Consider the following 463,883-nt stretch of genomic DNA (forward strand, 5'->3'; position numbering starts at 1 on the left):
TTCCACTTACGTGAAGTTCAAGAATAGGCAAAACTAATCCATGGTGTTAGTGGTCAGAATCGTGGTTTCCTTTGTGGGTGAAAGGGAGCCCACCAGGGGCTGGAAGTGAGTGGTCTGCATCCGGACTGGGGTGGTGGTTACACAGGTGTAGACAATTGTGAAAATTCATGGAGCTGTATTCCTAAAATGTGTGCATTTAATAGGTTACATTTTTAAAAATTGGAGTAGAGTTGCTTTACAACGTTGTGTTAGTTTCTGCTGTACAGCAAAGTGAATCAGCTATACGTATACATATATCCCCTCTTTTTTAGATTTCCTTCCCATTTAGGTCACAGATCACTGAGTAGAGTTCCCAGTGCTATACAGCAGGTTCTCATTAGTTACCTGTTTTATACATAGTGGTGTATATATGTCAATCCCCATCTCCCAATTCGTCCCATGCCCCCAATACATGTTACAATTTAATTAAACAGAGAACACAGGGACTTCCCTGGTGGCGCAGTGGTTAAGAATCCGCCTGCCAATGCAGGGAACATGGGTTCAAGCCCTGGACCGGCAAGATCCCACATGCTGCGCAGCAACTAAGCCCGTGCGCCCCAACTACTGAGCCTCCGCTCTAGAGCCCACGAGCCACAATTACTGAGCCCGCGTGCCACAACTACTGAAGCCCGCACGCCTAGAGCCCGTGCTCCGCAGCAAGAGAAGCCACCACAATGAGAAGCCCACGCATCGCAATGAAGAGTAGCCCCCGCTCGCCGCCACTAGAAAAAGCCTGCGGACAGCAATGAAGACCCGACGCGGCCAAAAATAAATTAATTAATTTTTAAAACAATGAACACAAAAGGAAACAATAACAGCAAAAATGCCTGACATCACCATCTACAAACACGGTCGAGAAATTTCTGAATACCTGCAATGAAGAGAAAAATGCCAAAAGCCCCCAAGAAGAGACAGAAAAGAAACAACCTGTAAAAGAACACAAGTCAGCCTGGCCACAGACTCCTCAGCAACGCTGTGCACAGGAAGCCCTGGAGCCGGCTGCCAGGTCCACCCCTCCTGCCTCTCTCCCACCTTGGCGCCCCCAGCCCGCCCAGTACGCCCAGACCAGGCCAGCTCTGCCCTCGTAGCTAAGTCTGAGCAGCTTCTCCAGCTGCACCCCACAATGCCCCCACCCCCTCCCTGTGTCCCCAAATCTCTTACCTCGCACGCCTTCCCCATCTCTCTCCAAATCCTTCATGCCCAGCCCAAGTGCCACCTCCTCCAGAAGCGTCCCAGACCTGTGAGCCTGAACGAGACGCTCATCTCTCCTCCACCCTCTCCCCGCAGCACTGGTCGCTATATAGTACGGAAGAACCTTTGTATTCTATTACAAGTTAATCACTAAAGGGATGTTGCCTATAAACCTCAATTATACACAATGGCCCGTCTCTGGGGACCCTGCCTCCCAGGTAATGAGTGTTAAGCTAAAATACTTTTGTTTAGCTCATAGGAAACCTCCTGACCGGGTCCATCTGTGAACGGCTGCGGGAAGGAAGAAAGTAACACATCCCCTCCAGAGGCTGGAGGAAACAGGACTTTACCCTGTCCCCTTTCAGTGTAAAAGCAGCCTGAATTCTAGCTCAGGGAAGATGGTTCTTTGGGACGTCTAGTCCACCACCTTCTCAGTGTGCTGGCTTTCTGAAGAAAGTCGCTGTTTCTTGCCCCAGCACCTTGTCTCTCCATTTATTGGCCTGTCCTACAGCAAAGCAGTAACATCTGTGTGATCTCTGTCTTCCCAGTTCTGCCCAAGGGGCAGTACAGCCTCTGGACACAGATAGACCCAACTGGGATGGCAGCTCTGCCTCTCACCTGCCAGGTGACCTTGGGCAAGCTTCACATCCCAGCCTCGGTTTTCCCACCTGTAAAGTGGGGATAGCTACTCCACTTCCCAGGGTGGTTGGATGTAAGTGGAAGCCTGTGTAGGAAGCACCCAAGACCTCGCCTGGCACCTCGTAGGCCCTCAAATGAAGGCAGTTATCCCCTGGGAGAACCAGCTGATCACGGGATTGATGGACGCCTCCTCCGTGGGGCCCTTGGCACTCCGGGCGGGGAGCCAGGCCCTGAGCACTCTTGTTGAGATTTAATTCATGACCTTCTTTGATTAAGTCATTTCAAACATGTGGCTTAAGGATAAAATTAAAACCAGTTGGAGAAGTCCGCCCTGATTTGGCGGGGGGAGGGTTCCAACCACAGACAAACGAACCCAGTCAGGTGTGGATGGATGTTTGGGGCATGGGATGCGGTGCCAGTCCCACGGGCCCGAAGTCAGGCCCTGCCCCAGGCCACGCCAGCGCCTCCCCTGGGCCAACGGTAAACTGGGCCCTCCCCCTCCCGTGTGACTGTGGCGGAAACAGGTTCAGCAGAGAAGGGAGCTTCTGCCCAGGACTGCCTGGCTTGTGCGTGTTCCGCGGAGCTGAGGCTTCCAACTCAAAGCTCTGAAAGGTGCTTGGTCTCCAGGGCCAGATCCCCAGCCCAGGCCCAGGTGTGACAGTGTGACAGCCAGGCGCAGGGGCAGCCCAGGGCTGGCACACTGCACACTCAGTCCTCTCCTGCCTCCGTCCACGCCTGTCTGTGGATCCTGTCAAGGCGTCTCCACAGGGCCAACTCCTGGACCTGGCAGCCTGCTGAGAAGCGTTCTGAAGCTCAGATCTTATTCAGGGTGTGAGGCCTCTAGGTGCCTTTGAAGCAGGAGGGGGGCGGACAGGGCACAACCTCTGAAAGAATGACACAGCCCTCAAGGACAGGACATAAACTGGTTAGAACCAACTAGCTCCAAGAGAGCGGAAGATTCAACTTCCAGTGGACCCTGAGCCTCATTATACGCTCATTGTACTACATTAGCATAAGCTAAGTGACACACCCACCAGCAGCATGACAGTCCCCAGGCCGACCATAAAAGGCCAAAAAGTGGGCGGTGGCCCAATGCCTGGAAATCTCGGCCCTTTCTCCAAAATAGTTGGAATAATCCTCCCATTCATTACCCAGCTCATAAAAACTAACCACCCCATATTTAGGGGCCTCTCGCCTCTGAGACAGCCCAAAACCTGTCTGTGGAGTGTGTTTCTCCCAAGGCCGGTCTTGCCTTTTGAGATGGACCGCATTCTGTCTATAATGTGTATCTCTCTAAATAGATCCACTTCTTACCTATCACTTAGTCTCTCACTGAATTCTTTCTGTGATGAGACATAAAGAACCTGAGCTTCGGACTTCCCTTGTGGCGCAGTGTTTAAGAATCCTCCAGCCATGGGCTTCCCTGGTGGTGCAGTGGTTAAGAATCTGCCTGCCAGTGCAGGGGACACGGGTTCAATCCCTGGTCCAGGAAGATCCCACATGCCGTGGAGCAACTAAGTCCGTGCGCCACAACTACTGAGCCTGCGCTCTAGAGCCCATGAGCCACAACTACTGAAGCCCGCGCGCCAAGATCCCGCGCTCTGCAACAAGAGAAGCCACCGCAATGAGTAGCCCCCGCTCGCCACAACTAGAGAAAGCCCACACGCAGCAACGAAGACCCGACCCAGCCAAAAATAAATAAATTAAATAAATAAAAGAACCTGAGCTTCATTAAGTCCTGAGACCAGGTGTGTGATTTTAATTAAAAGACAGTGGGTTCAGGGCTTCCCTGGTGGCGCAGTGGTTGAGGGTCCGCCTGCCGATGCAGGGGACACGGGTTCGTGCCCCGGTCTGGGAGGATCCCACGTGCCGCGGACCGGCTGGGCCCGTGGGCCATGGCCGCTGAGCCTGCGCGTCCGGGGTCTGTGCTCCGCGGCAGGAGAGGCCACAACAGTGAGAGGCCCGTGTACCGCCAAAAAAAAAAAAAAAAGACAGTGGGTTCAAGTCCCAGTCTGGGTTTCGGCTGCATTCAAATCCCATCTGAGCTGTGCGGCTTCACCTTCACTGCCGGCGCCACCCAGTGGGACCACCTTCTGAGCTGGGCCTGGAGTTGGGGGTTGAAATGCTTCCTCCCCACACCCAACACACACACCCACAGACTGTAGAAGACAGTGTCAACCAGTCAGGCCCCCTGGGGGCTCTGCTGGGGCTAGGATCACCTGGGCCATAGTGGCTTTCAAGAGAACTCCCCAGAATTCACCAGAGTGGGGGTAATGGTGGCATTGCAGGCAGAGTGACTGGGCCCCCACGTGTTCAGGTAGACCAAAAGCCCCGGGTGTGGGAGGGCCCTCTCCTTAAGGGTCTCTCCGGGGTCTGCTTTCAGCTCAACATGGCTGCATTTCCAGGGGATAATCAGTGTTTGCGGCCCACACGAATCCAAAGAGCCCCCAAGGCCTCAGACATGTCCCTTGAGAGGGTCAAGTGGTGGCCCCAGGCCAGCCATTGGCCTCTGACTTCTCCCCTCCTTGGCTTTGCCCTCACTCTCAGGGCATCTTCCTGAATCCCAAGGGGTAGGCAATACCCCATGCCCACACCCAGGGCCCCCCATCACCACCACCCAAGCAACCCCGGCAATGTGTCATCAGCCGTGAAGAGTTTAGACATGGGCCACCTTGCACCTAGCAGCTGGGCTCACCCACAGTGCGGAAGATGGGATGGAAATGTGAAATGCCTGTTGGTGTGGCAGCAGGAAAGCCGGAAAAGGAGGCGAGGTTTTTATGCAAAACCTGTAAAAATAAAATGTATGTAGATTCATCACCAGAGATGTGTCTGCCTAAATACACCCACACCACAGAGTATTCTGACCAACCTATTTATGTGCTACAAGTGTTCTCATGTATCGGCGTGTCCCTGTGTGGCTGGGTGAGTGCATCTGGGAGCCTGGCACCTTGCTGTGTGTGTGTGTGTGTGTGTGTGTGTGTGTGTGTGTGTGTGTGTGTGTGTGTCCTTGCACACGTGAATGCTCTGGAGGAGGCCTGGAAGGATGCTCCCCAAGAGGGGACGACAGGGCAGGGATTACTTCCGAGAGGAGGGGCTGTGGGACCAGGGCTGTTATTTTAATGCTTCTGTCCTGTTTGAGTTTTATAAGCTTAGATCATTAAAAGAATAAAAAATATCTACATGGACCAAAAAACGTTGCCTGCCATCAAGCCAGCAGCCACTGCAGCCGCCTCCTACGGTGCGCCCTGAGGGGAATTCAGGATGGAGAAAAACGGGATACTGACCCTAAGTGGTTAAGATGCATATATAAGGAATGATTTCAATGAGCCCAGACTCTTGCATCTTTTTTTTTTTTGCATTGGGTCTTCTTTGCTGCACTTTCTCTAGTTGTGGCTCGCGGGCTCTAGAGCACAGGTTCAGTAGTTGTGGCCCATGGGCTTACTTGCTCTGCGCCATGTGGGATCTTTCTAGACCAGGGCTCGAACCCATGTCCCCTACATTGGCAGGCAGATTCTTAACCACTGGACCACCGGGGAAGTCCCCAGACTCTTGCCTCTTTCCATACATAGAAAGGCACTAGAATCATTAACTTGAGATGCCTGGTTTTTGTGATTAGCAGTAATCTTTTGATGTTCTACTACTTCTTTTTTTTCCAGCAAAAACTCCTATATACCCTGGCTCCTCACTTACCTCTTTGGAGCAGTTCCTCAAAGCTATCTGAGAGGCACTGAGCTCTCAAGTTACAGTCCTCGGTAAGGCCACCAAATAAAACATAATTCTCAATTTTTAGGTTTTGCATTTCTTTTTCAGTTGCCATCTAATTTAATGTTTTAAAATTAACAGACCTCTCTGGTCCAGCGTCGTTCAGTCTCGCCCTCCTCCACCCCCAAGGCCAACCCGCGCCCCCTGCTGGCTGGAAGGTACACACGCGTCCCTAGCCCTCACTGGGTCACCCGGCCTGTGGCCTTTGCTGTTTTGCCTCTGAGAGTCCCACCCTCCCACCCCGAATCCCGGCCCACCGAGGCAGCCCAGCCCAGCCCCTGCCTTGAACTGCCCCCGCCCCGCTCCGCCCCGTCCCCACCCCGGGGCTCCCCGGCGTGCAGCCGGTGGGAACCGGGGCACTGGTGTCCCGACGGCCCCCCATCCCACCCTCCCGCGAACAAGCGCCAGAGGTAAGAAGGCCCCAGAGGGGAGACTCGCAGGTCTAGCAGAGAGCTTGGTAGCGGGGAGGGGGGGCCGCAAGGAAGGGAGAAATTCGCTTTTGGAATCCTTCTTTTAACCCCTTTTCTGCCGGCCCATCTGTCTCCTATCTCGGGGAGGGGCACAACAGGCCCCTCCCTGGGCCACGCTCAGGGCTCTCAGCTCTCCGGGCGCCAGCCACGCCCATGCGGGGGCGGGGGGGGGCGGGAGCGGGGAGGGGACAGCCACCCAGATGCCACAACCTTGGTGAGGGTGGGAAGCCCTGAAGCTGCGGGTTCGGGCCTCCAAGGAGAGGGAAGAGAGGGTTCCTGACCAGAGGGAGAAGAGGGAAGAGACTCCCAGCGGAGGGCACCGCTGGGGAGAGGCCTGGCATTGGGAAGGAGCCCGCGGGCTGCGGCTGGAGAGGGCGATCACAGGGGCCTCGGGAGGGGCTCCAGCCGTTGCGGGGGAGAAGGGGCAGATGACAGGCGGCCACGAGAGAGACCATTAGAAGTCCTGTAAAACGGGGGCTCCCCCCACAGTCCCGTGGTTAAGACTTCCACTGCAGGAGGCGCCGGTTCATACCTAGTAAGGGAAGTTCCGCATGAAGCCAAAAAGAAAAGGAAGGGATGGAGGGAGGGAGGGAGGGCGGGAGGAAGAAAGAAAGGAAAGAAAGAGTGAATCCTCCTTCAACATTTCTTCCTGGGCCCCTGCTCCTGGGGCCACCTCCATGGGGTCTGGATCAGGGACACCTCCACTTCTGCAAAGAGCAAAGGGGACTGTACCTGAGACCTTGAAGGAGACAAATGCAACCAGCAAGTCAGTCAGTGGCTGAACCAGGGGAGGTGGCCAAGCCTCCTGTTGGCCCTGCCAGAGAAGCTGAGTGTGCCCCCCATCGGTGGAGTGCAGGAATGGCCTGCTCCAGGAGGTGAGAGTAGAGAGCATGCCTAATAGAGCCAAGACTAATCCTTGTGCTGATTTCATCACCTGTGGGCCTAGGGCCCTGGCTCATTCAACCCCACCTGCCTCCCTGGCATGGACTGCAGCTTTCAAACCCCATTCACTGATTCACTACACCCCACCCTCCATTCATCTATCTGCCACAGGGAGAGATTTGGAGAGATTTACCCAGGGGCCAACATAGGGTCACACAGAGGGTGAAAGGAAAGCCTAGAGCTCAGGTCCTGCACCTGCTCCAAAGGGAGTCTCCAAGGTTCACCAACACCACCCCAAGGAGGGTCTTGGACCAGCTTCAACAAGCCTTTCTCCTGGGGAATTCCCTGGCAGTCCAGTGGTTAGGACTCTGTGCTTCCACTGCAGGGGACCTGGGTTCGATCCCTGGTCAGGGAACTGAGGTCCCACAAGTCTCGGTGCAGGGAAAAAAAAAACAAAGGAAATAAAAAACAAAACAAAAAAACAAGCCTCTCTCCTGAACACTTCTCTCAGCCAGCAGCCCATTGCTGGCCCCAGATCACTCTCCCACTGCTAAGCCTTTGTTCCAGCGGTTCCCTCTGCCTGGAATAACCTCACTTAGGCCTGACCAAAGTCCCTGAGGCTTCAAAGGCCAACTGCCTGGTGAAGCTTCCCCAGACCCCTCCCCGGAGCACGGCTCTCCTTGGCCTGGACAGGTTGGCTTATCTCTGGGTCTTCAGTGCCTACTCAGGGTACACAGTAGTCGCCTAATAGGTGCTGGCTGAGTGCTCATCCACTCCCTGAATAAACACTCAGCCTGCACTTGGAGCTTCAGTTTCCCATCTGTGTGAGGGAAGCTAGGAAGAGCAGACATGGCCTGTCCCTCCGGGAGGGACTTCAGAACCAACGAGAACCCACCCCCTAGGAGCCCCTGGATTAAGGCACCAGTCCAGAGATTTCAACCTGGGGGCTCTGGAGCAGGATGACGGAATGTTTTCTCCCCTCCAGACCAAGGCCAAGGCTTGCATGTCTCACCTCCTGGGTATCTACACACAGAGGAGGACAGCAGAGTCCTAGACACCAAGGCTAGACAAGAGCAGGCGCTTGACCTGGGTAGACCAGGGCGGGGCGGAGGGGTAGGGCCCAGTGACCCCAAGGGGATGACAGAAGCCACCAGCTTGAGGTAACCTCAGGACGCTGCCAGGGCATTTATAAACAGCAAAGCCAAACCACAGATACCAACGACCAGTAAAGTGAACTCCCTGGCGTTCTCTGCTGCCCTGATTTCCACCTTCAGAACAGTTTTCAACAATGGAGTCGACTCAGGTCACGTTCTCGTACCAAAAAAAAAAAAAAAAAAAAGCTGAAAGGGTCAAGTTCCCTCAACCAAGCCTCACTATTAACTAATCACTTGCCATGTGCCAGGCCCCAGGGGGAGGGGGATACAATTATTATTATTGTCGTTATTAGAATAATAACATATAGACGGATAACATAATAATGTTGAGCGAAAGATGTCAGGCCCAAGAGAGCACATACTGTGTGATCCCACTGATGTAAGGTACAAAAGTCAGGCCAAATTCACCGATGGTGGTTAAAGGCAAGGTAGCAGTTGCCCCTGGTGCGGAATTTTGGGGGCCAAAATGCGGTTTGTTTTTTTATTTTTTATTTTTGTCTGCACTGGGTCTTCCTTGTGGTGCATGGGCTTCTCTAGTTGCTGACTGGGTGGGCTCAGGAGTTGTGGTGTGTGGGCTTAGTTGCCCCGCGGCATGTGGGATCTCAGTTCCCCCACCAGGGATCGACCCCGCGTCCCCTGCATTGGGAGGCGGATTCTTAACCACTGTGCCACCGGGGAAGTCCCTGAAATGTGCTATAACTTGATCTGCATGGAGTCACAGTGTAGACATAGGGAAGAATTCATCTGGCTGCTCACATAAGATTTTACACTTTAATGTAAATAAACCAGTAAAGCTAATATAATAATACTATGCCAAAATACTAATGATTGCCCCCCCCCCATTTTTGAGCCCCACTGGCAGGAAGGGCTGTCTCCAACCGCCGTGTCCTCACGGCCACGCACAGGGCAGCCACTTGGCCGCAACTGCTCTATTCAACCTCACAACTTTTACAACCATGGAAACCGCGGTTTGGTGGAAGTGGGTCTTGTCTGACTCCAGTGCCTTTCCCGGGAAGTTCTGTGGCCACTGCAGCTCTGGGAATGAAGGCAGAGACGTGAGTCCGAGGATGGAGCCAGGGCTTCCAGCGGCCCGGTGGCCAGCTACCCCCGGCCAGGCCGTGAGGGGCCAGAAGAGGGAGGGTCTAATGCTTCCAGCAGGAGGTGATGTTCAGGCTGAGGGTTTAGACCAGTGGGTGAGGTTTAGACCAGCAAAAACTGGAGGGAGGACGGCAGCCCAGGTGGAAGAAACAGCAGAAGCAAAGGGCTGGAGGGAGGCAAGTACAAGGTGTGGGCGGGATAGGGTGCCCTGGTCAGGCTGACACACAGGAGCTAGAGGAGGCTCAGCGGAGCAGGTGGGACTGGCACAGCCATGGGTTGGCACCAGGCAATGCTGGGTTCTGCTGAGAACTCTGGGGTCCTGAGAAACTTCCAGAAGGCTTTAATAAGATGTTATTAAACAGGAGTTGTTTGGGGGACTTCCCTGGCGGTCCAGTGGTTAAGACTCTGCAATCCCAATGCAGGGGGCACGAGTTTGATCCCTGGTCGGGGAACTAAGATCCCACATGCCGTACAATGTGGCCAAAAACAAAAATAAAAACAAAAAAAACAGGAGTTGTATTTGAGCTAATGTCAGCCATGCCCAGATTCACAAGAGAGGCTGGAGAAAGAGGACCGTCAAGGCAGGGCGGATGTGACATCACCGCCCCCCCACCCATCCCCCCCTCCTCCCCCCACTCCCACCACCCCCACCCCACCCCCGACACAGAGCTTCGTGTGCCTGGAATCCAGGGAGACACAACCAGAGCCCCTCCACCCAGGTGGCTCCTGCTGAGACACTCACAGCTGTGATCACTGGCAAGGACGCTGGACACCTCCCCCAAATGGCCCTAAGGAGGACAGGAACTCTGTTGGCAGCCCAGTCGGGGACACAGGGTTCAGAGACAAGACGATCAAGAGGCCCCTGAATTCCATCTCGGGCATGACCACTGTTAGCCCTCTGCAGGGACTGTGGGATGGGAAAGAGTTTTGTTTTTGTTCAAGAAGCTGTTACTACGTCCGTGGAGCACCTTAAAATCAATGACATCTTAGACACAAGGACATATTTTATATATATGTGATATAAATGGATATATTTAACCTGATGTTTCTTTCATTTAAAATTATATTGTGAAAAGGATGGTGGAGAAAAGGAAGGAGAAAGGAAAGACATAATAGTGTCATCATTACTCATAGCTGGGAGTCAGTAGATAAAGGACTAAGGGTGTTATATAAACTTACAGAGGTAACCACAAGTACACAGCTACAAAATTTCCAAAATATCAGAAGAAATCTTGCACCTAAATTAAGCCAATAGTTTATAAACTACAAAAATAGAAAGCGTAAAATAAGATGACTTCACTGAGTCTAAGATAGATTTGTCACATCGATATATGCAAACTCATCTGTAAAGGGACCTGCCCGTCAGATGGCTCACGTTCAACTTTAAGCTGGAGGCAAAAGACACTCCCCAATCCAGAGGACTCAGAAAGAATGAAAATAAAAGCATGGTGCAAGGGATAACAGGCAAATGCAAACAAGCAGAAAGCAGGGGTCAAGTTCAAGGCAAAACATTAGGTGGGGCCAAGAGGTGCACTTTATAATGAGAATGAGTGCAGGTCACAGTGAAGGTATCACATATCTAATGCACCAAACTGCATTCATTTGCTCTTCGGTGCCAACCCTGCATCAAATAACACAGTATCCACATTCATACAATGAAAGAAATACAGGGAGAAAGTGAAAAGCACATCGGTAGTAGGAAATTTCAATTCATCTCTCGCAGATACGTGTATTAAGAAAATTAAGAAAAATTAAGATTAGAGAAGACAATAATATAATTATTGACATAGATTTAATTAATTTTTTAAAAGATCTTTGCTTTATTTATTTATTTATTTTTAAAAAGTTAGCCTTTTGGGCTTCGCTGGTGGCGCAGTGGTTGAGAGTCCGCCTGCCGATGCAGGGGACACGGGTTCGTGCCCTGGTCCGGGAAGATCCCACATGCCGCGGAGCGGCTGGGCCCGTGAGCCATGGCCGCTGAGCCTGCGCGTCCGGAGCCTGTGCTCCGCAACGGGAGAGGCCACAACAGTGAGAGGCCCGCGTACCGCAAAAAAAAAAAAATTGTAAAATGGTTTAGAAGAGAAAAAACAGTAGAACTAATTCAAATAAAATAAATCCAGTAGAAATAATTTTTTAAAAATTGAAAATAGCAGGAATTCCCTGGCAGTCCAGTGGTTAGGACTCAGCTCTCACTGCCCAGGGCCTGGGTTCAATCTCTAGTGGGAGAACTAAGATCCCACACGCCCCACAGTGCAGCTAAAAATAAAAGAAAAAAGAAAGATTGAAAACAGCTAAATCAGTAGTTGATCTAGTCAAGGAAAGAAAGGAATAAAATACAAATACACTACAGATGACGACAGTGGTGGTAAATTTTTCACTGCACACCCTCTGATGCCTTTAGAGCTTACCTTTTGCAGGGAGGGAGGCCATAGCGAGATAAATCAGTAAGGTTGTTTTGTGTTTTGGCAAAGTCCTTGCTCCCACGGGGGTGAGTGGCCTCTGCAGCAGGACCTGACGCCTGCTAGGAGTGCCTGTTTACCCGAAGCTTTGCCCTGCGCTTTCCGTATTTTTTTTTTAATACATTTATTTTTCTTTATTTATTTTTGGCTGTGTTGGGTCTTTGTTGCTGCGCATGGCCTTTCTCTAGTTGCTGAGAGCGGGGGCTACTCTTTGTTGCGGTGCGCGGGCCTCTTACTGTGGTGGCCTCTCTCGTCGTGGAGTACGGGCTCTAGGCACGCGGGGAGCACGGGCTCTAGGCACGCGGGCCTCAGTAGCTGCAGCATGTGGGCTCAGTAGTTGTGGCTCGCGGGCTTAGTAGTTGTGGCTCACGGGCTCTAGAGCGCAGGCCCAGTAGTTGTAGCACACGGGGCCCAGCCGCTCTGCAGCATGTGGGATCTTCTCAGACCAGGGCTTGAACTCGTGTCTCCTGCATTGGCAGGCGGACTCTCAACCACTGCGCCACCAGGGAAGCCCGCTTCCCATAGTTTTGATGCAGTTACACGCCGTTTTCACAGCTTGAATACTGGGTGCAAACGGTCCTTCCTTGGATGCTTTCTAAGGCGCATCTCCCTTACCCTCGGGCCGTCTGAGGGGTCGAGGCCGGGTCATTGGTCCCCATCTGGACTGGTACAGGTGGGGGTTCCGGGGCCAGAGGACACTTCCGGCTTCCCAGGCCTCACAAGTCACGACCGGCCTTGGCGGAAGAAGCCTCCCTGTCTGCATCTCCTCCGGGTCAGTTGCGGGTGGGCCAACTTCAGCCCTTTACTTTGCCTTGATGGACCCCCCAACGAGCCTGGGGCCCTGCCTGGGGAGAGGGCCCCTGCCCTCCGGGATAAACATCCCCATATAACGATGCTTCCGGATGGAGAGAAAAGCCCAGAGCCCTGGGAAGCCCCAGGGAGTCCAGCCGCTGGGGCCTCCAGGGAAGGCTTCTTGGACGAGGCGGCGTGCACGCTGAGACTTGTAAGTCTGGGCCTCACAAAGGGGGAAAGTGAGTGTTGGGGGGAGGAGAGCAGACTTGTAACTCCACGGCCCCCCCAGACCCCCTCACTCCTGCCCTCAGAGGCTTGGAACTCTGGCTTAGCAGAGCAGGGTGGGATAGAGACAACGAGAAATGATCACTTTCCAGCGGACGCCGGACGACCTCGGCCAACACACACGTCATCGTCAGTTCATAGAAATTGGTCTTTTGGCCAAGTGGACGTCCGGGGAATTGCTAATCTGCAAACTGCTGCCGGCCCCCATTCGTGAGCCCCAGCAGCCCGAGCCGCCCTTTGCCGCCCCCTGCCAGCTGGTCTGTAAGCGCCTCGCGGCGCGGCAGAGCTCGGGGCCCGGGGCCCTGCCAGCGCGAGGATTGGCCGCTCTGAGTCAGGTGCCCCCGCCCCGGGCCAACCAGAGAGGGGGAGGCGGAGTCACCGGCGTGTCTCCTGCCGGGCGGGGCTGTGGGCGGGACGGCTGGGCTGTTCGCTCCGCCCCGAGCGCCCGGCGGGGGACTGGGTGCGCCCCTCCCGGCCCCCTGGGACTTCAGGACGCGGCGCCCTGGAGCTGCAGCTCCCGCCTCCTTTCCCCACTGCCTCCCATCCCCACTTAGTGGCGGGGCAAGGTTTTCAAACCCCGAAGTGGCTTTTTTGGGATAAAGACACAAATCCTTGCTAGGCCGCGAGGCCCTGCGGATCGGAGCCTTGCGGCCTCTCAGCCTCCACTCGGGCCTCGTCCTTGCCGTTGGCTCCTCAGCTCCAGCCACAGCTCCCTCCTGACCTGGGCTTTCACCCAGTCTGTGCCCTGTGCATAGTCAGCCCTTACCCCCTCCGGTCCCCTCCCCCTCCAGCCCCCATCTCTCCTCAACTGCAGCCTCCCTCCCCCCATTCTCCAGTTACGCTGACCCGTGCCAGACTCCCAGATCAAGGCCCCTGGGACTTTGCGCACGCCGCCGCCTCCGGGGTTCACCCAACCCCACCCCCATCACGTGGTCAAGAACAGTCCCTACTTTCCAGAGCCCAGTGCCTCTGCTCTGGCCCCACCAGTTCCCTGAGGACCCACAGTTGCAGAGACTTGAGTTCAAACCCAGCCCTCTGCCTGACACATTTGTGGCCGCCCTGGGAGAATGGCTCATCGGTGTTCTTGCAAAACACTGCAGCCAACTTAGGGAGAACTCTGCTGATCTGCCGTCACTGAGCAGGGGCTTGGTGGACATTGAACCTCCACAGCCCAGCCTGCAAGGTCAGACATGTGGAAAGGGCCTTTCAGGTTCATAAACAGCTTTTTAACATTAACTCTCAGGTTCTAACTTCAGCAACATCTGACAGTGAAAATAGCCTGTCCTCAACATGAGTCTGGTCCCTCTGGCCAGATGGCCTTCTGTGCACCTCCAGCATCAGGTCCAGCGGGGCTGTAGGGCCCACCTCCGTCTCAAGTCTGAACTCTGGCTCAGCTCTGAATCCTGTGTGACCTTGGGCAAGTTCCTTCACCTCTCTGATCCTCTGTTTTCTTTCTCTCTTCTTTTTTTACTCTTTTATTTTCAATAAAATTAGTAACAGGTACACATCTTTAAAGGACAAATAGAATTACAAGGCTTAAAATGAAAAAATGGCAGTTTCCCGACCTTCTCCCCCTCCCTCAGCCCCACCCCGAGTCCTCCCCTCAGAGGCAGCCATTTGTGGTCTTACAAATTTCTTCTGGCTTTCACTTTTTTTTTTGCGGTACGTGGGCCTCTCACTGTTGCGGCCTCTCCTGTTGCGGAGCACAGGCTCCAGACGCGCAGGCTCAGCGGCCATGGCTCACGGGCCCAGCCACTCCGCGGCATGTGGGATCTTCCTGGACCCGGGCACGAACCCGTGTCCCCTGCATCAGCAGGTGGACTCTCAACCACCAGGGAAGCCTTTCACTTTTATATGTGTAAGCGACAGGCTTATACTGACAATTACTGATTTTTCACTTTTTTTTTTTTTTTTTTGGCCGCACAGCACAGCATGTGGGATCTTAGTTCCCCAACCAGGGATCGAACCCGCACCCCCTAAAGTGGAATCGTGGAGTCTTAACCACTGGACCGCCGGGGAAGTCCCTGATTTCTCTTTTTTTTTTTTTTTTTGTTTTTTAAGATACGATCCAATGGCTGCCTGCTGCTGAAAGATGAGGATTTAGCTCCGTTAAACCCTGGTACCTCCACACTTGTCCCTCGCCCTCTCCTCCCAACGTTACCACACGCCTCTAGGTCTCTCACCTGTAACAGGTGCTGGCTCCTCAGGCCTGGTGTGAGGATAAAATGACCTCCTGGATCCTAGGAACACTTCACACAGTGCTTGGCACACAGCAGGCGCTCAATAAATGCAGCTATTCAGTGATAAATATCTGCTGATTGGTTCAGGTATATTTTAAATTTTTTATTATAAACAGTTTCAAACATACATAAAAGTAGAGAGAAGTTAACAGTCTGATGAACGTCCAAGGACCCATCACCAGCTACAGCTACATCAACCCACAAGCCTAAGGGCAACCACTTTATATTATGGGTTTTCCTCCCATCATTTCTAACATAAATAAAAATGTAGCTATTTGTGTCCCCCTAACCTTTTTAGATAGATGATGACATGATATATACAAGAATCAAGTGGGTTTTTTTAAAACACCTTTTCATTTATTTATTTATTCTCTTTTTGGCCACGCAGCATGAGCGATCCTAGTTCCCTGACCAGGGATTGAACCCGTGCCCCCTGCAGTGGAAGCACGGAGTCTTAACCACTGGACCGCCAGGGAAGTCCAGGAATCAAGTGTTTTTTCTTTTTTTTTTTTTTTCTGTTTTTTTAACATTTATTTATTTATGGCTGTGTTGGGTCTTAGTTGCGGCACGCAGGATCTTTCGTTGCGACACATGGGCTCTTCGTTGCGGTGCGCGGGCTTTTCTCTACTTGTGGCAGAGGCTCCAGAGTGCATCGGCTCTCTAGTTGTGGCGCCCAGGCTCAGTAGCTGTGGCGTACAGGCTCAGTAACTGCGGCATGTGGGCTTAGTTGCCCTGCAGCATGTGGGATCTTAGTTCCCTGACCAGGGATCGAACCCACGTACCCTGCATTGGAAGGCAGATTCTTAACCACTGGACCACCAGGGAAGTCCCAAGAATCAAGTGTTTTTAAGTAAACTTTTTAAAACTACTGATTACAGGGCTTCCCTGGTGGCGCAGTGGTTGGGAGTCCGCCTGCCGATGCAGGCGACACAGGTTCATGCCCCGGTCCGGGAAGATCCCACATGGCGCGGAGCGGCTGGGCCCGTGAGCCATGGCCGCTGAGCCTGCGCGTCCGGAGCCTGTGCTCTGCAACGGGAGAGGCCACAACAGTGAGAGGCCTGCGTACCGCAAAAAAACAAAACAAAACAAAACAAAAAACTACTGATTACAAATGTAACACAAGTTTATTATGTGTGTTTATCTCACACAATAATCTCACTGCCCAGCTCTGTGCGGGGACCACATTGCAGGAACGTGTGGAAATTGACAGAAATGTAGGTATTTGCCTACACACTTTTTAATAACACATTTATTGAGATACAATTCTCATGGCCTAAAATTCACCCATTGAAGCGGTTTTCAGTATATTCACAGAGTTTTGCAACCATCACCACTGTCTAATTTTAGAGCATTTTCAACACCCCAACAAGAAACCCTGTACCCAGTAGCAGTCGTGCCCCATTCCCCAGCCCCAACTAATCTACTTTCTGTCTCTTTGGATTTGCCAGTTCTGGACATTCCATATAAATTGGATCTTATGATGTGTGGCCTTTTGTGGCCGGCTTCTTTCACTTAGTATATTTTCAAGATTCATCCATATTGTAGCATGTGTCAGTACTTCATTCCTTTTTAAGGCCATATAATATTCCACTGTAGTTAAAACATTGTTTTTAACCTGCTTTAAAAAATAACAACTTAAAGAAAACCCCGCATATTAGGAAAGTAACACACATCATTGCAGGCGGTCTCCTCTGAAACATGAGCCATGCAAGAAGCTTAGAGATCATGGCAGGGAACAACTTTGTCATTCACTCATTCACTCTTTCATTTATTCATTCAACAAACACCTGCTGAGCCCTGACGTTGAGTTGGGCCCTGGAGACCCAGAGGTGGAGCAGCCCTGGCCGAGACCTTGCCTGGGTCAGTCCAGCAGGATAGCCCAGCCTGAATACAAACACTTGAGATCAATGCAGATGCTCTGAGGAGAGATGGGAACAGCAGGAAACTAGAGTAAGGGGGGACCTTGTGCTGGGGCTGAAGCAGGTGAGGTGGCAGATGGGGCAAGGGCATGGGATGGAAAGGCCTAGCAGCGGGAACAGCATGTGCAAAGGCCCAGAGGCATAAAAATCAGCCCTATGCTTCCCTTTCAAGCAGACCCACCCAGTCAGGAAGGCTTGCCTCTCTCTGCACACACCCTCCCCCGCTCCTCTCCTAGTCCCTCTTTCACAAGCCTATTACCAGAGCAGGTCTCTTAACCAGGCTTCACAGAGAGAACCGCAGGGAGGGGAGACCGGAGGCTAGAGAAGCCAGGGGTTTCTGAAACTGGACACAAAAATTTTACATCCTCATCTCCACACACCTCTGACGGATATTTACTTTCTCATCAGTTAGGAATGGGGGCAACAAACTTCAGTGGTGTCAGCTGCACCTGTGACTTTGTCACCAACAGAAACCCAGATATTTTCAAATCACATTTCAACTGAAGAAAAATCTTTAAATGTCATTTACACTCACTGCTACTTTAAAATGATGAATTTTAATTTTATTTTTATTTATTTAATTTTGGCTGCCTTGGGTCTTTGTTGCTGCACTAGGGCTTCCTCTAGTTGCGGCGAGCGGGGGCTATTCTTTGTTGCGGTGCGCGGGCTTCTCATTGTGGTGGCTTCTCTTGCTGCAGAGCACGGGCTCTAGGCGCGCGGGCTTCAGTAGTTGTGGCCCACGGGCCCCGCCGCTCCGCGGCATGTGGGATCCTCCCGGACCAGGGCTCGAACCCGTGTCTCCTGCATTGGCAGGCGGATTCTTAACCACTGCGCCACCGGGGAAGTCCTAAAATGATGAATTTTGGACTTGCAGCTTTGGTCTTTTTATTTAATGTGCTAATAAATAAAATACACTACTACATTGCACACGTGTTTAAAATTTTTTATTAATTGCTTTTCTATATGATTGGTTTCCTCCATCTACTCATTTTAAAATACTGTTTAGAGAAGTCCATAGGTTTCCCCCAGACTGCCTCTGGGGTCCGTGGCATGCAAAGTTCAAAGGTGCCTGGTCGAGAAAGAGGAAAGTTCTCAGGGGTGGCGGTGGAGGCCCCAGGGGAGGAGCAGGGGCAAGAGGCCAGGGCCCGGACCGTGGGGAGAGCCCGTAAAGGGCCTGCCACCCGGCCTACGGAGGGCGCAGACGGGACTGGTCCTTGCGGGGAGGGAGGAAGCCACTCCGGCCCCTAACCCGGTTAATCTAACCGGACCCCAAAGCCCGACTTGTGAGGATGGTCAAGGTTGCCGCATTTGACAGCCTACAGCGTGCCAGGAGCTCCAAGCGCATCCCGTGTTACTTTCGCACCTTCCGATGACACAGGCCGGGAAGGCGAGGCGGAGGTCCCCAGGGCAGCCTGTGGTTCCCTGACGCCGCAAGTCACCCCCACGCTCCGCCAGCGCAGCCTCCAGACCCTGCCTGCCTGTCCCGCCCACCCTGAGCGCAGGTGCCACGGGGCGAGGGGGCACAGCGTCCGGAGCCATCGCCCTCTTGGGACGCTTGCTGGTGCCGATTCCCCCTGGCCTGGGGGAGCGACTTTCCCAGCTGCTGCCATGGGCCTTCGGACCCGAACGCGACGGGGCGCACCGGCCATGCCGGTGCGGGTAGGTGGGCCCCATGGGCCCAGATGCGCCGCGGCGCGCAGCCTTGGACAGCCCAGCACTCGGCAGAGATCCCGGGACTGCCACCCGCTCAACAGAGAGGGCTCCTCAAGGCCGGCCTGTAGTGTGACAGAATCCCATCTCCTTTTTTACAGGTGGAGAAACTGAGGCTTAGAGAGGCTGCGTGACTAGCTCGAGGTCACACAGTGAGTTGGTGGCAGGGCGAGAAGAACCCAAGCCCCTGAACTCCCCGGGCGGGGCCTCTCCCCACGACAGTCTGAGAAGGCAGCAGGTAGAGCCCATGAGGTGTGATACTAAGGTAGGGGCCAGCTGCACATTTCGGTGTTCCCAAGGTAAGATGTGTGTCGTAAGAGAAGTGAAAAATTTGGGCCCCCAAACAGGGACACACAGTTTGACCCATTATATTTTTTAAAAGGCCGGTGGTGTGGGGTGGGAACTCAGAGTCAGGCTACCTGAGTTAAAACCCTGCCCTCCGTCTTCCCTGTGACCTTTAATTTAAGAGCTCTGTGCCTCAGGTTCCTTATCTGTAATAGACATACCTATTCAGGTAGGTTATTAATGCATTTCTAAAGCTGGGAAGAAATGCACCAATAGTTAACAGTGAGATTTGGGGTGATTTAATTTTGCTTTATTTATACTCATACCTGTACAGTGCAAGCTGTTTTAATTCCTGCTCACTGGAAAGTTTCGCAACACTTGGAACCTGTCTGTCTTAGTTACTGACGTATCCCAGCACTGAGCATGGTGCCTGGTGCACTGGACATGTTTGTTGACTGAATAAGTAAACTATCAAAAACAATGCCCGCCCTCTTGGAACACTCATTTGAGTAAAGAATAATTCTACCCAAAGCAATTTTGATAATATGCAGAAATAGAGAAAGAATATGAAGAAGAATGTATGTATATGTATAACTGAATCACTTTGTTGTACAGTAGAAATTAACACAACATTGTAAATCAACTGTACTTAAATAAAATAAATTTTTAAAAAATGAGAGCAGCACAGAAAAAGAAAAGAAAAGAAATAGAGAGCCACAGGAGGGAGGGGACCCATAGCTAAAGGGAAGGGGCAGGCTTCCTGGAAGAGGTGATGTTAGTGGCAAAAGGGGTACGGACGTGACAGCCTTTGGTAGTGTGTCCGCACGGACAGAAGCCAGGTGTGCCACAAGCTCCGCAGGGCACAGCACTAGGGAAGGGTGGACAGGTGGTCCAGCCACAGTTGAGGGCCATGAGCATCTTGCTATAAGTCTGGATTTTGCCTGGGGGCAGTGGGGACCCATGCATGCTCTGGAGCAGGAGAGAGCTAGGATGGAGATGGAGCTTCGGGAAGACTAGCTGGGGAGGCCCAGGGCAGTACCCCTTAGGGTGCCACAATGGTCCATTTGTGAGGTGGTCTGGTCTGGGAGGAGGAGAAGAAAGGGATGACATTTCTGAGAAAGTTGATCAGGAGTCGAACTTCCCACAGAGCAAATGGCCAGCCCAGATGGCTTCACCTGTGACTCTCACATGCATTTAAGGAACAAAGAGTTCCACTCTTACACAAACTCAGAATGTAGAAAAAGAGGGAAATGCCCCAGTCCTTCTGTGAGGCAGTCATAGCCTTGACACCAAAACCTGATAAGGGAAATGGGAAAAAGAAAAAGTACAGGGCAATCTCATGCATGAAATACAGGCAAAAATTCAACGTGAGTAATAAACGGAATCCAGCAATACATGAAAAGGGTAACAACACAGCCAAGGTGGGTTAATCCCAAGAGTGCAAGCAGATTGGTTCAACATTGGTAAACTCAGCATAATCTATTGCTTTAACAGAAAAAAAATGAGAAGTCATACCATCCTCTCTATGGTTGCAGATGAAATTCAAGCTCCATTCATGAGAAAAACTGTTAGCGAACTAGGAATGGAAGGGACTTCCTTGCCCTGATAAAGGGCAGCTACAAAACCCTATAACAAGCATCACATACAGTGCTGAAGCACTGAAAGCTTTCCCTGTGAGACTGAAAACACGACAAAGATGTCCATTGTCCACTTCCAGTATGGTTCAAACTGTCCTGAAGGTCCTGGCTAGAGCAGTAAGGCAAGGAGAAAAAGGGTATAAAGATTCAAAACGAAGAAGCAAAATTGTCCTTATTTAGAGAGGATAGAAAAGTCACAGAACCAACACATAAGTTACTAGGACACAAAGGTTTTAGCAAGGACACAAAGGTTTTAGCAAGGTTGCTGGATATAAAAATCAATGTGCAAACCCCGCCCCCCCCCAAACCCACCAGTGTTAAAAAAATTCTAGCTAAGACAATTAGAAAATGAAGTAAGAACAACCATTTACAATAACATCAAATATAAGCCTCTTAAAACATGTACAAGACCTCTTTGGAGAAAATCATAAGACTTGATAATGAGATAAAGAGGCCTCAGTAAATGGTGAGATATACCATGTCCATGGATTGGAAGACTTAACATTATAAAGAGAGCCACTCTCCCCACATGATACATACGTTCAATGCCATCCCAGGTAAAATCCCAATGGGCTGCATCACAAGGCTCTGCACTGGGCTTACCTGCAGGGAGGAGGGAGGATCATGGTCAGGACAGGGCAATGTCTCTGGGGTTCAGCAGTGTTTTTATGGGGGGGGGAACATTTTCAGGCGAAACTGGTCCATTGCTGTTGGCCTTGTAAACTGATGCATCCCTTTGGGGGCAAAATTTGATAATTATATATATCAAGATCTATGAAAATGCTGGAATGCTTTGACCCTGTCATTGCTCTCCTGAGAATAATCCAAAAAAAAAAAAAAGTAATTTATTCCTTGCCAACGTTATTTTAATCCTGAAAACCGGGAGGAAAAAGCCCCTCAATGTCCAGCAACGTGGCTTGAATTCTGGCCACCTACTAGCTGCTTGACGTCAGGAAAGTCCCCTCTTCTCTGGGTTCGTTTCCTCCTGTGTGGAATGGAGGGAATGGTGTCCAGCCCTCGGAGTGACTGCAAGGCACCTGGCACCCAGCCAACAGCTCCCTGAAGCCTTTCTGGAGTAAGCATGCCCCATGCTTCCGGGGGGTGACTCCCCTGAGGTTGATGCAGCCAGCTAGGCTCCGCTACCAGCCCAGGTGCACTGGAGACAACGTCCCCATGGCTGCAAAGCCCCACCATTCTGCTCTGCTCAGCGCTCCCCGACCACCCCCGCTTCCTGCACCCCAGTGCTGTTCTACCAGCCGCTTCAGCTTCCCAAGCACCCACCTCCACACCCCATCCAGAGGCGCCCCGGCCAGGGCCAGCTGCTGCAGCTCACCAGAGTGGATAGCAGCACCTGGCTACAGCACAGCACCTGCTCACACACCTGCTGGCCCTGGGCTAGACCCGGCTTCAGCGCAGCTGCCCGCCTGCCCACCGTCACTCCCGTCTGTCTGGATCAACTGCCATTTCCTGCATTTCCTGTGCTCTGACCGACTTGGCAAAGGCACAGGGCGAAAGGGAGGTGGCCCCCGGCCTCCGGGCTCCCGAGCTCCCGGGTAAGTTAACGACAAGCCTCCAGGCTTGTGGCTGTCTTCCATGAGGATGGCCTCCACAACCAGCTGATCCCACCACAGAGGCCCCATCTAGGAGCCCCCGCCCTGGTCCTGCTGAGGAGTGCTCCTTGGTCTGCAGTCTCCCCACCCTGGGTCCTGAGCCCCTGGATGCTACTGCAAGTTACAGATCAAAGGCCATGTAGAAACTAGCGAAATGGGCCACGTTGTGACTTTTTTGGGGTATTTTTCACAGATATCACAAAATAAGTCCATTTCAACCCAGAGGGGACTTACTTACCCAAGGTCACATGGAGTTAGCAGAGACAAACAGAATCCAGGTCTCTGATTGTGGGCTAGGGCCCGCCCCCTCCCCCCCCCCCCCACCCCCCCGCCCCGCGCCAAGCTAAGGTGGCTTTACATACAGAACCTTACCTCATTCTTACAAGTGCCCTGAAAGCCAGGCCTGTTTCCCCACTGTGGCTCAGAGAGGTTAGGTCACCTGTCCAAGGTCACACAGCTAGTAAAGAAGCAAGGGGGGCCCTGTTCTTCCTAGTCAGTGTCCAGCTTGGGTTGCATTTAGGACGCAGCCACAGAAGCAAAGAATTGTCAAGCTGGAGCAGGCAGGCACTGGAGAAGTCCAGCTCATCCATGGTCAAAGCCCAGCAGGACACAGCAGTGAGCGGGAATCTGTTTGGAGGCGTAGACAAGTTCCTCCGTGCCATGTGGGGACAACAACGGACACCCAGAAGGATGTGCAACCCCCAAAGCAGCAGATGATGATACATATCTGTGGAGAATGTCCCACAGAAAATGAAATAAAATCCAGGGATCCAATCTGACGCAGAGAATGCAGATACAGAATAATGCACAAGGACTAAAAGACTGGTGGTTTCTGACGCTCGATGAAACGTGGAATTCAGAGGAATATCTCCATTTGGATTTGGATTTGGATTTGCTGTTAATGTTGTATAGCTTTTGATTAGTGTACTTTATGAATACAATGCTATACACATGATTTCATTTGAAAAACCATATTGTATTTGGGTATCTATTAATAGTTTATATTGGGCCCGGGTTTGATCCCTGGTCGGGGAACTAAGATCCCGCCAGCCGCAAGGCACGGACAAAAAAAAAAAAAAAAAAAAGAAGAAAAAGTTTATACTGTATAGAGAGATTATTTTTTAGTTCAATTTAAAAAAAAGAAAAGCACAGCAGATGCGGGGCGCTTCCCACGGCTCACACTTAGTGGCTCCTGTGGCGTTTCCCTCCCCAACCATAAGGTAAGGCGGGGTCAGGCTCCCGTTGCAGGAACCCAGGAGCCCACACAAGCACGCGCTGCTCAGCCTGCTCTCCCCTTGCCTTCACACCCTTTTGTCCCAGTTAACTCGGAAAGCTTTAAGGTCGTTTGGAAGCCCGACAGTGCAGATTCCCACTGGAAGGGACGGCCGGCCTACTGTAGCTCCAGGAAGGCGCCTCCGTCCTGTGTGCCCCACTTGCCTCTCCTGCAAATCCAGGCGGCTTCCTCACCTCACCTGGATCCCGAGGCAGTTGTTCCACTCCAGAAATAGCTCGTATTTGTTTTACAACTTTTGAGCTGATACAGATTCCAGCCTCATTTAAGGCAGAGGAGTTTCTTTGTCCCTGAGGTAGGCCAGAACCTGCCCTGAGGACAGAGCCACACCCATGACCCAGGTCCTGCTAGAATTCCTTGATGGGCTTTGGAATCAGAGCTTTGTTAAAACCAACCAGCAACTAGGTTTAAGGGCAGGGGGCCCGGCCAGGTGTTAAACCACCCCCAGGTATATGCAGTGTGTAAAGGATAGGCTGAGTTTAAAGCAGGAAGTGACAGCTAGTTAGTTCTACCCCTTCCCTGACCCATTTTGCATTGGGAATTAGAAAGACGGAGGCTCTGGGAAGTCACTTTAGTCCAGATTCCATATTAAGCACCTCTCTGTACAAGCCCTGGGAAACTAGCTGCTTGCTAACAATGGAAGGAGGAGAGAGAAACAACAGGTACCCAAGGCAGTACAGAACTACACGCCATGATGCTGCAGGGGAAGGGAGAAGGAATGATGGGGAGGGGTTGCTGCCCAGTGCGGATGGTGAGAGACGGCTCTGTCTGGCCAGGCCGCTGTAACACAGTGCCATAGGCTGGGTGGCTTATAGACAACAGATATTTATTTCCCACAGTTCTGGAGGCTGGAAGCCTGAGGTCAGGGTGCCAGCACGGTCGGGTCCCGGTGAGAGGTCTCCTCCTGGCTGCAGATGCCCGTTTTCTCACTGTATCCTCACAGGGCAGAAGGAGCAGAGGAGCTCTCTGGGGTCCATTAGGGCACTAATCCCATTCACAAGGGCTCCACTCTCATGACCTAATCACCTCCCAAAAGTCCCACCTCTTAATTAATACCATCACATTGGAGACTGGATTTCAACACATGAATTTTGCTCGGGGAAACATTTAGTCCTTAGCAGGCTCTCTCTCTGCAGTGGTTATATTTCTTATTTTATTCATTTATTTATAAAATAAATTTATTTATTTTTGGCTGCGTTGGGTCTTTGTTGCTGCATGTGGGCTTTCTCTAGTTGCGGTGAGCGGGGGCTACTCTTCACTGCAGTGCGGGGGTTTCTCTTGTTGCAGAGCATGGGCTCTAGGTGCGCGGGCTTCAGTAGTAGTTGTGGCTTGTGGGCTCTAGAACGCAGGCTCAGTAGTTGTGGCACACAGGCTTAGTTGCTCCGCGGCATGTGGGATCTTCCTGGACCAGGGCTCGAAATCGTGTCCCCCGCATCGGCAGGCGGATTCTTAACCACTGCACCACCAGGGAACCCCTGCATTGGTTATATTTTAAACCGACAGGGGTTAACACAGGGAATTAATTTACAAAATCACTGGATGGGCTGAAAACAATGGGCCAGAGATCCAGGGATGGCTGAACCACGAACAAGGGCCGAGACCAGGAAGGCCACCACCGGGATTGCCGAATTCAAAGGTGTGCAGCAGGGAATTGACCCAGGGATCAGAAGGCAGGGTGACGGCTGGAGGTACAGCCGTGGATGTGCTGGTGTCTCTGTGATCTTTCTCGCCAGAAAACCAAGTACTGGGAAGCCTTGCACGGAGGGGTGCTCAATATGGGAACTGGACTGGAAGTGATTTCCCTCCAGAGCCTCTGTCTTTCTAATTCCCAACGCAAAACAGCCCTCAGCGTCAGAGAGGGGGTAGAACCAATGAACAAACGAATGAAGGAACGAACTAACTGCACTGCCACCTCCTGCTTTAAATTCAGCCTGTCATTTACACACTGCATATGCCTGTACACGGCAAAGCTGACACTTTATTTCAGCCTTCCAAAATTGAGTATCTGATTGAAGAAACCCAATTTTCACCCAGAACCCCAGCGACCAGGGAGTCTGGGAAGCAGAGCAGGGAAGAAGGTGCCCAGCCCATCCTCCTTCCCAGGAGGCAGAGGGAGAAAAGCTCCCCACAGGCCCGACGCTGCTGGTGCCAGGGACTGGATGGGGAGGGAGAAGGCCTGTTCCCAGGTTTTGGTCGGTGCAGTGGGTGGGCGGCGGGGAAAGCGTGGAGCTGGGGGGCCGGAGAGGGCCAGAGTTCAGCTCCCACAGAGCTGAGTCTCTGGGCCTCTTTCCCAGGCCTGTATTTCACAGGGCAGTGGGGAGCTTTTCTGTAGAAGATCATTGATCAGGGGAGAAAAATCAATTAAAGCCCACTGACTGGAAAAGTCACTTGGGCTGGAATTCTTCTAGGGGAAAAGCAGCTCCAAACCATAACTTATCTACTGCTCTATTAATAACACACGAAGCCACAGCCGATAAGCAGAACAAGCGTGAAGCGTATACATTAACTTTATACTGAAGAGGGAGGAGCCAGCGAAGCCGGGGAGGGAAGGATGACGTATGGGGACAGGAAAAGGGAAAGCAACAGAGGAGGAGAGGAAAGCCCGGGAAGAAGCCAGGGAGACAAGGTGCAGAAAGGAGAGAATCAAGAGGAGGGAGAGCTGGGTGCAGAGGGGGAAGCGTTGGGCGACAGGGCCGCAGCCCCACATAGGCAGCGAGAGGCCCGGGTGATGAGAGGCTGACTGTGCCTGTTCTCCCATAAATAAGAACTCTATTTAGTTCACCAGGAATATAAAAATACGCCATGCTTCTGGAAGCAGGCTCCAGCTCCTCTGCCCCGAGTCGCTGACGTAACCCATAACCAGCAGGAAGAGCCGTGATGCGATCCTCAGCCTGCTTCCTAGTGACCCAGATGTGCGCTGCCTGCCTCCTTCCAGCTTATTTCCCGCACTTGCTCAGGGCTCAGTAGATAAGCTTGTTTTCAATTCTTTACATTCTCCCTTGCCTCGCCTAAAGTGACCGTTACTAACTAAAGAGTGGGTACATTCCCGTTCCTTTCTTCGTGCTCATATAACATAAAGATTATCTGTATATCTATATCTGGGGGGGGGGGGTGGGGAGAGGATGGGGACGACAGAGGGGAGAGAGGAGCCGACAACATATACACACAAGCACAACCGCAAGCCTGCTGCCACACGGAACATAAACGGCGCACCGATCAGAGAACAGAGGTGGATCCAACAGGGAGGGCTTCTGCCCTGCCCGGCTGGAGTGCTGAGGAGGTGGCCTTTGAGGTGGAAGTTGAAGGATCCAGCGGGCAGAGGTGGAGCCTGGGGAGGAAGACATTCCAGAAGGAAGGAAAGGCAGGGAGGGACAAAGGCACACCCAGTGTGACCGCAGAGTGACATCTTGCAAAGGAGGAAGGAGTAGGGCTGACAGGAGGCTTGTAAGAGGAGGTAAGGGCCAAAGAGCTGACTTGGGTCTGCCTGGATGGTCAGAGCTCACAGACGATGGCCATCAACCAGGATGAGCGCGGGAAAGGCCCTTTCAGCTGAACCTACAGCCTGAATGCCTCGCCTAAGTGTCTCACGTGGCTGGACGAAATCAGGTCTAGGGGCTCTGGACTCAAATTCTTTTTTTTTTTTTTGGCCACGCTGCGCAGCTTCCAGGATCTCAGTTCCCCAACCAGGGACTGAACCCAGGCCACGGCAGTGAAAAACATCAAATCCTAACCACTAGGCCACCAGGAAACTCCCCTCTGGGCTCAAATTCCACGACGCCCACCAAGTTAGTGGATTCTAACACTGCCTCTTCCACCTGAAGCAACAGGTTCCCTGAAGGCCGTCTGGTACCCGGTGGGCCTGTTCTTCGCTGACCCCTGGGTGCCTAGCGGGGTGGCTGCCACGTGGGAGCACCTAATCTAGTGACTTGAACTTGCTGCTCTCTCGCTTTCTGTGCGGTTCGCTGGGGAAACTGATGACGCCACTACACCTTCTGAGTGCTGCAGGAACACCCAGGGCTGTGGGCACAGTGAGCGGCTCTCCAGGGACGGTCTCAGAGGCGGGGGGCCGACAGGTACTAGGGGAGCATTCTCAGGTGGTAAGAAGTCAAATAACCTGCTCTTTAACTACGAGGGAAGGGGGGAGATAGGTAGAACGCTTGAAAATGGTTAACCACTTCACTACTCTTAGTTTTTTTTGTGTGTGTGTGGTACGTGGGCCTCTCACTGCTGTGGCCTCTCCCGTTGCGGAGCACGGGCTCCGGACACGCAGGCTCAGCGGCCATGGCTCACGGGCCCAGCCGCTCCGCGGCATGTGGGATCTTCCCGGACCGGGGCACGAACCCGTGTCCCCTGCATCGGCAGGAAGACTCCCAACCACTGTGCCACCAGGGAAGCCCTACTCTTAGGTTTTTAAATGGGGAGAAAGCTCCCAGCCACCATTCTTCCTTCTGATAGGGAAATGGTACAGTTAGTTGTCTAAAGTATCCAAAAGATCTGATACAAAATGGGAAATGATGGGAAAAAAGCACAAATTTAATATGGATAATTTGGCTTCCACAAGCTTTTCTTCATTTGCTACTTTAAAAAAAATTATAAAATACTTATTTGTACACCCATGTTCACAGCAGCATTACTCACAACACCTAAAATGTGGAAACAACCCAAGTGTCCGCTGAGGGATGAGTGGATTAGCAAAATGTGATATATACATACGAAGGACCATATCTGGCCTTAACAAGGAAGGAAATTCTGACATACCTCATGACATGGATGAGTACTGGGGATACTTTGTTAAGTGAAATAAGCCAGACAATAAAAGGACAAACACTGCGTGACTCACTTACATGCGTGAGGCACCTAGAAGTCAAATTTACAGAGACGGAGAGTGAATGGTGCGTGTCAGGGGCTGCAGCGAGTGGCAAGTGGGGAGTTACTATTCGACAGGAACAGAGTTTCAGTCTGACAAGATGAAAAGGGTTCTGGGGATGGACGGTGGTGAGGGACGCACAACAATACAAACATACTTAACACCAACGAACTGCGCACTTAAACAGGCCTATGATGGTAAATTCTATGTCTTTTACCACAATAAAAAAATCTAAAAGTAAAAATACATGTGTGATAACTGCACACAAATATAAACAAACAAACAAACAAAAACCTACCACATAAACCCCAACTGCTCAAAATCCTAGTTCCCGGAAGCAGACGACACTGTTTTGACATGTTTACTTTCCACTTCTCCTATACCTTTCCCTCAAGAGTTGGGATTATAATATATACATAAATGTGCTACATTTTTGCTTATTATTGTATCGTAGCATTTTTTCATATTAAAAACGTTTACAAAATTAAAAATCATTACATATAAAATCTATCCCGTGGATTCCATATGGACGGACCATAAAATTACCAAGAGACAACCCTTTAGACACGCAGAACGGTAACACCCCCTTCAATGTCCCTTCCCCTCCATCCCATTCCCTGGTCTCTCGTTCCCCAAGGGAACAACTTACAGTCTCCCCTGTGGCAGTAGGTCAAGAATGGGCCCCTGCAAATTCCTCGCACCCCAGGACAAGGGTTTACGTGAGAAGCCCAGTGGGAGCAGTGGGTTCACGGCTCCACAGGGCCTGACCCCTGACTCTGCAATTCCCGTCTCCTTTCCACACAGTCCCAAGATAACGCCACAGTCCTCGTTATCACGCCAGTTTCTGGGCAGGAAGGAAGAGGGGCCGTCTTCTCTTGGGGCTTTATCTTCTTATTAGGGAAGGGAAGCCTCTAATGTAACATATGTTTTCCTTAATATTTCACTGGCCAGAACTGGGTCACGTTCTCCCCGACTCCTTTTCACATCCATCACTGGCTAAAGGAAGTAAGACTGCCTTGGGGGGAAAAGAAAGGGACTTCCTGGCGGTCCAGCAGTTAGGACACTGTGCTTCCACTGCTGGGGACCTGGGTTTGATCCCTGCTCGGGGAACGCAGATCCCGCAAGCCATGTGGCGCGGCCCAAAAATAAATTTAAAAAAAAAAATTTTTTTTAAAAAAGGACTGCCTTCGCTGTTTAGCCAATCATGATTTATCCCGCGAGCTAAGATAGTTCCACCCTCTTCCCGAAGGAGCAGATTTCTACCTGCTACCCGAAGAAAAAACTGGGGCTCTGTAAGGAGGGAGCATTGGATGCTGGGAGAAGAGTGGTCGCTGGCCAGACACCAGAGTGGATGCCACAGGGACCTGATGTATTCTGCTAAACAAATGCACACACGTACATCCGCGTGACATACAGTAACGTGTTCAACCACTCCTCGAGGCTATTTCTAGAAGGGATGTCTGATGTACGACCCCAGCTTACATAAAGGCTATGTGAGAGTCAGCAGCTAACATCGAGCTGGTGGAATAACGTGATGGACGACAGTCAAGACGCCTCCCGTCTCCACAGGCTCCTATGACAGACACAGCCAATAAGATGAAGATCCACATATTACATCTCGTATGTAACAGGTAAGTCACTAAATTTGGATCCAAAGAAAAGCAACGGTTTGAATAGAGGATGGGGAAAGGCGATTTAAAAGCTACATACATGTGAAAGCAAGCAGTGGCTGGTTTGCAGCTCTGAACACTGAAAGGGATGAGTTCCAGTGAACCTTGACACCATGAAGTCACAGCTGAACATGGCCAGGCCCGCTACAGGTGGAAGCCAGAAGCGGACAGACTGTAGTCTTTCATCGAGTAGGCTTTGCATCTAGAATTCAGTGGTTTGGGGAAAAAAAAAAAAAAAAAAAGGGATGAGTAAGCGTCCAAGGGAAACTACCACTTCATGGCTGGAGAGATGTGTGTGAGCAGATCTATAAAACACCTCTACCTGCCTGTAACACAAGCAGCATTGTTACCTGCTTACCACCGGATTAATACATGAATCAAGGCATTTACTTCGGCAGGAAGTGGTCTTTCTATGTGGACTCCCTCTTTGTTGTGGCAGTTGCACTGGGGGTTTGCTTGTAGTAAAACGTTTGCTTTGAGAGGGCTGGAGCAAAGACTGTGTGGGCTTTGTGCAGGTCAAAATAAGACCGTTTTTCCAAAGCACAGTCTCCTTAAAGGGTCTCGTTTTGGAGACACTTCTGAGAAATAATCAGAAACACACACTCCCGCGCAGTTCGCGGTGAGCGATATTCTTTACCTGTTTCACATTATAAAGCAGTTCTCACTGTTTGAATTTCCTAGAATCATGTCTAATTTCCAGACACTTATTTGCGCGCAAACGTGGAAATTCCTACTACTCAAAAAATCTTAAGGACGAGTAAGCTAAATTCAGGGTTCCCAGAGTCTGATTACTTTAAGACTCTGCCACGCTGCTTAGCCCATGAAGCAGCATTTTCCTGTCCCCACCAACCCCCATCAAAGTACACCACCATTCATTTAACACTTTGGGCGTTCCAGGCCCTGAGTAACTCAGGTGCATGAACAGCTACGAGAAAGCAGAAGAAACATCCCTACCTTCCGGAAGCTTCCGACTCAGGAACTATCTACAAGTAATTAAAGTAAAAGACAGCTAACTGCTTAGCAAGTTGGGAATTTTCCATGCTGCGGGGAAACGGAAGACCAGGGAGGGCGTTATTTGCAACTGGAGGGTCTAGGACGCCTTGAGGCAGGCTCGGAACTGAGCGTGAGGAAGGCATTCCTTCAAGAACGGGAGTATGAACAAAGGCGGAAAACGAAGGGGCAGATTCACCAACAATGACGCTTCTGTGAGGCGGAACTGCGGGGGTGGGGTGGTGCCGGGAAGCAGCAGGAGGGAGAGTGAAAACCAGGAAGAGGTGAGGGAATTTATTTCGCACCTATTACATGCCAGGAGCATTGTGCGTATTATTTAGATCAAACGTTACAACAATCTTGAATAGTAATATTCTGATTTTACAGATCAAGAAACTGGCCCAGAGGGGGTCTCCTGGTGGCCTAGTGGTAAGGATTCCCGGCTTTCACTGCCGGGGCCCAGGGTCAGTCCCTGGTCGAGGAACTGAGATCCCACCAGCCATGTGGCCCGGCCAAAAAAAAAAGAGTGAGAAATGCGAGTAGAGGGAGGAAAGAGAAGAGGACCGAAAATTGGGGCATTATTCCAAGGTGAGGTTGCCAGACAAAACGCAGGACAGCCAGTTAAATCTGAATTTCAAATAAACAAGGCAGACTTGTTTATCTGAAAAACCAAAAAACAGAAAGAAACTGGCCCAGAGAGTTCAACAAACTCACCTGAGATCACTTAGCTTATAAATAGTGGAGCAAATATTCAAAACCGGGTCTGTCTGATCAGAACTCCTATTTTTTTTCCTGCTATGCCATGCTTCCTTTGAGCCCAGCCAAGGATTCGGGACTTTATTCCACGTGCAGCAGGGCTGGAGGACACAGAAGGAGCATCGACGGGCACTTCTGCTCTGACAGGGCGGACGCAGGTCCGGCATTGGGCAGACGAGAAACTCCCTGCCCTCAAAGCATGTGCAGTTTTGTGGATGAGCAGAAACATTAACAGCCGTTTTCATTATAATGTGAGGACAGTGAGAGCAATTTGGTCAGAATGCTATGGAAATTCCCCCCCAAGGAAGGCTTCCTAGAGAGGTCATCTGAGCTGTTTCGGAAGAGGAATAAGGTCGAAGGAGGTGAGAAAGGATCTCCTAGGCAGAGAAAAACAGTCTGAAAACAAAGGTGTGAGCTCTTGTGGTGCATGTATCTGGGAGTAGCGGGAAGGACAGAAAACGAGGCCGGCAGGTTTAGGGATGCCTGGCTGAGGAGCAGCTCCATCCTGAGTTTGCACTGGAGTAACGTGGTCCCATCTGCATGTTAGAAAAACCCAGGAGAGCCTTGGGAACAGAGAGAGCTGGAGGCAGGTAGAGTGGCTGGTCGCCAAAGCTTTAGGTGAGAGAGCGCCAAGGCCTGCACCAAGACAGTAAGAGCAGGAATGGAGAAAAGTTGGTTTGAAAAATATTTAGGAGGACTTGGTGGCTACACACGGGGATTACGGAGCCAGAGGAGTAGATGATTTCCAGATTTCGGCCCCGGGCAACTGGGTGTGACTGGTGAGAGGGTAGGTGCCCGAGAGGAAGAGGGCAAGAAGGTTGTTAGGGAGACCCCGTGGGACACTGAGTGGGGACAGTGGATGTACGTCTAGAGCTCTGTGGAGAATCCAGACTAGAGACAGAAGCTAAGACTGCTCAGCACGCAGGTGGCTGTTAAGGCCACAGGGATGGATGAGGTGACGCAGGACAGCATACAGAAGAGGGCCAAAAGGAGGAAAAGTCAGAAGCGAGAAGATGGACAGCAGAGCTAAGGAAGGAATCCGGGGACCGAGCAGCCGGCCACATGAAGTGCAAGAAAGGATGAGAAAACGAGGTCAGAAAAGCCTCACCTGGGCAGGGCACCACAGCAGGTGAGGACACAGTACCTGCGGCTCAACAGATGGAGCAGAGACTCTCAACACAGACCTGGTCTCAGGAGGCTTCGCTGGGAATGGAAGGAGATGGGCAATGGTTACAAGGAGACACAGGGTCAAGAGACAGCCTTGTTTCTGAAGACCAGGAGAGGGATTTCCCTGGTGGTGCAGTGGTTAAGAATCCACCTGCCAAGGCAGGGGATGAGCCCTGGTCCGGGAGGATCCCACATGCCGCGGAGCAAACTAAGCCTGTGTGCTACAACTATTGAGTCCACGTGCCACAACTACTGAAGCCCGCGCACCCAGAGTCTGTGCTCTGCAACAAGAGAAGCCACCGCAATGAGAAGCCAGCGCACTGCAACAAAGAGTAGCCCCCGCTCGCTGCAACTAGAGAAAGCCCACGTGCAGCAACGAAGACCCAATACAGCCAAAAATAAATATATTAAATAATAATAAAGACCAGGAGAGACTTAATCCAAAGAAAAAGAGCCAGGGACAAGAAAAGAGCCAGGGACAGACAAGAGATGACAAGTGATGGCACAGAGCCCGAGAGGAAGAGGAGGAGGGAACACAGGTAGAGACAGGACACAGGCTCATCCAGGAGCGGCCACAAAGGGAGAGCTGGTGTCTGAGGGAATGAATTCTGACCCTTCCAACTTTCTTGAAGTAGGAGGCATTGGAAGTGGGCTACTGCAGTGGGGACGGAGAGAAGGACACAAGCAGATTTCTTATGAACTTTGAGGCAAGTAATTTAAAGAATCTGCTGAGCAAAATGGTGGAGGGGGGCTGAGTCGGGACAAGTAAAAAGAAATGTCAAGTGACATCACTTAGGTGATGCCGGGGACCATCAGTCACTGCAGAACTCTACATACACAAGTGGCGTTTCTTCCAGTAGATGCCAGGATCTCAGAAGTATACAGACAAAAGTGATACAGACAAAAGGGTGACGTTTTATCAGCCATAAGCAGTGCGGGAAGCTGAGGATGCTGGTAATCGATTGTGGAGTTCTGGTCTGGGAAGGAAAGAGAGATTAGAAAATTGAAGGTTTGAGGCTGAAATAAAGGGATAACAGGAAAGACGGTGTGAGAGCTGGAGAGGATAGGAGATTGGGAGTTTAATGTTCCAAATGTGGGACTTCCCTGGCGGTCCAGTGGTTAAGACTCTGTGCTCCCAATGCAGGGGGCAGGGGCTCGATCCCTGGTCAGGGAACTAAGATCCCGCATGCTGCACAGCGCAGCCAAAAACAAACAAAAAGAGATTCCAAATATGGCACTGCTCCTAGGAGTGACAAGGACCAGGATATGGCAGCCAAAGAGGTGGGAATGAAGGTAGCTGGAGTTTTGGAAGCCAACATAAAGAGGCTGCAGTGACTCAGACGACTCAGGGGCTGGTATGGCCTAGGTTTGAGAGAAAGATATTACGTAAGTTTAAGCGCCAGGTCTTCGATGAGCACGGGAGACAGTGAGGTGATGATAGAGAGGGGCATTGTGGGGTGATGGCTTTAGCCTCCAACCATGTCAGTCGGCACTGCCTTTGGTATGATTTGGTCAGTCACTAGGAAAAGATCCAGGCGATCCACGATCGCATTCTCGCTGCAATGACACCGCTGTTTACTCAAAACAGTGCAAGGACACTCCCAATCCACCCCTCGGGGAATAAGGGGATGGCATGGTTTAGAATATGATAGTTCTTCCTTTGCATCCACCCTTTAAATCCCCCAATTAAAACTGTACACAAGCGCTAAGGAAGTTTGTTGGCAACCCTGTACTGGGACGTGGAGAGAGGAGACCGATGCTCATCCTCTTCTGTCTGCCACCTCTGGACCGCTGTTTCCCTGAGTGGCAGCTGTTGACCCCTCCGTGACGACGATACCCTTGCCAAGTCTTCCTGGGTCTACCCTTTCCAAAGCACCTCTGTGTCACAAGGGGAAAAGTGACCAGTAAGACACGAGCAGCTGGATCCCAATGTCGACCCACTTCCAAAAAGAGCTCCAGTGTTGAGAAGTTGAGTTCTGATTGACACAGAAAACACAAAAGCAGTTGCTTAGCCTACTTTTAGTAGACAGTAATCCACCTAGCTCGGGGAGATTCAAAACTTATCCCTGATATGACAAATCTCTTTAAGAAAAGTCTGGCTAGCAAATGAATTCTTATCTGCTCTAAGAAACCAAGTAAGCACTGGGTCCAGCCTATAAGGATGAGCCCTGAAACCAGCACAGAAACTGAGAGGTGAGTGGCAGAGGCTAGCTCACCTGGAGCGAGATGGTAAGAAGGAAATATAATCAGTCCTGGGGAGCATCAAGCCTTCACACGGTTTACTTACCGCCACGGCAGATTCCTATAAGCCTGAAGACTGGCACCGTTAGGCCCGTTTTGAAGCCGAGGAAATGAAGACCCGAGAGACTACAAGACCTTGTGGATGTCACCTGGATGACAAAGGGCACAGCCAGGCCCCGACCTGTTTGGACGGCACTGCTCTGCTGCTGCCACTCATCAGTTTTGCCTCCCTAAGTACCTTTGTAGCTGGTCTACCTTCCAAGGCCTGGAACTCCAAGACCATTTCCATTATTAATCCCCAAGTTCAAGTGGGACTCTGAACAAGGAATGGCTCATAAAAAACGAAAACGAAAAAAAAAAAAAAAAAAAAGGACATGATGTCAGCAACCAACTACTGAGAAAACCTCAGGCATCTCAGTAGCAGTTTTGGTGGATTAATTTGCTCATTTGATGAGTTTCTGAGGCAAAAATAGCCCTTTTACACTGAGTGTTGTGGGCTTATCGCAAATATTTACAAATTTATCACTTAATTTATTTTATCTACTTTCTTTTCACATAGAAATTAACATTTCAGGAAAAAAAAAAAAAGCTGGTTTGCAGCCAAGCACTGGCCTTGGCACTTGGTGGTTTATTTAACTCTCAAGTCCCAGGTGAAATGTCCCCTCCTCAGGAAGGCCTTTATCTGACTAGCTTGGCCTAGGTCCACTTGTCCCCAGACTCTCCACTTCTTGTCAGGACTGCCAAGTGGAAGTGAGACCGGTATCTCTGAGCTCTCTGGTCATAGCCTGTCTCCCGTCTGGGCGCATTGTTTGGTTAACGGCAGTATTCTCCAGCCTCAAAGAGCAGGTGCTTGACAAACAGGGATGAACAGCTGGGCTCACCTAATCCGCCCGTCACTCCTCTTTAGCAAACGGAGAAAATCCCTAACAGAGGCTGCGTGTCCAGCCCACTCGCACAGAGCTCCAGCACTGACCTGCCTCACACACCGATGCAGGAGTGGCTCGGCTTCCTGTATTTCTGCGCTGCAGTAAGTATGCCGTGAAACAAGGTACCGCGGATTGAGACAGAACTTGCCATTCATTCTGTTCCATCACACGGGTGACATTCATTTGGGTGGCAGGTGGCAGGAGCAACTGCAGCGCAAAGCAGCTAATTTAGCTTCTACTTTGGAGGGGCACACAACGAGCGAAGCAGAGAAAAGCAAGGCGAATTTATCACTAGAGATTTCAACTTTCCTTAGACTTACGGGCAATGACCAGATTCATCTACTGTACTAAACCACTTAGCCTCAGAAAAAGAGTCTAAGACCCTATAAAAGCGAAGGACATAAAACGTTGCAGAAATGGTGCTAGCTTTACAGACTTGTATGGTTAAGGTATTTCACCACAATTTAAGCTCCAAATCTAATGTATGCATTGATTTGGGGGGAAGGGAGGAGTATCCCCTGAATAGCCCAGGTTTCAAAAATTCCACAATCAAGAAATAGTTTAGATGATTAGGAAAATGTGTACACACCTATGGTCAATTAACTTGTATTGATCCAAACCAGGGGTAACTAATTTAGATGCAGAAACACAAATTTTCATCCTGATTTTTCTACATGTTTTATTGGAAACTCGGCATGGATCTGGAACAGGGTCCGACCAGCAAATGTAAAAAGACTTCTAGCCTAACAAAAGGCAAAGCTCTAGCTGCAGCCCCATCACTACGCTGCAATGTGACCTTCAGCAGCTCCTCTCTCAGCTGGTTTCCTTAACTGCAAAATAGAGACTGGGCTAATATTCTCCATACAGTAACCGATGCACAGCACCAACTACCTGCTAGAAGTAACTCCAAAAGAACTAGACATTAGAACTAACCAAAAAGCAATTTCATGAGACAGCCAAACTAGTTTGCGGTAAGGGAAATTACTTAGCATGAGTTCACTGCCTGAATCGTTTCCGATCTGTTAGAAATAAAAATAAGGTAGAATCAGATTTCATCGCTAGCCTCCCTATAATTAATAAATGAGAAGATACTCTGAAAAAAGGAGAGAAAGAGATACTAGGTGTCTCTCAATTCACATCCTTTATTCTTCCACCCACTCCCACCCTCTCCCCTCCTCTCCACGCATGTCCCTTCCTAAACCACGTGGTCTTAAAGCTGAGTTGGAAATTTAATGGAGGTTTCCGGAAAGGAACCATTAGGAATGAGGGAGGAGAGAAGCCATCCAAAGAGCTGTGGGTAACAGTCCACACCTTTGTCCTGTGCTGTCCTGTCAAGGGACACACTCCTTGCAGGATATGTGTCACGTCTCCTCAGCCATTAGTGAGCTGTGACTTCTCAAAGATTCTAGAAACTTTACACAACTCAGGATTCTTCCAACCTTCTACTTTCTTTTATAGTTGTTGACATTCATTTCCAAGGTGGACTGGAAGTCGTTGGAGCTTTTTTTTTTTTTCTTTTTTTGCGGTACGTGGGCCTCTCACCGTTGTGGCCTCTCCCGTTGCGGAACAACAGGCTCCGGACGCGCAGGCTCAGCGGCCATGGCTCACGGGCGCAGCCGCTTCGCGGCATGTGGGATCTTCCCGGACCGGGGCACGAACCCGTGTCCCCTGCATCGGCAGGCGGACTCTCAACCACTGCGCCACCAGGGAAGCCCTCGTTGGAGCTTTTGAGACACCTAAAATGGCCGAGTACTTTCACACAGAAGTCCTCTCTGTCATGGTGCCTTCATTTTTTGATGAACCAACCAACCAACCATCATTCCATGTACAAGGCATTAGGCTGTAGACGGACCCAGCCGTGGTCTTTGCCCTCAGTTGGAAGGATGAAAGCACGCAAACATGGCTGTAAAATACCCAGTTTAATTAAGTGGGGTCAGTCAATTTTCTTGCTGCCAAGACAAAAGGACTCTAGAAGTTCCGAGGGAAGGTTCATTGGCCCAGTTTACTCTGCCCAAACAGAACAGGATAAAAGCAGTGAAATTATCCCTACCTTTAGAGGCCCATGGCTCTGGAACTGCACTTTAACCTGTCCTTTTAAATGGATTTTCACCTTTAGCAGCAAACGCAAGCAAGCTAGAGCAAATACAGCACCGTGTCTTTGCATGCCTATTCATAAGGTACTCCACAGCTAAAGAACACAAGACGAGAATCTCTCCCACCATGGAAAACTCAAGACCTAACTAACAGGTCACCTGCTCTGGGGCAATTTTTAAAAGCTCTTCATGCAGCAGGTGAATAGCTGGACCGTCTCAGTGCTTTCTCCCACCTACTACCCTTCCTGACAGATAAACCCTTTTCAGCTTTCTCCACTTGACTGTGAAGTCTGTAGACCTATGACTCAGGAGCTAGGCTGCCTAACTGAGTACTTCCCCCATTTCTCTTGTATCTATGGGGAAGCATCAACTACTTGCAAAGACATCCTCCCATCAATTACTAGAGAGTGGGGAAAGTGAAATTAATTAAGCCACACAAAAATTCTCCCACAATTCGTTTTCATTTGTGAAATATTTATGCAGAATTTATAAGCTACGAAGCCAGAAATGACTTATTTCAACAGACTTGACTTTGTCAAACTGTGTGGGTGTAGCACTCCAATGGGAATTACTCAGAATTTAAAACTCAAAGAGACAATGATCTAATTTTTCACTCCCTATACCAACATCCTCAAATATCAAGTCCAATGCCGTTGAAAAATAAGCACGGACTAAACGAGATTGACAAAGTCACTTTTTAATCAGAACACACAAACCTCTTTCTCTAAAGGTTCTCAAGAAAGACACCTGCTTGCTTTAATAAGTTGGATCTAAGATTAATGTATATATTACAGTTCAGAATAATCACGGTGTTCACCTGCAAGAACACTGTTCCAAAAGACAAGGCTAAACGTTGTGAATATACACGTTTGAGAAATGCACTCAGCCGTTAAATTGGCCAAACGGGTACAACAAAGACACACCTTCCCAGCTTCTCACTTTCACATGATTTTCTTTCTTAAAAACCAGTTTTTATTTCTGTTGCTTCAAACTCAAAGTCAGGTCGACCAAAACAATGAATAAGGGCAAAACCACTTCACCGCAGCTATTCAGGAAGGGTTAATTGCTGCTAATTCGTGCCAGAAAAAATATAGGCTCTGCTGCAGGTATTAAGGAGAACAGTGCGGGAAAATTGTGGAATTTTCAACGAGGAAACAAATGCAAAGCCTGGTGGGCATTAGGAGGAGCGTCTATGCAAGTGAGAAAAAGGTGAAGACGGTGGTCGAGGGAAACAATGATTGGCTGGAGAGCGAAGAAAGGGAAGCTCAGAAGGAAATTTTCGAAAGCCACAGAAAGCCAAGCTACCGGACCAGCGGCCGGGACCCTGCTGTTCTTAAGACCTATGGGGAAGCAGGCACCCAACGGCTTCGTCTCAGGTTTCCGCGGGTCACAAAAGGATAACGGACATCCTCCCAACGGTGGACCTGGGGGCTCCGCGCGCCGCTTCCGCCCGCCCCGCCCCGCGTGCAGCCCACCTGCGCTCAGCCCCGGACCCAGCGGGGACGGGGCGCTCGCGGCGATATGTGCCGACCCGCGGCCGCCGGCGGACGTTTCCCTCCGCTGCCCGCCCGCCCACCCTCCTTTGTTCGCCTGGCCCTCCTCCCTCACTCGGCCGCCATCGCCCGCCCGAAGCTAGGCGTCAAGAGCGAGCGCCGCCCGACATGAAAAAGGAGGCACAAGCGTTTCTCGTCAAAGCAGACTTTATTGGGGCGCCGGGACCGCCCCGCGCGCGCCGCCCGCTCCCCCTCGCGGCCCCCGGGCCGCCCACCGGCCGGGACCCTGCGCTCGGCCGGCCCCGCCCTGCCCCGCAGGCCCCCTCCCCCGCGGCGCCGGGGGCCGCGCGGACGGCTCACCGGCTCCAAGGCGGCAGCTGCAGCGTCGACGCCCCGCTCCCGAGTGCGGCCCGGGCCCGGGGCGGCGGGCTCCGCAGCTGTGGCACCGCGAAGGGCGGGGGCCGCGCGACTCGCGGCGGCGGCGGTGGCGGCGGCGCGCTGACGTCACGCGCAGCGGCCAGCCAGCGCGCGCGGAGGCCGTCCCGGCGGCCCCAATCCGGGAGGAGCCCGGGTTGAGTGGGCTGGGCCGCGGCGGCGAACGGGCAGATCGATTGGCAGAGGAGGAGGAGCGAGAGGGCGAGCAGGCAAGTAGGAGCGAGGCGGGGCGGGCCGAGGCTGCACGGAAGTCTCGCGAGGCCGAGCTTGAGCGGAGTGTGGCGGCGGCGGCGGCGGCGAGATCTGGGCTCGGGGTGAGGAGTTGGTATTTGTGTGGAAGGAGGCGGAGGCGCAGGAGGAAGGGGAAAGCGGAGCGCCAGCCCGGAGGGCGGGAGGAGGCGCGGCCAAAGCGGGCGGCCGAGGCGCGGCGGGGCGCCGGGGCGAGCAGCGGCCGAGCGAGCGCGGGGCGCACCGAGGCGAGGAGGCGGGGAAGCCCGCCGCCGCCGCCGCCGCGCCCGCCCCTTCCCCCCGCCGCCCGCCCCCTCTCCCCCCGCCCGCCCGCCGCCTTCCTCCCTCTGCCTTCCTTCCCCACGGCCGGCTGCCTCCTCGCCCGCCTGCCCGCAGCCCCGGAGCTGAGGCCGCCGCGGCCGTGGCGGCCGAGCCCTCAGTCATGGCCTCGGGCGACACCCTCTACATCGCCACGGACGGCTCGGAGATGCCGGCCGAGATCGTGGAGCTGCACGAGATCGAGGTGGAGACCATCCCGGTGGAGACCATCGAGACCACGGTGGTGGGCGAGGAGGAGGAGGAGGATGACGACGACGAGGACGGCGGCGGCGGCGACCACGGCGGCGGGGGCGGCCACGGGCACGCGGGCGGCCACCACCACCACCACCACCACCATCACCACCCGCCCATGATCGCGCTGCAGCCGCTCGTCACCGACGACCCGACCCAGGTGCACCACCACCAGGAGGTGATCCTGGTGCAGACGCGCGAGGAGGTGGTGGGCGGCGACGACTCGGACGGGCTGCGCGCCGAGGACGGCTTCGAGGACCAGATCCTCATCCCGGTGCCCGCGCCTGCCGGCGGCGACGACGACTACATTGAGCAGACGCTGGTCACCGTGGCGGCGGCGGGCAAGAGCGGCGGCGGCGGCTCGTCGTCGTCGGGCGGCGGCCGCGTCAAGAAGGGCGGCGGCAAGAAGAGCGGCAAGAAGGGCTACCTCGGCGGCGGGGCCGGGGCGGCGGGCGGCGCGGACGCGGGCAACAAGAAGTGGGAGCAGAAGCAGGTGCAGATCAAGACCCTGGAGGGCGAGTTCTCGGTCACCATGTGGTCCTCAGGTGAGCGCCGGCGCGCGCCGGCCCCCGGGATGTTTTTGTTTTGAAGGGAAGCCATGTTTTATGTGTGTGATGGGCGCCGCCATCTTCTTCGCGGGGCAAGTATGGCGGCCCCAAAAGATGGCGGGCCGCGGCGGGGGCGGCGGGCGGCGGCGCGGCGAAGATGGCGGCGGAGGCGCGGCGCCGCCCGCTAGGCCGCAATGGCGTAGTTTGCTCGGGCGGGGCGGGGCGGGGCGGGGCGTGCTCGGCCAACAGCCGGCCCAGGGCCCGTTGTTCGCGGCCCCCGCCCGGCCGGCCGCGAGGCCGTCTCCCCGCGAGGCCCGGGGGTGCGGGAGGGCGTTGGCGGGGTTGCGCGGCCTGGACCTCGCGCCCGGGCTGGGCCGCCGCCTTTCCCCGGCCTTCCTCTGGGGGGCGTCGCTGTCCCGGCTCCGCCCCCGCCCCTACCCGGAGCCTCAACTGATCCCGGGAGGCGCCTTCCGAGGGGGGCGGGGGCGCCCGCCCGGCCCTCCTCTCGCCCGCCCCGCGTGCAGGCCGGATCCTGCCCGCGGCCGCGCTCGCCTTGCCCGCCTCGGCGGGGCGGGACTTGGGCGGCACGTCGAGCTCGCGTGTGTGCGGGCTCGGCGTCGGCGGGGCCTGTCACCGCGCTGCGGCGAGGGCCTTGCCTCTGCTCCCCCCGCGGCGCCTAGCGAGAGGGGCCGCGGGTTTTTGCAGATTGTTCTCAGTCCTGGGCGTTTGGGGGAGTTTTCTTTCCCTTCTTAAGTATTTGGCTCTTTGCAGGAAGGCTGGTTAGTTACACAGCTAGGAACGTTTGCCACTAAATTGATCAAATCGAGTAAAGCTGCCAGATGCTTTTTACTTGACAGAAAACTCCTTATTTTTCCCGTGAAAAGAAGGATTCTGGAAAGGGTCTTTCTACTGTTTTAGTACTGCTTTGAAGGAGGGCCAGAAAAAATATCTGGGGCCGAAAAGCCTTATCTGCATATGTAAATTTTCTTGTTTTTACTTCGTAACTGGTGTTTTCAAGTCCTTATCCTATTATTTTATCCACAGGCTATCTTGTTAAATTGTTGGAATAGTAAATAGACTGAGAATAATCCTACCATAACTAGTTAACCTAGTACCTGTGATAATTAGATTTAAGTGGTAGAATCCTTTACGCCATAGTTACTCCAGCGCTGTCTTAATAAATTCTCACAGTTGGATGGAGCCTCAAAATGCGGTGAACGTTGAGTATTGAAGCGTTGTTAACATTCTCAGGAACGAATGAAATAGGCGAAAAGTCTGGACTGAGAAGCTGGTCTGGTTGTATCGTATCTATCTATCTACCCCAGGCGGAGGTAACTAAAGCTGGATGGATCTGTGACTCAGGACTGAGCGAAGGAGCGGAGGTTCTGTCAAAATGTAATAGCAAGTGCTAACAGCGCTGCTGTTCTGGATTTCGGAGGGCCTGGTAGAACTGTCAGTACTTTGAGTTTAGCGGGGGCTATAGGTTTCAATGAAACATATATTTGAGTACTTAAAAGGTTATCAAAAGATCTTTTCTGTATGCATTCTGGTAGCGCAGAATGATTGCACAGTGATCATGTTGGAACTAAAAGCCATGTTTTCCCATTATTAATCGGAATGGAATAAGAGAGGGGGTGTTGGTTATTGATGAGTTTGCTGAATTCGGGATATCGTTTGAAATTTTTTAATTTTTTAATTTTTAATTTTTTTTGCGGTACGCGGGTCTCTTACTGTTGTGGCCTCTCCCGTTGCGGAGCACAGGCTCCGGACGCGCAGGCTCAGCGGCCATGGCTCACGGGCCCAGCCGCTCCGCGGCATGTGGGATCTTCCCGGACCGGGGCACGAACCCGTGTCCCCTGCATCGGCAGGCGGACTCTCAACCACTGCGCCACCAGGGAAGCCCAGGGTATTTTATATATTCTGCATTTGATCTTATCAAATTGTTAATCCACTTCTCCATATTCAGAAAACTTGGTGATGTAGGCTTTACTTGAAGTGGTACATATCAGGTTAGCTTAAAAGTCATTATTTTCTCTGTGCAGGTGGTTGCTGCAGGGTTGTACAGTTTAGGGGTATTGTAATGTCCATTTCTTTAAATTGTTATCTTGGCATGTATGGTTGGTATCTTTTGAATGGAACAGCAGAAAGGGAATCTAGTAGTTCTGTAGTAGAGTAGTTATAGATCTGAAAGAGTGCCTAGAGATCCGCTTTTTTTCTTTTCTTTTTATTGACATAATCCCCACGTGCACAGTTCGGTGGTTTTTAGTGTATTCACCAGTTTGTGCAATCATCACCACTATCTAATTCCAGAACATTTTTATCATCCCAGAAAGAAACCCCATAACTGTTATTCCCCACCCCCACCCCCAGCCCTTGGCAACCACTATCTCACTTTTTCCCTGGATTTGCCTATTCTGGACATTTCGTTTGCATGGAATCATATAATATGTTGCCTTTTGTGTCTGGCTTAGTCTGTTTTCAAGATTTCATCCAAGTTGTAGAATGTGCTTCATTCCTTTTTACGGCTGAGTAATACGCCATTGTAGAGAGAAAACAGCAGGAGCTGCTTATTTTTGCAGATGAGAAAAGTAAGGTCTAGTTAAGGCTGAATATGTTTTAATATTTAATCACGGTTTAACTGTGTTTTGAATAGTTTTAATCCTTTGCTTTAAGGCTCGTGTTTGTTTTTGCTTTTTTTCCCTGGCATGTAATTAATGAACATTTCATTGTTGCCAGATTTAGGGCATAGTATTATGTATTTTTTTTCCCCTAGATGTTCATCACTATAGTTTGGGAGCGACATCCTCTTTTGTAGAACTTACTAAAAACTAAACCACTTAACTAAATCACTGGGTCGAGTAGGAAAGCTAACAATAAGAGCTGAGTATTTAAAACATTTAGTTTTGAGAGAACCCTAAGAAGCCTTTCAAATCTTGAGGTTTCAGGTAGTTAGAATTCGTGATCTTCACTCTAGGCTGTTGGTATTTTAACTATCTTCGGTTAGACCACATATAGAAGTGCTTTGTGCTAGATCGAGTAAAACATCTCAGAGCAGAAAGCCATTGCCATCAGAATCAGCAAATTGAAAGAAAGTCAAAAAGTATTAAATTTTTTCTCACTTTCATATATTCAGAAGGTTCAGGTTTGCCAAAAATTACTAATCCTGACCATTCCATTCACTATTTTTTCCTTTTTTACCATGCTCTTTAACACTAAGGAGAGATGCCATAAATGTAAATTCCCATGGAGCCAAGCCCAAGAAACCCTCCAAAGTAATCATGTCAACCCCATGACCTACATAGGGCAGCCTAAGTCATAGAGCCCAATGCCTAACCTGGTAGCTCTGGAAGCCTGGCTTACTGATAGGCCTCGGTGCTGTCAGATTGCATCTCCCGGTTATTAACCCTCCCTCCCCACCACCCCCAGTCAACAGCTGTCTCCCCCAGTAGGAAAAGAAAAATCCGTGTCGGAAGAGGCCCCAGCTCCTGACCTACCTACAACTAGCATTTTAGGCTTTTGGAAGAGAATGAATAATAATTTTTTAAAGTATGCCAGACTCCTGGGTTGATATTTACAAAAAGCTTTTCTATTTGTTTTGATGCCTGCTTTAGTAAGATCAGTTTTATTTATTTATTTATTTATCTAAAAAATTAATTTTGGCTGCGTTGGGTCTTCGTTGCTGCGCGCAGGCTTTCTCTAGTTGCAGTGAGCGCGGGCTTCTCATTGTGGTGGCTTCTCATTGCGGAGCACGGGCTCTAGGCGCTCGGGCTTCAGTAGTTGTGGCACGCGGGCTCAGTAGTTGTGGCGCACGGGCCTAGTTGCTCCACGGCATGTGGGATCTTCCCTGACCTGGGATTGAACCTATGTCCCCTGCATTGGCAGGCAGATTCTAAACCACTGCGCCACTGGGGAAGTCCGATCAGTTTGTTTTGAGGCTGGGAAATTCAGGGCCCACAACAGGTTATTAGCAAAAACAATTATCAAGAACGAACATTTCCTAAGATCTACATTCTTTTGTCATCTCATGACCTTCTCTTTCTAGGTGACCAATTTATAAACTGCTCTCACTACTTCCCATGGGAAGAGTGAATAAAAGTGAAAACTTTTTATAATTTTTAAATCTGAACATTTACCAGTGAGTTGTGTCCTATCGTATTATTGGATAAACACGCAAACATTGTATTTTCAAAATTTGGCATCAGAAACACTACCTGGATGTTGAAGAAAACATTCATGTCATTACTGTTAGCAGACTATTAGGAAGATGTGGGCAGGTCTTGGAAGTTAGTCGACTCTGTTGTGTAAGGTTGTGCCTTCCTATTTATGGTGGACTTCACAGGTCAGGAGAGGAGCCATTTTCTAGTCCTAGGTGTCTTGTGTTAGTAGGTCCCATTCTCTTTAACTTTATGATTAATTATCAGTAACAGCAAGCCCAGTGGTTCCTGGGAATCTTATAGTAGCAGCATCAAATTTCCCTTTAGAGGGCACTGACCAGAGGTCTGACCTTGGCATATCTTAACTTCTGACCTTGGGATCTTTGTAAAATGACTTGCTTGAGTAGGAGGACCCCAAAAGGCATTTTTCATTTCCTTTACAGCAAAGAAATTCTACTCCTTTATGAATTCTTATGTGACAAAAGGAAGCAGTAAACTCAATTTCTTAAAGAAAACTACCCAATTTTAACATGATCTGGTGAGATAATAGGAACTCTCTTGAGTAAAATTCATAGTAACTATTCAGTTACTTTAGTCTTACAGTGTGGTTTCAGATATGAATAAACATTAATGTAAATGATTGTGATGGGCTCTTTTCTTTCTTGTGTAAGTTATTCCCCTCAAATATAAGAGCTGAGGGGCAGGGAAAGAGGCACTGTTGTGCTGGAGGCTGTTCTGTGGTGTCTGGACCCTGTCTCCTCTCCTAGGAGAGCCATAAACTTCAGGTAGAATTTCTAGCGTCTCACAGTATCACACTCTTAAAAACACTCCAAAGTGTCTTTCTCCTTTTACAGTTCTCAACTCTGCCCCCTTCTTTCCCCTTTTTGTCTTCTAGATTTTAAGCACCCCAAAAAAATAGAAGCTGCTGCCATGACTCCAAATTGAGAGTTGGTTTTTAATTTTTTATTTTGTTGATAACTCACTTGTAATTTGCAATAATATATATGGTTATTGTACTAACTACTGTTTTATAGATTCTTGACAAGGATTGAATACAAACTGCTGGATTTTACTTCTGGGGATCTGACTGGATCACACACACACTATTCCTTTCTGAATTAGATTCTAAGGCTTAAATTATGTGAATTCACTCCCTTGCATAAAAATCCCTCAAGCACAACAGTGAGGATATACTTGATACCACTGAACTGTAAATTTAAAAATGTTATCAGAATGGTAAATTTTATGTTTTATATCTGCACACACACACATCATCATCATCATCATCATCATCATCATCCCAGAGACATATCATTGCATTCAGTAGAATCCAGGCTTCTCATAAGCCACCAGCCACACGTGATGTGGCCCTGCTTCCTCCCTGACTTCCTTCCTTGTCCCTATGCTCCCATTATGCTCCAGCCTTCCCGGCCTTCTTTGGGTTTCTTGAACTTGTTTCTTTGGACTTATTCTTACCTCTGCTTCCAATGCTCTGACCTCAGATGTTCACCTTCTTAGTGCCATCTGTTTTTCAAGTCTCAGCTCTAAGAGGCCTACGCTTTCATCCTTTCAAATTAGCACCCCCCTCGCCATCGTTCTCTCTCAACCCTGTTTTTCTTTGTAGCACCGTCTGAAATTGTCTTGCTTTTATCTTCTAACTTGCTGCTTGTCTGTCTACTTCCTCTAGAGTATAAGTCCTGGGCTGTAACCCTGCAGCCTTACGATGGTACAAGGCACATAGAAGATTCTCAGTAAATAACTTAGTGAATGAGTGCATGGAATTGTGCTATAAGGCAGAATCCTAGTCTAGAGTCCAAAATACCACTCTTACCTGTTACTACTTTCAGAAAAGGAGTAGTGAGTGTGGGGGAGAGGGTGGAGAAGCATTCCTTTTTTAGAAAAAGCATGGACTTTAGTCAGTTCTAGATTCAAATCCTGGATCTACCACTTTGCCTCTTTAGATACACTACTTGGCATTTCTCCCCTGCCCCGGCCGCGCCATGCAGCATGTGGGATCTTAGTTCCCCGACCAGAGGTCGAACCCTCACCCCCTGCATTGGAAGCGTGGAGTCTTAACCACTGGACCACCAGGGAAGTCCCACTACTTGGCATTTCTGAGGCTTGATTTCTTCAACCAAAAACTTGAGGTTAATACCATAAAAGTTTTGTTTGAATTGAGGAATGTGACAGTTGCTGGCATGAAACAGGTACTCAGTAAATGATAGTATCCTTTCCTAAGGTCTCTGTTAGTGGGGAAAAGTGGAAACAGCCTATGTCTGATTTTTGTCTGTTGCTTAACAATGAATCTCAAGTATTAGCTCCCCCCCATTTCGGTGAAGGTTTGGCTTCATGGCGGTGGTGAGTATATAATGTCATTTTGGTCAAAAGTTACCTAGAATGGTCAGACCAAAGTTAATGGCCTAAGATGGAAGGTGTGGAGAAACAAAATCTAGCCAACCCACAAATAAATAAATAGGGAAGTAGATAAAAAAAATATGTAAATTGGTGAAAATCAGGATCACAGAAAAAAAGGAAGCATTAGGGTCAACCCTAATGAGCTTCCTGGCAATCAAGATAAACAAGGAAATTATACTACTGTTAGCTGATTCTAAGATAGAAAAGCTTCTAAGGGAATCAAACTTTTCTTAGGACTGAATTCTAAAATAAACTGTTTTCTATATAAGGGGCCCACTGAGTGATAGCAATGCACAGATTCCAGCTAGTATAGTGTCAGATTTCATGTAGTGTCTTGGAGCAGCCAAAAGACTTAAATGTAACCTAATTGAAGGTGATTCTTTACTTGGCTTACTATAGTTTTTAAAAGTTCAACATTCTTTAAAAACCATAAGCATAGGACCTACTCTTCCCCTTAGGCCCAGGAGGGAGGGCAAAGTGGAATAAAGGTTTTTTGTTTGTTTATTTTTTGGAATAAAGGTGTTTTTGCACACCTCTTTTCCTGACACCATGGTTCCCATTTAATGTGTTACCTTGTTTCAGCCTTATATATGATAGGTGGTCTACCCTTTAATAAGTAAGGAGACCAAAGAAGGTCAGTGATAGCAATGAGAGGCCTCTTGAAGGAAAGAGATCTTGATCTGGGCTTTGGAAAGCCCAGGTGGGGGATGAGAGGTGGGCAGGAAGGGAAGGAGCGTTGTGTTTATTCACATACCTTTTATCAGACATTGAATAACATTGCAAGCAAACCAGTTTGGTGGGAGCATGGAGGGCATGTGAAGCTCCACTTATGAACCTGTTTTCTAGGCCTGTAGAGTGCTCCCAGCCTTTACATTTAGTTTAGTTCCTTAGTCATTTCTTTTTGACTGTAAATGTTTTGAGTCTCTTTGCTTTGCCTCTCAAATGACTGAGAGCTTTGGTAACTTAGAAACTGAATAGCTAAGAGACAGGGACTTATTTATGTACCTTTTTAACCTTTTGAATAGTTCCATGTACAGAAAAAAGAATGTTTTTAAAATGTAAATGAATAGATTGTCCTGCTGAAACAACTCAAAGTGTGCCACCCCATTGCTGGATGGTATTGGCTAGAGTTTGTTTTTCCAACACCTTCCATCTTAGGCCTGGTTGTTGTAGGTCATTTGCCTCTAGCCATAGTATTAGTGAGCACGGGAATCATCTAATCCACACTTTTGACTAGAAGTTTTCTCAATATTACGTTTTTCCTACCACCCTACTTCTTTGAATCAATGACTTGTTTTCTCAGTTTTTTCCAAACAGGAATTCTGATATTTGGTTTTCATTTGCACTGCCCAGTTGTGTTGTATAATCACAATTATAAGTTTAAGTCACACTGATTATAGAAACTGATTTTTTTGTTTGTTTTGGAGTATAGTTGATTTACTGTGTTACGTTAGTTTCAAGACTATAGAAACTGATTTTGGTGACACTTCTAATATGGATTAACCCTGTCCCCTTGAAACAATGAGATAATTAACTAAGTCCTACCCTCAAGGAAAACTCCAGAGAATAATATACAAAACAGATTTTAAAGCAAATTTAGATACTTTGCTTCATGAACATGCTTTACTTTGATGTGTATTTGTTTGTTTTTAATTTATTTTATTTTATTTATTTTTGGCTGCGTGGGTCTTCATTGCTGTGCACGGGCTTTCTCTAGTTGCGGCTAGTGGGGGCTACTCTTGGTTGCAGTGTGTGGGCTTCTCATTGCGGTGGCTTCTCTTGTTGCAGAGCACGGGCTCTAGGCGCTTGGCCTTCAGTAGTTGTGGCGCTTGGGCTTAGTTGCTCCACAGCATGTGGGATCTTCCCAGACCAGGGCTTGAACCCGTGTCCCCTGCATTGGCAGGCGGATTCTTAACCACTGTGCCACCAGGGAAGTCCCTTGATGTGTATTTGATAATTACTCTGTTGCCAGTCACTAGAACTCAGTAACACATATAAGAAACTTGATAATCAGAGCTGATCAGTGAACACCTTCATCCTCTTCTATACAGTGAATCTATTTCAGTAGTCATTCTGAAATGGAAGGAATATAATAATGGCCACTGCAGGCAGTGAAAATCTGTATTTGAATACATATTATAATAGTAAAACATTTTAAAATAAAATTGTACAAAAAGAAAAAATGAATTAATACTTCTCACTTAGGTGTTTTGAACAAAGAGGGAAGCTTATGTACATATGGTCTGTAAATGCCGTTATTTGTCTTTCAGTGCATCATAAATTTCTCTTCTATTTGGCAAAAACTTCTGAAGATTTTCTTTGCAAAAATCAGATAAAATGGACAAATTATAGCAAACAGTGACATAATTTGATCTGTTGCTTTAATATGTGTCCAGTTCTTGGTGAAAATGAGGCAGACATCTTTGATTTCTTCTGGCAATAGATCCTAGCATCTTTTGTCATTTCTCTAGCAGTCTTCTTTGAAATGTGATTTTTTCCCCCTATATAAATAGTTTATTTTCTTAAATTTTGCTGTTGAATAGTTAACAACCGTCTGTTTTACAGTTTCTGTGCACTGGTCTTCAAGGAGTTCTCCAAATTAACTTCCATGAAATACAATGTTTGTTAAGGAATAAGTAAGAAATATGTGATGATAATTTGAAGTTTTAAGTATATATTATGAAAGCGTACAGTAACCACAGCAATTATTTAGAACTTAGGCCAACAAAAGTTTTTTAAATTTTTTTTTTTAAGGAAAGAATATTGTATCACTGACATTGTTTTCAAAGTGCAGGTATATAGTGATAATCAAAAGCAGACTGATTTTTAATCAGTTTAGTTGCGGTTTTTAAAATGATGTACAGATCATGCACTTATTGTGTGTACTTCAGGACAGATTGCTTTCACTGTGTGCCACTTTCAATTGGTGTGTCACTGATTAAGATTCTCATTGGACAAAGGTAGTTTTCTGTCTATCTGAACACATCTCTTTAGTCTCCTTTGCAAAGTCCTCCTCATTCTCTCAGTATTGGAATTACACAGCTTTTGGTTCTGAGCCTTTTCTCTTCCTATATTTTTTTTATAGATAAGATATATTTCTGCAGCTTTAAATGCAGTTTGTATGCCAGTGATTCCCATTATATTTCTCTCCAACCTAGATTTCTTTTTATCCCCAGTACGTAGCTATTTCTTACCTCCTTGAGGTCTGTCCACTAGGTGTCGCACAGTTAGCCAGTGGAGCCAAACCAAAGTGGGATTCCAGATCCTCTACTGCAGGTTGTCTCTTCCCCCATTTTCCATCTTAGCTAATGACACCACTGTCCTCCAGGAAACACAAACAAGAAACTGAGATGGCATACTTGACATCCCTCTTCCACCCCCCCCCGTCTGATTCATCACCCAGCCATGTTCATTCCTTTTCCACAATAAAACTTGAATCTAACCTGTTTTGTTTTTTTAAATAAATTTATTTATTTATTTTTGGCTGCATTGGGTCTTCATTGCTGCACGTGGGCTTTCTCTAGTTACAGCGAGTGGGGGCTACTCTTCAGTGCGGTGCGTGGGCTTCTCATCGCGGTGCTTCTCTTGTCGCAGAGCACGGGCTCTAGGCGCACTGGCTTCTGTAGTTGTGGCACGTGGGCTTATTTGCTCTGTGGCATGTGGGATCTTCCTGGACCAGGGCTTGAACCCTTGTCCCCTGCATTGGCAGGCTGATTCTTAACCACTGTGCTACCAGGGAAGTCCCATGTATTCTGATTCTTAATCATTTGATTGTTTTCTGGGTATTTTATATTCTTGAATGTTGGAACTAAGAACTGATCCTCAAGAAGTATTTCCTCATTCGACTTCAGTTTGTGTCACCCCAGAATTCATACGTTGAAGCCCTAATCCCTGATGCAGTGGCATTTGGAGGGTGGAGCCTTTGGAAAGTTATTAGGTTATAAAGCCCTCATGGATGGGGTTAGTGCTTTTATAATAAGAGACAGAAGCTATGTAATGTGATGAGAAATGGTGTGTATGTAAGGATACAACAAGAAGACATCTGATGTGTGGGAACCAGGAAGAAGGGATTCAATGGGCTGGCACCTTGATCTCCAGAACTCTAAGGAATACATTTCTGTTTAAGCCACCCAGTCTAGAGTATTTTTGCTGTAGCAGCCTGAAACAACTGAGACCACTTCCCTCGCCAGAATGTAAGTCCCATGAGGGCAGAGACCTGGTTTTGTTTCTGCTGCCTAGATCAGTGCCAGGCTCACAGGAGGCCCTCAGTTATTACGTGTTGAACTAATACAAGGAATGGTTGAGCCTGTGATTCCTTTATGCCAAGAGTTCAGCTTTGTTTCTGCCCCAGCACACTTGAGACGTAATCCTTATCAGTGGCTTGCTCAGAGCAGCAGTGATTCTCAACCTTGCCATCATTCTTATATTTATTAGAAAGATACCAACAAGAATGTGTCTTCACTGTGAGAAGAAAAATAGTTTCAGTGAAGAAAAATAGCCTCCCTAACCACCAGTTTATTTCGATACCACTAGAAAGTTGATGTGGTAGTAGTTGTGCCTAGGCTGGAGCGATCAGAGGGTAAAGGAATTATCACAGCCCTGAGAAAAGAAATGAAAGAATCTGGTTACAGTGCGGAATCCCAGCTTTGTAACTTGTGATCAGTAGCCACATTTCCTCTTCTTTTTTATTAATGCATCCAGCGAGATTTTCTTAGGCTTCTTCATATGTAAACGGGTAACCTGGGTTATATTATCAGATTCTTTCTAGTTCCAAACAAGAGGCGGCTGAGCCTAACAGTAAAGTGCTCAGGTCTTAGAGTTCACCCGTCAGTTACTAACTGGTTAACCCTGAGCAAGTTACTTAACCTCTCTGTGTCTCAGCTTTCTCTTCTGTGAAATGAACTTGCTAATTTGCCCACCTCATAGGGTAATATGTGCAGTGATTAAAATAGTGCCTTCCCAGAAACATTCAATAACATGTCAGCTGCTATTATATTCTGTGGTTCCTTGTAATGACCTATAATGTTCCCTGAAGTGAAGAGCAGTGGGAAAGGAGAAGCATTTAAAGTTTAAAACTGTTGTATTCTGTGCTTTTCATTGTGAAGCAATTTGATGGAGAAGCAGAAATTTTCAGTTAGCATCGAGAGTTTTGAAGCATTCTATTTTCTGCTTTAGTCACCAAAGTAGTAGAAGACTGGTTTTGGTCTCTGGGCGCTTCACTCTAGTTTGAGAGACAAGGCCAACAAAAGTTCAAAACAGCGTGATTTAGAGTTCATCAATGTTATTATTCAGAAATAATCCAGGAATTCAAAGGTAAGGATCTGAGGTTGGAGCGATGGAATCAGCCAGCCCTTAGAGAATTTGAGCTAGACTCCAGAGGGTAGGCTGGGTTTGGAGAGAGGTGATGAGAAAGAGCAAAGGCAGAAACTCCTTATTCTTATTGAATATTTCCTTCCAAGCACTTCTGAATTAACCTGTGTGAAAAACAGACTGGTTGGAATATAGAGGGCATGTGCAAAGGAGAAATAAAATACTAGATATGGTAAAATGAGACCAGACAGCATAGGACCCAGAATGGTCAATAGTATTTGGTGTCTAGAATATAGGAGACTCATTGTGGGGGTCAGTATTCCTTTTCTTTTTTTTTTTTAACCTGTTGGATTTGTGATGGTAGTAGAGCTCTCCTACATTCTTTGAACACATATTTTATTTATTTATTTATTTATTTTTCTTCATTTCTTTGGTTGCGTCGGGTCTCAGTTGTGGCACGTGGGGTCTTTGTTGAGGCATGTGGGATCTTCTGCCGCCGCGCGGGGGCTTCTCTCTAGTTGTGGCGTGCGGATTTTCCCTCTCTAGTTGTGGCACACGGGCTTTCTCATTGAGGCACACAAGGTCAGTAGTTGAGAGGTCTGTGGGCTTAGTTGCCCCGAGGCATGTGGGATCTTAGTTCCCCAACCAGGGATCGAACCCATGTCCCTTGCATTCGAAAGTGGATTCTTTACCACTGGATCACCAGGGAAGTCCCTGAACACATATTTATTGAGGACCAACGTACATGCCGACTCAGAGCAAGGCTCTAGGGATACGGGATACATGGGGATCAAAACGGACAAATATCCCTGTTTTCGTGGAGTTTACAGTCTAGTGGGAGTGGGTGACGGAAATCACACAGCTCTGAGTACGCGTCGTAGTCAATAAAAATTGCACGGGTAAAGGCCATGAGGTTAGGGTGGATGGGCCATGGTACCTTGGAGGAACTTAAAAGGCCAATATAGCTGGAGCTAAGAGTGAGCGGAGAAGAGTGAAGAATGAGGAGGCTGGAGCGGTAGGCAAGAGGCTAGCTAAGAGGTGAAGCCTAGAAAATCAGATCTGAGTCAGCGTTGCAGAGTTGCTGGTTAACAGGAAGTGTGTGTGGTGTACAGAAAGCAGAACTCTGAGAAGTGGTAGGAGGAGAAGCAAGGAAGCCGAAAATAAGCCGCCAGTTAGAGAAGTGGGCGTAGAACCGGGAAACGTGGACGCTGAGGACAGTGATGGCCAACGCTTCCCACTAGGCTAAGAAGGAGCAGTGAGGGAAAGGTTGTTGACTTTGGCATTGAGGATTTTGGTGACCTTCAAGCAGAAACAGGGTTTTAAGAGATTGAGGAGAAAGACTGGGTGGTTAAGAGGTAATGGCTATAAATCACCCATTTAAGAAGCTGCTAAGGAAAGCATTTTTTATGGTTTTAAAAATGTGTTTGCTTACATATACTTCTTTACTCAGCTAAGACGATCCATCTTATGATGTTTTTCAGATGAAAAAAAAGATATTGACCATGAGACGGTGGTTGAAGAACAGATCATTGGAGAGAACTCACCTCCCGATTATTCAGAGTATATGACAGGAAAGAAACTTCCTCCTGGAGGGATACCTGGCATTGATCTCTCAGATCCCAAACAACTAGCAGAATTTGCTAGGTAAGTTATAAGAACTTTTCCTTTCTTTTAGTTAAAGAAAGTACTTGAGTGTTGCCAGCTGTGTTTTTTGGTGCCTAAGTTACAATAGTGGTTTGTATTCTTGCTCTAGGGAAGCTTCTGAAAACAAAAGCAGTTGGTTTTTATTTTCAGTGGTAACTATGCTATGAATGTAACTGGCACCATTTTAGATTTGAATAAGATGAAGCAAATACCTACTCTTTAATTCTGTAATTGATGTTGCTTGTGAATAAATAAAATTGCACTTAATTTGTTTGGAAATGGATCTTTACACTGCCTCCTGGCCTCTTTGTATACATTTTAAATTTGCGTGTATTGTCCTGGTCTGAAGCTGCTGGAGGCCTGGGTCTGTACTGGATTTGTACAGCTGACCGCTGGAAAGGACTTCATCAGTTCCAATTTCAGCAGGTCATCAGTTAGGCTCCCGGTGTTTTGTTGATTTAAGCTGGCATGACAGGAAGAGATCAAATATTTAGGGCCAGGACCCTGTGCCTGACTATCCAAGGTGAGGAGCAGGAAGGAAGGTCTGAACCCAATGGTTGTTTATTTGTTTTGCCTGAAACCAGCCAGATTCCTATAGAAACCTTGGCCCCTTTTTACATTATTTTCTAGTATAGTTTGGCAGTTTTTATAAGGACGTGAAAAAACCCACACAGATGTAAAATTCTGAATAAAATGAAATGAACTAATAAAATCTAGAGTAGGAAGTATACTCCTTTTCCCTACTTGAGGTTGAATGGAACCTGGAACAGCCCAGGAAATTGAAGCAAAGACAGAATCAGTAAGAAAGAAATCTTTGTGCTCTCCTGTCCTGTCTAACAGAGTGGAGCACCTTTTCTTTCCGCCCCCCTCTCTTGAGAGCAGAGTAGGGAAGAGCTGGAGACCCTGGGGTGTACTGGTTCCTCCCAGCCTGCCAACAACAAGCTGGGCGGCCTCTGGCCATTTGGAGCCTCAGTTTCTCCACATGTCACGTGGGTATAAGAATACCATTGTGCTTTGATAAAAGGGTCTGTACCCTTTTCTCCTTTCCAGTGAAACTGTAGTTATAGGGAATATAAACATTAATTTATTTCTGATTTATCATGGCTTTAAAAAACTTAAGGCCCTATCCTTTTGTTAATGACACCGTGTTCCAGCTTTTTTTGCTGTTTGTATTTTAAATACAGATATGTGAATTGAATATTAACTGCCCTGCTCCCCTCCCCACCAGAAGTACAAATAAAAATGGAATCTGTAGGGTACATAGTTAGCAGTGAGGTCGAGAGTTTTTGGACAGATTGAGCCAAATATCATACCTGTGTTTAATGTTGTCATGTGTTCCTAAAGTTAGTCACATCTTCCTTATGGTACTCGGATTTATTAGGGTATATGGGCTGCTATCCCAGCGATAGAGAGCTGGGACGCGGGAATCAAGGAGGGCTTTGTGGAGGGGCCAGCATTTGATTTGGGCCTTGAAGAACATAGAGTTCTGACGGGTGGATGGGGCTTTCATGGTGGGGCCTCCATGCCAGAACAACATGAACACAGAATACGCATTCGCTGTCCAGTATATATTCAGAAAACAGAAGTAGTCAAGTTTGGCTGTGAATTAGGGTGCTTACAGGGAAATGACTGGGTTTAGGTAAACATAAACCAGATCATTAGAGCCTGTGAATACTGGGCCAAGATACGGGCTCTTTAGTATGTAGTAGACAGCGGGTGAAGGTTTTTGAGCAGTAGAGAAGGGGTTGTATGATCAGAGATTTAATCTGAGAGAATTACTTTTCAGCTGTATCCAGGCTGGATGGGTGCAGGGACACCCAGGAAGCGGGAGAAACCAGTTGAACAAGAGCTCATGAAGGCCTGAGCCAGAATTGTGGTGGGTGGCGGTCAGACTATGTAAATGTGAGTAAATGTGACAGAGATGACAGGAGACAGTGGAAGACAGAGACAGTTTGGCTGTATGTCTAGAGGGAGGGGCAAATGCACATTAATTTTTTTAAAATGCACATTAAAAGCTTTGCTCCATAGGTGACAGGGAAATTGGGAGAGGGTGCTGTTGTGGGGTTCAGAGTATGCAGTGTTTGGTTTTACATGCTGAAGAGACATCCGTGCTGGACTTGAGATGGATTCAGGAAGTAAGTTAGGGCTAGAGCCGTCTGATGGGGGCCAGCTAAGAGCATGAGAGTGTTCTGTAAATAAGCTCTTGGCGGGGGGCAGTAGGAGGTTTTGGAGAGAAAAGAATAAAGTCTTGGGAAGGCCCTTGTATTCAGAACCAGTGACAGAGCCAAAGGATCATTCAGACTCAAGAAAATAAGTACAGCAGACTTCCCCTGGCAGTGTAGTGGTTAAGACTCCATGCTTCCACCTCAGGGGGCACAGGTTCCACTGCACCTCCCTGGTTAGGGAGCTAATAAGATCCCACATGCTGTGGGGTGCGGCCAAAAAAGAAAAGAGAAAAGAAAAAGGTAAGTACAGCATTCCAAGAGCCAGTAGAGTTTCCAGAAGGGCCAAGAGAGGGAAGAATAAATATTTCTCTAAATAATATATTGTGAAGTAATTCTGGTGGAGGAGCGGAGGGCTGAGGCAAGATTTTGCAGAGAGGTGGGGCCCATGGGTAGTGAGCAGTAGAAGTAATTAGGTGTTGGTGACCCTTAGCCTTGTTCCCCTTGCTGGAGAATTGGGGCAGCAATCTTAAAGCTTGTCCCCAGTTTTCTGAACAGAAACTCCAGGATGTTTCAGCTCTAAACTCAGGCACATGTCGCTAAAAGCTTCCAGGGAGAAAAGATAGGTCTACAAAAGGATGGTAATTAAACCTGAATGAGAATTTTCTTCAACAGCAATAGATAATTAGAAGACAAAGGAGCAATGTTCTGAGATTTCTGAGGAAAATTATTGTAAACAGAATTCTTGATCCAGCAAAGCTATCAGTCCAACACAAGGGCAAAACAATGACAGTTTTAGACACCTAAGGATTTGTTTTATGTTGCATGCATCCTTTCTGAAGAGGTTACTTGAGGGTGTGCTCCAGTATAATGAGGATGAACATCAAAGGGAAGACTTCCTAAAGAATACAGTGAACAGAAAATCAAGAAGACTGCTGTGCAACAGGCTGGAAAACTTGTTCAGTTTAGAATAGGAAGTCAGTGGGTTGTAAGAATTTCTTTAAGAAAAGTCCATTTCATTCAGTAGTGGATAGAATGAGCAAGGAGCTAGAAGATCTTGGTAGTATGGGAAAGAGTCTTCTAAAGAAGAGAAGATAGAAAGTCCATGACAAGCATGGCAGGGTTAAGAAAACCATGGCCTGAAAATGGGGCATAATCTTGACCATATTTAAAGAGAGAACACTCATTTGACTCGACTCTAGGAAAGTTCTCTCCTTGGTAACTGAAGCTCTACTGTATTGGACTTGCAGAGCATGAAATATGATCCTAGCACACAGTTAAATTCTTTAATAAGCATTACTTATGTAATTACCTGAATATAGTGTGTGTTTATTATCTTTTATAATCAGCCTGTTAAAGATTCCATTTTGTATACAGAATAGAATGTAATCTTGCTCCCCTTGACAACATGTACAAAGTAAAGGTACAGGATTTGGGCAGTTGTGAGGTTGGGCTCATTCTCCTCCCCATTTTCCATAGTATCTCTTGAAAAGATGAGTAAAACCAAATAAACCTCTCTAATTGGGCAGTGGTGGTGAGAAATAGTTGAGCCTGGAATGCCCTATTCTGTTAGGGCTTCACATTTTGACAATGTAACAGCTGTGAATAGGACTTTCCAGAGACCCCAGAATGGTGACTGGGTCTCAAAGCTGTTGACAAAGAAGCGCCAAGTTTCAAACTGTTGGGGGCCATATCTTATCTTCTTGGCTCATAAAAATGCACAGAAGGGCTTCCCTGGTGGCGCAGTGGTTGAGAGTCCGCCTGCCGATGCAGGGGACACGGGTTTGTGCCCCGGTCCGGGAGGATCCCACATGCCGCAGAGCGGCTGGGCCCGGGAGCCATGGCCGCTGAGCCTGCGCGTCTGGAGCCTGTGCTCCACAACGGGAGAGGCCACAACAGTGAGAGGGCCGCGTACCGCAAAAAAAAAAAAAAAAAAATGCACAGAACTTGTTCTCCTGGCCTCCTCTTTTCATCCACCTCCACCCTGTGACTCAGTTCTCGGCTTAAGGTGGCATGTTAGTTGCTTTCCCCTCCCCTCCATGTACTGGCATGGTAGGATTCTAGACTGGACTTGGAACTGACCAAAGAATGTTCAGGTTCCTGCTGCACTGAGCCTAGACCGCTTAGTAAATCACTTAGTGTGTGTGAACAGGTATAAGAAATAATGACTTATTTGAAAGTCATGGTATCGCGGAGGTGGGACTATGGTGATTTTGTTCTTTCTTGAAATGTGTTTTTAGTAAATACTTCAAAAATTGGTCAGTGGGTGGGACCTAGAGAATTTTGTTCCCTGATTAAATTTTGTGCATTTTTCATTAACTAAACTTAGCCCTTTGGAAACCTTCTGAGCAGGAAGATCAGAATAACAAGTGGTTCGATCAGTCCCGAGTGGGTGGTGGTTTGTTGTTGTGGTTCACTACCCACCCTGAGGCTTTTTCACTGGTTTGATATAAAGATGAAGTGTGATGGTGGAGCTGAAATGCCATAAAACCCCTCAATATCACATGAACGTACACTAAGAGAGAACCCCTTGAACAAACTTTGGCTCGTTTGCCTTAGGCAACACAAAGAAGGGAGGTGAACGGTGCTTGCAGATGGCAGCGCTGTTACACAGGGCCTTCTGTCCCGTCAGCACAGCTGGTTCCAGTCTGGAGTCAGCTAAGCTGCTTATTTTCATTCAGGAATCACTTCTTCAGAAATGTTTCATCTTGGCTTCTGGGACATTTACAGATTTAACTTAGTCAGAACTTCTGGTTTACATAACGCCCTGCTGAAAATTGTCCAGGAAATTCCTGCAGTTAGTGGTACTGGTGTCCAGCCTTCATAATGTATGCAGAATGGCAGAGTGTAAAATCAGCAGTCACGTCATAGGGCACGTAGTCTCTATTTTTAATTGAATGGGAAACTTCTGTTGCCTACCTGGCTCCTCCGTATCATTTCTAATACATGGAGGGGCCTTTCCACGTTACCTGTGCAGTTCTTTCTCAGTCTCTCAGTCCTTTATTTGACAATGGTGGTTTGGAGCCACCAGTACCTTCTGGGTTGTTAAATACAACTGGCATTTTTTTAAGGAATGAACTCAGTTTTGCCTCGGCCCATTTAGCACAGGTTGGCGGTAATAAAAGCCGTCATTTCTCAAGAGCTTAACGTACATCATCTCTTAATTTCCACAGCTTTAAGTAGGTAGCATTAATACCTTTTTACAGAATAAGAAACTGAGGCTGAGAAGTTAAGTGATTTGCTCAAGGTCGTGCAGCTGGTTGAAGCCGGCACCCAGTCACACATCCCATTCCACCTCGCTCACGATGCTAATGCTCTTGTCATCGTCTCCGGGTCCAAGAGCTTTGTAAGCTTCTCAGTCAATGAGAAACTCGTATCTTGGTTACTTGTGACTGACTAGTTTGGGTGGGTCAAGAAGGTATTCTAAGTAGTAGTATATAATTTTAGTCTTTTTAAAAAATTACTCTCTTTTTTAGGATTTCAAATATATATATATTTTTTTATTTTGTAGGTTTATGTACCAATTGTTGCCACAAAGATTTTAATTTTAGTCTTTACTCACAAAACAGAACACTTTCAATCTAGGCACGCTTGTTTGGAAAATGCCCTTTTTAGTGTTTGCATTCGAATATAATGTAAAAGGTACCTGCGTATACTGCCACTCTGAAGTGAACAAGACTGATTTGCTCAGGAGCTTAAGAGTGGCTGCAATTAAATACCTCCACTTCCTCCTTGAGTCCAAGGGTGTTTGCCCAGATGCGTTTTAAACTCTAGTTCTAAAATTAAGTATATTGCTAAATATTAGCACACATTTTAAAAATGACATTTTAAGAAGAAATGCCACTTAATAACATTCAAAAAATGAATCAAGAGTTGGGTGAATGGCACATAGGACTGTTCTCTTTACTTTTGTGTATATTTGAAATTTTCCATGATAAAACAAAATTAAGTTCCTAGGAATGAATTTAAGAAAATTTGTGAGGTCTGGGGACACTCGTAGGTAACTGGGCCACACCTATCCTACGGTCATAGGCATTTGACTGCCACTGTCCCCACGTTCAAGCCCTAAGGCGGGTGGAAGAGGGGAAAGGTTGTCAGTACGACGTATTTGTCAACCCAGTGAATGTGTTTTTAAAGTCAGAGTTTTTTGTTTTTGAGATAATTTGCATACAGTAAAATTCACCTATTTTAGGTTAGTACCATTCTGTGAATTTGGACAATCATGTAGTTATCTTCACAGCCAAGACAGCATTTGAGTGGAATCATCAAAGAGTAAACATCTTAATTGGGAAGATTAAAGCTTGGTTCTTAATATACAGTTCTTATTATTAACATTTGATTGGTGTAGAACCCTGTCGTATGAATCACTATTATTTTTCAGACTCTGTTATTATAACCTCCAGGTGGCGCAGTGGCACCAAATTTTTGTGTACCTGGTTTTGTGAACTCAGACCCAAACTCTATTTAAGGTAACATAGGCTAGTTCAGAGCCCTGTACACAGCAGGCACTTAGAAGATGTTTGCTAACTGATGTGGTAATCTTCCAAGTACAAGAAAGAACAAGTATCTACACGGTTGGACTGGGGAGGATACCAGACTGAAAACGTTCTCTTAGAATTCCAAGTAGGAAATTTGTACTGTCTTGAACAAACTCCTTTAGAGATAAGTTATAGGTACCAGATGAATTGTTTCACCTCTGCTCATCCAGGATGTGGAAAGTTTAAAGAGGTGATTTCATGAGTTCAGGTTTTAATAAAGTAAGGAGCCTCAGGGAATCCTTTTCTCAGATCAAGAGTGAAGAAGGATGATACTGTTAGGGCCTTTGCTCCCTTCAAGATGACAGCAGCAGTCTTTCATAGTAAAAGAGGGGTGGTAAGTGAGCCTGCTCTCAGGGAGCATCAGCTTAGTTGTGTATTAAATATGCATCCTCACACAGGAGTGTGAGATGGCAAAGCTAGGGACAAGAACATCGGTTTCAGAGATTTTAAATCTTTTTTTCTAGTTTTTCTAGGAACTCTTAATTTCTCACCCTCTACCACACACAGATCTTTAGTGAGTTTTGGAGAGAAAGTTTTGACAAAAGACCAAAGGTTGGTTCAGTGAAAATAGCAGGTAGGTAAGTTACCAAATAAGCAAGCTCTGGGTAGTAACTCCACAAGCAGGACTCTCCCTGACTGCCCAAGTGGTCGAAACTATAATCTCCCTCCCATCACCACCAACACCAAAACTAATAGTATGATAAAAATTAAACAGTGTGAAAAGGTTTGGGGGTTTTCCCGCCAGTCCCTAGGGGCTCCTCCGCAGAGTAACCATTACTCACAGTTTGTTGTGTTTCCTTCTAGAGCTATTATACGTATATGTATATAAATAATTCTCTGTTTAAAAGGACTTTTCTGTACCCTTTTTAAAAAAGAGTCTATTATAAAGATCATTTCTGTCAGTATGAGATGGACAACCCCCCCTTTTTTAAGCAGTTGTATAGGATATATAGTTTTAAGACCCCCCTCCCATATCTTCCTTTTTTAAAGCACCCTTATTATCACAGCAGCTGCTTTTGGATACCTCACTTTGCTTACCTCACTTTGCTCCCACTAGGAGTTTCATCTGTGGTTTTGGGGCTGTTGGTCTTTTTTATTTTTTAAAGAGTTTGGGGAAAAGAGCAGATACTTAAATCATGCAGCTCACAGTGCCATCCTAAGCTGCACCAGCTTATCAGCTATGAGACCATAGGCAGCCACTCAGTCCTGTTTGTGCTTGAGAATACTTACCTGTAGGTTGGAAGAGTGCTTCTTCACAGTCGCAGGTCCTCGGAGAATGTGAGTTTTCTCATCCCTTCCCCTTCACGGAAGCATGTTGTAATCTTAGTTTTTGTACCTATAGGGAAAGCATTTTAGGGACTATACGATTTATGCCAGATGAGTCTACCCATTCCTACAAACCTCTCTCTCTTTTTTTTCCCCCCCTTTGGTAAGAATGAAGCCAAGAAAAATTAAAGAAGATGATGCTCCAAGAACAATAGCTTGCCCTCATAAAGTAAGTAACGCTAGGGGGAAGGTGTGCATTACTGTGGATGAAGTTAGAGAGCCTGTAAGAAATCGCACTTTCTGTTTCCATCTTCATAGTTGAGATTCAGTGAGGAACTATAATCTGGTTTCTAAATTCAAGAGACTGTATCTTGTGATGTAAGTATTGTTGTTCCATAAAGCCACTTAAATTTAAGTACCATTAAATGGGGTTACTGTAGGGTGCCAGTGTTTTTATTATCACTGTACTGAATATACTCTGTTAGGATTTTATTCTTTTTGGATTGTTCAACAAGTCAGTCTTAAGGCGCTGGGTTGTGCCTCACCCATGGACCTTTATGGGACTGTGCGCTCCTTATGGAAATTTGGAAATCTTTTTGGATGTGGCTGAAGTGACCCTAATAAGACTTCATCATTTCCTTCGCAATTTTAATTTACCCTGTTAATTGTGTGTTGCTAGGGAGTACTTAATTGTTTTCAAATGTGGCTGTTTATTAGTCTTTAATGACAGCCTAAAAAGTACTTTGAGATATTGATTGGGTCTGTTTTAAACGTAATTGGAGGTGAAAATAAAGTATCAAGTAGGTGGTACAGAAAAACAGGAGGGGAGAGATTTTGAATGGAGTAAAAAATTTAAAAAGACAACAACAATTGGAGAAGGATAAATTTACTTTCGTGGTCTCATCTCTGATGGCTGTGCACCCATAAGTTCTTTTTGTCTCTTTTTTTAATGTTCTTGCTGTGGAAATTTTGATATGTAAAAGCATTTCTGTTGAGGCCAAATACTAATAAGCTTTTGAAAACAGTTATGCCTTAAGTGCTCGTCTTCTCTCTAGCTTCTCTCTGTACTTCTTTTCCAGAAAGATTTTTTTTTTTTCCAATTCCATTTTCTGGATGGAAACTCAGCCTAGGGGTCAAGGTGAAAAATCTGTGGTGCCCCGCCCCCTCCCCCCCGCCCCCCTTGCCTGTGAAGCTGTGCAGTGTTGACTCGTGCTGTCCTTCTGTCCTGCTGTCTGATCATTTCCCCATTCACTCCATTATTGGGCAACAACTGCAGAAGAAATGGTGCAGGACATGCTTCTCCCGAGCATCGCCTACCCATCTACCTCCCGCCCCCGCTCTGGTATCAGTTTACCTGCTTCTTTTCCTAGTGTCTCACAAAATAAATTTCTTCTGTAGTTGCCATTCCTTGGAGACCCTCTTGCTTCTTTCTCTGTCAAGAAGGGGAAAGAGGCAAAGAGAGAAGAGGGAACAGTAGGCGATGGAGAATGACAGCCCATTCTTGCAGCACAGAATACGGGGCCCACCAAAGGTAGTGGTGGACTGCCGTCATCTTAACTCCGTTTCTCTCAGTGCTTCTGTTACTTCATCTGGGGGCATAGCCGGGTGAGGCGGCCGTGGTGTAGCCGGCAGCCAGGGTGTCTGGGTTCTACTCCCAGCCTGGCTCCTACTACTAGCGTGACCTTGGGCAAGTCTACTTAAAGACATCTCTAAGCCTCAGTTTCCTCACTGTAAAACAGAAGTTTGCATTTCATGTTAAGGCCTTTTTCAGCTGTTTTTTGGGGTTTTTTTTTGTCGTAAATAATATTTCTACTGTAATATGAAGTAAAATGTATGTGGGGAGGTTGGGAGGGTCATTGTATTGTGTCAGTGAAGGCTGTCAGGCGGTAGAATCGTTTGTAACAGTTTGCAGTGTGAACCACTAAGCTTCTCTCTCTGTTCAAAGGGCTGCACAAAGATGTTCAGGGATAACTCTGCCATGAGAAAACATCTGCACACCCACGGCCCCAGAGTCCACGTCTGTGCAGAGTGTGGCAAAGCTTTTGTTGAGAGCTCAAAACTAAAACGACACCAACTGGTTCATACTGGAGAGAAGCCCTTTCAGGTAGAGCCAGCCCTCCTCCCCTCCGCTGTCCCCACAGGTGTAGGCAGGGCGGCAGCCTGCTGGAGAGACGCCGCCCAGAGAGGCCACAGTGGGGTCCTGGTGACTCACTCGGGGGGCTGCCCCAGCTCTCGCCTCCGCTGCGTGTGATCTGTATGGTACCAGAGACGGGATGTATCGAGGTGTTTCTGGAGTGTACTTGGCGTCAGGAGAAACACGGGATTGCTCGAGAGCAAGCCTAAAACAGAAGTTCTCATGTGTTCACTGCGGGATTAAAGCAATTTACTTGCTGTAGTTAACTTATTTTTTAGAGTATATTGAACTGCTAATTGACAGGGAACTTCTAAAATTTTTGCTGTAAGAGAGTAACTTTGAAAATAGTGTTTATTGCCTTGTTTTTAGAAGCCCATGGACAAGTGAGCGAATTAGCAGTGCAGCTGGTAAATCTCACATGGTTCTTTTTGATACTTGACACCAGGAACCTTCCTAACCGTTTGCCTCTTATTATTTGAAATATTTACACAAATGTTAGGACCCTAACATAAGATTTAGGAAGATTCTTGCTGTTTTGCTGAATGTTTCTTTTACGTTGTGGTTAAACAATTCATGAGGGCTACGCATGGGTCCTAAGAGTTGTCTGGGCAGAGTTACAGCTCCCTGCCCCCTAATTTAGACTATATCTCAAAAGCTTCCCCCCAGGGCAGGGCAGGGCAAGGAGGGGCAGGGAGGAGCGAGTGAGGTAGAAGAGGTAGGCTGCTCTCCCCCCAGCAGTGAGCTGCCCCCTCCCGGGCCTAGTCGGAGTCTGAGCGGGTTGTCTCTGGTCTCTCCTCGACAGTGCACGTTCGAAGGCTGCGGGAAACGCTTTTCACTGGACTTCAATTTGCGCACACATGTGCGAATCCATACCGGAGACAGGCCCTATGTGTGCCCCTTCGACGGTTGTAATAAGAAGTTTGCTCAGTCGACTAACCTGAAATCTCACATCTTAACACATGCTAAGGCCAAAAACAACCAGTGAGAAGAAGAGAGAGAAGACCCTTCTCAGCCTCGGGAAGCATCTTCCAGGAGTGTGATTGGGAATAAATATGCCTCTCCTTTGTATATTGTTTCTAGAAAAGAATTTTAAAAATGAATCCTACATACCCAAGGGACATGTTTTGATAAAGTAGTAAAAATTAAAAAAAAAACTTTAATAAGATGACATTGCTAAGATGCTCTATCTTGCTCTGTAATCTCGTTTCAAAAACACGGTGTTTTTGTAAAGTGTGGTCCCAACAGGAGGACAATTCATGAACTTCGCATCAAAAGACAATTCTTTATACAACAGTGCTAAAAATGGGACTTCTTTTCACACTCTTATAAATATGGAGCTCACCTGTTGCTTACAATTTTTTAATTTTGTATTTTCCAAGTGTGCATATTGTACACTTTTTGGGGATATGCTTAGTAATGCTATGTGTGATTTTTCTGGAGGTTGATAACTTTGCTTGCAGTAGATTTTCTTTAAAAGAATGGGCAGTTACATGCATACTTCAAAAGTATTTTCCTGTAAAAAAAAAAGTTATATAGGTTTTGTTTGCTATCTTAATTTTGGTTGTATTCTTTGATGTTAACACATTTTGTATAATTGTATCGTATAGCTGTATTGAATCATGTAGTATCAAAATATTAGATGTGATTTAATAGTGTTAATCAATTTAAACCCATTTTAGTCACTTTTTTTTTTCCGAAAAATACTGCCAGATGCTGATGTTCAGTGTAATTTCTTTGCCTGTTCAGTTACAGAAAGTGGTGCTCAGTCGTAGAATGTATTGTACCTTTTAACACCTGATGTGTACATGCCGTGTAACAGAAAGGGCAACAATAAAATAGCAATCCTACAGAAAGAATATGGCAGAAAAAGATCTGTAAGCACAGTCTTATTTCCTTTTGTTGTCCAGAATAATTATAATTCTTGAGCCTCCCAGAAATTGGAAGTTAAATAAAGCAACTCAAGTTTCCTTTATTTTGCACTCAATTCCAGTGACTTGTGATTAAAGCGATGCATGGCTATTTTAATACTTCCCATGTGTACTGAATTCTGAGAGAGTAGGTAACAGGCATCCCGAGTTAAGGAACTACCTCAGAGTACCCCACGCCAGGCCCGTTGGTAATAGGATTTTGATTTTAGCTCCCCCAGCAAACGTGTGACCGAAGCAGTTTGTGCTACCCTGGCCTGTGTGTGTTCTCAAGGTAAGGTGTGACCTGGCAGGGGACACGAGCAGAGGGGAGACCAGGCATTTCCATTGCTCAGGCCGCCTTCAGGGCAACTCCCGCAGGTCCTGGCTTGTCTAACAGGAAACGCTTATGGTTATTGGCTATTTGGTTTGAGAGCCTTGGTTCCTCCATCTAGTGGAATCTTGCAGCGCTAGCACATTGTAGCAGTTGAGCGCCAGTAGCTTACTTTTGTGCTTCTAAACAAATGGATACTGAGTGCAGATTGGCAAGGTGATTCGGTTATTAAGAAAACTGTACTCAATGAGTACTTTACCTCTCACATTGTGACCTCTTAAATGTACGATTATAATTTTTGGATTTTACTTAGAGTCAAATATCAAACTCATGAGACTGTTTTATAAACTGCCATGATACAGCAAAATCCCATTTATTCAAAATGCAAACATACTGTGTGTCTTTGTGCTGTATGCTTGACTCTGCAAAGTAATTGACGGACTAGCTAATACCAGAGATTCAGGTACAAGACGTCCAGGACATCATCAGGTCAAAAACAGAGCCCTGTCTCTTACAGCTTCTCCATTGGTCCTATACAGGAGGATTGGTGGCCTAATGACAGTGGCCCTGTGGCCCTCCGGAATTTTGAAGTGCCTTCTGAATCATAGATGAAAAATTTAACGAGACACTTTTTTCTATTTGTTCAGAATCTGTTATCCATTGAGTAGTTTGATGGAACTGAGTTAATCAGAAGACCCCAGCTGTTCTCTGGGTAAGCCAGGCTTTGCTGTATCTGGCAGTCAGGAGAGAGGTAAGCCCATGGCGGAGGTCCCCTTCAAAGCTGAGCGTCCCAGTGCGAACCTGTGGTTCTTTGACTAGACCTGGGGCAGAGGCCTCCACCGCCGCCCGTGGTGTCAGTGCCCGTGCTTCCCTCCCCACCCCACCATCGGGTGAGCAGTCCCCGGCTGGCTGCGTTAGGCATCTGGAGCTGCGTCACCCTCACCCAGTGTTGTGCCACACTGGAGCCTGGTCCTGGCACCGTCCTCAGGACTCCTGCCCAAGGGCCCACGGCAAGACAGACTTGGGCTGTGGGGAAGTCTCCCCGGCAGCCCCGAGAGCCATGTCATGACCTACAGAAGCCAGGCTCCTGAGTTGGAGGGAGGTCCCTCTTCCTCTGTGCCTTGACCCCTTGGGGGATACCTTTGGTCATCTCTTCTGTCCCTTTCTGTCTCTGAGTGGAATAGCCATCGCTCCCCTTGACTCTTTTCTCTGTTCACATGTTTGCTCTCAATCTGCAGTTAATTTGTGAAAGGCATTTCATTGGGCGTTTGAGGAAAATGTAATGCCCAAGCTCCTCATTGACAAAGCACTCTGAACTTAACACCGGTAGTGTAGGAAACTGATAAATGAGCAGCAGCTTACAGAGTAGGGGTAGTTCTCCTTGGGTATAACATACCCATTTTGCTCGTGGTTGGAATTTATAATTTTGGTAAAGATGTAATTTACTAAAATTTAAAATCATGTTCTCACAGTGAGTCAATTGTTTTGAGGATTAATCTGATTTATAAGTAATACTGATAGACATATTTTCTTACATCTGAGCTGAAATAAATGCATGTTTCTAGCATATATAAAAACTCCAGAGGATAAGTTTACATTTAACAAGATGTTGTTTTCTATTTTTGGATTTCTTATTATTTTCCCCTTTTTTTGGTGGTAGGGGTTTAGGGGGAAGCATAATATTTGTATAAAGAACTGTCACCCCAGAGTGACATTTATTTTCCAAGGTGACATTGAGCTCTCTGTTGGTTTCATATGGTGTTTGTGTGCTGTGCGCCTAGGTTCAAGGCCTGCGGATTTGAGGAAAATCAAAGTTGTTCTTGTGGGTTTTTTTTATTTGGTTTTTACGTACATTCTTTTAAATGTCGACTATTTTGCTAAATTTGAGTAAAGCGAGACCCGTTGGATAGTACCCTGGACGCCTGATGGTGTTGCTGAGTTCTGGTTTGTTTCTTCATGATCTATGAGACCCTTCATTCAGAAGGGCGCCTGTAGAGACCGGCGGCTCTGCCTGAGCAGCTGTTGAAGCTCTTTAAGGAGGTTTACTGCTGCCGGCGCTGCTTAGCCAGACTTACCTACTGTACCTTAACCTCAGGATCGGTGTCTGTGGCGCAGGAAGCCCTGGTCTCTCTACGTTTTTGAGTTGGAACCCTGATAATCCACCCGCACAACAACTACAGGAAGGGAACACGGATCACTTCTTGTGTCTGGTTCTTCTGGTTTGGGATCAGCATGCTTAGTAAGGCCACGTTACTAATCCTCAGTTCCTTCTATATTCTTGACATCTGACCACCAGCAAAAGCAAGGACCCCAGAGGGCAGAGCAGTGGCGAGAGCTGAAGCGGTTCGTGGGCGTCCACTGGACGCCGGGGCCGCACCGCGAGGCTCCCTCTCCCTGCCCCACCCCACCCCCCCGCCCGCCCCGTGACTGCCACTGGATGGCCTTGACCGTGGCCTCCCGGGCACCTGACTGCAGAGCCCCTTGCCCTGGCTCCCGTTGGCAGCGGTGCAAGTGCAGCACATCGTCAGAGCTCAGACCCGGCAGGTCCAGGCAGGTGTGTTCCACCCTAACTTTGACCCCAAGAGGTTGAGGAGGAGGCGCGACCCCCCAAGCTGTGCTTCCTCGCAGCCGAGGTCGCGCGCTCCACAGTCTGCTCCTCTACTTAACAGAGGGTGGCCTCGGGGTCCCTCGCGCCTGCGCAGAAGCACTTGACTGCGTGGCTGGCTAGGTCTCCTGCACCGCAGCTTCCTGCCCTTTATGGGCCTTGACTGTCACTGCCCGGACTGTGCGGACTGTGCTCGGGTTCCCTGGTTGCCTGAAGGCCTGTAAGTGCGGGCCCTTCAGAGCCACGGCAGCAGGCAGGAGGGGCGGGCCCTCCACGAGTGGGCGTGTCCTGCCAAAGGCTTCCGGTGTCTGTCCTCATGACCGAATGGTCTCCGGAGGGCCGGAGAGGATGTTTGCTGGAGCTGGGGCTGGATGGAGACCTGATGGGAGGGGCGGGCGGCGTGCGGTTGGCACACTTCATGCGCTCCCATTGGAAAAACCGGAAGTGATAGAACGTTGGCGTTAGGTCAGCAGGCAAATCAAAATTCCCACAGGTTGGTCACCCGGGCCCCCAGGTCTTCAGCCAGCATTCGGGGAGTCCGCAGAGGAAGGTGGGTGTGGTGGCATCACATTCATCTAAAGCGCGATGATTGGTTTTCCACAAAGTGGCAGGTTTGATCAAATTGACTGCTTTTCGTTCAAGGCACTCAGACGCCGTAAGAAACAGCCTTGGGATGTCATAGGGAGGGGGCCAGTCGCTGTGCTGTATTCTGTTTGCTGCTCTATCAGGGGGCTGCACGATGTCTGCATACAGTATGGAGGGGGAAAGGGCATCAGTACCAAACAATAACCTTTTTTCTACAACATCCAAAACTGGTATGAGGCTCTGTTATCTACAGAGGGTGATTGGTTAAACTATTTTCATAGAACAATTCTGTTTTTATTCACTTTCTGGTAACTTCTGTAGGCCCTGGTTCAAGGACTTAGCACTGCGTCTCATGTACATCTTTTTCTTAAATGCTCTTTGCCATTTCTGGAGTTGTCCTTGGTTTTTCCTTAGCCCATAGGTCATAGGTGCAGAAATATTAATAGTATTTAAGGCATCCGCATCAAATGGCTTTGCATCCAGAAAAACATTTAACAATAACTCAGTTTGAAGCACCAAGCATGTGTAACATGGCTCTATAAACTATAATAAACGCATAATATTGTTAAGCTTTTTAACGCCTGTGCTTCTTGTTTGTTCCGCAATCTCTAAGCCACCTCTTTTCCTGAGTTTCATCACACAGTACAACTGGCCGTAAGCTCCCGCTTGGTCTGCCGGCTGCCTCAGCTGCCCGGGGCAGATCCTTGTGGGTTTCCTTCTGGCACAGGAATGGGAACTCCTAGGATTCAATCTTTCTTGTGTTAAGAAATGCTTTCATAACATAACCTCAACTCCAAGATGGACTAATGGGCCAGAAGGAGTTTAAATGAGAACCTCACCCGCTTTTTTTTTTTTTTTTTTTTAAGAATTCAGAACCTTTAAGACCCAGAGCATGGTTTCTGGCCGTAGTAAACAGCAACATTATTATAATTAGTTGTTTTTCGTTTTGGGGTTTTTTTTTGGCCATGCGGCATGTGGGATCCTAGTTCCCAGACCAGGGGTCGAACCTGTGCCCCGTGCAGTGGAAGCGTGGAGTCTTAACCACTGGACCGCCAGGGAAGTCCCTTCACCTACTTTTTTTTTTTTTTGCGGTACGCGGGCCTCTCACTGTTGTGGCTTCTCCCGTTGCGGAGCACAGGCTCCGGACGCGCAGGCTCAGCGGCCATGGCTCACGGGCCCAGCCTCTCCGCGGCATGTGGGATCTTCCCGGACCGGGGCACGAATCCGTGTCCCCTGCATCGGCAGGCGGACTCTCAAGCACTGCGCCACCAGGGAAGCCCTCACCTACTTTTTAGAGGGCACAGCCAAATGAAATTCTCATGCACTTGGGTCCATGACCCTCACTGTTAGTTCTGGAAGCTTCTGTGGCAAAAAGAAAAGCTTACTAAAACCGAGATAGACTCTTTAACACTTGGTAAATATACTGAGAACTAGATAGGATTTAGGGACTGGGGAACGAAATACTCCCCCACCCTCACCCAGCTAGGCTCCTGCGACTGATGTACTGCAGATCAAGGTTTATTATTACCCCCTAATTCATGTGACTTTACCTCCTCTTTGCTAATGATGGAGGGGCTGCTGACAGAATGTGGCTGAGGGGGCACGTCCACGTGAGGCCCAGACTGCTGAGTGAAGGGCCAAGGTCGAGCTGAGCCGAGGAGCAGCCATGGTGAAAAACTGCGCATCTTCAGGCGTGAGATGGGAAGGACCTCGGATTGTGAGGGCTTTGGCGTTGCTTTCTGTGGGCACCCCCAGATAGCAGCGAGACCAGTGTCCCTCCTTTGCACGTGCCTGTACCTCCACCCGGCGAAAATACCATTTGTTGAGAGCTGTGCCCAGGACCGTGCCCGGCATTGTGAACACCCTTTCAGTCATTCCTCCAAACTGCCCTTGGAGGAATTCCACAGATCACCCCATGCCATGGATGAGGGGCACTGGTGAAGGTTCGGGCAGCCGCAAGTCAAAACCCAGGCTACCTGGCTCCCAGCGGCACTCTGTTTGCCCCAGAACCCTCAGCCTGAGTTCATCTCCAACCCCCTTTCAAAGAAGCCCTGGTCCCTGTCTGTGGTGGACGCCACGGCCTCTGGGCTCCCAGCTAGGCAGCCTCTCTGGCTCTTAGAAGAGGGCATCTCCTGGTCTTGGATCTGGCTCTCCAGGCACTCCCACTGCCAGCAGTTTTTCAGCTCCTAGATCTGGCCCCTGCGGCCTGCCGTCACTGCCGTGCCAGGTTCCAGCGTGGGAGCTGTCACCGCACCGGAATCTCCAGTGGCTCCCTGCTTGTACCCGGTAAAACCCTAAGCCCCAGCCCCGACCTACTTTTCCAGCCTCTTGCCTCCCTCTTGGAGGTTTTCATTTCCAAAGCTTCCCTGTCCTTGAATTGCCAGGTTTATTCATACCGCTGAGCACCAATGATGTGTCACGCCCCGTTTCAGGTGCTGATGGGACCGCACTAACTAAGGGTACTAGGATTACATCTAGTAGAGGAGATGGCAAGAGACGATAAAAGATAAGTATGGGGGGTGCTGTGAAAGAAAAGAGAGGAAGGGGCTGGGGAGGGAGGGCAGCCTCAGGGCAGGAGGCCCCAAGGAAGGGTGTGCTTGCCTGGCTGGAAGCGACCTGCCTTCTGCAACGTGTTGCTTATGTACTGGATCCCCGGAGTGTCCCCGGAGCTGGTGGCCAGAGACCCGCTCCAGCTCTGCCCACCACTCCCCCGCACCCCAGGCTCTGCCATGGCGAGTTCAGGCTCTGGTCCCAGGTCCCACGCTGCCTCGCACCTCCGGCTTTGGAGCAGCTCGGCCGTGGGGGGACCGCGGGTGGGGCGGGGGGTTGTGTCCGGGCTGGTGGGGACAGGTGCCCGCGTGCGCGGCGTCAAGGTGCCGGGACCCCGAAAGCCAGCTCCCCTGGAGACGCCTGGCCATTTCGGGAGCCCGAGTGCCATGGGAAGCTTAGGGGCCCTCCGCCTCGGCACCCCATGGCCCCCATGCCCGCCGCGGGCCAGGGGGAGGGGACACGGTGGTTGGAAAGGCCTTGGCATTCGACCAACACGAAGGGCACATGACCTTGGGCCTGTTGACCTTGGGCCTCAGGAGCTTCCTCTTCCTGGATGGAAGATGGGAGGCCTGCTCCACCGTGAGGGGCCGGCAGGGGGACCAGGGGCCAGCCTCGGAGTCCAGGAAGAGGAGGCACCCGCCCTCCAGGGACCAAAGGCAGGAGGGGAGTGGGCGCTCGGCTGGCCCCCAGGAGAGGCCGGGAGGGCGGTCGGGGGGGCGTCGGGGGGTCATCTGAGCGGGCCTGGGGCTGGGAGGGCTCCTGGCACACGCCCAGACCAGGGAGAGGGCGGTGCCTGCCCGTGGAGGGTGGGGCAGGGGGAGCAGCGGCCCCAGGAGGCCTGGCCATCTCGGCTGAAGTCAGGACCTGTATCGGGAGGGTGGGAGACGCTGAGGCTTCAGTGAGGGGGGCGTGGGAGCCCCCCAGGCCAGCGCTGCTTTGTCTCCGTCACCCTCCTTCCGTGGGCCAGGGGCTGGGCTGCTCATCTTCCCTCCCCCACAGCCCCGCTCTGCTGCAGTCACCCCCTTCTAGTGCCAGGCCTCGGGCTCCCCACCACCCCTGGTGACCTCAGCATCTGTCCTAGGATGGCCCACCCCCGTCTGGCCTGTCTGTTCCTTGGCTTCTTCCTCCTGATGACCCCACCCCTGAATGCACTGCCATGGCTGCCCCCAAATTGCCTTGTCTTCACTGACACCCGCCCCCTCCAGTCTGTCCCTGGGCGTCCTGCTCTCTGATTGCCACTCCTGCCTCAGCCTGCAGGCTGCCAGCAGATCGCCCGTCGCCATTCGGCTACTCAACCCCATGTCCCGGCTTCACTCTCCTGCATCCTTGCCTTCCCTCCCTCTGCGTAGGCTCAGCTCCCAGCAGCCGTAGCTAGTGGCCCTGGTCACGGTGGACACTGCCTCCCCCACGGAGCCCGGGTGGGTGCCAAGAGGTCAGGGTCTGGGTACCAACGCAGCAGGGGAGTTGGGACCAAGGCTCGCACAGAGTGGGCGCTGGCCTGTCCCAGGCTCCTCTGCTGCTTGAACTGCCACTCCAACCGCAGAACTTGACGAGTCGGCCGCCAGGAGTCGGTGGGGCGGGTAGGGTGGGAGCCCAGGCTGATCCTGGTTCTTGTGAAGCTCCCGCCGGTGGGTGGAGGACGGCCGGTCGCCGTGAGGGCTGTGGGCGCACAGGGCCTGGGGCTCTGGCCTTGTGACCCTGGACAGGGCCCCCCGCCCCCCGCCGGTGTCCTCCGTTGGGCTCTTGGGAGTATTAAAGTGTGTGTGTGTGCAAAGGGCTGATCCGTTGTTCCTGCAGTCACAGGAGCCCGCCCCCCATGGGGGAGCCATGAAGGCCCCAGCTCTGTGTGGGGCGAGGGGCTTTTGACCAGGAGAATTGATTACATCAGTGAAGGCGGGCCAGGTCGGGTCAGTGAGGACGGTGTCAGGAGGAGGGGCATGCTTTGTTCACTCCCTGTGCCTGGGGCCCAAAGGGATAAAAAAGGAAAAGGAGAGAGGCGTGAAAGGGCACGGGGAAGAGGACGCATTTCCCCACGGCCGGCCTCCCGTGCTGCAGAAATCGGGGAAAACGGTTGGTGGGTTGACTTGGGGTTTCCCTCAAACTGCATGGGGGCTTCACCTGTCTCCCTTCATTCCCCAGTGGCCCCGCCCACCTGCCACTGGCACTCTCCCTTCCCAGCCTGGAACTGCCCTTTGGCTCAGATGCCCCCACCCAGGCTTGCCTCCTCTTGCCCAGTGTAGCCCACTCACCTCACAGCCTCCTGGGGGGGTCTTTAAGGCATGACCCCACCCCGGGCAAAACCTGCCAGCTCCTTACCGGGTCGTGATGCATTTGGCTACAAATGACAGAGAAACCAAGGAAGAGTGTGTGACTGGCCTTCCCCAGGCCAGGCTGGTTCAGTGGCCCACCAAGGCCACGGGGCCAGCTCTATCCCCACTGCACCTGCAGGCATCCCGTCCCCATTTCATCAGTAAAAGGGGGCAGGGTCAGAGGGCAAGGGATGTGTCACAGCTGCGTGTGTCCCTTTCACAAAGCTTTCTCAGAAGCCCCAGCCACAGCTTTCATCTCACTGGCAGGATCTGGGACCCATGGCCACCTCTAGCTGCAAGGGAGTCTGGAAAGGTGTTTTTTTATTTTTCTGGACACACTGAAGCACAGAACAAACTGGGATTCTAGGCACCTGGGAGCGTCTGCCACGCCACCCTTCCTTCCCGTCCTCCCTCCCAGGCCTTGGCTAAATCTGCCCCCTCAGCTCCAGCCTCACTGTCCCTCTGTGGCCTGGTCAGCTGTTGCCCTTCCTCCAAGACTGTTCAGCTGTCCCCATCCAGTTACTGTCCCAAGCGTAGCTGAAAGAATAAAGTAAGGAATGCTCACCCGATGAAAGGCCATGCAACTGTTCACAAAAGCATGGCCACCTGGAACACACTGATAAGGAAACGTGTCTGTTGTGGGTTGAATTGAGTCCCCTCAGACGTGTTGAGGTTCTTAACCCAGGTGCCTGTGAATGTGACCTTATTTGGAAACGGTCTTTGCAGGTGTTATTAGTTAGGTCATCCAGGAGTAGGTGGGCCCTTAAGCCAACGCCTGGTGTCCTTATAAAAAGAGAAGACAGGGAATTCCCTGGCTGTCCAGTGGTTAGGATGCCCGCTTTCACTGCCGGGGGCCCGGGTTCAATCCCTGGTTGGGGAACTAAGATCCTGCAGGCCGCATGGTTCCGGGTTGGGGCTGGGGAGAGAAGACGGAGACCCACAGGGGAAAAGGGCACATGAAGATGGAGGCAGACACTGGAGGAGCGATGTGCTTACAAGCCAAGGACTGCTGGTCACCAGGTGCTGGAAGAGGCCAGGAGAGATTCTCCCTCAGAACCTCCAGAAGGAACCAACACTGCTGACACCTGAATTTCACACTTCTGGCCTCCAGAACTTAAGAGGATAAATGTCTGTTGTTTTAGCCACACAATCTGTGGGCTGTTGTTATGGCAGCCCTGGGAAACTGCTACAATCTCCAAAATAATTGTCAACTGAAAAAAGCAAAGAACAGAACGGTCAGTACCTGGGCCGTGCTTTGCGGCAGCGTGGATGTTCCCACGTGCTGGGACTCGCCTGGGACATGCCGGGAGGGGTGCACGGCTGGGAGGCAGGGACCCGGTCTCTTCGCAGCATAGCCTGGGTTCCGTTTGCATTTTTTACTTTGTAATGTTAATATAGTATTCATTGCAAATAAAACAAGTAAAAATTCAAATCAGGGAGAAAATAAAATGTCAAAAAATCCACACAAACCCTACACCTCTTCCAACCCCTCCTCCCGCCTGAGTTTTTGGTAACGTTTAACCATCGCAGCATGGATGGGAGTGGGGGACCCTGGGCTTTAGCAACTGCCTGGTTTCTTTCAGAGGGAAGAGAAGTGAGAGGGAGGCCAGAGGAACCTCACGGGGGAAGGAGCTGCTGCCTGGGACCCGGGGGTCGGGGGAACACCGCTGGGTTAACAGAGCCTGTGACGTGTCTGAGGACACCCTGCCCGGGGTCACCCGCCAGCCCCTTCCCACCCTCCTGTCCCCGGAAGCTGCAGACAAGCCTGACGTCACAGGCTGATGCTGGGGATTCAACGGGGTGTGAAGGCCCAGGAGAGCTGGCCCCTCCTGCAGCGGAAGCTGGGCCCTCTCTCCTGCCTTCCTCTGCAGGCGGGCGGTGCCTTCTGGCTCAGCAGTTGGAAGGAGCGTCCAGGCTGGTAGCTGTGGAGACTCAGCGTGTCCAGGATTGACTGCAGGAGGCTGGGCAGAAGTGGGGGTGGGCAGACATGAAGACACTCCTTTGGCAAGCGAGGCTTCCTCCAGGAAGCCCTCTCGGACCACTTAGTTTGGGCTAGGTCTAACCTCAGAGGGACAGGTCCATTCGCCCTTCAGAGCTCCACTCAGACCTCCCCTCCTCCAGGAGGCCGAGTCTGGCCTCAGCTCGTGTCCCCTGAGCCCTCCCACCTCAGTACTTGCAGAGAGCTCCTAGCACAGGTCGCCTGCCCTGCCCAGCGGGAGGATGGGCGGGGCCCAGGCCTCCCATCACCCGGTCACAACAGTCACGGAGAAGCGCTTGCTGCCCAGCTGAGGCTGTGCTCAGCATGTTTGTGAGCCGTACTCCCTTAATCCTCACGCCTCCCTTAGCCCCATTTTGTAGATGAGGAAACCGAGGGTCTGGAGGTACCCCGTAGCTGGCCCAGGTCAGGCAGACCACCACCATGCTGGCCCCTCTGACTCCAGTGTCGGGGTGGGACTGAGACCTCTTCCTCTATGATACACAAAGCCCCGCTGTCTTAAAAAAACAAAGAACACTTTATTCCCTTGGTGGTTTCTGTACAACAATGATGCCACGTGTACAAGGTGGGAGTCCTGTCCTTCCTTGAGCACAGCCTGCCTCCTGGGAGAGCTTATCACTTTGCCCAAGACGCTGAGCGCCACTCGGGGCAAAGGAGGCCACAGTCACCTCCATCTTGTGCAGAAGCATCCTCCTCCCCGCCTATTCTCACGGCCATGATGCACTGGATGCGCCCGGGCTGCCCTGAGCTCACACCACAGCCCCGCTTCTAGTGACAGCCCCTGGAGCGTGGGCTCAGATGCCCTTCGGCCTGGAGGGGCCCAAACTGGCGGTACCTGTGCCCACTTACAGGCCCTGCGATGATTCACAGGGACACGAAGCATTGAGGTTGCCTGGGAAAGACACCATTTCCTGGGGAACCCTGGTGTTGGTTCCTGGCCGTTGGTAGTGGGCCAGAGCCCCAGATATCCGCTGACCCACGTCCCCATTTTACAGATGGGCAGCCTGAAAGCCCAGAGGGTGAAAAGACTTCTCCTTGCCATGGCTGTATTTACCTGTTGAGATCTCCCCTCCCACTGACCTGTGCCCGCTCCCCCACCCCGGCCCCTAGGCCAATACGGAGCTTCCAGAAGGTCTCATGGCTTCTTAGTGGTCCCCCAGATTACCCTCCAGTGGGAGCGTCAGGGGTAGGGGTATTCCCAGCCTTGCCACATGGAGAAGCTGGAGTGCACTGGCAGAGGATTCAGTTCTATGACACCAGGAGCCCCTGAGCTGCCTCTCTGTCCCTAACACAGACTGGACAGGTGGCCGAGAAGTGTCCCGAGAGCTCCGCCAGGTGGAGGATTTGCAGCACTAGCGAGTCGCTGGCAAGTTCATGGGTGGGTCATCAGAGACCCCATGGTGGTGTGGCTGGAATCCCAGGAAAGGGCTGGCGTGTTGGCTGGGTTTCTGGAAGACTCCAAGTAACAGTGCCAGGCTGGGCGCCGCAGGGGCATCATCTCTGAGCTTCCTGACTGTACAACGTGGGCATGAGGATCCCCATTTCACAGAGGAGAAAACCGAGGATGTCAAATTTGTGGCCAGGGTCACCCAGCTCGGGCGTGGAATTCAACCCAGGTCTGATGGAGTCCACAGCCCACGGGGTCTGGGAGTCCGGTGCAGGGCGGTTGGCGCCAGGGGCCCAATTTATGTCTAGGCTGCGTTTTGGAAAAGCGGCCCCGGGAGAGGTCGGGCCCTCGGGTGCCGGGGGCCCCGGGTGTCACAGGCTGGAGGGCTGGGCCAAGGCGGGCCCCGCCGGGGCGGCGGGCACGGCATCGCCCTCGGGCCGGGCCTCCTCGCCGCGCGCGTAGCTGAGCACCACGGTGACGGTGGCGAAGGTGGCGGCGTTGACGGGGAAGGCGCGCAGCAGCGTGGAGGCCAGCCCGCGCGTGAAGACGCGCCAGCCCTCGGCGCGGTAGCTCTGGCGCACGCAGTCGAGGATGCCCCGGTAGCGTGGGGCGCCCCGCAGCCCGTCAGCCTGCAGCCGCGACTTGACCACGTCCAAGGGGTAGGTGGAGAGCCAGGACGCGATGCCCGACGTGCCGCCCGCCAGCAGCAGCTTGGGCACCAGCAGGCGGTCGCCCGGCTCGCAGCCCAGCGCGCGTGTCAGCGTGTCGTAGGTGAGGAAGTAGACGCCGAAGCTGGGGGTCTCGCGCAGCAGCGTGGACACCATGCCCCGGTTGACACCGCGCAGGCCCTCCCGCCGGTAGACCTGCGCCAGGCAGTCCAGGGGCCCGCGGTAGGTGCGGGCCGGCCCCGCCTCCTGCAGCTGCAGCCGCGTCTTGGCCAGCTCCATGGGGCAGCAGATGACACACTGGATGGCGCCCGCCGCCGCGCCCGCCAGGAACTGGTTCAGCGGCGAGTCCCGGCCCAGGGCCCGGAGGGTGTTGCCCTGCACTCCGAACACCAGCGCGTTGATGAAGGTGAGCCCCAGGAGGGGCGAGCCCAGGCCGCGGTACAGGCCCAGCACCTGCGGGGCGCACAGAGACGCGTCAGGGGCGTTCCCGCTTGGAGTCCGGGGTTGCCCAAGCCCACCTCTCCAGGGACCCTCCATGCAGCTGGCGGCTGCCCCGGCCCACCCTAGCGGTACACGAGGATCAAGCAGAATTTTAGTAGAACCGAAGCCCTCAATCTGAGAGGCCTGGGCACTTGCACCCTGCCATTCGCAAAGCCCGGATTTGCCCGACGGTTGGCCCGACGCCTCTTCTTCCAGCTCTGTGGTCTGCGGACGGCAGCATCCCAGAGGCTGGTTCCCCGCCACACCCCCACCGGCCCCAGGCCACTCACGCCTTCCTGCTTGATGATGGCTTGGAAGCAGTGCAAGGTCCCTCGGTACTGGGGCTTCTCCACGCTCTGGACCTGGAGCCGCACCTGGAAGGAGGGCCCGGTGAAAGGCGGGCTAGTGGAGCCAGGACGCCCAGCTCCCCGGGGCCAGCACTCAGGACACCCGGGGAGGCGCTCTCCAGGAGGCCCGAGGCCAGACCCAGAAGGCAGGGAGCCAGGGAGCTTTCTGTGGCTTTAGGAGTTCCGGGGGTGGGGGGCAGGGCTGGGTGTCTGTGCCTCTTCAGGGAAGGCTATCAGCGGGCAGTCACAGGGACAGCCAGCTGCAGAGGGGCAGGGGTCCTCGAGACCCCTGCTTCACTATCTCTGCACCGTGTAGTGACAGTGGGGCATGAGACATCTCTCGAGACCTCCCCACCCTCCCGGTAGCAAATCGTGGCCGACGCCAAAGGGGCTCAGGATCTAACATCCCACCACGCACTCCCTTCATCAGGGGCTGGCAGCGCGCAATGGGCACTGAAAGTGAGGAGCCTCGGGCCTCGTGGGCCTTCTGCTTGGTTTCTGCCAGTGCCCCCCGGTGAGGGCAGTGGTCATGAGTTAGTAAAGCGGTGACAGGAGAGCAGCTGGCAGCCTCCTTGGGGACCGTGTCAGCAACTCTGGGGCCTGGGGGATCAGGCTGCGCTGCCCTTGGAGCCCAGCGGGCCAGAACCTCACTGTGAAAGCGTTCTTTGTTGACCGAGAGCTTATCTCTGTCCTTGATACGCAGGCCCCACAGTGCAGAGCAGAAGCACATTTCCTGAACTCCGAATCCGTGTCACGCGGGTCGGGGTGAGCTAGGTTAGGTCCCATTCCGGGAGCTGGTCTCCGGCTCTGACTCAGAGATTATCACCATTACAGGCATAATCACTGGCTGAAGTGGGTTCGGTCACTCCCATTTCAAAGGTGGGAAGACAGGCTCAGAGATGTTTTGCAGCTCGGTCAGGCTGTCCACTCCAGGGACCTGAGTGGCTGTGTTGGTCGGGGCCAGGGTGGGGTAGGGGTGCTGGCGAGTGCACTTACAGGAACTGTTTTGTAAGGAAGAAAAGAATATACCATCTCGGCACACGAGGACCTCAGCCAACAGCTGGCAGACACTGCTCTGAGAGGCAGCTGACCACCGAGGGCACCCTGCGACGTTCACCCCAGCACCCCTCCCTGCCCTGGCTGCCAGCTCAGAGGAGAGAAGCACAACCACTCGATGAACTTGGAGAACATATTAACACCATGAGCTCTGTCTCAGGTTGTTTTCTGTGATGGGAGGCTCTTCATTTTCCCTTCAATGTTCTGGGGTCTCTGGGGGACTCTCTCTTCCTCCTGTGGTCCCCCGACACTGACACCAAGAGGGCTGTGTCAGCAGACATGACCTGAAACGGAGCTGTTCCCTCCGAGGCTGGACTTTCAGATGCCTCGGGGGAGTCTTTTAAGTCTTGACAGGATGTCATTTGAGGACTGAGGGACCCACCCCTGGAAAAGTGGTCATTCGCACACAAGCCCCGGAGGCTCCCAGCTCCCCGACGGGGCTGGGAGACCCCACGTGAAGACTCCCTGATCCAGAGGGGGCTGATTTTTCTCAGCCAGCCCCCAGGGCTCCCACCCCAGGATCTGGGCTGGGCCCAAGCTCACCTCACACCCTCCCTGTCCCTAGCTGGGGAGAGATCTCTGGGGCATGGGGGGTGGGGAGGGGCGTGGCATGGCGGGGTCCAGGCCCAGGGTCTGATTGGGGGGGGCGGGGAGGGGGGAACGACAGAGAAGAGAAGCGTTGGGTTCACCTGGTCTGTACTTACTAGCGCTCTCCGGGGTGAGGCTTAACGCTCATCTACAACAAAGTTACATTTTGCTATGGATGGAGACAGCCCCTAGCTCAGAAAGTAAAGGCGGTTAAAGCAACACAAAATTTCAACATCACATCCAGGCAGGGACCCCGGAGGCCAGCCCCCAGCCTCCCCGCCCCCTCCCCTGCCCGGGCCAGCTGTTCCCTGGTGAAAGAGGGCTCAGACACGGTGTCCCTGGTCACTGTCACATCCAGTGACACAGGACAGAAAATGGCCTTCCCAAAGAAACATGTGCAAAGGCGGTGTGTCTGCGGACAGCGGCTGTGGTTCTGGGTGCAACAGAGGAAAACCAAACTTTGGACTCAGATTTTAGCCCCAAAGACCTGGAGGAACAAGCTGCCAATGTTGCAGCCATAAGACAGCGTGGATGGCCATGGAGCACGGGTGTCCCTGCGCGCATAAGACAGCGTGGATGGCCATGGAGCACGGGTGTCCCTGCGCGCATAAGACAGCGTGGATGGGCATGGAGCACGGGTGTCCCTGCGCGCATAAGGCAGCGTGGATGGCCATGGAGCACGGGTGTCCCTGCGCGCATAAGGCAGCGTGGATGGCCATGGAGCACGGGTGTCCCTGCGCGCATTCCGGAGCCCAGGTCCGAGTTCATAAGGTTCAAGAGGTAAAACAGACCACAGATGAGAATTAGGATGGTGGCCGCCTGGAAAAGGGGAGGGCGGAGGTGTCAGGAGGGGAGGGGGGCTTCGGAGGGACCGGCCTTGTTTCTTCTCCCAGGTGTGTGCTTCACGGTGATTCATAGATTCGTACACGGAGCGCGTGTGCACATTTCTCTGTGTGTGACACTTCAATTAAAACCACCACCGTAGAGCTATGAAGTAAATCCCACCTTTGCCCAAAGCAAGCAATATATATGGGCCTGTGTACATGTCTGTTTTTTGGTAGAAATCATTAACAAGGTTTGGGCGAAAGGTTACATAAAGGACTGTTGTCTTTTTGTTTTCTTTTTAGTTTATATGTCTCTGTTACGGTGAACATTTTTTATGACCTACATTACTTTTGTAATAGAAAGTCAACGAAAAAAATGTGTATGTACCCGATGATTAAAAAAGCCATCAAAAAAAAAAATCACGTTTCCCAATTTTCTTTGAGAATGCTTAACTTTTATAATGGAAAACAGTAAAAAAAAAAAAAAAAAAAAAAAAAGGCCATTGGTGATAGAGCATTAAATCAAACCAAATGAGCGTCTCTAGAATGAGCACAATTTAATGGTACCTGAGCCCATGCGTGGGACAAGAGCGTCGGTGGTGACTGCTGGGGGTGGGTTTTCTCCCCCTTCCGAATAAAAAGCTTGGCTTTTTTTTTTTTTTTAAGAAGGAAACAATGTAAATATTTTAATAAAAACAATCCCACAGCATTTATTGTCATCTGGTAATAACATAAAGGTGAGCAAAACAATACGAATAAATGCTTTAGAACTACACTTCTAACAAAGGACACCTAAAAACACTGTATTGCCTTCTCAACAATTTCTCACTTCACTGATCATCTCTAGTTGGAGACACTCTGGAGCACAGTAATGTTATCTCCTTTCAGCGTGATCCGACTCAGCTGTTTTCTTGACTTTGTTTTAGCATGAATCTCTTCTGCATCATCTAATACGGAGTTCATATACTCATCAAAACCAGTGATACAGCCCTGTATCTGCATATTCACTTGCTCATAAAGCCACACCTGAATCCCAGATTTTGCAAGCATCGGACGATAAGATCGATGGGAGGCACCTGCACCTTCTGCACCTTCCGGCCCCGGCCCCGGTACGCCATGGTGGAAGTTCACAAAGACCACACTACCCCGCACACCAAGAGCTTGGCTTTTTAAAGACAGCTTTGCCCAGATGGGATGCTGGTGGGCCACGGTGGCAAAAACACAGTTCCAAACGGATCTCCTCAAAGCCCACCCTCCAGGTGCCAGGTAAGGTGGGGGGAGAGGGGTGTCCCGGGGGCAGGAACCCAGTGGGGCAGAGGCTCCTGTGCTCAAATTACTGCCGGGGGTGCTGGTCATGGTTCAGAAGGTCCGAGGGAGCTAGAGACGCCAGAGCAAAGTGCCCCCCAGCCTGGCGGGCCTGACTGAGGGGCCGGGGGCGGGGAGCTGCAGAAGGCCTGGCCAGGCCTGGCTGAGTCCTAGCTCAGAGAGGCCTCTGCAAAGCTGGGCTGAAGAAGTGAATCGGAGACACTTCCTGGCTGGATGCAGCTCTGAGAGGCATTCACAACACATGAACACGCGACAGAAACACGGCATGACGTGGACCCTGCTTGGCTGTCCTGGGCTGCTCTGGCCCGTGGGCAGGCCCCGGGGGGTGGCCAGCTGGGCAGACACCGGCAGCCGTGCGGACAGGCTGCCCCAGGACCTCACTCTCACAGGCCCATATGGGGGCTCAGGGGCTGCTGAGTGGCCAGAAAGCCTGGCCTTTCCAACTCCTCCCCAAATGCGCTGAGTGGCTTGGAAGGAATAAGGAATTCCACGACCTTCGGAACCAGCACTTCACCCGGCACAAACTGCACTGTTGAGCACCGGGCCCAAAGGCCTCAGTAATCTTGCCAACCCCTCACTGTGCAGGTCAGAACAGTTGGCCCAGAGGTAAAGTGACTGGCCCACAGTCCCATGACAGATCAGCCGGGCAGGGGGCCCGGAGCTGCACAGGCCCAGGGACAGACTTTTTTTTTTGGGGGGGGGGGGGGCGCGGGGGAGACTTTGCTGAGTGGCTTGAGGGATCTGAGTTCCCCGACCAGGGATTGAACCTGGACCCTCAGCAGTGAAAGCGGGGAGTCCTAACTACTGGACCACCGGGGAATTCCCGGGACAGACCTTTTTAAAGTCAGAGCCAGTGCATAAGGCAGGGCCCTCACACCTGTGCTGGAGAAAATCCCTGCCCTAGTTCACAAGACTTGTTCTCAGCCCAGGAACACCTGGGTTCCTGAAGAAAGAGGAGACAGGGAGTCCTCTCAAACCCACCTAGGGATAACGTCCTCGCCTGCGCTCTGCCCTCGCCCCCCTGGGAAGAGATGCCAAGTTCAGTGTTCACAGCGGGACGCCAGGTCTGGCCTAGTGCCTGCTGCTGGCAGCTCACCGGGCTCCCAGGGGAAGCCCGCAAGGAAGGGTCCTGACGTGGCTACAGCTGAAGGACCAAAAAGCCCCAGAAACGGGGGAATCTTATTTGGGAATTTCCAACTGGGTATGCGGACTTCCTTGGTTTCCGTTGAGGTGCCGGAGAACCTGGGGCCCGACGACGTGCCAAGGTGTGGGCTCGCGGAGGGGAACTGGGCGCCGGCCCCGGGGCCATGCTCAGGAGCCACCAGCACCCTACAGGTGCACACCAGCCCTCGGGAAGCGACTGCTCAGTTTCTCAGCCCTGATCACCACCGCTCTGTGAAGAGCACGGTCACGGGAAAGGCTGACAAGGTTTGATTTCTCTGCATTTTCTCCTGAACTTTCTTTTTCAGGAAGCTGTCTGGAGTTCTGCGTAAAGACGGGGGGGGGTGCCCCTTGCTCTGGGTGGGAGGAAACCTGTCCTTCGGCCCCTCAGTCCCAGCTGGCCAAGCCCCAGAATGGACCTCCAAGTTCAGCCCCAGCTGGGAGACTGCAGGGACAAACCTGGGAGGAAAGGCCGACTTGGCCCGGTGGACAAGCTGCCTCTCACCTGGGCAGCAGGGAGAAGAACCCTGACTCTACCTTCATTCTAGAACCTGTGGGAGGACCTTGGAAGGGCTCCCAAGGTGGTGCCCGGAAAGGGGGGTCCAGCCACCAGGACGCTGCAGGCCGCCCTCCAATGTCTGTGCCTCCACGAGGGCCTGAGAATAAAACCTCGACGAAAGACTCACCTTGACCGTGTCAAACGGGTGTCCCACCAGCACACCTGCCACACCTGGAGGGAGAAGGGAGGACGTGTGACCCAGATGCCTCGGAAACCACAGCGTGGGGCACGGTTCTGGCAAGGGCGTGCCTGGCAAATCCCGGGAGCCCCTTAACCCTCCGCGTGAGGGTAAGTGAGGGTGACCGCCCCGAGGTCAGGCCAGCACCTGGCCAGCTCAAAGCTGGTGACCCTCCCTCCGCCCTGCTGCTCACTGCAGGTGACAACAGAAGTTCCCCCTTGGGAGGCTGCACGTGCCATTTCTAAGATGCTCACATCACTCCAAATACCTGGCACGGCTGGGGGCTCCAGGGCTCTGGACTTGGGGCCGGCCCCTCGCCCAGATGTGAACTTTCTCTCTGTCATTTACCAGCTGGTCGAGCTCACAGAGAACTCGGTGTCCGAGCATCACTCTCCACCTGTACAGGTGTGAAGATCAACCTCCCCAGGGCTACTCCTGGCCCCGAAGTGCTGACCCAGGACCCGAGGCGTTCATGCCTGGTTATGTACCAGTCCAGGACCTGTCCGAATCCAGCCCCCCTCAGAGGACAAAGGCTCCCCCTCCAAATGGCCCCCAAGCACCTGTCAGAGTCCTGCGTGCTGTGTGGGTTACAAACATCCCTGTGAATCAGGCAGTCTTGTTACTCTGCTTCATGGAAGAAGTGAGGCTCAGTGAGGTTGGGTAACTGCTGCGCTGACTCCCATGCTTTCCTCCCTAGAATTTCATGTGTGTACATCTTACAGTTCTTCTTCTTTTTTTTTTTGCTATATTTAAATGTATAATTAAATATAGCAATTAAACAGGCTAACATTTGTTGAGTAACAAACAGTAACGTTTCTACCTTCTGGTTACCGTTCTTAGTTTTGTCCGTGTACCAACTCTCTTTCTTATGTATGTAAAGAAAGGACCATTAGCCCGTTTTACAGATGAGGAAACTGAGGCATAGAAAAGTAATATGTCCATGCCACACAGCTAGGTAAGCGGTGGAGCCGAGATCTGGACCCAAACCTTCTGGCCCTGGAGCCGCCCTCCTTAACCACTCAGAGCTAGCCCCCTGTCAGAGCTGGTTAGCATGTTCGTGGATGCCCAGAGTCAACGGGAGTTACTACGCTTCTACATAAATTGAATTTTTAAAAATTTATTTATTACTATTATTATTATTACTTTTTGGCCGCACCGCACAGCATGTGGGATCTTAGTTCCCCGACCAGGGATTGAACCCGTGCTCCCTGCACCGGAAGCGTGGAGTCTTAACCACTGGACTGCCAGGGAATTCCCCCATAAATTGTAGTTTTAATCCTTGTATAATGTCCTCTTCATCTTAATGCTTCGGACCTTAAAATCCACTTTGTTTGATATTAGCTTTGCCAATCCTGCTTTGTTTTTGGTCACGTGTGTCTGGTATAGTTTTGTCCAGTTCCTAATTTTCAACCTTGTCTTACTGCTTTGTTTTAGTTGTTCCACAATCTACAGCTGGGTTTTGGTTTCTACTCTGGCCTGCAGCAGTCTCAGATTTTGCCAAGACAAGAGCTCTGACATGATTCCGTCTTATTTTATGGGCATGATCTATGTACTTCCTTTCCTTTCCACATTTTTGCTGGTTCAGGCAAACTACTATTTATCCCCTTTCTGCTTGCTAATTTCTAACTTCAGCTAAGAGTTACTTCTGCTTTTGAACACTCATAACCCTTATGAGAACCGTCCCTGCCATGGGGCGAGAGTAGGAGGCTCTCTCTGCCCTCTACTGCCCCACCCTACCCCCAAGGGGGTTCCCACCCTGCCAGCTTCCACTGATCTACAAACCCCACGGGGCTCGGGGCTATCCCATCTCCTCTTCACCTCTCCCGCCATCTCGGGGTCTCTACTCTGATCGTTGGAGCCTTTCTTGACTATGGCCCTCAGTTGTAACACATGGGAGACATGCCCTCTGAATTCCTGCTCATCTGCAAAATCTGCTTCTTTAACGCCATTAGGGAAAACAGTCCTGTGCTCTGGTGAGAATTCCGGGCCCAGGCCATTAAGGGCGGCAACGTCCCAGAATCTTCTGGTTTCCAGTGCAGATGAGAAATCTGTTGTCAGCGTGTCTGTTCTCCTTTATCAATAACTTATTTATTCTATGAAGAAGCCACTGAGATTTTATCTGTAGATTTCGGGAATGTCACCAGGAGATACCAAGGGTGTTGTCTTTTTCCTTTAAAAGAACCCAGCCTGGAACTCTCCCAGCGCAGACTAGCCTTTTCCTGATCAGAGAAAATTTCCTCTATTATCTATTCATCATCTCCAGACCTTTTTCTCCCTCTGGGACCCCTAACATTCAAGGTGGGTGAAAAGACACCCCAAGCCTGTCTTTCCCCTCGAGACTTCCACCTCTGTGTTTCTGATCTTCGAGAAACACTTTGTTTTTATCGCTTGAGATCTACCTTCTTTTTCATTTCATGTTTCGAATTTTCTGAATTTGAAAATCCTAATTCTAGGACCTCCTCTCGTGGGCTGTAACTGGATCTCCTCGGGTTCTGGAAACCTAACACTGCCTGGGGTGCGTTGCCTGGCCTTCCTTCTCTCTCCAGCCGTGCCCCCTGCAGCCAGGCCCAGCTGGGGTGGGGGTCCCCTTCCTGTGGGTGGATGCCCCCGCCTCTGGTCCCAGACTTGCCCAGGTGCCAGTAACAGCCTTCATCAGCCTGTGGGGTGGGAGAGGCGCCCCTCAATCCCACCAAGGGCTCCGAGAGCAGGCAGCTGCATTCCTATTTTCTCCCTTGATCTGAGGGCCCTCAGGCAAAGGGCTGGCCCCCCTCACCCTAAACATCTCCATCCACAGAAACAAGAGTCGGCTACGGGCCTGCCTCCATCAGGGCCTCCAGTCCCCCAAATCCTTACCCTTTTAACCTCCCAGTCACCTTGAGAGCCAGGAAGCCTGAGGGCCGTCTCCCTGAGAGGGGCCTACAGTCACAGCAGCCAAAGTGGACCGTGTCTCCCAACTCCAAAGCCGGTGCCCACTGCCTTACATAAGCTGGGCTTTGAGGGGCAACCCGCATCCCATGACCCTCAAGGGCAGGAGGTGGGACCACTGTCCTGGAGGCGCCTGGCAGAAGAAGTGGTGGGAAGGGACACCAGGATGACTGACCTGTCCCCCATATGCAGGGTCCCACTGCCTACGGTTGAATTTCTCTCCTCCCATCCATGCCTGTGGCAAGGGGACCCCCATTCAGAGCCCAAGGTCAGACCAGGAACTGACCCGTGGTGGGGGAGTGCAGGCAGGCATTGGGACCCTTCCATCCCGGGAGACCTCGGGGAAGCTGGCAGTCAAGGTCCCACCCGCACCTCCCCAGAAGGCGAGGTTGAACACGTGGCCCACACCCAGCCAATCAGAGGTGACGTACTGTCCTTCCTCCGGGCAATCTGAATCAAGAGGCACCCCAGCTGCGGAAAGGCAGCCTTCATCTGCCCTGAGCCTCCAGGCCTTGAGGAGCTCAAACCCCAAGGAGCCAGGCAGCCTCTGGGGGCCAGGCCCCAAGGCAGGGGCGCCACCTGCGCAAGGTTCCTGGACGGCCCCTCTGCTCCAGCCAGGCCGTGCCAGGGGCCCGGAAGGCAGGCCTGGGACACAATCCGGTCACTGTCCTGTGGGCCAGCCCCTAGCACCCGTGAGGCTGGGGGCAGGGAAGAGCTTGGCAGCCTCTCTCCACTTCTGAGGGCCTAGGTTTCTCCTGGGTCAAATATACCAGGAGAGGGTCTCTCCTACCCTTTCCCGTCACCGCTCACACAGTGCGGGAGAAGGTGGGCACCACCAGCCCCAGGCTTCCACCTGGATCCAGGTAGGGCAGTGGGTTTGGGGGCTGTGGAGTACCTACAGCTCTCCCGGGTGCTGGACCCTGGCCTTGCCCCAACCCTGGGGCCTGGACAGGATCTCTCCCAGGTGGGCTTGGCGAGGATGGGCAGAAGGCATTCCAGGCAGGGTCCTGGGTAAGCAAGAGCGCAGAGTGACTTAACAAGTGTGTCTGGGGGGATGGGCCTGGCCTTAGGATGAGTGTTCCCAGCCCAATCCCCGTGGATCCCAGGACGCCTGCGTGAATACAGAAGGAATCCTGCGCCTCTGGGGAAAGAACCCACACTCTGCCTAGCGGAAAGGGGTTGGAAGGGGTGTTGGCCCTGGGGCTGAGCCACCACTGGGGGTGGGTAGAGAAGGGTCTGGGGCCCAGGAGAAGCTGGCAGCCTGGTGGCAGGACACTCAGGGAGGTCCCTCAAGGGGGACAGGAAGAGCAGAGAGTGGAATGGGGATGGGGGGGATTGAGAGCTGGGTCTACAGAGGCCAACCCCTCCTGTCTCCTCTGGCACCCTGGGCTTGGGAGAAATGCTCCCCAAATTACTGAAAGCTCTGGGGCCTGGAGGCCTGATTGGGTGACCGTCTGGGACACTTCCTGGGCACACCCCCTTCTCCACCAGCCCTCCTCTGGTGCAGAACAGGAAGCTAGCAACGCACTGGTTTAAATGCTAGATGCTCTCCTCTTCCTCCAGGGTGCCCACGGCTGGCAGGCAGCTGAGAGCTTTATTAAAGACAACAGGGGCAGGTGCCGGAGAAGAGAAGCACCTGATGTCAGAGACTGGATGGGGCCTGGGGACACCCAGCCAGCAGCCCTCTCCCCGTGAGGCAGAGCCCTGCCACTTCTGTCCACTCTGCTGAATTCCTGAGGGCTAAACCTGGCTCCCAGTGAATACCTGTTGAATAAATTAACTCTACAAGTAAAAGCAGAGAAACTAAAGGCCAGAGAGGCCAGTGCAGAGCCCGACGCCCAACGGTCAGGCCACAGCAGAGCCCGTACAACACACTGACTCAGGTCCTCCCGGGGACACAGGACCCCAGCGCCACGCCCCGGCTCCGGTGACACGCACGCGTGAGACCAAGGCCTAGCTCGCGCGGCGTGTCAGGCCCACTCTGCCAGCCGGGTGGAGTCTAACCACCAGCAGAACCACGTAGGAAGGGGGCGGGGCGCCAAAGCGTGGCTCGGTGCCTGGGGTCGTGCCGGCGCCTTTTACGCCATCTCCCTAGGGCATCGTCCAGTGGCCCCGGCCCCAGCCCCACCCAGACGGCTACGGGAGAGGGGGTAGAGCCAGCTTCAAACTTTTTGGGTCGAGGGAGGGGACCCTGCTCCAGGTGGGCGCGGGCTGGGGTAGGGGGAGAGGGAAATGGGCTCGGGGCCTCGCCGTCCGCTGGCCTCGGGCGAGGAGGGCTGTGGGGCATCCTTCTGGCAGTCCCCTGGCAGCCACGGTACTGTCCCGGAGCGCCAGACCTCTCGTCCGAACGTGCCCTGAAGGACTTAGAAGACACCTGCCCTCGCGGACAGCGTGCTAGGCACCCTCCCGGCTTGTCGTCAATTCACGCCCACGAGAATCCCGTGAGACAAGAGCACTGTTAACCCATTTTACAGACGAGGAATCCCCAGCCTCAGGGTAAGCCACTGGGCCGAGAGCTCGCAGGTGAGCTGGCCTCCCAGCCCGGATGCCTCGCCCCGGCGTCCCGGCGTTCCCGGCCCCCGCACGCGCCCGGGCAGGACCCGCCCGCCTCCTTACCCCCAGCGCATCCAGCCAGAAAGTCGAGCGCCATTGCCGGGTCCTCGGTGAGGCCGCCCTTCCTCCTTGTCCTCTTTCTCTAGCCCCTCGCCGGGCTGGTCGCCGTCGAGGGCTCCCCCTGCCCTGCTGGGCCGGGACTCGGCCTGGCCGCCTCCAGGCACAGAGCACCGCGCAGGCTGGGGTCTGGCGGCGGCGAAGGCGGCGAAGGCGGCTCAGCGCGCGACTCCTCGCCGGGCGCACGTCCTTCGCTGGCCGGCTCGCCGGCCCTTGCTGTCGCCAGCGCACCACCCGTGGTCCCTCACCTCGGTCGGCGTGTCCGGCCCCTCGGACCTGCCGGCCGGGCTCGGGCGGGGCGCAGAGCTCAGCCAACGGGCGGGCGAGGCTCGGACAACACCCCAGGCCCTGCGCGCCGCCGCCGCGCTTCATTGGCTGGGCGGACCTGGGGCGGGCGGGGCGGGAGGCACGTAACAGGCAGGCGGGCGGGCGGGGGAGCTGCCGAGGCGCTGCAGACAAAGAATGTGCTTCGTGCGCCCGCCCGCGCCGCCCCGGGCGGGAGAGGAAGCCGGGTGTGTGCTGCTGCGGGAAGGTGGGGCCCGGCCCGGCCGGGGAGCCAACGGCCTGCGCGGCCCAGGAGCTTCCCGGCGTGCGCGATGCGGGTCAGCGGGGCGGGAGGTGGCGTGCGCTCGCTCCGGATTGGGCCTGGGATCCTGGGGCCTGGGTTTAGATCCCGACTCCGCCGCCCAGCCTCAGGGTCCTCGCCTGTATAATGGGGACACGCCGCGGTAACGAACGTGGACGCACCAGGACCCTCCAAGGCCTGCAGGCTCGGACACTAATTGTCACACTCCTCGAGCGGCGAAACACCCCCTCGGGGAGTCTTCGCCCCTCCCGTCTGTGCGCCCTCCTGGCGGTGGGCCTGCGGCTTCCGGCCGCCTGGCTCACCTCGGGAGGGGCGAGGAGCGTGGTCAGGCCCTCGCGGGCCCGCACCTGAGCGCGAACTGCGGGAGCCGCGGAAGGTTGTGAGGCGGGGGAGTTTCCTGGACTGGTCCGAGAGCCGCGAGGCGGGAGAGGCCAGATGGCGGCGCGTCCATATCGAAGGCCAGGCGCTGTGTGGCCGGAGGGGACGGTCCTCGAGCCGCGGCTCTGGGAGGCCTGCGGGCCTGGAGGGCCAGGCGGAGGGGAGGGAGGGTGCGAAGGCGAAGTGGGAGGGCGCTGGGCTCCTGTCTACGCGGGTGGCTGGGCGGCGGGGGGTCGGGGGGGTTAAGTAGGAGCCGAATCCGACGCCGCTCCCCGCCCCTCCCCCCCAGTCCCCGAGATTGGCAGTGGCAAGGGACCCCCTCCCTGCTCCCTGAGGAGGGTCCGGGTCAGAGACTTCCCCCTGCCCTCCTTCCCCAGCGCCTCACGAAGTCCTGATTGGCCGGTTGGGACCGGGCTTGGCTGGACGCTTCCTCACAATGGGAGCCAGGTGACACCTTCAGGCCTTCAGGCCCGCGCCCAACTTCCTTCTTCGTGCTCCTGTGGTCAGGACCGCACCTTGCGGTGTGGCAGATCACACAGTTCTTTTATTTGCATTTTACTGTTTCTGAGATCGACACGGGGGTTGCCGTGGAGACGTATCTCATGGACAGGTTTTAAAGATTATATATACTTGGTGCTAGGGGGTATATGTCAGGAGTATGGACAATAAGTAGTGAACCCTGGTGGTACAGAGGCCACTAGGAATCCAACGGGCCATACAGAGGCCACTAGGAATCCAACGATTATGTGCGGTTTCCTTTTCTTCTTCTTAGAATCTAAATAGAACTTTCCGTAAGCAGAGACCCAAACCCAGGTCTGCTGACTCCTAGTCCAGTGCTTGTGATGGCTGGTGGGCCCTGAGCTAGGGGTCTGGAGGCCTGGGTTTGAATATCGCCAGCCTCTGACCCAGCTCAGGCCTCAACAAGGCCCATGAGCCAGAAAAGCATGTGGGCCCCAGGAGCAGCCCAGACTCAAAACAGGGGCCGGAGTTGGCTGGAGACCTCTGAGGCCGTGGCGATTAAACTGGACAACCTACATCCAGGTGACTCACCTCTAGGAACAGGGGGTCCCTGGGTGACTGAGGCCTCAGGAGGTAAAGCACAAATGCCTGCAGCATCCGTCCCTGTTTTTGGAGGTTTGAGAGGAGAGTCAAGTGCCTTAACAGGGCAGTGAGTCAGAAGGTTATTATGGACCAATTCATAAGGAGACAAAGAGGACCCGCTTTGTTTTGTTTTTAAGAGAACACAAGTGCCTTTAAGTTAATGCCATGCTTGGGGCAGGTGGCATGAGCTCTGACTCCTTGGGGGGGGGTCCTTGGGAAGGGGCCCAGCAGCCTGGTGCACTGTAGGCACTCAATATTTGAGCTTCAGAAAGCTCCTTGGAGGGAAGCCCTGTTCGGGCCGACCCTACAGGGATCCAGGTGGGGGCGCTGGTAGCTGTAGGGTGGGATCCTACAGGCCAGGGAGGAGGGGTGAGGTGTGAGGCCTCTAGCTGTGCATCCTGCAGGGAGGGCTTGGAAGTGGGGCTGGGCTGCGGGGGAGCCAGTGTTCAGGCTGAGGCTTGTCGGGTCTGGGGACAAAGGTCCAGTATGTGGTGGGCAGTAGAGGGGTGGGCTCTGGGGCAGGTCTGCCCACAGCGGCGTGTTGGAGAGGCCTAGGCTGTGGGTGCTGGGCAGTGGCCTCCAGCTGGGAGCACCCCAAGGGCAAGTCCAGGGTCTGTCCCGTTCATCCCAGGGTGTGCTTGAAGCAGCATTTTCAAGGCCGTGAGGAAGGAGTAAAAGCAGGCACTGCGAGGGGCTGGGGTCACTCGGGTGCGCCGCTGGCTTACTAAACCCTACGAGCACCTTGCTCCTGAAGCCGCCTCTCCCTGAGAATCACGCATGTCCCCGCTGCCCGGGAATCCCTCCCCCAGCTGGTGCTCTGGGCCTGGAGCAGACCCTGGACCACATACAGTGTCACTCTAGGAACTGGACGAAAGCAGGGCATGGGGATGGGGTGGGGGGAGACCCTCCTCCCTGACCTCCTGGGCCTTCCATGACAGCTGGGGAGAGACCCAGAAGCGAAGAAGTCGTGGCCAAGTAAATGAGTACGTCCAGACAGGCCTGCGTTATTACATCAGCCGCTGGGGCCCATGTCTGTTCTTCTTCATTTCCTGAGGATAAAATTACAGCACAGAATGTGCTCTTTCAAACTTCTCACGTTCCACGGGGCCCCAGGACACTTCCCCCTCCCAGGGGAGGCCAGCTTGCGGGGCTCAGACCCCAGCCTTTAAGAGGTGGGAGGGGCCCAAGGCCAGAGCAGTATGAGGACAGCTGGGAGGGGAGAAGTGGCACAGGGGACCAGGGGTCAAGCCAGGTCACTGAATGCACGGTAGAGTTTTTATTTTGCACAGCTTTTATAACTTCTTACACAAGACAGTTTGGGTTTGGAAAATTTAGAAACACCAGCAGGTAAAAAAAAAAAATGGGTCGTAAATGTTCTCACCTTGGAATCTCACGAATTCAGTGACGGAGGCTATTTGGACCCCGGGTGGGGTGGGGAGCGAGGTTGGAGCTCAAGGTGTCACAGGGTGAGTGGGGTGAGGGTGGGCCGAGGCACCTGCTGTGTAGAACTTCTGGGGTGTTAGGCCATGCCGGAGGGTGCGCAGGGCGAGGCTGGGGGCCAGGGCAGGCGTGATTCTAGGATGGAAGCCACCGGGACAGGTTCCAAAGCTCCTGGGCAAAGGCTGGTGGGGAGGACAGGGCTGTCAACTGGCCCCCCTCTCACTTGGAATAAAACCCAAGCTCAGTGCCTCAGAGCCCAAGGTGACGTGGCTGCACCCTCACAACTCCAAGCTCATTCCCACCTCAGGGCCTTTGCACTGACTGCTTCCCCTGGGTGGGAGCTCCTCCTCCCAGCCTGGCACAGGTCATCTCCAGAACTCAGTTCCCTGCTCAACTCTCAGCTCCTCAAAAGGGGCTTGGCTGGGGGCCCCCCCACCCCATCCCCATGCCCTGCTTTCGTCCAGTTCCTAGAGTGACACTGTATGTTCCTCTATGTGTTTATCACGTCCCTTCCTCAGGCATGTTAGCTCCCCCAGGGCCGGGACTTTGCCCCTCTTTACTAACACTAAACTGGGCCTGGCACACAGCAGGGGGTGAGCAGGCAGCCGAGACGCCTGCCCTGGGTGAGTGAGTCTGGGCTCTGGGCTGTCCTGCCCTGTGGCCACGGGTCTCCCACCCCAAACCTCTAGGATCGGAGTCTCCCAGAGAGACCGCTAAAATGCAGATTCTAGGGCCCCACCTGGGCCCTCGGAGCAGGCAGAGGCAAAACCTGCATTGAAACTGACCTCTTCAGGGGCTGAGACCGTCTCCAAGGACAGGTTCGGGAAGCTCTGGCTCAGTTTTGCTTTTCAGTCTCAACTTGGACCCCTCCTGGCTGTGTGGCCCTGTGAGCCGTCTTTGTCTCAGGTTCGTCATCTGTCAGATGGCTTCAGGAGGATTCTAGGGGCCAGAGCAAGTGAAGGAGGCCACGCAGAGTGGGCACAGAGCAGGCGCAGACCCGGCCTTGCTGTCGTTCCTCCAGAGCAAAGTGCCCGGCTCTCTGCCTTTATCCATTGACACCTTTGCAGGAAACATGGAAGATCAGAATTAATTAATCAGCTGAGGTACTGAAGGGTTTCCTAAGGGCCTCTTTTTTTTTTTCCTAAGGTCTTCTTAAACCCTGACCTCACAGCTGGGCTCCAGGCCCTGGCTCAGGAGGGCCCTCTAATGGCTGCTGAAGATGCTGCAGTGAACAGGCGTGGTGGCTTTGTGCCGGTGCCGATGAAGGGGCTCTGCCCAAGGGGCGTCTTTCTCCCGGTGGATAAACGTCTGCCGTCTGCGTGACCCTCTGGCCTCTGGTCCAGTCTGCACTGGGAGTGACTCAGCCACCCCAGTGAGGGTGTCTGCGCTGGGCCTCAGAGGGTGGAGGGCCTGGGACCCCTTAGGGACAGTCAGCCAGTGTCCTGGCGGCCCCTCCCGAGTCCACGGCGCCCAGAGTTCTGTTGGGTAGATTTTGCGGAATTCACATCTCAGTTGAATTTAGTCACCCCCAAAGCGGCCACCGCGCTGTGTGTGTGGGTTTCTTGCATCTTCCTTCAGCTGCAAACAGTCACAGTTTTCCCCAGGGCCACCTCTCCAAGTGAGCTGTGGCCTCCGCCGTGCTCCGCACCCACTTGGCCTTGGAGTGAGTGGACCGAGAGGCAGGATCGAGGGAGGCTCTGGCCAGAGTATGAGATGACCAGAAACTCAAGATGGGGAGTGATATAAATAGACACGGCAAGTGCTCCTGGTGTAAAAATAGAGCTAAGGGGAAGTGCCTGGGGCGCCCTGGACCCAGAAGGCCAGTAGGGGTGGACCCCGGCTTGGGTTGGGCTAACTGGCCGGCACAGAGGGGCTGGGCTGGGGGGAGCTCGGCCAAGCGTGGACACGTGTGCTTGCTGCCCACGGGCCTCCTGGGGCCAGGCCTGATCGGTGCCCTCTGGGGGCTCCACTGTCATGGTGGGGGCAGCTGGGTGAGCAGACCGTCCCCGGCTGACGGGCAGTGTGAGCAGGCACCCAGCGCAGTGGCCAGAGGAGGGCCGTGTGACCCCACCCAGGCGGAGTCGGTGGGAGGGTGGGGCCCCGGGCAGGGGTACTGGGTACTGAGCCCAGGGGCGTGTCCGGACGGCAGGGTGGCAGGCAGGCTCCTCGCCAGCGCCGGAGACCACGGAGAAAGGGGCTGAGAGAAAGACCTCGGCACCCTGGAACCCAGGAGCCCTGCTGTGGTTGTTGGACCCAGAGTCCAAGCTCCCCTTTTCCAGAACCTGTCCGGGTGGGAGGGGCCTTTGTCAGCGCTGTGTCCCTCCTCCCTCCTGTGGCTTCCTCTGTCCTGCCTGCCCAGCCTGGGGCAGTCACCCAGCCAGACGTGAGCCAGCGCCCGACTGGGGCAACCGAGCAGGGAGACCGGTCCCCTCCGCCCGAGCCAGAATCCCCCCTCTGCCACCTGCCCCGCTGCTTTGGGCTCTGCCCTCTGGAGCCCCTGCCGCGGGCCCGGCCTTGGGCCCCTTGGGTGCCTGACACTTGGCTCCTGTGCCACTCAGCCAGGGGCCAGGCTCACCTCCCAGGTGAACCCCTCTCGGGACCTTGCTGTCCAAATGGAGGGTGGCGGGCCGGCTTCTGTCATCCGCCTTTGAGCATCTGTTGTGCCAGCGGGGGTCCAGGTGAGCCTGCCCTCAGGGGCTTCCTGTCAGAGTGTGCCTCTCTCTCCTTCGCAGCTGGCTCAGGCGTCTCCTCCGCCCTGACACTTTGTCCCAGCCTCCCCTCCTTCACTGGCCACTGCCCCCCCAGGCCCGCCGCTTCCCCTGGATGTGCCCGTGCCCACAACCAATGAGATGTGTCCACATGCTCCAGCCAGGGTGGTCCAAGCCCCTCCCAGTCCTGGCCTGCCTTCGGCCTTCCCCCACCGCGCTCCCTGCCGGTCTCATCCAGGTCTCATGTGCTGAGGACGCCCGTCCAGGCAAGCGCTCCTCTTGCTGCCTGTGAGCAATTTGTCTTTTTTTTTTTTTTTTTGGCTGCACGACGTGGCCTGCGGAACTTCCCCGGCCGGGGATCAAACCCAAGCACCCTGCAGTGGAAGTGCGGAGTCTTAACCGCTGGACCACCAGGCAGGTCCCCCTGTTGCTGCCTGTGCAGAAACCACCCCCTTCAAGAGGGCCACGACTGCATAAAGGCCTTGTGGCCGGACCCTGGCTGTGTGGGAAGCTAGGCGCCGTGTTTTGAGCCTGCTCAGGCGGTCCTGTGGAGCAGGTCCATTTGGCCAGGAACTGAGGCCCCCAGCCGACAGCCGTGTGAGCGAGTCAGCCTGGAACACGGTCCTCCGGCCCCCGGCAGGCGTCCAATGGCGCAGCCCTGGCTGACAGCTTGACTGCAGCCTCACGAGAGACCGTGAGCCAGAGCCCCGAAACTGAGCTGTTACCGGATCCCTGACCCTCAGAAACGGCGAGATAATAAACATTTGGTATCATAAGCTTCTGAGGAATTTGGGGATAATTTCTCATGCAGTAATAGATAACGAATACACTCCCCAGCCAGGCCGGGGCTGCCGGGCAGCATCTGAGTCATTTTTGCATCCCAGCACCCAATGTGAGGCCTGCACAAGAAGGTGTGCGCTGGAATGAATGAATGACTGACAGACGTCAATAGCTTGCTCTCCCCACATCATCGGATATGCTAGGCCTCAGGCCCTGCTTGGGACAGAGCCTCATTCCTCAATCCACGCCCCTGGGTCTTAGGTCTGGGTGGTGTCAGAGGTCATCTTGTCCAGGCGAGAAGCCTGAGGCCCAGGGGGTATGATCCTCTCAGCCCTTCCAGCCAGTGGACCCCAGGGTTGAAGATGCCTCCTGGGCAGGTCGTGAAGGGGTCACAGGGGACTGGAAACAGGAGATGCTGCAAGAAGTGACCGGAGGGTTTTGGCTATGGCCTGGGTGCTGGGGAACTGGGGAGACAAGGCCGGCGTGTGGGTGGAGGCAGGGCAGGACTGGAGGAGCCTGACCGCAGGCCCAGGAGCAAGCCAGCAGCGGAGCCGGGCCTGAGGCTGCTGGCTGGCCCTTCGAGGGTCTCTTCTGCTCCGTCTGACAGCCGGTGCCTGGAGCCTTCAAAGTCCTTACTGGCATTGGGACTTCCCTGGCCGTCCAGTGGTTAAGACTCCGCGCTTCCACTGCAGGGGCTGTGGGTTCGACCCCTGGTCGGGGAGCTAAGATCCCACATGCTGTGTGGTGAGGCCAACAAAATAAGAAAAAAAGAATTTTAAAAGTCCTTATCTGCATTAACCCTGCCCTAGGTAGCTGTCGTCCCTGTTCGCAGATAGGGAAACTGAGTCATGGGGTCCAGTTCATCGGTGTCACCGGTGGCACAGCGGGGCTTAAATTCCAGGTCTTCCCCTAATTGTCACTGGCCCACGGTGTCCTCATCTGTAACACAGGGGTGGCTCCAGGGGGCCTGGCGCTCTGAGCTGAGCTCAGACGTAAAGGCAGCACCATCTGGCACCCCCAGTGGGAGCAGTGGGAGCTGGGGGCAGCCCTTCCTGTTCACCCCGTTGCCAGGGTGGAGGTGAGGGCACGGGAGACAGCAGGGGATGCCCTGTCATATGCTTTGCAACCGAGGCCCTGGGAGCCAGGGCCCTAACCCCTCAGGATATCAGAGGGGGGCTAGGGTGTCTGGGAGAACTGAGGTGGGGACTCTTCCACCCCCTTTCCCCCGAACCAGTCACACCCTAGAGATACCCCCCCCCACCAAAGGTGGGTGCAGCCTTGCCTCCTGCCCGTGGCCGTGTGGTCTGCAGCACCCAGCTGGGCATGGTGCGATCGCGCAGAGCACGGCAGGGGTCGAGCCAGAGTGTACAGGCTTCTCTCCTGTCCCATTTTACAGATGAAGAAACTGAGGCTCGGAGAGTCACAGGGTGAGCCAGGAGAGCACCCGGGCCCTCCTGACCTTGTCCAGTCTTGCCAAGGAGCCCCATTTTCTGGAAATGCCAATCTCCAGAGCCAGCCCAGTCCTCCAGTGCCCATTCTGGACTCATTGCCTGGAAATCCCACTGTCCCCCTCACCCCCGCCCCTCTAAATCCTGCCAAAAATGGCAACGTATGTGACAGATAAAAATAGTTCAGGTATCCTTGACCCAACAGACTCCTCTCTGAGAACGTGCCCACTGAAACGCCAAAGACTCCAAAGCGTGATTATTGGAGCATTTTCTGTAATAGACCGGAGTATCAAGTACAGTCCAAAGGACATCACTAGCTCCAAGGACACCACTAGCAAGTTGAATCATAAGGGTGATATTCAGAGCTCCTGGCTGAAGGCATGGCTCCAGGAGCCTCGTGGCTGCTGACGCTTTAGCTCTCTCAAAGCCATATGGTGGGAAGCAACAGAACTGCTCTCTTACAAAGACACTGAGGCCCCAGCGGATCACACAGTGAGAAGCGCAGGGTGAAGGCCACGCCCGGGCAGCCTGGCTCAGCCTCCTGTCCACCCAGGCCCCGCGGCCACCCCACGGGCACTGTGTTCATGCAGGAGAAGGAAGTGAGTCCCCAGGTGCCACGGTGGCAAGGCGTCCCAGATGTATTGATAAGGAAAGGAAGCAAGTCGCGAAACGATGGTAAAAGAGAACTTGTATCTGCCTGCGTCGTGCTGGGAGGCGGGACCCGCGCCTGGGTGGCGGGGCTCTCACTTCTGTGCCGGCTGCATCTCTTTGGTCTGGACTTTTTGTTAGTAACGTGCAGTCATTCCTTTTGCTATGAAGTGTAAGAACGCGTTTTAGGATGTGTCAAGCTCCTCCATGGCGCCTCGGCCAGCAAACAGCCCCGCCATGCCCAGGGGGGTCTCGCTCCCCCGAGCCCTTTGCATTGGCGGGGCCACGGTTGTCTGTGCCATGTCTGTCTCCCCCTAGAGGGCGGTTCGGAACTCCTCGCTCGGGCTTTGTAGGGCCACACGTGGTGGGGCTCTGCCGTTGGTGGAGGAGGCCTACAGCCGACCTTGCTGCTAGTGATAGTAACCCTTGCCACTGGGAGGCGTGGCCCCAGCAGCTGCCCATGGGCTCTGTCTCCTGCCATCCATGCAAGACTCAGAGAGGTCACACCACTGTCCGAGTTCACACAGCTGGGAGAGGTGGAGCCAGGAGCCAAGTCTAGGCTGGGGTCTCCCCCAAACCATGTGGGGTTCTCCTGAGCCAAAACCCCTGCCCACCCTGCCACCAGACGGCCTCTTTGCCAACTCCTGTGTCAGGGGTGAGCACATGACCCTGCCCTGGGTTCATCCATCTGTCCATCCACTATCCATCCATCCAACCATCCCTCATCTATCTACCCATCCCCCACCTTCCCATCTCTCTGTCTGTCCTTCCATCTATCAGTCCTTCTCTTCTTCCATCTATCCATCCATCCATCTCTCCATCTATCCGCCCTTCCATTCACTGACTCATTTTTTTCACGCATTTACTCATCCAGTCTCGCCAGGGTGCTCTCCCTGGGCTGGGCGCTGTGGGCTCAGGGACAAGTCCAGTACGACCCTGCCTGCAGAAGCTCACAGCTGGCTGGGGAAACGCGTAGACCGGCACAAAGCAGCCTGAACAGTGAGGTGGCATGTTTTCTGTTTCTGCTGTGGAGAAGGCTAAAGTTTGGGCATGTTTGTTCAGGAGACAAAGGGCAGGTGAAACTTGGCTGCAGTGACCAAGAAAACACGCCTGTCTCAAATGCCACCTCTTGGGGTGCCCTTTCTAGCACTGTCCCCGCCCCCCACCAACACCCCCTGTCCCCTCCCTACTCTGACTCTCACTGGCACTTATCGCCCTCTGGCAGACTCTTTATTTTGGTTATTTATTGTGTTGGTTTTCTGTCTCCTCCCCTGGAACGTAAGAGCCAGGAAAGGACCTTTGCCTGTGTTTACCGCAGTGGCCCAGTGCCTAGAATGTGGCATGTAGCAGGCATGCAGCGTGTGTTGCCCAGGTTGGGGGCATGGGTGGGGTGGGCTGTTGTCCAGGGGTGGAGACCATGCAGCTGGGGGCTGTGCACGTGGGTAGCGGGAGTGGATCCCAACGTGAACTTCAGAGGGTTGACCTCAGGACTGGGTGCCTCACAGGATGTGGGGTGCAGGGGGAAGGGTGGCCAGGGCAATTCCTGGGCTCTGGCTCAGGTGCCTGGGGCTGGGTGGCACTTAACTACATTAGACACTGCAGGAAACATGAGACTAGACAGTTCCCTGTTCTTTCAGTTAGACAACACGCCTCAAGCTCCCTCATCATCCAAGGTTCCGGCCCCTCAAGTGTAACATCTGCAGTTGAACCCATGTCCCAAATGGATTTGCCCTGCTCAGAACTGTCCTGTCGTCACCTCCCTCCTTCTAGAACCTATGCTCCTACTAATGCAGCCTTAGTGTCTGGCTGGCCACTCCCGCAGGGACACACGCGGGGTTTGCCCTGAGTGCTCACAGACGAGAGGCAGGCACTGTCCTCATTTCATGGGTGCAGAAACGGAGGTTCAGAGAGGTCAAGGGCTTGCGCAAGGTCTCAGAGCTGGGATTTGAAGGCAGACAGCCTGGCTCCTAACCAGATGCTAGCCTGAACCTCTCTAAAGGCCAGGATGGATATCAGGACTGGCCTTGGAAAGGCTGCCTTTTGCCCTTTGTCCTCTGTCGTGGCAGCGGCCACTGCCAACCTGTGTCCCCCCACCTTGCTCCACAAACAGCTGGGCAGGTGGAGGCAGGGCTCCCCCTCTGTCAGCACCAGTCAGTTCAAGGCCAGCCTGCAGATCCTTCTGTCAGAGGACAGGAAATGGGCGGACACATGGCCCCTGCCCCAGGGCCGCCTGGACAGGGCTGCCCAGACACTGCCCTGTCAACACCTCTCCCCACCGGGGGTGACCCTGGGCAAGTGCACAGCCTCCCTGAGCCTCAGTGACCTCGAAGGGCTGTGTGGGGTCACGTGGGGGCGTGTTGAGCACACCACTGGGTCGATGGCCATGAGCGCAGGGCTCACGGGCGTCAGGGCCTGGCCCTCGGCAGCAGAGAGGGGCTGGTTGTGCAAGTATCCAGCGATCAACTCTGGCCCTGCCGCTTGCATGGCCCTGGACGAGTGCCTTTTCCGGGCCTCAGCGGCTCCATCTGTAAAATGAGACCATCAGCCCTGCCTCCCTCCCGGGGCTGTGACGGGGACCCCCTGAGCTGGTGAAGGAGGGCTTGGTTAACTAAAGCGGGCTGCAACTGCCGGGGGGTGCGTCACCATTCTTTACAGTGGTTTCCAGTGCCCAGCAGACAGAAGTGGCCTCTTATTGGAGCGGCTTCCCCTCCAGGAGTGCCCTGGTTTGGTTAGAGGCCAAATCAGCAGCCCCTGCCCCCGTCCTTTTGTTCAGTGAGCCCTGTTCAGAGCTGGGTCCGTGTTGGGCGCTAGGGACTCAGAACAGAGGCAGACCTGGCTGGGGCCCTGGGCGCAGGGAGAGAGGTATGCAAGCGGCAGGGGAAGTGTGGGCCCAGGGTGGTGTGAAGGGCGTGGAGTAGAGGGTGGGCTGCCCGTGACCTCTGTTGGGGCTGCTCACAGAAGGGCTCTGGCCAGCCTCCTGGATGCTTAGTCGTCGGTGGCCTGTCGCCCCCAACTCCCTCCCTGCTAACTGGAGCTCCTTGGGGACAGGGCCGGGGTCTTATTTGCTTCAGTGCAGCCTCAACTCAGATAGTGTTTGTTGAATGAATCAGCGATGGAGCTTTGAGGGTTCCCTGGGCAGGAACAATTCCAGGGGAGTCGAGGAGGCCCCAGGACACGGATGAAGTCTGAGCTTGGGCTGGGAGGGATGGGGGCATCACAGCCTCCCAGGAGCTGACTGGACGTGGCCTGGGGCCAGGCCTGCAGGCGGTGCAGGCGGTGCAGACGGTGATCCTGCTTCCCGGGCTTAAGCCTCCCGTGGTCTCCCACACACTTCCCGACACCTGGGTTCTGAGCACACTGGAACAAGGGTCCTTTGGGGTAGTGGGGAGGGAGTCCAGGTGGGCACTGACCTGCCTGCTGCCCAGCACGGCCTCTGCCTTCGGGGCCACTGGTCAGCAGGCTCCGCCCCCCACCGCAGGTATAAGGTCTGAGAGGAGCCCGCGGGGAGCTGTTGAGGCCACCCTGGTGGTGGCAACGTACCTCCCTCAGGCACGCTGACCGCAGGGCCTTCCCTACCAGCCACGCTGTCCATGGAGTTTGCTGCTGGAGCCATCGGAGGTAACAGTGGGGACAGAGGGGTCTCGGGGGGGAACGCTGCTCCTGGGGCCAGCAGGAGGGGCTGGAGGCGGTGCTCTGCCCGGGCAGCAGTGGGGTTTGAAGCCCCCCGGAAGTGGCCGGCACCTGGCGTGGGCCACAGGTGCTGGGAGGACAGAGCAGTCTTCCCGGAGGCTCGGGGCAGGCGACACAGGGCCCAGGAGGAGCTTTTGGGGGGCCGGCGGGGGGGAGTCTGCACTGGCCTGGGGGGGCTCAGCCTGGGAGGCTGAGGGGCTGCTGGGTGGGAGCAGAGGGTGGTCTCTGCGTGGCCAGGGGGAGCCTGGGAGCTGTAAGCATGGAGTGGGATGGCGGAGTCATGGGAGGGGAGGGGAGGCTCCAGGAGAGGGTGGACAGTCAGGACAGATGGGGCCTGGGGCCTGCCACACTGACTGCAAGGGTGGGCGCGGAAAGGGAGGGTCCCAGCCGAGCCCAGCACCCCCGTCCGCTGGCTGTGTGCACACACAGGGCCAATCCCGGCCTTGCTGACCCCCGGACCGTTTTCACTTTCGGGGAAAGGGCTATTGTGAGCGCCCGATGCAGAGACAGCCGGCCCACGGGGAACGGGCTCCTACCGGCATCGATCACACACACACAGGCTATTTTGGGCGAGGCGCCCTTGGCCTTGCTCCTCTTGTGAAACAGCAGCGGCTGCCCGTCAATACTTCTGGGAACGGTGTGGGGTGTTTTCAGAAGGGGAGGGCGGTGCCGAGCCAGGAGAGACCAGGGCCCTGGCCTCATCAGTGGGTTTCCTGAGGTCCCGCTGTGGGCCGGGCCTGAGGCCAGCTGCTTCCCTGGACATTAGCCCCCTAAGGAGGAGGCTCAGAGAAGGGGCTTGACTTGCCCAAGATCACATGGCAGGAAGGGCTCCCGAGTCCTGCATCTTTTCTCCAGAGCCCAGGGAAACCCTAGGTGGCAAGGGCTCCTGCTCTGTGCCTGGCTCCGGGTCATGGGGATCAGACCTGGGCCTCTTCCTTGAGGAACTCTAGTTCTGGAGTCAGAGACGGCAGGCGGTGGGACAGCAGCAAAGCCATATGACAGGGGCTGTGACTAACGTGTTTTCTGGCACAGAGGCAGCCCGGAGTATAGGGGTCAGGGAGGGATCCTGAGAGGAGGTGATGCTATGGCAGGCCTTTGATGGATGAGTAGGAGTTTGGTGAGGTATATGTAAGGGTCAAGGAGGGGTAATTCTACCCAAGTCAGTCAGTCAGTCTTTTGCTTCACTCTTTGTTCCTTCACTCATTCATTCAGTTTATTCTTTCATTCATGCGTATTTCGCGAGTCCTGGGATACACAGTAAATAGGGCACAGCCCCCACATGCCTTACTGTCCTCAGATGGCCCTCACCGCCCCCCACAACCAGGGATGAAATCCCAGGGACCTGCCCACTAGCTCTCTGTCTTTCTCATGGCAGTGCTGGGGGCTTGGACGTTGAGACCCTGGTGTCAAGACAGGAGAAAGAGATAGGCGGGTGGCACCTGGCCCTCTTTGCAGGAGGCAGAGGGCCCTGGTCCAGGAAGCCTTGAGTCCTACTCTGTCCCATGCAAACTTGTGCTTCCAGGCAGTTCCTCACAGAGGCCTGGGGTGACCCGGACTTTCCCAGCCCCCAGCCTCTGCTTAGGCTGTGTCCCCCCGCCATCACCCCCAGAGCTGTGAGGCGCAGCTGCCTCCTGGCTTGCAGACAAACCCTCCACAGACTGAGACTTGAGGGCGAGCTCGGCCTGGCTTGGAGACAGGGCCCAGCAAATTTTGGACCAAGTCTCCCAAAACACACCGCCAGAGGGGAGGCCAAGGAGTGTCCCTGGCTTTCAGAATGAGGCCCCAGTGGGCCAAGACTCGGGAAGGAGAAACCACTAGCAGCCTGGCAGACATCAGTTTACCTCTCTGAGCCTCAGTTTCCTCATCTGTAAAATGGGGGTCACGCTCCCTCACTGATGAGACACGGTGTGGAAGAGAAGAGCCAGGTGTGGCCTTTCTCAGCAGAAGCACCATCAGGGTTCACCCGCCCCCTCTCCCTGGGACGGCTCAGGCTCCCGCTCCTCTCACCGGTTCCTCTGGTTTCCTTCCAGGCGTCTGCGGTGTTGCTGTGGGCTACCCCCTGGACACGGTGAAGGTGCGGTCATCACCAGGCCCCTGCTACCCACCCCAAGGCCCCTGCCTGGGCTTAAGCCCCCCATTCATGGCCAGAAGACCTTTCTAGCCTGCTATTCAGAGCCAGTCGCCCCAGGCTCCTCGGGACTGTAGTGCCCCTTTCTCCCCCTGTGCCTCAAATTTCTCATCTTAAATGGGGCTCACTGTCCCTGCTCTGCCCACAGTCGGCAAGGCTGCGACAATCAGGTGTTGGCTCTTCCCCTCCCCCAGGGCCTGCCAACCTTGCCCCTGGCCCGGAGCCACCCCTTCCTGAAGCCCACTTCTCCCACAGGTCAGGATCCAGACAGAGCCCAAGTACACGGGCATCTGGCACTGCATCCGGGACACGTATCGCCGAGAGCGGGTAGGCCTGGGGAGAGGGTCACGGCAGCAGGATGTTGGGGCCTCGGACCCCAGGGCTGCCACTCACCAACCAGCCTGGCAATACTGAGCTCCTCTCTGAGCCTCAGTTCTCTCACCTTCCAAATGGGAAAAGTTGTACCAACCTCCTGGATTCCTCCGAGAACAAGAGCCAGGGTGTCTGGCACACAGGAGGTGCTCAGAATGAGGTCCTGCCTCCAGAAGAGGGTCTAGAGGGGACATCTGGGGACTTGGAAGGTCTGGGGAGGAACCTGTTTGCATTTCTGTCCCCTCCAGCCTGGGCACCCCTTGAAAGAATGCTGGGTGGAGTCATCAGGGGTCCCAGGGTCCAGCTCGGAGCCCCGTCCAGAGGAGGGTCTCAGGGACACTTACCAAAGTGAACTTGGGAATCAGTGCCGACCAGGGGTGAGCAAAAGAGAAACAGCAACGACCAAGCTGCTAGTTCAATGTCATTGTCATCAAACAGCTGCCCTAGGTCAGGCCTGGCCCCCCGCCCTTCAATCCCTCAGCACAACCTCACGAGTCGGGGGTTACAATCCCCATTTTACAGCCAAGGAAACTGAGGCCTGAGGCAGTCTACATGACTTGCCTGAGGGAGGACAGGGCAGGGGCTCAGGACCCCCTCGGGCAGCCACTCCCCCCAGCTGGGCCTCTGGCCTGACTCGAGCCCTCGGGCCCCCTCCACCTGCCGCCAGGTGTGGGGCTTCTACAGGGGCCTCTCGCTGCCCGTGTGCACCGTGTCCCTGGTGTCGTCCGTGTCTTTCGGCACCTATCGCCACTGCCTTGCACACGTCTGCCGGTTCCGCTATGGCAGCGCCGACGCCAAGCCTGCCAAGACGGACATCACGCTCTCTGGATTCGCCTCCGGCCTCGTCCGCGTGAGTGGGGCGGGGTGACGGGGTCCCGGGACCGCAGGGGTGGGGAGACGCTGGATGGATCCTGGGGGACTGTGGCTGAGTACACAGCTGACTCGGTAACTGAGGGCAGGCTAGGGAGCCTCTCTGAGCTTCTGTCTCTTCATCTGTAAGAGGGGTGGTGAGGTCACGCACGTGAAGCCCCCAGCACGGGGTCTGACAGGTATGAGCGAGCACGACATGTAGCCAATGTTATTAGTAAAATTATCCTCTATGTTATCTATTAACTTTATCAATGCTTACATTAAGTGTTACATTATTCTTACACTAAATACTTACATTAATTAAATAATACATTAATATGTCATTAATAGATTAATGATGAGATTAAGCGCTTTCGTGAACTGGAGTCACATTTACCCGACACCTACTGTGTGTCAGGCCACTCTGCCAGCAGAGAACGTGTAGCTAAAGGAAGCAGTGGCTCCGGCTGGGTGGGCGCAGCCGCCTTTGAACCCCACTCCACCATGGCCCGTGGGCCAGCCCGGAGCTTCCTGGGGCCCAGGCTCCCTGGCGGTCACCACGGGCCACAGGGGCGGAGGGAGGCCAGGGGCAGGGAGTGCGGGCAGCGGGCAGCGCTGCATCCTCGTCCCTGTCGGCCCCGCCCCTGCTCCAGGTGTTCCTGACCTCGCCCACCGAGGTGGCCAAGGTCCGCCTGCAGACGCAGACGCACACGCAGATGCAGACGCAGCAGCGGCGCCCCTCGGCCTCGGGGCCCTCGGCTGTGCCCCCCACGTGCCCTGCGCCCGCTGTGGGTCGGGCGCCAGGGCCCAAGTACTGCGGGCCGCTGCACTGCCTGGCCTCGGTGGCCCGGGAGGAGGGGCTGCGCGGCCTCTACAAGGGCAGCTCGGCCCTGCTTTTCCGGGACGGTCACTCCTTTGCCACCTACTTCCTCTCGTACGCCGTCCTCTGTGAGCAGCTGACTCCCGCTGGCCGCAGCCGGCCAGGTGAGCGGGGGCCAGGGCCTGGGGCGGTGCTGGTGGCGAGGCTCAGCCTGGCGGGAGTTGACGTGGGGGGAGGAGACGGGCTGAGGTCACACTGGCACCCAGTGCCTCCCAGGTGGGAAGCTCATTGCCCTCAACAGGAGTCAGGACAGGCCTGCTCTGGGTGGCCCTGGACAGGTCATGTCAGTGGCGAGAGCCCAGGGCTCCCTCATGGCCAGGCCCCGCCCTGGGTGCCCACCAGCTCTCCTCGGGGGCCCCAGTGCGGCTTCCAACCAACGTGCCCGTGGGGCCCTCCCCGCAGACGTCTTGGGCGTGCTGGTGGCCGGTGGCTGTGCAGGGGTGCTGGCCTGGGCCGTGGCCACCCCTATGGACGTGATCAAGTCGCGCCTGCAGGCGGATGGGCAGGGCCAGCGCCGCTACCGGGGCCTCCTGCACTGCGTGGTGACCAGCGTTCGGGAGGAGGGGCCGAGGGTGCTCTTCAAGGGGCTGTCGCTCAACTGCTGCCGCGCCTTCCCCGTCAACATGGTGGTCTTTGTCACCTACGAGGCCGTGCTGAGGCTCATGCAGGGCCTGCTCTCATAGCTGGCGCCCATCCCCCGGGGCCAACCCGCCAGCAGCTTCCAGAGGCCGCAGGGGCTGGAGGGGTCGGAGGGGAGTGTCGGGGTCTGGGCCCCAGGGGGCCATCCCCCCGACTGACCACGAGGAGGTCAAGGGGCCCAGGGCTGGCCTGAGGGTCACAGGAGCCAGGGAAAAGCGGGCCTCTGGGATGAGGATGCGGCCGCCTGCAGCCGTCTTTGCGTGTGGTCAGTGGCTCGTACCGGCTCCCCTCCCACCTCGTCCCGCCACCCCCTCGGCTCCCCATCCTTCTCTCCCCGCTCAGCTCTCCCTGCTGGGCAGCGTGCTCTTCATTCCTGGTCCTCAGACACAGCCAACTGGTCTCCCCACCAGCCGGAACCCGGGTGCAGCCGCCTGGCACCCGGCGCGCTTGGTCCCCACACCAGGATGCTCAGGGAGGTGTCGCCCGAGCCCGGTCACCCCGCCTCACTCCGCCTGTGGACCCGAGACTCAGCGGCGAGCTGTTGCCAATAAAACGTTTCTCGGGCAGTTCGGTGGTGTTGCTCCGTGGTCTGTGGGGCTGGTGACTGGGTCCCCATCTCCAGCTTGTCCTCAGAGGCCAAGCCCTCCAAACCTGTGTGACCAGGGCTCCCACTGCACTGACGGCACGCTGAGGCCCCGCCAGCTCTCCGGCTGGCCCCGCTCCCTCGGCCTTTGGGGCCGGGGGCCACGCCTGTGCGCTGAACCTGCCCCAGGGGGCCGTTCAGCATGATGCCTGCTCTCCTCACCACCTCCATCCCAAACCCACCCCCTTTCTGAGTGAAACTGATCTCCAGCCAGTTCCAGACACCAGGATGTGAGCTGCCTTTCCATGGGGCCTGGAGGAGGGAGGCTCCGTGTGTCCTCAACACCGCTGGGTCCGTACACAGGTTATCACAATGGCTCAGAGAGGACCGGCCTACCCAAGGCCACCCAGCAGGGAGAATGGGGGTCTCACACCTGCACTTCTGAGGCCCCAGCCCTCTCTCTGGCATCACATGGCTTCCGGTGACGGTCCAACACGAACCTTCCGGGTGCCCACCACAGCAGCCCTCTGGTAAAGCCAGACAGCACCTGCCTTGATGCTCAGACACTAGCCTTGACCGTGACTTTGGACTGAAGTCCAGTGTTCACTGGTCCACCTCCAGTGTTCTGGCTGAACACAACTTTCCTGTTCCCAGAACACGTGGGTGGACCCTCTCCTCCGGCCTCTGCTGTCGTACGGACCCAAGCATTTGCTTACACCCTGCGCTCCCTGCCAGGGACGCCCTTCCCTCCGCTCTGCCTGGCTAACTCCACGCATCACTAATCCCAGACATCACTTTCTCCAGGAAGCTCAGCTGCTTTGAGGTGTCTCCTGCTCTGCTCCGTGGGGCCTGGTTTGTGGTCTGGTCACTTACCCACCTCCTGCACCCCCCCGCCCCCGCCGCCCCGAGACGGTAAGCCGCGCACGGGCTGCACATGCCTGATGTCAGGGCCCGGCACGCAGCAGGTGCTCAGGGAGTGTGGAGTGCATGAATGCATGAGGGAGTGAACGAAGGCCCGCAGTGGATTCCTGGAAGTTCATCAGGCTGCGGTTAAAGACACTGGGATGCTTTGGCCAGGTGCGGGGAAAAGGGCGTCTCCTAACAAAAGGTTTCAATATTCGTCAAACCCTGTGTCCACTTTTGGCAAGAAGACGACTAGTGTGTCCTCCTGCTTTGGCCCTGGAAGGAGAGTTACTCCTTCCTCATGGGGAGGGTGGGGACCGTCGGTCACGGAGCACCAGCTCTGCTGTGCTGGGGAAGTGGCTCTGCAGGAAGGCCCGGGCCTTGCTCCGGCTGCATCCTCTGGGAAGCAGGGCCCTTTGGAGAGCGGATGTGAAGGGACAGGGAAGAGAAGGGCTGGGCCCAGTGTCAGCGGGCCAGAGCTGGGCTCTCCTACTGAACGGGGCCACCCTAACCACGTCCGGGCTGCACCTGAAGTTTCAAATGGGAGATAAAGGGTGGTCACCCAAGGGCTCCCAGAGCCTGTGCTGACTAGGGGTCATGGGGCCTCCGAGCCCCATCTGCCGCAGTCTGCGCAGGGCCTGGCCCAGCTCTCCACTGCCGTCAGCGGGCTCCTCAGTGCCCCTCAGATGCAGCTCCACTGGGCTCCCCCAGACTGGGGACAGAGGCGGAGCAAGGTCTGAGGGGTGGATATTAACAGTCACGGGGGCTGGGGACCGACCTCCCACTTCAGCCCCCAAACACTGCCGGGCCGCACACCTGCCCATCCTCATCCAGGGCATCTCTCGGGGAACTTTAAGAATCTACTGGTTTGCAGCAAAATGTGGCGGGTGGGAGGGTCTGTGGCCCTTACCAGCAGTGACCTTGGGCAAGTCACCTGACCTCTGGCCCAGGGCCTGGCTGACCCAAACATGAGGTGTCAGTGCTCTTGTTTTACGGGCAACGGGGGGTCCCGCCCAAAGTCACTGGCCTGTGTGGGGCCTCAGCCCTGCCCTTCTGTGGCCCCAGGATGACACCCGCTCCTTCTGGAGGCTCTGGCTGGGTGAAGGGGCGGCTCTGCCACCCCGGGGACTTTGTTGTGGTCCCTCCTGTGACGTGGACACAATGGAGCAGAGAGAGGTTGTCTCAGCTGCCCAGGCCACACAGCCTTGCCATCTTCTGGGCTCACCTCCACGGGCCACATCCGGTCCAGCGGGAGCTGAGGCCGGGAGAGGAGACGGGATGAGCTCGTGCCGCACACGGCACCCGGCCACCCAGGTGGAAACCTCAGGGCCCTCACGTGTAAAACAGCCTGTGCGAGGAGACAGCACACGAGACAGGATGGGCATGTTTGGTCACAACTCACTGTGTGGCCTCGGACAAGTCACATTCCTCTCCTGAGCCTCAGTTTGCCCACGTGCAGTACAGGGTGGGCGGGCAGAGCGAGCCCAGGGCTCCATTCCGGCTGGGCCCCTGGCCTGGGCCCTGTCACTACATGGCGCTGCTCTGACGCTCCCGTGCTGTCTGCGAAACAAGGACATCTGCTTGCATTCTCCAGCAGCTGCTGGGAACCTCCAGGAGGGTGGAAACCAGCACGGGGAGACCGCTGAGCGCCAGGAAGGCGCCGCTTCCAGCCTATTCCCGAAGCCTGCACCTCCACACCGTGGGGCTCCTGGGACCACGCTTCCATCCCACACCATCCCGGTATGACCCGTGCAGGAGCTAGGGCATCCACGGAGGGTCAGGCGCAGCACGGCCCTGGGCTGGAGCGAGGCCTCTGCTCACCCCTCAAACCCCAGACGGAGCACAGTGACACAGGCGGGACCAAAGGAAGTTTATCTGCCACGAGCGAGACCAGAGCGGGGCACCCAGGAGTGGACCCTGCACCTCCAGCCAGGGCAGGCTCTTGGACCCAGGGCTTCCCCGAGACAGGCCATTGCTTTTCTGAAACTACACAGGGCGCTTGGTTAAACAGGCCTCCCATAGACACACAGCTGAGGGCCTCGAGGGCTGCTGCACGCTGCCTAGCTGTGCCCACCCATCTGGGGCACAGGCAGGGCACTGCTCTGTGCAGACAGACTTCCACGCCAGTCAAGTGTCAAAACAAAAGCACCTGCAAAGGCAACAGACTCCCCTCAGCGACTGGCACCATCAGAGTAAAGCAGCCATCAGTTCTCAGGATGGAGTGTCTAGGATTACTTGGTGCAAACAAAATATTAGTACGTTCAGGGAAAACAGCATGATTTCTGGAGTACGGTACATGCACGGTCTGGAGTCTGGCACGCAAACTGGGAAGTTTCACCCACAGAAGACTCAATTTAGTAAAAACCGGCCCACTCTGGCCAATATTCAGAAAAGTTCAAGGCCGCTTCCAAGCCGAGAGGTCTCTTGGTTAAACACTTAGCAAAGCTCTTGGCCAGCACTTCTTTTTTGATTTTGGGGGCATTGCTGAAATGCCTCTTGTGCCCATTAAGCTTCCCCACAACAATTTTTCGAAGCACTTCTTTTTGGTTTTATGATAATAACATCTTGATTCCAGGTATGCATACACAGACTACATATTCTTTGATAGAGCACGTTTAAGAGTATGTTTGGATGTAGGATGCTTTCAAACAGGAGCTGTCCTGTGGACCAGAACAGGCTGGCCAGTGGACATCCAGCCCAAGGCTGCACATCCTTGGGGCTGCTTTGTGGGAGAGACTCCAGCTGGACTTGTCTGTGTGACCACTCAGTGTTACCCGGCACCCAATCACCCCACAGGGTTATGCTCACAGGAGACAGGGAATGACATTCAGCAGAAGAAACAGCATTGATACACACAGAGGGCTTATAGACACCAGACCAGTAATTACCGTGTGACACAGCCTAAGGGAAGTGGTGATTCGACTGGGCTGGGATTCTTGGTAAATTACATCTCAGTAAATGTATAGAAAGTGAGCGTTACTCAAAGTCGTAGGACAGCTTCCGGGGAGTCATGAACTCTTTCACTATCTCGTCTGTGACCTCCTTGCGCCGGGCCTGGTGCTCGGCGATCAAGGGCTGCAGAACTTCTATGAGCTCCTTCTTGAGCTCGCCGGTGAGCATGGCCCCGCTGGTATAATCCTGCCCGGGAGGAGACAGGCCATGTGAGAAACGGCTGCGCACGCCCTGGGTACCTCCCTTGCCCGGGCACCACCCATGCAGAGCCTGGCACACGGGCGGCACAGAAAAACGAGAACCTTAAGCCATGCCTTTCTTAAAATGCCTCTGGGCCCTGGTGAGCAGCCGCGACTCAGGCTGGCACAGCGAGGGGAACAACGGGGTCCGCCCCCCACCTCGCCCACCCTCCTGCGGGGTCGGGGGACTCCACGCCCTGAGCCCGGGGCTGCCCCCTTCAGCCTTACTGGCTTCTCTAAAATCTCTGCCGAATCTTTTTTCATTTTCTGATTGTGATGGTAACATGTACTTACTGAACAAACTTAACAAGGTACCGAAACCACAAAGCAGCAGCAAAGTAAAGATAAAAACCCCCTGCGAAGCCAGTGCCCAGAGGCTAAGGGCCACTGCTACTATCCTGGCATGTCTCCTTTTAGACTTTTTCTGGTGCGTTGTATTTAAACATAGTGGATCTCACTGCACGTCCAATGTGGTGTCCTTTTATCACTGTCACTGGCGTACTCCCCCGTGTGATCATAAACCTCACACCTGCGTGATAATCCCTCCTGACGATTCTCAGTTAAGGTTTCCTCTGTTGTACAGAGTCTCTCCTGAACTTTTTGCTACTATCATTTTTACCGTCTTTGCATAGAGAGCTCTTTCTTATTCAGGATTAGTTTCTTGGAAAAGATGCCAAGAATTGGAAAACCTGAAGCAGGAGCTATGAACATTCTTCGGGCTCTCTGGCTTGCTGAGAGGCACGCAGGGAACGCTCGACTCACCCGGGTGAGCCCCAAAGCGTCTGGATTACAATCAGTGCAAATACGGCACAAACCCGCTAAATGGGTAGTGGAATTGTTTCAACATTGAAGGCGTCTTGATTTCACTTCTGTTTCTCGATGACTAGTGGGATTAAACTCTCTGTGTGGCTACTCACTAGCGGTTTGTATTTTCTCTTTTGGGAACTATCAGTTCATGAGGTTTCTGGGCACGTGGTCAGAACACGACCGACCTAACTCAACTCTAATCTGGTCTCAGCTGAGCGCCTGCCCCTCAGGCACCAGGGACACCGGCTGCCCCCAGCGTGGCTGCCAGGCCTTCCAGGTCCCGTGTGGGCACTGGGCCCCCGCCTCACCTTCCTGATCTGCTCCAGCCTGTCGTCATCCTCCAGGAAGAAGGTCAGGTACATGAAGGACACGTCCACGTCGCAGTTGCCCCCAAACTGCCGGTGCTCCTCCGTGGTGTCTCTGCCTCCGGAGAACGCGTGCTTGTTGACCTGCGCCAGCGAGAGGACACACATGCTCGTCGGGCCGCCGCCCTGCGCATGCAAGCCGGCCCGAGCAGTGGGGGGAGGCCTCGGGCTGCTCCTTCCCACCGAGCCCGGGACGGGCCACCGCGGGGCTCGCTGCGGAGAAGGGGGGACCGGAGGGGGGATGAGCTCTGACCCCCCCACTCCCCAGAGACACAGAATAGAATCGGGAAAGCCAAAGCACCACCTGTGCTGAAATTTGGGGAAAATGTCCTAAAGTGTCCTCGGATTCAGTAAGAGGACAGATACGAGCCATCTTCAGAGCAAAAGGGACGAGCAGGGAAGGGCGGCTGCTGCCTGGGAGGGTGCGCTCTTGGCGGAGGACAGGAGAGCAGAGCACCCCCCCACCAGCCCCCCACCGTGGACGGGAGGACGCGAGGCACAGGACCGGGCTCCTGGGAGGGCAGAACCCGTGAGGAGCGCCGAGGTGGACAGGGCCCGCAGGCGGTGCCCACCTAAAGACAGGCACTTCGAGAAGCTGAAGAAAGAAAGACTCAGAAACTAACAAAATGGTTTGTAGGATTGAAGATAATCTTAGAGAAATCAGGGTCAAGAGGTAAGAGAAGAAAAGCCAAAAAGGGGAGACAAAGTTCCTCCAGTGTTCTTTCAACGACTATTTGAGAAACTATCACGTACAAACGTCACCCTCATTTTCTTCCGGAAAAGGGTGTGTCAGCAGTCTCAGTGGAGACGTTTGGTAAGCCTCCCAGCAGGACTCCAGAGCAGATTCCTAACCGGATCATCCAGAATCGCAGACTAACGTCGGGGGGCAGAGGCTGGCGGCCACGAGTGAGGCCAGAGAAAGCTGGACTTTCTGGTGGGAGTGCCAGCGGCTCTGAGGGACAGCAGAAGCTCCGACCTGTCCCTGGGCGTGACGGCCCAGGGAGGCGGGAGGCACGTTTTGGCCCGCATGACAAAGGAGCGGTCCAACGATCCACATTTGAACTGAAATCTTAAATTTGGGTGGTACTCTACAGTTTGCAACCACTTTATATGTGATCTCATGGAAGCCTTGCCCCTAGTCTGCAGTTTTGTACAGCTGCTCCCACTTGACAGTGACACCTGGACAGCCATGGTCACCCACCAATGGCAGGTAAGTGGCGGGGCCCAGACAACCCAGGGCTCCCGCCTCCTGGCCACCCGAGGGCCCAAGCTGTGCGGGACCTGGGTTATGGCCCTGCCCCACTGCTTCCCAGCTGTGTGAAAGTAGGGAAGCTGCCGGACCCCTCTGAGCCCTACGTCCTTGCTTCTGAAATGGACGCAGCCCCCGGGGTGGCTGTCAGGACTCAGTGAGCTCGCACAGGTGAGCACATGGCAGGTGATCACGCAGCCAAGCTGCCGTGTCCGCAGCACTCTACTGTTGTTATTCGTGGGAGGGGCCTGGAGCAGATGCCCCCTCTCCTGGCTGGCGTGGAGATTCTGCTTCTGGAGTTGAAGGTGGGCTTGGGGATTGGGAACAAGGGTCTGGCCTGACCCTGTCCTGCCCCACAGGGTGCTCGTGACCCTGGCAGCCTGGGTGGCTCCCGACCCTCCACTCACTGCTCACCCAGCCCTCGGGTCTTTGCTCGTCCTGAGTGAATGAAAAATGTCCCAGAGCCAAAATGACTTATTTAAAACAACTTCCAAAAACAAAACAAAATGACTTCTCTGCTACAGGGAACAGGAGCTTCTCGTCCCCTCTAATGCACTCCGTGCTCTGGAATTTTCGGCCAGAAGTGAAAGAGAAAGGAAAGCCCTGCCGAGGCTGGGAAAGCTGGTGGCTACCACTTCCTGGAAGACAGTTCTGATACTAAGGTTCCCCATTGTCAACCAGAATCTGGGACTTTCCAGAAGGCGTAGGGGCCCGGTGGTCACTCAGATGGGTGCACTACATGCCTCAAATCCAGTTTCTGTCACTCCTGTTGTGATCGTCCAACCCGCAAACGTGCACTTGGTTCCAAATGAAATGTCAACAGCTTTGTGGAACAGAGAGGGGACTGAACACATACTGGCAGTTCAGAACTGAGCAACAGAAGTGCGGCCCTGAAAAGTAAGGAAGTTCAAACTAATTCTGATTTCCAGTTTCTCTGGTGACCCGGAAAGTATTTACTGAGCTCCTGCTGCACGCCGGGCCGGGCATAGCACTCCCAGGCGGGACCCGACTGTGGAAGGAGGCTTATCAGTCTTGAGTCTCAGTGAGAACGCTCTGGAGAAAACCAGCCCCTACCAGCTTGGTAACGGCAGCTCGTGGGCCGTGGGTTCCGGTGGAAACCTGGTCAAGCTGGTCATCCTCTCCGGGCCTCATCCTTCTTGTCTTTAAAGGGAACACACCACTATCTCCCAGTGAGGATTAAAACCTAGAAACATAAAGAAAGCACCTGGCCCAGCTCCTGGAATACGGCTGATGCCCAGAAATACACTACATTTTTTCTATTGTTTAACTGTAACTAAAGAAAATTGCCGTGATTTTGCTTCCCAAACAGTGTTGGTGAGGAAATCAGAGAAGAAAAAAAAGAAAAAAATTCCAAAGCCTTGCCCACATGAAAAGACACAAATAAGAAAATCCCCCTGTCATCTGGGAACGGGGACAGGCTGCCTGGACCCTGGAATTCAGGGCCCCCGTGGCAGCGGAGGCCAAAGGGCAGAGCAGCACCACGCGTGCGTGTCTCCCCGTGGTGTGGCCCTGCGCAGGGGCCGCCCGCGCCCCAGCTGCCGCTCACCTTGGTCTTGATCTGCTTGGCCGTGTCTGTGAGGAAGATGGAGGAGTTGGGGTCGCTGGCGCTCATCTTGGTCTGGGCCCCCTGCAGGGCGGGGAAGAAGGTCGAGTGCAGCAGGGCTGGCTTAGGGTAGCCGATCCTGGGGGCCACGTCTCTGGTCATCCTGAAGTATGGGTCCTGTGGGGAGGGAGGGGACGGTGGGAGAAGTGGGCCAGCTGCTAGCCCATGAGCAACCCCTGAGCGGGCCTCACAGCAACCCCCAAGCTTCCGGTGAGTGCAAAGAATCAGCTCCACCCCGCAACACCTTTTAGACCCTCCTTTCCCACCGAAGAGGGCAAAGAACCTCCTGCAACACCCAGGATGACACAACCCTGGCCCTGCCTCCTGACCTGGTCAATGGCACACGGGATGAGGCACTGGACATCTGTCCGGTCTCGGAAGATCTGGGGGAACGAGTTGCTGAAGGAGGGAGCGGCCTGGATGGCAGGAAAACTGATCTTCCCTGGAAAGGAGGACAAAACATCTTTATACACGAGACCGCTTCCTGCTGGAACTGTAAAAGGGGTGAACAAAAATCGGCTTTCTCCCCACTGGAAAAGTAACAGTCATTAAAGAAAACCTGAAAACTACAGAAGAGTAGAAGGAAGAAAAAACCCCCTATAGTCCCGGTTTGTGTCTCTTTTCACCCATTTCCTCTCCCTTTCACTCTGCATTTCAGTTGTGATTCTCCTCCGGTCTGTTTTTACAGGCTCCACTTTGTACCCACACTCTACCCCATACACGTGCCCTGGAGAGTCAGCGGTTCTCCACCCCCTGGGCGTCTGGGTCGTTCCTCGGCTTTAATTATGATACATTATGACCTCCTGGTGCATAGAACATTCTCAATATTTTGGATGCTGCTGTTGTTAACACTGCTACTGCTATTTGCTTAGACCTGCAGAAGCGGAACTCTGGGGTCAAAGGGCATGGATCTTGGTGTGACCCTTGATAAGTGGAGCTGGGCCAGTCTGCCCCTCTGCGCTGCTCAGGCATTTCCCAGGTAGCCCACGTGGCTCCAGCCCTGAAACGCTGTCTCTGTGATGCTCTTTCCCGGCAGCTGTTCTCTCCCCTCTGCAGAAAGACACGCCTCATTTCTGGGCTCCTTTCTGCCTCTGGGTGTCCGCGTGGCAGCTGCCACTGGCACCAGCACCCCCTTTACAGCACTGAGCAGCCCCGGCTCTGGCTCAGGGCCTTCCCTGGGCTCGTCTACGCCCCACGACTCTATGGAGAAGGTGTCACTGTCGTCCCCATTTTATGCACGTGGACACCAGGCTCAGACTGCCTCTGTGGTTTCCCAGGACTAGTGTGCAGTCAGTGAGTGGCTGAGCCAGGGTTCGAGCCCAGGTCTCCTGGCAGCAAAGTGTGTGCAGCTCCTCGTCGCGCCTGCTGTCTCCCTACTCACTTGGGCAGCCTTCAGGGAGACACCTCTCCACTCCATGCCGGGATTCCCAGGGTTAAAAAACCCTTTCAAAAGCACCGGGTTTATGCCCCAGTTGTCAGGAATGATCTGACCGAAACATCGAAGGGTTCTGCTTATGTGAAAAGCCTCCCAATAAGGCCTCTGCGCATTTCTCTCTGCACTCTTCCTTACAGGGCCCTCACGGTGGGCCCTGGAATGTGCTCCGTCCCAGCAGGCACACCCGGCACAGAGCGCCTGCAGGCACATCCTGGGAGCTGCCTGGGGCCGTGCACCCAAAATAAAGGGGAGGGGGTCCGGAGACCCAGCCGCTAGTCTCAGGATTGATTCTCTGCCCAAGGAGCTAAGGGTCTCAAAGGAGAGAAAGCCAACGCATCTGAAGGGGGTGTGGAGGGAGACACAGGGAGAGGGGCGTAAACGTGGGCAAAGGGGCCTATCTGCTGCGGACAAGCCTGGAAGGAGAGCGAGGGAGGGCAGGCAGGGTGGGCTTCCCTGGGCCTCCAGTCAGGACCCTCCTTTTGCAGGTGGGGAAGCTGAGCTCCAGGGAGACAAAGATGGCAGGTTCCGGCCATAGAGCAGGCCCTCCTGCAGCCCCTGGGCCCCCACCAAGGCCTCCCACGCGGACTGGCGTCCCAGGAGCAGGCGGAGGACAGAAGTCATCCATACCCTTCTCTTCTTTCTAAACCTTAAAACGAACGGATAACTAAGGAGAGGGACAGAGGGTGTCCCGAGGGATAGCTCCACATGGCCCAGAAAAGGGGCCAAAGGCATCACACCAGCTCTTGATGTTCCAGGGAAAACCCACCTATTTAAAGAGACAAACTGCAAATGCTACCACCTCAGAGAGAGCTCAGCCCCGGGCAGGCACCAAGCGCGTCAACCTGCCTCCTGCTGAGCTTGGCTCCTGTCTGAGGGCAGCTGGGCGGGGACCGCGGGCAGCAGCGGCTCCTTACCGATGCAGTCGCTGTCAGTGAAGCCGAAAATGCCTTTCACCTGGTTGAAGGTGACGTGCTTCTGTATCTTCACCACGTTCTTGTAGAAGCCTGGGCTCATCCTGCAAAGACAGTCAGAATCAAACCCCGGACCCAGAGGGTGGCGTCCACTGAGGGCAAAGCAGCAGATGGTACAACATGGCAGGCCAGACACAGGCCGGAACACACTGGGGAGGAAGGCGCTGTGACGCCCCCTGGACGCAAAGATGCCTGCGGCAGGCGAGGCGAACACACCTCTACCTGTGGAAGGAAATCAACATGAAGCTGATAAGCAACTAAGGCAAGAACACACGGGATTCAGTGGTTGACTCAGCAGCTAACATGAGATATTGAGATTCTGCCAGGGTCACTGCTGAGCATACGGGGCTGTAAGTTTGGGGGCCCCAGTGCAGCTTTTCTGTTGAGACGGACTGTGTGCTTTCTCGTGGGAGATTACCGTTGACCCTGGAACAACGCGGGTCCACTTACACGTGGTACTTTTCAGTAGTTAACACTGCAGTGCTACATGGTCCTGGCTTGTTGAATCCACGATGTGGGGAACTTAGGCTGTGGAGGGCCGACTGTGAGTTATACGTGGATTAACCTCCTCATTGTTCAAGGGTATTTGCAACCTGTTGCTGGATGTAGTGTCCGGATAGCAACTGACGGGCCCAGGAAGGAGGGTCTGTCTCAGTGCAGCTGGTCCTCCCTGCATCCGGCCACCACTGTCCCCTCCACCGTGGGGCAGCCAGGCTGTCTGGACAGGGCGAACTCTCCTGGGTGGTGAGGGGTGTGAATACAAGGCCTGGATCTGTGGCAGCCATTCTGCTATTAGAAGGAACTAGGCTGAAGGGGCAAAACCCAGAGGGGCTTCTTACACTGCATCTTTCGACTAACATATTCAGTAGCTCTTCCTCCAGGCCCTATTATGTGTCAGGCACCATAAAGATAAAAGGAAAAGGCGGGAAAGCTGCCGTTTACTATCGGGGGCAGGAGCTGTGCTGAGTGCGGGAGACACACTGCCACTGCCCCGCTCCCCTGTGAGGCGGCAGCTTTGCCTCCACTTTCACAGAGGCTCAGAGAGGTTATGGTCATAGACCTAGTGAATCTAGGACCTGGGATCCAAACCTAGGCTCGTCTGGCCCCAAGGCCTGTGCTTTTCTCACCACATCTCACAGCGTTTGAAGAGTTTAAGGCTTCTGGCCCGACGGAGGGCCACCGAATGCCTCTGGACAGGCACGGGGCGCGCGTCAGAAGCGCAGGGATGCCGGCTGCCTGCGTCTAGGGCAGCCACAAGGCAGGGAGGCCAGTAAAGGCCAAGGCCACCGCGGCAGGGTCTGTTCGAGTTGAGCAGAGTCCCACTCAGACAGGGAGCAAGGGCGGGGGAGGGATGGTGGCTTCCACTTCAGCCCTGGGGGCACCGGCCAGGGTGGGAACAGTGCTGCGAGGACGCGCCAGGAGCAATGGCAGCAAGCAAAGCGCTCCCAGCACAGGTCACCCCCCCCGACACCCCCCGACATACACTGAACACACCAGAGAGCAGAGCGGGATAGCCACCTGCAGAGATGCCCGCTCGTTCATCCTGCCGGAACAGGAGCGACCTCCATGCCAGGGGTCTCCTGGGGGGAAGCAGCAGGCCTCGTGCTGCCTACGCCTGGCGAGGACCAGCGCTGTCCGCCACCAGGGGGGGATGGGCAAGAACTCCGTGCATCCTGGGGTTGAGGCGACCGTCAATGCTAGTCCCCTGAGCAGATCAGCCGGTAGGCCCATCCTCTTGTGTCTGGGGTCGTGCTGCATAAGATGGCCTCCAAGCCCCACAAGGAGGGAAAGTCTACAGCAGCCCTAGTATCAGAAGCAGTGCTTCTGAAGAAGACCGCCTTGACCGTTCTTGGAGGCCGGGTCGCTCTCTGGCTGCACCGAGAGCATGGCCACCCCCCGCCACCCCCCCAGGGATGTCTGTCCCCCGGGCTTGCCCCTGTGCCGATGCAGCGTGACGCACCCCGAGGCTTCGCCTTGGGGACCAGAACAGACCCAGCTGCATCCTGTAAATGAGGGCTGGGTACCAGTTTGTCCCCCGAGAACACCTGCCCCTCACACTCACATAGCTTGGAGAACATGGCCTGGATTTCCTCACACAGGCAGGCAAATGAGCGACAGGGTTCTAAGTTGGAAGAGATTTTCAAGAGTGACACTGGGCACTCACCAGGGCCAGGCTCTGCTGGAAGCGCTCCACATGCAGCAGTTCAGTGGTCAGTCCTCATGAAGCTGCAGCGTAGGTGCTCCCGTCCACTGAGCTAACCACCCTGTCCTTTCTGTTCTTCCTTTGTCCTCACAACACTCATTCTCACCTGGTTTACTACCTGTTAAGTCCCGTTAGAGAGAACCTGACGGAGCGGCTGGATAACTGTCTTGGCTGCTGACCCCCAGCATCAGTCTGACATGTAGCAGATGCTCAATAAACACCTGTCCAACACTCACTGCCCGAGTCACACAGGAGGTGGCGGTCAGGATGCGAGCCCAGGCGGGCACTCTGAACCCCCCAGCTAGACCACCCCTAACTAGTAGTAACCCCCCACTGCATAGGAAAACGGGAGCTCAGAGAACTGAAGGACTTGCCCACAGGAACCAAACCAAGCCCGGCACAGAGCTGGGTCTGGACCACTGGCTTTCAGCGTCCCGGAGCAGTGTCCTTCCACCCCTCGGGGGTCCTGTCAGGAAGGCCCCTCTGGGCCCCAACGTGTGGGGGGACAGGGTGGCGGGAAGCCTCAGCCCCAGCACCGACTCCTTCCCCCATGGAGCCCCCCGAGGGGGTGGAGGAGGCTTTGTTGTGTTTCTTGTTCGTAAGGAAGATTGGCTTGGGAAGGAGCTTCATGAAGTCAGAGATTTAGATTTTGAGTTAAACTTCAAGAAAAAAAGTAAAATGCTTGAGTGTTTAGAAGAAACTCTTAAAGGGAAAAAGACACTTGAAAACAGACTTTAACATTTAAATGTCCCTCCTAACTTTAGGTTCAACATAAAATACCTAAGAAGAGCTAGGACAGGCCCTTTGTCTGGGCTTTCATCTTTACCCCACGTTCATAAAGAAAAAGGGAGTTCTTAGGGAGCAAAGGTGGCAGAATTGAAGCTGCAGGTACCAGAAAGACAGGGTGGAAACCAGTCGCCACAGACGCCACATTCTCTCAGAACGAGCTGAAAGCACGTTGAGCCATGGTGGTCTTCTCACGCGGACTGTTCAGAAGTTCACGCCCCCGCCCCGACATTCTCACGGACTCGTCAGAGGCGTTTGTTTCTGTCCCATCAACATCTCAGCACCACAACAGGGGACTTTGTTTTACTCAGTGCTGTGTTCTCGGGGCCTCGGGGGGCACCTGCCACAGCGAGCACCCCGTGACGGCTGCTTTACTGGTCTAGTGTGAGAGGACAACCCCTCACACTGCACCAGAGGGGGGGCCCGGGGCGCAGGGGGACCAGAGACGGGTACCTAAATCTGGCTGCAGGAGGGACAGCTCCCAGGAGAAGGTGGTGCTTGACCACGTGTTTGGAAGGCAGCATAGGAATCTGCGGAGCTGGGAGTCCTGGGGTCAAGGCAGAGAAGAGCAGGGACAAAGGCGAGGGTGTGGAACAGCAAATTGTTCTGTATAGCTGCAGGGGGCGGTGACCAGAGAGGAACACAGGTCAAATCACAAGGGGCTGGTGTGCAAAGGAGAAAGCGAGAACTTTATCCTGATGATGATGGAGAATCAGGAAAGCTGTGAGCAGGGGACTGAGCCACACGTGACTTTTAGAAAGATCGCTGGCTGGTGGGGGACCAGAGGCTGAGAGGGGCCACGGTGGGTGGGAAGAGGCTGCACAAAAGGATGCCAGTGACTGTGTGATGCCAGCACTGCCTTGTCCTAAAAAGAGCAGCAGAACCCATGGTGTGCCTATGGGTTCAAGCAGTTGAATCAGGTCCTTTTAAGGAACAGGGGGAGAGAAATAAAACTAAGTGTCATGAAAATGATAATAACGGTGACAGCTAAGGTCTCATCTAACCTATTTCATGGACCAGACTTGCTGACTCACAGACCCTGAACAGAGGAGACCTGGGACTCGAACCCAGGTCTATTTTCCTCCCTTGGAAGGTCATGTTTCTTCATGGACCCCACAATACCTCTGTGCCCACAAGAGAGTGTAAAAAAATGTAATAGGTAAAATTAGAAAATTCATTCATTTACTGGCTGCTAGAAAGGTCAGATTTCATACCAAGGCGTGTATTCCGGTCAATGGCTATAAAGCTTCCCCTCAGATCTCAGTAGTTACAGAAGGGACCCTTCTGGGCAGTGTTAATCACAAGCTCCTCTGCACCTACTGCTCACGCAGCCTTTGGTGTTTCCGCTACACCCTGTCTGGGCCTCTAACGAATCTCCTAACAGGGGCCACACTCCACCAGCAAGGTGGGCCCTCAAGCACTGTCCCCCACGGGCGGCCAGACCCGTGCAGGGAGCGCCATATCTTAGGGGCTCATGCAATACTTGGTGACCTGAAGAGCATTCTTCTTGGGACGGTGGACAGAGTCTTACTTTTCTAACACACTTCTTGGTAGTCGTCTGGAATGAAGTTCAAAACCGCAGAAGTTACAGTTTGAGGACTTCCAGAAGGAAATCTTTTGGACTATTAAGTGTCTGGTTTAACTAGACTGCGAGGGAACTGTGTCACCAGTGAGTCTTTTCTCTGTAGGGAAAAAGGTACACTGAGAAAGAGAAAGACACCCAAATTGGCACAACTGACCATCCGTGGAGAGAAACTACGACACAGATGCACATCTGTCACAAGCTGAGGATGGAAATCGTATTTGTCAATAAACCAGACCATAACATTTAATAAGGGAAGAAAAACATCTTCCAGACCTCGAGATGCTTCAGGTGTTTCAGCTGCAGCCGTGGCCATGATAACTTGTCTACAATCTGCATCTACTTATTTAAAAGGCAGGCAGGCGTTCTCTCCTTACCCCATGTAGTCAAGGTCAGAGAAGATGAAAGTCTTCTTGATGTCAAAGCCGCAGGCGATAATGTCCTTGGCGTTCTCCACAGCGTAGCCATAGGCCTGGTCCAGGGTCAGGTCCTTCCACAGGTACTTCTCGTCATCGGTCATCTGGATGACCAAGGGCACATTGAACACATCCTGCAGCCACCTAAGAGAGGGGGGGAAGAAGGCCATCATCTCATTTCCCTGCAGAAAAACGCCACTGTGCCTCTGAAAACACGGTTCCTGCTAACAATGTATGTCAAAACGTCCCTGCCCACAAAGTCACACGCTCTGATCACACTGTGAATTTGACTCCTGTTAACAAGGGCTACAACTGTTTATTACCATGTCAGCTCTGTGCTGGTTTCCCTGCACACTTTATTTTGAAGCCTTACGAGAACTGTAGGTGGTAGGTATTATTACTCCCTCTGGCAGATGTGGAAACTAAGGCCCAGAGAAGTAACTCTTCTATGGTCACATGGACAGGGGAAGAGGAGGACACAGGTCCACTGACTCCAAAGCAGTGCTCTCTCTACCACCCACATCCCGCTAAAGCGACACCAGGAACAGGGTGAAGAGAAGCCACAAAGGCAGCAACTCCCCAAGACCTTGGTTGTTAAAGCAGATGTGAACTAGTACTGTCTTGTCAGTTCTAGACAAGGTTTGTGACTAACATTTCTTTTTTTTTTTTTTTTTGGCAAAATAATACATATATTATCTATGATTGTCAGATATACTGCTGATTTAGTCTCTCCATGGTTCAAAAGAATTTCAAAATAACAAAATAATTTTATACACCATACTCGATCAGTAATGTGACTAACATTTCTGATTCACTAATACAAGTGAGAACAGTCATACGACGCAATACTTACTTTGTGAAGATAAACGGGATGAGATGACCTACGTGCATTGCTTCAGAAGAGGGGCCCCTGCCCGTATACAGGTAAAATGGTTTCTTATTTTCATAGGCATCAAGAATTTGATGCATGTCTCTAAAGGAAAAAGGAGAAAAGAAAATAGTGTGATGTTCTGAGAAAAAAATCGCGGTGTGAATGCTCATTTGGAAATGATAAACAGACAAAACAACCCGGATAATCACTAGAGCTTGTTATCCTTGGCGCTTATGCTGTAAAAACAACAGGAAACTTCTTCTGAACTGGTTCTCCTGTGATTGTTTTAAAAGTGGAAGACATGCAGATTGGGAATAATATATTTAAATGTTGGTCAGACACTGGATCTCTCTTGGAATTCCTCCAAGTATCGATGTTGACATACTGCCTGCTTCACACACTTTCCTGGGAGTGACACCAGGCCAACACCACCCAGTCCTTGTTGAGAACCACACAGCGCCAACACTCTGCTGGCCCAGACAGGGGAAATCACAGGGCTCCCACAGTCCTGACTTAGGGAGGGAAGTGAGGGATGCCCCCAGGTGGAGATCTGCTTTGGGCTCCCTCAGCTACACTGGGACCAGGTGTCTTCATTTGGGAGTTATTCTGGAATCATCCACCCTCCCCAAGGACTGGGGTCCACTAACAGCGCACACGAAGAGGCCTCCTCCCTGGCGGTGCATCAGAATCACCTGGCTGGCTGTTTCCACACCACATCTGCCTGAGCTGTGCCTCCACAGACTCTGGTCCAGTGGGTCTGGGGTGACGCCTGGGAATCTGTATTTTTAAAACCCTGCCGGTTCAGAATGGCCATCATCAAAAAATCTACAAACAATAAATGCTGGAGAGGGTGTGGAGAAAAGGGAACCCTCTTGCACTGTTGGTGGGAATATAAATTGATACAGCCACTATGGAGAACAGTATGGAGGTTCCTCAAAAAACTAAAAACAGAACTACCATGTGACCCAGCAATCCCACTACTGGGCATATACCCAGAGAAAACCATAATTCAAAAAGGGTCATGTACCACAATGTTCACTGCAGCTCTATTTACAATAGCCAGGACATGGAAGCAACCTAAGTGTCCATCAACAGATGAATGGATAAAGAAGATGTGGCACATATGTACAATGGAATATTACTCAGCCATTAAAAAAAACGAAATTGAGTTATTTGTAGTGAGGTGGATGGACCTAGAGACTGTCATACAGAGTGAAGTAAGTCAGAAAGAGAAAAACAAATACCGTATGCTAAAGCACATGTATGGAATCTAAAGAAATGGTACTGATGAACCTAGTGGCAGGGCAGGAATAAAGATGCAGATGTAGAGAATGGACTTGAGGACACGGGGAGGGGGAAGGGTAAGCTGGGACGAAGTGAGAGAGAGGCATGGACATATACACACTACCAAATGTAAAACAGCTAGCTAGTGGGAAGCAGCCGCATAGCACAGGGAGATCAGCTCGGTGCTTTGTGACCACCTAGAGGGGTGGGATAGGAGGGTGGGAGGGAGATGCAAGAAGGAGGAGATATGGGAACATATGTATATGTATAGCTGATTCACTTTGTTATACAGCAGAAACTAACACACCATTGTAAAGCAATTATACTCCAATCAAGACGTTAAAAAAACCCCACAAAACAAAACAAAACAGAACAAACCCTGCCAGTGACTGCAACGTTTGGCAGGGTATGAAACCACCCTTCCAGGGTGTGAATGTTCTTTGTTTCTGGGCAAAGTATGCCCAAATAAAAGAGGAATAGCTGCCTTTTCCAGAGGTCTGGGTAGGAGAACCCAGACAAGAGTATTCTGAAAGTGACTTCTTATGCCCCAGACCAGGGGCTAACAGTGCTTATCTCTGGGCTGACAGGATTGGGGGGATTCTGGTTTTCGTGCATAGTTTTGATTTTTCCCCAAGGAATGATCACCCAGTGCTTCTGAGATAAGGAAAGAATGAAACACTTGATTTTGGAAGAAAAGGAGTCCTTCTTTGGTTCTCACGAGTAACCAAATCAAACTTTTATCAGCTTATAGAAAAGAAAAAGAGCACAGCCGTCCCATGAGCTGCTCTTTTTATTTTTTGCCGCACCGTGTGGCATGTGGGATCTTAGCTCCCCGACCAGGGACGGAACCTGTGCCACCTGCAGTGGGAGCACGGAGACCAGGTCCCGGCTGCGCTGCTCCAGATGGCTTTGCAGGAAGTCTCTGAGCACTCACGACGTGCTGTCCCGAGGGGTGCTGTCCCGAGGGCAGGGCGCCGACGAGGCTCCCGTGCTGGGCTCAGCTTTGTGAGGATGGCTTCCCGCAGGGCCCCCTCGGCTGCAGAGGGAGACAGCGCGTGGCAGATCTCATCAAACGCCTACTTCACAGATCTGAGAGGCGTTCTTAAATCTGAGCATGGCCAAAGCTTCAAGTCCTATGCCTCCCTAAACCAAGAGCCTACAGCATTATTATACTGAAGTGAATACGTCACAGGGCAGTGAGAACTGTAAAATGCTAAGATAAAAAATTTGATTTAAGATCAACAAAATTGATAAAGCTTGAGCTAAAAAAACAAAAGACTCAAATTACCAAAATCAACAGTACTAAACACTTTACAGGAGTAAAAAGGATTATAAGGGAATAATACTAGGAACAGCTGCATGCCAGCAAGTTAGACAACCTTGATGTAATAGACAAATTTACCAAAACTGACTCAAGAAGAAATACAAAATCTGAACAGATCTATAGCAAGCAAAGAAATTGAACTAGGAATAAAAAAAAGTCACACGAAGAAAAGCCTCGGGCCAGATGGCTTCACTAGTGAATTCTCTCAAATTTTCAAGAGAATTAACAACAATCCTTCACAAACTTCCAGAAAAATGGAAGAGGGAATACGTCTCAACTCATGCTATGAAGCCAGTATTATTCTGATACCCAAAGCAAAGACATCAAAAGAAAACTACAGACCAATGTCCCTTATGAATACAGATGAAAAAATCTTCAGCAACTCACAAACCAAATCCAGCAACATATAAAAAGGATTACACACCATAATCAACTGGAATTTGTTCCGGGAATGCAAACTTGGTTCAACATACAAAAATCCATCAATGTGATACACGGTATTAATAGAAAACATGACAAAAGCCACATGATCATCTCAACAGAGGAAGAAAAAGGATTTGATAAACCCAATATTCTTTCATTATAAAAATACTCAACAAACTCAGAATAGAAGGGAACTTCCTTAAAATGAAGGGCATTTATGGAAAACTCACAGCTACTCAATGGTGAAAGACTGAAAGATTTCCCCCTAAGATCAGGAATCAGACAAGGATGCTCACTTTCACAAGGACTGTACTAGAATTTCTAGCCAGAGCAATTAGGCAAGAAAAAGAAATCCAAATTGGAAAGGAAGAAGTAAAATTATCCTTACTCGCAGGTGAAGTAATGCTATATAACAAAAATGCTCCAGAATCCACAAAAAAAGAAAAAAAAAAGAGAGAATGTTAAAAAGAAAACCACAGGCCCAAATGGTATCACGTTAAAGCCCATGACACTAAACCTAGACTTAATATCTGATCTAACTGCACTTTCCACCTTCCCCAGAAATGTAATCTTAATCAACCAGTCTGGAATTTTCTGCTCAGCACCTATGAGGTAAACTGTCTCCTGCCCTACACCTTCGATCCCTCAAGAATCAATCTGCGTGGTAAAACCCTTGCCATTCCCTTCCACAAAAAGATGTCCTGGCCTAAAAATAATCCTTTTTTTCCTTTTGCTAATTCCTCCCTTGCCCCACCCTCCTCCCTGTAAAAAGCTTCCATTTTGTAAAACCCCTTGGAGCGCCTTTCTAGTTGCTAGATGGGAGGCTGCCTGATTTATGAATCACTGGATAAAGATAATTAGATCTTCAAATTTATGTGGCTGAATTTTGTTTTTTTAATAAGAACTAATAAATGAACTCAGCAAAGTTGCAGCACGTAAGATCAACAAACAAAAATCAGTTGTGGTATATCTATACAGTAGTGCAATATTGTGATTGATTATAAGAAATATACATTTGGTCTTCGTTCTATCCTGTTTCAAGCACAGAACTCCTTTAACCATTGTGGGAATTTCCTAAGTGAAAAGAATGATAAAGATAGGAGTGTTATTCATATAATAAGCTCCTTTCAACCACACCAAAATTTATGTTACTTAAGTGACTTTTGGAAAGCCCGTAGATAACCTAAGGAGGCGGGCTGGTTCCCAGGGGAGCTAACTCTGATTAGAGGATTGGAACTTTCAGTCCCCCCTGCCTTCGCCCCACTTTCTGGGGAGGGCGGAGGGGCTGGATATTGAGTTTAATTACCAGTGGCCAGTGATTTAAATAATCACGTCTATGTAGTGAAGGCTCTATAAAAACCCAAAGGACAGCTTCAGAGAGTTTCCGGGTTGGTGAACACATGGAGAAGTGGGGACAGAGGTGCCCAGGGAGACCATGGAAGCGCTGTGCTCCCACACACCCTGCCTTGTGCACCTCTTCCATCTGGCTGTTCTTGAATGATACCCTTTTATAATAAACTGGTAATCTAGTAAGTAAAATGTTTTCCTGACTTATGTGAGATGCTCTGGCAAATTCACTCCACGAAGCAGTCATGGGACCCTCTGATTTATGGCACGGGTAACAGTCCAGACCCGTGATTCCTGTCTGAAGTAGGGAGGTGGGGGGCAGTCTTCTGGGACTGAGCCCTTAACCTGTGGGATCAGACGCTATCTCCAGGTAGACAGTGTCAGAATTGGGTTAAATTGTAAGACACCAGCTTGTGCTGCAGAACCTCCTGATGTGTGGAAACCCCACACATCCGGTATCAGAAGTGAAGCAGAGCTGCAGTGAGCACTGAGCTAGAGGAAACACACAGGAGTGTGCTTTCCCTTCAGAAACAGCAATGAACAATCCAAAAAAGAAATGAAGAAAACGTTATCTTCAACAGCATCAAAACAAACAAAACCTTAGGAATAAATCTAACAAAAGAAGTGCAAGGCTTGGGGCTTCCCTGGTGGCACAGTGGTTAAGAATCTGCCTGCCAATGTCGGGGACACGGGTTTGAGCCCTGGTCTGGGAAGATCCCACATGCCACGGAGCAACTAAGCCCGTGTGCCACAACTACTGAGGCTGCGCTCTAGAGCCCACGTGGCACAACTACTGAAGCCCACGCTCCACAACAAGAGAAGCCACCACAGTGAGAAGCCCGCGCGCAGCAACAAAGACCCAATGCAGCCAAAAATAAATACATAAATAAATAAATAAATTTATTAAAAAAAAGGAAGTGCAAGACTTGTACACTGAAAACTACAAAACACTGCTGGAAGAAACTAAAGACCTGGTGAATGGAAAGACGTCTATGTGCATGGATAGGAAGACTTGATATTTTAAGATGGCAACACTCCCCAAATTGATCTATAGATTCAGTGCAAAATCTCTACCAAAATCCTAGCTGCCTTTTTTTACAGAAATTAGCAAGTCGATCCTAAAATTCACTTGGAAATGCAAGGGACCTAGAACAGCCAAAATAATCTTGAGAAGAACAACGTTGGAGGACTCACACTTTCCAGTGTCAAAACTTACTACAAAGCTACAGTAATCAAGACTATGTAGTATATTTAATAAACCCTTAAATATATGGTCAATTGATTTTCAACAAGAGTGTCAAGAAAATTCAACAACAGTCTTCAAAAATTGGCGCTGGGACAACTGGATATTCACATGCAAAAGAATGAAGTTGAATCCTCCCTCACATATATACAAAAATTAACTCAAAATGGATCAGAGACCTAAATGTAAGGGCTAAAAGAATAAAACTCTTAGAAGAAAAAACAGGTGTAAATATTCATGACCTTGAATTAGGCAATGGTTTCTTAGATATGACACCAAGCAACGAAAAACAAACAGAAGAAAACTGGATTTCATCAAAATTAAAAACTTGTGCTTCTAAGGACACTGTAAATTAAGAGCTAATATTTGAAAATCAAGTATTTGATAAGAAACTAGTATCCAGAATATATAAAGAACTATTATAACTCAATAATGAAAAGATAAATAACCCAATTAAAAAGTTGGCAAAGGATCAGAAGAGACAGTTCTCTAAAGAATACATAAAAACAGTCAATAAGCATATGAAAAGGTGCTCAACATCATTAGTCATTATGGAAATACAAATCAAAATCACAGTGAAATACCACCTCACACTTACTAGTATGGTTATGGAAAAACACAAAATGGAAAATAATAAATGTTGGCGAGGATGTGGAGAAACTGGGACCTTTGTTTGCACTTTGCTGGTGGGAATGCAAAATGATGCAGTCACTGTGGAAAACAGTTTGGAAGTTCCTCAAAAAGTTAAATGGTTAACTGATGACCCAGCAGTTCCACTCCCACGTACACACTCAAGAGAACTTAAAATATATGTCCACATAAAAGCCTGTATACAGGACTTCCCTGGTGGCGCAGTGGTTAAGAATCCTCCTGCCAATGCAGGGGACACGGGTTCGAGCCCTGGTCTGGGAAGATCCCACATGCTGTGGAGCAACTAAGCCCGTGCACCACAACTACTGAGCCCGTGCGCCACAACTACTGAAGCCCGAGTGCCTAGAGCCTGTGCTCCGCAACAAGAGAAGCCACTGCAGTGAGAAGTCCGCCCACCGCAACGAAGAGAAGCCTCCGCTCGCCGCAACTAGAGAAAGCCCACAGACAGCGATGAAGACCCAACACAGACAAAAATAAATAAATAAAATAAATAAATTTATTAAAAAAAAAAAAGCCTGTATGCAAGTGTTCAGAGCAGCATTATTGATAACCCAAAAGTGAAAATACCCTAAATGTCCATCAACTGTTGAATGGGGGGGGGTAATGTCCATTCAATAACATATTTTTCAGGTATGAAAAGGAATGAAGTACTGACATATGATACATCACGGAGGAACTTTGAAAACATGATGCTAAGTGAATGAAGCCAGACACAAAAGGCCACATGTGGTATGATTCTATTTATATGAAATGTTCAGAACAGGCAAATCCACGGACACAGGAAGTAGGTTAGTGGTTGCCAGTGGTGCTGGTGGGGAGGGAGGAATGGGGAGTGACTGCTAATGGGTAGAGGGTTATTTTTTGGGGTGAGGAAAATGTTCTGGAATTAGACAGTGGTGATGGTTGCACAACCTTGTGAATACACCAAAAAAACCACTGAATTATGTACTTTCAGAAGGTGAATTTTATGTCATGTGAATTAAATCTCAATGAAGGAAAAAGCTTTGATTGCATTCTGCCCAGAAAGAGGGCTGAGCGGGGCTTGGAGTTCTCTGCCTGTAGAATTTAAAGTGTTCGGCAGACTGCCGAGTTCTGTCCTGCACGTGCTCTCCGTAACCCTGATGTGCGGGCAGAACAGAACAACCCTACCTTGGACTATAAACTCCACGAACATGGCCTTGAAACCAACCCGAGGTGATGTGTGGGGTGGGAGAGGCAAGACCTCACTCAGAAGCCGCCTGTTCTCTGATGTTATCTGCATGGAATTTATGATCTCAGGTAGGGATATTCTGTGCATGTTCGCTCTATTAGTTTCTCTCTCTTTTTTTAAATTTTTTTTAACTTTTAATTTTGTATTGGTGTATAGCTGATGAACAACGCTGTGATAGTTTCAGGTGCACAGCAAAGCGACTCTTTGGCTATTATTCATGAGTAGGCCAGAACAATAGGAGGAAGAAGTATGTAATTTCAGGAAGCCTCCTGCTTATCTCATGGGAAATGCTGAACTTGGACACGTTGATCTCTTTTGTTTTGTGACATTTTATAGTTTATAGCACGTAACCTGGCATGAATCTCATCTGCTGTGTACTTGACCTTCACCTTGTGAGGTGGGCAGCTTACAGGTGAATAAGCTAAGGGCCAGAGGTGAAGGGACGGGCACCATCCCACGGCCGGTCACTGCCAGCACAGGAGGTGGAACCGGCCTTCTGCCAACTGGCAACCACTCGCCGCAAGGGCCTGGAGGTCTGAGGGAACAGCACCCTGATAGTTTTCTTCATTAGAAGAAGAGGAGGGGTGGGGGGCCCTGCAGTGAGAAGACCCTGACCTGTGTGAGAAGAAGATTCCCCTGCGCAGGAAGCGGTGCGGCCTCTGACCCGTGGCTCTCTCTATTCGGTTTATCAGCTCCTTGTCAATTTTACTGCTTCCGAACCGAACTGGAAAAAAAAAGAAGAGATGCCGATCTTAGGTGGTGGGAGGTTTGGTGATATTGCTGAGACGAGAGGGAAAGCCTTGTGATCCACGCACAGTCTCCACAGACCCAGGCCTCTTTAGGCCTGAGGCTCTGGTCCCTTCCACCAGCCCAGAGTGGAGGTCACAGCCAGCAGAACAGAAAATAAATTACAGAACAAAATGCTCTTTTGTCTGGGATGGGATTCTGACAGGAAACAGATCCAGAATGCAGTTTAGCTAGCAACTCCAGGCAACCACACACACACACACACACACACACACACACACACGCCCCCGCTGCTTACTGCTCATTAAGCTATAATTTATATTCACTCACAACCATAAATTTAAATAAGTCTTTAACCGAATTAACGGCTGTCTTCAAGAGAATTTTCCCTCATTGATAGTCTATACATAAATCATGGAAAATGGCTTAGACTTAGGTAAGAACATTTTAGTTCTGTTTCTTTTTTGACAGCCATCAATGTTCTCAGAGTAAGGATTTTCCTGAGCAGGAAGCCCTCCAGTGAAGGGCTTGGCAGTGAGGACCTGCCCCCTGTGAGGAGTCATCTTTCTTAAGCTGACTTCCAGCTGTTTAGCTCCACACTCAGTATCACACTGGAGGAGAAACCTTAAGTAATCTATGACTGACTTGTACCCACTAAGTTAGAGACAACTTAAGTGACTGTAAAGATGCCCAGTTCCATGGACCTTCCCCAAGTTCTGAATTGCTCAAAAAAAGGAAAAAGCTTCTACTAAGCTATCTACTATAAATCATTATTTTGAGATTTATTTTATATTGTTATGTTAATTAAAAATAATCCTCTGGGAATATAGTGCACCACAAAAGATTTTAGGATCTATTTTCTCCTTGGCATTGAAGCTTGACTGGATGTATGATTAATTCAAATTAGAAAACATCAGTGGAATCAACTCAATGGAATCACTCCTAAAAGCTGGGGCTTTTCCCATAACGTACCGATGAGCTTGTCATAGTCAATGCCTTTTGCACTGCTTGTCTGTACTGTCCATGGGTCCACAAAATCCTCGCCTGCTTCTGTGGCATCCAGGCCACCATCACTCCCAAGTGCCGGGTCCCTTGGAGGGTAGTCAGCCTTGTAATCCTCCCCCGTGGCAGCTTTGTAGCTCATTTTCAAGGATAACAACATCTCCACTGCGGAATCAATTTCATTCTGCACAAAGGAGCAAGGGTGAAGGCTGAGTGTATTAACAACGACTAACATTTGCCGAATGTTACTGCTGTGTGGCAGGTGTTGTGCTAACTGCTTTCACACACATTACCTCCTTTAGCCTTACAATGACCCTACGAGGAAGGCATCATTGTCACTGTCCTTTTCCAGTTGAAGAACGTGAGACTCAGAGAGGTGAAGGAGCTTGCCCATGGACACACAGCAAGTCATGGGCCTGAACTTATTTTAATTTATGATTTAAAAAAAATCTATTTATTTTATTTATTTATTCGTGGCTGCGTTGGGTCTTCGTTGCTGCGCGTGGGCTCTCTCTAGTTGCGGAGCACGGGCTTCTCATTGCGGTGGCTTCTCTTGTTGCGGAGCACAGGCTCTAGGTGTGCGAGCCTCAGTAGTTGTGGCTCATGGGCTCTAGAGCACAGGCTCAGTAGTTGTGGTGCACAGGCTTAGTTGCTCCGCGGCATATGGGATCTCCCCAGACCAGGGCTCGAACCCGTGTCCCCTGCATTGGCAGGCGGATTCTTAACCACTGCACCACCAGGGAAGCCCCTTTGTTTTTTTTATCTGTTGGTCTAGTGCTACGGATTACTACCACAAACACTATAGGATACGTGTAGCGACACAATTTACACCGTTGTTTATGACAGAGTTAATGTGCTAAATGTTACTTAAACACCACCAATGCCAGCGAACATATGGGACAAGCTCCACTAATCAATTACACTGAGCTCTGCACTGGAACTTGTTTTTACAATCCACACAGGTTGAGATGAATATTTATGGAAACTTAAACAACGATTCCACCAAGGACAGCAACAGCAACTCAAGTAGACATTGTGAAAACAGATAAAGGCAAGGAAAAAATACAGACTTTCAGGTCATAAATTAAGGAGGGATTCACTGGGAAACAGTTATACTACAGCATTTTGGAGTCTTATCAAGCTGTCCAAAGTGTTTGCACATTTAGTGTTTTAAAATAAGCATAAGAAAAACAAATGTAAAATATATCCTTGGGTAAGCTGGAAACCTCTTAAAGACCTCCTCTCTTCCAGGAGCCCACACCAGCCACCCCTGGAAGCCTGGCATTTAAAAAAGCAAACCTAATTAAGCAGATCAGTCATGCTATGCCCTAAAGCTCTACTCCCACAATTGGCCTTGCTGGATTAGATCACAAAGAATATACACAGTCCAATTTGCTTGCCAAGGGAAATACAAACACTTCCATTTAGAGTTTATACATAATGTGCTATAAACTGGGCTTCCCAGTGGAGAAACATCACAGCACCAAACTCCATTCAGAGAGAGCTCCTCTGTCAGGTACGGCACCTGGGCCACAGAGGACTGTTACTGTAGGGTGATTTCGCAAGCACAGATTTGTGTTTCAAACTCCGAAACCATCTGGAATTCATCGTTTAAACGAGTCAGAGTTGTGGCATCAATAGCCCCATGGATAGACCTCATGCAAGAGACAGGATGTTGGCCTACCTTAGACAGGCAAGCATGTTTTCCTCACCTCATTACGGTAGTGCCTAGGCTGTACTTGCAGCAGAATAAAGGCTTAGCAAGCATGATCTATCAAGTTATCTATGGGAGAATTACCTTGCTTTGAAGTGCCCTGAAGTCACTACCCTTTAATCACCAGCTGTGTGACATTCATACTCTATGTGGCCTAACTCAGCTTCCAACCAGGTGGCTCTTTGAAAGTCAAACATCTAACCAGGGTCCCAGTTCAAGGACCACCTGTTAACTGGAATGGGACCGAAACAGACAAGCAGGCTCGTCTTGTCCGTTTTCTTGTTCTCAATCTAACATGGACCAGGACATTGAAACAGATTTTAAAAGCTGATGTTCTGAAAAAAGCCAGACATGAAAGACTCTATATACACTACCTGATTAAATAAAGTTCCAACACAGAAGGAACTATCCACGGTGGGGGAGGCAGGGTGGAGGCCTCTCTTGGGAGAGTAGAGGCAGGGCCTGAAGCGGCCCGAGGGTGGCTTCTGTGCCATTTCTCCAACTGGATGCTGGTTACACAGGTTTGGTCATTTTGTGAAAATTCAGTGAGCTGCCTGTTTGTGATCTCCATATTTTTCTGAACGAATGATGTATTTCAATTTAAAAAGTTTACTTAAACTAAAAGAAGAAGAAAAAAGGCTCTGTTCTCTACCTTAACCCCTACGATCCAGTGTCATTTCTTGAATCCTGCTCTAACTGTCTCCCGTTAGAGCCCCCAGATTCCGACCTACCCGCCAGGAGAAGCTTTGTGAGCTACTGCTTCTGAAAGCAGTGGGTGTTATTCTCTTGGTACACGAAGGAGAAAGAACGCCGAGGGCCATGACCTGGACAGACGGCAGAGAGAGTGGAGGAAGAGCCTGCGGCACCCTCACTGGACCAGAGATCCCCGAGTAGCTCAGCTATTTCACTTAAAGTGAATTTCCAAAACATCAGGTGCTTCTAGTATGATACATTTCAGGGTCAGATACAAACTTACTCCATTTAACTCTGGTTTCATCATGTAACCTCTGATCTCTCTTGTTGTGTGTCAGCTGACTATGCATTAGTCAAAGACCACCCTCGAAAGAGTTATTCTAAACTGTGTTAACAATGTTCATTGCAGCACTACTTATAATAGCCAGGACATGGAAGCAACCTAAGTGTCCATCAACAGATGAATGGATAAAGAAGATGTGGTACATACATACAAGGGAATATTACTCAGACACAAAAAGGAATGAAATTGAGTTATTTGTGATGAGGTGGATGGACCTAGAGTCTGTCACACAGAGTGAAGTAAGTCAGAAAGAGAAAAACAAATACCGTATGCTAAAGCACATGTATGGAATCTAAAGAAATGGTACTGATGAACCTAGGGGCAGGGCAGGAATAAAGATGCAGATGTAGAGAATGGACTTGAGGACACGGGGAGGGGGAAGGGTAAGCTGGGACGAAGTGAGAGAGAGGCATGGACTTATATACACTACCAAATGTAAAACAGCTAGCTAGTGGGAAGCAGCTGCTTAGCACAGGGAGATCAGCTCAGTGCTTTGTGACCACCTAGAGGGGTGGGATAGGGAGGGTGGGAGGGAGATGCAAGAGGGAGGAGATATGGGGATATATGTATATGTAGAACTGATTCACTTTGTTATACAGCAGAAACTAACACACCATTGTAAAGCAATTATACTCCAATCAAGATGTTAAAAAAAAAACCATGTTAAGTATTGTTTGCTAAAATGCTGAACATAACTGGAGTCACTAAGAGTTACTAACTAAAAGCATTTATTAACATTATTCGAATTTAATGTTAAATGACCAAAATATCACCGTCAGGTTCCTAAAATGGGTTTATAGAGTAAATGATCAACATTTCGGTCCTTTATTTATTTTAGGTTTTCAGATTTTTTTTTTTTTAAAACAACTTAGCCTCATCTATTGAGCCCTGCCTGGTGTTGTAAACCCCTTTCTGTGAATAATCAACTCCTGTTTTTGGATATCACTGTTTCTTTCTTTTAAAATGTAATGGATTATTTAGGGTCCAAATAGTCAAAGTAAACTACTGGAGTGACTGTGATATGGTTGATACCATCTGGTGAGAACCTAGGAAGAGATTTTTGAAAAGACGACGACAGGGATTGGAAGTGACAGACGAGGAAGTCATGGACATGAAGAAGCTGGGTGACCGAGAGTGAAAGAAAGTGCTTAGGTGATGGTTACAGACGCAGACTGAATGGGTTACACTTCTAAAACCCACTGCAGCAACAGCAAAGAGATCTTTAAAAAAGGCATAACCCACGAGGACCAAGGGAACAGGAAGAGGATGACAGCAACAAGATTCAGAAGCTGGAAAGCAGAGGGATGAGTGGTACCTGACCGAACACGGGAGAAGAACAAATGCTAAGACAACACAGGGAACCTGGGCAGCGACTGGACTTACATTGCTGTGGAATCCCTGAGAGGTCTGGGCATTGGCGGCCCTAGATACTCAAAGAAGTGAGGGTGAAAGCGGGCTATAAAACTAGGAGCACTTTGAAAGTCTGTCTAAGAAGCAGTTATTGAGATCTCCCCCCTACCCGGTACATCCCCCCTCCCCTATCCAGAGGTTTAGTGTCTCATCAAGGAGAGTAAAAAGTGTCCAGACTGGAGGCGCTTTGCCCAGCGGGGGCGGGGGCAGCGCACAGAGAACGGGGGCTTCAGCGAGCGCTCACACAGCCCAGCTCCTCTGCCCCACTCAGCTCACAAGGCTGGCGGCCGGACCCGCACCCTCTGGACAGCAGACTGGAGGAGTCCTCTCTGGGGACTCTACAAGCCTCAAAGAAGAGCTCTAAAGACCCTGACACTGAAGCCTTCCCAAGGCCAGAGAGCAGCGTGGCTGCTGTCCAGGGAAGGGAAAGCCACAGGACAAGCCCCTCCCAGCTCTGAGCGCTCCCGCTAAAGTGCCACTACACGGCTGAGCGTCACCAAACACCAGACGACGGCATCTAATGCAAAAGGCAGAAGGAACAAAAAGCTAACTTGGAAGAAACCGAGTTTATAAAGTGGGTAGAGAACACTGGGAAAACTATCACCAAGATCTCAGAGACAGAAGGACAGTGCACCCATGAAATAGGAGCAGAGAGCTATGAGGAAAGGCATGTTCAGAGGTCAAATGAGCTCTTGGAAGTCAAAAATGACAGAATAAGTGAAAAACCATAGGAGGGTTAGAAGTTGACGAAACATACCTAAAAGAAGAACAAAAAGAAAAATAAATGAGGAAAATAAGTCAAAAAATAAAAAATTCAGAGGACCAGTCTTTGAATTAAAAAAATACACAAAGAAACAGAAACCAAAACAAAAAACCCAGGATAAATCAAAGAAATGATATAATTTCTGAGAATTAAAGGTCATGAATTTCTGGTTTGAAAGGAACAAACTAAAAGATCCTGTACGCTGCAACTAGATCCCACGTGCTGCGACTAAGACCTGGCGGGCGCAGCCAAATTAAAAAGGAAAAAGAAAAGCCAAGCAGGGGAGTTCCCAAGCGGTCTAGTGTTTAGGATTCTGGGCTTTCGCTGCCGCGGCCTGGGTTCAGTCCCTGGTTGGGGAACTGAGATCCTGCAGGCCGCAAGGTGCGGCCAAAAAACCCCAAAATGAAACAAAGACAAGCCAAGCAAAAAGCAATTAAGACAACTATCAACTCTGGAGAAAACAAAAGTTGGGCAGGAAAGGAGAAGCACTTATGCTATACCCAGTGGGTCAGCAGCGTTTACATGGAGACTGGGGGGATGGGAAGTGCTTACGAAAGTGCTAATTCCTTGTCGTCCACAGTGAAAGCCCCAAACCCGAACACCTATCAGGAGCAATATAATGTGTGGGTTTTTTTTTGTTTTTTTTTTTTAATGTGTGGTTTTGAGAGACGTAGGGGTTACATAGCCAAAGAATCAGCTAAAAGAATTGAAAATCGTTGTTTCTGGGAGCAGGAAACAGAGAGAGGCGGGGTGGACGCCTGCTGTGTTTCCCAGCAGCTTCCCTTTAGACTACACGCATCGACGCTGATAAAGGAGAAAATACATTTAAATTGAGAGCCAAAACACCTCAGGTGGTGAGGGAACGGAATCCTGGTAACATGACCCTACAGACACGGCTTGGATGTGTGTGTGTGTGTGTGTGTGTGTAGGACCCAGCTAAATGACATACCTTCGCCGCGTTTCTGGCTTTGAGGGCCCTCACGAGCTCCCCTTGAGCAGCAATGTTCTTGAACAGCTCCAGTGGAGACCCACAGCCCTGCTCACCGTTGGGCACATCTGCCATTTTCCAGGACCTGCGTTCACAGCCGGCTAGGGTGTTGGCAGATTTGCTCAGTGGTCCAGACAAAACTGTGGGGGGAGGAGAGAGAGAGATTAACAAACCATCGCAGCTGTTTTTCCTTTACCGTAGCTAGTTCTTCTTTCCAAAAGGTTGGAGATGAGTTATAAGAAAGGGCATAGATAATATAACATTAATACAAATATAAGCAGAAATTTGGAGCCATGAAACAGGGGAAAAGAGGAAGAACAAATGCTAATGATGAGGTCGAAAGGAATCGCTGTGATATACAGACTTAGGGCAAAGAAAGACCCCTCCTAACCAAGGGCAAGTGTGCATCTGCCGAGGTGCCCCTGTGCCTCGGCCAGTGCCCAGGACACAGGAAGGACTCGTGTCTGCTCAGGTAGCAAACACCAAAGTGCTTTAGTAACCCTAAGTTCACCACAGCTAGAAACATTTGGCAAATGGCTATTTACTCTTTATCTTAATTGCTTTCGGGATGAATTCCCAGGCCTTTGCAGTCATAACCAACATACTGCTGAACAAATGGCTTCCTTTGCTGGCCAGCTGTTCCGTTCTCAGACGAAGGGAAGTCTGGGTGGAGGCAGGGCCTTATCCCTTTTGGGTTCCAAATGAGGTAAGAATCATATACAGCCTGTCCACTCCACATGCTGCCTTATTTAACCGCAAACCTCTGAAGAAGGTGTCCCTGCACCTCCTATTGGTCATTATTTACTAGTAACCTTAAGAAAGGTGGGGCACACGGCAGGCTACCTGAGGCCGCCTTGGGGCCCCTTTTGGGTTGGTCACTTCCCTTTTCTGAGTGTCAGCTTCCTCAGCTATAAAGCAGCAGCCTCGGGAACTCTGTCACCTACCTCAAGGGCTGTTATGAGAAGAAATGAGAAAAAACGACATGGTGGCATTTTACAAAATGTAAAGCAAGGCACAAACCCATTGCAAGCATTATTTGTTAGGGCTCCAGAGCTTGGCTGAGCTCCAGTTCCATCTGTAACTTGCTGTTACACCTTGGACGAGGAGGATGACCGTGACAGTGCGGCTACACCAGAGCAGCTAACCTCCAGCTCTTAAGTGCCTGGTACTCTTCTAAGCACCTTATACATAGTAATTCACTTAAACCTACAGCAATCCTATGGGACAGATTTGTTATCTCTGTTTCGTAGATGAGCAAACTGAGAGGCTGTAACACTTGCCCAAGATAACGCAGTTAGTGAGTGGTCGAGATGAGATACAAACTCAAACAGTTTGACCCCAGAACCTATGCTCTCAAACATTATCCTATGGGCTACTTAACTGTCATACGCCTCAGTTTCTCAACTGTAAAATGGGAATAACAATAACAACACTAACTTGCAGGACTGGTCACGGAATAAGTGCGATAATGTGGGTAAGTAAATAGTCTAGCACAGCATCAGCCACAGAGGAGAGGTTTAACGAATGACTATTTTGTGTCTTTAATCATTAAAATTTTTTTTTTCTAGCAGCTCTATGAACAAAACACAAATTTGAGGGGGTAATTTATTTTTATTCATCCATTTGTTAAATATCTGTTTAAAAAATACGTAAAATTTAAACCAATCTTTATATAAGTCAATGAAACCGTAATACTGAAACCAGGATGGGACAGCAGCCAGTTTCTTTCCCCTCCTTGCTGAGAATTGCCTCAATTCCTGGAAAGGGAGGCCCGTAAAAAAGAGAAGGAATGTGGAAGAAGCTTCTGACTAGCGCTGGAGAGGAGAAACACTCAGGCCCATATCAAACAACAACCAAAGTGATGAAAATTACTTCTAGCCACCAATGCTCAAACATCACGCCCAAATGCTTTACCCATGATCCCCAATTCTCCCAACTTTCAAAGCTGGGTGGTACAGTATCTGCTCTGCATTAGCGACCAGAGGCGGACGGCTCAGGGAAGTTAGAACCGTCCTCTGAGGTTCCATGCCAGAGTAGCCGAACCGGGATCTGATGCCAAAGCCCCCCTCGAGCACGTGCTCTCTCAAATTCCAGCTGCTCCCCCTGCCCGGAATGTCTCATACCCTCCTCTGCCCGCTGTCTTACTAATTCAAACCTCGGCTCCTCTTTGCGGCCTTTCCTGACCCCTGCACCCAAGGGGCCAAGCTGGTTGCTCTGTCCTTGGTGATCCCTGAGCGCTCGTGAGTGAGGTTATTAGAGCACTCACACTGCATGTAGTTATTTATGAAAATCCGTCACACAGAGAATGCAAGTACTGGGTTTTATTCTTTCATGTGCTTCTAGCACCTGGTACAGAGTAGCTCATCAACAGACGTTTACGGAATGAATGTCTCACAAATCATCTAGTTTACTTTTCCCCTTCTGGTTTATATCCTCTTATAATACCTCTGCAGTATTCCAGTTTAAGGTAGATTTCTCCTACCTGGACTTTAGAAGTCCTCTTAGAACGTCCTGACACTGCACTGAGCCTTCCGAGACTTGAGAAGAGCCAGGTTAATCCCACGTACCCAGTCTTGTTTCCTCACCCATTGCGAACATCTGCCCACTATCCTGGTCATTCTTTTTGGAATTCCCTTCGGTTTACCCTTGTCCTTCCAAAAATGTGGTGTCCTGCACGGAAGGCAAGAAGTGGCTTTTGAAGTCTGCGAGTAGGACCCAAATCAAGCACAGATTAAAATTACCCTTAAAAATTCCTAGGGAAAGCGCCAGGTAGAATGACTTGGTGAGCCCCAGACGGCTAATCTACCCCTGCGAAGGAGCAGATAACTGCAGAGGATCAGCTAGATGAACTGAGCCTGCATTTAGGGTCCCTGTTGTAGGGAAAAACATGTATCTTTAACTATCAGAATCCCATTTAAGTAAGAAGAGGCACACGGGAATGAAACTTGACTGAGGAAACAGCAGGTGAGGTCTCCCTGCTCTCAGGATCATGAGGCATGTACTCACTGTGTGGGAATCACCCACACTGTAATCTCGTGTGTGTGTGCATGATGCAACTTCCTGAGTGATTACAGTGCTTCGGCAGTGATCAGAGACAAAGAGAATAGAACTATCACTTCCCTCATGTCAGGCATCCATTCATTAGCCCATTTATGGGCACATACTCTCCTTTTGTCCTCCTATCTAGTCAACATTCTCCTTTATTTCTTTGTTAACTAACTTTTAGAATTTAATTTAGCTTCAGAGATTTTTAACCCAGAGTTCAGAACCTCTGAAATGACGTCAACGGTTTGCCTGCACGTTTGCGGTTCTAAGCAGAGTATCCAGGTTTTACTACTTTCTCAAAGTGGTCCGAGATGCCAAGAGACTAAGAACCACTGCCTTCAGTGTTTACTGTGTAAACTGCAAATAGGGCTTTGAATTTTTGTCAAGGAAAACTGCTTTATCTATTTCACAAATACTACAATCTAAAACAAAGAAATGAAGCTATATCTGTGAAGTAATGTATCATCTCCTCTAAAAAAGGACTGGGAGTGAAAAGAGCAAAACTGCAGAGTCCACAGCAGGTCAGCACACAGCTAAGGAGGAAACGACAAGACTCTTCAAAATGAACTCTCCGTCCCTCTTTTTAAGGAACTTGAAACTTGTGCTCATTTTGAAAGGTTCCACTGTTCCCAAGGAGCATAACAGGCACCTGAAGAAACTGGGCACAGTTTTGGGATGAGGAATGGAAAGAGGAATTACAGAACTGTTTAACAACGGCAGGACAATCCCTTGGGCCACAATGAAACCATCTCACAGATAAGATCAGAATACACTGATTCTGCAATTTGGGGGAAGGGTGGCATTACGCACTACAGCCAATTCTGGAGCAGCTGAGAAGAGCGGGGTACCCAGAAGTTCCTGGATGCCTGGAATATTACCAGGAGGTGGGAGACCATCTTCCACATCCTGACCCCTGAGTGTGGATGACAATGGCCTTGGACTGTCAAGTTTCCAGAGGACAAGAAAATGACGTCTTACCAGCTAGGAGTCCTTTAACGCTTCAAACCTTGGAACAGATTGAGGTCACTTTTTCTTTTTTAAACACTGAGAGGAAAGCTTACTTTCCCCTCCAAATAATAAAATGAACATCATCTTAAAAGGCAAAGAGGACATTAATTTATATGAAGCCAGGCATAAGCTACTTATGAGTATCACAATGAGATACCATGGATGGATATCGACTATTTAAGGAGGCCTCATCAGTGAAAAATAGGATAGCCAACATCAAAGTGCTGAAAGTCAAGCTACGAATCCAAATAGGCAGCTACTCTTCCAGTATCTCCACTCCCTACAGAAGCTGTGAGCCACCTGAACTTTGGGACAATGAGATGAAATAAAATGCACAACACCCTGGTCCTAAGAGATGCTACTCCTCATGCCCTAAGCCAAGGTTTCCAGTACTTTGGGAAAAGGCTGGTAGAAATACTAATAAACTCTAAGCCTAGCACAGACGGCAATACATACCCAGGTTGCAGGAGGTGCTGCAGAGGTGGCCACTGGTCACGCTGGGCAGTTGAGAAGCTGAGACTGCCCAGTGCAGCTCGAGCTCGTCTTTAATAGTCTTTCCCTTTTTCTTTCAGTTTCCTTTCTAGAAAAGACTCTTCTCTCTTTTTTTTTCCTGTTTACCCACCCTTTACTACTTGCATGTAGGAGCTTCTTGTAAATCACCCAATTTCTCGGAAACACTTGAGCCTCTCGACCAACCTCTTCGATGAGACTGTCCAATCAGGGGTGGGCGGAGGGGGGGATGCGGGTGGAGACCAGGGAAACTCTCTCGGGAAGCAAGACATTAGCTGGTCATTGCATCAGCCACCCCGTATCCCAGGTTGGCCTCCATATAACCTCCCCACCCTCTTCCCGTTCCCTATTCTCAGGATCAGTATGAATAACTGTGTTTGTGTATAGTCTTGGGGCGGGGAGGGAGGGGGTTGGGGGGGAAGGCGGATGGTAAATTCCTCGCCGCTGCTGTTCACGGAGGCGGCACAGGGCAGTGGAGAGATCATGAGTTCTGGGGTCAGACCCGGATTTCAAACCCAGTTTGGGAGTCTTCTTGTTACAAGACCTTGCGCAAGTCACATTCCCTCTCCGCTTCATCCTGCGTTTCCTCATTTGTGAAATGGGCATAAAGAAGCCTCGTAACTTTATCGTGGAGGGGACTAAGTGCGATACTACCGGCAAAGCCCCTGTCACATGGCAGGCACTCGTTAAAAGTGAGGGCCTCTCCCCTTGGCGAACGCGAAGAGGACGGAGACGATGAAAGGTCGGTGCCGGTGGCAGTGGGCGACGGGCCAGGTCGGCGGCGCTGGGAGGACGGGGGCGATGGGCGCCGTGGCAGCCTCCGCGCACCCCGTGGTGCCAGAACCCGGCGAGCAGCGAGCCGGGCTCTGAGGAGGATACTCCGGGCCTTGGCGTGCAGGCGGCTCCGGGAGGGCCAGGTCATCTGGCACCGCCCCGGCCTCCCTCCCTCTTTCATCCCCTCACTTACCCGCCCAGCCGGGGCCGTCAGCGCTGCCGGCTCAGCCACGGGTGGCCTCCTGGGCGTCCGTGGAAACGCCTTCCGGCCGGAACAACTTCCGGCCTGGCTGCGCCATCATTGGCTGTTCGCGTCGCGGGGCCGGACGGAGGCCGCCGCTGATTGGCTGGCGGCCCCGGCGCCGGCAGAACGCGACTGGGTTGCGGGGTACAGGCAGGACAGCCTCCGGGAGGACCGAGAGCTTCCGGTGCGTGTGGTGAGCGGAGGGCCGGGGGCGGTAGGGGACTGGGATCTGGCGGTGGGCCGAGCGCTCCACGCCACTCCGCGCGGGCAGTTCACTGCCGCTCGCCTGTCCTGTGTCTCCGGTTACTTCCGAACGCGCAGTGCTCTGGACGATCCTCACCTCTCACTCTTGACAGCCCGGCTAACTCCTTTGCATTCTTCAAAACCCATCTCTGGTCGTATCTTGTTTGTTGCCTTCATTAGTCTGTGGCCTCCGGCGCAGGATCCGTGTTTTGTGCTTAATCTCTGTCCATAAGACCTAACATAAGGCTTGGCACAGAGTAGGTAATCAGGAAATATTTGTTGAATGAGAATATCCTATTCCTTTTACTTTCTCTGTGCCCCCCCACCCCCCAGGTTGCATTTCACAAATATTTCTAGATGCTGGCGATCAACCAGTGAACAGAACACAAAAAGTCCTGCCCTGGTGGAGCAGACATGCTGATGACTGCCAATGCCACTCCCCCCTTTTGTAGCCTTATTTCTCCAAAGACGACTTTTTCTTCTGGCTGTTCTTGGTTTAATCGCTCCCTCTTTCCATGAAAAAGTTTCCTTTTCTTCCCCCTTTGCCTTAGAAACATAAAAGGCAGCAAACACTTTCCCCCTAAAGTTTACATTGTCCCCAGTGGCTCACAGTCTTCTCCATTTTTGCCTGTTTTTCTTGAGTCATCCTTGCCTCCTTCTCTCTCACCCCATTTGATCAGTTTTGTTGGTCCGGTCTTCAGTGTTTTTTTATCACCTCTGCTCCCTCACCTGCAGAGCATCACCTTCTGCCTTAGGCCTGCCTCGGCCTCCCAATGTTAAACTGCATCCCAGGCCCACTACCACGCCTCCTTTTCTTTTCTGTTTTACTTTTCTCCTTAGGATTTCTCACCTCCGGACATGCTCTGTTTCGCTTGGTTCTGGTCTGTCTCTCCCCACTGGCATGTGAGCATGGCGAGCACAGGGCATCGTCGACCGTCTCATTTGCCCTGGTGTTCCTGGTGCCTTGTGTGGGGCTTGGCTAGTAGCCCATGCTCCGTCAGTGTTTGTTGAATGACTGAATGAAATGTACATGAAGCAGATGGGGAGCCCTATCATCCACCTGCCTGCATTCATTCAGTCCTTGCTGCCTTGCCTTGTAGGAAGTGGGGCTCATGGGCCCCAAGCCCACTACTCTCTGATCTTTTGCTGTAGACTTCATCTTTAGTTCTGGTCATTGGCGTCTCCTATGATTCGACAACTGTGGACAACTGGGTGGGTAGGAATCCATCCCAGTGGCTGCAGACAGGAGCCTTTGTGGTGGGAACCTGGTGGGTTCCCTCTGGCAGGACGGAATGCTGTGGTGGGCGGTCCTGTGCATAGGAATTGAGACAGATGAAGTGTCTGATCAGGATGCAGGACCAGACTAAGTAGTGAGAGAAAAGAAATGCCAAATCCTTCACAGTGCACGCTTCCCTTTGTTTATAATTCGTCCATTATATTATATTAGTTCCATTTGAGATGGGCTGGCTTGTTGTGGAAGTTTTATTTAGATAATGGCTGTGTGTGTGGAAGGTGTTACCTGCCTGGATTGGGCTACAGGTGGGGGTGGGATTTTTGGAGGAGGCAGGCAACAGACATTTTTTGAATGATGACAACTTGTTTGGTACCCTTTATGGGAAAGGCATGGAAGGGGTGGGATGGTTGATTCCAGGGGACATGAAACCCACTGCCCAGGGGAAGACGTGGGTGATAGACAGGCTGTCTGGAATGGCGTAACCGAGGACCCCCAGGGAGTCTTCAGGCCTCACCTGACCCCACGTGTGGGAAGAGGAGCTCAGGATGGTTGATTAAGGTAGGGGACGCAGGCTTTCCCGGAAGTGGCCTGTTGCCTGAGCTTTCAGGGCTGCTCCACCGCGCCCTCTGCTGTCCTGGATGTGTGCAGCAGCGTTGTTTTCCTCTTGATTACTTGCTTCATGTTAACTGCACAGAATTGAATTCCAGGAGGAAGTACTTCTTTTAGAAACTAGTTGGCTACAACTGATTCTGTAGGATGTTTCAGAATTCCAGGAAGAGTTTTTTAGAAAGGGGAAATTGTTGTGTGAGCCTGTGTTTGGAGTGAAACCGGCAGATTTGGATCACACCCTTGGAATGGGGTGGACCCATGCCTCAGGCACCTCTCCGCCCTGTGTTGCCGGTCTATCTCTCCGACTGGCTTGTAGTTGAGATGGGATATCTGGGGAAGAGCGTTCTAGGCAGAGAGAATAAAAGGAAGGACTGGAGCATAAAGGGAGGACAAAGGTGAGGGCAGCTGCTTTTAGCACATGGTGGGTCCTGGTCATCTTTGCATTTCAGTATTTTCAGAACTAACCTCACTCGCGTTCATGAGTGTATGCTCTTCTTGTCTGTTGCTCATAAACAGTGCTGCAGGCTCTCTGTACACCTATCTTTGCAAACACGTGCTAGTATTTGTGTAGGACAGAGTTCCAAAGTGGGTTGTGGCAGTAAAAGCTATGTATGTTTAAATTTACAATAGATCCTGCCCAAAGCGCCCTTCTAAAACGTCTCTTTAAAACCATGAGTCTTTCTGTCCAGGCACCCTGTCTCCATTTAGTCAGGTCCTCTTTTATATCTTTCAGTACATTTTTAGTTTTCTTTGTGTAGGTCTTACTATTTTCTTGTTGTTAAATTTTTTTTTTTTTTTTTTTGGCCGTGCGGCACAGCATGTGGGGGGATCCCCGACCAGGGGTCGAACCCGCGCGTGGAAGCACGGAGTCTTAACCACTGGACCCCCAGGGAAGTCCCAAGGCCTCATTTTTAATGTGTTTATTCTTATGGGTTTTTCAGTCTTGGATTTGCTCTGTGGCACGTTTGCTTTCGGCACGTGGTAGGAAACATCCTGCCATGCACATCTTCTGACACTTTGTTTGACCTTAGGTAGTTTGCCCTTGACGGACAAGGAGAAACTGTGTCTTCAATGGCTTCGCTGGTGGCTTATGACGACTCGGACTCAGAGCCTGAGACTGAGCCTGGGGGCAGTTTTAATCCTGCCGGCCAGATGAAAGATGCTTCAGATGCCATCAGACCTCCTGGGCGGGATTTTGCCTCGGAAGTCCTGGATGCGAAGGACGGGGGCGCACTGCCCACAAAGCATGGTTCTTGTGAAGATGCAGCCAGCTGTCGTCTCCCTCTGGCTCGGCTCTGGAGCAGTGACTCAGGATCTTGCCCCAACCAGAGGCTGCAGTGGCCCAGGACAGAGCCTGAGGTCACCTTCCCCACCAGCCAGCCTGCTCGTCCTTCCCTGTGGACCAGCCATGCTCCAGCTGGCCACGTGCCCCTGGCAGCTGCCCGCTTAAAGCAGGTGAAACTCTCCTGGGGAACTTCTGGCTCCCCTGAGCCATCTTTCTGTGCCCGAACTGGATCTGAAACCCCAGGTAAAAATGGCAGCTCTCTTCAGAGGCAGTGGTGTGAGGACTGTGTTGTACCCTATACCCCGAAAAGACTAAGACAGTTGCAAGCATTAAGCACGGAAACAGGCAAGAGTAAAGACATGGAGCCCCAGGGTCCCTGTGCAGGGCGTGCCCCAGCCCCTCTCTGTGTGGCGCCCCAAGTGTCCGAGTTTATTCAGCCGTATTTGGACAGTCAGTATAAGGAAACCAAGATTCCCAGGAAGGTACTCTTCCATCTGAGAGGCCACCGGGGCCCAGTCAACAACATTCAGTGGTGTCCAGTCTCTTCCAAGAGCCACATGCTTCTCTCAACGTCTATGGATAAAACCTTCAAGGTAAGACTTGAGTGAAATTGCTCTTTTCAGCTGCTCTTAGGAATAAACTGCTGGGCTGTTTTCTTCTTCAAAACGGTGAGGTGGGGCCTGGTTACAGGTTTCTTTTTGGGCATTTCTGGAGTTCTCTTTGTTGCCTTTGGGAGAGGGTTTTCAATGGCCCACCTGGACGGCTGGTGCGTCCTGTCCCATCGCCGCCCCCCTCCCCCGAGGCGGCCTTGCCCAGGCCACCAGAGGATGCTAGCCCTGCCCCCTGCTGGGGGCGCCAGGGGCGCCCAGACACACTCACGCCCCCGGAGGATGAGGTCGCTGAGTGAGAGGGAGCAGAGGGGGAAGAAAGGCCCAGGCCAGGCCCCAGGACCTTGGGGACATCCACTGCGACCCCCACTGAGTGCTGAACAACAGTTAGCTCTGTACCAGGTGCTGTGCCGGATACAGGGGATGTAAAGGTCGCTGAGCTGACCCTGGCTTCCAGGCCGGCACAGTGGACTAGGGGCCACGGACTAGCGGAGAGGTGCTCACAAGCCTGCGTCGGGGCCGTGAGGATGGGGCCCCAGGGGGTTCCATGGGGGCTGAGGGCATCCGGGGGAGGGCAGCAGCTCAGCTGGAAAGGGCTTGGTGAAGGCTTCCAGGAGGGAAGTTTCACTTGGTGAAGGGAGTGGGCTTGGCTCTAAGCATGGGCGGCTATGAGGCCCATGATGGGGTGAGGGGCCCGAGGCTGGGGAAGAGGGCAGGGTCAGAGCAGGGAGGGCTCTGGATGCCCCGCCGGGGACTTCCGGTTTACGCAGAAACTCTTTTTTGGTTGTTATTTATTTATTTTAAAAGCTCCCGAGGTAAGGCAGACTTGTAGTAAGCAGTGCCCATGTGGACAGGTAGGTAGTGTGACAGGTGTGTCACACCTGCCTGGAACCTGCCCTCCAGGCCCCTCGCCTGCCCCCCCCCGCCCCAGACTGTCCTCTGTCCGCCTCCTCACTTTCCTCGGCCCCTAGCAAAGCCCAGTACATAGTTGGTGCCAAATACACGTGAGCCAAGCAAAAGCTTCCTGGAAAGAAAGTAGCTTTGGAGTTGCAGGGACGGGGCTTCGGGTGCAGCTTTGCTGTGAGTGGCTGGCCAGCTGCCCAAGCCGCCCCCTCTGAGTCTGGAGGCTCATCTGTGAAGGGCCTGGTTGTACCTGGGTCATGGGACTGTGTGATGAAAACGCTTCCAAAGCCCCTGGCGCAGAGGCAGGAGCCCCATAGGTGCTCAATAGATGTCAGCTTCCCCGCCTGTTTTCCTCACGGTTCTGGATCCTGCCTGCCGAGGACACTGTATTTGCATGTTTCATTTTGAGCTTTTTTTCTCAGGAGGCATTTTTGGAAGCTAAGAAAGGAAGCCCAAGTACAGTGAAGTCTTGGAAACGACCTCTGTCGATGAGTGTCATTTTAGGTGGCACGTTTGAGTCCTGGAATGACGTGTCTGTGTTCTTGTCTGCGAGGCTGATGGAGTTCTGTGGGGACAGTGTCGTGTCCCGTCTGCAGCCTGGAGCCCCAGGGTTTACATGCATATTTTTGTTGCTTTTCCTGCGAGTTCGGGGGCCCTGTGGTCCGCTCAGGAGGCTCCTCACGTCCCTGGTGTGCGTTGTCACGTGCTTGGACCCATCCCCCAGTCCTGGGGCTTCTTGGCCCTTCCTCCCGCGAGCCTGCACCTGTCCCTCTGGTCAGGAGCCTGTCTGGAGGGTTCCTGGTGGGCAGTGTCTGGCTGGCCCCTGGAGTTAGAATGATCTGGGCTCAAGGGCTGGCTCCATCCCCAAAGCTTCGTGATCTTGGGCAAGGCACTTGACCTCTCTGAGCCTCTTTCCTCGATGAGACAATCTTGTGAGACCTACGGCCGGGGCTTCTCAGGTGGGACACATGCCCAGGTGCTGTGTGTAAAGCCCCCAGTCTGATGCCGGGCCCGTGGTGTGGTGGAGTTCTGTGGAGAGTGGCATGGTTACAGGTGGGCCACCTGAAGGGCGTGGGCAGCCCCTTCCTAGGACCCCAGGGGGTGGGGCCAGTCTGCCAGACATGTGCAGCCCAGGCTTTTGTGTGTGTGTATATGTGTGTATAGTATGTGGCGTGATGTGTGTGTGTGCACGAACATGCAGGTATTTAAATTTTTTCCTTTTTTCTTCCTATTTTTTTTATTTTTTTATTTTATTTTTTTATACAGCAGGTTCTTATTAGTCATCCATTTTATACACATCCGTGTGTACATGTCAATCCCAATCTCCCAATTCATCACACCACCCCCACCCCGCTGCTTTCCCCCCTTGGTGTCCATACGTTTGTTCTCTGCATCTGTGTCTCCATTTCTGCCCTGCAGGCCGGTTCACCTGTACCATTTTTCTAGGCTCCACATACATGCGTTAATATACGACACTTGTTGAGGAGGCGGCAAGCTTGCCGGGGGCCTCAGAGGACAGGCTGGGTCGCTGTGGGCAGAGCTGGGTGGAGGGATGTGTCTGCCCACCCGCCCTCGGGGCTGTGTCTCCTGGTGGGGAAGGGCAGGCCTGGAGCCCTGTGGGGACCGGTCTGCACCCGGCCTCAGTCAGGTGCTCTGCGGGCCCTGCTCCGGTCACTTTTGCCCAGAAAGTTTAGATTTGCTGAGCAGGGGCATCCCATGATAGTTTTGGAACACAGAGCGTCTGAGTGACGCCGCTGACTCGGGGCGTGGTGTTTGTTCGGCCGTGTAGCGGGTGTTCGCGCAGAGATGAGCCTGCGGGCTGTGTGCTGGGGAGGCGGGGAGGCCCCGCGGAGGGGACCTGGGAGCAGCCAACCCGCTGTGACAGCTCATGACCAGAAGAGGGCGCAGTTGGTCCACCTTGGGACGGCTGCTCAGGCAGAGGGACTATCTGTTACAGGAAAGCAAGCCCTGCTTGGGGCAATTCCCTGAGGCCTCCCCTGGCCGTGGGGCTGCCCTGGGCGGGGCCTGGCACCAATGCGTCGCCCATCTGTCCCGAGGACGGTGGTGTGTGCTGCAGGCAATGACGCGGGCACTGGCTCCTTGCTTGGCCTGGCACCCTCCAGGGAGCCCTGCCCCCGGCGCTGTCCGTCTCTCATGGTGGGGCTGCAGAGTGGCGTTGGGGGTGGCCCCAGGGGCAGAGTGTGGCTGCCGTCATGGCTGCTGCGGTCCGCATCTCCTGACCATTTTCTTACCGTGGGTGTCTCGAAAATCAGGGCCTCTACAAGCCATAGATGCAAATAGTCTGGCCAGGGTCCTCTCTGCTTTATGATGTTTGACAGTTTTCAGTGACAGAATTATTTGGCAAATCGACCTTAAGCAACTTTTCAGTGTGAAGACCTTGAGGCAGGGCTGGAGGAGCCAGGATGGGAAGATGGATGGAGAGCAGCTGGGGGCGGGGGGCTGGAAGCCCGGGAGGGAAGTCCCGGCTGGGGCCTTGGAAGCGCTGGGCCCTCAGGGTTGTGTGTGTACCGGTGGGCAGCTGGCAGCTTTTCCCTCCCCGGTGTCGGAAGGTGGGCCACGTGGGGGTCCTTGTGGTCGGGTAGGAGCTGGAGGGGTGCTTGGGAGGCACTGCGTGGATGCTTCATCTGAGGTGGGGACAGGATCGTGGGCGCAGGCAGGAGTCCTGGCTTGCTGCAGCCCAGTCCTGGGCGGAGAGCAGATGCTGGGTGAGTAGGGAATGAGCTAGAAGAGGTGGGTGCGACAGGGCACGCCCCCCCTCCCCCCCTTTCGCCACTCTGCACTCTCTTTGGAGGGTACCTTCCCCTTGTCTTTCAGTTAAAGTCTACCAGAGTGCCTTCTTACCGGCCCCCCCGCCTTGGTCAGGAAGGAGGGGAGAGCTTGGGGGCTGGGGTCCTAGGACTTCAATTTGAATCCTCCCTCTGCTGCTGACTGGCTGTGTGATATCAGGCAAGTTACTTCACTTCTCTGAGCCTCAACCTGTGTTATGTAAAGTAGAGGTAGTTATGCATAGCTTGCTGGGTTTTCATGAAAAATAAATGCTATTAGTTATGAATTACCTGGTGCGGCTCCTGGCACATAGGAGGCACTTACTGCGTGCTCCCTCTCTTGCTCTCCCTGGGAATTTTCACCCTTCCTTAACCATGGGGTGGTATCTCTTTCTACCTGCATTGCCATGGAACCGTGTCTGCTTGTAGATTTTAAACTTCTTGAGCATGGGAACTGTACCAAATCCACTTTTATATTCCCCAGAGCACCTGGCACAAAGTTTTGTACATGTTAAGTGATCAATAAAGATTAAAAAATTATTTTGGATTTTACTTCCAGCCTTTGGGAAAGGATTCTCTTTGACGTGCATAAATGCTCTTTGCCACTAGGGGGCACAGTAAGACAGTATAAGCTGCTCACCCAAGCTTCTAGAACGTGGAAGAATCCTTGATTCAAGGTAACATTTACAGAAATACGATTTCTTTTCTGATCAGGAGAAAAACAGCACAATCCATGTGATTGATCTAAAGAACGTGGCGCGCCAGTTCCTTCATTGCCTTAAAATGCAGCTTTGGAATTCATAAAGTTCAACTGGGCACATTACAGCAGAAAGATACTTATTTTAATATGTTCTAAATGTTCTGTGAGCGGTAAATTATGGTTATATTAGTTTTGAAAAATTTACAGCTGGAGAAATTAAGTAAAACAAAACAATGACTCATAATTCCTCATCGATGCTCCGTTTTCTTTCCCGCCCGTCCCTCCCTGGCCCTGTCGGTACTGTGCGTCTGTTCCCGTAGTTGTAATCCCAGCACGAATACCCTGCTGTACACTCTTTTCATTTCCCCCCTGTCTTCACTTGGCTCAACATGCTTGAATACCCATTCCACGTAAAGGTAGACTTCAGACTTTGAGGCCCTTTTTTTTTTTTTTTTTTTTTTTTTTTGCGGTACGCGGGCCTCCCACTGCTGTGGCCCCTCCCGCTGCAGAGCACAGGCTCCGGACGCGCAGGCTCAGCGGCCACGGCTCACGGGCCCAGCCGCTCCTTGGCACGCGGGATCCTCCCAGACCGGGGCACGAACCCGCGTCCCCTGCATCGGCAGGCGGACCCTCAACCACTGCGCCACCAGGGAAGCCCTGAGGCCCTTTTTGAAGGAAAAAGCACAAACGGAATGTATCCTGCTTTGGCCAAACACGGGCAGCCCTGATGGTCAGCCCCGATGGTCAGCCCCGTGTGCAGAGCCCTCTGCCAGGCACCGAGAAGACTCCCAGAGGCATACGGCATGTTTCTTGCTGCCAGGGACCGACTTTGAAAATGCAGAAAACTCGAAGAATGAAGCAGAAAACAGAAATCACTGACAATCCTCACCCCAGCCTGCAGCTCATTAACACAGGGAGCTCCCCTGGTCAGGACAGCGCATCCCTCTGCGTTTACAGAATCGGTCTGGCGCTGCAGAGCGTGTGTGGTTTTGACTGTGCGCTTCCCCACCCGCATCTTTTTTTTTTTTTTTTTTTTGCGGTACGTGGGCCTCTCACTGTTGTGGCCTCTCCCGTTGCGGAGCACAGGCTCCGGACGCGCAGGCTCAGCGGCCATGGCTCACGGGCCCAGCCGCTCCGCGGCATGTGGGATCTTCCCGGACCAGGGCACGAACCTGTGTCCCCTGCATCGGCAGGCGGACTCTCAACCACTGCGCCACCAGGGAAGGCCCCCACCCGCATCTTTTGTACTGTTTGTAAGGGGCATTTTTCTACCTCATTCAAAACTTTCCCCAAACATATTTTTCTCACTCTCTCAGATTCCAAACTTTGCTTGGTCATTTCCATGTTGTGTCCTATTGTTTCCTGCTTTTGTTTTTCAAATAGTCAGTACGGCAGTGAACATGGCTATACATAAATGTCTTTTTGCTGTTTTAATGCAGTTAAGGAGGGCTTTGATTTGAACGCAAGCTTTAGCTAAAACCTTTCTGTGTGGTGAGTAGAACCTGATTAGATTGGCCAACCTCCATCAGTGCCATTGTTATTCGAGACTCCTGGGTTGCCATTTCGTATCTGCTGCTTGGTAGCTTTGTGACTTTGGGAAAACCACCTAGCCTCTCTGATCCCACATTTTTCTTACTGGTAAAATGGGGATAATGGCTACCTGTTAGGGTTGTTGCTGTGGAAGAGAAATGAGAAGATGCAGCCCAGTGCCTAGCAGTGGGAGGGGCTGAAGAAACAGGTTCCCGACTCCCCTGCATCTGGATCTATTAATTAAAAACAACTGGATGAGAGACAAGTCACCCAGAATCCTCCGACTTCATGTAACTCTTGTTCTTGTGAATCTCTTCATAATCTGTCTATAGCTATATAGTTTTCAAGAGTTTCAATATTACTTCCTGAGATGGCTACTTTTAAAATTTAGAAAGTTTTTGAGATTGTCTGTAGCAAGCCATTTACCCGCTCTGTTTTCATGCACCGTGCGCTTGGAAGTTTATATTGGAGGGCTGGGTCCACGTCTCCAAACTGATCGCGTTCAAGTGTGATGGAGGAGCATGGACCCAGCGACATTCGCCAGTTTGCAGAGTGTTTCTGTGTCTGGGCCTCTGGCAGTGCTGGGGGCAGCGATTTCCCACCCGAAGAGACCCAGGAGAGTGAGTGCCCGGTAGGGTAGGTGTGCCGCCAGGTGGGCCTCGGGTCCCCTTCTTATGTACGTTGTTCTGGAGGCTGCGACCTCTGCCTGTGATACAGATGAGAGGATGGGGAGAGCCAACCATCCTGGAGCGCCCACCACCTGCTAGGCACACCCCTAAAACACCCCATCTCGTCTTCATAACAGGCGTACAAGGCAAGCGCTGTTATTATTCCCATTTTACAGGTGAGGAAGTCGAGGCACAGAGGGTTAAGGGATTTGTCCACGGTGACACAGCTGGTAAACGGTAGAGGCAACTGGCTGTCAGGCTCCAGAGCCTGAGCAACAAAAGCTAGAAGACCCATTCTGCTCCTCTGCCTCTGAGAATAAAGGATGGAAAAGCGTATCCCCTCGCCTCGGGGGTGCCCAAGCACTGCCCAGCTTCAAAGCCTTGTGGTTCTTGTCAGGGGCATCAGGAGACGAGGTGATTTCCGTGGTGGTTTGGATTTGCATTTTTATGTATTACAGGATCCCGTTGATTTGTCATTGTTAGCGTATCAGATTATGTTAGGGTATCTTAGATGTGCTTTGTAGCAAGTAGTATATCTCAGATTCAAAGACAAGGAATTTATGGATTCAAGTGCCAGAGTGAGGGTTTATTTCAGTTTTGAAAGAATTATTCTTGACGGATTTTACAAAATGAGATTGAGAAAGGACGTGGTGTGTACAGTGAGGAGTCGTGGAACATTATGCAGATGACTGGCAATGTATTCCAAGCACGAGGCAGATCTATTGGAAATGAGAGCCGCACAGCTGGGGAGGAGGGCTGGGTTGTGGTGGTGGGCGTTTGGTATTTGGGGAGTGAATGATTAACAGTGCATCGAGGGTAATTAGGTGAAGGCGAGGAGAGAATGGGTGGTGTGTGCGCGCGCGCGTGTGTGTGCACGCAGAGATCATCTGGTTCCATCTGCATTTGACAGAAGCCCAGAGAGGGGAAGACACTTGCCCGAGGGCACGCAGGGAGGTCAGGTGTAGGAAGTGTTCGGCTGCTTCCCTCTCTGTACCCTACGTTTGCTCCTCTCTGTTCCCATCTTTTAAGGGTTTTCCTTCCAGGGAAAGTTCACGACCATCTGAATTGTAACAGACCGGGGAGTGAGGGCTTTAGGCTGGTCGACAGCAGGGCTGCCGAGCCTCCGGGAGGAGCTGTGAGATCCTGGGTTGGAACCTTCTCCTCGTGGGAAGTGAAGTTTTGACACTCCTCTCCCCCATATGAAAGCTGCGACGTTTCTGAGGCCAACAAATGAGATATTTCCCACTTCTCCCTTGCCTGCCAGAAGGGCCTTGTAAGCTTGTGACTTGCAGGAAAAACCCTGGGTTGAAAGAGGGATAAGAGAGGAAAGTGTGGCAGAACCCAAGCTGTGTTTTCTTTATGTCTTTTGAAAACTTCATTCGGTTTAACTTAAACAGTTCAGTGTCCCCAGTGCCAGAGGCTGATGGGGAGAAAACAGTGCCGTGTGAAGGTGCAGACTCTGTTCTCCGGGAACCGGCCTCATCCAGTCTCATCCTGTGTCATTAAGGGAAGAATAGAGCAATTTGGGAAAATGCTTTTAATGTAATTGAAAAATGCTGATTGCAAAATTGGCACACTTAGGAGTTGAGACAATCTAGTAAATTATTTCTTGCTGCTTTTAAAACTTGGACACCGAAGACTCTTAAAGGCCCCTATCTAGTGCCCAGTGATGGCTTTGTCCTCCTTTTTTTTAAGAAAAAAGGCAGAAAATTAAAGATGTAACCATAGACCCTCCACTCAAACATATGGACTATGAACATCGGGCAGGGAGTGTTTCCCTCCAGTCTTTTTCCCCATGTGCATCAGCTGATTTTAATCATAGCCTAGGTACTTTATTTGTGTAACCAGCATTAAAAACTGTCATGGTGGTCATTTCCTCTCCCAACTGCTAGGATTTTTATCCCTTAAAAGGAGTGGATGAGTCTCTCCAACTTCTCAGCCTTTTCTCCCGGCTTCCGCAGTTTGTAGTTTCGTGTCTCTCCCAGATGAACACGGCTCTAGCAAAGACCCCACGAACTGGGGGAGTAGAGCGGGTTGCAGGGGCCAGAGCCCTTGAGTGAGGCTGCGGTGTCAGCCCAGCATCCCTGGAAGCCTGCCTTCACATAGCTTCCCTTTGGCAAGCTTCCTGAAGTTTCTTTACTCGACAAGAAAAAAGAGAGCATGCTTCAGCCCCCTCACAAGATACTGTGACCCAGCATGAAACGGAGGAGGGGCAGGAGGGCTTTGGAAACCTAGCACCGGGGAGGGTGTAGCTCTGCTTTGCCAGGGGTCTTGGAGCTGGTCCAGGGCTGTCTTTCCTCACGAGGAGTGAGGTGTGGGGACCTCAGGCCCTCGCAGGGAAGGGGGGCCACGGGGAGATGGGCGACACCCCCCGTCTATTGCCGGTCAAGGGCGTTGACTCTGGGACTCTGATTAGTTAGATGATCTGCGTGTCCCTGGATTGCGCTTCTAATTTTTCTTATCTAGTTTTCTGTTGCTTTGCCTTTCTGTTTTATTTTTCTGGGGAATTTCCTCCTTTATCTTTCAATCCTTTTTTTCCTGGGATTTTGTTATTTCTGATGTCCTATGCTTAAACTTTTCTACTGAAGTATAACATATATTCAGAGAAGTATTCGGTTCTATCATATTTTTACATTCCAAGAGCTGTTTATTTTCTGAATGTTCCTTTTAAAAGATATTTATAGGGTATTATTTTTTATTGCATGTTTAGAAGGTCTTTTCTTAGCTCTCTGAGTTCTTTGAAAGTTTTCCCATGTTTTCTGAAATGTTTCTGTCTTTTTTCAGCTCCTTTTGTCTTTTTTTTTTTTTTTTTTTTTTTGCGGTACGCGGGCCTCTCACTGCTGTGGCCTCTCCCGTTGCGGAGCACAGGCTCCGGACGCGCAGGCTCAGCGGCCATGGCTCACGGGCCCAGCCGCTCCGCGGCACGTGGGATCTTCCCAGACCCGGGCACGAACCCATGTTCCCTGCATCGGCAGGCGGACCCCCAACCACTGCACCACCAGGGAAGCCCTGTCTTTTTGTTTTGGTGTCTGTGTTTCACATTAGAGATTTTCTGCTGCTCATTCTGATTCAGGAGGGAGACCCAAAAAAGCTGATGTGACCATAGGCTCTGTGTGTGCGTGTGTGCGTGTGTGTGTGGCTTGTCCACAGTGACGTTGTTACAGAGTGATGAGGTAAGCTGGACCCCCAAATGTGAACATCTCTGATGATTTTCTCTCAGCCTAGTCAGCTTCCCAGAGAGGAACCTTCCACTCCCTGGGGTGCGCTCAGCCCTGCTACCTGCATTCTGGCATCTGAGTGGGAAAGAGGACTGGGGCCTTTGTTTAGCATGCAGACTGCCCTCTCCGTGCTGTCCTCCAGCTGGATTTTTCACTCACGTGTGCTGCACATCTTTCCCTCTCAGTGCCCAGATCTACTTCCTTCTTTCTTTCTTTTTTTTCTTTTAATTGGCGTATAGTTGCTTTACAATATTGTATTAGTTTCTGCTGTACAATGAAGTGAATCAGCTATATGTATACATATATCCCCTCCCTCTTGGACCTCCCTCCCCCCGCCCCCAATCCCACCCATCTAGGTCCCCGCAGAGCACCGAGCTGAGCTCCCTGCGCTATACGGCAGGTTCCCACTAGCTATCTGTTTTACACATGGTAGCGTATATATGTCATTCCCAATCTCCCAATTCTGTTTATGGCACACAGCATCATTTACGAATGTGATCATGTCTCCTCATCCGCGACAGCGCTAGAATTATGACATTTTTAAACGCTTGCTAATCTAGTGGTATCTTGTTTGAGAACCAAATGAGTTCATTTATGTGCAGCTCTTTCAGAACTGAGCCTGGCACCTCGTTAAGGCTGAAGGAGTGTTTGTGGTGGTGGTTCTTGCCCATTAATCTGCTGTAGTCTTGGTGTTTCTCTTACCAGAGCAATTTACATACTAATGCTATTGACCTGTCAAAATAATCGCCCCTCCCCACCCCCTGCCATGTGGTGTTTGACTTTGGTATTTCATCGTTTTATTTTATTTTTTGCAGAGAAAACCTAACATTTTTTGTGGTCAAGTCTGTGGACCTTCCCCTTTGTAACTGTCCTCTGGCTTTAGAGCATGTCCTCTCCCATCCAGGTGCTGATAAATAGTCACCTATATTTGACCTTCATCTAGAAGTGATTGGCTGGGGCCCGCTTCAATTCTCGTCATCTCTCCCCGGCTCTCCGTGGGTCTGGACAGGCCGTGCGTGCTGTGATGGATGTGGTCCGGGTACCAGCGATCGATGGGTATACCAGGAGCAGCCGCGCTTGGTGACGCTCCCCACACGGATGCTGGCTACCAATGATTTAAAATGACCTTCTTCCCATCGGCTGCTTCCACAGGGCACGGATACACCGCGGCTACCCAAGCCATTCCTCCAAAAAGAAATGTTGTTTTTGACCATAAAAGAAATACACATACACTATGGAAAAAACAGGAAGGCATAAAGAAAGAAATTGCCCAGCGTCTTTCCACCCAGAGGCAATGACTGCAGACTTTTTAGTGTATTTCCATCCACTCTTCAAAAAAATTCCACGTTGTTGAGTTCCAGCTATACATATAATTTTAAATCGCCCCCTCCCCATTACAGCAGCAGTTTTCAATGCTGTAGTTTATTGCAGTGGTTTTCAGTGTGTCTGCAAACCCCTAGGGGTCCTCGAGACCCTCTCTTGGGGGTCTGTGGGGTGAAAATTATTTTCATAATAATACCTAGAAGTTCCTTGCCTTTTCACTCTCATTCTCTCATGAGTGTACGTGGAGTTTTCCAGAGGCTATGGGATGTGTGCTGTTGCCATTGATTAAATGCAGAAGCAGCTATGAGAACGCAGCTGTCTTGTATTAAGCCAGCCATTAAAGAGATGGCAAAAATGTAAACAGTGCTTTCTCACTCTTTTTTTTTTGCCTTGGAAAACAGTTATTTTTCATAAGAGATACGTTATTTATGTTAACGTGTAATGAGTTTATTATTGTTACTTTTACATAAATTAGTAAATATTTTAAAATGTCCTCGGTTTTAATTTTTAATATGCTAAAGGTGGAGGGATTAAAACTCACATAAACAGCAGCTCTTTGGAGTCCTCCCTCGCTTTAGAGAGTGTCAACGGGACCAGAGGGTTTGAGAACTGCGGTTTTATCCTCATCTGTAATTCCATCTGGGGGCATGTTTGTAGTGTTCACAACGGTGTCACATCCCCGCTCCGGCGCGTGTGTGCAGGTCAGCCCCAGCTCTGCCACTGCCGCCTCCTGTTTGGTTGGATTTCCAAACTGTGTGACCGAAACACGACCCTGCAGGGTCCAAGCCTCCCTCGGTCCCCCTGCCTCTCCTCCCTGCCCTCCATTTTGCCCTTTACAAAGATGATTTAACAGCATTACAAAATGATGGGGGAAGATCGCCCAATTCCAACGTACACTAAAATTATGATTATCCTTTTAACACCCTCCCATCAATTTCTGGTCCATATGGGCTTGTGTTTCTCACAGGGTGCACGCACAATTTTGCAGCCTGCTTTTCCCACTTAACATTCTCTCCCAGCCTCTCCTGCCACAGCGCTACCGGCTGCCTCTGAGTCGTTGGAGGGCCGTCAATTTCCACTGGTTCCATGATACTCTATCGAGTTGATTAACTGTAATTTACTTAGCTGTCCTTGGACACTTAGGTGGTTGCTAATTTTTGCTATTATAGATAATGCTGAAGTGGTTATCTTCATGCATGAAACCTTTTCTGTTGGATTATTTCTTTCAGATTGATTCCCAGAAGTGGGACTGCTGGGTCAAAGGGTTGTACATTTTCATGGGTCCAGATACATCTCCTGTCAGATTGCTTTCCAAAAGGATTATACCAATTTGCACTGCCACCACAAAGCCTGCGTAATAACCAACTATTTTGCTTAACTATCATGCCTAGAATTTTCCCTTGGAGCCCCGAGGGGGCAAAGGCTCTTATCTAAGTGAATGTGACCTATAATTATTTAGACTAACACCCAAATTGCTTTCAGAACATTTTTAACCTGCTGAGTTTAGGATTCTAATTCACATACGTGCCAGCATTAAAAGTTTCACAAGTAGCAATTTCTCTCTCTCCGCTCACAGTGTGCTTACACAAGCCCTGGCAACTGGAGGAAAACTCAAGGGCTTTTATAAACAGAAGTGGTTTCTTTCTAAACTAGCTGAAGTGTTATTTTGAAAGGTACAAAAACACAAATTAAAACTCATTTTCATTGTAACCTTTGGTTAGAGAAGTTGTTTGTTCTCATCCTGGTTTCTTTTCATGTTCTTTTGCTCTCACCCAAGTGTGTTCTGAAATGTCCTGGCTCCTCAGGGTCTCGTTGTGATGCTCTTAGCCAGGTGGTGGGGGGGACGAGTGGGGAGCACGTGGCTGTCCCCAGGTGCTGGCAGGGCCTTGGTGGGGAAGAGGAACGAGACGCACTCTGATTTGCTCCTAGGGCAGGAGCAGGACTAAAGGTGGAAATTGCAGGGGACAGAGTCAGCACAGGGGAGGGAGAACCTTCCAGCACTCAAGAACTGGTCACCATGGCAAGCGGATTCCTCTCAAAAGGGCTGAGGATGGAAGGGTTCAGGGCAGGCTGGAGCCCACGTTGCCAGTGGGCAGGGAGGTGGGTGCGGGTGTGTGTCGAGGCTCCAAGGCCCCTTCTGGAACAGTGGCTCTGCTGCCCACGGCCAGCCCCAAGCTTGATCTTGACACGCGGCAGCCCTGGCCTGCACGTGTTCAGAATAAGGTCGCGAGTCCTCCCCTGATTTGTCTGGGCTTCCGTGTTCTCATCTGTGAAATAATTACCTCGCAGGGCTGTAAGGATCAGATGAGGTTAGATGTGTGAAACCACTTTGTAAACTCTAAACCCTTACAAATGGAAGGTGTTATCAAGAAACTTCAAGCCAGGGTTTCTTCTGTAATTGCCTACTAAGCCTCGTTCCTAAGCACACGGGGCTGGTGGTCCAGTTTGCCTCCAGTTGCCTCGATTTGTTGAACGAATAACCTGGCGGGCGCCCACTGACGCCAGCAGCCTCTCCAGGCACCTGGGCTGCGCTGCCTATTTTCCAGCTCAGCAGCATGACGTCGGCCGCTGGTCATTGGGGTGTAGACTTGGGACGTGCAAGCCAGGCCTTCTGGACTCTCTGTTGTACGGCCAGTGAGTTGCTCGGACCTTGTTTTAGGCTCTGTCTGTGGTGTGAGCGGCGAGGGCCCCAGAGGGGCACCAGGTGCCAGAGTGCATGGGTTGCCCCTCCGAGTCTGTATCAGGAGACCTGCTTCCCCTAGCACTTCCTTTGATTGAGCATCCGTTGGTCCAGCCATTGATTAAATGCTGGCTCTGGACAGGCTCGGAGGGGATCAGACCCCCTTGCTGGCACGAAAGCTAATGGGGGACAGGCATCAAAACAGACTGACAGTGTGACAGGCCCTCCAGGGGCCCCCTGTGCTGGGGACGGGAAGACAAGGGCAGTGGGGTGGCTCTCTTGGGGACAGGGGCTGAGGACCAGCCAGACTTCAGGGAAGGGGAAGGTTGAGCCGGGTCTTAGAGGACGAGACGGTGGGCAGCTGGCTGGGTGACAGGGATGGCCCTGCGCTGTGCTGACTGCCACGCTGTAGGGGGGCCAGGGAGGGTGGGCCTAGGCAGTGCTGGGGCCCACCGAGGGGAGCCAGGCGGGGGTTCTTGTGGGCTCTAGGCCTGGACAGTCGGTGGCATGAGGCCAGCGGCTGTTTCCTGTGTTGGGTCAGCCTCCATACGGGCTTTTTCATCTCATTTACCCCCAGCTGCGGCACAGGGCAGTCAGCAGAGCTGGAGTCTCACTGTGGAGGGTGAGGGTGTGTGCTCAACCCTGGCCCCCGCACTTTCTAACTGTGTAGCTTTGAGTAAGTTACATAACTCTTGGGACCTCAGCTTCTCCATCAGTACAGCAGGGGTAATCACAGCATCCATCTCAGTCATCTGACAATTAAGCAAGAAAACTCGTGGAAAACTCTTTGGCGAGCATACAGCAGGCGCTTCCTAATGTAAGCTGGCACCGTCATTAGCAGCATCCTTATGTCCATTTTACAGATGAGGAAACTGAGGAGCAGAGAGGGGCAAGCACAGAGCTGGCATGTGATCTCCCCTCTCTCTGCTCTTGCCTTCTGGGGTTGTTCCCTGTGCCCTTCCTGCTTGGGAACTCCAGAAGGCAGTCACGTGTGTGTTGGCAGGGCCCTTAATCTTCGTGAGTCTTAACTAGTTCATCTGTGAAATGAGAAGAACTCTAATAACAATTCCATGACGGCAGGGAGTTTATTTTCTTCCTTTGTTGTATCTCCCCTTCTGGGAGGTGAGCTGAGCACATAGTAGGTGCTGAAGAAACATTTGGGAATGAATGAATAGCACCTACTCGGTCTGCCGCACTTTTGTGGGCCTCCTTGGACCTCAGGGGCATGGAGGCTCTTGGGGCTGGTCTTGTCCACGCACCTTGACGCCGTCCCCCACCTCCAATCCGTGCAGGAAGCATCCCTGCAGAGGTGGCTGGGCTTTGGAAAGGGCTTCGAAGATCATAGCTGGACACTAAGTCAAAGCAATGGTTGTTCCGCATCTGTTGAGATGTTTGCCTGTGCGCTCTCAGGTAATGGGCTTGGGCCGACGCTTGCAGCTTGCCTGTTTGTTTATTATTTATTTATAAATCATAAATCGAGAAAAGGTTTGAGGAGGCTTACTATAAAAGACACGAATACAGTAAAGCTGTTAAAACAAAACACAGCCTGAAAAGCCACCCTGAACGGAGAAGGAGGCCCCTAGATCAGGGCTGAGCACCGCCGTAGGGCTGGCGTGGCTCTGCGTGTCCTCGCGGCCCCAGGGCAGGGGTGCAGGCATGCGCGGTCTTGCTGCCCGAGCGTAGCCACAGCAGGTGGTCCCGAGCGGGGACGTGGGCTGGCAGGACGGTGGGGCTTGGGGACAGGCATTTTATTCCAGGGCCTTGGCTGCCCTGCGATGAGATCTGAGGGTCAGAGCGGAGGCTTGGGGCAGTTGTGTAGAGACAGCCTGAGGAGTTCGTGTGCTCTCCCCGGGGCCCTGGGCCGAGTGGCCTGGGATGCCCCTCACTTTTCTGCACCTCAGTTTCTCTCCTGTCAAATGGTGCTGAGAATACGTACCCGGCTCAGCGGACCATTGTGAGGATTAAACGTGGCCCGAGACCTGGCACTTGGCAAGCGCAGTTGTTGCGAATCTGACCTGTGTGGGCTGATTCCCCTGATGAATGTGGTCCTGGGCAGGTCCTCACCCGGGGGCCCCGCTGGAGGCGGTGGCAGGACGGGGTGCCCCCGCATGTCCTCGGCTCGTCCGTACTGACGCCGTGCACACTGAGCCTGGCCTGTTCGTTACTGCTTATAAACACTTAAGGAGTTCGAAGCAAAGAGAACATACTTTTTAATTATTTCCCTGCTTGTCTCCAGCAATGCTGTTGTCAAGGAAACCAAAACCTTTGAAAAGCTTTTCAGCTCTCTGGTCAGAAGAGGATACTTGTGCGGGACTCGTGTTATCTGTGGAAATGAACCCGTCATTCTGTAACAAAAATCTGTTTCTCTTAAAAGGGCTTGCTTCCTTCACTTCTGACAAATAAGACCTTTTTGACCCTTTAACGGACGATGGAAGGTTGTATACTGGTATTTTCTCTTTTAAAAGAGTTGCCCATATTCTTGACTCTGAGGCTTTCATTCATTGAGTATCTGTCCCAAGACTTGGGTGCTGGGGATGGGAGTGGGATGCAGAGATGAATACAGCGTCTCACCCTTCCTTGAAAGACTCCTGGCCTCTTTGGGAGAAAGAAACAGGTGGCCGTATACTTCTAGTGCATCATAGCTGCTCTGGTGGGTGGAGGATAAGATGCCATGGGGCACAAAGGATAGCCCTGGGGGCGCAGTTTCAGCCAGAGTCACAGGGGGTCTTAGAGGATGGGTAGAAGTTGTTCAGCAGGAAAGAGATGGAAGAGCATTCGGGCAGAGGGAGTGGACTGTGTGAAGGCTGCGACGCGTGGAGGAGCCTGCAGATTAGGCAGGGCTGGTCGTTGGACCCATGGACCGAGGGGAGCGAGGTTCTCTGGAGAAGGCTCAGGAGGCAGGGAATCCAGAGCGTGCAGTGTGAGGAGGTTGTAAAGGCAGGCTCTTCAAAGCTGTTCTAGTTCTGTCAGACAGAAACCTCACTCCTTGATGCACGGGGACACGCCACTCCTTATATCCCAGGTGCAAAGTGCAGGGACACTGCTAACATGTTCCGAGTTCAGTAATTCACTTTTGCTGCAGGAGTACAGCTTTCGCTGTAATGTTTCAGTCAGCCTTCCAGGAAAGCTTTAGGATAGTTAAACCCTATCAAGGGCGTTGGTTTTCTATGAAAAAACTAAATCAGTGGGAGAAAAACAGGAGTCTCGTTTTTAAACAGACCTCGTTGTTTTTCTTTGAAAACTTTAAAAAATAATTTTAGATTTATAGAAGAGTTGTAATCCAGAGAGTTCCTGTATACCCGTCCCCAGCTTACCGTGGGGCGTTTGTCAAAACCAAGATGATAACATCCGTATAATTCCGTTAACTAAACTATAGACTTTCCTGGGGTTTCACCAGTTTTTCCCCTCATGTCCTTTTCTCTTTCAGGATCCAAGCCAGGATCCCATGTTGCATTTAGAGCGCTTGTTATTTTTATTTGTTAATTATCCGCTCTTGGGGGGGGAGCTGGGGGGACAGGAAGTGGACTGAATCTTGTCCTGGCCACTTATTCTGAGCTCCTTGCACTGAGGCCCCCCACCCCCTGTCCCCCAGTCCCTGGCTACTATCCCCTGTCAGAGCTCTACAGCCAAGCTCAGGCTGGACACTTTTTGGTTTTCAGGACCTGTTTCCTTGTGGAATCTCGAGCAGGACCCGCAGGTTGGCCCGTTAATGAGGCTCAGCGAGCACGCTCACTCATCAGGCACCAGTGGGTCCCTGTCCTAATGGCTGTAGGTCAGTGATAACAGGTCTCCGGGGCCTTTTCTTTTTTCTTTCTTTTTTCCTTCTGGATTTAAGCCAGCCAGACCTTTGGGCTGATGTTGACATTAGTGAGGGTTTGGAGTTAGACCTCTCACTGCACTGACGTTTTTACACAGCTTTCCTGGGGTTTATCAGATAATTGAGCGTGTCTCGGGGCACTGACTGAGAGTTGAAATGTGTTACATTTAATGACTGAAACTAGAACATTCTTTGCGGACAGATAGAAGCACATCTGTAGGTGATTTGGCCTGACTGAAGTCTCAGCTTCTGATGTTTCCTCCCCTCCCTTCCCTTCCTTCTCTCACACCCCTCCCCACATTCCCCCATCCTTTCTTTCGCTGTCTTTCTCTGTACTTCCCCCCCGCCCCCCCCCCCCGCCTTCCCCCACGTCCTGTCCCCGTTTGCCCTCTTTTTAGCTTTTCCTCCTTTCCACTCCCCCCTTGCCTCTTTTCCCTCTCCCCCTCCAGTTTCCTCCTTCCATTCCTTTCTGTGACAGGCCAGTGAAGCTGTTACCACAGAAACAGAAGCCCAGCAGAAGCTCTGCTCTGCTTTCCGGACGCTTCTAACGATGATGACGCAGATAATGTTGAGCTCTAGAATCAGCTGAGCCCCGGCCTGTGGCCTTCAGAGTCCCTTCATTTATCAAAGGCCAAGCTGGTACCACGGCTCATGAGTCTGTTCAGTAGACGGTCCCTTTTGATTTGGCAGCTTCAAAATTTTGAGTCATCCACTTCCCCGTGGCCCCGGAGGACTGGCTGCAACCCGTGTGAAAGACACTCGGTGGAGTTTACTTACATTAACGGAGGGAAAACGCCAGGGGAACGGCAGTGGGGCTGCCCGGTTCAGAGAGTAATTTACATTCCACCTGGGAGGTGGGTGCTGCACGGTGGTCGCGTTCTTGGGGTGGGTGACTGATTGCTTTTAAAGGAGGTTGGGGGAAAGAGAAATATAGTTGGGGCCTTAAAAAATCTTCAGATACTTAGTTTCACTCAACAAATGTTCAGTGAGGACTTGCCAGTTCCAAGACAGGCGCTGCTCCTCTGGAGAAGCCCGTACTTGAGTAACAGAGCTGGGGTACGTGTGTGCGCGCATGTGTACGCAAGAGTGCACGCGCGAGCACCCCCCCACACACACACTTTACTGCAGAGTCACATTCCTTGATATTTGTCATAGTAATCCAGTGAGTCCAGCTGTTGTCAGTTCTGCGGAACAGCCCGCATGCCTGCACATTAAGTAGGCTTTGTGGTCCCCTCAGAGGACTATTGGCTTCTGCGTCTTCGTGGAGCTGGTTTATAGTAGTGGCAGCGTTGCTCCTCTCTGTTTGTTCAGGGTCTGACTTAGGCCCAGCTTGTTGGCATTAGCTCAGATTTGGAGTTTTGCCATTCAGCCAATAACCCAGCTAATAACCCAGCAGGGAAGAGTTAGTTCATGGATTATATTTAAGTTAGTACTTATTCCCAAAGGTAACTTTACTTAATGAAAACCTTAAGCCTTTATTACTGTGCTTATGGGTATCTTAGCTCCAGGGTGTAAAAATAAGACTTGTAAAATCCAAGCATTATTTGTGGAAATGCAAAAACATTTTCATTAATAGAGGGTGTGATAAAAAGCAAAAGGTGCTTCTCGTTGATGCCTAAGTGGTCTTTCCGCACTCGGGTCTTTTTATTTTCATAGTCATTTCGAGCTTATTTAAATATCGTCCTTTCAGCGGTGAGTTTTAAAGGGGAAGCTTTGGTGTGTGAATAACTTTATCACAACCCACGGTATTTCCAGCCAGTTGCTGTGACTTAAGTTGATAATGGACCCCACACAGCAGTCACTAATGGCTGATAATCTGGAGTGTTTTTGTTATTGTGGTTTTTATTTTAGAAGAAAGGATTGAAATTAGCATAGTAAATCTCTGTGGGATCTTTGCAAATAAAAGAATATTCACGTTAAAAATAACTTTCAGGAAAGATGTATGGTAATGAATAAAACATCAGTGAGTGAAAATAAGCGTGTTTAATTATTCAAGTAGAAGTAGTAATTTAAACTAATTATTGCTTGCGGATTTCATAATTCAGTTTTTGTATTGCAATAATATTTCCTCTGGGCCTCTGGGGCGCATCGGCGGCTGCTCCCATTCCCGGAGCGGGGCCCCCCTCCCTCCCCACCACAGCCCCTTCTCCTCTGAGCATCTGCACGGCCTCCTGGGTGGCCTCGGGCCCGCGTGGATCCCCCCTTGCACTGCTTAATTAAGCATTTCCTTGCTTATGGCTTTCTCTGGCTGCTTCAGGGAGTCCCAGACCAGTCCTGCCCACGGGTCCTAGGTGTTATGGGGGCAAGACACCTCTCCCCGCCGCAGTGTCTTAGACTTCTCTCCCCTACCCTGGCAGAAGTGACCCCAGGGCCCACGTCCCTGCATCCCCAGTTCTTCACGAGGCAGGTCCTTGCCTTCCTGGGCTGCCGCGAGTTCCCTCTCTGCTGGATGGCCATCCTCACCCCCTGCTGGAATTGATCATTTCTTTCTCCTCGTAGCTTTGGACCAGTAGGCTCTTAGGACCAGTGGTCCGTTAAAAAATTTTTTTGTTTGTTTACAGTTTTTTATTTCTTTGGCTCTTCACTTTGTTTCTGATTCTAAAAGAAAAACATGTTCATGTGAAGGAATTGAAAAGTCCTGGAGAGGACAAGAAACTGCGGGTGATGAATTGCCCGTAACTCGCGCCTGGGCCTCTCTCCTCCTTCCGCAGCTGCCCTCTGCCCTCGTAGTTCAGCTCGTCCTCTGCGTGCTGGTGCTTGCCATCTTCTCCCTGGATTTTGGGGGGTCATCTTATTTATTTATTTTTGGCCGCACCGTGCGGCTTGTGGGATCTTAGTTCCCCAACCAGGGATCAAATTCGGGTCCACGGCAGTGAAAGTGGACCGGGACCGCCAGGGGATTCCCTCGGGGTGTCATTTTAGCACGACTCCTGGGAGGGGCTCTAGCTCACTCTCCTTGGTGCACCTTTCTGGGGTCTGACTGGCATTAGTAGGTGCTGGGGAAGGAGTAGTAAGTGCTGGAAAGGACTCGTGCTCAATCGTGTGGGGCTTTTAAAACCCAGTGATTACTGCTGCTGCCATGAATGCCTGCGATGGTGCGGGAGCTCTGGAACCTCCCTTTATTACACATATGCCACCCTGAACAAGTCTTGACGATTCAGGTGAATTATTATTCTACCCCTCAGAAAGTAAAGGGAAAGCTTTCTCTTTGTAACTTCTTCTTCCCAAGTGCCCTCTGTCAAAAGGTAGTGACATCTGCTCTCCTGACATGTGACAGCCATTATTAGCTTGGTATAATCACACACCATTCCATCTCATGCCCAAAAGCTTTCCATCCATCATGTCAGGAAGGACAGGCTTTATTTAAGACACCCCCCCTGCCTCTGTTATTACTTTTTCCTAAAAAAACAACCTTCTGATTTTACAGGCATGATCTGGGTGAGCAAGTGACTCATTTCTTTGTGCAGCTATTACTGTGGACGGGAACAAGACAGGAGAGCCACGGGGGTGGGGAGAGCCGTGGGCTGGCTGTCGGGGCCGGAGTCCACGTGCGGATCTGCGTCTACCAGCTGAGACCCTGAGAAGTCAGGCCAGCTCTGGCTTTGGTCTCTTATTGGGAAAACAGGAAGGTTCCACGGATCTCCAGGGCCCTTTTAAGTGGTTTTGTGATCTGCAAACTAACTTTAGCTAAATGAGGTAATGAGAGGATTACAGGTGTCACCCCAGCTCTTGCTGCAGAGTCACTGAAATGAGCTTTCCGGATGCTGAATCGGAAGTCGTTAAGCTAGCAGGGAAGTTACTAACACCTTGTGACCACCGTGAAAGAAAATGCCATGGGGATGAAACCGAGGCAGCAGCACCGTGCGGGTCCTTCCCTCTCGGAGGAACTGACGGCTGAGTTTCACTGCCTTTGTGACCTGTCTGGCCGAGCTCAGGGCCTCCATAACACAAGAGCCCAATAAATGGTTGTTGGGGTGAATGAAATTTTTCCTGTAGATCAAATCTCATCTCCCCTATTTGACTGTAAGCTTCCTCAGGAGGAAGAAACCATTTTTACTTATGTCATTAAAAAACTTATTTTTAAGAGTAGAAATACATGAATTTGGTACAAAATTCAAAAGAAATGGGTGAACTGTTTTTAATTTTTTTAGTTTAAATAACTTGGGAAAAAAATAGGCAATTAAAAGAAATCAAAGGAGACAAAGGATGTACAGAGAAAAATGGGTCTCCTCCTCTCTGCCCTCGTGCCTCCCGGTCCCCTGTCCTGAGTCTGGAAGAGCCACTCATCACTCATCTCTGAACCTTGGGGAGCAGTCCGCCCAACCGCAAACTGACTTGGGCTCAGTCGAATTAGAAGGACCTAGCTGCCTTTCCAACCAAAGCACTTATGGCCACATATTGAGAGAGTGAACTGGAGGCAAAAGCCTTCGGAATTATTGGGATCAGTGGGACTCCTGGAAGAAGCTAGCGGACTTGTCCTTTAGCGGCCGGTCTACCTGGGGCCTAGGGAAGGCCCTTGGCCTCTCTCTCCTGTGTCTTGTGAAGTGAGGCTAGTGCCACTCCGCCTGCAGGGCTGCTTTGCACAGTCAGCAAGATGGCAGCCCTGAGTGACGCCCGGAGCTTCGGGCAGCCATGGTAACTCCTGGTTCCTTCCCGGTGCTTAAAATTCAAGATGGAGAATGAATATGCATCGTTTTGAAATGGTAATGTAAAATCATTGTGGAGGTGTGATTCCATTAATAGATTGCTGATTAACTCAACTTTTTAGGAGCCCATTTGTTGCCCAGGGTGAAGCTGGCTGGAATGAAGTGGAATTAGAATGGCCAGCCTACTCTTCTAATTGAAACGTACATAAAGTGCTTGGCCCTCAGACTTCCATCGAGATGATTGCGGCGATCAATATTCCAGTTTGTTTGGCTGGCAGCTTGCAGGGAATAGAATGGATGACGGACCTAGGGAAGCACTGCCAAACGGAGCATTAAGTTAATTCTCGTTGGCCTGGTTTCTGCCTTGCCTGATGAAGTGTCTCGAGGAGAAGGGGCCCACGCTGGTGCAGACTTTACCATGGGCCGCCTCTCGTATCACCAGAACTCAAGGTGAGATGGAATTTTGGTGGGATGATAAGTCCCACTGGCTGAGATGAATTTTGGTGGGATGATAAGTCCCACTGGCTGAGATCCCACCATGTTCCCAGCTCAGTGCTGGCATCACATACATGATCAGTCCTCCCCGAACCTCTGAGCTGTTGATGGTCTGCCCATCCTACAGTCAAGGAGCCCAGGGCTCAGGCCCATCCTACAGTCAAGGAGCCCAGGGCTCAGAGGGCCTAGGAGCTTGCCGCTAGCAGGTGGCGGAGTTGGGACTGGAGTCCGCGACTGTTTACTTCCAAAGCCAGCGTTCTTCCCACCCTCGCATGCTGAGTAAGTCACATATTTGGATTCTCCCAAGGCTTTGAGGCTCCAGCTCAATCAAGACGTGTGGGCCCCGAGTTCAAAGCAAAGAACGGAGAAGGGAAGTCTGAAGTCCTCGTTCTCACATCGATAGAGAGACCTGGAATGACTGGCTTTGGAGGCCGGTTGGACTGCTGAGTACTGATGGAGTGGGCTCGCTGCAGGAGCACAGGGCAAGCGTGTGTCCTGGTCGTCATACACCCAGGAGGGGGTGTGGGACGATTCAGTGACATAATTCAGCAGCAGCTGTTGACTGTTCACCGTGCGCATGGACCTTCATGTGGATAGCCCCCACTTTTTCAGGAGCCACTTTTAGGTGTTCTGTCTTCATTCTGCAGTTGAAGAAATTGAGACTTAAGCTGGTGGTGTCTGTATTTAGTGTGAGGAGCTGGGAATTGAGTGGGAAATGCATGTGTGGCAGCAGGTACCAGGTCCCTCCTGGGCGGCTTGCCCAAGGTCAGGCTGCTACCGGTGGTAGAGCAGGAATCCGTGCCACCCAGCTTCATTAATCCCCACCCCGCCCCATGCACCTCCAGAATTTGTGCCTGTCGTATGTGCACAGCCTGGGTCCCCTGATCGTCTTCATGTCCTTTTGGACTAGGTTCTTTAAGGTCGGGGCCGCGTCTGTGCTTCCCGGGCTCTCTGCCTTGCACAGAGTGGGTGCCGGTTAGGCATTGGTGCCGTGAGTGAATGAATGGCACACCATGGGGACAGAGAAAGGAGGGGCGGGCTCAGGGCAGTTGGGCAGATGTGAAACATGATTTAAAGACTCGGCAGTAGATCTGTAGTTGGGTCCCCTCCTTTCTCCATTCCCTTCTTTTTTCCTCATTGTGACTCAGAATTGCTGTCTGGGCAGGGGGCCACCGAGCAGGACCAAAGGTGGGGATGAGCCCAACTTGTTAGGGAAGCCCCGAGGCGTGCGTTGTGGGGATTCAGCATGGTGGTGGCTGCAGTTTGGGAGTGGAGTGAGTTAAGCGCAGAAGACAAAGTTTGCTGAAGTCCTTTCAGGGGAAGAAGCTCGATGCCGGGCTGAGTCTGCAGTTAACGTCGTGATAGTAACCAAAGAGTTTCTCAGAGATTAGGTATATATATATATATATATATACTGATGTATGTGCAGTGCTCAGACATTTAATTTGCATTGTGTCCTATATTCCTGAAAAGTTGCTTTCACATTCTTATTGATGTGCTCCCATTCTGCGGGGTACTTGTTCTCCTTTGACATGAATAACTCCCCTGATTACTCTCAGGCCCACATACCTCTCACAGTCCGGGGGCAGTGAGGAAAAGCTTTTAATTCTAAGCGCTATTCACCTTCCGAGCTCAGGTGAGATGGGGATTGGAAAGTCAACTTGGCTTCGATCAGCGAGGCTGGCTCCTGGCTGGCTGCTGTGGGCTCCCTCGACTCCTTCTTCAGGGTGCCCTCGTTGGGAGCTGGTGCATTCCCAGGGCAGCTGCTACTGGTGGCTGCTTATTACATGCAAATCAGAGAAACCTGCCAGGCCACCTGTACTCTGGGAGCTCTGGCTATGTCCTTTCTGGAGGCTTTGGAGGCAGCTGTCCCCTGAAGCATAAATGTATTAAGAGAGGGGACCACAGTTTCACACTTTGGTGCCCAAACAGGCTCCGATGCCCAGTATTGCTAGGTTGAGTCTGGGTGCCAGAGATTGGAGCGGGGACAGAGATGTGGCCAGGCCCTCCCCTGAGCACTCATGGTGTCTGGTGAATGTCCAGACAATTATAATAACGTGGGCTGTAGGAAGGACCCTTGGCTGGCGTAAACCGGGTGTCGGGGAGCAACGAGGAAGAGAGCCAGTCCTGATGGGGGCGGGAGGGGACAGGTGAGCTGGGCCTGGGGGTTGGGAGGTGGTTGGGGTGGGAGAGAGACTGCAGGCCGAAGGCCCTTGGGTGCAGAGTACAGATGCCTGCACATCAGAAGGGGAGGAGGGGTCTGGGGTGGGGAACCGTGGTCATGGTAGTGGCCTGTAGTGGGGGGTCGAGGCTTTGTGGGGCATGTGGCTGGGTCTCAAGTGTTTCGTATAAGAAGTGGGAGCCGTGGCGAGTTTGTGTACCGGTGTGTATGCAGTTGGAGGGAAACCCCCCTGGGGAGACCTCTTCTGAGGCTCCTGTGATAATGTAGACCCCAGGATAGAGCAGATGGGGAACGGGTGTAGCAAGCCCGACTTCAGACAGCTTTGCCCACTCCTTTATTGTAGACTCCCGAGATTTAGGTATAAATGTAATCAAAATTTAGGGGCTTAAAAATGCCTGCATTTACTGAAAATCCACTTGTACGTATATTGAGCTCCAGTATTGCCTGGCCCTGTGTGGCGGATGTTAGGGGTGAAGAAACCCGAGGTGCGGGAAGGCCAAGATCTTTCTGGAAGCTTCCACAGAGCCCCTACCCTCTTAGTGCCGGCTCTTTTCCTTCCGGTGCCCCCCCTCCCGCCCCCAGTCTCTAAAGCTGAAGGCGGCTGGGGTTATGAGTGTTTACGCAGGCCTGCACAGGGCTCGGTGACGCAGCAGAGAGCCGCAGAGCGCTGGGTGACTCATCAGACCTTTCCAGACGCCGTGGTATTTTGCTGCTCTGAAGGGACGAAAGCAATTAGCTGTTAACGCTGGCAGATGACGCTGGAAGAGTACAAAAACCTTCCCGGCTGGTCTCTTCTGTGCCTCGGGTGTTTTTGTTTTGTTTTTTTTAAAGCCATGTGAATTATTTTCTTTTTAATAATGTTTGTTTTCTTCCGGTTATTAAAATAATGTATGCTTATTGTATAAAATACATAAATGCATTAAATAGGAAATAAAATGCATGAATTATTTTTCCATTACAGTCCTATTAAGAGCGTTTTGCTTGTGCAAAGGAAACTCGGAGCACTAGACTTATTTTATTGGAGGGTCCTGTCGAGATAACTCAGATGGTTGGTTTGCAAACTGTGCTTTGGGGGCTCTGAGGGCTTCATGGAGATTTTCGGGGGCTGCCACCAAGGAGGGTGAGCTGGGGGGCTCGAGCACCCTCCCCCCTCGCCCCGCATAGTTCTGCATTATCTGTCTCAGGTGGGCTTCCTCACATGGCTGCCTTGGAGCAAATGGCTCCGTGGCTTATATCAGGATGGGGACTCAGTGATCCGGGCCCAGCCTGTCATCTCACAAGTGAGGAGTCTGAGGCCGTGGGGAGATGTGTCTGGCCTAAGGTGACATGGTGGCTTGGGGCTGGTCTCTGTGCTTTCTGACTCTGCATTGCCTTTTAGAATATGCATCAGAAATATTGGCAGACTTGAATGTCGTTATCCCAAGCTATGCCACCGTGCAGAGATCCCCCGCAGGGTGAGCAAGGATCTCTAAAGGGCGTGCTTTGGAGGGAAGGGGAGACCTCAGAGCAGCTGGCCCTCGAAAAGATGAAAAGCAAAAGCTCCATCATGACTGTTAGGCACACAGAGGACGAGAAATTGCTCTGGGTGATCCCTGGTTGTATGAATAATGAGAAGAAATTAAGTAAAGGCCGTGTTTCCTGACACTGATGTATTAGAACACAGAGTAGCTTTCTACAGGAAATTGGAACAGGGATCCCTTTAAATTGAATTTGAAGCTGTGAATAGCAGGCCTACATTGGCCCTGCTTGTCCTAAAGCAAGTTAAGTAAGCAGTTTCCTGGGTAGGAGTTAAGTACTTTAGGGATACAGGTTAATGTTGAGGCCAACATGGCACGAGTTAATAAATTACCTCTCCCGTGTACTGTCTGTGAAGACGCAGAAGAGTAATTTGCTGCCCGCAGAGCCGCGCCAGATTTCTCCTACTTGTTTTATTAGATTTTTGGCCCAATACATTTGTTCCCTCTCGTTGGTTTCGTTGATAATAATTACCCACCCTCCTTCCATCTCCCCATGGATCACTTTCGATTTTAATTGTTTGCAGTAGCTGAAAAAGTTTACCATTCTAGAAAACAAGTGTTTTAAAATAAGAACAGTCGGGGCCAGAGCCCTTCTGAGTTTCCAGAGGGAGATAGTTAAAGCTCTGTTTTAAAAGGGATTCTGAGGATGACAGCCACTGAGATCAGGAAAAAGAGCAGCCCCCATCAACCGTGTGAGGCCAATCCCTGGCCTCAGGGAGCTGCTTCCTGGCGTTTGGAGCTGCTCGAGGGCCTCCCAGGGGAGGATGGAGGCCAGAGCACACGGCCTCCACTATGCTGCTCAGGTGTGGCTCTTGACCCTGCGGGCCCAGGGGAAGACAGCCGTGGGTAATGGCAGCCATACTCACTGAGGGCCTCCGGGGTGCCAGACGCCATGTGGGGCCGCTGTGCCTAGCTCACAGTCTAATAACTTAACTCATTTACAAGGTAATTATAAGTAGCAAAGTGCTCTTTACTGGGAAATAGAGGAAAATGGCCAGTAGGTAGGGGAGAACCCGTGGAAAGACAACATGGAAGCTGAGCTTGGAAGTGTGAGGGAAGGACTCAGGAACGAGAATGGAGGGGGCAGGGCAGGCGGTGGGGCACGGAGGCTGGGGCTGGGGGTTGGTGTGGCAAGAAGGGAGACAGATGCAAGAGCCGGCTCGTCCTCAGGTTCTCCTCAGACGAGGCATTTCCTGTATAGTTGAGTCTGTTGAAGTTTCTCAAATTATAGGACACTCTCTTAATTTTGGACCACAAAGTTTAAGCAGATCTTTTGATATTTTGTCTATCACTTAGTTTGTTCCAGCCCATCTCTCTCTCTCTCTCTCTCTCACACACACACACACACACACACACACACACACACACACATACACACACACACACACTCATACACACAGTCTTGATAAAGCATTTAGCAGTAAATGCATCTGTGAAGGCCATGTTGCTTTGTGCTGGGTTTGGACCCCAACTTCTTAGCTCTGTGATTTTGGGTGAGCAATCGCTTGGTGCCTCAGTTTCCCCATCTGTAAAATAGAGACAGTGGTGCAGAGGGTCTCAGTTTACAACGCTCTTAGTGTCACAGTAACGTCTCCCACCTTTCTCCAGGCCAAAGGAAGCCCCTTAGTGGTCCTGTTTACTAAGGAGTTCGGGCCAAACAGCTTAAGTATTTGTGTCCTAACAGCTCGGCACCTGTTGGACACACACAAGTTCTCCAGTGTCAGGGGCGGGCCGGGCACTGCCACCCACATGTCCTGTTCCACCTTGATTTTCATGTGATACTTGCTTTTTATCACAGAACCTCTGATGAAAACCCAGCTTTGCATAGATATGACCATGGAATATAGAAACGCAGAGTGATCTAACGTTGAAACGGTTAACGACCTCAGCTAGCAGTCTGCATGGTGTCAACAGATAGTACTGCGTTTCCTTTAAAAAGTTAAAATATCTCTTGACACTCACCCTGGTGAGTTTGCTGGTGTGCCTTGGGGTGCCCTGGTGCAGAGTTTGGGAACTGCAGTGATGTTTACCTCTTGTGGTTTTGTGAAGGTTTAAATGAAGTGTTCATTGCAAATGCTCAAGGCAGTGCCCTATACTAGGTGCTTAGTAACCGCTGGGTTCCCTTTTGGACACGCGTAGAATTGTCTCCTTGGAGTGGTGAATACACTGATCTTGAGGATGCCTAGGGATGGCAGTGGAAGGAGACAGTATTTCTGCACTTGTCATAATAGGTGATTCTAAATATGCATGTGTGTAAGTTAATAAATTAAATATAAATATTTGATTATTTCCTCAGTATCTCTACAAGTGTATATGTTCAAGATGGCCTCTCTCCTTTTTGTTTTGTTTTTAATCTTCTCATTGGGAAAATGAGGGAGTTCCCTACAGTTTGCCTTAGGTTTGGGATATTAGCAAAGGGGAGAGTGGTGTGAGTTGAGGTTGGTGACTTAGGCAGGAACCAGATTGTGAGAGGCCTCGAAGGACATGACCGGGCCTTAGGATTTTGTTTTAGTTTTTAATTTTTTTGCTAGGCACTGTTTTATTTATTTATTTATTTTTCCTTTTTTTTTTTCTTTAACTTTTTATTTTATATTGGAGTATAGTTGATTAACAGTGTTGTGATAGTCTTAGGTGTACAGCAAAGTGATTCAGTTATACATATACACGTATCTATTCTTTTTCGATTCTTTTCCCATTTAGGTCATTACATAATATTGAGCAGAGTTCCCTGTGCGGTACAGTAGGTGAGATTTTATTCATAATGAAGTAGAGAGGTTTTACATTTTTAAAAAAGTGAATTAACTTTATTAAGGTGCAATTTACATGTAATGAAAGGCACCCATTTTAAGTGTGCTGTTGGATGAGTTTTGACAGATCTGTACACTTGTGCAGTCATCCACCCCTTCTGCATCATCAAGACACGGAACATTTCCACGACCCAGAAAGTTCCTAGTGTCCTTTATCAGTTACCCTCTTCCTCCTAACCCCAGCCCCAGGCAACCATTGATCTGCCTTGTTATTATAGATTAGTTTTGCCTGTTCTAGAATGTCACGTAAATGGAATTATGCAGCATGTAATCTCTGTGTCCGGCTTCTCGCACTCGGTGTAATGTCTTGGAGGCTGGTCCACATCACCGTGTGCATCAGCAGTGCGTTCCTTTTTATTGCTGAGTAGTACCCATGGCATGAAAATGCCACCATTTGTTTATCTGTTCTTCTGCTGATGGGCATTTGGTCTGTTTCCAATTTGGGGCTATTAGAGTTAGGACTTTTATGAACACCTGTGTGTGGACATTTGTTTTCATGCCTCAAGTAAATATCTAGGAGTGGAACTCCTGGATTGTATGGTCATTGTACGTTCAACTTTGCAGGAAACCACCTATCTTGAGCAGGGGTGCGACCTATTACCTGTGGGCATCTGCTGTGCCGGGCCTGTGCCGACACCAGCTGAGGGAGGAGTGCTTTAGCAGGACACTTTAACACATGCTGGAGGCTTCGAGTTCCTCAGTCTCCCATCACCCAGCGAGTCCCTGGGGAGGCAGAGGACCTCAGGCCTGAAGAGCTAGAGTTGGAGCCATGTTTGGGGCCAGGCTCTTTCCCACAACCTGGGTGACTTGCCCCGAAAGGGCCTGAGCCTCCAGGCTGTGGATCCAGCCGCCCTGGCCCTGGCCCTGCCCCTGCCCTGATGCTACTGTGAGCATCTCCCTCCCACAGGAAGGAGAGCTGTGAGCATTACCTCATCCTGCGGATAGGGGTGCTAGAGACCGAGCCTTGTGCCGGCTGCGTCTGCCTGCGAGGTGGGAGAGCGAGCCTTTACCTCGACGCTGCCTGGTCTGTCTGTGTGACAGACACAGAGCCGCCATCGCATTTTCCGCCCGACTTCTCTGGGGCCGCAGTGACCCTGAGCTGTTCCTGGCCACTGCCATCTACCTTCCACTGTCTCTGTGATGGTGACCTTCTCCCCGCGCTGGGCCCCGACACTTAAACTCCGTGCGTGTACTTTTAGGTTGGCATGAAGGTCATTACTGAATTCCTCACATCCTGCTTCCCTGCCCGTGATTTTGTACATTATGCACACAATGACGGCCCTGCATTCACTTCCCTGCATCTATTAAAAGTGACGACTTTGAGCAAAGTGGTGCCGTAGTCCCAGCCACGTGCGTAAAAGGCAGGATGTGTGACTGGGACACACACCTGGGACAGGCCTAGGGGTCACCGCAGGCCGTACTGAATGGAAGTCTCCCCCCTGCCAGCATCACCCACGATGGCAGAGCGGGCCGGGGAGTGGTCTCCACGCCGCAACTCACATGAATCCCGTCCCCTCTCCTCTGTTTTCTCACGTGGGACCCCGGCCCTGAAATGCCGCGCTCCAGGGAAGCTCTGTTCCCCTCTCCGTGGGGGCTTCGTCTCTCTGGCTTCCTGGTGCCTCTCACGGCCTGCCTCTCACTGCCTGCCCTGTAATGTGATCTCCTTCTCAGGGAGTCTTCAAATGAACAGTTTTTAGAATTGTCAAAAGCTCTGTTGGAAAACAGAAAAGGCTATTTCATGGGAAGATGATGCCCTTTTTAACTATAATTAGGCAATTCACAGAGGTTTCCAGTACAGTCCAGCATCTTGCCTGGTTGAAATTCGGGGAAAATTCTATGGTAATGTCTTTGGGGATGTAATAGTCTTTAACACATTAACAGTTTAATTTCTTCTTGAAGGTTTGGCAGCCTGGTGTTTTCATTTAGCAAGCCGAGGTAGAGTTTTACAGTCATCCACATTAATATAATGATTATAATTGTGAGCAAGTCATTTCAGACACTGACATCAGGAGCTGTTCTTATAGCGGGAGGAGATCTCAGGTAAGAAGGTGGAGCCTCACGTCTAATCTCCCACGAGAAGCATGATACGGCAAACACAGGCGGTTCACGTCTCTGGACTAGACTTCATATTTCGGGCCGGGGATGTAAAGGCTCAGAAATTCTTTCTGCACTCAGTCCTCAGAGAACACGCGTATTTGAAGTTAATGGGAAACTTTCTTTCCTGAAGAGTTTCAAGTACATGAGCCCATGCTCTGAAATTCCTTCTGGACTCTTTGTATCAGGTTGCCCCGTGCCCTGGGGTTGTGTGAGGATGCACCTGGGAGGGGGCAGCACCCACCGAGTCCCACGAGAGCTTCCCTCACCAGGCTGTGTTGCCCAGACCTCTGAGGGCCCCTGGCAGCCTGGAGCTGCCATCTTCTGGGCAAGGAGGCTGTTACTCCCCACCCCCCGGCCCCCTGCACCTCTCCCCTCTGCACGCATCAGGCCCTGGCCGCTCCCTGTCCTCTCAGCTCCTTTTGCTGGCTGGGCCGTCCCTGCCCACAGCGAGTAACCTGGGTTTTGTGTTTCACCTTTCCCTTGTGAACAGATTTTTTACAGTTCTGTAGGTATTATTCATATATCATTTTGGATCCTGTTTCTGAAGCTTAATGTCTCTCCCTCTTTTTATAGCCTTCCAAGTAGATGTCTTCTTTCATGTGGTTGCACCACAACTTACTAAATCGTGTCCCTATTGCTGAACATTGAGGTTTGTTCCAGCAGGTTTTTTATTGTTGTTTTATAGGCAAGGCTGCGGTGATCATCTTTATGTACATAATGTTTAGCTTCTGTGTAGTTATTTTCTTGGGCTTGGTTCCTAGGGCTGGAATTACTAGCCAAGACTCGGATCAACTTAAAGAAAAACATAAAAATTTTCTTATCATGGTAACAGCATTTGGAAAATAGGAAAAGGGAGAAAAGGGAGAATAAAGATGGCCAGTTGTCCCCTCACTTGGAGTTTGCACCCTGTCGACGAGGAGTGCCCTAGGCTGCACATAACAGGAAACGCCCCCCCTGCCCCCCCAGGGCAGCTCAACGAGGTGGAGGCGCGTGGCTCAGGGGACAGGATGCTCGAGGGGGCCCGTGGCTGGCTCCTGGGTACCGCTGAGCCGTTAGAGGTGCTGCCTGTTCTCTTCCACCCCCCGTCCTCAGTGGCTTGGCCGTGGTCCACAGCCCGCTTCCTCGTCCTCTGCTCAGCCTTCCCCATGCAGCAGCTTCCTCCTTGCCTGGCTGCAGCCTTCCCCATCCCTTCCTCTGGATGAGTCTTTGATTTCTGTCCGCTTCTGCTCCTCAGACAGACCGTCTCCGTCTCCTGCATTTGGGCTGTTATTATAATGAGATATTTGCTGCTATTTTCTGTACCTTCTGCATTTGCAGCTGCCTGTGTTTGTGACATACCGTTTGGCCAAAGCTGCAATCTTAACAGTGTCCAGGCAGAGAAGGGGGAGCCGTGCGCCTCAGGCCGAGGAAGGGGCTCGTCTTTCTCTTTAGTGGAGCTGTCTTTCATCCTGCGTTTTGAGGCCTGCCGAGTCCCTTGGGTTAATTAGCGCATCTCCTTTGCTCTCTGCTTGGCTCCCATGCACCAGGGGAGGGAATGCACTCTTCCTGCGGCCTGTTGGTTTCTCTGGTCGACCTGGCAAAGGGAAGTCCGTCAAGCACCCACCGCGTGCAGTGGCGATCTCGAGCACAGTCCTTGCCTCAGAGAACTCCCAGGAGAGTGGAGGAATCAGCCAGAAATGCCATCACCAGCCTATCATCGTATAAGCCAAGCTGAGCGGCACAGAAATGAGCAGTTAGTGACCTGCTCTAATCCTACAGAAAATAAAAGATAATAAAAGGCTCCCATGGACCCCCACCGGATTTAACTGTTACTAACGTTTTGCCGTGTTTGTGTTGGGTCCCTCTTTTTTTGTAAGGAGTAGAATATTACTGATATAGCCAAAGCCCTGCCTCCCTCCCTGGCAATGGCCGCTCTCCTGAGTTTGGTGGATCTGCTTTTGAACTTTACTACATAAACAGCATGTAATATCGGCTTTGTACTTTAAAGATTTATGGAAATATTGCCATGCGCTATATCCTTTTGTAATTCGTAAAACATTAAACTTATGTTTTTGCAGCTTTTCCATACACACAAACACACACTCGCATCTGTTTTTCTGGATTATTCATTTTTAACTGCTGTGTACTATTCCACAGGATGGACTAAACTATAGTTTGTTTATTCATTCTGCTACTCATGGAAGGTTGTTTTTTGCTTTTTAGCTCTTGCAAACAATATTTCAGTGAACGTGTTCCAGTCATCCACTGCTGTATAATAAAGCGCCTCCAAATTTAGTAACTTAAAACAGTAATGTTTCTTTTGCTTGTGAATCTGCAATTTGGGCCGGGCTTCGTGGGGAGAGCTCATCTCTGCTCTGCTTGGCGTCACGTGGGGTGGAGTCATCTGAAGGCTGTGCGCTCACATGGCCGAGGGTGACTCTGGCTGCTAGCCAGGTCCTTGACTATGCTGCTGCCTGGAGTGCTGTGGCCTGGGCTTCCTCACAACATGGCGTCTGGTTCTGTGCGCGAAAGAGCCAGGCCGTAACGGGACTGCTTTTATGATGTTGGCTCAGAAGTCGGGAAGCGTCCTGTTTGCTGCATTCTGTTCGCTGGAAGCCGGTCACCAAGGCTGACTCCCATTAAGGCTGAGGGGGATCCGGCTCCATCTTAACGGGACAAACGTCACAGCTTTTAGAGCTGCTTTAAAACCGACAGCCTTAGCTCTGCTTCCTGTACACACCTGGGAGAGGCTCTTGGACCCCTCTGGGTGGGCTGACAGGCCTTGGCGTGTTGCCGCTTTGGCCCACCCTGATGTTGCCAGATTGCTGTCCTGGGTGTTTGTTCTCCTGACGCCACCACAGCACTCGAGAGTTCCATTACTTCACACCCTCTCCAGCCCTTGCTGTTAGGGATTTTGAGTTTTGCCCCTCTGGTGGGTGTGAAACAGGATCTCGTTGTTTTAATTTGTCTGTCCACCAGTGAGGCCAAGCGCCACACTGCCTCCTGCGATGGTGTTGTGTTCCCTTTCCCAGCTGGTTGCCCTAAAGAAGACAGAAACGTCAAAGGGCTATTTTTTTGGCTTATGATGTCAATTTTTCAAAAGAGAAGTGGTGAGTATCCCACAGAGTTTATTGAAAACTATTATAAAGACCTTGGAGTTATTATTGGTGTGACTCACTTATGAAAAAAATATGATCTCAGTAACTGCAGGCTGAATTTGTAATGTGATAGATTTTCATTTAATCTCTCACCTCTCTATAATTTGCCCAATTTAAAAATGCCCTGAAGCTTGCTTTCTCCTTGTCTGGGAGTCCTGTTCTTGCTGTGTGTTATCACAATAATAGTAATAAGAAATGATGCCGATATGAGTCTGTCTTCAAGCCTTGCTGCCTCCTTGGTCATTTAATTACTTCTGGTACCGATTCCCCCACCCTGGTCTCCTGCTAGAACAGCGTGTACGTGAAGCTTCTGGGCAGAAGGCCATCCAGGACTGGTAGCCATCGGGGTTGGCAGGCCCCAGGTTGGGAGGCTCACCGTGACCCCCAGGCTGGGTTGGGGTCCTCCCTGGGCCGCCTGGCACCCCACTACTCAAACACACCTTGCTTAATGACGCTGTGAGGTCCAGAGGGCAGTCTATCGCCTTCAGAAAGCCTGGCACCTGGGAGCGTTCAGGAAATGCTCACTGAACCAAATAATTCAAAACGCTCGATTATTGTAATGATCAGTCTGACCTACTGGCTTCTCTCCCAAACATCTGGAAAATAGCCACATCTGATCACGAGTTTTAAAATGAATCCCTAGGCCTTCCTTGAAAAGCGAACTTTGGGCTACTTTTAAATTTAATCAGGTTCCGTCTGAACACTCTCTCCGCGGCTTGCTGGAGAACATTATCTTCTCCGTCGCCCTCCTAAGGGGCGCTGGGCTTCTTATCTGTGCTTAGAGCCGGAGCCTCTCTGCCGGAAATGAGGCCTCGTCTGTGTGCTGAGAGCTGGCTCAGATCCTCTGCAGACGCTCTGGAAGCAGCCTCTGCCTCCAAACCAGGGCCCCCGGTGAACCGTGCATGCCACTGCCTGAAGCTTCTAGGTCGGGTGCCTGCAGTGTCCTCATGCCATCGCTGCTGCCTTGCTGTCCAGACCTTGCAGCGGGGGCACAGGTCACTGCAGGAAGCTCAGGGGAGCTTCTGTCCTGGCCAGGCTCCATGCTGGTCCTGGGGAGCTGGTGATGGGTGTTGCTTCACAGAACAGGGCAGCCAGCCAGGACTGCCAACGCTGGTCTCACGGGGCTTGCCCTGTACCAACCAGAGTGGGTGTAAATGAAGAGTTCATTATCTGTATTTTTCAGGGGAGGAAGGCTTTGTGGTGGTTCGTTCGCTCCTACGTGGAGCCGCTGGGTCCTATGTGGGTTCTACCTGGGCAAGGCCTCCTAGGCTGGGGGCTGGGTGCCCGCAGCTCAGGCACTCCCAAGACCATCCCACTTCCGGGGAGCCAAGTTGCAGAGCCTGTGGAGTTTTCACACCACATTCCAGGGGCCAGCAAAAGTCTAACAAGGGCAGGGCATTAGCTCCATTTTTGTGACAAGTTTGTTCACGGCCTAACAGTTTGTATCCCGTGTAAGCAAATACAATACCTGCTGTCTTAATTAAACTCAGACCTCATTTGCATAAGGAGAGTGAGCAGGACATATCCTTTGCTGTTGGGGACCTACCCACTGACCCCAGGGCTTCCTTATCTGATGACCCAGGTGTGACCTGACTATGCTTTGCCAAGGGGCCCCAACCTCCTGTGGGTCTTGAAGGCGAGGACCCTCGCCGTTGCTTGGCATTTGGGCCGGAGCATCCTGGGCCCAGGGGTCTGGGGCCTGCGTTCTGGGACAGCCCTTCCCAGCTTGGGTCTTGGTTTCCTAGTCTGTGAGATTCGTGGGTTGGGCTGATTTGGGGCTCCACCCAACAGCAGCTGATGCTGTCATCACCTAGAGGGCACCCGCGATGGACCAGCCTCTGCCAGGTACCTTGCAGTCACGCAGGGCAAGAGTTTAATCATTCATCGCCCTGGTAGGGATACGTAGGTCCAACAAGGTGATACCTTGCCCGGCACACCCGCCCCTCCTGCCTGCCCCTCACAGCGAATGATCCCACCTCCTGCTTGGTTGTTGGGTGAAGATACAGATGTTGCCGTGGGGTGCACAGCTAATAATTAGGGAGACCAGGATTTGGACCCGCATCTGTTAGATTCCAAAACTTCGAGGTGTGATGGGGAATGATATCCAGGCCAAAGCCCGCCTTGTGTATTTCGAAGGAAGCGTCCCTGGCAGCCTGACTCGCCTCTGTGTGAAACCCATTAGGCAGTGCCGTCCCATGCTGACGACGGTGGGATCCGTCCCGTGTCGACGCACACTCGGCAGGCTGTTATGAAGGCCTTGGCAAGTTTTTGTTTTAAAAGAGTTCTCGAAAATGACAGGCGTCATTTGGGGGGTCTTTGTTAATCTAACAGTGTTTCCTGGCTGAAATGTGTGGACTGTTTACCAAAGTTCTTGCACGTAATGAGCTCAGGGCAGAATTAAAACAATTCTGGCTTGTTTCAGGCCCGTTGTGCAGCCGGAGAAGCCATCTGGGGGAAGGAGCCCTCAACACGAGCCCAGGGCTATCCGGGTGGTGCCAGGGTTAGACCTTGAGGCTGCCGAAGGCCCCGTGCTAACATTTTCACCCCCAAGTGGATTTGCATCAGCACAAAGCAGTGCCCGGTTATTCTCCGCACGGTGTCACTGCACATATGCATTCCACGGCTTCGCATGGCGTAGTTTAAAAAATTAATAGACGAGCCTTTATTTCTCTCTCTGTGAGCCAATGCTTAGAATTAATTTTTTCTGGCCCACTAACTCCTGTGGTTAAAAGTACAAATTAAGCTTTCTGGGAGAATCCATCACAAAATTATTGAAAAGTCAGTGTGGAGAAGATAATGGGCCCTGTATTGGGTTATGTCTATAGGGTTATTGTTTTCTGCAATTACACTTTTCTTTGTTTTTCTTCTTTTGTGCTTTGGGAAATCAACCCGAGAATGGTCTTCCAACTCGGAAGAGTTATGGGCTATTTTTCCCGAATGGGATTGCCCTTCCCGAGAACAGTGGGCATCTATTTGACAACAGGTTATAAATTTGTGCTCCAAGTTCTCTGAAGAAAGCATGAATCTTAGACAATGGTGCTGTGGCGCGATATTTCAGGCGGGCGTGTAGAGGTGTCAGAAGTCAATAAAGTCCTCAGGCTCCAGCGTGTACCCAGGCAGCATCTGTCAAGCATTCTGTGTGGACTTTGCGCGGGATTAGAAGGTGGATTACAGCGAGTTCTCCAGCGTTTCTTGCCCTGCAACTTCCCTGTGCCCCAAAGCCCATCCTAGAGCGTGATCCGCTCGAGCCCCAGCCCTCTGGGGGAGTGTGCCCGAGCCACGCCATCTGTCGGCCACGCTCACAGCATCTTTCCAGTTACTAGACCCTGCTGGGTGCCAGGCGTGGGGCCGGGCAGTAGAGCACACAGAACGCAGGTGTGCCCTGCCCCGGAGAGCAGCTCCCCTGCCAGGTGGGCCCTGTGCCTGTTTCCCGCTCGTTTCTCTAGTGGCAGCTACTGAAGTTGCAGGCAGAGGGGCTCAGAGGTCCTTGATCACTCCGAGTCTTGCTTCAAACCATCCAGAGGTGCCCCTCCATCTCCAGAAGAGAGTCCCGATTCCCCCGTGCGCCTCTGAGGCCTTCTGGGGCCTTCCTCTTCCCTTCTGCGGTTTCATCCGAGTAATTCCAGCAGGACCTTTTCCCAGGGTCCACCCCCCCCCCACTGGGTTGGGTGCCCCTCCCAGCGTGTCCCCACTGCCCCTAATCTCTCCCCTCACCACACTTGTCTGTCACCTCTTGGAATGTGTCCCTTTGGTTGACATGGGGGCAGGGCTGCTGGGTCTTTCTCATGGCTGTGTCCCCAGCATGATCATGGTGCTCTGTCAGTGTTTGTGGAGTGACACACGGTGCCCTGCGGGATGGGGCCGGCTCCGTGGGCTGAGCGTGACGGCCCAGCAGCTGCCAGCATGTTAGCGGAGGTCTCAGGGAAGGAGCTGGAGGTGGCGTGTAGGTGAAGGATGTGTGCTGGGGTCCCAGTCATCACTTTCTTTATTAAACTGGGCCTATCACTTGACATCCTTCGCCACTGAGGGAAAAATAGCCTGTTTCAAAGTACAAGTTCAGGGGTGTCTGGGCTGCTGCCGCTGGGAGAAAAATGACTCCTGGCGAGAGTGCTGGGGTGGGCGGGGCTGCCGTTAGGCTGCATTGACGGGCTTCCTTCCTGCTGCCCGCTCCGCTGTACCCACAAGGACACTGGGGCCAGAGGGCAGGGGGAGGAGCTGGGGCCCTGGCTGCCTGACTCCTGGTGCAGGGCTCCTTCCTGCTGTTTTTCCAGGCAGCGGAAGGGCCGAGCAGGCAAGAAGGCAGGCCTGTGCGCTGGAGTGGGCATCTTTGCCCCAACGGCCAGGTGGGTGCTTCTGGTGACTCTGCTGATGCCCCGCCTGGGGTGGGAGGCTCCTCCTTCACCGTTCCCAGCCTGGTTCCCCTGGGGAGCGCCCACCAAGGCCACTTTTCCCTCCCGGGGAAACACCTGTTGTGTGCGCCCATCGCGAGATTTGAGGCTGTGCTGTGGGTTCCCAGACGCCGGCTAGAGGCAGGCGGCGTCCCCTCTGCCCCTGGACGGTGAGGGTGGCCTGGGGCCCACGGGTAGAGGGCCGGGACGACTGGGCTCTGGTGTGGGTGGGCTGGTCAGCGTGGAGTGCGCGCTGGTGGGTGTGCGGAGCCACTGTCCCGGCCCCTCTGGGCTCCGTCCCCTCGTCTGCGGAGGGCTGGCCCCTGAGCTCTGTGCCTGTCGAGGGGAGCAGACCCCTCCGTGTGGTTCCTCCCGGTGCCGTGCCCTGCCTGCAGCTGCCCCTGAGCGGAGCCCTCTCACTTCTCTTTAATCAAGTGGATGCACATGTGTTTTGTTTTTTTAATCTATAATACGTTTTTCAAAAGTACCGCACCTTAGTTTTTATTCTACTTTGAATGTAAGTTTAATTTCAATGCACATTTATATTTAAAACCTCATATGTATTAATTTCAGGATACTGGTTTGCTTTTCTTCTCACCTTCACGAAGCAGTATTATTGAGCGTTCTCCTGCCTCTCTGGCACCCGCGTCATCACGATCCCCCAGGCCACTCTGAGACATCTGATAGAGTTTTCCAGAGCGTGGCAGCTTCGCCTCCACCTAAGTCATTTCAGGTCCTGCACTTACTGAATCAGTGAACGGTGCTGTCACTGGGAGCTTCCTACCGGGCCGCAGGTGCTCATTTGTAAAACTTTTGGACATTTTGTTTTTCTCTTTGGCACTTTGTGGACGTGGTCCACCCACCTTCTAGAACTCTGACCTTCAGCTTGTCACCACTCCCCCTGTCCTTGGGGACCAGGGAGGTATGGGGGCAGGGTAGCACAGCAGAGGGAAAGGGGGCCTTGCATACTCCCACCGCTTGGGGCTCACAGGAGACCTACCTACTAGCAGGTGAGCAGGGCCCAGAGTGAAAGGAAAGAGATGGAGCCATCCCCTCAGGGTTCAGGGGCTCGAGTGGTACAGGATACAAGCCTGTCCTCTTGTAGGACAATCCACTGTTTATCTGCAAGATGCCTTTTTTTTTTTTTTTTTTTTTGCGGTACACGGGCCTCTCACTGTTGTGGCCTCTCCCGTTGCAGAGCACAGGCTCCGGACATGCAGGCCCAGCGGCCTTGGCTTACGGGCCCAGCCGCTCCGTGGCACGTGGGATCTTCCCGGACCCGGGCACGAACCCGCGTCCCCTGCATCGGCAGGTGGACTCTCAACCACTGCGCCACCAGGGAAGCCCTGCAAGATGCCTTTTATAAACAAGGTCCCAGTGGCTTGTGGGGAGGCCTAGGCAGTCCTACACATACAGCTTCTAAGAGCCTCAGAAAATCAAAGATTCAACCCAGTGATGTATGTGAAATGCCATGTCTTAGTCTGCCCGGGCTGCCATGACAAAATACCACAGACTGGGTGGCTTACACAACAGAAATTTATTTTCTCACAGTTCTGGAGACTAGAAATCCAAGATCAAGGTGCAAAGGGTTGGTATCTGGGGAGGGCTCTCCTCTTAGGCTGCAGACGGCCACCTTCTTGCTGTATGCTCACGTGGCCTTTTCTCCTGCATGGAGAGAGAGTGAGCAAGCTCTCTGGTGTCTCTTACGAGGACACTAATGCTGTCAGATCAGAGCCCCACTCTTATGACCCCATTTTATCTTATTTACTTCCTTAGAGGCACTGTCTCCAAATACAGCCACGCTGGGGGTTTTAGGCTTCAACTAATGAATTTTGGGGGGACACAATTCAGTCTGTAATATGTTTAGCACATTGCCTGACACATGGTGGGTGCCGCTCAGTGAACATTTGTTGCACTTGAATCTGAAACGTCTTAGGTAAGATGGAATTTGCCCCAAAGGCTCTAGCCAAATCCTGAAGATCAAGAGGCCCTGGGGAGTGGTGTGTCTTCCTAGGAAGGCACATCCTGAACCTGTGCCCTTTAATCTGAGCCATCTCCACATGCCTTGGTCTCTGACTTCCTGACCCTCCTGGGGAAGTGGAAGAGTTGCAAGGTTTGACCAAGGTGAGGGGATGATACTAATGGGGCCATATACTGTGAAGCCCAAATTCTTAGTCTGTTTGTTAATCATAATACCTTATTTCTGAGGAATTAGCTCCAGGAAAGCCAGGAGTTTGACTGTTTCATGACCAGCATGTTAAACAGTGCCCCGCAAAAAGTAGGTGCCCCCTGAATGGACGTTGAATGGGTGTTGACTTAATCAAAAGAGTTGCAGGGTCCTTGTGGACTGCTTAATGCTTCCTGTACTGGCAACTTCGGACGAGGCTGGCAGGGCTGCTGTCCCCGCTGGTAGGTGAGGACACAGAGGCGCAGAGGGGACCGGGGACGGTGTAGGTGATCCAGTAAGGAAGCCTGGGCCTGCTGGACTCAAGGGGGCGACGTGGGGCAGGTCCCAGGACGACCGGGCTGGGCAGGCCTGCACGGGAGGGGCTTGCTCTTCGGCTCCCCCCCCCGGCGGCCTGTGCCTTTCTGGCAGGTGGGGAGGGCCCCGGGAGGTGCCCACTCTGAGGTGCTCCAGTCCTCAGCCTGCAGGGACAAACCGCTGGAGAAAGCCTCCCTCCTGGCCTGCCTCGGGTCTCCATGGCCAGCTCGAGGCAGGGGTTTCCTGAGTGAGTGAGTGAGTCAATGCAAGGACACGTTAACCACCCCCGCAGGTTTAAATGGAGGCCATTTCTGCTCAGCTGGTTAACCTGTCACTCCCTTTGGCCCCTGACATTCATTCTGAGCTGCATTCTTCTTTTATTGGTGTGGCTAATTAATGCATGACATTAAAATATTGACATGGATTGATTCGGGTATCTGAACCCTTGGAGCCTCAGTTAATAAAACAACTTTTGATAAGACTCGTGGTTTTAAAACGTTTAGACTTAATTATCTTTTCTAAAGGATTTTTCTAGACTCATGTGACTGCCTGGCAAGGTACTTCAATTCCCTCGTTAACTGAAAGAAATTGGTTTTTCATTTGGTTTTGCTTAATACAAATTAAAAGTCATATACATTTGATGCAAATAGTTAAAGGATTATTTATTAAAGTCTCCCTCTTTATGTATTGGGGGAAAAATCCGTCAGAACTGAACTAACTTTGAGCATGATGTGAGCAGAATCTGACAGCTGGAGAGCTGTTTGGCCTGGCGAAGGCTCATTTCTGTCTAGAACTCCCTTTTCAATTCTTCCTCCGGGATGACTGCATTTCTTCTTTGAGTTTCTCCTGTGCAGTAGATGTGTTAGCCCACGTGCATCTCACTTTCAGCGTCAGCAAGTTGTGAATTAAGACAGTGCTTGAAATGGGAGAGCTGAGGAGAATTCAGGTGTTTTATTCTCATCTCACTCAGGTTAGGAAGCCTGCCAGAGGTAGCAATTTCAAAAGAAAGAAAAAAAGAGAGGAAATGAAAAGGAAAGTATCTTCAGAAACACTAACTGTAAGAGGATATAATAAGTCAATGGATATTACCCCACTTGTAAGAGTCAACTCCTCTCATTAATTATTTTCAGAAAGCTCACTGTCACAATGCCAAAATCTCCCAAAAGCATAGCCTAACAAAAGACCTTGCAAATAACTCCATCAAATTTACCAGCCTTCAAAAGAAATCTTTTCTCCTTTCTTCTTCTTTTTTAAGGTTTTGACATAATTTCAGCCTTACAGAAAAGTTTTGAGAGTAGTGCAAAGAATTTCCAGACACCCTTTACCCAGATTCCACTAATGTTAATACCATTTTATCCTCTCTCTTTCTCTCTCTCTTGATATATAGATGTACGTGTATATACATTCGTACATACATACTTAGGTACATTTTTTTTTCTGAACCACTTAAGAGTAAGTTGCAGACTGATGGCCCTTTACCTCTAAATACTTCAATGTGTATTTCTTAAAAACAATAAATTCTCTTTCATAACCACAGTGCATTTATCAAAATCAGGAAAATAACATTGAAACAACATTATTATCTAATCTCCTGTGTATACCTTACTGAGATTTTTTTTCAACAATGTCCTAATAATGTCCTTTATAGTGAAAGAAAACTCAAGATCATGTGTTACCTTCATTGTCATGTCTCTTTAGTCTCCTTTAGTTTACAGCCATTCCTGTATTGCATGACATTCACATATTTGGAGGGTACAAGCCAGTTATTTTGTAGACTATACTTCATTTTGGGTTTGTCTGGTGCTTCCTCATGGTTAGATTCAGGTTGTAGACTTTTTGGCAGGAATGTCCTAGGGGTGATGCTGTGTCCTTCTCGGTGCCTTGTGTCAGGAGGCACATGCTGTCAGTTAGTCCTATTGTTGGAGTTACTGGCTTTGTTTGGTTAGTGTGATGTCTGCCAGGTGATGTCTTTCCAGTATAGTTACTGTTTTGCCTTTTTTTTTTTTTTTTTTTGCGGAACGTGGGCCTCTCACTGTTGTGGCCTCTCCCGTTGCGGAGCACAGGCTCTGGACGCGCAGGTTCAGCGGCCATGGCTCACCGGCCCAGCCGCTCCACGGCATGTGGGATCCTCCTGGACTGGGGCACGAACCCGTGTCCCCTGCATCGTCAGGCGGACTCTCAACCACTGCGCCACCAGGGAAGCCCTGTTTTGCCTTTTGTAACTCAAAAGTATCATGTAGGGAGAAACTTTGAGACTAAATAGCCTGTTATCCCTCAAACTTTATCCACTAGTTTTAGCATACACTGATGATTCTTGCTGTATCAGTTCCTATGATGATGGTTGGAAAATGGTGATTTCTGACTCTATCATTTCTTCCTACTATAAAGAGACCCCCCGCTCCCCATAAGTTTATTTATTTTATAAGAGTGTGGGTTCATGGACTCTTTGTCTAATAAATTCTAATTTTTTTTTAAAATAGAATTGCTGGGATTCTTTCTCCTGTGGGTTTTTTTTTTTAAATTATTTATTTTTGGCTGTGTTGGGTCTTCATTGCTGCGCGCAGGCTTTCTCTAGCGGTGGCGAGTGGGGGCTACTCTTCGTTGCGGTGCGTGGGCTTCTCATTGCGGTGGCTTCTCTTGTTGCGGAGCATGGGCTCTAGGTGTGCAGGCTTCAGTATTTGTGGCACATGGGCTCAGTAGTTGTAGCGCACGGGCTTAGTTGCTCCGCGACATGTGGGATCTTCCCGGACCAGGGCTCGAACCCGTGTCCTCTGCGTTGGCAGGTGGATTCTTAACCACTGCGCCACCAGGGAAGCCCTCTAATCTGTTTTTATCATTGGACCAGTGGAAGCTCCTTCAAGCTGGCTCCTGTGTCCATTTGTCTCCATCATTCCGTGAACACCCACTTACTATCTGGCACGGCAAAATAATCCGGGCTCATCTTGTTCTGTCCCTGTCCCATCTCCAAGGAGCTATCTCCAAGGAGCTCTAAGGAGCTCTGCCTTCTTTTAGTGGAGAAAGGCATTTAGAAACCAAGATTTGGGTTTTAAGTGTGCTCACCACTGCTGGGGTGTCAGTGCATCTCAGAAGACAGATCAGTAGATGTACACGTGCACATACCCATATATACCTCTATCTAGTTCTTTCCATTAAACCCACGAGTTCATGTGGGTTTCTCTGAATCCTACCCGGTATTGTGGGGTTCATTTCGCCCTTTTCCATTTCCATATTTGTGACTTCCTTCTCTAGTAATGTGAAACTTAGCTCCCATTTTCACAACATATTTATATACTTGCTCAATTCTAGAATGTCAAAAAGCCATTTCAGAATTGTTAACCTCTGTAAAAAAGCCTACTAATTAGAATTCATTATTAAGAGTTCTTTTATGCCTTTAGCCTGAGGGTATATAGTCCAAATGTATTCAGATGTTCCTTGGGCTAAGTTCTTTTTCTCTTTCCCTTTCAGTGTGATTTTGTCGTTTGTTTGAAATACCATTTGGTGCATTTGTTTTTCTTTGTGTTCTATTTTTTCCTTTTCCCTCCCTTCCTTCCTGCCTCCCTCCCTTCCCCCTTTCCTTCCTTCCTTCCATCTTCCATGTGAACCACTCACATATATATGCAAGTCAAATCTATAAAAAAAGTTCTATTTAGAGAGGTATCCCCCATCCCCACACCATTTTCTCTATCCCATCTGCCCACTTCCCAGCCCTGCCCTGTAGGTAACCAATCTCATTAGTCTTTGGCTTTTCCTTCTATGTTTCTTTTTGCTCAAATGGGTAGTTTCTTTTTTCTTTTTTTCTTTCTTTTTTTTTTTTTGATGTGGACCATTTTTAAAGTCTTTATTGAATTTGTTGCAGTATTGTTTCTGTTTTGGTTTTTTGGCCCCGAGGCATGTGGGATCTTAGCTCCCCAACCAGGGATAGAACCCGCACCCCCTGCACTGGAAGGTGAAGTCTTAACCACTGGACCACCAGGGAAGTTTCTTTCTTCTCCTTTTTTTTTTTTTTTGTGACTGTGCCATGAGGCTTGTGGGATCTTAGCTCCCCGACCAGGGATTAAACCGGAGCCCCCGGCAGTGAGAGTGTGGAGTCCCAACCACTGAACCGGCAGGGAAGTCCCTCTCCTTCTTTCTTCATGAAAACATATTAGCATATTATAGATCCTCTTTCACATTTTGCTTTTTTTTTTCCCCTCCCACTTAACAATGTGTCCAATCAGGCCACACCAGTCCCTAGAGCTCCCCTGGTAGCTTTGTCACAGCTGCAGAGTATTCCATTGCATTCTCCTTCCTTTTGGCTATCATTTGGGTACATGAGAATGAACTATACTGCGTGTATCTAGGTGCTGGTAATAGTACAGTCCTTCCTGGATGTCACCTCGTTTCCACCTGATGGTGGAAGAGTGGCAGTGTGCTTGGAGGAGGAAACTGAGGCTAAGAGTAGTAGCATTGACCCCATGTTATGCACACTGAGCTGGATCCTGGGGTTTGAGGTCCGTCTGTGTGGTGCTGAAGATCGAGCTCATGCACGACGGCTACATTACACGCCCTAGTGGCCCATCCTCTGTCAGGAGACGGGGATCAAACGGAGGGTGCTCCTAAAAGCAAGGCTCACATCCCTGGGTGCCATGATCCTGGGGGAGGGAGGGTAACCCAGGAGAAATTGTTGTGCATTCCATTTAGAGCTACTTTTCATATCATCATTCTGAAATTTCTGTTTGTGTGTGTACGTGTTTTATTTTTTTATTTTTTATTTTTTATTTTTTTGCGGTACGCGGGCCTCTCACTGCCGTGGCCTCTCCCGTTGCGGAGCACAGGCTCCGGACGTGCAGGCTCAGCAGCCATGGCTCATGGGCCCAGCCGCTCCGTGGCATGTGGGATCTTCCCGGACCGGGGCACGAACCTGTGTCCCCTGCATCGGCAGGCGGACTCTCAACCACTGCGCCACCAGGCAAGCCCTGTACGTGTTTTATAATGTATCTAATGTGTCGGTAGAATAGTATTTCTGTACTCGAGGTTGTGTGCTCAAAAAAAAAATTTTTTTTTTAATGCTAGTGATAAGTGATCGAAAAAGTTTGGAGGCTACTGAAAGAGTTGTTCTCTCAGCTGTCCTGGAGTGGAAAGAGCCTGGCTGGGCCTTTGGTCCAGAGGTGACTCTTGTGACCCGACCTGTCCCTGCCAAGCGGGGTGAGGAGCTGGGCACTCATTGATTCATTTACTCAGCTCTGCTGGGTGGTGGGTTAATGCGGTGAGCAGTGCATTGCCCAGACCTCATCTAGTGGCTCCCAGTCCAGATGGGAACTCCCAGGCCTCTCAGGGAAGAACACGGTGCTGCGGCTCACCTAGGAGAGGCGCCTAAGCGAGATTTGGTGGTTGGACACGTCTTCCAGGGAGAAACGAGTGACAGCGCAGGAGACACCTGCGAGCCTTCAGCTGAAGAGGGGCCTGGAGGAGGGAGAGCGCAGCTGCGGGTGGAGTTCACCGTGCACAGATCTTTAATCTCCCCGGGGCCTCAGTTGACTGCTGTGCACCACCAGCCCAAGGGCGAGTCTTCTCAGATGAGTGTAGATGCTTCCAGCCCAGACTCAGGCGTCACCCTACTCTTCCTTCTACTGACCAGCCACGTGAGCTTGAGATGTGTAGTGTCTGAGCACGTAACTTTCTCCCTCTCCACTCATCTCATTTAACCCTCCCATCAACATAGCGTTTTTTGCATACGGGATCTTGAGGCTCAGGGAGGTGAAATGCTTATGGAGGGTCACACAGCTAGCTGGGGATTGAGGCCAGGTGGGAACGCAGGGCTGATTGCCAAGTCTGGGCTCAGCTTTTCACCACAGACTGCGTGCTTTTTACTTAGAATTCTCTTGAGCTTGAGAAAGGGGTTGTTTGCTTTAACGTTACTTTAATGTTTCTTGGAATCTATTTCCTTTGTTTATTTTACAGCAGTATAATTTGCAATAGAATAGTTTTGCATTGAGCTTCCATGTTTTAATGGTGTTTTAATGGCCTCTTAATGGTGTCTCCATGGATTTGTAGTCAGATACTTTCGTTATCCTAACTTCCTCGCGGCCTGAGCGCCCCTCCAGGCCTGTTGGACAGCTCTGCGATGGGTGCCGCGTGTCTCAGGGCGAAGAGGCCTCTGTGCGCTGGGGAGAGGAGAAGGGGACGTAGGTTGCCCGTGCGCCTGGGTTTCACTTTGCCACGTCATTGGGTCGCTCCTGGGGTTGATTTCCACCTAACAGCACCTGCCCGGGCATCATCTACATAGAAGAGAAAGTCCGAGTCTCTGTCCCCGAGTCCTTGGGGATGTGGAGGGCGTGCACCCACCCTGGAAGCCAGGACGCTGACCCCACAGGGCCTCGGTTTGCTAGGATGCCCTGCTTGCAGTTGTCCCTGTGCCACACCATAGGCTGAACCATCTGTTCTGGCTTTCTGTTTTGGAAACCGTGACACAACAGTTAGGGTCTTGCCTGGTGGAGCACAGAAGGCCCTTTAGGTCTGCGGCTGGGCCTCAGCCTTTTGGGTCCCCCCAGTGCTTGGCATGGAGCAGGGGCTCAGTGCTTGCTCATTGAATGAATGAATGAATGAATGAAGGCTTGAATGCTGAAGACGATGATAAGAAACGAGGGGGTGAAACCCAGTCCCGGGGACTTCTGTTCAGGACGAGCCCACTTGTTGGCCTTGCTCCTGGGACAGTGTCCAGCTACAGAGAGCAGGTCCCTCCATCTCTACCGCCATCCAGCCTCAGCCCTACTTTCTTCTTGGCTTCAGCAAGACCCACCTCCAAGGTACCAGCCGGTGCTCGTCGAGGGCCGAACCTTGCTGTTGTGGTGGTGTCGGCACCCAGTACGTGGTGCTCGTGCGCTAGGGAAAGCTACCCAAAGCTGGGCTCGTACTCCCGCTCTGGCGCTCACTAGCTGTGTGGCCTTGGACCAGGTGGGTGCCGAGCTCCGGCACCTCAGTGCCCTTATCTCGAAGTGGGGACAGTGTGTCCCCGTTTGCAGAGAGTGGCTGTGGGGACTTGGAATGCTGTGTGTCCTGCCCAGCACCCAGACACGCGGACATTAGTTGCTGCTGTCATCATTGTCATTACTATTACTGTGCCACCCCAATGCGATTATCTGCTGTCCCCCACTAGCACACTCCCCCCACTGCGTGTTCACCCACAGCCCTGGCGCGTTAACTCTCCCTCAGTGAGACAAGAGAGACGCTGGCGTCAGTGTGTATGTCTGCTAAGCTGCTCAGAGGCCCCAGCCGATGACTGGGGATTGAGGACCGGAGGGGCTGGAAGGGAACGGCTGCCTTCCCTTTTCCTCGCCTTCTCTCTCTCTCCTCTCCTAACGCACCACACTTTTCTCAAAAGAAAAAACGACATGGTTTGAGTCAGGGAGAGAAATCCCCAGGGCCCTGTTTCACACAATTGTCCCATTTCTAAACTTGAGTTAATAAGAATAAACAAAGTAGTAGGAGGGTTTGCACAGAAGAATATTATTCTGACGATTATGTAAATATTTATGTGTTCTGGCTTTCTCATTTTGTTACTGGTGTCTAATTTCTGAGTCTCATAATGAAGTGTAATTTGGAGAAGATTTGCAAAGACAGGCGCAGCCGTGAAATAATTTGATTTGTTCAGTAAACTTGGTTTCAGCTATTCCTTTTCATCAGTTGTTTTAGAACCGCTCAAGTTCTTTGTGATTTGACAACCGCTTTTAGCCTGATGAAGATATGACTCTTAAACATTGCCAGGAATTCAGAAGAGGTTTATAATATTGTTGCTTAATAAGAAAATGCATTCATCGGCAGGATATAAAATTTATGGGCTTCAAATGGATTTGAGTTTGTAGTTTTAGCCTTCTGTGCTCCTGCCATTCTTGAGGCTACGAGTGGGGTTTTTTCATTAAGTTAAATTGAATTGAATGAGCTTTTACTGAGCGCCCACTCCCTGCTAGACACAGTCTCCTTAACCCGTGCACTGCCTGTACGGTGGCAATGGGGGGCGAGCTAGCGGAGGCCCAGCGAGGTTCTGCCCCGCGCTCATGCACATCCGGCTGGCGAATCTGGGAGGTGGCATCTGAAGTTAGGGCTGAGGCGTCTGCTCTTTCATCCCCTGCTGATTCCAGGCAGAGCTGATTAGAGAGAAGAGACAGGTTGAGTGGCTTTGCATATGTTACCTGGTTTAATCTTCTCAACCACCCTGTGAAGTTCAAGTTTGTTACATTTCCTTTCCTTTACATCTGAGGAAACTAAGGCTCCGAATGGTGTGGTGACACGCCAGGTCACAGAGCTGGTGAGAGACGGAGCTGGGATTTGAACTCAGAAGCCTCTGGCTCCAAAGCCAGCGTTCCTTCTAGAACTCCTGGGGGGAGGTGGGGGGAGGAGTGTCTGCATTTCCTCCAGCATGTGGCTGACCGCCTGCTGTGAAAGTGGCCTAGCACTAGTGACTGGGGCACCTTCCTGTAAACCGAGGCAAGGGGAGGTATGGAGGCGGGGCTGGCCTTCAGTTTCCTGGGCACTTTCTAACTCTCTGCCCCAGCCAGGGCCATCTGTCCTCTCTGACCCTCACTTTTCCCACCGGTGAATGAATGGCCACGATGACACATCCTGGGTTGTTGGTGGGATTACAGAGAGTATGTGTGAGGCACCTGGCCGTGTGTCTGGCGCGTGGTGGGCCCTGCAGTGAGGAGCCCTGCCCTTTAGAGACCTGCTCGCTGCCGCGGCTGAGAAGCTGCCATTGCTTCAGCCCCCGCACTCCTGTGCATCACGGAGCTGATTGCCAGTGGAGACGGGCGATTCATTCGACAGCGTTTTGTGTGGCATTATGCAGTTCAGCCTGGCACAGCACGCCACGTCCACAGCAGGTATTCAAGAGCCATTAGTGTTTATGAAGGTGATAAAATTGCTGAGATGCAGGGAAGCCATCAAAGTAAGAGCCTCTGCCTGTCTTGTGAAAGTTAACTCGCAAACCTAATGACTGTTGCGCTGTCGAAAAAGTGTCATCTGGGTTTCTCACTGGAGATGGAACCCTCTGGAAGGGTAGTCGGGCAGCCCCTGATTGCTGTACGGGGGCGGTGCTTTTTCTATGACAGTGAGTTGGAGAAATTAACAGTGGTCTCTGAGGAGCCGCGCTCAGCTTAACCCTTTGAATGGCAAAAGCTTTAAAATGGATCCTGGAAATAGTTGTATATTCTTCATACCCCGCCATGTTTTCTCTGAAAATGAAAGCGACTTTGAATGTTTGAGGTTTTGGTGACAAAGATCCCTCTCCTTCGTAAAGCATGTTGCAGTGGTTGGGAACGAAACCAGCACAGCGTGTTCTGTGCTGTAGGGGAGGCTGAGAGATTCGTCCAAGCCCCACTTCTGTTCGCGGGGGGGAAACAAGGACCCCGACTTTTGGTCCGTGTCCAGATCTATGTCAAGGAGAGGATTCATTCTTTAGAAACAAATGTGAGTAACAGCCCCTGAATAGTCATTTTCAAGTCATTCTCTGATAAAGATAGAATGCTTAATTGAGGCACATTGAATGGTTTCAGGGCATTTGGAGTCGTCCCGGGGTGGAACGTTTCTCCCTGACTTCATTCCGCCATGTGGGTTAAGGGTCGGTTATACCAGGGGAGTGTTTTCCTCTTGGCTGCATTTGTACCTGGCAAGTTGCGCAGGAATTCCTTAATTGCAAAGTAGCTGCTCTCAGAATGCAGCCAGGCAGCCGCACTCAGTAGCCTCTTGGCCACGGGCAGCGGGCTGGTGCCAGACACCTGGGTTTGGGTCCTGTTGCGCACGCTGCTTAGCTGTTCTCAGCTGCCATTTGCTCGCTTGTAAAATGGGGCTAGGATGGGACCCCTCGGAAGGTTCTGGGGGGCACGGAGGCCGGCTAGTGTGATGCGGTGTGTTAGCTCTGCGGGGGCCGCACTGGGCGCTGAGGGACAGTGGGACAGAAAGACAGGCCCCGGTCCACTGAGGTGGAAGAAGCTCGTGTGTCCGGGGCCGCGCGACACCCATCTTTCCCGGCGACCTCTACCTTCTGGGGTATTGAGAGGCTCGTTCCTTGTTTTTGTTCCCTTTTCTTATGTAGGGAGAGTCGGAGCAGCAATTCTCAGGTCAGATTATTTGGAAGATCCATATTACCACTGATTATTTACGAAGGGACAGGCCAGGGGGAGGTAACCAACTCGATTAATTTGCCAGCGAGGCAGCTGGAAGGATGTGTGACAAACAGACCAAGCTGTCGTTTGGCCAGAGATTGTCAGCGCTGGGGTTGTTCCCCCAGGAGAGCCATGATGGCAAATGTAATTGACATTTTTTATTAACCCTGAAATGATTAAAGATGCCACTGCTGACTTTGTGTCAAAGTGCCCAGTCCCTGGCATTTTGAACGAGGGTTCTATGTTGGAGCCAGTAAACAGCCTTGTGTTTACTTCCTGTTCATCGCTTTAATCAAACAGGGCATACAGAGATCTGCCTGATTTGGTCTTGAAACCAAGCCAGGGAGCCAAGGCTCTGCTTCCTGGCTTAGGTTCTCAGAACATTCTGGTACAAGCGTCATGATGGACACTTAGAAGGCACTCTGTTCATTGACCCACTTAGGCATCAAGCGTTAGCTGAGCTCCTACTGTGTGCTGGGTACCGAGGTGTACAGAGGTGCGGGTTGGGGGCCCTCCTCTCGAGGGAGGTGTCACTACAGAGCGGGGATGGATAAATGTTCATCACTAATTGCGTGACCCAAGCTGTTGGGACCACAACCAGGGCTGCCCTCATTGCCGGGGGAGTGGGGAAAGTGGCACAGGGGTGATTTGGGTCTCAAAGGGAGAGCGTCTCCTCACCATGCAGGACTCACCTCTGGGGCTTTCCAGGCAGAGGTGGAAGCAGCCGCACCTGGGGTGAGCGGGCACGTGGAGGGGCGTGAGGGGGGAGGGTGAAGGGCACATAGGGCCGCTGGCAAGAGCGTCCCTGCACGTGGGCTGGGGGCTCAGTGGAGGGCAGCGTGGGCCTGCTGCTTCCTCTCCTGCCGCCGAAGTTACGGAAGCTCTGTGTGCTCAGTTTCCTCATCTGTGAAGTAGAAGCAGTCGTAATCTCCCATCCGTCAGGGCTGCTCTGAGGAGGGAATGACCCTGGGGGTAAAGCTCCCGACCAACCAGCCCGAGCCTGGCAGAGGGCCTGCAGGCACGCCAACGGGGGAGGAGGGAGGTTTGCGGCCATGCAGAGTCCTCACCCTGACCCTCTGTTAGGTATTTTTATTCCCATTTTATAGCAGAGAAGCCTCCTCGTAAGAGGGTCAAGCAGCTGCCCAAGGTTGTACGCGGCAGTGCAGGGGCTGGGAGGGTGCAGGGGGGCTCCTGGAAGAGGAGCGGGCCTGTGTAGCAAGGGGGTTAGGACGTGGCCCATCACGGAGCAATGACTTGTATGTTTCCTGAGCACCTGCTTTGTGGCCCGCTCTCAGATGGGCGGTACACACGTTCACTCAGTCACTGAGCAGTATTTAGTAGGCACCGACTGCATCCCAGGTATTCTACCAGATCCAGAGTACCCTAGTGGGTACCTGGCAGGGAAAGAAGGAAAGAAAATAAAATTATGACATGTCCAGCAGTGTGGATAATTGCTGTTTCAGCCTTGAAATAGTGGGTGCGTGTCATTAAAGTTTTATATACTAGCTCCCCTACAGCCCCAGCTAAAGCCCCCTCTGTCGCCCTCCCCCACTCCCCCCCTCCTCCCCACAGTACAGACTTAGAACGAGATTTATCACTTGTGACTTAGACCTGTTGCTTGGGAGCCTTCCCCATCAGTTTAATCTCTTCTCCCTTTTAATCCTGTGGCTGGCAGGATGTTGCAGGGGCAGTAATTTAATAAAAGTACGCAGTTTGTAAAGCAGCTGCTATTCTGTGTACTAAGCACATTTGCCAACCTTTTCGGGGAAACCTCCAAGCTGTTCTAGGAACTTGGCGATATTGCAGGAAGAAAAAAGTTATATTTAATTTCATCCTTTGGGTTCTGCAGCTAATAGAAGCGTAAATGCGAGCCATGTCTGAAAGCCATTTCTTTATGTGATTCAGAGAATCAGGACGCTGCAATTACCCCGTGTATGAGATTTATGAAAACATTAATGCCTAACGAGAAGAAAACATCTCGGTAAGTTATTTAATTTGAAGTTGCAGGCCTGGCTGCTGGTTCCTAATTCAGACCTTGTGCTCTGCCACCAGCCCACAGGCACTCACTGCCCTCTGGCTCGCCCAGGAGCAGGGGTGGGGCAGGGCAAGGCGGAGCTGGGTTTGAATCCCATCCGTCTGATTCCGAGCCCACCCCTCGCTCCCCAGCCCTGCACGGGCAACCTCTTTAGGTTTGTCACATGTGGCAGCTGCATGATCTGCACACATTTAAAAAAATTTACGTGCCGCATGCTTTTCCTTTCTTTATTTCGTTTTCCCCTGAACTGACATAAAAAGGGGAGTCACACACAAGCAGATGTCAAAATGACTGCCGTGCTTTGCCTCATCAACTGGAAAAGCCACCGACTGAATTACTCGCGACACCATTTCTGTTTACGGCAGATGCAGAGCGGGCGCTCGGGCTGGGGGCCGTATGTTTTCCTGTTTTTGGCGATGGCTGAAGCCTTAATTCAAAAACAAATTAAGTCCTTCAGCTGTCACTTGATTGTTCCCTCCGATCTTTGGGGATAAATATCATCGCTCCTACCTCGTATCTCTTCTCTCTCCTTTTCCCCAAAGGTTTTCCCCCCTTAATTTTTTTCTCTTTGCCCAGAACTGAACATTTTTTTTGACAAAAGCATGCATTATTTAGAGCCTGTCGCTTCCTGAAGTTCTTTAATTACAGAATTAAACCAAAGTAATGACAGTTTAATTTGTTCTTTCATTAATTGGGAGCGCTCCGGGCCGATGTGAAATGAATGCATTTGGAAAGCATGAGGAATGTGCGTTGAGTGATTGGAGCATGGTAATAATAATCGCTGTCGTTTAACGCCTGGCACTGGGCAAGGTGCTCTTAAAGCATATTCTCAGTTTATCCTCCTAGCCACCTTGAGGAGGGGGTCACGCTTCTCTGTCCTGCAGATTAGATCTGGAGGCCAAGAGAGGAATGACAGGGCGAAGTCCTCCCGGGTGCCCGGAGGGAGAGTCAGGCCCGCACACCAGGTCGGGCCGCCGAGCCCCTGTCCTGTCCACAGCACCACTCGGTCCTCAGGCCCGAGCAGTGGTCTCAGTTCTACAAGGAGCTGCCCACAGGAAGACAGGCACAGCCTGGTGGGGTGTGCCTGAGAAGCACGCACCCGTGCCAGGCTGAATGCTGAGGTTGAACCCGTGGAAATGAAAGGAAAGCTGGGCAGGAGGGGGCTGATGCTTCACCGAGGCTGCTGGTGGTTTTTCTACTTTGGAAGTAGCCATGGGGATGCAGAGAGGCGCGCTGGCAAGCACGGCCCGTTCCGTTTCGTTGTGGGTCAGGAGAGCTGCCCCAGAGAACCACAGGACCTATGTCTCTCTGAAGCCTGTGGTTCAGGGTGGAACCCAGGTGTGTGGGGCTCTGTCAGGCCTGCACTCCTGGGCTCCACTCTGTCCAGGGCCCGGTCCAGGTCTGCTCCGGCTTAGGACGGGTCTCATCTCCAGCTGAGGCCAAGGCCAGGGCAGCTGCTGAAGCCAAGATGGCAGTCATCAGGGCAGCTGCCTTTCCACGGACACACGTGGCCCGGGCATCGTCCTCCTCACACTGGCCTCAGGGTCCGCCAGACCTTTGGACCCTTCTGTGCAGACTTCGGATGTCCCTGTCATGTGTGCATTGGCCCTGGGCTGGGGCTTTGGTACTGGGCTTCTGGGACCGAACTGAGGGTGGACACTTGGTACCTTCACTTGTGCAGCTGAGCCATCTGGCCCGGCCAGCATCCCGAAGGGAGGCACTCAAGAAGGGCCTTACTTTGTAGGGTCTCGAGTCCCGTTTGCTCCAACAGAGGGTCATTTCGGCAGCAGGTGGTAAAAGACGGGAAAGAGAACAGACGGCTAGTGGCGCCTTCCTTTGTACCTTCTACTTTACCGTAATGCCCTCGGAGCCTTCCTGCAGCTCTGGGAAGCGGTAGGCCTGGCCCCATTTTCTAGCTGTGGACATGGCAGCTCAGAGACGTGGTCGTCTGCTCAGGCCATGTCAATAGAAGGGGCACAGCGGGGTTAGGATTCGGGGTGTCTGAAGTGCCCTGTGGAATCGGACCTTGATGTCCTTGTTGCTTTCATCCGGTGTCCCCCAGGCTGCCTGCTTGCTCTCACGGTTCCCAACCCCCGGGACTCTCAGAGCCCCGCGCTACAGTTCCCCTGTGAACTTGGGATTTTATTATTAATGCGTTCTCTGCAGCGACGTCTAGATGAGTTTAGGATTAGAGGATTCAGTTACACTTTATTATTGTTTGTCATTAAAAATCATGCAAATAAGACATAGAATAAAGCAACTTGTATTGTTTTGGACAGCAGATTTACATGTTTACTGCAAGAAAAATGACACCAAACGCCTGCAAGGTGGTAATAAGATTGTACCTCAGAGCTTTCGCTTTGTTGGTCTTTATTCATAATTTATGCCACGACAACTTCCAAAAGAGGTTTTAGACTAATTTATCATAAAAACTTACAGCACAGCAAGAGGATTTTAAAGCTTACTGTTGTAGAGATGAAAAGAAAGCCTGGAAGCCATGTAGCTCGGGGGAGGGGGTGGAGGCGGCAACACATGCTGTAGCCGGCTGACCTGGGCCCCGAAACTGCCGGAAGCTTCCTGGTCGCTAGAGCTGAAAGGAGGCCTGCTGGGTGGCAGGCTTCTCAGTTTTGGATTAACAGGAAGCTTTCCTCCACCTTCGTTCTCAAGCCCTTGGGTTGCCTTGTTGGGCTTCTGACTTCTCTCTGGGAAGAAGTGGGCACGGAGCCTGTCTGGGAGCATCTGGGCGGAGAAGGGCTGGTGTAGAAAGACACTCTGTTCCATCCTAACCCGAGTGTCGGAGGTGGTGCTGGGGAGCTGTTACCACGCCTTGGAGTTTAGAACCCTGGGCTTCTGACTTGGTGATGGGGCTGCCTGGGCGATGCCAGCCTTAGGGGCAAGGACTTCAGGTCGGCCAAGGAAAAGGAGGCTCAGTCCACGGTGACCCCAAGCCTTCAGTTAACTGCTACGTCTGGCGCTTCCCCAGCACTGTGACCACCTGGTGTTTCAGCCCTGGGCCCACCTTCCGGCTGGCAGGGTGGGAAGGATCGACCGAGGCCCAATCAGAGTCCAGAGCAGAAGCGGGCTGGCGCTGTGCGCCTGCTCCTGGGGTCCCCAGGGGTCTTCACAGGTGATGTGCAGCCACAACAGGTACACTGCCGACGTTGATGATCACATCAGTAAAAATATATAAATCACAGCACACGGTACGCACAGCGCAGTACTGGTAATAATTAACTTAACAAAGCACAGCTCAAAAGCTAGGCAGCAGCTGTCCTGCTTTTCCTCTTCCAAAAAAAAAGTTGGAAGCCATGTGCCATGTCTGAAAGCTTGTGATCAAGAGTGTAGGAGAGACAGATTGACTGATGGCCAAATGAGCGTTCTGTAATCACTACAGGTATTGCTGACCTCACCTGGCTCTTGGGGGAACTGCTGTTCTCTGATGTGTGAGTCCTTGTTGCTGTCAGCACAGGTTCAGGTAAAGGGATTTCTGGCCGTTAAACTCCCAGCCAAGCAGCTTCTGTAAACTACAGGCTGTGTGACCACAAAAATCATTGACCTAAGTGCTATGGACTTATTATCCTATTATATAACTTTTCTTAATCCTTTAGAATCACTTGTTAGACTTTTATAGGTAACATAATTTTGTGCTCATTGAAGTAATGTAATTATACAGACTAATTCAAGACTATTAGAAATTTGGGGGACACCATTTATAATACCACCGAATGCATTCCAGGCACAGTTTGTTAGGGAATAATGAATATTCAACCCCCAAGAACCCCAGGCCTGGGCGTGAGCTTGGGCGCTGAGGAGGTTTGAGTTGACCGAAAGCTACTGGAAACTGGTTAGTTAGTCCTTAGCTGGCCCCTTCAGAAGCCATTAGACTTAGGGGTTGTTTCTGAGAAATGAACTTGAGACGCATAAATGTACTATGATTTTATTTTTGGGCACCAGCCTGGAGATATCACAAAGATAATTTCTGGGGAGTTAACAGCAGTGCCGGCCGCAGAGCAGGAACTTCTGCTGCCGGTGGGCATGGTGGGCATGCGAGCTTTCCGGGGGGAGATGGGACTTGTTCCTTGTCAAGTGTCAGCAGCTCTTTTACTGTCTGTGAATTGAGCAGATCAGAACCATCTCCTTGTCTTTCAGGAGGGATTTGGGGGTGATCTGGGCCGAGGGGCTCAGCCTGCTACCACCCCAGGTGCGAGTGCTCTGAGTTTGTCTACACCAATGCAGCGCCGTGGGGCACCACTGGGCGGGTCGGGGAGGTGGCAGAAGCCGGGCCTGCAGAATGACATTTCTGTGGCCTAATGATTTTCAAAAACCATTTGTGAGATTGAGGTAATGTATTTCCCAGGCACAAGCAATTTACTCCTTCCCACCGTGCTGAATCAGGCTGTTAAATCCTCTTGCTGTGTGCATATCGCTGTCGGCACCAGGGGGAAATGGTCAAGTTTGAGGCCCCTGCCATAGCCTTGCTTGGCTGTTCTGGAATTGAAGAGTAACTGCTCTTTTGAAAAGGAAGTTTTTAAGAACACTGGAAAGTGTTAAGTGAGGAAAGCAGGAGGCCAAATTGTACGCTCAGTGAGGTCCCAGGAAGAACCAAGCAAGCAGAGAAAGGTACTGGGCGGGTGCTGGCAGCAGGGTCACAGTGGCCCCTCCGCCTGAGCACAAGGATTAGATTCAGTGTCCCCTTCTGTACTTTTTCAGTCCCCTACCCACTTCCCACTGCCTAGAGTGGCAACACCTGGCACCCAGGCGAGGAGCACCCCAGCGAGAAGCACACAGATTTGGACACTGGCCATGAATCCTGGGCCCGTTACTTGCACATTGTATAACCTTGGGCAACTCTCTTCATACCTCAGTCTCTTCACCTATCAAATGGCCCAGTTACATCTACCTCAGAGGGGTGCTGTGAAGATTCCATCACTCGGCTCAGCACCTGGCAGTGTGGGGCAGGTGGGGGTCTAAAGAAGTGATAGTAGCCCCGGGCTTCCCTGGTGGTGCAGTGGTTAAGAATCCGCCTGCCAATGCAGGGGACATGGGTTCGAGCCCTGGTCCGGGAAGATCCCACACACCGCAGAGCAACTAAGCCCATGCGCCACAACTACTGAGCCCACGTGCCACAACTACTGAAGCCCGCATGGCTAGAGCCCGTGCTCCACAACAAGAGAAGCCACCGCAATGAGAAGCCCGCGCACCGCAACGAAGAGTAGCCCCCGCTCGCTGCAACTAGAGAAGAGCCTGCACTCAGCATCAAAGACCCAACGCAGCCAAAAATAAAAAAGAAATAAAATAAATAAAAAAAAAGAAATGATAGCCCTTGTGGGGGTTATTATATAAGTGCATGTGTTTCTTTCATAATCTTAAAAACATTATAAATAAATAATGGGAGAAAGGAGTAATGACTGAAAATGGAAGAACAAAGCAGTCCATATAGCTGCACAGTGCCACCGACCACTCTGTCCCGACCACAGTGACCACTCTTTACTTGTCTTCAGGAAAGAGGTCAGATGGCAACCACTGCCACATGGTGCATCCAGCCCTCCAGGAGGGAAAGCATGGAGCGCGATGGGAACATCCACTGGGATTATATCCACTGGGATTATATCCCAGGATTATATCCTGACTATATATAGTCAGGAGGGCTTCCTGGAGGAAGGAACATCTCAGCTGAGACTGGAGGGAAGAGTAGGGGCCAATGTGGTGGAGAGGGAGGAATTTGCTTCGAGTACAGGGAAGGGCATGTGTAAAGCCACAGGTCGCAAAGAGCAAGGTGAGTTTGGGAAGCCTAGCTAGAGGGCGATGCGCAGGTGAGGTGGTGGTGAGAGGTGAGGCTGGGCAGGTGAGTGGGTGGCTCTCAGGTCAACTGGAGGCTTTCCCACTAGACTGGGTCCATTTGCAACCCGTATGGAGTCCCTGAGCGTGGCCAGCAGAAGCCCACAGCCACATAAGGCCTTAAGGCCAGAAGGCTCTGAGCGTACCTCCTTGCTGGGTGTCTGCATGCGTTTTAGGGTGAGGGGCCTGCGTTTTTTGTTTTGTTTTGTTTTTTAATACGTAGTGAGAAATCATAATGAGAATGACCACCCCCATCCAAACCCCCTCACGGAGGGCTGGTGAGAACCGTGGCTTTGGTGGGCAGTGTGGGCCTGACGGAGCCTGCCCTCAGGGCTGCGCTGGAAGGCCTCTTTGGGGAGCAGAGACAGCCTGGCGCTGGCCTGTGGCGGTTGCCGTGGCAGCAGGACCTGAGTGGCCTCACTTTCTGAGAGTGGTCACCCTGTTGGGGGGTCCTGCCCTGGCTGGCATCAGGTGGGGTGGGGGACTTAGCTGGGTCTCTGGAAAAGCTGTCAGGAGGTGCTCCCCGGGGACAAGGCTGTGTGTGACACCCAGGACACCAGGACCCCCCAGCCTGGGCCTGCACAAGGATTAAGTTGGAGACCACTGGAAATAAGTCAGGCCGTGCTCTCAGGGGCCCCCACTCAGTGACTGCTGCACGCAGCCCGTCCCTGCCCGTGGGTGAAGCAGACACGCTGATCACGAGCCGGCTCCTCCCCCGGCTCAGGTGGCGGGTGTCCCACCTCCCTGCCACTACTGTCCCTTGTCCCCGTCTGTCTTCCCTGCCACTCCTCCAGTGGTGCCCCCTCTGCCTGCAGCATCCCACCTTCTCAGCTTCTCTCCTTCCACCTCACTGCCAGTCAGATCCACCCCCAGGTCCTGGTGACACTTCTCCAAAATGACGTCCAGTGTGTCCTTAGCCCCGGCCTGCTCCCTCCCCTCTGGTCGTCCTCTTCACTGGTCTCCCCACAGGTTTCTGGCCTCCTGTGCAGACTGTTCTTTCAAAAGGAAAGCTGACTCCTGCTTTTCTCTCCTATGTTTAACCCTTCAACAGCTCCCCATCTTTTGTGGAGGGAGACACTTCCAAAGTTCTCTGATCTGTTTTGCCCGCCCCTGCTGCGCTCCCATCCACATGGGGCCCCTGGCCTCTCTGCAGGCTGGCTCTCCCCGCCCTCCCACCTCCCACCTTCCTCAGCAGCCCGCCCACCTCCCCAGTCAGAATTAAGCTTCACCTGCTATTATTATCTCTTGGAGGCCAGCTCTTTTCTCTTAGCACTGTCCCCAGTTGTAATACCCGTTTGTACATTTGCTTAATATCTTTTTCTTTCATTAGACTCTTGTGAGCTGTTTTGTTCCCCGGAGATTCTAGCAGTGAGCAGTGTTCTTGGCACGTAGTGGACCCTGAATAAATAAATATCTGTGGAATAAACCCAGTGAATGAATGAGAGTTGCCCAATTTTCAAAGCCTCTGTTTGCACATCTGTAAAATGGAGGTAACTTCCCTGCTGACCTCATGGGTCTATGTGAGGATCACATGGTTCCGTAATTTGGAAAAGTACTGTGGAAAGTGATGCACAGAAGTTAAAGTATGATATTATGACTCCTTCTAACCAGGTCACACCCTCCTCTTTCCCCGGGCATGTTTTGAGAACGAGTACTTCTTAGCATAAAAGAGTAGGGAGCAGTACGAAGCCCCTTTTGGTGATCTGGCTTTAGGGTAGGTGCGCCACGGAGGAGAGAGGCCTGCGGCTCAAGGGCAGATGTGACATTCAGCCTGGAAAAGTCTCTAACTGCCCTTCCTGTTCCCCCTGAGGTGCGCTGGTCTGGAAGAGCACCTGGCAGTGTTTACGTGAGCTCCAGCTCTGAGACCTAGAGCATTCTACCTGTGTTGATGGGCTGCGGTAGTGCTTAGAAACTGTGGAGAAGGGGGGAAATTTGAGGAGACTAGATGGGCTTTCCAAGAGAGAGAAAAGGTGGTGTTAGAAGCTAACTATCAATAAAACTCACATTGACCTCTGGAAAAATTCTACAGTGGATTTGTGTTAGAACTCTTGGTTCCAAGTGATAGAACACTCAATTCCTAGTAGCTTAGAGCAAAAAAGTGAATCTGTTGGTTCAAGGGTGACAATGCTGAGGGCTGTTTAGCTTCAGGCGTGGCTGCACTCAGGGGTCAGATGTCCTCATGTCTTTGTCTCACCTTCTCTGTCTCTAGGTGTGCCCTGGTCCCAGGGACACACCACCCCTGTGGTGGCTCCCTTTCAGCCTCAGGGCTACTGCTTTGCAGCCCCAATAGAGAGGAAATGCCTCTTCCCCTCTACTGCCTGCTGCAGCCCTGGGCTTGTACCCCAGTGCCTCGGGTTGTCCAGGACTGGGTTACGTGTCCTTTGTAGAAGCTTTGAGCCAGTGCCTCGTGCAACACACTAGCCGAGTGGGGCATGCGTGGTTCTCCAAGGAAGGTGGGCGCATGGACACCAGGCAAGCAGTAGAATCCATGGCACTGCAGGACTAAAAGACAGGTGTGCTGCTGGGAGCCAGCATTCAGTCACCGAAACCATTCATTCTTTTTTGAGTTCTTAGACTCATAGGATCTGTGTATATTGAGGCCGGAGACCAAGTGTATCTTAATTTGCAAAGGCACCTGACACTCATGGGGCCCAGGTCTTTAGAATCTTGACGATTCTATCTCATCCTTATTTTGCAGAAGAGCTGGAACCCCAGGTCCTCCTGGTGCCAGAGAATCTCAGGCTGTTCTTGCGAACATGGCAGGGTGGTGGTGGTGGTGTCTACCATGCGATAGTGTGCAACTAGATGGCCGTGGCTTGTTCAAAAATAGCACCCAACCTAAAGAATTAACGATTTACTTCTAGGGTGGTAGAGGTTTCTCATGACCAAAGGGCACGATACTTAGCATTCTTCTGTTCCACAGCTTAATAATAAACAAATTGGGTAGCATTTCAGAAGGGAGGTCTGCTTGTCCAAGCTATAGAGGACTCAAAACTAGGATATCCATCCTTTGGTTCCTCTGTACATTTGTCCATACATCTGTTCATCTGTCCATTTGTCTATTCATCCGTCCCTAAAGGGCTGTCAGTGGGAAGAGGGCTCAGTCTGACTTTGTGTTGTATTAGTCCAGAGCCGTGTATGGGACCGCAGAGCACACTGCAGGTGGGAGGTGGGTGAGCGTTGATGGTTAAGCCTGAAGGCTTTCCAGCCAGTCTGCCCCCGTCTGATTCTCTGCTCCACCTCTCACCATGTGACCTGGGGCAGATAACCTCTCTGTGCTTCAGTTATCTCAACTGTCAAATGATGTTTATAATAATACCCACCTCCTACTGTGCGGTAAAGATTGAGTTAATTCTTGTGAAGTGCTTAAAACACGGCTTCTGTGTAGTACCGTTGAGTGCGTGATTACTGTTACCTGGAGGTATGAGGTGAGGTGGTATTTTGTCTCAGAATAATGTCCAAGGTTGCAGTGCTCTCAGAAGGGGCTCCAGCTCCTCCTGGAGTCGGGCAATCCCCACCGCTGGACAGGCTGCACCACCTGCTGGGGGCCCTGCAGGCCGCCGAGGGCTCCTCCCCACTCCACAAGGAGGGTGGAGTGATGACCTCTAGAGCCCCCGCCTCCACTCTCCACACATTCTTCAGCAACCTCTGCAGACATCTTGCTCTTAATCCTTTTTACGCAAAGAAAACTCTTTTTTGCTCCTTTACATCTTCTACTGGCATTTAAAACTCCTTCCCTTTGTTCTGACCTTATTGAACGAGAGAATAATTTCTTGGAATTCTCTGTCTAATGAAAATGCTCATGTACTTACAGATTCTGATCAAGTTCCTCCTCAACCTTTACTTTGAGGGAACTTGCATCATTTGGTATAGAAAACATTTTTTTTTTTTTTTTTTTTTTTTTTTGCGGTACACGGGCCTCTCACTGCTGTGGCCTCTCCCGTTGCAGAGCACAGGCTCTGGACGCGCAGACTCAGCGGCCATGGCTCACGGGCCCAGCCGCTCCGCGGCATGTGGGATCTTCCCAGACCGGGGCACGAACCCGTGTCCCCCGCATCGGCAGGCGGACTCTCAACCACTGTGCCACCAGGGAAGCCCCTGGAATGGCATCTTTAAAGTGCTGATAGAGAAATAAAAATTCTCAACTCATGATTCTGTATCCTTTAAGAATGAAGGTGAAATAAAGACATTTTCAGATGAATGAGAAGTAAGTGAGAATTCATTGGAAGCAGATGTGCACTACAGAAATGTTAAAGGAAGTTCTTTAGGATGGAGGAATATGATACCAGATAGGAACTCATATCTTTAGGAAGGATTGAAGTGGCTGTCAATGGCAAATATGTGGGAAGATATAAAAGACTATTTTTTCCTCTTAAATTAAGAGAATACATATGACTATTTAAAGCAAACGTTTTCACATTGCATTGTGGGGTTTATAACATATATGGGTGGAATACATATGACAACTATAGTGTAAAGAATGGGGGTTGGAGAAGACATTTATGGTTGCAAGCTTCTTATATTTTATGTAAACTGGTACAATTTACTATAAGAAGACTTTAAAATATTAAGCATGACATATATACAATGGAATGTTACTCAGCCGTAGAAAGAATGAAATTGAGTTATTTGTAGTGAGGTGGATGGACCTAGAGTCTATCATACAGAGTGAAGTAAGTCAGAAAGAGAAAAACAAATACTGTATGCTAACGCACATATATGAAATCTAAAAAAATGGTACTGAAGAGCCTAGTCACAGGGTAGGAATAAAGACTCAGACGTAGAGAATGGACTTGAGGACACGGGGGGCACAGGAAGCTGGGATGAAGTGAGAGAGTAGCATTGACATATATACACCACCAAATGTAAAATAGGTAGTGGGAAGCAGCTGCATAGCACAGGGAGGTCAGCTCGGTGCTTTGCAATGACCTAGAGTGGTGGGATAGGGAGGGTGGGAGGGAGGCTCAAGAGGGAGGGGATATGGGGATATATGTATACATATAGCTGATTCACTTTGTTATACAGCAGAAACTAACACAACATTGTAAAGCAATTATACTCCAATAAAGATGAAAAAAATAAAATATTAAGCATGTATATTATAATCCCTAGAGCAACCACTTTAAAAAGGTTAAGAGGCATAGCTAAGAAGCCAATAGATAAAATGGAATTCTAAAAATAAGTATTTCAAAAGAAGGCAGTAAAGGGGGAAAGGAGGAATAAAACAGAGGTAAAACAGAAAACTAATAGCAAAATGGTAGATGTAAATCTGCTCATATCAACAATTACATTAAATGTACATGGACTAAACACTACAATCAAAAGAGATTGTCAGGGCTTCCCTGGTGGCGCAGTGGTTGAGAGTCCGCCTGCCGATGCAGGGGACACGGGTTCGTGCCCTGGTCCGGGAAGATCCCACATGCCGCGGAGCGACTGGGCCCGTGAGCCATGGCCGCTAAGCCTGCGCGTCCGGAGCCTGTGCTCTGCAACGGGAGAGGCCACAAAAAAAAAAAAAAAAAGAGATTGTCAGAATGGATACAAAAGCAAGACTAAATTATATGCTGTTGACAAGAGGTGCACTTCAAGTAAAAAAGAAACAAATAAGCTAAAAGTAAATAGGTGGAATAAAGGGATATCATCCAAATAGTAAGCATAAGAAGACTGGAAGTATTATAATACTAACCAATAAAATAGACTTCAAGACAAAGGGTATTACCAGAGATAAGAGGGACTTTTCATAGTGATAAAATGATTAATTCATCAGGAAGACGTAACAATCTGTGTACCTAAAAACAGAGCTTCAAAATACATGAAAAAGTTTTCATAGAATTAAAGGGAGAATAAACAAATCCATAGTCATAATTGGAGATATTAACACTCTTCTCTAAGTAGTTGATAGAACAACTAGACCCATCAATAAAGATGGAAGATCTGCATAACATTATCAACTACCTTAACTAAACTGACATTTATGGAACACTATACATAACAATGCTGGGTACAGATGCTTTTCAAATTCAAATAGTACTTCTCTAAGGTAGGCCATGTGCTAGGACATAAAGCAAATATCAATACATTTAAAAAAGCTTAGAGACTTCCCTGGTGGTCCAGTGGGTAAGAATCCATGCTCCAAATGCAGGGGACCCGGGTTCAATCCCTGGTTGGGGAACTAGATCCCACATGCATGCTGCAACTAAAACATGCTGCAGTGAAAATCCTGTGTGCCACAACTAAGATCCGGCACAGCCTAAATAAATGTAAATAAATGAATATTAAAAGAGGGTTTAAACAATAGAAAGCCAAGTCTTTGATCACAGTGGAATTAAATTAATAATAAATAATAATAAGATACTGAAAAGTAAGAAAAACTCCATAAACATTTGACGGTTAAATCACATACTTCTAAATAACTTATGGGGATTTATGCTTTCGGCTAAGATGGAGTAATAGGGACCAGATTTATGCTTCAATCTTAAATAATTAAAAGAAACAGGTAAAATATAAGGAACAGTGGTTTTCAGGCACTGAACACCAGGTAGTGTAGACAGTGATCCCTGAGAGAGGGGAAACAAAATGGGATGAGCCCTGAGATTGTTGCAGCTTACAGCCCGATGAGAGTTTCTGGACTATAGCACAGGGAGAAGAAACCCAGATGGGTCCCAGTGATCTTCCTGAGTTGAGGAGACAGAGCTGGAATCCAGGAAGGGCAAGGCAGCTAGAGTTCTCAGAGTTCTCTCTAGAGTTCTGGTTCTCAGAATAGAGAACCAGAGACTAGAGAGCTGCCCAGAGAGAGAGAGAGCTCCAGAGCCTACAGGAGGTTCCCTCAAAGTCTTCAGTGAAATACTGATCAGCACACGTGTAGGAGGAAACTCCCCAAGGTGGGGAAAGAGCCACTTGAAAGGAACAGGATGAACAATCCCCAGAGCTCACAGGACCAAGAATACGTCATATTCCCATAAGCCAGAGTGGGAAATCCTTGTAATTCACAAGGGTATTGCCTCAGGAATGGAGTAAAACAACCCTAGATAAATGCTGCTCTTTTTCCTCCTATCAAAGCTTAGAGACTATCCTGGCGAGAAGTGAACTGTTTCCAAGTAATTTAATTGTGTCCCAGAACAAACCTCAAGACTATTACAGGAATACAAAAATAAAAAAAAAATCCACTAAAGTAAAATTCACTGTGTCTTGCTTCCAAACAAAGATTACAAAGGCATGTGAAAGAAGAAGAAAAATCTGAACTATGATGAGAAGAAAAATCAATAAATAGAAACATACCTAGAAATGGCAAGATGATACAATTAGTAAATAACGTTATACCAGCTGTTATAAATATGCCTTATATATACAAAGAGGTGGAGAAAAGTATGAACAGAATAAGGAGAGACATGGAAGACAGAAGAAAGGTCCAAATCGAACTCTAGAGGTGAAAAAAAAATGTTTTGGATGAAAACTACACTAGATGGAATTAATTGCAGATCATAAACTGTAAAAGAAAAGGTTAGCAAATTTGAAGACGTAGTTATAGAAACTATCTAAAATGCAGCACAGAGAGTAAAAAGCTTGGGGAAAAAAATAAACAGAGCACCAGTGAACTGTGAGATAACTTCAAGCTTACCCAATATACATGAAATTGGAGTCTTCAGAGGAAGAGAGAACAGAAAAAATTATTTAAAGAAATAAAGGCTGAGGGCTTCCCTGGTGGCGCAGTGGTTAAGAATCCACCTGCCAATGCAGGGGACACGGGTTCAAGCCCTGTTCCGGGAAGATCCCACATGCCATGGAGCAACTTAGCCTGTGCACCACAACTACTGAGCCTGCGCTCTAGAGCCCACAAGCCACAACTACTGAGCCCGCACGCCTAGAGTCCGTGCTCCACAACAAGAGAAGCCACTGCAATGAGAAGCCCACATACCGCAACAAAGAGTAGCCTCTGCTCACAGCAACTAGAGAAAGCCTGCATGGAGCAACGAAGACCCATCACAGACAAAAATTAAAAATAAATAAATAAATAGAAAGAAAAAAATTTTAAATAAAAGAAAGAATGGCTGAAAGTTTTCCAAATTTGATGAAAATTAGAAACCCATATATCCAAGAACCTCAATGAACCCCAAGCACAAGAAATATGAGGAAAAAGTTTACCAAGGTACATCATAATGGAATTTCTTATAATCAATGATAAAGATAAAAATCTTAAATGCAGCCAGAGAGGGAGAAAAAGACAAGTTACATACAGAGGAACAAAGATAAGAATGGCAACAGACCTCTTATTGGAAATGATGCCAGTGGAATAGCATACTTAAAGTACCAAGAGAAAACAAACAGACCACTGTTAACCCAAAATTCAAAACCCAGCAGAACATCTTTTTAAAACAAAGGCAAAATACTGTTTCAGACATTTAAAAGTTGAAGCAATTCATTTCCAGCAGACCTGCACTAAAGGAAATGTTAAAGTTCTTGAAACAGAAAGAAGGTGATGCCAGATAGAAATTACATCTTCACAGAGGAATGATGAGCACCAGAAATGGTGAATATGTGGGTAAATGTAAATATTTTTCTTTTTATTAAAAAATCACTTTAAATGATGATTTATGTTTAAAGTAAAAATAATAACAATGTTTTGTGGAGTTTATAACATATGTAGGTATAAAATATATGATAACATGCATAAAAGCTGAGATAGGAGGAATGGTGTATATTGTTATTATGATTGTTATGATTCTTAAGGCAAGTGCTAATATTACTTGAAGGTAGACTGTGATAAATTACAAATGTATGCTGTAAGTCTTAAAGCAAATAGTAATAAAACAAAACCAAGATTTATGGTTAGTAATCTAACAATGGAGATAAAATGAAGTAACAAAAGATACTCTTAACAAAAGATAAAATGAAGTAACAAAAGTTACTCAATCCAGAAGAAGGCCAAAAAAAAATTAGGAAAGAGGGAACAATCGAGATAAATGGAAAACAAATAGCAAATTTAAGCCCAAACCATATCAGTAGTGGATAAAATGGCCTAAATACCCATTTAAAAGACAAAGTTTGGGGACTTCCCTGGTGGTGCAGTGGTTAAGAATCCACCTGCCAATGCAGGGGACATGGGTTTGATCGCTGGTCTGGGAAGCCTGTGCCACAACTACTGAACCTGCTCTCTAAAGCCCACGAGCCACAACTACTGAAGCCTGCACGCCACAACTACTGAAGCCCACGTGCCTAGAGCCCATGCTCCGCAACAAGAGAAGCAACCGCAACGAGAAGCCTGTGCACTGCAACGAAGAGTAGCCCCTCCTCGCCACAACTAGAGAAAAGCCTGTGTGCAGCAACGAAAACCCAACACAGCCAAAATAAATAAATTAAAAAAAAAAAGACAAGGTTTGTTAGGTTGGATAAAAAGGCAAGACCCAATTATACAATACCCGCAAGAAACCTTAAATGAAAAGACACCAAAGGTTAAATGTAAAAGGATGGAAGAAGATATACCATACTAATAGTAATTAAAAAAAAGAGTGGCCATATTAATATTAGACAAAGTAGATTTCAGAGCAAAGAATATTAGCAGGGATAAAGAGAGACATCTTATAATGAGAAAGGGGTCAATTCATCAAAGGACATAACACTAGATACTTAACTTTGGGCACATAAACATTAAGGGCATAAATATGTATACATCTAATAAGAGAGCTTTAAAATACATGAGGCAAAGCTGATAGAACTGCATGGAGAAATAATCATATATACAATTATAGTTGGAGCTTTCAACACCATTTTTTCGATAATCAATAGATCAAGTAGACAGAAAATCAGTAAAGGTGTAGAAGACTTGAACAACACTATCACCAACTTGGCCTAATTGGCATTGATAGAACACTCCATGTAACAACAGCAGAACACACATTCTTTTCAAGTGTACATGGAATGTTTACCAAGATAGACCATATTCTAGGCCATAAAACAAGGCTCAGTAAATTTAAAAGGATTGAAATTATTCAAAGTATATTCTCTAATGGTGATAAGATTAAATTAAAAATCAATGACAGATATCCCAAATATTTGGAAACTAGACAGCACACTTGTAATTAACCTCTGGGTTCAGGGAGAAACTGATAGGGATATTAGAAAGTATTTTGAACCAAATGCAAATGAAAACACAACATATAAAATTTTGTGGAATGTAGCTAGAGTAGTTCTCAGATGGTAATTTATAGCATTAATGCCTATATTAAAGAAGAAAATTTCAAATCAATGATCTTAGCTTCCACTTTACATACAAAAGAAAGAAAAGCAAATACAACCCAAAGTAAGCAAAAGAGAGGAAATAAAGAAAAAGCAGAAATAATTGAAAGAGAAAACAGATAAACAGTAGAGAAAAGTCAGTGGTGCCAAAAGCTGGTTCTTTGAGATCAGTGAAAGTGATAAACCTTTAGCCACTCATCAGGAATAAAGAGAAAACATACAAGTTACCAATATTAGGAATAAGAGAAGTGACTTAATTACAAATTCTAAAGATATTAAGAGAGTACTAAGGTAATATTATGATCAACTTTCTGTCAATGAATTCTACAACTTAGATGACCTGGATAAATCCCTTGAGAGACTCAAGCAATAAAAGCTCACTGACAAAATTAGATAACTCCAAAGCCTTGTCTCTATTAAAGAAATTGAATTCATAGTTAAAAGCCTTCCCATAAAGAAAACTCCATGCCCCAAAACTTCACTAGTGAATTTTACCGAACATTTAAGTAAGAAATAGGACCAATTTGTTATGGGTTGAATTGTGTCTCTCTCAAAATTTGTATTTCTAAGTCCTAACCTCCAGTGCCTCAGAATATGTCTTTATTTGGAGATGGGATTTTTTTTTTTTTTTTTTTTTTTTTTTTTTTTTTGCGGTACGCGGGCCTCTCACCTCTGCGGCCTCTCCCGCTGCGGAGCACAGGCTCCAGATGCACAGGCTCAGCGGCCATGGCTCACAGGCCCAGGTGCTCTGCGGCACGTGGGATCTTCCCGGACCGGAGCACGAACCCGTGTCCCCTGCATCGGCAGGCGGACTCTCAACCACTGTGCCACTAGGGAAGCCCTGGAGATGGGATCTTTATAGAGATATTCAAGTTAAAATGAAGTCTTTAGGATGGACCCTAATCCAGTATGACTTTCATTTTCTTTTCTTTTTTAAAAATTTATTTATTTATTTATTTATTTTTGGCTGCGTTGGGTCTTCGTTGCTGTGTGTGGGTTTTCTCTAGTTGTGGTGAGCAGGTGAGCAGAAGACTGCTCACCACTCTTTGTTGTGGTGAGCAGGCTTCTCATTGCAGTGGCTTCTCCTCTTGCAGAGCACAAGCTCCAGGTATGCGGGCTTCAGTAGTTATGGCTCTTGGGCTCTATAATGCATGCTCAGCAGTTGTGACGCATGGGCTTAGCTGCTCTCTGGCATGCGGGATCTTCCCAGACCAGGGCTTGAACCCGTGTCCCCTGCATTGACAGGTGGATTCTTAACCACTGCACCACCAGGGAAGTCCCTATGTTTTCATAAAAAGGGGATATATGAAGACAGACAGGCATAGAAGGAGAACACCATGTGAGCGTGAAGACAGCCATCTACAAGTCAAGAAGAGAGGTCTGGAACAGATCCTTCCCTCACAGCCCTCAGAAGGAACCAATCCTGCCTTGATTTCTGACTTTTGACTTCCAGAACCACGAGACAATACATATCTATTGTTTAAACCAGCCAGTTTGTGGTATTTTATTATGGCAGCCCTAGAAAATTAATACACAATTCTTTTCAAACTCCTCCAGAAAATCAAAGAGGAGGAAGCACTTCCCAACTTGTTCTGTGAGGCCACCATTACTGTGGTACCAAACCAAGAGAAGAAATAAGATTTAGCAAATCAATCCAACATTTATTTATTTATTTATTTATTTATTTATTTATTTATGTCATGACTAAGTAGGATCTGTCCCAGGAATTCAAGTTTAGCTTAATATTTGAAAATCAATTAATATAATACAACCTATTGATGAACTATAAAAGAAGAACCATATGATGATCATCTCAAGAGATATAGAAAGAGCTTTTGACAATATCCAGCTTTCATTCCTGATAAAAAGTTTCAGCAAACTGGAAATAGAAGATAATTTTCTCAAACTGTTAAGGAGCATTTATGAAAACATAACCTCTAGCATCTTACTTAACTGTGTAAAAGACTGACTGCTTTCCCCATGAGGTCAGGAACAAGGCAGGGGTGTTCACTCACACCGTGTCTATTCAGCATTGTTCTGGGGATTATAGCCTGTGCAATAAGGCAAGAAAAAGAAATAAAAGGTATCTGGATTGGAAAGGAGGAAGTGAACTTCTTTTTGTTCACATATGTGATTGTCTATGTAGAAAACTCTTCTGAATCTACAAAAAAAAAACCCTTTAGAACTAATAGTTTAGCAAGTTTGCCGAATTCAAGGTCAATATAGAAAATTAATTGTATTTCTACATTAGAAAAGAACCTGAAATTTAAAAATTTTAAATACTATTTACAATGTCATCACAACATGAAAAAAATAGGGATACATTTGACAAAAGTTGTGCAAGATTTTCTATCAAAAAACTATAAACCATTGCTTAGAGAAATTAAAGACCTAAATATTGATAAAAAGAGAGATATATCCTGTTCATGCATCAGAAGACTCAATATTGTTAGGACATCTCCCCAAATTGGTCTGTGGATTCAACGCAATTCCAGCCCTTGAATACACACACGCCCTGAAGGATTCCCAAAACTTTTGCAGGTAAATGGCCTGATGAAGGCTTGGGCACTGGCTGCACAGGCTTGTGCTAAGCTGTGCAAGCCTGACAGCGGTCTCTAGAATGATATCCTGGGACAGCAGAGACTGTCGAGGATAAACAGGAGTCCATGAGCTGGGACTGAACTAGGCGGGTCCGTGGGGCAGGAGCTGGCAGGACAGGGCCAAACGGGAGGCAAAGATTCACCCAGAAGTCTGACAGCTATTATCTCCAGGTAGTGGGATGATAGCTGCCTCTTATTTTCTTCTTTGTGTTTTTCTGTTTTTTTTTGTTTGTTTGTTTGTTTTGAAAAATTTTTTGCAGAACACTTATTTACAGTGTAATCAGAGAAACAGCCATCCTGTTGTTGGTTCCTGCGGGGTTTTACTTCTTGCACTTCTGTATAATCTGAGTATTTTTTACAGAGATTGTATTTGTTTTATAATATTGGGTTGGCCAAAAAGTGCCTTCGGTTTTTAAGGAAAAATAAAAGACACATTTTTCATTTTCACCCAGAACTTTATTGAGCAACATATTCACCCTTTTGTTCCACTACCTTCTGCCATCTTTTAGGCAACTTCGTAATTCCATCTTCCCAAAACTTTTTATCTTTTCGAGCAAAGAACTGTTCCAGGTGCCTTTTACAGTCTTCTAGGGAATTGAAATTTTTTCCCTTAAGAGAATTTTGTAAAGACTGAAATAAATGGAAATCCAAAGGTGCAATATCTGGTGAGTACGGCGGATGAATCAGAACTTCCCAGCCAAGCGGTAACAGTTTTTGCCTGGTCATCAAAAAACATGTGGTCTTGCGTTATCCTGATGGAAGATTATGCGTTTTCTGTTTACTAATTCTGGATGCTTTTCGTCAAGTGCTGCTTTCAGTTGGTCTAACTGGGAGCAGCACTTGTTGGAATTAATCGTTTGGTTTTCTGGAAGGAGCTCGTAATAGAGGACCCCCTTCTAACCCCACCATATACACAACATCGCCTTATTTGGATGAAGACTGGCCTTTGGTGTGGTTGGTGGTGGTTCATTTCACTTGCCCCACGATCTCTTCTGTTCCACATCATTGTACAGTATCCACTTTTCATCGCCCATCACAATTTGTTTTAAAAACGGAACATTTTCGTTATGTTTAAGTAGAGGATCACATGTGGAAATGCAGTCAAGAAGGTTTTTTTCACTTAACTTATGTGGAACCCAGACATTAAAGTGATGAACATAACCAAGCTGTTGCGAATGATTGTCAGCGCATGAGTTGGATACTTTGAGTATGTCAGCTGTCTCCTGAGTGGTTCTCAATTAATGTCTCGATTTGATTGGTATCAACTTCCACTGGTCTACCTGACCATGGAGCATCGTCCAGCGAGAAATCTCCAGCGTGAAACTTTGCAAACCATGTTTGACGTGTTCAATCAGTCAGAGAATCATCTCCATACACCGCACAAATCTTTTTTAGTGTTTCAGTTGCATTTTTACCTTTCTTAAAATAATAAAGCATAGTACGCCGAAAATGTTGCTTTCTTTTTTCCGTCTTCAGTATTAAAATGGCAACACAAAAATTCACCAATTTTGATGTATTTATTTATTTATTTATTTTTACTGGGGTATAGCTGTTTTACAATGTTGTGTTAGTTTCTACCGTACAGTGAAGTGGAGTTCCCTGTGCTATACAGCAGGTTCTCATCAGTTATCTGTTGTATACATATTAGTGTATATATGTCAATCCCAATCTCCCAGTTCATCCCACCCCCCCTTTCCCTCCTTGGTGTCCATACATTTGTTCTCTATGTCTATGTCTCTGTTTCTGCCTTGCAGACCGGTTCATCTGTACCGTTTTTCTAGATTCCACATATATGTGTTAATAGACGATATTTGTTTTTCTCTTTCTGACTTACTTCACTCTGTATGACAGCCTCTAGGTCCATCCACGTCTCTACAAATGACCCAATTTCATTCCTTTTTATGGCTGAATAATATTCCATTGTACCACATCTTCTTTATCCATTCGTCTGTCAATGGGCATTTAGGTTGCTTCATGACCTGGCTATTGTAAATAGTGCTGCAGTGAACATTGGGGTGCATGTGTCGGTAAGTCTTTTTTTTAAATGCACGCTGATATGACAGCTGTCACATACAATCTAACAAAATCGTTTTGAATGAAGTTAAAAACAACTAAGTGCTACTACAGCCATCTTATGGAAAAAACTGAACAAACCTTTTGGCCAACCCAATAAAAAACAAAAGTCAGGCAGGTAGGCAGAGAGAAGGTGACCCGTGGCTAAAGCTATAGGTCTTGAGAGACTGTTAGGAACTCCTGGTGGGGCCATGTCTCAGTAAGCAGAACACGGAAACTGCAGTGAACGTGCACCTGCACCACATTTCACTTGTCATGTTCTTTCTAAATCTGACTTTTGTTGGACACGTAGAATGTCTCCAGTTAATACAGCAAGTCATCTTAGCACATGTGACAGAAGACTTAACTCCTTAATTCCATGAAGGCAGATTGGGCTCTCTAATTACTTAATTGAAAAAAGGTACACACTTCAGGCTGCGCGGTGTTTGGGAATTAATCTTTAAAACCTGACAGCAAACATTAAATTCAATTAGGGAGAGCGATTAGCAAAGATTCTTCTCTCCCTCACCCTGGTTACTTTGAGAAGTGGCTGACTGGGGTGCATTGATTCTGATGCTATCGTTGTGTCTATATCAACCAGGAGAGCCAAGTATGCATTTTTCATTTCAGAGGGGAGTTACTGGATAATTTACGGATTGATGGATTTCCTTAAACATGTCTCCGCGGCTGATTTAGGAGGCCGTGGCCAGGAACTCAGACCTCTCTGGTTGCTGCTTTCGGCCTTGGTGCCACCGGGTTTAAGGTCTCTTTTTTCCTCCGTCTTTGATTAGGGTTATGAGCCACCCCCTCCTCGTCCCCCACCACCTCCTTCTCCTCCTTTCCCAACACCTAGCTGATAGCAGGTACCCAGGAAGTGTTTGCTGAATGAATGATTAAATGAATGACTTTAATAGATGGGGACATTTGGGCATATTTGCTTTGGAGCACATTCATTTTCTCACGCTCTCTCTTTTTTTTTTTTTTTTTTCTGTACGCGGGCCTCTCACTGCTGTGGCCTCTCCCGTTGCGGAGCACAGGCTCCGGACGCGCAGGCTCAGCGGCCATGGCTCACGGGCCCAGCCGCTCCGCGGCATGTGGGATCTTCCCAGACCGGGGCACGAACCCGTGTCCCCTGCATCGGCAGGCGGACTCCCAACCACTGTGCCACCAGGGAAGCCCTCTCACGCTCTCTTTGCCTCTCTTTAGGGGAAATACAGTGTAGTGTTCACAGCTCCCATCCCCCAACCCTGCCCCTCTCCCTCTCCCCTCTCCAAGCATATTTTTTATAGTCTGACTACAAGTACACAAAGAAACATGATAGAGTTTTGCTTCATGTGTGTTTTTAAAATTGTGGTGAAATACACATAAGGGTTACCAGCGTAGCCATTTTTAAGTGTAGGTTCAGCGGCATTAAGTACATTCATTCACATTGTTGTGCAGCCGTCATCACCATCCATCTGCAGAACTCTTCATCTTGCAAAACTGAAACTCTGTCCCCATTAAAAAGTCTCCATTTCCCCCTCCCCGCAGCCCCTGGTAACCGCCGTTCTACTTTCTACGTCTATGATTTTGACTACTCCAGGGACCCCACATATGTGGAATTATACTTTCTGTCTTTTTGTGAGTGGCTTATTTCGCTTAGCGTGTTGTCTTCAAGGTTTATCCATGTGGTGGGTTGTGTCAGAATTTCATTTCTTCTTAAGACAGTAATATTCCATTGTGTGTGTGTGTATATATATATATATATATATATATGTATATATATATCACATTTTGTTTATCCATCTATCCATCAGTGGACACTTGGGTTGCTTCCACATTTTCACTGTTGTGGCTAATGCAGCTGTGAACATCGGGTTACAGATATCTCTTTGAGATCCTGGTTTTAATTTTTTGAGCACATACACACAAGTGGAATTGCTGGATCACACTGTAAGTCTATGCTTAATGTTTTGAAGTTCTGCTCTGCTGTTTTCTCTAGTGGCTGGACCATTTTGCCTTCCCACTAACAATGTACAAAGGTTCTGATTTCTGCACCTCCTTGCCAACACATATCTTCTTCTTTTTTTTTTTGATAGAAGCCATTCTGCTGGGTGTGAGGTGGTGTTCCATGTGTTTTTAAAACTTAGATGGCATCGTACTGCATATATGCGCTTGCCTTATGTATTCAATATTATCTTTTCACTGTTTAGCCAAGTTAACCCTGTAGATCTAGTTCATTCATTTTACTTTATTTTTTCCTTTCAAGTCATACTTGCACATAGTTTTGAGAAAACAGCATTCCCTGTGCTCTGCGTTTCTGCCATGAATTCTCACTTCACTTTGAAGTCTTCTGGCTCTTTCCTCTGTTATCTCTGTTCGTATTTCTAAATGTAAATGTTGCTACTTTTTGCTTTTCAGTCTGAAACCCCAGCTGTTGACCCCTAATTAGGAAGAAAGGAACTGAGCTGTCTTACCATTCTTTCAAGGCTACCCTTGACCTCTTGTTTTCTTAATCTTAGACATTTCCGTATGCCCGGGAAATACGCTTTCAGAGCTCTCATCCTATGCATTTTGAGAACCTTCAGGATGTGGCGGGGTGAATTTTCTCATCTTGAAAGGGGAGCTTATCTCTCACATCCAGTTTGTGGATCTGTGTGGGCACGCTTTGGGTTTACTCTTATCAAGGAAATAAGAGAGGGTCAGGGAATCCTGCTGTTAAGAACCGCATGCACTACCTGCCTCAAGAAGCACAGCCTCCGGCGCCGTGGCTCCTGCTGTGCTCCAGCTACGGTGCGGTGTGCCCAGCCCTCGCTCATTCCTCACCACTGCCCTTGGGACGGGGCTCTTCTTATGCCCATTATATGGACGAGGAGACTGAGGCCTGAAGAGGCCCAGCTTCAGCCAAGTCACAAGGCTGGCAAGCCGGAGCATCACAGGAGGCCCTGTGGGTGCCTTCCTGCTTCTGTGTTCAGTCCTCTGACCCACCTTGGATGGCAGGTGAGAGCATCCCTTTCTTCCAGCAGTGACACCAAGGGAGGACAGTAGCACTGCTGAGCACCTCCGCGTGCCAGGCCCTGGGCCAGCCTGGTTGGGCTCCTCGCCTGCCGGCCTTTCCCTGGGGTGTGTGGTGGTCGGCAGAGTTTCCTGGGAGAGCTGGTGGGAAGCCGAACGCAGCCCTTTCATGCACAAGTGGTCCTGGCCCTTGGAATGTACCGTTCCATACTTGAGGGCCTAAAAACACATTTCAGAGGTCATTAAGTGTACATAGGGCTTTCTGCCACAAGCCTCGCTCCCCAGGGAAAGCAGGGGGGAGTGAGGGGCAGTACTTTCTCTCCCAGAAAAAAGGCCAGCTTGCCCCTCGGGCAGAGATCTGCTCTGCCTGGTTGCAAACACAGGTGTGGCAGACTCTATTTTGGATCTTAGTCTTAAAGCGGGACCCGTGCAGGTAGCCTGGCCTGGTGCGGCATCCACTACAGGTCTCAGAAAGTCCTGTCTCGGAGGACACATGTCAGAGGTGCAGGTGAGGCTGGGCTGGAACTTTTTGGTGGTGAGCAGGTGTGAATCAGGTGTGAAGGGCTGGGCAGGTGAGCGGCAGAACACAGGACATGCTGTTTCCTTGTGAGCTCCCTTAACCCCCAGAAAAAATTTTGTGAAAGTCTCCCCCTCGACTTGCCAGTCCCAAGGCCTTATTACATTTCCACGAAGAGAAGTTTAACATCTGGATGTTGCTTTGATGGTAAAATATTGGGAATCCAGTTCCACTGTGAGAGCCTTTTCCCCGTGCACAGGGGCTGAGCTGAGCCCCCAGGATCAGGCCCCCGCTTGTGACATCTGGCGCTGTGTTTGCCTCGTAGGTGTGGAACGCCGTGGACTCGGGAAGCTGCTTGCAGACCTACTCCCTGCACAGTGAGGCAGTGCGGGCCGCCCGGTGGTCCCCCTGTGGCCAGCGCATCCTCAGTGGTGGCTTCGACTCCGCCCTGCACCTAACAGACCTCGAAACAGGTGTGTTTCATTACCCCGAGGCGCCCCCTCCTCCGAGTTGGCGCCTTTCTCACTGGGGAGGTTTCTGGGAGGGGGATTCTGCAGCCGCCAGCTGCAGGCGGTTTCAGGGCAGGGGCAGACGGGACGAGGGGAGACTCATACTCGGCAAGCCTGTCTCCAGGCTGTTTGCCTGAAACCGAGACTGGCCCGTAGGCTTCACAGTGGACCTCTGCCAACCTGCCCGGAGGACAGAGTCCCAAGGTTGTCCCAGCCCCAACCTGTGGAGCTGGATAGAGGTGGCTTTTTAATCAACTTCTGACATGCAATTTGTACTGAGATAGATTTAGCTTTATCACAGCGTCCTTTGGTTGGAATCAGTTTAGAATTCCTGTCAATTCACTGTCGCTGAAAGGCTGTAAGGAATGATTCCAGCTCGTACGGAAAGCCAGCAAATGAGCTCTGCTTTCATGCCCACACTGAAAAGGCATTTGGGCGAGATGGATTCGCGCTGGCTAAATCCTAAGGGGGCTCTCGACAAGCAGCGCGAGGAGGAGAGAGGAGTCAGTGGGAGGAACTTTCCATTCCCCGGCATTCCGATGCAGCCGGCGCGTCGAGCACGAATCCGGCCACAGCCCTGGAGCGGGGGCCTGTCTGTGCTTCGGGCGAGAACAGAGCCAGCGAGCGCAGACCTGGGTTCCAGCCTTGCCCCTGACCCCCGGGCCGGCTGCCCTCAGCGCCCACGTTGCCTTTTCCTCCCTGGGTTCCTCCTGGGTCACTTTTCTGCTGGGCATCGCTGCCAGCACCAGGAGGGGAGGCCTGGGTTCACACCAGTGCCCGGGGCGTCCCTCGAGCCCTCAGGCAGCCCCTGCCTGCCTGGCCCAGCTGTGGTGGTCCTGGGGTCCGTGCCTCTCCCAGAGCCTGGCAAACAGGGGGTGATCACTCCGGGGTCCAGCCACCCAGCTCCGCCCCGCAGCTTGGATGCAGCGGGTTTGTTGCTCACCTGGAGTGTCCTCCTCTCTTGCTGGGTCACTGAGGGACGACCCTTTTGAGGCCATGCAGCTCCTTTGGCTGGGCCCCATGTGCCGTCAGTGGGGTGTTGACCAGGCTGTTGGCTGTGTCGGCGGCTGGTACTGTGCCACAGGCTTTGCACACATTTCAATCCTGCCAGCCATTGTTATCCCCATTTCACAGGTGACCAGACTGAGGCTGCAAGGGGCGAGTGACTGGCTCAGGGCCTCCCAGTGGTGCAGGGCAGGTGGGGGTTTGGAGCCACGTCCGTGCAGCTGCAAACCCTGGGCCCTTTACACAGTGCTGAGTGTACGGTGTTCTTTTTGGCAACAAAGACCACGCTCTTCCTGTGAGCCCCTCTGAGAGGGAGTCGAGGCTTAGGGGGTTTGGTGCCCTGGGTGACGGTGACAGTTGGGTCGCTGGTGCCAGCAGTAGGTACTGTCACTGAGCACCGACCGTGTGCAAGGCATTCCGCTGCAGCTTAACATGTGGGGTGAGGGCCCATTCACCCTTTGAGACTGGCACCACCGGAATCCCCTCGTCACACACAGGCACGGGGCACAACCAGGAAGTGGCTGAACCAGGATGCACACAGGTCTGCCAGGCTCCGAAGCCAGCTGCCTGACTGTTATACTTTGTTACCTGTGTGTCCAATAAGCCGTGCTCGGTATTGGAGACACAGAGGTGAATAAGTCCCAGGATCCACCCTGGAGGAGCTCACATCCACTGGGGGAGACAGAATTGCAGAGAGTCCCAGGGTACAGTGATGGAGAGAGATATAGGAACCGCAAGGACATCTAGCCTGGGAGATCAAGGAAGGCTTCCTGGAGGAAGTGGGACCCAAGCTGAGGCAGGAACTGGGGGACAGAGAATCAGGATGGAGTGGGGCTGGGGAGGGGGAGGGAAGTGGGTTCTCAGCAGATGGAATGAGGACGGAGTTCAGGAACATGAAGCACGTGGTGTGTGTGGAAGTGTGGGGTGCAGGGAGCTGGGGGAAGTGAGTTTGGGGGTGCAGGAAGGGGAGCTCGGGCTCCATGCGCTTCCTGGCCTGTGGGGTGTGCATTCCCCAGATGCCGCTCCCCAGTCCAGTGTCACTGAGCACCCATGGGTACCTGCACTGCCTGCCCAAGAGTGGAGAAGGGATGCTTCTCACATGCTGGTGATGCTGTCGTGTTAATCAAATACAAGTTCATTTGATAACATTAATGGATTCCTAGCGGCCCTTTGTCATGATCTATCTTCTCAATCAACAGATGTTAAGCAGACATTGCCATTGTGTGTGTGTATGTGTGTGTGTGAGTGAGTGAGTGGGGGGGGGGGCTCTGACATTTTCAGACGTTCGAAGAGAGTCCTCTCACCTGGCCAGTTAGGCACTGCCGCAGCAGGTGGCAGTAGGGGCCATTGCTGAGTTTGGAGCAGGAGAGAATCATGGCTCCATGTGCACCCTGGGCAGGCCTCCCTGGTGGCTGTAGCGGGCTGGGGGTGACCCGAGGCTGGGTGGGGAGCTTCAGGAGGGGATGTGGCAGCCCTGCCCAGCTGGTGGTAGAACTCGCTGGAGGGAACATTGTCTGGCCCGGTCCCAGCTGCTCCTCTAGCTGTGGTGTGTTGGGTGGGACAGGGAAAGCATGGCCGGGCCCTCAGGGCTTTGCCGTCCCCCCGGGGAGGTGAGGGGGCACTTTTGCCCCCCACCCCTCTGCTGGGAATGGGCTCACCACCCAGTTTGCCTATTGAAGGCCCCCTCTCATTCCTTCAGCAGCTACTTGTACAGGACCTGGGCTGGGGCTACCATGGTCAGCGTGCTGGATGTCCTTTGTTGCTTGGTGCGTAGGGTCCAGGGGTCTGGCCTTGCCCTTGGGGAAGGCCGCCAACCCCTGGGTGGGGCCTCTGCCACTGAGAGGTTTGGTTTCTGTGTCCATCTCCATGGCTAGTGTGGGAGCTCCTTGAGGATGGGGCCCATCCAGGTGGTCTTTGTGTCTCTGTCACGTGGCCAGGCCTGGCTCGGAGCAGCTGCTCAGCGTGCGTGCACGTGAGGCGGGGGTGGGTTCATCAGGGGCCGCCGGAGTGGGGTCTGCACGCACGCCCACGCCGCATTCCGGCACCCCACCTGGCCCAGGGCGTGCGGGGGCTGTATACAGCCCCCGTGGCTCTCGGCCTCGTTTGACTTCTGTCCTTTCTTGTCACCGAGTCTGATCTTCCTTTTCACTTGCTTTGCCTCTTTCCGCCCTTGGTGATTTGGCTGTTCCATTTCAATCTAATTAGAACTCCCCGCCAGGAGAAAGCAGCGCAGGGCGTTCTCACCGCAGCGCTCTGGGAATTAGTCACTCAGTGCCCATTGTCGTTAATGGGAATTTGGCGCCAAGGCCATTTATCCTGGTGTCCTCAGTCAATACAGTTAAAAATCTGTGGATTCTAAAACGTCAATACCCGGCCTGAAATATGGAGGGCCAGCAACATTTTATCTCGTTAATTTATAGTTCTGACGGGCTGTTGGCTTAGAGAACAACCGTGAATCAACACTTAAATAAAATCTGCTCACAGGTTAATTATTTCTGGTGCTATCATTTCAGTCTGTAATCTTCCTAAGGAAACGTCTCTGGTGCGTCAGGCTGAGGCGGCCTCGGGGAGCGCTGGTCTTCGACTCCACCAGGGCCCCGAGTGCCGCCGGCTTTATGAGTCAGCTGTCCGGCACACCACATCAGCCCGTCTCCTCAAAAGCCCCCGAAGAGCTTGAGCTCGTTCAGTTCTAAGTGGTACTGGTTCTTGCAGATTCCACCCCTTAGACCATCGCCCCCAGCCTGGCTGTTAAGGCCTGGGAGGCACACGAGGCCTTGAACTTTTCATTTGTTGGCTGCAAAGGAGATGGTCCTTTCCCTGGAGCCTCCAGGGCCCTGGATGGGCAGGGCACCCTGTCCTCCTTCCTGTGCCCAGTCAGCTCTCCTGACGTGTGTCCAGCCCATCCGGGGCATCCAGGCCGTGCCACCCGGTCCCAGCTCCCGGATGCTGGAGGCAGCCCAGTGTGGTAGGAGGAACTTGGATGGGGTGGAGACACGGCTCTTCCACCTACCCAAGCCGGGCGTCCTCGGGGAAGCTTCCTTTGCTTCCGTTTCCGCATCTGTGAGATGGGTAGCAATGCCCAGCAGCTGGGGTCATGGAGGGGAACAGCTGGGATAACGTATCCAGAGTGCCTGCTGCACGGCAAGCACTCAGCAAAGGCTGCCCTTCCCTTCCCCGCCCCTGCCCCACAAGGCCCTTCAGAAGGTAGGAAATCATAGCCGTGTTCCTCTGAGCATCCGGAGAGCCGCAGTGGCTGGACCACGTCCCCAAACGGGGCAGCTTTGGTGGCTCAGTTCCAAAAGCCCCCAGAGGTCCCCCCGAGCCAGCTTCCTGGTGTCGCTCTTGATCCCATGTGTGGGTCTGGGGGCAGACCAGCAGGAAGACTGCCTTTCAGGGTCTCCCAGCCTCTACTACGTCCTCCGCTGCTCCGTGACAAAATGGCCTGAGCGGGGTAGCAGCTTCCTCCTCGTGATGGGTCGGCACGTGCCTTTCACTTGAGCGGGCGTCCTCTTCACTCAGACCCCGCTTTCCACGCCCTGCTGCCCCCGCCCCTGCCTGGCTCCTTCTGCTCTGGGGTCCCTGTGTCTTTCCGTGGGGGTCATGGTGCGTGGGCCCGAGTGACCGACTGGAACTGGACCCATGAATGATCATGACTTTTCTTTTCCAAGAAGTGTCTTCTGGTGTCTCCCTTGTTTTTGCGTCATGACTGGGGCCTCCATCACAGGAATGCTCCAAGGAAAAGGGGAGTGACAAATCGGCTGGGCGCTCCCTGTGGGCCAGGCTGTGAGCCGTGTAGCCCTGGTTCCTGGCACCCTGCCTGGCCTGGATCAAGCCAGAATGAATAAGTGGATGTTAGGCTCTCTGCTTATTACATAGTTAGTCTTCACGCTAACCTATGGGGGAAGTGTTTTCATCCCTATTTCATGGGCTCAGAAACTGAGGCTTGGAGCGTTGGATGACTTGCAGTGACAGAGCTGGGGTTCAGCTCCGGCCCGTGTGACTGTCAGAGGCTTTGGCTGTTCAAGGACAAGAGTGGGTACCCTCAAGCATGTGTGTTTCTGGGCTGTGACCGAACAGTTTGCTTAAGCCGACTCCGGGGGAGCCCGCTCTCACCCGGGCAGCTGGCTCACCACCTGCCGAGGATAACTCGGGGCCTCTGGGAAGAAAGCGCGCCCAGACTGATCCCTCTGATGAAGTGACTGGCTGAAGGGTGCTTCTCCGGCTATCGACAGCTGCCGTCCCAGCAGGAGAAATGTTTGCCCTGACGATTTTAAAACACTTGTCAGAGGAAGGGTGAGAAGCGTCCATATTAAAAGCCCGGAGAAGAGTGTCAGGGGCTCACTCGGCTTTGGAGAAGTGGCGGCAGGGGGGCTCCTTGTTGGGCTAAAGCCTTCAGAGTGGTGCCGCCCCCTGACCCTGGGTCTCCTGGGAGGCGCTGGTGAGAGGGGCCTGGGCTTTTCCAGCCTTTAGGCTTTCCAGCACCATGACTATTCTCTGGAACAGCTCAGAGGAACCCGGTTAGGTGTCCTTCACGCGCCCGCGGACAGCAGCGGGCATGGACATGGAGCTCCCGAGGGTGTGGGCACGTCTCGTGTCATTGCTCCTTTGGTCCTCGGGGTTTTACTACTAGATCCAGATATGGAGGCTGTGCAGAGCTCTGTGCCCCAGTGAGGTCTGAGCTGATGGCGGTCCCTGGCTGCCGCCCCTCCAGTGCCCTCTTGCCCTGGGAGCAGCCGCCTGCCCTCCTGTCCTCCGTCCCACAGATACAGGCGGGACCCCGCAGACTCCTCTACACAGTGGAGTCCCACTTTCTCCTAAGCTCGCTCCTTCACCGGCATCCCTTTCCCAGCCCTCCTTTAAACTAGTCTGTTCTCAAGGCTGTGCCCTTTTGATCCCGGGCACCCGTCCCCATTCCCACCCACGCTCTTCTCCTCCGCTGAGGAGTATTTCTCTCCAGTCCCAACCTCGATTTCTCCCCCTCTTTCCATACAGCTTTGGAGTAAGAAGCTGACCTAGTTGTGGATATTAAATCAGATGTTACCAAGCTTGAGTAAAGCCCCTGCCAGCCCCGTATCTCACACTTTAGAACCTGCCTTCGAGGTCCTTCCATGCCTCCACAAACCTCTGACTAGTCATCTGCCTCTAGTTAAGCTCGTGCCAGCCCTCTGGATAAATCAAAGGTGGTTTTTAATCAACGGCACTATTTCATTCATTACCATTATTGCACAGAGGTGATGTTTTTATCTGTGTGTGTGTTTAATTGTGCTTGCACTGCAGTTTGGCTCCCTTTGTAGGTAGGACGACCTCTGTTGACTGACCCCGGAGGCTAAACACAGTCACGGCTTGTTCGTTGTCCTGGTGGTGACTTCTGAGTCCCAGAAAACCAACATAAGTTGTACCTTTGGGACCTGTTTGCAAGTTGAGAACTTTTTTTTTTTTTTTTAATTTTGGAAAATTCAGTCTTGTCCAGTTAATGAAATGCAGTGGCCAAACTTGATATGAAAGAAATTTCTACAACAGCTACTGCTGTTTCTGCTGTGACTACTGCTGCTGCTGCAGCCGCTGTCTGTCGGGCCTGTCGTTTGCCTGGGGCTTGCTGTCTTATGTGCATTATTTCTAATACTCACAGCAAGCCCTGAAGGTAAGATTTATTCTCCTGAGTGCACGTATTAGGAGCCCACGGATCTGAGAGGCTTGCCGGCGGATCCCGGGGCTGCTACCTTACCTACAGGGAGCGTGCAGACGCGGGCCCGTCTGACTCTGGCCTGGACCCTCCCCGGGACTCTGCCCGGCGTGCCAAGATGGTGCTCGTTTCTGATTCACAGAGTTTGATTTGAAAGTTAGTAAGCTCCTTTCTTCGTTAACTTTGAGTCAGGAGGGTTAAATTTACGGCTGGCTGAATACTTCCCAGAGGATGAGTGTAACGATATTGATTTTCACAGGATGAGTCATACACCGCCTGCCTGGGAACACGAGCTCAATCACCACCAGCCGACAGCGCCAGCCAATCCCTCGTCAGCATCTCCCCTACCGGCTCCCGAGCCTGTGATGTGCGCGCAGAGCTCAGCGGAAGGAAAGGTCACGAATCGCTCGCGGGCGGGCTCCGGGGTCACAGGGGTCCAGCCTCTGTCCCAGCGTGGCCGACTCGCAAGGCCCTGGACGAGGCCTCACCTCTCTGGGCTTCCATCCCTCATTCCCCCAACGCTGAGAAATGGGGTAATTACACCTCCCACGCAGGGTTGTGGCATGACACGTGCAAGCCCCAGGCAGGCCTGGAGGCGATAGGCGCCATCTCTCTGGAGAGGAGGGCATGAGCTTCCCTGCTCTTTCTTGGGGACCCGTACTTGGGTTTCACCTGACCTGTGTCAAGTGCTTCTTACGTGCCAGGAACTGGGCCAGGGGCCAGACGTGCTGGGACAGAGGAGGGCCCTCAGGGCCCTGGAGCCCTCGTGACCATAGGGTCCCACAGGGTAGGCGTTAGGGTTGACAGGCAGTGTTGCCTGGCCACGCAGGTGGTCACCCTGGGAAGCTCAGTGTCTCCACCGGAGAAAGAGGGGGGCTCCCCGAGGAGGAGCGCGGCCAGTGTTACAGCTGCCTTATCACAGCAATATTGGTGACGGTGCATTGCCAGCGCTAGTCGTGTCAAGAGACCCAGTTGAGTTTCTGCGTTCTGTCTTAAACAGGCTTTTGTTTTAATGGCGATTTATAGTTTATCTGTATCATTATGGATTCAAGGAGGAAAAGAAGTGGTTTTTCCTAACTCCAAGAGAGTCTGAACAGTTCTTTTATCCTGGTTGAGATCATTAGAACAAGATCAATAAAGTCAGTGTCAGTGGACTAAATATTTTAAAACTCGGTTTCTTATAAGCAGCATGCAGTGAATAAATGGAATTTTCCATAACAAACATGTAAACAAGCCAGATAAGTCTCACGGTTAAAGGTTATATACAACTAACCATTGTGCTCAAAGTAGCATTGCCCAGGAGGGGGTGCGATAAACAAGCTACTCCCGGCTTCCCTGGTGGCACAGTGGTTAAGAATCCGCCTGCCAATGCAGGGGGCACGGGTTCGAGCCCTGGTCCAGGAAGATCCCACATGCTGCGGAGCAACTAAGCCTGTGTGCCACAAATACTGAGCCTGCGCTCTAGAGCCCGCGAGCCACAGCTACTGAAGCCCGCGCGTCTAGGGCCTGTGCTCCGCAACAAGAGAAGACACCACAGTGAGAAGCCTGTGCGCTGCAAGGAAGAGCAGCCTCCGCTCACCACAACTAGAGAAAGCCCGCGCACAGCAACGAAGACCTAACACAGCCAAAAATAAAAATAAAAAAAATAAAGAAAATAAATAAAGAAAAATTAAAAAAAACAAAAACAACAAACAAAAAAAGCTACTCCATTTATGAAAAGTTGCAGAGTAGGAACACATCTGACAGCAAAGGACCTTCACCTCCAGCGTGGCTATCACCTTCAAGACAGTTTCTGATAAATATTTACCAGCCTTTATTTGTATGTCTTTAACTAAATGTAGAGGCAGCCCAAGGCATTGTATTCTCACAGCCTCAGAACAAAAACTCAACGTCAGTAATCTCTCAAGTTCCCTGCTCTTAAAAACTCATATCCCTTGGTTTTAGCTTTCAGTTTAACTAAGGGTGAACTCAATAATTTGAGGTTTAGTTGTTTTCAACCTATAAGAGTTCTCGCCTTTGTTGTTTGCTGTCTGCCAGGCCCTCTAGAATGCTTTCCGTACAGCCCTCCCTGACAGACGTGTGTTTATGAGGGCGTGTGACACAGCAGGGAAGGGCCCTGCCCAAGGTCGCTCCACTGGAAGTGACGGAGCTGGGGTGGGACCCGGGTGTGTGTGACTCCCCACCCCTCTGCTGTATCACCTCCCCACTTTGAACAGGTTGCTGGGTGACAATGGCTGGGGTCCTGATTTCTGCACCACAGTCTCGCCCCAGACCTCCTTACCTCGTGTTTCCCAATAGGTATCTGTAATTATTATTCAAAACTGGAAAAATTTCATTTTGGTCCCTTTTAACAAAGAAGTACAGTGAAGGCCTAGTTACTACAAGTAAAAGTAGGAAAAAATAGAAATTACAGCTTGTCTTCTAACTGGAAAATTTTAGTACTTAAAAGACATAGATTCTCTCTCAATCTCTTTGGGGGATTGAGGATGAATAACGTAGTCAGAAATACATTTTTTCAGCAAAAAAGTCCAGTCATTATCTTTTAGCAACTCGACTTTCACTCTTCCTCTCATCTTTTTCCCCCATTATTGGCAAGACTGTCACGGCACTTTTTGAAAAAAAACATGGCTAATTCACTGCTTTTCCTGAAATAAGCATATGGTATATGCTATGGTCCAAGAAACAGGGAGAATTTTTTCTCCAGGCATATAGAGTTTGTTTTTCCTTTTGGACTTAAGGGTTGGCAGTGAGTTCCAAATGAGCAAGGAGTCGGCATTAGGCGCGGCTGTATCTGTCTGGAGAGAAGACTTCTGGCCTACAGGGGCCTTCTTGCGCCGGTGTGAGGGTCGCAGCGACATCTGTGCTCCTTTTCCATCTAGGGGATGTAGTGATAGTCCCTCGCCCTTAGCCCCCATGTGGCTCCCCCAGCCCCCTGGCTGGAGCGAAGCTCCTGCAGCCAGCGCTGCAGGCACGAAGCCCATCCCCAGGGCACGCGGTACCGCACGGGCGGGCGGCCCCCTGCTCCATCCTCCCTGGGCGGGGGGGCTTGCTAACCGGGCGTGTCACGCTTGCTTTCTGACCCCGAAGTGTAGCAGAAAAGGCGAGGAAGAGTTTGGGTCCCAGACAAGTTTCAGGAAAGGAAAAGAAGAATAAGAACTGGGAATACCAGGTTTCCAATTAGACTAATTCCTCAGGAAGTGATTTTTTTGGTCTACTTGAGAGTGTTGCTTGTCTCTTGACCTAATGAGAGGGACACAGCACACAGAATACGACAAGTCTGCTCATCTTCCTCGTGCTTTTATAGAAGAGTTCTTTACTTATTAGAAAAACAGTATTATGACAGCAGTATTAGTATAATTTAAGAAGTTACCTTACTACCCCTAGAACAGCTCATTTCCTGTTGGTGAGTCACGTCTTCCCTATCTTTGTTCACGTCAGTCCTTCTTTAATACTCCTGTAATTTAAGAACGGGTATCGAGCTTTGTCCCTCTTGCCACAGAATGCTATTTATCATTCCAGTTGGAAATGGCTTTTCAACATCCCACCAGGCAGAGAACCACATCTGCCTTAACTGCCCTCTCAGCTCGGACAGCTAGGCTGCTGTCTATAGTCCCGTCACCGTAGTCAGTGCAACGACCCAAACTGGCCAGGTCTTGACAGCATTGTGATGACATAGGATGACCGTGGAAATCTTTGTGAGTTGCATTTTGTAGCAAAATAGTTAAGGGGCTTGTTGAGCCTAAAGAGGTATAGAGTCTTCATTTACAAAAAGCCAAGTGTTTCCAGAGTTTTCTCTGATGACAACTGACTGCCAATTGTAGGCCCTTAGAAGATACTAGAAAAAAATCAACACACAGTTCGTCATCCATCAAGGTAAAGGTGATGCTTGAACAAAGAACAAGGGAGCAGCCTCTTTCCAAGAAATCTGCGCTTTGGAGAGAACACTTTGAAAACAGATGTTTTTAATTGTTTATACCACTCTGTAATTTTTGTTGCCAAAAACTATGTGAACGTGTCACCTATTAAAAACTTCAGTGTCAGCACTGTTAACCTGGGAACAGTGTTTTTCTAATCCTGCTTTAAAATTCTGTAAATGAAAATTTCAGTGGATTTTGAATTAGGTTGTTAGAAATAGGAGAATATACAGTAATAGCTGCTGATTAGTGGCAGGAGCCATTATTTGACATTAGGGCAACTGGAGCTTTATTGGCAAATTGTTCACAAAATCCTTTGCATCAGTGGTAGATGGAAGCGGAAGATGTCTCCCCTGTTGCTAGTGGTAAACGTCTCTTCCATTCTGGGTCCTCACATCTCTGGAAGGAGGCTTTGGGGCTCTGACAGTGTTCAGTGTGTAAACTTAAGCTGTAACCGGGCTACTGTCAAATCACTGAGTCACAAAAAGGTCCCTACGTTTTAAAAAAGTGTAAGCATATTCAGTCCTGTTGCTCTTACTAAAATTATTATAACTCATTTGATTTAATAATTTCCAAGAGGTTTGTTGATACTCTTAGTAAATGGCATATTAAAATATATTTTAAAATGTTGTTTATTTTATCCTTGTCTCATCTTTCAAAATGTTCTTATTTTGGTAATTGCTTTTAGACTCATAATATACTGGTACAGTAGCACATAAATAAATATACACGTGTTGGCGGTATGTGCCTAAGGGTTTCTCATGGCTGGGATGTACTGTCAGACAAGTTTGGAGACCAAGGATCTAGGCAAATTGGATTTGTCAAGGCTTCTGCTGTAACTCTCGAGAGGACCAATTGATGCCTTTCATTTCCTTACCTGGTGAGCCGGTGGAGCATTTAACTACAGTGTGGTCCTAAACACAGAGCAGGGCAGCCTTCCGGAAGTGCTCTCTGAATTGAAGGATCAAGTGTACTTCCTGGGTTCCCGTAAGAGGAGGTGATGCTTGAGATCTTGGCGTTGCATTGGTATCCAGCTTCTTATGTCCAGGGGAAGGGTTTCAAGCTAATTGAGTACCAGGTGGCCAGAGAGTGAGGGCAAATGCCGTTGCTGTTGTGTTTCCAGAAAGTCTCCGTTGGCCGCCTCAGGCCCAGGGGAAGGGTTTCAAGGTTGTCCCTCCTGGGCTGTGGCACCGTGTAGAGGAAAGCATGCTGGTTTTCGAGACCTGGGCTCAGCACAAAAGATCTGTTCCCCGAGTCTGACCTGTTCTAAATGATCGACATTTCTGGCGTTTTTATGGCTTACCTCTAAGAGAGCTCAGTGACAGGAAGACAGTTTCCACGGCAGAGGTGTGTGTGTGCACGCAGACGTTTGCACAGCATCCAGGAGCAGTTGACAGCATTTCATGGCAGATAGAAAAGGTGGTCCATGCACCCCCTCCAACCTGTGGCCTGAGCCACTGTGACGTCACACTCGCATTTATTGCCCAGACGCTGATGCCACCCCACTGGCCACGCTCTATGGAAAACCATCGATGGGTTATCGTGAGGGTGTGACTGTAAGATGCTGATCCTAAAAAGAATCATTTTGGAGCATTCTGCTTTTTTTTTTTTTTTTTGCGGTACGCGGGCCTCTCACTGCTGTGGCCTCTCCCGCTGCGGAGCACAGGCTCTGGACGCGCAGGCTCAGCGGCCATGGCTCACGGGCCCAGCCGCTCCGCGGCATGTGGGATCTTCCCGGACCGGGGCACGAATCCGTGTCCCCTGCATCGGCAGGCGGACTCTCAAGCACTGCGCCACCAGGGAAGCCCCTGCTTTTGGTTTTTAGACTCCCAGTAAATAATCTAACAAAATTAATTGTGTAGCTCTGGAAATGTTATTCAGTCTCCCTGAGTCTTGTTTTTTTCAACTGCAAACTGGATTATGTGCTTGAAATGAGTTGATGTGCATAATGTTTACAGAGCACCTAAAGGTGGATTCAGACATCTCGTTTATCCCTGGGGGTGGGGGGATTCAGCTAATTGAGTACCAGGTGGCCAGAGAGTGAGGGCAAATGCCGCTGCTGTTGTGTTTCCAGAAAGTCTCCGTTGGCCGCCTCAGGCCCAGGGGGGCTTGTGCTTTCCCGTGGCTCCGTATCAGATGGCATCTTAGTGTCAAGGTATTTCGTTTGTGATCTGAGTACTTTCTAACCCTCTCTTCTCTTTTCGTGTTGTAGGAACCCAGCTCTTCAGTGGTCAAAGTGACTTTAGAATCACTACCTTGAAATTTCATCCAAGAGACCACAACGTTTTCGTATGTGGCGGCTTCAGCTCTGAAATGAAAGCTTGGGATGTAAGGACCAGCAAGGTAACACCCCTCTTCCTCACATGGCCTTTCCAGCAGAGCTTGCCTGGGCATTTTGAATGATTGGGGGTGGGTCAGCATCTATATATAGGACCCTTGAAATGGAATAATTACCACTTAATATTGAATCAGTGGGAAGCATAATTTTTAGATGTTTTGAAAGAACATTCTTGAGTTGTTAGATTATTAAGGCACCATAGGTGCATCTATACAGCATATTACTAAACATATTTGTTGAGCACCTACTGTGTGCAAATGCTTCCCGATGTTATAAGATGAATCAACCTCAGATTACTCAGGGGAATAATATGTAGATACAAATAAGTGGGGTGGAGAAGTGCTCTGTGTGTGTGTGTGAGTGAGAGGAGGGGTGGTGGGGAGGGAGGGGCTGGCATTCACAGCGGGTGAGCTTTCAGTTCAGCTCAGTGTAAGGAAGGCTTCTCGGAGGAGACAGTGTTCCCGTTGGGGCTTAAAGGCTGGTCACCGTCAGTCCCATAGAGAAGTGATGTCCACTCCCGTCCCTCACCACAGCCTGCCACTCCTGTTGCTTCCCTAACTTAGGAAATGGCAAGTCCAGGACTTCCCTGGCGGTCCAGTGGTTAAGACTCCACGTTCTCAATGCAGGGGGCATGGGTTCGATCCCTGGCCAGGGAACTAAGATCCCGCATGCCACACAGTGTGGCCAAAAAAAAAAAAAAAAAGTGGCAACTCCCATCTTTCTGGTTGTTCAGGCCCAAACCATCAGAATCATCCCTCTCTCCACTCTTCCTGTCATCCCCCCAACACCCAAACCATCAGCAAACCCAGTCGTAACTCGGGTTTAAGCTGCCGTTGTCTCTTGCTCAGATAATTGCAGTAGTTTCCTCTCTGGTATCTGTCTTCCCCCACCACACCCCCCACCTCCCCCGACCCCTTACGGTTTGTTCTCAACACAGTAGCCGGCGTGGCCTGTGACAGTGGAAGTCAGATGTGTCACTCTTCTGGTCAGAACCCTCCAGGCTCAGGTCTCACTCACAGGAAAAGCTGTGTCCCTAGGGCGGCCCACAAGGCCTCATGATCTCCGCGCAGCCTCAGCCCCACCCGCCTCCTTGCCTTTCCTAGAACACACCAGCACAGTCCTGCCTCAGGGCCTTTGCACTTTCTGCCTGGAATGCTCTCCTCCCAGTTTTCTATGGAGAGGCTCCCTCCCTCCTACAGGGTTCTGCTCAAATGCCACCTCTGCAGTGAGGCCTTCCCAGACCACCATGCCAGCCACCCCTGGCCTTCACTAGTCCCCCTGCCACCTCTTTTCTCCCCATAGCACTTATGATCACCCGGCACACTATGGATTTTCCTTGTCTATTTGCCTTGTCTCCATCCCCTCGAATGTAAGCTCTTCCAGGGCAGGGATTTTTGTCTGTTTTGTTTGCTGCTGACTTCTAGCTCCTAGAACAGTGCCTGGCACATAGTAGGCACTCATCAGACCGTGGGTGACCGAATGAGTGGACGGAGGCAGAGGGCAGTCACACGGGATGGGGGATACAACGTGTGTGCAGGGCCAGTGACCTGCTCGACGTGGGGGATACAAGGTGTGTGCAGGGCCAGTGGCCTGCTCGACTTGGGGGATACAAGGTGTGTGCAGGGCCAGTGACCTGCTTGACGTGGGGGATACAAGGTGTGTGCAGGGCCAGTGGCCTGCTCAACTTGGCCAGGCGTGGGCCCCAGACAGTGGGACAGGCCGGGCAGAGAGGTTTTTATGCCATGAGTCTGGGTTTGGATCAGCAGCGGGGAGCCATGGGAGGTTTGTGAGCAGGGGTCTGGGATCAGGGGTGCAGAGGGGCTCAGGGAGGGGCAGTGGGGAAGAGCCTGACTGCCTCCTGCCTCTGGGGGGCTCAGTGATTTCAAGATGGCTGTTTCAAGCTCTGAGAAGCACCGCCCTGGTCTGAAGGAGGCACACAGCCACTAGAATGCTACAGGGTAGTTCATGATGATACCGGCATTGATCTTGACCTTGAAAGAAGAGGGTGTGGAATGTCAGAGAGTGTCCTCCTCCATTAGGGATTCAGGGGAGTCAGTGGTCCCACGCCAAAGGGCTCTAGCCTGCTGCATCTGCAGCGCCAAAGCCTCTACCTAAAGGCATCCCCCTCCAGGGCCGCCTCCTGCCCCATCCTGGGCAGGTGCAGCCCCCCATCAGGTCTTCACTGAGCAGAGGCCGTTCTGCGTGGCCAGGATGGAAGGAGGTGGGACAAGACCTCCAGTGCCGGATTCGAAAGGCGAGTTGGTGCGTCAGACCGGCTGCTGCAGAAAGGCACTTTCCCCCCAGGCTGTGGGAAGGGGCTGCTGGTGTTTGCAGGAGAACCTAAAACCAGAGACAGTTTCCTTAAAGAGAACAGGATGTTCTATCCGTAGGTATTTTGCCTAAAGTACTTCACAAGTGGGAGAATTAGAGCATAGAGAGATGTACTCTTTTTAAAAGAAACACACATTTTTCTTTTACAAGAGACTTTTTAAAAACAAGAACATTTGGAAAAGAGAGAAAAGTTACCCGTAAAGAAGTGGATGTGTGGACTTTTAAAAGCACTTGAACACTTGTATATGGGATATAAATACATGATAAATGAAAGAAGACATTGGAAAGTGCTGCTGGAGTTAGAAACTCTTAGTCATGCTGTTTGAAGCGGGGCCTCCTGATCAACCAGCCCCTGGTGACAGCCACGTCCCTTAGAGGTGTGCTGTTTTTAGCCTCAAAGAGCAAACACGTAAGAAATTACTCATCAAGGACGCCATCTGATTTAAGACTTTGTTAAAAATATCGGATTTTCTCCTAGGGCAGACGCCAGCTGACGTGTTCTGAGAATGCTGGGGGAGAAGCAATTAGGAGCAGATGTTGCTGTGACTGGTATCGGCATGTTTGCCAGTCTCTCCCCAGCTAATAATGTGGGTAAAGGGATCTGTGCAATATTTGTTTCTACTTCCTTTTTACCAACAATCTGACTGCCTGTCCTCCCTTGCTGGGTCACAAGGACTGTTTCCATGTGCATCAGCCAGACTCAGGGGACCAGTCTCTTTCCTGCTTCAGTTCTGTTTCCTCTGATAGGTGTGGCCCAAGTGCCTTGTACGGACCCAGCAAGAGGGCCAGAGAGGAAAGGTGTGGACAGCCACCTGGGGTGGCTCTCTGCCCTCCTGCTGGGCTCCCGTGGGGCCTAGGGCTCTGTCCCAGGTGCTGAACTTTCCAGCCCTCCCTGGTGAGTGTAGGAACACCTAGGGCTGAGCGGCTTGTCTTCTGACTGCCTTCAGGGGCAGCTGTGGAAACTGCAGGAGGGACACAGACCTTAGCTTAAAATCAAGACAGGTTTCCTCTTTTAAAAACAACGGAAGGACTGTTATTATTATAAAAGTAATATGCGATTATATGAAAAAACAAATAGAAACAGAGAGAAGGGGTAGTTGAGCCAGCCAAAGGTAAACATTAGTAACATTTAAATATTTTTATTTCATTGTTCTTTTCCACTGTGTGTGTGGTTTTTTTTTTTTTTTTTGCGGTACGCTGGCCTCTCACTGTTGTGACCTCTCCCTTTGTGGAGCACAGGCTCCGGACGCGCAGGCTCAGCGGCCATGGCTCACGGGCCCAGCCGCTCCATGGCACGTGGGATCTTCCCGGACCAGGGCACGAACCCACGTCCCCTGCATCGGCAGGCTGACTCTCAACCACTGCGCCACCAGGGGAGCCCCACATTTAAATATTTTTATTTCATTGTTCTTTTCCACTGTGTGTTTTTCAAAACATTGTTTGGTCTTATTTTGCTTTTCACACAGCATTGCAAGGGTTTTCCTCGCAGTGAAATGAACTCTTGTAGGTGTTTAATGCGTCCCTCTGACGCAGCTGCTCGGCTAATTCGCTCCATGCTTTAGCCTCAGCGCTCAGGGCCGCGTCTGACACAGCAGGCACTCGATAAATATGGATCGAATGAGTCAATTTCAGATGGTTGAGCTTATTAAGCCATTTCCTGAGGTTGGATTTTAGGACATTTCCTTTTGTTTGGTTTGGTTTGCCATTTAAAGTTAATAGATGTGAAGGTGGAGATCAGGGATCGGCAAGTGCGGCCTGGGGCAAAATCTGACTTGCTGCCTGTTTTTGTAAATAAAGTTTTATCGGAATGCAGTTCCTGTCATTCATTTGTGTAACGGCTGCAGCTGCTTTCACACCACAGTGGTAGAGTTGAGTAATTGCACCGGAGACCACATGGCCAGCGAAGCCAAAAATACTTAGGATCTGGCCCATCCCTGCTAAGACGTATCTGGCTGTGGTGTGTGTCACGCTGTGGCTTGTGGGGACTGATCCTTCTGACCTGGCTGACAAGATGGGTGCCCCTGTGCCTCACCCTATTATGGGCACCCTGTGGAAGCCGTGTGCTCAGAGAATGTCTTTTCCAGAGAACCGTGCCTCAGTCAGGGGTATATGGGTCGTTTCCCCCTCTTGTTATAACCTCCAGACAAACCATCGCAGTCTACTTTGTGATACATTCCACTGTGAGACACGTTTGTGCATCTAGTGTTTTCCACATTTGCAGTTTCTTTCCTGCAGCTTGTGCCCCAGAACTCAAACTGCTGGGTTAAAAGTGAGTCAGCATTTTGAAGGTAAGGGGTAGGTTTCCGACGATGGAGCTGAGCCCACCACTGGAGCAGGATGGTGCGGCCAGGCAGCCTCTCGCCGGGTCTGAGGAGTAGTTGGAACAGATAACTTTAAAGCTACTTTCCAGTCATAGACTTTTATTCCTTAAGCTTAGCCACACGATGAATGTTGGGATTCTGGACTTCTCTGGTCCAGCCCAGTGCATTACAGCAAATGGGCTCTTTGGTTCCCCTGTCTTTTCTTGGTCCATCTCTCTCTGCTCTGGTTTGATGAGTGGATCACATCCCTTGTCGCCGCAGAGCGCCTGGCTTCATTTCCGGCAGGTCGTCAGGATGTGTTCTGCACGAACCCTCCGAGCCTGCTTACTCGTGCCGGCCCCGTGCTGCCAGTGCAGGGTCTTCTGACTCTTCTGTCTCCCGACGGTCTGCTCGAACGTGGGTCTGGTCTGGAACCCAGGATGTCTGTGGTCTGACCTTCATGTTACCACGGGGGTCCAAGCCCCTCCGGGCCGCCAGTGCTTATTGGCCTGAGATCCAGCAGCCCTGGGTTCCCATCCTCCCTCTCCTACTTGCTTAGCTGGCTGATTTTAGGCAAATCTCTAAACTAAAGCCTCTCCCAGTCAAGGGTTTCCCCCGGGGTATAGTAAAGGGGCAGGATGAGGTCATCTTTCAAGCAGGGCCTCTGAACTCCCCTGTGCGTAGGAGAGCGCCTGGGACTCTTGTTAGGATGCAGACTCTGTTTCAGCAAGATGATGTCTTAGTCAGCTCAGACTGCTGTAATGAAATACCACAGCCTGGGGGGCTTAAACAGCAGACATTTATTTCTCGTTGTTCTGCAGGCTGGAAGTCCGAGATCAGGGTGCCAGGGTGGTCGGGTTCTGGTGAGGGGGCTCCTCCTGGTTTGTAGATAGCTGCCTCTTGCTGTGTCCTCACATGATGGAGAGCGAGCAAGCCCTGGCCTCTTCATCCCTTTCTAAGGCGACCACTCCCATCATGGGACCTCCACCCTCATGACCTTATCCAAACCTAATTACCTCACAAAGGCCCCACCTCCAGATATCATCACATTGGGGATTAGAGCTTCAAAATATAGATTCTGGGGGGGACACAAACATTCAGTCCTTTGCAGGTGAGATCCTGCATTTCAGCAAGCTCCCAGGAGATGCAGAGACAGACGGCCCATGGACCACACTTTGAGAAGCCAGGTCTCAAAGGGCCTCTGAACACAGAGGTCCCATGCTTCTCTCACGTGGGCACCCTTGGTCTTCGTCCTCGATCGACCTGCACCACCTGTGACCTATCTCAGCGATAAACAGGTTGTGAGCACCTTCACCTGACAGCTATTCATTTACAACTGCCTGTGAGGGGGGCTCAGTCCAGTCATGTCTGCGCCTTGGCATCTTCCACAGGACCTGGAACCAGAGCAGGTGCTCAGGGGGTAACTTGGAGTGAGCTGCTGGGGTCAGCCGCCCCTCCCATCACGATGGAGCCCTGCAGGAGCATCCACCTGCCCACATTTCGGGGCGCAGTGGCCTCCCTGGGATTTCTGCAGAGGGAGTGGGCCCTCCAACAAATGGGAAATAAAGGCTAGCTGCAATTCAGCTGTAACTGGTCATTCCAGAAGTGTAGACAGAGGCCGAGGACTTGGGAGATCCTGGGCCAGATGAGGGCTGGTGCAGTGGTTCTAACACTGCAGCTGTCAGCCAAGTCTGAGCTCTCATGTGCCCCAGTGTCTCATAGATGACGGGGTGTCCAGCCTCGCAGGGCCCCCTGGCTCTTTGCCCGGCCAGGAATGGGAGCTGGAGAGTTCCAGGTCTGCAGGGCCCACCAGCACTGTGGGAAAGGCTCCAAGGTAGTTACTTTTAGGTTTGCTTTAAGATGACTATGTAGTTTGAGCCAAAAGTTAGGATAGGTAATAAAATTTCTCCCCTGTATCATGCATTAAAGTTGTAGAAAAACTCCTACAGAGGCTTAACAATTCTATTGCGTATTTCGTGAATCACCCTTTTTGCGAGACTAAATTCTGGAACCCAACCTCAGAAAATGACCTCTCGGCCAAGCAAAACTGAGCACTGCCAATTGGAGCAGCCCTGGAAAATCTGGACATGTGGCTCCCGACACTGGGAGCCTGGCCTCTGCTCCGGTTCTCTTCCCTTCCGTGGGCGGGGCCGACACTGGGCAGGCTAGGGCCCAGCACGACTTCCGATGCATAGGTCTACTCTGCTCCCGAGAAGGAGGGTCTCAGGTGCCCTCAGGTCCCCACTGGGCCTCGAAAACACCGACCCCCACCCGCTCGGGTAGTTCTCAGGATGAGATCTACTCTGACAGACCAGCTCACTTTCTTTGCTCTAGTGTTGGTTTGACCCGAATCATCATCAATAGTCCATGCTTGTTCTACATCTTTCTTTCCTTTTAAGTTTGTAAAGGGCCGTCTTGACTTCCAGATCTTGAGTTCATTCCTTGACCTCCTTTGGGAGCTTTGTCCCAAACCCACTGCAGGTGTGTGTCCTATCATGCAGGTGACAGTGGGCGAGGCCTCTGGCTCGTCCTTCCCACCTGCTTGGGTTCTCATCTCTGCCTGTTGTTGTCACAGCCCCTCACTCTGCTGCAGTTTCCCCACAGAATGTAAGCTCCCTGAGGGCAGGGATTTGCTCCTTTCCTGCTGTTTTCCCTGAGCCTAGCGAAGTGCTGGCTGGATGGGATGGGACTGTTGCAGGAATGACTAACGGCCTTAATCCAGGCCAATTAAAAAAAAAAAAATCCCAAGTGATAAGCCCACCCAGGTGAAGTGGAAGCTGAGTCAGCATCTGTTAACACGCTCTTCTCCGGCACCGACCGACCTTGGCCGTCCTGCCCCGAGGGGGAATGAACCAGCTGGTCATGCAGCCAGTGGTTGCTGGTCTGGACTGGCTGCCCTGGTGCCATGGTCAGAGCACCCGGAGCCTTAGAGGATACCCACCCGCCCCTGCAGGTGGCCTCGGCCTCCAGCGTTGTGAAAACTCTCCAGGTGGTTCTAATGAAGAGCCCGAGTGGCGAACCACAGCCCTGGGGGCCAGGGTTTGGGAGCATCAGTGCGAGTCCCGAAGGGTGTTCTGCAGGGTCTCTGCTGGTGTAGGTGAGGGTGTCCTGAAATGTCCGTTCCTGCAGTGGCAGCTGTCTGGAAGACTCAGCACCTTCACCTCCTGGTTCCTGGGCGCCATCAGTCTTCGTGGCGTTGTAGGCAGGTTGCTTATTTGCCCTAATGAGGTTCTGATTACTCTCCATTTGTCTCTTTCATCAGCTTTATACTAAAAAGCCTTTTGTTTGGACTCTCCGTACTTCTGCAGTTCTGGCTAAGTTTTGCTTTCAGCCAAACTTCTTATGAGATGAGAGCGGGAGCCTAAGGGAGGTGGGGACGGGGAAGGGCGTGGACAGCCTGGTGCTGAGGGAAGCGTGGTCACCGCTCCGTGTGACTCGCCATGGGTCCTTGTCTCTTCCGGGCTCCCATTGCCCCATCTGTCAGGTGGCGGTGGGGTGCTCTCGGGTGGCATGGACTGGGCGGCCACCACCTGCCGGGCTCTGTACTGGACCCTCCCTGTGTGTCATCTACTGCGACACAGCAGTCCTGGGAGGTGTACCAGGTGCTGCTGTCACCCCATCCCCCTGGCGGGGTGCCTGAGGTTCAGAAAGGTTCCAGCAGCCAGCACACGGCTGGTTGGTAGCGGGGTAAGACCTTGACCCAGTGCCTCGATTCCCACGCCCTTGCAGGCCCTCCTGTTCACAGGTCGAAGGAAGCGTTGGTCTTGGGTGTAAATAAAGCTTTGGCAGTGAGAGCCGTGTGCTTTCTTCTTGGAGAAGCCTGCAGGGGGCAGCCCTTGAGTTCAGACGCCTGCTCGGTCCTGCCGCTTGCAGCTCGATGCCCGGTGTCAGGGACCCCCCTGTGAACTTGACAGGGGTGGGCCCTGCGGCCTCAGGCCTGAAGTCACAACCCCGGCGCCTCTGTGAGGGCAGCCCTTCGGCCTCCACAGGTGCATGTGGAAACCAGTCCTGAAAGGCTCAGCTTTCAGCGCAGGGGTGGACGGCCACTGTGGGGCTTGGACCTGATCTGTCGGCCTCACCGGCTGCCTTCACAAGTGGCCAGGGGGTCCCCATGTGTCTCCTGGGTCATCCAAAATCTTGGGCAAAGCTGGGGAAGGGGTCCCTGGAATCCAGAACCTCAGACCCCTGCCCCCAGCCCAGTCCTCTTCACCTTCACTCGGCAGCACTTGTCTTGGGGTGTCAAGCAGACTCCAGTTAAAAACCTGAAATGTGAGTTGCCACCTGGAGCTCAGTGTGTGACGACGGGAGAGCATGGCACTCAGGAGGGCCACGTCCCTGTGTGATCACTTGGGCTCTTAAAGATGCAGTAGGATGTATCAGAAAATATAAAGCAGACTCTGGACCCGTAATGATTATATAAATAAAATATTTATGTAATGCTAATGTATATGACCTTTGTAATTTGTTTTGCCACTAAAATAGGCTGTGTTACATACACTGAACATCTCTCGTTGAGACTTTTTATCTCCTTGAGATTTTTTTTTTTTTTTTTTTTTTTTTTTTGCTGGGGGGTGGTTACGCCGGCCTCTCACTGTTGTGGCCTCTCCCGTTGTGGAGCACAGGCTCCGGACGCGCAGGCTCAGTGGCCATGGCTCACAGGCCCAGCCGCTCCGTGGCATGTGGGATCTTCCCGTACCGGGGCACGAACCCGTGTCCCCTGCATCGGCAGGCGGACTCTCAACCACTGCGCCACCAGGGAAGCCCCCTCTCCTTGAGATTTTTAAAAATTTAATATCTTTATGAAATAGATTCACAGTTTTTGTTTTACCTAAAAACTTATTTTAGTTTGCCATAACTAATAGTATCCAAAAAAAATCATGGGTTTGATGCCCTAGTTATTTTTTGTCTTAATATACTTTAAATACTTATTAAATTTTTTTGGTAGCAGCTTTTTTTCTTTTAATTAATTAATTAATTAATTTTTTTGCGGTACGCGGGCCTCTCACTGTTGTGGCCTCTCCCGTTGCGGAGCACAGGCTCCGAATGCACAGGCTCAGCGGCCCTGGCTCACGGGTCCAGCCGCTCTGCAGCATGTGGGATCTTCCCGGACCGGGGCACGAACCCGTGTCCCCTGCATTGGCAGGCGGACCCTCAACCACTGCGCCACCAGGGAAGCCCTAATTTACTTATTTACTTGCCTGCTCCAGGTCTTAGTTGCGGCATGCAAGATCTGGGTTGCGGCGTGTGGGATCGTTAGTTGCGGCATGCAGGCTCTTTTAGTTGCAGCATGCGGGCTCTTAGTTGCGGCATGCAGGATCAAGTTCCCTGACCAGAGATCGAACCCGGGCCCCCTGCACTGGGAGTGCAGAGTTTTAACCGCTGGACCACCAGGGAAGTCCCAGTAGCAGCTTTGTTGAGATGTAATTCATATACCATACAATGCGCTCATTTAAAGTATACAATGCGTTCGTTGTTAGTATATTTACAGAGTTATACAACCATCATCACTGTCAGTTTAGAACATTTTCATCACCTCAGAAAGAAACCCTCTACCCTTTTTAGCAGTCACCCCAACTCCCCTGCCTCTATCCCCTACCCCCAGCCCCTGGCAACCACTGATCTACCTTCTGTCTCTATAGATTCGCCTATTCTGTACATTTTATAGAAACAGAATCATACAGTATGTCACTTAGCATAATGTTTTCAAGGTTCACCTATGTTGTAGCGTGTGTCAGTACTTCATTCCTTTTTACGGTCAAATAATATTCCATTGTACGGATAGACTGCATTTCGTTTATTCATCAGCTGATAGGCATTTGTGTTCTTTCCATTTTTTGGCTCTTATGAATAATACTGTTATAAATATTCATTTACAAGTTTTTGTGTGGACATGTGTTTTCGTTCCTCTCGGACTCCACCTGGGAGTGAAATTGCTGAGTCATGGTCCCTCTATGGGTGACCTTTTGAGAAACTGCCAGACTGTCTTCCAGAGTGGTTGCACCATTTTGCAATGTATGAAGGGTCCGATTTCCCCGTCCTCGCCTTACTTGTTATCGGTCTTTTTGCTTTTCCCCATCCCAGTGGGTGTGAGGTGGTGTCTCCTTGTGGTCTCCTTAAGGTTTGATGTAGGACTGTGCAGACTGTATATTTCTTCATGAATGAGCTCTGGTAGTTTGTGTCTCTCAAAGAATTTGTTCATTACATCTAAGTTATCAAATTTATAAACATAAACTTGTTCATAATATTCCTTTATTATCCCTTTTGATGTCTTTAGGTTCTATCTTCTCCTTCATTCCTGATATTGATAGTTATGTCTTCTTTTTTTTCCTTAGTCAGTGTGGCTAGAGATTTATTTTCTTCTACTTGCTTTGGGTTTAATTAGCTCTTCTTTTTCTCATTTCTTAAGGTAGCAATTTAGATCATTGATTCAAAATCCTTTTTAATGTAAGCATTTTAATGCTATACATTTCCCTCTAAGAATGCATCCCACAAATCTTGATATGCAGTATTTACATTTTCATTCAATTAAAACATATTTTCTAATTTGATTTTTACCTCCTCTTTGAACTATGGGATATTTAGAACTTATTACTCAGCTTCCAAATTTGTGGGGATTTCCCTGATATCTTTCTGTTGTTAATTTCCTTGTTATTAATTCTGTTATGCTCAGAAAACATACTTTATATGATTCAAATACTTCTACGGCCCAGAATATGGTCTGTTTCGCTGAATGTTTCATGCGCTCTTGGCAAGAATGTATATTTCACTGTTGTTGGGTGGAGTGTTCTATAAACGACAGTTTGGTCAAGTTAGATGATGGTTTTGTTCAGTTAGTTCTTCTAGATCCTTGCCGATTTTTTGTCTACTTGTTCTTTCAGTTATTGAGAGAGGAGTGTTGAGGTCGCCAGCTATAATTGTGGATTTGTGTATTTCTCTCTTCAGTTCTGTCTTTTCTCCCTTATGTATTTTGAAGCTGCTACCACAGCTCCACTGGGGGCCTGCTTGCTGGTCAAAGCTGTTAGACAAAATAAGACGAAGAAGAAGAAAAAAAAAGACCAAGGAAAGAAAATAGCAGCTCGTCCCCGTGCTGCGCACTCCTCCAGCTTTGCCCTGTCTCCGGGGTCTGTCTGCTTGTGTTCACTTTCAGTGTTCTCAAACGCCAGAGCCTGTCGTAATCAGTGGGCAGAGAGGCTCTGGTGGGCTTACTGGATCCCACGTGGCCCCAGGTGGACTTTGAACATATTTTTTTCCTGGCCTTGAGTTTCCCCTCTTCTGTTGGCTGGATGCCACCTGCCCGTGGGCCTCCACTGCTGTCTCCTCTCCAGGGGCTTTTCCCAAGCCCCCCTGGGTCGGGTGCCCCCCTCCTTCTCTCAGTCTGGGTTGTAGCTGCTTGGCAAGTGTCACCCCCGCACTGGAATGTGAGCCGCATGAGGGCTGGGGGACACGACGGCCTTGTCCAACCTGGCATTGTGTCCCCACACTCTATTGCTGGCATGGGGTCAGCGGCTCAATCAGTGTTTCTCGAATAAATGGTCACAGCAACCTCCGTGAATCTGCAGCCTAACTCTGCAAAGGTTCTATGACTTTAGGAAAGTTTGTGCGATCCAAATTCGTGCCCCAACCAAGAGCCCGCCAGCTAGAGGGCGGTGTGGACAGCTGTGCTGTTTCCAGTGCATGGATGTTCTGTGTACCCTGCCAGTGGGCAGACTCTCCCGGTGGCCACAGCCTTCCCTACCTACCCTGAGGGAAGACTGCCTGGTGCCTTTCACAGACGTAGTGCGCAAGCTGAGAAGGATGAGGGGACGTGTGAGAGGAAACCTCGTGGTGCATCCTGTAATTAGGCTGTGCCGAGCTGTCCACTCATCACGCTGGATTCAGAGAGGAGATGAAGGGTGGACATCTCTCCTCACCCGCTGTGTGCCCTTTTTATATCAAGTGAATTTCTCAGTTTTTAATTCTAGTATTTCACTTAAAAATTTTTTTTAAAAAGATGTGGTTACCTGGTTTGCCTCATTCATTTATTCATTGAACATTTGCTGAGCACCTGCCACGTGTAGGACATCTTCCTAGTTTCCAAGACTCAAAGAAGCTACAGGAAACGCCACGCCTGCTGTTGGCACCGTTATCCACCAAGTTGCTAGACCATGTGGGAAACCTCCCTGGCAGCTTTAGGATTGCCCTCCCCATACCACCCCCATACCCTGTGCTTCCCTCTTCTGGGGTCGTGCAGGCTGTCCACTGCGCACAGGCACCTGGCCACGGGGGTGGCTGGGTGCTGGAATCCAGCCTATGCTCCGCTGGCCAGGTGATGCCCCTAGCATGGGGTGATCTCCACCTGAAGGAGGGTCTTTTCCCGATATGCACCAAGGGGCCAGGTGGGCCAGCCGTGGCCGCATCCCTTCCCCTCTGTCTGCTCCATCCACTCCCTCTCCATCCCTGCAGCCTCACCAGGTCTGCCCCTCGCCCTCTCCCCCCGGGATGCCAGCGCTGCCCACTGCCCACCGCCTTACGTCTTCCACACCACGGCAAGTATCATCATTTGGAAACGCAAATCCGAACACATCGCCCTTGGGCTCAGGGCTCTTCCCGGCCCAGCACCCTGCAGTGCCCGTGAGAGCAGGCCCAGGTCTTCCTTCCTGGTGAGGACAGCTCCACACCGCCCAGCCCAGCCTCCCTCACCAGGCTTGGCTCTGAGAGCCCAGCCTGCCCCAAGCCACCACCTCACAGGACTGGGGGACTTCACACCTTTCCAGACTGTTTGACTTGTCTGCCACGAGTGGGATTTACTCTTCAGAATAAAAGAGTAGATACATTATCTTCCAAAGAAGATAGAGGAAGGGGAGCTTGCAAAGGAGCAGCCAGAGACCTGGGAGGAGAGCTGGGTCCAGGGCTGCGAGCTGATGGGGATTGGGGGAGGGACTGTGGACTCGGGGTTCCAGCAACATGCAGAGGTAGAGGTGTGAAAGGATGTCAGGGACCTGGAGACGTGGTGTGCCCATGACATGAGAGCAGAAAGGGAGGCTGTTCTCTAGACGTTCAGATTACAGAAGTAATCTGTGCTTTTTGCAGGCTACTTGCAAAATGGAAAACTGTAATGAGGACGATAACGCATTCAATTTCAACACAGCCAGAACCACCGTTGACAGTTGGGGTCCTTCCTTCCAGTTTTTCAATGCATATATTTACATTTTTAAGTAATTTCCCCCCAACTGAATATATCCTTAGCGTTTCTGTATTGTTAAACAGTTTTTGGGTGGTGTAATTTTTAATAGTTACCCAATATACTGTCATGTATTTAACCAGCCCTCTATGATCGGGTATTTATCATATTCCCAGTGTTCCCTTTATGACAGCACTAAGGCGAACATCCCTGTGTGCAAATTCCCAGATGCAGACTTGATCAAAGGGTACGTGTGCTTTTAGGTTCTGGATCGCACTGAATCCAGAAGCCACTCCTTCCAGAAGGGATTACCAGTTAGTTCACCCTGGGAACGGGCTTGGTGGGCTAGCTCGCTTGTTTTGGGCATAGGCGAGGCGCATGCAGGCTCACCACCGTCCGGGGAAGAGCTGGTTCAGGGGGAGGGGCTGAAGGTTGGGGTGGGCGGGGCGACCGGAGGTGGAAGGAAGTGGGGCGGGGGGCCAGGGCAGCCAGGCCAGGGGGGCCTGCTTCCTTCCAGGGCCCCTGTCTCGGCCATGGACTAGGTCCCTTGTGCTCTGGTTTCCTTCTCTCCGGCCCAGGCAGGACAGCCCCACACTCTCCGTCTGTCCTGTCCAGAGTAGGCCTGAGCCTCTGTGCGTTGCCCCGTGTTGCTTCTTGAGGGTCCGAGACGCCTGGAAGAGATGGGTGCATACCGTGCACGGCGCAGGCGCCCAGACTCCGCCGAGCTGCGCTGCCCTTGGAGGTGGCTGCATTGTTAGAACCCTATTTTAATTCATACCTCCATTGTAAAGTGAGGAAAACCAATTTTTCACTTGAGAGGTTCAGCAATGTGGATACATGTGTAATTGTCTATTTCTGCCTTTCTTCCTTTCTCTCGTGTTCTGTAGCCGTAATTTAAAATTTCACGGTCTCCAACCTGATGGCTTCTCTGTGGGCATGTTCAGATCCGCCTCAGGTTCAGCAGGCACTAATTGAGCAGCTACTCTCTGCCTCTGGCTGGGCAGCCTGTGGGGTGCGGTGGGGGGTGGGGACGGGCTCCGGTGTCGGCCGCAGATCGCATGTCACGCCGGCTCTGCCTCTACTCAGCTGTGTGGTCACCGGCAGGCCCTTCCCGTTTCTGAGCCTGGGTGTCCTCGTCTGCACAGTGGGGCTGGTAATCTCCACCCCGCAAGGTGGTCATGAGGATTAAGTGAGGTCACACGTGAAGCCCCTAGCAAGGCGCATGGCACACAGTAGGTGTTCAGTTAATGCACCCTGCCGTCTCCGATGATCACCACAGGGTCGTGCTTTCCATGAGCTTGGGATAATTGGCAGTCAGGAGCTGCCTTCAGCTTTGCTAAAAGCTGAGTGGGGATCGTACCTTTCCCCCAGCCAGGCAGCGCGCCTGACCGAAGTGTCAAGTGCCTGCTTCCGGCTGAAGACGTTCTAACCGGTTGTGATAACACGGGCTCTCTCAAGCTGATCAGAGGCTCAGATATGCATTCCCCCGCGTCTCTGATTAATTTTTAAAAGAGAGAAATGAATTAATTATTGCCTAGTGAGCATGGATGCTCAGAGTACAGGGGAAGAGCAGACAGCGGGACCGCAGGAGATGCCTCGTTGGGAACCTAGCCCCAGGCGCCCAGGAGTTGTCCCAGGTCCGGTGAGTCCCAGAAAACTGGCCAGTGCAGAGACAGAGGAAGGTGGCGACTCAGGCCCTATCCAGGGGTGACTGTGTGGGTGTGGGTTTCCTGGATTCCCTGGGGCTCCTGGACAGTGAGATGCAGTTGGCTGCTTCTCTCCAGGTGTCCCCTCATGTCCCCCTCCCCCAGGCCCGAGGCCCACGACCTGCCCTGCTACTCCCTGGCCAGCTCCTCGGGCTACATTGTGGAGGGTCACACCTAGGAAGGCGGTCCTTGGGGGCCATATCCTGCTCCTGCTTGGCCGTGGTGGAGGAGCCTGAGGCAGTTTCTGGAGGTGCCGTGTGGGGAGAGGTGCGGTGCCCTGGGCCTCCCACCCAGCTGCAGACAGCTGGTGGCTTCCTTCTCCACGTGGTCTGAGGGACAATCGTCCCCGCCACTCCTCCACCCCCACCCCCTTGGGGAAAAGGCCCGTCCTCTGGGCCGTAGTCCTCCCATCTGTCAGGAAGGGGCTGGACTCTGTGATGGGGTCTGCACCGAGCAGAGCCCCCTCCGCACAGGGTGTATCTGGGAAGGGCTCAGCTGAGGCTTCATGCTGCAAGCAGTCAGCCTCCTGTCCCGCGCTCAGGGGAACTGGAGGCCCAGACGGGGCTGCTCCCCACCCGCTGACTCCCCAGGGTCCTGGAGTGCTTGGTCTAGATCCATTCATCAGGGGCTCCTTCAGACGCTCACCAAATACCTGCCGGGTGGCATGTGGCCACAGGATGGAGGGAAACGAGGCTCATCCCTGCTCCGAGCCCTGAGCTCACAGTCAAGGGGAAGAGACAGAATCAGGCAGAGTGTAGTGTGATGGTAGCTGCCGTGGAGGGGATGACGAGAGGCCCACAGAGGAAGGAACTGATGAGTCTGCCTGGCACTTTGGGAGGCTTGGTTGGCAGAGGGTTTTAAAGGATGCATAGGAGTGTTCTAGGCATCAAGTCTGGGTAAGGAATTCTAGGCATAAGGAATGCACAAAGGCACAGAGGCGTGAAAGGGCTTGACAGGTGAGGGAATGGTGAGGGGTCTGTGTGGCTGGAGTGCGCACAGGGTGTGTGTGTAAGTCGATGTGGGTATGTTTGTGTGTGTGTGTCCAGGAGGGTTAGGAATCAAGGTGGCTGTCTGTGCAGGGCCTCCACCCCAGCCATGTTTAGGTTGTGGCCCAGGGCTGAACACCTCGAGGGAGGCTTTAGAGACAGGGAGCCCTCGGACACCCCCGGTGCCCTCAAACAAGCACGCAGGCACCCCCAGTGCTCACGACATTGCCTTTAGGGAAGGCTCAGAGCAGAGGCTGGTCCTCTGGGAGCCCGAGCCAGCTCATCAGTTACACCTAAATGTAAAAGGGAAAGGTGTCCTCCCCCAGCATATGGTTATTAAAGCTCGCCATCTTTAAACCTCATTAAGGAGTGTTAAATGCTAATGAATTTACAGAAGGGCATCTTGGGGCCGCTGTTTCCTAGGAAACATTTGAGAGCAGGTGCTTTATAATGAGCTGTACCTATTTTAAAAGTGAGCCACGAGGCCCACTTTGATAGGCTGGATCTCAGATGCTGATGGGTAAGTGTGAACAAAGCCGGTGGAGGCCAGTGGAGATGCTCTGAGCTCTCTGAAATATCATTCTCTGGTGGTTTCTATAGAAACCACTGGCACCTAGGTAGGAGAATTGCCGAGCTCTGGAGTCTCATTTACGCAACACAGCGTTGCCTGCAGCCTCAGCAACTCGGCCCCAGCCTCTGAAGACCACTGGAGTCCTGTTGGCAGGTTGGGACTGGGTTCTGGACAAAACAGGACAGATGTGTGTTGCCACAGCTGTAATTTTGCTTTAATTATGTCTGTTCTATACCTGCTGCTTGATTTCCGCTGGTCCCCACTCTGCTTGTTATTTCAGGCCCACTGACAATGAGAAGAATTAACATTTGTGGAGCTCATTCCTCCCCACAGAGCACTTTAAAGAAACTTTTTATTATTGAAGCAGTTAAATATATACCAAAGTAGAGAAACTGATGAACCTCCAGCACCCTGTTTAAACAATTATAAACATATGGCCAAGCTTCTTTTAGCTATAATCCTACCCATTTTCCCAACAGTCTCTCCCTCCGTGCCCCCGCTGCTGAATTATTCTGAAGCAAATCCCAGAAACATGCTAGTATTTCATTTGTACACACTCTTGTTTCTTTAAAAGATAAGGACTGAAAAAGATGATTATAATACTGCTGTCCCTTCTAACAATTTAGCAATAATTCCTTTATATCATCAGATATTCAGTACATCTTTCAGTTTCCCTGATTGCCTCATAATTTTAAACATTTTAAAACAGTTGCCTTGTTCAAATGGGCATCTGAACATTTGGTTGATAAATCTCCCAAGCCTTGTTTAATCTCTGGGTTTCTCTCCTTCTTTGTTTTCCTTGTAACTTATTTACTGGGGAATGAATTGGTTGTTTGTCCTTCATTTTCCTCACTGCATCCCCTGTGGTGTGATTTAACACATTCCTCTGTTCCCTGTATGTCTTATAAACCGGCAGTTAAGGCCAGACAGGGCTTCTCATGCTGTGGTGTGCATGCAGATCACCTGCGGAGCTTGTTACTCCAATTCTAATTGACTCTGTGGCTCCAGAGAAGGTACATTTCTAATAAGTTCCCAGGTAATACCTATGATGGAGGCTTGATAAGAGTCAGGGACTTATTTTCTCTTTCCTTTTTTAAAAAAAATTTTTATTATAAATTTATTTATTTTATCTTTGGCTGCATTGGGTCTTCGTTGCTGCGCGTGGGCTTTCTCTAGTGGCGGCGAGCGGGGGCTACTCTGTTGTGGTGCGGGGCCTTCTCATTGCGGTGGCTTCTCTTGTTGCAGAGCACAGGCTCTAGGTGCGTGGGCTTCAGTAGTTGTGGTGTGCGGGCTCAGTAGCTGTGGCTCATGGGCTCTAGAGCACAGGCTCAGTAGTTGTGGCGCACAGGCTTAGTTGCTCCGTGGCATGTGGGATCTTCCCGGACCAGGGCTCGAACCCGTGTCCCCTGCATTGACAGGTGGATTCTTAACCACTGCGCCACCAGGAAACGCTCTTTTCTTTTTTTCAAGAATATTTGATCAGATTCAGGCTCAGTTTTTTGAAGAAGAGGTCATAGGTGGTGGTACATACTTCCATCAGGAGGCACCTAATGTCTGCTTGAACCATTTTTGATGATGATGTGATTGATCAGGGAGTTCAGGGGTTGTCTGCCTGGTACCTCATTTATAAAATCCTCATCAGCTTTGCACCTAATGGTCTCAGTAGTTACTAATGATCATTGTCTAGAGCTGTGAATTCATTAGAAGTTGGAAAATACTGGACTACTTCTATAGAGAAAGGTTTGCTTTCAAACTTAGCTACCCTGAGGTCAGGAAAGCCAAGAGAAAGGCTTGAGTCTTTTCCTTTATTCACAAGTAAAGGGTTGCTTCCCTAGCATCTCCAAAGGTACCTAATTGGGTTTTCATGGGTGTTCTTTTTTTTTTTTTAGTGTCATTATGAACTTTTGGCTTTATAAAATATTTGCTATGTCTCAATCAGTTGTGGCCCTTATTACCGCAGTGGTCAAATTGCCCTGTATTTCGTGAGTGAGTCTCTTTAAATATGCTTCTGAATCTTTTTTTTAAACTCAGCTTTACTGAAGTATAACTTAATACAGTTAACTGCCACCCATTAGAGCGCACAAATCAGTGAGTTTTGACAGATGTATACATGTGTGGAGCCACCGCTACAATCAAGATACAGAACATTTCCATCACCCCAAAATTCCCTCTTGCCCCTTTGCGATGAATCCATTTCTCTATTTCAGCCCCTTGGTGTAACTACTGATCTACTTTCTGTCACTAAAGAGAGGTTTGCATTTTTCTGGACTTTTCTATAAATGGAATCATACAGTAGGTAATCTTCTGTATCTGGTTTCTTTTAGCATAATTATTTTTGGGTTCATCATATTGTTGTTTGTATCAGTATTCCTTCTTATTGCTGAGTAGTATTCCATTGTATGAATATGTCACACATTGTTTATCCGTTTACCTGCTGATGGACATTTTGGGTTGTCTCCAGTTTGGGGCTGTTATAAATGAAGCTGCTGTGACTGTTCATGAGCAGGTCTTTGTGTGGATACGTATTGATATTTTCATTTCTCTGGGGTATGTAACTGGGAGTGTAGGTGTTAAGTGGTATAGTATGTGTACGTTTAAATTTATAATAAACTGCTAAGCTGCACCATTTTGCATTCCCATCAACAGTGCAGGAGAGTTTCAGTTCCCCCCACACTCTGACCAACACTTCGCGTTGTCAATCTTTTCCATTTTAGCCATTGTAGTGGGTGTGTAGTGGTATCTGATTGTGGCTTTCATTTCATTTTCCTGATGACTAATGATGCTGCTCATCTTTTCGTGGGTTTGTAAACCAACCATGTGAATATCTTCTCCTGTGAAGGTCTGTTCAAATCTTTTGCCTATTTAAGATGATGATGATGATGATGATGATGAAGAAGTTCTACGAATTCTTTGTATATTTTCTTCTCCCATTCCATGGCTTTTTGTGTCCTAGCTAAGAAATCTTTGTCCACTATAAGGCTGCAAAGATTTTCTCCTGTTTTCTTATACAAGTTTTATAGTTTTTCCTTGGTTTTTTTTCGTTTTTTTTTTTTTGGCTGCGTTGGGTCTTCGTTGCTGCGTGCGGGCTTTCTCTAGTTGCGGCGAGCAGGGGCTCCTCTTCGTTGTGGTGCGCGGGCTTCTCACTGTGGTGGCTTCTCCTGTTGTGGAACACGGGCCCTAGGCTCACGGGCTTCAGTAGTTGTGGCGTGCAGGCTTCAGTAGTTGCGGCACATGGGCTCAGTAGTTGCGGTGGGCTCAGTAGTTGTGGCTTGCAGGCTCTCGAGCGCAGGCTCAGTAGTTGTTGCTTGTATTTTTAAGTCTATGATCCATTTTGAGTTAATTTTTGTGTATGGTGTGAGGTAAGGTTTTTATTTTTGTCACGTAGGATACTCAGTTGCTTTAGCACCATTTGTTGAAAAGCCATTCCCTTCCCCATTAGATTGTTTTAGGACCTCTGTTTGAAAATCAATTGGCCATGTAAGCATGGTCTCTTTCTGGGTTCTCAGTTCTGTTCATTGATTGATATAGCTATCCTTTTACCAATACCATTCTCTCTTGGTTACTGTAGCTTTACAGTAGTTCTTGAAATTGGATAGTACAAGCCCTCCAACTTTGTTTTTCTTTTTCAACATTTTTCTGGCTATTTTAGGTTCTTTATCGTCCCATTTCAGTTTTATAATCACCTTGTCAATGTCTACAATAAAGTACCTCCTGATATTTTTATTAGGATTATGTTTAATTTATAGATTGATTTCAGGAGAACTGACATCTTAACAATATTGAGTCTTCTGACTCATGAGCATTATATCTTTCTGTTTGTTTAGATCTTCTTTAATTTCTCTCAGCAGTGTTTTGTAGTTTCCAGTGTTCAGATGTTTCACATATTGTATGACATTTATTCCTTGGTATAAACTATATTTCATGGTTTTGGATACTATTGTGAATGAATTCTTTTAAAATTTCATTTTCCAATGTTTGTTGCTTGTATATAGAAATACTATTTACTTTCTCATTTGACCTTGTATCCTGTGACCTTACTAAATTAACTTCTTAGTCCTAGTAGTTTTTTCATAGATTACTTAGGAATTTTCATGTACATGATCATGTTGTCTGCAAATAATACAGTTTCATAGCTTCCTTTCCAATGTATATGCATTTCTATCTTTTTCTTACTATGTTGCAATGGCTAGCACCTCCAGTACAGTGTTGGATAAAAGTGGTGAGAGTGAACATCCTTGTCTTGTTCCTGATCTTATGGGGTTTTACCATTAAGAATGATGTTATATGTGGGGGTTTCTAGATATCTTAAATTGGTTTAAGGGACTTACCTTCTAGTCTTAGTTTTCTGAAAGTTTTTATCATATATTGGTGTTGAATTTTGTCAAATCTTTTTTTCCTAGATTCAGTTAATATGGTGGATTACATTGCTTTTTAAAAAAATGTTAAATCAATATTTATGCATTTCTGGGGTAAACCCTACTTGGTTGTGATATATTATCCTTTTTATATACAGTTTAATTCTAGTTGCTAATAATTTGTTAAGGATTTTATATCTATGTTCATGATGATTATTGGCTTATACTTTTTTCTTATGTTGTCTTTGTCTGGTTTTGATGTGAGGTTAATATTTTCCTCCCAAAAATGAATTGAGAAAGGTTCTCTCCTTGTATACTTTCTGAATGTTTGTGTAGGATTGGTGTTATTTCTTTCTTAATGTTTGATAGAATTCACCAGTGAAGATACCTGAACCCAGGGTTTTCTTTGTTGGAAGGCTTTTACTTATAAAATAATTTTTTTTTAAGTATAAATAAGGAAACCATAAACAAAATGAAAAGACAGCCCACAGAATGGGAGAAAATATTAGCAAAGGAAGCCACTGATGAGGGATTATCTCCAAAATATACAAACAGCTCATGCAGCTGAATATCGAAAAAACAAACACCCAATCAAAAAATGGGCTGAAGATCTAAATAGACGTTTCTCTAAAGAAGACATACAGATGGAATAGACACATGAAAAGATGCTCAACATTGCTAATTATTAGAGAAATGCAAATGTAAACTACAGTGAGGTATTACCTCACACCGGTCACAATGGCCATCATCAAAAAGTCTACAAAAAATAAATGCAGAGAGGGTGTGGAGAAAAGGGAGCCCTCCTACACCATTGGTGGGAATGTAAATTGGTACAACTACTATGGGGAACAAACAGTATGGAGGTTCCTTAAAAAACTAAAAGTAGAAGTACCATAGAATCCAGCAGTCCCACTCTTGGCCATATATCCAGAGAAAACCATAATTCAAAAAGACACATGCACCCCAGTGTTCATTGCAACACTATTTACAATAGCCAAGACATGGAAGCAACCTAAATGTCCATCAACAGATGAATGGATAAAGAAGATGTGGTACCTATATACAATGGAATATTACTCAGCTGTAAAAAAAGAATGAAACAGTGCCATTTGCAGCAATATGGATAGACTAGAGATTATCATACTAAGTGAAGTAAGTCAGACAGAGAAAGACAAATATCATATGATATCACTTATATGTGGAATCTAAAAAAAATGATACAGGTGAACTTATTTACAAAATAGACTCACAGACTTCAAAAATAAACTTATGGTTACCAGAGGGGAAAGGTGGGGGTGGGGGGCTTCCCTGGTGGCGCAGTGGTTAGGAACCCACCTGCCAATGCAGGGGACATGGGTTCGAGCCCTGGTCCAGGAAGATCCCACATGCCGCGGAGCAACTAAGCCCATGAACCACAACTACTGAGCCCGCATGCCACAACTACTGAAGCCCATGTGCCTAGAGCCCGTGCTCGGCAACAAGACAAGCCACCACAATGAGAAGCCCGTGCACCACAACGAAGAGTGGCCCCCTCTCGCTGCAACTAGAGAAAGATCATGCACAACAGCAGAGACCCAACTCAGCCAAAAATAAATGAATAAATTAATTAATTAAAATTTTTTTCTTAAAAAAAAGAATCTGAAAAAGAATGGATATGTGTATATGGATAACTGAATCACTTTGCAGTACACCTGAAACTAACACAACATTGTAAATCAACTATACCCCGATATAATATAAAAAGTAAATTAAAAATATATATATATAGGGCTATTCAGGTATTCTATTTCTTCCTCATTTTTGTAACTTTTTTCTTTCAAGGAATTTGTCCATTTCATCTAAGTTGTCAGATTTGTTGGCCTAAAATTGCTCTTATCATTATTTCTTTCAATTTATTTTTTAATTGGCTGTAAGGTCTTCATTTCTTCCTGTTGATCTGAGTACCAATCTGCTGTCATTACCCTTCAGCCTGAAGAACTTCCTTTAACGTTTCTTGTAGTACAGGTTTGCGGGTTGTGAATTCTCTCAGTTTTTGTTTATCAAAAAAGTCTTTATTTTGCCTTCATTTTTTCCATGTCAGCCCTTTAAAAAAACACCTTTATAGAAGTATAAATCACATATAATAAACAGCACATATCTGAAGGATACAGTTTGATAAGTGTCGACATGCACATATGTCCATGAAACCATCGCCACAACCAAGGTTAAGTATTGATACATCCATAACCTTCAGCTGCTTCTGTGCCCCTTCATAATGCTTTCCTCCTACCCCTCCACTGATTTGTTTCCTGTCATTGTAAGTTAGTGTCCATTTTCTAGAATTTTTGTGTAAATATGGTCGTATGGCAGGTGATTTTTGATTTTGCGTGATTTTTTTTCCCATTCAGCATAATTATTTTGAGATTGATCCATGTTGTTGTGTATCAGTAATAGTTCATTCCTTCATATTGCTAAGTATTCAATAGTATTCCATTGTAAGGATATACCACAGTGTATCTTTTTACATATTGATGGACATTGGGTTGTTTCCAGTGTTTAGTTATTACAAACAAAGTTACAATGACCATTCATGTACATGCCTTTGTGTGGACACATGTTTTCATTTCTTTAGGTGTTATGGGCCGAATTGTGTCCCCACCCCCCGGCCCCCTTCCCCCAAACTAAACTGGTATGTTGAAGACCTAACCCCTAATGTAACTATATTTTGAAAGCAGGACTTTAAAGACATAATTAAGGTTAAATGAGGTCATAAGAGTGAGGCCCTAAACCAATAGGACTGGTGTTCTCAGAAGAAGAGGAAGAATCAGCAGAGCTTTCTCTGTGCACCGCATAGAGAAAAGGCCACGTGGGAACACAGCAAGAAGGCAGCATCGTCAAGCCAAGGAGAAAGGCCTCCCCAGAAACCAACCCTGTTGGCACCTTGATCTTACGACTTCCAGCCTCCAGAACTGTGGGAAAATAAATGTCTGCCTTGTTAAGCCGCCAAGTCTATGGAACTTTGTTATGGCAGCCTGAGCTGACTGAGACATTGGGTAAATACCTAGGACTGGAACGTCTGGGTCATATGCTGGTGTACGTGTAACTTTTTTAGAGAAACTGCCAGTTTTCCAAATGATTGCACTATTTTACATTCCCACCAACATTTTGTGAGGATTCCATTGCTCTCTGTCTTAGCCAACATTTGGTATGGTCAATCTTTCTAAGTTTAGACATTCTAAAATGTACTGATATATAGTGTGGTATCTCACTGTGGTTTTGATTTGCATTTCCCTAATGACTAACAATGTTGAGGATGTTTTCATGAACTTATTTGCCATCTGTTGATTTTTTTGATGAAGTGTTTGTTCAGATTTTTTGCTCATTTAAAAAATCGGACTGTTTGTTTTTGTAATACTGAGTTTTGAGCGTTCTTTATATTTAGAATATAAGATGTTTATCACATATGTGATATGCAGATACTTCCTCACAGTCTATAGGTTGTATTTTCATTCTCATAACAGTTATTTTTTTAAAGAGCAAATTAAAAAATTTTTGGTAAAGTCCGATTTATCAACATATCTTATTGGTGTACAATCTAAGTAAACTTTGCCTAACCTAAGGCCACAAAGATTTGCTGCAGTTTACTTCCAGAAGTTGTAGAGTTTTGGGCTTTATATTAGTCTGTGGTCCATTTTGTATTAATTTTTATTTTTGGTGCAAGGTATGGATGGAAGTTAATGGTTTTGCATATAGATATTCAATATTCCTGTAACATTTGTTGAAAACAATATCTGTGCCTTTATGCCTCTGTGGAAAATCAGATGACTAAATATGTGTAGGTCTTTTTTGAACTCTCTCTTCACTTCCATTGTTTTCTTTGTCTATCTTTACCCCATTGTTTCCATTATTGTAATCTTATAATGGGTCTTGTAATCAGGTAGTGTAAGTCTTCCAATTTTTTTCTTTCGCAAAATTGTTTTGACTATTCTAGGTTCTTCGCATTTACATTTCAATTTCACAATCACTTTGTCAGTTTCTACAAGAAAAGCCTGCTTAAACGTTGAATGATATTGCATTTATTTAATCTACAGATCAATTTGGAGGAGGACTGAATTCTTTTTTTTTTTATATTGACTTACAGTTTTGTTTCAGTGTTCTTATGTGAGCTTATGTGAGCTTTATGAGGGAGGACTCTACCCTAGTTTTATTTATACCTTAATTACCATTCCTCCAAAAATCAACCAACCAACCAACCAACCAGCACTCCTTATTGCTATCTAAAGGGACATTATATATATATATTATTTTTAATTTTTGAATTTTATTTTATTTATTTTTTTATACAGCAGGTTCTTATTAGTCATCAATTTTATACACATCAGTGTATACATGTCAACCCCAATCGCCCAATTCATCACACCACCATCCCCACCCCACTGCGGCTTTCCTCCTTGGTGTCCATAGGTTTGTTCTCTACATCTGTGTCTCAACTTCTGCCCTGCAAACTGGTTCATCTGTACCATTTTTCTAGGTTCCACATACATGCATTAATATACGATATTTGTTTTTCTCTTTCTGACTTACTTCACTCTGTATGACAGTCTCTAGATCCATCCATGTCTCAACAAGTGACCCAATTTCATTCCTCTTTATGGCTGAGTAATATTCCATTGTATATATGTACCACAACTTCTTTATCCATTCGTCTGTTGATGGGCATTTAGGTTGCTTCCATGACCTGGCTATTGTAAATAGTGCTGCAATGAACATTGGGGTACATGTGTCTTTTTGAATTATGGTTTTCTCTGGGTATATGCCCAGTAGTGGGATTGCTGGATCATATGGTAATTCTATTTTTAGTTTTTTAAGGACCCTCCGTACTGTTCTCCATAGTGGCTGTATCAATTTACACTGCCACCAACAGTGCAAGAGGGTTCCCTTTTCTCCACACCCTCTCCAGCATTTGTTGTTTGTAGATTTCCTGATGATGGCCATTCTAACTGGTGTGAGGTGATACCTCATTGTAGTTTTGATTTGCATTTCTCTAATAATTAGTGATGTTGAGCAGCTTTTCGTGTGCTTCTTGGCCATCTTTATGTCTTCTTTGGAGAAATGTCTGTTTAGGTCTTCTGCCCATTTTTGGATTGGGTTGTTTGTTTCTTTAATATTGAGCTGCATGAGTTGTTTATATATTTTGGAGATTAATCCTTTGTCTGTTGGTTCATTTGCAAATATTTTCTCCTGTTGTGAGGGTTGTCTTTTCATCTTATTTATGGTTTCCTTTGCTGTGAAAAGCTTTGCAGTTTCATTAGGTCCCATTTGTTTATGTTTGGTTTTATTTCCATTACTCTAGGAGGTGGATCAAAAAAGATCTTGCTGTGATTTATGTCAAAGAGTGTTCTTCCTATGTTTTCCTCTAAGAGTTTTATAGTGTTTGGTCTTACATTTAGGTCTCGAATCCATTTTGAGTTTATTTTTGTGTATGGTGTTAGGGAGTGTTCTAATTTCATTCTGTTTCATGTAGCTGTCCAGTTTTCCCAGCACCACTTATTGAAGAGACTGTCTTTTCTCCATTGTATATCCTTGCCTCCTTTGTCATAGATTAGTTGACCATAGGTGCATGGGTTTATCTCTGGGCTTTCTGTCTTATTCCATTGATCTATGTTTCTGTTTTTGTGCCAGTACCATATTGTCTTGATTACTGTAGCTTTGTAGTATAGTCTGAAGTCAGGGAGTCTGATTCCTCCAGCTCCGTTTTTTTCCCTCAAGACTGCTTTGGCTATTGGGGGTCTTTTGTGTCTCCATACAAATTTTAAGACTTTTTGTTCTAGTTCTGTAAAAACTGCCATTGGTAATTTGATAGGGATTGCATTGAATCTGTAGATTGCTTTGGGTAGTATAGTCATTTTCACAATATTGATTCTTCCAATCCAAGAACATGGTATATCTCTCCATCTGTTGGTGTCATCTTTAATTTCTTTCATCAGTGTCTTATAGTTTTCTGCATACAGGTCTTTTGTCTCCCTAGGTAGGTTTATTCCTAGGTATTTTATTCTTTTTGTTGCTAATGGTAAATGGGAGTGTTTCCTTAATTTCTCTTTCAGATTTTTCATCATTAGTGTATAGGAATGCAAGAGATTTCTGTGCATTAATTTTGTATCCTGCAACTTTACCAAATTCATTGATTAGCTCTAGTAGTTTTCTGGTGGCATTTTTAGGATTCTTTATGTATAGTATCATGTCATCTGCAAACAGTGACAGTTTTACTTCTTCTTTTCCAATTTGTATTCCTTTTATTTCTTTTTCTTCTCTGATTGCCATGGCTAGGACTTCCAAAACTGTGTTGAATAACAGTGTTGAGAGTGGACATTCTTGTCTTGTTCCTGATCTTAGAGGAAATGCTTTCAGTTTTTCACCATTGAGAATGATGTTTGCTGTGGGTTTGTCGTATATGGCCTTTATTATGTTTAGGTAGGTTCCCTCTATGCACACTTTCTGGAGAGTTTTTATCATAAATGGGTGTTGAATTTTGTCAAAAGCTTTTTCTGCATCTATTGAGATGATCGTATGGTTTTTTATTCTTCAATTTGTTAGTATGGTGTATCACATTGATTGATTTGCGAATATTGAAGAATCCTTGCATCCCTGGGATAAATCCCACTTGATCATGGTGTATGATCCTTTTAATGTGTTCTTGGATTCTGTTTGCTAGTATTTTGTTGAGGATTTTTGCATCTATATTCATCAGTGATATTGGTCTGTAGTTTTCTTTTTTTGTAGTACCTTTGTCTGGTTTTGGTATCAGGGTGATGGTGGCCTCATAGAATGAGTTTGGGAGTGTTCCTTCCTCTGCAATTTTTTGGAAGAGTTTGAGAAGGATGGGTGTTAGCTCTTCTCTAAATGTTTGATAGAATTCACCTATGAAGCCATCTGGTCCAGGACTTTTGTTTGTTGGAAGATTTTTTGTTTGTTTGTTTTTTGTTTTTTGTTTTTTATCATTTATTTATTTATGGCCGCATTGGGTCTTCGTTGCTGCGTGCGGGCTTTGTCTAGTTGCAGTGAGCGGGGGGCTACTCTTTGTTGCACACGCAGGCTTCTCATTGTGGTGGCTTCTCTTGTGGAGCACAGGCTCTAGGCACGCGGGCTTCAGTCCTTGTGGCTCGTGGGCTCTAGAGTGCAGGCTCAGTAGTCGTGGCGCACGGGCTTAGTTGCTCCGCGGCATGTGGGATCTTCCCGGACCAGGGCTTGAACCCATGTCCCCTGCGTTGGCAGGCAGATTCTTAACCGCTGCGCCACCAGGGAAGCCCTGTTGGAAGATTTTTAATCACAATTTCAATTTCAGTGCTTGTGATTGGTCTGTTCATATTTTCTATTTCTTCCTGGTTCAGTCTTGGAAGGTTATACCTTTCTAAGAATTTGTCCATTTCTTCCAGGTTGTCCATTTTATTGGCATAGAGTTGCTTGTAGTAGTCTCTTAGGATGCTTTGTATTTCTGCGGTGTCTGTTGTAACTTCTCCTTTTTCATTTCTAATTTTATTGATTTGAGTCCTCTCCCTCTTGATGAGTCTGGCTAATGGTTTATCAATTTTGTTTATTTTCTCAAAGAACCAGCTTTTAGTGTTATTGATCTTTGCTATTGTTTTCTTTGTTTCTATTTCAATTATTTCTGCTCTGATTGTTATGATTTCTTTCCTTCTGCTAACTTTGGGTTTTGTGTGTTCTTCTTTCTCTAGTTCCTTTAGGTGTAAGGTTAGATTGTTTATTTGAGATTTTTCTCGTTTCTTGAGGTAGGCTTGTATAGCTATAAACTTCCCTCTTAGAACTGCTTTTGCTGCATCCCATAGTTTTTGGATCGTCGCATTTTCATTGTCATTTGTCTCTAGGTATTTTTTTATTTCCTCTTTGATTTCTTCAGTGATCTCTTGGTTATTTAGTAATGTATTGTTTAGCCTCCATGTGTTTGTGTTTTTAGGTTTTTTTCCCTGTAATTCATTTCTAATCTCATAGTGTTATGGTCAGAAAAGATGCTTGATATGATTTCAATTTTCTTAAATTCACTGAGGCTTGATTTGTGACCCAAGATGTGATCTATCCTGGAGAATGTTCCATGCACACTTGAGAAGAAAGTGTAATCTGCTGTTTTTGGATGGAATGTCCTATAAATATCAATTAAATCTATCTGGTCTATTGTGTCATTTAAAGCTTCTGTTTCCTTATTTATTTTCATTTTGGATGATCTGTCCATTGGTGTAAGTGAGGTGTTAAAGTCCCCCACTAATATTGTGTTACTGTCGATTTCCTCTTTTATAGCTGTGAGCAGTTGCCTTATGTATTGAGGTGCTCCTATGTTGGGTGCATATATATTTATAATTGTTATATCTTCTTCTTGGATTGATCCCTTGATCATTAGGTAGTGTCCTTCCTTGTCTCTTGTAACATTCTTTATTTTAAAGTCTATTTTATCTGATATGAGTATTGCTACTCCAGCTTTCTTTTGATTTCCATTGGCACGGAATATCTTTTTCCATCCCCTCACTTTCAGTCTGTATGTGTCCCTAGGTCTGAAGTGGGTCTTTTGTAGACAGCATATATATGCATCTTGTTTTTGTACCCATTCAGCAAGGCTGTGTCTTTTGGTTGGAGCATTTAATCCGTTCATGTTTAAGGTAATTATCGATATGTATGTTCCTATGACCATTTTCTTAATTGTTTTGGGTTTGTTTTTGTAGGTCCTTTTCTTCTCTTGTGTTTCCCACTTAGAGAATTCCTTTAGCATTTGTTGTAGAGCTGGTTTGGTGGTGCTGAATTCTCTTAGCTTTTGCTTGTCTGTAAAGCTTTTGATTTCTCCATCGAATCTGAATGAGATCCTTGCCAGGTAGAGTAATCTTGGTTGTAGGTTCTTCCCTTTCATCACTTTAAGTATATCGTGCCACTCCCTTCTGGCTTGTAGAGTTTCTGCTGAGAAATCAGCTGTTAACCTTATGGGAGTTCCCTTGTATGGTATTTGTCATTTTTCCCTTGCTGCTTTCAATAATTTGTCTTTGTCTTTAATTTTTGCCAATTTGATTACTATGTGTCTCGGCGTGTTTCTCCCTGGGTTTATCCTGTATGGGACTCACTGCGCTTCCTGGACTTGGGTGGCTATTTCCTTTCCCATGTTAGGGAAGTTTTCAACTGTAATCTCTTCAGATATTTTCTCTGGTCCTTTCTCTGTCTCTTCTCCTTCTGCTACCCCTACAATGCGAATGTTGTTGTGTTTAATGTTGTCCCAGAGGTCTCTTAGGCTGTCTTCATTTCTTTTCATTCTTTTTTCTTTATTCTGTTCTGCAGCAGTGAATTCCACCATTCTGTCGTCCAGGTCACTTATCCGTTCTTCTGCCTCAGTTCTGCTATTGATCCTTTCTAGTGTAGTTTTCATTTCAGTTATTGTATTGTTCATCTCTGTTTGTTTGTTCTTTAATTCTTCTAGGTCTTTGTTAAACATTTCTTGCATCTTCTCGATCTTTGCCTCCATTCTTTTGACAAGGTCCTGGATCATCTTCACTATCATTATTCTGAATTCTTTTTCTGGAAGGTTGCCTATCTCCACTTCATTTAGTTGTTTTTCTGGGGTTTTATCTTGTTTCTTCATCTGGTACATAGCCCTCTGCCTTTTCATCTTGTCTGTCTTTCTGTGAATGTCAGCACTGAATTCTTAACTTCAAGTCTTCCAATCCATAATCATAGTATATTTCTCCATATGTTTAAACCTTTATTTTTTCTCACCAATGTTTTGTAGTTTTTATTGTACAACTCCATCACATTGTTTTTGTTTAGATTTATCCCTAAGTATTTATATATTTTTATGCTATTGTAAATAGTATTTTTCAATTTCAATTTCTGGTTATACATTGTTAGAATATAGAAATATAGTGGATATTTGTATATTTACCTTGAATTCTGCAACTGTGGTAAGCTCATTTATTAGTTCTAGTTGCTTCTTTGTAGGTTCTATTTCTGCAAAGATGATCATGTCGTCTGTGAATAAAGGCAGCTTTAATTCTTCTTTTCTAATTTGGATGTAATTTCTTCTTTCCTTCTTCCTCCTGTTACCTTATTGCACTGGCTCAAACCTCTAGAACAGTGTTGACTTAGAAGTAGTGAGACTGGACATACTTGCCTTTCCAATCTTAGAAAAAAAAATTTCATTCTTTTTCATAGTTACATATGATGTTAACTGTAGTATTTTTCGGTAGATGCCCCTAGCAGTTTGAGGACATCCCCTTTTATTCCTAGTTTGTTGAGATTTTTTATCATGAATAAACGTTGGATTTTGTCAAATGCCTTTCTCACATCTATTGAAGGGATAGTGTGGTTTTTCTATTTTGTTAATATGGTGGAATTTCTTGATAGATTTTCAAATATTAAAACAACATTGTATTACTGGGATAAATCTCACTTTATTATGATACATTATCTTCTTTATATCTTTATGGGATTCTATTAGGTAAAATGTGTTAAGAATTTTTAATGTATGTTCATCAGGGGTATTGATCTATATTTTTCTTATAATATCTTTGTCTGGTTTGGGTATCAGAGTAATTCTGGCCTCATAAGTAATTTGGGAAGTTTTCCTTTCTCTTCAGTTTTCTGGAAGAGTTCGTGTATAATTGATATTATTTATTCCATAAATATTTGCTAGAATTGACTAGTGATGAGACTGGCTTGGCCTGAAATTTTCTTTGCGGGAAGATTTGAAACCTCAAATAAATTTATTTAGTAAATATAAGGTTATTCCAATTTTCTGTTTCTCTTTGAGTGACCTTTAGTAGTTTGTATCCTTCAAGAAATTTATCCATTTCATCAAAGTTATCTCTTTGACATAAAGTTTTTCATACTATTTTAATTATTTAAAAAATATCTGTATAATCTGTAGTGATGTCACCTCATTTCTCTCATTCCTGATATTGGTAATTTGAGTCTTTTCTCTTTTTCCTCTGATCAGTCTGGATAGAGATTTATCAATTTTGTTGATTTTTTTTAAGTATACATTTTTGTATCATTGATTTTTCTCTATTTCTTGTTTTTAATATATTTATTTATTTAATTTTGGCTTTGTTGGGTCTTTGTTGCTGCACATGGGCTTTCTCTAGTTGAGGGGAGAGGGGGCTACTCTTCATTGTGGTTTGTGGGCTTGTCATTGGGTGGCTTCTCTTGTTGCGGAGCATGGGCTGTAGGTGCATGGGCTTCAGTAGTTGTGGCTCGCGGGCTCTAGAGCACAGGCTCAGTAGTTGTGGTGCATGGGCTTTGTTGCTCTGCGGCATGTGGGATCTTCCCGGACCAGGAATTGAACCCATGTCCTCTGCATTAGCAGGCATATTCTTAACCACTGGGTCACCAGGGATGCCCTGATTTTTCTCTATTTCTTTTATTTAAAAAAGTGATCAATTTTGCTTTTAAACATTTTTTTTTCTGCTTAAAACTTAGGTTTATCATTTTTTTCCATCATAAAGTGGAAGTTGAGGTCATTATTTTGGGATTTTTATTCTTTTCTATTATAGATGTTCAGTACTTTTAATTTTCCTCTAGGTTTTGCAGCTGCATTACACAACTGTTGACATATTGTTTTTCATTTTCATTCAGTTAAAAATACTTTCTAATTACGTTTTGTATTTCTTCTTGATTCATGGATTATTTAAGAGTGTTTAGATTACAAATACTTGGGAAATTTCTACATACCTGTTAGTGATTTCTAATTTAACTCCATTGTGGTCACAAAACATACATTGTATGTTTGAATCCTTTTAAATTTATTGAAATTTTGTTTGATGTCCTATAACATGGTCTATTTTGGTAAATGCTCTGTGTGCATTTGGAAATAATGTATATTCTACTGTGTTGTGTGCAATGTTCTATAAATGTCAATTATCTCAAGTTGTTTAATAGTGTTATTCAAGTATTCTGTATCCTTTCTGATATTTGTATTTGTTCTGTTAGTTATGAGCACCTAGTTGAAATTTGTGACTATAAGTGTAAATTTGTCTAATTTACTTTTTAAGTTCTGTTAGTTTCCTGTCACTTATTTTGAAGCCCTGTTATCAGGTGCATAAACATTTAGGATTGTTGTGTTATCCTGATGAATTGATTCTTTTATCATTGTGAAGGACCCTTTTCATCCCTGAAAATATTTTTTACTGTGAAATCTACTTTGTCTGTTACTAACAGGCATTCTTGGTTTATTTTGATTACTGTTAGCATGGTATATCTTTTTCATCTTTTTACTTTAAGCTATTTGTGTCTTTATTTTTAAAACATGTTTCTTATAGACAGCATTTAGTTGGGTATTGCTCTTTCATTTTAATTCTATGTAACAATCTTTTCCTTTGACTTGTGTATTTACCCTATTTTAATTTAATGTAATTTTTGATATGGCTGGGTTTAAATCTAGCATCTTGCTATTGTTTTTTGTTTGTTCCATCTATTCCTTTTTCTCCTTTTTTTGTTTTTATGGTTTCCTTATAGATTAATTTAGCTTTTATTTTGTGATTTCCTTCTTATCTCCTTTGTTGCTTTATCATCTGTGGATTTGTGTTGTGGTTTATTTTTAGTGGTTGCTTTAGAGTTTATAATATATATTTTCATCTCATCAGTCTACCTTCAAGTCTTAACTCTTTTTGTATTGTATGAGGACCTTGGAACAATATACAGATGTTCAATTTTACCCCTCAGGGTCTTTGTGCTATTTTTGGCATAAATTTTACTTGTACATATATTACAATCCCCTACAATACATTGTTATTATTTTTGCTAAAAACAGCAAGTTATCTTAAAAATATTTTAATAATAGAAAAGCATTTTTTATTTCCCTTCGTATTTACCTTTTTTTGCTGCTTTTCATCCTCTTGTGTAGATTCAAGTCTGGTATAGTTTTCTTTCTGCCTTAAGGACTTAGAATTTTTGTTTTCAACAGTCATGCATATTTTAAAGAATTTAACTGGAGAAAAATGACCTTTTATATTTGCCCAATCGTATGCCATTTCTGTTGTTCTTCCTTCATTCCCGAAGTCCCAAGTTTTCCTCTGCTATTATTTCTCTTCAACTTGAAGAACTTCCTTTAGCGCTTGTTTTAAATAGAGCAGGTCTCCTGATGACAAATTCTCTTAGTTTTTTTTCATCTGTCATGGTCTTTATTTCACCTTCATTCCTGAAGGATATTTTTACTGTCTATAAAATTCTGGGTTGACACTCCTTTCTTTCACCATTTTCAGTATGTCCCACTGCCTTTTAACCTCCATAGTTTCTGATGAGAAATCCACAGCATTTAAATTGTCGTTCATATAATGGTTCATTTTTTCCCCAGGTGCTTTCAAGATTTTTTTCTTTGAGGTTTTCAGCAGTTGGATTGTGGTGTGTCAGGGCTTGGATTTCTTTGATTTTTACCCTCTTTGTGGCTTGCTGAATCTCTTGACTCTAAATTTATGCCTTTCGCCAAATTTGGGCATGTTCAGTCAGTATTTCTTTTCTGCACTGCTCTCTTTTCCCTCTCCTTCAGGAACTCCATTGACAAAAATATTTAAGCTTCTGATATTATCTCACAGGTTCCTAAGTCTTTGCTTATTTTTTCTTTAGATTGAATTATTTCTATTGATCCTTTTCAACGTTCACTAAGTCTTTCTTTTGTCACTTCCATTTTGTTATTGTGCTTATCCCATGATTAAAAAATTTTTTTTTCGTTCTAAAATTGCTACTTAAAAGTATATATATAATTTCTGTTTCTCTGTTGAAATCACCTCTCCATTTATTTCAAGGGTGTTTATCTTATTGATGATTATTATTTAATAGCTGTTTAAATGTGTCTGATAATATGGGTCAAACATCTGGGTCACTTCAGGGTTGACATCTATGGTTTCTCTTTTCTCAAGGGTACTGTTTACATTTTCCTGGTTTTTGTGTGTCAAGTAATTTCAGAATATATCCTGAATATTTTGAACATTATGTTGTAAGATCCTGGGTCCTATTAAAATCCTGTAGAGAATAGTGATTTGTTTGTCTTAACAGGCAACCAAACCTGCTAGATTCATATTGCAAGTTCCTTATCTCCTGTGGTCAGTGGCTCCATTTTCAGTTCTGTATTAAAAACCTGTGTTAGGGCTTCCCTGGTGGCGCAGTGATTGAGAGTCCGCCTGCCGATGCAGGGGACATGGGTTCGTGCCCTGGTCTGGGAAGATCCCACATGCCGTGGAGCGGCTGGGCCCGTGAGCCATGGCCGCTGAGCCTGCGCGTCTGGAGCCTGTGCTCCGCAATGGGAGAGGCCACAACAGTGAGAGGCCCGTGTACCGCAAAAAAAAAAAAAAAAAAAAAACCTGTGTTATGCGGAGCCACTAAAGGGTTAGTTTCGGACTGAGGCAGCAGTTATATGGTACTCCACTTCTCAAAGCTTTAGCTGTGCCCCTTTGGCCATGTTCCATGCACATGTAGCTTAGGGATTGTCCTGGGATGTGTGTCAGTTCATATACAGAAGTAGAGGATTCCCTTCTCAGCTATCTCCTCTTTGGAATTTCACCCACACTGCCTGGCTCCCTGGGCCTCCTTTCCTGGTTCTTCTGCCCAGAGCAATGGAGTTCTTTCAGAATGTTAGCCTTCTCCCTTGTCACACAGTGTCCATAACCGGGATCCCTTTCAAAGCAAATGGGCCAGAGAAGATAGAGGAAAAAATAACATGAATTTCCGTCCCTTTTCCCAGTTCTTCTATTCAGGTTTTTTTCCCTTCTGGTTTTTAGGTATTTGTGCTGCACTGCCAGAGCTGTTGGGATTGGCATCAGGGCAGGGCTAGGAGAGCAAGGAGATATTTTAAAAATTTCACCCGATACTCTCTGGCTTACAAGGACCCACTTTCTTGTTCCTCTGGCCAGGATGATGGATTTAGTTCAGAAGCTTTGCTGTCCATGTCTACTGTGTAATTCCTTGATTCAGTCTATCTGTGGGTCAACACCAGGAGTTAAAAGACAAAAAAACTCCCCCAAACCCCCAAAGTAAAAACTAAAACAAAAAACTAGAACCTTACCTGTCATATGGGTCTTTCTTCAAATTTTGACTTCCCTCTTCAACCTATCAGCTGTTATTTACTTTTCAGAATCTTCAGGTAGTTGCTTCTTGAATTTCATCCAGAGTTTTTAGTTGTAATTTATGAAAGAGAGTGAGAGACCATAGTGGGTTTGCTCCATTTTGGTTTAAAACTAGATTTTGTTCGTTTTAAAAATTCAGTCTTTTTTCTCTCCAGTATGTTTTGGAATTTTCCATTGCTATGTCCTCTAGTTTCAGTAATGTTCTCTTTTGCAATGTCTCATCTGATGTTAATCCCATCTAATATAGCTTTTCCTCAAACATTGTGCATTTCATCTTTAGAAATTCAGTGAGGGGCTCATACATCCTCCATGTCTCTACTAACCTTGCTCAGTCTTCCTTCTACCTTCTTAAACATATGTTATGTATAGCTGTGATGACCATTGTAATGCCTTGCTCTGTCATCTGTGTCACTTGTGGGTTTAGAGACCAGAATCTGAGTGTTGTGGTTGGTCATTGTTTCTAGACTTCTTCTGTGGACAGAGCTAAGAAATGTTTTTCTTGTTAAGAAAAAAATATATCATTGTTTATGCTGACTTGTCCAATTCAAATTTAGCATTACAGAATTTTTCTTTAGCTTCTTTGTTTTTATATGTTTTTGATCTCTTTTAAACTGAAAAATTTTATTTCTGTCTTCCTTACCACAATTTTTTGGGTGTATGTGGACACTAGCAATGTAATGACTGAAAACAATTGAAGATTTCTCACAGTTCTTTTTGTCCGTAAGGTATATCCAATTAGGGTTTACCATCAGATTACTGGTTTTCTGTTCATAATGTATATTCAACTGAGGATCTGCCTTAAACTACTATGCTTTAATGTCTCTTAAAATAAACCCCATTTGTGTGATTAAGCTACCAACTCAATACATGTTTAGTTTCATTTGCTTAATTTTGCTTTCACATTTTAGAGCCTGCTTTTTAAGTTAATTTTGTTGTATAATTTTATAAAATATGTACATGGTTCTGGAGAAGGGATTGGAAAACTACAGCCCATGGGCCCAGTCTGGCCTACGGCCTGTTTTTGTATGGTCCTTGAGTTAAGAATGATTCTTACATTTTTAAATGGCTGTAACACACACACACACACACACACACACACAGAAGAGAATGCAAGTGACTAAATGTAGCTTCCAAATCCTAAGATATTTACTGTCTGCCCCTCTACAGAAAGCCTCTACTTTCTGCCTCCAGCCCTGTCTCCCCCATTCTGTCCTCTCCCCTCTAGAGGCAGTCTGACTGATTTATTTATTTAGTTTCTGGTTTATCTTTCTACTGTTTTTTATGGAAGCAAACACAAACCTCTCGTATTTGCTGTACGCCCTTTTGCTCTCCACCTTGCTTTTGCACTGAGCAGTACCTCCTGGAAGCCAGCCCACAGCAGGCGGGGAGATGGGCCTCTTTTTTACAGCAGCACACATGGTATTCCAGAGTGTGTCTGGACTGATGTCTGTTTAACTGGTCCCTTCTTGTACATTTGGGTTATTTCTGCTTTTTAATTTTACAGGTAGTGCTGCTTTCAGCGGCCTTGTGCTTGTGTTTTCTGGTGTTTGCTGCTGTAACTTCGGGGTCAGTTCCTACAAGTTGGTTTGCTGGGTTATGTATATTGCCGAGTAACAAGGCACCTGCTGCTTTGCTTGGTGTCACCCGAATTTTCTCCATAGGGACCGTACCATTTTGCATTTCTGTCAGCAGTGTGCAAAGTAAGTAATGCCCAACAGCCACCTAACAGAGTGTGTTGTCAAACTTCTGGCTTTTCTAATCTGACAAGTAAGAAATGATATCTCCATGTCATTTAAAATTTCATTTCTTATGAGCAAGATTGAAGGACCAGTTACATTCCCTCTCATATGAACTCTCTGTTCACTTCTCTTGCCCATTTTTCTGTAGAGCTCTTGGTCTTTTTCATTGATTTTTAGACCCTGTCTGTGTACTAGGGACAGTGACCTTTGCCTCTAATATAAGTTGCAAATATCTCTCCCATTTGTCTTTTTTATTTTTCTTAATTATTTACCTGTTTTTTATGCCGTGCAATAATGTTTATTATTATTATTACTACTACTATTATTTTCATGTAGCCAGATTTATGCATCTTTTCTTTTATTGCTCTGGCCTTGGCGTAATGACCAGGAAAGTTTCCCCTACTCTCAGATTGTACAAAAATTCAGTCATACTCTTTTTTCATACTTGTATAGTTTCTTTTGTTTTAATATAAATTTCTGTTTTTTTTAAAAAATTATCCACAGAGCACTTTTTTTTTTTTTGCGGTACGCGGGCCTCTCACTGTTGTGGCCTATCCCGTTGCGGAGCACAGGCTCCGGACGCGCAGGCTCAGCGGCCATGGCTCACGGGCCCAGCCGCTCTGCGGCATGTGGGATCTTCCCGGACCAGGGCACGAACCCGTGTCCCCTGCATCGGCAGGCGGACTCTCAACCACTGCGCCACCAGGGAAGCCCCACAGAGCACTTTAGGTGTACACTATCCCATGTGATTGGCTACTTTTACTTGTGTGATTTTAAACCATAGAAAGGGGCTCTCTACTCACCTCTCCAGTTTGCCATTGTGCAGAGACTCCTCGCATCTTAGAATTTGAAGAGGCCAATACATTCAAGGGGAAGGAATTGAAATCTGGGGAGAAGGGACTTGCCCAAGGACCCCCAGCCCCATCCCAGGGACTAGCTCTGGCCGGCCTGGGAAGAGGTTTGTGAGCATCTGCTGTGTGTTGGCCTCTTGGCCAGGCCTGTCACCGTCCTTCACGCCCAAGCTCTAGGTCCTGCTATTAGCCCCACCTTATAGGTGTGGAGACTGAAGCGCTGAGAGGTGAGCTGCCTGCCCAGCGGCGCGCAGCCAGTGATAGGCCATCAGGCTGAGATACCCGGGTGTCTGCCTGAGAGCTTGGCCCTCCCGCCTCCGGACGTCTGGTGGTGGCATGCATGCGCTGAGCCCTTCCCTCCCCTCCCCCCTCCACGGTCTTGGAGGTCCTTGGCGGATGAGGTGTCCTTGTCTCCACGCCGAGGGCTGTGGAGGGCCCCGTGAATGAACATCATCTCCCAGGGCGCCTGCTGGAGCCAGTGGCAGCAGGTCCACATGCATTGCCTCAGCCCCAAGGGCCCGCCTGTTACTGGCAGCCAGAGGCCTTTCAAGTTGTCCTTTCGTTCGTCCGTCCATTTGGTTATCTGCTCATTCACTTATCCAGCCCTTAATTCAGCACAACTTACTGATGCCTGCAGTGTGCAGACCCAGTCCTGGCCAAGGATGTCCCAGAAATGTGACAGGCGTCTGTCCCCAGGAACTCACAGTCCTGTAGGGCGGGCAGGTGGCCTCGGCCGTCCTGGGGGGCCCAGAGCAGTGTCTCCCTCATTTTCCCTCCAGGCTTGGGTACAGAGGACTGGCCGGGGTGGAGGGGAGGGGGGAGCTGGGCCCCCAGCCTCCCTCTTTCTGGGGTCCAGCAGCGCATAGACGCGAGAGGCTGGCTTGTTGTCCAGTCCAGGCCCCTGGTGGTGATGACTCAAAACCAGCCGCGGAGCGGGCAGGGATGCCCCAGGCACACAGTGAGTCAGCAGCGGGCCAGGACCGGAGCCTGCCCCCCAACCCCGCGCACCTCGGAAGTGGCACGGCCCGGGGAAGGGAAAGGCGAGCCTTCGGAGGTCTGTTTGGTGGGCCAAGCAGACAAGATTTTAAGGATATTAGGTGATTTTCATCACACCTGAATGTGTCTTGATCACGTCTTCCATTTTTCCCAAAGCTGTAGACTTTTGGCCAAGTGTCTGCAACTGTCTGCCGACAGAGGCCCTGGTTGCCAGAAGGGTCTGAGTGAGGTTCCCTCCGGTTCCAGCTAGTTAGGCCCTGTAGCGCTGTCCCACGCCCCTGGGATGGGACGTACCAGCTGTCGGTGTAATTAAGTTTGCCATAAAACCCACCAGCTAGACACACAAATGGCTCCCCTGCTCTTTCCCGGGGCAGCAGCAGTTGTGAAGGCAAGTAAATCATGTTCGGCGGCAATCACTTCAAAGGTCAGCCTTCCACTTACAGCAGCACTGTTGGCAGGGATCGCCCGTAACACGGCTTGTTTCCCGGCCATTCGATTTTACGACGCCCTAATGAATTGGGCCATTTCCATCCATTCTCAGGAAGTGTACAGAACGAGGGTTTTCGTTCTCCTGGAAAAGGCAGGTGGTGTGTCGGTGGGCATGTGGGTGGTTCTGCCGGGGACAGGCCGAGGACCCGTGGCACGTTGCTTCTCTGGGCCTTCGCACCGCCCTCTGGGAGCAGCTGCCCCCTGCTGCCATCAGGAGATGATTTCTGTGAAACCCCCGGCCTGTGGCTGGAACTCAACGGGCCCTCCTCTTCCTCCAGGCTTTCCTGGGTCAGTGTGTTTTCCAAGTGCGTGTGGGGATCCAGGTGCCGCCGCTGGAGAGGGGCTCAGGTGCCCACAGATGTCACGGTCCTGCCCATCGGCAGCCACTCCCTATGGCCTCTTGGGGCTGTGTCCCCGCCGCCCGGGAGGAGACGCGCCTCAGTGCACAGGCCACATCTAGGGACGTGAGTTGGGCCGGACTTATCACTCTCCCTTGATTCCCTGCTCCTCGCCTGGACTGTGGTGATGGGGAGGGCGTCGGGAAAGGCGGCAGGAAGGCCTTCAGGCCCCACGTGGCCTTGGCAGATGGAGGCCTGGGGCTGCTGGTGGAGAGGGTGGTTTAAGTCAGAGGTGACCGTGGCACTGGGGATGGGAGGTGGGGATGGATCTGGAGCCGTGATGACGGGCCTTGCTCCCTCCCCTCCCTTCTCTTCCCACCAGAGCAGATTCCAAACCCTGCCCTGGGACGGCGCTGTTCTTTGAGTCGGGATGTTGTGCACTTCTCAGAGCACGTGTTGGAGACTCTGGTGGTCCACGTCCCCTCCCAGGCCCTAGACCGCTGCCGCAGCTCCAGGCTGGGCAGGCCAGAGCATCTGCCAGCAGCACGGCTCCTATGCCCCTCCTGGCGGGGGCTCTGGAACTTTCCTTCCAGTCCACACTCCAGGAGACTCATGGCTACCTGGGAGGGCAAAGCGGGCATGTGGGATCCTGGTGCACAGAGTGGGAGAGGAAGGGAGGGAGGAAGGTGGGCAGTTCCACGCTGCCTGGGGCGCAGCTACACAGGCTGGCCAGTGTTCAGAGGCCTGCAGGACTGCCCTCACTTTTCTACCCCTGGACTACGCCTCAGGCTCCAGGGGGCCCACCCTGAAATCGCCCTAGCTGAGGGCTGCTTCTGAAAAGGCTCAGAGAAGGTAATCGTTTGTTCCCCACCCTCCACCAGGAATTTGCCCCAGCGTTTACTGAGGCAGGACTTGGCCAGCAGGAGATGGGGATGTGGGCCCCAGAGAAGCACCACACCCTGGCCCTGCGCCCTGGAGAAAATCCCTGCATCTCTCTGAGCCTCAGTGTTCCTCATCTGGAGAATGGGTCTCAAAATACCCCTCTGTCTAAATTGGATTTATGGAGTGCTGCATTTAATGTGAATTTGACTTATATATATTTGAAAGAGGATGATAGAAGATCTATGTCTGAAACATTTTGAAAGTTTGTAAACTCCAGTTTTTATTTTATTTTTTTAGATATTTACTATTTAAAATTATGTTTATTTATTTATCTTTGGCTGCTTTGGGTCTTCGTTGCTGCGCGTGGGCTTTCTCTAGTTGTGGTGAGCGGGGGCTACTCTTCCTTGGTGTGCGCGGGCTTCTCACTGCGGTGGCTTCTCTTGCTGCAGAGCATGGGCTCTAGGTGCCCCAGGCTTCAGTAGCAGTGGCGTACGGGCTGAGTTGCCCTGCGGCATGTGGGATCTTCAGGGACCAGGGCTCAAACCCATGTACCCTGTCTTCTCAGGCAGATTCTTAACCACTACGCCACCAGGGAATCCCTAAACTCCAGTTTTTAAGTAAGTGTGAAGACAGCTCATTTCACGGCCGGCTGCCGAGGTGCCAGAGAGCTGTGTTTATAATGTGGCCACATGGTGGCGCCCTGGGAGCTGGTAAACAGGCCGCCAGACCCGGCAGGCGGGCCCGAGGCACTGGGCCCGCGGCCTGTTGCTCACTATTGCAATTTGAAGTCGTGTTGCCCAGGAGTTTACTGCATGGAGGTGCGTGTTAGTCCGGGTGCTGGGGCCTCCACCCTGCCCCTGCCCAGCCCAGTTGCTGTAGGCTTGAAGGTTCAGGTGAGAAAACGCCCTGAAGGAAGCGGGACAGCAGCTGGCCGCTTGATTGTGTTAGTTTAGAGACAGGAGGCTGTGGAATGTTGGTGATGACGTAAGAAAGAAAGAGTGTCTTTAAAGCTAACTTACATGCTGCGGTTCTGGCTCCGTGGGCTCGAGAACACTGGCTCCCACGATGCACTTATCACTCCAGGGACGTTAGGCTTTGAAAGCTGTGAATTACGTGACCTCTTCAGAAGCAAGACCCTCGCACAGAGTATGGCCCTGGTATTGCTGGGCATCACTGGTGCCTTTAGGTGCCCTGGGCTAGGCGTGGGCCCTTCCCTAAGCTCTCCTTCGCTGGACCCCCGCTGCTCTCCAGGGGACCAGTCTGACTGGGGAGATCTTCATGCCTCCCTGCACCCATGCACCAGTGGGTGTGGGGAGGGGACGCGGAGGACTGCCCACTGTGGAGGTATCACGGGGCAGGGCCTGAGGTCACCCCGCAGCAGCCCCACCTCCACGCTTGGGCTCCTCAGCCTGGGGGCGCATTTTCCAGCACCAGCCTCTCCAAACTCTCCAGCCCTCGGGGCACTCAGCAGCCCTCCTTGTCCCTGTCTGTGGCACCCGCCCTGTACCCCTGGGGCCCACCGGCATGACGGGTGCCCACTCTTGCAGGTGGTGAGAAGCTACAAGGCCACCATCCAGCAGACCCTGGACATCCTCTTCCTCCGGGAAGGCTCCGAGTTTCTGAGCAGCACAGATGCTTCGAGCCGGGACTCTGCCGACCGCACCATTATTGCCTGGGATTTCCGGAGCTCCGCCAAAATCTCCAACCAGATTTTCCACGTGAGAAACCCTGTTTGGCATTGCTTCCAGTTTCAGGGTGCATCCGTGTAGTCCCAGGCTGTCCGGGGCCCCAGGTCACTTCTGCGGAGATGGTTCAGCAGACAGGACCTTTGGAGACAGATGGGCTGCCTGAAATCTGCAGGGTCGGGGAAGGCAAAATGCAGGTCCAGGCCTGCCCAGAGAACCTTCCACTGGCTCCCAGATCGGAGTGACTCCCTAACGGTCCTCTCACTCATCCTCCGTCCAGCACAGCCTGGCTCCGGGGTAAGCGTGTGGAGGGGCGGCCTGGTCCAGATCCACGGGAACGCGGATGCACCCCCGAGACACCCCTACCCTCCCTCCGCCACCCCAGCCAGCCTGCAGGGTTCCACCTTGCCCTGGCTCAGTGGTTTTGGCAGGGGCTGTGACTCAAGGGTTCAAGCAGGGACCCCGAAGGTAGACCACCTGCATTAAAATCCTGCATTCACCACTTATAGGCAGAGGGCCTGGGCCCGTTATTTACCCTCTTTGATTCTCATTTTTCTCTTCATAAACTGAGGGTGAGAATGTTTCTTGCCTCATAGAGTGGCTTTGAGAATTAAAAGACATAAGTACTTATAAAGAATCCAGCACAGTGCCAGGCACAGGGAGTTCTCCATAAAATGCACTACCTGTCATCACCCCACCTCTATTACCATCACCACTGTCATCATCATCACTACCGTCATCACCATCACCATCTCCAACACCATCACCACGCACCACCGCCATCACCGACATCACTATCGCCACCCACCATCATCTTTTAAGGTTTCAAATTAGCGATGGCTAATCTCTTTGGTGCTGCCACCCTGAATTTAAAAATACATGTCACGTGTATATATACACCATCTTCCTCTCCCTGCTTTTTCCCTTGTTCTTAGAGGATTCTAAGTGACCCTGAGCCAACCTGCCTCTAGACCTTCACTTCAGGGTTCTAGTGCAACCCACCGGGAACAATAAGCCCTGGGAGGGCCCGGAGGCTCATGTCTAGCCATTGGGGCATCCTGCCTCTGACGGCCCTGCAGAGACCAGGGAAGCACGTGAGGTAGAGAAAGTGCTGTGTGCCTGAGCCACCAGCCCTCCTAGGGTCACACCTCCTCACCTTCTGTGCAGGCAAGCAGGCACTCTGCCCGGTAGCATCACACCAGGAGCTCATTATCAGGTTCCCATGTGCCTCTGACAGCACATTAGTCTGCAGCCATGGTTCCACCTGCTCCTGACGTCACCCTCTCATTTGGGCTCATTTAGAGGCTGTGGCTTCAGGACATCACCTAGAACACGGAACACGTACAATGGAGAAGGGAGCTTTTAGGGGTGTTTCTGTGTGACCGAGCCTGTTAAACAGTGAGATTTCCCCTCCTGTTTGGAACCCCTTGTGCAGACGTTTACCTCCCCACTTGGCCAGTCACCTTCTCACTTACTATGTGTTCTGGCTGCGTGGGACCCTGGGCTGGGCCGGGGACCCTCTACGGCTCACTGTGGAGGTGGGGAGATGGGCGTGTGGATTCGTTTTCTATCGCTGTGTGACAGATTACAAATTACCATAAACCTGGTGGCTTAAATCAACAGAAACGTATTCTTTCAGTGACGGAGGCCAGAAATTTGTAAAAAGTATCACGGGGCTGAAATCAAGATGTCGTCAGGGTCCGCTCCCCTTGGAGGCTCGGGGGAGCGCCTGTCCCTTGCTTCTTCCAGCTTCTGGTGATACTGGCTTGTGGCCGCATCACTCCAGTCTCCGTGCCAGCATCTTCAGGTCTCTCTCTGCTCCGTCTTCGCATCGCCTCCTCTGTGTGTCTGATCGCCTCTGCTTCCCTTTTATAAGGGTGCATGTGATTGCATTTAGGGCAGTAATATGCGACAATCTCATCTCAAGATCCTTAAGTTAATTATACTTGCAAGCTCCCACCGCCTTTTTTTTTTTTTTGACATATAAGGGGACATTCACAGGTCCCAGGAATTAGGACATGGAAGTATTTGGTGGGACATTTTTCAGTCTACTCCAAAGGCCATGAGCCGAGGAGTGCAGGGGGCCCCTAGAAGCCAGAAAAGACAAGGGAACAGATTCCCCCCTGAGGACTCCAGAAGGAACGAAGCCCTGCTGGCATCTTGAGTTCAGTTAGCCCAGAGAGCCCGTTTCGGACTTCTGAGCCCCAGAACTGTAAGATAATAAATGTGTTGCTTTAAGCCACGACATTGGAGGCATTTTGTTACAGCAGCAGCAGGAAACTCACACAGACCCCTAAGCCAGGTCTGGGCAGAGGGCCCGGGGCCCCGCGGGCAGAGTCTGGGGGGCGAGTCCGTCAGAGGCAGAAGCCCAGTTGGGAGCCTCCTCCGCCCTCTCTGTGGCCCTGCTGTTTCTCAGGAGCGGTACACCTGCCCCAGCCTCACCTTGCACCCGAGGGAGCCTGTGTTCCTGGCGCAGACCAACGGCAACTACCTGGCCCTCTTCTCTGCCGTGTGGCCCTACCGGATGAGCAGAAGGCGGCGCTACGAAGGCCACAAGGTACCTCGTCCCTGTCCCCCAGGTGGAAAATTGTCCCACTGACAACGCCAGCAAGGGGCTTGCGGCCCCCGAGGGCAGGGACCCTCTGTCCAGGCAATTCGTGTTTCCTCTTTCCTGGGTGACCCCATGCCACGTGGCCTGGTGTCCACTCGAGGCCCCGGGCCACATCTGGGCAGGGACAGTTTTGTTGATCTGTCAGCTCACATGGACAGGTCACGGGGCTTGGGGAGGGGCGCAGGACGGAACGGGAGTGGGGCTGTTTCTCCATCTGCCCCCTTTCCCTGCTGAGGGCTGCCTCATGGGGCAGAGCCAGTGGGGACCCAGCGCCTGGCGTGGAGGCCAGACGCCATCAGCTGTGCTGGAGCTGGGCTGTCTGGGTTACGCTAAACCAGCCTTGTGACACAGGCCGATGCCGGGGCCCTGGCCTCAGGGCAGGAGCTCGGCCGCTGGGTGTGAGGCCCAGCCCTGCTCCTGGCCGGCTCTGGGCCCCAGCCCGCTCCCCTGTGGGAGGGGCGGGCGAGGCCATGCGCCCTGTGCCGCGCTGCCTGCTCACCCCGGGTCGCCCTCTGACCCCGGGTCGCCCTCTGCAGGTGGAAGGCTACTCGGTGGGCTGCGAGTGCTCTCCAGATGGTGACCTGCTGCTGACGGGCAGTGCCGACGGCCGGGTCCTCGTGTACAGCTTCCGCACCGCCAGCCGTGCCCGCACGCTGCACGGGCACACGCAGGCCTGTGTGGGCACCACCTTCCACCCCGTGCTGCCCTCCGTCCTCGCCACCTGCTCCTGGGAGGGCGACGTTAAGATCTGGCACTGAGCCTCCCAGCACGGAACCTTCCAGACACCGGCCGGGGTGGGCGTGTGTGTGTGATGAGGAGGCTCTGAGGTTGGCTTCGGGGTCAGGCTCGGGTGGCCGCTGCCTTCTCCACCCTCTGAGCCTCAGCGTCCTCATCTGTAAAATGGGGACAAAAACCCGTGTGCCTCGGGGTTCTGAGGACTGCGTGAGAGAAAGCGCCTGGCGCGGTGCTGGTGACGCTCAATAAACGAGTTTTTTGCTCTCTTAGGTTATTTCAGCGACAAATATATATCGGCTCCCCACTCGCAGGCCTGCTGGAGCTTGGAGACAAAGCCTGGGGTGGGAGCTGGAGGGGGGGCAGCCCCCGGGGGCGCTGGGTCCGGGTCTGCCCACCCCCGGTCTCACAGGGCCTGCTCAGGCGCGGGCCGCCCTCTCCCTCCCCCGAAGTGTGGCCAGCGGGGTCCCCGGGTTTGTCCGAGCCCTGGGCCATCTGCGCTCCTCCTTGCCCACTGCCTGTCAGGTGTGCGCGCTGCCCACGGGAGTGCGTCTGCCCCGGGGGAGGGAGCAACGTGGAGAAGCAAAGGTCCCTTGAGGAGCCGCAAGGAGCCCTAAGCCCCAGGAGCCCAAGGTCCACCGATGGGTGGGGGTGGGGACCGAAGGTGCGCACGTCTCAGGACGGGCATCCCCGAAGCCTTGGGAGTCTCCCTGGAGGGGGCAGACCGTGAGCCTGTGAGGAGGGTGTCCCCGGCAGGGGGTCAGTGAGGAAACACAGGGGACCCGAGGAGGAAGCCACGGAGCAGGTGGTGCCCAGCCTGGCCTCTCCAGAGCCTGGGCTCCAGGCCCGGCTCTGCTGTCCGTGTAGCCGAGACCAAGTCATATTTCCTCCCGGAGCCTCAGTTCCCCCCTCTGTAAAGTGGTGTCAGGATCCCCAGCCTGCAGGCTTGCTGTGAGGGTCCAAGAAGGTCAAGTGTGTGGGGGTGTCAGCACCCTGGGAGCTCCAGTCTGGGAGGGGCACTGGGCAGATTGGGGGGGGCTCTGGGGCTTGCTGGGGCTGGTGGTAAACGTTTATTTCAGTGTGTCTAACCCACCCCCGGGCCCTCGGGAATCTTGGGGTCCACAAGCAGGGCATCCCAAGCGGAGGGAAGGGCAGTGCAAAGGCCCTGAGGCGGGACTCATCCTGAGGGCCGACCCCTTTTCTGTCCTTCCTCCTCTTCCCCTGCAGTCAGCACGAAGCCTGGCCTGCAGTGGGTGTTGAGCGGACGCTGTGTCCCCGAGCTGGGCTGGAGAGGCCAGGGCCAAGCGCGTGGGTGGGTGGCGAGCACAGGATCCCGGGTGTCCCTCACACCAGGGAGGTGAAGAATGGCTCAAGAATGGCTCAAGGCTCAAGAATGGCTTCTTTGGTGGAGGGAAAGATAACCGCACCCCACGCTCAGCCCTGGCAGAAGTGGAGGCCCGCATGGGGGGCTGCCCCAGCCTGAGCAGAGGGGAGGCTGAGTGTGCATCCACTCACTGGGCAGGCAGTGGACACTCCTGCCTCGCCCCTCACGCCCCCAGGTGGCTTCACCTGCTCTGAGTGGGGAGCTCTGTGACCTGTGAAGCCCGTCCTGGGGTCACTTCCTCTGTGAAGCCTTCCCAGGTTACAGCTGCCTCCCGCCGCCCCCTTGCTGGGCCCCTCTTCCCCCCGCACCCCGCACCCCGCTCCTTCAGGGCCCCGAGTGTAACAGGCGCCCTGAGCCCCGTCCCCTCCTGACGCTGCCTCCCAGCGTGCGTGCTCAGTGCAGTGCAAACTTCCCGGGCTCGCAGGGCCCTGCTCCCGGCTGCATCCCTGGCCCCTGCGTGCGGGGGGCATTCTGTGAATAACTGCAGGTAAGACCTGCCCACAGGATGTGGGCTTTGGGATCAGACGGCCGTGGACTTCAACCCCGTCACCCCCTTTCGCTGTTGTGCGGTCACAGCCAGTGCTGAGCTGCCCCGTGCCTCAGTGTCCCCTGCTGTAAACGAGAACTCACAGCACCCAGCTTGTGGGGATTCGTGAGGTTGGGTGCGACGGCTCTCGGCAGGACGTGTATGCAGCAGGCGCTCGGGAGCCAGCAGTGGGAGTATCAGTATTAGCGATAGTATTAGCATCAGTGTCAGCCCAGCCACTGGTGCAGGAGTTGAGCCAGTTCAGGCCAGAGGGCGCGGTTGGGTTCATCCTCAGACCTGGTCTGGCGAGGCCCCCTCTGGCCAGCTCTGGCTCACTCTCACGGCAGAACCCCCAGTGAGCTCCTCCCACTTGACAAGTCTCAGGGAAGGCCTCTGACTGGCTGGCTTGTGTCACATGCCCGCCCCAGACCAGGGATCCCTGGCCAGGCATAGCTGCCACTCTGCAGCTGGAGGGGAGAGTGACGGGACCCCCGCAGTACTGTCATGAGGGCCTGTCCCCCCAGGTCCAGCCTGAACAGCCCCTTGGCTGGCATTTGTCAGATGGATTGACCACGTGTGCGTGAGCCCAGACACAGGCCGAGAGGGGAGGCTGTGCTCGTCTGGGGCGTAGCGGGGCCCGGCCTTCCCAGGTGCCTCTCGCCCGCCTCTCCTGCCCCCACCTTGCATCCAGCCCCAGATCCTGGGGTCCAGACATCCTGCTTTCTAGCCCAGCCCGAAGTGGGCGTTTTTCTGCCTTCCTTGATGTGGAGTGTGTACTGAGTGAGAATTTCATCGCGTGGTTTGCTGACTGCTCTCCCCACTGTGATATGTCAATATGACCACTCCTTTGTTTAATGAGCATCAGTTACACACGTACTCGACTGGCTTTGGCGTGGCTGCTGGGGTGTGGCCAGGGGATGACCTCCCTGTCCACCGAGCTGCCCGGCCCCTCCCCTGTGCTGAGTCCACACCCCGGCTACCTGCAGCCCTGTGGGACACCATGGGTCCCAGACCCGTCACCTGCTTGCATGGGGCCTTTGTGGGCTGGGACCCTTTTGACTTCTCTCGGGGCAAACACCAGCCAAATCTCTGTCCTTGGAGGCCGTTTCTTTACCACACTGGTCACCTGGAGCCAGCCGAAGCTCTGACCCTCCTGGGACAGGGATATCCAGGGATCCCCAGACACCACTGCAGCTGCTTCTTAGCACCCCTCCCCTGTGGATTTGATTTCCTAACTACGTGCCCTGCAAGCCCTACCCCTTCTTAGGTTATTTTACTGGGAAGAATGGCAGGTGCTCTCCATACCCTGATCCTCTGCAAGGCGTCTAGGAGTTCACCATTTGCAATTTTAAAATAAGAGAGCTAAATTTAGAAAGTATGGAGCAGGAAAGAAAAAGGAGTGTGGGCTGCCCCTCCACCCACCTTCCTGGGGCTGAGTGCCTACCTTCGCCTCACCCGTGAATCTGAAGCCGTCGTGGGAGAAGAACGCTTTCATGTTGAGATGCCAGCGTGGCTGTGTCTGTTGCTGAGCGAGGCTGATGCTTGCAGCCCCCGTGAGGTGGCTGTGAGCCCCACCGTCCCGGTGGGCAGAGGGACAGGCCCGGGAAGCCTGCGCTCCTCCCCTCCCTCGGGACCCACCTCTGGCCCAGCCTGGGGCTCTCCATGCAGTGGGACAGCCACCAGTCTCGAGGGCCCCTGGGAATCTCACGAGTCACAGTCCTCAGGCTCCAGAAGGGGAAACTGGCCCAGAGGGCCCAGGACTTGCCCAAGGTCACACAGCCCTGCACTGCCTGCTGTGGGCTGAGAAGAAACATGGACAGAAGGGTCGGTGGACGGTGGGTGCACAGCCAGGGTCCTGTTGGGAGGGAGGCAGGACCGGAGTGGAGCGAGGGGGTGCTTGGGGAAGGAGGGAAGGAGGGAAGGAGGGAAGCCCATCCGGCTGTGGCTGGCTTCAGAGGCCGTGGCAGGACAGCTCTGTGAGGCCTGTTGGCCACCTGCAGGGACGAGCAGTCAGACTCTGAAGTGACCATGTAGGGGCCCGCCCTTCTGGGCCCAGACTGCAAAGTCCTCGGGGTTCCCAGCCCTGCTGTCCAGTCTCACAGCCCACGTGGTGCTGACGAGGCTCAGGGCCCCTCTGGGAGCGTCTCTGAGCGAGAGCCTGCTGGGTGCCAGGGGCCATGTGTTTTCCCCTCCACCCACTCATTTGCCCCCCAGTTCCGTGAGGGTTGCTTCCCCACCTGCCCACAGGGAAACCGGGCCCCACACAGGGGAGCTGACTCCGGAGCCTCTCCACAGCCCCTCCCCCGCCAGCAGGCTGCTTCCTGGGGCGCATCTGCTCCTGGGGGTGGGCAGCCGAGCCTGCAGTGGCAGGTCAGGTGCAGGCACCCTGGAGCTACACAAAGCTGGGTGGGCCGGAGAACTTCAGGTGTGCACCTGGGCCGAGGTTGTCCCCTCCCAGCGGGAAGTGCCCAGCCCCTGGAAGAAGCAGACATAAAGCCCCCTGGAGGAGGGGCCCTCCATCCTAGGCCTTGCAGAACGTTCACAAGTACTTTCTCAAGGGCATCAATGAGCATGCTCAAAGATAACCAGGCACACAAAGAAACAAGGCGACATGGGCAGGAGCCAAGATAAACAGTCTACACAGACCCCACCTGATGGACGTGTCAGGCCCAGACCGTGAGCCAGCTGTGCCCGCTCTGTTTAAGAAAACAAAAGACAAGCTTGGAAATCTCTCCAGGGAATAGGAAACTATTAGGGCATAGTGGGTTTGTAGAATGACCAGACAGAACTTCTAGAAATGGAAAACATTAATAACCAAAACTAAAAACGTGGTGGCTGTGTTGGGCAGCTGAATGGACGCAGCAGAAGAGAATTAGTGACCTGGAAGAGTGCAGGTTGAGCACGGTGACACCAAGGTGTGGGTCTCAAGGAGGCAGGGACACAGAGGTAGAGGCAGTCCCAGGAGGAGGGAAGGCTGGAGAAATAGTTTAAGAAGCAGCTGAGGATTTTCCTCAACTACTGAGATACACCAATCCACAGATGCAAGACTCCCTGTGAATTCCCAACAAGGAGGAATCCACAGCGAGACACACCTCAGGGAAACTGCAGAAAACCAAAGGGAAGATATTCCACAGCTGGAGAGAAGACGACAGATTAGCACCAAAGGAACAACTCCTGGGAAGGGGGGGGACTGATGGCGAGTCCCACCCCAGCAGGAAGCCAGGTGACATCTCTGTGCACTGAGGGTAAGAGACCCCCGCTGACATTCTCCGCAGTGAGAATATCCTTCAGAAATGGGGCAAAGACATCTTCAGAGCAAAAAAAAAAAAAAAACCCAGAAGAGTTTGTCACCAGCAGAGCTGAACTAAAGGACCTCCTAAGGAAGCTTGAGGCAGAAGCAAAGTCTATAAGGAACATTGTATGAAATGGCAATAACAACGTTTAGTGGGTTGAGACGATGGAAGAACTCAAACACTGGACGACACAGTGCCAGGGCGGGGGAGGAGTGTTATCATCAGGCTGCCCTGGCCTGAGAGAGGGGACGATGGGGGGAGACACCCAAGGCCACACGTCCCGAGATCAAAAGGCAAGGGAGAGAAGAAACTACCCAAACTCAAATTCTTTCCACCGATGTCTTTTATTAATGAATGCAAAATACAGTACTGAGACGGGGCATGCATCACAGACGACAGGAAAGCAAGCTACAGAAACCGGGGTCGGAGGGCCTCATTACATCTGAGGTAGAGCGAGGTGGTACCGGGGAGCGGGACACTGGGGGGACGAGCACCGGCCCCACTTGGGACTACGGACCACGGGGGAGCTGGGGGGTGGTCGGTCGTCGGCCACACGGCAAGAACAGCTGAAAACGTTACACATCCCTCCACCCGTTCCAGTCCCCCTCTTTGTGGACAGAGCGTCAGGGTTCCCTTGTCACTGGCTGGCGGGGGGTCTCCGCAGGACACCGTCCTTCCCTCTGAGGGGCAGGCCCCACTCACCCTCACCCGAAAATCAAGGAGCGTCGCGTCGAAAACGCCTAGGCCACCATCCAGGGAGCTGGAGGCTGAGTGCGTTAAGAAAGACCCTTTTGCTCTATAAAAATAGTTGCACTTTATAAAAGGGGGGATGCTCATCTCTGGTGGGGAAGGAGGCTGCTGTGTGAGAAACGGTCCACCGTGGCGGTGCGGGGGCGGACGAGACACGTGGGTGGGGTGCCCCCCCTCCCCCGGCTCAACGGGGTCCTCGTTTGCGGGGCCGGGAGGACGGGTATCAGGGAGGCGAGGCAGCACCCCTCGGGACCCGGTGTGCGGGGCGGCCACGGCCGAGGCCTGCACGTGGGTGCTCAGTTGAGCAGGGTTCCGTAGAGCTGGGCTTTTGTGAGACTGTCCTTGCGGCTGAGCCCCGAGCCGCCAGTCCGAGGGAAGGCGGGCTGCGGGCTGAGGCGGGCGCCGGGGTGCATCTCCGGGGAGGCCTCCATGGAGCTGGGCTCCAGGGAATCCCTGGAGCTCCGAGGGCTGTGCTCGGGCTCGGGGCTGCCCCCCGCCCCACAGAGCTGCACCCCGAGCCTCTCCCGCTCCCCCTCGCTGGCCGCGTAGCTGGGCAGGGGCTCAGCCGAGCGGCCGGGGCTGAGGCTCAGGTCACCGGCCGCCCGGAGGTAGCGGGGCTCGGCCAGGTGGCCCTGGGAGAGGTCATCGCCCTCCGAGAAGCTGTCAGCCTTGTAGCTGGCATACAGGGGGCTGGCGCGGCCCTCGGCCTTCTCGCCCGGGCCGCCTCCGGCCCCGAAGTAGCGGTCGTTGAAGCCGCCGGGCGAGGCGCGGCCGGGGGCGGCGGCGGCGGCGGCCGCAGCGGCGGCCGGGAAGGGGTAGGCGCCGATGTCCTCCACGCTCAGCGGCCGCCACTGGCCGCGCACGTCCTCTGCGGCCAGCCGGGCCGACCCCGGCTTGGCCCGCAGGTTCCACAGGTTGGGGGGCATCAGGGCGGGCTGGGGGCCGGGGGAGACCGGGAAGCGGTAGGGCTCGGCGGGGTACGGCGACACAGTCCTCGCGAACCCCGGGGCCGCCTCGGCCTCGAGCGGGGCGGCCACCGCAGCCGCGGCCGAGGCATAGCGCGGGCTGCTCCCGTAGGCCGCAGGCGGCGTGCGGCCGAAGAGCTCGTCGCGGCTGTTCAGGTAGATGGCCTGCTGCGAGGCGGTGAGCGTGCTGGCCTGGGCGTGCTCCTTCTCCTCCGACGCGGCGCTGAAGCTCGAGTAGGAGCTGGACGTGGGCAGCGAGGCCGCGTAGCCCCCGAAGGCCCCGTGCCGGTAGCCCGCGGGGTAGGCCGCCGCCTCGGGCTCCTCCTCCTCGGCCGCGCTGTCAGTGGAATTCTGGGCCCGCAGGAAGCCCACGTCGGTCACGGGCCCGTCCGCACTGGGCCGCCGGTCACGGCGCCGCTCCTCGGGGCAGTAGAGGGCCGTGTCGCTGCAGTAGATGTCCCCCTTGTAGGGGGGCCGGGGGCCCGGCTTTTCCAGCCTGTCGCGGAAGGCCAGGTCACGGGCTGAGGCATCCGACAGATGGGAGGACAGGCTGCCGGGGTCTGGCTTCTCCAGCACCTTGGCGAGGACGCAGGGGGGGACACTGTCAGCGTAGGCCGGGCGGCAGAGCGGGGAGGGCAGGCTGCAGCCTTGCTTCTCCATGTGCAGGCTCACGTGCTCCTGGAACTCTGAGGGCAGCTAGAACGGGATGCCGCGAGGAAGAGGAGGGGACGGGGGTCACGGTCAGCCCCGGACCGGCAGCCGAGGCTGACCCACCGGGGACCTGCCCAGGGCCTCTCTAATCCCACCAGCTGGAGCCGACGCCCGGGATGCTCTGTTTCGCAAGCTCCCGGGATGTGCCTGTGAACCCCTGGTCACCGCCACCCAACCCGGCCCACTCCAGTGGGGCACTGCAGAGCCTGGAGGCTGGAACCCGGCTCTGACTCAGGCCTCTCTCGGGCCTTCCCCTGAGGTGCTGACTTGCTCTCCCAGCCCCAGGGTCTCTGGGAGGGCACCCCCGGCCCACGCACGTGACCTGGGTGCTCCCAAACCAGACAGACTCAGAAACAGATGCGACAAAGATTGAGAGCCAGGCGCCCAGCGGTTTCCGCAGGAGCGCCTGGTGCCCTGTGGGGGGCGTCCCGCTACTGTTTGATCTATTTTGTGAGCGTCTTAGGTGTGGCCCAGGCTCGGGGAGGCGGCAGGTGGAAAGGCCTGGGTGAGGGGAAGGGCAGCCTGGCTGGGGTGGGAGCCCTGGGTCCGAGGCTGGGCCCTGTGGCCTTGGCCCAGTGACTCTCATGTGAAGCCAGTTTCTTATCTCTGAAATGAGCACTGTTAGGAATTGTACCCAAACCAAACCACAGGGTTTCGGGGGGGCTCACACAGCGGGTGGGGACTGGGGGCTGTGCCCGGAGGAAACGGGGTGGGGGGTGCGCCGGCTGTCCGGGCTTGGCGGGGAGGTGTCTATGCGGTGGTCCCTCCACCACGTACCCAGATAGGCCAGGGCATGGCAGGATCGAGTAGGGCCAGGGGGCCTCGGGCGCAGCCAGCCCCTTCGCTCTCAAGGGTGGGACCTGCGAGGAAGGGGCCCCGAGTGGTGGCAGGGGCAGCGGTGGGCCTGGCCGGGGCGGGGCTCACGTTACCTCGGACACCTTATGGCCCCTGCCGTACGTCTGGCTGCACTGCAGCAGCTGGGCCGCTAGATTGCAGTCCTTCCTATAGAGCTCCTAAAAGACAAGAGAAGCTGTTCTGCACAGGCTCGCCCCTCGCCAAGGTCGCTGCCACCCTGACCGGTGCCCAGTGGCCAATGCGGAAACCGGCGGGCAGAATCAGCTGTGCAGTGGGCAGCACGAGGACCCTCTCTGGGCCTCACACTCTCTCCTGCAGAACGGGGGCCCCTGCTCTGACCTGGAGCCTCTGGGGCATGGAGGGCGCCCTCCCAGGCAGTCCCACCACTGACCCGGGTGGGAAGCTCCCACAGGGTGGGGGGCAGTGGGAGAAGAAGGGCCTGCAACGTGCCCTAAAGTCCCAGAGGCCCCAGGCATGGACACCAGGCCCGGTCTCCCTGCCCGCGGCCTCTGAGTCCCTCCCAAGGGAACGCGGTGGAGAGCGCCGGCAACGGCGAGGGACGAGGAACGGGCCTGCCGCTCCCACGTCTCAGAGTGAGGCCTGGACTCGGGCGTGGCTGCAGGGCCGGGCAAGGGTCAGGGCGAGTGGGGGGCAGAGGGCCTGTGTGACCCCAGGTCCGGGCGGGGACCAGCTCAGCCTCCTGAGCTGAAAACAGATGCAAACAGTAGGCCTCGAGGGGTTTTGGTTTCATCTTTGGAAAATCTCTGTTGCACGTGCCTGCCGCTGGGCCTTGGTTCCCACTGCCGGCCTGGGACCCTCTGCAGCCAGGGCTCTGACGGGGGCGGGGGGTCTGGGGTCCACCAATGGGCCCTGAGGTCCACCTGCTCCCATTGTCTCAAGTCAACCAGGCCCAGGCGTCCTGCAGCTCAGGTGAGCTGCTGAGGGCGTGGGCGCCCCTGCCATCCCCTGACCCTGGTCCTGGTGGCTGCGCCCCTCCACCTTCCGTACTGAGGCTGGTGCCCCGGCTTGGCCTGCACAGTGGAGGGAACCCGGGTCTCCCACTCCTTCAGTGCATCCCTGAAAGGGTATAGTTGGTTGAGAGCTGGGAACTGGGCTCCTGTGAGGCCCCAGACTGGCTGCCGCTGGCGTCAGAGGGCTGCAGGCACCGTCTGGCCAGCCCAGACCTGCCACCAAGCTGTTAACAGTCTTCTGAGAGCCGCCCCTCATCTCTGTGCACTCTTCCGCCATCTCCTACCTGTGGCATCTCCACCTGGCTGTCCAGGGCCCGGCTCCAGCCCCACGCCTGCCACCCCTCCCACGTCTCCCCCAGAAGGTCCCAGCCCAGGAGATGGCAGGTGGCTCCCTTCCAGCAGACTCGGACCCCTGCAGTCGGGCTGGACCCATTTTTTCTTCTCATAACCCACATCCCAAATCAGTCAATCACTTTGGTTCCAGCTTCAAAATATAACCAGAATCCAAGCCCCCCGCTTCCCACCTCCCTGGCCGCCATCCTGGCCAAGCCACCATCGTCTTTCTCCCAGGTTGCTGTCTCATTGACCTTCCCACTCATGGCTTTGTCCTCTACGGTCTGTCCTCAGCAGAGCAACCACTGGAGCCCAGTAAGAGTAGGTTCAGTCAGGCTACCCCTCTGTTCAAGAACCTTCAGTGGCTCCCTACTTCACTCAAAAAAAACCCCCAGATTCCTATCGAAGCCTATACAATGCGGCCTCCTGTTTTCCTTCTGATCTCAGACCCTCGGCCTCTCCTCCCCACAAGAGCCCCTTCTGGTCTCTTTGCTGGTCTTCAAGTTACTCAGACCCACCTTTGCCACTGTGGCTCTTTCTGCCTGGGAAGCGCCCTTCCCCGCCGTCGCATGGCTAGCTCCCTCATCGCTTTCAGGTCTCGGCTCCAGCAGCCTCTTCCAGAAGCACCCGACTGAGATTCCCTAACCCTGCACCTGGCAACTCCCAGCGCCATCCCCTGCTTTATTTTTCTCTGCAGCATTTAGCACTTCTAAGTCACTACACAGTTGACATATCTATCCTGTTTACTGTCCGCCCTCCCCACTCCCCTGCTCAGATGTAAACTCCACGTGGGCAGGGCGCTTGCCTGTGTTGTTCACACGTATTCTCAGAGCCTCGTAGGGTCTGGCCCGGCGAGGAGCAGAAGCTAATCAGTGAGTGTGTGCTCAGCTGACGGGTCTGTGGCAGGCAGCGGGGCCCTTCTCGCGGGACCCTGGAAGTCAGGACCCACGGGTAGCCACAGGACTCTGATGTCCACTGAGAGTGGCCGAAGGCAGGAGTCCTGAGTGGCCACGCCCCAACCCTGGGGTCAGGAAGCCCTGCCTTGACTGGGACAGCATGGCCCCATGCTCCCTATCTCAAGTCCCATCTCCTTCCAGTAGAGGGTCTCGCGGGATGCAGTTTGTGAGGCAGCCCCCGTCCTTCCCCGACTGCCCAGGTACTCCGTGAGGTCCTGACCATCCCGTCTGTCCACCCGGCCCTGCGCCAGCCCCTCAGGGTCAGAATGGCCCGGCACTCACGTTGTCCTCCGATAGCTTGTCGATGGTCACCTTGGCCTCCAGCAGGTGGCTGTTGAGGGCGACGATCTCGTGGCTAAGCGCTCGTTTCTCTTCCTCATAGTGCTGGCCCTGGAGGTGGGGGACAGGCAAAAGAGGGAGGCGCTCAGCAGCCAGCCAAGGCCTGGGGCCTCCTGGGTCCCCTCTCGCAGCCGATAACGAGGAGGAGTTTGGAGGCCAAGGCACGCAAGGGTCAGAGCACAGAGCAGCCCATGTTCCAGTCCCGCTCTGCCAGGGAGGAGCCAGACGGCCTTGGGCAAGTCACTGCCTCTCTGAGCCTCAGTCTCTCCTCTGCACCATGGGGACAGTGATAGGTGAGTGCTGGAGAGCACCCAATCAGGGCAGAGACAGGTGGGACTGGCCCAACCCCGGGGAGCAGGGAGCGGGCAGCGTGGAAACGAGGCCTTTGGCCCAGCTCCTCATGGGCAAGGGCATGACCACCAGGCCCGAGGTCCTCACCATGGTTCCAGAGCTGGGGGCCCAGGGCTGGGAGTGCTGGGGTGTGGGGGTGTGTGGCGTGCCCTCACCATGCGGTACAGCTTGTCCTCCAGCTCCTGGTTGATCCTCTGCAGCGCCATGTAGTTGCTCTGAATCCTGGAACGGAGGCCTTGACGTCACTGCTGTGCCAGGCCTGACCCTCCCACGGCCCCCGTAGCCATACAGCCCGCTGAGGGCTGAACACAGGCCCCACCCTGCTCTAACTGCTCCTGTGCTAGAAAGCATCTGATTGAAGCTAACTTGTTGCAACATTTCCTGGGCCAGGGCCGAGGACCCCTGTAGATGAGAAGGGAAGGCCTGTTATTCACAAGGGACTCTGTCGGGTCCTCACTCAGAGCCGGTTAACTCACAGTTTACACACAGTCCTTACAAAGCTGGCGAAAGGGTTCACAGTTCAACAGCAGTTTAGCAGGGGTCTAACCTGAAGACTGTGTGATGTGCCCTGGGGTGAGTGCTGGGGACACACAGTGAATAGGATACGGTTCCCCCTGGAAGAGGCTGAGACGGAGGCAGGTGTTGGGTGGGAAGCCGTTGACGCCATGCGGTGTGACGGTGGAAGGGACAGTGTCCATCCTCTCGACAACCTATGTGTAGTGTTATTGCCCCTGTCTTGCGAGTGGGGAAACTGAGGCTGGAGGTGCTTAAGTAGTGAGGGACAAACAGCCTCCCTGCAAATCCAATGCTCTATAAACATTTATAACAAACCAAGCCAACAGCAAAGTTTGCGTTTCCTTTCATTCTTCCTAAAAGAAGCCTGGAAAGCGTGTAATAGTTTTTAGAAGAATACCCATCTTACACGTGCAGCACGATGTTTACAGAAGTTTTGTTTTTAAGGGAGCCATTGCTCAGGGTCCCGCACCCTAGCCTGCTGTCACTGGCTGCGGTGCTGCTCAAGGGAACCGTCTCTAAATGCTGGTTCACCTCCAAGGCTGGACATCATTTCCCGGTCAGAGACCCAGGCGCCAGTGGCTGGGGTCTGGGTCTAGGGATGGCTGCTCCTGTGTCTTGCTGCCGCCCCACCACATAGATACAAGAGAAGGAATGAGCAGGGGACGCAGAGGTGCCTGGGAAGAGCCTGTACCCGGCAGTAGCCAGCGCCAGTTCAGATCCTGGTGTGGCAGCTCTTGGCACAAAGCGCGACTCTTGTCAGAGCCGCCTGCCCTCGCTGAGCCTTGGACTCCCCGTGTACGAATGGGGTCACCAGCTCGGGTGGGAGGCACGGCCCTGCTAGCGGCAGGTCGCCGGCCCCGCGCCCCGCGCCGCCCAGGCCCCGCCCCTCCCAGGCCCCGCCCCTCCCTGGCCCCGCGCCGCCCAGGCCCCGCCCCTCCCAGGCCCCGCCCCCTTACCTGCGCAGCTTCTCCGTGACCTTCTCCAGCTCCTCCTGCGCTCGGCGCAGCTCGATCTCCAGGTAGTGGCGGGTGGAGTCGAACTCGGTCTCGAGCTTCTCGAGCTTGTGCGTGGTGTAGGACAGCCGCTTGCGCAGCTCGCCCTTCTGCTCCTGCAGCGCGCTGCAACGACACGCGGCGGCGGGCCGGGCCGCGGCGCTGAGCTCGAGGCGCCGGTGGGTGCGCACGGGGTGCGCCAGGCCGCACCAACGCACGCGCACACGCACCACAAGCACGCACACCGCCCAGCCCCCGCCCCGGGGGTCAGGGTCTCTGACCCTGAGCCAGTCTGGCACTGGGGGGGGGGCAAGTGCTTGGGGCGGCTTAAAGGACCCTGGTTTAAAGAGCACCCATCGGCACCCAGTCTCTCGGTCTGCGAGCCGACCTCCAGATGGCATCGCTTACAGGGTCCCCCACTTTTGCTCCTCCACAGCGCTGGCTGGGGACGCTGAGGCCCAGAGGCACTAGTGCCACACCCTAGACCAGGATTGTCTTCCCCAAATCGACTGTGTGGTCCCAGCAGGCTGTGTGATCTCTGGGCCAGGGAGAGGATGAGCCTGGATGCCCCACGTCCAGGTAGCATCCGCCACAGTGGCCAGCTAGCTGCACAGAGCATCAGACACTCAGAAAACCACTGGCCTGCTCATGTCTCCCTTCCTCCAGGAAGCCTTCCAGGGCCAGGCTTGGCTCTTGAGGCGCTATTTTCCCCACAGACTGAGGGCTCCTCTGGGACCCCAGGCCGCCGAGTTCCCATGCTCAGGAAAGAGGAACGGGATGATTCACCCTCTGAGCCATATGCCATCAATTCACATCAGCTACCGTTGGGCACAAGGCAGGAGGGACAGGTGTAGTGGCCACACCCAGGGGACTGGCCGCGAACTCCACCAGGGCAGGGGCCACACCCTCCTGTCGGCAGCCACCCAGGTCCCAGGGAGCACCTAACCACGGGCCGACCTGAGGCACCTTTCCCCTGACTGGCTGAGCACGCAGAAGGGGCCAAGGGGGAAGGACTCACCTTAAATAGCCGGGAGGGCTGATTTCTGCAGGGAAGGGAGAGCGGCCCGGTGGGTGAGGGGCGCCAGGGGAGTTCTGCTGGCTGTTAGCCACGAGTGAGGCTAAGGTTCAAGCTGCCGTTCAGTGCCCTGGGTGTGCGCTTTGCTCTGTCACTCCCTGCACTTTGCCCCCGTCACCCCCTACATTACAGTCACAACGAAGCCCAGAATGGTGCAGCCTGAAGGTGAACTCCATGGTGTCACGGGGTGGGCGGGGTCCCTGCCATCACACAGACCTGGCTGCTGGTCCCCGCCACGCACCCCCCCAGTCCACCTGCGACTGTCCTCATCTTGCCCTGGGGACACAAAGCCCTGGCTTCAGAGAGGTGTCCGGGTCGGAGTAGGGGCCCAACTGGGCTGTTTGCTGGAGGAAGCCCAACCCTCCTCAGGGGACCATTTGGAGCTAAGACCCTTTGGATGGTAACTTCTGGTGGGTTTGCTGTGGGCAAGCAGGAGGCTTCCTCCAGAGCCCGGGGTAGAGTGGGCTTCAGTCTTGGGCCCTGTCTGTAAACCACGCGTGTTACCATAGGCGCACACCCAGAGAGCCCCGATTAAGCCTTCCTGGATTCCTGCCCAGGTCTACATTCTTAAAAATAAATAAAAATAGGGCTTCCCTGGTGGCGCAGTGGTTGAGGGTCCGCCTGCCGATGCAGGGGATATGGGTTCGTGCCCCGGTCCGGGAAGATCCCACATGCCGCGGAGCGGCTGGGCCCGTGAGCCGTGGCCGCTGAGCCTGCACGTCCGGAGCCTGTGCTCCACAACGGGGGAGGCCACAACAGTGAGAGGCCGCATACCCCCACAAAAATAAATTAATTAATTAATTAAAAAAATAAAGAGTTGCCTACGTTTTGAGAGCCTCAGAGAAGGGCGGGGTGGGTCCTCCCAAGAGTTGGTCCCCAAGGAAGATGCAGAGTGACAAGCAAGGAGGGAGACCAGTGGCAGAGTGCCCGCCCATGGCTGCCAAGCAGGCCCTGCCGCTTCCTCCAGGCAGCACGCCTGACTGACTCACTCCAAGCCCCCTGCAGCTACAGGTCCCAGACTGCCCCTGGCCCAGGCCTTTCTCCCCAGGGGAATGGCGAGCTTCCTGGGGGCTCTCCCATGTCACCCAGGGCCCCCTGCACACATGGGGTCAGGCGTGGGAGTGGGGCGGCGGCCCCTGAAGTCAGTCATCCTGCAGGGGCTGCAGGTCACCCACAGCCCTCGGTCACAGGGTACAGGCGGGGTCCGCACCCTCGGAAAGAGGTGAGAGCACCCGTGGGGCCACCTGAGCCCCCGCCCTCCCCCACCTTGGTCACTCGCCTGCAGCCACAGCTCGGACCCTGCCGTCAAGACTCTCCACACCTGACGTGACCCAGCCGTATCCCCCTACGATGCATCCACCCGTCACCCTCCTTCCTTCCTTTCCTGCCCTGTCCCACCATTCCCTGCGCCTCACAGCACGAATGAGACAAATGTGGTCCCCGCCCCGCGGAGCTTATAGTCTCGAGGGGAGACAAACAGTGAACAAGGGAGCAGGTTCACCAACAAGGCACGTGTAGGAGGAAAATATGACAGGGCTATAAGGTGGGCTCCGAGCAGAGCCGGGACCCGCCAGACGGGCATCTGAGCCGCGACGGCCCCTCGCGAGGCAGCCAGCTTCATCGAGCCGGCCCACCCCAGCCTCAGTTTAACCCTTGGCCTCCGGATGGCCTTCCAGACATACTGGGCGGCTCTGTCCCACCACCCGTCAAGTACTGCTCTCACCTCCTGAGCCCCTCACACCCACCCACCCACCCCTCAGCCGCAGCGGGTCCGGCCCTGGGCTGCCACAGCCCCCAGCCCGCTTGCTGGAGGTACCTGGGCCCTGGCCCTGGACACGCCCCCCTGGTCCCTCAGTCACAGCAGCGCCAACCCCGGTGCCCCACCACGCCTCCCCACCTCTGCCGCTCCAGCTCCGTCGCCCAGGCTGATCCTCAGGGCCCTGGTTTACCCCTCGCCCCCTCCCCGCACATCTCAGGCCTAAGGTCCTCTGTGCCCAGCCACACACGAACCCCTCCCCAGCCTCCATCTGCAGCCCCGACCTCTCTCTAGGGCTCTACTGCCCTCCACGTCCAGCCGCCCACCGGCCTCTCCTCCCAGAAGGCCTACAGGCACCTCACAGCCAGCGCGTCCAGTGCTGACTCTTCTCTGCCCCCTGTGCTCCCCAGCCCCGGGAAGGTCACAGCTACCAGCGGTCCCCAGTCAGACCCTGAGAAGCCGTGGTGACCCCTCTCACTGCCTGTGGCCACCCTTCACAGTCCTTCACCAAGTCCTGGCCATCAACTACTCCAGAGCTTTGGACATGTCCCCTCCCCTGCCTGGTCCAGGGAGGGCCCTGGGCTGGGCACCCTGAGGTCTTCAGTCACCTGTTTGGTACCACCATCCTTTCCTGCCTTTCCCTCCCAGGGAATTTGCCCGAGCCCTGCCTGACCTCAGCCTCAGTCTCCACATCTGTAAAACGGGGATGTGTGCACCCACACGCTGAAGCACCCACCCTCAGGGAACAGGGCTGTCACCGTGGTCCCTGCATTCCCCGGATCATCAGAACCGCCAAGAGACGATGCCGGGGGCAGGCACCATGGGGGGAATGCTCAGTGCCTCTGCCTCCCCCCTGGTGTGGAGTTGGCTCAGGGGGCCCCTCAGCAGATGCACAGGGAGGGCCTGGAAATCCCTCATGCACCACCCTCCGGATCAGGGTCACCCTCCCGGCTGGGGGGCTCGGGAAGCCCTGCTCACACTGCTGCCCGGGGGGGGTCCCCTCGCTTTGACCTGGGTCCTGGTGAATTGATCAGTATCTGGCCTCACCCGGCAGGGTGTGTGCTGGTGGGTGCATGCTTCGTGGTTCCCTCCTTGCCCGTGGGAAGCCCCTGGAAGGCTTCCCCACCTCACAGGGGAGAAAGATGAGCTCCCTCGGCGCAGAGTGGGACCCCACCTGCCTCCCACCAGGAGCCCCTCTGGCTGCTCAGCAGAGGCCTGAGCCCGATGACCGAGCCCAGGGCTGGTCTGTGGGGACACCGGGGCCTCGCCTCCAAGACCAGATGGCCGGGAAGCAATGGCGAGGGTGTGCTGGCAGCTGACACCCTCCCCCTCTCTGGGCCTCATCGGGGGAGTTGATGCAGATGTGGGATGGACGTCTGGGGACAGGCGCAGAGACACCGAGGAGCCGGGGAGACAACAGGTGTATTACCTGTCCCAGAGCGAGGGTGAGGACCTGGCCAGTCGGCCCTGCAGGACGCGGGGTTGCCCGAGGCACGAGGGCACCCAGGGGCTGCGCAGCCTGTGGGTGAAGAGGACAGAGCTGCTCAGAACGGGGACCGGGGGCCACGCCGGGCCCGCCATGGGCACGCAGTCACAGAGAGATGGGGGATCGTCCCCCACCGGCAGGAGAGCTCCTTGTCATCAGCAGGGTGGCAGGGTAGGAGCGTAGGAGCTGGGGGGTAGGCACCTGCCAGCCCCAGCTGCCCGAGTGCATTGCTGTCACCGAGTCCCACCCCAGGCCTGCATCCCCATCTCAGCCTCAGAGGGGAGTCATGGGGGGCAGGCTCCCCCAGCTCCAGGTTTCTGTCCGGCTATTGCTCCTTCCTTGCAGGACCCGTTGGTCAGAGAGCCTGGGAGGCAAGGAGGATGGAGGGCGTGTGACCCCCGACCTCTGCTGACGGACACCAGTGGGGTATTCTGGAGGTTGTGGGACCTACTGGATGTTAGGGGTCCAGGGCAGGACCCACTTCACCCCTCCTGGCACCCCTTCTCACTCACCCTGCCTGTGGCCTGTCTGGGCTGGGCGGGGGGTGGGACAGAGGCGGGTGGATGACCCACCCCAGCCCCATGGTGCCACCCTGCTTGGGGGCAACAGGACGTACATCACAGCTTTAGGCGCAAGTCGGCTTGGTCGCCCCCTTCCTGTACTCTCTCCAGGGAGGGCTCCCGGTGGCCTGGCTGGCCCCGGAGCCACAGCAGAAATCTGACGGGAGGACGCTGCCCCGGACATCAGGCGTCCAGACAAGGCTTAGAGACACGGGCGAGTGTATGTGTTAAGAGAAAGGGCAGCACGACCCCATTTACAAAATAACTGCGTACAGATGCCACACAAGATAGCAGAAGGGAAGGAATGTTAATGTTGTCTTGGGTGGGTGGTGGGATTCTGGGCAATGAAAAAATTTTCTTTTATACTTTTCTGGATTTGTCATATTTCCTACAGCGAGGATGAAAAATCCTCACTGGCGGTCCAGTGATTAAGACTCCGTGATGCCACTGCAGGGCGCGCGGTTTTGTTCCCCGGTCAGGGAACTAAGATCCCACATGCTGTGGGGTGCAGCAAAGAAAAAATTTACTAAGGATCAAATTTTGCCCCTCCCCCCAGAGAAGGTTGAAAGTGTTGATTTGATAGGCTGGGGGCTGAGGGGACGGGTAGGGAAGCTCTCAGCCCTGGGCCGCGAGCTGCACGTCGATCACCACTTCCGTAAGCCCCCATCTGCTCATCTGTGAAATGGGCTGCCCCTGGCCCTGGCCTCCTGGGCTGATCTGCAGGCTGGGCTGGGGGAGGGGTGGGGGGAGAGGCGGCGGCTCGATCTCCATTTGAACTGGACTTTGGAAGTCCAGGCCCAGCGTTCACTCTTGGCCCATGACCCCAATGCTGCTGAGTGAACGGAGAGGAGGGGCAGGACTGGCCCGTTCCCGTGGGAGCAGCCAGAGACCCAGTCTCCCCTTTGGCGGCTCGGCTGGGTCCAGCAATCCCTGGGGGAGTCCCCGTCCCAGCCCTCGCCAGCCAGTCCCCACCCCAGAAGGCCCTTCCGCTGGGTACTCCTGGCAGGTGAGTTCTCAGAAGAGTAGAAGGGAGCCTGGGACCCTGGGAAACTGAGGCCCAGGGAAGGGGCGGGGCTTGCCTGGAAGCACAGAGAATGGGGGGCATGGCTGTGACTTGACCCAGACTCTGCCGCTGGTCACACACAAGGCATTTATCCCTGACAACCGCTCTTGTTCTGACGCAAATTCTCATTTCAGGCGTATGGCATGGGGAGCGCCTCTTCCTAGAGCTGAGAAAACTGGGGCCCAGAGAGGTTAAGCAAGATCACACAGCAAGTCTGGGATGCGGCTGAAATCCCCCGATGCCTGTGATGCTGTGCTGGGCACGGGGTGGAAGGACATGTGAGCTCTGGGGCCCGGGGGCCATCCTTCCCTCCTCCGTGGTGTGAACAAGGTTCCTGGGGGCAGAGGTGCTCCCTGGTGGGCTGTGGTGATGGGGTGGGTGGGGCTGAAGGAGTGTCCGCCCTCCGGCTCCCAGGTACCAGGAGCCGGTCCCCGTGGCACCCCCGTGGCACTGCCTGTCTCCACACGCACTGTCCGCGCTCAGGCTCTGGCCCCCAGTCATGCTCCAGTGACACCAAATTGCTTGTCATTCTTCACACGCTGCAGGCAGCTTCTCATCCTGGTGACTTTGTCGCTGTGTCCCCTCTGCCAGGACGGCACTACTCCTTCCCGCTCAGGTTAACTCCTCCCCACCCAGGGCTCACTGGTGGGACCCTGACACCCATCCCGCCCCAGCCTGCCCGCCAGGGAGCGTCACTGGGGTTGAGCCTCTGTCCCGGGGCCCGGTCTCCTGTCCCGGGGCCCGGTCTCCTGCCCCGTGCCGGCCCCCAGTCCGGTCTCCGCCCTCCGCCAGGTCACGAAACCCAGCCAGACCACTCCCGCCTCTGGGCAAAATTCCCCAAGATTCCTCCCCGAAGCCCCCGTCCCCTCAGACCCCCACGGCCCCCACCTCGCCCTGCGCTGGCCCCCTTCCCGCGCGCTGGCTCCAGGCTGTGCCCGAGTTAACCTGAGCCCCTTCCTCTCCACCTCAGGGCCTTTGTCCTCGCCATCCTCTCGGCCAGGTACCCCCCCCCCCCACCTCAGGCCCCTGCAGCCAGGGACAGCATTCCCTCCTCCACCCTCTCTCATTCCTGCGGGGACAAGGACCTGGGGACCTACCTGCCTGCCCTCCCCTGGGACCAACTCCCTCCTTCACCGACTCGTCCCGGTGCCCCGTGCTGTGTCCACGTGGAGCCAGGGACCAGCAGCATGTGCTGCGTGAACGGCTGCAGAAACATCTGCAGAAACATCTGCAGGAGAGGAGCCGATCTTGTCTCCGGGGCTGCAAGGTCCAGTGCATTTTTATATCCCCGGGGCCTACTCTGGGGTTGGATAAATGGGGGGTAAGCCCCCCCAAGTCCTCCTTGCTCCCCTGAGGTGCTGGTGAGAGCACCCGGCCCCTCCCCCACTGGCCTCTCCCCTTCCCGCAGGGGCCGACACCCTGGAACTCATGGCACAGGGACTCGTGCCAGCTCCCAGTGTCAAGGGCAATGCCCAGCAGAGGCAGACACCATGGAACCACCCTCAGAGCTACCACTGACGGGCCACCTTGGCCAAGGTGAGCCCAGCCCTGGGAGAAGGTCTTTGCCCCCAGAGCTGCTCAGACCCAGCTGGGCCTCCAGTGGGCACCTTGGGACCACCGCATCAGACTCTTGGGATGCCCTGCGTGGGCCCGGGGGCGGGTCCCTGCAGAATAGCCTCTGGCCCTGTCCCATGCTGGCATCATCTCTGAGTCTCCCTGTAGAAGGTCTGGTACCACCATCCTTCCACAAAAGGAGCCAGAGGCAACCCCTGCAGGGCCTCAGAGCCCCCTCGCCCCTGCCGCACCCCCCATGCCCTGGCCTGTGCCCCTGTGCTTGGTGGCCACCACTTTTCTGTGTCTCAGAACAAACAGTCTTTATTCCCCTTGAACTTGTTCACTGCCGCACTGATTCCATCCTGTGTCCCCAGTGGGAACCTACTGAGGACCCTTCTCGAGGGGCAGGTGGGCATGAATGGTTCACCAACGCCCCCAGCACCTGCCGAGGGCCTGCCCTGCCCCAGGTGCCCACACATACCTACTCATCTAGTCTCAGGCCACCCTGTGAGGGAGGCGTGCACCACACCCATATGACAGATGAGTAAACTGAGGTTCATGGCAATGACGTCACACAGCCCTCCTGGGGTTCAACACTGGGCAGCTGTTCTTCCCCTCACGTTGAGGTGCCAGGTTTTAGCGCAAATCGCAGCCCTTTACTCTTCCTTGAACCGCCTCCCACACGTCAGAATCACAAGGCACAGCCACGGTCTCCCTGTGAGGGTCAACCGCGGCCAGCTTGACGGGGCAGAGGCTGGAGTCTAAGAGGTGAGCCACCTGGCGGGGTCAAGGGCAGGGGCCTGGAGTCCCACAGGACAGCTCATCCCGCTTCCTGGTGGGCCGTGAGCTTCTCCTTGGAGGGAAGCAGTCCTGGGCCTCCGGCTGGCACTGGCCTGCGGCTCAGACACGCCTGCGCAGCCCCTGGGCAGCCCCTGGGCTGACTCTGTAGCCATTTCACCAGCACCGCCACGTGCACGGAGAAGGGGACTCTGGACACGCCAGGCCACTGTGCAACAGCGTGTGTACTGGGAGAGGGGACTGTCACAGGGCTGGCCTGGGGGCCCACAGCCAGGAGGGGTCACCCACTCAAGCCAGACCTCAAACTCTACGCCTGCTCAGGCCCTGCTCTCTCCTGGTTTGCTGACCGAGGTCATCCAGTGGAACCAGTCCCTCTTCCCTCCTCGCGGCCCGGTGACACGGACGCTCCACTGCTCTCCTGCCCAGAGACAGGAGACGGGAGACGCTGCAGGGAACATTTCATCTCGCTTCCGCCTCATCTTATCAGGCGGCTGCAGCCCTGCTCCCGCCACCCCCTCCCCCCACGCCCATCAAGGCAGAACCACGCACTGGGAGCTGGCAGCTCTGCAGCCTGGGAGCCCTCAGTGGGCGGGTGGACCCAGGGGTGCTCAGGGCCAGGACAAAGAAGAGCAACCTGGGCAAGTGGGCGGAGCAGCTGCAGAGTCACCGCCGGGCCTTTGCACATGCTGCCCCTCCTGCTGAGAACACCCCTCCCCTGTTCTTTAGTTCATTCTATCTACCTCCTCCAAGAAGCCCTCCCGGACCTCCCAAACCCCACTCTGGTTAGGGTCAGCTCTCCATAGACTCGGCGCCTGCACCTGTACAGATGGCAGGAAGTCACACGGCCGAGCTGACAGGCCTCCCTTTCTGCTCATCCGGCAGACTGACCCGGGAACCTTACCACATCCCCTGTTCCGTTCCTTCACTTTCTCCTCCCTGCTGAACCTCCCAACGCCTCCTCCCGCACCGCCACTCACAGCTGATGACCTCGCTTCCTTTTCCTTGGGAAAAAAGAAGCCACCCCTAGGGAACTTTCGCAGATGCCACCGCCAGGTCTCCCCACCTACCAGCATCTGCCCTCCTGTTACTATAGACAGCCCGCCAGGCAGCCCCTCCGCCCACTCCAGGCGCGGCTCCAGCTACCCTCCCCTCACTCCCAGACCACCAATTTTCCCCTCTTTACTGCATCATTGTCTCCAGCACAAGAACATGCAGGTACGCTTGCCATATTGAGAACAACCCTCTGCTGACCCTCCGGGACCTGTCCTCATTCTCTGCTCCAAGAAACGTTGCCTGTCCTTGCACCCAGCCTGCCAGGACCAATACCCAACCTGGCTCGCGTCCCCTCCACGCGACTGAACCAGCTCTCGCCGGTCCCTGAGCTCAGTGCCCAGGCGACCTGAGCCCTCAGCGGCCAACGGCACGGTCGACGCCTCCCTCCTCCTGCAAACACCATCCTCACCTGGCCGTCCTTCTCAGCCCCCTCTGCGGGTGGCCCTCCTCTCCCTGGCTTCCTAACCAGCAGGACCCAGGAATAGTGCCTCCAATCTCTCTCCTGCCCTGGGTACACTCACCCCATGGTGGCCTCAGCCACAAATACCATCGCTCCACTGAGGGCCCCCAAATTTGTGTCTCCCCGACTCCAGGCGTGCATACCCTCTGCTGCCTCTGACTCTGCTTGGATATCTCGCAGGCGGCACAGACCTGTGGGGCCCACTGTATCCCACTCCGCTCGCCCTCCCCAAATCCACAGCCTTCCCTCCCCAGTCCCTGCCCCGACCCAGCAGGGCCAGCACTCCTCCCCGAGCCTGGAGGCACCCTTGACTCCTTTTCTCTTTCCAGCGCCGCCCACCACGCTGAGTCCAACTTTTCTTGTGCGGCATTGCTACACAGCCTCCTAACTGGCTCCTGCCCTCACCTGCTCTCAGCCAGAGGGGTCCTGTTGAAGGCTAAGTCCAATCCGCCCTCCATCTCCAAAGCTCCTACATCGCCAGGGTCAGGCCCAACGTGTTCACACTGATCACTGATGGCAGGTAGCCTTCCCATTGCCCCCTGGACCTCACCTTCCAGCCGCATTCAGCACGGCCTTGCCTCAGGGCCTTTGCACGTGCTGTTCTTCTGCCTGGATCTGTCTCCCAGATACCCCACGGCTGCCCCTCTCCTCCTTCACTCAACATTCAAACGCAACTTTCTTGGCGAGGCCTTTCCTACACTCTGCAGGCATCCTCTCTCCCCGTTTCCCTGCCGGGCCTGTGTGTCCTTGGCCTCACCCCCCTGGAGTGGCAGCTCCCCAGGACAGGGATTTCTGTCTGCCTCGTTCCCTGCTGGGTCCTCAGACCCTGCAGCAGAGGCTGGCAACCAGGAGGGCCCAATAAACATTCGCTGAATGAATGAAAAACACAGAGTGAATGCATTTTACAGATGAGCAAACTGGGGCTTCGAGGGAGAAAGCGCGCCCCGCCCCAGGTCAACAGGCTGCGGGCCTCCTGGCAATCAACCCGAATTCCCCTCCGCAGCCTCCAGTGCTTTGGGCTTTTCCTTGCCTCTGAGGTCAGCGGCTTTAGGGGGTTGGCTTTGTTTGTCTGGCTCTGCCAGAAGAAGTTGCTCTCTGATTTCCATAAGGGCTGAGCGCCCTGAAATGATCATGAGAGGGTGAAATGTGAATTTCAGGTCAATAATGAGTGTTCAGTGTAAGTATGTGCAAAACACGGCATGGAAGTACTTACACTAAGTAAGCATCCAGCTGTTTATTGAGGTCGGGGAGCCCGACAAAGTAGAGGATGCCCAGTGAAATTTATTTAAACTCGTTTAAATTCCACTGGCCATTCCGTACTTTATCTGGCAGCCCGAGTACGGAGACAGAGGTGACCCCATGGAGGAGGGCCTCCAGCACCGGCAGGAGAGGTCATCCCGTGCCCGTCATGAAGAAGGCCAGCCATCTGCGCGGGAAACACAGCTTGGGCAAAGGCCGGGAGATGAGTGTGGCCAGAGCCCAGGCCTGGGGCAGCTGGCAGGAGGCCGAGAGCGCCTGGCCCTGAGTGTGGACCAAGTGTCCGGTCCCCTTGCTCGGGGCGCCGGGAGCCCCAGGGGAGCTCCACAGTGGAAAGGACTGGCGACAGGCTCTGGCCTGGGGCTGTCCCTCTGGTGGGTGAGTCGGGACAGGGAGTCCCAAGGAGGCTGCCTCAGGAGAGGTAGGGCCAGCCACACAGCGGGCCCCAGGAAGCCCCCAAGACCCCCCTTTCTGGCTGTGTTGGGGCTCCGTGGGCACCCCCGCCTGGCCTCATCTTTCCCAGCACCCAGCCCAGCACCGCTGCTCATCTACTCTCTTTCCTCACCCCCTAGACTGAGGGGGCCTGGAGGGTGGGACTGTGCACACGTTGGCCCTGGACCCCCCCCCTGCCCCAAGGCCACAGCTGCTCTCTGCCCAGAATCCGTGTTCAGGGGGCGTCCGCTGGGAGGACAGGTGGGTGGTGTGGTGCTACCGCTGGTGAGGCTCCCAGATGAAGCTCCCAGCGCCCGCCACGCTGCCCTGGAGCCCAGGTGAGAAGAGGCTGCCGTGCAACACTCTGATGATCAGGTTCTGCCCACCACGGAGCCCACGCTGGCTTCACTCATGTGACCACCCCACCACAGACACGGGCACGCATTAACTGGACCGGCGGTGGGGCCTGCTTTCCAGAATTCTGGGGATCATAAAGGTAATCAGGGCTGTGGGAGGCTTGTTGATGACCCTGGAGCGCGGGGCATAGGGTGGCCTGCCCCATCCCGGCACTCTCTACGTGCCCCTGGGCCCCTCCGGGATGCCCTTGGTCCCTGGTCCCTCTGCCCTCACTGCCCCACCTACCCCGCACCTCTCCACACCCACAGGAGACAGTCCTGGGGGCCAAACTGAGTCTGGAAGAAAAGAACACTGGCGTTACGATCATAGATTTTAGCAGCAGCTGGTGGTTGCAAGGCACTGGGGCCGAGGAAGGAGGCTGCTTTTCTGGGCCTCAGTTTCCCCATCAGTAACCAAAGCCCAAAGGACACCTGTGACCATCACCTCCTCTGGAAGCTTCCCCCGAGATCACCCCCATTCAATCACTCAATCACCCAGTGAGACCTACTGCGAGCCCTTGACAGTCCCCTCACTGAATCCTCACCCGAGGCCTGGCAGGGAGTGGGGAAGCGACCCATTGTACAGATGAAAGAATTGTGGCCTGGAGGGCCAGGGCCTTTCTCAAGGGCACCCAGCTAGTGAGCATGGGAGCCAGGATAGAACCCTCCCCATGGCAGCCCCTCTGGCCAGGACACAGGACACAGAGGCGCAACCCCCTGCCCTGGCAGGGCACCCCCCCATGCTGTCTGCCACGAGGGCTGAGGATCCCAGGATACCTGCTCCCGAGCACCCATCCCACCGACATCTCGTGCATCCCCGCCTGCCCCATCTCCATCCTCCCCATGTCAGGTAGCAGCAGCTCCATCGCTCAATAAAGACACCCAGGCCTTGCCCCCGACACCGGCGCCCTGATGGGCAACGCCTCCAGAGCCTCAGTGGGCCTGTCGAGGGATGCAGGCGATGCGGCAGCTCTCAGGCTGTCATGAAGGTAGGGTGAGAGCGTGCAGGAGGGGGCCAGAGATCTCAAACAGTCAGGGCTGGCTTTCTGCGCGTGGTCAATGGGGGTGAGGCAGAATGCTGAGAAACAGGTACTCGGCACGTTCTTGCTCTGAAATACTCAGCCACCACCAGGACTGGTGATGCGCCCTCTCTGGGAAAGATGCAGTCTGGGGGCACAGCAGAGCCGGCCCGCTGCCCCCAACCCTGAAATGCTCTCGCAGTCCTAACTCAGTCTAGGTCTGCAGGTCACAGCCCGACACCCCCCCTCGCCAGGTGGTCCTCTCCTTCACGATGGGAATAATGCCATCTGCCCAATGGTTGGGGAAACAGGGTCTGGGAACAAATGAGACCATGTGAGAGGCGGGCAGGAGGCTAACAGGGTGAAGCGGCCCACACAGCGCCAGCCACATGCCCAGCTCCACGTTCACGAGTTCATTCGCAAAACAACCTTCCAAGTTAGGTGCTATTATTATGATCTGCATTTTAGAGATGCAGAAACTGAGAATCAGAGAGGTTCAGAAACTTGCCCAGGTCCACACAGCCGGTAAGTGGCAGGTCTGGGATTCAAATCCAGGTAAGTCCACCTTCTTAACCACGTACTTCATCAGGGAGCCTTTGCAGAGGAGTGGGACTCAGATGGGCTGTGAGGACAGGAGACTTTGAAGGGCAGGGCAGAAGAAGGTAAGAGAGAACAGTCCATGTGGATGGTCCCTTTATAATGCCCTGACTCCCAAAGGGAGAAATCAAAGTGAGGCAGTCATTCACAGCTTAGTAAGAATTAGCGCATAAGACTTCCTCTGCTAGAATCATGTTTAGAAGTGAGGCAGAGCTGGGAGGAGCAGCTGGGTCCAGGGCTCAGGTGGCCACACAGAGGGGCGCTGGGTGCCACACAAGAGCTTTGGGTTTTCTGAAGGGTCAGTGGGGGCCCGGAGGCCTCGGAGGTGCATCCTCACTCTGGGCTTCGGGAAGGGTGCGGGTGTGGCCCTCAGGAGGGAAGGGGCGAGTGGGCTGCAAATTTTGGCCCAGACACAGAGAGGCCTCCTCCCACTGGGCAGTGTCCAGCTGCTCTGGGAGGCTGTGGCTGTCCTGACCCCGGAGACCTAGACAAGCCCCTTTCCGCCTCTGGCCTCTGTTTCCCCAAACCCCTTCGGCTCCGTGATCCCTCCTGGCTGGCAGGGGCGGGAGGCCGAGAGCCCGAGAACGGCAGAGCTCAGCTGCCAGGTGAGGAAGAGCATCCCCCCTGCCCGCGGGCCTTTGCCCACGTCGGACCCCCTGCCGGGAATGCCCTCCCCCCACTCCTCCTTATCTCCGTCCAAGCATCTCCCTCTCAGGAAGGCTCCCCTACATGCTGCTGAGGCCAGATCCCTCCGGTGGAGGCTCTCACACCTCTGAGGGCCTCTCACAGGGTGATTTTTTTAAAAAACACTACTCCCTGAGGGGGTGGGGGGCAAAAGTGTCCCCAACACTCCCCTTCCTGGGGGGCAGAGTGGAGGCCCCCCTCTCGGGCATCATGAAGCGTGGGGAATCGCTGTTCCCCATCCTCCTTCCTCACTGTGCACCACACTTTGGTCTCATTCCAGAGCATTTACTGAGCATCTACTACGTGACAGCTCTAAGTGCTGGGGGTCAGCAGTCAGTTGCTGTTCTTGGCGGGGAGATGGATGTAAATAAGATAAATAAATAAGACAAATTGAGAGTCAGGTGGGGATGAGGGAGATGGAAAATCAAGGCAGGGAGGAGGAGGAGGCTGGGGGAGGGGCTATAATTGTACATGGAATGAGTGGTCAGGAGCACCACCCTGACCAGGGATGACATTTGAGAAAGATGTGAAAGGAGGGGAGGCAGGGAGTCACGTGGATATCTGGGGATGAACATTCCACGCAGAAGGAAAGGCACCTGCAAAGGCCCTGGGGCAGGAGCCTAAAAAAAAAAAAACCCAAAACAAGGAAAACCAAAAATATTTAAAAAACAAAAAATGAAAAAATTAAAAACACAACAAAAACACAAAACAACCCCCCAAACAAAAAAAAGCCAAAAAACAAAAAAACCCCAAACTCCCACAAAACCCCAAAAAACACAAACCCAAAAAAACACAACAAAAAAACCCAAACAAAAAAACGAAAAAATTAAAAAACACAAAACACAAAAAATCTCCAAAAACCAAAAAAAAAATTAAAAACAGAAAACCAGAAAACAAAAAAAACCGAAAAAATTTTTTAACCCAAAAAACAAAAAAATCCCCAAAACCAATAAAAAAAAAACCCAAAGTAAAAACCCACAAAACTCCAAAAAGCAAAAAAACACATACACACAAAACGAAAAACAAAACCAAACCAACCAACCAAACAACAAGAGCAACAAAAACCCACAGAGAACGACGACCAAGAGGAGCCTGACCTCAAAACCATACGCGAAAATCACTTTCAATAGCTTCATGACGTCAGAAGGGTTTCTTAAACAAGACACAAAAAGCTTTCATCAAAAAGTGAAAGCCTGAAAGATTCAAGAGAAATTCAACGGAATTAAAATTAAGAACTTCTGTTCATCAGAGGACCATTGAAAGAGTGAGAAGCAAGCAAACCAGCGGGAGGTGCATTTGCCGCACGTGTGACTGACAAGGGCTCTCTGAAGAGCTCCAAATCAATAGGACAAGCGATGGAAATACACACAGAAGTCACAAACGAGGAAGCCCAAACGGGCAGTAATCCAGGGCCGTGCAATTAATGCTACAGCTACGGGAGGAGCAGCTCCCCGCCTGTGGCCTGAGGGAGCCCAGGGAGGGGAGGCTGCGGAGACACAGGAAGTCCCAGTGCCGCGGGGAGGGCGTGGCCTCATCTCCTAAAGCTGGCGGTGGGCGTGCCCTGTGCCCCCGCAGTGCCGCCCCGAGGTACCCCAGGAAGGCTGCACGAGCTCCCCAGCACCTGGACAGGCACGGTCACAGCAGTTTCATTCACAATGGTCCAGGCTGGAAGCCGCCCGTCCGGATGGCCATCAGTGAACGAAGAGGTATAACTTCACTCACAAATGCCGTTCCCCAAGACAGCCAGCAATGGGCAGCTCCACGCACTCTAAGGACACCTCTCGAAAACATGATGCTTTAGTGGAAAAAAAAAAAGCCAACCTGAAAGCACAGGCTAATAGACACCATGTATGTGAAGTTGCAGACCGGGCAAAACAAAACGATGTCAGTTAGGAATGCTCTCAGGCGGCCAAATCGGGAAGAAAATAAGCAACCACTTTATCACAAAAGCCAGGATCCTGAAGACTTCCGGGGGAGGGGGAGGGGGCTGTGACTGGGGAAGGGTCTCGATGGGGGCTGATCCCTGGGAGGTTGGCAGCATTCAACGTGTTGACCTGGGTGGCGGTCGTCCTAAAGTTAACCTCTAAACGGCACAGATGTTTATTACTTTTTCTAGATGCCTATCACAGCTCACAACTTTGAACAATTATATTGTGGGGGGAGGGATGGACTTGGAACAGGAATAGCTCTGGGTTTCCTAGGCACCTTCTGTGTCCCAGGTGCCATGTGAGGCGACTGACCCACTTTGCTCTATGACAGAGGAGAGAACTGAGGCTCCCACAGAGGAAATGGCTTGCCAAAAGGCATGCAGCAAAGCGGCCACGGCGGTTGTTAAAACAGGCGGAGCCGGGGCAGACAAGGCAGAGGAGGGGATTAACTTGGGATTAGCGGTGCAGCGGCTCCGCGTGCTGACAGCCAGCCGGGACTCGCTAATATCTGCAAATATTTGAGTGTCACAGGAAGAGTTTTTCAAGCAGTCAGAGGCAGGAGAGCTGGGTGAGCGAGGGACAGGGGGCATGCATCAGGCCAGAGCAGAGGCGGCCAGATCTGGGGCTGGAGAAATGGACCCCATGCTCTGCTCCCAGGGGCTTCCTTATGGGGTGCAGAGGACAGAGGACACCCCACCGACCTCCACTCCCCACCCCTCACCGGTCTCCCTGAACACAGCCTTGTTTCCTCAGGCCCCCAGGACTCTGCACCTCTAGGAAGGCTCGTCCTATCTGTCCTCCTTGCAAACTCCTATTCATTCTTTAAGCCTTGGCTCAAGTGTCCCTGCTTCCAGGAAGCTCTCTCTGATTCCCCAGGCTAGTGTCTCCAACCTGGGATCCCTGGGGGCCTGTGTTTTGGGCCTGGGTCCCTGTTCTGGAGAGCTGACCTGTCTCAGCACTAGCGCAGGACCTGGTACACAGAGGGGGAATGAGCCCATCTGGGGGTGAGGGATAGGAGAGTCACAAAAGCCACAGAGAAAAGTGACACGGAGGATAACTAGTCTGTCATGTGGACAAGAAGGTGGGTGGAAGGGCATTCTGAGCAGAGACAACAGCATGGGAGGCCTGAAAGGCAGAGAGGCATGAAGGTGACAGCTAGTTCGGGACTCAGAAGTGGGGCTGCCCCGTGGGGTGGTGGTGAGGAGAGAGGCTCGGGCAGAGGGAGCCCCAGCTGGGTACCTGCTCACAAAGGGAGCCGCTGAGGGTCACAGGACATAGTCCTTGTGGTTCGGGCACTGCGGGGGTGTGTGTGTGTTGTGTGACAAGTGTTGGACGGGGCAAAGGGCCTGCCCTCTCGGAGCTCAGTTCAGATTCCTAGGCCCAGCCTGCGATGCGGGCCCCAGGACAGGAGGAAGGACCCCGGCACAGAGCCATCCTGCTGGACAGCCAAGACCCCTTCACTTGGACCACAGATGAATCTTCTCCCGCCTGAGAACCCAGAGTTGTGCAGGTCGGATGCCCCACAGTGAACCTCTACCTGGACACCTGCTGTGGGCCAGGTCCCAGGTGAGGCCCGTCAGACCCCAGTATCTCAGGTCGTCCTCCCAACAGCCCTGCAAGGTGGGGGTGCTCAGGATACCCACTTTACAGATGAGGAAACTGAGCCCCAGAGAGGGTCAGGACTTTGCCAGAAGACCCTGTGACCTACACCATGGGAGGCCATGCTGACCAGCTTCCCCTACATCCCTTGGGGCCTCTTGGTCCTGGACCCCCGACACTAAATGCAGGGCAGAACCCTACAGGGGCAGCCCCAGTACTGGCTGGGAAGTAGTAGTCTGGAAAGGCCCTCGAGGTCGCTCTGAAACTACTAATAGGGTGAGAGGGAGAGGAGAGCAGGATGCTCCCCAATTCTGGGAGGCTATGCTGTGTCCTGGCCACACGGGACCCCCAATCCCACCAGCTCCTGAGCTCTGCTTCCGATGCCTCAGTGAAGCCAAGAAGCCTGGCCCTGGCCACTGCGACCAACCTTCAGGATTCCACTCAGGGACGCCCTCAGCCCACCCAACAAAGAGATGCTCGTGCCCTCAGCAGCTGGGACAGTGCATCTGCCCACCCGGCTCACTTGCCCACCTGTGTACCAGCCAGGCTGGGCCATGTCTCTGTCCCTACTGCTCACAAGCTCCAGGCTGGGCATGGAGAGAGAGGGAAAGAGAACCAGAGAGGGGCCCCCCACCAGGCTGGCCTCAAGGTGCCCCATGAATGCTACCTTCTTTTCAAGTCCCAGCTACGTAGTGATGCCTTCTCCACAGACAGCCCCATCCAGTAGGGGTACTGGTGAGATGATAGCCGATGGGGGTATAGAGGAGGGTCCTGGCATGAGGTCAGAGGCCTGAGCTCATCTATGTGGCCAGAGGCAGAGCTGCCGCTGTCTGGGCCTCATCAGCCCCACCTGGACCTTGACCATGATAAGGTGGGCCTGGCTGATGGACGTTGGGTTTTGTGTCTGAGCTCCTACGACCTAAGAGACTAGACTCCTCCTCCCAGCCCAAGACAGATGGGTTCTGGTCCTGTGGGACCCACAAGGGAGGGCTGCACTCCAGCTCAGCGGCCAGAAGAAGGCCCTGCTCTCATGGCCAGTCTGGGGCCTCCGTGTGGACCCACCTGTTCCCAGGGTCCCCCTGGGCATTCCCGAGTGACTCATCCACAGCACTGAGGGTCACTTGGGAAGGCCCCAGGGCCCTCTCCCCTAGACCGTGGGGCCTGCACTGGGACAAGCTGGGCTCTGCTGGGTCCCTGCCCCCTGGGGAATGGGTGCACCTGCTACCGAGCTGCCTCCCCAGGGATGCTGGTCCTGGCCTTGGGAGGGGGGAAGAGGGGGAAGGAGGAGGCCAAGAGACCCTCCAGGCCCCGCGGATCTTCCTGAAACCCAGCAGCCAGAGCTGGGCCTCGGTGCAGCTTCCAGAAGGAAGACACAGGAGGGGTGATCCCAAAGTGGGGGTCAGGGTGCCCAAGGGAAGTTGTGAATATTCAAGTCGACTGATCCCGGGCCAGCCGAGAAGGGCGCCCAGTGGAGTCCTTAAGGCTCAAAGTTTAGCACCTGGAGGGAGGCCGAGGGAGACTCTCCCCAGACGCCCTCTCGGGATTCCCCTAAAATGGCTCCAAGACGCGACTGCCTGGCCCGCCGGGAGGACCCCATCCCCCGCCCCTGCCCCCACAAGGTGGAAACTTAAAAACTCAGAACAGGCAATTGTCGGCTGGGGGATGGGAGACCGGCCGGCGCGGGGGACTGATGCGTAACGGCAGGAGCAGCGTCCCGGGGGACAATCCAGAGTCCAGGGCAGGGCCGGGGGTACCGCGTAAACCCGCGCGCGCGCCGACCCGGCCCTGGGTGGCGCACTCCCACCCGCAGCCGCATCGGCCCCTGCCCAGCCGGGGACCCCCCGCGCGGCGCTCCCCGCGGTCTAGCCGAGCGCGCGCGCGCGCACACACACACGCACCACACACACGCATACCGGCCCGGGCCAGCCCCGCCGGGCGGCCGCGGGCCGTAGATGCGCTCGGGCAAAGCCCTCTCCCGTCGACCTCCCTAGCGCCCCCATCCCCGACCCCGGCCCCGGGAGCCGCGGCACGGAAGACGCTCCACTCACCTGAGTTTCTCCATGTCTGCGGCAGAGGCCTGCGAGAAACCAAACGAGAGGGTCAGCAGGCAGGAGGCGTGCGCTCCGCGGCCGCGCCGGGCGGAGCTGGGCACCGCGGGCACAGGCGGGCGCGGCGGCGGGTCACCCCCGCGCGGCTCGGTTGTTGGAAAGTCCGGCTCGCGCGACCCCAGCCCACACTCACTGGCCGCAGTCCCTGGGACTCAGTGGGTGCGCGGGGCCTCGGCCGAGTAACAGGTGAGCCCGCCCGGGCCGCCGCGCACCGAGTTACGCCCCCCGGGGAGAGGAAGGGGCTGGCCCGGGGACTCGGGACCGCGCTGACCGGGGCGATCCCAGTCTCGCCTGCCTGAGAAAGAGGGGACCCGGACTGGCTGCGTTAACTCTCCGGCGGCCGCGGGCCCCGCTGCACCCCCCACCCCGCCCCACCCCGCCCGTTAACCCTTCCAGCCCCGCGCTCCCTCCCGGAGGAAGCCAAGCCCTGAATTGCAGAATCTCCGAGTCGGAGAATGTTCAAATCGGGCAATTGGGGGCCATATGGAAGTGCAGAACCTGACACGCACACGATCCGAGGGTGCTAGCAGTCGGGACCTTAGACTCCTCAGTCAGGGACCCTGCTGCCCTCAGCTCCCGGGGTCCGGGCCTGGCTCGCCCCTCCGGGCCCAAGGGATTAACCCTTACGCGCCCTGTTCGCCAGCGGGGCTCCCTGCCGGGCTTGCGCAGACCCGCCCGCGCGCGGCTTGGAGACCCTCCCCGCCCAGCCCGGCGCAGCCGGGAAGCCCCTCCGAAGGCCGGACGGGGGGGCCCACCGGCTGCCGTTAACCCTGCGGGCGCCGGCGAACAACCCGGACCGCTAGCGGCCCGGGCGGGATCGCACTTCCTGCGCGAAGCGGGGGGCGCGGGGAGGGCTCTCCATCGCCCGGGAGAGGCCGCTCCCGGGGGCTTTTCCCCGTCCTTCTGTACCATGGCCGGCATTAAAGGGGGACGGGGGGCTGAGCCCAGGGACCACGCGACACACCTGGGAAGACTGATGGCTGCCCATCCCGGCCCCTCGCGCCAGGAGCCGCCGCCGCGTCCGCCGGGAGCGCGCTCCGCTCCGGTCGGGGCCCCACGCCGCCTCCCCACCGCCCCGCCGGGCGAGGGCGCAGCCCGGCAGCCAGCGCCGAGCTGGAAGGCCCGACCGGGGGCCCTCCGCCAGGCTCGGCCACCAATTCCCCGGGTGCTGGTCAGGCCCTCCCGAGACTCCCCTGGCCTCAGTTTCCTCACCTGCGAGCTGGGCTTGGGGGCAGGGGGAGCAAGACAAGGCGCTCTGCTGCCCTTCTGCATCGCGGACTGCGGAGGGGCTGGGGTTCGGGAAGGAATTCCAGAGGAAAGGATCCCCGAGACGTCTGGACTGGCGGCCAGACACAATCCCCGACACTCTAAAAGTTGTCGGAGACCACGAGCCCAGACCCCTCTATATACCCTCCTCCCCCAAGACAAAGAGCTGGCCGATTGGCCAGCATCTCCCCGACGCCCCCTATGTACCCAGGCCCACCTTTCCCAGGTTCCCATCACCGCGCTCAGCACACTAGATCCCAGCATACAGCAGGCGCTCAATAAACACGGATAATGCATGCTTGAATCCTACACCTCTCTGGCGTGTCTTTCCTGCCTCTTCCCTTCTGGCTGTGAGTTCCAGGCAGGAGCCCTGTCCCTTCACCAGGGCACCCCCAGCACCCAGCAGGCCTGGCTTCCGCCCCGCCAACGCAGGGTGGGAGGAGCCCCGCGTTGCGAGGGTCAGCCCCAAGCCCCAAAGTCCAAGTGTTCCATCATCCACCCGCGGTGTCTCGCTCATTCATTAGCTCTGGGTTTGGTTCTTGCGGTTCAGAGGCGGCAGCAAATGAGGCGAGCCCTGCCCTCAGGGGCTAATGGTTGAGAAATGAAACCACGGCTCGCCTCCCGGGAGTGTCCACTCACAGCAGAACGGCAGAGATAATAAGGACACCACCGCCCAGCAGCCCTGCGTTCACCGCACTGTCCGGCTCTTCCTCAGGGAAGCAGTCACTCACATTTTACGCATAAGGAGCGCGAAGCTCAGAGACAGAGCCCAGCCGGGCCTGGACCCCATTCCTCAGAGACCTTTCCCACCCAAAGCCTGGGGACACCCCTCAGATGTCTCCAGTTGCCTCAGTCACTCACAGTGAATGACCTGCCAGGGAGTTTGTCTAAAATTAATAAGAATGTATTAAAATTTAATTATAAAAATCTCACATTTATTATTTATATTGAATGTTTCAGCTCTTCTAAAAGGCCTGTCTGGGAATTTCTTCCCCAAGAAGGGACTCTAGGAGAGGCTGCTGAGTCGCCCTGGTGGGAGGGGGTGGGGTGGGAGGGAGGGAGGGGGTGGGAGGGGCAGAAGGCTGACAGGGAATGGGAGGGGGCGTCCAGCCCCAGCACCTCAGCAGCCCCTGCCTTCACTCTGCTAATCCAGACCCTGAAGCCTGGCTCTGATCCTACCACGCAGTCTCCCCAGACCCAGTGCCTGTGTGGTCACCACCGCCCTCACCCTTAAAGGCCGCTTCCTCCAGTCAGCCCTCCATGATGGAGGCCCAGCGGAGTAGTTGGGTTTGGCCTCCACACCAGTTCTGTACTCCCTGGGGCAGGGCCTGTGTCTTGCCCAGCTGTGTCCCGGGGCTAGCCCAGCACCTCACCCAGGGGGTGGGAGCTGTGCGTGAAGCTCTGGGTGTGTGTGCGAAGAGCAGTCACAGCTGTGTGTGGCTGGCCCTGTGCAGAGGGGCTATGCCTTTGGCAATGGTCTTGGTATTGGGGCCAGAGAACCACGTTTGAGTCTTGACTCTGCAAATCATAATCACAAGATTTGGGGATATTCCTGACATGCCCCTCTTTTGGATGAGGAAACCTGGGCCAGAGCACGAAGTGGCTTGCCCTGAGTCGCCTGAGGTTAGCTGAGGCTGCCTGTTGGGCTGGGTGGAGGAGAATGGGGCACTGCGTGGGTCTCAGACCAGAGGTGGTGCCTCCATTATAGGAGGGGGGCCGGGGCTGGTGGAGACCATGACTATGAGGGACCTTGAGATGTCTAGGGTCCCCAGTGTGAAATGATGGGGCAGGAAATACCCTCAAGGTCCCATCTGGCCCCTCCAGGGACCACAGGCAAGTGGGGTCCCAGTGCTCTCCTGATACAGGTAGGAACACAGGTTGGCACTCTGGGTGCCCTCAGAGGGAGAGTTCATCCCTGCCCTGGGCGCTGTCCCTCTGGTTCACCCCATACTCACAGCCCCACGCCTATTCCTGCGACACACCTGTGACATTGTCACTGTCTGTCCTAGACTCTCCTCTTGTCTCTTCTAGGTGGTCCAGCCCAGTGGCCATCTTTATTTCACACAAGCCCCACTTGTTGGCTAAACCGGACCATACCACGCATCCCTGCCTCAGCCCACCTGCTACGTCTTCCTCCATGCCTTTGCTGGTGCTGGCCCCTGCCGCCCCGAATGCTCACCCTCCTTCACCCCGAGCCATATTCTGAGCACCCTGCCGACCACCACAGCCTCACCACCTCCCTCCTTTCCCTATTCCCTGAGAGACTCTGAGCTTCCCAAGGGCCAGAGACAGGCCCCTCCACCCTTCGGTTGCCTGCTGTGTAGCCAGCGCAGCCTTTGGCCGTTAAGGAAATCAATCCTGTTTAATCCCCGTCGTGACTTGCGAGGTGGGTCTTACAACCCCCATTTTACAGATGCAAAAACAGAGGCTCCAAGAGGCAAACCCCTGCAGGTTGGGTGCAGAAGCGTGGAGGGTTGGGGCAGCTTCCCGAGCTGCCATCCTCCCGGTGGCACCTGGGCACGTGACTGATGCACACAGTAGGTGCTCCCAAGGGCAATGGAGGGAGGCAACTCTGCGTCACAAGTCAAGCCTCAACGAGGGGTCGGTAAATACTGACTGGGCCCGGCCTAACCCTCTGACCACACCCCCACCACCTGCCCTTCACTTGGCACACATTGGCCACACTGGCCACTTTGCTGGTCCCAAGCTCACCCAGCTCACTCCTGCCTCAGGGCCTTTGCACTTCCTTCCCTCTGCCTGGATCTTTCCTTCTCTGACTACCCACCTAAAGTAGCTCCTCTCTCCCACCAAATGATTTCTCATCACGCCCTGTCCCTTTGGACGCATCCTCTGTGTCCATTTGCCTGCCCCCGCCCCTGCACCTGCACTACAAGAGACACCCCCGAGAGCAGGGCCCCTCTGCTTCAGCCACGGTGTCTCCATCACCAGGGCCTGTTGCAGCGGCCTCTGATGAGCAGTTGGTGACGCCTGAATGAATGCAATCGCTCTTAATCCCCAGCCAGTGGCATCTGCTCTCCACCTCGAGCAGCCTCTGGTCTGCTCTCACGGTCCCTGTCACTCACCCGTCGTCCCATCCCCTCCCCCAAGCCCACCCCCACGTTGGGGGCACCTGAGCCCGCTTGGTACCCAGCACGCACACACCTGCACAGAGCCCTGCCCAGGGAACCCCTCTGCTGATGGGGGTCCGTCCCACACTGGCCCCCACGAGCAGATGTGTGAACCCTCTACTGGACCATCTGGCCCGGGTGTGTTGCTGCCCTTTCCCACCCAAATCTTGTGATGCCTGGAAACTGTCGCGAGAAGGAAAGCGGGTCCAGGTCAGGGAGGGGGGCCTCCCCTCTGCCTCCGACTCACCCTGTGACCCTGGGCGAGTCCCTGCCCTCCCTCAGGGCCTGTGATGGGTCCCCTGGGCCCTCCTTAGATCTACTCTGAGCTCCAGCTTCCTTGGTTTCTTCCTGACCCTGTTCCCTCACCCTCTTCTCAAGGGGAGGAAACGAGCCGAAGAGTACAGAGGGCAGAGATGGGGGGGGACCAAATCCCAGATGTGGCCCAGGCAGCGGCCACCCACCTCCCACTGACGGAGACTTGGGCTTCCTATGCAGCTATGTGAACTTGGGCAAAAACCTCAACTTCTCCGAGCTCAATCCCTCATCTAGGGAGGATGGAAGATCTTCAAAGGACGTTGTGAGTGACACGGTGGCCACGTATGCGTATGGGCCTGTCTTGGGGATAGGGCTGCAGCCACTCCCGAGCCAGACTTCAGACGTCATCACTCAGGGTGGACCCTCTTCTAAGAGGTTTGACATCACTCCTTGCCTTCTTGCATTCATTCAACAAACATTCACTGTGTGCCCTGTTCTAGGGGACTCAGCAGTGAACAGACTAAACTAGAGGACCTTCTCTGCTCTCACGGTGCTGAGATTCCCACAGCGGGGAGGCTCGGGGCATCAGTGCAGTGCCCGTCCTGCCCTGAGTTCAGGAAGCGTCTGGTCACCCGTGGGGAGCAGAGGTTGAGTTGGGGGCCCCTCGGGCTGCTGTGCGGAGGAGGCACTGAGAGGTGAGGGCAGGGCCCGAGGAGTCCAGCTGCAGGCACCTATACAAATCCAGTGGGGACCAGGGGGGAGGCGGGAGAGGCACTCAGATGCCCTGACAGACTAGAGAAGGGGGTGGAAGGAAGAATCGCCAAAGATGAGGCCATGGGTTTTGGCCTGAGCAGCTTGAAGGGGGCTGGGGAGAAGCTCAGGGTTCGGGTCCAGACATCCCAGCAGGGATACGGACAAGAGGGTGGGGACTGGGGTTTGGAGTTCAGAGGAGGGTCCAGGAGATGTGAATCTGGGAGTGGCCAGCATGGAGACAGCAATTAGGCTCGGAAACTGGATGAGGTCGCCAAGGGAGTGAGCGTAGATGGGGAAGAGGAGGGGCTCTGCCAGGCGAGGGTTCAGAGAGGGGGAGGGGCAGGCGGGGAAGTAGGAGGGGAGAGGCGGTGTCACAGACTGTGTCATGGGTGAGAAGCCAGCCTCGGGTCCCTCAGCATCCCCCGCAAGGCTCGCTGCGCTGGGCACACAGTGGGTCATCCCGATACCTTAGTCGGAATACCAAGGTGAGCACACGTGGACGGGAAAGGGGCGAGCGCTGGCCCAAGGTCACTCAGCAAGTTGGGGACTTGAACCCATACCTTGGCTTGGGGCTGTCCCCAGATGGGGCCAAGAATGTCCTTCCCCTGGGGATTCTGGAGGACCTTGCTGCGGGCTGAGAGGTGCCTCGTCCCATCCCCCCGGCCGGGCCCCAAGCTTCTCTGCGTGGCCTGGGCAGGGCCTCAGCTTCCCAGCCGTGCGCCGGTACAGACGGACTAGGCCCGCGGCAGCAAACTGGCCCGCTGAGCTAAATCGGGCCCGCCGGCATGTTGTATTTGGCCTGCGAGAGGGTTTTAATTTTTTTTTTTTAAACGTTTGAGCCAACATTTAAAAATTGGGAGAGTTTACATTTTAAAATCCGTATTTTTGGCTTCTACTGAAATTTTGGAAGATCTGGCAACTCCGGCCCACATTCCCACATGGCAACAGTTGGGGAGCAGGGAAGCAGCTGCCCCCTCCAGAAGCACCTTGCGGGTCCCCCACCGGGGAGAGGCGCCATCACACCTTACGCTGGCCCTACAGACGGGGAGCCTGAGGCCCAGAGGGTGGAGGGGGCTCGCTCGTGAGGTCTCACGGTGGGAAAGCCCCTCAGGCCGGATCCAAACACAGCCCTGGGGAGTTCCAGGCCTGGCGTCTGGGTCTTGTCACAACATCACTAAGGCCACTTCAGGGTCGCCAGCCCGCCTCTCCTTCCTTGACCCCGGCCTGTGCTTTCTGCTCTCTTCCGCCCATTTTGTTCTCAGAAAACACCTGGCTTCAGTCATTCACACTGTAGTACGAGTGAGCCTTGGTACCAGGTCTGTGACAGTGACGGCTGGAGGTCCCGGAGACCTTCCACAGTGGCTTCTTGTTTGCTGGACAGTGAAGGGGCGGACCAGAGTCCCCCACGACCGTGCCGCCAGGCGGGGCAGAGGCCTTCCCCCACCCTTGCCTGCTCTGCCACTTCCTCCCTGAACTGGCTGACGGCGCGGCTCCAGGCACTGTCCTCCAGAAAGGGCTTTCAGACTGCTGCCTGGAGCCCAGGGTCTCCCTACCTTCCCGGAGCCCCACCTTCACCCTGGGAACTGTTCCGAGGACACAAGCCTGTCCAGGCTAGGTAGAGGGACCGTCATCATCACCTTCACGGCCACCATCGTCCCAGGGACGGGATTCCTGTCGTGCGCCAGGCACCTCCACTGGCCACACACACGAAGACACTGGGGGATGCGGCTTGTCCGGGTTCCCTGAGCTGGGGCACAGCCCAGCCAGGACCCTGCCGGGCCCTGCTCGCTGAGCCTCAGTTCCTGGTCTGAGAAATGGGCCAGATCCTAGTATCTCTCTCACTGGCCTGTTTGGAGTATTCGGCGCGAGGCCGGAGCTGACCACATATGACGCTGGGCTGGGCTGGGCTGGGCTGGGGGCTGATGGCCACCTCCCGCTTCAAGGAGCCAACACCAGCTCCTTGGGAAGGACATGCTGGCCGGGACCCAGGACAGAGCCCTGCCCCCCAGCACCTGCTGCAGGACCCCGACAGGTCCCCGAGGCCCTGTGCTGCCTTCAGACAGAATCTTCCAGAGGCCTGAGCATCACAGGGCTCCCCCGGACCCAGTGGTCCCTGGAATGAGGTCTGCATGCTGTGCAGAGCCTAGAGCGGAGGGTGGGGAGGTCCCGGATGGCCAGGCCCGCGTGGAGGAGGCCGGGGACACGATCCTTACTGGGTGCCTGCTGGATGCTTTCCCCGTGACAAGGCGAAAGAAAACTCGTGACCATGACCGCTTTTCCACAGCCGGGGAAACCGAGGCCCCGAGTGGGTGGGCAACCTGCCCAGGTCCTTGAGCTGGGTCCCCCTGAGCTGAGAACTCCCCGGCTGCACTTGGCCCAGCAGACCCCAGAGGAAGGGCTGGTGGTCTTCAAATACCCAGCGCTCCCCTCCAGCCACGCTGCTCCCTGGCTCTCCCTGGAGAAAGGCAGGTCAGGTCATTGGAGGCAAGTGACGCAGAGAAGCGTAGGTGCAGAGGGGGAGGTGAGACGGCCTGTGTCCAGCCCCGGCTCCTCCCGTGACCTCCCCTCGCCTGTCGCCTCCCAGTGCGCAGTAGTTCCGCAGCACAAGGATGACACCGACCCGCTGGGGGTGCACAGGCATGGAGAGTTAGAACAACTCTGGTAAGCACTAGGCAAGCATCAGCTCTCTGCTACCGCCCAGGATTTTATTTTTAAAAGAACCCCTCCGTGCAGGGCGGCCATTCCGGGAGGGGCCGGGACGAGATCGCCACCACCTGGCCCTGCAGCCCCACCTCGAGCCTGTGGCCAGGACAAGGCCCTCAACAGCCCATAAGGACCCGCCCTGGTCCCTGGGGACACAGGTGGTTTGGGAGACGAAGGCTAGCAGCGAGGTGGGGTGCCGTCATCCTGACACCCTGCACCACCAGATCCCCCAGGACGGCCGAGCAGGTCTCACCGAATCCTTCTTCCCATCTGTCTGAGGTTGAAGTGTGTGTGTGGGGGGGGTGATGATGTGCTACTTAGATTCGAAGACCTCAGTCCAAGCCCAGACTCCCCAGGGGCCCCGGGGCAACTCAGAGCCTCAGTTTTCCAACTCCATAAAATGGGCAGCTAGGAAGGACGTGGACCCACCCGTCTGCCTGACAGGACTGTGACATCCGACCTCACGTGGACGTGTCTGAGGTTTAAAACTTCAAAAGAATCATCATATAAAATCCCGTGGTGAAACACCAAGGTCTCTGCCACTGGGGGTGTGATATTATTGTTATCATTGTTTACTCGTGCGTACTCCAGAAATAGCCTGCCTGCCCCAAAGCCAGAAATTTCATCCTAGAGCTGCATTCTTCGGGTGCTTAAGGTCTTTCCCGTGACAGTGATTATGAAAGGGGGGTGATGAGGGAACTCGGAGGGGGTCAGCCAGAACTTGTGAGGAAACGGCCCATCAAGGAGAAGGGAAGGGGCCCCAGCACACCTCTGTCCAGCTGCCCCCTGGGGGATGGGCGGGGGCTGAGACTCACCGGGCTTGGAGGCCTCTGGGGGGAAGCAGCTGGGCCTCCATGCTTGCCGCCGCCCACGCGAGTCTCCGTGGCCCGGCCCGGCCCCCCTCTGCTTGCAGCCTCCGGGGCCACCTCCGAGGACAGCTGGGGGCTCAGGGCCAGGGTCTTCTCTGGGGCTGCAGATCCTGCGAGGGGCTCCCGGGCCAGGCCTGGGTCTTGCTCGCCTGGGGAGGGCTCCGGGCTGCAGCCTCTGGGGCCCCGGAAGGCCTCCAGGGTCCCGGGGTCCAGAACCCGCACGGCGACCTCATCCAGGAATCTGGAGAAGGGCAGCCTGGCCTCCTGTCGGCGGCTCAGCCGGGCGAGAGGGCCGGTGGCAGCCCTGCTGCCAGTGCCCAGGGGCTCCGGGATGGACAGCAGGCCAGGTGATGCATTTGTCTCCTCCTGGCCAGGCTGTTTCAGCCAGCTGGGGTGAGATGGTGGGCCCTTGGGGTTCTGACCTGAGCTGGGGCTCAGTCTGCAGCTTTGAAGGTCCTCTCTCTCTCTGCAGACCTCCTTCCTGGGGGCTTCGGCCCTAGGCTCCACAAGGGAGTCGTGGCCATCCTGTCTGCGGCTGCCGGGGTCAGAGCCCCGTGCCTGGAAGCCGGCCCCTGAGAGCATCCTCCTTGGGCAGTCCAAGGCCAAGCCTCTCCAAGTACCTCACTGACACCTACTTCTCTCCTCCCACGTGGCTGGGACCCCTTTGCCCTCTGTGGGGGGCGGCGGCAGGGCCACCCGTCCCTCACTGGCCAGAGTGATCAGCTGAACGCCCGCCCCCATCGATCCAGAGAGCACGTGGCAGGGGGCCTCCCGCCCCCTAAATTGATTCTCAGTAAATAGAAGCTGGACTCCAGGGCTTAGAAAGTGCTAGAGAAGGGAAGGTCATGTCCTGGGCTCTTCATCTGCCTGGGGAGGCAGCCTGCACTGAATGAGCACCTGCTGTGTGCCGGGGGGCGGGGGGGAAGCCCTGGGCTGGGCCTCACACCCTGCACTCCCCACGTCTCCTCATCTCTGCCAGGTGTGGGGTTGGGTGCAGGGACATGGGTGAATATGGGGCCTGAAGGAGGGGAAATTAGAACCGCAACCATCTGGCAGAATGGGAGGGTGTGGTGGAGACTGCTGGCTGCCCACTGTCCTCCCACTCTTCCTTAGTGAAGAACCCTCCTTTTATTCTGGGAGGTAAGATACCCAACTAAAAGACTGCATTTCCCAGGCTCCTCTGCAGCCAGGGGTAGCCAATGAGATATAAACAGAAATTACTGGGTGTGACTGCTCCTTAAAAGGGATCAGAAAGCTTGGCTGTGCCCTTTTTGCTCCCACTCCCAAACCCTCCTGCTTCTTATCTAGAACATGGAAGTGATGGTCGGAGCTACTGCAGCTGTTTCGCACTGCGAGGCAAACTTGAGGCAGAAGCCATATATAAAGGCTGGAGGAACAGAAAGACAAAAAAGAACCTGGGTTCCTGATGACCACTGAGTCATCACACTAGCCCTGGACCACCTGCCTCTGGCACTGCCTTAACTTGACAGAAATAACCCCCTGTCTTATTTAAGCCATGGTTATTTCCAGTCCCTGTTACTAGCAGCTGTGTGCAATTCCTCACTGATACACAGGGGATAAGGTTAGGAACCATGGTTGACAGCGCTACGAGGCAAGAGCCTTTGGCACATGGGGGCCCAGGGTGCAGTTAGATGGGGAGTGAGGTGGGGAAGAATACCCCAGAGAAGGGCCAGAGCCCTTGCTCCTTTGCGTGAAGGGAGACACACAGATCCCTGGCATCTCAGGAAGCCAGGGGTCCACGCAGAACTCCTGGGATGCAGCTGCGTGAGTCAAAGGAAGGCTCGCTAGGGGGTGGCAGCCCCAGGCTCTTGGCCATGATCCCCAGCCCTGGCTTCTGGTGCTGCTTGGAGGATGGCCTAGGCTCTCTTTGGCACTGCCGGCTCACGGCTGTGTACCTGGGGCCTCTGCCCATGTGGCAGTGCCGAGGTGCCTCACATCAAGTGCTGGGGACCCTTCTTTTCTGAGCTCAGCTGGACACCTCTCTGGACGCCTCACAGCACCTGCGACTAAATGTCTGAAGAGCTTCATGAGCTCACCTGCCCACAACAGGGGTGGAAGCTGCCTGGACCTGCCCTCTCCCTCTCCCTCTCCCCCTTTCCCCCACTGTACCCCTAGCCGTCAGGCCCTGACTATTCAGCCTTTCTCACGCCTGGCCACCTCCCTCCATCCTCAGCATCACCTTGCTGGTCCCAGGTGCCACCATGTTTCATCCGAACTCCTATAATCACCCCTCCCTGGGGTCCCTGACCCCAGCTTGGTCCACCCCACAAACGAGCCAGTGTGAACTTTTAAAATCACAGACCAGATAACCAGACAACATCACACATTCATACGCCCTGCAAGGCCCCAGTGTCTTTTCTACCCTCCCCCACAGACCACTCCAGGAACTTCCGTCTAGTTCCTGAATGTGCCAAGCTCTCTCTGGCCTCAGGGCCTTTGCACTTGCTGTTCCCTCTCATCATCTAACTCCCAGCTAACTTTCAGGGCCCCAGTTCAATAGCCTGTCCCCTTCCTGGCCCCAGTTCAACAGCCTGTCCCCAGGCTATTGAACTGGGGCCCTGAAAGTACATGATGCTAGCATGTACCCGTTCACACCTGATCTGATCTGGACTAGCCCCAGATCAGATCAGGTACCCCTGCAGCAGCCTCTCATAACCCCTGCTCTTCTTAACATGAACCCTACCTGTAATCGACATTGCAATTATTTGTTTATTATCTGTATCCCCCTAGAATGTAAGCTCTACTCTACCCCAGCTCCCCGCACAGGGCCAGGCACATAGGGGGCGCTCAACAAGTAGTTCTCGAATGAATGAGTAAGTGAAGGCACCCCAGGTCCGACTCTCTCTTCACAGGCACCCCAGCCTGGTGTGGACCTCCTCTGGGCTGGGCACTGGGCAGGAGAACGTGGGGAGTCAGGGGTCTCAGGCTCTTTGGAAGGACACAGTGCTCCCAGCCACTGCTGCAGGCCCTGGAAGGCCACCCCTTTACGCATGGACACGCCCCTCGCCAGCAGCAGTCATCCAGCCCTGCTCCATTACTAGTGGGAACTGAACTTGGAGGCCGGCAGGTCCAAGGTCAAATCTACCTCCAACACCCCAACTGATCCTGGGCAAGTCACGTCCCCTCCTCATTGCCACGTGGGGACACAGCAGCACCCCGCCCCGGGCAGTGATGTAGTGAGAGTGCAGAGAGCGCGCTGGGTGTCTTCAGCACAGAGCCTGGCATCTCGTGGGACCTCAGAACCCATCAGCCCAGGGCTCTAAGTTGGCCATTCCCCTACTATATGCGGTCACAGGAATGTGCTGGGGGCCCTGGCCAGCCGGTCCTCTGAGCCTCTCCCAGAGTTGCTGGCTGTATCAGACAAGTTCCTGTTGTCATAACAACCCCCTGGCTGTCCGCCGCCTGGGCCCGAGGCCCCGGAGGATGCTGTCGGCTGCCACGGCTCGCAGCCTGGGCCTGCTCACCTCTTAGCAGCCCGGGCTGCCTCTCCTGAAAGGGCTTCCGGCTCCCCTGCCTCTTGACTCATCTGCTCCAGCCCCGCTTCCTGAGCCCCTACTGTGTGCCAAGCTCCACACCATCGCCCAGATCCTCACCCAGTCCTGTGAGGGGGGACAGCCGTGAACTGTCTTATGCTTAAAGGAGCAGCCTCTCACGGCGGGCAGGTGACTTGTCTGAGGTCACGTGGCTTGGAGGCGGCAGACCCAGGATGGGACCCCCAGAGGTCAGGCACTCATGCCCTGTTTCACTCCTGGACCCCCTCAGTCCCTCCTCTACCACCCAGACCCACCCTGCTCCCAAGGATGGGAAGCTGGTGTCTGTGAGCTCCGAGGGAGGAGGGACCCAGCTCCTGGTTGCCTCCTGGGGCTGGAACAGGAAAACCCGGCCACAGGGCACTGGTGGGACCCTGCAGCGGGGGCTGGGGGTGGGGAGGGCAGGCTGAGCATTCGCTAAGAGCTCCAAACATCACCTCACTTATTCTCACGGCACCCCCCAAACTGGGCCGTGCTACCCTATTTTATGGAGGAGGGCACGGGCTTCGGGGGCTGAATGGTAAACAGCCATGGCCTGCCACAGGCCAGGGACTGCAGCCAACACCCACGGAGCGCAGTCACCTTCCAAGCCTCCCTCAAGCCAGCGCAGAAGTTCCTATTACCATCCCCCGCTTTCATAGATGAGGACTTTCCGGGTCTGAGGATTCGCACACTTTTCATCACCCTGCCTCTGCTTCTGGTTATTTCTGTGCTGGCCTCAGAACCCTCGAGGGCGGCCACAGGCCCAGCATTCATGCTCTGTGCCCTCATGCCTGCACTCTGAATTTGGCCCCAGCCTTTGTTCCTCAGAAGGGGGGTGCACTTGAGCCATCCAGACCTTCCAGAAAGTCTCCCGGGACAAGGAGCTCCATGCAGGAGTCCCCGCTGGTCACCTGTCTTTACAGAAGGCTATACTGCGGCTTCATCGTTCCCTGAGCATGTCTTCCAGCATAACTGGAGAGGCCTCATGGCCCCCTGCCCTCTCCCCAGCTCTGCAGCCTCCCTGCTATGGGATCACGGAACGGGAGGGACGGGGGGTTACATGAAAAGAGGCTCCACCCATCCATCCCCGTAACCATTCATCTGCTAGCACGTACCCATTCACGCCTCAGTGCGTCCTTCCGTGCCTGTACCTGCCATCCGCCTCCCATTCACCCATGTATCCATCCTTGTCATTTGTATCTTGTATCCACACATCCATCTGTCCATCCACGGTTGCATACCTCCACTGACGTGTGTCTATTCGTGCACTGATCCACCCTCAAGCATGTCTCCATCCACTCTTCCTGTACCCATCCATTCACCCATCCGTTCTTACATCCATCCCCTTATTGACATTATTCAAGTCCCCATCCATCCAGCCCGGCATCCACGTGTTGCTGCAGTGGCAGCCTCCAGGCGCATGGCCTTTGGGGGCTGGAGCCACTGCTGCGTCCCCTTCCTGGCTGGGGGCGGGGGGACAGTGAAGGTCCCCGTCACTCTCCTAACACCTGCCACACTAGTCAAGGTCCATGTCTCCTGGCGGTAGACTGAGATCTTGAAAGGTGAGGTCTGTATCAGAGTCACCTAAGTGGTCCCAATGAAAGGGGCAGAGGGGCACATGGGGAGAGTGCGCTAGGGGGATGGAGAATTCCTTCATTTATTTGCTCACTCAGCCATTCATTCCTGTAATATTGAACCAACAGAGACAGCTCTGGTCAGCTCTTCCCACCACCAGCTACCATCGAGGGCCTGCTCTCGGGTCACGGAAGCCACTCCTCTGACCGAGAGAGGTGTTGTGCCTCAGACAGTGAGCCCCAGAGGGGGCAGGGCCTTGCTCAAGGTCACACAGCAGAGGAGGAACTGGAACCCGCGACTCCAGACTCCTATCCAGGCCTCTCCTCCAGGCTAGTGACCTGCTCTGCGGCAGGAGGGGGAACCCGGAGGGGACCCTGGGGGTGATTCTAGGCCAACACAGTGAGCCTGGGGTCACCCTTGGATTTGTCTCCAGCGATCTTTACCTGCTGTGAGGGGAGGAGACACACACACACACACACACACACACACACACATGCCGACCCATGGCCATGCCCTTGACCTCCACACTCCAGCTGGACTGACCCTCCTCTGATCCTCGCACACCCCCCTCTCACCCCCAGGCCTTGACTCAGGCTGTGCTTCTCAGGCTCCTCCACCCCTCCCCTGTTCAACTCCTACTCACTCCTGGGCTTCACGAGCCTCCTGGGATTTGGGAAATTGTGAACCATCTCCAACCAAGCCCTGGATCCACGGACTGCCCTCCTCCCCTCTCATTCATTCATTCTTAACCATCCTTAAGTGCCTACAGGAGTAGGGGTGCTACTTCAAAGTGTTGCCGGGGAGACGATGCGTGAAGATGTTTATACCGGGCCTGGCACGTAGTAGGTGCTCAATAAGTGGCAGCTACCTGGGGCCAGACCCTGTACCCAAGGGTCTTTGAGAGAGGGTGGGGTATCGATCACCTTCCAGACTGCTTTGACTCACTTCCGCTCCCTGACCCGGAAACGACCCACTCCCCACGCCCGGCGCATGGAAAGCCAGACCCACACCACTGAGGCTCTAGGCACCCCTAGCCCTGCCCACTCAGCATCCCAGGTGCGAACAGCTCCAGGTTCTGAGGATAAGAGGAACTCGAGCGCAGGAATCTATAAATATGAGACAATAGCTCGGGAGGGTCCCTCTGCAGCAGCGCAGCCTCCCCTCGCCCGGCGCCAGCGCTTAGCAGCCGGGAAGAAGCCGCATCTGCCACTGTGCCTGCTTTTCTGTGCCGGCCTGATTATAGTGAGACTTGGGGAAATTAAGGGTTTTCGGGGACGCTGCCAGGGCCCAGGCTGCTGCCTTCCCGCCCTGTGCGTCACAGATGCCAGCGGAGCCGCCTCCATGGGCCACTTGCCCCAGCCGGCAGGGCCGCACCCGGCATGGCTGGGACGGCACACCACAGTGTATAAGGGGCTTTCTTCCACAGTCCTCCCTGGCCCTGGGAGTGCAGAGGGCTCTGCTGCAGGCAGTGGGCAGGGGAACTGGGGCCCGGTGAAGGGCAAGGACCTGTCCCCGGCCCCAAAGATCTAGGGCACTGGGGCCTCCATAGGAGCCAGGCCCATGGAGACCCTGTCCTGCTGGCCTGGGGCCCCAAGGCCTTGACCCCTGGTCAGCTTTCGGTCTGCACAGCCCAGGTCTGTGGCTGACCTTGGCCATCCAGGGCTCCTCCTTTGTAGGCACAGCTCATTCTGCCACCCCCGCTCACTCCTGGGTGCCTACTCTGCTCCCATCCTGCTGGTCCAGGAGGCTCCAGGATGTCGCCCACGCTGTTCCTGCCCCAAAGGAACCACACTGGGGATGGGGTGGGGCCCAGACAAGGAAGGAAACACCTCTAAACCAGGCAGGAAGCGGAAACGCTAGGGCAGCAATTCCCATCCAACAGGGCTGGGGTTCAGGGAGGGAGGAAGCTCCAGTGGAGCGGCCCTGGGCGAGCCCTCCCCTCCTTGAGCCTCAGCGGCTTCGCTTCTTACTGAGCAGAAGGGGAACACCTGCCCCGCAGGTGCCGAATGAGACCACCGAGGGGGTCTGGGGCCGGCGCAAGCCCACGCGCTGCAGACGCTCAGTGAACCAGCCCCTGGTCCAGCCTCCTTCCGGCTCCTCGACCTCTCCCAGGCGGTCGGCCTCACCGAGCCCTGACCCCGGGCAGGAGGGGGCCTGCCTGCACCGCGGCCACCCGCCGGGCACAGCGGAGGGTCCCAGATCCCTAGGCCCCGCCCTGCCCCCCTCCCCCGTCCCACCCTCCCTTTCGCCGCAGGGACGCACGTGTTGGGGGGCGAAGACCCGGCAACTCGGGCCCAGGTGCTGAGGCCGGCCGCGTGGGGGGCAGGGCAGCGCACTGAGGCCGAGTCCCCGCCCCGCCCCGCCCCGCAAGCGCGCCCCGCGAGTGCTCCCCGCGGCCGGGCAAGCGTTCCTGTTGGGGCCCCGGCGCACCGGCACCGGAGGGAGCGCCACGGGCGGGGGAGACGACGCTGGACCGTCGCCCCCCTAGCGGGAGGGGGCACGCGGGCCGCCTCCGGCGCCGCGCAGAGACCGCCCTGCCGCGTGGGTGGTGCCCGCCCCGCCTCCGCGCCCGTGCCCGCGCCCTGCCCTCCCGGCTCGCAGGTACTCACCGCCCGGCGGAGCCGGCCCGGCCGCCGGCCACCCGTCCACATGGCCCCGGGGCAGCCTCGCCGCCGCGCTCGGGTCCCGCCGCTGCCGCCGCCCCCGGCCCGCGCCCTCCCCGCCGAGGCCGAGCGCGCCCGGAGCCGGCGCGGCCGGGGCTCCCCCACCCCGCCCGGCTTCCCGCAGGGAGCGCCCGCCCCCCGCCCCCAGCCCGGCTCCTCGCCAGCCCCGGCCCCGCGCAGCCGCGGCTGATTCAGCGGCTCCCCCCGCAGCGCCCTGGTGGGGCGCACTCGGGGGCCACGGGGCCGGACTGGGGGCGCGGGGCGCCACGTGCGCACGGGAACCGGGGAGGGAATGGCGGCGGGGCAGGGAATGAATGAACCTGCGTGAGCATGAATGGCAGAGCGCGTGAATGAATGAGTGCGGAGCGTGCGGGAGGAACGAATGAATGAGGAATGAATGCACAGGCCGAGCTTTGAGGGAAAGAGTGAATGAGCCCTTGAAGGCGGGAACCCTCAGTACTCACCTGTCTAACACATTCACACATTCACTCAATCCATCCCTCAACATTTATTGAACACCTCCTGTATACCAGCCCTGCTCTAGGCCCTGGGGATACTCCGCCTCCTGGAGCTCACGCTTCCCAGATTTAGAAAATTCAGGGCGAAGGGTGCGACCCGCCGACTTCCCCCTGTCCCTTGCTCTGCCCCACTTCCCACTCGGTGGCCCACTCCAGCACTGCAGATGTCTGCCCCACTTTCCCTCTCTGCCTGACCCGGCACACGTGTGCCAAGGTAGCCAAGTGATGGGGGAGGGGCACTCCCTTCCCCCACCCCGCCAGCAATCAGGAAGGGGAGGTGGCCTCTGGATGGGTCAGTGTTGCTCCGGGAACCTCTAGCTGGAGCACCCCTATCCCTGGCCCCAGCGGAGCCCAAGGCTGGCCCTTTCCTAGCCCTGAGGAAGGGTGCAAGGTGAACCTCAGCCCTTCCTCCCTGAGGCATTGGGCAAGGTGACCTTGCTGGTCCAAGCCAGGCTGGGGCCTCCTCAAGGAGCAGCCTCAGTTCTGAGGGCATCAGAACCCCCTGGGGGCAGCTGGACAAGTCTGCCAGCCCACCCAGCCCAGCAGCAGCCAGTATTCGAACCCTGGAAACAAACACAAGGGGGCCAGGAAGGATCCTGGCTGGTGCGAAGAGAGGTCACAACGCACAGGCACTTGACTCGTGTCCTCCCTCAGGACCTCCGGGCCCATCGTTCACACGTGTTTATATAATTTCCAAGCACATGCTACCAATGAATATATTTTTTGACTTTTTTTCATCATATGGTAAAACATATACACAGAATGTACCGTCTTAACCATTTTGCAGCGTACAGTTCAGTGGCCTTAAGTACATTCACCTTGTTGTGCAGCCATCCAGCTTATATTTTATGTGTTGTGTACTTTGCAGATTCTATTCACTCATTTAATTAGGGGAGTAGGTTGCGACATTCAGGCATAGGACAGTGCTGTGAAAAGGCATTGAAAGCAAGGGAAGTGAGAAAAACCATAAAAGGAGACAGGAAAAAGGAGCCAGCAGCTGACTGGAGGCATGAATGTGGAGGCAGCGTCCTCTCTCTCCTCCCCCTCAGGCCCTGGGGACATTGTTGAGTAACAAATGGAGAAAGGGAGGTGCAGGGTGGGGTGAGCGTCAGAGGACAAGCTTCTGTCTCCAGGCGGGTACACAGGGTCTACGATCCGGACAAGAGGAGAGGTGGCGGCTCCGTGACCTTCACTCCTGCCCTTTAGGGTTCTGACACCGTTCAGGCCACAGGCAGGGTTGGGAGTGGCCCACAAGAGGCAGTGGGAGCCCAACCCCCCACCCGCCAGCCCTAAGGTCCCTGCCCTCCCAGGTCCCAGGGGGACAACAGTAACGGCGGAATGTGGATGAAGTGTGCACACAGGGCTCTGCCCACATCTCCTGCCCAGACACTGGTCCTGCTCAGATGGTGCCAGAACATTCGCCAGCAGCCCTGGCTCTGCTGCTGCCAACGCTGCAGATGGCTGGGGAGGCGGGGGAGGGGCGGGGGCGCCCATGCCCAGCTCTGGCAGCTTGCACACTTGAGCTTGGGGCCGGCTTGGGGAGGCCCCAGGAGAGCCCTTCCCCCATGCTGCACACCTAATCCCCACCCAGCAAGCCCTCTCTTCTCCCCTCCCCCAGCTCACTGATGATGGGAAGGAGGGGAGAATGCCAGCACTGGCTGGTGGTGGTGGGGGGGGTCTCAGTTAACCCCCATGGGACCTTGTGAGGGAGGTGGCACTAGCCCTCTTGGGCTGATGGGAAAACTGAGGCTCAGAGAGGCAAAGTCCCTTGCCTAAGGCACTCAGCAAATAGGGACTAAGCTGGGATTTAGTACCTTGGTCATTCTGGTCAGATGTTCACCCCCATTCAAGTCTCACCTTAGGACCCACCTCTAGGCATCTCTGAGGAGAAGGTCCAGTTGATGCAACCTGAAGATCCTTGCAAGACGGGCTGGTCTGGAAGGGCCTCTGAAGCCAGTGTAGCAGGAGCCTGGAGCATCAGTGGCATCCAGGCAGGCTTCCTGGAGGAGGTGGGGTTTCAGGTGAAGGTGGGAAGAAGAGATAAAAGTGGCAGGGCTTGGAGACCATGCCCTGGGGCGGGGTAGGTCCCTTGTCCCCTGGCCTCCTGCCCTCATTTGGGCGTCTGTGGACCACCCTGGCCACAATCCCTGCCCTCTGTCTCTCAATCCCATTCCCTGGTTTTATCTTCTTCATGGCTCTTGCTAATCTCTGCGGTTACCTGATTTACTTGTTTCTGTGTGTTTACTTGATCTCCCCAGCCGGAGTGTGTGCTTTGAGATGAGAGGAGGGGAGCTGGGGAGGAGAATGAACAAATGAGTGGAGGATTGATGGAGGGCGGGGAGGAGAAGGAGGGAGGGTTGGAGGAGGCTTCTGGTTGCGGTGGCCGAGTGGAAGAGGGAGGACAGCAGATCAGGGGTCATTGAGAGTGAGGTTCCTGTAGACACCCGGGTGTAGGAGTCCAGCCCGTCCCTGCCTCGGGCTCCAGAGTTGGCCGGTCTGGCCAGATGCGAGCCTTCTGTGTTTCCTGCTGCCTCTCAGGCTGGGATGGAGAAGTTTCTTGGAATGTGAGCTCTGGACCTTGCGGCAGCTGAGAGGTTTGTTCACTCCATGCCCCTACGGATGCTGTGACTTAGCCTCCAGGCTGCCCTGCAGGGTCTGGTGGAGCTGCCCTCTGCAGGGCCAACGCCCCCAAACCACTGCTGCCCCATCCTGTTGCCCTCACCGTCCCTCACTCATTTCTCCTGGGAACACTTTCTTAAAAGTCAAGGATTCAGGGAATTCCCTGGCAGTCCAGTGGTTAGGGCTCTGTGCTTCCACTGCAGGGGGCATGGCTTCCATCGCTGGTCGGGGTACCAAGATCCTGCCTGCCACACGGTACGGCCAAAAAAAAGTCAAGGATTCAGTGTCTGCTTCTGGGGGTAACCAGACTTCCAGGCAACCAAAGAACAAAATTGTACCCAATTCACTCAAAAAAATAGGGGAGTCAACACCATGTAGCAAAGGCTCCAAGAAGAGTCCTGCCCTCTCCCGTCTCCCGCGGTCCTGGGCCCGCCTCACGGGATTGCATCCCACCCACAGGTCCCAGGGCCCAGCTTCTGGCCCAGGGCTGTCTTTGGGTTCCTCATCCTCCCTGCTGTGTCCCCACCCTGGGCCATCCCTGTGGGAAACGGCAGCAGCCTCTCCAGGACTCTGCCCCGTGCTGGGCTGTTCTACCAGGGAGGATGGACTGGGCGCTGTGACCTGGGCTCAGAAACTATAAGGAGGGGAAACATTTCTACCAAATATTTATCAAAACAATACATGTGAATATACTTACTTATCACGCAGAAATAGACAAGCCAGGTGAGGCAGAGAAAAATGAGGGCAGCCCTCCTGGAAGGAGGGGCTTCCAGGCACCACAGGACATGGATCATTTCATCCCACCAGGGACAGCTCTGGTCAGTGCCTTGTTCTCCCTCTGGACCACCTGTAGCCCCTGGGGAAGGGCAGCGTCCAGATTCCTGCTGGGAAGGGGCGCAGGCCTGGCAAGGGAGCCTCTCTCTGGGCCTGGACGTGGTGAGAGACACGGAGCACGGGATGGTACCAAGGTGGCCTCACTGGGACGAAATTGCCACTAAGTGTATACCTGCCGCCAGTGGGCAGGTGTTAAGTAAGGCCACACCTGGGGACCCAGGCTTCTTCAGCAGCCCACCTGCTTGGTCCTGGTCCAGGCCTTGGCTCCTGGGGTGGGTGGGCTCCCGCCCTCCTGCCAGGCTGAGGGCCCTTCCGCAGCTGGCCTCAGCTCCAGCCCCATTGTCAATGTCTACACGCTCCCGTTTCTGGGCCTTTGCACCTGGTGTCCTCTCACCGTGGGACGCCTTTCCATGGAGTGTCCTCCTGGAAAACTCCTCATCTCAGCTCCCAAAGTTGCCTTCTCTCAGGAGGTGTGACCCCAATCAGTGTGTGTGGCTTCCAAACGGTAGCAGCCTGGGGGTCACCAAGCAGGTCGTAGGAGGGGGACCCTGCAGGGGCCTGGGCATTGGGGCAGGGAAATGGAGGCCAGCCCTCTGAGAGGCTCAGGAGGCAGGAACAGACCAAGAGGCAGAGCCTGAGGTCAGGGATGGCCACAAGCCAGGTTGCCTGGAGGCGGAGCACCGACTCCTGGTGTGCTCCTCTGGCACTGTGCTGAATGGCATGGCTGACGGTGGGGGGCAAGCAGTGCCGAGCGGGTGGGCTGGTCCAACAGGGTGGAAGCTGAGGGTGCCTGGATCTGGGCAGGTCGCCACACCCACTATTCCCAGCCCAGACGCTCCCATCTCCAGGGAGCCCCCCCAGGTTCCCTGTCGCTCCCTCTCTCTGAAACCTGCCTTATGTCTATTCTGGGTCCTGGACAGTGTCCCCAGTACCTTTCTCACCCTGTCCCTCTATTGTTCAGGAACCTGCAATGGCTCCCCACTGCCTGACACATCCCATCCGGCACTCAAGGCCTTCCGTGGACTTCCCTGAGTCTCCGGGAACCTGCAAAGGCTCCCCACTGCCCGACATGTCCCATCCGGCGCTCAGGGCCTTCCACGGGCCTCCCTGAGTCTCCGGGAACGTGCAATGTCTCCCCACTGCCTGACACGTCCCATCCGGCACTCAGGGCCTTCCACGGGCCTCCCTGAGTCTCTGGTGTAACTTAAACTCTTGACAGAGGTGGAGGCTCTTCTGCTTCCTCATGTCCCTTCCAGACTGCCCGCTGCCCCCCTCCACCCCCAGGAATGCCCACTCAGCTACTTTTCCTCTTGTCCCAGCTCAGAACAGGAGACAACACTCCAATAAAATAAAGGCATGGGCTTCAGAGCCCCTGGAATGGTGAGGGTGGGCCCCGGGTGTGGGGCGGGGTCCGCATGGTGCCACCTCTGTCCAGATGTCCCCCCTTCCTGGCCCCCAGCACACACCGTTTCACCACTTCATTCTTCAATAGCTGTAAACCCTCTTCTCCAACCAGAGGGTGACCCCTTCTGTGGTCCCTTCTTGGTGGCTCCCACCCAGGACGATGACAAGGTATGGGTGACCTGTAAGTCCCCTAGATGTCCAAACGGCCACTGGTTAGGCCTCTGGCCTGGGCCCCAGGAGACCGCGGTTCCGGTCCTGTCTGCCTGGGATTCCCCGGCAAGACATTCTCCCCTCTGATCTGTTTCCTCACCTGGGGGATGGGAACCAAGCCTATGAGCCCAGGGACAGAGGAGTTTGCAGCCTCGGTCTGGGGGTCAAAGACCCCGGACGCCCCGTCGCTGGGACGCAGAGCCACGCAGACGGCGAGGTGGGCGTGCAGGCCGGGGCCGCTGGAACTGGGCGGGCTGTGCTTGGTGAAACTGGGCTGCAGAGGTGGACGCCAATTTTCTCCACTCCACTGGGCAGGAAAATTATTTCTTCGGATTCTTCTGTGTTCCCGCCGGTTCCGTGCCTGCAAGAGATCTAGAGGCTGGTCGGAACAGTGGCTGCGGCGAGCCTCAAAGTCACGCAGCGGCAGGGACACCCGCTCCGGCCGCGATTGGAGGCCGAGGCAGCCTGCCCGCAGTGGCCGGAGCTCTTCGGGGCCCTGGAGCATCTCCAGCTCCTCTTTCTGTGGGCTCTGCTCTGACGGCCCCCACGCCAGGGCAGTGGATTCGCTCTGGGCTTCTTACGTCCAAAACGAGGGGCCCGAAAGAAAAGCGCGTGGGACCGCCCCGCACATCCTCTGCCCATTATTGCTGATCCCATGGCAGCCTTGCCAGGAAGAGTCTCAGCCCCACCTTAGAGGGGAAGCCGAGGCACAGAGGATGAGGTGAAAGTTCCCAGCGGAAGTGAAGAGGCTGCGATTTGTCTGCCACAACATCCGAGCTCTTCCCCGTAGCCAGTGGCCTCGCTTGTCCACAGATGGGGCCAGCCAGGCGGAGGGAAGCCGCAGCAGGTGAAGCGATGGAGGTGGTCCCTGTACCGAAGCGCCCAGGACAGAGAAGTCACGTCCGGGCGGTCAGACTCAGGGAGAACACAACCAAAGCCTCGCGTCTGAGGATGCAGGCCAGGGGTGGGGTCACAGCTGAGGTCTGGGAGCCCAGCGTGCTGCTCTGGGGCTGGGGGGCGGGGGCGCCAGGGACCGGGGCAGCCTGGAACACAGCTAGGGTGACTGACCCAGTTGGCACAGGACTGAGTGGGTTCCCGGGACCTGGGGCTTTCGGCTCTCAAATGGGACAGTCCTGGGCAAACCAGGATCAGTTGGTCACCCTAGGCAGATAAAGAACTTGCAAGGGTTCAAGTCCAAAACGGCAGACTGGGAGGTAGTGGAAGCTGCAGGGCTAGAAGGAATCAAGCGGAGGGGGGGAGGGCTTTGCCTCTGGAAGCATTTCTGGCTGGGAGGGAGGTCAGGTCGGCGTGTTCCAAGGGTCTGCCAGGAGCTGAGCACAGTCCTGAGGGACTTGTGGGCTTTTCCTGGTGGAGCTGCCCCTCCGGGACCCGGTCTTGGACCCCACCCCTCCTCAGGGCAGCCACCCCCGGATGCTGGGTCCGGCCTCTGGGCCATCTGGATAGCCATCCCTTCATTGCTAGCGTCTCTCTGGCCAAACGAGCACCCCAGGAGGCAGAGGGAGCACAGTCAGGGCTTCAGGTTCAGTTCTCAGCTTGGCCTCATCCTTTCCCTGGGAGAGGCCATTTGCAGCTCGCGCCTTTGTTCCTGCATCTGCAAGACTGCATACTGACTCTTCTCCGCAAGGATGCTGTGAAGCTGGAAGACTTGAAATAAAGTCTGTGGAGGCCCTGGCATGGACCCCGGCGCACCGAGGGAGTGTAGCTTCCCCTGGGCATTGGGTCCGGGAGCAAGGAGCTTGGAAACGAATGGAACAAGTTTGAATTGCTGAGCAGGAAGACAGGGGCTGGATAGGGGCTCCCAGACCCCGGTCAGCCCCGGGGGCCCATCCACAGCCCCCAGGGGGTGCTAACCCAGAGACTGCACTTGTGGCCAGTGTCTCCCACCCACATGGCTCCCTCCCTCCCTCCTGAAGAGAACCTTGTTCTGGGGGCGGAGGCCCAGGCCCAGCCGAAGGACGACATTTTCCAGCCATCCTCACAGCCAGAACGGCCAGGTGAATCGTGTGGGGAATCGTGTGGAAGAAGGTGTTAAAAGGGATTTTTTGTCGTCGTTGTTTTCTTACAGCATTATTAAGGCACAATTGACTTACAATAATCTGCTCACACGTAAACTGCGCAAGTTGATAAGTTTCGACATGTATGTCAGGAAACCATCACAATCAAGATAGCAAACATTTCCACCAACTGCAAACACTTCCTCCTGCCTCTTTGCAAGCCGTGCATCACTTCCCCCGTCCCCAGGCAACCCCTGATCTGCCTTCTACCATTACAGATTAGCTTGTACTTTCTAGAGTTTTATATAAGTGGAATCCTACAGTGTGTATTTGCTCTCCTTTTTTTATTTTTTATTTTTGGCTGGGGGAGTTCTGGCTCTTTCCACTCAGCATCATGATTTTAAGATTCATCCATGCTGTTGGGTGTATCAGTAGTTCATTCCTCTTTGTTGTTGAGTCATATTCCACTGTATGAATAAGCTATCATTTGTTTATCCATTTCCCTATTAATGGACACTTGGGTTTTTCCACTCTTTGGCTATGATAAGCAGAGCTACTATGAACATTTGGGTCCAAGTTTGTGTGTGGACATATTGCTTTAACTTCTCTTGGGAAAATACCTCCGAGTGGAATGGCTTGATCATATAGTAGGTGTATCTCTAACTTGTTAAAACATTGCCAAACTGTTTTCAAAGTGGCTGCACCATTTTACATTCCCAACAGCTGAGTATGAAAGATCCAGCCGTTCCACATCCCTGCCAGCACTGGATATGGTGAGTCTTTTCAATGTTAGCCATTCATAATGGGTGTGGGCTGATACCTCGCTGTGCTTTTAATTCTCATTTTTTGAATGACTGATGATGTTAAGAATCGATTTTAGTGAAGCGTCTGTTCAAATCATTTGCTTATTTCCTAGTTGGATTGTTTGGGTTATTATTATTCAGTTAGAACTGCTCTCTCTCTATTCTGGACATGAGTTCATTGTCAGAGACCTGTTTTACAAATACTCTCGGGCTTCACTGGTGACACAGTGGTTAAGAACCCGCCTGCCAATGCAGGGGACACAGGTTCGAGCCCTGGTCCGGGAAGATCCCACATGCCGTGGAGCAAATAAGCCCGTGCGCCACAACTACTGAAGCCCGCGCGCCTAGAGCCCGTGCTCCGCAACAAGAGAAGCCACCGCAGTGAGAAGCCCGCACACCACAACAAAGAGTAGCCCCCGCTCGCTGCAACTAGAGAAAGCCCACGTGCAGCAACAAAGACCCAAGGCAGCCAAAATTAAATAAGTAAATTAAAAAAAAACAAACCAGACAAATACTCTTTACCAGGCTTTTTTTTTTTTTTTTGCTGTACACGGGCCTCTTACTGCTGTGGCCTCTCCTGTTGCGGAGCACAGGCTCCGGACGCATAGGCTCAGCGGCCATGGCTCATGGGCCCAGCCGCTCCGTGGCATGTGGGATCCTCCCGGACCGGGGCACGAACCTGTGTCCCCTGCATCGACAGGCGGACTCTCAACCACTGCGCCACTAGGGAAGCCCCTCTTTACCAGGCTTTTGCTTGCCTTTTAACTTTCTTAAAACTCTTTTTATTTTTTTTATTTTTGGCTGTGTTGGGTCTTCGTTGCTGTGCACAGGCTTTCTTAGTTGCAGCGAGCAGGGGCTACTCTTCGTTGCGGTGCGTGGGCTTCTCATTGCAGTGGCTTCTCTTCTTGTGGAGCACAGGCTCTAGGCACGCAGGCTTCAGTAGTTGTGGCTCACAGGCTTAGTTGCTCTGTGGCATGTGGGATCTTCCCAGACCAGGGCTTGGACCCGTGTCCCTGCATTGGCAGGCGGATTCTTAACCACTGAGCCACCAGGGAAGTCCCAAAACTGTCTTTTGAAGAGTAATGTTTTGATAAAGTCCACATTATCAATTTTTAAAAATAATTTGTATTTATTGTGTTAAGAAATCCTACCTAGCCAATCGTTTGTTGCTAGTATGTAGAAATACAATTGGCTTTGTATCTGGCAATCTTGCTAATCTCACAGATTAGTTTTAATAGCTTTTTTTGTAAATTCCTTAGAAATTTTTACGTAGGTGACCATGACATCTGTGTGTAAAGTGTAGCTTTACTTCTTTCTTTACATCAGTATGATTCTCACTTTGTTTTGTTTTCTTGCCTTATTGCACTAGCTAGGAACTCCATTACAGTGTTGGATAGAAGTGGTAAGAGTGGACACCCTTACCTTGTTCTCTGTGTTGGGGGCAAGCATTGAATTCTTCACTATTAAGTGTAACTTAGTATTAAGCTGTTAGGTTTCTCTTAGATGCCTTTTTCAGGTTAAGAAAATTCCTTTCTGGGACTCCCCTGGCAGTCCAGTGGTTAAGACTCCACACTTCCACTGCAGGGGGCATGGATTTGATCTCTGGTTGGGGAACTAAGATCACACGGTGTGGCAAAAAAAAAAAAAAATCCTTTCTGTTCCTAGTTTACTGAGTCTTTTTTTAAATAAATAAATAATTAATTATTGGCTGTGTTGGGTCTTTGTTGCTGTGTGCAGGCTTTCTCTAGTTGCGGCGAGTGGGGGCCACTCTTCATTGTGGTGCATGGGCTTCTCATTGTCGTGGCTTCTCTTGTTGCGGAGCACGGGCTCCAGGCACGCAGGCTTCAGTAGTTGTGGCTCGTGGGCTCTAGAGCTCAGGCTCAGTAGTTGTGGCGCACGGGCTTAGTTGCTCCGCAGCATGTGGGATCTTCCTGGACCAGGGTTCGAACCCATGTCCCCTGCATTGGCAGGCAGGCTCTTAACCACTGCACCACCAGGGAAGCCCTACTGAATCTTTATTAGGAATGAAAGTTGAAATATGTCAAAAAAATTTTTGCGTGTGTTGAGATGATCATATATATATATATGATCATATATATACACATATATATTTTAGTTTGTCAATATGCTGAATCACAATGATTGATTTTCAAATGTTAAACCAATCTTATATTGCTGGGATAAACCCTACTTTGACATGTTGTCATTCTTTTTATACTTTGTTGAATTCCACTTGCAAATATTTTGTTAAGAACTTTTGTGTCTATGTTTATGAGGAATATCGGTCTGTAGATTTCTTCTCCTGTAATGTTGTTGTCTAGTTTTGGTATCAGGGTAATGCTGGCCTCAAAAGATAAGTTGGAAAGTTTTCTCATCTTCTACCTTTTGGGAGAGTTTCTTTAGAATGGGTATTATCTCTTCCATAAGTGTTTGGTAGAATTTGCCAGAAAAGCCATCTGGGTCTGGAATTTTCTTTGTGGAAGCTTTTTAACTACAAATATAATTTATTTAATAGATATGGGGTTATTCAGATATCAATTTATTCTTCAGAGAGCTTCGGTAGTTCAGATCCTTCAAAGAATTTGTTCAGTTCACTTAAGTTGTCAACTTTTTTGGCATAAAGTTGTTCAAAATATTCACTTGTTATCCTTTTAAGTTCTGTAGGATCCATTGTCCCCTTTCATATCCCTGAGATTGGTAATGTATGTTTTCTCTCCTTTTTTCTCTGATCAGTCTGGTCAGAGATTTGTCAAGTTTATTGACTTCTTCAAGACCTAGCTTTTGGTTTCATTGATTTTTAAAATTGTTTTAGTGTTTTCTATTTCACTGATTTCTGCTCTTTATAATTTCCTCTCTTCTTTTTACTTTGGGTTTTTCTCTTCTCTGGTTTCTTTTTTCTTTTTTTTTTAACATCTTTATTGGAGTATAATTGCTTTACAATGGTATGTTAGTTTCAGCTTCACAACAAAATGAATCAGTTATATATACACATACATTCCCATATCTCTTCCCGCTTGCGTCTCCCTCCCTCCCACCCTCCCTATCCCACCCCTCCAGGCGGTCACAAAGCACCGAGCTGATCTCCCTGTGCTATGCGGCTGCTTCCCACTAGCTATCTACCTTACGTTTGGTAGTGTATATATGTCCATGCCTCTCTCTCGCTTTGTCACAGTTTACCCTTCCCCCTCCCCATAGCCTCAAGTCCATTCTCTAGTAAGTCTGTGTCTTTATTCCTGTTTCACCCCTAGGTTTTTCATGACATTTTTTTTTAAAATTCCATATATATGTGTTAGCATACGGTATTTGTCTCTCTCTTTCTGACTTACTTTACTCTGTATGACAGACTCTAGGTCTATCCACCTCATTACAAATAGCTCAATTTCGTCTCTTTTTATGGCTGAGTAATATTCCATTGTATATATGTGCCACATCTTCTTTATCCATTCATCCGATGTTGGACACTTAGGTTGTTTCCATCTCTGGGCTATTGTAAATAGAGCTGCAATGAACATTTTGGTACATGACTCTTTTTGAATTATGGTTTTCTCAGGGTATATGCCCAGTAGTGGGATTGCTGGGTCATATGGTAGTTCTATGTGTAGCTTTTTAAGGAACCTCCATACTGTTCTCCACAGTGGCTGTATCAATTTACATTCCCACCAACAGTGTAAGAGGGTTCCCTTTTCTCCACACCCTCTCCAGCATTTATTGTTTCTAGATTTTTTGATGATGGCCATTCTGACTGGTGTGAGATGATATCTCATTGTAGTTTTGATTTGCATTTCTCTAATGATTAGTGATGTTGAGCATTCTTTCATGTGTTTGTTGGCACTCTGTATATCTTCTTTGGAGAAATGTCTATTTAGGTCTTCTGCCCATTTTTGGATTGGGTTGTTTGTTTTTTTGTTATTAAGCTGCATGAGCTGCTTATAAATTTTGGAGATTAATCCTTTGTCCGTTGCTTCATTTGCAAATATTTTCTCCCATTCTGAGGGTTGTCTTTTGGTCTTCTTTATGGTTTCCTTTGCTGCGCAAAAGCTTTTAAGTTTCATTAGGTCCCATTTGTTTACTTTTGTTTTTATTTCCATTTCTCTAGGAGGTGGGTCAAAAAGGACCTTGCTGTGATTTATGTCATAGAGTGTTCTGCCTATGTTTTCCTCTAAGAGTTTGATAGTTTCTGGCCTTACATTTAGGTCTTTAATCCATTTTGAGCTTATTTTTGTGTATGGTGTTAGGGAGTGATCTAATCTCATACTTTTACATGTAGCTGTCCAGTTTTCCCAGCACCACTTATTGAATAGGCTGTCCTTTCTCCACTGTACATTTCTGCCTCCTTTGTCAAAGATAAGGTGACCATATGTGTGTGGGTTTATCTCTGGGCTTTCTATCCTGTTCCATTGATCTATCTTTCTGTTTTTGTGCCAGTACCATACCGTCTTGATAACTGTAGCTTTGTAGTATAGTCTGAAGTCTGGGAGCCTGATTCCTCCAGTTCCTTCTTTCGTTCTCAAGATTGCTTTGGCTATTCGGGGTCTTTTGTGTTTCCATACAAATTGCAAAATTTTTTGTTCTAGTTCTGTGAAAAATGCCAGTGGTAGTTTGATAGGGATTGCATTGAATCTATAGATTGCTTTGGGTAGTAGAGTCATTTTCACAATGTTGATTCTTCCACTCCAAGAACATGGTATATCTCTCCATCTATTTGTATCATCTTTAATTTCTTTCATCAGTGTCTTATAATTTTCTGCATACAGATCTTTTGTCTCCTTAGGTAGGTTTATTCCTAGATATTTTATTCTTTTTGTTGCAATGGTAAATGGGAGTGTTTTCTTGATTTCACTTTCAGATTTTTCATCATTAGTATATAGGAATGCCAGAGATTTCTGTGCATTAATTTTGTATCCTGCCACTTTACCAAATTCATTGATTAGCTCTAGTAGTTTTCTGGTAGCATCTTTAGGGTTCTCTATGTATAGGATCATGTCATCTGCAAACAGTGACAGCTTTACTTCTTCTTTTCCGATTTGGATTCCTTTTATTTCCTTTTCTTCTCTGATTGCTGTGGCTAAAACTTCCAAAACTATGTTGAATAAGAGTGGTGAGAGTGGGCAACCTTGTCTTGTTCCTGATCTTAGTGGAAATGCTTTCAGTTTTTCACCATTGAGGATGATGTTTGCTGTGGGCTTGTCATATATGGCCTTTATTATGTTGAGGAAAGTTCCCTCTATGCCTACTTTCTGCAGGGTTTTTATCATAAATGGGTGTTGAATTTTGTCAAAAGCTTTCTCTGCATCTATTGAGATGATCATATGGTTTTTCTCCTTCAGTTTGTTAATATGGTTTATCACATTGATAGATTTGCGTATATTGAAGAATCCTTGCATTCCTGGAATAAACCCCACTTGATCATGGTGTATGATCCTTTTAATGTGCTGTTGGATTCTGTTTGCTAGTATTTTGTTGAGGATTTTTGCATCTATGTTCATCAGTGATATTGGCCTGTAGTTTTCTTTCTTTGTGACATCCTTGTCTGGTTTTGGTATCAAGGTGATGGTGGCCTCGTAGAAGGAGTTTGGGAGTGTTCCTCCCTCTGCTATATTTTGGAAGAGTTTGAGAAGGATAGGTGTTAGCTCTTCTCTAAATGTTTGATAGAATTCGCCTGTGAAGCCATCTGGTCCTGGGCTTTTCTTTGTTGGAAGATTTTTAATCACAGTTTCAATTTCAGTGCTTGTGATTGGTCTGTTCATATTTTCTATTTCTTCCTGATTCAGTCTTGGCAGGTTGTGCATTTCTAAGAATTTGTCCATTTCTTCCAGATTGTCCATTTTATTGGCATAGAGTTGCTTGTAGTAATCTCTCATGATCTCTTTTATTTCTGCAGTGTCAGTTGTTACCTCTCCTTTTTCATTTCTAATTCTATTGATTTGAGTCTTCTCCCTTTTTTTCTTGATGAGTCTGGCTAGTGGTTTATCTATTTTGTTTATCTTCTCAAAGAACCAGCTTTTAGTTTTATTGATCTTTGCTATTGTTTCCTTCATTTCTTTTTCATTTATTTCTGATCTGATTTTTATGATTTCTTTCCTTCTGCTAGCTTTGGGGTTTTTTTGTTCTTCTTTCTCTAATTGCTTGAGGTGCAAGGTTAGGTTGTTTATTCGAGATGTTTCCTGCTTCTTAAGGTGGGCTTGTATTGCTATAAACTTCCCCCTTAGAACTGCTTTTGCTGCATCCCACAGGTTTTGGGTCGTTGTGTCTCCATTGTCATTTGTTTCTAGGTATTTTTTGATTTCCTCTTTGATTTCTTCAGTGATCACTTCATTATTAAGTAGTGTATTGTTTAGCCTCCATGTGTTTGTATTTTTTACAGATCTTTTCCTGTAATTGATATCTAGTCTCATAGCGTTGTGGTCAGAAAAGATACTTGATACAATTTCAATTTTCTTAAATTTACCGAGGCTTGATTTGTGACCCAAGATATGATCTATCCTGGAGAATGTTCCATGAGCACTTGAGAAAAATGTGTATTCTGTTGTTTTTGGATGGAATGTCCTATAAATATCAATTAACTCCATCTCGTTTAATGTATCATTTAAAGCTTGTGTTTCCTTATTTATTTTCATTTTGGATGATCTGTCCATTGGTGAAAGTGGGGTGTTAAAGTCCCCTACTATGAATGTGTTACTGTCGATTTCCTCTTTTATGGTTGTCAGTATTTGCCTTATGTATTGAGGTGCACCTATGTTGGGTGCATAAATATTTACAATTGTTATATCTTCCTCTTGGATCGATCCCTTGATCATTATGTAGTGTCCTTCTTTGTCTCTTCTAATAGTCTTTGTTTTAAAGTCTATTTTGTCTGATATGAGAATTGCTACTCCAGCTTTCTTTTGGTTTCCATTTGCATGAAATACCTTTTTCCATCCCCTTACTTTCAGTCTGTATGTGTCTCTAGGTCTGAAGTGGGTCTCTTGTAGACAGCAAATACATGGGTCTTGTTTTTGTATCCATTCAGCCAATCTGTGTCTTTTGGTGGGAGCATTTAGTCCATTTACATTTAAGGTAATTATCGATATGTGTGTTCCTATTCCCATTTTCTTAATTGTTTTGGGTTCGTTATTGTAGGTCCTTTCCTTCTTTTGTGTTTCTTGCCTAGAGAAGTTCCTTTAGCAGTTGTTGTAGAGCTGGTTTGGTGGTGCTGAACTCTCTCAGCTTTTGCTTGTCTGTAAAGGTTTTAATTTCTCCATCAAATCTGAATGAGATCCTTGCTGGGTAGAGTAATCTTGGTTGCAGGTTTTTCTCCTTCAACACTTTCAATATGTCCTGCCACTCCCTTCTGGCTTGCAGAGTTTCTGCTGAAAGATCAGCTGTTAACCTTATGGGGATTCCCTTGTGTGTTATTTGTTGTTTTTCCCTTGCTGCTTTTAATATGTTTTCTTTGTATAATTTTTTGACAGTTTGATTAATATGTGTCTTGGCGTATTTCTCCTTGGATTTATCCTGTATGGGACTCTCTGTGCTTCCTGGACTTGATTAACTATTTCCTTTCCCATATTAGGGAAGTTTTCAACTATAATCTCTTCAAATATTTTCTCAGTCCCTTTCTTTTTCTCTTCTTCTTCTGGAACCCCTATAATTCGAATGTTGGTGCGTTTAATGTTGTCCCAGAGGTCTCTGAGACTGTCCTCAGTTCTTTTCATTCTTTTTTCTTTATTCTGCTCTGCAGTAGTTATTTCCACTATTTTATCTTCCAGGTCACTTATCCGTTCTTCTGCCTCAGTTATTCTGCTATTGATCCCATCTAGAGTACTTGTAATTTCATTTATTGTGTTGTTCATCGTTGCTTGTTTCATCTTTAGTTCTTCTAGGTCCTCGTTAACTGATTCTTGCAATTTGTCCATTCTATTGTCCATTCTATCTCCAAGATTTCGGATCAACCTTACTATCATTATTCTGAATTCTTTTTCAGGTAGACTGCCTATTTCCTCTTCATTTGTTAGGTCTGGTGGGTTTTTATCTTGCTCCTTCATCTGCTGTGTGTTTTTCTGTCTTTTCATTTTGCTTATCTTACTGTTTTTGGGGTCTCCTTTTTTGCAGGCTGAAGGTTCGTAGTTCCTGTTGTTTTTTGTGTCTGTCCCCAGTGGCTAAGGTTGGTTCAGTGGGCTGTGTAGGCTTCCTGGCGGAGGGTACTAGTGCCTGTGTTCTGGTGGATGAGGCTGGATCTTGTCTTTCTGGTGGGCAGGTCCACGTCTGGTGGTGTGTTTTGGGGTGTCTGTAGACTTATTATGATTTTGGGCAGCCTCTCTGCTAATGGGTGGGGTTGTGTTCCTGTCTTGCTAGTTGTTTGGCATAGGATGTCCAGCACTGTAGCTTGCTGGTCGTTGAGTGAAGCTGGGTGCTGGCGTTGAGATGGAGATCTCTCGGAGATTTTTGCTGTTTGATATTATGTGCAGCTGGGAGGCCTCTTGTGGACCAGTGTCCTGAAGTTGGCTCTCCCACCTCAGAGGCACAGCACTGGCTCCTGGCTGCAGCACCAAGAGCCTTTCATCCACAGGGCTCCTTAATTTGGGATGATTCGTTGTCTATTCAGGTATTCCACAGATGCAGGGTATATCAAGTTGATTGTGGAGCTTTAATCCGCTGCTTCTGAGGCTGCTGGGAGAGATTTCCCTTTCTCTTCTTTGTTCTCACAGTTCCCAGGGGCTCAGCTTTGGATTTGGCCCCGCCTGCGCGTGTAGGTCGCTGGAGGGCGTCCGTTCCCCGCTCAGACAGGACGGGGCCAAAGGAGCCGCCGACCCGGAGGCTCCGGCCCACCCAGGCCGGGGGGCAGGGAGGGTCACGGAGTGCGGGGCGGGCCCGCAGCGGCAGAGGCCGGCGTGACGCCGCAGCCTGAGGCGCGCCGAGCGCTCTCCCGGGGGAGCCGTCCCTGGATCCCGGGACCCTGGCAGTGGCGGGCTGCACAGGCTCCCCGGAAAGGCGCGTGGCCAGTGACCTGTGTTCGCACACAGGCCCCCTGGCTGCGGCAGCAGCGGCCCTAGCGTCCCATGTCCGTCCCTGGGCTCCGCACTCCCAGCCGCGGCTCGCGCCCGTCCCTGGAGCTCTCTCAAGCAGCGTTCTTAATCCCCTCTCCTCGTGCACCAGGAAACAAAGAGGGACGCAAAAGTCTCTTGCCTCTTCGGCAGGTCCAGACCCCCCCCCGGACTCTCTCCCGGCCAGCCGCGGCGCACCAACGCCCTGCAGGCTGTGTTCACGCCGCCAACCTCAGTCCTCTCCCGGCGCTCCGACAAAAGCCGGAGCCTCAGCTCCCAGTCCCGCCCGCCCCGGCGGGCGAGCAGACAAGCCTCTCGGCTGGTGAGTGCCGGTCGGCCCGATCCTCCGCGCTGGAATCTGTCCGCCTTGTCCTCCGCACCCCTGTTGCTGCGCCCTCCCCCGCGGCTCCCAAGCTCCCCCACTCCGCCTCCCGAAGCCTCCACCCGCGAAGGGGCCCCCCAGTGCGTGGACACCCCTCCGCCTTCACAGCTCTCTCCCGCCGGTGCAGGACCCGTCCCCATCCTCCCGTCCCTGTTCAGTTTTCTCTTTCGCCCCAACCAGGTACGTGGGGGGTTCCTTGCCTTTTGGGAGGTCTGAGGTCTTCTGCCAGCGTTCAGTAGGTGCTCCGTAGGAGTTGTTCCACGCGTAGATGTATTTCTGGTGTATCTGTGGAGAGGAAGGTGATCTCCCTCTCTGGTTTCTTAAGGTGAATACTGATATCACTAATTTGAGACTTTTCTTCTTTTATATATAAGCATTTAGTGCTATGACTTTCCCTCCAACCATTGCTTTAGCTTCATCCCACACATTTTTATATGCTGTGTTTTCACTGTATTCAGCTTAAAATATTTCCCAATTTCCATTGTAATTTCTTCTTTGACCCATGGCTTGTTTAGGAGTGTGTTGTTTAGTGTCCAAATGTTTGGTGATTTCTAGGCATCTCTCTGTTATTGATTTCTAATTTAATTCCATTGTGATAGGAGAACATACTTTGTAGGATTTCAATTCTTTAATCTTCACTGAGATTTGTTGATCGCCCAAAATATGTTTTATCTTGGTAAATGTTTTGTGTGCACTTAAGAAGACTGTGTATTCTGCTTTTGTTGAGTAGTGTTCTATAAATGTCAAGTTCATTGATATTATTGTTCAGATCTTCTATATCCATATTGATTTTCTGTCTCTTCTATCAATTATTGAGAGAATAGTGTCAAAATCTCCCATTGTAATTGTGGATTTGTTTATTTTTCTTTGCCATCAGCTCTTGCATCATGCATTTTGAAGTGTTGTTACTAGGTACACAAACATTAAGATTGTTAAGATTGTCCTCAAGCTGAACTCTTGAGGAATTAAAGTCTTTATCATTTTGAAACTACCCTCTTTATTCCTAGTAATATTCTTTACTCTTAAATCTACTTTGTATGTTCCTAGGATAGCCACTTCAGCTTTCTTTTGACAAGTGTTAATACAGTATATTTTTCTCTATATATTTTACTGTTAATTTATCCATGCCTTTATACTTAGAGTGGGTTTCTTGTACATACTGTATAATTGAGTCTTGCTTGTTCATCTTATCTGAAAATCTCTGCTTTTTAATTGGTGAGTTTAGACAATTTGTATTTAGTATGATGATTATTATGGTTAGGTTTAAATTGATTATCTTAATACTTATTTTACTATTCTTAATTCCCTTTTCCTATTTTCCTGCCTTCTTTTCTGATTAATAGAGTAATATTTATTATTCCATTTTACCCTTTTTTAGCTTAACAGCTGTGCTTCCTTGGTTGTGTATGTGATGTTGTGGTTTAGTGGTTTAGATCTTACATCTTTAATTTATCACAGTCTACCTTCAAATAACATTGTATTATTACTTCATGGTTAATATAAGAACCTTACCACGATACACTTCCATTTCCCCCCATTCTAGACTTCAGGTTATTTTGTTGTACATTTTACTTCTGCATATACTATAAGCTCCACAATTTGTTTTCCCCCCCTTTAAACAGTAAATCAGTTTGTAAAGAGATTTTTAAAAATAAGAAAAAAAAAGCCATTTATCTTTACCTACATAATAGCCATTTCTGGTGCTCTTCATTCCTTTTTGTAGATCCAGATTCCTTCTGTTATCATTTTCCTTCTGCTTGAAGGACTCCCTTTAACATTTTGAGCTGTTCTGCTGGTGATGGGTTCCTTCCAATTATGATGGTCTGAAAAAGTCTTTATTTTACCTCCAAGTTTGAAAGGAATTTTCACTGGGCATTAAATTTAAGGTGGTCAGCTTTTATTCTTACAATAAAGCTGTTGCTCCATTTCCTTTTAGCTTGGATTATTTCCAACAAGAAATCTACTCTTACTCTTATCTTTTTTTTCGCTGTACATCATTTGTCTTTTTATTCTACTTTTATGGGTTTTCAGCAATTTGATTATAATATGGCCTGGTGTAGTTTTCTTTACCTGCTTGAGGTTCAGTGAGATTCTTTGCTTTGTTTTTTTCCCTGCTCGGGGTTCATTGAACTTTTTGGATCTGTAGATTTATACTTTTCATCAAATTTAGAAAATTTTTGGTCATTATTTCTTCAATTATTTTTTCTGTCCCCTCTCCTTTTTTCTCCCTGTGACCCCAGTTACACGTGTGTTGGGCCACTTGATGTTGTCCCACAGGTCAGTGATCTTCTGTTCATTTTTTAACCCAGTCATTTTCTTCTCTATGTTTAATTTTGGGTAGTTTTTATTGCTGTGGCTTCCAGTTCACCAGTCTTTTGTTTTGAAGTGTTTAATGTGCTGTTAAATCCCACCTAGTGTATTTTCCCATCTTGCACTTTGTATTTTTTTTGGTTTGAGAACACCTTTTTTTTTTTTTTTTAAATATTCTCTTCCATTACGGTTTATCACAGGATATTGAATATAGTTCCCTGTGCTATACATTAGGGCCTTGTTGTCTATCCATTCTATATGTAATAGTTTGCATCTACTAACCCCAAACTCCCAGTCCATCCCTCTCCCTCCCCTTCTCTCCCTTGGCAACCACAAGTCTGTTCTCTACATCTATGAGTCTGTTTCTGTTTTGTAGATAGGTTCATTTGTGCCATGTTTAGATTCCACATATAAGTGATATCATATGGTACTTGTCTTTCTCTTTCTGACTTACTTCACTTAGTATGATAATCTCTAGTTGCATCCATGTTGCTGCAAATGGCATTATTTCGTTCTTTTTTTATGGCTGAGTAGTATTCTGCTATATATATGTACCATATCTTCTTTATCCATTCACCTGTTGATGGACATTTAGGTTGTTTCCATGTTTTGGCTATTGTGAATAGTGCTGCTATGAACATAGGGTGCATGTACCTTTTTTGTTTTTTGTTTTTTTTTGGCTGAGTTGGGTCTTCATTGCTGTGTGCAGACATTCTCTAGTTGCAGTGAGCGGGGGCTACTCTTCGTTGTGTTGCGTGGGCTTCTCATTATCGTGGCTTCTCTTGTTGCGGAGCACAGGGTCTATGCGTGCAGGCTTCAGTAGATGTGGCACGTGGGCTCAGTAGTTGTGGCTTGTGGGCTCTAGAACTCAGGCTCAGTAGTTGTGGCGCATGGGCTTAGTTGCTCCGTGGCATGTAGGATCTTCCTGGGCCAGGGCTCAAACCCATGTCCCTTGCATTGGCAGGCAGATTCTTAACCACTACATCACCAGGGAAGCCCTCATGTATGTTTTTGAATTATAGTTTTGTCTGGGTATATTCCCAGGAGCGGGATTGCTGGATCATATGGTAATTCTATTTTTAGTTTTCTGAGAACCTCTGTACTGTTTTCCATAATGGCTGTACCAACTTACATTCCCACCAGCAGTGTAGGAGGTTCCTTTTTCTCCACACCCTCTCCAGCACTTGTTATTTGTAGACATTTTTGATGATGGCCATTGTGACCAATATGAGGTGGTACCTCATTGTGGTTTTGATTTGCATTTCTCTAATGATTAGTGATGCTGAGCATCTTTTCATGTTGCACATTGTATATTTTAACTCTAAAAGCTCAATTTGGGCCTTTTAAAATATACTCTATTTCTTTCATTTTCATGCTCATGGTTTCCTCTACCTTCTTGCATGTATACCTATTTTATCATCCTTTTTCCTCATTCTATCATCAGGTCATTTATGGATTCATTTATATTGATTTATTTGTCTTCTTATGGATCCTATTTTCCTCCTTCTTTGCATTCCTGGTAATTTTTTTTTTTTGTGGTACGCGGGCCTCTCACTGTTGTGGCCTCTCCCGTTGTGGAGCACAGGCTCCGGACGCGCAGGCTCAGCGGCCATGGCTCACAGGCCTAGCTGCTCCGCGGCATGTGGGATCTTCCCGGACTGGGGCACGAACCCATGTCCCCTGCATCAGCAGGCGGACTCTCAACCACTGCGCCACCAAGGAAGCCCATTCCTGGTAATTTTTGATTAGATGCCAGGCATTGCAATTTTCCTTCGTTAGGTGCTAGAGTTTTTCATATTTCTTTAAATATTTTTGGCTTTGTTCTGAGCTGTAGTTACTTGGAGACAATTTGATTCTTTCAAGGTTTACTTTTAAGCTTTGAGGCAGATCCAGGTCAGCCTTTAGTCTAGGGCTAATTGGGCACAACCATGAAGGCAATAGTCTTCTGAGGACTCTACTTATGCCCTATTGTTATGAAATCTTTCCACTTGGGCTGGTGGGAAGATGAGCTATTCTCATCCCTGTACAAGTCCAGGGGATTGTTCTGCCTCTTCCATTCTTTCTTCGGCCTTGGTAGTTTCCTCACACTCATGCACTGATCAGTACTTAGCTAAAGACTGGAGGAGAACCCTCTGCAGATCTCTGAAGCTCTTTATCTCTGTGCAGCTCTCTCTTCTCTGGTGTTCTAGATTGTGAATTATAGCTGTCTTGGACGCTCTGATCTCTGTGTCCCAGCTCAGAGACACTGTTGGGCTCTGAGTAGGTCTCCCTTCTCTGGATGTGGCCTGGAAACTGTCTCTAGGGGACATTGGTAGTGCTCACCTCATTTGTTTACCTTCTCTCAGAGCTTCCTATCCTGGGCTGCCTTCTATCCACTGTTTGAAAAACCACAGTTTCATTAGCGTGTGTGTGTGTGTGTGTGTGTGTGTGTGTGTGTAGATTAAGATTGGAGGGTAAATCTTATCCCTGTTACTCAATTTTGGCTGGAAATGGAAGTGCTTTGCATGACTTTGGTGAAGGGAGACAGCTGGGCAAAGTCTCCCTTTGCATTCCCCCATCCTCGTTCCTGTTATCTGGGATTAAGACACGATGGCTGGAGCTCCAGGAGCTTTCTTAGATCAGGAGGTGACTTACAGCATGGAAGCTACCTTCTAAGGATGTAGGAAAAGAGAGATGGATGGAAGGAGCCCAGGACCCAGCCATGCCAGCTCTGCACGGCCAACTTCTCAATTTCTTTTCCTTGAGAAAACAAATCCTTGAGTGTTTAATCCTCATTATTTTGTGCTTTCTGCTTTGCAGCCAAACCTGATTCTAGTGGATACAGCCCCTCATCCCATCCCACCCCAATCTTCCTCTCAAATGTCCAAAGAGTGCCCAAAGGATGTGGCTCTGCAGTGAGGAGTGGCGAGGCTGGCATTGCCCCCAACCACCGGTCACTCCATCTGGCTTGGGTCTGGGCAGGTCTGGGCTTCCCTCCCACCCTCTGTAGCTGGCCCATGGGTGGCCTTTGCTCTGGGCTCTACTTCCTGACCCTGCTCGTGCTCCTTGGATCCCACCCCCAGCCATGGTCCCGCACTCCTGGGCCCCACTCACCTTACAAGGTGCAGTGGTGGGACTTCCCTGGTGGTGCAGTGGTTAAGAATCCGCCTGCCAATGCAGGGGACATGGGTTCGATCCCTGGTCCGGGAAGATCCCACATGCCACGGAGCAACTAAGCTCGTGCGCCACAACTACTGAAGCCCGCACGCCTAGAGCCCGTGTTCCGCAACAAGAGAAGCCACCGCAATGAGAAGCCCGCGCGCTGCAATGAAGAGTAGCTCCCATCCGCTGCGACTAGAGAAAGCCCGTGTGCGGCAACGAGGCCCCAACGCAGCCAAAAATAAATAAACAAATGAATGAATAAATGAATTTTTTTTAAAAAAGGTGCAGTGGTGCAGATGGTGTGGCTGTGTGGCAGTGGGGAGGGCGGTCCAATGGGATGAGTGGTGCAGTGGCAGAGTCGTGCAGGGGCCGAGGGTTTGGTGGTTTGGTGGCGCAGGCAGGCAGCAGAGGTGGTGCAGGTGACGTGGGTGGTGCAGCGCAAGGGTGTGGCTTTGGTGCGGATGGTCTGACTTCGCTTCCACTTCTGCCTCCTGCTGACTGTGGTCCACTGGCAAGGGTGGCTGACACTGACTGGGAATTGTCCACCCACACCCTTCTGCTCACTCCCTTGCCCACCCTTCCTCCTCGCCAAGGGAACATCTATTTGCTCTGGTCACCTGGCTTCCTGCACGCAGCCAGCAAGCCAGTCACAGCAGTGCCATTGCCCTCCCCAGCAGCGGTCTGGGAAGGCCACTGGGACAGGTTGAGGAGACCAGAGGAAAGTATGCAGGGGTCTGTGGGGACCCATCAAAGAGACTCACAGCAAAGACAGCACCTCTTTCCCCTGAAGATGTGTTGTGGATGCAGGTGACATCAGGAACCCGGGGCTACCCTAGGGCAGGTGGAAGCCAGGTCGACACGCCACGGCTAGGAGAACAGACAAACGGAGGGGTCTGAGTCCCGGTGATGCCATTAAGGTGTGTCCCCTTCCTTGGGTGACACGCCTTCCTATGGCTTGAGGCAGTCACATCCTGCAGGTCAGTGTCCCTGGTTGTGAGGCAGGGACAAGAGTCACCATTTGCCACGTGGTCATGAGGAGCAAAGGGCCGGAGCCGGGGACCCCCAACCAGCTTGGGCACACTGTGCACTCCCGAAGTGCTTGCTTTCCTCCCTTGAACGGGAGGCGGTGTCCATGGCAAGAAACCCTTGGGTCCTGGATGCCCACCTGGGGGCACACAGAGGACTTCAGTATTATCTGTAATGTTTCTATATTCTGCATTGAAAGAGAGAAAGAGTTGAAACAATTGGAACAAAATGCCAGTGATTGTCATGTCTGCGCGGCGCGTGCACAGCTGTGCGCTCTTTGTTCCGTGTACTTTTCCAAAAAGAAATCAGAGGCGGTGCGGAGCTGCCCTTCCTCCCTCCCCCGTGCGGGTCTGCAGGCCCACTGGCGGGGCAGGAGTGGCCCCTGCTCTGCTCGCATCAGGGTTGCGGGGGGGCACTGCCAGCCCAGCGGCCCTTGCCGGCGTCCTAGCTGCCGGCTCACGCGCCTCTCTGCAGCCCACCGTGCTCGGGGCACAGGAGCAGATGGCGCTCCAGGGGCCTCCCTGACGCCCTCCAGCTTGTCCCTGATCCCTGCCATTGTGCCGGGGCCACGCTGCCTTCCAGCAGCTCCTGGGCAAGGCTGTGCGAGGCCTGCCATGGGCTGAGAGCCGGCAGGTCCCTGCGGGGGGCCGGGGAGGGTCGGGGGAGATGGGGGCCAGGGGCGAGGGAGGGTTGGCGCTCTCCGCTGCTCCTGAACCAGCAGCTTTCAGACCACAGCTGTGTGTGCGTGTGTCGGGGGCAGGAGACACAGTCAAGAAACCTAGTGTCACTGGGGGTCCTGCTTTACTGCTTGGGGGTCAAAGGATGCCCTCAGTGGGGTCCCAAAGAGCAACTCGTAGATCCCAACACATGCACAGTGACAGGAAGCCCCAGGAGGTCCCCTGGCTCCAATCAGTGACATGTGTCCTCAGTCCCTCCTGCACGTCTCGCTGCCCCTGCCAGGTGCCCGGGTCCATGGGGGTTTGGCAGAGGATGACTTGGAGGAGGGGCTGGGTTGATGGCAGCAAGGTAGGGGATGGCGCAAACTGAGCATGACGGGAATGGGTTTGGGGAGGATTGGACTCTTTGAGGGAGAAAAGTGGGGCTGGTGGGCCCGGGTGGGTCAGAGCAGGGTTCAGTCCCAGTCTGGTTCAGAGTGGCTGAGTGACCTTGGGCCAGTCATACTGCCTCTCAGCCTCGGGTTTACCCCTTCATAAAATGGGTCTAATATTGACAACTCAGGGGTCAATAAAATGTATGTAAAACGTCCACCCTGGACTTCTCTGGTGGTGCAGTGGTTAAGACTCCGCCCTTCCACTGCTGGGGGTGCAGGTTTGATCCCTGGTCGGGGAAGTTCCACATGCTGCGGGGTAGAGCCAAAAAAAAAGAAAAAAACCAAAAACGTCCACCCTGGTGCCTGCCTCATTCAATAACTCCCACCCCCTTCCCCTCCTCCGTGGGCGGGCTGGCCACCCGGTTCCAAGCACCGAAACTTGCAGAGGCCCTGCCCTCTGCCTACTGGGAGCATTTACTTGCTCTCTGTTTGGCCTTCTCTGGGGTCTCATGGCCACCGGGTCACCTGCACGCGGAGCAGCGGACACCTTGGGAGTTGGGCTGAGACATCCCATGCGCGCTGTCTCCGTCCTAGACAGGCAGCTCCGGCCTGGCCGAGGAGCCGGCTCACGTACGGGTTAAACGCTGAGCCCTTGTGGCTATTTCACTATTATTGTTGCAAAAAGAAAGCCCCCACAGTTCTCACACCCGTCCTCCTCAGCAGCGTCTCTGGAGGTACAAACGTGTTAACCGTGTAAAGCAAAGCTGGAGATTTCTAAGTGCAACTGAACCGCAGGACTCCCGGCCTCCATCTTCCTCCCACACGCCCCTCCCCTCCCTCCACCCTCTGTTTCCGGGCTGGGAGCGGCGCCTGAGGTCTGCAAGTCTTCGAAAAGTGATAACAGTGATCAACGTGGGCTGTGTCGCTGGAGGTTTTCTCCCCTTCTGAAATTATGGAGAGGGAAGGAAAGAGCTCCTGTCTGTCCTCCGTGGGTTGTGTTTGCCGAGTGGCGTGCTGGCTGCGTGGGACTGTGAATGTGGGCGGTGCTCACCTTCCTCGTTGCCGTCGCTTCGTCCCTGGGACAGGAGTTACACCCGGAGCTCCTGGCCGGCCACCAAGCCAGTCATTCATAGTGCCTCTCAGATTCATAGTAGCTGAACTGAGTGATTTTGCTGCAGTGACGAGCAGAAGCCCAGCTGAGCTTTCCAGCCTCCTCTCCTGCCCACTGGCCCAGCCTGAGAAGGCCTTGCTTTTTGTGTCTATTCAGTGAACCCTGTATTTTATGGCCCTGCCCTTGGGCCTCAGGCAACCAGGAGGGATGCTCTATCTGCTATAGGACTCTTTAGGTTGCAAAGGACAAAAAAACAACTCCTCGTGGCTTCAACATAAAGGCAATTTATTGGCTCATGTAACTGAAAAGTTTAGAAGCTTCAGGTCAGGCTTGATCCAGCAGCTCAAAAGACTATCACCATAACCCAACTGTATTCTGTCTCTCCACTTGTTTTCCTCTTTGGGCTCCAAATGGTACCCCTAGCAGCACCAGCTGCTCTCCTCTTGGTAGCAAAATGTCTGCCCCACATGCTTAAATCTCCCCATCACCCTATCCCGGGGCAGAGAGAGAGTCATTTTCAGTAGCACCAAACACATCCTGAATTTTCTTCTCTTATTGGCTAGAATTAGGCTACATGCCCATCCCTGACCAATCACAATAGCCAGGGCGGGGGGAACATGCTGATTGGCTTAAGCCAACCCTGGTCACTTTTTAGAGTGAGGTTGGGGTCAACTGTGGAAAACTGAGGCTCAATTGGCCAGATACGTGGGCAGCCAAGGGGACACAGTGACAGTGCACCGTCATTGATCGAGCATCTGTGATGCACAGGCTCTGTCTGCCGTGCTCAGGCGTTATCATCTCATTTAGTTCTCATGACAACCCTGGGGGTGTGTGTGTATTACAACAAGGAAGCTAAGGCTCAGAGAGGAAAGCCATGCAGCCACGGCCACACACCCAAAAGCATGGAACTGGATGGAGGGGAGCCTAGGTCTGGCTCTCTGTGCACCGCAGGGCCCTGTGCGGGAGCCAGAGCTGGCATCAGTTAGGCCCTCAGTGCAGCACTGGCCATGCCCTCCGCCCACCCCGGGGGAACCTGAGCTGTGAGCAGCGTCTGGGTAAGCTGTCCCCATCCCACCTCAAGTACCTGCATTATCCCGCAGAGGGTTCCCTGGCCTTGGAGCGCTGGGCAGCTGTGAGGTGCCGCTCCAGAGCTGGGGGTGGGAGTGGCGGATAAGCACCCAGTTTCTTCTTCGGGCTGTGGGTTGTGCCTGAGGGTGTCCCCCACCTTCTCTCTGAGGGTCTCCTGCAAGGTGAGCCACAGTGGTAACGGATCATTGACACAGCCCGTATGAATCTGCTGCCCACCCCACTCCTTTCCCCATGTGCTCCTGGAATCTCCTCCCGGATAAACAACTTGCACCCAAATCCTTGTCTCAGGATTGCCTTTGGGGACCCAAAGTGAGACAGCAGCAGCTGGGACTGAGTCCCTCCCGGAGCTCGAGGGGTGCATGCTGCCAGGCACACTGGGCATCGACCCTCTATCCAACCCCTGGGCTCAGGGCCTGAGGACGGGGCCTGGGCATGGGGCATGCGGCAGGAGAAGATGGGGTCCAGCCCTCCAGGTCCAGCTGAGGTCAGAGGCCTGCACATTGTCCATAATCTGGCAAAAGGGGGCTCAGTGGACACTCTCCTGCACTCCCTACCTGATGCGTAAATTCTCTGTATGGCTTCCCTGTCCTAGTCATCCACTCTGTTTGCACACCCCTAGGGATGGGGAGCTCACTACCACTCCAGCAACCTCCTCCATCTATCAATGGTGATTTCTTAGCACAAATACTGTGTGTTGGGTAAATGACTAACAAAACAGTTATTTTAATATCAAATCTCCCAGTGCCTCCGTTTGGAGGCAAAGAGTCAGAAACACGATAATGCTGGGAACGAGGACATTAGGGAGCACTTCTGTAATCTAGTTCAAAGACAGCCAGTGGCTTGAATCCAGCCTATTGTCTGTTTTCATACATCCTGCAAGCTAAGAATGGTCTTTATGTTTTTAAATGGTTGGGGAAAAAAATAGAAAGAAGATTTCATGACACGTGAAATTATATGAAATTCAAAATCCAGTGTCCATAAATAGAGTTCTACTGGAGCAAAGCCAAACGAATTCATTTACATCTCGTCTGTGGCTGCTTCCTTGCCACCGCAGCACAAGTGTTTGCGACAGAGATGGTTTGGCCCACAAAGCCTAGAATATTTACTATCTGGCATTTTACAGAAACACCATGCCGGCCCCTTGTCTACATGCCTGTGAGCAATGTCACCCCATTTTCCAGTTGAGGAAACTGAGGCACAACCGGGTCAGGGAACCCCGAATCCACACACGGCAGGACGTGAGGGGCTTGGCAGCTGGGACGGACAAAATGACCCCAAAGCCTCAGGACCTCTGACAGCCGGGTCGTCCCTCCTGTCCTAGTGAGCCCAGTGGCCTGGGCCTGCCCGGCCTGCCCTGCCCAGAGCTCCCCTGCGCTAGGGGCCAGAGCCAGCCGCAATCAGAGGGGCGTTGAGGTGACAGCAGTGCACATCAGAAGAATCGATGCTGCCTTGCCGGGCAGCTGGTGACATCTCCGAAAGTGGGTCAGGCCCCAGGAGGGGAATTCCATTTTTAGCTTTTCATTAGGGCCTCATTCATTAATTCCTTCATTTAATATTTACTGAGCAGCTACTCAGTGCCAGCCCCTGTGGTTGAGGGTGGGGGGGTGGGGGCCATATCTGGGCCCTAAAGGCACCTGCACTCTGCTGAGGGGACGATCACAGAAACAAGCGTGAAGTGGGTGTGTGATCCAGGCAGAGAGCACCCCCCCCTCACTGCCTTTCAGATGAAGGCTGGACGGTCAGATGCCAACGGCCTCCCAGCTTTGAACTGGACTGAAAGGAGGATTTTGCCGGCTGGGGTGGCAGGAGGGCCTGCTGGGCAGAAGGAACACTGCATGCAAAGGCGTGGAGGCGAGACAGAGTGGCACGGGCTGATGCCTGTGCAGGGTGGTGAGGCGGCACTGGGAGAGGGTCACGGGAGACACGGAGCTTGCCCTGTGTGCTGCAGGGGAAGGGGGCCCAGTGACCGCTGTGGATGCGGTCGGGGACTGGGTCAGGCCTGCAGCCGAGAAAGCTCATCCTGGAGCCACAATGTGGAGGGGGCACTGGACACCAGAGTGAGCAGAGTCCGGAAGCAGGCAGCGGGGACGACAGGACCCACCAGCCCTCAGCCGCCAGACCAGGGCCCCAGTGCCCACCTTCCCGCTGCAGAGCCGTGGCCCCTTGGCTCCCAGCCCTGCTGGCTCTGGGGAGGCCCCCTCCTGCCTGACTTTTCTGACCTCCAATGTGCATGCCTCCCAGGACCCCACCCCTGGGGCCTGGCAGGCTCATGGCCACCGCGCTTGATTCCAGACGAAGCACAGACACATCCTGCTTCGGCCGGGAGATGCCTGGGGTGCCACCATCAGCGCCTTCCCTTCCTGAGGGCCGATGGAGGGACCCGGGGCCAGAGCCGCCTTGGGGGAGGGATGACTCGGGGTTACTCAGAAGGCAGCCGCCACGCCTCTGCCTGGGAGGCCACGCTCACAGTGTTTCCTCTGATCCTGCCGAGAGCCTGGGTGGATGTGTGTCCTCCACCCAGCCCCCACCTGGGGAGAGAGCACACCGCCGCTCTCACACTTTCGTCACCTAATCATAACTCTCGCTTGACTTATGTGCCCCCGGGAGGCTGGATCCTTGGGCCACAGTTCCCACCCTCAGCGCTGTCACCCAGGGCCCGGAAGCTGGGAGCGGGGTCACCAGACAGCCAGGGCCACGTGGCCTGGGTGGCGGGCATCTCAGGGATAATCAATGGGGTGGAAATGGGCTTCCTGGAGCTCGGCCAGAGCCTGCATCTGCACTGTTGGTTTCCAGCCTGGGGCAGGGCCCAGGGAACACGTGCCTGGATGGAGGGAGGGTAGAGAAATGTGGGAGGCCGTCAGTGACTGAGGAGAAGGGGAGGCCCCAGGCAAGGCTCCAAAGGCCCCTCTTCACGATCCTTGGTCCCAGGTGGACTTCCTGAGCACCCCGGGCTGCTCGCGAGCCCCTCAGTGGCCGTGAGCCCCGGCTCCCGACACTGTAGGTGAGGGGTCCCATCAGGCCCGGGGTGGACCCCCTGCCTACCCACCATCCCCTCCTGGAGTTGAACTACCTGTTCCGCCTTCTGGGTGTGGCCCAGGTATTTTTCCGGTGGGGAATCGCCACGGCTCCAGCTGCGGAAAAATAGGGTTGAGTTTGAGTCACCTCAGAGGCTCTGGTGGCATGAACGGGAGAGCATGTCCCCGGAGGTTCTGAGTCTGCGGGTGAAGCGCCCCCCAAGCAGGAGGCAGCCGGAGCTCCGGGAAGAGACCCTCTCCTCTGTGCTGACGGTCGGGAGGCCTGGCATGGGAGGGGGCCGTGCGGAGCTGAGGGCCATGCCCCGGGCCATGCCCGCCCCTGTCCACCACTGTCAGCATCATCACAGCAGCCGGCTGTATCGTGGAGAGCAGGGCAGGCGCTGACGCCTCTGGGCACGTGCCCAGGAAGCCCCCACCTCAGTTGCCTTCAAGTCACGACGGTGGTCGTCTCAAGGAGAAGAAGTTTCTAGAAGGATCTCTCGGGGAAAGGCTTCGATGAGCTCCTTCATCTCTTCTGGGATCTCAGCACCCAGACTGAACTTTCTCTTGGGTCCCGTCCCTCCCCCTGGTTTTCCATGGTGAGTCTGAGGTGGACTGAGGTCACCAGGTCAGTAACCCTGTACTTTACGTTCAAACTGGGACACTTGTTACTAACAGGCCGGAGAGACAGGGGAAACCGAGGCAGACTGTGTCCATCCCCACCCCAGCCCTTCATCCTGTCTTGGGAAGGGATGCCCCTACCCAGGCTCAGTTCTGCTCCCCCCACCACATGATTCCCTGCCGTCATCCGTGGGTCCTGTGCATCACGCCCCCATTCATTCATTCAGTAGCCGTTCTCTGTACACCTACTGTGTGCCAGGCTCTGATGTGGCACCTGGGGACATCGCCATGAAGAAGCATCCCCGCCCTCACGTGTTAGTAGGGAAGACAGACATAAGGCAACAAGCAAATCAATCGTGGGCGGGTGTAGGGGGAGCGGTTACTCCTGGCCCTCTATTTGGACCTGGAGACTGCAGTCAGGGGAAGCGTCTGCAATATAAAATTTACCATCTTAACCGTCTTCAGGTGTTCAGTTCAGTGGGATTAACTAAATTCACAGGGTTGGGCAACCATCGCCACCATCATGCCCCAAAAGTGAGGGCCGGGTGGGGAGAGCGCTCTGGTAGCAGGAAGGTTGTGTGGCGGTTTTGGAAAGAAGAATCTGCCGCTCTTGGCAGTAGGGGAGGAGAAAGGAAGAGAGCCCCGGCCGCCCAGGGTGGTCCCAGGCCAGCTCGGTCCCTGGTTCCTGGCCATGCAGAAGCCTTGGTCCTGATACGGGATGAGGTGGGGTAGGTTTGGGGCAGGAAAGCGTCTCTTGTTGGCGTGGGGGGCGGAGGGGCGGGTAGAGCATGAGAACCCACCTACCAGCATCCACGCAGAGCATCCATCGGGACCGGGACCTACAACCACCATGTCCACAGGAGGGGCGGCTCTAGGACGTTCTTGCCCAGGAAGATAAGACGAAGCCGTGGATAACTTCCTCATGTGCTTTCCACACTCCCTTTGCCGCTGCCTTCTGTTTACAAGCAAGTCAGGGTCCCGCCCACACTCGGAGGCGTGAACACCAGGAGGTGTGATCTCAGGATCAGCAGCGAGTCTGTCAACCACAGGATGACGTGTGAACATCAAGTTATCCACACAGTGGGTCGCTCAACCCACCCCCTTCACAGGACAGCGGGTGCCCATATGGACCCACGTTTCCTTCTCGGGTCAGTGGATCCCTCAAAGGGGGGAGGGCTGCTCACTTATGGATCCACTGTTTACTCATCAAGACCCACTTTCAGACCCTCCCCTCACTGTGTCCACCCATCCTAAGCTGTTATAGCAAAACCTTGACCAAGATTCCTCCAAAAATTAAACATAGCATTACCAAATCCAGCAATTCCATTTCTGTGTGTATACGCAAAAGAATTGAAAGCAGGGAATCAGATAGATATTTGTACATGCTTGTTCACGGCGGCACTATTCACAATAGCCAAGAGGTGGGAGCAGCCCAAGTGTCCATCGATGGCTATGTATAAACAAGATGTGGTCCATTCATATGACGGAATATTATTCAGCCTCTAAAAAGGAAGGAAAATTGACACAGGCTACAACATGCATGAACCTTGAAGACATTATTCTAAGTGAAATAAGGCAGTGCGAAAGGACAAATATTGTATGATTCCACTTAGATGAGGTCCTCAGAGGAGTCAGATTCATAGAGACAGAGAGCAGAATGGTGGTTGCCAGGGGCTTGGGGGAGGGGGCTGGGGGTTCGTGTTTAATGAGGACACAGTTTCAGTTGGGGAGGATGAAAAGAGTTCTGGGGACTTCCCTGGCGGTCCAGTGGTTAAGACTCCGCACTCCCAATGCAGGAGGCTGGGGATCGATCACTGGTCAGGGAACTAGATCCCGCGTGCCGCAACTAAGATCCCACGCGCGGCAACAAAGATCCCGTGTGCCACAACTAAGACCCAGCGCAGCCAGATAAATAAATAAATAAAATAAATATTAAAAAAAAGAAATGAGTTCTGGGGACAGATGGCTGCCCAAGCATGTGAATGTACTTAATGCCACATAAAAATGGTTAAGATGGTAAATTTCATGTTATGTGTAGTTTAAAAAAATCCTGAGGGAAAACAAAACAAAACAACCTTTGCCAACCCCTGCATTGAAAGGGTTGTCTTAAAATCACCCAAGCCCAGACCCCCAACCCCTATAGGTATTAGTCCCTCAACTCCCCCTTCCAAGACCCAACAGAGACTGTCCAGGTAGCAGGTAGCAAGAGGTAGGAAACCTGGCTTTGCCTCAGAACAAGTTATTCCGGGGCTCTTTTCTTTTGGGGAATCGGCAGTGCCTATATTATATTATATATAGGAGTATATATAGGTAATACATATAATATATTCCCAGAATATCAGAGTGCGAGAATGGGGGTGCATACGTTGGGGGGTGCATCGCTGTGCTGGTACAACTTGGAGGAAGCCCCGCCTTTGTTCTCTCTCCTGGGATGACTTCAGAGAGGCCGCCTGAAAACACTTGTCTAGAACATATGTCTGGGGGATGGAAGGGAGAAAACACTGTCCACAGGTTCCCGTCGCCCATTGGCCAAAGCAACTGGGAAGATCTCTAAGCTCTAGGCAAACTGGAGAAGGGAAGTCTGATTGCCCTGGGTGTGTGAGGGACGGAGCCAGGGAGGGTGGGAAGCTGCAGTTTTGCAGGGAAACTGGCAGGCTGGTCCGGGCAGGGCTTTCCAAGAGCAGTGGGAGGGGTGCTGGGGCTCCCTAAAGGAACACCCCTTTTTTAAAAAAAATTATTTATTTTTGGCCGCATTGGGTCTGCGTTGTTGCGCGCGGGCTTTCTCTAGTTGCGGCGAGCGGGGGCTACTCTTCGTTGCAGTGCGCGGGCTTCTCATTACGGTGGCTTCTCTTGTTGCGGAGCATGGGCTCTAGGCGCGCGGGCTTCAGTAGTTGTGGCTCGCGGGCTCAGTAGTTGTGGCTCGCGGGCTCTAGAGCACAGGCTCAGTAGTTGTGGTGCACGGGCTTAGTTGCTCCGCGGCATGTGGGATCTTCCTGGACCAGGGCTCGAACCCGTGTCCCCTGCATTGGCAGGCGGATTTTAACCACTGCGCCACCAGGGAAGCCCAGGAACACTCCTTTTTAAATGAGGGTGGAGCCTTAAAGATTTGGGTCCCTGAGGTGGAACCAGAATTAGCAGCGTTTGAGCTAAAAACCAAGGCCCCTTAGGGAGGGCGGGCTTTTAGAAAAAGCCTAATTTGTTTGGGAAACTTTCCTAAAATAACACTGTTCAGAAGAAAGACGAGAGCCCAGTTGTGCAAACAGAGAGGAGTTTAGCATGTGTGCCCGCTTGTGCCCCGCCAGCTCAGCACGTGCTGGACTCGGCGGCCAGGCTCCCGGGGAGGGGGGCGGGTGGTGACATGAATGAGGCCTTCATTCAGAAGCCAGAGCCGCCCCCCTCGCTTTTCTGAAGGATGTACAGACACAGAAACGGGCTCCGGGGCCATGAATGGGGCACTGATCAGCCATGTGGATCCTGTCTATAATCCTTTCTAATGGACTGTTCCTTTTTTAACGACTCTCGGGTTTCACTTGGTGTTTCTGTATTTCTAAAGCAGGAGACCGCCTCCTGCCCCCCTCACGCACCCTGGGGTCTGGGGGGAAGCAGGAGCTGCCACTGGGAGAGGTCTCCATTACTACAGAGCACGGCTGCCTGCCTGGGGCTTTTGGGGCACTGCAGGCTCGAAGCTGGGGATCCACGAGGCTGTCTCCACCCTGGGGCGAGGAAAAACAAATAGGGAAGTTGTGTCCCTTCTGCCCTTCCTGGAAGGAGACTGCTGTGATGTTTGGCTTATGTCACCTCTGTGAAAAGGACTCTGAGTCCAGAAAGGGCAGGGTGACTTCCAAGGCTGATTGAACTCTGGGTGCCAATAAAGCCTCCCCAAATTCTGCTACCCTGTGTCCCCCTTAAGCCATCTCCATCCGCGGGATGGCGGCAAGGTCAAGTTTACCGGCAGCTGCAAATGCCAACGTGTTTGTAATTGCTTCCAGAGGACCGGTGGCCATTGCAGGAGTCGCTCTGGAGCCAGGCCTACTGCCAAGCACTCAATCATCGTCTGTAAGCCCCCCGGCAGCTCTCCCCACACTCCCGAACCCACCAAGCTTGAAAACTGAAACTGTATTCCTAAGCTTGGCCGCAGAGCCTGGCCCCAACTGACCAGAGGCCCCGTGGTCTTTATCGAGGACGAGGGGGGAATATGCACTCATTTCAGTGTGGAGATACTGACGTTTGATTCCGGGGTGCTCCCCCAGGTCCTGCTGGGGTGTCAGACAATAGTTGGTATGTGTACTTGATGACTCTCTGAATCTAAGAAATTCTAAATCCTACAGGGCATCTGGCCTCGAGGGTCTAGATGAGGGATTTGGGCCCTTCTTGTTTCACAGAGGGGCCTGTGAGATACTGGAGTCAGAAAGGGAAGCTGGGATTTGCTCCCAGGCCTGTGAGACCCCAAAGCCAGGCACTTTGTAAGGCTCCTGTGAACCCAAATCCCGTCTGGCCCGCAGGTCCAGACTCAGTTAGCGCCAAGGAAAGGGTTTCTCCGGCTTTCTCTGGCCGTGTGGGCTTTGGGAGGTCACAGGGCTGTGTTCAGCTCGTTCAATGCCATCAAACATTATTAGTAAGTGACCACTGTCACCACGCTCACAGTTACTCATGGCCCAGGGGACAGTGGCACCATTTTACAGTGAGACCCAGGACTCCCGTCACAGTGCTCACAGGAGGCCCAGCCTGGAGGAGAAGCAAGTCTCTGGGCTTCGTCCCAGTTGGGCAGAAGTTTCCGCTACGTCCAGGAGGCAGGGGAAACTCATTAAACAAGACTATTTTAGATGCCTCTGGGACCAGGAATGGGTCTGACCTGGCCGCTTCCCCCAGGGAGCCCCTAGTCTACTTCAAGGGCGAGCTGCAGCCGGCAGAGGGGCAGAGCCAGCGTAAGGCGGGGCACCTCCAGGGCCCGACCAAGGGCTCTATGAGCCCAGGTGTCTGTGGCCTCACGCTGTACCCTCCCCGCTGCCTGGAGCCAGGGGGGAAGGCCAGCCAGGGAAGGGGTGAAGAGGAAGCAACCTCTGCTGGTTAACCCGTGCCAGGAGCCGTCAGTGCCTCTGGCCTTCCATGCCCCCCTGTAATTCAGGAGAGCGGCTTTTTGCAAGTGCTAATTTTTAGCTCTTGCGTTCATGTGGAACCTGGAAATTAATTAGCTCAGACATGAGCTCCGCAGCATAAAAAGGATCCTCGGTAGTAAAATGTTGCCCTTTGGCTGGCGGTGGTTGGCTGCTGGAAGTCAGAATGTAGAGCTGCAGCTGGGCCGACAGTGATGGTGGGAAGGCCACAGCAGGTCCCCAAACCCTCCAGCTCAAGCCCACCTCCCTGCCAGAAAGGGTGTTCCAAAGCCAGTCACCACCTGGGGGTGTTCCTGAGCGTGAACCTAATGGGGATTGGGGGAATATCACAGCAGGCTTCCAGGGGCCCCAGGCTATGCACTAAGAAACCCTACAGTGGGAACCTCCTTCGGATGGGGGCCAGGGAGGCCCTATATATGGTGACTTAGATAGTGACGGTTCAGCAGGAACCCAAAGTAGGAGTCAGTTAGCCAGGCAGAGGGCAGAGGGAACAGCATTCCAGGCAGGGGAACAGTCCTTGCAAACACCCTGAGTCAGAAATAAGCTTGGCAGAAAGCCAGGGTGGCTAGAGCACAGGAGTGAGGAGCGCATGGCAGAGCCTCAGAGGGGGCGAGGACCAGCCTAGGTGGGGCCTTGGAGGGCTGCTGGGGTGTTTGCTCTTCTCTCTGACTTCATTCTAAGAGCACTGGGATTCTGCAGGGGTCGGGCAAGGGAATAAAGGCCCAGGCATCTTCCCCAATGACCCCCCTCCTCCAGCACCCTCTCCAGAGGAGGAGAATTAGCTCATCCCCCCCCTCCCAGCCCCCTCCCCCACGGTGCCGCATCTGGCTCCATCACCATCATCATTGTGGGTAATTGCTAGGTGGGCTGGGCATACGCTTTCTCTTCTGCTGAGCCAGCGAGCAAGCGATAATCACAGCTTTTCACACTCCTCCCCCCCCCCCCCAGCACCCTGGCCCCAGCTCCTCTCAGATCCTTTATTTGGCAAAGCGCAGAGGAGACTGAGCAAAGTGGCTCAGGGATTAAGAGCTAGGAGGGTCCTGGGAGACCACTGAAGATGGGTCAGGTGCCTCGCCAGTCTTCCCAGTGATAATGGTGACGATACGAAGAGGCAGCCAGTGTTTACTGAGCTGTCACTATACTCAGGCCCAATTATGTGCATTTCCTCATTTATTCTGTACTTCAAACCTGACGAGATGGGGCCATCATCAGCCCATTTTCAGAGAAGAAAAGAGAGATGCAAAAAGGTGGAGTACCTTTCCCAGGCCACGCTGCCTGGCAACCCTCCCCACTTCCTCAACCACTGCCCTGCTGTGCGGGTCTACATTAGCACCGACCACCATTTGCACCCACTCAACAAGGGGCTCCTACGCACCCCACTCGCACCAGTTGGGGCTGAGGCCTCATTATGTGGGCCATGCCCCAGCCTCCACGGGGGGCGGCCCCAGGAAGGCCACGTGCCCCACCCATGGCCCCAGCTGATTGGTCTAGGACAGACGCTCGCCTGGAAGGCAGCCAATCCGCATGGCAGGGCGGGGCATGCAAAGACGGGCAGGACCAATCAGATTCCAGTTCTCAGGCCTGGAGGGGAGAAGCAGAGAGGGGCTCTGGCCCAGACCTTGCCCAGAGGGCAGGTGTGCAGAGAGGGTCCGAGGTGCGGGGGGAAGCCAGACTCCAAGGCCGAAGGGAGGAGAGGAGGAGGCTGGCCCACTCCCGTCCTGGCCTGCGTGTTTGGCTGTCCTGGGTCCTCCAGGAATGAGGAGGTGACCGCAGGGACAGAGGCCACACCCTGCCATCCAGCAAGGAGCCTGGGGCCGCCAGACGTCCTGCTGCTGCCCCAGCAGTCCCCACCTCCCAGCCTGCAGACCCCGCTGGATGTGACGGGCAGCCAGCCCCCCATGAGCCCCGGTGGGGGTCACTATGTCTCTGCTCCATGGTGGCAGCCAAATGCAGTTCCGCGTCTCTTCAGCGGCCAGAGGCTCTGACCCCACACTTCAAAGAGCCGCGCCAGGACCCTTGTAACAGCGACGTGAGGAAGGAGCTGTTGTCCTCACTTTAAGGCCCACGTGCATTATTAGGGATCATGGGGACTCCCTCACCCGGGAGGAGTGAAGCTGGAACGGGGGATGGCAGAGCGGGCAGGCGGGGGCTACGGAACAGCCGATTCTTAAGAACCGCAACTACCGCTGCGAGCCCATCCTGAGGCTGCCCTTCCTCTGAAGCCTCCCCGGCTTGCTGCCCCCTCCCCTTCCCTGCCCCGCCTGCCTCCAGCCTGCACTGCAATGGAGGGCAGGGCCGGGGTTTCTGTTTGAAAGATTCTCATGCATTTTAAAGTTTGCCTTCACGCTGATCAAGAAAAACCAAACCAGAAAGGCTGATGTGCAGCTGACGGAATAAATGACTGCCTGCCTTCCAGAGATGGCGAGGAGGGACCGGGGAGCTGATTAGCTGCTGCGGGGGGCGGGGTCCTCAGAGATGCTGCGGTGTGTGTCTGTACGGACGGCAGGTTGGCATGAGTACCTTGAGGCGGCCGCCCAGGTGGGGAAACGTTCGATTTCAGGTTGGTTTGTATTGCTTTTGGCCAAACCTTTTCAAGAACGCAGGAGCAGAGACCTTCTGGGAGGGCCAGAGATCAGGGCGGTTTCTTTCAGGAATGACTTAAATGAGGAATCCTCAGGTGATGCGTCTTGGGGTCGGTTTAACCTGTGGCGTCGACATGGATGGCAACTCTGATTAGCAAGAAGGCTGACTGGGGACCCGGGGCCTGGCCCTTGCTCATGGGGCCTGTCGGCAGCCCCTGCCTTCCCTGATCTGGCCCAACCCAGCTCTCGCTAAGGCTGCACCTGTAGGTCACCTCTTCCCCTGACCCTCCACGTCAGGTGCGTCAGACAACATTGGGGGCCAGCTGCAACTCGCTCCACCCCTCCCAGGAAAAGGGAGACCTCAGATGGAAACCCTAAACTCTTCTGAATTATAGACAATTAAGGCACTTGGTTTTCTTTCACGCCCTCTGCCCCATGCCCTGGCTGCTCTCTGAGCACTGGCTTCCCGGGCGCTTGGTGCCTGCGTTTCTCGTACAGCCTCCCCGACTAGACCTTGAAACCCTGCGGCCTGATGCAGCACCGCATCCCAGTGCCTCCTTTCCAGATGCCCCTGTCTCCAAACTACGCATGTTCAAATCCGTTGAAGCAACCAAACTCGAACACCCGTACTTCCCAGGAAGCCCTTTCCTTTCCAGTCTCCTTGGCTTTGCTCCAGCTGTAGCTGCCACCCAGGACGCTGTTCCTGAGGCTTGGCCGCTTCTGATCTAACCCATCTTTCAAGGCCTACTTAGGCCATCTCCTCCTTAAGGCTGACCTCCATCTAGTTGTAGGGGCATGGCTCCACCCTGGCGCTCTGGCAGCTCCATACAGCTCCACAGAAGCCATGTATACAAGGCCGGACCACAGCTGATCTAAAGCCTGGCGGGACGTCCTGTTGTCCTCCTGGAACAGGAGGCTTGGGGGCTTGTGAGGAGCTGCCATGAGGCTGTTTCCCATTCCCCGCCCCACCTATCAGGGCGGCCGGCGTGAGACGTGAAACTCTTATCCCCTCCCAGGTTCTGACGGGGTCTAAAAGCTTTTACAAAGGGTACAAAGGGTACAGCTGCAGGCCATAAAAAGGCTCGTCCTTAGCAGGGTGTCCACTATCCGTGTTGCGGTCGTTGCCCCATTTGTTTTGCTGTTCCCCTGTATGACGGTCAAGCGGAGCTGACGCCATTGGCTGCTCTCACTTTTGCTGTCTGTGGAAGGAATAAGTTGTTTCTTTGCCCGCTGAATCTCTTAGCTTTCACCTCTTGACACAACCTGAGGTGTCAGGATCTGGGATCCCAGAACAAAGAGCTTGTCACTGACCCTAAGTTTATGATGCTTCACACCCAGGGGCCCCAGTGACACAATCATGATGAACCATAGACCTCCAAGGCTAGGATGGTAGTGGTGGTGACAGGCCTACTGCCTGCCATTTGTAAGGTAATGGGCGAGGTGCCTGCTAAGGCCCTGACGTGCAGCCCTAGCAGGCTGGGTGCCATTATTATTTCCATTTTTCTAATGTGGTAACTGAGGCACAGAGGGGTTGATAATTTGCCCAGGGTCACACAGCAGTGAGTGAGTGATGGAGAAGAGAGTTAAGTCCCGGAGGTCTGGCTTCTGAACCTGCACCTTTGACTCACATATGGGTCATCGTCTGCCCCCACCTGGGCTGGTTCTGAATTCCTTTTTCTCGGACCCTGAATGCTTGGCCCTTGTTTTAGTCTGCTTGAGCTGCTATAACAATGACCATAGTCCGGGTGGCTGAAACAACAGCTCTGCCGGGAGCGGGTGGTACCCCCCACAGCTCCTGACAGCCCTGCACCCATGGCTTTTGTTGGAGGCCACCTGGCCTGTTGAAACCTAGGTGGTGGCCTTGATGGTCTCTGAATCACCTTGGGGACCATTCTCCTCTTTTATCCCCCCAGTTTTATTTATTGAAATAATTGATATACATCACTGTATATGTTTAAGGTGTACAGCCTGATGGTTTGATTAATGTATATTTTGAAATGCTTACCACACTAGATTTAGTTAACGTCCATCATCTGATACAGATACAATAAAGACAAAAAAAGTGTTCTTCCTCGCAATGAGAACTCTTAGGACCAACTCTCTTAACAACGTCCCTGTACGTCACACAGCAGTGCTAAGTATAGGTGTCATGTACTACATCACATCCCTGGTACTTATTTATCTTGCGGCAGGAAGTCGGTGCTTTTTGACTACCTTCTTCCAATTCCCCTTCCTCTTTTCTTGAAGAATAGTGCACATTCGCAGCTGAACAGCTTTACCGTCCTGTCCTACAGAATCTAAGTAGTCCACAGCTTTCCTTCATTCTGTCCCATCTCCATCCCCTACGGTTTGAACTGGGCTGGCTGGTTCACACCTGCAGTAAGGGCTAGTCAGCCACGCCCACAGGACTCTTCCCAGCACGCTTTCTCATTTTGTACAATATGGAACAGGCGGAGACTTTTCTAGATATTTAAGTTCTGGCTCCTTTTTGCTTAATAATTCCTTCTTCAATTCACTTCTGTCTCCTCTCATTTTACAGTAAGCAGTCGGGAGGAACCACTCTGCTTAGGCATCTCCTCAGGTCAATGGCCAGTTTCATCCCCTGCAGGTTCTGCCTTCCACGAAACACTAGAACACGGACATAATACAGCCAAATTCTTTGCCACTGTGTTACAGGATCAACTTTTCTCCCTTGTTCAGTAACACGTTCCCCATTTCCATCCTCAAGTCCCCCTTAACCTTCACAGTTCTACCAACGTTCTGTTCGTGATTATCTGGGTGCTTTCCAGGAGATGGAGGCTTGCTCTACAGCTCTCCTCTTTTCTTTCTGAGGTCTTAACAGAATCACCTTTCACTGTCTGCTCGCAATATCAGCTTTTTCTAGCATGTTCTAGCAGAACTCTTCCAGCCTCTTCCCATTACCTGGTTCCAAAGCTGCTTCTGCATGTTTCAGTGTCTATTACAGCAGCACCTGACTTCTCAGTACTAATTTCCGTCCTAGTCAGCTCGGGCTGCTATAATAAAATAGCACGGGTGGCGTGGCTTACACAACAGATATTTATTTTTCACGGTGGTGGAGGCTGAGAAGTCCAGGATCCAGGTGCTGGTTGATCTGGTCCCTTGTGGAAGCTGTTTTGCAGATGTCTGCCTTCTTTCTGTACCTCCCATGGTGCTGGGGATGGGGAGAGGGAATGAATTCTCTGGTGTCTTCTTAGAAAGGCACCAATCCCATCCTGGGACCTCTATCCTCACGACCTCGACCTTATGTAAACCTGATCACCTCCCCGAGATCCCCTGCCTCCAAATACCATCATGTGGGGCACGAGGGCTTCAACAAACGAATTTTGGGGACACACAGACATTCAGTCCATAGCAGCCCTATAGCCAATGCTTAGCAGCCCCATCTTACTTTGAATTTTAGCTGAATTGGCCTCCGGGTCACTGTGCAATAGGTATTGTCACCCCCTTTGTAGGAATGAGGACTGGAGGCTCAGAGAGGCCGGCCAACCCACCCAGAGTCACACAGCAGCTGCGCAGAGAGAAAAGAAGCAAAGTCCGAGGCTTGCTGCCTGTTGTCTCCTGGGATGCTGTCGGGATTCTCCACTGTGGCCCACTCACTGTGCTCCTGATTTGGGGGAGGAGTTGTGGAGAAGAGGTGGCGTGGCCAGCGGTCAGTACCTGCCGGCCGTACAAGATGTGCTTGAAATATCCCCAGACCCTTCAGAATCAAGGCTCTACTGAGCCATGAAGGGAATGCCCACACCCTCCTACCTGGAAGAAAGAGAAAGGTAAAGGTTATCACCAAACAGGGACCGTAGCAACAGTCAGCCAAGGAGGACCCAGCCCTGGATGGAGGCTGGGCTCCGGACCGCACAATGCAGAAAAGTCCCTGGACCCACCCCCCCCTTCCCGTACTCTGCCTCTCATTGGCTCCACTGACCTAAAGGGCCACCTCAAATATGGACCCCAGTCATCAGAGGCCCAAGCCCCCGGCACGCTCCACTCTCTGGTCCTTATATCCATTCTGAGTCCCCCCAAGAATGTTTAGACTCAGAATCTGGTGATGAGCACATGTGTCTGTTTTACTCTCGACAATTCAGTATGTTATTGTATATGCTTTTTGGTGTCTTTTCTGATGTGCCTTTGGTGCGAGGGTCTTTCCTTATTGTGTGATTGAACCCTCCCGAGGACCCTGGTGGGTGTCGTGATCCCTGTTTCGCAGATGAGGAAACAGGACTCAGAGAGGGTAACTGGCTCACTCAACGCTTCCCAGCTAGGAAGCAGCAGAGCCTAGATCCCAACCCAGGACGTGCTGACTCCAGTGCCTGTGTTCCTGGCCTCCGTGTCCATTTGCCTCCCCTCCCACAGGTCCGACAGGCTGCAGATAGCTTACTTCTCAGGCAGTGAGGGCGTAAGATGTGTGGAATTTCGACTAGACAGCTTAGCAGGGGAGTGGTACTCTCCATCCCGTTTCCCTTGGGGACAGCGCTCTGGTCCCGCCCACCTGCCCAGGACGGCTCCTCATGAGACAGCCCCTGCAGCTGGACTCAGCCGTGTCAAAGTCTTGCTGGAAGACCCCACCCAGGCAGGCTGACTCTTGCCGAGGGCTGGCGTCTCAGTGGCCGGGCTGCTGCTCTGAGCCTGGCAAAGGCATTGGGAAGCACAGGACAGACAGCCCAGGAGCCCCCCACGAGATGCAGACAGAACACACAGGTGTTCCCTCTGGATGTCTGCAGGGGTTGGGACTGTCCCACTCCCGGCCCCAAACCAAACCCTCAGACACAGCAGTTGGGATGGGCAGGGCGGTCTGTTAGAGACACGCTTTCATGTCATTTGCGGCGAGAGCAGCCAGCTCTTCCCCGCAGCCTGGACGCTAACGCAACGAATGCTCCAGCATCAGCCCGGTGTGGGCCCGTCCCTCCTCCCCTCACCCCCGTTCACGCTGCCATTAGCTGCCCTTTTGTAGAGCAGAAGGCTCTGGGGTTATGGGCCCTGCCCAAGCGCACAAAAACCTTGGCCCCAGCACAGGGGTGTCTGTGGTAGAGAGTCCTCTTCTACTGGCCCCTTTGTCGGTAGCTCATCAGGAAACAGAGCGAGCCGGGTTATGTGGGGAAGAGTCAGGAGGCACCGGAGGGTCACTTGTTTCAGAGTGGGTTCCTTGTTCTGCCGGCGTCTGAGTGACGGAGCCTATACTTTGCACATCACGATTGTGAAGGGCCGCAATTGGCCTCTTGGCTTCTGAAGGTGCGGAGGATTCAGCTGGGGCTGTGAGCATCCTCGCGCTAAATCACCCCCTCATCATCTCTGTCCCCGCCTCCTCGCCCAAAGACCCCCTCCCTCACTGCAGCCCCCGAGCTGGGGCTCTGTCCCTGGCAGGACTGGAATGTGACAAGCCCATCATTCCACAGTGGGGAAACTGAGGCCGGGAGAGGGGAGGTGACTTGCCCGAACCTGGACCAGAGGGGACCCAGCGGCAGCTCCCCGGCCCAGCCCGTGTTCTCTGGGCCGGGGAGTCGTGAACTCAAGGATGGCCTGCTGCCTTCAAAGAGGCTTATGGGAGTAGGGTAGGGAACTGGTGCCTTCACCTCCCGAGTATTTGCAGGGGGACTTCTAGGACCCTGAGGCTGGAGAGAAGGGAAAAGGGTTCTACTGAGGGCATCCCTGTCCGAACATGTGTAGGGATGAGTGAGTGATGGTCATAATAAGGTGACAATAGCAAGCTCGCTGTGTGTGCTGGGCGCTGTGCAACCCTGGGGCCATTCTTGACTCCTCTGTTCCCTCACACCCTGTATCCAGGAGGCAGGTTGCTCTCTTGGCGCTCTGTATCCTAGGGCAGCACTGCCTAGTAGAACTTTCGACAAGGAAGGACACTGTCTGTGCTCAACTGCATGGCTACTGACCAGTTGAGGTGTGGCCAGTGTGACCAAGGAACTGATTTCGTTTTCCTTTAATTTTAATTAACTTAAATAGCCACCTAGGGCTAGTGGCTACCATATCGGACAGCATTGTTCTAGATAATATCCAGAATCTGACCGCCTTTCCCGCCTCCTAGACGCCCACCGTGTCCCAGCCATCATCTCCCCTTCGAGTCTCCTTTGCCCTCCTGCCTTTGCCCCTGCAGTCTCTTATCCAATACGTCTGCTCAAAACCCTGCAGTGGGGCCACCTCCCCAGGCCCTCACGTGTCCTGCAGGCCCCTGTTATCCTGCTGTTCCTCTGATCTGCACACCTCGCCCTCTCCCCTGCTCTGTCCCACTGCCCTTACCTCCTTGCTTTTCCTATACACATAGTCGTGCTCCTGCCTCAGGACCTTTGCACTGGCTGTTCCCTCTGTCTTGAGACTCTTTCCTTAGTAGCTACATGGCTCGTGGCCTCTCCTCCTTCAAGCCCCTCATCAAACCCCACTTTCTCAAAGAGACCTTTCCTGACGACGGGTAAGGGACATAGATTGGCAATGTTCCCCCTTCTCCTTCTAGTCGTTGTATTTTTCTTCAAAGCATTTACCACCACCTGGCATTGTAAGGTTTTTTGATTTGTTTATTTTCTACCTCCCCCGACTAGAATGTAAATTCCATGAGGGCAAGTTTATCCCCTCTGTTTTGTTCATCGACGTATCCCACGCTTCAGGAACAGCACCTGGCATACAGTAGATGCTCAATAAATGCCAACCGAACGGAGGAAAGATGATCTCAGTCAGTGCTCACTGTCACCCAAGAGGAAGGTGTCCTTACTCCCGGGTTACAGGTGAGAAAACTGAGGCTGGGGGGGTCAACTTTAAACCCAGGTCCATGCAAATGGGAAACCCACCTGCACAGCCACCATGTTCAGCAGTGAGACAGAGCGAATCATTCCACCTGGAGCCTCAGTTTCCTTGCCTGGGAGTCCATGTGTCACACGCGGGGTCTCCACGGGCTCTGGGCCGAAAGGGGACTGACCGCGGCCCCATGTTAGGGGGAAGTCATGTCAGACAGTGCAGGAAAAGCATGTCTTCTGCCTGGCAAGCTGCCCCCTGGGCAGACGAGAAGAGGGGTGTGTGGGGTGTGGCCAGTGGCAGGAGCCGGGGTCTGGACCAGGGTGTTGGCGGCTTCCACGGGGTTCTTATAAAGCGCCTTAAGCTTCCTGTCCCTGACTTCCACACCCAGCCATTTCCATTTTCTCCTGCTGCCATGGGGTGTGGAGAGCAGCATCTGGGAACCGAGGCTGGGGCCGATTCCCCGGCAATGTCGCCCTGGGGGGTGGCTGGACAGGGAATGGCCAGGAGGAGTGGTGGACTGAGGCTACGAGGGTCAGGCCTTGAATGCCGAGCTCAGAGTTCTGGGACACGTGTGAGAGGTACGAGGAGGAGAAAGGAACGGGGAGGGGCTGACATCAATTACACATCTGCTGTGTGCAATGTGGGGCTGGCCATGGGCTCTCTCACTTAGTTCTTATGACTCACCACAAGCCAGTATTCCCACTGCTATTCATTCGTTCATTCATTCATTCATTCATTCACCAGGTGCCAGGTCTGCTGACAGCTGATCCAGTGCTCTTATCCAAGGGTGAGACAGAGGCAGGGAGCTGTGAGGACAGGTGGCCACAGGGTGGCCCTGTCCAGGGGGTCCATCGAGAGAAGGACACTGAGACTCAGAGAGCTGAGGGGACACGCCCAGGTCTTGGGGCTCACAGCCTGTGCCCCACCCCCCGGTGCCTCGGGCTGGGCAGGTGCAGCCTGGGCGGGGATGCCCAGAGTCCCCTGAGCCCAATTTCCCTGGGCTCCAACAGCCAAGGCTGCAGCTCTCACTTTCCCCGTCTCGGCAGAGCAGAAAGACCGGCTGGTTGCTTTCCTTCCCGGGTTTCAGGGCTGTCCTCTTTGCTCTGTCTCTGACTCAAATGCTAATCTCTTCTGGAAACAACCAGAAAGAATGTTTTGCCAGCTCTCTGGGCATCCCTTAGCTCTGTCAAGTTGACACGTATAAAACGGTCACATTTTCCTCCAAAGTCCATAGTTTACATTGGTGTTCACTCTCGACGTTGCTCATTTTATGGATTTGCACAAATGTGTAATGACATGTATCTATCATTATGTTATTATATAGAGTATTTCCACTGCCCTAAAAGTCCACTCTTCTCTGCCTATTCATCCCTCCCTCCCTTCTAACCCCTGGCAACCAGTGAACTTTTTACTGTCTCCACAGTATTACCTTTTCCAGAGTGTCGTATAGTTGGAATCATGCGGTCTACAGCCTTTTCAGGCTGGCTTCTTTCCCTTAGTAATATCCATTGAAGGTTCCTCCATGTTTTCTTATGGCTTGATAGCTCACTTCTTTCTGTGCTGAGTAATATTCCATCGTCTGGATGGATCACAGTTTATTAACCCATTCACCTACTGAAGGACAGCTTGGTTGCTTCCAAGTTTTGCCAATTATGAATAAAACTTCCATAAACACCGAATTGCAGGGTTTTTGTTGTTGTTGTTGTTGTTTTTTGCTGTACGTGGGCCTCTCACTGTTGTGGCCTCTCCCGTTGCGGAGCACAGGCTCCGGACGCTCAGGCTCAGCGGCCATGGCTCACAGGCCCAGCTGCTCCGCGGCATGTGGGATCTTCCCGGACCGGGGCATGAACCCGTGTTCCCTGCATCGGCAGGCGGACTCTCAACCACTGCGCCACCAGGGAAGCCCTATTTTTATTTTTTAATACATTTATTTATGGCTGTGTTGGGTCTTCGTTGCTGCGCGTGGGCTTTCTCTAGTTGTGGCGAGCGGGGGGCTACTCTTTGTTGCAGTGCGCGGGCTTCTCATTGCGGTGGCTTCTCTTGTTGCAGAGCACGGGCTCTGGGCACGTGGACTTCAGTAGTTGTGATGTGCCGGCTCAGTAGTTGTGGCTCGCGGGCTCTAGAGCGTAGGCTCAGTAGTTGTGGCGCACGGGCTTAGTTGCTCCGTGGCATGTGGGATCTTCCAGGACTAGGGCTTGAACCCATGTCCCCTGCATTGGCAGGCGGATTCTTAACCACTGTGCCACCAGGGAAGTCCCTCTCACTGTTGTAATTAGAATTTCCTTGATGACATACGATGTGGAGCATCTTTTGATATGTTTACTTGACATGTGTATATCTTCTTTGGTGAGGTGTCTATTAAGGTCTTAGGCCCATTTTTTTAAATTAATTAATTTATTTATATTTATTTTTTGCTACGTTGGGTCTTCGTTGCTGCACGCGAGCTTTCTCTAGTTGTGGCGAGTGGGGGCCACTCTTCGTTGCGGTGCGTGGGTTTCTCGTTGTGGTGGCTTTTCTTGTTGCAGAGCACGGGCTCTAGGCACGCAGGCCTCAGTAGTTGTGGCATGCGGGCTCAGTAGTTGTGGCTCACGGGCTCCAGAGTGCAGGCTCCGTAGTTGTGGCGCACAGGCTTAGTTGCTCTGTGGCACGTAGGATCTTCCCGGACCAGGGCTCAAACCCGTGTGACCTGCATTGGCAGGTGGATTCTTAACCACTGCGCCACCAGGGAAACCCCTAGGCCCATTTTTTAATTGGATTGTTTGCTTTCTTATTATTGAATTTTAAGAGTTCTTTTTATATTTTGGATAACAGTCCTTTATCAGGTATGTCTTTTGTAAATATTTTCTCCCGGTCTGTGGCTTGTCTTTTCATTCTCTTGGCAGTGACTTTCACGGAGCAGAACTTTTAAATTTCAATGAAGCCCCGTTTATCCGTTTTTTCTTTCATGGAGCATGCCTTTGATGTCTAAAAAGTTATCACCAAACCCAAGGCATCTAGATGCTCTCCTGTGTTATCATCTAGAAGTCTTAACAGCTTTACATTTTACATTTAGGTCTGTGATCCATTAGGAATTAATTTTTGTGAAGGGTGTAAAGTCTGTGTCTAGATTCATTTTTTTGCTTGTGGATGTCCAGTTGTTCCAGCACCATTTGTTGAAGAGACTATCTTTTCCTTATTGTATTGCTCTTCCTCCTTTGTCAACGGTCAATTGACTATATTTATATAAAGGGTCTATTTCTGGGCTCTCTATTCTGTTTCATTGGTCTGTTTGCCTATTCTTTCACTGATAACACACTGTCTTGATTATTGTAGATTTTTAGTATGTATTTTTTGAATTTGAGTAATGCAAGTCCTCTAACTTTGTTCTTCTTCTGTGTTGTGTTGGCTATTCTGAGTCTTTTCCCTCTTATGTAAACTTTATTTATGTATGTATTTATTTTTTGGCTGTGCCACACGGCTTACAGGATTTTAGTTCCCCGACCAGGGACTGAACCCAGGTCCGTGGCAGCGAAAACTCCAAGTCCTAACCACTGGACCACCAGGGAGCTCCCATAAACTTTACAATCACTTTGCTGATGTCCACAAAATGACTTGCTGGGATTTTGACTTTTTGGAATTGCATTGAGTCTATAGATCAAGTTGGGAAGAACTGACATCTTGACAATGTTTGAGTTTTTCTACCCGTGAGCATGAAATATCCTTTTATTTAAGATTTTTTTAAAAAAATATCTTTCATCAGAGTTTCCTTATGTAAGACTTGTGCATATTTTGTTAGGTTTATATTTCAGTTTTGGGAGCGCTAATATAAATGGTTTTGTGCTTTTTGTTTCAAATTCCACTTGTTCGTCGCTGGAATATAAGAAATCAAGTGATTTTTGTACACAGGCACACCTCATTTTATTGTTCTTCACTTTATAGTGCTTCACAGACATTGCATTTTTTTCAAATTGAAAGTCTGTGGCAACCCTGCATCGATCAAATCTGTTGACACCATTTTCCCAACAGCATTTGCTCACTTAGTGTCTCTGTGTCACACTTTGGTGATTCTCAAAATAGTTCAAACTTTTTCATTATTATTAGATTTGTTATGGTGATCTGTGATCAGTGATTTTTGATGTTACTACTACTACTCACAGAAGGCTCAGATGTTGGTTAGCATTTTTTAGCAATAAAATATTTCTAAAGTAAGGTAGGTACATTGTTTTTTAGACATAATGCTATTGCACACTTAATAGACTACAGAAGAGTGTAAACATAACTTTTATATTAATTGAGAAACCAAAAAAATTGCGTGACCTGCTTTATTAAGATATTTACTTTATTTTGGTGGTCTGCAACAAAACCCACTGTATCTCCAAAGAATGCCTATATTAATCTCGTACTGTATCTTGCAACCTTGATATACATAATCACTTGTTGTAGGAGGTTTTTGTTGTTGTTGTTGTTTGTTTGTTTTTGGTCAATTCTTCTGGATTTTTTGCATGGACAATCATGTTGAAAAAGGCGGTTTTATTTCTTCCTTCCCAATCAGTGTACCTTTTATTTCATTTTCTTGTCTTATTACATTAGCTAGAACTTCCAATACAATGTTGAAAAAGTTTCAACATTCAACAGTAAACTATTCCTAGTTTGTTAATTTTTTTTATGATAAATGGGTTTGGGATTGTATCAAGTGATTTTTCTGCATCTGTTAATTGACCATGTGATTTTTCTTTAGCCTGTTGATGTGATTGATTACATTAATTGATTTTCAAATGTTGAAACAGCGGTGCTTACCTGGGATAAATTCGACTTGGTGTGGTCTGTAATTCTTTTTATGCACTGTTGGATTTGGTTTGCTGATATTTTGTCGAGGATTTTTGCATATATGTTTATGAGAGATATTGGTCTGTAGTTTTCTTTTCTTGTAATCTCTCTGCCTGGTTTTGGTATTAGGATAATGTCAGCCTCACAGAATGAGTTAGGAAGTATTTCCTCTGCAAGAGATTGTAGAGAATTTGTATAATTTCTTCCTTAAATGTTTTGTGGAATTCACCAGTGAACCCATCTTGGTCTGGTGCTTTCTGTTTTGGAAGGTTATTAATTATTGACTCAGTAATCTTTAATAGATGTAGTCCTTTTAAGATTGTCTATTTCTTTTTGTGTGAATTTTAGCAGATTGTGTCTTTCAAGGAATTGGTCCATTTCATGTAGGATATCATATTTGTGGGCATAGAATTCCTTGATTCATAGTCCATAGTATTCATTTTAATGTCCATGGGATCTGTAGTGGTGTTCCCCCTTTCATTTTTAATATTAGTAATTTGAGTCTTCTTTCTTAGCTAGCCTGTCTAGAGGTTTATTGATTTTATTGATCTTTTCAAAGAACAGGTTTGGGTTTTGTTGATTTTCTCTACTGAGTTCTTGTTTTCAATTTTATGGATTTCTGCTCTAATTCTTATTATTTCTTTTCTTCTGCTTACGGTCATTTTAATTTGATCTTTTTCCAGTTTCTTGAGGTAGATTAGATGATTGATTTTAGATCTTCCTTCTTTTCTAACACAGGCACTCAGTGCTATAAATATCCCTTTAAGTACTGCTTTTGCTGCATCCTACACATTTTGATAAGTTATGTTTTCATTCTCATTTAGTTCAAGATAGAGTTGACCCTTGAACAATGCAGGGCTAGGGGTACTGGTACCCTCACAGGTGGAGATCTGCATGTAACTTTACAGTCGGCCCTCCATATTGCTGTTCCACATCCACAGATTCAACCAACCAAAGATTGTGTAGTACTGTAGTATGTATTTATTGAAAAAAAATCCACATTTAAGTGGACTTGTGCATTTCAAACACATGTTGTTCAATGGTCAACTGTATTTTTAAATTTCTCTTGCAATTTCTCTTTTGACCCATGTGTAATTTAGGGGTATGTTGTTTAATCTCTAAGTGTTTTGGGATTCTCCAGTATTCTTTTTGTTAGTGATTTCTAGTTTAATTCCACTGTGGTCTGAGAGCAGTCATTGTATGATTTCTATTCTTTAGAATTTGTTAAGGTATGTTTTATGCCCAGAAGTGGTCTATCATGGTGCATGTTCTGTGTGAGCTTGGGAAGAGTGTACAATCTTCTCTTGTTGGATGAAGTAGTCTATAGATGTCAATTTTATCCAGTTGATTGATGGTGTTGCTGAGTTCAACTATGTCCTTACTGATTTTCCACCTGTTGGACCTGTCCATTTCTGATAGAGGGGTGTTGAAGTCTCCAACTGTGATAGTGGATTCAGCTATTTCTCTTTGAAATTCTATTCGTTTTTGCCTCATATATTGTGATACTCTGTTGTTAGATGCACACACATTAAGGGTTATGTCCTTTTGGAAAATTGGACATTTATCACTTTTTAACACCCTTCTTTATCCCTGATAAAACTCTTTGCTTTGAAGTCTGCTCTGAAATTAATTAGCTATTCTTGCTTTCTTTTGATTAGTGTTAGCATGGTTTATTTTTTCCATCCATTTACTTTTAATCTATATGTGTATTTATATTTAAAGTGAGTTTCTTTTAGACAACATATAGTTGACTCTTGTTTTTTGATCCACTCTACCAATCTGTCTTTTTTTTTTTTTTTTTTTTTTTGCGGTACGCGGGCCTCTCACTGCTGTGGCCTCTCTCGTTGCGGAGCACAGGCTCCAGATGTGCAGGCTCAGCAGCCATGGCTCACGGGCCCAGCCTCTCCGCGGCATGTGGGATCTTCCCGGACCGGGGCACGAACCCGCGTCCCCTGCATCAGCAGGCAGACCCTCAACCACTGTGCCACCAGGGAAACCCCAATCTGTCTTTTAATTGGTGCACTTAGACTATCAACATTCAAAGCGATTAGTGATATAGTTGGCTTAATATCTACCACATTTGTTACTGTTTTGTATTTGTTACAATGGTTCTTTGTTACTACTTTTTTCTTTCACTTTTTCTGCCTTTTTGTGGGGTTTTTTTTTTTTTTTTTTTTTTTGAGTAAGAAATAAATATTTATCAAGTCCTTGATATTTGGAGATTTTTGTGTTGGAGTAACTCTTCTCTTTTCCCCCAGCTTTATTGAGGTATAATTGACAGAAATAAATTGTATAAATTTAAGGTGTAAAACATGATGATTTATATTGTGAAATGATCACCACAATAAAGGTAGTTAACACATCTGTCACCTCACATAGTTACCTTTGTGTGTGTGTGTGTGTGTTGAGAACTTTCAATATATAATACAGTATTGTTAATGATGGTCACCATGCTGTACATTAGACCCCTGAACTTATGCACCTGATACCTGAAAGCTTGTATCCTTTGACCAGCACCTCCACACCCCCGCCCCTGGCAACCACCATTTTACTCTCTGTGTCTATGATTTCAACTATTTTAGATTCCACATGTAAGTGAGATCATACAGTATTTGTCTTTGTCTGACTCATTTCACTTAGCATGTTGTTCTCAAGGTTCATCCATGTTGTTGCAAATCTGCCTTTTGTGGTTTTAACTGAGCATTTTATATAATTCCCTTTTCTCTCCTTTCTTACCCTATCAGTTATATTGCTTGTTTTTAGTGGTTGCCCTAGAGTTTGCAATATACATTTACAGCTACTCCGATCCACTTTCAAATAACACTATATCACTTCATGGGTTGTACAAATCCCTTATAATAACAAAATAATCCTAATTCCTCCCTCCTATACTTTGTATCATTGCTGTCATTCATTTCACTTATACATAAACATTCATAAGCATATATATTATGTATATAGTCAAATACATTGTTGGTATGATTATTTTGAACAAATCATTATCTGTTAGTTCAAGGTTAAGAATAAAAAAAATAAAGGTTTTATTTTACCTTCACTTTCTTTATTTCTTCCCCTATGCTCTTCCTTTGTTTATGTTAATCCATGTTTCTGACCCATATTATTTTCTTTCTCTCTAAAGAACTGCTTTGAACATTTCTTGAATGGCAGGTCTACTAGCCACAAATTCCCTCAATTTTTGTTTGTCTGAGGAAGTCTTTATTTCCCCTTCACTTTTGAAGGGTAATTTCACAGGGTACAGAATTCTAAATTTGGGGGGCTTTTCTCTCAGCACTTTAAATATTTCACTCCACTCTCAAGGAGCTGGAAGTAATTCTTACCTTTGCTCTTCTATAGATAATGTGCTTTCTTCCCCTCTGGCTGCTTTCAGGATTTTTTTTCTCTTTCTCTTTGCCTTTCTGAAGTTTGAAAATGAAATGCTTAGGTATAGTTTATTTGGGGCATTTATCTTGTTTGGTGTTCTCTGAGCTTCCTGGATCTCTGATTTGGTGTCTGACATTAGTTGGGGAAATTCTCCGCCATTATTGTTTCAAATATTTCTTCTGTTCCTTTCTCTCTTCTGCTGGAATTCCCAATTACACATATGTTACACCTTTGTAGCTGTCCTGCAGCCCTCGTATATTCTGTTCTATTTTTTTTAAGTCTTTGTTCTCTTGGCTTTTCAATTTTGGAGGTTTCTGTTGAGATATTCTCAAGCTCAGAGATTCGTTCCTCAGCCGTTCCTCTACTAATAAGTCCCTCAAAGACATTCTGCATTTCCTTTCCAGTGTGTTTGATCTGTAGCATTTCTTTTGGGTTCTTTCTCAGGATTTCCATCTCTCTGCTTACACGTCACATCTGTTCTTACATGCAGTTGACTTTACCCATTAGAGCTCTAGCATATTAATCATGGCTGTCTTAAATTCCTGGTCTGATATTTCTAACCTCCCTGCCATATCAAAATCTGGTTCTGGGGCTTCCCTGGTGGCGCAGTGGTTGAGGGTCTGCCTGCCGATGCAGGGGACACGGGTTCGTGCCCCGGTCCGGGAAGATCCCACATGCCGCGGAGCGGCTGGGCCCGTGAGCCATGGCCGCTGAGCCTGCGCGTCCGGAGCCTGTGCTCCGCAACGGGAGAGGCCACAGCAGTGAGAGGCCCGCATATCGCAAAAAAAAAAAAAAAAAATCTGGTTCTGATGCTTGCTCTGTCTCTTCAAACTATGTTTTTTGCCTTTTAGTATGCCTTGTAACTTTTTCTTGAAAGCCGGACATGATGTACTGGGTAAAAGAAACTTCTGGAAATAGGCTTTTAGTAATGCAGTGGTGAGGTGGGGGGAGGGGAAGAGTTCTAGGTCTCAGTCCTGTAGTGAACCTGTGCTTACAGAACTGTGAACTTCATGAGTGTTTCTCATCCCTTCCCACCCCCATAAGTGGGGAGGGATGGCTAGAGTGGCTTGGAGTTGGGTGTTTCCCCTTTCTCACCTCTGTTAGGCTCTGATAAGACCCCGGGAGATTAGGCTCTGATTAGGTTAAACTAATAGATTAAATCTGATAGATTAGGAGGGCTGGCCTTGTTAAGAACAGGCTATTTTGGTGTATTCCACAGTGGTTCCTTTTCTCCTCCCCTGCTGGAAGCACACGGGGATTTTCCCTCCAATATTCACTTGTGAGAGCAGATTGGGGACCTGGAGGTAAAGTTCACAAACAGGTGAGGACCCCTCTGGCACTGGGCCCCCTCTGGAGTTTCAACTCTCAGCCTCATCCACACTGGGCCTCCAGCAGCTCGTCAGTTTCCGTTCCGGTTCCCTTCCCTAGCCCTGGTTCCTGGGCAGCTTTCTGCTCCCGGAGCCGTGGCTCTCTGCGCTCGCCTGTCGGTGCCTCTGACGCGGTTTTGCCCTGTGGCCTCGCTTCTCCCACGAACCTAACACGAGTTGTTGAGTTTTCAGCGTGTTCAGTGTTTCACTTGCTGCTAGGCCTGAGGGGCAGCTTCCAAGCTTCCTCTGTGCTAGACCAGGAACTGGAAGTCTGGGCTTGGGTTTGGAACAGCTCCCCCGGCTTCGGGGTGGAGGATGGGTGGGCAGAGTGGAAGGGGATACTGCAGGGTCTGGGGGAGGGTGATATGCAGGGTTACCTGAGACATTTCCCTCTGCCGTTTGTAGACTCGCCCAGTGGCTCCTTGGGCAGCTTCCAGGGCTCTGGCCACGTTCCTGGAATTCCCTGGGGGGTTCAGGAGACCCTCACTGCTCCCCCCACCCCACTGGCCTCCAGCTTCCACTTCCAGTCAGGTGGGAGGTTCTGTGTGTCAGAGGCTCCATCTGCCAGTCCCAGGGACGCCCTGTTCTCAGTGGTCCCCACTTCCCTCCTAAAGCAAGAATCCTCACAGCCGAGCTGTGTGGCAGGAGAGGCAGGTAAGAGAGGAAGGGAGAAGGCAGTGCATCAGGAGATGGTCCAGAAATGCCTGCCGTTCCCTTATGGCAAAGCCTCTGTGTGTCCTGGGGCCTTGGGCTGAGCCCAGGGGCAGCGTCCTAGAGCAAACACGCCCAGGAAGGGCACTGTCAGGGCCTCACTGATACTGGAGTGAAAACGGAAAGGCTCCTTCCCGTCTTATGCTACTCCCTCACCCAGCATCTCCTCCTCTCCTTGGTCGCCCTCTTTCTAGGGGTTTCCGCCCCCAAGAAGCCTTCTGGGGCCTCTCAGGTGAAACCGAGGAGGACCCCATGGGACTGCTGGGCATGGAAGCCTTTTGGCCCCCCGTTTCTTGTAGGCAAGACTCCAGCCTCCATGACCTCCCCTGAGTGCCAAAGGGAAGGTTCGAACAGCTGCTAATCAAGGGAGGAGCGGCCAAGAAACCACCGGAGGCGGAGGCGAGATCACAGGGACCCGAGAAGCTCGGCAAGGCCTCGAGAAGCTCATCAAGGAGGCCCGCGCCTGAGACCCCGCGGCCCCTCATCTTGTCAGCAACCCCGCCCTTGGGAGGTATTGTTATAAAACTCCTTACCAAATCCTCCCGGGCTGGGACACATAGTTTTCGAGGGCAGGACCCCACTGTGTTCCTCCTTTGCCTGGCAAAGCAATAAAGCTATTCTTTTCTACTTCACCCAAAACCCTGTCTCTGAGGTTCGGCTTGGCACCGGTGCGCAGACGCTAAGCTCTCGGCATCCCCGGCGAGCGCCCTGGGGGGGCTTCCCCTGCTCCTTGTGCCTCACGGCAGTGTCATTAACTAGCGAATCGTGTGATGATTTGTTCGGTTCTGTCTCGCCTGCTAGACCTGGTCTGTCTCGTCCACGTCTGTGTTGTCAGCATCTGGAGGGATGCTTGCCCCATACAGGCACTCAGTGAACTTTGTTAAATAAAGGAATGAATGTTGAACAAATAGGTAAAATGGATAATGGCTCGTGACAGACTGTAGCTAAAATCACCCGATGGAGACCCCAAGGTGGAAGACCGTTCCCCGCCCTGTGGGGTCCTGTTCACTACACTGATGATCTGGGGTGAAGGGGATGCCGGTCTGCGGGCGGCCGGGCTCTGCTTTCATACCCCATCACTTGCTCCAGGGGCAGGTGGCGGCTTCAGCAGCCCCAAGAGACTCCCTGCTCTCTGCTCTTAGGGTCCCGGCTGCGGGGAAGTGGGAATTATGGAGATGCCCATCCCTCAGGCATGGTGCTCCGTCAATCCTGGGCTGTCCTGATAAATACGCTCTTCCAGTGTGGGCCCCAGATAATGTACTGTTCTTGCAATATCGTTTCTCCAGAAGGTGAATCACAGCTTAAAGAGAAAACAAGCCACGATCCTGCTGCGGAAGCTTCCCGCGTCGGGAGGCAGTGGGAGGCTTGGGGTCCTGTCCAGCCCTGGCCGGCCAGGTGTGAAGAGCTTGGGTTCTGGAGTTGGTGATTTGGTGGACGTGCCGGCCCTGCCACTGCCTGGTGGGTGTGTGGGCTGCCCTGTACCTCTCCTTCTAGTCTGGTTGGTGGGGACTGACATTTCTGTCATTCATTGGAGCTGCTGCAGGAACCCCAGGCAGCTCCCTTCCCTCTGCCGGTCAGTTTCCTCACCTGTAAAGAGGGGATAGTGATGTGGTCATCCTCCCAGGTTGCTGTGGGAGGACCCCTGGAGGTAATTATTAATAACAGAGATAATAATGGAAGTTGGTGACACTTGTCAAGGACTCACTGAGCACCAAGTGTTTCTCAGACCACCTGGATGTCCCCATTCTACAGATGAGGAAATGGAGGCACGAGGCATTATGTGACCTGCCCAGGGTCCCACGGCTGGAAGTTTGGGCAACTGAGCTTCACGGCCAGCGCCCTGTCCCTCCCCGTCCAGGATGGTGGGAGACAGGGCGGCTGCCTCGAAAGCCCCATGAGCCATGGGGGTGCTGAACGCCTGCCTCCCTCCAAGTCCCCACCCTCAGGTCCGGCTTAGCCCCCCTCAAGGCCATTGCCACTTGCAGGAACTTGGCTCTCCTCCCCCTGTCCCCCTTCTCCAGTGCCCCCTGCGTCTCAGCCTCCAGGCAGTGTGGGTCGGTCTGGCTGGGCCCCGCCGTCCAGGCCGACGGCCACAGTAAATGCAGCAGGAACAGGGCCTGGGACTCAGTCCTCTAGGGGTCTGCAAAAATGTGTTCATTTTCATTTCTCGTAGAATCAAGAGGAAAAAGATAAAATAATATGAATCCAGCCTGGATTATATTTATCTTTATACCAGTGCAGTTGTAAAATGTAATTTAAAAAATTTTTAGGGCTTCCCTGGTGGCGCAGTGGTTGGGAATCCGCCTGCCAATGCAGGGGATACGGGTTCGAGCCCTGGTCCTGGAAGATCTCACATGCCGCGGAGCAACTAAGCGCATGCTCCACAACTCCTGAGCCCGTGCGCCACAGCTACTGAGCCCACGTGTCACAACTACCGGAGCCCGCACGCCTAGAGCCCGTGCTCCGCAGCAAGAGAAGCCACCGCAGTGAGAAGCCCGCGCACCGCAACGAAGAGTAGCCCTGCTCGCTGCAACTAGAGAAAGCCCGCGCGCGCGCAGCAATGAAGACCCAACGCAGCCAAAATAAATAAATAAATTTATTAAAAAAAAATTTTTTTTAATATTGGAAGGGGCCCACAAAGGCAAAAGCACCTCAGGTCCCCGAAAGCCACCACGTGGCCCAGACTGCAGCGTCTCCCATCACCGCCAGGTGAGGGCAGACCCGCCCTCTGCAGCCTCCCTCCTTGGCCCTAATGCTCCAGACACAGCCGACCATTGGCAGTCATCCTGTCTCCAGCCATCACTCCCGGGTCCCCCGGACACTCCCCTCGCGCCTGGCTCAGCCCAGCCTTCATGGGTCACCCCCCTGGAGACATTCTCTGACTGTCTCACACTGGTCTCGGAGCGGCCCCAGACTCACGCTGTGTCCTGGTCGCTGGGTCACCCTGCCCAGGCCAGGCCTGGGGGGGCTCCAGGGGTGCTGGGGAAGGGGTGACGGTGTGGCAGACACTGTTGTTTAGAAGGCAGGAAGCACAGAGGCAGAAGCGGGCCATGCTCCCGGGCTTAGGGCAAGATGGAGGCCTGGGGTGCGAGGACTGCGGGGAGACAGGCAGGTTGTAGGTGGGGGGACGTGGGACAATGTGAGGAGGGCCCAGGGGCTGGGAGGTGACGCTGACCCTGATAACTGAGCTCACTCCTGAAGCCCACACCCCAAGGAGCTGATCCCTGAGGGGACAGGCAAATAAGAAGACTGCTCCAATCCAGAGGCCCGAGGACAGGGGTGGGGCAAGGCCTTGGGGCTGGGGGAGCCCAGCGGAGCATCTCCATCCCCGACCAAGGGTCTGGTGGGAGCCGGATGACAGGCATGGTTCCAGGCCCAGGAATCGGCATGGGCGAAGGCTCAGAGGTGGTGCTGCTCTAGGTCTGAGTGGGAGGAGGGCCTGGGATGTCCCCTGCTGCACAGGACCTTGAAAAAGCATGAGAGCCACTTGCAATCATTTGTGGGAGAATTTCACTGTGGTCAGACCGTGTGCCCATACCTTCTTTCACTAAGAGTAGGAAGGTGGCCATCCTCGATGTCAAATACCCACAGATGCCGACTACAGACTTGGTCTTGTGAGGGTGCTGGGGACACAGATGTGGCTCAGTCCCAGGTCTCCAGCCGGTGGATGAGACGCACGGGTGGAGGCCATCGGCTATGTCTGCAAAGAGCTTGGGAGGTAGAAGGGGAGCTGCGTCTGGCTGGAGGGTGTGGGGACACTTCCTGCAGGAGGGGGGCTGGGGCTGGCCTCGAGCGAGGCAGAGGGGTCCCCAGGGGAACCTGCAGAGTGCGGGTGCTCCTGAGCTAAAGCATAGAGGGAAGAGAGTGGGGGAGACCGGGGGCCAGACTGGACTGGAGCCGATGCGGCATGACGCTGGCATCGCCCTGGGCGGGCGCAGGGTGGGTGGCCGAGGGGAGGAGGAAGCGGGGGTAGGGCGTGGGGCAGCCTGGTTGGGGGCTGCTGGTGAGCTTCATCTCAGACTCTGATTTTCTAAACGAATGAAGCCACGTCCTGGCGAGGCAGGAGATGTGTTCAGAGCAGGAAGAGAGAAGCTTGGATGTGGAGGGTCTCCCGAGATGAGGCCTGGGCCCAGCTGGTACGATGTTAGACCCCGTGTCTCGGTGCAGGTTTCCCCAGCAGCAGACCCTGAGAGGATGAATGGGAGCTTATTTGGGAGGTGATGAGCGAGGCACTGTGATGGGAAGGCAAGGGAGCTGCAAAGCCACTCCAGGAAGTGGAGCCCATGCCCGCAGGGGTCTTCAGGGTACAGCGTGGAACGTGCAGCAGAGCTGACCCATCCAGGGGTGAGGGTGCTAGGGCCACTGGCTGAGGGCTGATCTGGTGGGAGGAGCGTGATCCTGGCCCTTGGGCTGCCCCACGCTGCAGCTGAGTGGGCTCTGATGGCTGGAGGAGCTGCAGGTGAAGGGCCCAGGAGTGTGGAATTGGAATCTGCTGGTTCAGTGTGCTGGGGACAGTGACGGCCGAAGGGACATGGGAAGGGCGTCGACTGCATTGGCTGCACCCTGACTTGAGAACTCAGGGCGCCACTCCCTGCCAGAGCCTGGGGGACTGATGGGACCCTGTTCCTCTGAGCAATGGGGGTGAGGTGAGGGGCACCTGGACAGAGGGGCTTGGACAGCCCCTCTGAGCTTCCCCACTCCCAGGGGGGCTGCAGAAACAGCGGGAGAAGTGGGGATGTGGACCAGAGAGGAAAGAGAAACCTGGAGAAACTCTGGGGTCAGGACACCGGTGTGACTTGAATGGACCGAAAGTCAGGATCCAGGTGAGCCGTGGCCATGAGTGCCAGCATGGACCCTATAATGGGTTGAATAGTGTCCTCCAAGTTATGTCCATCTGGAACCTCAGAAGGTGCCCTCATTTGGAAATAGGGCTGCTGCAGTTAAGATGAGGTCATCCTGGAGGAGAATGGGCCCCGAATCCCACGTCTGGGGTCCTATGAGATGAGGAGAGACCCACGGCAGAAGATGGAGGAAGAGATGGGAACGCTGTGTGCGCAAAGCCGAGGGCTGCGGCCGCCACCGGAAGCTGAAGAGGGTGTTTTCCCGGAGCCTCAGAGGGCGTGCAACCCTGCCGACACCTCGATCTCAGACTTCTCGCCTCCAGAACTTTGAGAGAACAAATGTCTGTTGTTTTAAGCCTCCCCGTTTGGGGCAATCTGTTACAGCGGCCACGGGACACTAATACAGACCCCAAGGCACCTCCGAATCCTTAGTCCCAGGAGGGCTCTGGGGCAGAGACAACCCCCCGGGGGATCTCAAACCCACTGAGATTGGGAATGATGTGCAAAATTAACATGAATCTCTGTTTTAGGAAAGCAAAGCACAGCATTTCTGGTGCACCTGAGATCATGGACGGGGTGGAGGCTGCCGCCGTGTGTGAGGACTCTCTTCTCAGGACCTGGAGGGAGGGCACGGCTACCTGGGCCCTCCCGGTCGAGTCTCTGGATCCCAGGCTGGCGACATCCCTGACCTCCAGGGCAGCACTGGAGAGCCAGTGTGTGAGCGGCCACCGTATCAGCTGCCCCGCATTAATATTTGATGGTGTTGAATCACTTCCTTCTGAGACAGAGAAAAAGAGGCCATTACACGTGGGTAATAAGATGCGCTGGGTTATTCAGCGAGCTTCCGGCTGTCCGGGGCCTGAGGAGGTCGACGATTCTGTGAATAATTCATCTGCCTGTAATGATTTTTCTAGTTCTGCATCCCCCTCGGCCAGCGAGAGCTTGGCTGCCCCCTCCCTGGCAGTCCAGCCCAGTCACACCAACATGAGCGTGAGAGGCACGTGCTCCCCACTGCTGGGGGATCTGGGTCTGAGGCCTCATCTGCACTAGCAGGGGTGCTGTGTGCTCTGCCTCGGTCCCTCTACCCCCCAACAGGAGGTGCAGAGAGGTGGGGAAGCATGGCACTCAACCCGGAGTCTGAACCACCCGTGTGATGTGCGACCCTGAGCACGTTGCTTCACTCCTCTGAGCCTTGGTCTTGTTCTGTTAAATGGATTTAGGAGAACTTCCTGCCCTGCCTATCTTACTGCTTTGGTTAAACATCTCTGACTACCTTCCCAGGGCCAGGCACAGGATCAGCTATACCCCTTTAATCTTCTCAATCAGCAGGTTTCACATTCTAGATCCAATCCAACCATCCTACTCACCTGAGCCTGCATTCTCTCCTCCATGTCATCCTGAGGAAGCCCTGGCATCTCAACTTCATGAGCTGTGGGCCACCATCGAGGCCAAGTTCTTCTGGTCAACCAACCAAATAAGCTGTCAGAGCCACTTCGGGCCGGTGGTGGGCAGACTCTAAGACGGCTCCCAGGGACCCCCGCCTCTTGGTATTCATGCTTCTGTGTGATCCCCTCCCCTTAAGGATGGGGGAGCCTGTATCAGACTTCAAACCAATGGACTGTGACAGTAGGCTGTCACTTCCGGGACTAGCTTACACAAGACTGGGTCTTCCGTCTATGCCTTCTCAGCTTGCAGGCTTGGGGAAAGTGACCACGTTGAAGCGGTTCATGAGGACAGCAGCCAGCTGGTCACTGAGGCCTGCAGGGAACGGAATTCTGTCACCAACCATGTGAGCTTGGAAGCGGATCCTTCCCAAGTCAAGCTTTCGGATGAAAGGGCAAGACACTGCAGTCCCGCCCGACACCTGGGTTATAGCTCTGGGAGAAGCCTTGAAGCAGAGGACCCAGCTAAGCCATGTCCAGATTTCTGACCCATGGAGACTGTGAGATAATGAAAATGTATTGTTTTGAGTCTCTAAGTTTGTGGTAATTGGTTATATAATTAATACATAGTTACATAAGCTAACACATTAAATGCAGAGTCTCTAGTAAGCGCAGCTATGCCCATCTTATGTGGCCTGATCTAATGTTATATTCCTCCCTTTCTGGTCCGATCCCCTTAGAATCCATTCCCACACTGGTTTCCCAGGTTTCTGCCAGTATATACTAGCAAAGCCTCACAATTCTTCTGCTGGTTAAGCTTTCGATGGTCAAAGTGTATGCCTGTGCTCCTGGAGTATATTGAAAATGGACCTAGTCATGTATCTAGTGGCAACAGGGCGGGGCTGTGATGGGTCTGGAGAGGGGGAAGCATCCCTTTTCAGGGCCCCAGGTGAGCTTTCACAGAATTTCCAGGCAGAGGGAGGCTAGTCTCTTCAGACACAAAAAGGAAAGCTACTTCCCCTGGCAGGGGTGGCTCAGCGTGATTTGGGGGTTCAAGGCCAACAGTTTCATTTGGATCCAATCCGATGTCCCCATTCCAAGGTTCAGGATCCTATCCTCTGCTAATCAATGCCCTATCTGTGTCATGAGACATTTTTTGAGACTATGAATTCAATGGTTGTATTTCAGCAAACCTGCACAATTAAATTTTGTATTTGATTTCCAGTAATATCAGGCTTGCGGCTAAAAGAAACCTGAGCTGCTTTAGAGCTGTCAGGGAAGCTGGCTGGTTCCCAGACTGCGACTCGAGCTGAGAGCTAACGGGGCTCAGCCTGTCCTTTTCTCTTTGAAAGTTCTCAAGTGCCCTCGAGAGGACCCGGAGCTCACCCGAACCCTCATAGTCACCGTGACTGCTGTAAGCGGCAAGTTCAACATCTCCTCGGGCTCCTGAACCCTTTCATTGACATCAACAACAGGTGATGGTTTGGTTAACGGTGATGCTGCTGTATATATGGATTACTGACATGCCGCTTCCTGCAGTAGGAAGCTCAGCGCCGTGTGCAAGCCCAGAGGCATAACCAATCCCATCCCCACATCTCACCTACCACCTGGGACCACTCCTGCTACGAGTTTTGTATCAGTCAGGGTCCAGGAGACAGAAACTACACATTAATTTGTTATTGTATTTTAAATTAATTAATTAATTTTATTGGTCTGCGCCAGGTCTTAGTTGCGGCACGCGGGATCTTTCATTGCGGTGCCCGGGCTTCTCTCTAGTTGTGGCACGTGGGCTCCAGAGCGGGCGGGCTCAGTAATTGCGGCACTCGGGCTTAGTTGCCCCTTGCAAGTGGGATCTTAGTTCCTAGACCAGGGATTGAACCCGCGTCGCCTGCATTGGAAGGCAGATTCTTAACGACTGGACCACCAGGGAAGTCCCTACACATTAATTTGAACAAGGAAAGTCTGTCTTCCGGGATTATTACCTATAACAGGATTGTAATAATGAGAGACTGGCTGGTTAGAAGTAAAGAGAACTCTGAAGAATAGCAGATATAAGGAGCAGCCCCTGCTCTTAGGGCTGAGACAGCACCCAAAGAAGAGGCCACCCACCCCTGGACTGAGCTCTAGATATTATTGTGGGAGGAGTGGTTATGTTTTACTGAATGGCGAAGGGGTCACTGTGGTAGCAGGCTGGCAGAAGCTGGAAGTCCATCGCAGGGAACTTGCTGGAAATCTGCCCTCTGGGGTGTGGGGAAAGCTGTCCATGGAGAAGTGGTCCATGGCCAAACCGCCAGGTAGGGGCCGACGCGGGGAAGCCGGGCGCGCTGCAGGACCTGCTCCGCCACCGACCAGACCAGGAATGAGCTCTCTTCCTCCTGCATGGACTCCAGAGCCTTCTGGGACAAAGCTCAGTACTGTGCCAGCAGCCCGGAAAGTCTCAGGGGCTCCTCGTCCTTCACTAGGAGAGACATCAAGGTGGCTTTGGAGCTGAAAGGCAGTAAGGTGATAACCGGCGCACAGAGAACCCAGCCAGGGCCCCTCGGAAAACTGAGACATCGCTCATTTCTCCCTTTGCCCCAGTTCCTGAGTTTTGTTCACTAGATTGTGATTTTTCGTTTTTCCTATTGATTTTCTTCTATTCCTCTAAATAACGTTCCAATAGCTGGTGTATCAGACCACTGAATTCAGTGGGATACAGACAGGAAGCGGCTGAGCTCTCTGCCCGCGGACTTCGCAGGCCTGGTCGAAGGGTGGGGAGAGCGGCTCTGTCTCCCCGACCCTACCCCCCCGTCCTAGTCCCACTGGGCTGTTTCGGGGGGACTTCTTTAGAAAATGGGGGCCCTCAGGCTAATTGCCTGCACTTTGGGGGTTAAGGTCTTACTCTGAGAGGAAAGTCCCCATTCACCATCCTTGTCCATCCTCGAACCCCTGGGTCCCGTACCTCAGACGGTCTCTTAACTCCTGTTTGGGTTGAAGTGTGTTCCCGCACAAATTCGTATGTTGGCGTCCTAACCCCCAGTGCCTCTGACTGTGATCTTATTTGGAGACAGAGTCTTTACAGAGGTACTACGTTAAAGAGAAGGCATCAGGGTGACCCCTAATCTAATATGACTGGTGTCCTTAAAAGTGGAAATTTGGACACAGAGACACATGTAGAGGGAGATGGCCATGTGAACACAAAGATGGCCGTCTACAAGCCGAGGGGACAGGCCCAGGACAGTCCTCCCTCGGCCTCAGAAGGAACCAACCCTGCCGACACCTTGATCTTGGACTTCCGGCCGCCAGAACTGAGACAGTACATTTCTGTTGTTGGAGCCGCTCAGTTGGTGGTATTTTGTTATGACAGCACCAGGAAACTGATGCAACTCCCAAATGCAGACGGAATCAGGATAGCATGGTAGTCAATTGTTCGGCCTCTGCGGTTGGATTTGCTGTTTCTAATCCCATCTCCCACTCCCTAGCTGTGTGACCTTGAGCAAGTTGCTCAGCCTGTCTGTGCCTCAGTTTTCTCACCTGTAAAGTGGGACAATAACAGTAGCCACACACTGGGCTTACATACCTGCTTACTTACATAAGTGATATACATGGACCACACAGAACAGTGTTTAGCACCTTCTTCCAGGGGGTTGGGGAGAAGCCAGCAGAGGAAGAAGAGCAGAGTGTCCTCAGGGGCCCCAGAGCCAGAGAGTGTACAGTTGGGTCATGGCCATGAAGTAGTGGCTGATACTCAGGATGGACAGTCATGTCTGGCCTCGGACCCGCCACCTTCACTGACCCTCACCCGCCTACCTCTCACATACTTCCGTCATCTGGTCCCCACACAGCCCTTGGGGTGGCTGGGGAGAGGACGGGGAAACTGAGGCTCAGTGATCTCCAGATCACACGGGGAGGACACCTCTGAGTCGGAACTTGAACCCAGGTCTCTGGGCTCCAAACTTGGTGCCCCTGCTCTGTGGGACACTGTCTCCTGGTGGCCGCCTCTGTCAGGAGCGGCTCTGGATAGCAGCGGGGGCGGGGGTGGAGATTATTCCTGGAGTGCGCACGCCCCACGCAGTACACCCCGCCCCCAGAGGTCTGTGCTCATCCTGGCTCCCCCTTCCCAAGGAGCAACTTGGGGTTCCTATGATTGAGACCCCACTGTGTGCTTTCATTTCACCCTCACCACAACCCTGCAAGATGGGTGCAATCACCCCCATTCTAAGCGGGGGAGGAAGTGAGGCTCAGAGAGGCAAAGACACTGGCCCAAGGCCACACAGTCGGGAGGTACTGACGCTGGGGCTTGCATCGACACAGGAGGAAAGATATACCTGCCATCCCCACCCCTGGCCTCGGGGATCCCCAAACATTCTCCTCCTGGCAGCAGAGCTGGGTGCAGGAGGGGTACAGAGGAAAAGCCCCTCAAAGGGATGCCAGTCTGGGCCCAGCAAACAACAGGTGCTCGAAGCAGGTGAGGGTGGAAGATGGCCAGAAGTGGGGTGCCACCCCCAGGCTATGTTTTGGGTGGACTCCCTGTGGGGTTCTCTGTGGGCAGCGGGCTCCCCTTCAAAGGGCTGGGGAGCACTTTGAAGAGAACTTTGCCAGCCTCTGCTCACTAACGATCAGAGTGGAAGTTAACTGGCCGGAAGGCTCTGAGCCCTGCCAACCTGGGGGCGTCAAGGCCGAGCATCCCGGAGCCAGGGCTCCGGAAGAGTCAGGGGCTGCCTCGCACCCGCTCTGCCCAGGACTAAACTTTCAGCCACTGCTTTTCAAGGTTCCAAAAAGAAAGAAGGGGGGCAGAGAGGGAAGGCGTTGTTTTCATGCCTCTTGCCTCATTTGCATAAGGTGAAAAATGTTTCCATAGAAACAAGCAGAGTCTGTAATTTTTGAATAACGATTTCTGCACAAAGCACAACCTGTCTTTTTGCGAAAGGGAATTAAGAAATTCTCAGCAGCGTTTCACACCACGACAAGAAGCAGAGTCGCCCAATGCTGGGAGTGCTACTTGGCTGGGGAGGGTCTTTGCTCAAACCCCTGCCTCTCTGGGCCTCAGTTTCCCCACTTGTGAAATGGGGTGACTGAGCATTGGATCAGGATCGGTGGTAATTAAACTTGGTGCGCATCGGAAGTGGGAGCGGGGCCTGGTGTGAAATTCCCATCCCTGGGCCCTCAACCAGGATTCGGACGCAGGGGATCTGGCTGAGTTTGAAAGAGCTTTCCAGAAGAGGCTGGGGCAGAGACCCGAGGGCCATCCAGGCTGCAGGGGAGAGGTCGGCCCCTGCCCAGCGCCTGGTCCCCTCTGCAGACCAGGACGGACAGACGCGTCCCGGTGGTGCCCGACCCAGCTCGCTGGAGCAGAGGCAGGTGCTGTGCCTGGGTGCCTCTGCCCCCTTGTGGCCCGAGGGCACTGCAGCACTTGCTGGCCTGGGGCTGCCCTTCCACCACGGGGCTTGGGGTCAGGTCAGGCGGAGAGAGGGACCCTAGGATCATCCTGAAACTGGCCCTCCTCCCCAGGTCTCTAGGCAGCCGGCCCCCTACAAATGGTCCCATGGAGAGGGTACCTGGGGGCCCGGGGGAATGCAGATCCCCAGGTGTGCCTCTGCAAGTCTGACTCTGAGTCAGGATGTGGAGGCTCAAGCCGGCAGGGCTGAGCCCAGAGGGACTTGTCTGCTCCCCCATATTACAGATGGAAAAACTGAGGCCCTGAGAGAGGTCGGGCACTTCAACGGCCTCCCCACTGAGGAGGCCCTGCAGCCTCTGTCCATCTCGAGGCCACTGTCACAGTGTCCAAGGCAACAGGGTGCTCCTGGGGTCCTCAGAGCACGGTGACGGGGGCAGGGGGGACTGTCATCCTCGCAGGAGTCCGGGGCGTCTTTATTTATCCACGTCATTTAACTGTGGGCTGAAATATTGTTCTGCGACTGGAGCTGAGCAGGCAGAAATGCTCCGTACTGCGAGCTTAATTATAGCCGGAAGAGACGGGAGAAATGAGCCGTGAGCTGCCGGTGGCTCCAGGCAGGAAACAAGCCTTCGGACGTTCTTCTTTTTATTTTTACGAAATACACATAGGATGCCTCCCTGGCTGAAAAATATTGAATCCACTGGATGGTGACCTTTTGGGGAACAGGTGTATCTGCCCCCACCCAGCGCTTCTGGAAACTTCCCATCGTCCCGCTGCTCACCTGGGTGCCGGGTTGCTGGGCATGGGTCGGGATGGTGGGGGATGGGATGCAGCCTCAGAAGAACCCGTGTGGAGCCTGGCCTTGGGCAAGGACCACAACTGAGGGTGCAGATGAGGCAGAGAGCCATGGTGGAACCCTGGGCCAACGGGTCATGCCCTCTGGGAGTCCAGAGGGTGGCCCCTCACCCTGCCCGGAGAGTTTCCTGCCTCACAGGTGCAGAACCCCTATCTACTAGAAGGTCCTCCGCCCATCTGGTGGCAGGGGGCAGAGTAAGGAAGGACAGAAGCAGAATCTAGGTCACCCACCCCAGCCTTATGCGTCCAGCAGCAATACGGCCTTTAGTGGGCGACAGAGCAGAGGCCAAAGGGCAGGGGGAGGGTGACCACAGGCCATACAGATGGCGGCACGTGCCGTGTCACTGAGAAGGAGCTTTGCTGCTAGACAGACCAGACCTTATCTGCTGTGTGATGTTGGGAAAGTTACTTCACCTCTCAGAGCCTCAGTTTCCTCATCTATGAAATGGGGCTTTTGTAAGGGCTGCTGGGAGGATGAAAGGTGAGTGTATCTGTGAGCAGCCAGCTCAGGGATGAATTCCCCTCAGTTTCGGGGCAGTGAAAGAAGACGGGGCCTTTTTCCTTCCCCAACTGGAGTCTTGGAGGAGAGCAGCTGCCTCGTAGGAACAGAAATGTAGGTCCACTGGCTACTTTGAAACAGCAGGGGGCTGGTTGTCCTGAGCCTCGGGGCTCCAGCTGCAGACTGAGCTCTCATCCCAGTTAAGCTGTCGATGCCCCTGATGGTTGGTTGGTGAAATGGGAGACCGCCAACCTCAGCGTGTTCTTGCGGGAATTCAAATCCACGGTGCTGAACTCATTTAGAAACAGTAACAGTTCATTGGAACACGAAGTATGGTTTTTGTGATGTAACTCAGACCTCAGGATGCTCTGGGGGAGGGACAGGTGAGAAACTGAGGCATGTGACCCAAGGCCACACAGCGGGGACACATCACAGCTCAGATCTAGGCGGGTCCAGTCTTGGTGGCATCTCAACTTATACAATTTGGGGGTCCTTCAAAGTCAGGTCAAGGGTGAATATTCAGAAGGAGAAGAGAAATCCCAAAAAAGTCAGACAAATGTCACAGATGTCAACACCGCCAAGTCCTCCTGCCGGGACAAAGTAGCCCTGGCAGTGACTCAAACCCACATCTCAGACTCCTTCTCCAGAGCTCTTCCTGCCAGAGCAGCTACCTGTAAGGCACCCAGTTTTCTGGGAATGAGCTTCTTTACCTCTGGAATGAACCAAATATTCAGATAAGGCTTTCGAAATAAATGGTTTTGCCCTGCTTGCCTCCACAGTGCCTTCCCAGCACAGGGAGCAGAGTGAGGTAGAGATGCTCTATCTCGGAGGCGGGGTGGGTGGATTTGTGGGGGGACGAGACAGCCTCTGAGTTCTGTGCCCATTTACACATTTACTCTGTTCACTGTCAAGAAACTCCCTCCCTTCCCAGGTTCCTGAAGGCACGGCTCCCCGAGGCAGATAAAAGCTTAATGGAGTTTTACGACATGAAAGTCAGTCGGAGGGAATAGACTTGAACAACCTGCATCGAGGAGAAAGGCAAACAGGATGTGGGAAAGATGAAAGCGTCCTAAATTATTTTATGACAAAGGCAGCCCTCGTGGCCACAGAGGTGAGGAGAGAGGACCCCAGGAAAGAGGGATAATGTATTTCATGGAAAAGTGGACACCACTCTGAAGAGTTCGGGCAATGTCCTGTGAAATAGTGACACCAGCCGAGGGGAACACAGGGGCTCCTTACCGGGAGGCAAGAAAGAGCAGCTCACCTCCAGAGGTTGGGGAAGGCGACCGTGGGGAAGCTGGGGGACACGGAGCCCATTGCCGGAGAAGGCCACGCTCTCAGGAGCGTAGGTGGGTCCAGCTCAGGTGGCCCTGGGCCAGCCCAGGGCAGGGAAGCTGGGGCAGCTTGGCCCTGGGGAGGAGCTGTGGGCTGGGGAGGTGCCAGGAGCCAAGGGTCTGATGAGCCCCTTGTTGACTTTGGGGTTCCACTTTGTCCGGAGTGAGGCTGCCTTCAAGGTGGACACTTGGTGGGGGCAGTGGGAGGGGAGGTGTGCCGGAGGACAGCGCTGGTGGCATCTGGGGCAGAATGGCCCTTGAAGGGCGTTGATATTTCTGCTCTGGGTGTGAAAGGGCAAGCTACCCCCTTTCTAGGTCACTTATTTATTCAATAGACATGTACCGTATCCTATGCTGGGCCCAGAGAAGCTCCGGAAGAGTCGCTGGGGCTGTCACTGCCCCAGGAAGCCCCTGTCTGGGGCGCAGGCTGACTTGTGACAGTCCAGCCCAGTACAGGGTAGGGCCTGGACAAGGCAGAGTGGGGCTGCCGTGGACAAGCCAGGGGGGTGGGCAGGAGCCCAAGATGGCCACTGAGGGGTCGTAGGGGATGGGCAGTAAGTGGGAAAACCTTCCAGCAGGAGAAGACAGCAGGAGCTCCCCAGCACCTGGGGCTCTGCTGGGTCCCCGCAGACAGTCGCAGACAGTCAGGGTTCCGGCGTGGCCGGGGTGGGGGAGGGTTGGCAAGGAGCCGGAGGGAGGGCCGGTGAGGTCGCGCCATGCTGGGTCCCGGTCCCTGGTGGGAGGAGTTGGGACTAGCCCGTTGGACCATGGGGAGCTGCCGGAGGGTCTGGCTGGGGGTGACAGAGATTCCATTTGTGATGTGGCTCAGGTAAAGAGGGAGCGGGAAGCCCACGGCCAAAGAGGAGGTCGCTGTCATGGGGGAGAGAAGAGTTCAGAGGCACCACGCTGCTTGTGCACTGGCCAGCCTCTGCTCAGACACCGCTGCTGCTTCCGGGGCTTTCCTCCCAGCCCCTTTCTTCCTCCCCTCCCCGCTCCTTCCTTCTCCCTCCCTCTCAGCAGCTTCAGCAGAAGGCCTTCGACAGCAGCTCAGGAGCAGGGGTCTGCCTCAGCCTCCCTCCCCTCCAGCCCAGATGACTTCCTCCGGAGCCCCTGCACCCCAACCAGCCTGTGTGCCCCTTCCCAGGCCTGGGGACCCAGCGGAAGCAGGGCAGGGCCCCCTGAGCTGAGCCCAGACGTCATGGATTTCCTCTGTTTTTTCTGTCTCGGCTGCAGACCTATCCCAGCGCCGGCCAACCGGGCAGCCGTGCGGGGCCCGCAGACACGGGTGTGACGGAGCCCACCCTCCTCCGTCCAAGCTTAGCGGCTTAGGACTGGGTCGGGGCAGCGCCCCTGGGCCTGGGCAGGGGGTGGTGCCTGCAGATTCACCCAGACACCACCCTGGGGGCCCTGCTTGAAGCGAAGCCCAAAGCCCTGCGGGATGGAGCTGGACGGATGGGGCTGGTTCTGAAGGGAGTTCCCAGGAGCATTAGCTGTCTCCGGAGCACACCTGCTGGCCGGGGGGGGGGGGGGGGGGGGGGGGGGGGGGCGGGGGGGGTCAGTTCGCTCAGTCTTATCCTCAGTCCCCCCGCCCGTCAGGGGGCTGCTCTGGGGGGTGTGGGGGGTGTTGGGGGATACACTGAGGCCAAGGTAGGGGAAGTTGTTTGGAGCCACCAAAGGGCTCAGGGCTGCTGCGGCGTGGACACTGGGACGTGGGACCCACACAGCGTCAGGACAGCAAGAGAGACCCACACACAGAGCTGCTGGCCCATCCGAGGGCCAAGGCAGGAAGAGCTGACCCACCTTTAGAAGAAGACAGGGGGGCTCGGGAAGGGGGGAGTGTGGCTAAGACAGGTGTTCCAGGGCCTGGGGCCCCAGCACCGGGCCCTGGGCTCCATCTAAGGAGACACACTGCCCCTCTGCTCCCCTCCCACAGGGAGCGGAAGTGAGCTCATCCTGCCCTGTGGATTGGAAAAGTCTCCGATCGCCTTCCCACAGGGCGGAGCTGGGCCTGGCCTCCACTGCGGGGCAGGCCTGGGCTGCAGCTGGGGGCCACGCTGCCCGCTCCCCCCCTGCCCCCCGCACCGTCCCCAGCCCTGCCAAGCCTCGTCCAGCCGGGCCTCCCCCGACCAGGCTCTGCTGTACAGGAGGGGAGGTTCCCGAGGCCAGGAGTACCCAGGCAGCCTGCAGCAACACCGGCCAAACGGCAGGGTGGATTTTCCATGGGGGGAGCCAAACCAAAGCTCTGGGCTCCGTTTTCCTGAAGAAGTAAAACAGAAAATCTGGAACCCATCAGCTGTCATGGGTTTGGAGTGTTAAGACCGCCTCGGCCGAGGAACCCGTGATGGCCCAGGTGTGGGTCTGGGAGTGTGCATCCTGCCTCGGCACTCCCGTCCCAGAAATCCAGGCTTGGTGACCTGGGAGAGCCAGAGGGGACCGCAGGATGAGGCGGGAGAGCCTCCGCCCCAAAGGGCGTGCAGCAGGCAGCCACCCACCGCCGTCCTGCACCTGCGTCTGCTATTTGAGCAGAGGCCCAGCAGCCTGCATGGGGAGGGGCAGCGTGGCTTTGTAGGAAATGGCTGGCTTCAGGATGTCCCCTAGCCTCTGTCACTCAGCTCAGTGGCCTCCTTGCAGACCTATATGCCCTGGGATCTACCTGAGATTCAAAGACTGTCAGAAATCAGAGTGGAGTGGCCGTCACCATCAGGGCCATCTCCTGAGAGATGGAGAAGGACAGGACAGGGTAGAGAGCCCAGCAAATGACTCACCCTCCCCCATATCTCAGTTTTCTCATCTGGAAAATGGGTATAATACGAGTACCTCCTTACAGACTTGAAGGATTAAGTGAGATAATGCGCCTAAAGCTCTCAGTGTGGGTGGCCGGTCACATAGTAAGTGCTCAATTAAAGGTGGTGGGGTGCCAGCTATTATTCATAGCATTATTAATGTCCCCAGAGCTCCACGAGGTGTCCTTCAGCTTCTACAAGAACACACACTCAGTCGACCTCACTCCAGAGATATACTTGGGCTCGTCTTTTTGAGGAAATTGAGAACTGGAGGCCCGGGGGGAGGTGCCTGGCCCAGCGTGCTGGTGATGGAGTTGAAGCAGTTTCTCGGGTCGCCAGCCTCCTAGTCCAGGCTGTTTCCCTTCCCTGGGGTCACCTTGGCAAACCTTTCAAAACAAACAAGTTTGTACCCCCTCGTGGGTCGGTGAGGGAACCAAAGGCAGCTTTGATATGTGGACTTGGGGAACAAGCTGGTCACAGCGGATAATGGGCGCTACTTTCTGCCTGAGGAAATGACTCTAAGGGATGCTCTTCGGGTTCTCCTCCTAATGTGCTCGGTGTTTATGATTTTTTTTTTAAGGCCCTCATCAAAGAAGATGTAATAATGATGTTTCTAACTTAACAGCAGTGCTTTAGAAGGGATGAATTATTCACATCAGAGATGAAACAGGGATTCTGCAAACTGGGCCAGCTGAAGCAGTCCCTTTCCTTGGGACTATTTTTATCTTCTTTTGCAGTCTTTCATCTTGGGAGACTTGCAGTTCAGAAAGTACGGGGAGCCCATCGCGCGGAGCCCAAGTTGGCAGGATGTCAAGCCTGAAGTACTAGGCATCTTGGAGCTTCTCCCTAGAGTACAAAACCGAGGAAACTTCAGAAAGTGTGAACAATGGGGCAGCAGCAGTGCTAACCAGGATGACGGAGGAATTCTGAGGACTCCGTGTTTTTTAATCTTGGAGGACCCCAGCGGGCCTGGTCCCCCATCGTGGGCCAAAGTACTGTGGAGCCATCTGGCCTTTTCCTTCGCTGGCATCCGACGTATCTGGAATGATGCGTGGAGCTCTTGGGAAAGCATATGTGTGTTCTGTGCGGGGCACCTGGAACAGCCTGCCCCAAGGGAGGAAGGGATTTTGTGATTGCAAGGCTGCTCAGGGTCAAGTGCGGCCCAGCAGGGTCCCGAGCTCTCCAGGCCGTGCCAGTCCAATGTCAAACTTGTCCACGCCCATTTGCTTAAAAAAACCCCTCTAGACCCTCGTGGTCCAATACAGTAGCCACAGACCTCACGGGGCTATTGAGCGCTTGAAATGTGGTTGATGCAAATTGAGATGTGCTGTGAATGTAAACAACACCCTGGATTTCAAAGATTCAGCGCTTTTAAAGAATGGGAACCATCTCATTCATCATTTTTTATATTGATTATGTGTTGCGATGATAATATTTTGGATACGTTGGGTTAAATAAAATATACTGTTAAAATTAATTTCACCCGGTTCTCCTTTTTTAAACGTGGCCACTAGAAAATTTTAAATTATCCATGTGGCTTGCACTGGCGGCTTGATTTATATCTCTATTGGAGAGCTGCTCTAGAAGGGAACCTAGGAAGCTAGGAACCAGCCGCTGTCTCTTTTTGGTGGAATTACAGAAGACTCTTTTTTCTCTTTTATACTTTGTGTATTTTCTAAGTTTTGCAGAAACTTCAAAACTAGCCACCCTTGCTTTATATCTGAAAAGCCACAGCTACTACGGGTTTTTTCTTTTTTTAACTGAAGTATAGTCGATTTACAATTTTGTATTAGTTTCAGGTATACAGCAAAGTGATTCGGTTATACATATATATATTTTTTCCCGGTTCTTTTCCATTATAGGTTATTACAAGTTATTGAATACAGGTCCCTGCGCTATACAGTAAATCCTTGTTGTTTATCTATTTTATATATATTGGTGTGTATCTGTTAATCCCAAACTCCTAATTTATCCCTCCCTCCCCCCACTTCCCCCTTTGGTAACCATAAGTTGGTTTTTTATGTCTGTGAGTCTGTTTTTGTTTTGTAAATAAGTTCATTTGTATTATATTTTAGATTCCACATGTAAGTGATATCATATAATATTTGCCTTTCTCTGTCTGACTTATTCCACTCAGTATGATACTTTCTAGGTCCGTCTGTGTTGCTGCAAATGGCAATATTTCATTCTTTTTCACCGCTGAGTAATATTCCATTGTCTATGTATACCACACCTTTTTTTTCATATTCTTTTCCATTATGTTTTATTACAAGATACTGAATATAGTTCCCTGTGCTATACAGTAGGATCTTGCTGTTTATTTTATTTTTTAAAATTTTTTAAAAATTTATTTATTTTATTTGTATTTATTTTTGGTTGCGTTGGGTCTTCATTGCTGCGTGTGGGCTTTCTCTAGTTGCAGCAAGTGGGAGCTACTCTTTGCTGCGGTACACGGGCTTCTCATTGTGGTGTCTTCTCTTTGTTGCAGAGCACGGGCTCTAGGCTCACGGGCTTCCGCAGTTGTGGCATGCGGGCTCAGTAATTGTAGCTTGCGGGCTCTAGAGCACAGGCTCAATTGTGGCACACAGGCTTATTTGCTCTGTGGCATGTGGGATCTTCCTGGAACAGGGTTCGAACACTGCATTGGCAGGCGGATTCTTAACCATTGTGCCACCAGGGAAACCTTATTTATTTTATATATAGTAGTTTGTATCTGCTAATCCCAAACAGCTAATTTATTCCTCCCCCACCTTCCCCTTTGGTAACCATAAGTTTGTTTTCTATGTCTGTTGAGTCTGTCTCTGTGTTGTAAATAAGTTCATTTGCATCATTTTTAGATTCTACGTATAATAATTGTCTTTCTCTGTATGACTGACTTAGTATGATAATCTCTAGGTCCATCCATGTTACTGCAAATGGCAATATTTCATGCTTTTTTATGGCCAAGTAATATTCAGTTATATGTGTGTGCGTGTGTGTGTGTGTGTGTATCACACCTTCTTTATCCATCTATCTGTTGATGGACACTCAGGTTGCTTCCATGTTTTGGCTATTGTAAATAGTGCTGCTCTGAATAGTAGGGTGCATGTACCTTTCAAATTAGAGTTTTCATCTTTTCTGGATACGTGCCGAGGAGTGGGATTGTTGGATTATATAGTAACTCTATTTTTAGGTTTTTAAGGAATCTCCATACTGTTCTCCATAGTGGCTGTATCCATTTACATTCCCACCAACAGTGTAGGAGGGTTCCCTTTTCTCCACACCCTCTCCAGCATTTACTATTTGTAGACTTTTTGATCACGGCCATTCTGACCGGTGTGAGGTGATACCTCACTGTAGTTCTGATTTACATTCCTCTAATAATTCAGCTACTATTGCTTCTAGCAAATTCCAGGGCTCTGTGGGAATTGGAACTGAGCTAAGCAGCTGCCCTGGAAGCGACAGTATCACCATCTGTGTAGTGAGATGGGGGTGGGAAGCAGCCAAAGAAATGGGGGTGCTGCTTTGAGGCCATCGAAGATTGGAACTGGGGCTCAGGGTTTGCGAGCTCAGGGCTCTGGCGGGCGGGGGCCCAGATGGGAGGAGGGTCACAGGGAGTTTTGTCGGTGTGACGCAGGAAGCCGCGATGGGGGAGCCTTTGGGGAGGGGCACACTATAGGAAGTTGTTCTCTTCCTGCTGGGGGCCGGCTGGGCTTGCCTATCTCTTCCATCACTCCTGCAAAGAGTGGAGGCCACTCTGGCGTTGGGCCAAAGTCAGGAGGCCCAGGAGAGAAAAGGGCCTGGGCTCCACTTCCCAGTCAACAAGTTGTTAAAAACAGAGCCAATCCTCTCTTAGCACTTACTACCATGTGGGGCTCTCTTCTACATACTTTACATGCATTAATTATCTATTCCTCAATCGCAATTTTATGAGATAATAACTGTTATTATCCCCATTTCACAAATGAGGAAACTGAGGTGCAGTGCCGTTCAATATTAACTTGCCCCGGGGCACAGCTAGTAAGACAGGTCCTCGATGGGCTGAACTTCCCCTTCGCAGCCACCAGGGGCGCTCTTCACAGCAGCCTAAGCCCTGGACTAGCGCTGTCCAACAGAATAACGAGCCACACAAGACGGGAATAAAGACACAGACCTACTAGAGAATGGACTTGAGGATATGGGGAGGGGGAAGGGTAAGCTGGGACAAAGTGAGAGAGTGGCATGGACATACATCACTACCAAACGTACAACAGATAGCTAGTAGGAAGCAGCCGCATGGCACAGGGAGATCAGCTCGGTGCTTTGTGACCACCTAGAGGGTGGGCTAGGGAGGGTGGGAGGGAGGGAGATGCAAGAGGGAGGAGATATGGGAACATACGTATAACTGATTCACTTTGTTATAAAGCAGAAACTCACACACCACTGTAAAGCAATTATACTCCAATAAAGATGTTAAAAAAAAGAATAATGAGCCACATTTTTAAAAAGGTAAAAGAAAGGTGAAATTAATTTTACTAAGATACTTCCTGTAACTCAGCGTATCCAAAATTTCATCATCCTGACACGCAGTCAACATAAAAGTTGTTAATGAGCTATTTTACACTTTTCTGGCTGGGCTGCATCTTTGAAATCAGGCATCTCCTTCGTACTCAGAACGCATCTCCTTTAAGTACTCTACGCAGTTCAGGCACTCGGTAGTGTGGCTAGTGGCTACCACACTGGACAGTGCAGGCCCAGAATCTGGGAACTTAAAACCGAAGAACTAGCCTGGGATAGCAAAGCCCAGCCCGTACCATCAGCCAGCCCTGGTTGTTGGCTACCGGGAGGCCTGGTGTGAGGAGCGTGCTGAGGCAGTGCCAGAATTCTGTGTGGAAGAATGCTGTGATAGAGGAGCAATGCCTGCCATGAACACGGAAGGGGATGATAGAGGGGGTCTGTGCCCCTCCATCGTGTAGTGAGTCCAGCCTGCCTCTGCGGTCCCGTAGGCATGCCCGTGGAACATACATGGAGGGTCATCTGGTAAGCACCCCCTTCTCTGCTTTCCTGAAGTTTTTACTGTCCACGTTGGGCCAGGCTCCATGTACACAGCCTGGGTTCTGGGCCCAGATCCCTGTGCTTCCACTTTCTGCCCGTGTGACTCCAGAGAAGCTAATTTGCTTCGTGGAGCCTCCGTGTCCACATCTGAAATATGGGCATAACAACCCCTACTCAGCAGGACTGTGGTGAGGCTTAAAGGACATGCAGCGTGTGAAGGGCTGGTGCACAGTAGGTGTGGAGTAGGAAGTAGCTCCCTGGTCTCCCTTCTTTTCATTCTGTGTCCCCCCCCTCCCCCCGCTGCCCCATCCTGCTCTCCATTCCACTCAGAACACAGGCAAAGTCTGCCCCCACTTGAAACCCTCTTGGGAGGCACACAGCTCCTTACTGCGCCTACCCAGAGATTTCTCTGCCCCATCCAAGACTGAGGGAGGCCTCCTGCACACTCGCTCCTAGCCATGACCCTCTGACAACCCCTCCTTCAAAGCCAAGGATGGCCTCAGCTCTCAGCAGCCTAGCCCAAGAGCCCTAGCATCTTGGGCTCCACTGGCAGACATGCCGTTACAAGCTCTGAGTGGGGCCTCCACACCTATCAGACAGTTGATGGGGCTGAGACACTCTGCCAGCCCCATGTTTCTTAATTACTCCCTCCCGGCCACTGTAGACAAGGACGTCCGCTTCCCAGCCTCCCTGTAGGATGCCGGCTCTCCTCCAACCGAGCGCACAGCGGTCTCCTGTGGCTCGCGCCAGTTAACACCTCTCCCAAGACTCTCCGGGTTCTCTTCGGGGGAGGAATTTATATCCAGCAACATCTGGCAGAGAACGCGCGGTAAATGGCGAACACGCCGGCGAGGCAGTGACTCCAATTAGGAAACAACCAGCTTTCTCTGAGTATGATGGGGAAAGTAATTCTCTGGCCAACAGAGTTTAATCAAAATGTTTTATGCAAGACGTATCCCTGACCCTGACAAATCTTCCCCCTCTTGCTGGAAATTAAACAAATATATTGTCAGTGAGGATTCCAATGAGCGCATAAACAGATGCGGGGCCGGTGGAGTCATGAGGTTATGGGTTTCAACAAACTGAGATTAGCAAAGATCAGGCCTGAGGCTTTTGTATTGTCCTTTGGGCTTTCAGCAGCCCCTGCTTCCCGCCTCAGCCTTTGTGTCTTTCTTGTGGCATCTCCCATTCCCACCCCCCCCACCCCCCCCCCCCCCCGCACACACACACCGCTGGAGCCGTGCCCTCTGCCTCCTCGCGGCCCTGTCGTCTGAATCATATCCTGAATTCGCTTCTGTTCTGACTTGTGCCGCCCTGTCCTGCGAACATTTGCTTCAGCATCTGTCTTCCTGGCAGCCTGTGTCCGATTTGTCTTCGCACCCCTGGCACCGAGAACAATGCCTGGCACACAGAGGACCTTGAACAACTGTTCGTGGGAGGAAGAGAGGGGAGCAGGGAGAGCGGGTGAGGTCCAGGGACCTTCCTTCAAGGGCCTAACACGGTCTAGACATGCCCAGCATCAGAGTCTGGGGAGCAGAGTTGCAACTCTGCCAGGTCTCACCTCTGTAAGTCTCAGTTTACTGACCAGGAAAGTGGGCATAATGACCCACGGCATCTGCTCTGGTTGCGGTGCGAATGAAGTGAGCTAGCAGATGCATCTGGTGCAGACGGGGCGCGAGGTGGTGGTGATGGGAACAGAGGGAGGGCGGGAGAAAGACAGAATGGTTCCATCGCAGAGAGGGTGCTGCTTGGTCTGGCTCTCAAAGGTGGAGGGACCAAGGTCCAGAGAGGTGGCTCACCTAGTCTCCCAGGGAGGACGTGTGTGTGGCTTGTCCAGGACCCTCTGATTCTAATGCCTGTATGTTCCCTGTTATACGTCCCCAGGTGTTTCTGGTGGAGTGTAGACGTGGATCCTAATGTGGGTCTTCCCAGTGGCTGTAGGAGAATCACGCTTGGAAAACTTTAAAAAAGTCCAGTTCCCCTGCTCCAGCCCCAGACATCCTGATTCAGGAGAGGCAGGAGGGGCCCCGCCTCCATCTTTGGAACACACTGCCCAGGTGATTCTGATGCCCAGGGAGACTGGGGGCAGTGGGTGTGGACCATCAATTGTATAAATGACTGTAAATACAAGTGCTTTAGTGACACGGGTGCTCAGCTGTGTCAAGATGGGCAGAGCGGGTGGAGGCAGGATGAATGTGATAAAACCAGCCTGGCTGAGGTGCCCGCTTTCCGCTCTCCCAGCCCCTCCCCCTCCCTTCTCCTGGGGACCAGGGATTCCCATGGTGCAAGGGGTACCCAAGGCTCGGGAGCAATGCGCGGTGCCCAAGGAGCCTGTGGATCCCCGCCCAGGGACCTGAATGCTGCGCACAATGTTCTGCCACGGAGAGGCCTATGTCTTCCTCCCTCTTCAAGATGGTCCTGTTGTCTCAGAGGTTTTCAGAGCGAAGGTCAGCAGCCAGCCAGGCGGGCATTGCCGAGTGATGGATTCTGAGGTCAGACAGGCTGGCTTCCTCCTAACGTTATTGATGGAGAAAAAGAGCCCAAGGTCAGAGTGGCCCCCATCAGCATTCTGGCCGTGGGTATATGAGACTGAACTCCTCCTTGGGTTGAATCTCCTCAGGATTGAACAACCCTGAGGTTGTTCTCCTCAGGGAAGAACTCGGGGAGTAAGCCAACGTGCCAACCACTAACGGTCTGGCCTGGGTCTCAAGGGGTCTGAGGGGACACCTCCCAGGCCCACTCCTTCACCCCCAACCCGGCCCCACCTCTTCCTGGCTCACTGTCCCCTCTCTCCCTGCAGCCTACACAGACAGTATCCACCATTGTGGGTCTGAAAGGCACAGCTCTTGTGGGTAGTGTTTGAGGCTCTCCATTTGACAAATGACGAATGTGCGCCCAGGGAGGCCAAGGACACAGTCAAGCCTGAGTTTCACCAGAGAAGGGGATGCGTGTGTGACCCAGGATATCACCTCTAGCAGGAGGAAGATGTCACCCCATTTCTCAGGCAAGGGAACTGAGGGCTCAGAGAGACTCGGCCGCACACCCAAGGACGGTGGCAGGAACCTTGGTGTCCGGCCCCCACCCAGGGCTCTGCATCGCCCCCCTCCCCTGCGTGGCCCCAGCCTACCTGGGCCACTTTGATCTGTTTTGTGCATTTGGGGCATGTGTGTGAGCGTGTTTGAAGAATTATGTTCTAAAGTGAAAAGGTTTGAAGTCAACAGACTTAGCCTTTCACTGCAGGGAGCCTCCCCGGGTTGTAGAGAGGGTGGGGTTGGCCCTCTGGGTCTGGGCCGGACACGGATGTCCGCACAGTTGTTAAGAAGGGATGGCCGGGCACCCTGCCTGAAATGTCCCCAGTCACCCACTCACGCTCCAGGAGGCGACCAGGCCCAGGACCACATTCTCCAGGCCTTCCGCGACGCACATCCGTTCGCCACGGGCACAGATGGAGCGTCGGGAAGCGGGAAGCATACCCATGCTCCTTGCCAACAGATCAAATGTTCCCTGGCTGGGCGGACGTGGAAATCAGTGCTCTCTTGTCCCCTGAACTCCGATGCCTGGTCTCATCTTGAAAAAACTCTCCCCGTGGCAATGCCAGGCAGCTGGGCTCTCACGGAGGGGGCCTCTTGGCCCAGGGGACCCAGGGCAGCAGTGGCCGGATCTTCCCATGGCCCATTTGGCCTGCCCTGACCACCTGGCCAGTTGTGTCCACACCTGGGCCCATCCTCAGTGGTCCGGGCCAGGAGTCTCACCCAGGGCCCGGGTCAGGGGACTGGGGGGAGTGGTGACCCCTGGCCTCTCAGATGGACGCTCTGGCGAGGTGTGTAGAAAGCACTGCTCAGCGTAGTGGGGGGATTGACGGGAAAGGGAGGGTATCACGGACCAAGACGGAGCAGGACAGGGGCAATGGGTGGGCATGAAGGAAACTGCTAGAATCAGGCTTGGGAGGGGGAGGCCCAGGCCATGCCCTGGGAGCAATGGGCCTGCATGTTAGCGCCCTGGACAGTACGGTCCCCGTCTCCACTCGTGCGTCAGGGAATGCAATGGCCGGGGGAGGAGGGGGCCTTGCTGGGGGGTCTGGCTGTGCCCCAGCACTTTTCTTGGGCCTGAGGTGAGGAGGGGAAGACGAGCTGGATATCGAACACGGGACCACTGGTTTCAGCCAGCTTGTCATTCCACACGGGCGTCCTGTCTGTGCCTGGTTCCTGGAATCTCAGTCTGTCTCGTAAACTGGCCATACGTCATGGGCTGCACTGGCCTGGCTGAGGCCTCCATGGCTGCGTCTGTTTTAATGGCTTTTACTTTTAGGAGGTCCAAGCCTGTTGCAAAGTCCCAAGTGAAAGAGCATCTTTTCCAGCAAAGAGCATCTTTGCAGTCCTTGCTGCAAAGCAAAGGGCCCGGGGGGAATGTGTCTTCCTGGAGTCTTCTTTCATGCATATACCCCATCCCTAGCAATAATTATTTAAGACTACCAGGTGCCAGGCGCTGTGCGGCGTTGAAGCAATTGCACTGATAAGACCACGTGCTTGCCTCGCACAAGCTACATCCCTGCTACAACCCCCTATTCCTCTTTTTCTACCTGACAAACTCAGGTTCACCCTGCAGTCCCAGGGGAGGAAACCATAAAACATCTTACCCAGATGGAGCAGACAGAGGAGGAGCAAGTACTTGGGCCGGGTAATTGATGGAAGTCTTCCTGGAGGAGGTGATGTTGGAGTTGGTGCCTGATGGGGCAAGAGGACTCTGATGGTCAGACAAGGTGGAAGAGAGCTTTCAGACACAGGAGACTGCGTGTTAGGGTAAGGAGGAAGCCAGATCTACAGCCCTGGAGCTTTGGGAACGCAGCCTCTTTCTGGGAGGGCTACTGAAGGCTTCAGGAGGGCTGGCTAGAAGCACTGCCCATGTGTCCACTGCTGCATCCCCCTACCTGGCACAGTGCCTGGCACAGAGTGGGGCTTGATAAATATCAGTTGAATACATGATTGTGCAACCCCCTTCCACCCCCCAGACATACACCACATACTCTTGCAAAAGTAGCGTGCTGAATGCTGGCTGATACACAGTGAAATAGGAACAACTGGGGGAAAACACTTCTTCCAGCCTCAGGATCTTTGCATATGCTGTCCCCTCTGCCTGTAACCCTGTTCCACACCCCACTTTCACCACCATTTTTCATAGTGTACTGTGTCTCGCTCCCATTGTGTCCGCCTTGCCAAGCATAGGGCTGTCCGTTGGTAAATATTCATTGCCTGATTTCATGTGCCCAGTACACAGAAGTAAATGTTCAATATCTTTTATGAAATAAAGATTTAGAAACGCGTAGGTGTGTGAATACCCACACAGAGATCCTGGCTGATGTCAGGAGATTGACTGATATCCGGCAAGGAAAGAGACAAACTAGGGGGAAAATGCAGTGTTTCTGTTTAGCAACCTGTTTCCAAGGCTAAGAAACCTAGAGAAATGGTTCCTGGCTGCTGGTGGAAGCCACTGCCTCTTCCTGCAGAGCTCGGAGCGTTCTCTGTTTCTCGGCACTTACTGAGCTACCCTTCAGCTTCAGTTTCCTCGCCTGCAGCATGAAGCCAGTGATGACCCTAGAGGGTCATCGAGAGGATTACTCACAGTAACTCGGGCAAAACACTCAGCCCAGTTCCCTGCACGGGGCAGGGGCACTGGAAGCGGTGGCGGTCGTTACTGAGGTGGGAGCAGCCCCCCACTTAGAACCAGGAATGCCACTCTCTTCCAGAGACGGTGGCAAACCTCTACCAGGTCACCTGGCCGTCCTGCAACACTGGTGTTTGGTCCTGAGCCCAAATCTGCCCCCCACCCGGGGCTCCCCCAGCACCTGGCATCCTGAGCCGCTCTTGGGCTACTTGGTCCCAACCTGGTCGCTCTGATCTGACCCCAACGCAGATTTCTCACCCTGCAATTTGGGGCCTATTGAAACGGGCTGACATTTGCCAACAAACAGCCTGCGATTCTATCGCCATCTGTTACAAGCGCATCTTTCACTTTCTGCAAAGAAAAAATCAATCTCCCAGCTTCCTGGCATTCTCCGGCTGGCTCATTGGGGGCGGAGGCGGGCAGGACCCAGAGGTGGGCCTCTCCTCGGGGGTGCTGTCCGCAACCTCCCCCGGGGCCCATCTCTGAGAGGGCGGCTGGAACGAGAGAACCAGACTGGCTCTCCATTGCCCGCTGCACCCGCCGCTTCCAGCCCAGAAGCAATTTGCTTTCATTACGAAGGCCACGCGAGTATGTTTGCAGAAGGACTCAGCTTCCCAGCCGCCTGGACTGTGGGGAAAATTTTCCTTAATTATTTTTTTATAGCCTAACTTTTGTGTGAGACGGTTTGTTATTATCCCTGCCTCACTTGAGAGTCATAAGCCTGCAAGAAGAACCATAAATAAAACTTTACTTAATATTCAAAGTCCCCGTGAAGGGATGATGGATGGGGGGGTGGGGAGGCAGCCCCTCCCCCTCCCCCCTCCCCCACCACGGTGGTGGAGCCGTCCTGGCTTTCTGCCGGAAGGCAATTACTTTGAGCTCCCTATAATCAGAACCACTTACTACCTCTGCATTTTGTTTTTCTAACTTTCTCATTTAAAACACGGATGGGCGAGATTGTATCCCATTTGTATTGTGCAGAGAGAGATTACTCCAGGTGCTGCTGGGCGCAGGGCTGCTGGACTGCAATATTTTACCTGGGAACCCGCCTCTGAAACATTGAAGTGCGACAACTACAAAGACAGGGCCATGATTTGATCCCCAGCTTCCCGAAGCTTTGGGGACAAATGCCTGGCAGTGGAATTAATTTTTCTTGGGGAATAGGAGAGCTGTAACTTTCCCCTCTATTATTTCAAATCCGCCAGACTGACTCTCCCAGGGTCAAAGTAGAAACAGAGGGGGCTATGGTGGAGGAGGCCCGGGTTCTCTTGGCCAGGGCGCGCTATGTGACCTTCTGTGTGGTCCTGCCCCTCTCTGGGCTGCAGTCACCTTACCCAGAAAATGGAGGTGCTGGACAAGACAATGATACTAATATCACCCTCTTCTGAGTTGACATTTTGTTGAGCACCTACCGTGTGCCAGGCACCATACTAGGCTCTTAATGTGCATTATGGTGAGAAAGCCACAACAACCTGACAGGCAGGGCCATCCACAATGCACTCCCAAATATTATTGAGGTCATACTGTGTGCCCAGCATGGTTATAGGCACTGAGTACCCAGTGATGAACAAGAGAGGTAAGGATCTGGCTCTCCTAGAGCTTCTGTTCTGGAAGGAGAGAGAGAGCATAAAAACGTAAACAAAAGAGATCCTTCTGGGGAATGAGGGGGTGAAGGCTTTGGGGAAAATAAAACAGGGTGATACAGCAGATGGTGACCAGAGAGAGGTAAAATGAGAGAGCGTGATCATCATGACAGCCTCTTTGAGGAGGTGATAACCAAGCAGAGCCCCAAAGACAAAGAGATACCCAGACACATGAAGATTGGGAAAAGCATTCAGGTAGAGTGAACAGCATGTGCAAAGGCCCTGAGGTGGGTGCAGTAGACACCACAGATCTCTTCACCCAGCATCGTTCCATCTACCACCTGCCCTTGCCTTCTTGTGCTGCAGAGCCTGGAAAGCTAAAGCAGTGTTTCTCTATAGAAACCTTGGTCCTGAGGTGAAGGTCGTACATGGGACCTGAAGATGCCCCCGCACACGACAGGGAAGGGAAAGGCAGGTGACAGCAGAAAATGACTTTCTAGTGCACCTGGGGGCAAGTGTCACAGGTGCTGTGTGGAGAAAGGTGGCAGCAGAGGGGTCCTGCTATGACAGTGGGGGTTAGGGCTGCCACAGCCCCCCTGCACCTAGGCTTTCCCTGCCCTCTGGCCTGACTCCCCACTGGAATCACCGGCAGTGCTTCCCCTGAGCTTTCCCGTGCACAGGGCAAGTCCAAGTGCCAGAGACTTTCCCCCGCCCCCTGGGAGTAGCCCTCAACCAGTCACCGACCCCGGGGCACCCGTTGGCAGGATGCCGAGATGCGTCCTCTCCAGTGAGGGCCCGCGGTGCTGGCTGTAGTGGGAGCACCCCCCTGCCCAACCCCATGCTGGCTCCTGGCCTCCCTGCCGCCTTCCTCGACCCAATGAGTCCTGCCATAGCCTCCCAAATAAATGGCTTGCCCTCGAGTCCTTGTCTCTGGTCTGCTTCTGCGAACCCCAAAGAGCTGCTCTTTCATATCTCTTCGCTGTTTTGTTTCCCGGAGGGTGGAATCAGGCTTCATCGCCTTGAGATTCCACGAGACTTCTAATCTCCCCTCACAAAACCCTCCTGATTAAATTAGCGAGAGTGGATTCTGACGTTGGCCATTGAGAACCTGACAGGTCCTTTAGGTATCATCATTCTCATCACCGCCTTTTTACTGGCAAGGGCGCGGAGGCTCCGGGCGGGCCCAGCGGCCCACGCTGTGCTCCAGGCACCGACCTCCATAATTGCCCGGTGCCGCTCTGCCTCTAACAGAGATGGATTCTCAAGCCTTGGTCCTGGGCTGGCGCATCTGGAGCAGAGATCCCTCATCTCTTGGTAAACGTGCTCTTTGAAAGAGCTGAAAAGGTTAACAGGGCTTATGCAGGCTCCCGGCCAACTGCCAGGTAGCGGCTTGGGCAGCCCATGCTATAGCTCCTTAGGTAGCAGATAGATGAGGACGCAGCCTTATCTCGCTCCTCGGGCTGAGAAGCCGCCATGGGCTGTCCTGCCAGCCCCTCTGTTGGCTCTGCAGATCCCTCCGTGTTGTTCTGCTGTCGGCTCCGCTCACGGCTCACGTGCACACGCAGTGCACCTGCTCTGTGCCTGCCCGGGGCTGGGCTGGGGGCTCAGAAGCAGCTCGGCCTCTCTCCAGGGGCTCCCAGCAGACAGAGTAGGCCCCAGCTAAGACCCCTAATACCAGGGCACAGGCTCACCTGCCCCTCCCCTCTCCCTCCTGCAGGCTCAGAGGTGGGAACCGAAGTTGTCATCTTGTGACAAAAGACTGTAAGCTAAGAGTGGTGGGGAGGGGACAGAAAGAGCCTGGGGTCCACGAGGGCCTCCCTGAGCTGTGGAACCAACACCAGCACGGCCTGCCGCCAGGCTTCTTGCTAAGTGAGAAAAAAAGCCTCATTTGTTGTAGTCGCCGTTAGCCGGGTTTGCTGCAACTTGCCTCCAAGATCATTCCTCATTTATAAGCCCAGGTACTGGCCCACAGAGGAAATCTGAACGCACTGTAGAAACTTAAATCACTGAGTCATGTTCTAAACATTGCAGGTCCCCTCCTAGGTGCCCTCAGGAGGTGACCCAGCACTGACCACTGCCCCCTCCACGCCCCCACCCCTGACCTTGGCCGTCCCGTGCCCGGAGCATTTTACGCTCTTGCCATATACACGTGTAACACCCCCATCAGACCGTAAGCTCCTGAACCCTGGGGCCCAGTACGGAACTGACTTGGGGAGGTGATCAGATACTGTTCGAAGGACTGTGTGAGGGGCCTGTATGACACTTTTCCATCCTGGGAGTCCGTAAGTCTTAGTTGAAATGGGGGATCGTGTGGGCAAAATTGGGAATTCAGTTGGTGGTGAGCCGGGAGGCTGGTTCTCTGGGGAATAAAAAGCCCTGGTGTGTAGCATTTGCCAATTTCCCTGGTATAAATACTCCCACCATGGCCAGTTTCAAACTGCCGGGTGTGCAACCACCAACTCACGAAAGCTCTTGGAGATTTCGCAGTTGTTTCTTGCGAGCCCGTACAAGCCATCTTCAGAACATGGCTCATTTCCAATCCCCTTCCTTCCTTCTTTCCTTCCTTCCCTCCCCCTCCCTCTCTCGCCTCCCAGGACCCGTCTGGGTGCTGGGCCCCTGGTAACTGACTCTGCTGTTCTGGTGGGGCAGATGGTCCCGTCCATAGAAACCACACAGTCATTCAATAGAAGGGAATGATTGTACTCCGATGAAGAAGATGCAGCGGTCAGAGAAGGGGCCCCTGCTCCAGCCTTGGGGGAGGCAGTTAGGACAGCCTGGAGGAAGCATGGGGTGTCTCCGCTGAGACTCCAGAAAAAGTGAGCTTTGCCCAGCAGAGGCTTGGGGGGAGGGGTCACTCCCAACAGAAGGAACTGGGGAGTCTGGGTGTCTGCCCTGGAGACGGGGAGGGGAGGGGGCAGAGGGTGGGCAGTGCCGATGTGGTGAGGGGCTTGGCCTTCGTCCCAAGGGCAAGGTTAAGCTATTTCTTTTTAAGTGGGGAAGGAGCAGATTGGCATTTTAATAAGCTTCCCCCAAGTGCAGAGAGGAGGGGGCAGGCAGGCTGCGGGCCAGTCCTCGTGGAGGGAGAGGGAAGGATGCAGGGAGCATTGATGAGACCGCCATGCTGCAGGCTCAGGACCGAAACAGGCAGTGATGGGGGGTGGGGGGAGGGGCGCTGTCAGAGGAGGGTCAAGAGCTTGGCCACCTAGTGGATGCTGGTGCCTCTTTCCAGGATGGGGAAAAAATGGGAGGGGGAGTGAGATCTGGGGGAAAGAAGGAAAACTCTTGCCTCCTCCTGGCTTCTCCCCTGTGGGCGGCTCTGTTCCAGGGCCGGGGGGCCCTTGCGCAAGGCTCAGCCTGCCATCGCTTAGTAGGGGAATGGGTAAGAGGTAGATCAGATAGGCGGTGGCCGTATCTATACGCACAGGGGACTGACGGGTCCTGACACGATGGGGTGCTGGGAGGGTACCCCATAAACCAGCCAGGGGAAAACAGGAACCCCAGCTTGAGACGTGGAACAGCTCAAGGCTGAGAGGACTTTGAACACCAGGGAGAAAAATGGGTCTGAAAGTGAGCAATCAGGGGCCCTTGGGCTGGGACCCCATGGCCAGGCTCTGAGTCATCCCCCCTGCATTTGGGGGGCTGCAGGGGTGGCGGGAAGGCCAGCTCCGGGCTGTTTTCCTGGGCACAGGGACACAGCCATTCCCCAGGCCAGACAGGTACACAGGATTAATAAGGCTGACACGCTCTCCCAGGGGTGTGCGCTCTCCCGGGGGTGTGCAGCGGAGCTAGCAGCGCGGCCTGAACCATCAATCACTGGCCCCTAATAGCTCTGTAGCTTGCTCCCCCCGCCGAATTTAAAGCGAGGATCCAGGCCGCCGGCAGAAAGATGCCGCAGCCCTTAACCACCGTAATTATGAAGTCTTCGTGGAAAGAGATGCTTATCGTTAATGTTAAGTGAACAGAGCAGGAGACCAGATGCCCTGCCGGTGTGTGTGCAGCCGTGTCCGCAAACGCCTGCCTAGAAATAGGGGGGCCAGGAGAGCTGCCACTTCCATGGTGGGAGCGGGAGGGGACAATCTGCGGCTTTGAACAGTTCAAAACCGCAATTAGTAACATGGACGCATCATCCTTTTATTAAAAAGTGTATCTTTTTTTTTTGTCTGATTATTAAAGGAATCAGCTCACTGTGGAATCAGTGGGAATTGTGTGAGTACAAAGAAGAAAATTAAAATCCCCGTGATCCCACCCAGAGGCAGATCACCGGGGTGAACGCGCTGCAGTGGTTTTGTTCCCACGGCTCTGTGCCTATCTGTTTGCTTTGGGTTGTTTTTACACTATGGAGATGATTCATTGTATTTTTAATACTTTTTTTTTTTTCTGTGGTACGCGGGCCTCTGACTGTTGTGGCCTCTCCCGTTGCGGAGCGCAGGCTCCGGACGCACAGGCTCAGCGGCCATGGCTCACGGGCCCAGCCGCTCCGCGGCATGTGGGATCTTCCCGGACCGGGGCACGAACCCGTGTCCCCTGCATCGGCAGGCGGACTCTCAACCACTGCGCTACCAGGGAAGCCCCACTTTCCAGTTTTGTTCACTGCTGTGTCCGTGGAGCCTAGAACAGTGTCTGACCCAGCGTATTGTGAAGTAAGCGACTTGTCTCAGGTGTGGGGCTGAACTGATCGTGAAAATTTTGTCCATTTGACCAGTAAATCCAATTTACGAGGGGAGAAAGGAGAATAGTTTATACACCTAAAATCATTATAGACCTGTGCCCCCCGAACCTAGCAAGATCGACCGTCTGTTCCATGCACACCTCAGGAGCCCCTCGGGCATGCAGGGTCAATGACAGGAGCCATGGAGGGGACCCGCCTCACCCCAGCCTCCACATTCCTAAGATGTAGAGACACCATTGGCGGCTTGAGGAAAACCTGAGCGTCCCTGGGGTTTCCGGGGCATCCGGTGGAGCCCCTGGAGGAGGAAGCTCCCCTCCAGCTGTGGTTCTCTGTGGCTTAGAAAGGCGGGGACACACCTAAGGTTTGTGACGGCTCTGACCTGGAAAGGCTTTCTGGGTCAGGGGTGATAGCTTAAGCAAAAGCGTGGAGGCCAGATGGCCCCTGGTCCAGCTGGTTTGAAATGCAGGTTGCTTTTTTTCTGGTGCTTTCCATCTTGTGTGCCCAACTCCCTCTTTGAAGAAAAAAGACTTCTTGCTTTCCATGATTACTGCCCACTCTTCCTCCAAGATCCAGTGCCACTTCCTTCAGGAAGGCCTCCTTGGTTTCTCGGACTGAGCCAGCTGTCCTACTCCAGGCCCGCAGCACTTAGCACTACTGAGATGCCAGAGTCACATGATTGATTGGTTCACATGTGTTGCCACCTCCCCCACTCCCACCAGTAAACCATCTGCCCCGTGGTGCTGGGGCTGTTTTGCTCACTGTCGCCAGTGCCAAGCCCAGGGTCCACCCGCGGTGGCGCCCAGTGATTGAAGAACAGAGCTCACAGTCTTCACGACCTGTCAACCCACTTTAGGAGTAGAGGGTTCAGGGGCCCAGGCACCTGCATCCCCTGCCCCACGGGGCTCCGGCCTCTGTTCTCCGCTTGTCTCTCAGCTACTTTGTTGCAAAGTTCTGGGCACGGAGGGGAAGTTTCTAGGGACTCTGGCTTTTGTTTCTTTCTTTTTTTTTCTGGTGACCTTTCCATGTAATTAAAAGGCAGCTATTCCAGGAGGCGAGGCAGCCGGAAGCAGAGATGCTGCTCTCTGTGTACGTGTGTGGAAATTTATTGTCTGGAGCACAGAATTCTGCTGGAGGCTGCTGTGCTGAAAACATCTGCTGCTTCACTGCGGGTGGGGGGTGGTAAAGACCCGGATCCAGAAAACGTCCCCCCTGCAGGCCTGCAGACCAGCAGGGTGCACGTCTGGGCTCACTGACCCTCAAGCAGCCCCGCTATGGGGGATAGCGCCTCTGCTTTTTTCGGGAGACTAGCTCTCCTGAAGGCCCATCAGTCCAGTGATGTCCATGGGGTCGGCCTCACCCGGGCGGCCACTGGGTTGATGAGCCGTGCCCCGCCCCCGCCCCCGCCCCAGGATTCAGGTTTGCGGCCTTTGTCCCTCAGCACAGAGCCGGCGCTGGGGGGCCCTGGGGGGCACAGCACAGCCCTGCCCTTTTCTTGGATGTGGAATCTCATGCTCGGGCCCCTCCTTGGCTTGCCGTTTGAGGGGGACTCCCCTTGCACTAGAACTAGAGGCAATGCCAGGGAGATGAATGTCCAGCTTAGGGAAACGTGTTTCTAGACAGCCCAGGCCAGAGCACGGTGGGTGTAGCCCTCGCCTGGGAGGACCTGGTTCAAATCCCAGCACCCACTTCTTCGTTTGCCACGTGACTCTGGATGAGAACCACCCCCTCCTCTGTCGGGGCCTAGCCTGCTCCGCACAAAGGTTGTGTGCACAGCACTCCCTCACTCCACTCTGGTCTAAGAATGCTGGGAAAGTTAATTTTCTGGACGGAAATCCTTCCTGGGCTGTGCCTTCCCTGAGCTGGGTCTGGGGCCCGTCTCTTCCTTCTGGTTCAGGTCAGCACCTCCCCAGAATGGTACCCCTCCCTCGAGTTGCTGGGCCCCTGGGTGCAAGGTCTAGAGGTCCTGTGGCCCCTGAGCCCCCTGCCCGGCCAGGCCTCCACCCCTTGGCTCTCCGTAGCTGCAGCTGCTGAGGATAATGCAGGCCTGGCCTGGGCCCAGCTCCCCTGTGCCACGGAGAATTGCAATTTAGCAAGTTCGTCAAAATCCCGAGGCAGGAGCCCAGAGCCACATCTGTGACATCAAGGCATCCCAGCGGCATCGGGGGCCTTCCGTCCCCATCCGCCTCCTCGCCCTGGTCCACTTCCCACAGGCCTGGATTAGGCCCCAGCAGCTGGGCGGGGGCGGGGGCCAGGGGAGCCGGGGGCGCAGGGCTGGGCGCCCAGGCCAGTGGGGCCCTGGGTCTCTCTGGCCCAGCCTTGCCACGTGGTCCCTGGTAGGGTGCTGCACCCTGGACCTCAGGCATCCCATCGGTAAATGGGGGCGGAGTCTGCCTGCCCATCCATGGGGTCCTGGAGGCGGTAGCCACACCCTGGCAAACCCACATGCCAACAAAGAGGGGCTGGTGGAGGGCTCTGAGGGTCTCGGAAGAGCTCAGGTCACTCAGGAGGGGGGTGAGTGGAGATGGCATTGCAAGTGGGGCCTCAGGGCAGGAAGGGGCTGAAGCTGGAACGCGGTGGGTGAGTCTGGTGGCCAGGATCTTGCACTGGGCCTCAGGAGCTGGCAGAGCTGAGGCAGGAAAAAGAGAGAAGCTGGGGCCTCGGCGGACTGTGCGCAGGCCCCTCCTCTGCCCTCTCTGCTTAGAAACTAAGAATGTGGTGTTTGTAGCAACCTATGTGGCCCCTTAACGCATCTCTGATGTGTACCAGGCACTTGCATGGCCAGGAACAGCACAGGCCTCATGAACCACAAGGCCGAAGGGCCAAATCACTCCCTCCAGACCCCCTGAGGATCTGAGCCTCTGCAGACCAGAGCGCAGGGCACACACAGAATCCCAGAATCCCACACAGAGATTTGCTTGCCTCCAGGGATGGAGAGCTCACTACCTCATTGGGAGCCAATTCCTTCGTGGAGGAGTTCTCATCATTAGGAAAGAGCTTTCTAGAACTGCTCTTGGGTCCCAGTGCATCTGGAGGTGGCAACCTGAACCTCCTGAGCTCTTTCCTCCAGACCAAGCCTCAAAGCTTCAACCTGAACCTCCTGACCTCTTTCCTCCAGACCAAGCCTCAAAGCTTCTTTATCTGCTCCTGCATGATGCACTTCAGTGCCTTCCTCTGAACAGGAGTCATCTGTCAACTTCTCCCGGAACTGAGCGTTAGTGCCCCGGCTGTAGTCTGCAGCAGACTCTCACCTCCCTAGCTGTGAAGACCATGCTCCTATTAATTAAACCCTAGGTGTCTTTTTCTGACCCATCACACTGTTGAGTCTTGCACAGAGTGGGGTTGGTCATTCTGATGGGGATAATGGATGAAGCAGGAGGACAACATGTGCAGCTTGGGGAAACTGAGGCCCAGAGAAGAAGGACCCTGCTCAGAGTTACACAGTGCACCATCAGTAGGGCTGGGGGAAGAACCAGAGCTCCTGCCTGTCCTCTTAGGACACGGTTCCTTCATCTAGACAGAGAGAAGGGCCCCCATGCACCCTTCGCTCCCTCCTCCTCCCTCTGCTCTCCCGCCCTCACTTCCTGAGAACCTCCAAGCTAAGCCAGAGAAGGTGAGGCCCACGGCCTTCAGATGGTCATGATTACGCGTGGAGGGGTGAGCGCAGGGCAGGAGGGGACCCGGGCCCCATGTCCTGCTAACTGTTCCAGGGAATCAGCAGCGCCCAGGGGCTTGGGGGCCAAGGTCCTGCACAGCTGACCTCGTCCAGCTCATTCTGCAAACTCTGGGTGTTTCTGAGATCGCTGGGCCTGCACATTCCTTTCTGCTGAGGGAACTCCCGGCAAGTGTGGAGAGGCACCGGCCAGCTCCAGGAGGGTTTCTGGTGGGAAAAGAAAGGCAAGTCGCGTTCGCTGGGTGCTAATGTGCACCAGGTGCCGATGCGAGGGAGGGAGGCATCTCTCCTGTGCCACTCGGCCGTGTTCTCCTTGCCGAGGGGGCAGTGACCTGACATGGGGGTGGTGCAGGACTGTCGACAAAAGACTTAGCTCACGGGGGGGCCCAGCTCAGAGCCCGGAGCCCGTGGGCGGCCACTGAGTCTCGCTGTTACTGTCACCAGCCCCGTAGCAGATCTGGGATTCGAACCCGTGTCCACGAGCCAGGGCAGCGCCTCCATGGTAGGTGGTAAGGGCCACGCTGTTCCGGAGTGGCTGCCTTCCTGCATCGCCACCAGTCTGGTCCCCGACCTGAGGCTTCCAGTGGTCCTGGGGAAGCAGTGGGTGTGGGGCTATGGCCTTGGCCTCTGTCCCAGCAGAGAACATTCCACAGTGGGAAGCTGCAGCCTTGGGCCCCCCTCCCCCTCCCCCTCCCCTCCCCTCCCCCTCCCCCTCCCCCTCCCCCTCCCCCCTCCCCCCTCCCCCTCTCCCTCCCCCCTCCCCCCTCCCCCCTCCCTGCCCCTGCCCCTGCCCCCGCCCCACCAGAGGCCGTGCGGGTGTCCTACGGGCAGGCTGCCGCCACCGCTGCAGCGAGCTGGCCGGCAGCCCTTGAGTTTCCACCAACTAATAATTTTTACAAACCTCCAGCCTCGTAAAAAAGTGCACAGTGGCCTGAACAACCTTGGCCGGGAGCCTTGTGGGAAAGCGGAGGCACTGAGGCCGGGCACCAGTGATCTTGGCCAGAGGCCACCTCCTGCCTGTGCTCGGGATCTTTCCCTCAGGCCTCAGACCCGGACCTGTCCACTGTGGCCCTTCGGATAAAGGCTGCCCCACTAAGTGGCTCAAGGAGGTCCTCCGTGCCGGCCACCCAGCCCCGCCACCCCCATGGCCTCCCATCTGGAGCTCTTGGCCCACTGCCCTGAGCCGCCTGTAACCCACCTCTGTGCTCCCCTCCCGCTGGGCACAGGCCTTTGCATGTGCTGTTCCTTCTGCACAGAATGCCCTTCCCCTCCCTCCATAGGAATGCAGAGATGTCTTTATCCAAGAGGGCCTCCTGTGCCTGGGGACCTCGGAGGAAGGGACATGTGTCTGCCTTGATGTTCTCCAAACAAGGGATGGGGTGTCCAGGAGAGAAGGAAGGCAGGGCAGGTGCTAGGGGCCCCGAAGCCTGAGCACGGTCCTGGGAGTCACTGGGGAGCTCCTTGTGGGAGGGGGTGGAGCTGGGCACGGGAGACCAGACAGGCGGGAGGACAGGGGAGTGGGTGGGCTGGAGGGAGGCTGCTGAGGCAGAAGTTTGGAGACTAGAGATTACCTGGACCTGAGGGATGAGGGAGCTGGGTTAAGTGGAGGCAGGCAAGCACTTTCTGCTTTGGGCCCCGATCCCAGGGATGGGATCCTGAGTCACAGGTGCCAGGTGTGTGATTCTGGGGTGCTTGGTGGCGGCAGGGTCCATGAGGCGGGGGTGGCCCCGGGAGCGAGCTCAGGCTTGAGCAGCAGACGGGGTCTGGGATTCCCGGGCACACAGGTGGGGTGTAAACGCTGGGGGAGGATAGTCTTGGGGGGGCGTGTCACAGAGAGAGGGCTGGGCATCCAGGATGACCCTTGAGGAAAGTCTGGGAGGGTTTCCAAAGAAGCAGGAGGAGACCCCGGTGGGTCCCAAAGCCAAGAGAAGACAGTGTTTTCACAGGAGCGAATGAGCAGCTGCAGGGGCTGGGGTCGGGGGACGGCAATGACCGGAGCCACGAGGGGCATCCGTCAGACTTAGCACTCTGGGCTCACGGGCATCCTTGTGAGGGTGGAGGCAACAGGGGGTGGGAGCAGCTCTGTGAAGGGGGAGCACCTCACCCTGGGACCCTGGCGCTCGGATGAGCAGCTGGGGGTGGAAGGTTCCCTCGGGCCCCTTTTCCTGTCCCTCCATCCGCTGCCAGGGACTCTCCGGTGAGGGGCTCGAGTCTCCAAAGGGCCTGGATCAGCTCCTGGGAGGTAGCTGGGGCCGTGGAGGGGGGACACCGTCCTCCCCCGCAGGATGGGAGAGCAGCCACATGCTCCCGGGGCGTGGTGAAGATCCGCCCGTAGGTTTCCCTGCACCTGCGGGAGGTGGTCAGGGCCCCTTGGTAGTCGTGCCGTAGCTCCAGGTGGGGATTCAGCGTACCCGGCGCAGGAGGCCTCTCTGGGAGCCCGATTTACGGGCCCGCCCCTTGGTGCACCCGGATCTGGCCCTTCTCTAAGTGCGTGTTCAATCCAATCAAAAGTGCCGGAGGTCAGAGGAAACGTCAATTACCTGAGTCTCTCGGCAGCTGTCCCCACACTCAATACGCCCGAGAGGCTGGGAGCCACGTTCCTCCTCTCCCACCTACAGAGTGGCCGATGGGGAGGCCGACCCAGTCTCCAGGAGGGTCACTGGCCTCAGTGGCCCCATCTGTAAATGGGGACTCTGGGTATGGGAAAGCAGGACTGGAGGCCCACGTCCCCTGAATCTTGGTGGGAGGGTCTGTAGTGTGTTGCCTACTGCCAGGACTTCTGGGGGGTCTTGTCCCAAGCAAGGGTCTTCCTGCGGCTGACCTTAAAGACAGGCCTACGGGACCCGGGCACAGCCAGCCCACAGGGAGGGAGCCAGGCCCACCTCCTGCCCTCTCTGCATGTCACTGCCCACCGTGCCTCAGTTTCGTCTCTGGAAACCTCTCTCCAGGGTCAGTGTGTGTGAGAGGCTCAACTCTGCTCCCAACTCAGACATGTTTTTATAACCTGCTTCGTATTTGTACCCCTGTGTTCACAGCAGCACTACTCACAACAGCCAAAAAGTGAAGCAACTCGATGTCCATCGACGTATGAACAGATAAACGAAACGTGGTCCCTCCATACGGTGGAATATTTTCAACCTTGGAAAGGAAGGAAATTCCAACGCAGGCTACAACGTGGATGAATCTTGAGGACGTGATGCTCAGTGAAATGAGCCAGACACAGAAGGACTGATGTTGTAGGATTCCGCTCACATGACATACATAGAGCAGGCAAGTTCCTGGAGACAGGAAATGTAAAGGTGGTTTCCAGGGGCTCGGGGAGGGAGAGGATGGGGAATTACTGTTTGCTGGGGACAGAATTCCAGGTTGGGTAGATGAAAACATTGTGGGATGCCTGGTGACGATGGCTGCACAGCCATGTGAACGTATGGAAAGCCACTGGAGCGTACACTTAAAAATGGTTAAGATGGCAAGTTTTCTGATTTGTATATTGTACCACAACCGAGAAAAAAAATCAAGATTTGTATTTCACGAAGCGTTTATTAAACCAGGGTGCCTCACAGCCCGGAGAGCGGGATTGCTCGCGTCACCAGCCCGCACGTCATTTTTCTTTTCTCCTTTTCCCCCTCCCTTCACGCTTGCCAGTAAAAGCCACCTCCTTAGGGAACCGTCTGAGAATTAAGCCCGGATCTCCTGGCATCTAGCCCAGAGCTCCCGGGAAGGGACCGGATGAGCCCGGCTTGGGAAGAGACTGCAGAAGGTAGGGGTCTCGGCGACACCCTTCTAGCTGGAAAACCGCCCAAAGCTCTCTGCCAGCCGCCCACCTAGCCCGGGTCAGAGAAAGCCAGACAGTTATTGGATGGACCAGAGTCGTGCAGCCTTGTCAGCCCCTGCGATATCAGATGCTTCGAAGACCTCCGCTGTCTCCCTGCTCAGCTGACACCAGCCTTTAGAGAACAAGCAAGTCAGAGGATGGAATTAATTTCCTAAAATTGAGTGTTATATCGAAAAGTCACCTCAGCATCTCTCGCCGGGGAGGAAGAAGAAATGGCCATTTGGTCCTTGCTCTCTTGAAAGCTCATTGCGGCTTGCACTCAAATCTTTAGTTTTGGGATGAAATGTATGAAATTGTCTTCTCTGTAGGGCAGAGATGATAGAATCTAGGCAATTTTATGTGGTTCTATCTATTCGAAATAACTATGAAAATACTGTACCAGAGAAAAACGGAGAAAAATACCTCTGCTATCTATTTTCTGGGTAAGTGGTATGACTGAGATTCACATCAGATTATTTTGCATCTACTGAATTAGCCGAATGCAGTCAACCCTTGAACAACACGAGAGTTATGGGCGCCGACGCTCTGTCCAAAATCTGCCTATGACCTCTAGTGGCCCCTTCGTATCCGTGGTTTCTCCATATCCAAGGTTCTGCGTCTGAGGATTCGACCAACCTCAGATCACGTAGTAAATAGTATTTACTATTGAAAAAAATCTGCATAGAAGTAGACCTGCGCAGTTCAAACCTGTGTTGTTTAAGGGTCAACTGTATATACCTTTAATTACAATCCCAGAGACAAACTCGTCCCAAGGGCGGGAGGGGGATGTGAAAATGACATGGCCCCTTTAGAGGCGCATGTGAAAATAGGTACAAAGAGTTGTTATATATGTGTTGAGGCCCAGTAGTCCAGCAATCCTACTTCTGGAAATGTGCTCCTAAGAAAACCCCCCTAAGAAACCCTCGTACCCTGTTGGTAGGACTGTAAATTGGCACACCCTCTGTGGAAAATGGTATGGAGGTTCCTTAAGAAATGAAACCTAGAACTACCATATGCTCCAGCAATCCCACTCTTGGGTATATATCTGGAAAAAACAAAAACACTAATTTGAAAAGATATATGTACCCCAATGTTCACAGCAGCACTATTTACAGTAGGCAAGACGTGGAAACAGCCCGAGTGCCCATCAACAGATGATTGGATTAAGAGGATGTGTTTTACACACACACACACACACACACACACACACACACACACACACACACACAATGGAGTATTACTCAGCCACACACACACAAAAAGAAATACTGCCAATTGCAGCAACGTGGATGGACCTAGAGGATATTATGCTTAGTGAAGTAAGTCAAACAGAGAAAGACAAATACTATATATCACTTATATGTGGAATGTGAAAAACAATACATATGCATGTATATGCAAAACAGAAACAGACTCACAGACACAGAAAATAAACTGTGGTTACGAAAGCAGGGAGGGACAAATTAGGGGTATGGGATTAACAGATACAAACTACTATATATAAAATAGATGAGCAACGAGGATTTACTGTATAGCACAGGGAATTATAGCCATTGTCTTGTAATAACCTATAATGGAATATAATGTGCAAAAATACTGAATCACTTTGCTGTGCACCTGAAACTAACACAATGTTGTAAATCAATTATATTTCAATTAAAAAAAAAACCACCCAAGAAAAGCAAAAAGGCATTTGCATGAAGATGTTCACTGCAGTGTGAGTCAGACTCTGAAAAACAGACCTCGACCTTTACTTCCAATGGCAGGGGGATAACCGAGCTGGTAACGAGCCACAGGGAAGCAGAATTTGGAGGCTCTTCCAAATCAGACCCGGGCGGTGCCCGAGCCCCCTGGTGACCCTGCCGCGGGAAGGTTTTCCTCCAGAGTCTGTGACTTGGGTTGGTTGCACTACAGTTCAGATATGTCAGTTTCACTACTCCAGAGTGGAAACTTCAGGGGTTAGACCTGTGTGTGTGTGTGCATGTGCGTGTGTGTGTGCATGTGCGTGTGTGTGTGCACGCTTCTTAAACTAGAAAATGGAGATGGCTAATGAAACATGACAAAATGAAAAAGCAGAGAGCAACCGTGGTCGTGCCTTTGGCTGCGGTGGGCAGAGAGCAGACAAGGCAGCCGAGCGCAGCGGAGCAGAGGGGGCGGGGTCAGGCCGGTGCTGCTTCCTCCTGTCAGCATTGACTTCCGTGCTTAATGCTCGTAACTTTTTTTAAGGTGAAGAACCAAGAAAGCTGCCCCCCGTCTGTGCTCAGACTTGTGAGGTTGCCTCATACTTCCCATCCCTGCCAGATCTCCTCTGATCCCTCCTAGGACCTCCCAGAGCCTCAAGGGGACCAAACCCTGCTGCCCCTCTTGTACGTCAGCACACCCTCACCGCTGCCACGGCCCCATCAGGCATGTGGGGAGGGGAGGGTGGGAGCAGGCGGTGGCCAGCTGGAGGGGCCTGGGGCTCACCTCTGGGGTGCGGGGTGCACCCCCAACTGACGACACCTACTATCCGCCCAACCCGTGCTAAAGGCATCTCCTCGCCTGCCCCCAGCTGCCCTCTCCAGGCCTGCGAGCTCCTTGCCGGGAGGGGCGGGTTGACTGTCCCCAGCTGGCAGCCACGTCCTCCTGGTCCTGGGGTCCCAGGTGCCCTCCCCTCTCTCAGGACGCCTTGAACCAGTCATCACCCTGGGTCCTGGAGCACGGGTTGGGGATGAGGGTTCAGGCAGGTGCTCTCTGGGGTCTCCTTCCTCCATCTGACATTCGAGACCTTTTTAATTCTAAGGGAGACTGATTAGCCCCGAGGGAGAAATGGAAGTGACCTGTGTGGGCTGCTCCCCAGAGGCTGCCGAGGATGGGGAGTGAGGGCGTGAGACTCGGGAAGCTCTCTCTGCTGCTCTGCACCCTCCGTGGGGGGCTCAGGGAGGGATCCCCATGCCCCCCCCCCCGACTCGCTGAGCGCATGGGCTCCGGGGAGGTGGCAGAGGCAGCTGTGCGTTTCGGGACTGCAAAGCAGGAGGTGAGACTTGGACACGGAATCGTTCAGGACCTGTCAGCTGCAGACCTGCCTAAGCTCATTGTCAAACGTGAGGAATGAAGGGTCTCTCTCAGGCAGGCGCCGTCAGGTGGAGAGATTTTCCTGTGGCCTCCAGTGACCTTGGCATGGCCAGCTCCCGTCGCTGCCTCAGTGAGTAGCTCCGGGAACTCCCCGGGAACGACATTTCTGGCTCCACTGGCCCCTCTCCAGGCTGGGAGCCCTGAGGACACCTGGGGATGTCCCGGCCTCCTCTTCTGAATGGCACATGCACCATCAACTCAGCCTCCAGGGTGCCCTTGACCATCTGCCTCTCCCAGCCGCGCAGCCAGGGCCCCAGCTGAGGCCACGTCCCTCCCACCCAGACCACCTTCCAGGTGGCCACCAAGGTCAAGTCTCACATCTATTCTGAGCCTGGGCCAGCAGCCTAGACCTCCACGCTGACCATGCCGCTGCCCTGCCCACAGCTCCCGGGACCCAGCAGCCTCGGGGTTCAGCCTGAGTCCACGGCCCTCTTGAATCGGCCCCATCCCCCTCTGGCTGCACCAGCGGCTCCTCCTGTGGTCCAAACATTCAGGCCTTCGCATCCCCCACCCCACCCTACCCTCCACTGCCTGGCTACCTGTATCCCTCGGGAAGCACAGCTCACCTGTCCTCTCCTCCAGGAAGCCTTCCCTGACCACCACTCTCATAGAACTCCCCATCCTCTGTCCTTGTGACCCCCACCTCCACCCCAGTCTAAATGGGTTTAGTTCCAAGCAGCAGGAATGCGAGTGAAGGACGGATGAGTAGATGGCCGTGAATGAGTGAGTGAATGAATGAATGACTATATGGATGTGTGAGCTTAGAGATGCCTCTGCAAGGCTTGGGGGTGGGCGAGGGTGCAGCTCACCAGGCCATTCTCCCCACGGCCCCTCGTGACAACGTGGGCCTCTGTCTGACTCACTTCCTGATGCCCACCTCCCCTTCCCAGCAGAAAGCAGAACAGAGGTCTCTGGGGCTTCTGGCAGGGCCGTGGCTCCGGCCCCCTCCATTTCCTCCTGTCAGTGTGGGCGTCCTCCTGTCTCCCCGGCTCAGGGTTGGGGGGGGGATTAATCACCCTGGAAGGCGAGGCCCAGTGGCTGGAGAGGAACGGCGGGGAGAGTGACCTGGTGTTGCTTCCCCGGGAAACTGAGGACACGCGGGGATGGGGGCTGCGTCCCTGGTGGGGTGCTAATCGCTGCAGGTGCCCCCTCCCCTGCTTCTGCAAGGTCCCCGTGAGCCTGTGCAGGGCCCCACCCGCAGGGCGGCCCTCATTAGTATTCCCTGCACGGGCGCCTGCAAAGAAATGACTCACACTCTGATTGACTAATTTGAAAGTAAGCTGTTTTTGCTGCAAGTGGGAAGGTTCAGTGAATCTTAAGAACTAAGCGATGGAGATTTTATTCCTCGTTCTAGACCTTTCCTTCTGTTGGGAAGGCGGCTCTGCCATGGCCTCTGCTTATGACAATAGAAGCGTCTTTTGTCGGCTCACCTTCAGTGGGCGTGAGTGAGACTCCGAGTCTCAGCTTAGCTCCCACCTGCTCTGTGGCCTCGGCGAGTTACTTAACCTCCCCAGGATGCCAGGAACAGTGTATAATGAGGATAACTCCGGAGGAAGCACCGCCGCACACAATGTGCGTTTTGTGGGGCGGGGACGAGGCCCAGGCCTGCAGAACCAGGGTGAGGCTCTGGCACGTCCCCGCCTCCTGTGGGCTGGTGGGCTGCAAAGAGGGTGTGCATTTCCCCACGTGTGCGGGGCTTAGGGTAGCCTCCCATTTTACTGATGGGTGATTATCCTCCCATTTTACTAATGGGGGGCCAAGAGGCACAGAGAGGTTAGGTAATTCACCTGAGGTCACACAGCTTCTATGTGCAGAAGGTGGGATTACAACCTAGGCTGTCGGCTGCAGTCTGTCTTCCCAGTTCAGGTCACCCCATTGAGCTAGAGAGGGGGACAGGGGCTGGACCTTTGGAGCTGAGGGATGACTTTTATCTTTGTCCTGTGGCAGGTGGGGTGTGAGAAATCAGACCTGAACACACTGCAGGAAGCAGGAAGGCCCTGGAGGAGGTGACTGAGGAGTGGAGGTTGAAAGCAGAAGTCGGCTGGGCCTGGGTGGTGGCAGAGGAGGCAATGACATGGTGAAATTCAAGACACGCCTCCAAGGTGGACCCAGTGGAACCCTGGCATGCGTTAGGGAGAAGATGAGAGAAAAAGTGGTCAAGGGACTCTTGAGAGTCTGGTTGAACACCTCATCTTTAGGACTCCGACCCCCTACCCTGAATTGCCCACACCCAGTGGGCCACCTGCCTCCCCTCCCTGGCTACCTTCATCAGACACACTGTCTAGGTGTACCGTCCGTCTGTAGCACAGAGGGGGCAGCCCTGGCGAGAGCGACAGCTGCCATCTCCTCCCACGCCCTTCCATCTGACCTCAGAATGGGGAGGCACAGAGACCGAAGAGGTCAGAGTAGGAATTCTCTGGATCCTGGGCTCTCAGGCCACCGAGTGCGACGCCCTCTGTTCGCTCCATGACTTTGGGAAAGTTTGTCAAACATTCCCTCCTCCAGGTCCCCACCTGCACATGGGAATCCTACTGACCGCTGATTATCATGTGATTCTTACTCTTTGCACCTTCTTAGCCCTTTCAGGGTTCACAGTCACACACTTCCTCCAGGGCTGAGTGAAGGGATGGGTGGGCTGAGCACTTGGGACAGGCACAGAGGAGGCATTTGATAAAGGTTTGCGGTGATGTTTGTTTTTCCTTACTCGCTGTGTGTCTTTGGACAAGCGGCTCTGCCTCTCTGAAATGAAGCTGTTTTGTCTGCAAAGCAGTGATGACACGGTCCCTGTTTCCCAGGAAGGAATTCGGGACGTCTTGACTAGGTGGCTCATGGAACACTCTTGGCGTGGTTCTGGCCCCTTTCACGGGCTCCCTCAAGGCTCGCTGTGATGATGATGAAGTGGCAGAGCTGGGACTGGCTTTGCAGCGCCAGCCTCCTCTGCAGCCACCTCACCTTCCCCGGGCAGCACCTTTTACTCTGGCAGCACGAGGATGAGCAGAAAATTGAAAAACTTAATCAAACTAGCATATTACTTTCCTAGAGCCTCCCGCCACCTCTCCCCTCCACCGAAACACAAGCCAGAGATAACACCTTCCCAAATAGGTTTACTGAGGTTAGCCCATTACAAGTGCGGACATGCCCGGACATAAGAGAAGACTGTGAGTTCTTAATATCCTGCCCGGCATGCAGAAGGAATAAATGAGGGACGGAGGCGAGACAGCCCCGACTGCAGACACTCTGTCGTGTCCTTTGGACATCCATCAGCCCGTGTGTCAGGCAGTGTCTCTGGCCGTGGGCTTGGGAGATATGGTCACCATACGATCGAGTCAGATGCGTCCTTTCAAAGACAGATCTGCTTAAAATTCATTAACGTAGACAACTCCACCACAAGAAGCGATCAATTCCTTGAACTCTATAATCATGCTCCTCATAGGAATCTTTTTGCCTTAATGTTGGTTAAGCTAATAAAGGCTGTTTGGGTCCACTGGAAAGAGAGGCACGGGAGGGCACAAGGCAAGGAGTCTGGCCTTGATGTTCTGCAGCCAGCTCGGACCCAATTAGTTCCTGGTGCCTTTGTCTCTGGAGTGAGTCATTCATCACATCAGCCAGGGCTGGGGGCCTGCTCAACCCCTGCTGGGCGCCGGGCTGGGGCCAAGGGTGCCGAGCAACCCAGAAATGGTCTCACTCACAGGAGCTGCGGTTAACCAAGGAGGAGATCTGGGGACAAGCGTCTGGGATCGCTCTTGGTGATCTCATTCTGCACGTGGCCATAAATCCCATTCCCTCGCCGATGAGTCCTGAATTTATATCTGCAGCTGGGACCTCCCCACTGAACCCCAGACCCTGCTATCCCAAGGCCCACCCTGTATCTCCACCAGGATGTCTAATGAGCATCGTAAACCAGCAACGTCCGAGTGCAGCCAGACCCATCTCGAGTTCTTCCAGCGGCTCAGGCTGCAGATGGAGGGTCCCTCTGGGACTCTTCTCTGACTCTTACATCCCACTTCCAGCTCGTTGGGAAGCCCTCCGGGTCCTGCCTTTCGAGACCAGCCAGATTCCAGCCGTGTCTCCGGGCCCAAGCTGCCTGCCCACAGCACCTGGATGATCGTGGGAGATCCTACCTGGTCTCCCTGCTTCTGCCCGTGCCCCTCCCCCGATCTCAGCCCGACAGCTGGAGGAATCCTTTGCACATGTAAACCACAGGAGCCTTTCCTCTGCCCAAAGCTCACCAAAGGCTCCTGGGTTACCCACGTCTCTCTGAAGCCCTCCAAACTGCCTGTGCCTCCCTGGCCTGACCTGTTACTCTCCACCCGCTGCACTCCACTGCAGCCACCACAAACACCCGGCCACACTCCTACCCCAGTGCCTTTGCACTTCCGGCCCCCTATCTAGATGCTCTTCCTGGGTCTGTACCCAGAAGTGAGGCTTCCCTCGTCACCTTGTCTGAAATTGTACCTCTCCCTGAGCTCTTTCCGCTAACCCCAGACGCCACCAGCAGAGTGTAAGAGCCACAGAGCGGAAGGGAGTGGCGGGGGCTTCCGTGTGGTCCCTGCCCTGGAACACTGTGGGCGCTCAGGAAGTACGCAGGGAATGAATGAATGAATGAGTGAATGAATGAAACTTGTCTCTCTCTCTCCAGAGGGCTGCTCCCTGCCCCCTCATCAGGGAATCAAGCTCTTGGCTCCATTTGGAGACTTCTGGTCGTGGCTCTTTCACTGTGGTGACATCCTTTCCCGCCTGACGAGTCGGACGCTGGCCCCCATCTGACCTGTCCCATCTGCTGCGTCCAGCCCTCGTCATGCCTGGTGTGGACTCTGGCTCAGTCAGCCACCCACTCTCCGTGCCCTGGCTACATCAGCCCCCGCCCCACAATTCCCTTCTGGAACCTTCTATTCAACTATTCCCCTTCCGGTCCCTCTGGATACTCCCTCCTCCCGGCTCTCCCTGGGAAACCTCAACTCATGATCAAAATCTCTTTCTCTCACAGTATGGACGTTCCTTAAAAAACTAAAAATAGGACTACCATATGACCCAGCAATCCCACTACAGGGCATATACCCTGAGAAAACCATAATTCAGAAAGAGTCATGTACCACAATGTTCATTGCAGCTCTATTTACAATAGCCAGGACATGGAAGCAACCTAAGTGTCTATCAACAGATGAATAGATAAAGAAGATGCGGTACATACATACAATGGAATATGACTCAGCCATAAAAAGAAACAAAATTGAGTTGTTTGTAGTGAGGTCAATGGACCTAGAGTCTGTCATACAGAGTGAAGTAAGTCAGAGAGAGAAAAACAAATATCGTATGCTAACACGTATATATGGAATCTAAAAAAATAAAAAGGGTTCTGGAGAACCTAGGGGCAGGACAGGAATAAAGACGCAGACGTAGAGAATGGACTTGAGGACACGGGGAGGGGGAAGGGTAAGCTGGGACGAAGTGAGAGAGTGGCATGGACATATATACGCTACCAAATGTAAAACAGATAGCTAGTGGGAAGCAGCCGCATAGCACAGGGAGATCAGCTCGGTGCTTTGTGACCACCTAGAGGGGTTGGTTAGGGAGTGTGGGAGGGAGACGCAAGAGGGAGGGGATATGGGGATATACATATATGTATAGCTGATTCACTCTGTTATAAAGCAGAAACTAACACACCATTGTAAAGCAATGACAACTCCAATAAAGATGTTAAAAAAAAATAAATAAATAAAATAAAATCTCCTTCTCTCCCAACCTGCTCCGATAGCATCAGCCCCCACCCCATGGTCCAGATGGAAACCTGGGGACCCTGGGTGCCTCCCCACCCACGGCCCTGCTCCCCCTTTCCTCTGCCCCCTCCTCTGGACTCCCAGGCCACCGCTGCTTCTTAGCCACTGTCCATCCAGCCTGTGAACCTGCCCCTCCCCTCGTACCAGGCGGGCGAGGGCAGGGCTGCAGCTTGTGGGTTGGAGCGGGCATCCGTGTGGCCCAGTGCCGGTGCTGCTGGGGTAATGAGGTACCACTTATGCATTCGACAAACCCCATTAAGACGAGCAGGAGTACAGCGTGGCCTCGGGGCATGTGCAGCGAGCCTGGAAGCTTCCAGGCGTTGCGCCTCGCGTTCTCTGTTGATACAATTCAGTTCGATCCGCTTAACAAACATTTACTCAGCGCCTGCAGCCGCATGCAGAGCACCGGGCCAGGCCCTGCGGGAGGCTCCCCTCCGCCGCTGCCCCGCCTCTCCTGCTCCGCCTGCGGCTTTGTTTCTGCTCCCCCGCTTCCTCCGCCTGACCCTGTCCTCCCACCCCCGCCTTCCCTCCTGTCTCCTCTGCCCCTTGGAGGCGCAGCCTCTCAGTTCTCACACTCAGCCTCACACGGGGGCCTCTGATGGAGGGGGCGGCAGGAGGAACCGGCTTCCTCAGCGTCCACGGGACTGGTGGCCATGCTGTGATGTCCCAGGAAAGGGGCATCCAGGCCGGGAAACCACCTGGTCCAGGCACACAGAGGGGAGCTGGGGGGTGTCCAGGCGACTGGAACATGCAGGACCCAGAGAGCAGCAGTAACCACAGTGATCCCGTCACCAGCCGCTGCCCCCAGCCCTACACTGTCCCAGTGCTTTGACAGTGCATGTCTGGGGCACATATGGGAAACTAGGCCAGGAACACATGTGGCTGAAGGTCGTGGGCCTGGAATGCGGGGCTAAGGATTGGAGGGAACTCCCGTTCATCTCCGCCTCGCCCCATGGGCCTGGCTCAAAGTCAGAATAATAAAAATGTAAATCAACCCAGACCTCAGGCTTACCACGCTCCAGGCACCCGTCCAGGCACCTTTGCATGGATACAAACTCCAGAATGCTGCCAAGGAAGGTGCCGCTTTTATCCGCATTTTACAGATGGAGAGATGGAGGCACAGAGAGGTTTAGTAACCTGGCCAAGGTCACACAGCTAGTGAGTGACAGAGCAGGGGTTCAAACCCTGGGAGATGACCCAAAGCTGTTTGTGATGTGAGTGAGCAGGCTGAAATGGTCCCCACACACCTCTGACAAGGGGGATGGTGACGAGTGGTGCTGGGGCAGGGACAGAATCTCTTCTTCTCAGCTTGCCCTTTGGCCCGATGATGGGGAGAAGCGAATTCTCTCAGCCATCTGTGTTCATTCATTTGTTCATCCACCCATTCATTCATTCACTCATTAAACATAAAGTGAACCCCGAGCCCTGGGGACTCAGGGAGAACTTAGACGCCGCCCTGCCCTCACTCCTGTTGCCACCCAGACACAGGGCTCCAGGAAGCAGGTGGCGTGATGAGAGAGTGACCCTGGAGGCCTGTGGGCCGCGAGGAGGAGGGGGTGAGCTGCGATGCAGGCAGGAAAATGAAGCCGCTCCTTTGTTCCGTCTCGGGGGGAGGCTCAGAGCTAAGCCGCCCTGGCGGGGGTGGGGCGGGGTGCAGGGTGGAGGCTGGCGCAGACACCCTATGGCCCACACTCACCCGCCTCTGGCTTTGTTTTCCGTTGCCTCATCTTCCTCGCCCACTTCTGATTTATCCGGCTGCTCTGGTGTCACTTCCTAAGCCCTCCTAAAGCTTCTGCAAAATGAAGCGGGGATAAATAACATAACTGCCGCCAGCCTCGGCCCGGTGGGACCGCCGGACCTGCCCTCAATCCCAGGCACATCTGCCCAGAAGGTGACCAGAAAAACTTCGAACGTAATTGTTCCGAGACTCGAGTTTTCTATTACGGCCAGGAGACTGAAATTGTTTCCCTGGCCACGGCTCACCTCTTCTGTCACCCAAAGTTCTCCAAACCGAATACCAAAAGAAAAAGCATGTCCTGGAGGAAGTGAAATTGTCGAACAAGAGTATTCAGCCTGGAAAAACTGGCCTCCATGTCCACTGGCTTTGCCAGTCACTCTTTATCATTAAGATGAACGGTGAATTCGTTCATCTTCTCCATATTTTTGTCCTTTGTTTTATAGCACTTTTCCCTTCACTCTCTAAATAAAAATAGCTGCTTGACGCTGAGTTAGAGAGTGAGGGGGCCCCGCGACCCCCCAGCTCACATCTGGAACACAGAGCAACTTTCAACGCTGTGGACGGTTTCTCTCCAGATTCTTCTAAAAGATGAGAGTTCTAAACTCTGACAGTTGGTAAAACTGGTCACCCGCCCGCCCACCCTTCCCAACAGTGTGGCTGTTGATAGATTCAGGGCAGCAAGGCCAAGGTGAGGGTTAGTCCAATGCCACCTGTACTCCCTTAAAAAGCTCTCGCTCTTGACAGTTCTGTCCCTGGTTATTTTACCATCAAGCGTCTCTCACATCAACACGTCTTCGTAAACACAGCTGCAAACTTAACATCCAGGGGTCAGAAAGAAGGGCCCCAATCGCCAGCGCCACTTTTACCTCACGTCAAGAACCAGAGCGATGTCACGCCCGGACTGGTTAGTGGAGGGCTAGGTGGCATTAACCGGGGCGCCCTTTGCAGCCTCGGCCACCCCTCACAGACACATCAACGGTGTCTGACGTTCAGGGCTTCTCAGCAAGTTACCGTGTTGCACTGTCTCCCCCCACGTCCCCACGCGGGGAGATTGTGGAAATGACCTTGAAGGCAGCAGTAGGTCTTTGATCTGCAGAGTGATTGTGCTGGGACCGTGCTTTCCGCTGGGCTGAGCAGAGTCAGGCGCTGTTTAGTAGCAAAACCCTCTGGTGTTACTCCTTTCCAACGTGCATGACCGGCTTGTAAATATCACTGCCAGGGGCTGGTTTCTTGCAGTTTCTTATTAAAGAAACTACCCAGGTTTTACCAAGTACTGGGTTCATTTCTTGGATGCTTCTAAACCCGCGTCCGAGAACACCCTCTGCTTTCAGGCGGCTGCCCCTGACTGTGGACTTGGCTGTGTTTGGAGGGGCGGCTCTGGGAAGAGCTAGCGCTTAGCCGGCACCGACTGCGTGCAGGCTGCTTCCCAGCGCCATGGAGGGAGGAATTCATCTAGTTCTCCCCAGCATCCCATCAGCTGGGGACCATTTTTTTTTTATTGAGGTGAAATTCACATAACATAAACTGAACACTTCGAAAATGAATAATTCAATGGCATTTCGTACATTCACCATGTTGTGCACCATTGCCTCTACCCAGCTCCGGAAGGTTTTTATCACCCCAAAGGGGCCCGCATACGCATTAATCCGTCAGTCCCTGTTTCCCCTGCTCGCAGCCCCTGACCGCCGCCCATCTACTCTCTGTCTCTGTGGACTTGCCTATCCTGGGCATTTCATACAATTGAAATCATACAATATGTGGCCTTTTGTGCCTGGCTTCTTTCATTTAGCACGTTTTCAAGTCCCTTCCATGTTGTAGACTGTGCCCGAACGTCATTCCTTCTTATGGCTGAGGAACTGTCCATTGAACAGATGGGCCACATTTTGTGAACCCATTCATCTCTCAGTGGAAATGTGGGTTGTTTCCACCTTTTGGCTACTGTGAAGAGTGCTTGCGTGTGTATTAGTTTGGGGGCTAATCCTCATCATCCCCATTCTGCAGATGAGAAAACTGAGGTCCTGAGACGTTCAGTGACTCGCCCTACCTGCATGGGACTGGAGAGGGATGGCTTCGGGGTCGCCGTGGAGAGGGGGTCATGGCCACGCAAGTTTGAATATTTTCATCATTCGCATCGTATTTTCCCTGCTTTCAACCTTTCCCTTCACGTTCCATTTTTAATCCGTGACCCTTGTTCCCATTTGAAACACCATTTAAGACTTTATAATTCAAAAAGATGCATGTACCCCAATGTTCATAGCAGCACTGTTTACAATAGGCAAGACATGGAAGCAACCTAAATGTCCATTGATGGAGAAATGGGTAAAGAAGATGTGGTACATATACATAATGGAATATTACTCAGCCATAAAAAAGAATGGAATAATGCCATTTGCAGCAACATGGATGGACCTAGAGATTGTCATACTGAGTGAAGTAAGTCAGACAGAGAAAGACAAATATCACGTGATATCGCTTATACGTGGAATCTAAAAAATGGTACAAATGAACCTATTTACAAAGCAGAAATAGAGTCACAGATGTAGAAAACCAACTTATGGTTACCAGGGGGGAAAGGGAGAGAGGGATAAATTGGGAGATTGGGATGGACATATACACACTATACTATATATAAAATAGATAACTAATAAGGACCTACTGTATAGCACAGGGAACTCTACTCAGTACTCTGTAATGACCTATATGGGAATAGAAGCTAAAAAAGAGTGGATATATGTATATGTATAACTGATTCACTTTGCTGTACACCTGAAACTAACACAACATTGTAAATGAACTCTACTCCCATAAGAATTAATTAAAGAAAAAAACCCAAAACAGTGCACTTTGAAAGGTAAACCAAAGCTGCTTAGAGAATCTCCAAATCCCATCGTGTCGGTTCTCCTGTGTCATTGATGTGTCTCACTGGCAGGGGCAGAGGCCTGACCCTCAGCAGGAATGTGTGTGTGAGTCCCAGAGGCTGATGCAGGTTGGGGGCTGGGGACGGGAGCCCCGCTGCCTGGGACTCAGGAATGTAGCGACGCCAGGGCATCCACAGTCAGTCCTGGGGGCAGGGGCACTTAGCCTTCTTACTGGGTGGGCGAAGCCCCTGCCAGCAGCAGCAGCAGCAGCAGCAGGTGCTGCCTGTTGGAGGAAGGTCCAGTGAGGGTGGGGCTCCTCGGACTCTGAAAGATTCCCCCATTTCCTACTTGGGAAAATGAGGCACAGATAATGCAACTCGCCCAAGGCCACCCGGCCGCTCAGTGGCAGAGCTGGGATGGGGGCAGCTGGGATGAGGATGGGGACGGGGGCGTGTGGGAGCCAGGGGCTTGCGGGGGACCCAAAGTCCAAAAGGCATGGGGTCCCCAAATGACAAACTCGTCTTTCAGAAACAACATGAGCTGTGTAGACACATGCAGGGTGTGACGAGACTGGTTCTCAGTCTGAGATGGCTGACTGGCCAGAGCTACAGCATCACCTGATATCGAAAGCAGATATCGTGATATTGATATTGATGTCCCGGGTCCCACAGTGGCACCGAGCTCTCCAATCCCTCCGGCCTTCAGCAGAGCACGTGGCTGGGTGACGTGGAAAAGCAGGACGGCACCAGTTTTGCTGTGGCTGTGACTCAGCCCCTTAGAAGAGCAAAGTGTCATGACCTTCTTCCCCCGGAGCCTTGGCATGAGGGATGTTCTGGAAGGTACGTCCTCAGCCCCGTCCTGCCCACCCTTCTGCCCGGGAGCCAGGCTGTGCTTCTCTCGTCCCTCTGGGCTGCGGAAGTTCAGAGAACCTAGGGTCACGCAGAAAGCCTTTCCAGTCCCCGGAGGCCTACTTTGTTTCTTTAACAGCTTTATTGAGACAGAATTTATGTATCATAGCAATTACCATTTTAAGTGCGTAATTCAATAGTGTTTAGTAAATTTGCAGAGTTTTGTACAACCATCGCCAGAATCGAATTTTAGAACATTTCCATCACCGAAAAGAAACCCCGAGCCCTCCTAATTTTGTATCTTCACTGTCGGAGGCTTTCCTCTCCGCTCTGAGTAACGACGGACTCTCGGTGTGCACTGTACCCCCTACCAGGTCCTGTTCTGCGGGCTAAGGACACATTCAGTAACCGTCCTGGCAGCCATGCTGGGCCGGTCCTGTTATCATCCGCCACTTATGCCCACGGAAGCGGAGGCAGGGGAGTGGCTGAGTTCCCTCCTGTGTGGCTTGAATGGGGCCTCCCCCGAAAGCTGTGTCCACGTCTGAAACCTGAGAACCCGTGACTGTGGCATCATTTGGGGAAAGGGTCTTTGCGGATGTAATGAAGTCCAGGATCTCGAGATGAGATTATCGGGGTGGGGGGGCCCTAAATCCAATGGCAAGCGTGGGAATAAAGGAGACCAACCAGATGGGAAAAGCAAAGGCTGTTCTTTCGGAGCCGCTCGAGCCGGGGGGTCAGCACCCCTGCTTACGACTGGGGAGCCTCACGGGCAGGCGGAGGGGGAGCTTCACGGCGGGAAAGGCAGGCTCCTGACCCGACGGGGCTGCTGGTCTGGGACGGTGGGAGCAGCTCGCTGGAGGAGGGGCTCCTAGGTGACCCGTTAGGGGGCGTACTTTGCTCTCTCTGTTGGGTCCCAGCGTCATTGCTCCTGCCTCCTGCTGCTCTGACTTCCTGCAGGCTGGCTTCCTGGGCTGTTTACTGCAGGGGAGGGCTCGGCTTCCCGGGCAGGTGGCTGCAGGCTGTGGGTCGGAGTTCTGTTTCCATGTACCGTCTGGCTATTGTTCCTCTGTGCATTTGGTCTCTCCACTGTCCTTATAGGAGACCCACAGACGAGAGACACAGAGGAGGAGACAGAGACTGGAGTGATGCAGCCACAAGCCAAGGAATGCCAGGAGCCGCCAGAAGCCGGAAGAGGCCAGGAAGGATCCTCCCTGGGAGCCTCCGGGTGGAGCGGCCCTGCCGACACCTTGATGTTGGATTTCTGGCCTCCAGAGCTGTGAGGGGAGACATATCTGCTGCTTTTAGCCACCAGGTTTGTGGCAATTTGTCACGGTAGCCACAGGAAACAGATACACTTACCGAAGATTACACAGTTGGTGACTGCCCTGTGAAGGCAGGTGGATGGGGGGCAGGGAGGACAGTGGACGGGCGGGGGGACTCGGATTCCCTACAGGAACCGGGCAACGGGGCTTTGTGCTGGTTTGAAGTGGGAAACCTGGGGCCACGGGTCTCGTTAATTCAATCTTCACTGAGATCCCTGGGGACCTTGGGCTCGTGGACTCTGAGTGTTGCCCTGACTAAACATGTCCTTCAAGCAGTCCTTGGCCCTGTCAGAGGTCCCCCGGGAGACGCCCTAAGCCCATGTGCCTGCAGGAGCCCCTTGCAGACTGTCAGCCCCCAAACGCCAGGACCACTCAGGCTTTCCACTGTGCTGATACCCTAAGAGTTGAGGGAAAATGCAGCTGTCACACCTGTGTCACCATTGATGGCCTTGTTTTATTCTTCCCCTCACTCTGTTCCAGACGGCTTTAAAGTGGCTTAGGAAGCAATGACACCCACACAGCAATTTCACTTAGAGGGAGGCAGGGAAACTGGGCAGGGGGGGAAGGAGTGGGAGCTCAGAAGGCAGTGTGAGCTGTGCAGACCTCCACGGGCAGGACACAGGGTGGGCACCGAGCTTCCAAGTAGCCAGAGGGAAGAGGGGCTCATGGGCAGTGTGAGATACCAGCAGAGAGAGGGCTAGGGCTGGACAATGGTGTAGGGCCACAGCGCTGCTTGGGTCAAAAAGCCTCAGGCTGGACCCCCTCTCTCTGCTGGGCTGGCCAAGTCTGGCCTGGGGGAGGGGACAGATGGTCCATTTTTGTTTACCATTGTTTTTTCCCTTGGAAAGCTCTCCCTGCTCATCATGGAGCCCCACCTCGCCTGCAGGGGTGAGGGTGTGACTTGAGAGGCCCGTCAGAGTGGGTGAGGAGAGAGATGCACGGTTGTGCGGGGGGGGGGGGGGGGGCAGGGGAGACTGTGAGCTATGGTGACAGTGTAAGTGGGAGGAGGCTGTCCCGTCTATCTTCCAGGACTACCCGGAGGTGGCCATCTGTTTCAAGAAGGAATGAGGCCAGGGCCCAAGGGAGAGCAGGGTTGAGCAGAAAGGAAAGGTGATGGGATAAAGATAGAGTCCCAGTGACATTCCTCTTGCTCCTGGATCCAGCCATGCCTGACATTCATCATCTTTCCGCAGACCTCCCAGTTAAGAGGGTCAACAAGGTCCTCATAAATTTCTTTTACACAGATTGCTCTTGCAAGGAACAACTTGAGCTCTGCAAGTATCTCACATGAGAAGGATGGGGGTGAGGGAGAAGTACTCTTCAGGTGACTGCTAATTCCTGTTTCTTTCTTTGATGGTCACTGGGCTGTGATGGGCCCCAGCTGTGCTCCCTGAACCTAGGATACGGTGCCCCTCATTGGCCTCACTCCATGGATAATGGGCTGACACTGGTGGTTTTCTTCTGGCATCAGTACTGCTGAGGGTTCACTGTGGGCCAGGCACTACTTAGGTGTGTTTTGGGGGGGGCGCCTAGAGTAAGGACGAAGACAGACAGGTCCTGACCCATGGGGCTCACAGACCACTGGGCAAGGGTCACAGAGACCCCGCAAGAACACCGTGTGCCCCCTCCCCCCGAGTCAGGCCAGGGAGGCTAGCTAGTGCAGAAAATAAGAATATGATTTTTTTCCATAGAAAATATTTTGTTTCTTTGGCAGGACACAGAGGAGGAGAGAATCTAGGTATTTCTGAAGCATTAATGTTTTGTTTTTAGCTATCTTCGGTCCTTCCCCCAAAGCAGTGTTTCTCAACCTTGGTCCTTGACATCTGGGGCCGGATCACCGTCTGCCGTGGGGCTGCCCTGTGCACTGGAAGGCATTTAGCAGCGTCCCTGGCATCTACCCACTGGACGCCAGTAGCATCCTTCCCCACTCCCAGTTATGACAAACAAAAATGCCTCTAGGCAGTGCCAAATGTCCCCAGAAGGGGGACAAATTCGCCTGGTTGAGCGCCTCTGTCCTCTGCATTCACAGCTCAGACACTGGACGATACAGTAGAGAAGGGGCAAGAAAGAAGTTAATTTGTGTGTGTGTATGTGATTTCTTTTATTGTAGTGAAATATACATAATATAAACTTTACCATCTTGACCATTTTAAAGTGTACTAGATTCAGTGGCATTAAGTACTTTCAGGTGTTATACAACCAACACAATTACCCATTTCCAGAACTTTGTCATCCTCCCAACCAGAAGCCCTGTCCCCATTAAACACTAACTCCACCCCCTGCAGCCCCTGGCAACCACCATTCTACTTTCTGTCTCTACGAATTTGACTATTCTAGGGACTTCATTGAAGTGGAATCATTTAATATTTATCGTTTTGTCCCTGGCTTCCTTCAGTTAGTATAATGTCCTCAAGGTTGTAGCACGTGTCAGAACTTCGTTCCTTTTTAAGGCTGAATAATATTCCATTGTACAGATAGACTACATCTTTTTTTAAAATTATTTATTTTGTTTTATTTATTTTTGGCCACAGTGGGTCTTTGTTGCTGTGCACGGGTTTTCTATAGCTGCGGCGAGCCGAGGCTACTCTTCATTGCGGTGCACGGGCATCTCATTGCACTGGCTTCCCTTATTGTGGAGCAAGGGCTCTAGGCACACGGGCTTCAGTAGTTGTGGCACGCGGGCTCAGTAGTTGTGGCTTGCGGGCTCTAGAACACAGGCTCAGTAGTTGTGGCACACGGGCTTCCTTGCTCCGTGGCATGTGGGATCTTCCAGGACCAGGGCTCGAACCTGTGTCCCCTGCATTGGCAGGCAGGTTCTTCACCACTGCACCACCAGGGAAGCCGCATATAGACTACATCTTGTTTATCCATTCGTCCATCAAAGGCCATCGGGTGCTTCTCCCTTTTGGCTATTGTAAACAGTGCTGCTGTGAACAGGGGTGGAAAATGATCTTTTCTTCAAGTACCTGCTTTCAGTTCTTTTGGGTATATACTCAGAAGTGGAATTACTAGATCATATGGTAATTCTATGTTTCGATTTTTGAGGAACCGTTGTACCGTTCAGAAGTTCATTCTTGACTTTTGAATTTCAAAATAGACTTTGGAGGTTCACTTGTAGAGGCAGAAGGAGAGCTTGGGGCAGGTATGTCATGGATCTTTAAGATCTCGTCCCCCCCACCCCGGGCCAGAGCTGCTCATTCTGTCAGCCCCTCCCCCCACCGAAGTTCCCAACCTTGGGAATGGGATGTGGGATGAGGGGGGTGGCACTGACCTGAGGGCTGGCTTTGCCACCCACAGGGTGGGTCCTCAGAAGGGCTGAGTTGTAGAAAAATAAAGTTATCCTTCTTGTGTTCCTGAGCCTGTGGCCTGAGATCTGTACCATTACACTGGGCCCCAAAGTTCTCCACCGCGGAGCGTGACTACAGTATTTTTAGCCTGGAAATGTCTGAGGATGGGAGTCGCCCAACACCTACATGGGCCATAAAATAATTTCCATAAAGTGGCCGTGGAACACCTCTCCTGGAGCCCTGCGAGTGCCTGAGAGCCCTCCAAGATCAACATGGCCCCCGAGGCCACCAAGGCCCCGAACAAGGAGAGCTGCTGTAAGGGGCCAGACGGATGCCATAGGGAGCCCTGTGCGGGCCACCTGGAACAAGGCTGCAGTCTCAGGCCTTCTCTCTGCAGCCCTCTTCCCTGGGGGCTGAGCGGTGGCAGGACCAGGTGTTTGGGAGGAGCCGATAAAGGCCGCCTGTCTGTCCATTTGGGCCCATGTTGACCCCGGAGGGACTTCAGTGGCCCCGGCCCCGATCTGGTCTCTGCGATCGTGAGTCACTCACAAGGATGGGGCCGGCAGAGTCCAGCAGCTTTCTCAGAACCTCAGGTGATGAAAGTGGCGAGCTGCCCAGTTCACAGACGAGGAATCTGTGCTCTGAGGGCGCAAAGCCAAGTCGGCAGGAACCTCAGAACTGCCCCAGCCGAGCCCCTGCCCTCACCAGCTCTGCGCCGGGGCTTGGCGTCCTGTTTGCTTACTTCTGGGTCGATTTCTCTCAGTGCCACAACTGTGAAAAGAGCCCAGGGGAGGCTGGGGTGGAGGCCGGGGAGGGGTCTGGGGAGGGGTGGGCGGCAGCTCCTGAAGACCCTGGGCATTTGGCCTCTCAGGCAGGTGTTTGATGAGGCTGGGCTGTCCACCCCCACCCCACAAAGCAGGGTGACTTTGAAGTCACCCCAAAGCAGGGTGACTGGCCTGTGTGTCCTGGGGAGAGGCCCTTAACCTCTCTGAGCCTTTGCGCCCCTGGACACTTGGGGACTGCTGTGAGGCAGGGCGGTTGTAAGATGAAAGGGGACGATGCAGGTGAGCCTGGCACTGGGTGAGTCTGCAGTAAGCGTTGGGTGGGGGGCGCTCTGGGGAGGTACCAGCATCAAGCTGTGAGTGTGGTGTAGGGTTGGCAGTCGGGGAGGGAGTCCGCGTGGGTCTCCGAGGGAAGGAGGACTCTGGCAGTTTTCTGGAGCCTGACTCCACCACGGGAGGGGACCGGGCTCAGGGGGTGGACAGGGAATTCCAGACCTGAGCTGATGCCCCCCGGCAGCCCTCCGGTGGCCCCTTCTGATGCCACCGTGCAGTGCCAAGGGACACGGGAGCCGGCGGCTGAGCACATGTCCTACCTGCAGCCCAGGGGTGCAGGAGCTGAAGGGCAGGCAGGGCCAGCTGGAAGCAGCGTCACTTTTGACCCAACAGAGCAGGTTCACCCCACGTGGGCACTGACTGCAGCGCGAGGGCCAAGCACCCTCAAGCAGACGCGAGAGGCAGAGGCCGGTCTGCGGTGAGATGCATGTGGTTGATCTGAATGGATTTCAGGGGGCCGGTGTCCACGGCTGGGCTTTCCTCACCACAGGGTGAACCGACATGGTGGGTTGAATCTGCTTCAGGGGGCTGGGCTGAGACCCCAGGGCACCCGAGGTGCAGGCCAGCTTTTTGCCAGTCCTGGGGCTCAGGTGTCCACACAGTCCCTGGCACCCTCCCTGGCAGAGCGGGGAGGAGGAGGCTTCAAAATATTGTTTGCAGAGCTGACTGAGGCGTGGCTACCCCAGCTTTCCGGAATTCCCCAGGGTCCTGGGAGAACAGACAGAGGGAGCACGGGGTGGGAATCTCTTTCCTCTGATGTCAAATGGAGACCAAGAGAGGTAGGGACTTCGCACCTGGTGGGTTCCTTCCTCCTTCCCGGGAAGTGGGAACAAATCCCTGCCCTGCCTGCCGATGGGATGGCTGTGGGTATCTGATGAGGTATGAAGCTTTGCTGGTGGTAACGTGCTAAATAAATGAGCAAATCACTTGATAAACGACAAGTGCTTGGAGAAAAATAAAGCAAGGAAGTTGACGCATCACCGAGAGGGTAAATCTGACCAAGACCTGGAAGAAGTAAAGGAGTGAGCCGCGTGGCGATCGCGTAAAGCACACTCGGCAGAAGAATGAGCCCGTGAGAGGGCCCGGGAGTAGGGGCTTAGGCTGGTGTCCGAGCACCAGCAGGGGCGCCAGTGCGGCTGGAGACGAGAGAGAGGGAGGAGAGAAGGGCTGTCAGGCGACAGGTGGGGCCTTGGGGGCAGGTGGGGGAAGAGCAGATTACATGGGGCCCTGGTTAATGCCCCCGAGGTGTTCTGGCTTTCACAGGCTTGCCCTGCAGGGGAGAAGTTGGGAGTCTGTTGCTGTGATGCAGGCGGCAGACGCTGGAGGCTCAGGTGGGTGGTGGCACAGAGAGGGTGAGAGATGCCTGGATTCTGGACATATTTTGAAAATAAAACCAGCAGGACTCGCTGATGACTTGGATGTGGGTGTGAGAGGAGGGCCGCCAGGATGCCTCCGGGCTTTGCACCCAGAGCAATCGGAGCACGAGGTGGGAGCTCACCTCGTGGGCCCGTGAAGGTGATGAGGGGGTGGTGGAGACACGGGGATGGCCAAGCTGGACCAAGCGCACCTCCAGCTTCCCGGGCGATGGTGGTGCTTCCTGTGGGCACCCAGAGGGCAGCTGGGAGCCTTCCAGACCCGGTAAAGCCGTGGGACCCATCTCACATAACATGTTGGCTGATAAAGCTTGAGACCGTATCCCCTCTCCATGAGAGTGTGCGTGCACTGTCACACTCACACACACACACTCACATCTGGGTCCTCGATGTATAAATATTGACAAGGTTCCTGGAGTCTTGTGTCTTGCTCTTTATAATCATCTCTATCTTCTACGTTTTCTGAAATGAATACATATTGCATCAACCCCGAAAAAAGCCCTATTGTTTTCCTTTAAAAGATTTCCATCATCTTAGATAGAGAGATTCTACTTTTGAAAGGAATTCATCTGAAGTATGAGAGTACCATTAGGTACAATGACACCGTGTCCGAACTGCCTCTACTAATCAATGGTAAAATGTTCAATCCTAAATGTCTCCAATAAAAAATTACCAGCCAACTGTGCTGCAAACCACACAATGAACTATTATGTAGCCATGGATACTTTCTCTCTGTTGAATTTGTATAAACAGAGGGAAATATTTCTGTATGGGAACCATCAAGAAACGAGATTACAGATGAAGTCGGATTCCCGGCATGTGAAACCAGCCTAAGAGAAAATGAACAGAAAAAAGACTGGAAGGAAATGCTTCGGTGTCAATGTTTTCTGTGTAGGGAAACCATGCTTTTTTTTCTTCTTGATTTTCAGCCTTTTCTAAAATTGTCTTTAAGCAGCATATATTCCTTTCAGGAAGAAAAACAACTCCAAGTTACTTTCATTTTAAAACTCCTACTCCATCTTCAAAGCCCATTAAAAGATGTCTTGATCCCCACACCTGCAAGGCGTCTTGTCCTGTCCGTTTTGCAGGTACACGGGGAGTCAAGAGGTGTCTGGATTCATCCTTCCTGCCCTCACAGAGCTTCGGGCCACAGGGGCAGCCAGTGGAACCGGAGGTGACTGCCACCACTGGGGCTGCCTCCGAGTGCCACGGGCACGTGGGGCACAGCCCGAGGACGCGGCAGGGGCTGTGGGAGCTGGGAGTGCCCCTGGCAGGGCCCAGGCCTCTCTGCCCTCAACTGGTCACCTGGTCCGGAGCCTCCCTGAGGTAGAGTGCGCGTCAGTTACTGGCCGAGGCCTCTGGGTGGCTCCACCTGCCCTAGGCTGGGAGACTGTCCCTACCCTGCCTCTTACCCCTCCCAACGGGCTCCTTCCCGGAATGTGGAATGTCTGTCCTCCCTAGCGGCGACAGCTGAGGGCCTGAGAGCAACAGGGCTGGGGGGGCCTAGAAACATCTCTCTCCTTATTCTATTCAAGGTGGCCCTGTGGGGCATCAAGTGACCCCTGTGCACCCCAAATCCCTGCATGCTGGGAAGTAGGCTGGAAATATGCTCCGCTTCTGTGCAGAGAAGTCCAGGGATCTGGGACGCGTCACCGCGGGCGGGTGGGGGGCGGCGGCTGGACAAAGGTGGAGAAATCCAGCTCACTTTGGCCGCGGGCAGGGTGGATCCCAGGCCGGGCAGTGGGCTTCTCTCCCCTCCTCCCCTCCCGCATCCCTGTCGCACACTTTGGGGTGGCCACTGGCTTCTCCCCTCTCTGTCCTCCCACACATCTGCTGACCGCTGGGACCGACCTGGGAACCCCTCCCGTGTGCCCCTCCAGCCAGTGTGGCCAGACCCGAGGTCGTCATGACGCCAAGGGAGCCGTTTGGCTGGGCTTTGCGCGGCCTGATGGGAAGTTTTATTGACCAGGCCCTGCAGTCTGGGTTTTGTCTAACGCAGCTGTCTGTGCGTGCTCCCGGGAGGGGTGAGAACATCTAGCCACCTGGCTGCGCTTGCTGGGAACGGACGTCAGGAACAGTAACTGGAAGGCCTGGGCCTCCACAGGGGCCTGGCAGGGGGAGAACAGCTCCACGGGGCCCCGGGGCGCCTTCCCGCTGCACACAATTGCCAAACTCCGTGACCCGTAAGACAAAGACCTCTCTTGTCACTGTCCCCGTCCTGGGCCTCGGGGTTACCCCTGGCTGGGTCTGTCGCCCTCCAATCCCACCCCCCCAGCGTCCGCAGGGGCCCATGGGAGTGTTCCCCGCCGCCCCCCTCCCCCGCCCCGCCCAGCCTCCGCCGCCAAGGCCGATAGGGATGGGCGACCGGGAGAAAATAATCCAATGCATTGTCATCTTAATGCTTGCGCAATGAGGTGTGAAATTCTGTGTTTCCAAAATTTGTTATCAGCCGTGCGCTCCGTCCTCCCGAGCGGGGCCGCATTCAGGAAATTCGAGAGAAGCGGTGTGACTTCTGTGACATGAGTTATGACACGCCTGCGTCTCCATGGCTGGGAGCACTCGGGCCCGGGAGGGATTTATCACTCCAGGGAGAGCCTTCAACAGGCTTCATTAGGCTGAAAATGATAATGAATATCTTCCCCTAACCTGTTTTCATTAATTATGGCTTCCCTCTTATCTTCTTGCCACACGGACCACCCTTTTCAGAAATATACACACACCGGCGAGAGAAACGGGGCGGCTGGCAGGGAGAGCAAGCATCCCCTTCGCCCCGGCCCCCTCCTCCTCCAGCAGGGGGCGCCGCGGGCTCGCCGAGAGCGGGGTGCTGGCCAGGACAGGGCGGTTGTGGGGACCTCCAGGGGGACGCTGGCAGTGGCCAGCTAGACGTGCAGGGAGGAGAGCCAAGCCTTCTGGAAACTTCCAGGCCCTCACCACCTCCTGGATGGTCCCCCAGCCATGACTGATGGTCAGGCAAAGGCAGGCCTTCTCCAGCCATGTTTTCCGCCTTTACTAGCTGAAAAGCAGGGCCGTGGGAGCTCAGGCCTTTAGCGGGGGGAAGAGGGGCCTGCGCTGCAAGGGAGCGAGAGTTGGGGGCAAGGCCCGGAAGTTACTCCGACTTCTAATTCGGGGCACCTGCCTCTGGGTCTCTGACTGACGGACGAGGCTCCCAAAATAGCTGGGCACGGCGGCGCCCTGGCCTTCCCTGGCGCAAGTTTGTCCCGCTGCCGGGAAGGCCTCCCCCTCCCCTGCATCTGGCAAACTCACTGGTACCCTTCGAGGCCCATCTCCAAGGTCACTTCCACTGGGAAGCCTTCCAAAGGCTCTCAGGCCTGCCTGGGCCACCCAGGCACTCTCGTGGCTCTGCCGGTGGAAGAGGGTCCCGGGCTGGCCCAGCCCTGGGCTCCCCAACCAGCTCAAGGCTGTGCCCTTCTGGGGGCTCTGGGTCAGCTGTGCCCTCCTGTCCCTCTGGGCGCCACTGGCGACCAGCTGTCCCCGGGCACTTAGTTTGGGCACAGCAGACCTAGGTCGTTGGTCCTAATGTCGTTTCCATCTTGCAGGTCAGGACTCAGAGGCTCAGAGGGGTGTAAGCTGCTCGCCCAGATCCCACAGTCTCTCAGTCTGCCTGTCGGTGCTCTTCTCTACAACCCTGCCCTCCCTTTACGAAATTCCAGCTTCCTCCAGTAACCGGGCGCTTGCTCCCAGGGCTTCGCCGGAGGAAGACTCGCCCCGTCAAGACCTGTACGCGAGGTCCCTGTTCAGCCACTCTGGGGTCCCCGGGAGAAGGCGCACATCTGGCACTTGTGACTCTGGGCCCAGAGTTGCTGCTTTGTGAGGTGAACATGCCGGGCCGCCCTTCCCCAGGGGCCCGTGGAGAGCTGGTCAGGCTGGCGTTTGTGCTGCGTCTCCCCAAGACTGGCACCTGCAAGGTGGGCTTGTGTTTTGACCAGTGACAAGGTTGAGGAAGGACACTCAGGTGGAGGGATGAGCGCGAACTGAGGCCCAGAGGGGGGACCTCGTGGGGATGTGGGAAGTGGGCAGCAGGCTGAAGTCCACATGGCTATGACATCAGGACAGGCAGGCTGGCCCTGGCAGGGGACAGAGGGCTGGGAGACCCTCGCTGCCAGCCTCGTTTGCCTCAGGTGAAAGGAAAGGAGGGAGGCGTGACAAAGGTGTTCGAAATGGGCAGCACTGTGGGACGGGAGTGTGGACCAGGATCCAGATGGTCTTTGGGTTTTTTTGTTTGTTTGTTTGTTTGCGGTACGCGGGCCTCTCACTGCTGTGGCCTCTCCCGTTGCGGAGCACAGGCTCTGGACGCACAGGCTCAGCGGCCATGGCTCACGGGCCCAGCCTCTCCGTGGCATGTGGGATCTTCCCGGACCGGGGCACGAACCCGCGTCCCCTGCATCGGCAGGCGGACTCTCAACCACTGCGCCACCAGGGAAGCCCGGTCTTTGGGTTTTGTCATGACCATCCCCCGGGTACGGAGGGGGAAACTGAGGCCTGGGCGGAGGTGCGGTGACGGCTCTCTGTGCCACTCTCGCCCAGAACACCCATGTGTCTGCACAGGCTGCTCCCCGCCAGCCTGTGGACTCCCAGTGGCCCGTCCGCAGCCTGCCGCCCCTGCCCCCGGGCCTGGGGACCATGTGAAGGAACGCAGTGGCATCTGGGCCGCCTTGCTGGGCCCCTTGGTCACGGACTTGCTAATTAATTGGTAACTACATACCCCGAGAAATGTGCCCGTTTTGATTCCACGCTCAGCTTGCCAGCACTCCGGTTTGCCTCTTTCCCGGCAAGGCCCGGAGAAAAAGCCCAGCAGCTTCCCTTCTCTCGAGGAAGAGTCACCCGCAGATGTTTTTACAAAGTCGGGGCCAGAGAACATACGAATAAATGCCACGATTCATGTTTGCAAACCCCTCCCCGCCAGCTTCTGTCTTGACGAGCAAGGGGGGGCTGGGGCGGAGGCAGGCAGATGTGGAAGCCGGGAACTGGGCCAAGCGCTTTTTTCAGACAGCGTTCCCCATCACAGGCAGAACGAAGCAGCGTGCAGAACCGGGGAAGCTCCGTGACCATCGGGGGCTCCGGGGTGCCCGCAGGCCGGCCCACTGGCCAGTCATCGCCTGGCCGCCCCCAAGCAGGTGGCCAGGCTCTGAGGAGGGGGGGGCGCCTGTCAGGAAGGCTCTCCCGCCCTTGAGAGAGGCTCGGTTACCCCAAAGGTCAGCGGGCACATTCCTAATTACTGTAATAACAATTAGCAGGAGTGGTGATAGCCCAGTCCAGGCGCTCTGCTCCCAGCTCTCCCTCCAAGCCCAGCCCCACGGCCTTGCCGGAGCCCGAGACGGGCCCTCGGGGCAGGGGTCCTTAGCTCCATCTTACGGATGTGGCCACTGAGGTCGGTGGGCTTCCAGAGCCCCGTTCCAAGGCACCAGTCGGGCAGTGGTGGGTGGGACCGCGTGCCGGCATTCCACCTGCTAACTTTGGAAGTGCACGGTGGGGTGGTCATCAGTCCGGGGGGAAGGTAGATACTTTCTGGGTTGGGAGGGTGATCCCTGAGGTCACATATAGAAGGTGATCGCCTGCACTGGTTTTCTGCAAAACCAACCCTGGTCTCTCTGACATTTATTGAGCGCCTACTGTTTGCCTCTGTGGGACACTCCTCCCCCACAGACTCCCACAGAGGGGAGGGGCACTCTTGTCCTTCGGGAGCACCCCCAGCAGCCAGAGACCCTCCTGGCCCCGAGCGTGCATCTCCCTGGCAGGGCTAGGAGCAGGAAAGGGCCAGGTGCTGTGACCTGGAGGCCCAGGAGGTTGGGAGGTGGGGGGAAAGCAGGAGGAGGGATGCTTCCCCACATCCCGTGGGGAACAGAGCATGGACAGGTCCAACGGGGCCACCAAGGCGGCCGAGCTCAGAGGAAGGATGGTAGGCTGCCCGGTGGCAAGCTGGCCGGCTGACTCCCCCCGGGGCCTACGACGATGGTAAAGGAGTGTGGCCGTCAGGGGCTGAGCAACTGGCCACGGAGCTGTGAGCCACTGCCCCTGGGGGAGTGGGGACAGACCCACCTCTGGTCTGACCCTGGGAGAGAGATGTGCATCTGTGAGGGGGCTGCCTGGAGGAGGTGGCGGGGTCTGAGATGGAGCCAGGCTGCAGGGAGGTGTGTGTAGTGGGGGCCCCCTGCTGTAGCACATACTCGCCCACCCCCGGGGGGCCTGTTGGCTCCTTGGCCCCAGGCTTCTGGGGCCTGGGTGCACTGCGCCCTGTGTTTGCAGAGTGGAGCTGCCCCGGGAGGGCAGGGTTCTCCCAGGGCTGGAACCAACCACAGAGGCTTCCCTCGGCAGCCCCAGAGCCGTGTTTTAATTAGTCAAGTTCTCAAATCATGTACCGCTCCCCACACACGGAGGGTTTATTAAAAGCCGTGCCAAGTTAAAAATACTGGTGACAGGGATGTGCAGGCCCAGGGAGCCGCCGAGACAGGCGCCCCGACCGCGAGGAAGCCGGAGCAGCTCCTCCCAGGGGAATCCCTGCCCACGTCCTGCCCGTCGCCCAGCTGGAGGGAGACGGGGCGGCCACTGCAGCTGTGCCAGCCCTGCTTGTCCACGCTGAGCGCAAGTGGGAGAGCAGCCCTGCGCCCCTGGGTGCTGAGGGGCTGTGGGCAGGGGCTCCGTGTGGCCACCACCCTG

At 52.3% G+C, this 463,883-nt stretch overlaps 6 protein-coding genes, 5 long non-coding RNA genes and 1 pseudogene across 21 annotated transcripts; 8 read left to right on the plus strand and 4 right to left on the minus strand.

Moving 5' to 3' along the window:
* The first annotated feature begins 40,763 nt into the window (after window positions 1-40,763).
* YY1 (YY1 transcription factor) lies at window positions 40,764-71,072 on the plus strand. The gene is made up of 5 exons (XM_004262396.4): window positions 40,764-41,444; window positions 54,808-54,970; window positions 63,105-63,165; window positions 64,882-65,040; window positions 65,873-71,072. The coding sequence occupies exons 1-5, from the start codon at window positions 40,772-40,774 to the stop codon at window positions 66,053-66,055; spliced, it is 1,239 nt and encodes a 412-aa protein (XP_004262444.1). The 5' UTR covers window positions 40,764-40,771; the 3' UTR covers window positions 66,056-71,072.
* Window positions 71,073-77,851: 6,779 nt separating this feature from the next.
* SLC25A29 (solute carrier family 25 member 29) lies at window positions 77,852-91,606 on the minus strand. 2 transcript variants are annotated; one of them, XM_012531630.3, is made up of 5 exons: window positions 91,469-91,605; window positions 86,488-86,620; window positions 85,877-85,920; window positions 80,179-80,262; window positions 77,852-79,861 (listed from the first exon to the last, which is right to left on the minus strand). In XM_012531630.3, exons 2-5 carry the CDS (start codon window positions 86,522-86,524, stop codon window positions 79,112-79,114), a joined length of 915 nt encoding a protein of 304 aa, XP_012387084.1. In that variant the 5' UTR covers window positions 86,525-86,620; window positions 91,469-91,605; the 3' UTR covers window positions 77,852-79,111. The 2 variants fall into 2 exon arrangements, with proteins under 2 accessions (XP_012387084.1, XP_012387089.1); XM_012531635.2 differs by lacking the exon at window positions 86,488-86,620 and having other exon boundaries at window positions 91,469-91,606.
* On the plus strand, window positions 82,210-83,201 carry LOC125963625 (uncharacterized). 2 transcript variants are annotated; one of them, XR_007475830.1, is made up of 2 exons: window positions 82,210-82,541; window positions 82,586-83,201. It is a non-coding gene; the product is annotated as an uncharacterized LOC125963625 (long non-coding RNA). The 2 variants fall into 2 exon arrangements; XR_007475831.1 differs by having other exon boundaries at window positions 82,210-82,496.
* Window positions 83,176-91,574, minus strand: LOC117199743 (small nuclear ribonucleoprotein E-like; annotated as a pseudogene).
* On the plus strand, window positions 90,888-110,117 carry SLC25A47 (solute carrier family 25 member 47). 2 transcript variants are annotated; one of them, XM_033420233.2, is made up of 6 exons: window positions 90,888-91,348; window positions 104,090-104,229; window positions 106,332-106,375; window positions 106,685-106,756; window positions 107,469-107,651; window positions 108,304-110,117. In XM_033420233.2, exons 2-6 carry the CDS (start codon window positions 104,202-104,204, stop codon window positions 109,360-109,362), a joined length of 1,386 nt encoding a protein of 461 aa, XP_033276124.1. In that variant the 5' UTR covers window positions 90,888-91,348; window positions 104,090-104,201; the 3' UTR covers window positions 109,363-110,117. The 2 variants fall into 2 exon arrangements, with proteins under 2 accessions (XP_033276124.1, XP_049562473.1); XM_049706516.1 differs by lacking the exon at window positions 90,888-91,348 and having other exon boundaries at window positions 102,027-104,229; window positions 108,304-108,634; window positions 108,933-109,357.
* Window positions 110,118-113,208: 3,091 nt separating this feature from the next.
* Window positions 113,209-146,948, minus strand: WARS1 (tryptophanyl-tRNA synthetase 1). Of its 4 annotated transcripts, none has more exons than XM_004262398.4 (11): window positions 146,828-146,948; window positions 141,259-141,437; window positions 135,357-135,570; window positions 134,253-134,361; window positions 126,138-126,257; window positions 125,246-125,428; window positions 120,241-120,341; window positions 118,221-118,333; window positions 117,835-118,008; window positions 114,962-115,102; window positions 113,209-113,793 (listed from the first exon to the last, which is right to left on the minus strand). In XM_004262398.4, the coding sequence occupies exons 2-11, from the start codon at window positions 141,370-141,372 to the stop codon at window positions 113,632-113,634; spliced, it is 1,431 nt and encodes a 476-aa protein (XP_004262446.1). In that variant the 5' UTR covers window positions 141,373-141,437; window positions 146,828-146,948; the 3' UTR covers window positions 113,209-113,631. The 4 variants fall into 4 exon arrangements, with proteins under 4 accessions (XP_004262446.1, XP_049562472.1, XP_049562471.1 ...); XM_049706515.1 differs by having other exon boundaries at window positions 114,962-115,231; XM_049706514.1 differs by lacking the exon at window positions 146,828-146,948 and adding an exon at window positions 145,807-145,984 and having other exon boundaries at window positions 114,962-115,231.
* Window positions 146,949-146,977: 29 nt separating this feature from the next.
* WDR25 (WD repeat domain 25) lies at window positions 146,978-289,167 on the plus strand. Of its 2 annotated transcripts, none has more exons than XM_049706513.1 (7): window positions 146,978-147,071; window positions 149,996-150,842; window positions 228,961-229,108; window positions 241,959-242,089; window positions 285,419-285,589; window positions 287,973-288,113; window positions 288,704-289,167. In XM_049706513.1, the coding sequence occupies exons 2-7, from the start codon at window positions 150,036-150,038 to the stop codon at window positions 288,923-288,925; spliced, it is 1,620 nt and encodes a 539-aa protein (XP_049562470.1). In that variant the 5' UTR covers window positions 146,978-147,071; window positions 149,996-150,035; the 3' UTR covers window positions 288,926-289,167. The 2 variants fall into 2 exon arrangements, with proteins under 2 accessions (XP_049562470.1, XP_004262448.1); XM_004262400.4 differs by having other exon boundaries at window positions 147,001-147,062.
* Window positions 184,183-224,589, plus strand: LOC125963626 (uncharacterized). Its single transcript, XR_007475832.1, has 3 exons — window positions 184,183-189,706; window positions 204,275-204,350; window positions 221,718-224,589. It is a non-coding gene; the product is annotated as an uncharacterized LOC125963626 (long non-coding RNA).
* Window positions 289,168-293,991: 4,824 nt separating the features above from the next.
* On the minus strand, window positions 293,992-338,540 carry BEGAIN (brain enriched guanylate kinase associated). 4 transcript variants are annotated; one of them, XM_033420278.2, is made up of 8 exons: window positions 338,357-338,540; window positions 321,606-321,634; window positions 306,102-306,191; window positions 301,806-301,967; window positions 300,489-300,555; window positions 299,926-300,033; window positions 297,458-297,541; window positions 293,992-296,513 (listed from the first exon to the last, which is right to left on the minus strand). In XM_033420278.2, exons 1-8 carry the CDS (start codon window positions 338,396-338,398, stop codon window positions 295,149-295,151), a joined length of 1,947 nt encoding a protein of 648 aa, XP_033276169.1. In that variant the 5' UTR covers window positions 338,399-338,540; the 3' UTR covers window positions 293,992-295,148. The 4 variants fall into 4 exon arrangements, with proteins under 4 accessions (XP_033276169.1, XP_004262450.2, XP_049562469.1 ...); XM_004262402.4 differs by lacking the exon at window positions 306,102-306,191 and having other exon boundaries at window positions 293,993-296,513; XM_049706512.1 differs by lacking the exons at window positions 306,102-306,191; window positions 321,606-321,634; window positions 338,357-338,540 and adding an exon at window positions 301,256-301,467 and having other exon boundaries at window positions 293,993-296,513; window positions 301,806-301,919.
* A 6,728-nt stretch (window positions 338,541-345,268) lies between these two features.
* Window positions 345,269-361,950, plus strand: LOC125963627 (uncharacterized). Its single transcript, XR_007475833.1, has 2 exons — window positions 345,269-346,783; window positions 361,328-361,950. It is a non-coding gene; the product is annotated as an uncharacterized LOC125963627 (long non-coding RNA).
* Window positions 361,951-393,438: 31,488 nt separating this feature from the next.
* Window positions 393,439-395,699, plus strand: LOC117195713 (uncharacterized). The gene is made up of 3 exons (XR_004475554.2): window positions 393,439-393,538; window positions 394,595-394,806; window positions 395,582-395,699. It is a non-coding gene; the product is annotated as an uncharacterized LOC117195713 (long non-coding RNA).
* Window positions 395,700-438,241: 42,542 nt separating this feature from the next.
* On the plus strand, window positions 438,242-441,593 carry LOC117195817 (uncharacterized). Its single transcript, XR_004475751.2, has 2 exons — window positions 438,242-438,960; window positions 440,838-441,593. It is a non-coding gene; the product is annotated as an uncharacterized LOC117195817 (long non-coding RNA).
* The last annotated feature ends 22,290 nt before the right edge of the window (window positions 441,594-463,883 follow it).

This window comes from Orcinus orca, chromosome 2 (assembly GCF_937001465.1).
Source record: "Orcinus orca chromosome 2, mOrcOrc1.1, whole genome shotgun sequence".
Classification (NCBI taxonomy): Eukaryota; Metazoa; Chordata; class Mammalia; order Artiodactyla; family Delphinidae; genus Orcinus; species Orcinus orca.

Bases quoted from the DNA above. Each gene is read 5' to 3' on its own strand.
- SLC25A29 (XM_012531630.3), bottom strand. From the start codon at position 86,524: ATGTTTGTAACCCACACAGCACGCAGGACTCTGACAG. The intron at 85,921-86,487 runs GTGCTTGGGGGC...TTCTCCCTCCAG, and splicing joins AGCACGCAGGACTCTGACAG to GTGTGGCAGGTGTGCTGGTG. The intron at 80,263-85,876 runs GTGAGTCTTTCG...CCCTCCTTCCAG, and splicing joins ACCCGTTTGACACGGTCAAG to GTGCGGCTCCAGGTCCAGAG.
- SLC25A47 (XM_033420233.2), top strand. From the start codon at position 104,202: ATGGAGTTTGCTGCTGGAGCCATCGGAG. The intron at 106,376-106,684 runs GTGCGGTCATCA...CTTCTCCCACAG, and splicing joins ACCCCCTGGACACGGTGAAG to GTCAGGATCCAGACAGAGCC. The intron at 107,652-108,303 runs GTGAGTGGGGCG...CCCCTGCTCCAG, and splicing joins TCGCCTCCGGCCTCGTCCGC to GTGTTCCTGACCTCGCCCAC.
- WARS1 (XM_049706515.1), bottom strand. From the start codon at position 141,372: ATGGCAGATGTGCCCAACGGTGAGCAGGGCTGTGGGTCTCCACTGGAG. The intron at 120,342-125,245 runs GTAAGGAGAGAA...CTGTCTTTGCAG, and splicing joins TCTGACCTTGACTACATGGG to GATGAGCCCAGGCTTCTACA. The intron at 115,232-117,834 runs GTGAGCGGCAGC...CCTTCTCCGCAG, and splicing joins CCAAGCAGATCAAGACCAAG to CGAGCCCCGCGGTGGCCCGT.
- BEGAIN (XM_049706511.1), bottom strand. From the start codon at position 302,242: ATGCCATCTGGAGGTCGGCTCGCAGACCGAGAGACTGGGTGCCGATGG. The intron at 300,034-300,488 runs GTGAGGGCACGC...CCCCACCTCCAG, and splicing joins AGGACAAGCTGTACCGCATG to GGCCAGCACTATGAGGAAGA. The intron at 296,514-297,457 runs GTAACGTGAGCC...ATCCCGTTCTAG, and splicing joins GGGGCCATAAGGTGTCCGAG to CTGCCCTCAGAGTTCCAGGA.
- WDR25 (XM_049706513.1), top strand. From the start codon at position 150,036: ATGGCTTCGCTGGTGGCTTATGACGACTCGGACTCAGAGCCTGAGACT. The intron at 150,843-228,960 runs GTAAGACTTGAG...TTTGCCTCGTAG, and splicing joins CTATGGATAAAACCTTCAAG to GTGTGGAACGCCGTGGACTC. The intron at 288,114-288,703 runs GTACCTCGTCCC...CGCCCTCTGCAG, and splicing joins GGCGCTACGAAGGCCACAAG to GTGGAAGGCTACTCGGTGGG.
- YY1 (XM_004262396.4), top strand. From the start codon at position 40,772: ATGGCCTCGGGCGACACCCTCTACATCGCCACGGACGGCTCGGAGATG. The intron at 41,445-54,807 runs GTGAGCGCCGGC...GATGTTTTTCAG, and splicing joins GGTCACCATGTGGTCCTCAG to ATGAAAAAAAAGATATTGAC. The intron at 65,041-65,872 runs GTAGAGCCAGCC...TCTCCTCGACAG, and splicing joins CTGGAGAGAAGCCCTTTCAG to TGCACGTTCGAAGGCTGCGG.